The sequence below is a fragment of the Amblyomma americanum genome, chromosome 8, assembly GCF_052857255.1.
Source record: "Amblyomma americanum isolate KBUSLIRL-KWMA chromosome 8, ASM5285725v1, whole genome shotgun sequence".
Taxonomy (NCBI): domain Eukaryota; kingdom Metazoa; phylum Arthropoda; class Arachnida; order Ixodida; family Ixodidae; genus Amblyomma; species Amblyomma americanum.
Window position 1 is genome coordinate 36,500,775 of NC_135504.1, and position 571,291 is coordinate 37,072,065.

Sequence of the window (571,291 nt, forward strand, 5' to 3'; positions counted from 1 at the left end):
TTCGCAAGCTGACCACGCCGAACAAACCCTCAGAGAAAACGTACGCAGACATTAAAAAGTACCTGGGAGACTACTTTTCACCTGTGCCTCTTGAAATGTCTGAGCGACATCGGTTCTACAAGAGACTTCAGAGAGAAGGCGAGTCTGCTAACGAATATATGGCAGAACTGCGGCGGCTTTCACAGAACTGCAACTTTGGGTCATTTTTGGACCAGGCACTGCGGGATAAATTTGTGTGCGGTCTTCGCTACGTGCAAGTCCAGCAGAGATTGCTAACCGCAAAAAAGGTTACGCTAGAGCACGCCCTTGACGAAGCAGTAGCACATGAACTTGCCGTGAAGGACATCGCCGAATTCAAAAGCAGGGAAGAAGTGCCGGCTTCCGTGGCTCATGTCGAGAAGGAAGCACGACGATGTTACAGGTGTGACCGCAAGGGGCATCCACCGTCGAAATGCAAGTTTCTCACAAGTGTTTGCCACAAGTGCAATAAAGTTGGCCACATTAGTACCGCGTGTAAAAGCAAGTCAAGCGACGCCAATAGAGCACCACGCCGGTCAAGCCTTACAAGAATAGGCAGGCTTCAAAAAGTCAAGTGCATGCCATTGAACAAGACAGTGATGCATTTGAACTTCTGGCACATGTCGACGATGGGAACAAAAGCAGTCCGGTCTGGCTGAAGCCACAGATTGAAGGGCACACATTGGAAATGGAGGTGGACACTGGATCCAAGTATTCTCATGTGCCAAGAACCACGTACGAAGCGCATCTCTCTCATCTGCCTCTGGAGGGAACTTCAGTACGGTTCAAGACGCTGACTGGTCAAGCTTTCAGCCCTAACGGTGTGGCAACAGCCAATGTCACGTTTGGGAAGTCAACGCAACGCGTGCAGTTCTTTGTAGTCGACACTCCAGGACCTCCGCTCTTTGGAAGAGACTGGATTAATCGTTTCAACCTTCTCGAGCTGAGCAGTGTATTGAGGATCGACAACCAACTGGGGCCACGTGCAGATCAACTGAACAAGATCCTCGCAGAACACAGGGACGTCTTCGATGATAGCATTGGAAAACTCAAGCACATCAAACTGAAACTGCGTCTTCAAAGTGGTGTGCAACCGAAGTTCTGCAGGCCACGACAGGTGCCCTATGCCTTGAAGGAGAAAGTGAACACTGAGCTTGAACGGTTGGAAGCAGTCGGCATCCTGACAGAAGTGAATCACAGTGATTGGGCCACGCCCATAGTGCCTGTAGTGAAAGCAAATGGAACTGTTTGCATATGTGGAGACTTCAAAACCACAATCAACCCTCACTTGGTGGTGGACCAGTATCCCTTACCCCGCATTGAGGACATCTTTGCAAAGTTAGCAGGAGGACAGAAGTTTTCAAAGATAGATCTGAGACAAGCCTACCTACAAATGGAAGTAGACGATGAGTCCAAGCCGCTCTTGACCATCAACACAGAAAAAGGGCTGTATCAGTACAACAGAATGATTTTTGGCATCTCTTCTGCGCCAGCTGTGTGGCAGAGAACAATAGATCAAATCCTGCAGGGAATCCCAATGTGCCATGCTACTCAAGATGACATTCTTGTCACTGGTGAGTCATAAGATTCTCATCTCAAGAACCTAGAGCTAGTGCTCAGAAGACTGCAAGAGTATGGGCTCAGAGCTAACCTCCAGAAATGTTCGTTCTTTGAAGACTCCGTAACATACTGTGGTTACAAGCTTGATGGAACCGGGTTACACAAGACAGAGGACAAGATCAAGGCAGTGATACGTGCCCCTACACCCAAGTCCACGTCTGAGTTGAGGTCATTCCTTGGCCTTGTGAACTATTACGGGAAGTTTATTCCAGACAGTGCTAATCTTCTCAGACCACTGCATGCACTTCTGGAGAAATCATTACCATGGAAGTGGACAAAAGAATGTGAGGTGGCATTTCAGCAAGCAAAGAAGATTATAGCCTCAGAAACTGTCCTTGTGTACTACAACCCAAACCTGGAAGTACGTCTAGCATGTGATGCTGGCCCCCACGGACTCGGAGCAGTCCTTTCGCACAAAATGCCTAATGGGAGTGAAAGACCCATCGCATTTGCATCTCGAACCTTGAAGGCTTCGGAAAAGCAGTACTCTCAGATAGATAAAGAAGCACTAGCCATTGTCTGGGGTATACAAAATTTCTATGCATACCTGTATGGAAGACACTTCAAGCTGATCACAGATCATCAGCCTCTGACACATATCTTTGGCCCAACCAGCAGTGTTCCTGCGATGCAAGCTGCACGCATTCAACGTTATGCCTTGTTTCTAGGTGGGCTCGACTACGAGATTCAGTACCGCAAGTCATCGGATAATGCCAATGCAGATACATTGTCACGCCTTCCTCTTCCAGACAGTCCTGAATAAACCAGATGAAGCTGAACTTTTCTACCTGAACCAAATGGAGCAACTACCTGTAACAGCTCATCAAGTCAGACAAGCCACAGAGCGTGACCGTCTGCTATCGAGAGTCCGCTACCATGTTTTGAACGGGTGGGACTCGTGCAAACAAGACAACGAAATCCTTCCATTCTACAGGCGTAGAGATGAACTCTCTTTACACCACGGCATCATTTTTTGGGGCATAAGAACTGTCATTCCAGCTGTATTGCGAGAAACAGTCCTCAACGACCTGCACTCAGGACATCAAGGCACTGTGAAAATGAAAGCGCTTGCACGTTCGTTTGTGTGGTGGCCATCTGTTGACACCGATATCGAAGCCATCACTAAGAAATGTGCAGGGTGCTCCAGCGAGAGCAACATGCCACCAAAGGTCTCTCTGCACCCGTGGGAAGTGCCGAGTGGACCATGGCGCCGAGTTCATTTAGACTTTGCAGGGTCATTCCTGGGCAAAATGTTTCTTATCGCTGTTGACTCATTCTCAAAATGGCCTGAAATACATGTGATGAGTTCAACTACGGCAGAGTGCACCGTGGAAGCACTGCGTGTTATGTTTGCATCTCACGGCATTCCAGAACGCATTGTCACGGACAATGGTCCTCAATTCACATCGGAAGAGCTTCGGACCTTTCTCATGCAGAATGGTGTGCGACACACATTTAGCGCGCCATATCACCCGGCGACGAACGGTCTTGCAGAAAGGTTCGTGCAGTCCTTCAAGCACAGTATGAAGGCCATGGAAGGAGAGGGATCCATCATCAAGAAGTTGACAAACTTCCTTTTGGCATACCATACGACACCCCACTGTGCTACTGGTGAGACACCAGCAAACCTTTATCTCGGGCGCGAGCTACGCACTCGACAGGCACTATTACGCCCACAACCCGGTGGACGTACGTATGAGAAACAAGGGTCATCTCAACCAAGTAAGCCTCAGCGCTCCTTTTCTGAGGGGGAAGAAGTTTCTGTGCACTCTTATAGGGGTACAAGTAAATGGGTGCCCGGAACAATCGCAACCAGAACAGGGCCTCTATCATATGAAGTGGAAGTTGGAGGTACAACCTGGAAACGTCACACTGATCAACTGCGCAAGGGTTACACCGACGACAAACGCCATCTGGATTCGGAACCTGAATTCCTACCCAGTATGCAAACCTCCCCGGACAACGAGACATCACCTGCTTGTGTTCCAGATGAAAACAAATCTGCATCACCTCGACGTGATCCATGTGTGAGTGCACCAGAAGACAAATTTAATACTCCTCGGGTAGCAGTTCCCGTGAGCCTCCCTGATCCTATCGCAGGTCGCCCAGTGAGGGTACGTCGACCACCATCGAAACTGGACTTGTAAAAAAATTACAAGGGAGGAAGTGTTGTGTGTGAATTGACGCGGCGTGTGTGTGGTGCCGGCGGCATGGCTTCAATGTTGTGTGTCAGTATTGTACCATGTTCTTAGTTGTGCAATAAATGAAGTGCAGACACAACACAACGGTCCAGCTCATCTCGGAGTTCTTCAAACAACATTTTGTCAAGCGCTCGTTGCCACTCCTCATCGTACTCCCTGGCGGCCGTGCCGATTATTTTCGCCCGGAGGTGAGTGAACCTCCTCGAGGAGATGTCTGCGGCCGGCACGTTTTTGGAGGGAGCCCAGGTGCGTGTGCTGGGGATACTTGCTATGGCATCACCGTGGCCGTTGCTGGTGGAGCAGGAGGCTGCGCCATTGGTGGGTGCTGGTGGCGGCAGGGAGCAGATGCGTCGCCTTTGGGCACACACCACCCTGGATACCCTGTGTGAACGGTCCTTGCGGAGGTTCAGACAAGGGCGGCGCCGGCTTAGTCCCCTGGGTGGATCCGCCTGGTCCTCGGTGGGCATCCACCGCAAAAGCCTCGGACTGAAGACGCTTGAAAATGCGGACGACAGAGAACTGGCACTGCAGAAAGGAAGGAAGGACGGAATTAAGGCCTCAGATGTTGCTGGCATATACCCACTACGGGGCAGTAGCCAAGACACAGGCAGTTAATTACTGGATACAGGAAAGTTTTGATGGGAAAGAGTGGTAATAGTATGAAGTCTGATAGTTTGGAAGAGGAAAGGACAGGGGCCCTGTTAACATGGAGATCGAAGACGGGACAATGGCTTAATGTGCATAATAGTATACAATGCCTGTAATGTTTCAATGTCGCACTGACTGAGAGCGGGAAAAAGAAATTATAATGGGAGTCACTGCGTTTCTTGAAGAAAATTTTGAACAGCAGAGCGCACACTCCTGTCGCTTCGTCCTAGCAAAGAAGCGCCAATGGAAGGACAACCGCGGAGGACACAGGCAAGGCCAGATGATGAAATGGAATTTGCAAAAGACGCTTCCTCAAATGAGAGAAGCGGCGGCAGAACAGCAGGAAGTGATCTATTGTCTCAGGTTCGGCACAAGAAGGGCACAGTGGGGAAGCTGCCAGGCCAGACCTGTGAAAGAAGAAATTTAGATGGGGAAGTACTAGTAATAACTTTAATCATAGAAATATATGGGTGGGTCTCGGTGTAGAGACACTCTTCACATCTTTTGATGTGGTCTGTGGCTCTTGTGGCAGGGTTGGAGCCCTTAGTCCAGGGCCCCACTGAGTCTTGCCGCCAGGTAGCCTTTCCGGACCAGTCCTGCCTGGACCGCCAGATCCTCGCTGGAAAGCATCCTCTCCCACTGCTCCGTACTCGAGATTCTGTTTATTGCAGCCGCATTTGTCCTCTTTTCACAATACGTTATATCAATTATTGTGGCTTTGTCCTCGCACCATTGGTATTTGCTGCTATATAGCCCTGGATGGATCTTGCTCAGTATGTTTAGATTCGGGAAAGTTCCCATTTGTAGTTCTCTCCAACAGGCCGCTTCCTGCTGGTGGAGATTTTTGTGAGGTGGGGGATGTCTAATTCTGACCCCCTTATAGTAATTCAGAATTTCTGAGTATGCTAAGGGCACTGGTTCCGCGTCAGGCTGCTCGAGGCTGGTTTGGTTGGAGGCTCGGTTTGTAAGCTCTCGAGCTCTCCTATCCGCCTCGGCATTCCCCGCGATGCCTGTGTGTCCCGGTACCCACATTATTATGTGTAGCAATTATTGTTCCTTCGGCGGTAATTTGGCTGTCTTTAGGATGTGGAGCGCTGTCCCCCCTATTTTGCCATTCATTTAGTTTCTGCACGCTGTTTGCGAGTCTGTTAGAATTATTAGGGACCTTTGAGCACGGTAGCCCTCTGCCGCCGCTAGGGCAATGGCAGCCTCTTCGGCCTCCTCAATCGTGCCATCCTTGATAGTTGCGCTGGCTATTTCTTTGAGCTCATGATTAATTGCCGTTGCAACCGCTCTATTTCTGTTATGTTGTCTAGTTCTTTCGTATGCAGCCGCATCAGTGTACGTAATGTTTTCATTGTTGGCTAGGTTCTGTTGCACATAGTGTGCCCTAGCCTCTCGTCGCTCTTTGTGCAGGTTCGGATCCATATTTTTGGGAATTGGTGCTACCCTAATTGTTTGCCGGAGTTCACCGGGTATTCATTTTGATCTTTCTATCTCTGACAGTGCAACCTCGTAGCCGCATCTTTTGAGCAGCTCGGTCCCAGTTTTGGTCTTTTTTAGCCTCTGGAGCTGAGCTACGAGTTGGGCCTCCCTTAGCTCCTCAAAGGTGTTATGCAGACCTAGAACCATTAGCTTCTCCGTCGAGGTTGATTGCGGTAGGTGTAGCGCTGTTTTGTATGCTCTCCTAAGTATCATGTCCGCTAGCTTTATTTCTGCTCTGTTGCAGTTGTAGTACGGTATGCTGTATGTAATTCGGCTAACCACTAGGCTCTTTACAAGCTTAAGTGTGTCACTCTCCCGCATGCCGTGTGTTTTCCTAGAGACCCTGGCTATCATGAGGGCGACCTGTATCGCCGAGTTCTGTATTAGTCTGAGCGCCTGCGTGCACCTTTGGTTGGATTGAATCCACATCCCTAATACTGTGATGGTTGTTCTTTCCGTTATGAGTTGCCCTTCCAGATAAACATTTAGTTTTAGTTTTTTTGTTTCCGGTGCAGATCGGTTGAGTTTACCTCGCCAGACCCTTAGTAGTTCTGATTTTTCCGTCGAGCAAGCCAAGCCCCTGTCTCTAACATATTTTTCTACGCACATTGCAGCAGCCTGCAGTTTCGCTTCCTTTTCGCTGAGTGAGCCCTCCGTGATCCACACAGTGATGTCGTCCGCATACATTGCATGACTTATGCCTTGTATGGTTTCTAGCTGTCTAGCGAGCTTAACCATTGCTATGTCAATGAGGATGGGTGAAATCACTGACCCTTGCGGCGTTCCCTTATTAGGTGTTTGAAAGCTCTTGGACCTTATTTCCCCGAGCCCTATTGTAGCCGTTCTATTTGTGAGGAAAGCTCTTGCGTATCCGTAGATTCTTTTCCCGCAGCTCTGCTTATCTCGACAGCGGGAATCTCTAAATGTTTATATCCCACAGCTGCGCTGAAGAGCGCGCATGCTATCGAAAAAAAAAGCTCATGCAGTGAAGGATTTGGCACTCTTTGTAGCTGCGCTTGCCCTGATAGACCAGTTTCACAATGACAAGACACCCGAACGAAAGGAAAACGTGCTTGGTGGCAAAAGACAAAGGAGGACAACCAATCTATGCACACGATTTCATGTTTGTCTTACTGATGACCATCAGCAGTATATAAGTCGCTTATCGAGAGCAGAAATCACGGTTTTGTTCGCGGTATTTCAGTGAATCCGAAATAGAAAAAGGGCGGTGCACGGATATTTCTGGGCATCGTTAGAACTACGACGTTCTTCACAGCCCGAAGAGAACACACACAGCATAATTCCCTCCAGGAAGCGAAAAGATAAATGTCAGAATCATTAAGAGGGACATCAGCCTTAGCTACGCACACCAGATTTTTAGTTCCGGGTTTTGCTGCAAGAGCTCTTATAAGGAGCCCGTCCCGGCGGATGCTTAATGTGCACGCTTACACAGTCGACATCCGCACACGTGACCGTCATGTGACTTCGCACTGTAGTAGCACAGGTTTTGGCACAAAATATCCAGGTCTCAGACTTCACTGTTTTACTATAGGTGTTCTAAAGGGAAAGCCACCAAGATGGCAACATCTTTCGCCGAGTTCTGCACATTACGGTGCAGGGCTTATCACTTTGAAATTTTAATGCATGAATGCGTGTAACGATTACGTTTTCACCTAATCTTGTCCGCAAATGTTTTGCCGTCGGCCTGTACAAAAGGTACCAAGAAATTCACGAAATTGGTTAAGCAAGAATTGCACGCCCAAAATATTAATGAAAATAATTGAACAAGAATTAAAAACTAATTATAAACATTGACTAATAAGTGTTAATCAGTAACAAATTTAGTACAGATTACTTGCCTGTCCATTTTAAATAATTACTTAGATGCCATCCATGATTGGTTACATCCGTCATTAAAGACAACACAACTCGAAATGCATGCTTTCGCATTTCGGCGTGAAAGAAGGCTTAAGCATACCTTTACTTTTTTTTGCTTCATAAATAACTGTGATGTCAACGAAAGGCAAGAGCCAATCACGGCCAATCACGGCCACCCTTTTCCTCACCTGAGGCACCCTCCTCTCTTCCGCCCGCAACCCGTAGAGTAGACGGGGCGGTTGGGAGGTGCGTCGGCGTCGCGGCTCACACCCACGTGACGAAGGCATGGCAGCTAGGAGCTGGGTGGGCTGCTGCTCGAGGCCCCTTAGAACGGCGTCGATATCGAGCAATGCATGAGCCTGACGGGAGACCGGAGCTGCCGCCTGCAATATGACACAGAATGGCAGTCAGCCGCGGTAATGACACCACATGCAGGAATGTTCCCTGAACTGCCACAGCCGGGGTCCTCTGTTTACAGTCTACTAGCAAAATTACTACAGGCTCCGCTGTTGCAGGGCGCTTCAGAAAGCGTGCTGTTACTTTGAATAAGGACACAACATGACATACGGAGCTGCTTTTTGTCCTTTATTCTGTATCCCTACTGTTGAGCTGTGACCACGGAAAAGAGAAAGCCACGCTCAAAAAAGACAGCGAGCGGTGAAGACAGAACAGCAACAATCACAAAACGACAGGCTGTACATTAGATGTTATAATGACTGCGTGAATCAATGCGAGTGATATCACAGACAGTGAATAAGAAGCGCGAAGCATAAGCTACGTGTGGCTCGAGGTAGCTGTGGCAAATGGTGTTCATGCGTGCCTGTTTAATAATTTCGACATAGCTGCATCGTACAACATTGTTGCATGTACAATGTTGTTGCACAACCATCGTACATCCTCTCACCTAACCTTCTGCCGCCCCTGCTACGCTTGCCTTCTCTAGGAATCTACTCCGTTACCCTTAAGGACCAGCGGTTGTCTTGCCTCGCGCACTACCGCCGCCTTTACCCTACTCGCTACAGCGCCAATGGCCCGCTATGCGGGGAGCATGCAACTCTATTTCAAGCCATCTCGACATGCCGGGCCATTCCCGTTCCGATTGTAGCCGGGAGCATGTCCTGCGGTCGCCAGGCCTGGTTGATCAGCTCGTCGCCAGGGCTGTGGCGGCCACGAGGGCCGTTGAGGCCCCGGACTGAGGACCCCACTCCTAGACCAAAGTACCCGCGAACCTGACCAGTAAATACATTTTCCACCGCCACTACCAGGTCGCCTTCGCAAGCAGGTGCCGAGAAATGAGAAACACGATGTAGAGCGAGTACCGCCTCCAGCATGGAGTAGAGACAGACCTTCGCGACGGCTTTGAACAGTCGGAAGCAGAGAAGGCCTGAGCGTTGTTTGACGTTGATCAATTGGTCAGCCTCACTGTGAATGCATCGAGAGACAAGCGCAGCGAAACGAGCGTATGAATGTTTGTTTACTCACAAAGCTAGGCTAGCATGGGGCAGACCGCAATCATTTACTTTCAAATGATGCGTGATAAATGAGTCCCCAAGCTGAAATCTCCAGCGCCTGGGTCCGTCGGAAGTTGCTGGTGTCTTGCGAGCACCGGCTGCGAGAATCAGACGAACACGTTCGCTATCGTTCGCTGAGAAAAGTGCTCTAAAAACAGCGGCCCGTGGCACAGTCACAGATCGTAAGAAAGAATGGCCCCGGTGAAACGAACAGCCAAGCGGAAATAAATGTGGAGAAGACGTACCGACAGGTACGATAGCGAGGGCTATTTCTTCTTATTTCTTCTTTGGAGACATCTGTGTTTGGCAGCGCGCACCATATTTTCTTAACAATACGTGTGCGTCAGCACTGTCGAGCTCCTGAATGATGGGTTATGCATCCGGCATCTGCAAAGCCACCTTCACCTGGATAATCCAGGCCCAAGCTAGTCTAGATAACAAAGCGCTATACTGTATTGATCAGCCTACAACTGATATATACATAGATGTGCACACCGTAGATTTCACGCATGAACGCGTAGATAGGAGTTATGAAAGGTAGTACTGCGCAAATAATACAGGGCAGAAAAGATAGAAACCAAAACGCATTCCTTTCTATCTTCTCCTACCCAGTCTTATTCGCGCAGTTCTACCTTTTATTGGAATCAACCAACTAGTCCACAAGAACATTCTAAGTTGTCCAATTCAGCTTGGCGAAAAAAAAGAGGAAGAAAATAAGCAGAATAAATAAGGGCCTCAATAGAATCCGTGCTCTTTTTAACGGAGCTATCAGTATATAACAATTTGAGAGGAAAGGTGAAGTAATCCGTCAGCAAGCGCTCGTCCCGCAGTTACACCCACATTTCACCGGTATTTTCTCACAGTTCTCTCATTCCTTACGGGAAGGGGCAGAAATAGAGGGAGTGGCTGAAAGTCCATTTTCAAGGCGGAAGAAGACGACCTCATCCTACCATCCAGCTCTCCCTCTCAGTCGAGAGATGAGGGCCAGGAGGGATTGGGGTGGACAGGGTCGCCATGTGAGATGCTGGCCTGGATTTCCCGAATCCCGACGGCCTCTTCAGCCAGTTGGAGGGTGAGGAGCTGGCGCTCAGGGTACGAGCTACGTAGCAAGGTCACCTAGGCGTCTCTACAATCTATTCAGTTCGCCCTGCCAGGAGATTGTGTGCACTCCCAAATAATATGATCGAGGGTCCCTTTCGCTCCACATTTCTCTCATTTGTCATCCTCAATTTCCGGGATAATATGTTTAATTAATATTGGGCGCGGGTAGACGCCTGTTTGAAGGCGTCTCCACGCCACCGATTGGCGACTATTAAGCTTCACACGGGGCGGGGGTAGGTGCCTCGGGCTGCGTTCCCGAGCTCCTGCCTGGCTGTCTGGTTGCTCTCTAGCTCGCGCTTCCCGGCGCGGGCCGCTGCTGCTGCGGCCCGCGCTTTACAGCCCGCGGGGTTCCCCGCTGTCTCCCCTGCTGTGAAACACTGTATTGCGCGGCCTGTTGGCAGTGCGCATGCCGGAGGGTGTGCCGCTCCAGGCGTATGCGGATGACGTTGTCGTCCTTGTGCCTGGATCCAACAGAAAGGAGCTTAAGTGTTTGGCGGATGATGCTCTCGGTCGAGTCGCTGCGTGGGCGAGGGATGCGAGAATCACCATATCACGGGAAAAGACGCATGTGCTTTTTTTCTCCCCCCAGGAGGGGAATGGGGCCCACCGTGCCCGCAGTTCGCAGTGACGGTGCGCGCCTGCCTTTCAGACGCGCTTCCAAGGTGCTGGGCGTCGTCTTTGACCGCACCTTCTCATTCATTCCCTATGCGGAAAGACTCAAGGAGCGTGCCGAGACGCTCTCCGCCCGCCTTAAGACTTTTTTGCGGGTTTTCCGCACACCGGCGCCTGCCCGTCTGAGGGCGCTTTACCGCCAGGTCGCGGTCCCGACCCTCGCATACGCTTCGCCCGTCTGGTGGACTGAGTGTCCTCATTCGGGTCTTTGCGCTCGCCTCGCGTCTGTGCAGAGGTGCCCGCTGCTGGCTTTGGCGAGGACCTATTCCACGACGAGCACGTGGGCGTTGCAGATCCTTATGCACGCCCCTCCATTAGCGATAGACCTCGAAAGATTAAACGCGGAATTGGACCTCTTTTCCCATCAGCGAGACGTCACTTTTGGGACAAGGTTAGTCCGAGCTGTCGAGGTCCAGCAGCCGTTTGATGTTGCCGCGCGGCATCCCTCGGAGGTCGTGGCTTTCTCGCGCCGTCGGTTGGACGTGGTTGGGGCGATGGCTCTGGCGTTGTCGCCGGCGCATTACGTCTACATTTATGGCGCATACACCTCTGTAGCTGCAGGCGCACCTTTTGTGGCGTTCAGATCGCGCGGGGACCTCCGGGCGGTCGGCCGTTTTCGGGTCGACGGTGCATCGGGTCCGTAGCCCCCGGAGGCGGTGGCTTTTACGGAGGTGGTGGAGTACGTCCGTTCCCTAAGGGTAACGGCGCCGGTGCATTTATATACCGATTTTCTGTCGCTCCTTTCGGCACCAGCCGCATGCAACCGCACGATTCGGCTGTGGATCACATAAAGGCCACACTAACATCAGTGGCGTCGCGCACACCCCTCGCACTCTTCCATGTCCCTTGTCACGCCGGCATTCTCGGCAGGTTGCTGGCGGATACCATGGACTCTCGGGCTAGCCGTTCCTCCCCCGTTCGGCGGGTGCTCCACTCGAGGGTCACCGTCTGGGCTTCTTCCCGCTCTCTTGTCAGGGCTAGGTGGGTGGTTTGGTGGCGTGAGAACAACCAGGGAACAGGAATTTTTTACTGGGTGCCCGGTGTCCTTTCCATCCCGGACTCCTTGCCGCCACCGCGCCCAATCGTGACACTCATTACAGGCCACAGCCGTTTTCCGGCACACATGCACAGATTTCGGCCTGCGCCTTTGTCTGTGTGGCCTTGCGGGGCCCCCGTTGGCGACGTTTATCATCATTTAACCAATTTTATCATTATCTAACAAATCATTACCTAACCATTTATCTACCAGATGCGTCAAACATAGACAGAACATTTATGCAGCCTATGAGAAGGACCCAATTATCACTTACGATTGACAAATTATATGAATGAATGGAGTGAATGAATGGTATGCCTCCAGACTCACCGGAACTGGAATGCAGGCACAGTGGAGAAGCTCCCCCTCCAGACGAAGTACATGGTGGCCTGCAGCCCCTCCCGCACTTTGATGGCCTCCACGTACTGGACGGTGCACGACACTGTGTCACTGCTGCCCCCGGACTACTTGCTGGCAGAGCTGGACATGTCCACCTTACTGGCAATGTGGTGCTTTGCGTGCAATGTGGCCAGTTGAGCGTAGTACACGGTCGCTGCGGCACTCACGCTTCTTGCACACCGGGCGTACGTGCGGCAGTGGTGGAAGCTCAGCTTCTGCACGTCGTCCGCCGTGAAGCTCGAGTCGTCCTACACGATATAATAGTACTGTGGGTGGTGTGTTTATGCATATGTGCCGTGTATATACAGATAGACTACTCTGTTAACTACAGCTACTTACTAAAGCGAACAGGTACAGACTTTGATGTGCTAGTTGATGAAATAATAAAATTACAATTACTTAACTGACAACAACACAATCTGCACGCTAATCTTACTTAGCGCAGGTGATATGCCACTGTATGGTACAATGTGAATCTATTTTACCACAGTTCTTAGTACATTACCTTAGACACAATTACAGGAAAGTACAGACACCCTCTCCTTGACATATTTTACTACACTTATCCATATGCTATCATAGTAAAGAAAATAAGCATCAGTCGCGCACTATGATGCAAATCCAAGCCTTCATGAAGCATGTTTTGTTTTAAATTATATTTTCTTATACAATATAAACGCATCATACCACCATCTCAGTCAAAAAACCATTGCAAGCCATTGTGCACCAAAAAAGTGCACAGATGCTTCAAGCAGGCTGTCAGTAAATGCTTGCACATTCAATTCTAATGCAATTCTGCAGTTATACCCACATTTAACCGATATTTTCTCACAGTTCCCCGGTTCCGTATGGAAAATGGAAGGTATGAAGGGAAAGTGAAGGTGGAAGGCGGAGAAGGGGAGCAGGCAAAGGTGGTGAGGTGAAAGCACGTGTGCGTGCGCACACAGGGGTTCGTGAGAGGAGGCTCTCGCTTATTTCTGGTAGCATGATTCAGTAAAGCCACGGATCCCTTGCAAAAATTTCTTTAGGCACTCTATAGACTGTTCATAAATTTCTGTCTATAAACTATAACTCTCCATGGACAATCCCACGACATTTTATAGGCAATACAAATCCTACAGACAGCCTATAACTATAGCACTGATTTACGGCCGTGCAAAAAGGAATAGCTATAGGAAGGCAACAGAGTCTATAAGAAGTCTCTAGACTGTTTATAGAGAATTTTTGTAAGGGTTAGCAGCGGTGTGCCTGCGCCTCACCACTTGCGACCGCTTTAGTGATGGTAAAACTGCCAAAACAAGACACACTAGTCGCGTTGCAGGAAGGCAATAAATGAAGCCCAGACTCATGTTCGGAACGCTGCCTGTATGCACTGACAGATCGAGTAGACGACAAACGTTCTCGGCACGCTGCCCGCTAATGCGCTGTGCAGTACGGGGCCCAAATGCATGACCAGCCAATTTCTGTCAGGCTATAAGGGACTCGTTAAGTTCCCCATAACATGAGCATAACCGTGATGTGTGACGTCGCTGCGTTAATCACTTCACGCACCAGCTAGCGCATATCACTGAACCCGCCGCAGTGGCTCAGTGGCTTTGGCCGTCGGCTACTGATCCCAAGATCGCAGGATCCAATGCTGTTAGTCGCGGCCGCATTGCGATGAAGGCCAAGTACAAAACGGCCCTTTTGCTGTGCAATGTCACCGCAATGTTAACGAATCCCAGGTGATCAAAATTAATCCGGAGCCCTCCACTTGGGTGACCCTCATTGTCGGTAGTGTGTCGCCTTCGGATATTAAGCCCCACAATTTACAACACAAAAAAGGCGGGTTGGCTCCCGACTGCGGCGGTCGCATTTCGATGGAAGCGAAATTCTAGAGGCCCGGGTACCGCGCGATGTCGGTGCACGTTGAAGAACCACATGAGGTCAAAATTTCCGCAGCCCTTCACTACGCGTCCCTTATAGCCTGAGTCGCTTTGGGACGTTAAGCTACCATAAACCAAACTGTTTTTTAATATCACTGCCCGTATCCTGCGGTTAATCAATTGTAATTTTTTTGCCTGTTAAAATGACTCCGTTGTCATGGAAGGGGATGGGCAAATCACAGGCGCAACTCTGGTATCAGACCTCCTGTTCCTCCTCAACTGGGACACGTACCTTTCCCGCACACGCAACCCGATGTGGTCACGGCGCTGTTGGGAAGTAGGACGGCGTCCCAGCTCACACCCACGTGACAAAGGCACGGCAGGAGCTCGCTGTGCTGCTGCCCCAGGCCCCCTCCATTGCAGTCGGCATCGAGCAATGCATGAGCCTGACGGGAGACCGAAGCAGCCTCCTGCAATATGACACAGAACAGCGGTCAGCCACAGTAATTGACAACACATGTCAGAGTATTTCCTAAACTGCCATGGCCACGTTCCCCTCTTTACACCCATTTGCCGAAATTAATGTAGAGCACACCCTTACAGTGCGCTTCAAAACGCGCTCTGTTATTTTGAGGCTGTTACTTCGAACACTTTATTGACTTCCCTCTCCCACAAGGTGTCATTGTTACTCTTGTCTGTTGCTCAGATTCTAAGCGGGTAGAAGTAACCAAGCGAAGGTTATCTGATTGGTGGCTAAAATCAAAACAAGAGTAACATTTCACAAGTCATGGCCAGGTGGCTTGAACCACCGCACGATTTAAAGGGTTCAGCCTTATCCATCTATCCATCCAAGCGCGAAGCATCCATTTCACGTGGTGGGCTCCAACTTCGAGAGGTCTGCACAATGAGGATTCGAAAGCCTCCACCGCGTAGGTGTGAGAAAGCTGCAAAACTTGTTGTGCGAGTTGTACTCTGTATTCCATGGTTACATTGCAACAGACAGGACACAGAATAAGGGATGCAATATAAAAGGCTATGTTGTGTCCTTTATTCTGTATCCCAACTGTCATGCTGCAACCATGAATTAGAGAAAGCTGCGCTCAAAGAATGCAGCAAGCAGGAAAGACAGCACAGTCACACTCAAGAAACAACAGGCATACTTCAGCTGCTAATGAATGCATGAGTCAACGCGAGTGATATTACAGCCACTGAATAAGAAATGAGAACCATAAGCGAAATGTTGATCGTTGTAATTGTGGTGAATGGCATTCATTCTTGCCTGTTTAATAATTTTAACATATATGTGCTTCGTACAGTGTAGTTGAGACAAGGAAGCACGCGTAGATAGCAGAGCGTGATCACATACCTTCTTCGTTCGATTCTGTAGGTCACTTTAGTTAACGTTACACAGTATTTAAGAGGCAGAAAAGCCTCAATTATCCTCTTATTTCGGCACCAGAAGGCAGTACATTTGCTATGCACTACATTTCCTCTTGCTTTCTAAGCCTTCTATCTTTTTCAATCACTGGCTAACACTAAGGTGATGTAGGCTCGGAAGAAAATAGGTAACTAGTGGCAGCCAGACAGACCTTAGCGGACATGCTAATGTTATCGCCAAGAAGTAAAATGCCACCCGCATACCTACTGCAGTTCCTGGTATGACCTGTTACGGAGTCATAGGCATTTGTTCGAACTTGCCGAAACTGACCATGAAAGAGAGCACTCAATAGTGTAAGGCACATGTTGGCGACAATCCTTATCAGGGTGCAGACACTTTCATAAACAAAATACTAAAAATTTGTTTTGCTAAGTGTGCTGAGGGACCGAGATCAGCTGAGAAATATAAAGTTCACGTCATTTAGCCTGGTCTGCCCGAGATGCATGTGTGCTTAACGGCTGAACGCCGCCGCCACCAGCAGTTCCCCCTCTCTAGACAATGATCACCCACTCACCGAGAAGTGCATCGAAGCAGGGGGGGGGGGGGCGTGAATACCTCCTCCTCCTCGGCCGTCCGCACGCGACGCTGGTATTTCACACAACTCAGTGGGGTTCCCCACTGGCCAGCCTGCACAAGGTGAATCTTAACATGAGCCTCCGCCATATCACTGCGATATATATCAACCTTGTCGACGTAGCCATTAAATGCCTCGAACAACATGCACAACTTCAGCTGCTCTTCAGTGCCTGGGATGAGGCAGCTCTGAACCTCATCCCGACAGTGGGCATCTCCAACTTTTTCTTTGCCACGGCTGCGCTGAAGAGCGTGCGTGTTATCGATAAAAAAAGCTCATGCAGTGAAGGATTTGGCACTCTCTGTAGCTGCGCTTGCCCTGATAGACCAGTTTCACAATGACAAGGCACCCGAACGAAAGGAAAACGTGCGTTGGTGGCATGGACAGAAAGACAAAGGAGGACAACCAATATCTCACAACCTCGGGGTCAGTAGCCAATCTATGTACACGATTCCATGTTCGTCTTACTGATGACCATCAGCAGTATATAAGTCGCTTATCGAGAGCAGAAATCAAGGTTTTGTTAGCGGTATTTCAGTCAAACCGATATAGAAAAAGAGCGGTGCACGGATATTTCTGGGCATCTTTACAACTACGACGTTCTTCACTGCCTGAAGAGAACACACACAGCATAATTCCCTCCGCGAAGCGAAAGGATAAATCTCAGAATCTTTAAGAAGGACATCAGCCTTAGGTACACACACCAGATTTTTAGTTGCGGGTTTTGCTGCAAGAGCTCTTATAAGGAGCCCGTCCCGGCGGATGTTTAATGTGCATGCCTACACAGTCGATATCCGCACACGTGACCATAACATGACTGCGCACTGTAGTAGCACAGGTTTTGGCACAAAACATCCAGGTCTCAGACTTTACTGTTTTACTGTAGGCATTCTAAAGGGACAGCCACCAAGATGGCAACAGCTTTCGCCGAGTTCTGCACATTACGGTGCAGGTTATAGCACTTCGTAATTTTAATGCATGAATGAGTGTAACGATTACGTTTTCACCTAATCTTGTCCACAAATGTTTGGCCGTCGGTTTGTACAAAAGGTGTGGATTTTTTGCTAAAGGCAATTATGTTGCTAGCTACACCGAGAAATTCACGAAATTGGTTAAGCAAGAATTGCACGCCCCAAATATTAATGAAACAATTGGAAAACAATTAATAACTATTAGTCATTGACTAATAAGTGTTAATAAGATACAAATTTAGTGCAAATTACTTGGCTGTCCATTTTAAATAATCAAGTAGATGCCATCCATGAATAGTTACATCCGTGATTAGAGACAACAGAAATCGAAATGCATGCTTTCGCATTTCGGCGCGAAAGAAGGCTTAAGCACACCTATACTTTTTTTGCATCATAAATAACTGCGATGCCATCGAAAGGCAAGAGCCAATCACGGCCAATCACGGCCACCGTTTTCCTCACCTGAGGCGCCCTCCTCTCTTCCGCCCGCAATTGGCGGAGTAGACGGGGCAGTTCGGAGGTGCGTCGGCGTCGCGCCTCACACCCATGTAACGAAGTCATTGATGCTGGGAGCTGGCTGGGCTGCTCGACGCCCCCTCCAACAGCGTCGATATCGAGCAATGCATGAGCCTGATGGGAAACTGGAGCTGCCACCTGCAATATGACACAGAATATATAGAAGTCACCCGCGGTAATGACAATACATGCAAGAGTACTCCCTAAACTGCCACAACCGGAGTCCTTTGTTTACAGTCTACTAGCAAAATTACTACAGGCCCCACTGTCGCAGGGAGCTTAAGAAAGCGTGCTGTTACTTTGAATAAGGACACAACATGACATACGGAGCTGCGTTGCATCCTTTATTCTTTATCCCTACTGTTGAGTTGCAACCACGGAATAGAGAAAGCTACGCTCAAAGAAGGTAGTGAGTGGTGAATACAGAACGGCAACAATCACAAAACGACAGGCTGTACTTTAGATGTTATAATGACGGCGTGAATCAAAGCGAGTGATATCACAGACAGTGAATATGAAGCGCGAAGCATAAGCAACATGTGGCTCGAGGTAGCTATGGCCAATGGTGTTCATGCGTGCCTGTTTAATAATTTCAACATAGCTTCAACGTACAACCTTGTACGATATTGTGCCGATGTGCGATGTTTCGCAACCATCGTACATCCGCCCACCAAACTTTCTGCTGCACACTGCTATGCTTGCCTTCTCTTGGAATCCACTTTGGTACCCTTGAATACCAGCGGTTATCTTTACTGGCGTAGTACCACCGCCTTTATCCTATCCGCTACAGAGACAATGGCCCGCTATGCGGGGAGCATGCAACTATTTCACACCGTCTCGACCTGCCGGGCCATTCCCGTTCCGAATGTGGCAGGGAGCTTGCCCTGCGCCAGCTGGTCGTCCGGGTTGTGGCGGCCACTAGGGCCGTTGAGGGCCTGGACTAAGGGCTTCACTCCCAGACCAAAGTCCCCCACAACGTGACCAGTAAATACATTTTCCACCACCACTACCAGGCCGCCTTCGCAAGCAGGTGCCGAGAAATGAGAAACAAGAAACACGATGTAGAGCAAGTGTCGCCTCCAGCATGGAGTGCAGCCGGACCTTCATGACGGCTTTGAACAGTCGGAAGGAGAGGAGGCCTCACCGTTGTTTGACGTTGATCAACTGGTCGGCCTCACGGTCAATACATAGATAGACAAGCGCAGCAAAGCGAGTAAATGAATGTTTGTTTAATCACACAGCTAGGCTAGTATGGGGCAGGCCACTATCGATTTCTTTTCTTTCAAATGATGTGTGATAAATCAGTATAAATGCATCAGCAAGCTGAAATCTCCGGTTCAATTTCCTCTCCCGTGGTTACGTTTCGGCTTCAAATGCCGAGCAGTGATCGTGACGTCACAGATAAGTTGAGGCAATGCTGTCAAGTTACCCCATACAAATCACCACTTTGTCAATTTAATTCTCTCCAATTAAGGTAGGTCTGCTCAGAAAAAAACAATGACGAGAAATAAACAAATATTTTACTTAGTCTCTCAATCTGTTTTCTGAGCTTCAATTTATGCAGCGGAGCCAGAACAGGCACAGTCCAGAGATTCCTCTGCCTCATGGCAGTGTCACAATGCTACTGATTCTACGTACCAGCCACCGCCTCCCTTTTTTTTTTGTTTTCCGGTCCCTGAGAATAAAACAAATATAAAGTGGGATTGACGGAGACAATGGATTTTGATGGGTTATCTGGCGGAAGCTACTGCGCCCAAGGAGTTGTGATCATAGAGCGAACGTCTAAACAGGTCACTAAGGTAGGTTATGCTAGTGCATTTATGTAAACATGGAAAAAAGAACGGAGGTGTATAAGACACACCAAAAGACGAACATGATTAGTGAAGATCGTACTCATAGGTTCTGGCATCGTTACGATAGCGGTAACACATGTTCCGGCGGGAGACAAACGTGCAAAACACGTGGTACTCGTAACCACGTGAGAACAAATCAGCACCTTGGATAATTAATCGTCGATGGTAAAAACAGAACAAAGCGTGACCGACTCACACAGGTGCCGGTAAAAAATCATTCTGCTTTTTTTTCTACTACAGCAAGAACACAGTTTTTGAAGCAGGAGGGAAATGCCAGCTGGAAGTTGTTTTGTTCTTAAAGAATTGTATTTCGAGACTGGACACATGAGGAGGAGGAGACTAATGAATACAGGCGAGGGCAATGAGCACATGACTTCTTTCAAGAGGGAATGGACAAAATGGTGGACCTAAGGGGGCTTATGAGGAAGTACCCCTGCGAAAGAACTGTAGACACCAAATTTTTGCTTTGCGCGTTTTCTTCTTTAAGACTATATGCGTCGGAAACTGGTAAAAATGGAGTACCTCGTGGCATTCGCCTACGACCGCTGAGTAATTTGTAACTAATTTTGTCCTTGACACTGTTTCTGTTTCGGTTTCAACTTCCGAACGATGGCTGTGACGTGTAGCTGATGTTTAAGTCTCGTTAGGAAAGAAAAATCTGCTGTGTGATTGCAGATAATTAGCTTATTCTCATTCCAAGTCTCTAAAGAGGCTGCCTTAAGTGTTGTAGTGAATTAAAACTACGTTTCAGAGGTTATATTACATTTTTTCTAGCGCGTCACGTGACCTAAACTCCAGCTACATGTCAAAGCCATCGTTCGGTTGATGAAACCGAAACGGCACAAGAGAATAAATTGAATTATAAATTATTTAGTGGTCGTAGATGAGTATCCACGCATTCAGTGTCTCACGCATCATTTGAAAGAAGAAAACATGCAATACAGTTAGGTGTCTATAGAGGATATACGCAAGTATCAGTTGCCAAGCACTTGACGCCAGCGCTCCGCCGGTGTTTCTGGGATTTTGTTAAACACACTCTACAGAAGCGACAGCATCGAAGCGCACGAGCCTGTAACGTGCTCAACTCTGGCGACAGTCCTCCACCTCACCTTTGGTGACTGCTCACTCCCTGCAGCCAAGACGAAGCTGGTGGGAGGTGCGTCGCTGTCGCAGCACCACCCACGCGACGAGAGCACTGCAGAGGATCACAGTGGTTCCTCAGCCTCGAACCGCTCAGCCGCTGCCTTCTGCGGCGAGGGATCCGTGAGCCTGGCGGCAGACAGGTGCAGGCAACCTGCAGTCTGACACGAAATGGCGATCAGAGATGAAAATGACAAGGCAAGTACACCCGCCGCGGTGGCTCAGTGGTTAGGGCGCTCGACTACTGATCCGGAGTTCCAGGCTTCGAACCCGACCGCAGCGGCTGCGTCTTTATGGAGGAAAAACGCTAAGGCGCCCGTGTGCTGTGCGATGTCAGTGCACGTTAAAGATCCCCAGGCGGTCGAAATTATTCCGGAGTCCTCCACTACGGCTCCTCCTTCTTCCTTTCCTCTTTCACTCCCTCCCTTATCCGTGTCCTTACAGCGCGGTTCGGGCAGGACATCTCAAGTGCGTGCCTCATCGCAGCTGTGTGTGGTTAGCGCCTAGCTACAATCTTTTTTTCGGTGCCACGCACTATATGGACAGTGACACAAGCAACGACGAGCTCACGATCTCGGCAAAAGCACTAACCAACTATTCTTGTATAACCGCAACATGCCACCGGTGAGCACAGAAGCACGCCGACTCTGAGCGAATAAGATACACGCAGAAAGGCGGTGAAGATTGTTTAATAATAATTGGCCTTTATTGAAAGCAGACTGAGCTTCACCTTGGCGGCAACAGGTTTTCATGTACCCTGGCGACACGAGGCACCGAGTTGTTTCTTGATCATGTTTCTTCCCTGTGCTCTTGACTGGGCCCGTCCATCCAGAAACGATGACTCAGGTAGGCCTCTACTAGACCGACTCTGTATCCCAAGCAGACTCGTTCCAGCTGCAGAAACATCGCCGAGAGGGTTAATGGTCGGCGCGTCGGCTGCCTTCAAGATTGCACCGGTCCAGCTCATCTCAGAGTTCCTCAATAACATTTTGTCGAGCACTCGTTGCCACTCCTCATCGCACTCCATAGCGGCTGTGCCGGTGATTTTCACCCGGAGTGGAGTCAACCTCCACGACGAGATGTCTGTGGCCGGCACAATTTTGGAGGGTGCCCGGGTGCGTGTGCTGGGGAGACTGGCTGTGGCACCACCGTGGCCATTACTGGTGGAGCAGGAGGCTGTGCCATTGGTGTTGGTGGTGGCAGGGAGCAGCTGCGTCACCGTTGGGCACACACCATCCTGGATGCCCTGTGCGAACGATCCTTGCGGAGGTTCAGACAAGGGCGGCGCTGGCTTAGTCCCCTGGGTGGATCCGCCTGGTCCTCGGTGGGCATCCACCACAGCAGCCTCGGACTGAAGACGCTTTAAAACGCGGACGGCAGAGAACCGGCACTGCAGGTTAAGACGCAGCCGAGCTGTTCGAATGGTCGTCGTCTTCAGGGTCCATGCTAGCGCGTGGTGGTGCGAGTGGCGCCCGAGAGCGAACGCACGTGGCAACTACCGACGCTCCGCTGAAAACAGAGGAAGAAGTGAAGTGGCCAGCTTCGGTGAGTAACGCACCGACGAGGAACAAGTTGAGCACCCAGGAAAGGCTTGTGTACGGGAAAGTGCCGAGATTGTGGGTGCATTTAATCTGTTGTGTGGCCGTAACAACAACCAACGTCAATAAAAATTGGTCGCACAGGTGAAGCCTGTACGTTGTCTAGAATCGACTGCCGTTGACATCAGCCTATTGGCGGTGCATTTGAAGAGCGACTGTAAGTTGTGCGGTCAAAGAATAAAAAATAAATTATTGAGCACATATTTGGTTTCAGCCTACAAACATGAGAGTATAGTTACCAATATTTGTTTTATTTCCTGATGCACACTTGGACAAATAAACAGTGCTTTTTAATCAAAAAAGTAATTTATCTCTTTGCTTGTGCTGTCTTCCAGTAAAAGTTAAAACAATGGGGTTGTTAGCACCAAGAACTTCAATAAAACTTCTGTTGGGCCTAGTTGGTGCATGATAATACTACAGATGATCGATGTGAGCAAGGCATTAGACAATCCACGTACACCTGTCCTTGTGTTTCTCTTGTGTACGTGGATTGCGTAATGTTTTGCGCACATCGATCATCCGTAGCACAAAGAAGTTTGTACGCTTGAATGAGAACATTTAATTTCACGATCGGGAGAGGGCACATTGGGCATGGGCTCAGCGATTTTCGAAGATCTTGAGTAGAAAAAGACATCGGACCATCAAAATTTTCGGCTGAATCAACGTCGGAAGTTGGGAGGATCAAGTAGACATCAACACTGGACCGGTAGGCCCATTTTGTTTTTACTATTATCGGGATCCGAAATTTCCTAGCGGTACGGTGCGACTAGGTCTAATCTAGGCCTAGCGCCAACAAGGCGTCGGCTGGCGCTGCGCGGCACTACTGGGCCACGACACAGTCGCGATGGATATCCGAGGCACTCAAGACCTTACTCCAAGCATACGGAACACCGATTTAGTCCGAAGTTGGGCGCAAAATCGGGAGATGGAGGCAGAGCCGGCCACCACGTGATGAGCCCCCGAGGAGCGGGTACGCCAGGGCACGGCCGAGGCGATGGAAGAGAAAGACAGAGACCCGGACAGATGGCAGACGGCGGGACCGAGACGAAAGAAAGGCAAGAAAGCCGCGGCGAGGAACGAATTCAAGGAATCCCAACAAATCGAGGGAAACATAAAAGCGACCGACAAGAAGACGTACGGGCGGACGGATGAGTGGAAGAGGCTGAAGATGCCGCCGCTGCCGAATGACGACTACAAGATAATCCTACAGCCCAGGGGAGAACTAAGGATCCGTGTACTAGAAGCGTTTCAAGTCACGAGAGCAATCGCACAAGAACACGAAGGCAAAATCAAAGCGGGGGATTTCATAACAAGGATAAGACCAGGATCCAACATCGTAATTGCAAGCATTCCGGGCGAAGAGAAGGCCGAGACAATCGCGAAAATCCAAAAGCTGCAATTTAGAGAAAAGGGCTACGAAGTACTCCCGTACACAGCCACAGGAAGAGACTACAAAAGAGCCGTGATCCACGGAATTCCGGCTGGAATAACGATGCAAGAGTTTCAAGCGAACCTACGAGTAAGAATACAAGGGGTAACCATCATGTCGGCACGAGCCCTGTAGAAGTCAAAAACAGCGCTCTTAGTCTTTGACGGACCCATCGTGCCAATATGGGTGATATATGAAGGCGTCGAGCTCAGGACGCACCCATGCAGACCAACCAGGCAGGTCTGCTACAGCTGCGGAGAACTTGGGCACCGCTCGGACGTATGTCCCACGCCTGAGGCCAAGGCCTGCAGAACATGCGGACAGAAGAACCCGGAGGAGCAGCATAAATGCACAGCCAAGTGCTTGACCTGCAGCGGGGACCGCGTCACAGGAACGAGAGAGTCACCATGAAACTCAAGAAGCTAGAAGAGCTGCGAGGCCGCAGCGAAGAAAGGAAAGGAGCATGGAACAGATGCCGAATTCAAAGCCGAGGACGACCGGGGCAAGGGCAAGGCCATTCCGGTGGAGATCAAGGCAAGGAGCCTGGGGGTCAGCGCGGTAGAAGCAAGTCTAGGACTCGGAGCCAGAGCAGGGGCAGGGAGGAGTCGTTCCCATCACTAGAGGCCAAGCCACCCGAGGCGCAGGCTGGACAGGCAAGCACGAAGAACAGCAAAGAAAACGTGAGCTGGGAAGTGGGACCTCCAAGAACACTGAAGCCCGACACGGCTAAAATTAAAGAGATAGAGGGGAAATTTCGAGAAAGAGACTAGGCGGCTCAGGGAACAAATTAAACAAGCCAGTGAACAAAACAGGTGGCTCCAAGAGATGCTAGATAGGGTCGTGAAAATGTTGGAGGAGCAAAGGAAGGGAACTGCCCAGGCCTCAGCAATGGGGCAAGGGCCACCCCAAGATGAATTAGAGAACTTCATGCAAATGCATAATGGAAAAAAATGCAAAAATGCGCGAGAAGCTCGAGAGGATCGAGCAAGCAAACGATGTAATGATAAACAGGGTAGCAACCATAGAACAGAGAGTGGGCATAGTAGAGCGAAACCTCAAAAGCTATGTCAGGAACCAAAATAGCCAAAGAATAAGGAGCGAAGCCAGGAACCGACTCTTCAACGAAAGAAGGTTCGGAATTGAAAGTCATGACAAACGGTCAAAACAACGATTAATCACGGGAGACATAAAGAAATAGAGTTTTGGCAGCGGAACTGCAGGGGCTACAGGCGAAAGCATGCAGCGGCTCTTGCAAAAATACATAGAAAGACAACAGAAGCAACCCGACATAATAGCTCTCTACCAGAGACAGACACAACCCCAACCTTGAGGGGCTATGATTGCCAGGAGAGAGTACGCGCAGCTACCCTGATTAGTAAGAGAATTACCACCATAGAACACGATGAAATCCCGGACACCAAGCTAGAGCTCGTAATAACTGAAATAATTCCGAAAAGAAGGCGAAGAGCATCTTTGTCGTTAACATTTATAGCCCGCCGAAACAAAGGGATGGATTCTTCTCCAAGCTTTTAGTGGGAGCGAGCAGACTGGCAAAAAGCAGCGCCCTAGTAATCCTAGCCGACTTCAACGCCTATGGCCAGAGATGGGGATACAAGAAAGACAGCAAGAAGGGAAAGCAGATCGAAGATGCAGCAGAAAGCACGGGATGTACACTGTTGATGAGCGAGAGCCCGCCCATGAGGACCGGCAACAGCGTGAGCCCGGACATCTGTCCAGATCTAAGTATCGTCAAAAACACACGTGGCATGGAATGGGACAACGTCCTGGAAAACCTAGGAAGCCACCACTATATACTCAGAAGACGAGAAGGGCAATTGGAATCACAAAGATCGTGAACTGGCACGATTTTAGGCAAGCATGCAATGACCTAAAGTGTTACATCGGCTCGATCAAACAGTGGAGCGAGCAGCTACAGGAGATCAAGGCCAGATATACCCAAGAGGTCAAAAGAACAGAAGCAGCGGAAGTCCACTTCTACCTACTCCACCTGTTGGAGGCCAGGAGAGAGCTAACAAGAAAATGGAAGACACAGAGAAACAATGAAAAGCTAAGGAAGAGGATCTGCGAACTACATAGATTAGTGTGGGAAAAGAAAAAGAAACAAAAATAATGTTGCCCACTACAGAAGGAAGCCGAGAGTTATGCCAACCTCCTCGCGAGGCGAAGTTGGGATAACTTCAGCGACAAACTGAATGGCACACTCAGTACTGCCAAAGCATGGAGAATAATCAAGGCCCTGATTGACCTGACCAACAACAACAACAAGGCAATCCAGAGGATCATCCACACCTTCGAGGGTGACGACAAAGAGCTCCTTAAAAGGATAGAGGAAAAGGTATACGGCACCGAAAAACCGGACGCCTACGACAAGGAATACCGAGGCGAAGACAACCCGCACCTAGACAGACACATAACAAGAGAAGAGGTCTATGCAGCGGTCAAGGCTGCGACCCGCAACACCGCGGCCAGTGCAGGCATAATCAGAAACTCCATGATAAGAATCCTCAGCGATGAAGCGGCCGACCAACTGACCCAGTTCATCAACGAGCACTGGGAGAAAGGAACGTTACCAGAGGAGTGGAAACACGACACAGTATTGATGATTCAAAAACCTGGAAAGAAGCTCCAAATAGAAAACCTCAGGCCGATATCGCTAACGTCGTGCCTGGGAAATCTTTTTGAGCGAATAGTCACCCGTCGACTACAGCAACACCTAGAAGAGAAGGGGCACTACCCGGACAGCGTGTTCGGTTTCTGTACAAAGCTGTCAATGCAGGACGTCCTCATTCAGATCAAAGAAGAAGTCCTAACGCAAGTCCCATACAATGGTGAAAACGTTATCATGGCCCTAGACGGCAAAGGCGCTTTTGATAATGTAGGCCACGCCACCATCATGGAGGGACTCATCAACGCCAACTGCGGAAAGAAGATCCACGATTGCTCCAGAGCCTTCCTAAGCAACAGGACAGCCACGGTCGGGTTCTGGGAGCTCAGAGGAGAAAAAATCAACACGCCAAAGAAGGGCACGCCGCCAGGCTCGGTCATATCCCCGGTACTCTTCAACGTAGCGATGATAGAACTAGCAAGAAGACTCGAAAAGATCGAGGACATCGGCTTCGAAATCTATGCGGACGGCATCACGATATGGGCCAACCAGGGAACGCTAGGACAAAAAGAGAGAAGTTTACAAGAAGTGGCGACGCGTGTTGAAGGGTATGTGAAAGAAAGAGGACTGGCGTTCTCCACTGAAAAGTCGGAGATCCTCAGAATCCAGAGAGGGAAGAAGAACCGGGAGAAGGTAAAAATCCTGCTTGAAGGAAGCCACATTCCGGATTAGGAACAGGTCACAATCCCCGGAATGTGGATCCAAACAAACAGGAGATGCAGATTCGCAATCAACAGGCTTATGCTCTGGCTGCGACGTCGGCATTCCTCTGCCCTATGCGTACCTTCACCGCACCGTCAGGCAATGTTCTGGTGGACCGAGGACCTCGCCCTCGAGAGGAAGCGCGTCCGAGCACTGCGGCCGCACTGCAGGCAGCTGCGCGCGAGCTCCCTCGAGAGGCCGCACTGCACTACTTGTTCGGCAGGCCTTTTGAAAGAGCTTTCAGACGACTGCCCGGACCCGCACTGCTCCCTCCGGTGTTGCGGCCGGATGGGACGCGCACGGTTTCCGTTTTGAAAACGGCAGAGGTTCTCCTTTCCGAGCAGGTCTCGAGAGATACCACTGATGCAGACACGACTACGCATGTGGCAGTGCGCGCTGCGGCTGCCCAGCACGATTTGGTGGTCCCCACGGCGTCCCCTTCACTTTTGGCGAGGCGGAACTGGAGGTTTCCCGATTCAAACTGGGGACGGCTTTGGGCCTCGATGGGATCAGTCCGCGCGCGCTGTGGGCGGGTCTACTGGAATTCGTCCTGTTTGTATTCAATAATGCACTGCGTCTTGGCCACTTTCCCCAATTTGACGGCGGGGGAGGATAATCTTCCTACTCAAGCCCAGAAGGCTGCCCGAGGCCGCTGCGTCCTTCAGGTCCATTGGCATCAATTCTGCCATGTGGAAAATTTTGGCACGGCTGCTCTACAATCGCCTATATCATTTCATGTCTCGTTGAGGCCTGCATCACGAGGCACAATTAGGCTTCATGAGAGGGCAGGGGCTGTTCAGTCCCTGTACGCACTCTTCTCAAAATTGCGGGAAATGTGGGATGCCGGCCAGCACGTACTGCTTGTTTCCATAGATCTCCAAAGGGCATTTGACAGCGCCTGGCACCCGCTGGTCCTGAGTGCGCTCGGTGACTGAGGGTGTCCGTGAAACCTTTGCGCGCTGCTTTGGTCTTTTCTATCCGACCGAGAGGTGGTGTACCGCTCTTTCGCGGGCGACGCGGTTGCGCGTCCCACCCTGGGCAGGCCGCAGGCTTCCCCGCTGTCTCCCCTGCTGTGGAATATTGTAGTGCGCGGCCTGTTGGCGGTGCGCATGCCGGAGGGTGTGTCGCTCCAGGCGAATGCGGACGACGTTGTCGTCCCTGTGCCTGGATCCAACTGAAAGAAGCTTGAGTGTTTGGCGGATGATGCTCTCGGTCGAGTCGCTGCGTGGGCGAGGGATGCAAGAATCACCATCTCACGAGATGAGACTGTGTGTGTGCTTTTTTTCTCCTCCCAGGAGGAGAGTGGGTCGCACCATGCCCGCAGTTCGCCTTGACGGTGCCCGCCTGCCTTTCAAGCCCGCCTTCAATGTGCTGGGCGTCGTCTTTGACCGCACCTTCTCGTTCATTCCCCATGCGGAAAGACTCAAGGAGCCTGCCGAGATGCTCTCCGCCCGCCTTGCGACTTTTTTGCGGACTAGCGGCACCCCGGCGCCTGCCCGCCTGAAAGCGCTTTACTGCCTGGTCGCACTCATAACCCTCGCATACGCTTCACCCGTCTGGTGGACTGAGTGTCGTCATTCGGGTCTTTGCGCTCGCCTCGCGTCTGGGCAGAGGTGCCCGCTGTTGGCGTTGGCGGGGGCCTATTCCGACGAGCACGGGGGCGTTGCAGATCCTTATGCACGCCCCTCCGTTAGCGATCGACCTCTACAGATTAAAGGCGGAATTGGATCTCTTTTCCCATCAGCGAGACGTCGCTTTTGGGACAAGGTCGTTCCGAGCTGTCGAGGTCCTGCAGCCGTTTGAAGTTGCCGCGCGGCAACCCTCGGAGGTCGTGGCTTTCTCGCACCGTCGGTTGGACGTGGATGGGGCGATGGCTGTGGCGTTGTTGCCGGCGCATTATGTCTACATTGATGGTGCACACATCTCTGTAGCTGCGGACGCACCTTTTGTGGCGTTCGGATCGCGCGGAGTCCTCCGGGCGGTCGGCCGTTTTCGGGACGACGGTGCGTCGGGTCCGTAGTCCCGGAGGCGGTGGCTTTTACTGAGGTGGTGGAGTACGTCCGTTGCCTAAGGGGAACGGCGCCGGTGCATTTATATACCGATTTTCTGTCGCTCCTTTCGGCACCTGCCACATGCAACCGCACGATTCGGCTGTGGATCACATAAAGGCCACACTAACATCAGCGGCGTCGCGCAGACCCCTCGCACTCTTCCATGTCCCTTGTCACGCCAGCATTCCCGGCAGTGAGCTGGCGGATACCATGGCCTCTCGGGCTAGCCGTTCTTCCCCCGTTCGGCGGGTGCTCCACTCGAGGGTCACCATCTGGGCTTCTTCCCGCTCTGTTGTCAGGGCTACATGGGCGGTCTGGTGGCGTGAGAACAACCAGGGAACAGGAATTTTTCCTGGGTGCCCGGTGTCCTTTCCATCCCGGACTCGTCTCCGCCACCGCGCCCAACCGTGACACCCATCACGGACCACGGCCGTTTTCCGGCACACATGCACAGATTTGCACTTGCGCCTTCGCCTGTGTCCCCTAGCGGGGCCCCCGCTGGCGACGTTTATCATTATTTAACAAATTTATCATTATCTAACAAATCATTATCTAAGCAATTATCGAACAGATGCGTCAAGCATAGACAGAACATTTATGTAGCCTATGAGAAGGAATCAATTAACACTTACGGTTGACAAATTATATGAATGAATGAATGAATGAATGAATGAATGAATGAATGAATGAATGAATGAAATGGGTGAATAAATGGTATGCCTCCAGACTCACCGGAACTGGAATGCAGCAACAGTGGAGAACCTCCTCCTCCAGACGAAGTACATGGTACCCTGCTGCGCTTCCGCACCTTGACGGCCTCCACGTACTGGACGGTGGACAACACTGCGTCGCCTCTGCCCCCGGACGACTCTCTGACCGTGCTAGACATGTCCACCTTGCTGGCAATGTGGTGCTTTGCAAGGAATGCGGCCAGATGAGCATAGTACTCGGTCGCTGGGGCTCTCGCGCTTCTTGCACACCGGGCGTGCGTGCGGCAGTGGTGGAAGCTCAGCTTCTGCATGCCGTCCGCCGTGAAGCTCGAGTCGTCCTACGCGAGATAATAGTACTGTGGGTGGTGTGTTTATGCATATGTGCCGTGTATATACAGATAGACTGCACTGTTAACTACAGCTACCTGCTAAAGCGAACAGGTACAGACTGTGATGTCCTAGTTGATGAAATAATAAAATTAAAATTTCAATTACTTGGCTGATAACATATTCTGCATGCTAATCTTATTTAGCCCAGGTGATTACGGTACTGCAGGGTACCATGTGAATCTATTTTTACCGCAGTTCATGGTATATTGCACTGGACACAATTACAGGAAAGTACACACAAGTGGTATGTTCCCTCTACTTGACATATTTTAATACACTTACCCATATGTTATCATAGTAAAGAAAATAAGCATCAGTTGCGCACTATGGTGCAAAAACAAGCCGTCAGGAAGCGTATTTTGTTTTAAATTATATTTTCTTATACAATATCAATGCATTATATAACCATCCCAGTAAATAAACCATTGCAAGCCATTATGCACCAAAAAAGTGCACATATGCTTCAAGCAGGCTGTCAGCAAACGCTTGCGCATTCAATTCTAATGCATTTCTGAAGTTATACCCGGCACTTAACCGATATTTTCTCACAGTTCCTCGCTTCCGTATGGCAAATGAAAGGTACTGAGAGAAAGCGAAGGAGGAAGGCGAAGGGGGGCAGGCAAAGGTGGTGAAGTGAGAATGCACGTGTGCGAGCGCACACGGGCGTTCCTGGTAGCACCATTCGGTTTCTGGTAGCACATTTCTGGTAGCACCATTCGGTGGAGCCACAGTTCCCTTACAAAAATTTCTTTAGACACTGTATAGACTGTCCATAAACTTGTCTGTAAAGTCTATAGATTCTCTATAGACAATCCAAAGACAACATCGTATGGGAAATACATATCCTACAGACAGCCTATATATAGTAGAGGTTTATGGGCAGACACTTTAAGTAGATTTTTTCAATACACTATGTATAAACAAAAATGAATAGCTACAGGAAGGGAACAGAATCTATAAGAAGTATGTAGACTGCCTCTAGATAATTTTTGTAAGGATTAGCAGCAGTGGGTCTGCGCCGAGCAGCTTGCAATCGCTTTAGTGATGATAAAAACTGCCAGGGGCTACAAGACACACTAGTAGCGCTGAGGGAAGGCAATAAATGCAGCCCAGATTCATGTTCAGAACGCTGCGCGTATGCACGGACAGATCTAGTAGACGACAAACGTTCTCGGGACGCTGCCCACAAATGCGCTGTGCAGTACGGGGCCCCAATGCATGACGAGCCAATTTCCGTCAGGCTATAAGGGACTCGTTGCTAAGTTTCCCGTAACATGAGCATAATCGTCGTGCCGTCACGCGTGGCATCACTGCGTTAACCATTTCACGAACCAACTAGCGCATATCACTGAACCCGCCGCAGTGACTCAGTGCCTTTGGCCGTCAGCTGCTGATCCCAAGGCCGCAGGATCCAATCTTGTCAGCCGCAGCCGCATTGCGATGAAGGCCAAATACAAAACGGCCTGTGTTCTGTACGCAGTCACCGCAATGTTAACGAATCCCAGGTGACCAAAATTAATCCGGAGCCCTCCACTTAGGCGTCCCTCACTGTCGGTAGTGTGTCGCTTCGTGATGTAAAACCAAATAATCTCCAACCCAAAAGACGCGAGTTGGATCCCGGCTGAGGCAGTCGCATTTCGATGGAAGCAAAATTCTACAGACCCAGGTAACGTGCGATGTCAGTGCACGTTGAAGACCCACAGGAAGTCGAAATTTCCGCACCCTTCACTACTGCGTCCCTCAGAGCCTGAGTCGCTTTGGGACGTCAAGCTCCCATAAACGAAACCGTTTTTTAATATCACAGGCCTTATTCTGCGGTTAAGCGATTGTAATTTTTTTGCCTGTTAAAATAACTACGTCGTCATGGAAGGGCATGGGCAAATCACGGGCGCAACTCTGGTATCAGACCTGTTCCTACACACCCGGGGGAGCCACCTCTGCAGCGCACGCAGCCCGATGTGGTCACGGCGCTGTTGGGAAGTAGGACGGTGCCCCGGCTCACACCCACGTGACAAAGGCACGGCAGGAGCTCGCTGTGCTGCTGCCCGAGGCCCCCTCCATTGCCGTCGGCATAGAGCAATGCATGAGCCTGACGAGAGACCGAAGCAGCCTCCTGCAATATGACACAGAATAGCGGTCAACCACAGTAATTGACAATACATGTCAGAGTATATTCCCTAAACTGCCATGGCCACGTTCCCCTCTTTACACCCATTTGCAGAAATTAATGTAGACCACACCCTTACAGTGCGCTTCAAAACGCGCTGTTATTTTGAGTCTGTTACTTTGAACACTTTATTGACTTCCCTCTCCCACAAGGTGTCATTGTTACTCTTTTCTGTTGCTTGGATTTTAAGCAGGTAGAAGTAACCAAGTGATGGTTATCTGATTAGTGGCTACAATCAAAATTAGAGTAACATTTCACAAGTCATCGCTAGGTGGCTTGAACCCGCGCCCGATTTAAAGGGTTCAGCTTTATCTATCCATTGATCCAGACGTGACGCACTTTTTCACGCGGTCGGCTCCAACTCCGAGTGGTCTGCACAAGGAGGATTTGAAAGCCTCCACCGCGTCGGTGTGAGAAAGCTGCAAAACTTGTTGGGCGAGTTGTGCTCTGCATTCCATGGTTACAGTGCAATGGGCAGGACACAGAATAACTAACCCAATATACAAGTTTGTGTCGTTTCTTTTCTTCACTGTCTCCTCTGTCGCGCTGTAGCCATGAACTAGAAAAAGCTACGCCCAAAGAATGCAGCAAGCAGGAAAGACCGAACAGCCACACTCATGAAACAACACGCTGTACTTCAGCTGCTAATGAATGCATGAGTCAACGCGAGTGATATCACAGCCAGTGAATAAGAAACGAGAAACATAAGCGACATGTTGACCGTTCTGATTGTCGTGAATAGTGTTCATGTGTGCCTGTTTAATAATGTCAACATATATATGCTTCGTACAGCGTAGTTGAGACAAAGAGCCACGCATAGATAGCAGGGTGTGATCACATACGTTCTCCGTTCGATTCACCAGGGCACTTCAGTTAACCTGGCACAGTACTGAAGAGGCAGAAAAGCCTGCATTGCCTAATTATTTGGGCACCAGAGGGCGGCACATTTGCTATGCACTACATTTCCTCTTGCTTTCTTAGCCTTTTATCTTTTTCAATGACTGGCTAACAACAAGATTAAGTAGACTCGAAAAAAAATAGATAACTACTGGCTGCCAGACAGACCTTAGCGATAATGTTGTCGCCAGAAAGTAGTATGCTACCCACATACGTACTGCATTTCCTGGTACGACCTGTTACGCAGTCATAGGCATATGTTCGAACTTGCCGAAATTGATTACGAAGCAGAGCACTCAATAGTGTACTGCGCATGTTGGCGACAGTCCTTATTGGGGTGCAGGCAATTTGATAAGCAAAATACTAAAAATTTGTTTTACTAAGTGTGCTGAGGGACCGAGATCAGCTGAGAAATATTACGGTTCACGTGATTCAGCCTCATCTGCCCGAGATGCAACCATGCCCACATCGCCTGGGATCCGGTAGGCCGCCTGCTACGATAAGCCACAAGATTAGCGTTGTACACAGAACCCAGATGTATGGAACTTGAAAAGGATGGCGAACAGTTGGCTCAAACGTTATTACACAGCGTTCTCGACGTACCTGCGTACTGGAGCTGCAGGTCAGATCTTGCGTGTGCTGCAGCTTCGTGCTGAGCACGCTGTGGACAAGACGCGATCGGGGGCGACGCCGTCCACCAGCGGCAGCAGGCTGCTCTGCAGGGACACGTCCCACTGCGTCCACTGCATGTTACGGGCATAAATGGCGGTGGGGCACTGCCAGCCGAGGGCCTTCGTGAGGCTGCACCACAGCGTTGTAAGAAAGAGCTCCTTAAGAGACCGTGAACCCAATACGGCGAAACAAAGCAAAAGCGCAAGTGCGATAGTCTTCCGAGTAGCCCGAAAAACAATGCAACGCAGAACGAAACAGAAATTAACCACACTATAATAAGGATACAACACAGCTACGAGTGTGTTAACAGGCAATTTCACAATGACAAGACACCCGACCGAAAGGAAAACGTGCGTTGGTGGCATGGACAAAAGGACAAAGGAGGACAACCAATATCCCACAACCTCGGGGTCAGTAGCCAATCTATGCACACGATTTCATGTTCGTCTTACTGATGACCATTAGCAGTGGATAAGTCGGTTATCGAGAGCGAAATAACGGTTTTGTTCGCGGTATTTCAGTAAAACCGAAAAAGAAAAAGGGCGGTGCACGGATATTTCTGGGCATATTTAGAACTACAATGTTTTTCACTGCCAGAAAAGAACACACACAGCATAATTTTCTCCGCGAAGCGAAAAGAAAAATGTCAGAATCTTTAAGAAGGAGATCAGCCTTAGGTAAGCACATCAGATTTTTAGTTGCGGGTTTTGCTGCAAGAGCTCTCAAAAGAAACCCATCCCGGCGGATGTTTAATGTGCACGCCCACACAGTCGACATCCGCTCACGTGACTGTCACGTGACTGCGCACTGTAGTAGCAAGCACAGGTTTTGGCACAAGATATCCAGGTCTCAGACTTTACAGTTTTACTGTAGGCGTTCTAAAGGGACAGCCACCAAAATGGCAACAGCTTGCGCCGAGTTCTGCACATTACGGTGCAGGGTTTAGCACTTCGAAATTTTAATCCATGAATGCGTGTAACGATTACGTTTTCACCTAATCTTGTCCACAAATGTTTTGCCGTTGGTCCGTAGAAAAGGTGTGGATTTTTTGCTAAAGGCAATTATGTTGCTAGCTACACCGAGAAATTCACGAAAGTGGTTAAGAAAGAATATCAGGCCCAAAATATTAATGAAAATAATTGAACAATAATTAGAAACAAATTATTAGAAATTGACTAATAACTGTTAATCAGTTACAACTTTAGTACAAATATCTTGGCTGTCCACTTCAAATAATTAATTAGATGCCATCCATGATTGGTTACATCCGTCATTAGAGACAACGTAAATCGAAATGCATGCTTTCGCATTTCGGCGTGAAAGAAGGCTTAAGCACACCTTTAATTTTTTTGCTTCATAAATAACTGCGATGTGATCGAAAGGCAAGAGCCAATCACGGACAATCACGGCCACCCTTTTCCTCACCTGAGGCAGCCTCCTCTCTTCCGCCCGCAACCCGCGGAGAAGACGGGGCGGTTGGGAGGTGCGTCGGCGTCGCAGCTCACACCCACGTGATGGAGGCATTGCAGGTAGGAGCTGGCTGGGCTGCTGCTCGAGGCCCCCTCAATGGCGTCGATATCGAGCAATGCATGAGCCTGACGGGAAACCGGAGCTGCCGCCTGCAATATGACACAGAATATACAGTGGTCGGCCGCGGGAATGTCAATACATGCAAGAGTATTCCGTGAACTGCAACAGGCAGGGTCCTCTGTTTACAGTCTACTAGAAAAATTACTGCAGGCCCCACAGTTGCAGGGCATTTCAGAAAGCGTGCTGTTACTTTGAATAAGGACACAACATGACATATGGAGCTGCGTTGTGTCCTTTATTCTGTATCCCTATACTGTTGAGCTGTACCCACGGAATAGAGAAAGCCACGCTCAAAGAAGGCAGCGAGCGGTGAAGACAGAGCAAGCAACAATCACAAAACCACAGGCTGTACTTGAGATGATATAATGACTGCGTGAATTAATTCGAGTGATATCACAGACAGTGAGTAAGAAGCGCGAAGCATAAGCTACATGTGGCTCGAGGCAGCTATGGCAAATGGTGTTCATGCGTGCCTGTTTAATAATTTCAACATAGCTGCATCAGACAACACTGTTCTATGATAATGTGCAGATCTACAATGTTGTTGTACAACCATCGTACATCCGCCCGCCTAACTTTATGCCGCGCCCTGCTATGCTTGTCTTTTCTTGGAATCCCCTCCGTTACCCTTAAGGACCAGCGGTTGTCTTGCCTCATGCGCTACCGCCGCCTTTACCCTACTTGCTACAGCGACAATGGCTCGCGATGCAAGGAGCATGCAACTCTATTTCACACCGTCTCAGCCTGCCGGGCCATTCAGGTTCCGATTGTAGCCGGGAGCGTGTCCTGTGAACGCCAGGCCTGGTTGAACAGCTCGTCGCCAGGGCTCTGTCGGCCACGAGGGCCGTTGGGGCCCTGGAATAAGGGCTCCACTCCCAGACCAAAGACCCCCGAACCTGACCAGTAAATACATTTTCCACCGCCACTACCAGGCTGCCTTCGCAAGCAGGTGCCGAGAAATGAGAAACGAGAAACACGATGTAGAGCGAGTATCGCCTCCAGCATGGAGTGCAGACGGACCTTCACGAAAGGCTTTGAACAGTCGGAAGCAGAGGAGGCCTCACCGTTGTTTGACTTCGATCAATTAGTTGGCCTCACGTTGAATGCAACGATAGACAAGCGCGGCGAAACGAGTAAATGAATGTTTGTTTACTCACAAAGCTAGGTTAGCATGGGGCAGACCGCTATCATTTTCTTTCAAATGATGCGTGATAAATAACTATAAATCATCACCAAGCTGAAATCTCCGGCTCCTGCTAAATAATTTTAAGTTCAATTTTTTCTCCCCTGGTTACGTTTCGGCTTCAAATGCCGAGCAGTGACGGTGACGTCACATACGAGTTGATGTAACGCTGTCAAGTTACGCCATACAACTGCTGCGATAAAATCACTACTTTGTCAATTTAATTCTCTCTAATTAAGTACAGCCTGCTAAAAAAAAAAGGCAATGGCAAGAAATAAGCAAGTATTTTACTTAGTCTTTCAATCTGTTTTCTAAGCTTCAATTAATGCGACGGAGCCAGAACCAACTGGTACAGTCCCGAGATTCCTTTTCCTCAAGATAGTGTCACAACGCTACTGATTCTAGATTTTAGACACCCCCTCCTTTTTTTCCAGTCCCTGAGAATAAGACCAATATAAAGTGGGATCGACGGAGACAATCGATTTTGATGGGTTATTTGGCAGAAGCCACTGCGCCCAAGCAGTTGTGATCATAGAGCGAACAGTCTAAACAGGTCTCCAAGGTATGGGATGCTAGCGCATTTATGTAAACGTGGAAAAAAGAATGGATATGTATAAGACGCACCGAAAGTCAAACATGATTAGTGAAGATCCTCATAGGTTCTGGCATCGTTACAATAGCGGTAACACTGTTCTGGCGGGAGACATAAACGTGCGAAACGCCCGGTACTCGTAGCCTCGTGAAACAAATCAGCACCTTGGATAATGAATTGTCGATGGTAAAAACAGAAAAAAACGTGACCGACTCATACAGGCACCAGGAAAAAAATCATTCTGCTTTTTTTTCTACTACAGCAAGAACACCGTTTTTGAAGCAGGAGAAAATGCTAGCTGGAAGTAGTTATATTCTTAAAGAATTGTATTTCGGGGCTGCGCACATGAGGTGGAGGAGGAGGAGACTAATGAATATAGGCGAGGACACTGAGCACATGAGTTCTTTCACGAGGCAATACAGAAAATTGTGGACGTAAGGGGCTTATGTGGAAGTTCCCCTGTGGAAATTTTTAATTGCGCGTTTTCTTCTTTAAGACTATATGTGTCGGACACTAGTAAATATGGAGCAACTCGTGGTATTTGCCTACAACTGCTGAGTAATTTATAACTCAATTTGTTCTTGACTCCGCTTCTGTTTCGGTTTCAACTGCCGAACGATGGCTGTGACGTGTAGCTGATGTTTCAGTCTCGTGAGGAATGAAAAATCTGCTGTGTAATTGCTGATAGATAGCTTTTTGTCATTCAAAGTCTTGAAAGAGGCTGACTAAGTGTTGTAGTAAATGAAAACTACGTTTCAGCGGTTCTATTACATTTTTTTTCCAGCTCGTCACGTGACCTAAACTCCAACTACACGTCAAAGCCATCGTTCGGTTGATGAAACCGAAACGGCATGAGAGAATAAATTGAATTACAAATTATTTAGTGTTCGTAGATGAATTTCAGGCGGTAACCCATGCATTCAATGCCTCACGCATCATTTGAAAGAAAACACGCAATACCATTAGGTGTATATAGAGGATATACGCAACTACCAGTTGCCAAGCACTTGAAGCTGGCGCTCCACCGGTGTTTCTGGGATTTTGTTCAACGCGCTCCATAACAAAGACGGCATCGAAGCGCACGTGCCTGTAACGTGCTCAGTCTCTTGCGACAGTCCTCCACCTCACCTTTGGTTACTGCTCACTCCCCGCAGCCAAGACGAAGCTGGTGGGAGGTGCGGCGATGTCGCAGCAGCACCAACGCGACGAGAGCACTGCACAGGATCATGGCAGTTCCTCAGCCTCGAACCACTCAGCCGCTGCCTTCTGCGGCGAGGGATCTGTGAGCCTGACGGCAGACAGGTGCAGGCAACCTGCAGACTGACACGAAATGGCTATCAGCGATGACCATGACAAAGGTAAGTGCCCCTTATTGTCAAAGGTTCTGAGGGCACTTAAGTCTGCTTACCTGGAGGAATGCGAAAGCATGTGTTTTGAGGAAAGAAAGGAAACGACATAGTAGCTCTCAGATCTAGACATCTCGGTGGACACCTCAACTGCGCCTTGAAGCATGCAACTGAAGATGCATATGTCATTCGTCCAAACTACTGTCGGAAAGTAGCCTCCAACTTGACTAAAACATGTAAGCTATATGCAAAGAGAAATGCTATGACACCACCCAGAATGCAGTAAAATGAACGGTTGCTCAAAATTTTGGTGAATGTGTTCGGGAATACTTCCACCACATGGAGGTGAACCAGTGACATCACCTGGGTTTCATCTGCACTTGGCATATCTGTGGCTATTATCATATCATCAATTCGCACCAGAAACTTGTCCGCAGCGTCTTATTCGGCAGTGCGTTTCTCCCATTCGGTATCACTCCAATCATAGCTGAGCGTTCTGTTCCAGATTGGCAGCGTTTTAATCCAATCAATGTAGGCAGCGTTCAAAATTCGATAGTGTCAGTTTCAGAAGATAGCGTTTCACTTTCAGTCAGTGGGGTTCCATTCTCAACCCCCGTCTCCGTCTCAATTGACATTGCATGCTCACCCCCGCCGCGGTGGCTCAGTGGTTAGGCGCCCGGCTGCTGATCCGGAGTACCCGGCTTCGAACCCAACCGCGGCGGCAGCGTTTCGGTGGAGGCAATATTTATGTACACTAAGATTTCACTGTAAAACCATCAATACATCCGCAGAACTCGCATCAGCAAGCTTAAATTTGTAGTAGAGTAGAAATCTGGGTCAGTTGGTACGTGTTCACGAACAAAAAGACAGTCAAAAGACTGAACACAGCGAAGAGACGCACGCACACGACGACTGGACGATTTGTTTGCTATTAAACGCTTTTGATGTCGTCAAAAGCGTTCCCCCATCTGTTTTCTATGGCAGTTATATGTGCTCGATGTGAACGACGGAAACATAAAAGAATGATTTTGATACACATAGGAATAATGGACGAATACCTGCAATATTTCTATATCAGTACCTTAAAGTTTCCTGTATTCAAAATGTCTGCCCAAGAATGCTGACATGCGTCTTCATCACTTGCGGCGACGGCGAGACAACCAATACAGGGAACAGGCAATATCGAGACGCCCGCGAACTGAGCCGTCTTCTCACTTTGCAGTGTAATGAGAACGGCCGCGGAGAACGGGATCCATCCAGCACCAGTCGCTCGCCGGCACGCTACTATGAAACACCTGAGTCGTATTAGTAGTCTACACGGGCACAGCAGTGCACTGTACTACTTGATGGCCTTGTTGGAACAGCCGCCGTTCTTCACAAACCGCGGTGATGGAAACGACTCATGCAACGGCCGTGGAAACAGCGTCGTACGCCTTCCATGCATCGGCGTCGCCGGCTTCCCGACCGGACAACGGGCGTTTCCGCCGTTATTTCATATTGAATGCACTTACACTCTTCTCCCTGACAGTGCATATAATGAAGGTCGTCTGCATTAGGGAGCGAACTATAGAGGAGCAGGATGCAGTCGTAAAAATCTCGCACAATCTGAACCACTCGGCCCACGGCACGGCCGGGCGACCCAGCGTCCAGCAAAAGGCCTGGGCTGCGGCTTCAGGGTCCGAAACAAGTATATTCCATCCCATTGTTATGTATAAACACGAAGTGCTTTTATTCTAAACGTTTCTATGGACGCACACCGACGGGCAGCGTTTCTGGCGTCTCACTAGAATGCGGTGGTTCTCGACGCTAGGACAAGAGGCTAATAGCCCAGCCGATCATGCGAGAAAGTGAATCGCCACCATCTTGCACCGCTTTAAGCCGTTAGGCTTAGCAAAAGCCTCGAACTCCCGTTAAAATAGCTCGCAGCAGAAGCACGCGTTCCAGAATCAGGTCGCACACGCAAATGCCGGCTACATTTTCTTACCGGCCATAGACAAAGACAGACGCAGAGAGTTCATCGGCCAAAGTAGCAGAGAAGCGCACAAAACTCTGAAACGCAGCTCCGTTTTCAGAACAGACAACGGTTTGATAGCCGAGCAGGCGAAAATGTAGGCCGCTGAATGGTCCCCAGACGCCCAAACCATACTTCCCCGGAGTAACCTCCTTTCGTTGCGGGCCCACCTGCCTGCCATCGCCACTCTTGTAGATGGTATCGTTTCCCATTACTAGTGGACCCTGCAATCCTCACCTTTTGCGATGACGTGTCGATCCACAGCACTAACTACTTCGGTGGAAAGCAGCTGCCGGCCTCATCTGTAGCTCCATATGCCGTCTCTCTAATAGCTTCCGGGAATCCCCTAAGCGCCTCTTCTTATGAAGGCTGGCATCGGGCCCCGGACAATGCGCGCTGGCCTCCTCCTGGTTTGACATTTCAGACGCGTCTGGTTCGGCGGCTGCCGTACAGGTTGCTTTGTGGGAAGGAAGGCCACGTCAGCGAAGCACCGCGCGATCACGTGATTCCCTTGCTTCTTTTACTACGACTCATGCTCTCTCTTGCGTCAGTCTTCGGTTCCACATCCTTGCTTCCCTTCTTTAAGGGAAACTGGCTTTGAGGAAAGGAATTATAACTGTCCCACATCTAGCAGACACCCGAGCTACCCGAACCACGCAGTGAGTGAAAGGATGGAGGAGAGAGTTAAAGAAGGAAGAGAGAGAAACAGGCGTCGTAGTGGAGCTCCACCCCTCATCCGCGGCGGCCGCGTTTTGGTGGATGCGAATCGCAGAACGCGCCCGTCTGCTGTGCGATGTAAGGGCACATTTAAGATCCACGGATGGTCCCAATTATTCTGGAGCCCACCACTACTGCACAAATTTCTCTCTTCTTTAAATACCACTTTCCTATCTTCTTCCACGGTGCGGTTGAGGTGTCCACCGAGAAGAGACAGCTACTGCGCCATATCGTTGCCCTGAAATCCACTTATTTAAAGATCCCCAGATGGTCGAAATTATTCTTATTGCGCTATTTCCTTTCCTCAACAACCAACAGCGGAGCGTGGTGTGCGGAAAGTCATTTGTCGACCATGTATCGACTCAGCATGTTGAGGACGACATGCTGCAAAAGTTTACGGTTTATAGTTTTTAGAGATTTAACGTCCCGAGGCGACTGAGTCCATGAGGGATGCCGTAGCGAAGGGCTCCGGAATTTTGACCACCTGGGGTTATTCAATATGCACTGACATCGCACAGTACATGAGCCTCTAACATTTCACCTCCATCGAAATTCGACAGACATGGCCGGGTTCGAACCCGTGTCTTTTCTGGCGCAGTAGATTAGGGATATAGGTTGTATATTTCCCAGGCTGAGGGGTTTGCCAGGCTTTGATATGAAAGTAATTTTGGCGTGTTCCCAGTTGACCCGCCACGGGGGCTCAGTGGTTAGAGCGCTCGGGAACTGATCAGGATCCAGTTCCCGGATTGAAACCCGATCGCGGCGGCTGCGTTTCGATGGAGGCGAAACGCTAAGATGCCCGTGTGCTGTGCGATGTCAGTGCACATTAAAGACCCCATATGGTCGAAATTATTCTGGAGCCTTTCACTACGGCACCTCTTTCTTCCTTTCTTCTTTCACTCCCTCCATTTATCCCTTTCCTTACAGCGCGGTTCAGGTGTCCGCCGATATGTGAGGCAGATACTGTGCCATTTCTCCCCCCCCTCCAAGAAAAACAATTTTCATTTCATTTCTCTCTCTCCCTAGTAAGCAGTGCATTTCGGGTACGCGTCGCTATTCAATAGTTACACCAAGCCACATCGATGGAAAAACTATTTTCGTCAGAACGCATGTGCGGACGATTACATGCTAGGTGGCCATCAACCCATGGCTGACAGCGACCTGGGTGGCCCACTCCACGGCCCCGGTCTGGACGACCGGGTCTGAGCTGGCCAACACGGCCTCCCACTGCTTGACAGAAGGATCACGCATAATATCCGCCGGTGGCGGCGCTATGCTACAGCTCCATAATATGTTGTCATAGGTTTCCAGTTCCTGACATTTGAATTTCGGCTGAACGCCCGGGTAGATTTTGTTTAACACGTATGGGTAATAGAAGATCTCGCCTCCAATCTTCGTCAGACGCTTTCCTGCGCCTTCCCCATTTGCTTATCCGGGGGCGGGTAAATTCTCCGCTCAAGTTTGTAATGGTTAGTAATGTTGGTAAAAGACAAAAAGCCCATCTCTCGTGGACCTCCCTGGAACGTCCGGCTCACCTGCTCGGCTGACGAAACATGGAGCATTCATGTTAGCCGCCCCGTTCTCAGGGTTCCCATAGTGTGCCGGTACCCAGACATATTCCACCTCCGTAGTCCCTCGCCCCATGGCCCGATTTAGCAATCGTGCCGCTGCGACAGGTATTCTACCCCTCGCCAAAGTCTGAATGGCTATTTTAGAGTCGCTGAAAATCAGGTCAGCTTTAGTATTAGCTATATATAGCGAGTCACAGGGGTTCTGCCGCTGCGCCGTGCCTTTCATCAAAATGCAATTTTCAATTTCTCCTTTGTCTTTATTCTTTCACACCCTCCTTTATCCCTGTCCTTCGTGTGGTTAGTGCCTAGGTACGATCTTTTTTTCGATGCCACGCACTATATGGACAATGACGCCAGCAACGACGAGATCACAATCTCGCCGGAAGCACTAACCAACTATCCTTGCAAAACCGCAACATGCCACCGGTGAGCACAGAAGCACGCGTACGTGCATCGCATAATATACACGTGGAAAGGCGGTGAAAACTGTTTAATAATGATAATAATTGGCGTTAATGAGAGCAGACAGCTTCACCATGGCGGCGGCAGGTTTTCTTGTACCCTGGCGACACGTGGCACCGAGTTCTTTCTTCATCATGCTTCTTCCCTGTGCTCTTAACTGGGCCCATCCATCCATAAACGATGACTCAGGTAGGTGCGACTCCGTATACCAAGCAGACTCGTTCCAGCAGAAACATCGCCGCGTGGGTTAATTGCCGGTGCGTCGGCTGCCTTCAATATTGCACCGGTCCAGCTCATCTCGGAGTTCCTCAAACAACATTTTGTCAAGCACTCGTTGCCACTCCTCATCGTACTCCCTGGCTGCCGTGCCGATGATTTTCCCCCGGAGGTGAGTGAACCTCCACGAGGAGATGGCCGTGGGCGGCACATTTTTGGAGGGAGCCCGGGTGCGTGTGCTGGGGAGACTGGCAGTGGCATCACCGTGGCCGTTGCTGGTGGAGCAGGAGGCTGTGCCATTGGTGCTGGTGGCGGCAGGGAGCAGCTGCGTCGCCGTCGGGGACACCATCCGGGATGCCCTGTGCGAACGATCCTTGCGGAGGTTCAGACAAGGGCAGCGCCGGCTTAGTCCGCTGGGTGGATCTGCCTGGTCCTCGGTGGGCATCCACCGCAGCAGCACACAACGCGGGCGGCAGAGAACCGGCAGTGCAGGGTAAGACGCAGCCGAGCTTCTTCTTCTTCACCCCAGGTATATGGCACATACCCACGCGGGGGGATTGGCCAAGGTGTAGTTGAATAAACAAAGAAGTTTCCATAGAAGATGACGACAAAATTGTAGCCCCAATCGTGAATTTTGAAAAATCAATGAATAAATACAACAGAACAATATTGACACTTAAATAACAGACAGCATTTTGGTGAAAAAAGAAGAGTTCGTAGAACTTTAAAAGAATTAGCACATCAACCTACCAGTTGCAATTATGTAATCGTGGAGAAACCCACAAATAGAACCCAATGCAAATCCCTTGGAGTTCGCACCAAACGATAATAATACTGGCAAAGATAAAGGGAGCCCTAACCTGGAGAGAGGGACCTCCAGGTAAATCTTTCTCTGAAGTGCGAACCTTGGGCAGTAGAGGATAAAATGGTCTAAAGATTCAACTTTCCAACATGCGTCACATAGGTTCGTCGGTGTCAACCCACACCTGCATAGACATAAATTCAAACTTGGAATCCTGCACCGCAACCGCGTCATTGTTACTTAACACAGCCTGGATTTACGCTAACGGACGTTCCAATTATATGCTAAGTGCTGATAATCAGTGGCATTTAGTAAGGGATCACGTAACCTGGCTGATATGTGTTGGAACTGTTGAAGCCTAGAAATCGCCAGCAGGCTGAAATTCGGGACGGGATGCGTCAGTGACCCGTCAAGACCCGACCTTGCTAAGTAATCAGCCACCTCATTTGAATGAATACCTGCATGGCCAGGGACCCAGACAAAACGGACCACCTTCAAAGTGCATGGGACAAAAAATCGCAGGATACGCCTCAAAAAATCTTGTGAAGTGTCAAGGGAGACAACACTGACAACCAGTGAGAATAATAACATGAGACACATGGCATGAAATTTTGTGAAGGGCCATTCCAAGAGCCAAAAATTCTGCAAAGAATATAGGAATATAATCTGGGATGCGGACCGAACAGCTCCAGGCCAAATCCTGCGAAAACATGACAACTGCAGCTTTTTTGGCAGTTGACGGAGGCATCGGTAGCAAGCACCGTATGATGGGGGTATTTCTCTATGTGATCTGAGAGAATACTGTTTAAAATGTTTGCTGGCATGTGTTTCGCATGAGATGGGAAAATGCGGTCGAAATGGAATTCCACTGCTGCCGGCGTGTCATCAACGCACTGCAAAGAACTGAGATCAATACCAATCGGTGTTCAAAGGTTCTGCGTTAACATAATTTGTGGCATTTGATACCGTGGCCAATGATGAGAAAAGAATAAGGCCGGCTGATACACAAAAATAGGAGTACTGACCTCAGTCACTGAGTCCATCGACCTGAGGAAAGTTCGCACCGTGAGTATTTAAAAACGGGGAAGTTAGATCAGGGATACGGGCTTCCAGATAAAGCAGGGCGTTTGAGACTAATTTCGGCAGACAAAGGCAGAGAGCGCGCCTTTCCAGTAAGATTAAGGGTTGAATCTCGTAGCTTGCGCTACCAGAGAACAGAATGCAACAAAATTCAAGTATAGGTCTTACGTAGGCTTTGTATAGTAACAATAACGTGTCGCAGCGCATATCCCCAACTTTTTATTGGCGATTCTTGTCAGCCGGCATAGAGCGCGTTCTCCATTAAAAGCATTGTTCTTTATATCAAGGCTCCAATCTAATGTTGGGTGATAAGTAACACCCAGATATTTTACGGATTCCACTTGTGGAATCTGGAGAGAGCGATGGACTAATGAAATGTGCAAAGGCCTGTCTGGAGGAAATACCAGAACTCCGCATTTGTCTACATTCAAGGATAAATTAATACCCTGCAACCATACTCCAAGAGCATCCAAATATCCCCGCAGAATGTGGTAAAGAGAGTGGATATCCCTGGCCTAGGCGAAAAAAGCTATGTCATCTGCATACACAAAAACTATTATATCAGGACAGATGGGGATGCCACTGACCAAAATATCAAAAAGCAGAGGGGATAGCACAGATCCTTGCGGCACACCTCTTGATTGATAATATGTATTTGAACATAGGGTTCCCTCGGTGCAGTAAAAGAATTTGTCCTTCAGAAATTCAGATATCCACGCATAAATGTAGGTTGGAGGATGTAACTGAGCAAGTCTGTTAAGTAAAATAGTATGTTCTACACTGTCATAGGCCTTTGCTACATCAAGAGTGACCAAAGCTGAAACTTCTCTTCTGCGTAGCGAGAGCCGGATTCTGCTCTCTAGATCCACATGCGCGGACCACATAGAGCATCCACGACGAAAGCCAATCTGAGCTGAGCTGAAACCGTTGATGTCATGAACATGTTTTGTGAGGCGACTGTGCACTATTCTTTCTAATAATTGTACTAAATTTGAAGTCAGCGCAATTTTCCAAATATTATCTAAGACGTATCCTTTTTCTACATCTTTCATTAATAAAATAATTTTCACCGTCTTCCAAATGCTTGGAATCCATGCATTTTCCAGAGAAACATTGACCATATCTAAGAGGGCGCTTGTAAACTCCTGGGCTAAAATTTTAATCATACCAATAGTGACACCATCTGGCCCAAGAGCTGCAGGATGCAACATTGCCAGTGCTGAGAGGAGCTCTGATGCGTCAACCTCAGTATAATCCGAAGAGGGTGAAATTGTGCACAAAGGGACGTTTTTCTGCGTCTGGAAGCGTGACGCCAATCCCTGAGCAATACACTGCAGGCTATCCTGAGCCTTTTGTGGTGATAACACTGTTGAACTAGTGAGAAGAGGGACGGCAGAACTCTTGTTACGTTCCATGAATCTATACAGGGCTTTCCGATGACGTGGATCTGAAAGATGTGTTTAAATTTTGGTTGTACTCCTCCTTGGCTTTTGCAAGTGTTCTTTTGAAAGATGCAGAGAAGGATTTGTAATTTAACCAATTAGCCGGACTCTGGTTGCAGGACAGCCTCTTCCAGGCCACTTTTCTGCGACGATAGGCCTTCTCACACTCTTCTGTCCACCAAGTAGACGGCAGTTTATTAGAGGCTGCTGCGGGCACAGCGAATAATGAGTGTTCTATTGCATTTTGCAAAAATGAAACCGTCTGCTGAGCTCCGTCATCCCGGCTTGTATTATCTTTAGAGGCAAGTGAGGCGGACATCAGATTTTTAAAAATTTTGTGGTGGACAAATTTATGGGTTACACAACTAGTTTTAAGAGGAGATAACCGGATAGTGAAAGTTATAGGAAAGTGATCACTAGGCGTACCCGACTCCTCTGTCGACCAATCAGTCACATCTAGCCTACCTGCTGATAATATTAAGTCAATGGCTGAGCGAGCAACCCCTCGCATAAAGGTTATTTCTCTATAATTGCAGCAGCGTACAGCATTTGCAGACAGCCACGACCAGAGAAGTTGGCCGCAGGAATCAGTACGACTTCCCCAGTCACTATGGGGAGAGTTAATATCTCTGCGATGACTGCACTGTTTGTGCCAGTCACCAAGCTGTCTAAACAGTCTGTCCTGTGTACACCTAAAGGAAAATAGACATTAGCAATTGTAATATCAGCACAATGCGGAAATGAAATTTTGATCCCTAATAGCTCACAGTAAGGGAGAAGAATTTTCTTAGAAATAGATGCCTGATGACATAAATTTTGAGATAGCATGGTTACCAATCCACCTCCCCTGCCAACATTTCGATCTGACCTGAAAACTTGAAAGTTTCTCATTGAAAATGATTTATACGGTGATAACCACGTTTCTTGTAAAAGTACAATATCAGGCTTATGCTTGTGAATAAGTAGGTCTAGATCTGGAAGAGAAGACAAGACGTAACGGCAATTCTATTGTAACACTTTGATACCTGCAATGATTATTGACCAATTGAAGAGGCCGAAACCGCCTCTTTAAGGATATCAACATGGGGATGAAGTTTGGGTGGTCCCTTTTCAGCTTTCATCTGTGGAGAACTAGAATTAGATGGTGATGAGCTGTTCGAATGCTCATCTTCTTCTTCTTTATCTTCTTCTTCACCCCAGGTATCTTCTTCTTCTTCACCCTAGCGCCAACAAGGCCTCGGCGGGCACTCCGCGGCACTGCTGGGCCATGGCACAGTCGCGATTGAGATCCGAGGCACTCAAGACTTCACTCCAAGCACAAGGAGCACCAATTTTGTCCGAAGTTTGGCGGAAAATCGGGAAATGGAGGCAGAGCCGGCCACCACGTGGCGAGCCCCCGAGGAGCGGGTATGCCAGGGCACGGCCGAGGCGATGGAAGAGAACGACAGAGACCCGGACAGATGGCAGACGGCGGGACCGAGACGAAAAAAAGGCAAGAAAGCCGCGGCGAGGAACGAATTCAAGGCATCCCAACAAATCGAGGGAAACATAACAGCGACCGACAAGAAGACGTAAGGGCGGACGGATGAGTCGAAAAGGCCGAAGTTGCCGCCGCTGCCCAAGGATGACTACAAGATAGTCCTGCGGCCCAGGGGAGGACTAAAGATCCGTGAACTAGAACCGTTTCAAGACACGAGAGCAATCGTACAAGAATGCAAAGGCAAAATCAAAGCGGAGCATTCCATAACTTGAATCAGACCAGGATCCAACATCGTAATTGCAAGCATTCTGGGCGAAGAGAACACCGAGACAATCGCGAAAATCCAGAAGCTGCAATTTAGAGAAAAGGACTACGAAGTACTCCTGTACGTAGCCGCATGAGGAAACTACAAAAGAGCCGTGATCCACGAAATTCCGGCCGGAATAACGATGGAAGAGTTACAAGCGAACCTACGAGTAAGAACACAAGGGGTAACCATCATGTTGGCACGAGCCCTGGGGAAGTAAAAAACGGCGCTCTTAGTCTTTGACGGACCCATTGCGCCAAAATTGGTAATACATGAAGGCGTCGAGCTCAGGACACACCCATACAGACCAACCAGGCAGGTCTGCTACAACTGCGGAGAACTTCGGCTCCGGCCGGACGTATGCCCCAGGCCCGAGGCCAAGGGCTGCAGAACATGCGGACAGAAGAACCCAGAGGAGCAGCAAGAGTGCGCAGCCAGGTGCTTGACCTGCAGCGGGGACCACGACACAGGAACGAGAGTGCACCATGAAACTCAAGAAGATAGAAGAGCTGCGAGGCCGCAGCGAAGAAAAGAAAGGAGCGTGGAACAGATGCCGAATTCAAAGCGGAGGATGACCGGGGCAAGGGCAAGGCCATTCCGGTGGAGATCAAGGCAAGCAGCCTGGAGGTAAGCGCGGTAGAAGCAAGTCCAGGACCAGGAGCCAGAGCAGGGGCAGGCAGGAGTCGTTCCCACCACTTGAGGCCAAGGCACCGGAGGCGCAGGTGGGCCAGGCAAGAACGAAGAACCGCAAAGAAAAGGTGAGCTGGGAAGTGGGACCTCCAAAAACACTGCAGCCCGACACGGCTAAAATCAAAGGGATAGAGGAGAAATTCGATAAAGAGAATATGCGGCTCAGCGAGCAAAGTAAACAAGCCAGTGAACAAAACAGGCAACTCCAAGAAAACCTAGATAAAGTCGTGAAAATGTTGAAGGAGCAAAGGAAGGGAACTGCCCAGGCCCCAGCAAAGGGGCAAGGGCCATCCAAACATAAATACATAATGGAGCAAAATGCAAAAATGCAGGCGAAGCTCGAGAGGATCGAGCAAGCAAGCGATGTAATGGTAAACAGGGTAGCAACCATAGAAAAGAGATTGGGCATAGTAGAGCAAAACTTCAAAAGCTATGTCAAGAACCAAAATACACAAAGAATAACGAGCGAAGCCAGGGCCCGACTCTTCAACGAAAGAAGGTTCGGAATTGAAAGTCAGGACAACGGTCAAAACAACGATTAATCGTGGAGGGACACAAAGAAATAGTTTTGGCAGTGGAAATGCAGCAGCTACAGGCAAAAGCAGGGGCTCTTGCAAAAATTCATAGAAAGACAAGAGAAGCAACCCGACATAATAGCTCTACCAGAGACAGACATAACCCCAACCTTTAGGGGCTATGATTGCCAGGAAGAGAACACACAGCTACCCTGGTTAGTAAGAGAATTACCACCATAGAACACGATGAAATCCCAGACACCAAGCTAGAGCACGTAATAACTGAAATAATTCCAAAAGAAAGGGAAGAGCATCTTTGTCGTTAACGTTTATAGCCCGCCGAATCAAAAAGATAGAGACTTCTCCAAGCTTTTTTGTGGGAGCGAGCAGACAGGGAAAGAGCAACGCCCTAGTAATCCTAGGCGACTTCAACGCCTAAGGCGAGAGATGGGGTACAAGAAAGACAGCACGAAGAGAAAGCTGATCGACGATGCAGCGGAAAGCACGGAATGTACACTGTTGATGGGCGAGGTAAGCCCATGAGGACCTGCAACTGCGTGAGCCTGGACATCTGTCCAGATCTAAGTTTCGTCAAAAACACACGTGGCACGGAATGGGACCACCTCCTGGAAAACCTAGGAAGCGACTATTATATACTCAGAAGACGAGAAGGGAAATTGGAATCACAAAGATCGTGAACTGGCACGAATTTAGGCAAACATGCAAAGACCTAAAGGATGACATCGGCTTGATCAAGGAGTGGAGCGAGCAGCTACAGGAGATCCAGGCCAGATATACCCAAGAGGTCAAAAGAACAGAAGAAGCACCGGAAGTCGACTCCCACCTACTCCACCTGTGGGAGGTCAGGAGAGAGCTAACAAGGAAATGGAAGACACAGAGACACAATAACAAGCTGAGGAAGAGGTTCTGCGAACTACATAAATTAGTGTTGGCAAAGAAAAAGAAACAAAAATAATGTTGCCCAACCCGCACCGCTTGAGGCACAACTACAGAAGGAAGCCGAGAGTTATGCCAACCTCCTTGTGAGGTGAAGTTGTGATGACTTCAGCGACCAACTGAATGGCACACTCAGTACCGCCAAAACCTGGAGAATAATCAAGGCCCTGCACGACGCGACCAAAACCAGGTCGGAGGGCAACAAGGCAATCCAGAGGATCATTCACACCTTCGAGGGTGACGACAAAGAGCTCCTTAAAAGGATAGAGGAAAAGGTATACGGCACCGAAAAACCGGACACCAACGACAAGGAATACCGAGGCAAAGACAACCCGCACCTGGACAGACACATAACAAGAGAAGAGGTCTATGCAGCGGCCAAGGCTGCAACCCGCAACACAGCGGCCGGTGCAGGCATAATCAGAAACTCCATGATAAGAATCCTCAGCGATGAAGCGGTCGACCAACTGACCCAGTTCATCAACGAGCACTGGGAGAAAGGAACGTTACCAGAGGAGTGGAAACACGACACGGTATTGATGATTCCAAACCCGGAAAGAAGCTCCAAATAGAAAACCTCAGGCCGATATCGCTAACGTCGTGCCTGGGAAATCTTTTTGAGCAAATAGTCACCCGTCGACTACAGCAGCACCTAGAAGAGAAGGGGCGCAACCCGGACAGCGTGCTCGGTTTACGGGCAAATCTGTCCACGCAGGACGTCCTCCTTCAGATCAAAGAAGTTCGAACGCAAGTCCCGTACAGTGACGAAAACGTTACCATGGCCCTAGACGTCAAAGGCGCTTTTGATAATGTAGGCCACACCGCCATCATGGAGGGACTCAACAACGCCAACTGCGGAAAGAAGGTCCACATTTGCTCCAGGACCTTCCTAAGCAACAGGACAGCCACGGTCGAATTCTGGGAGCTCAGAGGAGAAAAAATCAACACGCCAAACAATGGCACGCCGCCAGGCTCTGTCATATCCCCGGTACTCTTCAACGTAGAATGACAGAACTAGCAAGAAGACTTGAAAATATCGAGGACATCGGCTTCGAAATCTATGCGGACGACATCATGATATGGGCCAACCAGGGAACGCTAAGACAAAAAGAGAGAAGTTTAGAAGAAGCGGCGACGTGTGTGGAAGAGTATGTGAAAGAAAGAGGACTGGCATGCTCCACTGAAAAGTCGGAGATCCTCAGAATTCATAGAGGGAAGAAAAACCCAGAGAAGGTAAAAATCCTGCTCCAAGGAAGCCGCATTCCGGAAAGGGATCAGGTCAGAATCCACGGAATGTGGATCCAAAGGAACAGGAGATGCGGATTCGCAATCCACCGGCTTAAGCTGGCTGCGACGCAAGTGGCACGAATGATAACAAGAGTATCGCAAAGAAGACGTGGCATGAAACAAAGTGACACTAAAGTGTATAGAAAATAGAGCAATAAAGTTTATCCTATCCTATCCGGTACCGGAGCGGGTACGGAGACGCGCTTCTTTCATCTTTGCGTTGCTGCTGGCGTCGCGCCTCGCAGTATTTCCGCCGCGGCGCTATTCTTCTTCATCCTCTTAAGGCATGGCACATACCCACATGGGGGGATTGGCCAAGGTGTAGTGGCATAAACAAGGAAATTTCAATACGAGATTACGACAAAATTTTAGCCCCAAGCGTGAATTTTGAAAAATGTACCAATAAAATCGACAGAAGAATATAGTAAAATAACAGACAGCATTTTGGTGAAAAAAGAGCTCGAAGAATTTTAAAAGAATTTTTTTGAAGCGACGTTTATTGCCTCAAGGCATAAAAACTATGAAATGAGAGATGAGTAAGATGCTTAAATAAATGAAAAGGTGGGCTGATCTGATCGCAAATCAACCTACCAGTCGAAATTATGTAATCATGAATAATCCCACAAATTTAACACAATCCAAATCCTTTGGCGCTTGCATCGACCGATAATAATACTGGCAGAGAAAACGGGAGCCCTAACTTGGTGAGAGGAACCTCCAGGTGAATCTTCCTCTGAAGTGCGAACTGTGGACAGTAGAGGAGAAAATGACCTACACATTCAACTTCCCCGCATGCGTCACATGGGTTTGACGGTGTCAACCCACACCTGCATAGATATAAAATCAAAGTGGCAACCCTGCACCACAACCGCGTCATCGCTACCCCACACAGCCTGGTTTTACACGAACGGAAGTTCCAATCATATGCTAAGTGCTGATAATCAGTGGTATTTTGTAAGGAATCACGTAACCTGGCTGATATGTGTTGGAACCGCTGAAATCTGGAAATCGCCAGGAAGCTGAAATTGGGAACAGGATGCGTCACTGACCCGTCAACAGCCGACCTTGCTAAGTAATCAGCCACCTTATTTTAATGACATCTGCAGGGCCGGAGATCCAGCCAAAACGGACCTCCTTCAAAGTGCATGGGACAAAAAAATCGCAAGAAACTTCAGAGAGTCTTTTTGTGAAGATTCTTTTCACGAATTTTCTCCCTCTTGGAGGCCCGTCTTTTTATTTTCCTTTTTTATGCTATGCGCCAATGATCGCATTCTTTTCTTTTCCCTTCTTTTCTGAGTAATTTCATTTTAGTTCTCGCCTCCGCTTTCCTTTTGTCTTTTTCGCGCGCGGTCCTCCCGCCCGCTCCATTTCCCATCCTCGCGACTTGTTCAGGTTTCGCATGTTCTTCATCTAATTCAATCGTTTTCCCGTCGTTTCTATTTTTGGTTTTGCTCCACCCGTTTCCGTATTACATTTTTCATTTCCGCCTATTGGCTACCGCTCTACCTTTCCGCTCTATTTCGAACTTTCTCGTTCTTAACACTGCTCCATCTTCACCTCTACTTGCATTGTCCATCCCATTTACATCGCCGCTGTTCCGCGCCGTCGCCCCGCGGTTTTCTCGTGGGTTCGTGTTCCTGTCGTTTATCATTCCTATCACTCGTCTATTACTTCGCTTTTGCTCCTCGCTCGCCTTACAGTGGCTCATAACTTTCTCTTTCCTTCCAGCGAATCTGGACCACTGCAGGCGCGCAACAGGAGTTCTCGTGGCCAGAATGGAGGAGGGCGGCTTTTACTTCGGCCTTCTTTCCGACCCTTACGTCAAGGAAAACGAAATAACGTCCGTCCCCCGGGAGTGGCAACGAAGAACAACCTCGCGACCGCTGCACACCAACTACCTGCCAGCGATCTGCCCCTTGCGCTGGAGGACGTGCATGCGGCCATCCACGACCATCTCCGAAGGCAGCACCCCGACCCACGCATCGCGGGATGTGAGCGCATCGACAGTATCACCGGCTGTCGCGGACTTACACGGTCACAACGTGCAATGATCCTCCGCGCGCGCATTGGCTGCGTGTGGCCCGGGGCACGACGGGTGCGTCACGGAATCGCGACGAGTGATGTGTGTGACGGATGCGGTGTAGTGGAAACACTAGAACGCCTGCTAGTTCACTGTGCCGCGTTCGCCGATGCTCGTCGCGATATGCTCGCGGCCTATAGGACGCAGGGCATGCTACCAAACACCATCAAGGAGCTACTATGGCCGCAGGGCACTGCGCGCACTCGTGAGCGAACATTGGTGAGCCTCTGTGCATTCCTCGAACACACGGGCTTGACGTCACATCTGTTCTACCTTGAACGATTAATAACTGGACGCCCCACTCCAGTTGTAGGCAACGCAGTGCTGTGCACGTGTGTGATTTATTTCCTCTAAAATGAACTAATCACGCGCACAACCTGGACACATTTCTTATTGTGTAAATAGTTTGTACGTATTACTTCTCCTCCTATCCTCTCTTCCTGTCCCCTCACCTCTTTCATTTCGTTTCTCCATTCTGCCTGCTGTCCTTTATTTCCGCTGCCCCAGCTCAGGTGCTTCAGTATGGAAGGCAGATGCCGGGGCTAGCAAAAATCTTTTCCTTAATTTTTACTATTATTTTAATAAACAACCAATACCACCACCACCCCGGGAGTAGGCATGTCTTGCGGCACCGGAATGCCCGCGGTGCGCCATCTTGGCGCGTTTTCCGCGGGGGGATCTGTTTCCCCTCTACGTTACACAACGCGTGGTGGCGCTAAGATGCACGAGCGCCACTGGATCTTTCGTCCTTGTGAGCGTTTATGCAGCACCGCATTCACGGCTGAGTCCCGTTCTGAGTGAGGTCAAATGCCCTCATGCTTGCCGCGATGACACCGGCGGTTGTGGCTGGCGACTTTAATGCCAAGCACGAGGTGTGGGGGCCGGAGCTGTGCAATGCGCGCGGGGGTGTGCTCTTGCGCTTTGCCTCTGGCTCTGACCTGCTTGTGCTCAACGACCCAGAGTACTCGACAAGCTGTACCGACAGCTGGATGGACGTCACGCTGCCGAGCCCGACCTTCGCGCTCGGAGGCTTTCGCATGGTCTGTCGCCGATGCCATCACGCTCTCCGAACACCGACACATTGAGGTAGATATTGGGGCGGGGGACGCACCTCGTGAACGGGTCTTAACGCTTGGAAACGGCCTGCGTCATTGCCGCATTGCACCTTTCCCGGTCTTTCTCGGCGGTGCTCGGGGGCGACCTTGACTCCGCCGATGACCTCGACAACGTAGTATTTCGCTTCCATCAGATTTCCGATCGGCTGCGACGTCGGCATTCCTCTGCCCTATGCGTACCTTCACCGCGCCATCGGGCAATGTCCTGGTGGACCGAGGACATCGCCCTCGAGAGGAAGCGCGTCCGAGCACTGCGACGCCGCTATCAGCGGGCGCGCGACCACTCAATGCGCGCACTCCGTCGTATTTCCTTTAACGGGGCCCTCGCCGCCTTCAGGAACCGTGTTGCGGCCGCTCGCTCGAGAGGCCACACTGCACAACTTGTTCGGCAGGCCTTTCCAAAGAGCTTTCGGACGATTGCGCGGACCCGCACTGCTCCCTCCGGTCTTGCGGCCGGATGGGACGCGCACGGGTTCAGTTTTGGAAACGGCAAAGGTTCTCCTTGCCGAGCACGTCTCGAGCGATACCACTAATGCCGACACGCCTACGCATGTGGCAGTGTGCGCTGCGGCTGCCCACCACGATTTGGGAGGTCCCGACGGCGTCCCCTTCACGATTGGCGAGGTGGAACTGGCGGTTTCCCGAGTCAAACTGGGGACGGCGTCGGGCCTCGATAGGATCGGTCCGCACGCGCTGTGGGCGGGTCTACCGGAATTCATCCTGTGTGTATTCTTTAATGCACTGCATCTTGGCCACTTTCCACGAATTTGACGGCGGGGGAGGATAATCTTCCTCCTCAAGACCAGAAGGCCGCCCGAGGCCGCTACGTCCTACAGGCCCATTATCATCAATTCTGCCATGGGGAAAGTTTTCGAACGGCTACTCTACAATCGATTTCCCTATACGATTTCCCTATACGATTTCCTGTCGCGTTGTGGCCAGCACCACGAGGCACAATTAGGCTTCACGAGAGGGCGGGGGGCTGTTCAGGCTCTGTACGCACTCGTCTCAAAATTGCGAGAAATGCGGGATGCCGGCCAGCGCGTACTGCTTGTTTCCATTGATTTCCAGGGGGCATTTGATAGCGTCTGGCACCCGCTGGTCCTGAGTGCGCTCGGTGACGGGGGGGTGTCCGCGGAACTTTTGCGCGTTGCTCCAGTCTTTTCTATCCGACCGAGAAGTGGTGTACTGTTCCTTCGCGGGCGACGCGGTTGCGCGTCCCACCTTGGGCAGCCCGCGGGGTTCCACGCTGTCTCCCCTGCTGTGAAACACTGTATTGCGCGGCCTGTTGGCGGTGCGCATGCCGGACGGTGTGCCGCTCCAGGCGTATGCGGATGACGTTGTCGTCCTTGTGCCTGGATCCAACAGAAAGGAGCTTAAGTGTTTGGCGGATGATGCTCTTGGTCGAGTCGCTGCGTGGGCGAGGGATGCGAGAATCACCATATCACGGGATAAGACGATGCGTGTGCTTTTTTTCGCCCCCCAGGAGGGGAATGGGGCCCACCGTGCCCGCAGTTTGCCGCGACGGTGCGCGCCTGCCTTTCAGACGCGCCTCCAAGGTGCTGGGCGTCGTCTTTGACCGCACCTTCTCATTCATTCCCTATGCGGAAAGACTCAAGGAGCGTGCCGAAACGCTCTCCGCCCGCCTTAAGACTTTTTTGCGGGTTTTCCGCACCCCGGCGCCTGCCCGTCTGAGGGCGCTTTACCGCCAGGTCGCGGTCCCGACCCTCGCATACGCTTCGCCCGTTTGGTGGACTGAGTGTCTTCATTCGGGTCTTTGCACTCGCCTCGCGTCTGTGCAGAGGTGCCCGCTGTTGGCTTTGGCGAGGGCCTATTCCACGACGAGCACGTGGGCGTTGCAGATCATTAAGCACGCCCCTCCGTTAGCGATAGACCTCGAAAGATTAAACGCGGAATTGGACCTCTTTTCCCATTAGCGAGACGTCACTTTTGGGACAAGGTCGTTCCGCGCTGTCGAGGTCCAGCAGCCGTTTAATGTTGCCGCGCGGCATCCCTCCGAGGTCGTGGCTTTCTCGCGCCGTCGGTTGGACCTGGTCGGGGCGATGGCTCTGGCGTTGTCGCCGGTGCATTAAGTCTACATTTATGGCGCATACACCTCTGTAGCTGCAGGCGCACCTTTTGTGGCGTTCAGATCGCGCGGGGACCTCCGGGCGGTCGGCCGTTTTCGGGTCGACGGTGCGTCGGGTCCGCAGCCGCCGGAGGTGGTGGCTTTTACGGAGCCGGTGGACTACGTCCGTTCCCGAAGGGGAACGGCGCCGGTGCATTTATATACCGATTGTCTGTCGCTCCTTTCGGCACCTGCCGCATGCAACCGCACGATTCGGCTGTGGATCCCATAAAGGCCACACTAACATCAGTGGCGTCGCGCACACCCCTCGCACTCTTCCATGTCCCTTGTCACGCCGGCATTCTCGGCAGGTTGCTGGCGGATACCACGGACTCTCGGGCTAGCCGTTCCTCCCCCGTTCGGCGGGTGCTCCACTCGAGGGTCACCGTCTGGGCTTCTTCCCGCTCTGTTGTCAGGCCATAGGTGGGCGGTTTGGTGGCGTGAGAACAACCAGGGAACAGGAATTTTTTACTGGGTGCCCGGTGTCCTTTCCATCCCGGACTCCTTGCCGCCACCGCGCCCAATCGTGACACACATTACAGGCCACAGCCGTTTTCCGGCACACATGACAGATTTCGGCCTGCGCCTTTGTCTGTGTGGCCTTGCGGGGCCCCCGTTGGCGACTTTTATCATTATTTAACCAATTTTATCATTATCTAACAAATTATTACCTAACCATTTATCTACCAGATGCGTCAAACATAGACAGAACATTTATGCAGCCTATGAGAAGGACCCAGTTATCACTTACGATTGACAAATTATATGAATGAATGGAGTGAATGAATGGTATGCCTCCAGACTCACCGGAACTGGAATGCAGGCACAGTGGAGAAGCTCCCCCTCCAGACGAAGTACATGGTGGCCTGTAGCCCCTCCCGCACTTTGATGGCCTCCACGTACTGGACGGTGCACGACACTGCGTCACTGCTGCCCCCGGACTACTCGCTGGCAGAGCTGGACATGTCCACCTTACTGGCAATGTGGTGCTTTGCGTGCAATGCGGCCAGTTGAGCGTAGTACACGGTCGCTGGGGCACTCGCGCTTCTTGCACACCGGGCGTACGTGCGGCAGTGGTGGAAGCTCAGCTTCTGCACGTCGTCCGCCGTGAAGCTCGAGTCGTCCTACACGATATAATAGTACTGTGGGTGGTGTGTTTATGCATATGTGCCGTGTATATACAGATAGACTACTCTGTTAACTACAGCTACCTACTAAAGCGAACAGGTGCAGACTTTGATGTGCTAGTTGATGAAATAATAAAATTACAATTACAATTACTTAACTGACAACAACACATTCTGCATGCTAATCTTACTTAGCGCAGGTGATATGCCACTGTATGGTACAATGTGAATCTATTTTACCACAGTTCTTAGTACATTACCTTAGACACAATTACAGGAAAGCACAGACAAGTGGTATGTTCCCTCTCCTTGACATATTTTACTACGCTTATCCATATGCTATTATAGTAAAGAAAATAAGCATCAGTCGCGCACTATGTTGCAAAACCAAGCCTTCAGGAAGCATGTTTTGTTTTAAATTATATTTTCTTATACAATATAAATGCATCATACCACCATCTCAGTCAAAAAACCATTGCAAGCCATTGTGCACCAAAAAAGTGCACAGATGCTTCAAGCAGGCTGTCAGTAAATGCTTGCGCATTCAATTCTAATGCAATTCTGCAGTTATACCCACATTTAACCGATATTTTCTCACAGTTCCCCGGTTCCGTATGGAAAATGGAAGGTATAAAGGGAAAGTGAAGGTGGAAGGCGGAGAAGGGGAGCAGGCAAAGGTGGTGAGGTGAAAGCCCGTGTGCGTGCGCACACAGGGGTTCGTGAGAGGAGGCTCTCGCTTATTTCTGGTAGCATGATTCGGTAAAGCCACGGATCCCTTGCAAAAATTTCTTTAGGCACTCTATAGACTGTTCATAAATTTCTGTCTATAAACTCTATACTCTCCATGGACAATCCCACGACATTTTATAGGCAATACAAATCCTACAGACCGCCTATAAATATAGCACAGATTTACGGCCGTGCAAAAAGGAATAGCTATAGGAAGGCAACAGAGTCTATAAGAAGTCTCTAGACTGTTTATAGAGAATTTTTGTAAGGGTTAGCAGCGGTGTGCCTGCACCTCACCACTTGCGATCGCTTTAGTGATGGTAAAACTGCCAAAACAAGACACACTAGTCGCGTTGCAGGAAGGCAATAAATGAAGCCCAGACTCATGTTCGGAACGCTGCCTGTATGCACTGACAGATCGAGTAGACAACAAACGTTCTCGGCACGCTGCCCGCTAATGCGCTGTGCAGTACGGGGCCCAAATGCATGACCAGCCAATTTCTGTCAGGCTATAAGGGACTCGTTAAGATCCCCATAACATGAGCATAACCGTGACGCGTGACGTCGCTGCGTTAATCACTTCGTGCACCAGCTAGCTAATATCACTGAACCCGCCGCAGTGGCTCAGTGGCTTTGGCCGTCGGCTACTGATCCCAAGATCACAGGATCCAATGCTGTTAGTCGCGGCCGCATTGCGATGAAGGCCAAGTACAAAACGGCCCTTTTGCTGTGCAATGTCACCGCAAAGTTAGCGAATCCCAGGTGATCAAAATTAATCCGGAGCCCTCCACTTGGGCGACCCTCATTGTCGGTAGTGTGTCGCTTTCGGATGTTGAACCCCACAATTTACAACACAAAAAAGGTGGGTTGGCTCCCGACTGCGGCGGTCGCATTTCGATGGAAGCGAAATTCTAGAGGCCCGGGTACCGTGCGATGTCAGTGCACGTTGAAGAACCAGATGAGGTCGAAATTTCCGCAGCCCTTCACTACGCGTCCCTTATAGCCTGAGTCGCTTTGGGACGTTAAGCTCCCATAAACCAAACCGTTTTTTAATATCACTGCCCGTATCCTGCGGTTAATCAATTGTAATTTTTTTGCCTGTTAAAATGACTCCGTTGTCATGGAAGGGGATGGGCAAATCACAGGTGCAACTCTGGTATCAGACCTCCTGTTCCTCCTCAACTGGGACACGTACCTTTCCCGCACACGCAACCCGATGTGGTCACGGCGCTGTTGGGAAGTAGGACGGCATCCCGGCTCACACCCACGTGACAAAGGCACGGCAGGAGCTCGCTGTGCTGCTGCCCGAGGCCCCCTCCATTGCAGTCGGCATCGAGCAATGCATGAGCCTGACGGGAGACCGAAGCAGCCTCCTGCAATATGACACAGAACAGCGGTCAGCCACAGTAATTGACAATACATGTCAGAGTATTTCCTAAACTGCCATGGCCACGTTCCCCTCTTTACACCCATTTGCCGAAATTAATGTAGAGCACACCCTTACAGTGCGCTTCAAAACGCGCTCTGTTATTTTGAGGCTGTTACTTCGAACACTTAATTGACTTCCCTCTCCCACAAGGTGTCATTGTTACTCTTGTCTGTTGCTCAGATTCTAAGCGGGTAGAAGTAACCAAGCGAAGGTTATCTGAATGGTGGCTAAAATCAAAACAAGAGTAACATTTCACAAGTCATGGCCAGGTGGCTTGAACCACCACACGATTCAAAGGGTTCAGCCTTATCCATCTATCCATCCAAGCGCGAAGCATCCATTTCACGCGGTGGGCTCCAACTCCGAGAGGTCTGCACAATGAGGATTCGAAAGCCTCCACCGCGTCGGTGTGAGAAAGCTGCAAAACTTGTTGGGCGAGTTGTACTCTGTATTCCATGGTTACATTGCAATAGACAGGACACAGAATAAGGGATGCAATATAAAAGGCTATGTTGTGTCCTTTATTCTGTATCCCAACTGTCATGCTGCAACCATGAATTAGAGAAAGCTGCGCTCAAAGAATGCAGCAAGCAGGAAAGACAGCACAGCCACACTCAAGAAACAACACGCTGTACTTCAGCTGCTAATGAATGCATGAGTCAACGCGAGTGATATCATAGCCAGTGAATAAGAAATGAGAAACATAAGAGACATGTTGACCATTGCGATTGTGGTGAATGGCATTCATTCTTGCCTGTTTAATAATTTTAACATATATGTGCTTCGTTCAATGTAGTTGATACAAGGAAGCACGCGTAGATAGCAGGGCGTGATCACATACCTTCTTCGTTCGATTCTGTAGGTCACTTTAGTTAACGTTACACAGTATTCAAGAGGCAGAAAAGCTTCAATTATCCTCTTATTTCGGCACCAGAAGGCAGTACATTTGCTATGCACTACATTTCCTCTTGCTTTCTAAGCATACCTACTGCAGTTCCTGGTACGACCTGTTACGGAGTCATAGGCATTTGTTCGAACTTGCCGAAACTGACCACGAAGGAGAGCACTCAATAGTGTAAGGCACATGTTGGCGACAATTTTTATCAGGTGCAGACAATTTCATAAACAAAATACTAAAAATTTGTTTTGCTAAGTGTGCTGAGGGACCGAGATCAGCTGAGAAATATAAAGTTCACGTCATTTAGCCTGGTCTGCCCGAGATGCATGTGTGCTTAACGGCTGAACGCCGCCGCCACCAGCAGTTTCCCCCTCTCTAGACAATGATCACCCACTCACCGAGTAGTGCATCGAAGCAGGGGGGGGGGGGGGGGGCGTGAATACCTCCTCCTCCTTGGCCGTCCGCACGCGACGCTGGTATTTCACACAACTCGGTGGGGTTCCCCACTGGCCAGCCTGCACAAGGTGAATCTTAACGTGAGCCTCCGCCATTTCACTGCGATATATATCAACCTTGTCGACGTAGCCATTAAACGCCTCCAACAACATGCACAACTTCAGCTGCTCTTCAGTGCCTGGGATGAGGCGGCTCTGCACCTCATCCCGACAGTGGGCATCTCCAACTTTTTCTTCGCCACGGCTGCGCTGAAGAGCGCGCGTGTTATCGATAAAAAAAGCTCATGCAGTGAAGGATTTGGCACTCTTTGTAGCTGCGCTTGCCCTGATAGACGAGTTTCACAATGACAAGGCACCCGAACGAAAGGAAAACGTGCGTTGGTGGCATGGACAGAAAGACAAAGGAGGACAACCAATATCTCACAACCTCGGGGTCAGTAGCCAATCTATGTACACGATTCCATGTTCGTCTTACTGATGACCATCAGCAGTATATAAGTCGCTTATCGAGAGCAGAAATCAAGGTTTTGTTAGCGGTATTTCAGTCAAACCGATATAAAAAAAGAGCGGTGCACGGATATTTCTGGGCATCTTTACAACTACGACGTTCTTCACTGCCCGAAGAGAACACACACAGCATAATTCCATCCGCGAAGCAAAAGGATAAATCAGAATCTTCCGAACCCCTGTCGCAAGTCTCAGAAAGCATGCAATTGAAGATGCATATGTCATTCGTCCAAACTACTGTCGCAAGGTAGCCTCCAACTTGACTAAAACATGTAAGCTGTATGCAGAGATAAATGCTATGACATCACCCAGAATGCAGTAAAATGAGCGGTTGCTCAAAATTTTGGTGAACGTGTTCGGGAATACTGCCACCGCATGGAGGTCAACCGGTGACATCACCGGGGTTTCATCTGCACTTGGCATATCTGTTGCTCCAACCAGCATCGCTTCAGCTGAGTGGGTTTTGCGAAGCGCTTCTTTTTACATCATTCTTCTTTACTAATCAGCTCTTTTTTTTAGGAAAGGAAAGGTTTTGACAAAAGGAAAGGGCGCAGTAGCTCTCAGATCTGGACATCTTGGTGTACACTCTAACACCACCGCCGCGAAAGCAATGGTTTTTGAGGAATGGAAATGAAAGCAAAGGTTTCTGAGGAATGGAAACGTTTTTCACCAAAGAAAAACAGTCGCTCAGAGATCTCCACATTTTGCGGACTCCTTTTGACGACATAGCCTAGTAATGCTCTCGCATTATTAAGGAACTAAAATATTGCGTTTGCGCTGTTTACTCTTTTAGGCCACAGAGCACGCATCCACTGGAGTTTGTTTCCAGCACGGAAATTTGGCAACGTTTCTGCTTCTTTATTTTATGCTTTGTTTTACCCTCCTCTCTCCGCGCCACGAGATGTCGTGGCAGTCATTCATTCATTGACAGTCATTCAATGACCACCGCATAGAAAAATGACATGAGTAATTGTCTTCGGGCATTGCCATGTGGGGCAGTGACCACCAGTTGGTGTCTTACTCATTCACTAGCTCTTGTCACCCAACATAATCAGCAGGTCATATTCTTGATTCAACTTTCCTTTACAGTTACTGATGACGCTTAAAGGTAGACATGGGCATTTCAGCTTCAAAAGTGCAGAGGTCGGACTCACCAAAATATGACACAGATATTATGCCATTTCTTTTAATAATAACAATAATAATTGGTTTTGGGGAAAGGAAATGGCATGTCTCATATATCCTTGGACACCTGAACTGCGCCCTAAGGTAAGAGATAAAGGAGGGAGTGAAAGAAGAAAGGAAGAAAGAGGTGCCGTAGTGGAGGGCTCTGGAATAATTTCGACCACCTGGGGATCTTTAAGGTGCCCTGATATTGCACAGCACATGGGAGCCTTACCGTTTTGCCTCCAAAAAACGCAGCCACCGCGGGTTCGAACCCGGGAACTCCGGATCAGTAGCCGAGCACTCTAACCACTGAGCCACGAACTGCAGAAGCCTGCTTTGATTGCTTTCTGCACACTGGATAAGCAGCTCGCCCTACCTGCCACCCTGGGAGGTAACATGCAGTTAATGGTTGATCGCGAGAGATTCATCATCACCAAATGAACGCTGCGGCCTAGCTAGTGCTGCAAGTCGGCCACAACGCTGTAAGCGCTAATACATTCAGGCCACATCTCGCTCTCTCGCCACCGCCACATGTATCAAAGCACGAATGAGGCGTCCGCATATCTAGGGAGCCAGTTATGAGCCGTTCCTTACCTCAAAGACAGCGCCGTCTAGAAAATTGTCGACGCCAACGCCAATGAACACTGTGAAAGCCGACATCTTTCGCTTTGTATATCCTGAATTAGCTGAACAAATCAACATTAAATTTTTTTCGGTGCCACGCACTAAATGGACAATGACACCAGCAACGACGAGATCACGATCTCGGCAGAAGCACTAACCAACTATCCTTGTAAAACCGCAACATGCCTCCGGTGACGACAGAGGCACGCGTTCGCATAGCGCATAAATACACGCAGAAAGGCGGTGAAAACTGTTTAATGATAATAATTGGCATTTAAGGAAAGCAGACTGAGCTTCACCTTGGCGGCGACAGGTTTTCTTGTACCACGGCGACACTTGGCACCGAGTTATTTCTTGATCATGTTTCTTCCCTGTACTCATGACTGGGCCCGTCCATCCAGAAACGATGACACAGGTAGGTCTCTACTAGTCCGATTCCGTATCCCAAGCAGACTCGTTCCAGCCGCAGAAACATCGCCGCGTGGGTTAGGGGCCGGCGCGTCGGCTGCCTTCAAGACTGCACCGGTCCAGCTCATCTCGGAGTTCCTCAAACAGCATTTTGTCGTACACTCGTTGCCACTCCTCATTGTACTCCCTGGCGGCCGTGCCGATGATTTTCGCCCGGAGGTGAGCGAACCTCCTCGAGGAGATGTCTGCGGCCGGCACATTTTTGGAGGAAGCCCGGGTGCGTGTGCTGGGGAGACTGGCTGTGGCATCACCGTGGCCGTCACCGGTGGAGCAGGAGGCTGTGCCATTGCTGCTGGTGGTGGCAGGGAGCAGCTGCGTCGCCGTTGGGCACACACCATCCTGGATGCCCTGTGCGAACGATCCTTGCGGAGGTTCAGACAAGGGCGGCGCCGGCGCAGTCCCCTGGGCGGATCCGCCTGGTCCTCGGTGGGCATCCATCGCAGCAGCCTCGGACAGAAGACGCTTTAAAACGTGGACGGCAGAGAACCGGCACTGCAGTGTAAGACGCAGCCGAGCTGTTCGAATGCTCGTCTTCTTCAGGGCTAGCGCATGGCGGTGCATGTGGAAGAGCCCGAGAGCGAACGTGCGTGGCAACTACCGATGCGCCGGCGAAAACCGAGGAAGAAGTGAAGTGGCCGGCAGCGGTAAGTAACGCACCGACAGGGAACAAATTGAGCACGGAGGAAAGGATTGTGTACGGGAAAGAGCCGAGATTGTGGGTGCATTTAATCTGTTGTGTGCCGTAACAACCAAGGTCAATCGAAATGGGTCGCGGAGTGAAGCCTGTACGTTGTTAGAATCGACGGCCGGTGACATCAGCCTATTGGCTTTGCATTTGAAGAGCGACTTTAAGCTGCACGGACAAAGAATCAAAAATAAATTATTGAGCGCAGATTTAGTTTCAACCTACAAACATGAGAGTATAGTTACCAATATTTGTTTTAATTCCTGATGCACACTTGGACAAATAAACAGTGCTTTTTAATCAAAAAAGTAATTTATCTCTTTGCTTGTGCTGTCTTCCAGTAAAAGTTAAAACAATGGGGTTGTTAGCACCAAGAACTTCAATAAAACTTCTGTTGGGCCTAGTTGGTGCATGATAATACTACAGATGATCGATGTGAGCAAGGCATTAGACAATCCACGTACACCTGTCCTTGTGTTTCTCTTGTGTACGTGGATTGCGTAATGTTTTGCGCACATCGATCATCCGTAGCACAAAGAAGTTTGTACGCTTGAATGAGAACATTTAATTTCACGATCGGGAGAGGGCACATTGGGCATGGGCTCAGCGATTTTCGAAGATCTTGAGTGGAAAAAGACATCGGACCATCAAAATTTTCGGCTGAATCAACGTCGGAAGTTGGGAGGATCAAGTGGACATCAACACCGGACCGGTAGGCCCATTTTGTTTTTACTATTATCGGGATCCAAAATTTCCTAGCGGTACGGTGCGACTAGGTCTAATCTAGGCCTAGCGCCAACAAGGCGTCGGCTGGCGCTGCGCGGCACTACTGGGCCACGACACAGTCGCGATGGATATCCGAGGCACTCAAGACCTTACTCCAAGCATACGGAACACCGATTTAGTCCGAAGTTGGGCGCAAAATCGGGAGATGGAGGCAGAGCCGGCCACCACGTGGTGAGCCCCCGAGGAGCGGGTACGCCAGGGCACGGCCGAGGCGATGGAAGAGAACGACAGAGACCCGGACAGATGGCAGACGGCGGGACCGAGACGAAAAAAAGGCAAGAAAGCCGCGGCGAGGAACGAATTCAAGGAATCCCAACAAATCGAGGGAAACATAAAAGCGACCGACAAGAAGACGTACGGGCGGACGGATGAGTGGAAGAGGCTGAAGATGCCGCCGCTGCCGAATGACGACTACAAGATAATCCTACGGCCCAGGGGAGAACTAAGGATCAGTGTACTAGAACCGTTTCAAGTCACGAGAGCAATCGCACAAGAACACGAAGGCAAAATCAAAGCGGGGGATTTCATAACAAGGATCAGACCAGGATCCAACATCGTAATTGCAAGCATTCCGGGCGAAGAGAAGGCCGAGACAATCGCGAAAATCCAAAAGCTGCAATTTAGAGAAAAGGGCTACGAAGTACTCCCGTACGCAGCCACAGGAAGAGACTACAAAAGAGCCGTGATCCACGGAATTCCGGCTGGAATAATGATGCAAGAGTTTCAAGCGAACCTACGAGTAAGAATACAAGGGGTAACCATCATGTCGGCACGAGCCCTGTAGAAGTCAAAAACGGCGCTCTTAGTCTTTGACGGACCCATCGTGCCAATATGAGTGATATATGAAGGCGTCGAGCTCAGGACGCACCCATACAGACCAACCAGGCAGGTCTGCTACAACTGCGGAGAACTTGGGCACCACTTGGACGTATGTCCCACGCCCGAGGCCAAGGCCTGCAGAACATGCGGACAGAAGAACCCGGAGGAGCAGCATGAATGCACAGCCAAGTGCTTGACCTGCAGCGGGGACCACGTCACAGGAACGAGAGAGTCACCATGAAACTCAAGAAGCTAGAAGAGCTGCGAGGCCGCAGCGAAGAAAGGAAAGGAGCTTGGAACAGATGCCGAATTCAAAGCCGAGGACGACCGGGGCAAGGGCAAGGCCATTCCGGTGGAGATCAAGGCAAGGAGCCTGGGGGTCAGCGCGGTAGAAGCAAGTCTAGGACTCGGAGCCAGAGCAGGGGCAGGGAGGAGTCGTTCCCATCACTAGAGGCCAAGCCACCCGAGGCGCAGGCTGGACAGGCAAGCACTAAGAATAGCAAAGAAAACGTGAGCTGGGAAGCGGGACCTCCAAGAACACTGAAGCCCGACACGGCTAAAATTAAAGAGATAGAGGAGAAATTTCGAGAAAGAGACTAGGCGGCTCAGAGAACAAATTAAACAAGCCAGTGAACAAAACAGGTGGCTCCAAGAGATGCTAGATAGGGTCGTGAAAATGTTGGAGGAGCAAAGGAAGGGAACTGCACAGGCCTCAGCAATGGGGCAAGGGCCACCCCAAGATGAATTAGAGAACTTCATGCAAATGCATAATGGAGAAAAATGCAAAAATGCGCGAGAAGCTTGAGAGGATCGAGCAAGCAAACGATGTAATGGTAAACAGGGTAGCAACCATAGAACAGAGAGTGGGCATAGTAGAGCAAAACCTCAAAAGCTATGTCAGGAACCAAAATAGCCAAAGAATAAGGAGCGAAGCCAGGGACCGACTCTTCAACGAAAGAAGGTTCGGAATTGAAAGTCATGACAAACGGTCAAAACAACGATTAATCATGGGAGACATAAAGAAATAGAGTTTTGGCAGCGGAACTGCAGGGGCTACAGGCGAAAGCATGCAGCGGCTCTTGCAAAAATACATAGAAAGACAATAGAAGCAACCCAACACAATAGCTCTCTACCAGAGACAGACAAAACCCCAACCTTGAGGGGCTATGATTGCCAGGAGAGAGTACGCGCAGCTACCCTGATTAGTAAGAGAATTACCACCATAGAACACGATGAAATCCCAGACACCAAGCTAGAGCTAGTAATAACTGAAATAATTCCCAAAAGAAAGCGAAGAGCATCTTTGTCGTTAACGTTTATAGCCCGCCGAAACAAAGGTATTGACACTTCTCCAAGTTTTTTGTGGGGGCGAGCAGACTGGCAAAGAGCAACGCCCTAGTAATCCTAGGCGACTTCAATGCCTATGGCCAGAGATGGGGATACAAGAAAGACAGCAAGAAGGGAAAGCAGATCGACGATGCAGCAGAAAGCACGGGATGTACACTGTTGATGAGCGAGAGCCCGCCCATGAGGACCGGCAACAGCGTGAGCCGGGACACCTGTCCAGATCAAAGTTTCGTCAAAAACACGTGGCGTGAAATAGGACAACCTCCTGTAAAACCTAGGAAGCGACCACTATATAATCAGAAGACGAGAAGGGCAATATTAATCACAAAGATCGTGAAATGGCACAAATTTAGGCCAGCATGCAAAGACCTGAAGGGTGACATTGGCTCGATCAAGGAGTTGAGCAAGCAGCAACAGGAGATTCAGGCCAGATATACCCAGGAGGTGAAAAGAACAGAAGAAGCACCGGAAGTCGATTACCACCTACTCCACCTGTGGGAGGCCAGGAGAGAGCTAACAAGGAAGTGGAAGACACAGAGACACAATAAGAAGCTAAGGAAGAGGATCTGTGAACTACATAGATTAGTGTGGGCAAAGAAAAAGGAAGAAAAATAATGTCGCCCACTACAGAAGGAAGCCGAGAGTTATGCCAACCTCCTCGCGAGGCGAAGTTGGGATGACTTCAGTGATCAACTGAATGGCACACTCGAAAAATACCGAAATACTGTCAGTCCCCCGGGAGCGGGCATATTTAGCGGCACGGGAACGCCCGCGGTGCGCCATCTTGGCACGATTTCCGCGCGCGAATCTGTTTCCCCTCTACGTTACACAACGCGTGGTGGCGCTTAGATGCACGAGCGCCACTGGATCTTTCGTGATTGTGAGCGTTTATGCAGCACCGCATTCACTGCTGAGTCCCGTTCTGACTGAGGTGTGAAATGCCCTCATGCTTGCCGCGATGACACCGGCGGTAGTGGCTGGCGACTTTAATGCCAACCATGAGGTGTGGGGGTCGCAGCTGTGCGATGCGCGTGGGGGTGAGCTCTTGCGATTTGCCTCTGCCTCTATCTGACCTAGTTGTGCTGAACGACCCAGAGTACTCGACTAGCTGCACCGACAGCTGAATCGACGTTAACCCTCAGGGACCTCCGGGCGGTCGGCCGTTTTCGGGTCAACGGTGCGTCGGGTCCGTAGCCCCCGGAGGCGGTGGCTTTTACGGAGGCGGTGGAGTACGTCCGTTGCCTAAGGGGAACGGCGCCGGTGCGTTTATATACCGATTGTCTGTCGCTCCTTTCGGCACCTGCCGCATACAACCGCACGATTTGGCTGTGGATAACATAAAGGCCACACTAACATCGGTGGCGTCGCGCAGGCTCTTCGCGCTTTTCCATGTTCCTAGTCACGCCGGCATTCTCGCCAATGAGCTGGCGGATATCGTGGCCTCTCGGGCTAGTCGTTCCCCCTGCGTTCGGCGGGTGCTCCACTCAAAGGTCACCCTCTGGGCTTCTTTCCGCTCTGTTGTCAGGGCTAGGTGGGCGGTTTGGCGGTGTGAGAACAACCAGGGAACAGGAATTTCCTCCTGGGCGCCCGATGTCCTTTCTATCCCGGACTCCTTTCCGCCACCGCGCCCAATCGTGATACTCATTACGAGCCACGGTCGTTTTTCGGCACACATGCACAGATTTGGACTAGCAAATTCGCCTGTGTGCCCTTGTGGGGCCCCCATTGGCAACGTTTATCATTATTTAACATATTTTATCATTATCTAACAAATCATTATATAACCAATTATCTAACAAATGCGTCAAGCATAGACAGAACATTTATCTAGCCTATGAGAAGGACTCAATTATTACTTACGATTGACAAATTACATGAATGAATGAATGAATGAAATGAGTGAATGAATGGTATGCCTCCAGACTCACCGGAACTGGAATGCAGCAACAGTGGAGAAGCTCCTCCACCAGACGAAGTAGAAGGTGGCCTGCAGCGCCTCCATCACCTTGATGGCTTCCACGTACTGGACGGTGGACAACACTGCATCCCTGCTGCCCCCGGACGACTCGCTGACTGAGCTGGACATGTCCACCTTGCTGGCAATGTGGTGCTTTGCGTGCAATGTGGCCAGATGAGCGTAGTACACGGTCGCTGGACATTCGCGCTTCTTGCACACCGGGCGTACGAGCGGCAGTGGTGGAAGCTCAGCTTCTGCAGACCGTCCGCCATGAAGCTCGAGTCCTCCTACACGATATAATAGTACTGTGGGTGGTGTGTTTATGCATATGTGCCGTGTATATACAGATAGACTACCCTGTTAACTACTGCTACCTGTTAATGCGAACACGTACAGACTGTGATGTGCTAGTTGATGAAATAATAGAATTACAGTAACAATTACTTGGCTGACAACAACACATTCTGCACGCTAATCTTATTTAGCCCAGGTGATTACGGCACTGCAGGGTACAATTTGAATCTAATTTTACTGCAGTTCCTAGTACATTGCCTTAGACACAATTACAGGAAAGTACACACAAGTGGTGTGTTCCCTCTCCTTGACATATTTTACTACACTTATCCATATTCTATCATAGTAAAGAAAAAAAGCATCATTCGCGCACTATGTTGCAAAACCAAGCCTTCAGGAAGCATGCTTTATTTTAAATTATAATTTCTTATACAATATAAATGCATCATACCACCATCCCAGTCAAAAAACCATTGCAAGCCATTGTGCACCAAAAAAGTGCACAGATGCTCCAAGCAGGCATGTCAGGAAACGCTTGCGCATTATATTCTAGCACAATTCTGCAGTTATACCCACATTTCAGCGATTTTTTCTCACAGTTCCCCGGTTCCGTATGGGAAATGGAAGGAATAGAGAGAAAGCGAAGGTGGAAAGCGGAGAAGAGGAGCAGGCAAAGGTGGTGAGGTGAGAAAGCACGTGTGCATGAGCACACAGGGATTCCTGGTAGCACCATTCGGTTCCTGGTAGCACATTTCTGGTAGCACCATTCGGTGGAGCCACGGTTCCCTTACAAACATTTCTTTAGGCACAGTATAGACTGTCCATAAACTTCTGTCTATAAAGTCTATAGACTCTCTATAGACAATTCCTAGACAACATTGTAAAGGCAATACAAATCCTACAGACAGCATATATATAGTACAGGTTTATGGGCATACACTTTAAGTAGATTTTTTCAATACACTATGTATGAAAAAAAAGGAATAGCTATAGGAAGGCACCAGAATCTATAAGAAGTCTGTAGACTGTCTGTAGACAATTTTTGTAAGGGTTAGCAGCGGTGTGCCTGCACCTCCCCACTTACGATCGCTTTAGTGATGACAAAAACTGCCAAAACAAGACACACTAGTCACGTTGTGGGAAGGCAATGGATGCAGCCCTGACTCATGTTCGGAACACTGCGCGTATGCACAGACAGATCGAGTAGACAACAAACGTTTTCGGGACGCTGCCCGCAACTGCTCTGTGCAGTGCGGGGCCCCAATGCATGACCAGACAATTTCCGTCAGGCTATAAGGGACTCGTTAATTTTCCCATAACATGAGCATAACCGTCACGCGTGACGTCGCTGCGTTAATCATTTCACGAACCAGCTAGCGCATGTCACTGAACCCGCCGCAGTGGCTCAGTGATTTTGGCCGTCGGCTACTGATCCCAAGGTCGCAGGATCCAATCCTGCTAGTCGCGGTCGCATTGCGCTGAAGGCCAAGTACAAAACGGCCGGTGTACTGTGCGGTGTCACCGCAATGTTAACGAATCCCAGGTGACCAAAATTAATCCGTAGCCCTCGACTAGGGCGTCCCTCACTGTCGGTAGTGTGTCGCTTCGCGATGTTAAACCCCATAATCTGCAACCCAAAAGACACGAGTTGGCTCCCAGCTGCGGCGGTCGCATTTCGATGGCAGCAAAATTCTACAGACCCGAATAACGTGCAATGTCAGTGCACGTTGAAGAACCACAGGAGGTCGAAATTTCCGCACCCTTCACTACTGCGTCCCTCAGAGCCCGAGTCGCTTTGGGACGTTAAGCTCCCATAAACCAAACCGTTTTTTAATATCACTGGCCTTATTCTGCGGTTAAGCGATTGTAATTTTTTTGCCTGTTAAAATAACTACATCGTCATGGAAGGGCATGGGCAAATCACAAGCGCAACTCTGGTATCAGACCTGTTCCTACACACCCGGGGGACCCACCTCTCCAGCGCACGCAACCCGATGTGGTCACAGTGCTGTTGGGAAGTAGGACGGTGCCCCGGCTCACACCCACGTGACGAAGGCACGGCAGGAGCTCGCTGTGCTGCTGCCCGAGGCCCTCTCCATTGCCGTCGGAATCGAGCAATGCATGAGCCTGATGGGAGACCGGAGCAGCCTCCTGCAATATGACACAGAATAGCGGTCAGCCACAAAAATTGACAATAGATGTCAGAGTATTCCCTAAACTGCCATGACCACGTTCCCCTCTTTACACCCATTTGCCGAAATTAATGTAGACCACACCCTTACAATGCGCTTCAAAACGCGCTCTGTTATTTTGAGTCTGTTACTTTGAATACTTTATTGACTTCTCTCTCCCACCAGGTGTCACTGTCACTCTTGTCTGTTACCTAGACTTCAACCAAGTAGAAGTAACCAAGCGATGGTTATCTGATTCGTGGCTAAAATAAAGACAAGAGTAAAATTTCACAAGTCATGGCTAGGTGGCTTGAACCACTGCCCGATTTAAAGGGTTCAGCCTTATACATCCATACATCCGTGCGCGACGCACTTTTTCACGCGGTCGGCTCCAACTCCCAGTGGTCTGCACAAGGAGGATTTGAAACCCTCCGCCGCATCGGTGTGAGAAAGCTGCAAGACTTGTTGGGTGCGTTGTGCTCTGCATTCCATGGTTACAGTGCAATGGGCAGGACACAGAATAACTGACCCAATATACAAGGTTGTGTCGTTTCTTTTCTTCACTGTCTCCTCTGTCGCGCTGTAGCCATTTATTAGAGAAAGCTACGCCCAAAGAATGCAGCAAGCAGGAAAGACCGAACAGCCACACTCATGGAACAACACGCTGTACTTCAGCTGCTAATGAATGCATGAGTCAACGAGAGTGATATCATAGCCAGTGAATAAGAAACGCGAAACATAAGCAACATGTTGACCGTTGTAATTGTCGTGAACAGTGTTCATGTGTGCCTGCTTAATAATGTCAACATATATATGCTCCGTACAGCGTAGTTGAGACAAAGAACCACGCATAGATAGCAGGGCATGATCACATACATTCTCCGTTCGATTCATCAGGGCACTTCAGTTAACCTCGCACAGTACTGAAGAGGCAGAAAAGCCTGCATTGCCTCGTTATTTGGGCACCAGAGGGCGGCACATTTGCTATGCACTACATTTCCTCTTGCTTTCTTAGCCTTTTATCTTTTTCAATGACTGGCTAACACTAAGATTAAGTAGACTCTAAAAAAAATAGATAACTACTGGCTGCCAAACAGACCTTAGCGGACATGATAATGTTGTCGCCAGAAAGTAGTATGCTACCCACATACATAATGCATTTCCTGGTACGAACTGTTACGCAGTCATAGGCATATGTTCGAACTTGCCGAAATTGGTTACGAAGCAGAGCACTCAATAGTGTATGGCGCATGTTGGCGGCAATTTTTATCGGGGTGCAGGCAATTTCATAAACAAAATACTAAAAATTTGTTTTACTAAGTGTGCTGAGGGACACAGATCAGCTGAGAAATATATTTCAAGTGATTCAGCCTCGTCTGCCCGATATGCACCCGTGCCCACTTCGCTTGAGGTCTCGTAGGCCGTCTGCTATATACGATAAGCCGCAGGAATGGCGTTGTATAGAACCCAGATGTACGGAACTTGGAAAGGATCACGAACAGTTGGCTCAAAAGTTATTACACAGCGTTCTCGACGTACCTGCGTACTGGAGCTGCAGGTCAGGTCGTGCGTGTGCTGCAGCTTCGTGCAGAGCACGCTGTGGAAAAGACGAGACCGGGAGCGACGCCGTCCACCAGCGGCAGCAGGCTGCTCTGCAGGGGCACGTCCCACTGCGTCCACTGCATGTTACAGGCATAAATGGTGGTGGGGCGCTCCTAGCCGAGGGCCTTCGTGAGGCTGCACCACGGCGTTGCAAGGAAGATATCCTTAAGAGACTGAACCGAATACGGCGAAACAAAGCAAAAGCGCAAGTGCGATAGTCTTCCGAGTAGCCCGAAAACAATGCATCGCAGAATGAAACAGAAATTAACCACACTATAATAAGGATACAGCACACCTATGGGTGTGTTAACAGGCAATTTCACAATGCCAAGCACCCGACCGAAAGGAAAATGTGCGTTGATGGCATGGATGCAGATACAGAGAACAACCATACTTCCTTGCAAACACTATGCCTACGTTCGCAATCAAGCTTACTCGCGCCAAGTCCTTTTGACGTACACTGATCAGTTTCCCACAATTCTCTGCAGGTGGGCCAACGGAAACCAAATTGGCACGACCGCTCTGCACCAATGCGTGGGCGTTTTTAGCATCTGGATTACAAACAAGTGTGGATAGCGTTGAAAAGATTGAGCACACGACCCTGCGCTTAACGGTTGAACGCCGCAGCCACCGGCAGCTTCCCCCTCTCTCGAAAATAATCACCCACTCACCGTGTAGTGGAACGAGGAAGCGGGGACTACCTCCTCCTCCTCGGCCGTTTGCATGCGACGCTGGTATTTCACACAACTCGGTGGGGTTCCACACCGGCCAGCCTGCACAAGGTGAATCTTCCCGTGAACCTCCACCATTTCACTGCGATATATATCAACCTTGTCGACGTAGCCATTAAACGCCTCCAACAACATGCACAACTTCAGCTGCTCTTCAGTGCCTGGGATGAGGCGGCTCTGCGCCTCATCCCGACAGCGGGTATCTCCAACTTTTACTTTGCCATGGCTGCGCTGAGGAGCGCGCGTGTTATCGATAAAAAAAGCTCATAGAGTGGAGGATTTGGTGCTCTTCTTTGTAGCTGCGCTTGATCTGATCGACCAATTTCACAATGACAACGCACCCGAACGAAAGGAAAACGTGCATTGATGGCATGGACGCAAAGACAAAGGAGGACAACCAATATCCCACAACCTCAAGGTCAGCAGCCAATCTATGCACACGATTTCATGTTCTTCTTACTGATGAAAATTAACAGTGGATAAGCTGGTTATTGAGAGCGAAATCACGGTTTTGTTTGCGGTATTTCAGTGAAACCGAAATAGAAAAAGGCGCTGCACGGATATTTCTGGGCATCTTTACAACTACGACGTTCTTCACTGCCCGAAGAGAACACACACAGCGTAATTCCCACCCCGAAGGGGAAAACAAAATGTCAAAATTTAAGATGGAGATCAGCCTTAGGTACGCACACCAGATTTTTAGTTGCGGATTTTGCTGCACGAGCACTTATAAGGAGCCTGTCCGGGCGGATGCTTAATATGCACGCCTACACAGTCAACATCCGCACACGTGACCATCACGTGACTGCGCACTCTAGTAGCACAGGTTTTGGCACAAAATATCCAGGTCTCAGACTTTACTGTTTTACTGTAGGTGTTCTAATGTGACAGCCACCAAGATGGCAACAGCTTTCGCCCAATTCTGCACATTACGGTGCAGGGTTTAGCACTTCGAAATTTTAATGCATGAATGCGTGTAACGATTACGTTTTCGCCTAATCTTGTCCGCAAATGTTTTGTCGTCGGTCCATAGAAAAGGTGTGGATTTTTTGCTAAAGGCAATTACGTTGCTAGCTACACCAAGAAATTCACGAAATTCGTTAAACAAGAATTGCACGCCCAAAATATAAATGAAAATAATTGAACAATAATGAAAAACTGACCAATAATCATTGACTAATAAGTGCTAATCAGTTACAAATATAGTACAGATTACTTGGCTGTCCATTTTAAATAAATTATTAGATGTTATCCATGATTAGTTACGTCGTGATTAGAGACAACAGAACTCGAAATGCATATGCTTTCGCATTTCGGCGCGAAAGAAGGCTTAAGCACACTTTACTTTTTTGCTTCATAAGCAACTGCGATGTCATCGAAAGGCAAGAGCCAATCAGGGCCAATCACGGCCACCCTTTTCCTCACCTGATGCACTCTCTTCCGCCCGCAACTCGCAGAGTAGACGGTGCGGTTGAGAGGTGCGTCGGCGTCGCGGCTCACACCCACGTGACGAATGCATTGCAGCTAGGAGCTGGCTGGGCTGCTGCTCGAGGCCCCCTCCAATGGCGTCGATATCGAGCAATGCATGAGCCTGACGGGACACCGGAGCTGCCGCCTGCAATATGACACAGAATATATAGCGGTCGGCGGCGGTAATGACAATACACGCAAGAGTATGCCACAGGCGGGGTCCTCTGTTTACAGTCTACTAGAAAAATCACTACAGGCGCCAGTGTCACAGGCCGCTTCAGAATGCGTGCTGTTACTTTGAATAAGGACACAACATGACATACGGAGCTGCGTTGTGTCCTTTATTCTGTATCCCTATACTGTTGAGCAATAACCATGGAATAGAGAAAGCTACGCTCAAAAAAGGCAGTGAGTGGTGAAGACAGAACAGCAACAATCACAAAACGACAGGCTGTACTTTAAATGTTATAATGATCGCGTGAATCAACGCAAGTGATATCACAGACAGTGAATAAGAAGCGCGAAGCATAGGCTACATGTGGCTCGATAAGCTATGCCCAATGGTGTTCATGAGTGCCTGTTTAATAATTTCAACATAGCTGCATCGTACAACATTGTTGTACGATATTGTGCAGATGTACGATGTTGTACAACCATCGTACATCCGCCCATCTAACTTTCTGCCGCGCCCTGCTACTCTAGCCTTCTCTTGGAATCCACTCCGTTACCCTTAAGGACCAGCGGTTGTCTTGCCTCGTGCGCTACCGCCGCCTTTACCCTACTTGCTACAGCGACAATGGCTCTCTATGCGGGGAGCATGCAACTCTATTTCACACCGTCTCAGCCTGCCGGGCCATTCCCGTTCCGAATGTAGCCGGGAGCGTGTCCTGCGGTCGCCAGGCCTGGTTGATCAGCTTGACGCCCGGGCTGTGGCGGCCACGAGGGCCGTTGGGGCCCCGGACTAAGGACTCCAGTCCCAGACCGAAGTCCCCCACAACGTGACCAGTAAATACATTTTCCACCGCCACTACCAGGCTGCCTTCGCAAGCAGGTGCCGAGAAATGAGAAACGAGAAACGCGAAGTAGAGCAAGTGTCGCCTCCAGCACGGAGTGCAGCCGAACCTTCGCTACGACTTCGAACAGTCGGGAGCAGAGGAGGCTTCACCATTGTTTGACATTGATCAATTGGTCGGCCTCACGGTCAACGGAAAGATCTACAACCGGTAGCGAAATGAGCAAATGAATGTTTGTTTACTCACAAAGCTAGGTTAGCATGGGGCAGACCACAATCATTTTCTTTCAAATGATGCGTGATAAATAAGTATAAATGCATCACCAAGCTGAAGTCTCCAGCTCCCGCTAAATAATCTTAAGTTCAATTTTTTCTCCCCTGGTTTCGTTTCGGCTTCAAATGCTGAGCAGTGACCGTGACGTCACAGACGAGTTGATGCAATGCTGTCAAGTTACGCCATAAAATTGCTGCGATAAAATCACTACTTTGTCAATTTAATTCTCTCCAATTAAAGACAGCCTGCTCAGAAAAAAAAGCAATGGCAAGAAATAAGCAAGTATTTTACTTAGTCTTTCAGTCTGTTTTCTAAGCTTCAATTTATGCAATGGAGCCAGAACTAACTGGTACTGTCCCGAGATTCCTTTGTCTCATGACAGTGTCACAACGGTACTGATTCTAGGTTCTAGCCACCCCCTCCCTTTTTTTTCCTGTCTCTGAGAATAAGACCAATATAAAGTGGGATTGGCGGAGACAATGGATTTTGATGGGTTATTTGGCGGAAGCCGCTGCACCCAAGGAGTTGAGATCATAGAGTGGACGGTCCACACAGGTCTCTAAGGTAGGTGAAGCTAGTGCATTTATGTAAACGTGGAAAAAAGAAAGGAGGTGTATAAGACGTACCGAAAGTCAAACATGATTAGTGAAGATTGTACTCATAGGTTCTGGCATCGTTACAATAGCGGTAACACTGTTCTGGCCGGAGACATAAACGTGCGAAACGCGCGGTACTCGTAGCCACGTGAGAACAAATCAGCACCTTGGATAATGAATTGTCGATGGTAAAAACAGAAAAAAACGTGACCGACTCATACAAGCGCCGGGAAAAAAAATCATTCTACTGCAGCAAGGACACCGTTGTTGAAGCAGGAGAAAATGCTAGCTGGAAGTTGTTATATTTTTAAAGAATTGTATTTCGGGGCTGCGCACATGAGGAGGAGCAGGAGGAGGAGGAAACTAATGAATGCAGGCGAGGACACTGAGCACAAGAGTTCTTTCACGAGGCAATAGACAAAATGGTGGACGTAAGGGGCTTATGAGGAAGGTCCCCTGTGGAAGGACTGTAGACACCAAATTTTTGCTTGCGCGTTTTCTTCTTTAAGACTATATGCGTCGGACACAGTTAACATGGAGCAACGCATGGTATTTGCCTACGACCGCTGAGTAATTTATAACTCAATTTGTTCTTGACTCTGTTTCTGTCTCGGTTTCAACTGCCGAACGATGGCTGTGACGTGTAGCTGATGTTTAAGGCTCGTGAGCAATGAAAAATGTGCTGTGTAATTGCTGACAGATAGCTTTTTGTCATTCAGTCTTGAAAAAGGCTGACTAAGTGTTGCAATGAATTAAAACTACGTTTAAGCGGTTCTATTACATTTTTTCTAGTGCGTCATGTGACCTAAACTCCAACTACACGTCAAAGCCACCGTTCGGTTGATGAAACCGAAACGGCACGAGAGAATAAATTGAATTATAAATTATTTAGTGGTCGTAGATGAATATCAGGTGTTAATCCATTTATTCAATGTCTCACGCATCATTTGAAAGAAGAAAACATGCAATACAATTAGGTGTCTATAGAGGATATACGCAAGTATCAGTTGCCAAGCGCTTGAAGCCGGCGCTCCACCGGTGATTCTGCGATTTTGTTAAACGCACTCTACATAAGCGACAGCATCTAAGCGCACGCGCCTGTAATGTGCTCAACTCTTGCGACAGTCCTGCATCTCACCTTTGGTGACTGCTCACTCCCCGCAGCCAAGACGAAGCTGGTGGGAGGTGCGGCGCTGTCGCATCAGCACCCACGCGACCGACGAGAGCACTGCAGACGATAGCAGCGGTTCCTCAGCCTCAAACCGCTCAGCCGCTGCCTTCTGCAGCGAGGGATCCGTGAGCCTGACGGCAGACAGGTGCAGGCAACCTGCAAACTGACATGAAATGGCGATCAGCGATGAACATGACAAATGAACATGACAAAGGCAAGTGGCCCGATGAACATGACAAATGAACATGACAAAGGCAAGTGGCCCGTATTGTCAAAATTTCTGAGGGCACTTAAGTCCCCTTACCTGGAGGAATGCGAAAGCATGTGTTTTGAGGAAAGGATACGAAGCAGTAGCTCTCAGATCTGCACATCTCGGTGGACACCTCAACTGCGCCTTAAAGCATGCAACTCAAGGTGCATATGTCATTGGTCCAAACTACTGTCCCGAGCTAGCCTCCAACTTGACTAAAACATGTAAGCTATATGCAAAGAGAAATGCTATGACACCACCCGGCCAGAATGCAGTAAGACGATCAGGTGTTCAAAATTTTGGTGAACGTGTTCGGGAATACTGCCACCACATTGAGGTGATGCCCAAGTTTTATCTCGTCAAGCTGCTTCACAGCACTAGCGCTGCCAGCTGGTGCCTGAGGCCACGCAGCCTACCCATCTCCACGCGCTAAAAATGGTCGACGATTTTGTAGCGCTCCTCGTGCCATCACCAGGGTTTCATCTGCACTTGGCATATCTGTGGCTCGAACCAGCGTTGTGGAAGTGGGTTTTGCGCTTCTTTTTCCATCATTCTTCTTTACTAATCAGCTCTTCTTTTTTTTCAGGAAAGGAAAGGTTTTGACCAAAGGAAAGGGCGCAGCCAGCGTTGTGGAAGTGGGTTTTGTGCTTCTTTTTCCATCATTCTTCTTTACTAATCAGCTCTTCTTTTTTTTCAGGAAAGGAAAGGTTTTGACCAAAGGAAAGGGCGCAGTAGCTCTCAGATCTCCACATCTCAGTGTACAATCAACCCCCTCGAAAGCATAGTTTTTGAGGAAAGGAAATGTTTTTGACAAATGAAACAGTAGCTCCGAGATCTCGACACCTATTACATTTTGCTTCCACATTTTGCAGACTCCTTTTGACGACATAGCCTAGTAATGCTCTCCCATTATTAAGGAACTAAAATATCGCGTTTGCGCTGTTTATTCTGTTAGGGCACTAACAGAGCACGCATCCACTGGAGCTTGTTTCCAGTACGGAAATTTGGCAACGTTTCTGCTCCTTTATTTTATTCTTTTATTTTATCCTCCTCTCTTCGCGCCATGAGATGTCGTGGCAGTTATTCAAAGACAGTCATTCAATGACTTCACCGCATAGCAAGGTGACATCAGTAACTGTCTTCGGGCATTGCCATGTGGGGCAGTGACCGCCAGTTGGTAGTCTTACTCATTCACTAGCTCTTGTCACACAACACAATCTGCGGTCACATTCTTGATTCAACTTTCCTTTACACTTACTGATGACGTACACTTAAAGGCAGTCATGGGCATTGCGTCAAAAGTGTGGGAGGTCGTCAAAAGTGTGGGAAGTCGGACTCACCGAAATACGAGACAGATACTGCGCAATTTCCTTTAATAATAATAATAATAATAATAATTGGTTTTGGGTAAATGCAATCTCGTTGCACACCTGAACCGCGCCGTAAGGTAAGGGATAGAGGAGGGAGAGAAAGAAGAAAGCAAGAAAGAGGTTCCGTAGTGGAGAGCTCCAGATAAATTTCGACCACCTGGGGATATTAAACGTGCACTGACACTGCACAGCACACGGGCGCCTTAGCGTTTTGCCTCCATAAAAACGCAGCTGCCGCGGTCGGGTTCGTAAAGGGGAACTCCGGATCAGTAGTCGAGCGCCCTAACCACTGAGCCACCGCGGCGGGTCAACTTCCTTCCCCCAAAAGCAATTATTATTATTATTATTATTATTATTATTATTATTATTATTATTATTATTATTATTATTATTATTATTATTATTAGTGCACATTAAGGATCCCCAGATGGTCGAAATTATTCTGGAGCCCTCCACTACGGCACCTATTTCTTCCTTTGTTCTTTCACTCCCTCCTTTCATTCCTTCCCTTATGGCACGGTTCAGGTGTCCACCGAGATGCGAGACAGTTACTGCGCGATTTTCTTTCCTCAAAAACTTTTGTTTTTCAAGTAGGGATCGAGCAAACGGAAACATCTGCCGTTTTAACTTAGCAATGTTTTCACCGTCCTGAGTGTAGTTGTCAGTTTTAAAAGTGAAGTGTTTATGAAGTACCCATTACCGGTCAGGGACGGGAAAGAGAAGTTGGGCTTAACATGGCCCCTGGAAAACTATTATTTTCTGCCGGCCACGCAGTAGGCTCGGCAGCGCCATCAATGGCATAATTGCTATAACCCATATACTCTTGGCAATCACTAAGTAATGGGTGATTAGAAATCAGTCATTAATTAGTCATTAGTATAAATAAATAAAATAAAAGTTAAGAAACAGAAATTGAAATAAAGCAAAATTTTAAAAATAAACGTACATAAAACATTAAGCTGAAATAAATAAATTAAAAACTCACAACAAAATAAAATAAGCCAAAATTCGACAAGGCATAAAAGCAACAAAAAAATGTTATGCCTATAGGCGCCGTGGAAAAAACCCCGCGTTCTAGGAAGTTCTAGAAAGTTCCAAGCTTTGGCATTCCTGCACGTAAGCAGACTTAAGTGCCCTCAATTGTTTTCACTGTAGAGTCAGCAATAATCTCATTTCAGCAAACTGCATCTTATTACCATTGACACCAGAAACTTGTCAGCAGCGTCTTATTCGGCAGTGCGTTTCTCTCAGTCGGCAGCACTCCAATCATAGCTGAGCGTTCTGTTCCAGATTGGCAGCGTTTCAATCCAATCACTGTCGGCAGCATTCAAAATTCAATAGTGCAAGTTTCAGAAGATAGCGTTTCACTTTCAGTCAGCGGCGTTCCATTCTCAACCCCCGTCTCACTCTCAACTGACAGTGCATGCTCATTCCCACCGCGGTGGCTCAGTGGTTAGGGCGCTCGGCTGCTAATCCGGAGTTCCCGGGTTCCAACCCAACCGCGGTGGCAGCGTTTCAGTGGAGGCAACATTTATGTACATTGTAAGATTTCACTATATAACCTTCAATACATCCGCAGAACTCGCATTGGAAAGCTTAAATTTGTAGGAGAGTTGAAATCTGGGTCGGTTGGTACATGTCCACGACAAAAAACCAGTCAAAAACCGAACACAGCAAAGAGACGCACACACACACACGACGACTGGACGATTTGTTTGCTATTAAACGTTTTTGCTGTCGTGAAAAGCGTTCCCCATCTGTTTTCTATGGCAGTTATATCTGCTCGATGTGAGGGACGGAAACAAAGAATGATTTTGCTGCATATAGGAAGCATGGACCATTACCTTCAATATTTCTATACCAGTACCTTAAAGTTTCCTGTATTCAAAATGTCTGCCCAAGAATGCTGGACATGCGTCTTCATCACTTGCGGTGACGACGAGACAATACAGGGAACAGGTAATATCGAGACGCCCGCGAACTGAACCGTCTGCCCACTTTGCAGTGTAATGGAAACGGCCGCGGAGAACGGGATCCATCCAGCACCAGTCGCTCCCCGGCACGCTACTATGAAACGCCAGAGACGTATTAGTAGTCTACACGGGCACAGCAGTGCACTGAACTACTTGATGGTCTTGTTGGAACAGCCGCCGCAGTTCACAAACCGCGGTGATGGAAACGACTCGTGCAACGGCCGTGGCAACAGCGTCGTACGCCTTCCATGCATCGGCGTCGCCGTCTTCCCGACCGGACGACGGGCGTTTCCGCCGTTATTTCATATTAAATGCACTTACGCTCTTCTCCCTGACAGTGCATATAATGAAGGTCGTCTGTATTTAAGGAGCGAACTATAGAGGAGCAGGATGCAGTCGTAAAAATCTCGCACAATCTGAGCCACTCGGCCCACGCAACGGCCGGGCAACCCAGCGTCCATGCAAAGGCCTGGGCAGCGGCTGCAGGGTCCAAACACATATAATCCATCCCATTGCTATGTTTAAACACAACGTTCTACAGACGCACACCGACGGGCAGCGTTTCTGGCGTCTCACTTGAACGCGGCGGTTCTCGACGCTAGGCCTATAGAGGCTAAGCCTACCCGACCATGCGGGAAAGTGAATCGCCACCATCTCTCACCGCTTTAAACCGTTAGGCTTAGCGAAAGCCTCGAACCCCCGTTAAAATAGCTCGCAGCTGAAGCACGCATTCCAGAATCAGGTCGCACACGCAAATGCAGGCTACATTTTCTTACCGGCCATAGACAAAGACAGACGCAGAGAGTTCATCGGCTAAAGCAGCAGAGAAGCACACCAAACTCTGAAACGCAGCAGGCGAAAATGCAGGCTGCTGAATGGTTCCCAGACGCCCAAACCATACTTCCCCGGAGTAACCTCCTTTCGTTGCGGGCCCACCTTGTTGATGATATCATTTCCCATTACTAGTGAACCCTGGAGTCCTCACCTTTTGCGATGTCGTGTCGATCCACAGCACTAACTGCTTCTGTGGAAAGCAGCTGCCGGTCTCATCTTTAGCCCCAGGTATACTCCACATTCAGTGTCGTTGGTAGCTTCCGGGAATCCCTTGAGCGCCTTTTTCGATGAAGGGTGGCATCGGGCCCCGGACAATGCGCGCTGGCCTCCTCCTGGTTTGACATTGCAGACGCGTCTGGTTCAGCGGCTGTCGCACAGGTTGCTTTGTGGGAAGGAAGGCCACGTCAGCGAATCACCGCGCGATCACGTGATTCCCTTGCATTTTTTACTACGTCTCATGCTCTCTCTTGCGTCAGTCCAGTTCCACATTATTGCTTTCCTTCTTTAAGGGAAACTGGCTTTGAGGAAAGGAATAACTGCCCCACATCTAGCAGACACCCGAGCTACCCGAACCACGCAGTGAGTGAAGGGATGGAGGAGAGAGTTAAAGAAGGAAGAGAGAGAAAGAGGCGTCGTAGTGGAGCTCCGCCTCTCATCCGCGGCGGCCACTTTCCGATGGATGGGAATAACAATAATAATAATTGGTTTTGGGGGGAAAGGAAATGGCGCAGTATCTGTCTCATATATAGTTGGACACCTGAACTGCGCCGTCAAGGAAGGGATAAAGAAGGAAGTGAAAGAAGAAAGGAAGAAGAGGTGCCGTAGTGGAGGGCTCCGGAATAATTTCGACCACCTGGGGATCTTAACGTGCACTGACATCGCACAGCACACGGGCGCCTTAGCGTTTTTCCTCCATAAAAACGCAGCCGCCGCGGTCGGGTTCGAACCCGGGAACTCCGGATCAGTAGTCGAGCGCCCTAACCACTGAGCCACCGCGGCGGGTTGGATGAGAATCGCAGGCGCCCGTCTGTTGTGCTATGTCAGTGCACGTTAAAGATCCACGGGTGGTCCAAATTATTCTAGAGCCCTCCACTACTGCACCAATTTCTCTCTTCTTTCAATCCCGCTTTCCTATCTTCTCTCAAGGTGCGGTTCAGGTGTCCACCGAGAAGTGACAGCTATTGCGCCATTTCCTTGAATAATAATTAATAATTTGTGTTTGGGGAAAGGAAATGGCTGAGTATCTGTCTCATATATCGTTGGACACCTGAACCGTGCCGTAAGAGAACGGATAAAGGAGGGAGTGAAAGAAGAAATCAAGAATGAGGTACCGTAGTGGAGGGCTCCGGAATAATTTCTACCACCTGTGGATCTTTAACGTGCACTGACATCGCACAGCACTCGGGCGCCTTAGCGTTTTTCCTCCATATAAATGCAGCCGCCACGGTCAACGCTCACACAGTGTTGGGATTTGAAGGCGCGGGCTCCTTTCCCATGCCACGCACCCCAGAAAGCCGAGCACAAGGCCGGGGAATGGCTTATACTCATTACAGCATGACCGGTGGGTAACCGGCGGCAGTGGGAGTCGAACCCCCCACCCCCCGAAGCCGACGCGGGTGCTCTACCACGCGGCCATTTCCTTGCCCCAAAAACCACTTATATAAAGATCCCCAGACGGTCGAAATTCTTCTTCTTCTTCACCCCAGGTATATGGCACATACCCACGCGGGGGGATTGGCCAAGGTGTAGTTGAATAAACAAAGAAGTTTCCATGGAAGATGACAAAATTGTAGCACGGTCGAAATTATTCCGGAGCCCTCTTCTTCTTCTGCTTCTCCTTAGTAAGCATGGCACATACCCAGGCAGGGGGATTAGCCAAGGTCCAGTAGATAATCCCAATGAGGTATTTTCGCGGGGAAAAATAGGCGTGAGAAGACTAAATCAATATAAAAATTGGAACAGTGAAATGAATTAAAGAAATATTAATTACCAGGAATAGAATCGAGCATTTTTGGACATGCGACAAAATTCTGTATACAGCTAACAAGGTAATCGATCAGTTGCACTTATGTAATCATTAAGGTCGCCGCAGACACTGCTTAACGGGAATCCCTTTGCGCTAGCACCGAATAAAAGAATAACTGGAAGAGACTGTGGGAGTCCTAACCTCGAAAGAGGGACCTCCAAATACTGTTTTTTTTTCTGAACTGCGAACCGCCGGCAAGAGAGGAGAAAATTATATATTGTTTCAACTTGCCCACATGATACACAAAGGTTTGTCGCAGCGAACCCATATCTGCATAAGTTCAAATTTAAGTGAGGGATTCTGCATCGCAGTAGCGTCATTGACACTTCACAAAGCCTTGATTTACACTACCTGATATTCCATGGGAACTTTAAGTGGCTAAAATCCACGGTATTGAGCAATGGATCACTCAGGTTGGCTGAAATATGTTGAAAGCGCTGGAAACGTGAAGTTTCTACCAGAATGAGGTGAGGGAAGGGATAGACTACAGGAGCGCTGACAGCTGACCTTTCCAATAAATCAGCCACCTCGTTAATATAGACGCCCGAGTGATCAGGTACCCAGACAAAGCGGATCTCACGCACTGTGCGTGGAACAAAAAATCTAAGCGAACGATTCAATAAAGATTTCCCCGAATTTTGTAGAGACGAACTGAAAGGCAGTCTGCAAGAATAAGAAACAGTGCTACATGCCTAGGAAGTTTGAGAAGAGCCAAACCAATGGCCAGAAACACTGCGAAGAATATTGGAGTATAATCTGGGATAAGAACAGAATAGCTCCAAGCCAGCTGCTGCGAATATATCCCAACCGCCGCCTTCTCAAAGCTGCCGGAGGCATCAGTGGAGACAAAAGGTATGAAGGGTAAAATTCTGTAGGTGTTCATAAAGGAGACCATTTAGGATATTTGCGGGCATATGTTTCGCATGGGATGGGAAAATATGGTCATAATAGAAGACAAAGTCAGCCTGCGTATCTGCAACTTGTTGCAAGGAGATCAGACTAACCTGAAGCGGGGCTAATAGATTCTGCGTGAACCTAACCTGCGGAAGCTGATAGCGTGTCCAATGATTAGTGAAAAACAGGCGTGGTTAGGATAGAAAAATGGGACTACGAACGGCGGGGGCCGGGTCAAAGGACCTGAGGAAAGTACGCACTGTTAGAAGTAGGAAGCGGGAAAAAGATCGGGGATACGGGCTTCCAGATAAAGGACAGCGTTAATAATAATAATAATAATTCGTTTTTGGGGAAAGGAAATGGCGCAGTATCTGTCTCATATATCGTTGGACACCTGAACCGCACCGTAAGGCAAGGGATAAAGGAGGGAGTGAAAGAAGAAAGGAAGAGAGAGGTGCCGTAGTGGAGGGCTCCGGAATAATTTCGACCACCTGGGGATCTTTAACGTGCGCTTACATCGCACAGCACACGGGCGCCTTAGCGTTTTTCCTCCATAAAAACGCAGCCTTTGAAGCTGATTTTGGGAGCCCGAGGCATAGCCGTAAGGCACGCCTTTCCACTAAAGCTAATGGCTGCAGCTTATAGTTTGCGCTACCAGAGAACAAGACACAACCAAATTCCAGAATCGGTCTCATATAAGCCTTATAGAGCAACAGTAACGTGTCACGACGCATACCAAACTTTTTATTGCCAACTCGTGTCGACCTGCCCAGAGCACGTCCCCCTTTAATAACATTATTCTTAATGTGGTGTCGCCAGTCCAATTTTTAATCATAAGTAACGCCTAGGTACTTAACCGACTCCACCTGCGGAATTGGAGTGGAGCCGTATACTAGCGAGATGTACAAAGGAGTGTCGGGCGGAAATACCAGCACGCCACATTTGCTGACATTAAGTGACAAATTAATTTGGTTCCACCAGACTTCGATAGCATTCAGGTATGCCTGCAAACACTCGTATAGTGCATGAATATCCTTTGCTGATGCGAAAAAAAGCTACATCATCTGCGTATACATAAACTGCAATGTCTGGATGAATTGATATGTCCCGAACCAATATGTTGAAAAGCAGTGGAGACAAAACAGATCCTTGCGGCATACCTCTTGATTAAACATAAGTACTAGAACAGAAAGATCCGTCTGTACAGAAGAAAAATCTATCTTTTAAAAATTCACAAATCCGAGCATAGATGTAGTGCGGTGGATGTAGCTAAGCAAGATTGTTAATAAGGACCGTGTGTTCAACGCTGTCATAGGCTTTAGCAACATCAAGTGTCACCAAGGCCGCAACTTCTCGAGCATTGATAGTCGCATTCGGCTCTCGAGATCCACATGCGCGGACCATATGGAAACCCACAACGAAAGCCAATCTGTGCGAAGCTGAGGCCGTTAACGTGATGAACATGCTCTGTGAGGCGACTGTGTACTACTCTTTCTATTAGCTTTACTAAATTTGAGGTCAAAGCAATCGGCAGAATATTAATTTTCTAAATAATAATAGTAATAATTGGTTTTGGGGAAAGAAAATGGCGCAGTATCTCTCTCATATATATCGGGGGACACCTGAACCTCGCCATAAGAGAGAGGAAGGAGGGAGTGAAAGGAGAAAGGAAGAAAGAGGTGCCGTAGTGGAGGGCTCCGGAATAATTTCGACCACCTGGGGATCCTTAACGTGCACTGACATCGCACAGCACACGGGCGTCTTAGCGTTTCTCCTCCATAAAAACGCAGCCGCCGCGGTCGGGTTCGAACCCGGGAACTCCGGATCAGTATTCGGCGGGTGAATATTGTCTGAATGAAATCCATTCGCTGCGTTTTTCAAAAGTAAAATTATTTTCGCAATTTTCCAACTGTAAGGAATCCAAGAGTTTTCCAATGACGCATTTACAATATCCAGAAGGTGAGCTGGAAAGTCTTGCGCTAAAATCTTTAACATGCCCACAGTAACCCCATCAGATTCCGGGGCGGCAGACTGCATCGAGGAAACAATTGGGAGGAGTTCCGACACGTCCACCTCGGGATAGTCCAAGCTGGGGGTGAGAGTGTGATAATAATAAAAATAATTGGTTTTTGGTGGAAAGGAAATGGCGCAGTATCTGTCTTATATATCGTTGGACACCTGAACCGCGCCGTAAGGGAAGGGATAAAGGAGGGAGTGAAAGAATAAAGGAAGAAGAGGTGCCGTAGTGGAGGGCTCCGGAATAATTTAGACCACCTGGGGATCTTTAACGTGCACTGACATCGCACAGCACACGGGCGCCTTAGCGTTTTTCCTCCATAAAAACGCAGCCGCCGCGGTCGGTGAGAGTGTGCAAAGGTTACGTTTTCTGCACTTGGAAACGTAAAGCCAGCCCCTGAGCGATACGTTCAAGTTTTTGCTTTGCTTCCTGCGGAGACTACCATTGACTTTATGCGGTTGGATGCCGGAGAGTTGTTATTCTACATGTGCCATGAATCTATATAGCGCCTTCTTATTCTGAGGTTTAGAGAGATATGTGTTTCAATTTTGATATTATAATCCCCCTTTGCTTTTTTAACAGCTCTTTTGAAAGGTGCAGACTAGAACTTATAATTTATCCAATTAGCTGGGCTCTGACTATAGGAAAGGCTTTTCCATGCTGCTTTTCTAAGGCGATAAGCTTGCTTTCTCACACTCCTCCGTCCATCAAGGAGACGGCTGTCTGGCAGGGGCAGTAGCACACACAGAGAATACAGAGCTTTCAGCTGCATCCTGCAGAAAGGAAATTGCCCGCTGAGCTCGCAGCGTATGCGCTCGCACCCGCGCTCACGAATGGGCGCGGCGCTGCTCGAGTATGAGCAATTGACCCAGGGCCCACCCCCCTACGGCTCCTGCGCGCCCTGGCCCGCTGCCTCGGAGGTACAGCGAGAGATCGTCGGCATTGCGGGAAAGCGGAGCACACCCCTCTGTGCTGTGCAGCAGCTGGCCAGAGCCGTCATACACGAAGAGCTCCAGGACCATCTCCTCGTGTACACCGACGGCTCAGTGGCCCGCGACAGCTGCTCCCTTGCTGCGGCGGCCACCATCCCCGCCCTGCGACTGCACAGCCAGCAACACGCAACCTTCCTGGGCTCCTCCACCACGGCGGAGTTGATGGGGATCCGGCTCGGGCTGGACCTGCTGCTCACCCTCGGCCCTCCGCCGCCCAGGAGTGCTCTGCTGTGTGACTCCCGCGCCGCCCTCAGCCGCCTGCAATCTAACGGCCGCGGTACCCCACTAGTGCGGGAAATTCGCTCGCGCATCGAGTGCCTCGCGCAGAGAGGTTGTGCCGTGCGTGCACAGTGGGTGCCCGGTCACTGCGGCATCGCAGGCAACGAAGCTGACGACCTCGCGACCGCTGCACACCAACTACCTGCCAGCGATCTGCCTCTTGCGCTGGAGGACGTGCGTGCGGCCATCCACGACCATCTCCGAAAGCAGCACCCCGACCCACGCATCGCGGGAGGTGAGCGCATCGACAGTGTCACCGGCTGTCGCGCACTTACACGGTCACAACGTGCAATGATCCTCCGCGCGCGCATTGGCTGCGTGTGGCCCGGGGAACGACGGGTGCGTCACGGAATCGCGACGAGTGATGTGTGTGACGGATGCGGTGCAGTGGAAACACTAGAACACCTGCTCCTTCACTGTACCGCGTTCGCCGATGCTCGTCGCGATATGCTCGCGGTCTATAGGGCGCAGGGCATACAACCAGACTCCATCAAGGCGCTATTGTGGCCGCAGGGCAGTGCGCGCACTCGTGAGCGAACTTTGGTGAGCCTCTGTGCATTCCTCGAACACACGGGCTTGACGTCCCGTCTGTTCTCCGTCAGGTAGTTACACGCAATGACCGAACGCTCCGCGAGTTCTACCTTGAACGATTAATAACTGGACGCCCCACTCCATGTTGTAACCAACACAGTGCTGTGCGCGTGTGATTTAATTCCTCTAAAATTAACTAATCACGCGCACAACCTGGACACATTTCTTATTGTGTAAATAGTTTGTACATATTTCTTCTCCCCCTATCCTCCCTTCCTGTCCCATCACCTCTTTCATTTCATTTCTCCATTCTGCCTGCTATCCTCTATTTCCGCTGCCCCAGCTCAGGTGCTTCAGTATCGATGGCAGATGCCGGGGCTAGCAAAAATCTCTTCCTTCCTTTTTACTATTATTTTTAATAAAACCACTACCACCACCGCTGAGCTCTTTCTGCTCGACCTGAGCTAACTATGAAGGGAAGCGAGGCAGATACCAATTTTTATACGTAATTTTTTATTCATTTTTTATACGCCGCAGCTTTCCACTACAGCACATCTTTCTCTTTTTCACTCTCCCCTCAAGGCGCGGTTGAGGTGTCCATCGAGAACTAAGAGAGTTATTGCGCGATTTCCTATCCTCAAAAACCGATAGCCGAGCATGGAGTGCGGGCAATCGTTGGTCGACGATATATCAGCTCAGCATGTTGAGGACGACATGCTGCAACAGTTTACGGTTTACAGTTTATAGATATTTAACATCCCAAAGCGACTCAGGTTATGAGGGATGCCGTAGTGAAGGGCTCTGGAATTTTGACCACCTGGGGTTATTCAACGTGCACTGACATCGCACAGTACATGGGCCTCTAACATTTCACCTCCATAGAAATTCGACAGACGGGGCCGGGTTCGAACCGGCGTCTTTTCCGGCGCAGGAGATTAGGGATATAGGCCGGCTATCTCCCAGGCGAGGGGTTTGCCAGGCTTTGATAAGAAAGTAATTTTGTCGTGTCCCCAGTTGACCCGCCGTGGTGGCTGAGTGGTTAGGCGCTTGGGGACTGATCTGGATCTAGTTCCCGGATTCAAACCCGATCGCGGCGGCTGCGTTTCGATATAAGCGAAACGCTAAGGTGCCTGTGTGCAGTGCGATGTCAGTGCACGTTAAAGACCCCAGGTGGTCGAAATTATTCTGGAGCCCTCCACTACGGCGCCTCTTTCTTCCTTCTTTCACTCCTCCTTTATCCCTTTCATTACGGCGGGGTTCAGGTGTCCACCGATATGTGAGACATACTGCGCCATTTCCTTCCCTCCCCTCCAAAAAAACAATTTTCATTTCATTTTTCTCTCTATATATATACAGCGGCGCATTTCAGGTAAGCATCGCTAATCAATCGTCGTACCAAGCCACATGCATGGAAAAACTTTATTTTCGCCAGAACGCATATGCGGACGATTCCGTGCTAGATGGCCATCAACCCATGGCTGACGGCGACCTGGGTGGCCCATTCCACGGCCCTGGTCTGGACGACCGGGTCTGAGCTGGCCAACACTGCCTCCCACTGCTCGAGAGAAGGATCACGCATAATATACGCTGGTGGCGGCGCTATGCTACAGCTCCATAATATGTGGTCATAGGTTTCCAGTTCCTGACACCATTTAACACGTATATGTTATAGAAAGATCTCTGCAATCTTCGTCAGACGCTTTCCTGCGCCTTCACTAATAGCTTGTCCGGGGCGGTTAAATTCTCAGCTCAAGTTTGTAATCGTTAGTGATGTTGTGGAACGACTCCAGCCCATCTCTCGCGGACGTCCCCGAAACGTCCGGCTCGCCTGCTCGGCTGACGAAACCTCGAGCATTCACTTGAGCCGCCTCGTTCCCAGGGTTCCCAGAGTATGCCGGTACCCAGACAATTTCCACCTCAGTAGTCCCTCGCCCCGTGGCCCGATTTAGCAATCGTGCCGCCAAATTTCGAATGGCTGTTTTAGAGTCGCTGAAAATCAGATCAGCTTTAGTATTAGCTATAGCGAGCCACAGGTGTCCCGCCGCTGCGCCGCGCCTTTTAACAAAATCCAATTTTCAATTTCCTCTTTCTTCTTTCACTCTCTCCTTTATCCCTGTCCTTACGCCGCGGTTCGGGCAGGGCATGTCAAGTTCGTGCCTCACATCAGCTGCGTGTGGTTACTGCCTAGCTACGATCATTTTTTCGGTGCCACGCACTCTATGGACAGTGACGCCAGCAACGACGAGATCACGATCTCGGCAGAAGCACTAACAAACTATCCTTGTAAAACCTCAACATGCCACCGGTGAGCACAGAAGCACGCGGACGCGGAGCGCATAAAATACACGCAGAAAGGCGGTGAAAATTTTTTAATAATAATAATTGGCGTTTAATGAAAGCAGACTGAGTTTCACCTTGACGGCGACAGGTTTTCTTGTACCACGGCGACACGTGGCACCGAGTTATTTCTTGATCATGTTGCTTCCCTGTACTCATGACTGGGCCCGTCCATCCAGAAACGATGACACAGGTAGGTCTCTACTAGTCCGACTCCGTATCCCAAGCAGACTCGTTCCAGCCGCAGAAACATCGCCGTGTGGGTTAGTGGCCGGCGCGTCGGCTGCCTTCAACATTGCGCCGGTCCAGCTCATCTTGGAGCATCTCAACATTTTGTCAAGCACTCGTTGCCACTCCTCATCGCGCTCCATGGCGGCCGTGCCGATGATTTTCCCCCGGAAATGAGTGAACCTCCTCGAGGAGATGTCTGCGGCCGGCGTATTTTTGGAGGGAGCCCGGGTGCGTGTGCTGGGGAGACTGGCTGTGGCACCACCGTGGCACCACCGTGGCCGTTGCTGGTGGAGCAGGAGGCTGTGCCATTGGTGCTGGTGGCGTCAGGGAGCAGCTGCGTCGCCGTCGGGGACACATCTGGGATGCCCTGTGCGAACGATCCTTTCGGATGTTCAGACAAGGACGGCGCCGGCCTAGTCCCCTGGGCGGATCCGCCTGGTCCTCGGTGGGCATCCACCGCAGCAGCCTCAGACTGAAGACGCTTTAAAACGCGGATGGCACAGAACCGGCACTGCAGCGTAAGACGCAGCCGAGCTGTTCGAATGCTCGTCTTCTTCAGGGTCCGTGCTAGCGCGTGGAAGAGCCCGAAAGCGAACGCGCCTGACAACTACCGATGCGCCACCGAAAACCGAGGAAGAAGTGAAGTGGCCGGCTTCGGTGACTAACGCACCGTCGAGGAACAAGTTCAGCACCCAGGAAAGGCTTGTGTACGGGAAAGAGCCGAGATTGTGGGTGCGTTTAATCTGTTGAGTGCCGTAACAACCAAAGTCAATCGAAATGGGTCGCGGAGGTGAAGCCTGTACGTTATCTAGAATCACCTGCCGGTGACTTCAGCCTATTGGCGGTGCATTTGAAGAGCGACTGTAAGCTGTGCGGACAAAGAATAAAAAATAAATTATTGAGCACATATTTGGTTTCAACCTACAAACTTGAGAGTATGGTTACCAAAACCTTTTTTTTAATTGATGATGCACACTTCGCCAAAAAAGCTCCTTTTTTAATCATAAAAGTAAATTACCTCTTTGCTTGCGTCCTCCAAGTATAAGTTTAAACAATGGCCTTGTTAGCACCAAGAACTTCAATAACACTTCTGTTGGGCCTAGCTGGTGCGGCATAATACTGCAGATGATCGATGTGCACAAGGCATTAAACAATCCACGTACATCTGTGCTTGTGTTTCTCTTGTGTACGTGGATGGTCTAATGTTTTGTGCACATCGATCATCCGTAGCACCAAGAACTCTGTACGCTTGAATAAGAACATTTATTTTCACTCTTGCATCCTCTGGTGTTTGCAGAAAATACTAAGCAGCTTATGGTAGTCGTGACGTACTTCCTGAGGCCAGTTTCAGGATAGTCTCCTATAGTTAGGTTTTCTTTCGAAGAGAAAGCTTCACTACGCTAGGTAAAGGCACTCTTCGCATGTAGCTAAATTTGATCTTCCCAGAGCCAGGGGTCAAGCTTTCGCGGGGTTGAGGTGTCTACTGCGATGTCGATATCTTTCGAATTAATAACTGGCTCCCAGGGACAGTGGAAACCTCAGTCGCGCTTTAACCTACGCGGCGGTAGTGACAGATGAGCGCTGCATGCGTTGGCATTCCCGTTGCAGCAGAAACACGGCACTGAAGCTATAGACCGTTGGCGTTCATTGCCGTTGGCAACGTTCTAGACTCCGATGATTTTGAGGAACGGAAGGCGCATAACTGGCTCCCTGGGGCAATGAACGTCTCAGTCGCGTTTTCAGGTACGTCGTGGTGGTGAGAGATATGGCTGCATGCATTTGCGCTCCCAAAAAATTACGGGATTGCCGCCGCGGTCGGGTTTGATCCCGGGTGCTCCGGGTCAGTAGCTCGTTAGGGCGCCCGCTAGTGATAAGGAGGGCCAGGGTTCGAACCCGACCGCGGAGGCCGCGTTTCGATGGAGGTGAAAAAAAAAATGCTGGCGGTATAGCTCTGGTTAACCCCGGTCGGAAGCGACGAGCTGCCTCTCCCTGGCTACGTTAGTGGCCGAGCGACTGGCGGTTTCTGTAGATAGCCATACTGACACACACACACACACACACACACACACACACACACACACACACACACACACACACACACACTCTAGGAGGAATATTTTTTATTTGCTAAACATCTTGTTTTCTTCGAAACTACATTAAAGGCGCTCACACAAGACAGTAGATGATAATTGGTTTTTGGGGAAGGAAATGGCGCAGTATCTGTCTCGCATCTCGGTGTACACTTGAAACGCGCCTTAAAGGAAGGGTAAAGGAGGGAGTAAAAGAAGAAAGCAAGAGGCGCCGTAGTGGAGGGATCCAGAATAATTTCGACCACCTGTGACACAGGCATCATTTCCTTTCCTTAAAACCAAGTTTATTTTTCCTTCCCTTACGGCGCGATTCGGTTGTCCACCGGGATAAGTGAGACAGGCTTAATTTCCTTTCCTTGAACCCGACCGCGGCGGCTGCGTTTTTATGGAGGAAAAACTCGAAGGCGCCCGTGTGCTGTGCGATGTCAGTGCACGTTAAAGATCCTCAGGTGGTCGAAATTATTCCGGAGCCCTCCACTACGGCACCTCTTTCTTCCTTTCTTCTTTCACTCCCTCTATCCCTTCGCTTACGGCGCGGTTCAGGTGTTCAACGATATATGAGACAGATACTGCGCCATTTCCTTTCCCCAAAAACCAATTATTATTATTATTATTATTATTATTATTATTATTATTATTATTATTATTATTAAGTAACGAGCATTAGCTGTTTGGTAGCGCCATCTATCGTCCATGCGATGTATTACCCCGTGATTAGGCGGATGCTGCCAACGTCTCCGCGTCGACGTCGGTCACTGGTTCGGTTCCCTTTAGCTCCGTAACGTTCTCACAGCCGGCTTCCTCTACGGCGCGGCGACGATGGAGGCGAAAACCGCGGTAGCAACGGAGCGGCGAGGTGTTCTAATCGAAAGAGGCGCCGGACACCGGCAAACCAGTTGGGGTGGGCACTCGCTGCTCCCACGTCAGTGTCTTAAGCGAAAGTTTTACTGGCCGCGAACTTGCGATTTCGCCGTGGCAGTACTCCAAGGAAGCACATGACGTCACAACGCGCGCCTCGCCGCGGAGCCGAACTGGTCTGGCCGGGCCGGCTGGCGAACTCCCCCCACGAACTCACCCCAATACCCGACATACATTTCAGCCTCCATGCTGACGGCATCACTATTTGGGCTAATCGAGGCAGTGATACCGACATGGAACATTACCTACAGTCGGCGCTCAACATTATCGACTCATACGCTCGCGCGCGCGGCCTTGTCTTCTCCCCTTCTAAATCAACTCTTCTTCTACCGCCACAGGCAGCAAGACCCCGCCAACCCTCCCATCTCACCCACTCTAATTAACCACCCCATGCCCTGGTCTCCAAGATTCGCATCCTGGGCCTCGTCATTCACTCCCACGGCGCGCATGGCAACGCCATCCACTCTCCAGACCCAAACCCAGCAAGCCACCCGTCTCATTCGGCGCGTGGGTCTGCGAGAGCGGGACACTCTCCGCCTCACCCAAGACTACATCACGAGCCGCACGGCGTACTCATTCCCCTACCTCCCCTTAAAGCAGAATGAGCGAACCGCATTAACGCGCTCCTCAGGAGCTGCACGAAGGTTGCCCTCCGCCTACCCCCCAGCACCTCTACTACCCGGCTCCTCAACCTCGGTACCCACAACACGTTTGAGGAGCTGGCAGAAGCCACGCTAACTTCACAGCTGACTCGCCTGTCGAGTACCGCGGCAGGCATCTAGGCATCACCCCGATCACCCATCCTACCGAGGGGGTTCCCATACCTCCAGACCTACGCTCCCATCTCATCATCCTTCCAATCCCTAAGAACATGCATCCCGAGCACGACGGAGAACGCAGGGCAGCCCGCGCCAAAGCCCTGCACAAGCTCTACGGCAACAGTTCCGAGGTAGTCTACGTGGACGCGGCAGCGTACTCGTCGGACTCCCGCATGGTTCTCGCCGTCGACAATTCTCCGGCTCGACTAATCGCATAAGGATCAGTCACCACACCACAGACTCATCGGTAATTGCAGAGAAAGCGGCCATTGCACTCGCTCTCATCACCTCTGTCACCAAAATTATCTGCGACTCAAAATCCGCCCTATCCAATTTCGCCAAAGGCCTGATATCCCGCACCGCGGCTCGGCTTCTACGCCTCTGGCACCCCACCCACCCCACCCACCCCGTAACCCTTACCTGGACCCCCGCACACGCAGGCCTTCCGGGTAACGAGGAGGTCCACTCCCTCGCCCTGGTCTCTTTCCGGGCCGGAGTTGGACCTCCTGCACCATCGCAGGAGCGTCTGCTTACGCTCAAAGATATTCTTAATTACTGCCGAGATACCCGGCGCGTTTACGCACCGCCGGCTCCCTCACTAACCTTAATCCAGGCCTCCCACTGGCGCCGACTCCAGACCCGAACTGCTCCCTACCCTATTCTCCTTCATGCCCGCTACCCCAATCAATTCCTTTCTTGTAAGCTCTGCGGGAAACTTCCTTCATATCCTCCTCACATGTCCTGCCTTCCCACGCACTCCATCCCCAACCACGGCGGAGTCATACTGGGAGCTCCTGGCCAGCTCTGCTGCTGCTGACCAGCGCCGGATAATTACCGACGCCCTGAAGCGGATAGCCCTCTAAGGGCTGTCCTTTGCCCTGTAAGGGCAGCCCCCTAATGGTTACCTCGTGTCATGTTAGGGGGTTTTCCCTCTGTATTTGGCAATAAATGTTTCCACCACCACCACGGCGCGAAATAGAGACGTGCTCCGTCTCCGCCTGTGCGGTCAGAGTGCGCCGAAGCCGCCGAACGCGTCGGCGGTCAAGCACTGTTGGAGTATAGAGGGTCTCGCTTTGGCCGACGTGACGTCGCCGTGCAGCGCGCGTTACGCTGGAGTATAAACGCGTCTTAACAGAGCCTGCGCTTAACCTTAATTAAAAAAAACCTGTGCCGAGGCTCGGAATCGAACCAGGTTCTTTCGCGTTTGAGGCGGACACGCTACCACTCCGCCACGACGATAAAACGATCGTGGCTAAAGGGGCTGTAACGAAGTTGCATTATAATAATTGGGTTTTGGTGGAAAGGAAATGGCGCAGTATCTGTCTCATATATCGTTGGACACCTGAACCGCGCTGTAAGGGAGGGGATAAGAGAGGGAGTGAAAGAGAGGAAGAATTAGGTACCGTAGTGGAGGGCTCCGGAATAATTTCGACCACCTGGGGATCTTTTAACGTGCACTGGCATCGCACAGCACACGGGCGCCTTAGCGTTTTTCCTCCATAAAGACGCAGCCGCCGCGGTCGGGTTCGAACCCGGGAACTCCGGATCAGTAGTCGAGCGCCCTAACCACTGAGCCACCGCGGCGGGGCCAAGTTGCATTATGCCTGGCCGTGATTACACACACCGCTAAACGAATATCTTCCGGCAATAATTTTCTTGCTTTCGGCTATGGCAGCTGCCTGGCGTCTGAATCTAAACAATAGTCATATCTGAACACGATGGTACAGGTCGCATGCTTTATTGACACACTCCGCAGTCCGTCCCATCCACATGAGCTTGATTTCCACAAAAGCGAACATATCCGAACCTGAACATTGCCACCTGCTGCGTGAATTTCTATCAGCATAACCTGCATGATAGCGCATCTTGAACGCGTGAATGACGCCCATGTCCGGTGGCTGGAAGTTGCACTTGGAATTTGGTGCCGAGAAATTCTGCACATATGGCAATCAACCCTCAAAGCAATCGCGTCATACCCTGAAAGAGACCATGAAATAATTTTGGTCTTATTCCAGTGCAACTAATCTGTGGAGGTTGCCTCTGAGTATTCCAGTCAAATTTAGAAGAGGTCTCGGGCTGAGACCACCGTGCATTGCCGATGAGCTTCAAGGCTCAGCCAAGGTCAAACCTTCAGTTTTATAAGTTTGGAGAACCGGTGGTCAGACCAATGGTCAAGCAATTGGACATGTCAAGGTCAACTAAAATTTGGTCAAAGGTCAACCGAAATCGGGTCACGTGATCGACTCTTGGCCAGCCGAAACGCGGAGTTTACGTGATAGGGCGTGACGTCGCGACCTCCTTAAAAGAGCACATAACGGGAGGAGCGCCGGCGTGCCTAGGAACGAAGTCAACATGCGGTATTCACGTGCCAGGCCATGACGTCACGGCCTCCTAAACAGTACATAACGGAAGGAGCGCCGGCGCGCCTCGGCACGAAATTCACGTGTTGGTGCTAAGGCTAAACCATCGTGAAGCTACCGCCTTTCCCTTGGTTTAACCAAAGCTAAACCACCGTTAATTTAAAAAAATCGCTGCTCGCAGTTGTCAACCGATTAGGGCGACACCTCGCCGCGCATCTCCTATCCCAATGACGTCAGTGGGGTCTGGGCAAGCGTTCTCTTGAACCACTGTCCAGGGATTTTCAATTCGCTGGGATATCGATATCCGTCCCTTCTACGACATCCCTGTCGTACGGAGTCACCTAGCGGGACCGTTAGGCCTCGGTCTCCTCCTTTGTCTTCCGTCTTGCCCCTATGCCTTAGTAGGCTTAGCGTCCCATGTGGCGACTTCACGGGCATGAAATGTAGGAAAATACGGTCCCACCTTGTGAAATTCGGTGAATCCGCTGATCGGGCGTCCCCTGTCGTTGATTCCAGCCAAGAAGGGTAGCACCCAGGGCGCTGAGTGCTTCGCAACCCCCGATGTCGACGGAGCTCGTCGAACGCACGTCCGACTACCTCGACAGCCGGCGGAGGAATCTACGTTATTAGCCGTCTGAGCTACGCCACACCATACCTTAATATGCGGGCCTCGGAACGAGACAAACTAGATTCGATAATCAGGAGATGCTACAAGCGAGCACTCGGTATACCCATAAGCACTTCAACCGAAAGACGTTTAGGAATGGGAGTTCACAACACATGGAGGGAAATCGCCGAGGCTGTTAAAACAGCCCAGCTGGGGAAAGACAGCCAATCCAGCACAGGTAGGGCTATCCTAAACATGGTAGGACTACAAATAGACGGGTATGCAAAAGAAGCAGGACATCCCAAGAATAATTAGAGAACAACTTAGGGTGGATCCTCTCCCTAGGAATATGCACCCCACCTTTCACAAGGAGGGAGAAGAGAGCTGAGGCGCTAGTCAGGCGCTTCAGCGAGGCAAACGAGAAAACGGTAGCATAAACGGACGCGGCGAGTGGCAAGCTGGGAGCGGCGGTAGCCTCGGTGGTGGATGGCCGGGGTGAGGCAGTCTCATCAGCAACCATGCGCAGCCGCAATCCGGAGTCAGCAGAAGCCGCTGCAATAGCGCTTGCTTGCGTAGGGACAGAAGCAAAATTCAGTTAGCGACAGCAAAACGTTCATATATAACTATGGTAGAGGTGGGATTGCACCAGAAGCGGTGCGGATACTAACAGGAGGAAAGATAGACAAGAAAATTGGCCTCGTATGGGCACCAGCTCACACGTCAGTTCCAGGCAATGAAGCGGCACACGCTCTGGCTCGAGATCTCTACTTCCGAGCCGGAGCAGAACCGCCCGACTGCAAAGAACTAGACGAGAGACTGCAGAATTACACGGAAATAACTGGAAACTACAGATTACAAAGAAGACTAGTCCCTCCACCGGACAGAGCTCGGAAACAGAGGCGACGATCTGGCGCAGATTACAGGCAGGAAATTACATTAATCCGGTCTGGGCATCGCACGTCCTCAAAGACTAAGACATAGATGATAAGTGCAAAAAATGTGGAGAGAGGGGGACCCTAGATCACGTAATTTGGGAATGTGTAGACTCCCCAGGGGCTAACGAAGGAATTGACAGTAGAGAAGCCTGGGAGACCCTTCTGCGGAGCACGGACCCCGTCAAGCAGAAGCAAGCCATTCATCTGGCGGTGGAGGCCGCGAAGAGCCAGCAACTATTTGCCTGCCTTTAATCGCAGGGGTATCGGCCCCTACCCCCTAGGCCTGCGTGCCGGGGTAGGGGGCCTCCCTTCTGATGGAAATAAAGGTTTTTGGAATGGAATGGCGAGCGTTCTCATTGGGCGTGGACGGGACCGAGCGCGGGTTGGTGCAGTCCCGACCGTTTTTAGAGCGAAAAGCTCTACTCTTCCCATATATAAATTCCGATATAAAAATTGCGGTCAAATGGGCACTCATCACATAATGCGCCGATTTCCCGGGTGCCGGCTTAAACAACAGTAGAGAAGCCTGGGAAGTTTCACTGCGGAGCGAATACCCCCCGCCATGCAGCAGCAAGCCAGCCGCCTGGGGCCGTGAAGAAGCAATGCTCTGCAGGGCATTCCCTACCCGCAACCGAGGCCTGCGCGTCGGGACCGGGGTTTTTGGGGGCTCCTTCTCGGTGGACAATAGTTTTCATTCATTCTGGCTGTTGCATTTGACCTCTAACGGGAGGCGCATGTGCAAAATCGCCGCTTAGCAGGTCGCTCGATCTCCATCGACGCCATAGCTGCGCACTTGGCATTCACGTGCTGAGCTGTTGCTCGGCCGCTCCTCCTCGCCAGTTGCGACTTGCACTTGGCAGTCACGTCTGCCGCTCGCTCTTGCACTTGTGATTTGCTTTCGCCGGCGTTGAAAAAACGATAAACCAAAGCTAAACCGTACCTAATCATGCTTAACAGAGCTTTCGCAGTGCGTACCCTGGCACAGGCGAGTTGAACCAGAGCATTTTTTTTCTTCTAGCACGTCCGCGTGCAGTTTAGGGTAGCGAAGCAGAGCATCATTTTAATCAATATCTTCGGTGCTAATGAACCTAATTTTTTGCGGTGAGGTAACGATTGAATACCAATCGCTCGTGCGCTGCTTCCGATCACCATTTATAGTATTGCATGGTCCCTTTAAGGCGTAGTTTAAGTGTCCCCTCAAATTCTTTTGTAGAGTCATCTCTCGATTTGCACGAAGGCGTCATGATGGCATTTTGCTCCACCGCCCACCCTAGTGCCCGCGCAACCCCACGTGAATATCCTAAACTCACCTGTTAATCAGGTGCAACGCTGTAAAGGCTAGCACTCGTTTCCCTACACCCGCGATCAAGCTGAGTTGCTTGTGGCGAACGAAAGATAAATGCTTTACCTGCAAACAAATTTGTCACAAGCTTAAATGCACACTTATCACAGTGGCTTTCTTGTGCCTTGGAATCGTCCACAAAACAAGTGCAGAATCACACACCTTCATGCTGCTTATTCTCACATTTCAGAGCGTTGGACCTGACGAAAAGTATTGTGCTGTTCCTGCTCGCCAAGGCATGCGATGCCAGAAACCCATGGCAGTACCTGCAGGAACGCGGCTGGACCACTGACAACCCATGGTAGAAGATAATTTCTATGACACAAGGGAAGCTTTCGCCATGGAATAATGTAGGGTGAAAGGCTCCTTTCCCAAACATTCCACCCTAATGAAGCCAGGCACCGCCAGGATAAAGCTTGCACTACCGTTTTGCCAACAGGCACCCAGCGGCACTTGGGCTCGAACTCCATCCCTCACGCATGCGAGTGAGATGATGAAAGCACTAGGCCGCAGCTGCAGTACAAAATTCAGAGGTACAGGCCTAGCCTAGAATGGATGGCGTTGCTCATGCGTGGTTGCACTACTATGCAAAGCCATGGCTCAAGACAGCCTTAAGAAAACTTCCCCCTATCACGAGCCCAGCTATTAAGCCACCGCGCTGCACTGCACCTTACCAGAGAAATGCCATTCTTCTGCAGCAGCACTCAGTATGTGTTGCCCTGTTCTGTGGAGTAAAGAAAATGATCCTTCGCCAGCTGCAAGTTGCATCTTCCAGCGGCGCTCCTACGGAGGCTCAGTGCACCCCTGCAATGGTGCACCAGTCCACGTGGCGATGGCTGATGAGAGGGCCTATTGGTTCGTGTTCGAGCAGGATGCGAACCAGCGTTGGTCGGAAGTTCATTACATCCCCCCCAGAAACTTCACTTTGTCCGAAAGGCCGTATTTCAAAACTTTTCGCTTCCCTTCTTTTAGTCCTTTGTCACTGGTCAAGGCTTCCAAATTGAGCCATAGAGGACAACGGACCCCAACACTGCCACTGCCATTTTTGAAAGTACGGCAATAACAGACTAGATGTGGCACCGCTGTGGAGATTAACACCAGCCGCGGTTTGTGGCGTAGGCAAACTGATGCCACCGATACTTTCGCACGTAAAAAAAAATTGGAGCATGGCCTGGGATTGTTCATAAGCTTGCCAACCTCTTGTCAAGACTGACGTCACAAAATAAGGCCCCAGGAGGTCCTGAAACCATAAAGGGCACAATGACTGGTGCCCATCATAGTGCCATGCATGGTCATGTAGCTCTGGTGGAACCGCGGGGCGAGTGCAATAGCCAATGCTGCCACTCCTTCACCCTGGGGAAGGGGTTTGAATGCGCGAAATGCATTACAGTTACCAACCTTCCAGTGTCCACTCATTTCAGTCCCGTCTGTCCGCAAAGGTGCGGGCGCCAAATGCCGTGAAATGGGCCAATGTCCCACATACAGTTTCCGCACTAAGACATGGGCTTCAGTGGGAGCCCACATCAGAGGTCTTAAGCCCACTTGGATAAAGGAGCAGCACCCATGTATCTACACCAATTATAGCGCTGAATAGCTGGGCCTCCATGGAAGCTGTGACGAAAAGTGCAACAAGGAGGTATGGAATAGGCTATAATGCTAAAATACATCATCTAGGCATAGATGTATTAGCCTCCAAGCTTCGAGACAGTATGTTTCCTTCATTCCCCATGACGGCGCATGCTTTCATGGGCCACGGAGTAGAGGTGACAGTGATATCTCACACTGGTTTTTTTTAGACGTTTCAACAGCAAATATGTGCTCTTTCTGAAAGCAGATACCACAGATAGACAGCACTCCAGTTAAAGCCATTTATTTGAGCAGACAATTACTCGGCATACTGGGAACTGCAGGAAATGACTAACATTTAAAATCTAGTTTCCTGTGTAGAAAGTCTAATCATAGTAGAGAGTGCAGAGTGACAGCAGGTTTGTTTTATTAGGGTTTGTTTAAGAACATGCAACCTTTAAAAAAGGGTAGCAGTACTGTCAACAGTAAGCATAAGTATTTACAGCCACCAGTGTAACAGACCCCACTTAAGCAGCTGAGTCTCAGCACTTCTCAAAATTAGTTTCCGTTAATTAAACACAATTTTAGGCTCCTAGATGAGCAGCAGAATTTGAACCAGGGCTGCTTAAACTAGTCAGGTGTAAAGCTGAGCAAACAAGCATCCATGCATGCTGCAGCAGAGTTCAGAGGCCAGTCTTTGTGTAGTTAAAATAGCAGAGAGAATTTCAGAGACTGAAAGTGCACCGATCCCTGATGCACCAGTAAGTCGGAACAATCTCTCAGGACTTGATGACCACCCCCATAACTTCCATTCACTCAAAATCGCAGGGAAATGTGATGAAAAACTAGGGCAATGCCATATCTCCAAATATGCTGCCCTAACAAGAAAGCATACACAGGTGATTTGAAAAACTGGAAGACACTTCAGCTTTCTCTTTTAAGAGTGGGACGCGACAGCGTTTTGCAGCGCGCCCAAGGAGTCTGCTGAATGCCATCGCCCGTTCGGCGCGACACCTTGCCCGTTGGATAAAACGTTCGGAGTCTCCAGGAGGCCTCTCAAAACACAAATGCTGCTCCACACTACACTCGTAGATGGCTACAGTTCCATCAAACCTGTTCAGAAAGAATGACACTACTCTGAAGCGGAAAAGGCATTTACGCGCGTGCCATCTGCCAAGTGCATGGCAAAGGGGGTTTCAGTGGGTCCCACACAATGCTGCTACGACTGCACGCCAAGCACGGAGGAAATTTACCGGAAACGCATGGTACTCGCTTAATTCTGACATCTGTAATTTACATGCTCATAATTACTCATGTACACCTCAGTACAGATCTCGAAGATACGTTTGAGAAACCTGTGCATTCACTAGACGCGCCTTTATACACGTTCAAACGTCGAGCTGTCGTGGCGGAGTGGAAGTGTCCCCGTCTCGAACGCCAAAGGTCCTGGTTCGATTCCCTGCCTAGACCCCGTTTTTTTTTTTTTTTATTGAGTGTGTGTGCCCTGCGATTTCTTCCATTACTTTTGAAAGCAACATTCCAATGAGAGAGACTGTTCCTTCTTGAACTTGAAGCATCAATAGCTCTTATGCAGTGTGGCAGCAGCATCTTCCAACCACAAATTACTAGTGCAACAAAAAGCAACAGCATTTCCCCAAAACAAATGCCAATTCAGACTTCAATAGTAAACACTAATGCCACTCTGCACTTTCCACTTCATGCACCCTATGCTCGTCTGTTAGCAGATTCTCATCCTCTTCCCAGGTGCCATGCCTAAAGGGGGGTGAAGAAAAAAATCTGTAAAAAAAAAAAGCCAATCGCCACAAACCACACAGCTCCTCCGGCAAACACCCCAAACAGCACACGGCGCCACCAGACAGCAAATGTGCCAGGACCGCCGCAACGCCATCGCACGAGCCAAAGCCGGAACACGGGCCGCAGCTACTGCTGAGCCGCTACACGGCACGCTTCCTCGGGAGGGACCCCGGCCTGTGGCGAGACTTGGTCAGACACTGGCAAGCCACAGTCATGATGCAATTACTTACACCGGTTCTCGCACAGCAAGGGTGCTCAGCATAGACCGGCGCCACCCCACAGCAAGCCGCAGCTCAGGTCACAAATCGCCGCCGCACTCAGGAACCCGAAACCGCCTGGACCGCCAACGCTCTTTCCCCCGAATGCTTGCTCGGCCTTGACACCTGCCTCAGGTGGTCAAGCTTTGTTCCAGAGGTACCTTTGAAATGGTTGTTCAATTTATTTGTTCAATCATATCAGGCATTCTTTGAAATTAAAAACCTAAAAAGGACCGATTCAAGGAACTACTACAGACATGCTTGGAAGCAAGTAATTTTGTTAGCAGGAACTAGCATGAAACTGTCCAGAAATGCATCTTTTTATCACCACTAAGCAAAATTAATAGATGCCAATTTTAACTGACCGCTCAATAACGAGATGTTTGACTCTAAGCTAGTAACTAAGCTGCAGTGCAACAAGTGCAGCTAATGTAAGGATCTGAGAACGTGCCAAATCACTTCACCATGATTCACAAGCTTACACAACCAGTTTACGTAGAACAAGCTGGCTTAACCTCCTTGCAAACTGGCCTCCTTTTCTTTATGCTCGTGCATTTTTCTGTTAAGGTTTTCCATGAGGATCTAATAAGGAGTGGGTGGTATAATAGGTCAAAAGAAAAGAAAGCTTGGATGTGGCGAGAAAGATGAGAATGGGATGGGAAGCAAGGGGGTTCAGCCTGTGGCCCGCACGCCGGAAGCCACCACCCGATCTCAGCACAGCCGGAACTCGTGCTCGGCAACCCGCCATTTCGCTCAAGCCAGCAACGCCTCACTGACACCTTCACATTTCAGCGCCTGCGGTCACAGACAGGGGGGCAACAACACGACGACACACAGTCAGCCAAGCCACCGCTGAAAGCACTGGATATTCAAAATCCCAGTAAATAAATTCCCTGCATAGCCAACCCAACACCTCTACACACTGCAGCCATTGATCAATATTTCTGAGGAGCCAATAACTGAACAGCTTCAACAAGTGGCTTGTCGTGCCAGTTCATATGCAAAGCCCACTAAATATGCACCAACGGCTTGAGCTTTGCCAAAGTCAAAGCACAGCTAACAAATGCTATGACAATTTTAATAATTTTGTGAATCCGAAACGAAGATATGTCTAGCTCGCATACACTACACGTATCAGTCCTTGAACCACTGAGAATAGAAAAATGATCTTACGAGAAAGCAGACTGAATGGCAAGCCCATATTCCACCAGAGAGCGAAAATGCAAGAAATATCATCACTGTTCTCAACTACTACAAAGTGGGTCTATCTTGCTGGCAGTCTCCAATAGCAGTTTTTATCTACCAAGTTCTACTACCACAAACTTGATACATATGGGCTCTTATACAGAGGCCCAAACTCCACTACACAGCTAAAGTGTATGAAACATGCCTGTAGTTAACTTCTACAGGGTTGGTCTATATTTCTGGCAGTCTCCAGTTTCACACAGCTTTAATCTCCATGCTCCGATACAACATGGTAAGCAAAAACGGGGTCTTACACAAAGGCTCTACTTTGTCACAGAACTAAAGCACAAAGAACATCACCGCACTTATCTACTACAGGTTGTTTTGTCTTGCTGGCAGTTTTCGATTTGACACAGCTTTAATTTTCATGTTCTGATACAGCAAACTTGATAAGTAAGAAGGAGGGCTCTCACACAGCGATGAAACTGACAGTTTGCATAACAGTAAAGCAAATGTCCGCAGTAGAACACCCAGCTACACACAGGTGGTGTTATGACGCAACCACAGAGAAAACAAGACTCACAAAGAAAACAATAACGCACAATGCATCACCAGACTTCTTAAAGGCAGGTATAATAACCCTGCTCGATTATGCTACCATAAAATGGACCAAAGGTGATAATGGGTTGTCTTGCTATGTGTCGGAACATATTACACAGTAAAACTGGCTGCCCTTCAGTGTTAGGAATAATGGCAAATTTTCATGAGTGCAAGGGAAACCTGATATGCATTGAATAAAGTATGCCTTATTCCCTGAATGTTATACAATGAAAAAAAAAAGTGAAACAAAGGCAGGCTGCTGGCTCATAAAAGCTTCCAAACAAAACAGAACCCACACAGAACCACAAAGCCAATCATAAAAATGTCCACATAAGCTTTAGCAATGAACAGCTCAGGCTATTTTCCAATGGGCTTTTTTGCAGCAGTTTCAACTATGAAAAAAAAGTAAAGCTAATGCAGGGATGCCAAGCTTATTAAAGAGATGCTGAAGGCCTGCCTAGAGCAACATAACAAGAAGAATTGAAAAGGAAGAAAGAAGATATCAGATTTGTAAGGGTGGATCAAGGTAGACATGCTCAACTCCCACTTCTCGCTCGAGCTCGAAAATGGGGCATGAGGCAATCCTCACATGTCTTGGTTGGAGTCCATCGATTTCGACCGAGAACGGCGGTCTCTACCAGGCGAGCGCATCTCACCACCACCGTTGGACTCTGCAGGCTCTGGAGGTGGTGAACCATGCTTTTCTCGCGGGCTGCATGACCTGGACCGCGACCTAGAATGACCTTTGCCCTGAGCCACCTCCCTTGGACTTCGCGACTGGCTGCGGGCATCTCCGTTCAAGGAGCGGCTGCGACTGCGGTCCCGTCGCTTGTTGTCATGATGGCTTGGGCTGCGACTGCGGTGAGACTTGCTTCGGCTCCGTTCCTTAGACAAGCTGCGGCTGTGGCCACGGGATCGGCTGCGGTCCTTGGACTGGCTGCGGCTGTGGCCACGGGATCGGCTGCGCTCCTTGGACGGGCTGCGGCTGTGACCACGGGATCGGCTGCGCTCCTTGGACTGGCTGCGTCGCTGGCTACGGCTGCGTTCCTTAGACTTGGAGAGGCTGCGTTCAGTACGGCTGCGTTCCTTGGACTTGGAGCGGCTTCTGCGCTTATTTCTACCACGCTCCTCGGACTTGGACTGGCTGCGATGTTCAGTGCGAACACGTTCCTTAGACTTAGAGCGGCGGCCTTTAGACTTTGATCGGCTCCGTTCCTTAGACTTGGAGCGGCTTCGGTCCTTGGATTTTGACCGGCTGCGGCCCTTTGATTTGGAGCGGCTGCGCCGTTTGGACTTCGATCGACTGCGCTCCTTGGATCGGCTGCGGCCCTTGGATTTAGAGCGACTCCTGTTCCTAGATCTGGACCGGCTTCTCTTAGTGTCACGGTGTCGAGAACGGCTGCGTTCCCTAGACTTGCTGCGACTCTTGCGTCGGTCTCTGGAGCGACTTCGGCTTCTACGAGAGTGGCTGCGGGAACGTTTACGATCCCTGGAACGGCTTCTTGACCTACAGAAAAAAAATTTCGAAGTGAAAAGAAGGTCACAATTCAACACCTACTTAACACAGGCTATTGCAGTAGAGTAGCATGCAAGGGCCAAACTGAACTGAAAAAGGGTGCAAAATCCTGCGACATTTCTTCAATAGTACAACTTGCCAGATCCGAACCAGAATAGCAGTTCTGCAAGTGGAAGGCCCAACATGCATCAGTAACATAGTTGTGATAGCTTTTAAGGGCTCTAAATTAAGGCCGACCCACAAGGAACAATTTTCCTTGGCTGGCAAATGGCAGCCCGGCGGCTGTTCGCTGTCCATCATTGATAGCAGGGCGGTCAGTTGCTCACCAGAAGCGGCCAGTGCAGGTTGTCAGAGCGAACCAATCAGGGCATGACCACATCTGACTTTCACCTGCCACATTTGAATTGGCTAGCCAGCTAGGGTGAACATGGTGACAAAAGCTGTGCGCATCGCATGTGATGATAAATGCGCTGCAGCTGTCCATATGTGACCAATATTTTTCTACGAAACAAAAACACTGCCAAATCTCGCACAGCAACACTGCACGGCGGCTAGACTTGATGGCGATTACTACTGCACAGAGTGGGCGGCTCAGGCAATTTCTCTGTGCCCTCCTGTCTATGTTCTGATGAAAAAGGACAAAGATGGTTAACTTAACCTTAAACTGAAACAATAATTCATCTTCTTTGCCACCATTAAAAAAAAAAAATGGCTTAAGCACAACTGTTTATTCACACATTTTTTGTGACTTTTACTGAGAACAGAATCACGCCAGTTTTTAGCAACACTGAAAGCATGACAGCAGCCGCCGCCTGAGGTACAGCACAGCGCCGGCATTCCGCTGTGCTCATGCTGGATACATGAAGTCTGTTGTGCAGGTTTCCTCCACGTGGGTCGGCCTTTAGCCCCATGGCACACCATGCATCAAAGGCCCTTTATTTTCGAATAACACCTGGTTTCACTGGTTCTTGCACGCCGAGCAGATCTCTCACAAAACTAGGAATGAATCAGATTCCTTCTCAAAAATGCCCCTCAGAAAATCTCACTTGCCAGAACAATAACAATTATGAGATCACTGCAGCACTCACATTGGAGGAATGTGTAAGCATTGATGCCTCCTCGCCCCTCTTTGCCTAGATTAATCAAGTTCCATCATTGCCCATTTTGAGTTTTCAAACTTGGCACCACGCTTCGCTCTGTCCACACTTCCAGCCTTTCAAATTTGGCACCACTCTTTAGCTCTGCCCACTTCTGGTGTTTTCAAATTTGGCGCCACTTTTGCTCCGGCCCCACCCACTTTTAGGACATTTTTGGCTCTAATTAACTAATTACCCCACATGCACCTAATGACTTCCCCAGCGAGATTTTTTGATGCTCTATCTAATGCAACCATTCTTTTTCTTATAACTCAATTCGTTCGAACGTTACCGTGACGACAAGCTCGTAATGACACAAAGCCGCAAACACAGCTACACAATGCTTACGCATCAAAAAGCTCAACACACCACACAGGAACTGACTGATGCCTTATACTTTTTCTATAGTGGCGTTATCAATAAATAACTGGTTATTTTAAGCTGCTTTTTACACATGTTATAACTGGGCTTAATCAGAAAATAACTTCAAAAAGTATGTGTTAGAAGTAGGTCCTGAGTTTGTGAATGCCATTGTTTTCGGAAGTAGTGCTACACGTCCATATTTTGTGTCATTATACATACAAAAGTCACAATACCACCTGCTAGTCAGCCATAAGTTTCACCTGAACGTAAACCGTGCTAATGAGCACAATATCTTGGGAATGTTGTTCAAATGTAACAAATTATTTTGCAGAAAATAGTGCTGTTCTTGCTTGCCAAGTCAAAACAGTAGCCATAAACTCGCGCATCAACACACAAGCCAAGAGCACCTATCAGAACCGTCAGTAAAAATGGTGCCCTTCACATCAAAAATGCAGTAGAAATGACTAATCTGACTGAGGTTATGAATTAACCATTTGCTGCTGGTTAGGAAGTTGTTACTAACAAGGTTGAATGCTTTTCTGCGTGTGAAATGGAGACGAGAGTACACGATGCTCAGATGGATGAGTTGCAGGGGACTCAGCAGGTCGCGAATGGCAGTAAGGCTAATGTCATTAAATTTATGCATGTGGCATCGCATGAATGTCATTAAAACAAAACAAGATAATAAGCCCTTAACGGCATTAAACTTGCCCGTGTGGCATCGGTATTACTAGCATTAGCCGCACTAACGACGTCCGGTTTCAAGGCTGTGAGAGAGCAAAAAGAGAGGCAAAAAGGCTCTCCAAGGCTGCTGCGCGTTTAAAATGTCTGCTTTAATCCTGAATTAGGATTTTCGCTGTGTACAGGAAAAGGCAGGTCTAGCACAGACACGGGGGTGCTACGCATGGCATAGAGTAATGTACACTGCGAAATAAGAGTAGTAAAATATTTTTTTTCTCATTATATACATACACGAAACAGAATTTCATGTACTGCAACTAAACTAGCGCTAACAGTTCATTACTGCTAGAAAAATAACCCAAATGGCAAAAAAACCCGATTTGTAACATAACTTGAACTTGGGAAAAAAACGGTCTCAGTTGTTATCTCCTAAATTCTGGGGAAATAAAGCCTGAAAACAAATGGCCTACATACGCCTCATACCAGGTCACTGCATAAGTAGCATTAAATGTTATCTGAATGCTATCCAACCCGCCGAGCACTGCAATTTTCAAGGAATCTGGGTACAAAAGTATGATCCTACAATAACAGGACAATTTCATTTTTCAGAGTATGAGAAACAGATTCCTCTGAAGAGCAGCTTACAAAGCAATGAACATTTCTCGAGGCATTAAGGGTGAGTTTCAGCACTTGCTTGGCAACGAAATATAGTCTAGTTTGAAAGTGCAGTAATCCTTGCACAATATGTCTGGCACAGGAGCAGACCACCACCTGTTACGGTACTGCAAAAGCCTGGTAACTCTCCACACCATAATACCCAAGCTCAGCCACATATGTTCACCTTCGAGATCGGGAACTTGATCGACGATGCCTGGAACGGCTTCGGGAGCGTCTTCGAGACCTCGAAGATGAACGCCGTCGGCTCCTGCCATGAAAGAATTTTTGAACTGACTGAATATGTGCCTTGCATTGCAGTGCAGATAAACACTGTTACAGTGCAGTCAACAAAGTGTTCCACCACCGCATCTGCCCTTGTTTTATGCTTTGCAGCGATTGCCAGATTCACAGAGGAAAGGAATACAAGAGGAGACGCAGAGGCGTGGTGCAAGATAGGACCACCCAGTAAGTTTAAATCATGCGACGCCCCCTTCACCTATAAAGACTTAGTGGAAGTGGCTAATACGATGAGGAAACATACCATTACAGTTCTTTGTAGGCCTGAACAGAGCTGTGATTTGAAGAAATAAAACCTGGAAAAGTTATCTAGTGCTTTTTATAAAGCGCTGTTATGAAAGCAGACAAACAATACAAGGCCTTAGCTATACATAGCTGAGAAGTCACAGCAGCCATCCTGCTGGAGAACCAGGAACACTGCAGAAGCTATGCGTGGTTCACCAACATGGCGCCCGTGACAGATGCAAGCTATCTAGGGGACCCCATTGATGGTAGCCTGGCTTTTTAAAAAAGCCTCAACTACTGTGCAACTTAGTTACACCCCACTTTTCTACAAGCACTGAGAGACAGTTTTTGCGTGTGCTTGTTCCTCCATGAGTAGAAATTGATCATTTTGTGGAAAATTTGAAACATTTTGTGGAAATTTTGCGTGTGCTTGTTCCTCCATGAGTAGAAATAGATCATTTTGTGGAAAATTTGAAACCTTTGAATATATGAAACATTTTGTGGAAATCTGATAAGCAGCCACACCAGCTGTGCTTTTAGTATTGTTTTTAGCGAACTCTGTACAGGTCCTCTCTGACAACTATGCAATCCTTGAACATTATATAAAAACACTACGCCAGTACCAGAGAAGCATTCCTTCTAAATATGCCACCGGTGCTTACCGATAATGTGCACACATGCTGCAACAGCCCCCATCACAGGGGGCTAGTTTTAGACATGCTCTGTACATCCACCGTGCCCACAAAACGCCGAGCCGTGCCAGGTTCCACATCTATTGCATCCCTTTAAATCTAGTTCAAAATGTCATAAACGGTGCCATTAACCTATAGAGTTCCTTAGTAAACCCTAGAGGGAAAGCTGGCAGCTTTTCACTTCATCCACCATGGACGCCCGAGGCATGCTGGGAAGACAGCAAACTGAATTGACATCTCGTGGCTTGTTGACTGTGCTACGAAATTTTTTGTTCGGTTTCGCTTTCACTACTGTAGTTTTCACTGATGTTTTGTGAGCTTTGTGGTTGTGTACTGCAGCTACTCACGCAGTTCATTTGAGACCCGAAGGCATTTGACTCGAAGTGAGCCGAGCCCAGTGTTTGGTGCCTGCTAGGCCTAAATTCCGTTTGCCCCCTCACTGGGAACCATTTATGCAGCAAGCTGGGTTCTGCACAGCGAGAACCTGTGCTAGGGAATAAGTTTTTTTGTGTGTGTAAACTGACAATGCAACAGTCCGCTGCTGTGACCACTCTGCACATTTCTCGTAGGAGTCTCGGAGGCAATTTAAAAGCGCAACTTATGATAACCGTACTCGCCGAGTATAGCGTGATTCATTTCGAAGACTGGCGGTGACTGGCGGCAGGAACGACTTCCACTTCATAAATTAATTCAAGCAAATACCCTCATGTTGCACTTGCCAGAATGAATACGGCTGCCACTTACTTGTGGTTAGAGAAGAGGTTTGCGCTTCCTAATTGATGTTTTTATGGGCAAAATCGAAGCGCAGCACCAGGACATGCTGAGAGCCGGCACTAATGTGCACAAACTAATTTTCTCAATGAAAAAGGGGGGGCTTGGGCAAGTTCCTCGCAGCAGAAACATATACAATGCACGGTCATAGAGTGCATCCAGCAATAGCAGAAAAACACCAATGAAACGTTTTTCACAATGCAAAAAAAAAAGAAGCTTCTAAATGTGGTATTTTAAGAATCAACAATTTTTTTTGCAAGAATATTTGCTCTAAAATGTGTGTCCGTTAAACGAAAAAAATTATTTTCCCCCGCTGGCTAAGTTTGGCGGCATGAAGAGAAAGCCCTCTCTTGCAATGGGCGAATTCGGCGCTTGTCTGCTCATTTATTGAAGTATACAGTTACCGTATTTTATTACACGACACACTAATTGCACAACAACGCTTCATTGCAACATAAAATTTTCGAAAAATTGTGTTTCTGCAGTCGTTGTCATGTTTTAGGGCCAAGCCAAATGCGCCTTGCTGTCTTCCCGGCATTCCCACGGTGGATGAAGCGCTCTTTCCTGGCAAACACAACTCGCACAGACGGTGGCGCTAGCTTTCCCTCAGGGTAATATTTAGAAACTCTATGCAATAACCAGTCCGGAACAGCACGCGGCGCATCGCTGAGGACCGTCGCGCCGCAATGTCCCCTGGCGGCGGCTTCAAGCCAAACCGAGAAACGCGTATTTTCGAACTTTAATCCCAGCTTGCGAGACAAAAGAAATTAGCTCTTCCGCGGTAAAATCTTTGCTCGAGTGGCTTTTACTGCTCTGCCACAACTACAAAACTACAACAGCTGCTCATATTGCAGTATTAAATTCCATCACGCGATCGCGCCTTCGCCAGGGTCCTTTGTTCGGGATGGCGAGAACCGGCTCAAAGCAAACCGTCTCGAAACGCGGTCGAACAAGTCGATCAAAACAAGGAAAACTTGGGAAGCGTACCGTGACCGGCGACTGCGGCTCCTCGACCTCGAACGGGACCGGCGGCCCGATCTGGCGCTGCGTGACGACGAAGACTGGCGGTACGGGTCGGAAGGCCTGCCGTAGCGCGCCATTTGGACGCGCAGCTCCCGACCGTCCAGGATGTAGCCGTCCAGTGAATCCATGGCGTCCTCGCAGTCGCGCTTGTCGTAGAACCGGACGAAGGCGAATCCGCGGCTTTCCCTGGTGTACGGATGCCGCGGTATGTAGACGTCGCCGACGTCCCCGTACTTTTCGAAGACGCGCTTCAGATCTTCCGGCGTGGTGCGATACGTGAGGTTGTCCACTTTGAGCGACGTCATACCGTCGATTTGCGGCGGAGCACGGCCGTAACTCATGGTGGGGCTGTACTAGGGCCGCTAAGCGGCTGCAAGAGTTAATGACGAGAAAGAATGCAATTAGGGCAAGATTTGGAACCTTACGCGTCCTTCGTTCCACCTCGATATGCGCCGTAGAACAAACGCTCACGAGCTTCGCTGCATGGCGGCAAACGGAGAAGAGAAAGACGAAAACAATATGTCGGCGTACCCAATGTTGCTCACCTGATGTTGCTCAAGGGGCGTGCAAAATAAAACGACACAAACATGGGCACCGATTTACTTTCGAAAGGTGAAGATTGTGAACAAGAATAAAGCTGGCCTCTGTGAAAAGCATTAATCACCTTTTATAGCTCCTTTCTGAACAGATCCCTCTTTACCATATAGTATGTATTTGCTGCATATACCACGGCTGCATAGATAGATAAACACTATTTCAGAGTGGCAGCAATTAACGGCGGTAGCTAACAAATATTGATGCAGTTAACTATTAGAACAAAAAATGCGGCGACTCTGAATGTGGCAATGGCAGGTGTCCAGTTTAGACAAGCCGTTGTCAGCGTCCTTAGACAGTTGTCGTGGCAACCCGGGTGATGGCGGCGCCCATAGCGTTGTCATGGCTGTACACGAAAGTGATGCCGCTGCAACTGAAGATGCGGAAACGAGGCAAAAGCTGACCAAGTCCGAGAGGAAAGCTCGGCGGAAAGTAGCAAGATGTGCTCGGATAATCCGCGAGAACATTGGCGTTGACGTGTGCGATCATGCTACGAGGGTGAGTACCGCTTTATTTAAGATCTGATCGCGTAGTCGATTAAGCTCCTGTTGTGAATGAATGTTCTTTCCCTTTGTTTCTAGTTTCTGGTGCTCAATAACTGCGGCATGGTTTGCGGCGGGAGCTACGAGGTTATCTACAATGAACTTCACTCATACGGCAGCATTCAAGACATCGTGTTGATTCCTGGTCAACCATTCGCTGTGGTGGTTTTCGAAGATGTCGAATCTAGTGCATCTGCAGCCGAATATCTCAGCAACAACGTGCCGGCATTCTCAAAGGACCCTGTGTTTCCTGCGTTCATAGAACAAGGTTGGCTATCGGTCACTGTTGTGTTGTGTTTTACGGCACATAGGCAACATTCGATCAGTCAGTGCTTCCGGCTGTATGCTAGCTAGGAGAAATAATGCTGCACCTCTGTCAGACTATTACTTATTTTTCAGTCGGAGTGCATATTTGTCCGCATAAAGGATGACCAGCGGTCATCTGGCAATTCCCAATGAAAAAAAAAAAGGCCAAATCGCAGTTAAGGCAGTTTCCTAGCTGATTCTAACTGTGCATAGAAAGTTCAAGCTTACCATTTTCGGCGGGATTTTCCCAAGAGCCGTTAAGTATTGCCCCAAGTCGTTTATTTTTCGCCATTAATAAGCTGGCATAAATTTGGTGTAGGGCATCGTTACCTTTGCCTGATGGTGATGCCCTAAACGTTATCATTAACTTAACTTTCTTTGAAAGTGTAAGCTAGTTGACAGTACTATGCTGCTGTTCACACTACGGCAACATACATTGCCAGGGCACTAGCTATAGGAAGGATCTCATTAATTATAAATTTTTGGTTGTGTGAAAAACTTCTTTATATTAAGCACATTTATTGTGCTGCACTAATTTAATGCTATCTCTTTTTCTTCTGCAATTTTGACGCAATATCAGAGCCAAGCATCCAAGGAAACAGGTGCTACGACCTCTTTGATGAGAAGAGCCTGCCACAGGGCTTGACTCTCATTAAAGATGCCATCAGCGAGGACGAAGAAATGGTCCTGGCACAACTGATTCAGTGGGGCGAGCCAGAAGAGTCTCACAGTGAGTTCACCTGGAAGCACCTGAACACCTTACCACAATGCCTGATGTTGAGAACAGAACTTTGTTGTGGTTAAAATAGCCTTAAAATAGCAGCTGAAAATTCACAAAAACACCGCACCCAGAGTTGACTGAAGAGGCTAAATCTCACTCTAAGAGGCTAAATCTCACTCTTGGTGGAAAGCCTTAACGGTGCCGTGAGTGAAGAGGGGAAGGAGGGATTGAAAGAAGGAAGGGATAAGGGCGCCACGGTGGAAGGCACCTGGATAACTTTGACCAGCCGGTATTAAAGAGACACAAAAAAAGAACTACCCATCTTGTCCTCTCAGTGAAAATCGATTCTGCAGCTCTATGGCTATGTTGACATTTGTTCAGCCCCAAAAGGCACATTTATTTACGAAGAAATTGAATTTGAGCATTTTTCCGCCACTTGGTTCAAACTCATGACATCCATAAAAAAGGGTTTTATTATCACTGTTTGGAGGTGAATGGTGGCGTTGCTTAGCCTTAGGGATCTGCGCTAAAAGAGCCGATCTCGACACAACACAGTTTGCTTGGAAGAGTGGCTGGGGCTGGCAACACATGTATTTTGACGTTTTCTAGCTCATTAAAGCTCCATTCTAAGTTAAAGTAGCAACTTTGTCACAAGAACACATCAATCTCTCGATGCAGACCCTATTCAATTCATTCTCACTGTCCCTTTAATGTGCACTGACATTGCAGAGCACACACGCGTTGAAACGTTTTTCTGACCTAAATCAAAAACTTTCGTGATAATTACGGCCCTGTGAGTGAATGCACACCCTTGGTTAAAAGTCTTCAGAATATCCGTTTTTTTCTTTTCAGCTATGTAGTAGTGCCCTTTTGGCTCCCCTTAACCCTTTAAGGCACTTTGTACACAGTTTTGTAGATTCTGAACACGTGACTTTTTCTCTAAGTGTGCTCTGGCTAGCACTAATTTCAGGTGCATTTAGCATCCTTCACCTCTCATATAGAGTGCTTTGTTATGTCAGCTAGTGAACACAGAAAGAAAAATTCACAAAACAGTCAGGTTGGTAGCACGCCTTCCGCCATTTTTATGCTGACAGAAACACAAAATGATCGCCTACAGTATTCAACTGTATGCCTCGGAAGCCGTGTGGCCTGAAGACTTTCAACCAACAATCTGTATTTCACAATTCATTCAGCTTGAGAAAAACTAATATTGCTGGACCTGTTGGCCGGGCCTTTGTACCAGAGATAGCTCTTGGATGTCCTTTTGCAGCATTGCGCCATCGAGAAGTGCGTCATTTTGGATACGCCTTCGACTACAAACTTCAGGGAGTTCAGAAAGATGCACCATTGCCCAATGGCATTCCTGATGAGTGTGCATCGTTCCTCGGCCGACTCATCGCCACCGGTCACTTGAGCCAACTTCCTGACCAGCTGACTGTGACTCGTTACCTTCCTGGACAAGGTGAGCCGTTTCACTTCACAGGTAGCCGTCTTGACCGATATATAATTAGTGCCTGTCTACGAAGTTTTCACGTCCACACAAATCGCACTTATATGAACTTTTAAGTGGAAGTTTGCATAACTTTTAATTTTTAGTTTTCTCTCTTGCATTACAAAGGATACTGCTATGATTATGTTGTTTACCGTACACAGTCTGGTCTGATAAAGAAAAAAAACTCTCGTTCAGCTGGTAAAGTCTCTCTTATCCATATGCCAAGCATGCAAGTTCAATAGTGTAGAATGACACACTGAAGAAACAAAACAGGACAGCTGTTGCAAGAACATGCACCCGTTCTGCTTTGTTGGTTTGTTCAGCGTGTCATCTTATTTGAGCTGCGATTTTCCTTCACCATGAATTAGAACCAGCTGGCCCAAAACACTGTGCTATTGCAATGAAAGTCTGCCCTGAAATAGTCACACTACTAAGCGTATGAGGAAATGTGGTTGACTTCGAACTTGCAGTGTATTTGTTGGTTCAATCTTAATCATGCGTCCCTTGTTGTACTGGACCACTCGGCATGTTTGTTTGATGATCATAGCCATACTGAACTGGAACCGTGTATTTTGCCAGGAATCCCACCACACGTCGACAGCCACGAATCTTTCGACGACAACATCACGCTTCTCAGCCTTGGTTCGCCCATTGTGATGAACTTCCGGCATCCCAGCGGTCGCCAGGCTGCGCAGGTCCTGCCTCCTCGTAGTGCGCTAATTCTCTCTGGTGACAGCCGCTATGTGTGGTCTCATGGGTGAGAAAGCTTGCTGAGCGTGTTGAAATGTAGTATACTTATGATGATGAACCTGTTGTGGAGGCCCAGAGGGTAGCATGCTCTGCTACCGAGCCGGAGAACCCTGGTTGCATTTTGATAGACACGAAACGCAAGGCATCTGCGTGCTGTGCATGGCCAGTGCAGATCAAAGAGCCTCAGGTTGTCTTACTATATCAGGAGACCTCCACTACACCGCCCCTATTAGCCCGTGTGTTGTTTTGGGATGTTAAACGCCATAATTTAATTTATGACGATGGGGCAGCTTGGGCAAACAATAGCATAACTAACATTCTTGATCTGCACAAGGTGAGGTCAAAGACCATTTTCGACGAGCATTTCACCCCTCAGAAAGCTGACCATTAGACTAGGGGAGAGCTTGTGTTAGTTTAAAAACTTATAGGTACTCTAATTGAACCCAAGACGTCCTGCATACGAGGCAGGATGCTGATATCAGTAGGTCATTGCTACGGTACTGACTGTCCTCTACTTATGCCATGCCATCCCTTTGCAGCATATGGTGTCTATGACTGTGCACGTGACTTTTCAAATTTTTAGTGTGCTAGCACTTATAGTGGCCATTCCCTGCATTTAACCGTTGTGTGTTTGTCTGAAGCTGGTTTTGTGGCACGCTGCTCACTTGCACTGCATGTCAGGTGGCTGATCATTTAATCATGAGAGGCAGCTCAAGAAGAGCAGCCTGAGTTGCAACCCAACCCAAGCAATCCAAGTTCTATCGATGGCAGTACCTGCCAAAGAAGGGCAGTGGTGCATCGCTTGACCGCTGCACCACTGTGCCAAGAGTGGTACGAAGACTCCCGAGGATCTATAATTGGAGAGAATGACCAATTCCGAATATATGGACATTAACTCATTATCGATACCCAAACAACTGTCATCCGTGAACACTGGATCTGAACACCAGACCTGAAAGGAAAACCAAACTGCTGGCACATATAATTTGCATTTGGCCTAACTATGCAAATCAACCATAATTTTTTTTTTTTTTTCAACTTGTCCATATTCCATTTCACAAGTCGTTTTCAGCGCTGTGAAGGCTGCGGTGACCTGAGCCAATCAGAACGGCGTGGTGTGCCACAAGGCATGTTACTCTGTGGCCCTCGCCTTCCAAGTCGTGACGGGTGGCTCCATCACTCGGAAGGAAAAAGCACCAGCTCATGCACGCAGGAGACTTGGCCAGCTCGGCAGACACCATGATTATGAATCACGGTGCACCACTTTGCAGCAGGCCTTTGCAGTGCTGTGTTCGTGCAGACTTTCCTTGCCAGTTTAAAGCAGTGAATGAAGCACTTGTCGCGCTTTCAAAACTGCGTACTGTACTATTTTATTTACAGCAATAATTGTTTAAAAAATAGTTACAATACTGCCGAAATATTTGAAGGACTGTCTGTTGTCCTCCTTGGTCCTGATTGGATGAGAGAGCTCTACCTTTTGCAGTGCTGCAAAAGACTTGTAAGATGAAGTATAGCACTGTTTCCATGAAGTCTGTGGCACTGCATACATTTGAAATTACTGCTGGACAGAATGCCAGGGCCATTTCATGGCTAGGAAAAATAATCGCTTTTTGAGAATGAGATGTAAACGTGGTTATCTCAAGGTTATACAGTATGCCTGGGAAGTGTTGTCTGAGGCTGTCACTTTTTTCTTTCTCTGATGTAGCAGAATGTTTTACTAAGGGGCTCATAGCTGAGTTCTTGTTGCATAAACAGCTTAGGATGATATGGGAAATGACTTGATTTGGCATAAATGTGTTTGATATAAGAATAAGGCTGCAATTCCAATAGTGTGGAAGTTTGCAGTTTGCATGATTTCCTGAAGTTTTTGAGTCTGTTCTTTTTTTTAAACGGGTTATAATTGTACACACAAATTTTCACTTTCTTCGATAGCAGAACATAATGCATGTCTGGAAAGGCTATAGTATGCTACACTATTCATGTAGTTATTGATATATTACATATATAATAACACATGCAAGGGCACATGTGTTTGGCCATATGTTATATACATACACTTTGTGGTCAAGAATCCCTTATCCTACCTGGGAACAGTGAACTTGCAGCCAGATGCATTGTTAGAGTAAAGAACCATATCAAAAAATATGTTGCTAATAAATTACATCAGTAGTACAGTTGTCAGTCAAGAACAATTTGTTTAGTGCTATTACCCAGCACAGACCATGTGCAGAGTTTTTCGCTGTGTAGCTGAAATCATTAGATTATCGAACTGTATAGTAGCACTGTCAGCATCAGAGAACTTTGGTTAAAACAAACTCAAAATTTTATGAGTTACAGTGCAAAATTACTCAGCACTCCTGATTAGAAGCACATCTACTTTGCTATCACATTTCATTTTCCAGACAGCTTCTCGGTGTCACATGCAGTTTCACTCGTACCTCACATGCTGGAGGCAGGATGTGTAAAGTGAATGCTTTATTTTTTCTGCTAGCTGTCCTGTTCTTGTGGTGAACATGACACCACAGGGGTCCAGATTGCTAAAAATGTCAAGTTTGTGGAGGCTTCAATGTAGCGTTTCACTAAATGTAACCAAATAAATGCAGCGCAATTTCCGGAAATTAGTAGCAGTGTTTGTTCAGCAGTATTAAAACTGTTACGTCTTCATGTAGACGGAACAGTCGTTTTCACACCTGTTTAAGAGCGTTTGAACGGTGCATCGTAGAATTCACCTGCATCATTTACGAGTGGCCTATGGCTCAAAACAAAGACTGTATCGTGCATGCACATTCCCATTGATTGTGTTTAACTCCTCATGTCTTTTAAAGCTATATTGAGCCCGGCTGTCATAACTGTCATATTGAGCCCGATTGTCAGAAATGCACAACAGAGCGCACCTTTCGAGCGCTCCAGACAGGTGTGTGGACGACTGTACATGTTGCAAGGCTGATGAAGGTGCTGTGTTTGGTATGGCAAAGAAAACATGAAGTATGCTTTTGAAACCATGAGTTTGAAAGAGCATGTGGTGTTCGACTATATTTGTGAGCTTGAGCTCTGGCTTATCTCACTTTTCCGGTCGCAGGATAGCATCACGCAAGTTTGACATAGTCCGAAGGTGTGACGGTTTGGGTGACGGCATAACACTCTCCGAGCGAGGAATTCGTATTTCATACACCTTCAGACATATACGTAATGGAAGCTGCAGATGTGGTGAGTAGCATCTACCAATTTACTTTGTACCTAATAATAGCATGATTCGTATTTTGTAGCAGTGGCACATCTTAATTTAGTTGTTTAACCTGCTTATGTGTTTAGTCGCTAACTTGGGATGTGTGAACTGCTTTCTTGCAGGGGATGCCCTGTTGTGTGACTCTCATCGTTTTGGGTAGGTTGCTGCCGTGCCTAGGCACTTTTGTGTGTATTGAATGCGGTCAATGACATATTGCATGCTTCTTGCACTTGATTGAAACAAGCGAAGTGTGGGCACAGTGTGTCATGGGTTGGGAATAATGATGCAGGTTAGTACATTTTGAAGTGCAAACAGATTAAATAAACTTGACATGTGCACTGTTTGTATTGCGTGCAGCAGCCAAGGCAATGCATCTGCACTGAGGTTGGAAGCGGAGCATGTCTTCAAGGTGAATGACACTCCTGTAACAATCACTGTTAACCATGTTTCCCTTGTGCCAAGCTTTACTGGGACTCCAGTTATGCTCATTTGTTTGCATAGGTGTACGAAAACATAGCGGAACAGTTTAGCGATACCCGATACAAACAATGGCCCAAGGTTGCCAACTTCCTGGACTCGCTGGAACACGGTTCATTGCTTCTAGATGCTGGATGTGGAAATGGCAAGTACCTGACGAGCCACGACCAGCTTTTGAAGGTAACTGCATGTTCGCTTTTTGCTGAATTGTCTGAAATGTGAATTTTTCTCGCAAACAATTTGTGAGAGCTGAACTAGCATGTTTATGTTTTTGTGCATGCGATCTGGTCATGTTGCATTGCACAAGTTTTTCCATCAGTCTTAATTGTAAAATTTGAAATTATGTAGCAACACGAAACGATGCAGTTAATTAAGTACGCTACTAGCATTTGTCAACTTATGTTGACACTTTGCTCAGAAATTCCTTTCAACACTTTTTTTTTATTGCAACTATTCCTCTTCATAACATCTTGACCATGAAAGGATAAATCATTACCTTAAGCTTACACAAACTGTATTACTGTCAAAGATGTACCAGACAGGAACAGGAATTCTTCTGCCATGCTGCCCCTTCGAAATACTGTACGTATCATTTTTATGGCAGAAATTCTATTTCTTTTTAATGCTTTGGGATCACTGATCGCAAACTGATCCTAGTCAGTGATCTTCTTATAGAACCTTAGAAATCAGTCTCTTGTGCCAAATCATTAAATATGAATTAGCTTGCCTTTTGAGAAAATTTTCGGCTGCCCATTGCTCCTCATTAACATGGGAACTGACCATCGCTGCCATTTTTTTGTTTTGCCAGCAGTGTTTAATGCATCTCTCTTGTTCATACTGCACACCTTCAGAGGCCTGGTACCTGCTTTTGTACTGTAAGCCTTGTATCTTTTGTTGTAAAGTTGAAAAAAATAAAGCAAGACCTGAAAATTCCTCTCGGTCCCAATCTCTACTTGAATGTGCAAGAAGGTCGAAGGCTGGTTGTAAAGACACAGTCATTGTTCTCTCGTCTTTGCAAAGCTTGGTTTTGACCGTAGCCGGGGGCTCTGTGACATCTGCCGAGATCGAGGACTGGAGGTCCTGCAAGCTGATGTGCTGCAGATGCCATTTAGGGACGGAGCCTTCGACGCCTGCATTAGCATCGCAGTATTGCATCATCTTTCCACCACAGTGAGTACAACTGACAGCCGGCATGTTGCTCGGTGGCATTGGCACTGAAGGCCGTTATGCACAGGAACGGATTTATGGGCTACTCTTAAAGGGGGCGATTGGATAAATGGAGTTCAGGATGGTTTTCCTATACAAAAAATTCTTGCTTGGTAGGGGGGGGGGGTCGAGATCGCCGAATCGAAGCTTCGTGGAGGAGTCTCCTAAACTGTTAGCTTTAACAGACGAGGCTTGCCAGCAGCTTCCCTGGAACAGTAAGCAGAAATTGCTGTGATCACTGCTGACTTGTAGCAGCTGTGACAGCAGTCATCAAAGCTTTATGTGCACAGCGTTTTTAGTTTAGTTTACAATACAAAGTTCAGTTTTTTTATCAAGAAAAAAACCGTTTGCTCTTTTGTTTGAAGGAGAACCTGTGGTCCACACAAACTCTAGCTTAGGGCTCTTTTTTTTGTATTTCTGCTGGCCGGATTTTGAGATAGTATTTGAAATTCATCGCAGAAACCTTGTGAGATAAGCAGTGACAACACTTGTTGTCTATTGCACGATGTGAAAAACATTGGCCTTAATTGATATTTTAAGACAGGCAAGTTCCAGTAAACGGGGGTTCACTGTATTGTTTTGCAATTTTTGATATAGTCTGCAACCAGTATGTAGATAGTCCACAAGACTCTATTTTGGTTGAAAAACATTTTTTTTACTAGATTGTCTCCACCCAGTACATAGAATCGCTCAATGCATTTCGTACCATATTGGGCAGTATTGAAAACAAAGCTCTGTATAGTTCGCATGCGTAGATAGTCAGCAAAGCCCACTATTTTAACTTTTAGACATGCAAAGCCCTCAAGCTGCATACCGGAATTTTCGGTACTTTATCGTTTTTATTGTTGCTTTTAGGGAGTTCTTTGCTATGTGGTGCCCAAGGCTAAATGTGTATGTGTGTGCTGTCTTGTGCAATAAAATTAGTTGTGGGCGTCGCATCATGCCATCACTTTTCCTTGTGTTTTCTTGCTGTACTGGCACCTTTAACCACCATGAGCTGTAACCAACTACTCAAACAGCAAGTCCTCTTATAGCGTGAGTGTTACAGTGACAGCTGTGTGGGTGTCGTTGTGCAAGATCATGTTGGTAGCAGCGTTTGTGCATGCCACACCCCTATAACCATACAATCTGAACAGCAACATTGCTGCATTCCCACACCCGCCTTATCTCTCTCTAGAGATGGATTATGGATGAATGTGCAACCATACATCGTATACAGCCACAAGTGTGATACACATCTGCCTTACCTCCCTACCCAAAGTTACTAAACACTGTCAGCCACCGGCATTTTATACCACCCCCCCTGTCGCTAAGTTCATATTACCACAGGGGTAAACATCCGGTCAGTAAGTGATGGCATCTGCGCATGCACACACCCCATGGCTGCTTACTGCACCTGGCTACACCAACATTGTAAACACCACACCTCACATCCCAGGTTTACAGCACAGTTGTATGATGCACAACAACCTAGTGTTATTAACACTCCGAATGGCATCAGTATTTCCCACCACCCCAGCGTCTGTGCCTATCACGCCAGACACCCTCCTTATAAACATTGATGAGCAACCATTCAAGCACGCTTAATTTACACTCTACCGCCACACACCACACCCCATGAACTCCATAACTGGTACTGCATCTTACTACACCAACACTCTCGGCAGAAGGCATTCAGTAACTTATCCATGACGCCAAAATGCAACAAACATCCCACAACTGAATTTGTGACTGGCATCGGCATTTCATGCCACCACAGCTGTTGCTGGAATTCACATTACCACAAGAGTAAATGCCTTGGAATATTTCTTTTTGTCTTTGCTGTTTGCTTAATCTTGTCTCTGCTTTTCTGCTACCATGCACCACATCTCCACAGGAGCGTCGAGAGGCGGCATTGCATGAAATCTTTCGTGTGCTGCGGCCTGGTGGTCGCGCTCTCATCTATGTCTGGGCCATGGAGCAGCATGGCACAGGTGACGACGATGACGCACCATCAAAATACCTCAACCTAAACAAAATGGCCACTGAGAGTCCTCCGCACGCGGAAAGTCCACCACCCGCAGGCACACCTGTGGGACAGTCACCACTGCCAGTGCACTGCAATCGAACGCAATTTCAAGCTCAGGACATGCTGGTGCCTTGGCACTCCAAAAGTACACAGGAAACCCACTACAGGCAAGCTGTTTTGTTGCATAAGCAGCTTCCGTGCCCATCTAGTCTGCACGACTTGCTTTTGTAGCGATAGCTACATTACGGTAGCATTTCGAGCCTTTAGCGTGGCGGCGTGGCGCAACCCTGTGGCGGCACGCAACCCTGTGGTGGCGCACCACCCTGTGGCTGCGCCGCCACGCTGTCACGTGGTGCAGAGCAGCTGCCAGCAGTGTGGCGCCGTGGATGATCACGTGGTTAGTCACGTGGTTGGTCACGTGACCAAGTTCCACTCGGCCAGCTGTAGCTATCGCGTCACTCCAGGTTTAACCAGAGCTAAACCACTCCCAATTTTTTTCAATGTTTTCAAACATAGCGAGGGGGTGATCGAACGAGTGAATTAAAAGTCCACCCAAGCACTTTGTACAGAGGATGTTGCCATTGTCAGTCTGCAGCACAATGTCTTTGTGGCCACACTGGAACATGCACACATAATGAAGCTTTCAGCAGAAGCTGTTACGGTCAGGCACCGTGATAAAATAAAATTATGGTCACCAACGACGTTGGCGAATGTGCTGTGCCACAAGTGCCGATGGTTTTCGTTTCCGTTTGTCTAAGGCAAGGATTCTCAAAGTGGGTTCTGTAGAACCCGTGAGTTGTTTCGAGTGCTTTCTGGGTTCCCTAATTATGTAAGCCATGCATGCCTTGACCCCCACCTCTTCTTTACCAATACTATTTTGGGACTGTTTTACTCTGCAGCCAGTTACCATTACTTAGCGTGGCCTTTTTTTACGAGGAGTCATACCTTTGCGTGTTCTCTTTTGCATAAGTGTTTGGTACGAGACGACAGAAGCCAAGATATGCGGGGTTTCTCAGCACCTTTTGAAAGCCATTCTCTAATTATGTTTCGAGTTTCTTGCCAGTTAAGGCAAGATAACCGCTGGTCCTTAAGGATAACGGAATGGATTCCAAGAGAAGACAAGCGTAGCAGGGAGCGGCAGAAGGTTAGGTGGGCAGATGAGATTAAGAAGTTTGCAGGCATAGGGTGGGCGCAGCTGGCGAAGGACAGGGTTAATTGGAGAGACATAGGAGAGGCCTTTGCCCTGCAGTGGGCGTAGTAAGGCTGATGATGATGATGATGAATGTGGCACTGCTGGAGAACTGCCTGGCATGTAATGCAAGGACGGCTTTAATGAAAACATCAAACTGTAGTGTTACAAAAGAAATTATTCACGACGCAAAGCTAGCAGAGGAAATTGGCACACTTGAAACTCAGGTTAAACATTTAAACATGAGCATGTTGGTAGCAGTGTTATTTGAAAAGTTTGCCAGCTGTTCTGTTCGGTTAGCTTCTGGAAAAGTGCTACATTCTAATGCTGTCCTCCTCTCACCAGGTACTACCACCTGTTTCAGCAAGGAGAACTTCGAGAGCTGATTAAGCATGTCTCCCAAGGTTGCGTTGAAACTGAGTACCATGACCAGGGAAACTGGTGTGCAGTGATCGTCAAGCAAGACACAACTGCAGATGCTAGTACGTGAGCCAATGTGTTACGGGAGTGGAGACACCTTCCTGTGTTACCACATTGCGTGAATAAAAGGAATTTTATCAACGTTTTATCCAAGGCTTAACGTGGTTCTTCAACATTCACCAACATTGCACAGCAGACAGGTGCCCTTGCATTTTGCAAGTGCAGCCACTGCAACTGCGATTCAATCTTGCGACCTCAGGCTCAGCTGCCAAATGCCAAAGCCACTGCAGCGGGATGTTTTATTGATGTTAAACAAGGCTGAATTTGTGTGTGGGATGCTACAAGGACATATTCAGACTTAATTTATGCTGCCTGTTCAGCAGTCCGACTGCGTGACTCAGCATTGCGTGACTATGCAACTATACTCTGTATGACTCGGCATTGTAGCCGAGTCACGCTGAGAAAGAATGCTTTTCCAAAAAGGCGGCCTTTGGTTGCAGAGTTTCTGTCTATCATTTGGCTGTGCCTAACAGAACAGCCCCCACATTACTTTTTTTTATTGAGACAGTGTGCCTGCTGGCATAAAGTAATATTTAGAAATATAGATACAAACTGGACTCTCAGAGAAGTCCAGTAATATCCAGTGGTGCGGCCCAAAAATCCATTCTTCTACATCCGGTGGACGGCCCCCGCTTGTGGCAAATACATTTGGTCCCGGACATATCGAACTTGAAGAGAATCGTGATATAGTTAATAATAATATTAATAATTGGTTTTTGGGGAAAGCAAATGGCACAGTATCTGTCTCATATATCGTTGGACACCTGAACGTGCCGTAAGGTAAGGGATAAAGGAGGGAGTAAAAGAAGGGAACATAGAGGTGCCGTAGTGGAGGACTCCGGAATAATTTCGACCACCTGGGGATCTTTAACGTGCACCGACATCGCACAGCACACGGGCGCCTTAGCATTTTGCCTCCATAAAAACGCAGCCGCCGCGGTCGGGTTCGAACCCAAGATCTATATCGAAATTTTGATACATACAACATGGCAGAAGATAATCTAGAAGCATGGCTGTCGCTATCAGCGCGCTTGCTGCAGCGATGCAACGCCCACCAGCATGCTGGAAGCTTGCCACTCGCTGGTGTCGCTAAGCCTAGCATGCGCACCGAAGCCACAGTGGGTGGTGCTTTCGAGCTAGCCACTGCCCATAATAACAGATCTTATCCCGCTACTGGTACTACACTATGAAAATTGAGGTACAGTTACTTTCCAATTTAAGGTACAGTTTAGCGCCCTCAGTATTGTGTAGCTAGGCCCCGTGAGAGCCGCCACAAGCACTCGGTCAACTAAGCTGTCTTTACTGCACAAGAACTGGTGTACAGAACGCCTGCTTCCCCTTGCAAAAGCTGCCTCACATTGAAGATAAGTACACCGAAGGCTGTCCACAACCACACCCCAACATTCCCCTTGTTGTGCAGTTTTAGAGCATATTCACATGCCTAGCACTGCCAACACAGCTCAGTGCACAAAAAGTGATTGCTGGAGGGCAGTTAGGAGAAGCACTACTTGCAGGGGTGCAGTGCACTGTTTGATATATTGAATGTTCTGCTGAACGGCAGTTCAATAAATGCGAACAGTAGTGCTATACTTTTGCATGGGCTTTTCTGATCGTTTGCATGCTTTCTGACCGTTCGACATAAACAACATGACACATCTGGGATCGACCGTAGCAGCTTTCATAGCGACAGCTATTTAGGAGACTTTAGACGGCCTCCACGTTGCTGTTGTAACCAAAGGCGTACATGCTGGCATGCTCATTGATGGGAATGTTGTGTAGGAGAGCCAAAAGCGGATGCACAAGTGTGTGTGCAGTCACGTCATCGAGGCTCGTCCACAGGTGTGTGGTACAGCCATTGCAATCACTTGCATCCCTCAAGAGGGTGAAAGGCGAGACAGTTTTCTTTAAAGGACAACTGAAGAAGTTTTCGAATTTGACGAGTTTAAACGAGCCGAATGTGTGAAACCTGCCGGTAAAACATGCGAAACCTTTTTGAGCTGGCATTTGAAATGGTGACATAATCGTCGACTAAAGCGGCGTCGGCGTTTAGGCTTCTCTGAAGTGCACAGCGACAGGCAGAGGCTGCAATGACGACGTCACGCAAGACGACACTAAGGTTTTAGCGAAGAAGTGCTTGTTTTAAGGAAGAAAATGAATGCCGTCGAAGCTCGCAAAACGATGTTTAGCGGCGTTGGATGACGCACGGTAGCATGTACACAGAGGCAGTGAGCATATGAAATTTCGGCAACAGTGACGTCATGAGTTTTCCCGCACTCCTCCAATGCAGTGAGGAGAAGCGTGAACATCGTCGAGGTTTTAAAGGGACACTGAGGAGAACTCTATCATTTTTTTTTTGTTAGCAAAATCTGATAGTTCGGCATTTCATGGCTTTGTTGCCGCTTGTCCGGGCGCGAAAGTTGCATTTATTTCAAAGAAATTTGGATTCGAAGATGAAAAAGTTTTTCCAGCCGCTCTGATTCAAACTCAGGGAACTCTTATGACGCCATGGCAACTCTTATGACAACTCAGAACGGAGTGACGTGATATGTGACGTAAACGCAGACTCCGTGATTTCTGACAGCTAGCGGTGCGGTGTGCAACCTTCTTTTGCCAGCCTCAGAGATTTGTGACTGCGATGAAGTAAGGAAAATTACTCCAAGGTGGCGCCTCTTGTCCTAATATGTAATGAATAAAGCTTGTAGGAATGCAGCTGTCATGAAAAATAGGGCACTGTGGAATTACAATAAGTATGAGGTGGTAAGAGGGATCTGGAAAGGGGTGATGGTCCCTAGCCTGACCTTCGGTAATGCGGTCCTGTGTATGAGGCCAGATGTTCAAGCAAGGCTGGAAATTAAGCAACGGGGAGTAGGGAGGTTAGCTTTGGGAGCACATGGCAATACACCAAATCAGGGTGTACAGGGTGATATGGGATGGGCGTCTTTCGAGAGCAGAGAGGCTAGCAGTAAGATGGCATTTGAGGAACGATTGAGAAAGATGGAGGAAAAGCAGTGGGCTAGGAAAGTTTTCAGATACCTGTACATAAAGAATGTTGACACGAAATGGAGAAAGCGAACTAGAAAATTGACAAGCAAATATCTGGACAGCAGTAAGGGGGCAAATCAGCAATTATCGGTTAAGAAAAAGGTTAAAGAAACAGAGAGAGCTCTGTGGAAAACAGGGATGCTGACGAAATCGGCACTGGGAACATACCGGACCTTTAAACAGGAAATTGTCTAAGAAAATATCTATGATAATTGTAGTGGAAGCTCTTTGTTGTTTGAGGCCAGGACTGGAGTTTTGCGGACTAAGACGTATAGAGTCAGGTGCCAGGAGATAGACACTTTGTGCATTGCGTGCGGAGAGGAGGAGGAAACGGCTGAACACTTGATACTTTTCTGTAAAGGGCTTCACCCTACAGTGGAAAGCAGCGGGGCTGACTTACCCAAGGCATTGGGGTTTAGGGATAGTGAATGGAAAGTGGATTTTAAGAGGTTAGAAGTAACCAAGCGAAGGTTATCTGATTGGTGGCTAAAAGCAAGACAGGAGTAAAATTTCACAAGACATGGCTAGGTGGCTTGAGCCACCGCCCGATGTAAAGGGTTCAGCCGTATCCATCCATCCATCCAGTCATCACGCTTGTACTTGCGAGGTTGGCCTGTGGCGGCGACAGCTGTATTTTGGTTCTTGCTATTTTCTACATTACAAGAGCTTTGTTTTCAGTAAGAGTGGCGTTTTTGTGATCAGGAGCTGCTATTCTATCGATACAAGCCAACTTCAATTTCTCCTCAGTGTCCCTTTAATCAACGATTACGTCGCTATTTTAAATGCTAGTGGTAAACTACTTCGTGTGCTTTACCTAGAAGCTTCATATATTCGAATTATTGAAAAACCTCAAATTGTGAAAAAAACCATTTCACCTTCCCTTTAATAGCCTTCTTAATCTCTAGTATTCTAAAGCCGCCTGCGTGACAGCAGTATGTTTGATATAGAACAACACCTACATCTACTTACTGGTTCGTTGTGCACATTCCCTATGCACTGGACGGATCTGGGCACACTCTATATTCATATTTGTTTGAAGAATTGGCTGTCTAGAAAGTTGCCAGCTGTTCACGGTCGTTCTTTGTTCTTGGAGCCAGGGGCGGATTTATGGGAAGTTCTTGCTTGGGACACCCTATATGCACTATGAATTTCTTCAACATTCTTCACAGAAAAAATGGCTGAGAGTACAGTTCCATGGAAAATTTCTCCCTGCAGTCCCAATAAATCCACCCTTGGAGCATGGTGTCATGGAGGACCAGAGGTTTAGGGGCTTCACAATTTAATGAAATGATGAAATTTACCTGATTGAACTTGGACAAGCTGAAGTTCATAATCAGTGTGCACGTTTTCTGCCTACTGAGGTGGCCCAACACTGCCATCTGGGATTGCCAAAAAGTCTTGTGCAGTATCCTCAAGAGTATACACTTCCTTGGTCCAACCTAACAAATCACTTTCACTAGCTAATTACCAGCATTGCAAAGAGAATGTGCTAGCAATGCTGCCTAACTTCAGATTACATGAGTAGTCACTGTTCCCAGGAAGCCAGCCCCAAAAAGAAGGGACAGTAAGGTAGTATTCACACAGGTGATGTATCCCTCCTCCGATGAGGGCTAGCATGCATTATGCGTACGAAACGTCGCACTTCCAAGAGATGGCACGGTGACGTAGCCTCCAGAAACGGGAAAGGGAGTTCATCTCAAATAGCATAAATGATACCCTCCTTGGCGGGGGGTTAGTGGGTTTTCTCGCATGTCTGGCAAGTTTGCCGATTGTGCTCTGCAGGATGCCTGTGTTCACCAGCTGCTGTTTTAGCTAGCGATTCAGCTCCCAGGATCTCCTGTGAATGCCATGCAGAGAAGGGAGTTTAAGGGACATCATGCACATCCAAAATCTGCCATGTAAATATCAATTGATGGTCATAAAGAGTTCAGACTGCTTGGCAAATTTGTATCAGCAGACCAGCTTAGCTCCACGGTGGGGGAAGGAGCGGGACTCCCTATTCACTTAGTTCAGCTCTTGCGTATGAGAAAATAAATCTGCGTTTAGTCACATAGTAGGATGAGCAAACATTTCTCATAGATTTAATAATTGTTGGTTATCAGGAAAGAAAGAAAAAAACTACTGTAGTGGACAGCTCTGGATTAAGTTTCACCACCTGCCTGTGGTTCTGATATGGTAAAGTAACGAGTAGTTGCGCGTTACTGCACTTAACTTGCAGCTTCCACTTCCATGTAGCTGCTGTAGCCAAAAGTCTCGGATCAGTATGACATCACAATTCTATATTTTTCCAGCCTCCAAAAAAGCCATGCCTCTGCCATCGCTGGATTTAAGGCAGTACTGAAGAACAAAGGACGTGGTGTTACTTTTGCAAAGGACAAAGAGCTAGAAAAACAACTGGAAACGAATCAGAGTAAAATCGCTATATGTATTAAGCTAGCCCGGTTTCTCAAATTTCTTGCTGGCAAGCCACCACTGCAGCAAAGGAGGAAACAAGCATAGCAGGGAAGAATGCATTTTTGTAGAAAGAAGAAAATATGTTTTCTGAAGTCCACTGAAACGAAGGCATGCAGTTTATAAGAGTTAAAGTGCTTCTGCCCCAGTAAAGACATCACACCAACAACCTGTGGGACTGAAGAAGCATTTTTATTTTTCTGGCTACAGTGACAAAACTGCTAGGTGTACCAACAGTAGGAAATTTTTTTTTTCTTGGCGCCGAGCAAACGCTCGTTGCAGGTCATTCAAAATGGTTTTGTTCGGCTGGCCAACAGAAAAGACATCCAAGTGGCCTTTCAAATAAAAAGATAAATGGCTCCAAAGTTGTTGGCCGTGTTCACAATTTACATGGCAGCAAGAGTGACATGGTACTTTTGGTGTGTCTTTCAATGTTAGATGTACTGCTGAACTGATTTGCTCCATCTTGCCAAGTATAAAAGAATATAGCGGCAAAATCGAAAAGTCACGAATGAGTGGGCGTAAAGCATCTCCAAACTTCTGCCACTGATGCGCATCTACAAGAATGGAGAACAGGCCGTTCACACAAGTGAATGCCACTGTCGAGAACGGAAAACAACAAAGGAGTCATCAGCACATATGATTTAGTATGAAATACTTTAGTTTTCTCGTTAACGTTTAATGTGTGTGTTTGTGAACAACAAATGATCTGTTTGATATGCACAAAATTAAAACTTTTCATTTATATATGCATCACTATATGCTGCAAAAGTTGACTGTTGCAACAAAATGTACTTTACCATGACCAGTACTAAAAGAACAACTTGTTCAAAGGTCATAAAACTTAAAAGGATTTGATATTCTACACCTGCAAACAAGAGCACACTGGTTTTTTAAAAAAAAAGTGCATACACTGTACACTTTACAGTGGCTACAAACAACCACTTAAAACATCAGTATACTCTCTCTGAAAGCTTTCCTTAAGATGGTTACACAGACAAGTCTTAAGCACTTCACCAGTGAAGCAAGACCTCTGGGCAGCAATATTCTCACGGAAAACGAAACAAGTCGTCGTTACACAGAGGTAGCCAAACAATAGCCATTGTGGAAGCGAGTAGAGAGGATGATGACGAGTTTTCGCTTTGGTCAATGTCGCAACTGACAAAACGAAACTTGACATGGCGGGAAAAATGGGTACAGCACTGCATTCTATCACTATACTGGAGCACCTGAAGCCAACACGTTGGCCCGCGACACAAAGCAATCAACGGTGCTTCTCGGTGTGTCCGATCGAGCGACCACACACATAGCCTGAGGAGCCGCTGAACACTTTTTCGGTTGCACAGCCCACACCACTGCCGACATTACAAGCAGAGCTTTTAATAGCCACAGATATATGTGTGTGTGTGTGTGTGTGTGTGTGTGTGTGTGTGTGTGTATTATATATATATATATATATATATATATATATATATATATATATATATATATATATATATATATATATATATATATATATATATATATATATATATATATATATATATATACACACACACACACAACACACACACACAGTCATGAAAGCTTGGGAGCGCAGCCAGAAATTCACTACCAGTGCCTGCCTGTCAATGTTTTAACTGCCACTCAACAAGCAGTTACGATGACTATTCAAGATAACAACAGGTCAGCGTGCAGTTACAGTAACTTCCTTTGCTGAACACTACACAAGGAGGTAATGACAGTGGGCTTCAATACCTAATGTGTTTTGCTAAAGTGGTCAGGGGGAATGGCATCGGCACCAGACGTGTTGGTTCCCAGGTGCTCCTAGAGACCAAATGTATGGCAGCTGAGAAGACACAGAAGCTCTGACAACAACACATCTTTGGTTTTTCGCTAGTTACCGCTTCGCTTCTGTGGCCTTCCCACAAAAAGAAAATTAAAAGAATGCGTCAACGAAGCATTTCGTCGATGTATACACACATTGCACATGCAGACAACGAAAAAGAGGCCCGTCCCGCGTCAGTGCACTCCACCGAAACTCGCGTGGACGCACGGGACGTACTTTTTACGTACAGCGAGCAGATGACGAAAAGTTCGGGCTGTGCCCGAGAATGTGAAATGTGCGCAGCAGCTCTCGGATCTCAGTGGGGAGGCTTTCCATGCGAAAATAATGCATTCACAAATGCGCAAATGCACTTTGCATAAATGCAGTGCGACCACTTTGTGGGGAATAATGGAATGGACATCTTTTCTCCTGAACACAAAGGAAAGCATCTGGAATGAGTAAGAGCAGTTGGTCCAGATGGCTCCTTGCAGTGGCACTGTGTTACGGCAGTGCGGGTTAAGGAGTGGGAAGAATACTGACAAAAGGAATGTGAAGTGAAAGTTTTGCCAAGCTATGTGGTGATTTGGTCCAGAGTAGGTATATTTGGCTCAGCATGAAGGTCGATTGTCGAGACAGCAGACCACTATGGGCTGTCTGCAGCTCTTAAGCTTTTTGGCAGTACTGAAATATATGAAACTTGTTGTAATTCAGAAAAAAAAAGTGAAGAACTAATGTCTAAAAGTGAAGAACTAATGTCTAAAGCCAAAAATCATCAAGAGTTCATGTCAAGTCTAGGCATGCATCTACATCAGTGGTACTATTCCCCGTGTATTAACAACCTCTTTGGGCGGGAACAAAATTAATGCTACAACAAAACTCCATGTAATTGTTTAACACTACTTAATTGGTTGAAATATTTCCCACCTTACCAGTCAGTCCTCCCTCCATTCTGGCCTATCACCTAAGAAATGCACTGGCAATCAGATGCAGGGCATCGCACAGCAAAATTGAACCTGCTCTCTATTTGTTGTTGGGTTACTCAGTTGGCAAAGTTTTATTACATACTAACCCAGGAAGTTAGGCACAATACAGAAATGTTTTACCACTGCATCTGTGCACAGCACTAACTTGCCTTTTCACTTACCCTTATGCATGAAATCGCTTCTGAACAAAAAATCTGTGAAACAATCATGTGAGGTTATAGCAAACAGTTTGTCATGAGCTTAACAAAGCCTCCCGCAATGAGATCCATGTCATGGGGCAAGCAGCGTCACGCACAAGTTGAGCATTGGTGGATGCACGCGCCCGCAATCGGAGCACGAGATTCTCGGCAACGAGACAGAGAGAGAGAGAAAAAGAATCGGTAAAACAACATGTACAAACAAACATATGCGTGCGGTGACGTTGCGGTGGCAGTCACAACCGGCAATGACGCCGACTGGCACTTTCCAGGAGGACGACGGGTGCTGCCCCCGAAAGTCTCGTTTACAACCTCGGGTTTCTGCTGACTGACTAGCTGGGCTCCTTGAGGGGTAGAGAAACGGGAACACTGTCGCCAGGAAGAGGAATGTCTGGCCGCAAGTATGGGCGACAGCTCAGATGGCTGGCGGCACTGGGCAGCGAGCAACCCAGCGGTGTGTGACCGATATTGGCCGCGCTTTCCAGCACAGCCGACTGAAGCCTTGCTCAGCTCCCTTTGTGAATCCAGCACGAGGGAACCCGCAACCGGCAACACACGGTCGCATGACCTGTCGTAAACCTCTTGCGTGGCCACTCGCAACGCCCTTGCACAACTTTCCGTGACGACGGTGGTGACAGATGAACCAATGCATTGCTACATAACTTCTTGCATCATTTGTGCACAACTCGCCACCAAGCCGCTTCACATTCCACGCTGTGCGGCTTCTAATGAACAAGGTGGCCACTGTGAAGAAGTCATGCAGCGTGCCATGGCACTGTGGACTTCCTGTGACTGAGCCAAGATACTTATTCACATTTTATCGTGCTAGTTGTGCCAGCATTTCGCAGCCTGCTCGTGCCGGCACCTTGGCCTACTACTGGCAGCTTGAATGGTCATCCGCGACTCCTCACTGCTCGTGCCAGTGCCAGTAGAAACACTTGCCTCTTGTGCAAGCCATTCTGGCAGGAAGGAGTGAGTCACTGACTGTGCACATATCAAAGATCCAGAGATGTTTTTCCGCAAATTAGCCAACTACTTGAATACAAGCAAGCGCCATGGTGCAGCCTTCTGGTCTCTTTGAGCTTGGACGAAATGGTCAGGCTCAGCAAAACACTTCGTACTCACCACCTATCTTGAGTCACATTTTCATCATCCATTTGGCATCATCTTTGTGAGAAGGACTGCAAGGAGGAGAAGACATCATCCTGCTCTCTTCATCTACATTTGCTACTTTTGATCTGTCCCCCTTCACGCTTTTTCCCTGCATCTTGCTAACGTATGAAGAACTTTGGCATTCACGTGGCACCTCAAATTTAACTGCGCGGAATCTCGCAAAAATACCCAAAGCCACCATTAGCTACTAGTTGAAGCATGTTCCCAGTCATGCTGGCCCATCAGCTTTTTCAAAACCATATCTTGGAATGTTGTTCAATGTCCGGATCTCTTTCAAGCTCACACTGAAAGTGTCCCCACACATTGCGGAGTGCCGCAGACAAGATGCCGAGCATCGCGCATTTCCATAACACAGCTGGACACATGAGGACATTGCAACGTATCCTGACGGACCAACAAAAACTGTTCAGATCACCATTTAGACAACGCTTGGTGGCACTAAGCCGCTTTCACCATCAAATCTGTAATGGATGCATTCATATTCCAGCAGGGGAAAGCAGACGACAAAGCGACTGACAGCCGATCAGACAGAATAGGGGGAAAAAATAGGAACAAGAACAAGGAAGTTCTTAAGAAAGTTCCACGATGAACACTGGGCAATGAAGCAGGTTTGTCATTGATCGGGTGAGGTGAGTGTGCGGCTGTCTGACAAATGAAGGAAGGCGTAAAAAAAAGAAAGTAGATGGGTTCAATGTCTTCTCGTCGCCGTAGTGTTGCAAGTCTCTGTGTCTCTCTCTCTCTCCGCTCAGAACTTTGTGGCGCACGTCAGGTCGCCGTCGTGGTGCTGAAACAGCAACAAGGTTTTTCACGTCGGGTACGCTCGCCGAGACTGCAACGCCTGGTGGTACTGCCCAGCCCGGAGGGGGAGGAGGAGAGGGCGAGGACACGCCCACCAAAAAAGGGGGAGGAGGGGGTATAGGATGGGAGAGAGAAAAAAAGAGAAAAAACGGAAAAAAGAAAAATCATGCGGGGAGTCGAGACACTCACTCAAAGGAAACAAAAGAGAACGACAGGGCCCGCTCCGGCGTGATGCCTCGGCGCGCTTCGCCACCCCTGGACGCCAACAATGGTTCCCCCGAGTCCGAGGCCACGGGCCGCATGCTGGCCTGGTCAAGACATTTGAAGAACGCCAGAGGAAGGTGGTGGGGGAGGCAACAGGCTCCAGCCGGCCGGCTGTCAGCAGAGCCTTTTTGTTTCACCCGTGCTAACTCCACCGAGTGCAGCTTACTCTTGAGTTACCACTGTTTAATCTCGAAGGGTGCAGGCAGTTACCACAGTGGAAGTCAAGGCAGGAAGACTGCCATTTTTCACCTGCTCTTGGGTGCAATAGGATAGGTGCGAATTTGGACTGCTGTCTTAAAAGAGCACTTTTATGTTGCATGTGCCAAGACTGGCAGCTAACGGCATCCAACACATCATATTTAAAAAAAAAAGTTGTGCATTAACACGACTTCCTGGGCAATATTATGCAACATTTCGCTTGCTGGCCTTAAGGAAACTGTACTTGTGCAACAACTAGAAATTGTTAAGATAGGCGTAAAATTGCAGGAACAACTTACCTTTAGCTCTGTTTAGGATACAATATGACCATTATGTTGACCACCACTTGCGCTCAGATATTATTAGCACTCAGCAAGACCACATACAAGTGCTGTTATGTTCATTTAAGGCTGCAGTAAATTTACTGCCACTTCCAGAATAAATAAACAGAGCTTGGAAACCAATTGGACTTGCGGTACTACTTGAAGGTGAGCGGTACATGCCCCACTGTGCTGATAAAGAATTTCATAAAGAGTAGCGTGTTTTGCCAAACAACTAGTCAAGCACAAGAACTATTTCTTTGTTTAATCACTTCTTTGAGAGCTTTCAGTTCTCAGAAGTTCACCGTGCCATGTGATGCTAATATTTTAAATAGTACAGACAAATTAATAATGCAGGTATATGAATTGAACCTCCTTATACACCAGGAATAGGTGATCCTGCACTCAGAGCAGTTAGCACAGTTGAAATAAAGCTCTAGTGATAGCCAACCGATTCAAACAGATCAAACATCATGCTGTTACCATAAAGTATCATGCAGCAGCCTAATTTACCCTGTTTGGGCTGGCTAGAAGTGGTCACACTAGTTCCCAGCAGTTACTAAGGCTTACTATTGCCGCAGTTTATCTTGGTCAAAGACATTTCAAAAGCACTCCCTGTGTAAAACTTGGCATGGTCAGCACACTACAGTTTTAACGGCACCTTTTGGTGTCTGACCCTTTGGTCAAACACTACCAAGAAGACTGTCACTAAAAATTGACAAGTATTTATGCTCAGCTGTGTAACACGCTGAACTCTGTGAAAGCTGTCACTGCGCAGCTGTCGTGTCTTTTGTTAATGCCTAAGACCTAAAAGAAGTGTAAGACCTACAGATTTTGTGGCAACTTGGACTACGACAACGATCGCAACGGGCTCATAGTCAGGTGTCTGGTGCTGGTCATGTGATGACAAGCGACCAGACAATGACGGCCTGCACTCTGAACCTGCCGGAGAGGACTCCATATAACAGCTTGTGCTGTAAAACTTGTGCTTGCAGTGATTCCTCTAGCAGTTTCGTGCAAATATGTCCCTCATCCAAGGCCCCATTCCAGTGCTACTCATCTGATGCCCCTACTCCAACATCCCTCATCTGACTCCCCTCATCCGACACACCTCTTGCAACCCACCTATTCCGACGCCCTTCATTCTCGCTCCCCTCATCCGACACCCCTCTTACAAGCACCTATTCGGACACCCCTCATTTGCCTCCCCTTATCCTCGGAAGCCCCTCTTACAATGCACCTATCCTGACGCCCCTCATCTGACTCCCTCACCCTATGCCCCTCATGCATTGCCCCTTCATCTGATGCCCTTCTTCCAACACCTTCCTCCCAATGACCCTCAACCAACACTTAACACCTGCCACCTAACACTCTTTTCCCAGGCATTCCGGTGCGTTTCATACTGCAGATGACAGTAACAGACTCACAACAGAGCATCAGCGTGAAAGAAAAAAAAAAACAATTTTGAGACTTTGCACTCGCCAGCCCCAAATCGACCAGGATATATCAGGCTATGCCCATGACACCATGCACATTACACTCCGGAGCATTTCAAAAATGCAAATTGTAGGGTGAAGTCCTTGCCTAACAAGATTTGCCCTGCATTCGAATCTAGAGTCGCAACAGAGTCGGGCATGCATCTCATATGAAACAAGATGTGCAGGCAGGATTACATCACAAGATGCACAGTACTCTTAACAGCATACAAAAATAAAAGAAAAATTTGGTTGCAAGCATACAGAGCTGGCAGTACCAAAACCCATTGATCCCAATTTATAGCCAAAGCCTAGAATGTATGCATGGATTATGCTCCAATATGCAATGCCTGCTGCAAGAATCAAGAAATCTTGGCAACCAACAAAACAGCCTTATCATTTTGCATCCTGTTAGTAAAAGCATACTATTGCTATTCAATTTGTTATTAGCTTTACTCGCCCTTAGTAGCTGGAACACCAAGAGAAAAGTGGGACATTTCTTAGCTTGAACCTCCACTAACCATATACAGACCCTGCAGGTAACTAGCAGAAAGCGAATGCCGCCACATCTAATCAAAAGGCCAGGGTGCCACTACTAAATGTTGAATAAAATTAGTTTAAGGAGTTCAATGCAGATAGAGTTAATTTTCAGCTAGTAAACTACACACAACCTCGAAACCAAGCATTAGCTCTTTTCGTTCTTCAGCTCTTCAATACTGCACTGCAATAAAACATCGCTGCTTCTCAGCAGCTGTGCCTACAACCTTTCCACAAAAACTGTAATGTACTGCGGAGGCTCGGTAAAGTCGCTCTTTTTGAGGCAGAGTTGACAGCATGCAGCAGAAAGTAGCGTGAAGTTTTGACGTTTATATAAGTACACTTGTTGCACAAACTTTACAAAACACTTCTGTACTGCAGTGTGCACTCTGCAACATCTGCCTCCTTTCTGGTGTGCAGCCAACAAAAGCTCGAATTTATTTCCTGTAGATGACCGCTGCATGTTGCTCGAGTCCACATGTCCTGGTAGGTTAATGCCAACTCTGACTGTTACAAGGCTGCTCAATTATAGTGAGGAAAAAGGCGTGGGTGATGTCATAACAGTGCACTCATCACCATCGTCAACTCTTCTGCCTGCCTTGTCTTCCTTTGCACTCACAAAGAGCTTTAAAATGCAAGTGATGCCTGTGACATATGAACTGCCGAGTCCACACCACGTCACTCCACCAAGGAAACAGCCCCTATAATGGCACCTAGAAATCACACAAGAGGCAAGAAGCATCCCGGTAGGAAGCAGAAAAGAGAGCAAAGCAAAAAGACGGCAACCTGAAAGCAGCAATGCTTTGACACCTAAATGTATAGAAATTTGCGGGGACAATTCCAGTGCAGCTTACCGTTGGGGGCGGCGTGTACCTGGCTTGCAAAAAGGCCTGTTCCTCACGGCTTGCGGTACGTCCATTCCTATGGGGGGTAGGGGAGAGTGCCAGAAGAGTCGAAGAAAAAAGCAGGAAAAAAAGAGGCCTTCGAAAGGCCGCCAAATGCGCCAAAAGAACACATGTGGAACTTGCACACGCCTCACAGCTGGACCACAGGGCAGTTTCACAAGGTCAAATCCTAGCGTTTCCCTCAAGAAGCTGTTCGACTTGAAGAAGCTCCTCGAGGTGGAACAAGAACTTAACGACTAAACGAACAAGCTTTCTTTCCACCACAAAACTTGAAACTTTTAAAAAGCTACATCGTTTTTCCTTTTGAGACATCATGAACTGAACTCGAAACATGTAAATTCTGCCTTCTCAATAGTCTCCAACCATATACCCATTTAAGTAGGCTTGGAAAAATTTAACAACTAAAGCAAAGCAGGCAATAAGTAGACTCTTACAATCAGCTATAAGGAAACGACTCTGCCTGTCCTAAAATAGCCGTAATATGTGGTGTATTAAAACACTCGGCTGGCTAGGTGTGCTAGATAGCAATTCAACCTGGTTCATTTCAGTGGTTCTTTACATGCTCTACCTCGCAATATTTATCAACAGATATGCAATAATATTAATCTAGAAATCACCCAATTTCCAACGAAACCACAAGCTGTCTCTCATAAATTAATATTTGCATCGCTACATACTACCTTTCAATCTTACAGCATGCACTTCCAGACGCACAAATGCCATAGTATATCGGACAGAAATGAACACGAGACACAAAGACAAACATTAAAAGCAAGTTAGTGGTTAAGCAACAACAAAGCTACAAAGCTGGTTGAGCTTTCTGGCCACAGAAACCAGCAGTGGTGAGTAAAAAGTTACCAGGATCAATCATGTTGGCTGCAAATTTCAGATTTAATTACGGGAATGGAATTGCCCATGGTGAGCACATTTATCTGAGAGCATGCAGTGCTATTAGAGGAAGGTGGGAAAGCTACTGCGACAAGTAAAAGCTGTGCTTGGGTGTAACCTGTGTGAATTTTTCCAAGCCGGCACACCGGAGAGCAAAACTTTCTCAATAACAGTGAAACAAAACGCAGTGTTTAGTAAAACAGCAAAAGCTAAGACACCGCATGCATAGAAATGGCAACGTTTGCAAACACTACACTGCCATATTTAGCTTCTGATGGATGCTGAAAGCTAGTACAGGGGGAAGCAATATTAAAGGGAACACGTGAGCGCCTGAGGCTGTTCTTGAAACCGAAGGCATACCTCACCACGCTCAGAGTGTTTTTCGAAAAACGCTAAGGCGCCTGTGCGCTGTGCGATGTCAGTGCACGTTAAAGATCCCCAGGTGGTCGAAATTATTCCAGAGCCCTACACTACGGCACCTCTTTCTTCCTTTCTTCTTTCACTCCCTCCTTCATCCCTTCCCTTAAGGTGTGGTTCAGGTGTCCAACGATATACGAGACAGATACTGTGCAATTTCCTTATTATTATTTCAGAAACCACACTATGCACTATAAGCACACTTTAACACTTTAATAAGCACAGCTTGCATACTAATTTCCAAGGTGGACTACATGCAAGCAAGCATGACAGGACATGCCTCCGCTGTTTAGAACAGGCACAGGTTCACAATCAGCCTGCATCATCATGCACTGGCACGGTGGTCCCTTTTGAGTTTCTTCTACCTGTACATACTTTCAGGTTCATTGGTGCCGTTGTCCAATTCACACAATAGCCATAATCATTAACTTTTCATCTCACGGGGATAGTGTGGGCAATGCTTAAGCTAACGATGCAGCAATCAAACAAAACAGGCGTGTCGATCTGCATCTTCCATAACGGCAAAAGTGATATATGCAATACAGTATGATACAGTGCCATGAAAGTAACCAGGACCCAGTAAGCAAGTCGGCTTTGCTTATGCCTGCTTGGTAAGCTTGAAGTGAGTTGAAAGTTGTTAGCTGCACTAGAGGTCAGGCAGCGGGGCCGCCTAGACCAAGTGCCAGAAAAACAACTAAAAAGAAAGAACACACAGCAAAAACCTAGAAAGCGTATTCACAATCGCTTGTGGTCACAGCAAGTGATATAGACACACTGCATAAATGCCCTTTATACATCTCATAGATCATGGTTTCAATTCTTGCATATTTTCCTTGGTCTTCCTCAGCCACTGCTATGCACACAAACACGACAGTGTCGTTTTACAACACAACTGTTAAGTCTGTTCAAATGAACAGGAGTTGCTGAATCTAGTATGCGTAAAATAAATGAAAATAAGCAAACTGTAGGCACCTCCTGAAACTTGAGGCATTTTTACATATTAAAAGAACACTATGTGCTATGAGCCAAGTCGCAGTTCACTTTAACTACCTGGGCTTGTTTAATATGCAGTGCTTTGCGCAGTGTTTCATGTAAGTACAGCGTGTTTTTCATCGTTTTTGTGAATAAATTATTGCTTGCTCTTACGACTGCACTGCATCACATTTTTTTCATCCTGTACAGCCTTCCTGCTTGCTGTTCAACACATGAATAATAAACAGCATCATAACGTTTTAGCACTCGGCCTCCTTCAAAACTCGAATGGTGCGGTCAGACCTTAACCCGCAACCTTAATCTCAACAGCCAGTCACCCTAGCCACTGAGCCACCTAAATAAATGATCAACTCTGACATCTAATGCTACGCTCGTGTTTGGAAAGCGAAATGGCGTCACACTTGTGTGTCCACAAGCGATCTATTCAGTGCCGCAGTTAGCGTGAGCGAGTCAGACCACTTCCTGCACGGGGAGCAAATCACCGGGGTGCGCTCCCGAGACACAGACAGGCAGGCAGGCAGGCAAGCAAGCAGGGACGGGCGGGGGTCACCAAGCGTGTCAAGAAGAGGTCATCACACGGCACACACACAGAGTGAGTGGGGGTGTGTCGGGTGTTGGGGGAAGAGAGAGAGAGAGGGCACGGGAAGGTGGGTCGCGTACGTGTCGCGGCTGCGTCGAGGCGCACCCACCGCGGAGGGGGGCAGGAAAGGGTCCTCCTCGTCCACGGTATCTCGCGGCCGCCTGCGCATCAGCCGTCCCCGCACCGGGGCAGTGCGCACTGGGGCACCCAGACAAACACATACAGGCGCGCACGCGCGCTGCATGCAGGCACCCTGCTCCCCATCTCCAATGCTTTTAAATTAAACGCAAGATAACCACGAATTCATCACCAAAGATATGTCCTTAAAGGTCGTTTTGGGCTCCATTTTTGTAAACGAAACAAACAAAAAATTAATTTGAAGCAAAAGAAGTTTCCACTGTTTTCCAATCTTCATGAGTAGGCATAAATGTACAATAAAAATATGTTTTTTCACTTTTTTCACCGCAGGACTAACGGCAATTTCGCAACTGCAATGCTGAGGCATTATGCACTTTACTGCCAATCTGCGGAGAGCAAGCATCGCTCATGCTCTTTGCAAGAAGTTCCAGAGATTGAGGTATGGGCATTCCGAGGCATTTATGCTCCTCGAATGGAGAGTTTGATGAAGAACCTAAAACCCTTTTCAATTTTTTTTAATTCAGGCATCCCACAGCACTGCACAAGGCCATGGAGCCTCAGGCATGTGAGTGACACAGTGTCCTCAAAGCAACTGCTGCCCGAGTACAACACTGGCAACTGAACACATGCAAACTGATGCCAGAGTTCAAGCTGAAAAACATTATACCACACTGTTGACCACACCAAAGTTCAGCCAAACTCTCCTCAAAGGAATGCACAGTTTTGGGTGGTTTCGCTAGTCAGTGACGAAACAGGCTGATTATAAATATTTTTAAAAAATGGGTGGCGTGGAGTCACAACGGCAAGAAACATGTTCAAAGTATGCAAATATAAAATCGAGCAAGGGCAAAACACCAAGAATGACATTTAGAAAAAATTATGGAGAGTAAAAGAAGAAAAACTGAAAACCTGAAAAAGAAACCATGAAAAAAAAGGTGGGGAGTAAAACTGTATACACAAGGTCTCCTATTACCAGTTTTTTTTTTGTTTTTTTTTTTGTTTTTTCGAAATTCAGGGAGGTGAAAAACAGGCACAGCTTTGCCAAGTTGAAAATCGGGTAAAAATCGGGTCTTTTACACAGCCATCCTTACTTGCAGTTCTCTTCAGGCAATGTTCAACAATGAAATAAAATTTATGACTGCTGGTTTTCTTAGGGGTCAGGAATACTTTCTTTGTAATTCAAGACTTTCAAAAACATGTCACGAAAGGCAGGTTCTAGCAAGAAAACACAATTTCATAGTTTTCTCTGTTGCTTTTTTTTTATTTAGAACAATTTTTCCTTAATACCGAATTTCATACGATGTGCAAAAATCAGGTTTTACCGAATACCAAAGCGCCATATATATATATATATATATATATATATATATATATATATATATATATATATATATAAAAACAACCATGCCGCCGGTGGGATGGTTGTTTTTTCTGCTGCTTTATATGTAATTTTGTTTTAAAAAAACTAATTGATTGGCACTAGATATTAAATAAAAAAAAAAACATTCCCCTATGCACCTTGATTTCGGTGACTGTTGGCTTCCTTAATATATATATATATATATATATATATATATATATATATATATATATATATATATATATATATATATATATATATATATATATATATATATATATATATATATATATATATATCAGAACTTAACATAGCAAGCTCATCACATCTCAGGGGACAACAGTGCTGCTTAATCCTTGTGCTTTAGCATCAGTTAAGGTCGCAATTCAAGAGAGACTAAAAATTTTCTCTTTTTAGTATAACTTCCAAAAAGTTCAGCTGTCCAGAGTGCCCACAGGGACCTTCCCTGATTGACTTCAGCTAGAAACCCATTTGAAAAGATCGCCCTGCATTTTTCCCTTCAACGTTAGCCTCAATCCACTTCCCCTTTTCCTATGCGTTCTTGCTTTGTTTGTTTGCGCTTTCAATTTGTGCTTTTGCACACTCTATCAATCTGCTAGTACTGGCATTCTGAGAAGAGAGCACTGCTCAAAACAAGAAGCAAACAAAATAGAGGCCAGAACCGAAAACCCCGCATGCAAACACTGACAGTCCAATACAGGTGGCAGATCACATGTGGTTGTCTTTTCCCATGCACGGCTGCTTTCCCGTTGCTAACTTTCCCCTGTCGGCAACTGCACTGCCTCCCCAACTAAAGGCCACAGCCAAACACTGCTGTCGAGCGCTCACCTCTGCCGAATGTGGATCCAAGTGTGAGAGGCCACCCAGATAAGCACCGTGAACAGCAGTCCGCCTCCGAGGGCAGAAGCCAGCATGAAGGCTGTGCCCTCCCTGCGCACATGCAAATGAAACGGGGCGCAGGTTATGGAATCCAAAGCTCACGAGATGCATTTTGCAATGGCTGTTCTCGCGATTCACTCTGTTGCTTCCTTTGTGTCCCCCCCTTCCGTTCTGACATTGTCGTGTCATGCCTTGGACGTGACAGTTTTCATTTCCCTTAAGTTCAAATTAACGAGAGTCAAATGCACTGCTTGAATGGTAAACCTGCACATTTTTTTTTTTCTTCACTTCGGCAGCGTGCAGGCACAGGGAAGGCAGCTGGAAGTGAAGGCACGAAGCATAAAGGGAGTGGGCAGCCGTGCTTACAGGAGGCCAGTGCAGGTGGCATCCATGGCGCGACGGTATTCGCGGTTGAGCGGGCGGCAGTCCAGCAGCAGGCCCAGCATCCCCAGTGCGTTCTGGCTGCCAGTGAGCTCCTGTCCCAGCTGCCTCAGCAGGGAGTGCACCTGGCAGAGAGGAGGAAGATGAGGAAAGAGCTCGCAACTGAGCACGCTCAAGAGGCTTCTCTGGTGGCGGCTTACTACAAACACAGCGCGAGCATAACGGGGCTGGGATGCATTCTTTACACAGCCCGGCCACAGCAAATACACAGACTCAGATTCACCTCCAGTCAGCATTGCTTGGATTTGGATTCACTTGAGATTTCGTGCATCTACTCAAAATGGATTCGGGATCACTTGGATTTAATCACCCAGACATTATCATTTGACCCAAAAACTCACTGGGACCAAATAGCTCGGGAACTTTCGAAAAGCATGCACGATACCAGGACATAATATTGCACACATGTGAACAAGACTCTCTAATGCTGCACCTAGGTGACACTATGTGCTAGGCGTCTGCGGCTAAGAGATGCAACGTACACACTGTATAACTGCCATTGCAAGCTTTCGCAGAATCCTAAGATCCTTATCTCTAACTTCCAGTCCTCGGTGGAAACCCAAAACCACTGTTCAAAGCTTCAGTCACAATTTAATCACACAGAGCAGCGAAACAAGAGACTGTGTAAAGCAGGGCCCACGTGTTGGTGAACACCCACCTCTTTGCGGGGAAAGTAACGATCTGCCACTTGAGTGAATGGTGCCAGGAGAGTCTGCACGCCGTCGACAGCTGCTCGCGCCTCTCTGAGTGGCTGCAAACAAGATATGCGACCCAAGCACTTGAAGCGAACACCCAGACACTCAACTTCTGAGAATGAAACACACAGTTGTTGCTAATTAAACTCGCAATACCATCTCTCTTTTTCCCCCACACAAAGCAACAATAAAGAATTTCAACTGAAAGAAACAAGCCCTAAAGCAGATCTAAAGGACGACCTGCACTAAACTGCCACCGATCCAGTATTTCAGCCTTCACAAGCTGACAAAAATATCAACAACACAAAACATGTCCTTGCGCAAGCACAATGAAAAATACCATTTTGGGGAGCATTTTTTCCTCAGCGGTTCACAGGTAGAGACGCCAGTAATGAAGGCAGCAAACGCACCAGGAACAATTTTACCACAGCCATAGTGTACCAGACCCATGGGCAACTAACTAGGAGCTAGGTGCTTCATGCTTCTCGTTTCAGCTCATACTTTAGCTAAAAAAGTAAGCCCTGGTAGGAATCCTTACCTCTACAAATGGACTAGAAGAGTCGTCTCTGCAGTGAAGATAGTAGTTGAGCACAACTGGAATAACAGAAAGGCAGACGAGAAAATGTTAAAATTGTTTAATGCACGCGATGCATACACGCACAGCAAACATGTAGCAGACAAAGTGTTTCAATGGTAAAGGTTGTTCGACATGCAATCTGAACCATAGCTTTCAGACCTGATGGCACACTAAATGCCTGCTTTGTAGAGATCCTAAAAAAACTTTCACAAAACTGTCATATGATACTCCAAGTACCACACTAGACTCCATCATCATCATCATCATCAGCCTGACTACACCCACTGCAGGGCAAAGGCCTCTCCATGTCTCTCCAATCAACCCTGTCCTAGACTCCAATTACACGTAATATGCAACTCTAAGTGTCCTGTGTGTACTTGAAGTCTCATTATATGTTTCCAGGGCAACAATAGATTTGAATCTTTGTTCACCAACAGGACAAACAAGCCCCTTTCTACACAAAGGAAGACATTAACAGATATGAGGCCCTATATGTTTTGCACAATGAGATAAAAAAAAAAAATCTGGGTCAATGGTTACCGCACTTACTTGCGTAATGAACCTACCACCCACTTTTGTCATTGGGAATTTACCTTTTTTTTTTTTAGCATTAGCTTCAGCGCATTCCTCATGTTTTTTTGCGCCGTCCGCAGCGCAGACCTTGGCAGCATGCCAAGGTCTGCACTTGATGTACTGTGCAGGTTCACTGTGACCCAAATTGATGTCAACTTGGGTCACTATGCGAGTAAATACACAATTTATTACCTCAAGTGCCCTCGAATGGAGAGAGGGGTGTAAAAGAAGCAAACTTATAGGAGAGTGAAATTGACCTTTCTCACCCAGTGGCTCGTTGCATGAGCGAAAGCGGTGTTTTGCATGAGATTTCATTCCTCCCAAAGTTAGTCAAGCATCGCGTAACAACTACGGAGTGTTGAGCAGAACTCACCAGTGTCCACCATTCCACTGGACTGCTTCTGAAGGAATGGCTCAGGATCCAGGCAGAAGTCGGAGCCGGCCTACAAAAGTAAATATACAGAAACAATTAATGACTCCATCAAAATGGTCAGCACAGAAACGCACATAAGCAGAACGACAAGCACAGCCATGACAGCTGTTTACTGAAGCTCCTGCTTTGATCTAAAGGGGCTTACAGGTTAACGTGCCACACAAAATTTAAGGGACTGTTAATTCATTACGTGTCGAGAATGGATTAAAGCCTGAAGTCATCCGCTCGGCCTGCTTCTCCTCCTTCATGAGTGCTGCTCGCCGCATGCGCAGAGACTGTGCAGCCGCCAATGCTCCCTCTTCAGCGACACACTTCCATGGCCACCCTCTGCACTTGTGGAGATTTTCCACAAGGCAGGAACTTGCAGCGTTGATCCTGGCGTCATTCCAACCTGGTGCACCGAGCTGTCTAGACACGTCTGCACATAACCAAGCACAGCTGCCCACTGCCGCCGAGCCCGTCACAAACTTTACGACTAACCATGCTGTGTTTTTCCAGCGCAGCAGCCAACTCGGCCATGTCAAGTGGTCGCGTCACGTCACCCACCCCAGCGACCAATCAGCGCTCTGCCGTTTCACGTGACCCTGTGATATCATCACTGTCTCGACCAATCAGCAAATTTCATGACTAAGTGCGCCGTATATTTTTTTCCGTGATGAGGCTTCCAGTGCTATTGCATTAATAAGTACTTTGCCGGTAGTCGACTTCGGCTAATTCTGCACTCACAATAACAAACTGCAAAAAAAAAATGTAAAAAGTGGAGTCTAACGTCCAGAGGCAGACCACCTGCGGTTCTTCAAAGGGCACTGACATTGAACAAATGATAACAAATTGAACCGACAACAAGAAATTGAACTAAACAAATTCAATATGGCAGGTCAAATTAAAATTTGGCATTTTCACACAAATGTAGGCTAGGTCAGGCTTAGGTAAGGCAGAAAGGGGCCGGAAGCTAGGCACGCAAGGTTTCTCAGCAACTTTGAGAACTGTTGGAGTTGCACCGAGGCTACAGATATTCGAGAACCCTTCCCTGGTCTGCCACTCACCACGCAGATGCCAAGGTAGAGGGAGACCAGCACCCAGCACAGCACCACGGAGAGCAGACCGAGGACCGAAAACCTGCACGAAGGAGAGAGAGAGAGAGGACGAATCAGGACTATTATCTCTGCTCTTCACAAAAGAAATTCAACAATGTAAAAGCAGGAGGCTGTAAAAGCACCATGCACTCAGCCAATCACAGCTAATCACTTGAGGCAATTACAAGAACGGAAATGGAACAATGAAATGAGATAATGAGAATGAAATTAGATAAATTTTCCACATGTATGCAATCAGCCATAAGTGGAACGCAAAAAGTCCCAGCTCACCGCAGCACACACACATGCTCTTTGAATCTCTGCACATAGGCAACAAACAAGACTTGCGTTTTGACAAGGTGGGACATTCCTAGTGCAAGAGGTAACCCATCTCTGCTGCTTGACAAACTTCAGTAATCAATTGTCTTCATGCCTCATTCTAACTGTTCGTGCTTTAATTAATGCTGATAATAAATTACGATATAAAAAAAGCATGTACAGTCAGCACTGAAAATCCAACGGTGCCCCTTCTCCTTCAGTGACCCTCAAGCAACACAAAAAGGCACACTGAACCAAAAACATCTTAGCAGAAACAGATGTGATATCATCAAAAACACAAACTTCTAGTTCGTTGTTATTCAAATTATTCCAGAGTCTCCTGACATGCAGGAACATACAGATCACAGAACGGCTTGTGTTTTCACAGATAAAAAAACTACAGGGAATGTTTACTACATTTGAATCAGCGCAAAAGCATAGATTTGTACTACGTAGAAGACAACGATGCACGGGCAGTGCCGCCGAACAGAGCAGATGGAAGTTGATGAAGACGACACTCTGCAATGCACAGCGCGAGAGTGCGCTGCAGTTTAACCCGAGGTATGTTCGGGAGTGGCAACAGCCTAGTGGATGCATTCAAAGACTCACAAAATGAGCAGGCAACGAGAGTGTCGGATGACACCCCACAGCAGCAGCAAGCAGACCAGTATGAGCACGCACAGCAGGCCAATAGTCGCTGGCCACCTGGGGAAAGAGCGTAATGAGGGGTGAAAAAACAAAACCTGAGGATGACACCAATGGACAAGCTTTACACAGCGGCCACACCACAAAATACAGCAAACATTTGCGTGATGTCTTCTGATATGCCATAATTCGAAGTTATCTGGTGATCAAAACTGTGCTATTGACAAGCCTCTAGACTCATTTGGGATGGAGCTAAGCTGGTTTCCTGTGCTCTTGTATCGAGGCAACAAAGCCACGTGCACGATCGTCTCGACTACGTAAAATTCTCCCTCGGGGTAGCGCATTCTTTTTCGGCCGTTTTTGGTAGAATATACAGCTGATGTAAACAGCCAAATACGTCACAGTGACGAATTTTTCTCGCACACTTTCGGATTTCCAAGCCGGAGCTTAAGCTACGTCTGAAGTGCCAGGCTCGAAATCCGAGTAATAATCCTCACCTTGCGGATCAAGGCATGCTCACAGCTTTCACTATCATAAAACATTTTAGGGTATTTGCAGTCTGCACCCCCTAAATGCTAAAAACTAGCACATGAATTTCACCACCCCTGACAATTCAGTCTTCCCACAATGCCATGGTCGTGTTCAAAAGAACCGGCGAGAAAATATTTTTTTTTTCCTGCAATATGTTTTCGAAACCAGTAAGTAACTAGACTCATCTGGCATGAAAAGTACTGTCCAAAAATTAGCAGCCAAGCATCTAGCGCCATTTGTTGATGCATATTTAAACTCAATATTTTAAAGCGGGGACGGCGAAGCGTCGTCTTAGGAAGTGAATGGGTTAAGCGTAGTGGTGCAGAGTACAAAAAAAAAAAGCAGATACACACACACGATGCTGGGTGCAACTTTCAGAGAAATGCATTCCCCAATGATTGCCCCATAAAGCCACCAGCATTCTTTCGAAGCTGGATCCTTTGTTTGTTAATTTATTCTTTTAATTTATTCTTTTAAAACAATAGTGTGGCCAAAGCTAGAATACGCATGCGCAGTATGAGATCCCAGTCAAATCACGCTAATAAGCACACTTGAATCCATTCAAAATCATGCAGCACGTTTTGTCTTATCTAGCTATTCCTGTCACGCCAGCATTACTTCCATGAAAAGCACCCTTGCCCTGCCGGACCTTTGTTCGCGCCGTAAATGCTTTCGACTTTGTCTTTTCCATAAAATGCATCATCACAACCACGTATTAAAGGATCATCTTTTCGCTTGCCCATCATACATATCCTCCCGTTCTGACCACATGTTTAAAGTTGATGTCCCATTTTTCAAAACAAAAGTTTGTCGTAATTCATTTGTTCCCAAAACCAGCGCAGACTGGAACGACCTTCCTCCCTCCATTGCTGCCATTTCTGACAGTAACAATTTCAAGACCACTGTATTTTCTCCCGCTTTGTAAAATAATATTGTATAACATGCACTGTTTATTTTATGTATATTTACACTCCTTTCTGTAATGCCTCCGGGCCTAGAAAGTATTTGAAATAAATAAATAAATAAGTAAATAAATAAATGAATAAATAAATAAATCTTTCTACTCATTAAAGCTAGCACAGATAACATGGGTAACATATGCTACCAATGTAGTCGTGCATGCTTAGTACCCCACAGGTGGCCGTGTCTATATAGCACCAGATACAGCATCAGACAGTATGGGACTATAAAGTAGTTGCCCCAGACTACTGCTTGAAAGTTAAACTGCTGAATTCCACTTTCAGGTAAGGACAGAAACCTGCCGAAATCGAAAAAAAAAAATGTGCGGCCCTTGCCCGCATGTACACAGGCTATTTAGACTATCGCTACAGTGCGAATGCAAGCGCACTGCCATGAAAGGCAGAAGCAAAAGTGGTTTGAAAACTAAACATTTCGACAGATTTGCCTGTCTGGTTGAGTTTGAAGACTTATAACAAACTGCACATCTCCAACGAAAAACTTTAGTTTTAACGCAACGTTTCGAACCGGGGATCCCTTTGCGCCCGATTGTGGACTTCCGGCGTTCCCCCCTTCGCTCGTTGTAGGAATACCTTCACCAGCTCATATCCCAATCGCAGGAAAAACAGTGACCCATATCCGTCATTCCAGTCACTTCATCAAACTGGTGTCACAAGCCACCCTTGAGGCCGACGAATGCCTTGTCTCCTTCGACGCGGTGTCCCTTTTCACAAAAATCCCCGTGAAGCTTGCGGTGACCGCTACCCGAGACGCCCTACAACGTGACGACACACTCAGCGCACGAACCCCGCTAGCATCACAGCTTTCGTTCCTTTGACCCCCTCCTCCCCTCCGTACTTAAAGACGCTAGCTACTGCCCTCAGTCACCCCTGATGAAGGAGCCGAGTCGGCTTCGAAACGTTGGGTTAAAATTAAAGTGTTTGGTTGGAGATGTGCAGTTTATTATAAAAAGTAGCTTCGCAAGCCCAGGATGCATTTCTGCATCGAAAATGGCGGAAAGGAGCAAAAAACAAAGGTGAGAAAGCCTCACCGGAAGAGCTCAATCAGCTGGAGGGCCCTGGGCAGTGGGCTGAGGGTCAGGTGGCCAATGCGAGAGTGCAGTTCCTGGGCACGCCCAGCACCAACACTCAGGTTTCCCTTCATTAGCTCCAGCGAACGGTCAAGCAGGTTGCGGGCACCATTGTCCGACATGGCGCCAGCCATGGCGTCCGTCAGTCCCTCCAACTGGTCCTTGGCATTACGGCCAAGTGCTTGCTCCAGGTACTTCGTCTGTATCATGGGGCCACGAACGATACCCATCAATAGCTCATCAATGCAAAAAGAATCGGTTTCAAAAGCAATGCACGCTTCGAAGCACATAAGGGTGGGTCCATAAAGACACATGTGCATGTCTAAACTGTCACCTAAGCCACCCATAGCAGCAACTAGGCGAGCTTCTGCAGTGCAGGTATTGCAGTGGAGGTGTGCAACGAAGTTACTGTGGTCCAAGCTAGTGAAGTCGCAGCCCCCCCCCCACCTCTAGCCTAAAAACAGTGCTGACTGAAACACGCGCCGCTCTTATTACATGCATGTTACTCCTGGATTCAACAGAAGATGTTGGTTTCGAATAAAAATTTCAAAGCTACTCTTCCTCACTGCAGAAAAGCTGCAGGAAGCACTAAAGTGATGCTCAGCTTGTCACTACTGACAGTGCTCTTTGAAGCCCTAGCGCTGCACCCCACCAGAAAAGAAGTTAATTCCAGCTCTCAAGGTATTAAAACCAAGTAGCAGCAATAAATTGGATTATCAGGCCTGCTTTAATGATACATTACACCCTGATCATTACATTTGCTAGTACTGCCAACCAGTGATGTGCATGATAATGAGGGGAAGACAGCATGAACTCTTGCAACAGTGTCATGCACAAAATATGAGAGCATTAACTACAATAAAACACAGGTTTAAGGGGGTTTAACGTCCCAAAGCGACTCAGGCTATGAGAGACGCCGTAGTGAAGGGCTCCGAAAATTTCGACCCCCTGGGGTTCTTTAACGTGCACTGACATCGCACAGTACACAGGCCCCTAGAATTGAGCCTCCATCGAAATTCGACCGCCGCGGCCGGGATCGAACCCGCGTCTTTCGAGCCAGCAGCCGAGTGCCATAACCACTCAGCCACCGCGGCGGCTGACAATAAAACACAATTTGCCACATGACAAAGTTAGCCCTTTCTTTCACAGCATTAGAATCAGACCTTCTCACAGAGCGTAAATGTTGCATGGAACTGGCATCTGCCATTGATAGAGTTGCCACATAACAAGCCCGAGACGATTAATGCTGCCACAACTACACCGTCACCTTTATCATGCCATTCTGAACACCAGCCTACAGATCACCCTTCCAACCTCAATGATTAAAAACAAATTCATAATGGCTGCAGTGAAAGGCTCCCAACTCACCTGGTTGCCAAAATTATTGAGGTTGTCCTCCATGTACTGGGTCGATTTCTGTACGGCCACCACACCGCCATGAGCCTGGTCATTTCCAAACAACCCCAGTGCCAATGCACCGCTGCAACAAAAGACGCAGAACTTTGTGAGAGTCGCAGCACAGACCAGTGGCAAGTCTTGCACAAAGTGGTACAGGAGTTCCTCGAAGGGCCAACAGTTTCCAGTCCTTGAAAAATGCAATGTCTCCATTGGAAAGGAGACAAACTGTTTGGTTTTGACCAACATTACAAATTTCATTGAATCCTAGCTGACAGAAAGTAAATAGCGGAGCCACATCGTATAAAACCAAATATGAATGTTATCGCAGCATGTTTTGTTTTATTTTTTGGAATGATGTGCAAGACACTGGTATATACATAGATCACCACGTGGAATCTGCCAGCACCTGGCAAATAACCCATAGCTGGATTTCATCTCTCATGCTGTTTCAGTTTCAGTTTCAACAACCGAATGATGGCCATGATGTCAACTTCAGACCGTGTAATTAAGGCATTAAAAAAACTGCGATATTATAGCTGCCTGTTCCTTCGTTGCTATTCTTGCCCTGGGAGAAGGCTGGCATAAACAATGAAGCAGCTATAATAAAACTATAATAAAAATAATAATAAAAGTTTTTTTTATGCCTCAAATGGCCTAAGTTGACTTTGACAACACATTCACCGTTCAGCTGTTGAAACCAAAAACTAAAGAACATGAGAGAATACATTCAGTAACAAATTACTTACGTGGTGTAGGCAAATTGCATATGGCAATTTTTGTTCACTAATATCTTGTGCACCACTACAAAGAAACACACACAAGGTACCTCACACAGAAGCAGTTGTCCCACAAGATAGAACTCTAAAGAACACTACGATTGGTGATTTCTACAGGTGCTGAGAAAAAGTTCAAGAAAAAGTGGACAAAAGCCAGTTGGCCTGACCAGCAGAGGAGTGCAAAGAACGCCAGCGTCCACTTGAGCGGGGTGAGGCGTCGTTTCTTCTTGAGGCCCGAGTCGCAGCATCGGCACAGGAAGAAGATGAGAAATGCCAGAAGGGTGAGGATGAGCCAAAAGCCTGGCACCGCAATCAGGATGCCGAGGCTCTGCAAGTGCACGGCACCGGAAGAGGCAAGTCCCGTTATTTTACGGCAGTAGTTACCATGCTCACTGCAAACTAGTATTAACAAAAGACATGGAGATCTGTCCCACTTGCCACAAGAGGTAGCAAAGAAGATGCAACGTAAAGCCCCGGTCAAAAGTCTTCAGACCACACGGTTTGGTTTCCAGCTGTGCAGCGAAACACTTATGGCACCTCTGAAGCTGTAACTCTCCGCATCTCCAATGGGTGGCAAGAAGTTAACACTTATTCTCACCTTCTCCAATGGGTGGCAAGAAGTTAACACTTATTCTCACCTTCTCCAATGGGTGGCAAGAAGTTAACACTTATTCTCACCTTTTAAGAGCTTTTCGTCTTCATGGGTGCTGTAAGGGCTCCATTATAAGGGTTAAAAGCAAACCTTGGGGCCTGAAGACATTTTATTAAGGCTGTACCTGTTCAGTTAACCCAAATATATAATGCTATACAAATACAGCTTTGTTCAGTTTGTGTGCACGCACAGCAGGCATGCCTGATTCAGATGAATGAGTACCGGTCACTATGTTCATGAACAGTGCACAGCATGGCAGATTACTTACATCCTCATCAAACTGAACGTCTGCACAATCTTTACCTGGACTAATGTAATAAGGCTTGATGGTAGACAAAAGGAAGGAAAATGGGATTTTCGACAACACAAAAAAACATTGAACAAAGAATGAGGAGGAGTCCCACTCCACTAGCCAACGTTTCGACAAGACTTGTCGTCCGGGTCCAGGCGAAGACAAGCCCTCTTGTTGAAACATTGGCTAACAAGACTAAGGCTCCCCTTCAACCTCTGTTCATTTTGTTTTGCGTAATCAGCTCGGACGCTTAACAGGATGTTGATGTTTGCTAAGAAAGCAATGCACCAACGGTGTAAAGTAAATCGCACAGCCACAGCTAAAGCTACAGGCACACATGAAAGAATTCACCGCACATTTCGACCCAAGTAAAAGAGAACAAAACAAAACACTTCCTCTCGAGCAATAATGGTCTTCCACCCCTAAGAGGTGAGTCATGAGGTTAGTAAAGGTAAAGACAAAAGCTGATCTCTACCGGAACAGCTGCACCTCTTATCAGCCAGAATATCTAGCCAGGATAAATGCATCTCCTTGTGCACTATGATGCTGTAAGAGCGACAATGCATTGACTGCAACAAATATCTCTTTAAAAAAAATGCACTGATGCACATACCTTGCCTATTGCTGCAATCAGTTAAGCCTTTCATGCAACAAGCTCAAATCACGTACTGTTATCTAAAATCACGTTGAAAATCAGTTCCTCTTTTGCCTTGTGCACAATCCTTGCTTTCAGTTTCGAATAAGAATCCTGCTTCAAATTATTACAGCAACCCTACCAGCACTATATCAGTACCTAACACAGCTGACATTTTAATACTTGATAAGGTAGCAAAAAGTTGATCCAGCTTAAACAACAGCCAACATCAATCAAACCTAATTTACACAAAATTTCTACCCGAATTTATCGATCCACCCACTTGAACAAATGCTTGCATTCTGGATTACACAAACGCACCTCCAGGTAGACGTTGCTAGTGGGGTCGAAGGTGGAATTGACGGGGGAGAAACCGATATCGACGTGCGGCACGGCATGAAACGAGTCGGCCACCATCGACACCTGGTAGCCCTCGTGCAATGCCATCGTGCGGGGCGCAGCGTCACCGTCTGCAAAGCACACGACACCATGACAATAAGCACAACGCTCGAAACTTTAATGCACAGCTTCTCATACTGCACATACTCTGCAGAATGAAAAATAAGAAACACTTTGAACTGCTACGTTGGCGATGCACGTCTATCAAGTACATTTTTGCAGCCGTCGGAGCAAAAATACATGCTTCCTGCCTGTGCTGTGTGCAGAGTGCAAACTAATAAAGCGACAAACACTCAACACAAATTAATTTCAACCTATGCCAGACACAATGGATACAAACCAATATTACTAATTAAGTCACTTAAAATTTGTAATATCTTTCACATCAAGCAAGCACACATGATCCAAAAGTCTGAATTCTTCCATTTGCATCCAATTTCACATTATCGTAAAGCAACAATGTTCACCTGTGATAACCACGGCAAAGAGCTTAAGTGATTCCATTCAATTGTGAACGCTCAACAGGAGTACAAAAGCTATCTGTGTAAGCGCACCTGTAAAAGCTTCACTGGCCCCGCCCATCATATAAACTTAAATTCCCACCAGACCTAACACCACAGCTTGACTGCCCAGCATAGAGAATGCTAAAGGAAAATCACTGTTTAATTAATGGTGATTAGAATACAAATAAAACCAGTACACAATTATTGCTATTGCATCTGATTAAAAGAATATATGTTAAAAAAATGAAAAAAGCATTAGGAACAAAGCACTGCATCTTTATAAACACACATACAAAGTATGCCCTCCAACATTTTTGTTTAATTAAACAACACTTTTTCACCGGTAGTTTGTATTAAAAGCAAATCTTGGACTTTGGCAACGTGTCACGAAACAAGCAAAGCAGTGCATATTCTTAACACACATGTAAAGCCTGCCCCCCAATATTTTTTGTCTAATTAAACATCACTACTTTTCACTACTAGTTTGTATTAAAAGCAAATTTTGAACTTTGCCAACATGTCACAAAACAAAGCATTGCATATCTCTTAACACACATACAAAGAGCAGCCGCGGTGGCTCAACGGTTATGGTGCTTGGCTGCTGATCCCGGCTGCGACGGTCGAGCTTCGATGGAGGCAAAATTTTAGAGGCCCGTCTACTGTGTGCGATGTCAGTGTACGTTAAAGAACCACAGGTGGTTGAAATTTCCGCAGCCCTTCACTACGGCGTCCCTCATAGCCTGTGGTCGCTTTGAGACGTTAAACCCCCATAAACCATGAACCAAACACATACAAAGCCTGCCCCCAATATTTCTTGTTGAATTAAACAACACCAGTTTTCACTGCAAGTTTGCATTAAAAGCAAATTTTGAACTTTGCCAAGGTGTAACAAAACAAAATCACCTCAAGGATCCTTTGCATGGTACCTTAATCAGATAGTGCACTAAATGTGCATAGCATGACCACAACTACCTCCAAATGAGTCGAGGCGAAAGAAAACGCATGGGCTAGGGGCAAGATGCGCAACTTTTTTTTTTACCCTCCTATGCAAGCTGCAGACACGCTACTACTCTCACACTACTACTCTCAACACTGTCTGCTAACACGGGCAACATACAAACCTCAGGTCACACGGGCAAAGCACGCATTTCTGTCAAAGTGCATTTTACTGCCATCGTATCAGGAATCGACCACCCCTAGTATAAGCACATGTACTGTGTACTACCATCAAATTTCTCCGTAACACTGTTCAAAGTATGTCAAGGCATACTACTGCTGTCCATTGCCGCAATATCCAAAGCGTCACCGCCCCAGCAAGATACTGACTCGAAGGTTTTGCTGCTGAAGCATTCATTAGAGCTGGTGTGTCATTTCTTTCCAATATTCATGTGCCCTGCCATGTATTATGAGTGTATGTCATCCCTTTGCCGCCCGCTAACCATTACATGCTTCAGAACGTACATTTATTAACGACCCCCGCTGTTTTTGTGGTGTGCAAGACAGAACCACTGTGGTAAATGAAGGTGGATGTGGCCTGTGCAAGCAGAACACTTTTCTATGTGTAGTTTGTCCTTTTGTCACGTGATCTGCTGCATATCATAAGCGTGCACTTTATGGTCATTGCAATTAAGGCACTTAATGTAGAGATCTCATTAACTGCGTCCATATTGCCCTAGAGTAGGCAACTCGGAAAATGGCTGTCCATATTAGCTGCTTGCACTAGTTTCCCCTGAATCATACAGAAATGGTCAAGGTTATTGATCAGGCTTTCATCAGATATTCACCCCAATGTCACCCTGCAACTGGCACCTGCACCAAGAATCAGAAGAGCAAGAGCTTCGGATGAAAGGAAAAAAACTTCTGCTCCCTGGAAGCTGCCTTGATCGCAACAGCATTGGGGAAACAAGTTCAGCAATATTTAGAAGTGAATGAAAGTAGCCGGCAGTCTTGCAAGTGCAGCTTCGAAGCTGTCACTGCCCCACAGTCCCAGATACCTGCACTGCAGCGTGCCAAGGTGGCACAAAATGGCTCCACACTAAGATGGCTGCCAATTCTGGCTGCCAATTCTGGATAGTAGGTGGCCAGTATGAATAGAATATCTGATAGGATCATAAGTGTTGAGAATTTTCAGTACACTAACATTATTAATTTCAATGACATTCAGACATGGCTTGAATTTTTAAGCTGTTTCCATGGGACTCTAAAACTAACATGGTTATAAAAAATTGTGACAGAAGACCGTGCAAACTGAACCATAGATCTCTTGAAACACATTATGCACACAGTCCTTCAGGCGGGAGTTTAACATTCTCCTAATTTCGGGGTAAAAATCAGATGCCATTAATTTAGTTGCAAATTAGGCAGAAACCAAGTTTTTCTATACATTTTTTTGGTCATTGGGCACCACAGAAAATTTCTCATGAACAGTCAATTTATGGCGAAATATTTAAAGTACTTTACTTTCACAAAGACGTCACAAGGTTGCATCAACAATGTGTTTGCCAGCTCATTTCGTTTTTCTTTTGTTCCCAATCATTTTTTTTTTCCACTCTGATTACAATTTGCAGGTGTTGGTCTTCAGTGCCCATTCTAGACCGGTTCAGATATGCATGTACTCTTGCTGTGAAACCATCCTTGTGAGAGTCACAGCTGCCATTTAGGACAATAACAGCTTAAGACATCCATAAACATAAATAGCTTTGTGGAGTTTTCCTATATCCAGTAGATAATTTATAAGTTAATTCAACAACGACTTATAACCCAAAGAATAAATTCATAAATATATATCACAGGCTACAAGTGAATTCCACATGGCAATCCATGTATGCTAATGTCTTACACGCCATTCCAAGAAAAAAATAAAATAGAAAATGCGTCTCAAGCAAAAAATTGGTGGTCATACTCTCAAAGAGGTGACAGGTGGTGACAGGTAGCAGTAGTGACAGGCAGTGACAGGTGGTGACAGGTAGCAGTTTATGCAACAATGCCAACCTGTATTCCAAGTGTTGCCTTTTCGTGGACAGCAGTATTTGACCTCATCCATTACCGGTAAAGTCTCACCTTGAGTAACGAGGACTAAAAGGCGTTAGAGGGGGCAAGGAGCCATCCTTGCATGAGCTTAGGGTAGGTGAGGATTTCCATGTGGTACCTCTCCTTATTATCCTCACACTTCCTCCTGCAGTGCTTGCATAAGAGGAAAAACTCATACGCAAGCAGCAAGCATAAAAGCTCGCTTACAGGCTTACGCACATCTTTTAATAATTAGTGAATATAATTGAAATTCCCTTAAATGCTTCATTTATGGTTTAGAAGCATCCATATACCTATGACTAGAAAATTCTGTTACCTAATGCAACCCTTTGTGAGCAGCAGGTTGGTAATTAAACATGTAAGACAATTAAGGTGATTAAGTACTTGCCAAATGAACTGTTCTGCTCTCATCCAAGCAGAAAGAACACATTGCATTGCAATGCTTTTACTGCAATTGACAGTGTACCTCAGAGCTGGTGTTATGATGGCAATCAAATGCAACCTCTAGATTATGGCAGTATGATAGTTGTGCTAACAACACAACATGCAGCAATGACAGTACAAATTGCCGCTATTCATTATCACAACATTGTAGGTCAATCAAGTTTTCACACAGGCTTCAGAAGCAACACAAGCATGTTCCTCAAGAACCAAGTTGGTGGTGAATGGAGAAGAGAGAACAATGTTTATTTCAAGTCATCTCAACAGCATAGCAAAGGAAGGTGCTAACACAATTACGGTACCACTCTTCAATTCTGTGTTGATACTGCCAAACTAGCATAGTTTCACAGAAGACATGGTGGCAACACCTGTTGCTTAGAAAACGAAACTACAGCTTAACGATGTCAGCAATTCTCACTTTCTTAACAACAGATGTCACAACCAGCTCCACCACTGTGAAAATTGTGTTTTCTTTTTTTGGCCAGCCACCAGCACGAACGACGCCTAGTTGGATTTATTTTACCTAAAAGAGACAAGTACGTACATTGTTTTTTGTTTCAAACAAAACCCGCTCCTGCTACTTAGGTGAGAATTCAGACCATGAAAGGCTCAGCAGAAAAGGTCGAAAAAAATATTTACACCTTTTCCCCGAAGTCACACATTTCGTAAGCTGCCGATATTAATGATTAAGGAAACACATAAATAAAAATATTTACAAATAGCACTTTAATTCAGATAGAAATGAAATGAAGGTTGATTGGTTTTAGTTTTTGGTTTGGTATAGTGTTTAACATCCCAAAGCAACTCAGGCTATGAGGGACACCGCAGTGGAGGGCTCCTGATAATTTCAACCACCTGAGGTTTTTTATAGTGTGCACTGGCATAACAGGCCTCTAGCATTTCGTCTCCATCGAAATGTGACCACCACGCGCAGGATCAAATGCACGTCTTTCGGGTCAGCAGCCGAGCACCATAACTATACCAAGCCACGGTGGCTCAAAATGAAGGTTCAGCAGCTTGACTATCCAATGTGGCAACCGATTATGATATGCATACACATGGATACAGAGAGAAAGTACCAAAGTGGTCAGCAGAGAATAAAGTCATGCTAGTTAATTGGTTCATCTTTGGCTCTTGAATTTTTCCCCATTTACTGGCACTAACACTTACAGAGGTATATTTAAAAAAAAAAAATTATCAATTCCCCCCCCACCCACCCCCAAAAAAGAACAGTTTAAAATCGCTAACCGCTACTTTCTGATGTAGTTATGGAGAATTGAATGCAAACAGAAACCACATGTGCACTTCATCGTTGAATGCATAAAGTAGACAGAAGCGGCTTGTATTCTTTATTCCTCTACATTACGCTCTTTCTGTAGGTCTTTTTTTTTCTCCCTCTCTCTATGTCCCACGAACATTCCTGGCGAGAGCGTTTTCAGCATCTAAATAAGGCAGCACGTGTGATCACTTTCTCCAGGGGCTTCCCACGACGGCTTGCGACAGGCATGAAACATTTTTGGTTTTTGGGGAAAGGAAATGACGCAGTATCTGTCTCATATATCGTTGGACACCTGAACCGCGCCGTAAGGGAAGGGATAAAGGAGGGAGTGAAAGAAGAAAGGAAGAAATAGGTGCCGTAGTGGAGGGCTCCGGAATAATTTCGACCACCTGGGGATCTTTAACGTGCGCTGACAACGCACAGCACACGGGCGACTATGAAGTATATTTCCGCTGATACCGAGGCGCCCTTGGTGGAAAGGAATATGGACGCCAGCGACGACTCAACTCGACGCGAATACGGAATGGCATGAATGCATAAAACGACGCCTTCGCGAACGCGCCAGTCTGCGTTCATCCTCTAAAACACCGCCGAAGCACACAACAAACGCATAAAAAAAAAATTCTTGGAGCGTTTTTAGCGCTCTCTTCGACTGGGCCCGTTCGCGAGAGCTGCTGCACAGCACGGGGTCGGAGTATACGTGCTGCTGGCATAGCTTCAACCCTCCACTTCCGCTGTCATGACGTCAGTTAAAGACCTTGACGACTCGGCATTTTCCTCGTTGGCGTTGCATAACCCCTCTCGCAACTCGACGCCTCGGGAGCGAAATAAGAACAAAGAAAAGTTCATATGGCTAGCGACGTGACTCGACCTTCGAGCCAGCCGTTATGAACGGGGCCTTTCGAGAAAGAACGTAGAAGCAGTAGATGTACACGTCAGCACCACGCGAAAGTTGTGCATGCTTGCAAAATACACGCGGGACGAACTTCATTGGAGCAAGTAGCGCATGAAAGAAAGGAGGATAATGAGCAACGATATTATGAAACGAGGAAAGAGCACGCAGATGCGGTGTGTAGGACATAAAAAGGGCGCTCGTCAGGCAGTTATCGAGACAATCGAGGTCAGCAGAGAGGTCGCCAGGGTCCCCGGCAAACTGTTGCTTCGGGCGTTATCTAGAGCACCGGCTAGACGCACGAAGTGCAGCGTCGTTTGCACTTCGATGCATCAGCGCGACGGCATCGCGGCCTTGAAGTCTCATAAAAGAAGCATATGCGCCAGCATATATAGCTTACGCAAGCAATAATTCTGGCTCTAGTTTCCTCATCCAGCGGCTATGAGCGCGACTTTTCAAACCATTCAAATACTAGTCCACGATCTCTCTCGGCGGTGAAGAATGGCGCAAATCTGACTTCTCGATCCCGTCTTTCATTCAACCAGCTCTCAGAGGAAAGAACGAAACGTTCATGTTCCTATATTTTAACCAGCCAAGCCATGCTTGCAACGGCGGGCTTGCCGAAGCAGCAGAGGGGGCATTGTCTCGACTCCATACCATCCATACCACACCTCAGGGCGCGCGCCGGAGACGGCGCCCGACCCCAAGAAATCAATACAGCGGAATAGGAAACAGCGAGAAAAACAAAACTGCGAGAGATAGTAAGACCCGCGGCACGATTAGTGCGAGCGCCCCTCGGGGACAAAGGAAAAGAGATTAGGACCACGACGGTGACGGCCAGACAAACTGCTTCGGTGCGGAAAGGAGTGACCGCGAAGGCGTGGGAGGCGCGGCTTCAAGCGAGACGAGCGTCTTTTCAAACACACTGATCGCACGGAGCTTTCGAGCCATACATTATGCAAAGCGCAAAGCTCCATCCGAGAAGCGAAAGCTGGAAAGGAAAGCTTCTCCAACTTTACTGCTACAGAAACCGCGCGTCAAAGTAAAGCTCGGTAGCCGTGTTCGGAAACGCGAGCAGCTACAGCGAGGCGCGCTTGCTCGCTGGGGCCAACATGTATCGACCCGGGGGTTCCGAACTCCATTGGCCGTCCTTCCCTTCGTTTATATTTTTCTTTCTCCCGGCAGCCTTTTCCATGCAGTACAGCTGCGGGCCCAGCCGCGGCTGGCCACCGCGGTGTTTACCCACGGGGGAGAGCTTTCGTGCAGCGAGCATATCACGTATCGGTTACAGAGACGCGGAGCGCGCTCAAGATGCGTTCGGAACCAAACGCATCGCACGCTCGGCGAACAATCCAGTGCGCGGCGCGCGTCAAAATGGAAGCTACGCAGACATTTTGGGGCATGTCCGAAAGGAGCAAAATAAGGAAAAGAGCAGAAAGTGTTGAGGGGAGGAAGGAAGAAAAGGAGAGCGCACGAAGAAGAGAGAGCGGAAAACGCAGGCAGCCGGACGGCTGTTCCGGAGAGACTCACCGCTCGGGGAATCGATGGCTGTGACGCGAGGCAGAGAGCGCGAGTTTTTTCCCGCGACGGTAGCTAGCCGTCGCGCGTCATAGCCGCGGAGTTTCTCTGGGCGCTCCGGGAGAGGAGCGTTATTCCGTGGTCTTTCTGCCGGAGATAAAGGCGGTGCTGATGCGAGCACGGCCTCCACGGGAACACGCAGAGAAAGGCGCGCGCAGGAAATTGGTTATCCGGTGGTTTCTCACATAGTCTAGCTGCTCGCGATAACCACCCACAGCCAAGACAAGACACACACGGCCTCCGCTGCCGTCCGTGCGAGCGGGGACCGCCCCGAGCGCACTTTGTCAGAGAGGAGGAAGTCGCGAGAAAGGAGGGGCGAGAGAGAAAAAAAAAGCGGACGCTGTGAAGCTTTGGAGCTGATGAAAACCTTTGGAGAGAAGAAAATGATAGTACCGTTCTCCGCCACTAGGGCAAAGCGTTCGTTGCAAGCAAAGCAACCTTTTAGCGCTGCCTACTCTCCCGTTACACGTTGAAATTCATCTGTCTATAAGTGTAAAGATACCTATTTATGAAGAGCAACGACAATTACATGATAACACTAAAGTAAACTCTCTTTTTGACGCCATGTTTATACTTTGTTATAGAACATTTTTTAAATATCGTGTTACATGCACGTTTGAATCGGAACTCTTCACAAACCAGCTCATTAAAAGACAGATATAAAAGCTATTTAAAGAACTGAATTTCTGATAATGTCACAGCAATGCCATGTCATGCAATAGAAAGTTTCGGTTTCGATATCTCGGCTTTTGCGACCGATAGGCCGCAAAAGGTTTCATGTGAACAGCCGCATTTGGGCTAGCAGAGATGTTTTTCAGCACAGATTGACGTTTCCTCTACCCTCAAGTACCCTACAAGGGTCCGATGAGGGCAGCAGTTGGGCGCGCCCGTTTTACAGCCCCTCCAAATCTTGTGCGGGACTGACAGTGGTTTCGCGTGGGCAGCGAGAGAGAGAGGGAGCCCTCCACTACGGCACCTCTTTCTTCCTTTCTTCTTTCACTCTCTCCTTTATCCCTCTTCCTTACGGCGCGGTTCAGGTGTCCGCCGATATGTGAGGCAGGTACTGCGCCATTTCCTTTCCCCAAAAACCAATTTTCATTTCATTTTCAGAGAGAGAAAACTTTCATTTAGGTCGCAGGAGTCGGGTGGTCGGGGCACCTAGTCCTAGGGCTCCGCTGGCGGCAGCTGACATGCGCACTAACTGAATTATCCAAGCTTGCTAGTACAGGTTGTCGCTGCATGGTCAGGGCCTCCTCCCACTGCTCGTGTGTGGCACTATTAATTTTTTTTCTCAGACGCGGCGGGCCCTACGTAAGAGCTAGGGCATCTGCGCCATCGCGGTCATACACGAGGGAAAGAAGGATGGAGTCTCCGTGAAAACTATAAACTATAGTTTTCACGGAGACTATAGTTAAGTTGCGTTAGCCGAGGAAGTGGCGATAGCGCTGGCAGCCACTCACTCCGACGCCACGCACATAATTTCTGATTGTCAATATGCCTGTCGACACGCCTGTCGAAATTATATAAGGGAAAGAATTTCGCCGCTTTTCATCAAAATTTTAGCAAACGCGCAACAAAGCTCAATGCTGGGTATACAAAACAATTAATTGGTATGGGTGCCCGGACACCAAGGAATAGCAGGGAACAAGACAGCCGCCCGAGCGTCTTTCCCCCGGAGTTCCACTGAATTTCAGACTCTGCCAGGACTCCTGCACCGCGAATTCGCTTACCACACGAGAACATTACAACATATCTGCGCCTCAGTAGGCAGACGTTCCCAGAGCATGGCAAGGGCCTCGATAAACTACCTAGGAGCGACACCTCAGAAGTCTACAAACGGGGTCGTTTCTAAGCCCTGCAATGCTAAAATACATAGACCCGACTTTTGCGAGATGTGGGCCACATATCATAAGGTAAGGGCCTGCCAGAAAAATCCTGAAATCAGCCAACGAGAGAGGCCTGGGAGGCGACCTTGTCCGACTGCTTGGAGAGTCCCAGAGGGCTCTGGTTCAAAGGGCGCGGGCAGCGGCTACTGCCAATGGTGTCCCATAATGAGGACTAGTACCACACAGCCAAGGGAGCGGTGAAACCCTCCACTCTCCTCTAAAACCCGCCCCAATGCATCCAATAAAGTTTTACCAACACCACCTTGTTTGTCTTGGCACTCCAAGATGTATGGTAGAACCTGAGGCTTGCTCCGCACCAAGGGCAGCAACTTAGGTATTGCGTGGGTCTGATCTTGTGTAAAATGTTGGAATCTTGGATATGTGTGTTGTATTCTCCTCCAGTCAATGGCATATCTGAGGAGGAGTCATTTGTGTGGCGGTGAGAAATGCCGTCTTTCTAGCCTAACGTGTTCTAGCCTGTCACCATGGCATACGGTCCTAGGAGAGGGGTGGGGTAGGGATGGGGATCTGCTTGGTTTGTGAGAGCTCGGGCTAGATCATTCGCTACCTCTTTTCCGGCTAGGCCTTCGTGACCAGGTGTCCATGTTATTCTGTGAGAGTGTACTTAACAGCGTGCTTTCCCTTCGCCGACAGGATATGGGAAAACTTTTATTGCCAACAGAAAGAAGCTAGAGGGCTACCCGCCTAGACGACGGCCGAAAGGTCTCGACTCTTGGTTGGTGGCGGCTTCGGCCGAAAGTTTTTGCGCAGCTGATCATCATGGGCGACCCGTAGTTATTCTTAGACAAGGACCTACCAGATAACGTCGATATCGTATCATCGTACTGCGTACAGTCTCTGCATCTGCTTTTCCTTGTCACAGCTTCACAATTGTGTACAAGTAGCTCAATGCTGCTTTACATATTTGCCTTGTGACGAATTAAGGTCCAGCAAAGTGCATCGTGCAGAGGTCTTATGCACGCTAATACACTGCGAAATTGCCAGCATATGCCACTTGTTACAGTGGCTTGGGCAAATAAGCAAAACTTTTGTTCACTGCACTGGTTACTTAACTACCGGACTGGACCATCACGTATCCCTTCTCTACTTCTTCCTTTATATACCCTCGCCCTGATGAAAGTTTGTTAATCGGAATATGCTGGTTTCAAATTGCTTTTTCATCTGGTCTCTGAAGGAAGCCTTCTGGTTTTCTGTTTGTATATGGCCCCAGTAGGGCAGCAACTGGTTTTTTGCGGGGCTCTTCCGGTCCTGAACAGGGACCTGCTTTTGTACTGGGATCTGTTGCTCCTCGCCCTGATGAAAGTTTGTTAATCGGAATATGCTGGTTTCAAATGGCTTTGTCATCTGGTCTCTGAAGGAAGCCTTCTGGTTTTCTGTTTGTATATGGCCCCAGAAGGGCAGCAACTGGTTTTTTGCGGGGCTCTTCCGGTCCTGAACAGGGACCTGCTTTTGTACTGGGATCTGTTGCTCCTCGCCCTGATGAAAGTTTGTTAATCGGAATATGCTGGTTTCAAATGGCTATGTCATCTGGTCTCTGAAGGAAGCCTTCTGGTTTTCTGTTTGTATATGGCCCCAGAAGGGCAGCAACTGGTTTTTTGCGGGGCTCTTCCGGTCCTAAACAGGGACCTGCTTTTGTACTGGGATCTGTTGCTCCAGCTGAGAACTTTTTATTCGCTTGAAAGCCTTTCCTGTTGTTTGTGGGGTTCAACTAAAGTTTTCAGCTAAATCTTTTTGAAAGTTTTACCCGCTATAAACTGCATAACTAGCACCAAAATTTAATCAGAAAACTGCTTATTAGCCATTCCCCCCAAACACCTGTCAGACACCCTTAATAAAGGAGCATGAACCCATGATAGTAATTTCACTGCTTTGTGATTGCTCCTGTTGGCACTTGCTAGGTTTAAAGCTGTGTGGTCTAACCATAAGCAGATCTGTGTGGTCCTGCAGGGAGACACATTTTAATGTAGATTATGTTTTTTTCATTTACGGAGTGTGCGTAACATTCAGAAACTCGCAGTGTAACACTTCTATGCAACTTTGCAGAAAAATTTAAAGGACATTATACAAAATTTTTATCCGAAGAAATGTTTGTCATGCTACCAGGGCAGCTACTAGTTCCAGCAGCTACAGAGAATGGGGCAATAAATCATATGAGCCAAGACCATTAAATGAGTACAGGCACCTTTTTTTGGTTGTGCATTTTCTTCTTTGTAATGATACGCAACACATTACTATACATTAATCATTATGTAGTGTTCACTTATGACCAAATAATTTTTAATTGAATTCCTTTTCTACAGTCACCTTTGAAGTCACAGCCTTTGCTCAGCTATGGAACAAGGAAAAGAAATTTAATTATAAATTATTTAGCAGTCGTAGGCAATGCCATGCAGTGATCCTTGAATACTAATATCTTGCGCATCGTTTCGAAGAAGAAAACATGCACCTGAAATTTGGTGCTTCAAGAATCCCATTTCGACATTTTCCCCCAGGTCAGTGGACTATGAATTTACTTCACAACTATAGTTTTGCCTGCACAAGTCTGGTGTCCCATTTTGCCCATATTATTTTCCACCAATGAGAATAACACGAATATGCATGTACGCATAATCTGGGATGAAAGGACAACGAATCGGAGGATCTGCTGGATTTGGTGAGAGCAATGAAGATTGCGATAGAAAGTCTGAATACAGCGAAGATGTCAGTGTAAACGTATATGAATTGCTGGGTGCCTGCTGATAATGATGGCTTGTGGCACGCGCTATGGCCCCACCTGGCCACACACCTCCTACTGCACATACGCAGAAGGCATCCAGGAATCTGGCATACGTCTTACCTAGTTTAGTCTCTGTAACGCTAAAACTCTGCCGCAATGTGCACTACTGTTCCAACTATACCCTTCGCAACAAGAATAATTCTTGCCAGCAGATCACATCATTTGGGAATGTACACACTCCCCAGGGATTAAAGAAGGAATAAATAGCAAGGAAGCCTGGGAAACCCTTCTGCAAAGCGCGGACCCCGCCGTGCAGAAAAAAGTCATTCACCTGGCACTGGAGGCCGCAAGAGACCAAGAACTCTATGCCTGCCTTTAGATGCGAGGCTCCCGGCCCCCACCCCTAGGCCTGCGTGCCAGAGATGGGGAGTAGGGGAGCCTCTTCTCTGGTGGAAATAAAGGTTTTTGGAATGGAATGGAATGCCAGCAAACTTCTGTCGCATGCATTTGTGTGCCACAGGACTGCAAGGAACTGCACTGAAAACTGCAGCCCTTCCAAAGAGCTGCAGCAAACGAACACAATTCCACAGAAAGGCATCATTTGCAATAAAAAAAAGTGTTTATAACAGCATAAATAAAGGGTGCAGCAAGGCGCAATGCAATGACATTGGAAAAGTACAGAGAAGATTTGTTGAGTCACAGGGCCTAATTTGTTGACGCTTCTAGCTCACCAGGTCTGGATTTTCACTCATTTACGTCTCGGCAGCCCACTACAGACCACAAACTGCACGGAGGAGCATCAAATAGCTTTCCAACAGTTACACAGTCGCTTGGTAACAGCAAGTATTGTTGGCAAGCAACCCTTGAAAATATGACTTGTTGCAAGATGATGTCTCACCATATTTCTATGGTCATAAGGAAATGCATTTCGAGCTTCCTCAAAGTAGAGCAAAGTTGAGGTGTTTTCACTTCATCTATCATTCTGAAGTCAAGTATGAACTAAAATGCTCCTGGTTCTTGGACAGCCTCAGCCACGAAACTTAGCCAATTTTTCTTTTTCTGCAAAAATAAAAGAAGCTTGTTTTCAAACAGTGTTAACATAGAGGGCTAATTGCAACATAATCCCATTAAGACTCACCCTAACTTCACACGAGGTTGACAATCCGAGTGGAATACGAGCGAACAAATGTCTTAAAGGACTACAGACACCAAATTTTGCTTGCGTGTTTTCTCCTTTCAAACGATGCGTTAAACATTCGTATACATGGACCACCCTGTGATATTCGTGTACGACCGCTAAATAACTTATAATTGAATTTCTTTTGGTTTGTTTTGGTTTCATCGACCGAACGACGAACGTGACGTCAAGTTTATGATTTGGTCAAGAGATCCACTAGAAAAACTAATATAATGGCTGACAAATCATTTTTTGTCATTCAATGTCTTGGAAGAGGCTGGATTAAATGTTGTAGTGAATTAGAACTACATATCGGCGATTATATTGCAGTTTTTCTAGTGGATCACGTGACCAAAACATCAACTTGACGTCACAGTCGTTGTTCGGTCGATGAAACCAAAACCGAAACAGCATGAGAGAAGAAATTCAACTATAAATTATTTAGCGGTTGTAGGCAAATACCACCCAGTAATCCATGTATTCTAATCTCTAACGCATGATCTGACAGAAGAAAATGCACAATAAAATTAAGTATCTATAGTCCTTTAAGTTAACGACTTGCAGTGAGTGTGCATCCAATGTGAAAGTATTTGATGCTTCTTTGCATACATTGAGCAGCAATGCTTTTCTGCGATACCGAAGACCTCCAGGAACAAACCCAGACTCTCTGGCTAGAGTAATCAACAAACAGAGCTTCGAGCAGGCACTGCTCACAAAAGAAAGGGCGAAAGAAAACGTGGGATGCCAACAGGCTTAAAAAGGAGAGTTTTTTGCATCAGCGGACCTGAATGAAGAGTGAGAACTGGCGTATGGTACAAGTGAAAAGCTCTTAAGCAGTTTAAGACCAAGATGTGAAGCTTCACAAGAATACTATGGCAGTGTTTCACAAGATGCACTTTGCATTCAGGGGTTAATCTCTACATGGCACAATACTCCCATACACAAAAAAGTCGCTTAAAGAAGCCAAATGAAATGACTTGTTTTTACCCTTGCTGGAAGATCATGACTTTTCCTTGAATAGCAATACAAACATGGTATACTTTGTTTCGATGGCCAAATGATGTGTCTGTGGTGGCGGAAAAACATGCTCAAATGACAGACATTCTGTTCAACTGAGAAATACGATTCGTAGTAGCCTCAATAAATGTATGCTATGCCATCACATACTGTGCATGTAAATTCAATTCAATGACAGAGTAATAGAACAAAATTTAAAGCAGTGCATGTGCAGAAACAACTTGCAAAAATGTCTGCACATGTGCATGGCATCAAGCCTAATCTGGGACCAGCTTACACTGCAGGAATTATGTAGAAGGCAAAACAAAAAAGCGCTGCAACATGTTAAATCGCGTTTTCACATCAAACTTTACACTGCTCAGAACTGCATAGGTCAGGTACCTACTAGAACAAATGACACCGCACAATCCTTCCATAGTTCAAAAATGTTCCGAACAAAACCATTCAACAAGTAAACCAAGATGAAAACTCCTAATGCAGTCTTAGCTCAAGTACATTCAAGATTAGTGCTGCAGCTAGTACCGAAGTGTGCTGCCACACAGTGGCAATGTCATGAACCAAGCATTTAACAAAACGAAGTGTTTTTGTACTGCTGTCTGCCGTAGGACAATTTTCTTTAACACCATACCGCCCTTTTCGATTTTATGAATTTTGAGAGTCTACATATGGCAAGAACACAACGCTGCCTTGGATGACCCACAGTACTGGCTGGTGGTTTTAGTACTTCCACTATGCTCATTGCTTTGGGGTGAGAGGGGAAAACAAAAATAAAGCCTATAAACAGGTTCCTGACAATTATCAGACGTAAGGGTATTTTTCTTGCGGGTGCCTCTGTTTGGCACCCAGAGATCTGGTTATCCCAAGCCTGGTGGCGGCACCTGCTCGCTTTGTTTAAAAAGAGTAATGCTGTTTTTCTATCCCGCACAGCCTACTCTTCCATGGTCTTGCATGACCATTGCAAGGGCAGATATAAAATTTCATACAAGATGAATGAAGGCTAGACACCCTTTGAAGGCATACTTAAAGCATATCAATGACATGGACATATACATGAATGGGAGGCCACACAGGCCTTTTTCAGCATCTCGTCCTGCACTGCAATGTGTCACGTCTACAGACATGAAAAACAAGGGAAGCAGCTAACGCACAAGGCCTAAACCAAATGAAAGCTTTGTGGAAGATTTCAACGCAAGCAGTTCAGCAGACTGTGGACACAGGTCTTGTAAATGGCTCCAATAAATATGCCACACCCTGTACATTCACGCTCTAAGTACAGCAGCGTTTTTTGTGTACACAATATAAAACTCTACAAGGCCGATCTGTGAACAAGAAAGAGACTTTGCTGTTTGTTCTGCGCAGGCCTCGCCAAAATTTTCTTCGCGATTTCCGACAGTGTCTGTAAAAAGCCTGCTCCGTTATAGTCGTACACAACTCAAGAACGAAGCGGAAAATTCCCCTCAAAGGTAGCCCCTTGGCCAACAGTGTCTATTTTTATGATGCCGCGATTAATCCGTGGTTGATCTCCTGTCATGATATTGTCACAAGCGATTAATCAATGAATACCCCAGAAGTCATGACAATCTGTTGACGCCATTGGCTGGAGGACCTGCTTTGAGGGGGAATTTTCTGCTTCATTCTTGAGTTGTGTCTGACTATTGCAGACCTCAAAAGAAAAGCAACATAAGCCTATTAGTGTTTGTATGTACTGCAGTTATACGAGGCATCCGATATGAGGCAGCAAACGTAACTTTGTGCTCCGGAACATATAGCCCTGGAAAACCTGTATGCATCAGCTGCCATTTCTGGCATGACGAAAGCACCGGACAAATATGGGTGCTTTCCAGGCCCACAGGCAGCCATCTTGACCAAGGCAGCAGGCATAAGCGTACATAAAATATCCTTCAAAAAAAAACTGCTAACAGCGCTCTCTGAAGATGCACAGGGCGTTTTGAAAGTGATTACTAAAGTGAAGTCTGCTCCACAAGGTAATCTATCCAGTGTGGGTCCCTTTAACCAATAGTTGACATGAACACAGCTACCTGACAGAGGTGAACGGGAGTAGCATTAGCAACTTGGCGAAGCATCCTTAAATTACTTCATCCTCACCTATTTTCCACAAACGTGACATGAACACACTATGTGCTGGCAGTTTTTTAACTTGGCATTCACACATTATCTAAGCCCGAAGGCTGGTACAGAGAAGTGATGTTTATAATTTCTCCGAGACTACACTGTCAAGTGCTCCACTGGAGACCTATCATTACAGCCCCAAGCATGGCGTTGACATCTTAATCGGCAGACCAAGTATTAGTTTTTCACCTAAGCAGCAGTTGGCACACACACACTCTGTTCAGTTTCTCACTCAAAGAAACATAACAGTTGTCTTGCTCAATGCATGGATTTCTTCACAAAACAAAGCCTCGCAAAAAAACTTTACACGTAGGCTGTAAGCCCCTACAAGTCTGGGAAACATCTATGGACTACAATGCGAAAACAATTATTAATATGTGGGTTTACAAAATTGCATGAAACATTATATCACACTTTAACCCAGTCTGCTTTTTTCTGAAACTACAAACACATCACATTCCGATTCACCAGCAAGCAATATTCTGTTCACAAGAAATTAAATGGCTATCTGACCTGCGCGACAAAACTGAATCATTCTATACTACATCAAGCTTGTGCCAACCCAGGTGGAATTAGAACCACGTATAGCATATGTCGCAAGGCTTCAAAACCTGGGGAACATCGCACAAACCCATGTAACAAAAGAAAAAAAAAAAGCTGGTTCCCAGAGACACTCGCCCCCAAAGCAACACTTTTTTTTCTCTAACCATACCTTGCCCATGCAAGCGGGCAAGTCTCTGCTACATGCCTGCATGCAGCATTTCTCGGCACAAAACAACCATGTTCTGCAAGTGTGGCCATGTGAGGGGTTAAACGCTTGCAAAACACGTGGTTCTGCCGCAAAGAGCACACAGGTCATGGCAGGATTCAGCTCTCTAAGAATATATATGCGTTTTGTACCACAAGTGACGGCACATTGTGAGCCGATATCAGCCAAGACAGGCCTTGTCTATTGGAAAAGCCTCTCGTGGGCACTGCTGCAGTCCTATGCATGCACAATGAGTGCAGCCTCTTCAAAACTGTCCGCAACCCCAAACACGCACCTCTGTTGAGTACTGCGCAAATCCCCGTGGCAGAGGTGAACGACAGCAGCTTGGTACCAATTCCAAGACAATCTCACAACTTTTATGGTCCAATCTGATTTGATAAACACTTTGAGATCCAATACACTGCATTTTGCCTTTTCACAAACAGCCCGATTCTCTTCGCCCATAGCACACTCTCCCCGTTTTTGGTCGGCTCCCCAACTGTTCTCTCACCACCCAGATTTTCAGGAAGCAGGCATTCATCCCTGGTGATCTGGAAACTGTAGCACTAAGTTCAAGGCTCGATGGTAAACCGTCCCGTCATACACGGCACTGCATCTTCCCCGCTGGTTGCCAACCGAAGTGCGTTGCTACGAGTACGAAACCGGCAGGCGCAAACGGCGGTCCTTGACATCACAGAACATTTGCAGTCTCCGAACGGTCGTGTAGACAACCGACGCGCTGACCAGGCCAAAGTCGAGCAGGTTGCACATGTGCAGGACGAAGTTGCGGTACAGGTTGCGCTGGATCAGCTCTTGTCCTTGCTCCTCCACGAACATGTTGCAGGCAAGGGGAATCTGGCAGTCACCGACAAACCTGGAAGAAAACACGGCACAAGGGTATAAGACGCGTGAACTGAGCCGGTCGGCACTGAGCGACGATTGGCTCACAGACGGCCTCCTACACCAGTGGCCCTAGACCACCAATGTGCTGGGGCCCCTTGAGCATCAGCGAGGGCGACTGAGGAGCCCTGGCGAGCAGCAGCAACAGAACCACTATAATGACAAACGATGGGTTATGCGGCAGGATGTGATCACTGATCGATATTCGTTTCATGGATGTGGACAGGCGAAGAATGCAAGAGATAATGCAGAGGTTCACTTCGCTAATTCACTGTTCCTCAGCAATGAATGTGCTGCGGCTTATCACAACAATCCTCGAACATTTAAATCCGCAAAGTTTAGCCCCCAACACCTGACCATGCATAATCAAAGTAAACACAGTAGAACCCCAACTACTATAAGACTTTCAGGGGACTGTACGAAACTGTCACATAATCAGAAATATCCCACAATTAATGCATTCACATAATATTGCATCCGTTACTCTGGCTGTCAAAATGTGTAATATAACTGTTTTCCGCACGCCCCCGTTTTCATCCTGAGAGAGAATTCGTACAGACACACTACGCTGCCAGAAGGCATATAGGCACAATAAGCTGCATGTGTGCAGCTGTCACCGCACGTTAAGTAGGGCTCACATACCCCTCAAAATTGACACTTTTAGACAGTGCACCAGAAATATGGCTTCCTTAAATCTACGAAGATGTAATCATGAAATATGTAATCATGTTTGGCGGTGGCACAGAAGCGAAATCAGAGTGCACCCACACAAAAGACATGCTCCCTGCTGAAGGGTACCTCTTGCCAGCACACCACTTGCTCAGTGTTCCTAGGTCTAATGTGCTCCGCATTGAAGCCACAACAGAGGGTGCTACAGAAATGGCCCCCCACTTATCATAAAGGATCTAACCTTGCTATCAATCAGTTTACCACCAACTTATAAAGAACATAAAACTGATTTCTATAATGCCTTCACCTGCAAAGCAAGCGTAATCCACTTATTTTTCAATTCCCCCATTGCCCCTATGCAATAAACCACGTAGAACAATAAAATTATCAGCGAAATAACGGATACAACGATAGGATTCTGGCCGCCCAGAAGGTGTTTGTCTGAAAGTTTGATAAACAAGAAAAGCATAGTATACTTTGAAGCGAATGGCATAAAAACTCTGCAAAAAGTCCAGCACAGCGAAATCTGTGAGGGAGGAGGCGGAGGAGAGACTTTAATGAATGCAGGAGATGTCTGCCTATCTGTGAGGGGACGTTGCGTAGGGCCTCGGGGAGCAAGCGCTGTCATCGTCACAATCTCTGGAGGGAGGAGCTTGCTTGGTCGCCGCTGCGCAATGCTTTCTCATGCAAACGTACCGTATTTACTCACGTATAACCCACACCAAAATTTGAACAACAAAAAAAAAGCTTAAAAAGTGGGGGTGCGGGTTACCTGCGAATTTTATCTTTGGGGGGGAGCCGGCTTCACAGGAATGTGCGGCGGCCTCCGCCGTGCAGTCCACCATCCCCATCGTCATCGACGCTTGACAAGCCGATGAGGGGCCAACGAAAGGCATCGCCAAATCCACATTCATGGTCTGTTTGTTCTTCCCCACGCCATTGGCCACGTTTTCTTCAGCCAGCATTGTTGAGCCTAGTGTCAGGCGCTGTTTCGTGTACTACATCCCAGTTTGCACTGTTTGCCTGACTGTTTGCCTGTTTTGTTTTGGCGTCATGAGTGCGACTTGGCGGCAGTATTTCACAGCGAAAGAGAAGCTAAAGGTTATAGCCACTGCCGAAGAAATTGGCAACGAGCTGCTGCTTGTACAGGATGCTCGATGCCCGTACTGGATTCGTTGCAAAGCCACTGCACTGATGCGGTGAAGGCTTGCCTCACCGAGACCGGCACCGACCTCATTACAAAAATTGGCAGTGGCTTAGCTCGGCTACGCCAGGATATACGTAGCGAAAGCTAAAACATTGCTTGGTTAGCCGGTTGGTCACGTGGTACAGTGCGACCACGGTGGGACTGCGAGCACCGTGAAACAGTTCGTGGCCAACATAGCTTTCGCTACAATACCTGGCAGCATGACATCCATGCTGCAGCCACTCGACGTGTGCCTGAACAAGCCATTCAAGGCACATGCAAAGCAGCTGTATGCCCAGTGGATGGCCGACGGCCTTTACGCCCTCACACCAAAAGGACGCGTGCGAAGGTCCGATATTCCACTGCTGTGCCAGTGGATCGTGGATGAATGGAAACCGATACCGGCCGACTTGGTGCATAAAAGCTTTAAAAGATGTGCCATCAGTGACAGCTTGGATGGTTCTGAGGATATCTACGTCTTTAAGAGTGGCGATGAGCCTCGGATGACAGCAGTGAGAGCAGCGATGATTGAGAATCGGATAACCAGTGACGTGGAGGTGGTCGTTTGAATAAATGTTCTGAAAACGAAATGATCACTGAGAGTGCAGTTGTATCTTTCTAGTGCTCATTTTTTTCTTTTTGGGTAAACGTGTAGGTTACACGCGAGATTTTTTTTTTTGTGGAGTTCAAAGTTAGGGGTGCGGGTTATACACAGGGACGGGTTATACGCGAGTAAATACGGTAGTTTCTGTCACTTCTGCCCATTTGTGCGTTCGTGAACTGGGTAAAAATGGTGGTGAATGGGGATTAGCCCACCCCACACACTCACTTTTGTCACTGAGAATTTAATCTTTTTTCTTTAAAGCATTCGCTTCTCTTAGCGCGTTCCTCCATTTCGTGCTGTCCGCAGCACAGAACTTAGCAGCGCGCCAAGATGCTGTGTGCAAGTAACATCATCACAGAGTGTTTATTCGTTGATGGGATCTCCAGCGGGGATGTCTCGCTCGGCGAACTTGGCAGAGCGCCAAGAAGAGAGCACCAAGACGCTGCGCACCCTTGACAGGAATGCCTGTGAGGGTAGCTACATGCATGGGGGAATACGGGGGTGTTTTGCGTTTTATTTATGCCAGTCCAGATATAACGATACTCGGTTATAACGATCGGATTTTCAGGTTTTCTCAAAAGTATTGTTATAAGTGAATTGCCCTAAAAAAAATTTTATTGCTCGCAATTTTGAGTGCGTGAAATGGGAAGTCGAACGAACCAGGAACGTTTTAACGAGATTTTGCTGTACTTACACACTCCTACGCGTAACGGTCCCAAGTTTTGTCACTGAACAGACTCCGCAAGGAGCAGAAGCAAATGATTGTCGAGCCATGAATGAATGCTCCTGCGTAAGCCATAACAGTAGTATAGAGGTTGATGGCAGAAGTTCTTCAAGTGCCAACCAATCATTTAAAAAAGACGTTTCGGCCCCGGCTTGGGGGGCCTTGTTCATGGCGGAAGTTCCTCAAGCGCCGACCAATCGTTTCAAAAATGACGTATCGGCCCCGGCTTATGGGGGGGCTTCAAAAAATGACGTTTCAGCCCCGGCTTACGGCGGCCTTGAAAATACATTTCGGCTCCGGCTTACGGGGGCCTTCAAAAAATGACGTTTCGGCCCCGGCTTACGGGGGCCTTTAAAAAATGACATTTCGGACCTGGCTTACGGGGGCCTTGAACATACATTTTGGCCCTGGCTTACGGGGGCCTTCAAAAAATGATGTTTCGGCCCCGGCTTACGGCTTACAGGGACCTTGAACAACGCCCCCGTAAGCCGGGGCCGAAACGTCATTTTTTAAACGATTGGTCGGCGCTTGAAGAACTTTCGCCATGAACAAGGCCCCCTATGCCGGGGCCGAAACGTCTTTTTTTAAACGTTTGGTTGGCACTTGAAGAACTTCCGCCATGAACACACCCACACAAACGGGTTTCTGTCAAACCCTGGATTTCATAGTATAGAGAATATAGACCTTTTCACTGCTCACAGCTTAATTCAGCGCGCGTGTGTGTTGGCCTGTGCTGCGCACGCGCAGTAAATGGTTGTATGAAATCCGCCAATCAGAACATTGCCGGCACAGTCCAGTGGTGAGACGGTTGCGCTCAAAAAGGCAAATGTGAAAAGGTCTATTCATGCGATGGCTGTTGTACGGTGTCTGCACTATGAAGGCAACCATAGTTGCCCAACAATATGGCAATAGAATAAGAAGGTGGCAGAAGGCCCATCTCAAGGCCACAAGAGTGCTATCCAGGTGATATCCAGGAGCATGCCTATGCGCAGATAGCATCTCGTGGCACGGTTGAGCAAAAGTGGCGCAGTGCAGCAGCAAATGTTCGACAGATTTAACCATGCTGCTCTAGTGGAAAGTGACGGCTGATCGACAAACTTTGCGCACCGCAACTAAAGCCCTCAGTTAAAGCTTGTAGTTGTGACTGTTCCAACAATCAGGCATCTGCCCGCCCCCTTCCAAATTAGGGAGTGTATATATCCATCAGTACCGATGTTAGATAATGAACAGGTTCCACTGCATGACAGTAGATGGCATTCGGAGATAAAATGGAAATGTTTAACACTTGCTATATTCAGCTAACTGGAGCCACTGGCTCGAAGCAGTAACTGAAACATTTAATTATCATCGTCAGCCCAACTATGTCCACTGCAGGACAAATGACTCTCCCACTGCTCAAACAACCTTGTTGTGTGCCAGGCATGTATCTCAAGCTCGGTGACAGTACAGTGTGGCAAGTACAACGTAGGCGCACGGTTCTGACAATAAACAGAACGGGACAATGACACGGACGCACAGGCATAGAACACTGACGAGTTTCACGACAAAGACAACAAGAGTGTTTCACTACAATGACAACAGGAGCGCTCGCTCACCCGTATTTCATGATGTGCAAGTTCCACATCTTCATGAGTTCCTTCTCTCCTTCATTGACGTCCGTGAACTCGTCAATCATCTGCAAGCAAGCACAGAGCAATTCTCAAAAAAAAAAAGAAAGAAAGAAAGAAAGAAAGACAGGAAGAAAGAAAGAAAGAAACTGTGCATATGCGGAGGCTGTGAGAAAGCAGCAAAATTAGGATATCTCCTCCCACTGCAACAGACTATATGAACAAAAGAGTAAAAGCAAATACAGCCGCCGAACAATTTTTTGGACTCGGCGGGAGCTGAAAGATCGTCCGAATTATCAACCAGCCCAAAAAATCTGTGAACTTAAATAAAAAATCTTTCTCGAAAAACCCGATTTAAAAATCACAAACTTCACCACTCCCCACGTTCCACTTGCAAGCAATAATATTACACAATATCTGAGCCACTACCATGTTTTCGTCATGCCTGTACCACGATACCAGACTGTGTGACGAGACTGCAGGTCATGCCATGAATGAATGCACGCGCTGCGCAAAGCAAGAACAGCCTGTTTTCATGAGCAATGACGCTCACGAAAACAGAGAGATAGGCAACCCATGGGAAGACGCGAACGGACGTGAGCGCCTCCGAATGCATGCCTCCCCTCCTTTACTACCTCTCCCGCACTGCAGGTTGCAGCGGAGCCTGCAGCTGCCAGTTTTCAGCGCGACCATGCGCGCTTTGTAGGCCATCTCGATGGCAACAATGATCTCAAGTGGCAGCCATGATGAGCAAATAGCCAAGCTAATACAGGACAGCCAAGCCAATTAACTCTGTTTAAATCCAAGATGGCGCCTTTCACACCGGTTGATTGCGACAGCGATGTCTGCCAGCATTCATATTAAGCAAAAATAATAATAAAATTTCGGTTGAAAATGATCTCCACAGTATTGCTGGCATTTATTTTAGTCCGAAATATCGAACTTCTGGACACCACTGAGTCCGAAACATCAGTTGTGAAAAAGTACATGTTCCTACGAGGTGCGCAACGGTTCCTCAGCGAGATCCGAAATATCGTGCAAGTCCAAATTAAAGGAGTCTGAAAAATCGGCCGGCTAATGTATTGAGTCATACTCCTGAAACACACAGTTATAACCCTGTCCTTGCCATGTCCACTGACCTGACCATGCCTGCACCAAATTTCTGCCCACACTGCTTTAGTTTGTGGGCCAGAACAGGACAATGAATAGTCGGATATCAGTTCCACCAACATGTTGAACAATCCCATAACATTAACTGCTGTTCGCTGGTAAATTTCATATTTGACTCTGAGCAGTTTATTCGGCCTAGTGGGCTTTCACGGCCGCCTCTCGCAGTCCTAAATGAAGTAAGTACTTGGTCATTTGCAGGACTTTCATATCACTTGGTTGAGGTTCACAACCACTGACAGCAAAAGAAAGTGGTTTTCCCACTAGAAGTGCACCTGGAGAAAGGTATCAGCTTTATGTACGCTATGCCGGTAGTGTCTGCAATGCGTGAAACTCTTATCAGAAGTGCTCACACTGAACATAAGTCTAAAAATGAAGCCCACTCCAAAGCTGCTTGGACTGGGTAGAAAAGACATCCTGCTGCCCTAGTGAGCACAGCAAATTGGAAAGAAGGTGCCAATGCACAACGTGCTACAGAGATTGCAGCAGCGAGAATGCAGAGAATGTGCAGTCTACCAAGTAAACCATAAAAACACTACAATTTTTTTCTGAATGCAGATTTACTTGACATAGATGCACTATCAGCCTCAAATGCGAACAGGGTAACTGTCCAACGTGAACACAAGAACACAAAAAACATGGCTGCTGGAGAATAAGTACGGGCAGTGTCCCTTTAACGCTTTCATGCAGTACTCAATACGCAATACAGTCAACGACCAACTTTTCGGACACCCAAATCTGCCCGATATTTCGGACGTGTTTGCGGCACAGCCACAAGCCCCACAGAATCAATGTACCGTATTTACTCAAATGTAACGCGAGGGGTGAGTTTACATGCTGTTCAGCGGGAAAAAAATAAAACCATGAATGTAACAAATGCAAAGGCCCAAGAGTAGCGAGTATGTGCATGATTATAGAGAGTGAAGAGAGAGTACAAATCTAGTAGAACGGCCTAAAAGTGGTGTACAGCACCTAAAAATTGATTCAGGAGGCGTTATATACTTAAGACAGAGCCAGGTAGCCTCAACCACAGTCATCAATGAGGAGGTGCTGAGGTTACTTAGAATAAGAGATCTCTCGTAAAAAGCCTACATGAGTAAATAATTTAATAACCCTATCCAATGAAAACATGCGGTGATCACCTGAAAATTGGTATTTTAAATGTGTAATGTCCAGAAAAGTGCTGTCGTCTTTGTGTATCCAATCTGGGGCACATGATTAATGTGCGAACAGCTGAGATGTGGGCTCCATATCTGGCGCTTTAAAACATGGGAGCGTGTGATGTATGTATGTCCTATCCTCAGTCTGCAGAGCGCAACGTCTTTGAATCTATTTTGTTTTTCTGTGGCATATCTTCCAATCCTTGGTTTTATTGTGTGCGGCTTGTTCCCTGTTTGTGCCAATCCTGCTGCCACTCTCTGCGGAGTGCAGTCCTAATATATAGCCTGATGTCCTGGTGTGGAAGTTGTTTTATATCGATCCTACTCAGTTCGGCACTCTTTCCTCACCAGCTGGGTCTTGATGCGTAGCCACTCTGGGTCATCCTCTGATTCGCTGTCTTGGTCAATCTCCTGTGGCCTGATTGGTAGACAGGTCTCCGTGTGATAGTAGAGCCTTGAGAGAGAAAAGTAGAAGATTGAGGTGAACGCGTGCACAGATGCCTGCAAGCCAAAAAAATGCACACTACCAAGCACTGGCCAAAGCTCCCAGCTTGTATAACAAAGTCTCGCTACCAACCGAAATCTAACGACGCGGCACTGGCCAATGAGCACTCTCCATAAACGACACAAGAAAACTGGCGCAAAGTCAGGATTGAGCCAAGCATGTTTGTTACAATAACTTGGAAATTCAAGCAATTCTGTATCTGTTTGCAAGTAGTGTTGGAACAAAATGGGATAACAAATGGGGGGACTAGCAGAATAAACCAATGTAACAATTCTTGGGTGTGCTCGCTCATGTAGAAATGAAAATGAAAATTGGTTTTTAGGGAAAGGAAATGGCGCAGTATCTGTTGCACATATCTGCCCACACCTGAACTGCGCCGTAAGGGAAGGGGTAAAGGAAGGAGTGAAAGAAGAAAGAGGAGGGCTCCGGAATAATTTCGACCACCTGGGGATCTTTAACGTACACTGACATCGCACAGCACACGGGCGCCTTGGCGTTTTGCCTCCATCGAAATGCGGCCGCCGCGGTCGGGTTCGAAACCGGAAACTCCGGATCAGTAGCCGAGCGCCCTAACCACTGAGCCACCGCGGCGGGTCACAAGACAAGCTTTAGACATGCTCACGATCCCGAGCAGTCAAGCAACCCATCCATCGTAACACTACTACACTCCCTACCTTGACCTCCTCAAGTCACCTGCACCAGTGCTTGAGGTTTCCCTGACAAAATCACGGCTAAGAACGACCAACTTGACGCAACATAAAGACACTGATATCGAAGCACTTGTACTGTACTTTAAAGGGCAACTGCACGGGTTTTTGAACATTCTGAATGGATGACTGCATTATACAGCAGAACCTTTGAGATACATTCCTTGTTCATACGATTTCTCGGTACAAAAGCTCAATCACAAGCAATAAAGATGTCCCATAGAGCTACAGTTTTTATCCTAAGTAACATATCTCCAGGTATTACTTTTTCCCCGCCAAACATGTTCATAATTTTGCGAAATTCTGATCACATGATACATTTAGTGACCACTCTGAACATACGCGAATATAAGAGAGGGCCAAGCCTGAGAGCACGCAACCTCAACAGAAGCCCAGCGGCAGTAAGCCGCCAGGGCGGCTTTTCTGCAGTCCAAAAGTGCAATGTGCATCCCAAAACAACGATGGTGACAGTGAGAAGTTATGCCCCATCGAGTACTTTCTCCATTGCCAGCAAAATCTCCTTTGCCCTATGGACACTGTAAATGCCAATGAAGTCCACAAGCATCAGAACAACTCTTGAAATCTTATGTCAACAAGCACTAACTGACTTTTATGATAAGTGAAAGTGTCAATGAATGCTTTCATACTCCATTCCTGAGACACATTTTTCAGTATCTCTGCGACTTTGGGTGATACGTTTTCTTGAATATTATGATTTCTCCCCTGCATTTTCTTTTTTAATGTATCAACGAGAGCCTACTGTAATTCCGATAATCCCCCCCTCCTTGTTACAACAAATCGATTTTCAAAATGTAACTGAGGGCTTGGAGGCAGTGCTGCCCAGCTCACACCCTGAAGACCAGCTTTGACTGGTGATCCAGGCAAGAGCGAAGGCAAAAGCACCCCCCCCCCCCCCCTCCCTTTGCCACCACCACCAGCTAACTTCGAGCTTTTTACACACACATCATGTTTAAAAATTTGAAAAAACGCAAACTGAAACTCAGTCACATGGCCAGAGGTGGTGTGCACCACCAATGATGCTCGTGACACAGCGATGACATCCCAAACACTAGTGGAAAAACTGTCATGTTCGCAATGAATGGCCAAAATGGCAACTGCCAAGGAATAGCTCCATTCAAGAAATGTCCAAAATGACTGAACACAAGCATGACTGCTTGCTCAGTACGCTGGCAGCGGGTATCGGTGAACGGGCAATGCAGCGCTACGAGCAGAAATTGCAGAAGCCGAGGTCACAAAAATGGCCAAACTTGAAACTGACACCACACAGCTGAGCAATTTGTAAGAAATTACTGAATAGAGACAGTAATAAAAGTTTTGTTACAATATGCGAACTTCGTAAATGCACTGGAGCTTCCAGGCATGCACCTGTGGCGTCCTAACGGTGCACATTTCCGAAACACAGTCTCCTCATTTTCTGAAACTGCGTCAGCAGGAGTTAACCTGCCATTTAGTGAGAAAATGAAGCTGTGAACACCACTGTGTCTGCACTGAAGATTAACGAGGCCCGCATTCACCTGTTGTGTCCAGAGATGTACGGCCGCGGCTGCTCAATGTCTGGCTCATCTTGCTCCATGAACTCCGAAAGGCTGAGGGGCGCTCTTTTCGGTCTGAAAGAGGTGCGCAAGAGCATTCCCATGAGCACCACAAAAAAAGATTGCAACAGAGACACACCAGAATGAAGTACAATCACGGTTAGGACCTCTGCCAGGGCATTCACTGCCCACGAAAGTCCTCCCCAGAAGGATACTGGCACACAACAGAGGAACATATACAACAAACCAAGAGAAGCAGGAGTGGGCCAAGTTACCAACACTGAAACAATGTCAAATTCATCGCAGGTGCTTTTAACCAACCATCTGGCCTGATACCCAGAACCTGAATGGCCTCGATTAAGGGGGCAAGAGGGTCTTAGAAAAAAAATTTCATTAATGAAGTCACAATTATGAAATCTTCGGGGATCTTTAACATGCGCTGACATCGCACAACACATGGGCGCCTTAGCGTTTTTCCTCCATAAAAACGCTAAGGCGCCTGTGTGTTGTGCGATGTCAATGCACGTTAAAGATCTCCAGGTGGTCGAAATTATTCCGGAGCCCTCCACAACGGCACCTCTTTCTTCCTTTCTTCTTTCACTCTCTCCTTTATCCCTTCCCTTACAGCGCGGTCCAAGGATATATGAGACAGATACTGCGTCATTTCCTTTCCCCAAAAACCAATTATTATTAATGGGGAACATGTATTTTTGCGTGCTGATTCCAAATATAGAATTTAATTTCATGTGCAACAATTTCTTGAGCACTTATGCAATATGTTATGTAACTGTTCGTGGAGAGCTTTAATGAAATTTTGCTGCATGGAACTTGCTAGAATGTATGCCGGCCACTGGTCTTGACAATAAAGCATGCAATAAAGCTAAAATTATTATTCTGCCTGTCATAGAAGTTGAGCTATAGAATTTTGAAGTTGTCACTTCAGAAACAGGAAGACAAATTTTTCTTCCCGTTTGTGAAGTACGAAGTTCAAAACCCTGTAACTCAACTTCTGTGATAGGCAGGATAATAATTTTACCCTTATTGCATAGCTTGTTGTCAGGACAAGTGGACGGCATACATTCTAGCAAGTTCCCTGCAGCAAAATTTCGTTAAAGCTCTCCACAAAAAGTTACATAACATATTGCATCAAGTCCACAAGGAATTATTGTACATTAAATTAAATTCTATATTTGGAACCAGCATGCAAAAATAATGTTCCCTGAAAATTTCATAATTGTGACTTCATTAATAAAAACTTTTTTTTCTAAGACCAGCTTCCCACCCTTAATAGCAATCTGAAGCATTTCGAGTGTCCCTTTCCAAGCAAGTTGAGAAGTGGTTAAAAGGATGCAATGCAAGTGTGACCTCGCACTTTGCGGGGCAGATCCCTAGAGCAGGGAGGTTCTCAATATTTTTAACCTCAAGGAAACCCCAGCTGTTTTCAAAAGGTGCCGAGGAGAATCCTGCATGTCTTGTCTCGGCTTCCATCTCCGCCTGGACGACAATGCATGCAAATAAGAACATGCACATGCACAGCATGTAGGGGAAAGGAGGGCCAAGGCTAGGATGAATTTACGTGCCTGAGGAACTTAAAAGCCACTCCAAGGAACCCCTGCCCTAGAGTCACCAAAACATCACCGGTGTTCCCATCCATGAAACAGCGATCATTCAAGTCCTACAGTGCATACTAAACTAACTCCGCCCTCCCTAAAGAGAATGAAAAAAAAAAATAGGGAGGGACCCAAATGACCCCTAGTCACACGCACAATGAGTAATGAGACAATGCTAACCGGCAGACCATGACGTAAGTGACAGGCGTGCGACGAGCAGGGCCTGTCCGGCCAAAGGCATAGCCCGTCTGCGTGTGAAGGTGCTGCGGGTTGCCAGCGTACGACCCATCATAGCATTCGTTGATGGAAACGTCAATGCGTGCTCCCTTGGGGTGAGGCTGCAACAAGAGGTAGACCACTGATGGTGAGTACACATTGTAGTGAGCCAGTTAGTAATGAGCAATGTAGAGCCCAAAATGACGAAGAGGAAAATTGGAGAACACCAGCAGCTGACAAAAGCACTATTCTGTGTGTTCGTTTTAGTTCGTGATGATATGTTTACATTCAGTAAGAGTCCTTGACGCAACAAGCCTTTTCTCCTGTTTGTGTTTCACCTCAACTACAAGGTGCTAATAAGTTACCTTTAAATGGCAGTCTCGCAACCCTTTGGCAACACTTGCTTCTCATAGTCTGCCGAAGGCGCAAGATCTCTTCGAAGTGCACACACTCAATCAAATTTAGTTTGTGCTCGTTTGTGAACAGAGCTCCAACCCAGCCAGGGTCTTACACCTAAGGGATGACTATGTAAATTTCAGTCAAAATGAATGAAGAATCAGTGACATAGACGATCCCGGACATATCGAACTTGATGGAGGCTGTGAAATAGTTCCGTGTATTCAACAAAGAATGACAATGGATAAGTTATTCTGCAACCTAGAAGCAAGAATACTGTTCATCCATGCTAGTGACACGCTTCTTGCAGCAACCTGCCACCCACCGGCATGCTGGCAGCACACCAGTCAAGCTAGCCAAATCACTTGGGGGTCTGAACGTCCTGCATTCTCCATAGCATTTCAGTGTAGGTTTCTTACAGCCTTCTAGTTTAAACTGCTGCGCTCCTCTCTTTCACTTTACTAGGAACTTCACTACTCATTCGGTCTGAAGATAACGCCAAAAGTAGGCAAGCTCTCTGTAAATTTTTTTTTTTTTTTCAATGCTTCGTACCTTTGCACGAATGCAACGCAGGGAAGCCACCGCAGCAGCAACTGTCGCAGCATTCTTTCTCTCCATGCTGCATGCTCCAACCCGGCCCTATCTTGTTAGCGCACTGTTGCAGTCCTAAGATACTTCGCCCCCTTCCCCTTAGGCAATGTGAAGTAACCGCTAAATTCCTCCTCTACGTGCCGGCTTCCCACAAGAATTGCCTGCTCGCATGCTATCAGATTTTTTTTTTTAATGCTTAAAGATGCTTCACCCCTTTGCATCTAGGCACTGCAAAGAAGACATCGAGGTGAGTAACTGCCGCTGCATTCCAGCCCATGTTGCATGCCCCAGGATCGGGCCACTTGTGCAGTTGGACGCTAAACGCACGATACGGCCAAGATGTGTCGAAATTTTGAATGCTGTAGCCAGGAAATCATTACCTGAAGAAAAACAGTGCAACTGTAGGGGAAATTTTCATTGCTCACGATTTCGAGCGCATGAACTGAGACATCATAGGCTCCGAGAACATATAAACAAGGCTCTACTGTACATCTGTAGTACAGTCAGTCGTCCATACACTTGTCAAGAACGCTCGAGTGGTGCACACTCTTGTGCATTTATGACAACTGCCGTTGCCTGGTGGGTGCAGAACAAATTTCAAACACATCAGGAGTTAAACATGATCCATGGGAATGTGCATGCATGATAAGGCTTCAAGCCCTAGGACACTCATACATGAAGTGTACTCCCCTGTGTGCCATTCGAGCGCTCTAGACAAATGTGTGGACGACTGTGCATACGCCCCAGCTGCAGATACAACCAGGCTAGTTAGTACGGCAACATCTTTGACAACACAGTGACAACAGGAAGCCTGTGTTCCATTTATAGGGCAGTGCACATCCTGAAGTTTCCTGCCAAAGTATAATGAGCTGTTTGCTCCCAGAGATGCCGCACTACCAACTGGCCCAGTTGTTGCCTCTTTTGATAACAACTAACAAGTAGCAAGCAAAAAAGAAAGAAAAACAGCGCACACACCACATAGGCGAAGGTGAAGCGTCCGTGGCAGAGCTTGAGATGCTTGAGGAGGGCAGCCAGCAAACGGCACTGCAGCATGCACCAGGGACAGCGCAGGTCAGCGCGCGCCTCCGTCTGCTGTCGCGTCTGCTGCTGGTACACGAACTGGTACACCACCCGCGTGCGCTGGGCCTGCTGCTGCAGCTGCTGGCTGCCTGCTTTCCCAGAACCCTTCTGCGCCCCTTGATCGCTACCCTGCTGCTGTAGCTGCTGGCCTGCCTTCATCTCTCCTGCAGTGGCAAAGAAAAAAAATTGACGGTCGATTTGCGTAGTTAGGTCAAATGCGAATTAGGGGCGCTAACACTTCGGCTCCGGTGTCCTGATCTACTGTTCACAGGTGGAAACTTGATTTGTGAGGATTAAGCGTCCCAAAGCTACTCAGGCTACGAGGGACGACGTAGTGGAGGGCTCCGAATAATTTCGACCACCTCGAGTTCTTTGCACTGACATCGCACAGTACACGGGCCTCTAGCATTTCGCCTCCATCGAAACTGGACCACCGCAGCCAGGATCAAACCCAAGTCTTTCGGGCCAGCAGCCGAGCGCCGTAACCACTGAGCCACCGTAGCGGCAAAGGGTGGAAGTTGTTCGGATAGCGATAACAGGTTAATGCTCATATATACGGTGGGGACTCTGCCCCGCAGCTTCCCCTTGTGGTTTGCTTTCCCGTGGTGCACCCTCCCACGGCATCACCTTGAGGAGGGAGGCGCCACGTGACTTTCCCTGGCAAGTTACCTTAACTAACAAGGGAGGGCGCCACTGACGGCGTGATTGCTACGCGTGCGGGAGACCGCATCCTCTTCGGCTGGGATTGTCAGTGCGAGCGGACGTGTCGCACGCGGCTGCGGTTGCCAGCGGGGCGAGGAAGTGACGGGGAGACATGCACCCACATCTCGTCCCGTCTGGCTTCGGAGTATCCCTTGCCCTAGCGTGGGCGAAAATTCGCTCATAACCTTGCTGGTGAGTCGGACGACATCGAGCGTGTCTTGTTGCTAGCTGACATTATTGTTGTTGTAGCAATAAATGCCTGTTTGCGTCAGCCAGAATGTCGTTTGTTCGTTCCCTCAGAGCACAGCCCGCCGTGGTCGGCATGCGCTCGGTAGCGTGCACGATCACGGGGTGGGGTCCAAGTGGTTTTGAACCAAGTCAGCCATGATTAAGTGGGGAGGATGTATTTATCTCCCCTATTAAAACCCCACAATACGAAATTAGGCATTCTCTATTTAACACTCGCAGATCCCTGGGAGTCCTTGTACCAACCTGGCACAGTGGTGCAGCGGTTAAGCGATGCACCAATGCGCCACTGCGCCTTCAAGAGTATGACACAATAGCGTTAATGGGTCCCATCAGTGACTCCATTTGATCTCATTAGCATATTACCCAATCACATGCTCTATTAATGTCACCAGATCACATGACACACCAATGTCATGTGACACAAGCATACAGTCATTCACGCATGCCAACTCCTCGCCGGCGTGCACTTTGTTGCTCGCTCAATCACTGCTCCCTCCATTATTGCCTCTCTAATCACACACACTCATTAAGCACACAGCTTGAAGCTACAACATTGTATGAAAGACCACGCGATGTGCATATAAAACCCCACTTTAAGCAAGCTGTATGAACGTGCCTGCGTGGCCTAGGGGTAACAAGTTTGACTTGCAATCCAAGGGTCTGGGGGTTCGATTCCCCACTAATTACCTCAATTTTGTTTTCCGCTTAAATCATTTAGTTTACATACTTACATGTTGTAATGATGTTAGTGCCATGTTGCGACCTTGTAATCACAATTTATGTAACGTTTTAATCACTTTTCACTGCAACCGTTCCACGTGCGACGTCAAACTTTTCCGACCAATCTGGAGTTTCGCGACACAACGGCGCTGGACACCGCCGCCTTTTCCGCTGAATGGGGGCCTTAACGCTACCGCGTTATAATGCTGTTGTCAATAAATGCATGTGGGATTTCATATTCTATATCTGATGTTCGATTTACATTTCAAAAAATCAAAATTTACACACCCCTCCACATTACAAATCCTCCCTCCCCACAAGCCTATTTCTGTCTCAGCAAATAAAATAGAAAATGCTCAAACTGCAATGCAATTAGCTTTTCCCCACAAAATTCCGTTCCGAGCCTCAGCTTGCACCTCACGGCTCACTCACCATTGCGTCTGCTGCGCGTGTGCTTGTGCCCAGGCTCAGCCACGTTCAGCTCCACGGGGGACAGGACAGGACGAGCTGTCCGTGTATGGTCAGCAGTGTCACCAGTGCTGTTCTCCTCGGCGGCGCCCCAGGCCAGCCGGAACGCCACCTTGGGGCTCTTCTCAAAGGCCTCCAATGATGGGGTACCCTGCATGCAGGTTGCACAGGCTATGAGACAAGCCAAGGCACACAGGCAGTCCGGCATCAAGTGCTGCGTGCAAAACTAGCTACGGAAATCCAATGCATTCACGACGAGGAGAGTAAGCACGTATTATTAAAGGGACTCAGAAGACAAAATGAAGTGGGCCTAGATTGATGGCTTGGGACTTTCCTTTTACAAAGGGGGTACTTTCCCAGGGAACAAGGCTCTCCTAACCCAAGCCAGAAAAAAGCAGAAAAATGAAAAGCAGGTTTCACCACCACAACAACAGCCAAGTGAGAGTTACTGCATCATTTCCTTTCCTCAAAAAAACCAATTCTCAACTTTTTTTTCTACCAGTTTTCACAAGTACGCTGCCGCTATGACGTCAGGTTGAGATTTTTTGTTGAACAGAACAGAAAACGCATGACTATGTGCTCTAATATTAAAGGTAACTGATGCACTGCTACTGCCTCTGTGCCTTTACTGCATAAGAATGATGGAAAAAAAAAGTGGAAAATTAAATGATGCACAGTCGTGAGGCTCCTCTCAAATTTGCCAAATTTCCCCATCCCTGACAGTGTATCCCTTCTCCTCGTGTAGAACTTTCCATCAAGAACACGCAGATGTCGGAACACCTGCATTTCGAACTGTTGTCAACAGGGGCAGACAAATCGCACTACTACCCCTTCCATTTTGCTCGCATCAGATGCACACAGCAGCCTATGGTGACACCCAGTGAGCACTTACGGGGAATTTCTACGGTGACTACACACTACATTGCTCCAATAAGGCAATAACTATCAATTCTCTGCAATACAAGTCCTGCCCATGTCCACGTACTACTACAGGGCAAAGAAAAACCTGGAAGGCGGCAGTGCCCACCTCGGCATTGCTGAGAGTCTCCCAGGATGCTGTTCGGGCAAGGGGTGCTGCCTTGGGTCCCCACGGCCTGAGCACCAGCTGATACTCCCCCTCGGTGAGGAGGCACCGCTGCTGTTCGTACACCACCATCTCGCCCACATAGTGGCGACTCTCCTCCGCCGAGGTATTGCTGCCGGTGCCACTGCTACCACTGGAGGCCGGGCCACGACCACACCCGTTGCGCCGTGCTTTTTTGGATGGTGGTTCTTGGTTACAAAACGAGCACCGGTTAATTTACACTTCACTAACGATGATTATTTCACTTTCAATGATACAAGGCGTCTTCATCTACACAAAGTGTGGTCAAGGACCTATTTTTTTTCCCTAAGCATTCCAATCCAGAGAAGTTGAGCACCAGGCTGGAGGGGAAGTTTGTACAATCGGAAAACTGATGGGTAGCCACAGGCACTGTGGATCGAACCAATGCATCTAGCATACAAAGTGGACGCTCAAACCGCTGGACCCCAACTGCAGTCACTTTATAGTCTAGCAAAGGTAAGCTAAGCCAGTTCAAGATGGTTAGAAGATCCGGATGACTAACTGCTTTCAGTGCACCTTAGAGGCATTGGTATAAGCTGAATGCAAGAACTGCAAACAAAAATCAATAGCCAAGCATAAATTGATATTTAACAACAACCGAAACACATATAAAACTGCAGCACAGTCCCACATACACAAGCGCTCAGAACATGAATTGGGCACGAACATGAAATAGGCAGTGGGAGCTTCAGAACACGTGTGGCCACCGAGCAGACATGACAGGTCCACCAGCTAACAGCTCTCTTTTGCTGCCTCAAATAATATACTAGATATGATTACAGCAGGGTTGTTGATTGTAAACTGTGGTGTTAAATGACCCAAAGCGACACACAGGCTATGAGAGACGCCGTAGTGGAGAGCTCCGGATTAATACGGACCACCTGGGGTCCTGTAACACGTGGTGACATCGCACAACACACGAGTATCTTTGCAATTCCCTCCATCAAAATGCAACCACACCTGTCAAGATTTGATCGTGCTACCTTGGGATCAGCAGAACATCAAAGCCACCGAGTTACTGCGACGAGTCTTTTGCAGGGTTGACTTCTTTGTGGTTGAAATTGGCAGCAATGACCAACACTTTTTCCAAACCATTAGCTAAATCACCACACTATAACAATCACAGTACTTTTTCTCTGCAGTGTGCCTTACACAACCACTGCCCTAACATCTCTGACTCAGAAGACGCAGTAGACAAGTTTAAGTACAAAACAGGCACATGGAAATCAAAGCATAAGGACCGACCTCCAGGTTCACTGTCGTTGGTCTGACCGCCAGCAGTCACTCGCAACAGCAGCACGTATGACCGCACGAGACCTGTTCCGTTTGGGCAGAAGCTGTTGCCGGGCACTGTGATGACCGTCGTGCGGGTTGTCGAGGCACCATTGGCATGAGCTGCTCCCTCCGGGTTGTGCGGCACCTCGCAGCTCCCAACTGGCACGTGACAGACAAACGGAGCTGCCGCATGACGACAGCCTCCCGTCAACAACATCCCAGCACACCACAGACTTTACACCACACATACACACACACTTCACACAAGCAAGCACACATGCAGCTTCGCATTCAACTTGTAAACACACATGCCTCACTTGGGCCAAGCAAGTTTTTGCAGTGATAGCTGTTAGCGTCTGATTCACAGAGATTGCATTGTCAGCATTCTCCACAGCAGCAACAACAAAAAGAGGAGAGGAGAGCAGGATTTATGGTCAGATTAAGTAAATTAATATTGCTGCATTAAGCTGTATAATAAACGTGCTCACTTATTGAATGCACCCCCTGCTTTGGCTGCCTGAAAGCACACGCTTTCCCCTCAAATAATAAGCGCACCCGTTCTTCCTGGCCCACAGTTTTCTGGTGACAATAGTAAATGATGACAGCCGCTATCTTCTGAACTGCAAAACAACTATGCAATACGTGCAGCACCATCTGTCGAATGTCAAGATTACTACACCTCACCCTACAGGTGCAATTGGGGTGAAACCGCCAATGTGAATGCTTCCAGAGGAATCTGAGAATTTCTCTGTATGATATGCCAAATTGCGGATTGCAGAAATTTGCGGTTGGACCTCGTGCCGAAAGCTGTAAGCTGTGTTAGAGTTAACTCTAAATGCCCTCGCTTTAATCAGAGTTATGGGCCACTACTTGAGTTTAACGGCCTGGTTTAGAAAAAAGTTGACTATGCTCTCGAGCAAAGAAATCGTGCAGCCTGTAGCCACTGTGGAGTCAACAAGGCACACGTGTGCGGCAGCAAGAACATTTTCAGGCCGCCAGTGCAATATGCAAAGCTTTACAGGGATTGAACTGCGCCGAGTTCAAGTACCGTACGCACCACCAAGGATGACAGCGACAGTTTGGGACGACAGTGACACGCAAAGTGAAACTGATGAATGTAGTCTGAGTAATGTGCTCTGAACCAGGCGTGTGAACCAAGTGAAGTTAATATAGGTGAAAAGCACGTTATATTTTATTTAAAGGGTTATTTGTAGCCACTGAAGCATTTGTTCTATCAGCCTACTTCTTATCTTATTTCTCACTTCAGATTTTTTTTAATACATTTCCCTGCGTAATGAACATAGCCCCCTATTTTTAGGGGGGAAAAAGTGCGTTCATAATGAGGGTATATATAATTTATTCAGGTGAAATAAATTTAATCCAGCAATTACATTAGCGATTCACCTCTGTAATTTTGCGAAATTTTTTTAACCATTTCAGCGATTCATTTAAATTGCTGTGAAACTGACAACTCATTTGCTAAATGCAAACTCTTCTAACCTTAATTAATCTTGTATATTAAATTTAAATAACTCTGAGGGCTGTCTCAGAAGGCACCACATATTGTAAAAAAGGCGGACTGACAAGCATCTGAGACTACAGACTAGCATGGGCATGGGGCGGAACCCCGGCGGCAGTCCGAATTATCCGGATTAACTAAGGCCGAAACAGCAAGGTTTATTCTATGGTAAAATATCTGTCAATACTACCTGAAAGCTGCGTCAGCGGCAATTCCAGCTCCTTCTTCTTCTTGTTGCAAATCTTCAAGATGACAGCTTCTGCTGTAACTACGTCCTCTGTTCAAAGTAAGGCAACAAATAAGACAGGTGCATCAAGTTGTGATGAATGGCGACAGGTCAGCAGGCAAACTCTACACAATATCATTTAAAACTTACTCTTTGGTGACCGGTCGTAGAACCCCGTGAAAGTCAACGTCATCTGGCTGGGGGACCTAGTGAGAAAGCTCGGTAAGTTGTGGCAATCAACAAAAACCAGTGTTCATGGTTTCAATCACTCTAAAAGCTTTACAGGTACATGTTAGAATGCACATTTATTTAAACACTATTCTACTTCAAGCATTCACACTAAAAACTAAGACATGCTTGTCGAGCGATCAAGAAAAATTTATAATTGAACAAAGGAAGTAAACCAATGAAATTGTACGCGGTTCGCAGTTCTCACATCGAAATGAATGAAAAAAAAAATGGGGGGGGGGGGGGGGGGGTGAAACTGTAGAGAGGTTGCATACAAAGAAAAAATGCACGCAAGTTACACACGTATATAAGCATCTTCCATATTAGATTAACTTTACGGAAGTGAAATGTCACCTGTTATTGCATTGCAGTAGAACCAATACAAACTTGCTTATTCGAACTTGCAATTGACTGCAACTGATATTTCAGCCCTGGCAAAGTTAAATGCATTAAAACAATCCGTTCAATGTTAACAAATTTTCAATTCCTTAAGTTTTAAGTTACTGAGATTTGACTGCAGTTATTTCATCTCAAGAATTTAGACAAACGGTGAGCATGGTTATATGGCAATGCGTAAAACAGCGAAAGGAAAGGAAAAAAATTTATCATTACATGTGACACAAGGAGAAAGGTAAAATAAACATGCTGTGATAAAAAGAGAGCACACCTGCATGATGATGGATCTTGTTGTGCTTGGACTCGTTGCAAAAGACTGTCCACTTTGAAATTTTTCCTTCAAGGAGAAGAATGTGAGAGTTTACAAAATGCGAGAAAAGAACAATTACAGACAGTAAGGTACAATTCAAATCTCACTACCAAGGCCAGATAGCTAAGCACATGTGCACACCTGCTTCCTGTATATGAACAAACAGGTAGCAACGTCCCCGCAGGAAAAACCACTGAGACTTGCTTTAGGCAGAGCCAACAATTCTCCCGCAATTGTTTAGTATTTTTGCTACAGCAGGGAGCAAGTACCCTGTACATTCATAGTGGTATAGGCATTTAGAGGTGGTAGTCCTGGTAGCAACAGGAGGTTAGTGACACAGCCAGCAAATGAGAATATGATATGCCAAATGCACGGTGGTAGTACCAGTAGGCATGCTGGCAGGCACGACACTAATTTCAGTCCCGACATGTCTGTGCAACACGGCAGGAAGGAAGTCTGCAGTCTGCTCACTTAAGGCATGTCAATTTTAATGAAACTAATCTATCTGCTTTTCACGCTGCAGGCTAGGTACTACTAAATCCTTTCGCCCATAAAAGACCAGCACACGCAAATATAACGCTTTTAAAAGGAGAACGACATGTTGACGTACCTATTCTTATGGTTCCTTGACATGCGATGACTCATATAAGTTAATGTCCTATGAAGAAAGATTGGCTGAAAAGAATCATAAGAAGAGCACAAGACAAATAAAATTAACATCAAATGTAGGGCAGTGGACAGCACCACATTAAGTGCACAAAGCAGACTCACCGATGCTATGTGCCGTGTTCGTAGATACCTGTAAATCTGTGTCGGCTCTGAAAGTGAAACGAAAACCCATTTTTAATAAGGGAAAAATAGCTCATTTGACAAAGCAGATTTTGTACCATCGAAATACACTATGCCTGTGCAAATCGACAACAAATTCGTGAACTTCAGACATCATGTGGCAGGAACTTCCTCTTTCGTTTTCTGACTGCCCATCCTACACAAAACTAACATCTCATTTGAAACAGAGTAATTCTGTACGACACTTACAACACACAGAAAATATCAGATGCACCTCTGAACACTTGCACTGATAACAGCATGCAAAAATGGCAGAAAAAATGTAAAGCTAATCAATGTGTGCATGGGCAACAACACTTGTTAAGCCATGTTAGTTAAACATTACAGTCAAAATAATAAGCCTTTATGTATGCCTCCCCTTGAGCCTCTACACATGCGTACGATATAATTTAAATTAATAAATATTACCGATATGAATATTATCACTGCTGACAAACGTCACTACCGATATGCGATTCAGCCGTTCACGAAAATCAGATACTTTTTCCATTTCTTTAAAGATGGAAAAGCAACTGGCAACTCTCGTGGCCAGACAGCGCGGATGAGGTTAGGTACCAGCGCTCACAGAAACTGAACGCCGGCACCAATACCAGCTCACCGAATCACTTTGCAGCAGCGTAATGCAGGAAGCTGAAAGCTCGAATTCATGACAAGCTACGGCCTCTGCTGGTTCAGGCATTTCGCGAGGCATTTTAGTTTTGACCGATAGTTTGCTTGTTTCGCCAACGCTCGCACAAGAAGCCAGCGTTCTGTGGCTGGCAGGCAACGCACCTGCTTCCAGCCACCCGTAACAGCGCCCCGAGCCTGCCGACCACAGACATCGGGTGTCCCAAATAACGCCGCAGCATCCATACAGAATTACGGACTGGTCAACAAGCGATCGTCAAATTGAGGCGCATCACCCATAATCACATACATTCCAGCGACAACGCAAAAGTACTCGAGCGAAAGTGCGTTCGGCGGACAGTTTCCCGCGAACGCAGCTACGGAAAAAGCGAACAGTTTCCTCCTTTCGTCAGTGTTATTAAGTTATCACGGCGCTAAACTACAACTGCAGTGACCTAACTGCCACGGAAAGTATGTTTCGTAACCCAGCGCGAGACCGGAGTCGACGAACGCAAACGTTTCGCGGGCCGTGCTGGTAGCGCGCGTTGCCGCGCGCCCTACGCCTTGTTTCCCCCCAACCACCCCACGAAACGCTGCCGATTGATTTGCGAGCGTCCCAAACTGGGGTGGCCGCTGCGATCGCACGAGATAGAACCAGAAGGTGCGCTCTTTAGGCTTAGAAAATTGTGCAAATCCCTTCAGAAGCAGAAAAGTGAAAACACGTCCAAGCGAGAAGCTCGGAGCTTCCAAGCTTCATGCTCTTACGAGGTTGTTCAACCGCAACGCCACTCACTCTCGAAGGCCTGTAGAAAGAGCTCGTGCTCGGTGAAGGCATGCTGTTCCTGGCGCTGCGGCTTGGTGGGCGCTTCGACGACGGCAAGCTTGTCCTTCTTTTTCGGCGGCATCGGGGGCCCAGCCGGGTTTAGTCTTCTGAGGGAGCCGCCGCGCTTCGACGCCGACCACAAAAGCGCATCGCCCGACGGCGCGTCCGCTCCACCGCCAGCTACCGCCGTGATAGCCGTAGGGCCGTAGCATAGGCCGTAGCCGTAGCAGCGCAGTGCACTCTGGGAAACACACCTTGGACCTCTCTCTCTCTCCCTCCTTTTTTATTTGCTCTTCTCTCTCTCTCTCTGTCTCTCTACTCTCCAGTTTGAACTAGTGCGGACGCGGGCTTTCGATGTGCTCATGCATGCGGAATAAAATCCCGGCGTATCTGGCGTCCCGGCCGTGCTTCGGTGGAGCCGAAATGCAAACGACGCCCATGCGCTGTGCTGTGCACATTAAAGAACCTCTCTTCCTCGCTTCATTATTTAACTGCCTCCTTCATTCCTTCCCTAAAGTTATGGTTTTAAGGAAAGGAAAGGTGGTAGTGATTTATTTAAAATAACATAAAAGGAAGGTAAAAGATTTTTGCTAACCCCGGCATCTGCCATCACGTGCGGCGGCACCTGAGCTGGGGCAGCGGAAAGAAGGATCGCAGGCAGGTGGGAGAAATGAAATAAAAGAGGTGAGGGGACAGAAGAAAGACAAGGGGGGAGGTAAATAGTACACTACATAAAATAGATATGCACTGCATAAAAACATTAAAAGTGAACACTATAAATGCAAAATAAATATACTATATACATTATTTACACAAACAGTCAAAAAGTCAGTTGTCTTCGCGGCGCGCGTGTGCTGATGACGGGAAACTCGGCAGTCATTGGTCACACGCGCGCCGCACTTTGCACACAACAGCTGGTGTGGGGCGCCCAGCTGTTAGAGCGTCCGAGGTAGCACACACGAAGCGTTCAGTCACAGCACTGTACTACCTGGCGCAGAACAGGCGGGACGTCAAGCCCGCCTGTTCGAGAAATACACACAGGCTCACCAAGGTTCGCTCGCGGGTGCGCGCACTGCCTTGCGGCCACAGGAGCGTCTCGAGCGAGTCCGGGAAGATGCCCAGCGCTCTGTAGGCCGCGAGCATATCGCGACGAGCGTCAGCGAACGCGGTGCAGCGTAGGAGTAGGTGCTCCATTGTCTCCACTGCACCGCATCCATCACACACATCACTCGTCGCGATTCCGTGTCGCACCCGTCGTATCCCAGGCCACACGCAACCAACGCGCGCGCGGAGGATCATTGCGCGTTGCTGCCGCGAAAGGGCACGGCAGCCGTTGAGGCTGGGTATGCGCTCACCTCCGGCGATGCGCGGGTCCGGGTGCTGCTGTCGGAGATGTTCCTGGATCACCGCACGCACATCCTCCAGCGAGAGGGGGTGGTCACTGGCTGGCAGCTGGTGTGCGGCGGTCGCGAGACTGTCGGCCACTTTTCGGTGGACACTTCAACCGCGCCGTAAAAGAAGGGGGGCGAAGGTGGGAGTGGAAATTAATGTGGATTAGCTCAGCTAGTCCAGGATATACAAAGCGAAAGATGTCGGCGTTCACTGTGTTCATTGGCGTTGGCAATGCTCTAGGCATGATCGACGCAGTAGCTGTCTCACGTATCTCGGTGGACAACTTTGCCATCTTTATTTGGTCAACCACGTGCACTGGCGTCGCGCAGAACACGGACACCTTTTGCGTTTTGTCTCCATCGAAACGCGGCCGCGCGGTTACAATATGCAATACTGTAAAGATGCGAGTTTGCTCATCTTTTTCATCATAACGATCGAGTGTTAGAGCGAAGCACGTTATTATTCCTGCCCCGCAAAATCCGTCTGTTTGTGTGAAGCCTCTGAGAGTCGCGAAAGGAATTAAAGATAATTTGAGGGTTTTGGGGGTATGGATCAAAGCAACTTGGCTATGATGGACGCCGTAGTGAAGGGCTCTGGAAATTTCTACCATTCTGACATCGCACAATACGGGCCTCTAGAATTTCATCTCAATTGAAATTTGATCGCCGCGGCCGGGATCGAAGCCACCACGGTGTCCAGAAAGTAGAGACAGTTGAACCTTGTTACTTCATTTCAGCTGCTGCTACTTACTACAACGTAGTCAATGGCAACACCAATATTAATGAACCCAACGAACGCGGCTCCAGTGACGCGTTTCTGCCACAACGTCCTCAACGCCATATATGGCGCCTTGAACTATCATACAGCGGCCGTCACTACCGACATGTAGCTCAAAGCGCGATTGAGGTGTCCACTGACTCAGGGGGTATACTCCATAGCTGTGGTTAGAGCGCTCGGCTCCAGAGAACCCGGGTTAGAACCCGACCGTGGTGGCCGCGTTTCGATGAAAGGCGCCCGCGTGCTGTGCGATGTCAGTATAGGCTAAAGGTCCCCAGGTGGTCGAAATTATTCCGGAGCCCTCCACTACGCACCTCTTTCTTCGTAGTCCCTCCTTTATCCTTTCCCCTATAGGCGCACGCGGTTCAGGTGTCCGCCGATATGCGAGACCAATACTGCGCCCTTTCCTTTCCCCAGAAACCAATTTTCATTTTTTTCCCTGGATCAGGGTCCTCAATCGCGCTTTGACGTGGCGGTAGTGACAGAGGCGTGCGCCGCATGCGCACGCATACATGGCGCCATGCATTTGGCGTTTACGACGTTAATTGTGACAGAAACGCATCACTGGAGCAATAGGCCGCCTGCGTTCGTTGAGCTCATTGACTACGTTGTAGTAGAAAACATCTATTATGCACAGCAATAAACGTTCAAGGGTCTTGAGAACTAGGCGGTTGGAGTCCTAGCTCAGGGCCTCTGTAGCCGTCAATGCCGCCCGGGCCTGACGAACCAGTTGGCGTTGGTCTTGCAGGTCGGAGTTGGACACAGAGGCCTCCCATGTTCCTTTGTTCTATGTGTTTGGAGGTGAGGAAGCTTATGCCCATGTCACATGGCAGGCAGACCTGTACACCATTGGCAGGTAGCGCGGTATCGTGGTATCGTTCTCGCAATAACACCTTCTCCAGTCTACACAAATAAGGCAACACTGTAGACCGTTGATTTTGAGGAAAGGAAAGGCGCATAACTGGCTCCCTAGCTGGGCCAGTGCACACCTCAATCATGCTTCGGTGGTATCCACCTGCTAAAATCCGTGCTTTCGAATGAATATTTCGTGCTTAGCAATGCTAAAGCGCCAGCCATTTTTTTTTAAGGCGACCACATGCACACTGAGGTGCGAAATGTGATTTCAGTATTGTAGGTTCAACAGAGCACTAAGCGATGCAGTTGGTCCAACCAAAATGAAGGAGGCATCGATTCAACATGAAGAAAAAGAACCGTGTCTTGAGACTGGACTTGGGGCAGATAAGTGATGGTTAACGTAAAGTTTCCCCAGGCTTCCTAGCAGTATAGCAGTCCTAGAAGTAGCGATGTCGTGAGCTGACATATGCGCACTTTTTAGCTCGCTATCCAGCTTCACGGCTGCCAGTTCAGTCGACGTTTTCTTGCCACGTATGCGTTATGCTACCCCATCTTGGCACTCGGATTACTTGAAAAGGTTATACTGACTCGAGTGGCGTACTGGAATCTGGGGCTACTAGCGTAACTAACAAGCCGTCCTACATGTAATATATATATATATATATGCGTGGCACTACATAACCATGTTAATAGCCTGCTGTGTGAAGAATTCCATTTTTTTACATTAATTATTGCCATCAATATTTGTTTCGGCATCAGTACGTGCCTGCAGAGTTCAGTAATGATCTAATCACGTACCGTCATTCTCACCTTTCGCTGAGAATATCGCCATTCTAAGCATCCATTTTCTTATCCCACAACTTCTTACTGTTGTTGCTACTGTGGTTTCTTAATAAGGTTTTGCAAGGCCAAACATAATTAATTGAAGCAGCAAAAGGAGACATTCAACAGACAGGAAACCATATTTATTTTGTTGTATACATCTTTTGTATATACGTAAGAAAATAGAATATTTACAGAGATTAAAATGTCGCACAAAAATGTTTAACAAGCACTCTGAATAAAAACTTGGAGGACATTCAAGCTTCGCCTTTAACAGTAGAACGCAACTGCGTTATCAGGCCGCCACTTATCGACAGCCGTGTGTGGGAAGGGGGATTGCCGGTTCTGCGCATTGATGGAGCCGCTGCGCAAAGCCTCCGTTTCTGGTGCTCCTGAGATTTTTCAGGCATGAATGACGCTATGGGGACACCAGCGTCAATGACACTGGCTTTTCTGTCTCACGAGCGCTCTCGCATTCAAATTTCACATTGCAAATGTTCCCTTTGTACTGCATGCAGAAACTTGATGATAAACAAAGAAAAACTAAATAAATTCACACTATGGTTGGCCTGAGCGATGCATCTCCTGTTTAACAAGTATATATTAAAAATAGAGTTGAAAATGATCACCACTCTCTGTATAACATAAAAGTGTACTGAAAGAGTTGTTTTGCTCCTACGAAAACAAAACAAAGTCCATGGCACCAGACTTGCAGTCCATTCACAGTCCACTGACACGATTGGTTTGTTGTTGACTGGAGGGTTGCATGTGTATGTACACGAATTAATGTTATCACATGCTAATGTATAACTCTGTAAACAAAAGACAAGTAACAGTATGAGCACTGCAGGTCCGATAACGTCCGAAGAATACAAATCCACTCTCCTCAGCATAACAGCTGTTGTTCCCGGTTCAAAACAGGCCTAGCTCTAGGCTGTGTCTTGACCTCCCGAGTTGTCGAGAAGTAAAGGTGGAATTCCAAGTGATGTCTTCATAGCTTTTCTACGCCTGCAAAAACAGAAGCAGACAAACAGCAGACGTGCATAATGTAACGCGAGAAATGCATTCGTGCAACATGCCAACAATGCACCTGCTTAACGTGGGAAGATAATTATGCCAGACAGAAGTCTTCACAACTTGTACAGAGGGCAAGACGCTTGTCTCGTTCTGGGTGCGTTTTGGGCTGAACATGCTATATCTAGCGACAACATTTGTTTAAAAATGGTCTGGAAGTAAGCATGTGCAGCTAAACTCATAGGATTTCATCATCATTTTTTGCTTCCCTGGTCGCAGGGGCTTGGGAGCTGCGGAACACATGGTTCGGTCATTCTAGACAAGCGTCTTGCCCTTCGTACATGTACAATTAGCATGTACATACACAATTAGTTTATTGAATGCTAAAGCAAAAATTCACAGATGATCAATGCGATTCATGCAGCAGAGTATGCGTTGTCATAAGTGTTCCGCCTGGATGGAGCAGCCAATGCCACTGATGTGTTCAGACCATGCGAGCTGGTGGCATGACCCAGTCCATCAATCACTGTGTGAGTAAAACTAGGAACTTGACTATTTGCTTCATGCAAGTGGGCCCTGGAGTCTGTGAAGTGTGCCGAAAACGCGATCAAACCAAAGACTGCAACCGGAAGAAGGGCGAGTACGCACGTGAGCATATAGACGCCAGAACGGGGCCTGTGAAATGCCCAATCGGGCAGTCACCTAGCTGTGAAATGTCAAAATAGTCCTGCCGCTTCAGACCTCTCGGCCGTTAGCTTTCGCTCATTAATGCACTAGGCCAGTAAGCTTAGATCTAATAATTTTTTGGGCAATCGCTCGCCGAGCAGGTCACACCTCGATATGGTCGAGCTTTGGGAGCCCATACGAAATTCACCTTTTTTTCATGCGTGCTCTGCTCTTCTGCTTTCTACCGAGCTTCTCCATGGGTCGATCGAAAGCAAACCGCCAGCTTGTACCGTGCATATGCAGTTCGTGCTAGTGACAAAGTAAAATGGCGACTGCTGCACTGCCATTTTGTATGCGCAGTTGCTGCCTCATGGGTAAGGATCGCGCCTGCTGTGCAGATAGCGCAGACATATGTTTACTTTTTCTGCTGTTTCTAGAGGGTGCTGCATCTAGTGAAAAAGAGGATTAACATTAACAAGCGATCAATGTTGCAGGTTCTCTTGGATATTGGAACCGGCAACAGTCAGATTCATCGAAATTAATAGCAGTTGAATTAACGAGGTTTCACTGAGCCAGCGTACACATATTTATTTGGTGTAAACTTCAATATGATCATGTGTAATATTTTTCTTTTGCTGCAGTTTTTTAAAAGCAAGGCATACGAGCAACAAAGACGGATCATACATACATATGAACTCGTACGAGCTGTAATCAAAGTTGCTCTTGCCACACAAAATTAAAGCTACAGTGTCATTCTTCATCATCAGGGAGGTCGGAAAACTACTGGCAAATGCATGATAAGAATGCATGCAATAATGTAAGCATCCAACCTCTACAATTTGGATCAAGAGAGATAAGAATTCCTCAGTTAACAAACCATCTCTCTCTTTGAACTCTCCAAAAGTTATTGCACATGCTTACCAGCCACACTTTGTTTTACATGAGGGCATGACCAGGCTGTAAAAATGACCTTTAATTTTGAGTTCACTGCCCTAAACAACTTTGAATGATCCAAAAACCTAAATTCACATTTGGAATATTAGCTGTGATGGCTTGAAGATTTCGTTTGTATGAGTAAAATTTCTGCTTTGGTCTGCACATATTTCAGCAGCTCCTCAGCTGCCCTTTTAAAAGGTACTGTCATATGATACATACCCTAAGCACCCAAATATGGTGGGCTGGCCTACTGAGCGAGCAAAATATTGTTTCTGTCTTGATAATTCCAGCGAATTTACCCAATGGTCTACCCAATGGTAAAGAAGCAAATGTGACAAAGTACGTTATTATGCAAGTCTGAATTAGCTCGTCACAGACTGACGCAGATGATACGACCACAGTTCAGAAAAACATCGAACCTGTCGTCAAGTTTTAGATGTCTCAACTGCAGCCCTTCTGTGCACTGTCCTCTCAGCGTCCAAGACACAGCCAGCCACTCCGCACGCAGACAACACTAGAAAGGGTGGCACAGTTCTGTTCAATTCTTGTGAGCCATGCAGGAGGCTTTTGGAAACTGTTAAAGATCTTTGCTATGTTCAGCAAGCCTCACAAGACGGTGCTTTGGCATTTACCGGACATGTAGGTATCCCATCAAACAGACTGCATTATGATTAAAGTCACAAAGCCCACAAAACAGAACAACAACACGACACATCTCACAAGGCGACTTGTTTCATCAAATGACGCATGCTGCGCAAGAAAAATGTGCTGACTGAAGCTCATGATGCATTAAAGCACAGCCTCAAGTGTGTGCATGCTAACAGGTAAGGTGCAAAATCAAATGTGGCAGAGCAAACCATGCATAGAACAGCATATAAGAAAGCACATCACACTCTCAAACATTTTAGTAATGCACACAAAAAAGCTGCAAGCAATTACATACACTTGCAAACAAACAGCCCAGTTGCACATGGAGCACATACACTAATATATACTTACTGTGCGTCAGCTACAGCTCTTCATGTCAGTGCTACGTAAAAAAATGTGGGGAGAACATGTCAGGTGAACTGCCATTTAGCCATGAAATTTTGCATCTAAGTACTATATACTACGTACTTAACCATGTTGAATTTTACAAATCAGTTAATTACTTATCATTTAGACCCAGTCCTTCCTTCAGTGCGGCTAAATATTCACAACTTTTCATATCTAGCCTTGAACACAATAAAAAAGCATACAGAACTTAATTCGCAACCATAAACAGAGTTCTCACTACCAGGAAGAACATGCCAGTTGATGTATGAATAGCAACCTTATAACTGCCACCTGGAAAGTGTCTAATATTCATAAGGCACCACAATTACCGACTTAATAAAGGATTTAGACAGTCAGTCATTTATAAAATCTAAAACAGCACAGGCTACCTTAGACGTACCAAGCGTGCAAAGAAAAACATGCACTTGAAGAGATTGCTTAGGCTACTTCGCATCAGCTTATGTTTCATGTTATCAGTCAAGCATTTATGTTCCCAGCAATCTGCTCACTCACCAGTAATGTGCACATTTCATCCTCACTGCTGCCTTCATAAGGAAAGAACAGAATTGATACAGCACACTTCTGTGAGTCGTTAAAAACATTTCCAGCATTTCCGGGCACCAAACATAACCTGGGCTATGTGCTTGCAGCCTCTGTTTAATTCACACAGTCAATATACTATTAACAACAAATCTCTCTCTCCAAGTGTGCACAGCTTCAGTTTTGTAAAGCTTCCTATACGTGCTAACCTGTCTAATACAGTTCCTATGATAATGTTTTAATGTCGTTTCCACACTTTTCATCATGGAGGGCCACCGTAATTGCAGTAAGCATTATAAGTGATTCATTTCATAAATAGAAACAAGAGTGTTTCTATCCTTGTCTAATACATTTTAGAAATCTTGACACATCAGCCATCATCTTTTGTTGCCATAAAAAAAAAAAGTTATATATTGGCTACATCTGCTACAGAAAATGTAAGCACGTTCAACTTGGTCTTGCATGTAACCGTGCATAAACATACCAACTAACATAAACACACTTATTTCCTTTTTTTTTCCTTTACCTTCTAGGGTGACATTTCTGTCCTTTTGAGATGGAAACATAAACTGAATGGATACTATTGTGTAGAGGTTACAACTGCAATGCTGCTGTGTTGCACTGCAGGAGTAAAATGCCAGGCAAGGAGAGGTATAATGCTGCCGTAAGAATAATAATCTGTACTTAGAGCTGTGCATGCCCACCAGGGGTTCTCAATCTCCTTAGCGCTTCAGGGAACCCAAACTCTTTTGAAAAGGTGCTGAAGAAACCCACGTGTCTGAGCATCAACCCCCCCCCCCCCTCCCCCACCCTCACATGCATGCAAAAAAAAAAAAGGCATGCAGACTCATAGCTCCTCAAGAAAATGTGAAAAACAATTAATAATGACTGGCTGTGTAGCAAAACAGTCCACTATCAGCAATCATGGTATGATAAGTCTCAAAATGAAGGAACTAAATGGAATGAGCCGAGGCCTGCATGGATTTAAGAGCTTGGGAAACCTAAAAAAAAAACACCTGAAAGAGCCCAAGGGTCCCGTTGAACAGCATTTGACAGCCTCTGGTATTCACCGTGGTGCACCTTCATTGCTATTTTGCCCCTTACTTGTTTTTTTTTCTCATATTTTTAACACTCCATTTTGTCAAGTACATTCTGGCTGTTCACTTTTTCATTCTTTTCTATATCAAATTTGTTAATGTGCACCAGACGCCTGTAGAATTTTTGTAAGCATTGCGATAACTTGTGCTTAGGCTGGAGGGTCCATTGGCCCTTACAGATGTAGGTGGCTGCAAAACACGGCAATTTAGATTTTGCAACTAGATTTTAGCCGACCAACCATTCAGCTTCTTTCTATAATTCATGGACCCCATTAATTAGCATGTCTTTCAAACTAACTCAAAGATCAACTCTCCGTGAGCTTCCACCAGCACATGACAATGCGCAGAATTCAGCCTCCTGCGATAGCCCTCATAGGTAAGCAGCTGCAGACCAAGCTGTTAATACCCTGCACGAGAACACGCTGCAGCATCTGTAAATGTGTGCATAAAAATAGCCCCCGAAACAAAAACAAGCGGTGCAGGGGGCTAATACATACATGGCCCGTCGGCTCCACTGTCATCAGGGGTGGTGTGGTTTCGATGGCGCCGGTACTCAACGTAGGTCTGCCACTCGATGACCCAGAAGCTGAGCGTGCCCAGAGTGGCCGACACTACCAGAATGAGAAGCTGGTATGGCAGTAGCAGGTAGTTGGAGTAGAAGAAGGCGATGGCAGCTGCTATTGCCTGCCACAACGAAAAGAAGGGGGCAAAATGAAATTACGATTGCTAATTATTACGATTGTTATTGCTTGTTGCTTTTGTTTTGCTTTGTTTGAAAGCAGATGAACAGGCTAAGCTAAGAGAAAGATCACACACCAAAATACTAAAAATAAAAGCAAAGAAAAGGAGAGAGATAAATCGTAACAAGTCAAGAAATAAATGCCAGCCACCGTGGAAGAACGGAACAACCAGTCTTAGGAACCATGCTTTCAAAGGGGCCTCCCAATTAGGCACTAGTATAAAGTATGACAAGACGCTCAAATTAAGAAGCCTCTGTCACACCTCTGTCAGCATTGGAAAGCTTTAAGTGGGCTGATCTGGGACAGGCTGTCGACTGGTTGTTATTTGCTCGCACGAAAATTTTTCAATGCGCACAGAAAAAAATAATGTGGGCAGAAATCGAATGATGACAACAGGAATTCCTGGATCAGCACTGAAATGAGAGAGTTATGCACCTGCTAGCCAGCCATGAAAGAACTAACACAGTGTTTAAGTATATATGGACGAGGATGCTGAATTGGGTGAATTGGAGTAGATGCATGTTTGAAAAATTCAGCGTGTGTGCGTGTTTGTTCCTCCTTTTCGTCTTCGTCTTGTTTCACATTGAATTTTCCAAGCATGTACGTATGTGAAGTCAGAACTCAGCTTAACTAGCCTAAATTTATCACTGCTTCAAAATGCTATGATTAGTTAACTTAATCACAAACAGTAAAAAAAGCCAGGTGCTTTCATCGAATTTCTTTATTGAAGGCAGTAACTTGCAGCCCTCTTCATGACAATGAGTTTCACATCAGCTCTCAATGACAAGTGAGTCACATGGTGACCCACCTGAGTAACAATAAGCGACTTGAGTAAGTGAGTCGTTAGTGCACAGATATAAGCACATTTTCAAACACCGGTGAGGCATGACTCTCTGTTCTGCACAAAAAAAAACCCCATCAACTTGCAGTTTGCACATTATTTCCATGTTTGAGGCAGCAAACTGTACATCTGGTCAGGCTTGTATCGTGAGGTTAAAAATGCGTCAATAAAAATATCGCTATGCCACTATAGCAAATGTAAACGTGAATTTTACGTGCACTTGCCATGATCACTTTTACTGCATTATTATCACTTCTGCTAGAAAGATATAGAGTGTCTGCGACTGTAAAACTGGATGCCGTAACTGTAAAAATGCCATTCAGTTACTAGACTGAGCTAAAAGGTGCACAGTGGAAAGGACATGTGGAAGTTCAAGCAGATGCTGAAACAGCTAGAAGAAAGGGTTCACAATCTTTTCATGCTTGGGAAACCCCAACAGCTTTCAAAACGTACCGAGGAACTCCACATGTCCCGGCTTCCATTCATTCCTTTCTGACATGCATGCAGAAAAGAGCATTCAAACACGTAGCCCTTCAAAGATCTCCAAATTCAATTATTAATGACTGGCTGAATATTAAAGGAGCCTGTGATAAGCAAATACAGGTAGTCCAAAAATAAAGTGGGCAAAGAAAAGGTGGGGGTTCAGCGGCATGCATGGTTAGGAACCCCTGGATTGCAGCGAAAGCATTTATTCAGAACACCACTGGATACCTGAATGAATTTGAAGATAGCGAATGCTGGTGCACTGTCTTCCGAGTACACAAATCCAAGGATGGAATAGATCTGCAAAACAGCGACAATTCACCTGAGACAATGTGCATGGAGAAACGGGAAGGGCATGTGGCAGTGGTACTGGAAATGTTAAAGCAAGACTATATCATGTCCACAGTGGAATGAACAAACTAAATACACCTGTGAAGAAAACACAGTTAAAACAATAAGAAGTTGAAAGGTACGTTCAGCAGAATTGGAGTGATATACAAGATTGCCGAATGACAATATCTGAATGGAACGCTACAGCATTGCGTTGACCTGCTGATTGCATTAACCTATGTCAAGAAGTGTGTGCATAGCATGTTGAGTAGTGAACAGATAGAAACACCGAGGTAAGTAAAGGTAGGGAGGTTTTTTTTGCCAAGTCTCAGAAGTCAATGTAAAGTTGCCCTGTCTTAATTTACACTCAACAGACCTAATCTTTGCAGTCCCTTTAGGCACTCTTAGCGAATCACATAAACATTTAATAGTATCATAAATAAGGCTAATGGCCCACTAATTAAGGCACACAACTTAAGACTGCAAGCATGTTGGTAGCAATGTCTGCCCTGCTGCAAAGATATACTATAAAGACGAACCTGAGTGTTGTAACAGCTGTCTCCAAATCCAAGCAGGAAGCTACCTACAAAGGCGAGATATAGACTGGAAAAAAAAACAAAAAAAAAAACAGGTACATCAGATGTCCCTCCCTCATTTGAAAATTTCAATGCACCGTTGACATGGTATATTAGCCACAATAAATGAATGCATGCCAAAGTGGAGGCAGACCCAAATCGGGTAACAATGCCAATCTATGTTGCAGCTTACAGTGACAATTTCACGCATGCCATATTGCTCAACACCTCATTCTTGCTTGCAGAGACCGTGGCACTCACAGTGTAGTCAACAGCGCGACTTATGATAACCGTAGTGAAGCCACACACTGATATGCATGCATGCTTTTGCAAACACTTCAGCCGGTTGCCAGGTGGGTAGTAAAGAAAGCAGAGGGAGCAGTAAAAATGATGGGTTGAGCCATACATGAATAGCAATGCCTTCTCCCTGAAATTTGTAAAACAAGACTGTATGCTCCCACTTTTCAACCTGAAAGTACGCTCTAGAACGTACTCATTTATTTCGTAGCATGCTTGGCACAATACAAAAGCACATCAGTGCCTAGCAGTCTTTGTTCTAGTGTACAGAAAATCAGGTAAGAAACAAAAATTGACAGGTGGTCATACAATGTGATGCAGAACTTCTGTGTCAGCAATATGCTTTTAATTTTCATATTTTCCAATTTGCCCTTTTTTTTTAAGATTTTGCACCCCGCAAGGGGTGCAATAGCAGCGCACATCCTCTGCTCCGCCCTCCACCCATGCAAACCTCCGGTCACAAAACCCACAACAGATTTTCAGGAAATGAGGCTCGCATTACAAACGCAGTAAAATAACTAAGTTTTAATTGCAAAGTTATGGTTTCCTTGCTTGCAAGATGAATGGTCTGAAAGAGCATGGTCTTTAAGCTTGAATTAGGAAGTGGGACAATTTACTCTGGCCCATCGCATTTCAGAAGCAAAACTGCAATGAATATCAGTAGCCCAAGTGGCTCATTAAAAATTATCTCTACAGTGTATGTTCTTATAGTGGAGAGAACTGAAAAATGAATGGGCAAATGCTCCTCAATAAGGCCCTCCACTCAATAGCATTGACCTACTGTTACCATGTCGAGGTCAAACTCCTCCCACCTGCTAACGTGGCATGGCATGTGGTTAGTAGGTGCAAGGTGGTTGACTGTAACATCATGGCAGTAGGTCGATGCCGCTGAAGGTCTGCTTTGAGGGGTGTGTGCTGCATTGTTCGTGAGTTGTACCAAACTACAGAAGGGACGCACTTGCTCGTGATGTAGGCGGGTTCTGAGGTGGGTCCCAGCGGCGAGTTTGCCGGCAGGTTGATGAAGATGGTGTAGAAGGCGGCAATGTGCACAAGGTAGCCGAGAAGAATGATGGGGTCCCTGCCAGCCTTGTTGGTCCGCTTGCCCAGAATGCTGAAGAGCAGGCCACCTGCGTGGTACCACACACAGTTCCTTGCAGGTGTCTGCATGGAATACTTTCTGACACCTAACAACATTCCTCTCCTCGTGTCACATAGCTTAGGTGAAATATAAGGTCCTCCAAGTTAATCACAATGGAATTACAAGCTAATCACAGTACTGTCCAGCCACACGTGAGGAAAGCACACGAACAGAAATCAAAATCAGAACCATATTTATTAGCATGTCAAAATAATACAACATATCCATTGCAGGAGGTCACAAATTAAGAAACTGTAGTGGGACCTCGTTTACGAACGAAAAAGCACTAAATATGTTAAGCAACGACAGTATCAATCCAATAATCTTCTAGCATATCTGTCCCTATGCATCTAGGTGGAAGAGCAGCAGATTTATACCATAAACACTGACGCCACGGTATTTTCATGCGTAAACGTAGTTTGGTGTTGGTTTCAGTTACCGTTGGGATGTAATGTGCTGTTAATGTGTGGAGACTAGATATATCTGGAGCTCTTTGTGATAAGGGTGCCTAGAATCATCTCAAACCATAGGCACGCGAAATTGAGGCAGAAATTCATTTTTAAGATTAAAGCCTCCGCATTTTACGGGAGCTCTGATATGCTCTGGCAAAAGTGTGTTTTTGTTTGTTTGTTTGTTTTGCAAGCGCGAGTGCTTTGAAAGGCCTAAAGTATGACGATACGTTTACATAACAACTTCTTGTGACAAGAATGAGTCATAAGAAGCATAACCGAAATCCTGAAAACAGTGCTGAGTCTCAATGTGGGCTCATCAGAACCCAATAGAAATTTCAATCATCAGGGAGGGCGAGAATTTTTTCTGTGCACCCTTGGCATGTTCCTTGCAAAAATCTGAAAATTTGAAAATTGTTTACCCAGTGGATGATAAGTTGCAACTGAAGGAGATGTGTGGATGGATAGCTGTCTTACCTACCACATATGCTGGATGAGGCTTCAGCGAGGGGTCATTTCTTTGCCTTGCGTACTTACATACATGCTTAATCTGGCTTTATCTAGCAGCCAACAGTAGACAGGATACACATATTGCGTGTATCTATTCCCCATGTCTCACTTTAAGAATTGCGGCTGCCAGAAGCGTAAGGGTGCCACCTAGCCACAAAACTTTCTGTCAATACACAAGCTCATGAATATCTCATGAATGAATGTTTTTTTAATGAGCTTGTAAAAAGAAAGACTTAACAGTACTAGACATTAAATGGTGTTATTAGCATGTTTTGTCACCGCCTGTGTATGTCCTGCCCCTTACCTGTGATCTCTCCAGCACCAATAAGAAGCCCGTTGATGCCAAGAAACTTGGAAGAGTCCTTGCCAAAACTTTTTGTGAAGCCAAGGCAGGACCCATAGACTCCACTGAAGAAGGACAACTCCAAACCTGAAAAATTCCTTTTTTTAGCCACTAGCTAAATGAACATGTTGAAAAGCCATCAAAGTTCCATGCCAGCAAAAGCATATACACACATTCTTGACAGACTGGTCTTTCTATGCACACCAAGCTCACAGAAGTACAAGCAATTTATGCATACCAGGTGACAGAGTAGCGTTATCTGCTAATAGCATGATCAAATTTTAATTTCTTCATCTTAAAACACTTCGTATAGTGCACTAGACCAATAACATATCACAGGTTTTCCGAAACTCAAATTCACAGCAATGATAAATTTCTCAAAAAAGGCTTGACAATCAAAAGCAATGGCCAACCAGAGTTACAGCAGGAAACCTCCAGAAAGTGGATCACTACAGTCATGCAGTTATGGGTCAGTTAACATAAATTTGGCTTCCTGTAAGAAAAATTTAAAAAAATATACTCACCAGTATAAAAGAATGTAGCACTGAGTATGAGCATCTTGCTTGTCCTCATAAGCCTCAGGGACTTCACTGCGGAGAAAGGCCATTTAAGCAAAATTTCACGGTAAAGAAAAAATCATGCTTCAACTGTTTTGAAAGTTCCAAAACAATGCGGCAGTGCACAACGTCTCCTACCGAGAAGCTCAACAAAGCTGTCTCATTAGTTAAAAATGCTAGATATATTTTTAAGCTTTCTTTCTGCCTCAATTTTCACATGCACATTTTACCCTTAAAACTGGTCTGTGAAATCAGCAACTGACATAAGCAAGCATCAGGATCTCCAAATTTATAAATTCACTTACGACAGCCCAATGAAACAAATGAAACAGTCTGTGTGTGGCAAACGTCAAGCTCACTACTTCTTTACAACTTTTCATTCTACTTCAGATTTATGCAGAAAACTAGAATCAGCAATTCATGAATGCAGTCAGCAATAAGCCAAAGCACTCTGCATAGCAAAGCTGATAAAACCAAGTCGAGATCTTCCAAATTGTCCCTTTTGTCGAATAATGCCCACCACTATGCTATTCTATCCTCTCCAGCCATTCCTTTGCCATGCAGGGTTGGAAAAACCTTTTGATCGCGTCGAGTAAATCAGTTTAGATTGTACTGCTATTCCCAACTATGCGTCCAATTAACTTCAAAACAAATGTCCTTCATATTAGTCTTTTACAGTGTAAATGAGACCGTACTGTCTGTACTACGTACATAATGCGTCAACGAAGCCAGACTCTGTGTTGAGCTGCCTGACGTCAACTTCTGATGCAGGACCGCTTTTGTCATCCCTGCAATAGCACCCAGTAACAGGCCATTAGTTCAGAGATGAAAACAGCTGTACACAGCAAGAACAGTTTTAGCGAGATGAGAAAAACTCTCAAGGTGGTTACCACTGCGTAGTGCAAGATCCAGCAGCAGTTGTGCAGATAATTTCATTTCGCCATGTACTGAGGTAAAGAGTTTGAGAGTGACATGCATGTATGTACAGTTACAGATCACTCCTTTTATTTTCAGACATGCCTCCTCTTTAAGCAGCACTTCTCTCCCAGTCCTTAAAAGTCATGAAGGAAGGCTTGTAGAGTGGCTGGAGGTTATGAATGCCTGATCCTGAAAGCTGCGGTCTATGCAAGTGCTTCGGGAAGCCGTCACAGCAGTGCGAGGAGTTTTGAGGGACAGGAACTACACTGTGCCACATGTCATCACTCAGTTTGGACCATTCAGCAGGCTGTGGTGCCATGACACAATTCAGTGACACCATGAGTGACATATGTGCAACCTTCCTCCTTCCATGACAATCCCCTCCTCCAAGTGGTTACCGTGGTTACCACTCATTGGTTACTCCGACTACTGCTACTATTATTACTATTACTACTACTACTTCTCACAGCTGATGCTGTAAAATGAAGACCAAAGAGAATAGCTTTGCTGTTCGTTTTTCACAAGGAAACAAGCAAAAATATTTAATCATTCTAGGTGCCATGAGCTTCCTCGAGAAATCAGCACTTCTCATGGCATTTAATTGCTGTCCATTGATTTGAAGTAAAATGAGACTGATTTTGCACTGCACAGTTGGAAAAAGCCAATCATAAATGAATAAAATTTCAGATAACAAAGGAAGGTATTTTAAAAATGAGATATTTTAGGGCCTCCAAAAGAGTTGTTTTCTTAGATGTAGTGTCTGTGTTTTAAAAACTGCGAAGAAGATGAATCCAGTAAGCCATTACCAACCAGCACAACTTAATGTGTTAACGAACTAACGGTGGCCACAATCATGTCTCAAACTAGAGCATTTTGTTGACTTAAAATGCTTGCTATTATATAAAATGTACCGAAATGCCAGCACAATGATGGTGCAACCTTTTAACATGATCAGGACGCTGTACTTGCATGTCTAGAACAAAATTTTCACAACCGTGATCATCCACGCAACACACTGAAGATGCTACTACCAGAATCTGTCTCTCTTCCAGGGCTTTGCAGGCATTGTTTAAAGCATTGAAAAAGGTACTGTAAGAATGATAGTACCCTTTCAGAAATTGTGCTGTTCACTCCTCCACGTGATGCTCAACAACTTTCAGACTGAATATTTGAGCTGCAATGATTGAAATGCCAATTGCTTGGCCAGTTAATGCCAAAATAAGAGCTGCTGCTTACACTGAAAGCATCAGACACAATACTCAGTTACGGTCTCATCTTTGTCCCAGTATTTAGATTTCAGTGGCATTTACTTACATGGAGGCCGCTACACATTAAAAGAAAAAAAAAGCAGAAAATAATTAAACATGGTGGAAGTTTGTTCTCTTACAAGCTAGCGAACACCCCCAAGTGAAGGTATGTGTACAGGAAAAGAAGACCAAGACTAATAACAGAGATTGTGAAATAAACTAAGATTAACAATATGTTCAGCGTTCTAATTTTATTTGACAGAAAACACAGAAAAGTGCATTAAAAGACCAGCATTATTCACACTAATCCACTCAGTGCCAAACAAGAAAAAAACCACAAAGAAGCAGACCCTTCAATGCAGCAAGGCTATCTAGTACACACAACCAAAAGCATCTGACAGGCATATACAAGTGTAGGTAGCATTGAATATCATATGATCATAACTTTAATAATAATCATAAGGGCAAAGTATGGAACGGTATATGTTGGGTTTAACATCCTGAACCGACCCGTGGGCTATGAAGGATGGCGTAGTGGACGCATCTAAGGAATAATTTCAACCACCTCGGGATCTTGCACTGACATTGCACAGCACATGAGCGTTTGCATTTCGCCTCCATTAAAATTCAGCCGCCACAGCCAGGGTTCAATCCCACAACCTTGGGCCCAGCAGCTGAACAACAAACCCTCTGAGCCACTGTAATGAGTAGTACTAATGACAAGTTCCGTTACGGAATGTGCAACAGGGACAGCACATGCCAGGGGATCTGACACAATGTGGTAAATTGTTACCGAGGTGAGAGAGCGAATGCAATTTGCAAGCACATACTGTCTCATCACTACTCACGTCTCTCGCTGACCGTTTCTGCGGTGAGGAATGCCACCGCCCCGAAGCAGGAGCAAGAGCAACATGCCGAGAATTCCGATTCCCGTCAGTGCACCGTAGACAGTGTACCGGCTGTGTTGGTCAATGTGGTCGCGGCCCTGGAACTGGATGTACACAAATATGTTGCCCCAGATGAGACTGAAACGAAGAAAGGAAAGGCAGAGCAGAGCATTTTTACGCGTGTTGCACACGCTACTGAACACCTTTTTTTTTTACGTGAACATAATGTTTCATGCATTCATTTAAAGTTGTTAAATAATTAGCCAAACCTGACAAAAATCTCAGGAATGAAGGGATGTTAAGTATAACTGTCTACAGGACCAACTTCTTGTGAACTGTGGCTGATATGTGTTGATTAGGCCCTCATGAAACAGAGTTCTTCACAGCTTGAGCACTAAAACAGAATAACAAAATATCCGCTTTAGGTGCTTCATCTGTCTTCGTGGACGTGACCTGTTTACTATCCAGCTCCTCATATACAAGGTGCAATAACTCCCAAAGTGGTTGCAGTAACATGTACTGAGACCTGAAAAATCATGCACAGAAACAGAGCAAGTCAGGCATGCAAGACGAACGCAAAAAATAGTTTTTTAAACTGGACACCTTCATGTTTTACGGTAGCTCTGATGTGCCTCCAGTGAGAAATTTGCTTGTTTTGCAAACACAAGAGTTTTGAAGTGCCTAAAATGCAGTGGTTTATTTACATAATGACTTCATATGACGGGAATCAGTAAAAAGAAATACAAGTGGCACCTTGAAAGCAGTTATGAGTCACAACGTGGATATACGTGGACCTGGCAGAAATTGCATAATTATTCATTCGGAGGGAATTTTTTCTGTGGAAACTTGACAGGCTCCTTACAATAATTTGGAAATTAAAAAGTTATTAATAAATTGTTAATATTTAGTGCCTGATAGGGATATAATGCTGGAAATTAAAACAATGGGTACCAATGTGGCAGAAGTTGTGTGTAAAAATTGAAAAAAAAAAATTTAATTCCGTAATCAACGTCATAAGCAGGCACATGCGAGCTAATATTATTAACAGTACCCGAGATTATGAAGCCGATTATCTGACCAAGACATTGAACGTGGAGGTGCCCGTGGTCTGATCATGGTCAGCAGAAGCTTTTTTATTACAAGCAAAAACAAAAAAAAGATAGCGCACTACAGTAGCAGCAGCATAGGTACAGAGATGTTGGATACCAAGAGGCACAGAGCAAAGAAGGATTTTGCTACACAATTGCAGCTTTCAAGCAGTTCTTTAAGCAGAAAGCTACTTTAAACAAAGTACTGATACGCAACAGCTGCGCCACACGAGGGAGGTGCTTCACGCCGAGAGCTGCTTTCTCGCATGCTAATTAGACGAACTAGAATGAAGTTTTAGATGCGTGCATCTCAGGACCCAGGCACGTTATTAAAATTGTACAAAATGGAATCGCCCTCAAAAGCAACTGCCTCCATGTTCTCAATATAAATATGCACGCTAACTTCAGCCAATAAAAAGTTAATCAATGAATTTTTGTTAATTATTGAATTTACGGAGACAATTATTACCCCAATTTGTGTCTGCCTGGCCAACGTGTGAAAGTGGCATTAGCGTACGGCGTTTCACATTAAAAAAAAAACCAGTAAAGTCAAATTTTGAACATGCTGTAGAAGATTTTTCTTTCCATGGGCTCAATCTTTTAGTTCATTCCCTGATGAAATTTAGCGTCACTAAATTCGCAATATAATCTGAATTAATTTTTTGGAATTACCGCAGCTTCTATCGAAGCTAACTATCAAAGGCGTACCTTAATTTTCTGTCACAGCTAGCAGCACAGGACTCGTGTCAAACAACCTCAAACTCGACATGTTCAAAACAGCCATGACGAATAGTTTTGCCTACGAGAATGCTGCATGTGAAGGAGTACAGAACAAAGGCAAAATCATGGTGAATCTATGATCCAGTGCAATCAAGGCGCTGCCTGCAGCGTAGCCTATTTAGGCTCACGCAAGTCAAGTAGAGGCCTCTAATCTATCGTGGTAATCTATCGGTACAGGCCAGCTTCAACCTGCCCTCAGTGTCCCTTTAAAATTCATCAGCGAAATTCCACTAGCAAGCTTCTCCACAACAGAAAATGCCACCCTAACAACAGTGACATGCATTGTGGTTAAGCTTGCTATGCATTATGAAGGAAGACAATAGTCAATAAAGCCAAAGAGCATAGGGGATTCTTTTTTTAATTTGTGGTGTTGATCACTGGGAGTTTAACAGTGCTACTATTTTTTTGCTGAATGATAATTAATTAGAAAGCAGAAGAAACCAGACATGAAATCAGATGGTGATGGGTTCAGATCCCACTGGCAGCATGAGGTTGTTTTTTCTTCTGCTTCCTAATCAATTACCTTTCAGCAGTAAAATAATTAGACTATTATTTTCCAACTGATCGACACCGCAATTTTTTAAAAATTTCCCCTACCTATACGCTCGTCGGTTTTGTTGACTGTCAGCTTCCTTTGTATGTGTGTCATAATGAGCCCTCATTACCTTTACCTTGGCTGCTCAATTGCTGCACAGTAGAAATTTTGCACAGTCCTGCAGACGGCAGTGCACAAAACTCGGCAACATTGATGCCAGCTCACCTGCATTGCAGCATGGCCCAGAAGATACCGCTATTCCGGGACATGGAGGTGCTGTCGGAGTTGATGGTCAAGAAGTTTCCTTGGCCTGTCCATATCACTGCATGCAAAGGAAAGTGACATTTTTTTTTGCATCACAATCCCACAGAGAAAGCTGACATGAAGCTTGGTGCAGTATACATTCAACATTTACTGTGTCCAGCATTTGTAATAGATGTTTGTCCTCTTTTCCACGCCTCCTCCTCCAGCATTGATCTAAAATACTTGTTCTTTACATTCAATACCAGTTCTTGACCGGTATGCATTATCCCAGCCATATCCTGCAAGATAAGCCTGCTGAGCATCACCAGAATTAATTAGTTTAAGATTAAAAATCAGAAACTAGCGACAGATGAAAACACTGCCTATCAATCAGTGAACAGGCTTTGTTATTTACAGAGAGCAGTTTCAGTTACTCAAAAGTCGGCATATCACATGATGCATATAGGCATTCCAATGGCTAATTAACTCTGACAAACATAGAAAAACATAAAAAAAGCCTCCCCGCATGCTACACGTCCTCACCACTAAACTTTCTCCACAATTTTAGGATCATTTAGCACCCAAGAAAGGTCCTATGTATTATAAAGTTCCTCAAATTCTAAGTCCCGGTTGGTTTGTCAACATACGAAACATTGAAAAACTAATTAGCTACTCCGCAGAATATGCTTGTTCTGCCAATAAGTATAGAACACCACGAGAGAACTTCAGCAGCAAGAGAGAAACTTACTTGCAGCGCCCACACCAATGGCAACGGATGCAGCATATAGGCCCCACGTGACAGGAAAAAGGAACTGAGCTATGAATACACTGAAAATGTGAGAAAAAACTTTGTACAATATAGTCAAATGACACAGACATATTATGACACATCTGTCAACATGACAATGTGTCATATTTTTGCAACAAAAGTTACATCATATGCAAGTCAACTTTTGCAGTGAAAAGCCTCTTACTTCCAAAAATTGAATCCAGACATTGATGCAATTTTTGGGCATTGACTGAAGAAATAAGCTTCTGTTCCTCCCTTTACCCTTCTGTGTAATGAAAAAAGAAAAAGAAAATCAGAAGGCTGGCATACTTGTATGTGACGGCGCCAAACAGCATGGTGTACTTTGGGCCGAGGAAGCTGATGACTGATGGTGCCAGCCAGTTGGAGATGGCAAAGACAGCATAAATAACAGCCAAACTGCAAAAGGAAAATAAAAGCAGAAGACGGCTCATTTATAAAGGAAATAATGCATAATAAACACATGAAGCTCTTATAAACTGCTCATGCACAAGTTGTTAAATGGAAAAGGCACAATGGGAGACCTAAGCCACAATACTTTATTGTGTTAGACTCTGCACTAGGGAGGGCAGGGGGGGATGATGATGATGATGATAATTTTTAATGGTGCAGATATAGCTCTTTGGCCAATGGCCAATGGCCAAAGAGCGTCATGGCTCACGGTGTTTGGTCTGCACGAGGTGAGGCCAAAGACCTACTTTTCCCTAAGCATTTCACTTACGATAAAGCCGAGCACCAGGCCAGGGGAAAGCTTGTACTCATTTGAGAAACAGAGGGTACGTGTCAACACTAAATATTGAACCCTGCACCTTCCACAAACCTAGGAGATGCACTTGGGAAAGAGTTAGGGGAAGTAGCAGTCAAGAATAATGACAATATCAACGGATGAGTACGAACAGACACGTTCAGTATAGCCTCAGGTTCAGTTTATGTTGCTCATAAGTGCTCGAAAAAGGATGTGCCTTGCAAAAAAGAAAAAAAAAAGAAAGCACGAAATGAAGATGTGTTGGCACTGTGATATTGCACCTCAGTGGCTGTCTGTACATATGGAACATAACTGTTGGCATAATTTCTAAATTTGCAAGCCCAGTTCAATGTTCAGTGAAAAAGCCTGCCCTACACATTCCACCAATATGGACAAGCAAAGGCAATGGAGTAATTGACAGCAGTGCTATTGGCCTTACTTTATTCCTTTCATTTTGGCAAGGAAGGACTCTCAAGTGTGCTCACAAGACTGTAGAGCACAATTTTAATGACATTTTTACTTTGCCCCGAGTGTGGTACAGACAGAACAAAAAAATGGACAACATATATATAGTATGTGCAAAGTGAATGTGAGCATGATTTTTCTGCAATTGTTCTGCAAGAGGATAAAACAAACAGTATGACTGCATACCTGACATATCCATCTCCCGTGTAGCTGTGGTCTTCATCATGAATACTGTCTAGGACGACTTTCTGCAATGAAAGAACAGAATGCTCCTTAATGGACAGGACTGCAATGTAGACACACAATCTAGTTGCGGTACAGTGCATCATAAAAATCAGGAATACCAATACATATCCACATTTGATAACAAAAACTTTTTCATATACATTTAGTTAGGATACATTCCATATAGTGTACTTTGGTCTCCAGCCCAAACACTTGACCCCTTTAGCAATTTGCTTCAGTACAAAGATTGAATTCCATTTGTTCTTTGTGTGTCAACTTTCCTAACTCTTTACAAACATACTCCTTAAATGCTGGACACAATAAATTGAATGCTGCCCATGACAGACAGTTGTGGGCCACTTTTCCCGTGTAAGTATATAGTGCAAAGTAGAAAAGAGCTGATTTGTCGCTCAATAATAAAATTACTGTGCAGCTACTGCCAGCTGCCTTGTCAAAGCAGAAGAAATTTAGCCATTTAACTAACCTACTGCAGATAATCAGTTTGTGCCAGAGAGCAACCACGTATGTATCCTGACTAACACAGTGTAGAACATGAAAATATCAATTCATTGACTGTGGCTGTACAAACTCAGGTGTACATCGGCAATGGACAACAACTGAACAAGACGGAAATAGCAAAACAATGGTGTCAACAAAGGCATGCACAGAGGGGGTGAATGGGGGCAGTGGCCCACCTAACAGGCTTGGAGCCATGGGGGGGAGGGGGCACAATATTTGTCACTCCTCGTTCTCTGCTATCCAGAAGGCATGAAAAGGCACTAGCATAAGCATCTACCCCCCCCCCCCCCCCCCCCCCCCCCCCCCCCCCCATTAAAGAGAAGCCTGTGCAGACCTCCGGGTGTCAAGGGGCACTTTCTTTGATACCCTACGACTTTCTGATGAACTTTTTTCGTGCTCTTCATCAAAATGTGCACCAGAGAATATGAGTTGACCATTTGGTTATTTCAGGGGGAAAATGGTCGCTACAGGATATTGAATTTTGGTTGTCTATGAAGAGAGATGAATTTCGTAGTCCTTATTTCTATGCAGGTAGGACACCTAGCTTGCATTACAAAATCACTGCAATCAATAAGATCTTTTTTTTTCTGTATGCAGTGTGTGCAGAGCTGTGAAAGGTGCTCAAATTCAGAAAACTGAGGTGAGCTACTGTAGAACATCCCTGTGTGGTACAAAATCACATAAGCTTAATTAAATCAACAGAGAACATGTACAGCATGTCTAATATACTGCACATTATACAAGCAAAAAAGATTGACAATATGCGCATGACAGGAGGAAAAGAATTGAAAGGTGTGGGGGTTAACCCTTTAACCAGAAACCCCGAGCTGTACTCGTCATGGGAGATTGTACTAATATCACCAATGACGATTCACATTCGTCCGGTCTAAAGTGGTGCTCCTCCCACCGCCAAAGATGAGTTATGGCTGGCAACTGCATAGCTTGCAGTTTTAAACACTACACAGCGGTAGTTGTACATGAAAAAAATGGGTTTCGTGCCTTTAGCACTTGTGTTAAGCCTGACAATATTCATTTCATAATGGCATCAAATATTAAGAATGCTGGTGGCGGCGATTTCTTGAGAAAAAGAGCTACTTCTTGGAGTAGTTCCGACAGCAGTGTTGCTGAAAATCTAAACTTAATTTGTTCCCGACAGTGACTCTATTGCAAGGTGGAGACAGCTTCAGATGACAATGAGAGCAATGGTGATGATGACGATGGTGATGCACTGGTAAAGTGCACACTAACTGCTAATAATTAGACCTTGATTGTGCTAGCACAAAGCAATGACTATGCACTTTGCAGTGTGTTACAGCATATCAGAAAATAAATACAGCGCATTTCTGTACATTGTAACACATTGCTATGGCATACATTGAGGGAAAGCCTTTGCCCTCAAGGCCAGCTTTTTGTTTTTAAAATTTTTCTGTTAATTCCAACCAGAAACCAATGAAGTGACATAATTTCAGTCAGAATTACAAGGAAAAAATTACGACAACTTAAAAAACTCAGTTGTGTTGGTACGATTTTCGAAAATAATTTGGCGGTTAAATTGTTATCTTCTTCCACCTCTTCACCAGAGTATGCTGGGCTGAAGTGGATGAGGCCAAGCATGTTGGTGGTGCTCTTGCGATTATCTGACAGCCAAGTCGTGCTGGTTCCCGATTTTAGTTCACAGTGTCAGCTCTTATGATAATTATGCACTAGTAACATCCAAAGCTATAAAATGCATCGCAAGTTTACCTCGATGGTAATGTGATTTGCAGCGATATGTAGGAACGATGATGTGAAATGATGAGGCGAGTGATACCGGTACAACACTTCTAAGATGGTAAACAGCATTACGGGAAGCATTAAAAGAAAAGGCACCAAACTTTTGTTTGCATGTTTTCTTCTTTGAAATGATGCGTTAGACATTATAATACATGAACTACCACATGGTCTTCACTTACGGCCGCTAAATAATTTATAACTGAATTTATTTTTGATGCTGTTTCAGTTTCATCAACCGATTGATGGCTGGGACGTACGTCTATAGTCGGATACAACCTAAGTCTGCAGTGAAGCTCCGCCCACATTCAGGACCACCGGACAGAATTTTTCCACGACAAAAAAAGGTAATCTGTTGTTAAAACTTCTCTTGTCACCTAAACAAGAAGCTAATCACAAGAAAAAGGTTATAAGCTCTACAATTTTAATACCTGGCTTGTTTAATAAAGTTGAACACTAAAAAGCTGATTTTGTTTATTTTTGTGACTGGCTAGCGGAGTAACACAGTATGCTGCGGACTGTGGCCCAGTGGTGTTAAGGCTGTTTTTTTTTAAGTTGTATCCCACTATAATTTAAACCTAGGTCACATAAGACACGAAAAAAAGTGGCACTATAACTGCTGCCACGTCATTTGTTGTCACTCCAGCTCTTGAAGCAGACTGGTTTAAGTGTTGTAGTGAATTAAAACTATGCATCAGGTTTAAATTGCAGGTTTTTTAAGTCCTTACATGATCTAAGTGTCGTAGCTGCAGCTACACGCCACATCCATCTGAAGCCACAGCATGAGAGAAGAAATTCGATTATAAATTATTTACCAGTCATGGGCGACTACCACGCGGTGATCCATGTATTCTAATGTTTAAGGCAACATTTATAAGAAGAAAACAAGCAATAAAGCTAGGCGTCTGCAGTTCTGCAACACTACCGCGGTACCGACGTCCTCTGCGCGGCAGAGCAACGCACGCGCACCCATGTCAACGACAGCAGCGAGCGACGCCTGTTGTGCTTGTGGGGCCGCGACTCGACAGGACACTGGCGCGGCCGGCGTGCCCCTCACCCCTCCGCACACCCCGAAGCTGACAGTACACTATACGCCTATATGGGAGTAAAAAGAGAACAATCACCAGTGCACTACCTTTCATCTGTACTTTCTAAACACAAATACACCTATAACGGAGTAAAAGAATGTTAGCTGACCTCTAGCGCACTCTCTTAAAAGGAGCGCGCTAGAGACCAGTTTATTCCCTTTGTAAGCCAAAAGGAGAAGCCAAAACGAAGCCTTTCGACTTGAGCACAAGAAATAAAGCAGCGGCCCGCGACGCGCCGCTCATGGCAGAATTTTGACTAAACAATCAAGGCAGAGTCGTTGGTAGTGGCGTGTACTCTTTGCCGGAGCTATATGCCGCACGCGCCATCTGCCGACCCGCGCGAACCGCTATTAAACGCATCGCAGCTAGCGCCAAAGAAACCCCTGGTATGCAATTTTAAAAGCAACAAGCACCCGTATGAGCAGCCGAGAGTGATCGCCGCACGCAGACGATAAGGGCCTGCTGATGGTGCGCCATATGTCTTTCCTCAATGGTGCGCGCAGCTTACTTGCGGCTGACGACTGAGCTAATCAGTTACAAAAGCCGGTGCTAGAAAGCGCTGTGACACGGTTTCATCATCAATCATGCTGTCGCGACTTCCATTACTTCCGACAGCACCCGTCCGCCCGTCCGTCCATCCGTTCCATCCGTCCGTCCGTCCGTCCGTCCATCCATCCATCCATCCATCCATCCATCCATCCATCCATCCATCCATCCATCCATCCATCCATCCATCCATCCATCCATCCATCCATTCATCCAGGCTCTACGGCTGGATGTTTAAAAGAAGCTTTTCTGCCGCGCACTTTTTTTTTAATTCGCCCGTTTTGTTCACAGCAAGGGTCGGGACGTGGTACCATTCGTCAATACAGCCATCCGCAAAACACAACAGAAAATTTCTAATGGACGTTTTTATCACGTGTTTCTCCTGATTCATGATATTACTCTAAATGTCGCGTTGGTGCTGCGCGCAGTGTAAGAATAGAATTCTTACACCGTGGTGCTGCGTGATGTTCCGTCCCATTGTTCTGGTGCGTGATGTTCTGTCGCATTGTTCTGCTGTCTAACGTTCGGCTGCGTAGTCCAGTGCGTGACATTTCGACCATGACGCCACTGCCATGTTTAAATTAATGCCAATCAGGTGAAACTTTATAACTTTCGCTTTTCCACATGGATGCATATCGTGAAACCACAACAGAAGTTTACCGCATTGGTACTGATTTCCATTAGCGTGCTTTGCTCACACACGCAGTAGGGCAAGAAATTTCGAAAACTTGACAAGCTTTATCTAATTTCTGTTTTCAGTAAAAAAAAAAAATCGATTGTTTGCCTTCGTGGCCATGTCGGTGGGTGTTCGGCATCAAAAGCCGCATTCAGTGCTGAGATTTGATTTAAAGACAATATATATTTTGTCCTCGTCACTCGATTCGAACGCGTGGCACGTAACCCGAAATGAACTCCGTGGTCGCCGTTTCGAAGCGGATGGTGGTGTAGCCCAGCCTCCGAGATCCGCATACAACGTCCGAAACGTCATCGCAATTTGCCTTTTGGAAAAGGCACGAGAGCTGGCGACGCAAGTATTTTATTTTTTTTCAGCATATATTACGAAAGTTCCATTTTCGTTTAAATTATACTTCGTTTAAACTATAATTATAAATTACACCACAGCGCGGCGGTCTATTCGGTGCAAAAACTGCACCACTGGGGGCTCTTTGCTCTTGTTGTCGCTGTTATTTTCTACAACCATCTAGTTGAAACTTCGCAAATCTCCGGCGGTTCAAGCTTTACTTAACCATGGAGTAAAGGCAAATACATTCAAGGTAAAAAAAAAACTGCTTAGACAAACGGCGGAAATCAATTTTACTTGCTGACAATATATAAGTGACGATCAGTATTTACAATATTTGTTTATCTTGGGCTTTTGGGGTCGTGTTCATGCATGAAGCCTTGGCCTTCAGGGCGTGCACGGGACCATACACTCAACAAAAATACACCTATATGGGAGCAGAAAGGGAGTAAAGTGTCCTCTAGCGCAAATCTCTTTATAAAAGGGTGTGCTCTAGAGGACAGTTTTACTCCCTTTGTTTAGAGTGTATCTGTCACTCTAAACACACTCTAACAATTACGCCCATACAGGAGGAGTAAATAGCGAGTAAACTGCCCTTTAGCGCACTTCCTTTCATAAAAGGGACTGTACCAGATGACTGTTTACTCCTTTCTGTTTAGAGTGTACCTGCAAGGCGACGAGAACCTTTGTCCCCAACTTTCAAGTCGTTCTAGTCTTTAGTAGTCGCTTTAATTGCTACACTGCATGCGGCTCGAACAAGAAAAAGTGGACTGACTACATTCGACCAAGGCCGTACGCTAGGCTCCTTGCCCTCACGCACGCGCACATAAACACACAAACAAGCGTGACCTTCAAGGACACGAGTCGCAAGCTTCATTACAGCGCGGTGGGCGCAACACACGAAAGGTGCGCGATCACGCGTCGCCAAACAAGGAAGTGAAATCGCGTGCACTGCGCAATGCAGGCACCTCGAGACCACGGGATGCACGACCGACTGCGTTCGTGACCGGAAAAGAATGAGGCCCCCACCTGTCGCACGCACCCTTGCCGGCAGGGGGCTCTCGCAGGTTATACGTGACCACAGTGGTATATACGCACTGTTTCCCGGCCTACAAATGCTGATGCTGACGGGTCCGGACATAATTTTCGACGTTGCAAGTTCTGTGTTTTAAATCGGGCATCTATTTGTTCAGTGCAAGAAAACTGGCCATACAGTGGATGTGAAGTAATCCAAGTAGCACCGAAACGTTACATTTTTTTTGTATTGGTCAAACATTAATAAATTGCTGTCAATGTCCTTGTTCATATCTTTTTTTTAAACGGGTTTTGGAATAAGGTTACCCCAACCTTAATTTTTTTCTTAAGCCTTTTTGAGAACGTTAAATTTTCTGCTTCCATGCTGGTATATTGTATTCATAATGTAATTCTTATTGTTAATTGCTTAAACCTCTTGTTATGATCCATTCCAGCATGCCCTTTAAATGCCGTTATATCACTATTGTATGTTGTTCATTGTTTTTTCTTGCGTAATGTTCCTCCCCTATGCAATGCTCACATGTAATGCTCACCGCTGGGTAACGTGAGCGGGCGGATGTATGTTGCGCGCTCCAGAGCCGAGCGGTTAATTTCCGAAAGACGCGTGGGATAGCCAGAATTCGTTCTGTACACCACGGCACCGTGAACCTTGTTGTAAAATTCCAATTTAGCCAGACGCCTAACTAGATAGTTAACAAATAAACTGTTCGAATTCAATTAATCTACAGCTCACCACTTAACACGATTCACCTCTTTTCTGACGTCCGCACAGCACTGATATTGGTATCCCGCAAAAGCCGTTTTTTTTGTTTACTTCAAAATGCTTACTTTCGCATATATACCCTGCAGATATACGGTGCCTTGCGCGGCTTGCTGGATGGTGGGGGTTATATACAGAAAGTACGGTAATTGCGCGATGAGGTCGGCGACACCTGAACAGAAGATAAATATTTCCCTAAGAGACTCCCGTACAACTTAGACAACCAATAAAATATACTCATAGCTGTCCCAAGCTTGCACAGCAGCTATATACTCACTTTCATTCTGGCAAAATGTATTGATCTTGTTTGAAGACTATACGCGGTTAAATTTTATGTCTACACCCTGTACAAAAAAGGCCGGCACCGACTTCTTTGTTGTATTAAGAGATCGCCCTTACAAAAATTTTTTAGACAGTCTATAGACTGTCCATAGTCTTCAGTCTCTAGACTCTCTATAAACAAACCATACAGAACAGTCTATAGGCAATATAAATCCTATACGGAGTCTGTAGTCAGTCTACTATAGACAATCTATAGATTTATGGTCATACACTTTTAGTAGAATTTTGTATATAGACTATGAAGAGACGAAATATCTATATAGGAAGGCAACAGAGTTTATAAGAAATCTAAACACCATTTTCCTAAGGTCGGGCTGAGCACGCATTATTGAGAGCTGCACGGAACGAAACACACATCCAGAAGCCTGAAACAGGCGTATGTCATCCGAGTTCAAATACACCGCATAACAACAGCCCGCAGACGAAAGTGACTAAAGTAAAGTCAAAGAGGAACGCTCGCACAAAGCCTGCAGACGAAGCAAAGCGGCAGCGCGACCGCACTGACGTGACTCATGGAGAGAGCAAAGCGCTTCGCAGACACACGTGCCTCTGAATCCCTCCCGAGTCCGGCGGGGAGCATGCAGCTGTTCCGAGCACCCGGACTTGGCTGCTCATGTGTATTTTTTTTTTTGCTTTCGCGCACACATACAGTGGCTTCTGCCTTGACGGCCAAATCAGATACGATCGGTGAAAAGTTCGCCGTTTGAAAACGTCGACGAGTGCGTTTTCCAGAAAAAAAGACTCAATTTCGAGGCGATTGCCGCAGGTGAAAAAAACAGACCGGCCTTCAGGGATCGATTTCAGCTCAGTCTCTCTCATACAGGTAAATACTACGCGAAAGATATCGACTGTATACACTGTATATATGATGCATGTGTTAAAGAAAGAAAGAAAGATAGACAGAAAGATAGAAAGAAACGGGGGGATCGAGGTCCAAACGTTCGTGACCATTAGTTCATAAACGACAAAATAAATTTGAATTGCAAAAAAACTAATTACTGAATTGAATTGGCAGTTGGCGAAAGGAGATGGCGCAGTATCTGTCTCGCATACCGGTGGACACCTCAACAGCGCCGTAATAATAATAATAATAATTGGTTTTGGGGGAAAGGAAATGGCGCAGTATCAGTCTCATATATCGTTGGACACCTGAACCGCTCCGTAAGGGAAGGGATAAAGGAGGAAGTGAAAGAAAGGAAGAAAGAGGTGCCGTAGTGGAGGGCTCCGGAATAATTTCGACCACCTGGGGATCTTTAACGTGCACTGACATCGCACAGCACACGGGCGCCTTGGCGTTTTGCCTCCATAAAAACGCAGCCGCCGCGGTCGGGTTCGAACCCGGGAATTCCGGATCAGTAGCCGAGCGCTCTAATTACTGAGCCACCGCGGCGGGTTGAACAGCGTCGTAAGGGAAGGGATAAAGGAGGGAGTGAAAGAAGAAAGGAAGAAAGAGGTGCTGTAGTGGAGGCCTCCGGAATAATGTGGACCACCTGGGGATCTTTAACCTGCACTGACACCGCACAGCACACGGGTGCCTTTGCGTTTCGCCTCCATCGAAACACAGCCGCCACGGTCGGGTTCTGATTTCTGTTTATTCAGTATTTCTCGACATGCTGATTACAGCTACGCCCTTTGTAACGGGCGGGCGGCGGGTGTACCGCGCGGCCAAGCCAGGTATTCGCCGCTGATGTAAATGTATTTCTTCACGTGGCAGATTCATTTTTCGTAACAAAACGTGATTCGAAATGACTCTTTTCTAACTGTTACCGGCAGCAAAGGCCTCATTTCCGGAATTACGGTTTTACATGTAGTGAGGTCTTGAAAATGCCACCAGGAGCAAGATCTGGAAAATATAATCCATGGCTTCATCGATTGGTTACCAGAGGATCCATGTTGGATCCATGTTGGCTGCCAGAGAAACCACGTTGGATGCTTGGAACTTCTCATGTTGTTCCTCAAGTTGCAAGACATTCTCTCGTTGGATGCTTGTCCGATGTTTTTGGAGTACTGAAAGTGTCCCCAATCCTTTTTACAGTATTATACAAGTATTCGCGCAAGACTTTCTTGACGGCAGCAACATTTGCGTCACTGTATGGTTGATGATGGAGGGGTGGCCACTGCGTTGTTCATTTGCAATGTCAAACTGTCCGCTTTGAAATAACTGAAACCGCTCGGAAACAATGGTCCTAAATGCATCTTCACTCCCAAGATGCCGCTGCACCTCGACAAGTCATTTAATGGTGCTCATACCACAGTCAACATGGTACAACATGACTGCTCGTTTTTGCTTCTTCAAGAATTACAAAACGGCTGAACTCGCAGCAGGTCCAACTTTGTTTATATTTCTAGTGAGCACGTTTAGCTGGAACCATGAACCATTTGTATACCTATAAAACTACATAATAATAATAATAATAATAATAATAATAATAATAATAATAATAATAATAATAATAATAATAATAATAATAATAATAATAATAATAATAATTGGTTTTGGGGGAAAGGAAGTGGCGCAGTATCTGTCTCATATATCGTTGGACACCTGAACCGCGCCGTAAGGGAAGGGTAAAGGAGGGAGTGAAAGAAGAAAGGAAGAGAGAGGTGCCGTAGTGGAGGGCTCCGGAATAATTTCGACCACCTGGGGATCTTTAACGTGCACTGACATCGCACAGCACACTAAACCTACATGCAGATATCCTTTTAAATCTAAGACAACAAACTCATGCAGCAAAACGTACTGCCAAAAGCCACGAAATTTTGGACCTCCCCTTCATAGAATTCCGAAGGTTTCAGAAGGCTCAGAATTCCGGATGAACACAAGTCAAGAGTATACATGACTGTAAAATAACTATTTTTTTAGCGGTACTACCCAGACGTCATGCCGAAACGTTAATGACAGTACATGCCACGTATACTTTAAGAGGGTTTCTAATTGGGCTAGTTGGTAGTTAACACGGTCAGTCATAATTGCGCTTTTGAAATGACTTGGGACAACACAGGGCGCACCAGTGTTTGTGTCGTCCCTGTGTTGTCCCAAGTCAATAATAATAATAATTGTTTTTTTTGGGAAAGGAAATGGCGCAATATCTCTCGCATATATCGTTGGGCACCTGAACCGCGCCGTAAGGGAAGGGATAAGGGAGGGAGTGAAAGAAGAAAGGAAGAAGGAGGTGCCGTAGTGGAGGGCTCCGGAATAATTTCGACCATTTGGGGATCTTTAACGTGCACTGACATCGCACAGCACACGGGCGCCTTAGCGTTTTTCCTCCATAAAAACGCAGCCGCCGCGGTCGGGTTCGAACCCGGGAACGCCGGATCAACCCAAGTCATTTCAAAAGCGCAACTATGACTGGCGTATACTTTATTTGTGCACAAGCACAACCTTGGAATGCAGTTTTATTAAGTGCAAAATTCGGCGGCAAAAAAAAAAGCTCCGATGATAGACCTCCGAATTTCGTATCGAGCGTTCAAGAACGAGTTCACAGTTTTCCCCACAAACAACCACCGTGAAACAAACAAATAAATAAAAAGTACCATAAAAACGCGCCCGCGCGGTTTCTCCCAGGCATAAATACTCCGAGAAGCCGACACCCATATGTACAGCACAAAGCGCTTCAGTCCAGATATGCCCGCTCCCAGCATAGCGCGGTATATAATGCAGTGGAAGTTTTCCGTCACCGCTGCAGCCATGCACGGAAAAGGGTTCGAGCAGAGCGCGAGCCGGTTATTAATGGCATGTATCACAGCGCACTTTGACATCCAGGTCAAGCGATGTTGCATGCATATACATACGCAATGGAGGCCAGGAACTTGTTGTCATCTGTATAACACCAAAGGGGGGAAATATATGAATGCGATCCAAGAAGCGCGCACTCGTATTTGTATATATATATATATATATATACATATATATATATATATATATATATATATATATATATATATATATATATATATATATATATATATACAAACGCCACGTGCCTCCTGCTTCATGCACGTAAACACAACCACGCTCGAAAGGGATGTCATATCCGCGTGCGCCAGCCATATATACATACAGGGGGGTGTGAGAGCCGTGACACAGATATATATGAGAGAATGTGACCTCTTCGCATTCCCCAACAAAAACGACGGAATTCCCGACCGCGCGGAATTCTGCGCGGCCCATGCCCGGAACGCGTCACCTTCTTTCCAACCTACTCCACAGCACAGTGCTCGAGATACGGGGCGCACAAACGGGTTAATTGCATGGCATACGCTTGACGCGGCTCCTTCGTCACCACACCCTGTATATGCGTATACGTTTAAGCTGGGCCGCTTAAATGCGTGCTGTGTTGGGAAAACTGCAACGGTATATATATACACACGGACCCGCCGCGGTGGCTCTGTGGTTAGGGCGCTCGACTACTGATCCGGAGTTCCCGGGTTCAAACCCGACCGCGGCGGCTGCGTTTTTATGGAGGAAAAACGCTAAGGCGCCCGTGCGCTGTGCGATGTCAGTGTACGTTAAATATACCCAGGTGGTCGAAATTATTCCGGAGCCCTCCACTGCGGCACCTCTTTCTTCCTTTCTTTCACTCCATCCTTTATCCCTTCCCTTACGACGCGGTTCAGGTGTCCAACGATATATGAGACAGATACTGCGCCATTTCCTTCCCCCCAAAAACCAATTATTATATATACACACGGCGGTGGTTCCAGCCAGTTAAGGGAGAGGGGTGTAGGAGGGGGAGGGGGAATTTGGAAGCGCTCTCGTCGCATGATGAGCGGTCAATGAATTGCCGGCTATACAGTTTTGCTGCAGCTGCCACGATTGGCCTCCGGTAAAGGAACCGGCCAATCAGCAAGAGGTTTTGGGGCACCAGCCCTATGGCCATTAGATGGGTGGTTAGCAATCACACATAACGGCTACTCATAAACATTAGCACGACTTTTCAACCTCCCGCAGTTCACAGAAGAAGATAAGCGACTCGTGAATATAACAGTGCCGTCATCTCATCACTTTATACCCTACCAGGTTCACCTCGACCTCGTGACCGCGGCAATGTTCTATTCTCAAATGCCTCGCCAAAATTGCATTCTCGGAGGCGAGATTCTTCATTTTCCTGCTACGCAAACTATACTTATATATGGATATGGTGTCTTCGTAATATACACTACTCGCTCATTAAGCCGCTGCGGTAGCTCAGTAGTATTTATGGTGCTCGGCTGCTGACCCGAAAGACGCGGGTTCGATCCCGGCCGTGGCGGTCGCATTTCGGTGGAGGCGAAATTCTAGAGGCCCATGTACTGTTCCATATCAGTGCCCGCTATAAAGAAGCCCCAGGTGGTCGAAGTAATTCGGAGCCCTCCACTACGGCGTCCCTCATAGCCTGAGTCGCTTTGGGAAGTTAAACCCCACAAACGAAACGAAACCAAACTGGCTTATTACTTGCTCGTTTTTTTATTGCTTCCATAACCATGCTATACTTGAACCTCGTTATAAAGAAGTTTAAGGGGCCCGACGATTACTCCGTTATAGCCGTAGCTTCGCTATAGCCGTAACTTCGTTATAGCCCGTGTTTACCGAGCTTTCAAGGGGAATCGTAATTCCTTCGTTATATCCATTAATTCGTTGCAACGAGGTTCGACTCACTCAATTCTAGTCTACTACTACCGCTGTTACACTATTACGATGTTTCTCGCGTACTCTTCAAAAACCCTCCGGACACGAGTGGTATAATAATAATAATAATAATAATAATAATAATAATAATAATAATAATAATAATAATAATAATAATAATAATAATAATTGTTTTTTTGGGGAAAGGAAATGGCGCAGTATCTGTCTCATTTATCGTTGGACACCTGAACCGCGCCGTAAGGGAAGGGTAAAGGTAGGAGTGAAAGAAGAAAGGAAGAGAGAGGTGCCGTAGTGGAGGGCACCGGAATAATTTCGACCACCTGGGGATCTTTAACATGCACTGACATCGCACAGCACACGGGCGCCTTAGCGTTTTGCCTCCATAAAAACGCAGCCGCCGCGGTCGGGTTCGAACCCGGGAACTTATCGTCGAAAAACCGCTGACACCAGCCAGCAGCGTTGTAAAGCGGGACGCGTGTACTGCACGCAATTCTATAACGAGACAGGGCGTCCACGTGCCGGGGCGGGCGCAATACATATACTCCGAACGGGTTACGTACGTGCAAGGATGTGGCCTTGCGCGTTTCTCGGAAACAGCTCTAACGGAGTCCTTAAGATTCGATGGCCTGTCTGCGGTGGAATCTTACGCAGCTTCTCACCCCGTTGCAACGTGTCCAGGTCGCCATTAAATATTGCCCGCTCCGTCCGCAACACGTATGCAAAAAAGAGCGAAGTGTCACGAAGTGCTCGTGCGCAGAGGGCTCTCAAAAGCAGCATACTTCGGATTGCCGGCTGATTAAAAAAAAGATAAAAATAAAAATCCCCCGCCCGCACCGCCAGTTCCTCAAAAGCAGCAGACAGAAGCGAATCCGCCGAGCTAAAGAGCTCTCCCGGACATGTCCGCAAGAGAGCGTTTTGGAAAAAAAAAAAAAAAAAAACTCCACTTTTTGCGTTATTGAAAGCACGATGGAACGAAGTGTAACTCCAAATTGCAGACTATACAGTACTTCTCGACCATCATGGTACGTGCGTCAAGATCTCACGTCTGTCGGCGATGGTGACGGCGGGACTCTACAGGCTACACTCTAAACAAAAAAGAATAAGAAGGGTGTAAACTGCCCTTATAGCGCTGTCCTTTTTATGAAAGGGAGTGTTCTAGAGGACAGTTTACCCCCGTTTTACTACTCCCACGTAGGCGTATTTGTTTAGAGTACGGAAGGGCGGGAAATTAAAGGTGAGTCACGAGACCAGCCCCAGCATCCGCCAGACGCCAACGTCATCAGGTATACGCATTGCACCGCGCGATTAGGCCGTGACCACAAGTCGTTCGGGCGCTGGGGGCGCCGGTGTCCACCGCCTTCAAAGCAGAGATCTTCCGGTAGAACAGAGTTCAGAATGGAAAACATGTCCGCACATACATTTTAACACCTCGCGATGAGTACAGCACGCCGCAATTCGTATCGGAACAAAGCTGTCGCAGCAGAGTATACATGACGCGATAGCAGCGACTGCGCGTTTTTTGCTTTGTTTTTACCACTAAAAGCGGGGTAAATGGTCACAACTGTGAAACGAACCGTTCTTTATACTTTCTTCTTTTCATTGCCTGCTTCGGACTTATCTTTGTTGGAAGTTGCATCTCTGCTTCACATTCGATTTTCTCCCGTTCCTGCTCTGCAACTGACACCGCGAAGGTCGCAGAAAAAGTAAAAAGGCTAGTTTTTTTCTCGTTTCTACGAAGGTCAAAGAAAAAGTAAAAGGCTAGATTTTTTTCGTTTCTACGGAACAAACCGAGTTCATGTGGCGGTTACACCCAGTTGCACCGTGTGTTAGTCTAAAAACAACCTCCCATCCCAAACCCTCTGTGCACACACACAGGGACAAAAGGACTGCGTTTCCTTCAAGAAACGCAGCGACTCCCATTCTAATTTTTTTTTCCCGCTCTCAGTCAGTACGACATTGAAACGTTACAGGCATTGTATACTATTGTGCACATTAAGCCATTGTCCCGTCTTCGATCTCCAAGTTAACTGGACCTTCCAATCTATCAGACTACATACTATTACCACTCCTTTTCCCGTCAAAGCTTTCCTGTCTCCAGCAATTAACCGCCTGTGTCTTGGCCACTCCCCCGCAGTGGGTATGTGCTAGCAACGTCTGAGGACTAACGCCACACGGTGGCTCATTAGAGAGATTCAGTATAGGTCGCATAGGGCGAACTGCGCGTACAGCTTACAGCTACAGCTTACCCTCTACCACGCCCCGCAACTGCGCGTGCGCTGATTGGTCCCCACGCGGCAGGCTAGAGCGCTGTTGACCACCCTACTGTTGACGGGAGCGTGGCGCCACCTAGCGCTTTTAGGGCGATCTGCACATGCGCAGTGGCTCTCCAAGGGAGCGGATTGCGCTATGAGGATCGCGAATCTCTCTATTGGCTATGGCGTTCGGCTGCTGATCGCAAGGCCGCCGGATCTAATCCCGACAGCTGGAGGCGAAATGCAAAAGACCCAACGTTGCCAGTGCACGTTAAAGATCCCCAGGTGCTCGAAATTAATCCGGAGCCCTCCACCCCGTCCCTCACAGCCAGCGGCGCAGCAGCTTCCGGTCGTTAAACCCCGCATACCACCACTAATCGCGACAAGGGCGCATTAGGGGTGCCAATACAAACCGAACTAGGGAACAGAGGCGGATAGCGTCGTATAGATAAGGGGATAAACCGATAAACTGTCTGGCACCGCAGGCACAGTACCGAAAGATAAGAAAGCTAAGTGCATGTGTATGGGCATCCGGCGCCTGCAGCGGTGCAAAAAGTCCCAAGGAGCGAATGCTTCGCGGAAAGGTCCGCGGAAACTCCATTTGAAGACTTTCCGAACCGCAGCGGCGGCCTATAAGTGGTTTTGAACATCCGCCTCGCATGCGGGAGGTGCGGAGGTCGATCTCAAGTGCCGCCGGGTACCCACCGGTGATACAATAGGTAAAAACTTTCCCCTGGTCTGGTGCTGGGCTTATTTAGGGTGAAATGCTTGGGAAATGGGTATTTGACCCAACCTTGAGTAAAAGTACAAACCTTGTCCCATGGCGCGCTTTGGCCGCAGATGCCCTTGCGCCATAAAAATCCATCATCATCCTAGGCGCCATCGCGCTCTACGCACGTTACAGCTTAGCCCAGAAATTACGAAGCACAAGACGAAAATTCGTTTACAAGTCTGCTCTTCGTAGCAACTCACAATGAAACTTAAAGGGGCTGTGAAGGAGGCTCTAATAAAGTTGCGGCATGCCTGGGATATTGAAGCACGCCGCTTCACGAATAGTGTCCGGCAAGGATTTTTTAAATGCGCTTTGTAGAAGCTGAGTTATCTGTAGTTAAAATTTGAATTTCAGCGTCTTCGCGCCTTTCCCTCTCCTCTCGTCACTTTTTGCACGCCGAAAGGTATACGCGCTCCTTCGCCGACCCTCCCTCTGTGAGCTGAGCTTCCCGACCCCCCGGAGCTAGGCGGCTTATTGGCCGCGGCCACGGTAGCTGCCTGACGTCTGAAAGAATCTAACCAATGGCCACCTCTAACCTTGTCTACGCAGATGTGGGGGACGGAGGAGGGTGCGAGCATGAAAAAGTCGCCGGGAGGGGCTCGCCAACTTTGACGCGTGATTGTGGGTCGTCTGCTGCGTGTAGAAGAGTGTTATTTGGCTCTGGTTTTCATGGCAACGCAGTGCAGTGATTAAGTGAGTTAATGTGCTCTCCTCGGAAAGCGTTTCAGAGCCCCTTTAATGGAAGACCGCTGGAGACGAACCACCAGCGCTACATAAGCTCATGCTCGGGGATGAGTTCTAGTGAAGTGCGTATATGAACGTGGAGTGTTTTAGAGCGAAAGCTCTGCACAGCAGGATTTCCGTGATGGAGCCAAGCCTATCCCCGTCAACGCTGTATCGCACGCCGGAAACCAAGGGCGGCGTGCACGTGCACGTGACCACGGGCGTATACGTCACTCTACGAAGACTACGAAGGTAACGCGAGGCGCGGTCGTCCGGCGCAGCAGTTTCTAGAAGAGTGTCATAGAAGAGTGTCATGGCACACGCACAGTCCCAGCAACTGCAACCAAAGAAATGGGAGGAAGCAGCATGCACGCGACGGCTCTCACTCGTCGCCGCCCTCAAAAATCGAAACTGCACCCGAAATTATGCCGGAGCCCTCCACTACGGCACCTATTCCTTTCTTCTTTCACTCCCTCCTTTATCCCTTCCCTTACGGCGCAGTTCAGGTGTCCAAAGATATATGAGACAGATACTGCGCTATTTCCTTTCCCCAAAAAACCAATTATTATTATTATCACCCGACCGCGGCGGCTGCGTTTTTATGGAGGAAAAACGCTAAGGCGCCCGTGTGCTGTGCGATGTCAGTGCACGTTAAAGATCCCCAGGTGGTCGAAATTATTCTGGAGCCCTCCACTACGGCACCCCTTTCTTCCTTTCTTCTTTCACTCCTTCCCTTATCCCTTCCCTTACGGCGCGGTTCAGGTGTCCAACGATATATGAGACAGATACTGCGCCATTTCCTTTCCCCAAAAAACCAATTATTATTATTATCACGCGTCGGCACAGAGATCTCACCGTGAGCGCTGACAAACGCGATAAATAATAATAATAATTGGTTTTGGGGGAAAGGAAATGGCGCAGTATCTGTCTCATATATCGGCGGACGCCTAAACCGCGCCGTAGGGGAAGGGATAAAGGAGGGAGTGAAAGAAGAAAGGAGAAAAGTGGTGTCGTAGTGGAGGGCTCCGGAATAATTTCGACTACCTGGGGATCTTTAATGTGCACTGACATCGCAAAGCACACGGGCGCCTTAGCGTTTCCCCTCCATAAAAACTCCGCGGTCGGGTTCGAACCCGGGAACTCTGGATCAGTAGTCGAGCGCCCTAACCACTGAGCCACCGCGGCGGGTTGACGTGACGCTGATCGACGTATCCGTTACGAAAATTTCTTCAGATAGCCTATAGATTGTCCATAGAGAATTCCTAGAGAATCCTATTCACAATCTACAGTTCGCTGAATAAAACATGTTGCGGGGCTAATTGGTGATGCATTTTTCTTTCCTTCAAATTAAACAGCGCTACATATCTAGACTTGAAATTTTTGGCCATAAATATACATATTTATGGCCATACACTTTTAGCAGACTTTTGTCTATAGATAGTTATGGGCGTACACTTTTAGTAGACTTTTGTCTGTCGATAGTTATGGCCATACACTTTTAGTAGATTTTTGTCTACAGACAGTTATAGACTACAAAAGTCTACTAAAAGTATATCGCCATAAATTTGTAGATTGTCTATAGGATTTAAACTGCCTAAGTCTTAGCTTTTGACAGTTGTAGACTGTCTATGGACAAAAGTCTATTAAAAGTGTATGGCCATCAATCTGTAGATTGTCTATAGGATTTAAACTGCCTTAGTCTTAGCTTTTGACAGTCGTAGACTGTCTATGGAGAAAACTCTATTAAAAGTGTATGGCCATCAATCTGTAGATTGTCTATAGGATTTAAACTGCCTAAGTCTTAGCTTTTGACAGTTGTAGACTGTCTATGGACAAAAGTCTATTAAAAGTGTATGGCCATCAATCTGTAGATTGTCTACAGCATTTGAGCTGCCTATAGCTTGTGAACAGACAGATGGAGATATCTATAGGAAGGCAATATAGAGTCAATAAGAAGTCTATAGACTTTCTGTAGAGCTCTTCCATACACTTATTTTACAGACCGAGCGTCGACGCCAGGACTGCAAGTCGCCGCGGCGCGTGAACATCGAAAGCGACAGCCAGGAGGCTTCGTTCGAGTCCTTAGCCATGTCCGGATCGTCGACGTGCGCTGCCGATGCACGCAGCACGGTAGCCAGCAGGAAGCGATTAGATGCCGAGGCACGGATGGCGCTGCAGCAAGAACGTCGAAGCCGCCAGCGAGAAGCAGCGTCGGCGAACGCTAGTGGGACGAGTGACGTGCAGCCAATAAATAAACCACAGTGTGCAACGTGGGACAGAATGAATTGCGAATACCAGCGTGAAATGCGTAGGCGTGTTTTCGGCGCTACTCGTGCACGGTGTGCAAAAGACAGTGCTTCAACATAAAATACGCTCTTCACCTCTGCCCGTTATATCGTCTGACGTCTCCGACCTTTCCCTGCATGCCTAAGTTGCCCCGAACTGTATGCTAATAAGGAAGTAATTACTCATTAGCATCCACCCAAGCGCAGCCAAACGGCTATAAAGGGCTATGCATCTTCAACAGAAACCTCTTAATTAAAGGAAAATGCTTGGTTTAGGGTTCGAACCCGAGACCACCACTCCACTGCAGCAGTCGCTCTACCAAACTGAGCTAACTGGGACGGCTGGCTGAGGAAGATGTGTATCTTTAATCTGTAGCCGTGCGGCTGCGCTTGGGTGGATGCCAATGAGTTATTGCAAATCTACTCCACCTTGGAGGTTTCCCCTAAATATGGGATGAAACCTACGCTAATCTGGAACGTCTCCTGTTCTCCTGCCACAGGCCGATCAGCTTACTGTCTGTTGCCTACAGGGTATTTATAATGTAGACACTAATACAGTCAGGAGAAACCTTAGACTTCAATCAAGCAAAGGATCAGGCAGGTTCCGCAAAGGGTATACGACAATAGACCATATCAACACTAGCAGTCAGCTGAAAGACAAATGCGCAGAATATAACCAATCCCTATAAATAGCCTTCATTGATTACGAGAAAGCATTTGACCTACTGAAAACGTCAGCAGTCATGCAGGTATTCCAGAATCAAGGTGTAGAAGAGCCTTATGTAAAAACATTTTGGAAGACATTTTGGAAGCGGGTGCACAGCTAGTCCTCCATAAAGTCAGCAATAAAATTCCAATAAGGAAGGGCGTCAGGCAAGGAGACACGATCTCGCCAATGCTATTCACCGCCTGTTTACAGGAGGTATTCCGTGGCCTGAATTGGGAACAGTTGGGGATAAGAGTTAATGGAGAATACCTAAATAATCTGCGATTCGCTGATGACATTGCCTTGCTGAGTCACTGAGGAGGTAAACTGCAAATCATGATCAATGAGTTAGGCAGGCAGAGCAGAACGCTGGGTCTAAAAATTAGCATGCAGAAAACCAAAGTAATGTTCAACAGTCTAGCAAGGGAACAGCAGTTCACAATTGGAAGCGAGGGGAAGGAAGTGGTAAAGGAATTCGTCTACATAAGGCAGGTAGTGACAGCTGATCCGGATCATGAGAGGGAGATAACTAGAAGGATAAGAATGGGGTGGAGCGCATATGGCAGGTTCTCTGAGACCATGGACGGCAGCTTACCAGTATCCCTTAAGAGAAAAGTATACAACAGCTGTATCTTGCCGGTACTCACCTACGGGGCAGAAACGTGGAGGCTAAGGAAAACGGTTCAACTTGAATACAACACAACGAGCTATGGGAAGGAAAACGACTGGTGTAACATTAAGAGACAGGAAGAGTGCAGAACGAGTCAGGGAACAAGCACGGATTAATGACAACCTAGTCTAAATCAAGTGGAAGAAATGGGTTAGGCATGCAGGGCATGTAATGCGAAGGCAAGATATGCTCTGCGCCTTAAGGGCAGCGGAGTGGATTCCAAGAGAAGGCAAGCGTAGCAGGGGGCGGCACAAAGTTAAGTAAGCGTGTGAGGTTAAGATGTTTTCGGGGATAGGGTGACTAAGCTGGTATAGGACAGGGTTAATTGGAGAGATATGGGAGAGGCCTTTGCCCTGCAGAGGGCGTATAGTCAGGCTGATGATGATGATGACGACGTACGGATAGGTGACCAATACGAATTTTCTCGTACCTGTATAGACAGGACAAAAACAGACCCTGCAGCGTGATTACGTGCACTGCAAGAGACACTCTCCCCGTGTATACGTGACGGCGCGCGATCTGGGGCAAGGTCGGTTAGGAGGACGTCACGAATGGCCTCGTCTAACGGCGTCCCGATCCCAGAGCGGATATTGCGTCGACTATACATACGGGAACTGTCACAGGGGGGTTACCCGCAGCACGTGTTTTCCGAGACTGAAGACTGCACATAATTACGGATGCTCTAATACACCGCGCGATGTAAGGCATTATCGTAAGACAGTTGCAAGACTGACGGTCCAGACAACCTATACCCGTTCCCACCTATTACGGGGGCAAGCGACTTTATACAGTGGCCCAGGGCTTTTGAGGATGAGTTGCAGGATGGATACCCGTTTGCAACAACTACATATGGATCAGGGGCTCAAAGAAAAAAAAAGGCCCGTTAACTGCAATTTCGGAGTACGTTAAAAAAACCCTGCACATAATGGAGGGAATTCCTTGCCATACGTCATGGCGTCCCTCATAGCCTGTAATTATTTTGAGGGACTAAAAGTCACATTATACTCATTTGTTCAGCGTGGAGGCGAAACGCTAAGGCGCCCATGTGCTGTGCGACGTCGGTGCACGTTAAAGGTCCCCAGGTGGTCGAAATTATTCCGGAGCCCTGCACTACGGCACCTTTCTTCTTTCACTCCCTCCTTTATCCCTTCCCTTACGGCAAGGTTCAGGTGTCCAACGATATATGAGACAGATACAGCGCCATTTTTTTTCCCCCGAAAACCAATTATTATTATTATTGCCTCACAGTTTGAAGAGTATTTTTGGGAGTAAAAACTACATTGTACTCCTTTGTCAGCCGTTGCCCCCCAGCTCGTAGAGTATTCTGGGAGTAAAAAACTACATTATACTCCTTTACCCGCCGTTGCCTCCCAGCTCGTAGAGTATATTGGGCAGTAAAAACCACTTTATACTCCTTTGTCCGCCGTTGCCTCACAGCTCGTAGAGTATTCTGGGGAGAAAAAAACCACTTTATACTCCTTTGTCCGCCATTGCCTCCCAGCTCGTATGGTATTTTTGGGAGTAAGAACCATATTATACTTTTTGTCCACCGTTGCCTTGGGCAGAGGAGTATAACTGTCACAACAGCGCAATCTGACTGCACTGCAGTGCCCTGTCTTCACTTTCGGGAACTCCAGCAAGACTGAAATCGTGAAAGTTTCGACATCGACGCTGTCTGCTTCGTTTGCGCGTGACGAGATAACACAAGCATCCACTGATGTGATACCAATGCACAATGCATGTATATGAACAGAGCCGGATTCTTCCGGACCGTACTTGTAACGAGGCAAGTACACTGACGAAGCACTCCTTATCTATCACTTCACCTCATTTTTTTTTCTCGCAGGCCAGCTATCTTGGCAGTGGGCGTACTCAATAGAAAGCGATAGTATTTACGAATACGAGGGCGTTATCGATCAGAAAATGTGTCGCACACGTCTGCCTCCTGAAGTAGGCGTAGCCTATTTCCGAGTGTTGTGTGACAAGGACGATTCACGAGAGTAGCGGAGGTGATTCCACTAATGAAAGGTCACCTTCTGCAAAGTGCAGTGGAATACCACTCAAACGAACTGCAGGTAAAACCTTAAGACAATGTTCGCTGAATTAGAATAAGCACGCCAGCCACTTATACTGGTGAAGCGAAGTAAATTTAAAGCATTCGTGGATTCCTAACGGCTTGTATAACGCTGAAAACTTCACGCATGAATTCTGTGCTATAGACGCGGCGACAGCTTAACGCTGTCTCGTTAAAAATGTACAAGATAAAAATACAAGATAAAAAAAAAACAGAACGGCAGTTGGTAAGAACCACTGAATCACGGTCCGCGGCGTCTTGTATTACTGCGCTAGCTAATCGCAACAGTAAACGAAATCAGGTTATTCAACAAGCCAGTTATAAAATTTCTAGAACTTATGATATTTATTGTGATTAGCTTGGTGTTTAGGCAACGAGTAAAGTTTTAACAACGGGCTACTTTTTTTGCCGCGGATGAATTCTGTGCGGCGGTCCTGAATGTGGCCGAAGCTTCACTGCAGACTTAAGAAGCCCGTGTCGCGGACAAGCCGACGTAGGCGTCTGTTGTCGACATCGTTGCCACGTGAGCGAAAAATCCCCAGAGAAGCAACCAAGGTGGCAGGTTGGCCGCCCAGGTCACGCGACCTTGTGGCGTCGTCACAATCTGCCCACCGATTTGTTAGCAAACTGCCCATCGTGGACTGCCAAACCGGTGGCAGCACGACACGTACAGCCCTTGCCAAAAGTTTAGAGCGCAAGATGGTTCGATTCTTAGCCTTGCAGTGTGCTCTTGCAGCATCCATGGAGTTTGGCAGGACCAGAGGTCTCTATACCTTAATGAGATTTGTAACCCTGGGTGCGAGCCACACGGCGTGGCCTAGCATTAAACTCTCTTGGCATCTGAACTTTTGACAAAGGGTGTACATGAATAGGCGCTTGTGTGTGTGTGTCCTATTCATGTACCCAGGTGGCACCAAGCATGGAATGTTATAAAGTTGTGTAAGTCGTAGTAATGTCACATTTGAACGTTATGCCAATGTTGACAGTTAACGATCGAACAACGTAATATGTTGCGTGGTAAACGTTAATGCTAAACCTAAACATTATATTAATGCTACGTTCAAATCATAACTGTAAAATAACATTGACAATTTCAAGCACCGTGTTTGAGAACTTTCCCCATTGCGTGCAGAGCTCACGTTTTTCAACAAAACTTTGCAGTCAAATGTCTGAGATGATGCCTGGCATAGAGTGCATGCACAGCCTCAAAATTTAAATTGAAAACTTGGCATATTACCCACTCACCCGCTATCACGCATGGGACACCGTTCCTGGGTGGTTCTAATAATAATAATTGGTTTTGGGGGAAAGGAAATGGCGCAGTATCTGGGTGGTTCTATAAGCTTGAGGCCATGATATCCGCTAGAAAGCGAGTGTACGATTTGCATGTGTAATGCTATATTGCAGTGCTCAAGTTTCGCCCCCATTGCTCCTTGGAGGTCGTTGATTGAAGCTGTGTAATCTCGAAATTTGCGAATATCTGGTCTCACAGGGTAATTTTAGCATTTTAGGAAATGTTTACGTTGTTCAAATGTTCAATTAGAGTTTGAAAAATGATTTCCGGGCCTTGTTTTTAACGCTTAAGAAACGTTACAAAAATAGAGGACATTAGGAACATTGTGATAACGTTTGACCAAAAGAAAATTGTAACATTGTTACAACTTTTCGGTCCTACCTGGGAACTTCCTCCAATACACGCGACTCCTTACGGCGCGGTTCAGGTGTCCAAATATATATGAGACAGATACTGCGCCATTTCCTTTCCCCAAAAAACCAATTATTATGATTATACCCGCGACTATATGCAGCCTCCAATTGAATTCATCTGCGTAGGCATTTAGACCAACCTAAAATAGATGTGTTGCATACAACGGTTCCGCAAAGCAAAAGTACGGAGGCTGCTGAAGTTTCATAACCTGCGCGGTTTCGAAAGTGCAGTGCCTGCAGTTTTGGGGAATTGCTGCCCGTCGGCAGAAACGATGTGACTTACGAAACCGCGATATATGTCACATAATAGCTCTGCGACGAGTTTTCTGTTCTCTCTGCTAGAAATAAATAAATAAACTGAAATTTGACCATCCAGTACGTCCAAGATAGTCGATCTTACCAAATAGCGAAAAAAACACCGAGTTGCATTTAGACTACTGTCCTTGGTTTTCGGGCCCGATTTGGTAAAAATCGGGCGCTAGAGTTCGAGCTCAAATACGGATACCAATCCGGTCATCCGACAAAAAGATTTATAATTTCAGTTTTTTTTTAACTTTTTTTCTAGGTTGGTTGGTTTTCAGAGAAAAGGAAATGAAGCAGTAATTGTCTCACATTTCGGCGGACACCTGAACCGCGCCGCAAGGAAAGGGATAGAGGGAGTGAAAGAACACAGGAAGAAAGAGGTGCCGTAGTGGAGGGCTCCGGAATAATTTCGACCACCTGTGAACCTTTTAACGTGCACTGACATCGCACAGCACACGGCCGCCTTTTGCGTTTCGCCTCCATCGAAACGCGTCCGCCGCGGCCGGGTTCGAGCCCGGGAACTCCGGATCAGTAGCCGAGCGCCCTAACCACTGAGCCACCGCGGGGGGTACATTTTTTCTAACAATAATAATTTTTACTATTAGCTCCCGCTTTTGTGCCGTATACGAAATGCTATGATCTTGCTTACAATTTCCGTACGCGATATATAAATGGCAACTTGCACATCTCTCGGTCGTTCTCGCAACCTTGGGTGTCGTTAGCGTGGGCATGGTGACTCGCACTGACGTCACAGTGGCCGCCATATCGTGATGCATGAAGGACGGCGAAAAGTGAGCGCAGTGTGAAAAGTGAGCGCAAACCCAAGAATACCATGCACCAACTAGCCCCAACCAAAGTTTTATTCATGTCTAATCGGCGTCGCCACCTCCTCCGGCTTGCACCGCGCAAGCTGCGTGCTGTACCTCAAAATGGCGCCCATGCATGACGTCACGTGACGGACAGCACACCTCTCACTTTTCGTACATTTCAAACTTATCAGATCAAGTCAAGCCATAAAAGCAAAAGCTAAAATGAGAATAAAGTAACAATTAAATAAGTACAAGACAGCCATTATAGTCGGATACTTTAACTCAGCTGGTCTGCATTGAAGCCCCGCCCGCATGCAGCACCGCCGAACCGAATGCCTCCGAAAAAAAAGTAATTTTCTTGGTACCTAAATTCGGCTACTGATCCGGAGTTCCCGGGTTCGAACCCGACCGCGGCGGCTGCGTTTCTATGGAGGAAAAACGCTAAGGCGCCCGTGTGCTGTGCGATGTCAGTGCAAGTTAAAAATCCCCAGGTGGTCGAAATTATTCCGGAGCCCTCCACTCCGGCACCTCTCTCTTCCTTTCTTCTTTCACTCCCTCCTTTATTCCTTCCCTTACGGCGCGGTTCAGGTGTCCAACGATATATGAGACAGATACTGCGCATTTCATTTCCCCCAAATACTAATTATATGTTACCTAAACAAGAAGCTAATCACGAGACGAAATTAAAAGCTCAAGAATTTTGATGCCTCCATGGCTTGTTTGATAGACAAACGTTAAAAATCTGATTTTGTTTCCTGTGGTGATTGGCTAGGAGATTAATGCAGGACGCAGTGGACCGTGACCAACTGCCATTTTTTAAAGTATGATCTTACTATATACAGTTCCCGTGTGGCGCCTTCAGCGTTGTTCTCTGGCAAATTAGATTCTTATGAGGGTGCATTTTCGGACTATGGGTTCAAGGATTGGACGAAACCGGGTTTATTCCAAAAACAAAGGGCCCTTTATATTGTACATAAACAAAATCATAAGGATTGCAGCTATTTAATCGTATTCAGTGAGTACACAAAAACGTTCACGAATTGAAGAGGCAAAATGTAGCTTCGAAGACAAAAGTTTTTGAACTGCGTGGATTGAAAAAATGAGCTTGGCATTGACATATAAGAACCAGTTATAGGAAACTTTGCATACGTTTACGAATGAACAACACAGATACGTCCACTCTGAGGCTCCTGAAATAATACTAATTTAAATGTAGTATATGTTTTAAGCTAGACAGCCTTCCAGAAACTGATGCAGGCTGCGTTCCTATCGTCTGCCTCCTAATTTCCTCGACTCCTTCCGATTCTTTTGGCCAGATCACTATGCATACAGTAAGTGCCGAATAAAACGCGACATCTATGCTGAGGGAGACTGCAATACTGGGAGAAGCTGATATTGACCTCGAAAACTGAAACTGAAAATTGTTTTTTTGGGGGAAAGGAAATGGTGCAGTATCTGTCTGACATATCGGCGGACACCTGAACCGCGCCGTGTGGGAAGGGAGGAAGGTGGGACTGAGAGAGAAAGAAAGAGGTGCCGTAGTGGAGGACTCCGGAATAATTTCGGCCACCCGGGGATCTTTAATTACGTGCACTGACATCGCACAGCACACTGGCAACTTTGCGTTTCGCCTTCATCGAAACGCGGCCGCGCGGTGGGGATCGAACCCGAATACTCCGGCTCAGTAGCCGGGCGCGCCAACCACCGAGCCACCGCGGCGGGTGTCGAAAATTCGGTGATCGCTTTTTGAGGTGTCAGTTAACAAGCCCGTATTTCCACTCTAAAAGCTAATGTCTACGTGTTCACGTTCCAGTTGTCCTGTTCGCGTTTCATTCGAAAATCTTCGCGAATGCAGAAAGGCGCGAGGAAGGCTATTCGTTAAATCGAGGATGTTGTGAAATTGCGGCTTCCCTAATATTTGGTTTTCTGTGAAGGTAGAGGCAATTAATATTGGATAGCAAGAGCGAATTTAAGAACAAGAAATGTAAGGAAAACAAAAATAAAGAAAAACGCAGGCTTGAAAAGAAACTGTTAGCTTCCGTTGATTGGCGCCTGCATAATTTAGAGGCTGTTACGGCATTCCAAGCAGCGATCATAACCATGTACGTATTCCACCTGGCAGGTAAATTGCCTCTGTGAGAATGAACCGGGCAAGAGGCATGTTTTCTAAATGGTTGCGCATGCCTCAAATTTTTAGTTCTTTTTAACTCAAGTATATCCGGCAAACAGCGAGAAAGCACGTCAGAAAACGCTAGAGAAAACAATCGATAGCTCAGGTTTTTCTTAATCTTGCTCTACAGTCGTCCCCTGCCCAATTGCAGTGCTTTTGGCGCGCGCGCACGCACGCACGCACACACACCACGGCTCTGGTCTACAGACATAACAAAACAGAAAGAACTTTCAATTCGTTCTCTACGGTTCAGCGTGCACGGCCCATTGTCACATATGTCGTACGTGGCGGTTTATATCATCATGAATTTCTCGCAGTTTCATTTCCCGGATATTGCGATAGCAAACTCGCACACCACGTAGTATACATCTTTTCCTTCCTTCATGCAGTCCACAGTTCGTCCAGAAGTCTCATTTTTCTTCACCCACGTTCATTACCGATATCAGTTTATAAGGTCACTATATAGTTGAAGCGTTTACGCCGAATCCGAAACCCAAGGAGGCCCCCACGTACGCGCAAGAATGCAGCACAACTTGCAGACAGGTTGCGCGCGCGGACCGGGCAAGTGACAAAAAAAAACAACAAAAAAACTCGTCTGACACGTTTTAATGGCAACAGGTATGTTGACCGCGTGCACGACCACAGGATTTTGAGCACATTACGATCGCACAACACTTATGACACACGATTCGGCCGATTCAAAGTGCAAAGTGAGATCGGGGTCGGTGCACAGCAGGACTTTCCACTTGCAGGTGTTTCGTGTCGCGCGCGCAGCGTACGCCTTCAGCACCCCGAAATGTCATTTTGAGATGTCAAGCGCGCGCTCCCCACATGCCCGCAGAAGCGGTAATTACGAAGCGGCGTTTTCGACGTCACCGCAGGTTCAAAGCCCCGCGAAATCGGTGACGATCGAAGCAAACTATTATGCAAGATCTGTTACCTGTATTAAACCGCCCGTCTGGAATGCGGTGAAGATGAACATGAAGGCGAAACCCAAGAGGATGACGTTGAACATCCGCACGTTCATCGTGGCAGGTGTTTAGTCTGAACAGTGCTTCAACGAACTCCAGCGGCGGTGACCGGGTGCGCTTGACCCGAGCGAAGGCAGCTATCAACACGGGAGATGCTCCGCAAACTGATGATCAGGTCGTCGAAGCACAGCGGGCAGTCTTTGCTCGCAGGGCATGCCTCCCTAAATGCGGTCGAACGCCTCCAGTCACGATAACACATGCACGCTCGCAGCCGCAGCGCCCTGACAAGCTCCCGCCTCCCTGCTGGCTTGCAACAACTCTGACGCCACTCGGAGCGCAGAGCGCACTCTTGCTGTGCTGTTTTGTTTTGACTTAAGTTTCGTTTTGTACTTTTGTCTTGGCTATGTACTTGGCTTGCTTTTTCTTTTTTTTAAAGGACTAGATTTTAAAATATTTTCGCTGTATGCGGTAAAACAAAAAAATAAAACTCTTATTTAATAAAAAAATAATATTTGTTTTTGCAAAGCGGTGTGAGCATGGCTGTGAGTCATCATGCTCGCGTCGGCTTCGTTCTGGCTTTGACACGGGTGACACAGCCAGCTAGCCATTGATTTGTGCGCTTTGGCCTGCGGTGTCCGTCGTTCCATCGCTTCGTAAGCAGCAGCTGACAGCATTTTCCCCCTGATCCCTTGACGGTTTGACGGTCCGGGTGACCGGATAACCGTCACCATGGTGAGCAACACCGAAGCTACCGCGACCCAAAACCAGACGGACGGCGCGACGAAGGAGGATGACGAGAGGCAGAATATCTGGTCGTCTATCCTCAAGCAAGTGCAGGCGAGCCTGCCCAACAAGCTGCCGTCGCACAAACTGCTGCTCGTGTTGGGCGACAACGAATCCGGCAAGACGACCCTTATCGCCAAGATACAGGGCAACGACGACCCGAAAAAGGGCTCGGGCCTCGAATACCACTACCTTTACGTACGCGACGAGTACCGCGAAGATCAGACGCGACTGGGCGTGTGGGTTCTCGACGGGGACCCCTGGCACCGCAACCTTCTCAAGTTTGTGCTCACTGAGGAGACGATTGAGAACACGACCGTGCTGCTGACGGCGTCGATGACGACGCCCTGGACCCTGCTCGACTCGCTGCAGAGTTGGGCCACTCTGCTGGAGGAGCACCTGACCAGGCTGCGCCTTCCGCCCAGCACAGTCGAGAAGAACAGACTGCGGGTCCTTCGGCGCTTCCAGGACTACATCGAGCCCGGAGACGAGATCGAAGGGGTGAGTTCGCCGCTTAGGAGGACCTCCGTCACCGTCGGCGACGACAGCGCGGTGGACGCCGGTCTGCCGCTGGGCGACGACACGCTCACCAACAACCTGGGCCTGGATGTCATCGTGGTCATCACCAAGACCGACTACATGAGCACGCTGGAGAAGAACTACGACTTCAAGGACGAGCACTTCGACTTCATCCAGCAGGCGGTGCGCAAGTTCTGCCTGCGCTACGGCGCCGCGCTCTTCTACACCTCGGTGAAGGAGGACAAGAACTGTGACCTGCTCTACAAGTACCTCGTGCACCGCATCTACGGCTTCCCCTTCAAGACTCCCGCGCTCGTGGTCGAGAAGGACGGCGTGTTCATCCCCTCGGGCTGGGACAACGACAAGAAGATCGCCATCCTCTACGAGAACATCACGTCGGCGTCGCCGGACGACCCCTACTCGGAGGTGATCACGAAGCCCATGACCCGCAAGCCACTCCAGCGGGAGCCCGAGGTCCTGGCCGAGGTCGACCAGGCGTTCCTGGCGCGCCAGCTGGCGCTGCTCAACCAGCAGGCGCCGTCGCCCGGCCGGGCCACCGACGCAGCGGCAGCGAGAACACCCGTCGGCGTCCAGAAGTCGGCCGAGCGCCGGCTTCCGGGCTCGCACGGCGTGCCCAGCCCGGGCAAAAAGGAGACCGAGTTCGCCAAGCTGAGCCAGGCGGACGGCGCCAAGGGAGGCAACGAAGGCGTGCTGCAGAACTTCTTCAACAGCCTGCTCAACCGCAAGACGGGGCCCGGCAGCACGCCCATCCGCACGGCCGACAAGTCGCTCATGAGGAACGACGCGGCCGCCGAGCTCGAACGCATGACGCGATCCATCGCGAAGAGCAAGGGCCTCGGCCCCGCCGCCGCTGCCTCCCCTGCGGCGCCGGCGCCCGCCACACCGACCGACGAGGCGCCGCCGTCCAACAATTCCTTCAGCTCCTAGAGTGCTCGCTTCCACGCCTGGACTGGGGTTTTCACGGTTGGAGGGCGTTGTTGTCGGAGACAGCCCACGAACGAAGCGGCAGATGCTCCTCAAAGGAGGCCCTCCAGTGTCCCAGTCACAACCGCCTTGCACCTGCCACGGCTGATAGCACGTGCAAGCCAGTCAGCCGTGATGTCATGACAGTGGGTTGATGCCGTTGGCCGGAGGGCCTCCTCTTAGGGGGCATTTGCCGCTTCATTCTTGGGCTGTATCCGACTGTAGTGGTGAATTGGAATCTGGAGACAGGGATGTTCGGGCAGTGCGGTGAAGTACGAGGGACGAGGTGGAGGCTTTGTGGAGGAAAAATTAACAAATCTGTTTGCGAAAGAGGAAAAAAATCAAGAGAAAACGGTGTTAGCTCTCTTACAAAACTACACAGCTTAAGAGTGTAACAAAAGCGAAATACTCACTCACATAGGCATCTTGCTTATGAAAAGTGACAGAAACTTGCCATGGTTCTGAATCCTGGACACAGAGAAGGCCTCCTCTGTATGCTCCTCGATGCAACATACTGCAGAATGGGCGTGCCTTGTGACAATTCCTCGGGTTGTTTCGTTTGTGTAGTTGGAGGAAGTATTAGCGCAGTCGATATCTCGTACTCCGAACTGGCAAAGCTTCCGCATGGTCTCTTGCACGTCTGCACTGTACTGCCATCCTCGCCTTCAGATTACGAACTAGGCCACTTGTGTGCTTAGAAGCGCCCTTTGGTATGACACACAGAGGACTGCAATCTGATTGCTTTTTTTGCTGCAGAGCATGTATCTAACTTTTGCCTGTTGTGCCAGTGCATTCAAAGGCTCAAGTGTCAACACTTGTTCAGTTGTGGCTGTCTAGTTCCCTTTGATGCTGCTTTATTTATGTTTAGTTAAGGTATATTACCTACTCTGCTTCACTGTGCAAATTTGTCAGCTTGGTCTACAAAAAAACTGTTCACATTCCCTTCACAAGATTTCAGTCTTAACACGAGATATACCGGGTTCTTGCACGTTGCCAAGAAAGCCTCCACATCACTGGGCAGCTTACTTTGTGCATGTCACAATGGCGTTGGTTGAGTGGCCGCCATGTAAACACAGTGGAAATAAAATGTTCCAAATTAAGTTTTATGCACACATAAAAGTCCAGAATATAGCAAGGCTGATTGAGAAGGAAAAGCTTTGCTTTACAATTTCTGCCATGCTTGAGCAGCATGCCATATGGGGGACACTCGAGACACGTTTGGAAACGTATTTTGACCTACTCTTATTTGAGTTTATCTGCTTTTCCATCCAATTTCTTAACTGCTAGTGCTATGCATTGGCCAGCTTGCACTGTTGTAAAAGCATGTATCTTTGCATGATGGCTCACCGAGAAAACCACATTGTGTTCGGGTACAACTACACTGCTAAACAGCCAATGAAACTTAATTTTCGTTGTCATGAAATTTGTGTGAAACATCAAAATGAATCTATTGGCATAGTATTAGGCTTTATTTCAGTCCGACTTGGGTGAAAATTGGTGATCTGGTCATTCAGCACGTCAAATGGTGCCTGCTGAAATTTACGCCATCAAGATGTGGCATCAATGAAATTTCATGTAATGCTGGAGACATTCAACATCATCGGATGTCACGTGTATATGAATTTTGTAACTATCTTTGGGAGGAGTAAAATTTTGGTGAAATTCTTTAATTAGCAAAATATAGCACCTGCTTTATAGTGTTCTCAACATTATACAGACATTTAGCATAGTGTGTTTTGCAACCGTTACACATCTAGCCACCGTACATGCAGAGATTGTTTTGAGGGCACTATTTGGCGCGGCCAGCTGCGCACACGCCTTCTGCACCTGGACCAATGCGTGTGCACAGTAGTGGAACACACTGTGCTAAAGGTTTTTGTTGTCTGTGCACGAATATGGAGGACAACTATCGTTGCCTTTATTTCCATATTAACTTCGTTGAAGGAAAAAAAAAAGTTTTTGATGCTGGCAACTTTGTGTCAAGCTCTAATGCAGGAAGCTTTGGAAACCTCGGACAGAACAGAATTGCAGTGGGTTCTTGAGTAGTGTGAAATTGTGTCTGGCTCTCTTGGTGGTATCATCAGCTCAGTTAGGTTCACCGGAAATATAATCTGAACTATAACAAAGTAGTTAAGCATTACTTCCTTCTTGCCATTCAGAAGATATACAAGCCGACTCACTTGCTGGAAAGATTTGCTCGGTGTCATTAGCACTGTGAATTTGACAAATACAACTGCACCCATGTGCACTCAAAAACAGTCAGCTTTTCACTTCAAGAACTCAACTGCGCCCACGTCACAGTGTCACAAAAGCAATTGCAATACAATTTATAGAGGCACCAAATTTTTGGTTACCACAAAATTTTGCCAGTATGTATGCAGGGCCCCTCATTTTTACAGTTTATTTTTTCTATCGTTCAGGGGTAAAAATCTGGAGATATTTTTCAGTTCGAATTTGGGTATAAATTGGGTTTTTAGTCAAAAGTTCCATTCAGATTTAATTGGGTTAATTTTAAGATTATTAGCAATACCTTTTAGTAGCTGGAACAGGAAATTCGTTTTGGCTTTTTTTTTAACACAATGTACGGTATGCTTGCCAAGAAACTAACCAATCAGTTATTTTTTTAAATATATCAATTATTTTCCATCCCCAAAGTCAGCACATCCGTGCCTGTGCTAGGTCAGCCTGCCTATACACAACGTGAACACTTTCATTCAGGATTGCAGCTGCCATTTTCAGTGGGGACACTGGTCTTTGGGACCCAAAAATCAATTTTTTAAAAATGACATTTTTAGAGCCTATTGCTATTATTGTTCAACTCTACCAGTTGTCTCAAGGAAATTTGTATTTTGACCATAATATTAAATTTAGATTACTGTGTAGGCTCAATTTGTGCAGGACCAGGCGATTTAACACCATGAAAATTTTGGACACCTGGCTGTCCTAGTGCGTCAATATCTCAACGTCTAGGACAGATAGACATGTCATATTGTTTGCTAAGGGAAGCTGAAAACACAATGCATGCAATAATCGAAGCACAATTGTTCAATCATGCTTCAAGAATTTATAATTTTGCAAAGTTTATCGATGCATGATATTCACACTTTGAATGCTGCTATTCTAAGTGCTGTAAAGTCACTAATGATGGTAAAATGGAAAAACTGCTTTGATTATTGCACTCTTTACTCACCATACTATGTAGCCATGGGTTAAAAATTGTTTTTTACTGAGCCATTTTTTGTACCGAGGTAATAATAAATGACTAGTTATAATTATATCAGGAACTAAAAATTAATTTAAAAAGCAATTTCATATTTGAAATGAGTAAAAAAAAACTGAGCAAGTTGATACAGTTTCATCAGGATTGGACTAAAAATAAGACCAGTGTCCCCCCTTAAATTCTGTGTATTGATGGTATCCAGCTCCTATGTAAACGAGCCAGGCCCGACTCCATGATGGACGAGAGGTGAGAGTTGCACTGCACACGTCGCACAGGGAAGTACAGAAAACATCCTTCAGTCCATGGCTTCCAGATTCCACAATACAGGCACCTGTACCTGAAGTGGAACAAACGTCATTCATGGTGCTCTTGTTTTCCCTATACGTCTCATGTCGGGGAGATTAGTGGACCGTTTTTCAGAGAGCTTCACTCATGGACGACTGCTTGAAAATCCTTCGCTGTACAGAGAAATCACACACATCGTACCAAGTGAACATTTGTCAGGAACACAAAAATAACGTCTTGTGACGCTTGTTCCTGTGGAATTTGTTACAGCAGGGCTCAACTGTCATTCAAAGGTCTCCGTGCATGCATCTTGGACGCTTCAGCAGAGAATGAATGGTACAGAGAGGAACACCTTACAAAAAAGAGAAATTTACTGTTGCTTTTAATTATTCTTTCAGCGCACAGGTCACACTTCAACTACCGAAGCTTTCTCTCAGAAAAAGTTTTTTTCTTCTGGACACAAGTTTTTTCAGCAGTTCGTATGATCCACAAATAAACAGCAGTTTTGTGCCACTTGAAGCTATGCATAGCATCCTATTGAACAAAAGTGAGACCCAGTGCCACACTAATGTTGTAGCGTTCTGGTTTGACAAGCAGTTCACAGGGGCCTCTTCCATCACAGTGCTGCTTCTAACAGAGGCAAAGTTACAGACAATGGAAGTGAACTTCATACATCATCGCAATGCTGAAAGTCTCAGCCAAGCTAAACAGACCATACTGTGCTGAACCATGTCCCTGCATAGCAATGAAGTGGGCACGTGCTGGGAACTGCAGTTAATACTGTCAGATGATAGATTGTGTCCCATTATAACAGTACAAATCCACATCATGTCCACACATGTCATTGGACAAACTCCACCACCCATTTTGAAGGAAGTATCAGTGGAGCAAGATTACTTGACTCTCAGTAAGCCCTTACTCGCAGAATTCAACTTTGTTTTGTGTCAAGAGTAAGGGAACTCTGCTACTTCCACCAAAACACTCTGTTGCTTACATTCGATGATGCCTACACGTTCAAAAACCTTATAAGAATCATGTTTCATGATACTCTCTATTGGCGCCATCTTTCGAAGGTCAAGACCGGCTGACGTGCTGTGAGGTTGCGAGATTGTACTGAATGTTGAGGCACAAAGATAACTTTCTCCACACATTCCGTCAGTCTTGTGTGCCAACTTTTCTCTGCTAGAAGAAACCAATCTGGGATTAACAGTGCCTGATGCCAGCTTTTCTGCCCCAGAATGAACAGTGGCAGTCAATTTCATTCGCTACATATGCTGAACGTCCCCGTGTGAATGCATGATCGGACATGCAAATTTTGAACTTCTGCATGGCTAATGTGTTTCTTTAGATTACAGATAATCAAAAAGATGAAAAATTAGCAGCGTGCACCACAGTCACGATGCAAACAAGAATTTCAAAGGAGCAGGCCAAAACAAGAATGAAACAATTGAATCCTTTTTGAGAGTTCATTTGTAAGCATATGTGACAACAATAGCTCAGCAGTGCACCTCTTCAAGGTTTAAGTCTTCGTTGCTCACACAGCGCAATACTAAAGCCAAATGCATCCTCTACAAATGCAAGAAACCAAAGTGAGCATGCATTAAATTATTATAATTTAAGTTGCAAAAATATCGGAATTCTATTTATGACTTAACTTTACCGTTTCTCTTGTGCCCAGATTCTGAGAGCATGAAATTGGACCCCTGGATGAATACCATATTTTTATCGCATCCATCTTGATTCACAAATATCTCAATTCTCCTTTCCCCAAAAACTGAATTAGACCTGCGCCTGCACCAGAAAAGCACAATGATTACCCTTAAATCCCCTAAATTCCACAAGGTGCAGAATGAAACTGCAACCAAAACGAGCAGTCCTAAACTCTGTCATTTACGTGCGGAAACACCTCATTCTAGGACCACTCGAGATGCGTCACATGTGGGCAGCTCAAAAAGAGGGTCCGTGGCGAGTGCTTTCAGCCACATCTTGACGTTGCTGGGTGCCCCGGACGACAGGTTTGTCTGCAGCAGCGCGCTCCACAGGGCAATGTCGGCCAGGCCTGGTGCTGAACCCAAGACGTAGGACGTCTTGCCCAGTTGGGCATTGAGGGCCTTGAGGACCGCCTGCTGTTCCTTGTTCTTGCCGTGGATAAGGCCGTGGTGGGCTAGCGAGAGCCAGTGGTCCACTTCGGTAGCAGTGGCCGCGTCGGCTGCCTCGTACGAAGGGCTCAGCAGGCGTCCGAGGTATCTGAAGCGATTATGTGCCAGGCACAGGATAAGAATAAAGAATTAAAAAGGGCAATTTTTAATGGTGCAAGGGCAGCATTCCCAATAAGTGCCATGGCTAGTGTTTCGGCTCCACAAGATGAGGTCCCATTTCTCCAAACACTTCACCTCAAAGAAACCGAGCAATGGGTGAGGGAAAAGTCCGTACCTGTTGAAAGACTTATAGGCATTCGGCAGCACTGGGAAATGAACCCCGCAATTTCTGCATTATTAGACAACAAAGAATATTCAAACAAGAATGAATTGATTTAATTATGGATGTTTACCAGCTGCCTGAGGGTGAAGAGGCACGCTGTAGCGGAAGACTCTGGATTAATTTTAATCAGCAGATGGTCTTCAATTAAAGAACATGGAAAGTATAAAACATGATGCTCAGCAAGACATGTAAAAGACTAAAAACTACCAACTTACAAAACTGAAACACTTCTTAAAAGTTTCTAGTTCAAGACCTTACAATTGCAATCAAATTATCAATGAGTGGTTGCCCACCAAACTACAGAGCAGTTGTGCCCCAACAATTTGGCTGCCTGCCTCACCCACACTGAGGTGGTCTGTTCAAAACTCGCCACTGAACAGCACACGGAACAGAACTGCATACAAATAAACAACTTTTTATGATGCTTGGAGCTGCACATGCCCTGCCGGGAAAGAGCGCGGGCATGGGTCGCATACTTCCCACCGCTCCTCCAAAACTACTTCAGACTACACAAATAGATGCTGGTAATCTAACTCTCTAAGCACAGCACGCCATTCAAAGAAATGGCACTGGCCAGCGCTGCGCACAGTCAACCTGTCGGGTCACATGGAGCAAGAATGGCTGCACCATGTGACAGGCGAAGGCACAAGCTTCGACAGTCCGCAAGTCGTACCAAAAACAGATTTTTGTGCTGAGAGAACTTGGTCTGGTGCACTTCGCATATAAAGCATCAACATCACTCAGCGGCGCCACCTCGTGGCCCCATGGGACCATTGTTTCACCAGTTAGCGGCAAAATCGGGATTGGGCATTCTCACATAGCACCTCAGATCTTGTAATTAACTGGGCAGGAGAAGGCCACCGCTTTGGATTATCTGGTCAAATCTGCATGAGGAAATCATGGGACCAATGAAATTATTCAAATTAACCTAGTTCGAATTAATGAGCTCTTACTATATTAACTGGCACCATGGGCTACCTACATTCCATTGCGTACGAAGACAAGAGGTAATATAGGCAACCCCAGACCAGGACAAATTTTTTTTTTTTAACGACAGACTTTGTGTGGAAGCTGTATAGCTCTCCTTTGTAGCCGTATGGGTGCGCACGGGTGGATGCAAACGAGCAATTACTCCCTTGTTACAAAACTATTCCGCCCTGGGGGATTCCCCTAAACAGCTGACCAACGCTGTTCCACACTTATGAGATGCTGACCAATTCACCCTCACTCTACCAAAGCTAGCCATCCCTGTTAGCTCAGTTGGTAAAGCGACTGTTCCGGTGAAGCGGTGGTTCCGGGTTCGAAACCTGTACCAGGACGAATCTTGATATAACTAACAAATTTCTGTGGAAGCTGTACAACATTTCTTTGTACTAGCGATATGGCTACACTTGGGTCGATGCAAATTAACAAAATTACTCCCACATTACAAATCTACTCCACCTTGAGGGATTACGCTAAACATTTGACCAAGACAAGCGGTGTTTCGGCTCCATAGCTTTCGCCCCACTACCAAAAAAATTTGCTACTGAGTGCAGGCGCCTCCACAGTGACTTTTCTTGAAGTGAAGTCATCTCACCTAATGAGGTTCACCTCTCCCAGTATGGCCGCTTGGAGCAGAGGGCTCACCATGACCTCGCAATCCTGGTCAACTGCAACAGAATTAAAAAAAAAAAGTAGCAATTTGCTAGCTGCACTAAGTTCTTGCCAAAAGGTATGGCTCCAGCAGAGCAGACAAGAAGACACAAACACAACGTAACAAAGACAAGCCAAGCATTAATTAATGCAATTTGACGTAAACTATTCAAAGGGCACGTTTGAACACGTTCAGTTATGGCCGCCACTAACAAAATGCCATATGGGCACCACAAAGGCATTTGAGAATCGGATCCCTAAGTTCAAAGGTATACACGCGCACCTGTATGGCACACGTGCCGTGCCTTTAAGGGCAATAGAGGCAGAAGCGTCCAACCGGGACCTTTGAAACCCAAAAGTGTTGCCTTCTAGAACCTGCGCTTGCAACGCCATGCATAGTAGAAAACTAAAAGCAAAGAATAAAAATTGTAAACTTTAAATTGTGGGGTTCAACGTCCCAACGTGACACATGGGCTATGAAGGACGCTGTAGTGGAAGGCTCCGGATGAATTAAGACCTCCTTTAATGCTCACTGACATTGCATAGCACACAGGCATTTTTGAATTTTGCCTCCACCAAAATACGGCCGCCACGGCCAGTAGAGAACCCGCAACCTTGTGATTAGCAGCCAAACACCAAAGCCACTCAACCATCGCGGCGAGTCTCCTGCAGCGTTGACTTTCTTCTGCAGCCCAATAGCAAAGCTACCACTCCTAGAGGGGTTGAAATTTCCAGCAATAATGAACTCTTTCAAATGCAGTACCTTTGTTACTCTCTTATCACACACATTTGCCAGCAACTGGCAAGGAATGTGAAAGCCAAGGACTTCACAAGCGAACAAACTAAAAGATCCATGGTTATTGGTGCCTTCAAAGCTTGGGCGAGCCTATCTTTCTGTGGAAAGTATGAAAGTATAGAATTGTGGTCAAGGCTAGTGGCTTCATTGCAGAATTGGACAGAAAACAACTCAAATAAACCAGGATAAGAAAAGTGCGCACACAACACAGGATACATTTCTCATCCCTGTTTATATGCGCTGCTTTTCGTCTATCGACTTCCGCCATGAAACACAGTTTAGGAAGAAAGCTTTAACTGCCAACAAGATGAATGAAGCGGTGGTGTGTCGCAAATTTTGCAGCACTGTGTGAGAAACTCAAATACAATGTCGAATTTCAGCGTTCATTTTATACATTGGTATGGTACAAAAAAAGGGGAGGAGGGCGGGGGACAAGATGAGCAAATAGTTGCCAGCATACCTTGTTTCCAGACCAGGGTAAGGGCCAGGTCATAGGATGTGCGCGGTGCGGCCGAAATGCCTTTCTCGGGTCCAGCGGCCAGAGAGGCCAGGTTTGATGGCAACTCGCTCACTGAAGAATGTGTGTGACAGGAAAGCAGCACTCGCTTCTGCCGGGACAGGAGGCGACGCAGCGGCCACAGGCTCCATGGCGGGTTGTCAGGAGACGCACTGACAACGATGTCGACGAGGGAACCGCTCTTCTTGCCAGCCGCTGTAGGCACACTGGTTGACACTGCAGTCACCTGCTAGTTGCCAAAGGGATGGTTAGTTTAGTTTGTGCTGGGCAAAGGTTCTTTGGCAGCTCTTACTGCCACAGAAACTTTCCAACAAGTTTCATAATGAAACAGAACCACCCGCAACGAGAAGCACAAGCATTGATTAGCAGGCAGCAATCTGTCACAGAAAAAAAAACTCGCATGTAAAAAGAAAATGCTGTGTTAGGAGTGTCAAAAAGAATGTGTTAGTTTAAAGGGGCCCTGAGGAGAAATAGAAGCCGCCTTGTATCAATTATCAATACACTACCTGTTCTAATGACAAAGAAGTTACTTTACCTGAAAATGCAGCTTTTACAAGGCAGAAAAGGTCATAAAATGAAACACGGGTGTCGCCACACATGGCCATTTTCACAAACAAGCAGTTGGTGCATCAAGACAGTTTCTGGCATGCTGATTCCAGAGGCTAGGCTATGGCACGATTTACTTCCAAACAGTCACCGCGGAGTCTTTCTCAGTTTTGATGTCACGAATTGGAATCTAGTGACTAGAAAATTTTCGAAGTCAATTTTCTTGGCAATAAGTGCATCTTTAGCTGCCAGACAAACACCAACACAGCCAGAGAGTCAATTTTTTCTAAGAACAAAAGTTTGATCATGTCGTCCTCAGTTTTCCTTTACTAAAAATAAGCAGAGTGCAATGGAGCTACGAATGCACATTATTCAATTATCTTTGGCCACAGAAAAGGCATACCATAGACAAGTTGTGTGTGCTTCTCGGTGCTTTTGTGCATGTTGTGCAGGACAAGAGGTTAGTGATCTTCGAAGCTACGTGTGTGTGAGCACAATACTGACTGCTTTTCAAATAGAAGACAGTGTTCTCTAATCAACGTGGAACCGGAGTGCAGACAAAATAAGAAGAATGTAAAGATCTCTCGTAGTGTAATGCACAAATTTCTGAATATCAAAAGATCATGGTCTTAGTTTACTTTGCACAGGTAAGGAAACGCTGCGTTCTAAATGCAATGATGATTGTATGAAAAGTGCCATTTTGAAGCAGTTTCTATTATACTTCATACAGCTGAAACCCAACTTCGCAAGGTCAGCACGAGCCACAATACTTATGTTAAGAGGCAAATTCTAAACCTGATGGCTTAGTGTTGGCAAATCAAATCAAACAGAAATAGAAAAATTTTGTAGAGTTGGGACCATTTAGGAAAACGCAAAAGCACTGCCACGAGCCTCACCAGCTGAGGCCCCCCCCCATTAGTGCAATGAAAGCTGATCCATCTCGCATTTATTTTTCGTCAGTTGAAACCCCACGTAAATTCTAGCAATTTAAACAGCAAAATTACCCCCGTTCTATCCACACAACACAACTGCTAAGAAATCAGCCAAACAGCCAGGTAGGTAGAACAGTGTTATTTACGACAAAACCTCCAACAGCTCGTTTCCGGTAAGTCAGTTGTCTACCGTTATGTAAGTGCGTATACGTACACAAGATAACAGGCAACTGGCACTTTCGTGTCGATTGTAGGATACTAATTCGATATTTCCGATTGAGAACAAAAGCCACACCATTTCGTCATGAACCACTGTTTATAAATAACAAAAAGAAAAGTGAACAGTGTGACGAAAACTACTCGTATTCATCAATCGGACTGTAAGATTTTCGTGCAGCCACATGACGCAAGTTGCAACGTCGATCATAGTCGCAACATGAGCACTACAAGCATCCCAAGAAGTATCCAACGCCGAGTTACGCTTACCGCGCTGACCATGCCGGCAGAATCCTGCTGCTTAGAAGGCTGGCTAGTTTTAATGTTCTCGACGAGTTTCCGCAGATGGTTCAACCTCTCGAGCAACTGCTGCTGACGTTGCTCCAGCTCGGCCACCAAATCTTGGGTGTCGCTGCTCGGCATCTAAGAAACAGCACAGGTAAGTCTTCTTTGCTGCACTCAGCTAACCATAAGCACGTTTCAACAGTTAGACTCGGGAGTCGGCAGAAATTGGCACTTTTCACTTGCTGTGTGTCTGTAAACGTGGTCGGGGCCAAGTTGTGGTCACCCTTTCAAGCGGGTTTATATTTAGAAACAACGGATTGCTATTTATATAGAGATCGGGGTGAGCAGCCTCTCAGTATTGCCAACTATCTACACAGCAAATAGTCGCTCGAGTCAGTAAACAGTTAAAATAAACAAGAGACGCATGGACACTGGCTCGTAAACATGAAACGCGTAACGACGAGTGCACGTTGTGTCGCGTTGTTGGCACTGCCGCAGAACCACTTACTTCGCCGTTTGGGATGCTGGCAGCGCGCGTTTCGCCGTACACACTCGGAACGCGGTACATGCAGGTAGGAAGCTCGACAGAGGCAATCTCTTTGTAAATCGGTTTGACTCGGTACATGCGGCCGGCCGGCACGGAGGCCATGTTTAAAGGGACGAGCGCGAGTTCTTCGCACATTGACAGGTGGCGCGCGTTTTCCCGCCCGTTTGAAAGGCGCGTTCTGATTGGCTAAGGAGGCCATTATTTTGGGAAACCAGAAGGATTGCTTTTTTAATGGCTGATCTCGTTTGCATCGCAATTCCGGCCCGCTTGATTAAAGTCTTTCCTTCCGCTGGCTGGTCTGAAAGCACGACCGCCGTTTCACGGAGGAAGATTAGCGTGTGCGGCGATCTTTCGCATTTTGAAACGGACATGGCGGCGGCCAGTTTGGGCCAATCAGAGGGCAGCCTGGCGCCGAGAAGGGTAACGCAATATGTCGTACAACAGACCTGTGTGCCGAGGTGTCTCGATAGATTCCGTACTTGCGTGACGCGCGATTTTGCCGAATGGCACAATGGTGGTGTGATTTGTGCGTATAGACAGTGCACCTGAACGCTTCGTCCTTCACAGTGTGCACGGATGTAAACGGCGAAGCGACGTTGTCAATGGGTAGGTCACGTGATCCCAACGGCAGTAATGGCGGCTCGCAAAATGTAGCCCCAGTATGGACCGTTTGCAGAGAATTGCCGAGCCCCAGGTAAATATCGGCCGTGTCTCGGGCCGGAAAAAGCTTTCCTAGCGGGTTTGGGACGGTACCAAGGCCTTCCAATGTCCTCCCGGGGCCGGAGAGGCCGCGGGCGGCCGCCCAAGTCGGCGGTACTCTCGCATAGGCCTAGCTTGCTCAAGAAGCCTCGCTACCTGTACGCTGGCTCCAGCGCCCAGAGCTCGCGCCTGGGGCTGCAGTTGCGCCAGTACGAGAACAGCACGCCCCAGCTCAAGCAGAGACTGCGGGAAAAATCCCAAAAGGTGCGCTCGTTCATTCAGACCGTGCTGGGCGGAGACGACGAGGACAATGACTTGGAGCCCCCGTCGAGTGACGAGAGCGACTACCAGCGCGCCGAGGACGAAGAAGACGAGGATGCGGACTCGGTCGCCAGCTACGAGTCGGACGACGTGAGCGTCTACTCGCAGAGCAGCTACAGCACCATATCGAGCTCGACGCCGGCCAAGCGAAAATGGACCCGGCGGCCGCACAGTCCCGTGTTTCTGCAGGAGCGCGAGATCCCGCCGCTGGCGCTGCCCAAGAGCTCGGAGGATCTGATCTTGCCGACGTGCCACATCATGCGCGCCCTGAGCATCTACGAGACGCTGCGCCACTTCAGGAACATCCTGAGGCTGACGCCGTTCCGATTCGAGGACTTTTGCGTGGCCCTGATGTCGGACGAGCAGTCGGCGCTTCTGTCCGAGGCGCACATCGCGCTACTGCGCGCCATCCTGCGCGAGGAGGAGGCGGCCGGCACGCAGTTCGGTCCGCAGGACCTCAAGGACAGCATCAACGTCCACCTCTACATGGTGGACCCGGTGACGTGGCCCGCGGTGCTGCGCATGTACCTGACGAGCGACACCGAGTACCGGCCCATGCTGGCCGCGCTGGAGCGGTGCGAGTACCCCTTCACGGCGGTGGCGAGCAAGCTGAACGTGCTCGAGTTTCTGTGCGACCAGTTCCTGACCACGGCGCAGGCCCGCGAGGACATCACCAGCGAGGGCGTGGCGAAGCACGACGACCACTGCCGCGTGTGCCACAAGCTGGGGGACCTGCTGTGCTGCGAGACCTGCCCGGCCGTCTACCACCTGGCCTGCCTCGACCCGCCGCTCGAGGATGTGCCCACCGAGGACTGGATCTGCACCGTCTGCCAGGCCAACCAGGTATATGCTAGTTGGCATGTGGCCTCGCATGCGCGAATGGCACGGAGCTGGTGTCTGATCGTGTGTGCCCGACATGGCGAACGACGTGATGATGTTCTGACCTGTGGCTGTGCGAGGTGCTTGCCTGTCAGGGCTGGTGTCGAGGTTTTGTGAGAAGCATTCGAAGCCTGAATGGGCCCGAGTTGTTCCCGAAGAGGGTGATCGTGTGCGATTGTTGTGTCATCGATGTCATGCGTACACATGCTTATGTAAACTTGTTTGGTGCGAAGTATAAGTCACTCTGCTACCATAACGTCGAGTACGTGTGGTGAGGGCGGATGAACCACAAATGCTGATGGTAAAACTAAGTGCGCAGTGGTACGGGTGTGTTTAGTACCACAACTGTGGTCTACTTTCCGTTGCAAGTGTTGCACGGTCACGGTTTATTATTAGAGGCGTGGGAAACCCTTGCAAGTCAAGTAGCTTCGACAACTCTCTCATGTGCCAAGCTTGATCATTTTAGGAGCAGGCTCTTCCATATCTCCGCTGGCACTTTCAGTTGTGAGAACGGCGCATACCTCAGCTCGGGCGTTTGCGGCCAGCATGTAAAGTACTGTGCGAAAGCATTCAGAATATCATCCATTTGCATTGCACTTCCTTGCATTTACAGTGTTGTCGGTGGAAGAAGGCAGTGCCTCGTTTACCATTTGATTAGTTTAGGTTGTGTCGCTAGTTGCCATGGTTTCACAACAAACTTAAGGTGGTCTTCACTGCGTGTCACTTGACGTAAAACGCACGTTCCTTTCATTGCTGTGACAGCAGTTCTGACATGGAAGACACCAGTATCTTCCCTTTTTTTTCCTTTTATGCAGTGCATGCTTTTGTGCATTGATTGTTTTTTTTACATCTCTTTATTTTTCAAAAGCATTTGGCACTGTGACCTCTGTAGCCTCATCTATCAACATGCTCCTTGGATCACCTGTATTGTGTAATTTTTTGTGCTGCACAACAGAACGGCTAGACTTAGTCAACAGCACTGATTGCTGAAGTGTTCTTTCTAGAGACATCTAATGCAAGTCTTTCCTGTCCAGTTTCTTCTTAAAAATTTGTTAAATTTGTCTTGCCTTGCTTTGGCGTTCATCTTTGTCTGAGCGCTTACCAACACCTTATGGAGAAGCTTTGTAAGTAATTTTTTCACAATGTAGAGAAGATTGGTCTGAATGCATGATTTCGAAACTGTCGTTTGCAGGCTTAGGCTACCTAAAAGTGTGCTGGCAGTAAAATTTTATTGCGTGTTCCTTCTTTGGAATGACGTGTTAAGCATAGTAAGCATGTACCACCACGTAGAATTTGCCTGCAGGCAGTAAATAAATTATCATTGAATTTCTTCTTCAATGTAGTTTCAGCAGCAGAGCAGTGTTTGTGACGTCGCAGGCAGGGTTGAGGTCGCGTGAGGCATTACAACATCGTAATCTAATTGCTGCTTTTTCTTTTTAATTTGCCCCAACTGTTACACTGACCTGTCCCAGCGATTGGAGTGACAGCAAATGAACAAACAGCTATTGTACTATAGTTCTTGCATGCTTGCCTTAACCTTAGCCTTATTCGTGGTGTCATAGCCACTGTTGTGCCGCTGGACTCGACCTGGAACTACATGGGAGAAGAAATTAAGTTGTAATTTATTGGGTGCATGCAGGTCAGTTCCGACAAAGGTAGTATGGGGCCATTTGGTGTAACAGTACGCTGCTAAGAAGTTCACAGGACAACATAATGGAGAGGACAAAGTACAATTCGCTTCGAAGTACGTACTTTGTCCTTTTTTTTTATGTTGTCCTGTGAACTTCTTAGCAGCGCACAAGATTCTTTACCAGCGTAAGGTAAATTCCATGTGATGATCCATGCTTACTAATGTCTCCCACACAGTTTCAAACAAAAATAAATGCGTGACAAAAAAAAAATTGAGGCCTGTAAGCCTTAAAACGTGAATGATGATATAGCAACACCTAGCATCTTGCGCGACAGCATTGTGATGAGTAGTCCAGGGAAGGTGGCAGAGGGACCTATCGTTTTCAGCCACTGTTGCAGCTTTCTCTCTCCTCTTTCGCGCTTTGACTCCTTGAGTAGCTGCAAACAGCTGATAAAGAGTGATGTGCTCAGTGGCAGACAAGAGCTGCACATGTCAGCTGCTTGTTATCTGCGTTTCTAAATGCGTGCTTCCAGATGGTGCACCCCGAGCATCACCTCACTGCTTGTCTGCCGTCTTGCTTGCTCTCTTTCCATTTTTTTTTTAAATTTGTTTTAGAAAAACGGGTTGAATTACTTGGTTGTGTAGGGCCTTGTTGTGTGGTAACTGTTATTGATCACCGCAAATAACTAGGGAGGTAATTGTGCGCATGCCGCAATCATAGCTGCAGCAAATGTGAACATGTGATCCGAACTGAATTTCTCTGAAGTATCGTATTTCTATTAAAGGGTTGTTTGTGGATGCTTTTCTTGGTGCTCAAGTTGCAGCGGAAATTTAGCAAACCACTCCCACTTATAGGCGTGACATTGCAATACTTGAGAAACGTCGACAACAAATTGAAGTTGGACTGTATCGACAGATTACCGCATTCTAATGACAAAAATTCTACTTTGATTGAAAACTATGCTCATATCTTTGAACCTTGGAAAGCTGCAAATGAAACAACACCACGTGGTATCAGAAGCAATCCGGGGCACTTCAGTATTGCATCTTTCATTGCCAGTGTCCAACTTCGGGACGTTATACCCCACACAACCATCACAGAAACTGCACCAAGTGTTCCCTGATTCATACCAGGTGATCAGGTTTTATTGCTGTAGGTTTAAAATATGGTTTTTGCTGACCGTGCCTAGAATATCCCAAATGTGTGATGTCTGCCCGAGTAGTGCTGGTCGAAAAAAAATTACTGCACCGACAAATCATAGCTCTCATCGGAACTCTTTGTGGGGCCTGAAATTTAGTTCCGGCTCACTTGCATACAAGTGGTAGAATTGCATTCGCATTGATGCTGGAAATTGGATGACATCGCTATCAAGCTGTTCTGACCACCCTGGTTTTATAGGAAAAAGTGGTACACGTTTGTACCACTGACTTCATGATGAGCCCCTTTATACATATAAGAAAACTTTCATTATAACAGAAAATTGCTGCAAGAAGCATTGTGTGGCTGTTGACTGATGGAAAAGGCTCAAAAGGTCAAATGTTTCAAAACTCGTGATTGTTCTTCCAAAATGTACCTTATCGAACTGTACACATGCACTTGTAGTAAAAACACGCAAAGCACCAAGGGCGCCATGAGCAAAGGATAAAACATACTGAGTGATTTATTGGATAGTTTTCAGCACACAAGAATGTGGTACGTAGGTGCTTTCATTTGCCGGTTACTAATCAACAAATGGTACAGTCTCTATCAAAATTGAGCATTGTGCATTACTGGGCTTGTTAGCAATTTATTCAGGTTATGTTTACACACATATCTGTGAGAGGTTTTTGCCGTTTCTCCTGGAACAAAACTTTTGAAGCCTAGTTTTGTTTGGTACATGTGATGGGTATTACCGAGACTTGCAGGAGAGTTTGCTTGTGGCTCTTTTGCTTTTTCTATTGTTTTTTTACATTGTGTGTTAGTAACAATATTTGAAGCAGTATGGACGTCTTTTATGTAATGAAAAACTGGGAAATAATGGGGCATCACTGATTAATTGGAAGCAACTTTTTTATCACGAATTTTGGTATTTGTCAGCGCCAGTGCTTGGCTCCTTTGTGACACCACATTCAACTCGCTTCAGCATTGGCGATCGTGTGGGCTCAGAAATCTTAGAAAAGTTGGTCTTCTTGAGCCTTACCGTACACTGCTGGTAGCCTATCAGGTTCTCGGTTTTAAACTTTTTTTTTTTCAGACAGACATGGTGTCAACTTTTGTTCCAACTCATAGTACACGCTACTTGATGTCAATTTCCCAACTGGATGAAAATGTCATAGCTGCTACTGGGAAGTATTAAGAATTGTATTCAGTTATGTGACCTTCCATTCGATGCCTGTACACTGAGTTAACAAATTATATCAGTTCTTGGTCTGAAATTTCATGTCTGTACCTCCTTAATGCAACATCCCCTGAAATGCTGGTGGATGAAAGTGTGATGCCTGGCTGTGGTGCGACATTAGCATTTTTTATACAGTTCTTGGCTTGGAATGCATCTGGTTTGACAAACTTGTATGCAGCATTGCACAGCAGTAAAAGCCCTTTATTGCAAGTCCTTGCCCTGTACGAATTTACTTCAAATATGGGCTTTTTACCTGGTGTGAAAATTAGGTTCTTGTCCAATTCGTTCTGGATCATGTCTTCTATTGTGAAAAAGAAGGGTCACAGTGGCAGGGTGCAAGCGCTTTTTGTCACGTGAGGAAGCCAGCTTGGGGTTTTAGAGGAACGGTTACTGATCAAAAAAGACACCCCTTAGTTTTTGTAAGACACTTTAAATTAATTCTTCGGCTTAGTATGAGCATTGCAAGTTTGTTTTTGTTGTTTTAATTTTTGCCTTTATCCCACTTAATGCTCTTTTACGTGATGTACTGTGAGCCTTTTTTCTCTCTCTCTCAATTGTCATTGGATGATGTTTGCAGGTCTCTGGTGTCACAGACTGTATATCGGACATCGAGAAAGGGGGCCTTCTAAGTCGACAAGAATGCCTGGGCCTCGATCGGCATGGCCGGAAATATTGGTTTCTCTGCCGGAGGGTTTTTGTGTGAGTGGCTTCTTTATGGTTCCTCCGTTGTGCGCAGAGAACTTTTAAAACCACCACAAGTTTGATCGCGAAGTAAGGCAAGGACTCTGTTAGCTGACACTGCTAGTGTGCTTCTCAATCACTGTGGGGAATGCACCGACTTGCCCCCTCTGTCCCAGGACAAGCGCAAGGAAACAAAAAAGAACGCATGAAAAACTGACAGAACATCCTTATAGAGTTTCGCTCTACAGAGATGTTAATACATTGCTGAACAGGCAGTCAGTAATCAAGCAAGCAAGAACAAGAAATCCCCGTATTTTTTTTTGTTGGTGGTGGTGGTTTCTGTCTATGGATATGACTGCTACTTGTCAGGTACTCGGTCAGGGGCTTATGGAGTTAATTCATGCCATAATTGCTAGTTGCTAATCTAATTGCTAATCGGAAGTTAAAAACTGGAGGTTTGAAGCCAGCTGCACTGAATTGATGTTTGCGTGCACGTCTTGAGGTCACTTTTGTTTCGAGTATATATGATGCGAATGCCCGCAGAGGCATGGGTTTTTAACGCAGCAGTTAGAAATTCGGTGCGCCCCGTTTGCAGGGAAGGGGAGAACAACGAGGCATTCTACTACTCAACGCCAGCGCAGCTGGAGGAGCTGCTCGACGTGCTCGACGCAGAAGATCTGGAGCTGGACCTGTGCCGGACCATTGCGGAGTTCCGCGAGGAGATCACGCGGCACATGGAGCTCACCGAGAAGCTAACAAACTCCGCCAAGGGAAACCGGAAAACTTACCTGGATGCAGAAAATGGTACTTTGAGCTGTTGATTTTATTTTAAATTACTTTAAATTTGCCACGTTGACGGATCATTGGTAGCTTGTGCACCCCAGGATGATGCTGCAATCTTCACTACTTTGGTATCTTGATGGGAGTGAAGTGAAACTGGCAGTGGAGTGAGATAAATTTTTTTCATGATTGAGTACGCTTGCACATCGTCGTCATCATCAGCCGACCACGCCCACTGCAGGACAAAGGCCTCTCCCATGTCTCTCCAATTAACCCTGTCCTGTGCCAGCTGTGGCCGCCGTATTCTTAGACTTCTTAATCTCATCCACCCACCTAACTTTCTCCACCCCCTGCTACACTTGTCTTCCCTTGGAATCCACTCCGTTACCGTTACGGACCATCGGCTATCTTGCCCTCGCACTACATACCCTGCCCAACCCATTTCTTCCTCTTGATTTCGACTAGGATGTCATTAACCTGTGTTTGACCCCTGACCCTCTCTACCCTCTTCCTGTCTCTTAATGTTACACTTGTCACTTTTCTTTCTATAGCTCGCTGTGCTGTCCTTATGAAACACCTTCCAAGGAGAGCACATCAACTGGCTCAATCACCGCACTGTGTTGTTGTGAAAACCTCAGCCAAATAATACACTTCAACACGCAGTGGAGAACCCACAATCACGCGCGAAAGTTGGCGCGTCCTTCCCGGCGAATTTTTCATGCTCGCACTCTCCTCCGTCGCTCGCACCTGCGTATACATGTTGAGAGATGGCTATTGGTTAGATTCTTTCAGACGTCGGGCAGCTACCATGGCCGCGGCCAATAAGCCACATAGCTTTGGCAGGTCAGGATGCTCTGCCCCAGGAGGTGGGGCCGGCAAAAGAGCGCCGGCCTTCCAGTGTGTAAAATGTTACAAGAGGAGAGGGAAAGACATGAAGATCCTGAAATTGAAATTTTTACTACAGATAACAAAGCTTCTACAAAGCGCATTAAAAAATTCCTCCTGGACAATATTCCTGAAGCAGCGTGCTTTAACATCCCAGGCATACCTCAACTTTATTAGAGCCCCTTTCATAGCCCATTTAAGTTAAACCCTTTTCATTAGCCTTCACGTTTCTGCCCCACAGGTGAGTTCTGGTAAGATGCATCTGTTGTATACTTCTTGCACGGTTAAAAGTTCCAGCTTTGCCGGGGGAGCCTTTGGTCTTCTAACGAGGAGAAGTATCTCCCAGTCTGGGCGCTCGGGGGTGAAATGCGGGGAGAGGGTTCGCCCGGTTCCTGACCCATACACGCCACTGTGTGTTGTGCCTTTGCAGCGGCCCTGACCAAGTTGCAGGCCGAGCGGGCGGTGCAGCGAGCCAAAGAAGAAGAAGAGAGGAAACAGCGGGAGGCCCAGGAGGCTGAAGAAAGACGGCGGATGGAAGAAGAGCATGCGGTAAGAGGCCCTCCCTTCCCCCTTAGACCACTTGGTTTGGGCTGACCTCTGGGGTCCGTATACCATAAAAACCCGCGAATAATACGAACCCGCATATAATACGAGGTGTAATTTGGTGATAGCAAAAACGGAAAAAAGTCTTCATCCGTGTATAATGCGAGTAAGGCAGACGGCTCGAAAACGTTTCGGAAGTCTGGAAAGCCGAGCGTACTCTGATTATTTGTGTACGCCAGCGCGCTGGATACGACACTTGTAGCGGGGGTGCCAAATATCTGGAAGATACACATCGGGCACCGCGCTCGCGTCTACTTGTGTCCCGCGCTGCGAGCGTGCGCAGACCGGTTCCGGCATACTCGTGGGCACGCAGGCACGCACGCGTCGGAAGTGCGTAGTCGGTGCTTTAGCGATGTCGTTGTCGGGTGTATCATCTTATGAAAAGCCCTTGTCAGAGAAACCTTTCTACAAAAGCACGTCTTCGGTACCATCGAGCACGTTTGATATCCAGCATTTCTTGAAGTTACAACCGGTGAGCTCCTCGGGAACGCTAGCACAAGCGTCCGCCGTCCAACTGCACAGCATGGCTAGAGAGGCCCATGCCCGGCGGCAGTAACTGCTGGCTGTCCCTACCTCATTCAGGCCATATAGCAGTGCTTGATGGGGTACCGATGCTTTCGACAGCTATGATCACTTTCCTTTTAAAAGCAGCCAAGAACTGCTTTCGCAGCCGCGATACCATGGGAGGCGTGATCGTCCTGGGCATCGCGAGGTCAGATCAGCGTAGTGACCATGTGTTGAAATTGAAACTGTAGACTTATGCCACCGCTAGATAGCGCCTCCTTTCGCTTGAAGCAAAATCAAGGCAAGAGTAAAATTTCATAACTCATGGCTAGGTGGCTTGAGTCACCGCGTGATTTAAAGGGTTCAGCCTTATCCATCCATCCAGCACGATGGTAACGGCGCTTGACAATAACAAAACCGGAACTGCGGATTGCGGCTGAAAATTGTTTGGATCCGCATATAGTAATGCGAGATGGAAATTTGACATGCTAAAATCCGGGGAAAAAAACGTATTATATGCGGGTTTTTACAGTAGCTCCCTCTCTTGAAGGATAGGAACAGCACATGGATCGTTCATATTTGCATCTACTCCTCAGTTGATTCTGGGTGAATTTCTAGGGAATTCTTTTTGCATCTCGTCTTTCGGTTAGAATTTGCTGCCAGGCCTGCTCTTAGGCTGGTCACTGTTGCTTTATGGTGAAGGGTGGTGTTGGGAAACCGAGGCTCTCTCATGTGAGGCATTACTCCCATGTGCCATCTCTTAGCTTTGCATTAAAGTACAGTTGTTGTCAACATGCAAGTGATTAGTTGTGTGGTCTGTGTGGCATCTGGTCTGTCGGTGAGGGTTTGCTGCCAGGCCTGCTCTTGGGCCGGTCACTGTTGCCTTGTGGTGAAGGGTGGTGATGGGAAACCGAGGCTCTCTTATGTGAGGCATTACTCCATGTGCCATCTCTTAGCTTTGCATAAAAGTACAGTTTCCGTCAACATGCAAGTGATTAGTTGTGTGTTATTTGAATGGGGTTAGTCAACTAGGCTTTGTTGGCCCCTTAGAATTTGATCGTCCCGTAGAAAGGGAAAGTTGCACCCATTCTTATGGCAGTGCATTTAGGGCATGGACAGTGCAAGATTCCAGGTTGCGTTCCGTTGGAGGGTAGAGTCATTTAGCTTACCTGTGGAGACTTTTGTTTATTGTAGACTTACAGCCTTTTTTAAAAAAGTAAACAGACAAAGGGACGTGTTCTTCCTAGCCATGTGCTGGGGCCTTTGTGGCATCAGAGGAGGTTCTTAGTCTTGGATGGGTGAGGATGCGATTAACTTTTACTTTAAGAGATGGAGCACTGGCGATGTGTAATGGCCCACGTGGCATGGGCAAAAATGAAACCTCTTGGGTTTTTTTTTTTTTTACTTTGAAATGGCTGTACTTATGGATTGAGATGTCCACACCTGTGTGGACACCTGCAGGCACTGGCAGCAGCCCACCTGGAAAGTGAGGCAAGACGCCTTTTCAACTCTGATGAAGACGGCTTGCTCATGCCAGCCCCAGTCACATGCGAGGAAGCGTTGGCCCGCCTGAACGCTGCACATCAGGAGGTCGTCGAGGAGGAAATGAACGTCGCGTCGCACGCAAACATGCTGGATATGGACTGTGAGCAGCACCGAGCAGCAGCCCTGTTGGAGCCAAAGCTAGAGCCGATGGACCCGGAGACTGCCCCTGTTCCCATGGAGGCCGAAGAAGTGACCACAACCACTGTCACCACAGTGGTGACCACCACGACCACCAGCACCAAGACGGTTACAGTGGGTGAGTTTGCTACCAAGGTGTTTTGTGTTAGCGTCTGGTGGGGTTGATTGTGGTAATTTCTTTTGGGAAGCGGAGAAGTAGTGGTGTGCTTTGCTTTTCCTTAAATCGGTGGTAAGAACCAAGTGTTTAGCATTGTTTTTGTTCTGCGGCATTTTGAACTAAAAGTACTTGGCTTGAATTTGTGCTCCTTGCACAATGTTTAGTGCCTCCTTGAACTAAATTTACTTGATTTTAATTTGTCTATTGTGGCACGCAATGCTGGAACACTTTGATGGGCTGCTTGCATCTGTGAAGCAAGGGCATTCACTTTATCCTAATAGGCGTGTTTTCATTGAGGGGAAGTGGGGAGATGACTAGGCTGTAGTTCTTTTTTTTTTCTTGATCACAGGCCCTTGCATTTTTTTGTTGTTGCAAGCACTTTGTAACTCGTGCTTGCTCATGTCTGTTGTGGTGCAGTAAAAGTAAAAGACGAGGTGAAGGAAGAACCTGCGGAAACTGAGGCCGACTCCACAGCGCCTGAAACCAAAGAGGGTGAGGAGAAAGATGCCGATTCGGAACAGTCGGGAGCAAACCCTGAAGACGAGGCAGCCAACAAGAAGTCATCCGAGGAGGACAGTGCGAAAAAGGCGGCAGGAAAAGGGGGTGTCAAGGAAGAACCCGAAGGTCTGGCACTTTGCTCTTATCTACTGTTTGCATTATTCGCTACTGGTGTGATCTCTGAAGAGGCAGTCTTATTGTGTTGGTACATTTGAGGTACAGGGTTGTGAGTAGACTTTAGGGAGAAAGAGCTACTTATGGGTGGTGTGGCAAGTGGCTTGTCTTTAGACTGGTTGCCTCCCGAGGGGAACTGATATGGTATACTCGAGAGAAATATTGCCGCGCATATTGCGTATTGCATGATTCAGCGTTGCCACTTGGACCGCAAATGGCCTACCTGTGTGAGCTCTTCCGCAGTTCTATTTGGCACCATCAAGTGACAGGGCACCTGGCAAACGGAACAGAACAACAGTTCAGTTAGTTTTCTGCTCCCATTTTCACCATGGCTGCTGTACAGAATGCTGTTCACGTCGTGAATACTTTTTGTGAACCAGACTCAATGGCCAGTGCCTGTTGTGGGCACTCTTGCTGTGCAATGTTGTTGCAGGCTGTGAAAATGCCACAAAGTTCTGGCTGAATGCTGGTGCCATTTAGCTTTCACGCGGCTGTCCACACTATTATTTTCCAATCCTTTGGCCCACCTTGGGTTGTCTTCTAGCACCCCAAGGTGACAGTCTGAATGTCAGTCACCTGTGTTTGTCAAGCTTCTGTGTGACAGGTCTGCTGCCTTTCTTTTTTCCCAAGTCGACATGTATGGATAATTTTCCGTCGGCTTGAAGGGATTTCGATCAGCTGAGTAGAAATTTCAAACTAAGCTTCACATGAAGTGTCACTGCACTCGTGAGCTTCTTTTTTTTTAAATGTTGCGAAATTCCCCGTAGAACCCATGTATCAGAATCTGGGGCTCTGATTGGGCCATAACTAGAAGACTGGCGGATTCTTATGCCACCTGCGGCGTTTGAGAAAAACTGCTCAGCCCTGCTAAATACAAGCATATAGTGGAGAAACGAAAGATTCAGGGTAGCAGCGATAGCGTGCTGAGCAACGTATGGGTAGTGCCACCCTGAGTCGGACACCGCGAAGTGGCCTCGAGGAATGGCTGGGTTTCGAAGCGGACTTTCTTAACTGATATGATGGAAAAACTCTTGGCTTGGCCCTTCTTTTGCTCTGCAGGCCCTCGGTCCTCCATCGTGACCCGGTCCAAGACCGGTGCACTGGTCCCCCGGAGCTTTGCCCACGACTCGACCAGGTCTTCGACGGGGTCTGCCAAGAAGTCGGGGGGCGCGTCAGACAGCGACAGCGACTCTGTGTTGGTGCTCACCAAGGACGGTGAGATCTCGAGGGTGACGCGGGGCAAGGCGGCCAGCGGGGGGGCGGTGCCGCTCAACTCTGGCTCGCTGCTGTTCAAACTGGGCATGGAGGGCAGCTACCGCAGCTTCACCAACCAGTACAACAGCAACACGCTGGCCCTGAACAAGCACCAGCATGCCGAGGACAGGGACAAGCGGCGACACCTGTCCCACAAGTTCTCACTCACGGCGGCCTCCGAGTTCAAGGTGGGGGTTCGGATGGCATCGTAGATGCTTACACTGTAAGCAGAAAGGAGTAAACTGTCCTCTATCGCGCTCTCTTTTAACGCCCCGTTAAGGGCCCTGTGTCGGCGCCGTGAGCGAAAAATCGCTCCTCCTCCTCGCAATGTACGCCACTGCCCCAACAGATAGCGCGCGACGGCAGCGCAAGGAAGGGGACGCCTGTCACATATTTCGGTGGACAAACCCGGACCACGCCACAAGGCAAGAAAAATGAAATGAAAATTGGTTTTAACATTTAAGGAAAGCAAGTGAGGCCTGTCTCACATGTCTCTGTGGACACCCGAACCCCGCCGGAAAGGAAAGGAAGTGATGCGTCTGACATATCTCTCATTCGGGCACAGTAGGCAGTGGGGCCATGCGGGCACGCGGGAAGCACGCGGTGAGCGGTGAACAACGCAGCGCACATCCAAAGCGCGTTCACCACGATTCTTGCGGCTTGCTGCCCGTTCGTTCGGGACGGAAGCTATGCTGGCGTTCATGGCATTGGGTTTGTCGAGAAGGCTGTGCCGACGAACTACAACTGCAACTTGAGTCCCGCGCGTTTTGGCAAGGCGACTGGCAGCGCTTCTACGTGGTTTGCCAATCCGCGCGTCCGTTTCACCGTACGTAACAGAGCGATTTGTCTAATGAGTGATGGCGTTCCGTGGACTGCCTGGCAGTGCTGCAACACGCTGTCGCGTTCCACTCTTAAAGGCGAAGCTTAAGCGTCCTCCAATTTTTATATATATATATAGGTATATTCGTGTTTAGAGTATAGTTTTGGTTAGGGGGCCACAAGCCCTGTTGACAAGGGGTTAAAAAAATTGCGCTAGCTATTTGGTATGTGCATGCCTGGTCATTTGTGCATACCTGGCATTGAGTTCATTTTTTTTTTTTAATTGCATAAATTCATTCCAGGTCTTCCATCCACAACAGAGTTTTGCAGCCCAAATTTTGAGCGCTCCTTGCAGAGCTGATCTGCATAGCAATCCAGGTCCAGTTTTACCTGGACGGCAAAAAAGTGGACCTCCTTGTGTATGTCACTTTTTGTAATCTTCATTGGAGGGTGCTCGGTCACCGACGGCAACGATGACAGTGCTGGGGTTTCACTGAATGTGTTCTATGCAACTGTGAGCTGTGATTCTCTTTTGTTCATGACGTCCTGTGTGTGGTGTTTTCAGTGGGGCGGTGCAGTGCACGGGAGCCGGGCGTCCCTGGTGGGCACCCTGCGGCAGACGCTGCTGCAGCTGGAGAGCAGCATCCCCGCGGCGCTGCTCCACCCCAACTGGGCCATCCACCGGGGCAACTGGCTGCGGGCCGTCAACATGTGCACCTCCCCGCGCGACTTCTCCCTTGCGCTGGCCATCCTCGAGGCCTCGGTCAAGCCCGTTCTCTTCAATGCCGCCTGGAGCGACTCGCTCGGTACGCTTCTTGGGGCTGGTCTTATGCCAAGTTCAGCGGGTTGTTGACGCCCCGTGTTCTCTTATCAGTGGGCATCATGTCCTGGTACAGAGAGGCAAATAATTTCCTGACATTTTGCTGCCCAAGCTACCTCAAGTCATGTGATTGTGGAGATCTCACTTCCTAGGGTGTCTGCTACACTCAGAATTTTCACTATACAGGTTGCTACTTTGCGGTCGTACGAGTTCATTTAGCAGTGAGAAATGAATTAGTGCATTGGAGCCGCCGCGATGGCAGAGTGGTTACGGCTCTCTGCTGCTGGCCCAAAAGATGCGGGTTTGATCCCGGCCGCGGTGGTCGAATTTCGATGGAGGCGAAATTCTAGAGGCTCGTGTAATGTTTGATGTCAGCGCACATTAAAGAACCCCAGGTGATAGAAATTTCCGGAGCCCTTCACTATGGCATCTCTCATAGCCTGGGTTGCTTTGGGACGTTAAACCCCCATAAACCAAACCAAACCATTTAGTGCATTGGTTTTGCAGCACACACTTGCAAAAATTGAAACTGTGCGGAATGGGTGTTGTGGGCATGGGAACTTATTTGGTTGGTCTCATAATGTTTGCCTCTTGAGGTGGAGTGCTAAGGCCATTGAATTAAGCTGAACTCGTCTTGTGTACATGAATCTGCGGCAACAGTTAATCTGCACGTAATTGAACTGAGCAGGCTTTAATATGGTCCCAGCTTTCATAGTGTTTAATTTGATGCAGGCAGAAGTGGCTGCAGGATACTTAGCTGGCAGTAAATGTTGGGCATCAGATGGTCAGTCTGCAAGTGCCTTTCTTTTGTATTGCTGTCACTTTTGCATGCTGTGGTGATGGCCGAGGAAGGAACTTTGTCGTCGCCGGAAGCTTTCTTCTTTGGCAGCTGGTTAGGATTTAAGATTTTTACAGGACTGCGAAGTACAGAGATTTGTGATGCAAGTGGTGGGACTAAGCGTGTTTTATCAGTTGCTTCGTTCGCTGTACTCATGCATGCTTGCGCACGTGTGTTGCTGCAGGTCACACGCACCTGTGGCGAACCACAGCGGCCGAGCGAGAGGAGAAAAAAAAGCTAGAAAAGCGAGAGCGGCGGGAGCTCATGGAGGAAGAAGTGGACCGCAGTGTCTGGGTCAAGTACACACTGGGGCTCAAGCACCAGGTCAGTGCTGCCACCTCGCCATGGTGCTTAAATATTGGAGATTGTGTTGTGACATTGGTACGGTGGATTGCGAGTTTGCCATACAGCAGAACTTTTCTAATTTTTCTTCTTTAGTTCTTTACTACCTCCCAGTTTAACAAGGGCATGTACTGTTTCTTGATGAAGCTGTGGGATACTGTGAATCTATTCTTCTTTGTGCCATGTGGGTGCCTTGCTTTGCGAGGCAGCGAGTGTGGCCGTAGCTTTGGAGTGCAGTTTCATGTAAATTAGAGCCCTTCGCATGCTAATGGCTCCATCCGGTGCACTTAGCAAAGTGCGCAAGGTTTGAGGTTTGTAGCGTATGGTTGAGTGGGTGCTGCCAGTGCATATACCATCACATTGGTAGGCCTCTTCTATGGTATCTGGTCATCTGCGTGCACTTGTGCCCAGCGGAAGTTTTTGATGCAGCATTTATTTCATTGCTGCTTCCTTTTGCTGACTGCCTTGTGCCCCCGTCCCCTGTTGAACCCGACCAGGTGTGGAAGCAGAAGGGCGAGGAGTACCGCATCACGGGCCAGGGGGGCTGGCAGTGGCAGAGCTGCACGCGCCAGGTGCGCCATGTGCCGGCACACACGGTGGGCCTGCGGGCGGGCCCCCACAAGGTGGTCATCGCACTGCAGCGAAATGCCGAACCCAGAGCAAAGGTGGCTACCGAGGTGAGCACTGCTGCTGCTGCTGCCAGAGTTTTTTTCTTTCGTTAGAGTTTTTTATGCAGATAAGATTGCAGACTTGGAGGTGCATTGGTAGTAACGGCTTCTCGAGCTGTGCTTGGGAGACCAAGCTGCTTTGAGCTCTATGGGGAACTTGAATTCATGTTCTCTGTAGGAGAGGGTCAGGGTGCAGTGTTGATTGCATATATGCCCCTGTGGTAAAAGTGGCTGTGTCTGCTTGGATAGATGTGAAGCACAGTGGGTTAAAGGATTCTGCTACTCTTCACTCAGGCTGAAAGCAAGGCTAGTAGTGCAAGCGAGGAGCAAGAACCGATCAGGCATTTTGCCTTGTATCATCAGTTTAGCTCTAGTTTTATGGTAGAGCCACATTTTTGCGGTGATGGAGTCGTCATTTGTGTTTATCGGAAGCACGAGCTTAAATACCTATGGGTCAGTGTCGCTTAGAGTATTTTTTTTTTTTTCACTTATATGTGTGTGTGCATTGTTTGCTATACTTATTAGCGTGAGCAGCTTTTCAAGCATTAGTGGCTTGCTTTCAAAAGCGCGGTAAATTTAGAGGCAGTGGAAGATGCACGTCAAGTGCAGCAGCATGATTTGTGATGCTGTCTAAGACATACCAGGTAACGCAGAGGGCTTGCGCAACATGCACAAAATTAATTTGAATGAGCATCAGCAGTGGTGGCAAGCTGAGCAAGTGTAGCAAGGCGGGCTATGGTCATAATGATTCGAGAACTTGGCCACATACTATTTATTGCATTCAAAAGTTTACTGGACGCATGTTCCCGAAAAAAATTTTACAACACCTCTGCCTCGTTAGTTAGTCACTTGGTGTTGCTACCCCCTCATACCTTGACACATTTCGTCCTTCTGGATTACGTGACTGCAGCGAAATAAGTGTTTTTCTGCATACTTGTGCCCCATAAGCCTTAGATCGCGATAGTACATGATAGCCAAAAAACCTCTGAAGGTTACCATGCCTGTCTATTGCCACATTCTGCGATCGCCGTTTGTGGTAATGGGCTTCCGGTTTTATTTTACTGCTTCTGACCACAAGCAGCCTCACAAATGCTGCTCACCTTCTCTTGCTTAGAGGCAGGTGAGAGCAAAGGCTGTGTTGTACATCCCTGTGGAGTTGTTTGAAACAAAGATTGTGTGCGCGGGCAGAGAGCTTTACAATTTTGCGCTGCAGCTCTAAGAAGTGAAATTTGTGTGGTGACGTGGGTTGGTATTAGTGGCAGACCTAGTGGCTGTTGAAGACAAGTGAATCACACAGGCCACATTACATGAAGCGTAAGCTTCGTTGCCACTGGCTAAAAAAAAATTAATTTCAGGATGTCTGATTTATGAATAATTCTACCTACTTGCACTCTAGATGGCAATTCTGTCACTGTTGTGCTCACGTGCCTAATCTCATGCATGCCAAAAATGTATACAGCAGAATGTCGGTGACACGAATCTCACGGTGTCGCGAAAAAATTCGTATCATCCGAAATTTTGTATCATCCAAATGAACAAAATTCGTATGCAGAAGCGTAAAAAATTCGTGCATGCAGATTTTGTTTACGGCTGTTGGGATTTATTCACGGCCGTGTGGCCACGCTACTCGCGGTGCTTAGTGCTCGAGGGTGCGATTTCGGCGATGTGAAGGCCCCGCTTAGTGGTCGAAGGTGCGATCGCGGCTTGTGTGTTCGTATCATCTAGTGTGGCGCGGCAGAGAGTTAGGAACATCCGTAATTCTACACATTATGCAGAATGCACTCCGGCCGGGGAATTTTACAAATTCGCATCATCGCGAAATTCTTATCACCGAGATTCTACTGTATGTATATATTGCATTCAGGTACAGTAGAGTTAAGTGAAGTTTTCAAAATATAGCAGCCAAAAACTGTCAGTGACCAACTGAGCTTGGTATGTGCTATTGCTTGTAAAAGTGATAGTCATAAACACGCTAGGTTTCTGTATTGATGGCCTCACTACATTGAAACAAGCAGTAAAAGTGAAGCGCACAGGAAAACGTGTACAGCAAAGCCTTGTTGATTCGGGCTGGCAATATGCTGGTGTTAGAGGCTCGTTAATTCAAATACACCTCAGTTCATACCATTTAATTTGGACAGGCTGCCATCTGGGGCGGGGTCAAGGGGCCATGGCACTGAAAAAAAACTTTTCAGCCTGGCTACGTAGTTTTGGATGCACTTTCCTGAACTTTGTGCCAGCCCATGGCAACCATAGCAACTGCAGTGATCGGTAGGGCAGCCGAGCACACAGTTCAGGTGTTGATTGGCATGTCGCTGACCTTTCTCCTTGGAAGGCGTCTCTCCATTCCTGTACCAACGTTTCCCTCGATTCTGTCAGCATGGGTCTTCCAGCGTGCTGAAGCAGCGCTCGTCACGTGCTGTCCGCAGTTTGCGCTGTGGAGCCTCCTCACATGTGACGGTGCTGCCTGTGAGGAGTCTCCACTGCTACTGTGTCGCTCTGTGAAACAGGCCACAGAAACCTTTGCCATTTTGGAGTAGGCCGCCTTCGAAATTCCCGACAGTGTGCATGCAGTAAAGCATTTGATGGGACTACGAAAAATTGACGTAGCCGTGCAGTTTTCATCTCGGAAGCAGACAACGGTGGTCGTCCAGGTCTTTACCAAATAAATTTACGACGACGCAAGTGGTTTTTGGCAGGTTTTCGGGAGATGTCTTATTATGCGGCCTTCCGATTACTAAAGACCTTGTTCTCGGTCCCTGGAAGTCCCAATTATTGACGTTTTCCTGTACTTGCTTTGCCCCAGTAGGGTGCAGGCTAGGCCTACAGCCACAAAAACTGCCTGCCCAAGAGTAGCTGCAACTGGCCGGAGAGGGGCGTTTGCTTCCCTCACTCTGCTGTGTGTTTGAACTTTTGTCTTACAAAAACCTGACGCCACTTGGCTTGCTCGTGAATAGGCTGTGGTGTTGTGAGATCGCACCCAATCTCGGGCATGCGACAAGCTGCTGGCTTTTACACCTTTGTGAACCTGTGTAGGCTGCAAAGGAAGGTGGGGAGAATGCCGAAGTCAAGAAAGAGGAAGGTGCGGCTGGCGAAGGCGCGAAGCAGCCCTCAGAGTCTGGGGCGGAGGCGACAAGAGAGGTGAAGATTACGGGCGAGACCCTGCTCAAGGCAATGCTGGCATCCCGTGCCATGGTCGTGGAGCTGGTGGACGTCTCGGAGTCCCTCTCGTCACCTGTCCGGACTCTGTACCCAAAGGTGAGTAGGGTAGAGTCTAGACTGCAAGAGCAGGTGCTGGTGTTGGAGAAGAAGCAGTGGTCATACATAGCCCTTAGTTCCTTAGTTGCGTGCAACCGTGGCACCTGCCATTGTCAGGGCAAGGAATGTTGTGGCATAATTAGGGCCTGCAGTTTCCTGCAGCGGAAAATTTAAAATTCCGTGAAGTGAGAACAAATAATCAGAAATATTTAGCAGGAATCCCACGCATTACTGCATGCAGCCTTTTGCGAGAAGCGACCGTGTGCTTCACCTCGATGGCCCAAGGCCATTGAGAGGTTGGCTTTTCCTTGCAGCTCACAGTCCCAGTGGGTAAACTTGCTATCGAAGAATAGCAAAAAGAAAATTCTCTCTGTATTCGTAGTTTGGCTCCAAATATAACGCGAGGTGTTCTCTGAAGCAGACTAATCAAAGAAAAAAAAAGAAACTGTCATTATATCTGTGCAAATATAGTAGTAGTGCTTTGGATAGGTGTGAGTATCGTGACTCGTCTCCTAGAAGTGTGCAGGCATGCTGCTGTCAGCGACACGGCACTTGTTACGGTAGCTTACTTGAAGAGATCGAGGAGTAAGTGTGCAAAGCTGGCAGAACTTTTCTGTACCATGTTCTGGTGTAACACGTTTCGTCAGGTTTTGATGAGGGAGGTGTGCACCTTTGTGAGCGGATGCGGGACGTTGAATGCATGCCTGCAATGGGACATCACATGTTTCTCGACAAACCTAACTTTACCACACCTCTGCTTTTGCGCCGCCATGGGCTTCTGCTCCTACTGTCCAAGCTTCTGATCTTTGCTGCACGTTCCGTTATCGTTAGTAGATGCTCCTGTTAGAAAACCACCATTGTCGTGCTACTGTTTGGGTGGAGGTTCGTACAAATCGTTGTTCTGCCCCCGTGTTGTGTGTAAGCTGCGGCAGATTTAGAAAAGTGGCTTTCTGTGTTGCTTTTGGAAGGCCACTGTAAAACACTTGCTTACCTCGTTCACTTTGTCTTCTTTTGCAGGTGGCCAAACCGACCAAGATAGACGGGTTTCTGGAACGCCGGTTGAAGCTGAAAGAGCTGGAGGACAAGATGGCTGAATCTGCGAGGGTCAAAGCTGAGCCACATGTGGACGTGGAGACCGTCGAGTTGCCTGCCAAAGCTGCCAAGCCACTCATCAATGGCATGGTGGCGACTGAAGAACCGGTGAGCACTTGAGTTCATGGCTCGGGGTGTTATCAGAAGCACTCATTTCGCACATGATGTCAGCACCTTTCTAGGAGACTTGGCAGTCAACTGCGTTGAATATTGATGAGTGCTTGGTGTGTATAAGTTATGGTGCAGAATGCCATGTTTGATGTTGATTTTCCGAGACGGCCAATTCGAATCAATAAGATTTCGGAACAAAGTACATATTCCAGACGAATGTCATAGAAGGAAAGTGTGTGTATCATTAACACCGCCATGCCTGGTGATGTACGTTTGGAGGCAACTTTTAAAAAAATGCAAAGTACAAGGATCTAAAAATTGAAATGCCGAGACGTGATACAAACAGCAGCTGTAGTGCTAGTCATAATAGTCGTAATCATGACTGGAGAAGCGCAAATGTTACAATCTGTCGCCAACAGAAAGACATGCTTGGGCGATCTGTGGACATCATCTGTTGATGCATAACGCATAATAGCATTTTATTAGGCTCCTAGGAAGAATGTGCAAACCATTGCGGTTACATAATGGTTAGGTCTGGTTCCGGTCTCCCTTCCAGGCTCTGGACATTGCAGAGAAGGTGAGGCATTGCTACTCTCCCATATGCCGCCGGAACACAGCAACACCTGGTACGAGTGGCTGCTACTCGACCGCCTGCCGTGCCACCAAGGTGCTGGCTAAGGTAGTGGCCAACCACAACAGCGGCCGGACTTCGTCGACCGCACTGGGTGCCGAGCATGCGATGGCCAACGGGGAAACCAAGCCAGAGGTCAAGCAGGAAATCGTGTCACCCGTCAAAATGCAGAGCCTCTTGAAGCCGGCTGTTCAGGTAGACGAGGTGAGGAGAAGATGGGCATGTGTTAGAACTGAAATGCACTCTTGAAATTTTCGTTGTGCAGTAGACCCTTATCGACATGTCTTCTAAAAATGGGGGGAGGGGGGGGGGGGGGGGGGACCATATTCGGAAAAATGATCCAAAACCACTATTATTTTGAGTAATGTTAATTAGAAATATGCACAAATGGAATTGATTGACACGTTCGCTTCCTATAAGAGCAGCCACCGCTCGGCTCAAGATCGGAAGAGATCTCAAGTGTTTGTAGACTTAGATCGGCATTTGCATGGTCCTAAGCCTGAAAGAAAGTGGGGTCTGTTAGGTAAACAGAACATCTTCATTGTCACTGTCATCTTAGGATGCTGCATCCCACCGCATTTATCCACTGCAGAAAAGCCATCCTGGCAGCTGACTGCTGCTGCGCTTTTGCTTTTTGTTTCATGTGCGTCTAGGCGCAGCCTGCTCGAAAGTACTAGTACATGCACGGGCATCGTTTTTGGATGCTTTGCCCCATTGCACCAAACCACTGCTGCAAATCCCCCGCCTCCAGGCTCGGCTCGCTTGTATGTTAGAACATTTGTGGTTCGTCGCTAGAGGTTCCATCTGATCAGATTTTGGCGAAATTGTGAAGATACTTACCGTAGATAGTATTCAGCAGAAGGAAAACACTTGTATTGTTTATTATTTTGAGTGCATGAACACATGCAGTGATGTTCTGCTGTACATTCACATCTGTGAGCTACTGGTGGATTAATTTTCCTGTGTGCGTGTGTGCGTGCATGCACGCGTGTGTGTGTGTGTGTGAGAGAGACACTGAGACTGGTGAAACATTGACACCACATTCTGTTCTAAGGTAGCAGTGCATAAAGCACCCACACATTTGTTTCATTCATTTGCATTTTTCATGAAAAGTACAAAGAAGCACAATGTGATAAGTTTCACAGCTGGCTATTGTGGTGTGTATTTGTGCGCTGATCCTGGGGCATGCATGTCTTGCAGGTTAAACAGACTGTGGTCCAGGAGACCTTGACCACCACCACGACCACGGTGTCCCGAACCACTGTCACGACCACCAGCACGACTAGCACTGTGGTGAAGCGCGAGCCGGAAGAGCTGCCCGAGGTTCCTGAGCCGTGCAACGACGTCGAGATGACCACAGTCGCAGCCGAGGAGGTGGTCGAGACAGACGAGTCCGAGCATCTGCCTGTCGAAACTGCCGCGGAGGAGACGGTGCTCACGGAGCCTGCCGCAGAGGAGGTTGTCTGTGGTGATGAGGCATCGGTCGAAGAGTCTGTTATGTCTGCCGAAGAAGACCAGACAGCATCTGTTGACGAGGAAATGGCCAGTGTTACAGATGAGAAGCCATCTATTTCCGTTGAAGACAAGACGTCTGTTCCTCCGAGAAATGACCTGTGTGCAGCCGGTGAAGGGGGGCCGTCAGCATCGCCTGTTGTGGAAGGTGGTGAAAGGCCTGCAAATGTTGAGAAGGAAGTTGTACAGGGTGCGAAGGTGAGTGAGAAAGCTGCACCACCTGTCAGTAATAACATTGATAAGAAAAACCTAACCTCGGAAACTTCCGGTCAAGTGTCAGCAGCAGCAGAGTCGCCTTCTGGGACCCAGCAGACCAGTGCAGTGGTGGAGACTGCTGAGGTCAAACCTGAACCCGAAGCCCCAACCACAAAAGCCGAGCCTTCCTCAACAACAACCACAGCAACCACGTTCACAAAAACTGCGTTGGCCGCAACAGTTGCTGCATCATCCACCAGCGGTTCAACGGTGACGAAGGTGGCGGGGGCCGCCTTGGCGGCTGCAGCAACTGCATCGAGGCTGTTGACAACTACGTCCGTGGGTAATGGCAAAGCCGTGAGCACCATGATGACGACAACAACGAGCAACAAGGTGTACCTGGGCAAGATCACCAAGGTGACCAAAAAGGTGAAGAAGAACAAGGGCACGCTGCCGCCGTTTTGCCGCTTCCAGACGTTTGCCAGCAAGCAGCGCAGCATAATGGTCCTGCCCCAGCACGAGCTCCGCAAGATGGCACGGAGAGGCTCCCTTCGTGAAGCTACGGGCTTCAGGTTGGTGCTACTCTGTACTTTCACCTCTAAGTTGGAACCCCCCCCCCCCTTTAGAGTGCAGCTCTTATATGCACGTTCTCGGGTTGAGCGGCATGCCTCACCGTCATTGTAACCGAGTGCGAGGAGGAAGTGGAGGAGGGGGGTACGGTGGTAGAGTGAAGGCAGGTTATGCATCAGCGTCCCACCGCACCAGAGACGGGTGCTGCATCATCTGCTCACTGGTAACGTATATGCAGCGAGCGCATCGCAAGGAGTGCCAGTTGTAGCCGTCACTCGCTCAGAGATGGTGCCAGGCACCATGAAGTGAGGCTCAGCGGCGACAGATCGCGGAGCATGCTGCCCAAGCCAGGACCCAGAGCCGCTTCCATTCAGCACTGCGTTTTCCATATGTGGTCGCCTGCGGTTCAAATACCGCAGCATCTGCTCTCAAAAGTCTCATTACGTGCAAGTATAATTGTCGGCCAGTTTTTTATTTGTGGTGGTGCAGTGCTGATCTGCTGTAGCAAGCATTTCTAAATTCCTTCTTCAGTTTTGTCATGTTTTTGTACTTGCATTCCTCTGCAAAGATAGCGTTTAAAATGACATTGTGATGTGTGGGTAGAAAATTTATTCTTCCGTCCAACTGCGTTGCCGCAGGCCTGTTGAAAGCAGCAGTTACCTACACAGTCGTTCGATTTAGCTCTGGTAAGCCAAGTCCTCCAGAGAACTTTGCAGTGAACAATTTTTGCCACTATTGGACTCCCGATTTCTTGTGAAACCAGGGGTGGGCATTTTGGCAAGTCCATATGGCATGTGTCTGGAAATGTCTCGCCACATTAAGTTTTGCATAAAATATTGCACAAAAGAGTGTCAGTGGATGATGTGTAATGGGTTATGTAAGGCCTTGGCCACAAGTCTGCGGCCCGCATCGTTGGCTCTTGAGCTCTATAGTAGAGCCATGTGACCTGAGGATTTTTCACCAATGCTGCACGTGACTACAAACATTGTACATGGAATTAACCCACAGAAATGGGTAGCTATCAAAGTCATCAGTATTATGAACAAAATATTGTGATTGAGGGCTTGCTTGTTTTTTCTTCAGTTGCTTGGCTTTCCCTTTGGCACGGTGGGCAGCCCTCTGGATTTGATTGCTTTAGGAGCATTGGTCACACTCGCAGAATGCAATTTATGCCTCTTGATTTGCAGCTACACGGCCAAGATAAATCCACAGAGCTGGCCATATGGAGTCAGCCCACGACCCTGTTTCAAGACTTCCTGGCGGTACCGGAATCAGATGCTCACCACCATCCATCAGGTATGTGTGTGCTGAGCTGGGCTTCTGTTTTTGCTTGCTTATGTGTCGTTGCTGGCTTACTTATAGTGAATTCGACCGATCCGCAGTGGTGAACGCATGTTCTACTGGTCAATCAGTACACTAGAACCCCTCTATAGTAAAGTAGCTCGGACCAGCAAAAATCTTTGCTATATCAGGGTCTTTACTGTATCAGTTGTTGGTGATGACATGCCTTTAACCATGCTGTCTGGCTGGTTACTAAGCACGAAGTATTGATTTATAAAAGAAACTCAGAAATACCTCACATCCTGCCCTTATTGTCCCTTTATGTGATATTTATTTTCAGTTATCAGATGTTATCACCATTTCGACTTGGTTTATGTCTTGTGGAAGTACCACATTTACACAAATACAACATGGCTGGCTACAAAAATAAAGCGAGTTTGATTCCATGTGAAAATCTGAGCTTTGCATGATCACGGCATCGTCTTCTGTGGCCTCAGCGTCATTTAAGAGGCAGTACTTTAGAAATATGCGCGGCACAGTCAGGTGGTGACTAAAACTCAAAAAGCACCGTTTTTTCTTATTTTGTATCTATTTGCCTTGTGATCCTACACTTCTCGCGGACTGCGATGTCATTATTCCGTGGGAAGTACATCGGCACGGCCAGACACTCTTTACTATAGCCGTTTCCTCGAAAAAAAATCTTTGCTACAGTTGAACCCCGCAATAACGAAATTGCCGGGGGCGAGATAATTTTTCGTTTTCGCGAGAATTTCGTTATCGCGAAAACTGGACTACAGATGAATAGGTACGAACCTGAGCAAGCGGAAGCGAAATTTTATTTGAAAAAATCTGTGATCGTCGTTTGCCTTTTCTTGCTTTGCAGCAGCGTCAAAATCCTGCTCTCGCAACTTAGCAGGCTTTCCATCGCAATATCATCGTCGTGAGCGCCGATGAACAAACGTATGGTGTCGAGAGCATCGAGCACATCCCGCGGACATGCCTCCTTTTTCTCGAGCTGATCGTTGCCACCTTCGTCATCGCTCTCCTTGGTCATGCCACACACACTCTTGACGATGGCGTCATCTGTCAATTCCTCATGGACAATTACATCTTTATCCACAAAGGGGAAGTCGTCCAATGCCTCCGGCACAGTCTCGTCGACACCACGCAGCTCCTGCCATGCGCTGACCAGTGCGGCCTCTTCTTCTGGCAGCTGCGGCCCTGGCGATGCGGCGAGCTGCTCAGTAGCGAACCCCGCGTGCTGGAACGAGTTCCGAATAATGGTTGCTCTTGTTGCTATCCACGCTGCGGCCACCATTTCCAGGGCAATAAACAAATCCACTTCTAACGGGCGCTTCATCTCGATGCTCAATAGCAGTCGTTGAAGAAGTCTCCCTCGGTATGTACACTTCACACTACGTATCACACCTTGGTCTAAGGGCTGAATCACGGAGGTACAGTTCGGGGGGAAAGATATCGGGTGGACGTTTGTCAGAGTCGTGTCATCAACGTGATGCGCACTGCAGTTATCTAAGAACAGGCACACAAACCTTCCTGCTTTTCGGATGCCACCATCGAATGCATCCAGCCAACTCCCAAAGATGGTGCGGGTCATCCATGGCTTATAGTTGGCTGTGTAATGTACAGGCAGCCTGCGATTGCCCTTAAAGCAATGAGGCTTTTTGCTTCGGCTGATGACGAGGAGCGGACGCTTATCAGAGCCGTCCATGTTGGAGCACAGCAAAAGCGTAACGCGTTTCTTGCTGTGCTTCCCGCCATGGCATCGTTGCCCTTTCAGTTCCAGTGTCTTTGATGGCAGCATCTGGCAGAACAAGCCAGTTCCGTCGGCGTTGTAAATGTCGCAGGGCTTGTGTGCTGCTTCGATGTCTTCGTTTTCGCATCCAAGTTGGTGCTGATTCTGTGTCGACGCTTGCCGATTCACCCGAGAGTACTTTGGCAACAATGTTATGCCGTGCCTTAAAACGGCTCAGCCAACCGGCACTCGCCTTAAAAGTGTCGTGCCCTAGTTGGCACACGAAGGCGAGGGCTTTTTGCTGCACTAAGGTTCCGGACAGTGGCACCTTGTTTGCTCTCTGTTCCAAGAACCAGGCATACACAGCCTTGTCGACATCTTCAAAAGTTGGCGTCACCGTCTTGTGCTGCGCACGTGCTCCATTCTCCAGAGCAGCCAAGATGCTGCCTTTGCACTTCAATATCGTCGACAGCGAACTGCACGGAATTCCAAACTCTTCAATTATCCATTTTCTTCCTTCCTTTAGCAACTTGAGCGATGAGTTCCGCCTTTTCCTGAAGCGTCAGAAACTTCCGCTTTTTGGTCGGAGGCATCTTCTCAGCACGTCAACACGCCAGACAGAAAGAAAACAATGGATGTGTGGCCTGCTAGGCCGCAATCAACACAAACATCCGCGATGACAATACGGCTGTGCCCGTTTGAACCGATTCGCAACAAATCAGCGCCCACCAAAAATGGCTTTTTTTTTTTTTTTTTTCAAACGACAGGTGCGCAGTCGTCATCATCAGCAACTTGTAAACAAACATGGCCACGTCCGTAAATGTGCTTGCTGGTAGCGTGGAAGCGCCGAAAATGTTAAAAGTGGTGTACTAAAACGCGTTCCAGCGCTTTATTTTCCTGTTGTGGCTTACGACTGAAGGAAACGTTTGGACTGCTACTTCAAAAACCTTCATTGTTGTGAGACGGAAGTCGGAAAGCGTTTTCGTTGTTGAGAGAAATGAAATGCATTGAATCTTATGAACGTTGGCCGGGTCCACGAAAATATTTCGTTCGGTCGAGAAATTCGTACTTGCGGTTTTCATTATTGCGGGGTTCAACTGTATAACCGAAAAAAAATGTTCAGTCGTCTGTGGAAGGCGAAATGGGACTGCAGCTTCACTTTACTATATCCGAGTTAACTATAGCGGGATTCTACTGGTATTGAGTTTGTGGGCTCCATGGCTCGTGTCGGAGCAACTTGCTATGCATCGGAGTGCTCTCTTGGTCCGCTGAACAGACGCACATTTGACGAGAATTGTGAGAGTGAGATCCCGTCTCTTCCTGAATGCCCAGGCTGGGTTTGCTCTTCCTTAGCATGGTTTGAGACATCGCCAGATAACCCTGGATGTTTGTTACATATCTGACTGTGATGTCGTGTCTCTTCAGCTAGAGTGGTTGCACTGTGATTAATTCGGATTGCGGCTGAAGAAGCTCAGGGAGCGAAACCAGCGGCGATGGTGAAACGTATATCCCCCAGGGTATGTTTATTAGAAAATGTATTTCTTTAATCACCTCAAAAACAGTTGGCGACTTTTGATCCAAATCGCCTAATTTTGAAAAAATGTAACCGCTGAATGAGGTACAAAGGCATTTATTGACGATTTCATGGCATAAAAATGACAATTAGCATTTCTTGGCACAAGGTCTGGACAGCTCGTTTCTGAGGGCTCGCAGAAGGGGGCTGCTGCCCAGGGCCTCGCCTTGGACAGTAGGAGAAGGTGGCCCATTTATTCTAACCTGCTTAGTATATGGAACCATGGGCAACGGAACTTCGAGCGACATGTATGAAGCGAGAAAACCAGAACGAGTAGACGGGGCCCCCCGCCTAATGTAACAGCATGCGCTTAGCCTGATCATTTGGTGAGAGCTTGTCGAGCTGCAAAAACAGGAATCCCCCGCCACCCCGGAGGGGCCCTCTTTCTTACGAAGCGACGTAGGTGCGTTTGCTTGGAAGAGTTTTCATGGTTTCCTGTCAGTGCGTCTGTTCAGATAATAATCATGTTCCCACCTTCAAAGTGTGCCTCGAGAGGACGAATGAGACGGCTTCTCGTTGAGGCAACAGAGAAGTACAGGCGCCCCCGCAGCAAGAGATATGTTGCGAGATTCTCCAAAGTGACCCTGCTAAGTGGCCAGACGTTATCACTGACAGCATTCGGAGTGCATACCTAGAGAAAGGGCCATTGTATTTTCAAAATCGGGCAGAAAATTTTCCGTCTTCCGAAAGGCAATACAAAACTCAGAAACGCTATTTGTCACTCATCTTTTCGTGCGAAAGGCTGTAAATGGGGAGGTGTACGAGCGACACTGGTTAATGTACTCGGAGTCCAAAGGTTCCGTTTACTGTTTCATGTGCAAACTATTTTCGGTTTCAAGCAACGCCAATGCTTTCACCACGCACGGCTTTTCTGATTGGAAAAGAGCAGAAGAAAAGGTTTGCGCACATGAAAATAGCGTCGAGCACCGGAACTGCGTGGCAGCATGGCTCGCCCGCTTTAACTCAAGCAGTACAATTGACAAGGAGCTGGTAAGCATCTTGTCACTGAGACCGCTTACTGGACAGAGGTGTTGAAGCGCGTAGTCATTGTAGTTAAGCTTCTAGCTGAGCACAACCTAGCGTTTAGGGGCGGTGAGGAGATTTTTGTTTGATCCCTTTCTAGAGGAGCACATCAAATGCTACGGGAAGAAAGGAAAAGGTCACCCATCATATCTGTCAAAAACCATTTGTGATGAAGTTGTCGAGCATATGGCAAAGGTTGTCAAGGAATGTCTCGTTGACGAAGTGAAACGTGCAAACTACTTCTCTTTAATTGTTGATTCGACTCCACACCTTACTCATGTTGATCAGCTGTCAGTTGTTTTACGATACTATTTAAATGGAAAAGTGTACGAACGCTTTCTTGGATTTGTTCCAATCGAATCGCATACCGGCCTGAACATTTTCGATACCGTGATGTCCCTCTTTATGACCAATGGCGGCTGCATTTTTATGGAGGAAAAACGCTAAGGTGCCCGTGTGCTGTGCGATGTCAGTGCACGTTAAAGATCCCCAGGTCCTCGAAATTATTCCGGAGCCCTCCATTACGGCACCTATTCTTCCTTTCTTCTTTCACTCCCTCCTTTATCCCTTCCCTTACCGTGGCGCGGTTCAGGTGTCCAAAGATATGAGACAGATACTGCGCCATTTCCTTTCCCCAAAAACCAATTATTATTATTAGTCCACCGGGATATGTGATACAGGGGCCTTAATTTTTGTTTTTAAGGAAAGGACACCTGTCTCACATATCTCTGTGGACACCGGAACCGGGCCATAAGGGAAGTCTCATATCGGTGGACACCTGAACCATGCCACAAGGGAAGGGATAAAGGAGGGAGTGAAAGAAGAAAGGAATAGGTGCCATAGTGGAGGGCTTCGGAATAATTTCAACCACCTGGAGATCTTTAACGTGCACTGACATCGCACAGCACAGGGGCGCCTTAGCGTTTTGCCTCCATAAAAGCGCAGCCGCCGCTGTCGGGTTGGAACCCGGGTACTTCGGATCAGTAGCCGAGCGCCCTAACGATTGAGCCACCGCAGCGGGTACCGAGAAACGGCCGAAGCTAGCGCTTTGTCGGCGTTGGCCTGCGTCATTAGACAGCTTTAGTATAGCGTTTGCGTTCTTTTCGTACGCAACATGCAAGACTGTTGCGCACGCTAAATCCAAAGCGCGAACGACGCTTTTAAATGAGCGTTTGCGGACTGTTCCGGAACGCGCTCAGTGGACAAACAACACACAGGTTCAGCCACGTTTGGGTAAGTACCTAGCGCCACTACACGTCAGGAAAAAGAAAAAAAAAACTTGAGGCCGATTTGATCCAAACTAAGCCATGACAAAGCGCGCGCTTTTTGCCGTCTGCTATTTCTTTGGGGGTTGTAGGGTGGCTAGAGGTCTCGATTTGGCTGCACTAGTTCACAAAAGTGCCGTGTCAGTGTAGTGCCAGTTCTTGCGGCGCGAGTGTAGCCCGATGCTAATGCTGTCGGTGCAGCGGCCAAATCGAGTGCAAACGTGCAGAAACTTTCGTCTGCTGCGGCCATGCGTTGGTGTTTGTATATATGCACAAAGCTGCATTGAACGCTGTGCATTTGCTCGAAGTGGCACATCTCGTGGAGCAGCTATAAAATTTGTAATTCGGCACATCTGGTGGAGCGGCTATAAAATTTGTTAATTCCAAAAGTGGCGAAGAATTTGACACCGTTTTTTCGTTGCGTTAATTGTGCAAAGTGGCGCAGGCCCGTCGTCTGTCACTGATTCAACGGGTACTGTGTAGAGGCAACAATGAATTCGAGAGGTTATTCAGAGTACCGCTCGAGACGATCTTTTACAGTCCATACGCGTGATTCAGGCTGCTTCCGTTCTATCGAAAAGTGACTACTGTTGTCCGCCAAGAGTTGCCTGATCTATATTTGAACTCAATCGTGTTCACTTTCGGCGACGTGACTGTCAGAGACCAACTGGCAGGCGAAGGTGTTGGCTGACGGCGACTTCAAGCCCAGTAGCTGTCGTAAGCGGAGGTACTGATGTCGCGGCAGGCCACAAACGTTGCGATCGCCCACGTATTATAAAAAATTTCACAATCTTCCTCTTATGGAAGCGCTCCATCGTGCTGCGTCTGTAATAATAATTGCACACAAAAGAGAAATGGTGTAAGCAACGTGCGAGGCTGGACAGAAAGACGAGAACCCATACGCAGTACGTACTAGTGCGCCATGACAGCCAGTCGCTTACGCGCGTACACAGACACGCGCACACACGTACGTACACGGTCATTTCACCTGTTTGGCGAGGGCCCGGCGCAGGTGCCGCGTCTTTCACGGGTACGCGGCCGTCTCAACCATGGTCTCAACGCCGCTCACTAAAACAAGCATAGCCACCGTAGCATGGCCGCGGAGCCGTCTGCTACGGAGCGCACCAAGCACCTTGCACTACTTGCACGAAAACTCGCCAGGAGGCTAGTGCAGCAGTGCAGAAGAACTCGTGCAGCACGAGGCCAAATCGAGTGCCGAAGTGTAGGTGGCACTAGCTGCACTGTCGAATCGAGTGCGAGAGTGCCGCACTTCCTGAACTGGTGCAGAAAGTGCAGCCAAATTGAGGAGACCTTAGAACTTTCAGATGGTTCCTCCAGCTTCCACGCCATGCCCTCATACCTAGCCTAAGACCTACGGAACTAGAGACCTGCACATTTGGCGGGGTCCTATGGGACTGCGTGCGCCAACTTTCGTTAAACTTTTCGGCCGTTGAGGGCACTCGGTTGACCTTTTCGTCTGTCATCATCATCGTCTGCTTTCGACAAATGATTTCTCTCCTCTCACTGCCTCGCTGTGCATTTGTCCCGTCTTATTATTTTTAAAACTAGTAATGAAGAATGCAAATGTGGCATTTCTTCAAATCCTAGCGGTGAATATTTTGTTTGCGCGCATGCCAGACGTGAGACTTTCTGGCATCTTTGCTAGGCAATGGATGAATGATGAATACTCACAGCGTAGACAAATGACAATACTATTACATCCTTGAAGTAAAATACTGACGCCATCTTGATCAGCAGGTTAATTGTAGCGCCAAGCCGCCCGTAGCTGCCGTTCCCTAGCGGCAAAAGGCATGAACTAGAACGTGCACGCTGGAGCAGTGCGAAATGTGCAGGTCTCTAGTTCAGTAGGTCTTGCTCAAGCCATACAAAAATGACACAAACGGCCGTTGCCATGACGACAGTGTAAACAGTGTAAGGCTTACCGGCTTGAAAGTAGACTGCTATTTTAAAATGACCGACAATTATTCACATATAACATTGTGTCCGAATGAGATAACAAGAAGCGGCAGCTAATGCAACCGTTTACAGCCTGTTGAGCGCCGAATAACGTAATGACGATAGATATTAGAACCGAAACGGACAAACAGGGTGCCGCCATGTTGCCTCCGTAAGCCCCGCAAAGACGACACGGTTTAGGCCTAGCGACTGGAGCCGAAATCGGCATTGTATCCGGCGATACGCGCTCGGCGGTGGCTTGCGTATAATGAGAGGCGTTTTGCCTGTCATCGAAACGCCACTTGTTCGCGGTCTTACTGTAGAAAAGTCGGGGTTGCGGCGCGTTCTGCCGCGGGTAACGCTGACCTCGCTTTGAGTTGCACGACCATTTTCTCCCGCGCTCGCCATTGCCGTGGAGCCGTACGCCTCCCACGCGCTTCGCTGCTACCTCTTTCCGTGCCCAGGACCGAGACTCGGCACGGGTGAGTCCCGCAAACTCCCGACTACTGTTCAAGTTCGTGCGTAACAATTTGCTTGTTTTTTTTTTCAGCCTTTAGCTTTTTGTAACTGGTTCCTCAGTTTTCGCGCCGTCCGCGACGCAGACCTTGGCAGCGCGCCAAGATGCTCCCGGCCGCCGATAACATCTCTTGTTTATACTTTCAGGGGAGCTCCTGTCGGAAGGAAGGAGTGGGAGGGGGCGCAGCGCGCCAAGATGCTGGTTGCCGCCCTGCCGCCGATAACACCGCCACTTGTTTATTTTTTTTTTTAGGAGAGCTCCTGCCAGAGGGTTGGCGGGAGGGGAGGGGGAGAGGGCGGCGCGGTCGGCGAACTTCGCAGAGCGCCAAAGCATAGTCATTCGCATTACGCATTTGTCACCGTCCTGTGTTTTTTTTTTTTTTAACCTCGCATAAAAAACTGCGCGCCTGGCCTTCAGGGCCGGTGTTCACCGTGTTCGCGTTATCTCGACGCGAATGGCCGGCGCCGCCGGGCTACCCCAAAATTGCCCGATCGCGTCAAAGTGAACGCGGTGCTAAATACCAGCGGCACGAACGCGTCTGACCGCGCGCGTTTGTTGTTTGTTGATGACTGAAGGACATTTGGAGGTATGATATGAAATATCGACCGTTCCAAAAAAATCTGTTGAAATTTTGTTTTCCCCGCATAATTAACCCCCCCCCCCCCCCCCCCCCCCCCCAACTGATTGATGTCAACTTTTCTGGATGAAAAGTGGGTTCATTACGCTAGTAAATACGGTATATGGCGGCTTGGGTATTGGCGGCGAGTGCGAACAAGGTCCGAAAAATCCAGCAGGCAGTTCCGGTGCGTCCGAAATTTCAAGCACTCTTATACATTGGCTCTATGGGCCATGTCGCAGTGCCGCGAAAAAGCCCGAATAATCAAGCATGTCCGAAAAATAAGGTGTCCGAATTTTTGGTCGTCGGCTGTACTGTACCCAATTCATGTAAATGGTCGACCGTTTATCTTGGATCATATTCTCCAGTATGCAGATTCTGTGGCCAACCCTAGGCCGATATAGCTCATATATTATACGAGTTCCCTGAGCACCTAGCTCCCACGAGCCTCTTAACCAAGCAGAATAGTTACCAGCTTCGATCCTCAAACCTAAAAGAGGGCCATGCATTGGGCTTTGGAAGTCGCAACACACCACTTCACGGATCCTCAAGGTCAAGGAGAACAGCAGAAGACTTGACACCACTCGAAGATCCGACAATTAATTGATTGTTCACAAAATAGTTTTATCATCCTGGTACCTGCACATTTCTTTCTTTCACTTCATAGAGAAGCACCTAATGTGACCCTTTCATCATTACTCTTGATTCCAGGGCCAGTATAATGTACGCATTCTTTCCCCTGCAATTCATGTTGCTCTCATCTCTGACTGGCTTTGTGCCGCTGTGATCGCAGGGTCGAAGAACTGTAGAGTATAACGAGAACAAAATTGGAGCAAAGTTAGTGCATTGTCCTTGCCCAGTTTTGTGTCTGTGGGTTGTCAGCATCACTTTGTTTCTGACTCTTGTATCAGTACTAACCATGGCCAAAGTAGTCAGCCTGACAGTTTGGGCCTTCCCTTCGCGCTTGGACATTCTTCCCTCTTTTTCCTGCAGGTGGCGCTGCAGTTGCGTGTTCTGTGGGCCAGCCTGCGGTGGGACGACCTGCAGGCTAAGCCCCCACCGGGCGGCACCAACACCCTGACGACCGAGAGTGATGTGCAGACCACCGAGCTGCTCAAGAGGCGGGACATCGGCCCCTTTGGCCTGCGCTCCGAGTACCTTGTGCGCCGCATCACAGTGCCCATCGACTTGCCCTCCAAACCCCGAGGTACGATACGAGCCGCTTGCTCGGCGCATATGGGAAAGGAAATCTCGATTAAGGCAGGATGGGTCCAGAAGGGTTCAGTCCTGCCTTCTTGCTGCTGATGCAGCTGCAAATTCACCAGCTAGCCAGAATTTATACCGCATCAGCTCACTCATCTTGGCTTAGTGCACGTGGCAGAAATCGGCATACTCGAGTACTGAGTCGTGAGGGAATGATGTTGCATTGCGGTCATGATAAAGTGCACTGGGAACATCAGTGTGCACAAATTCGTGAAGTCCAAGGATTGGGCCATGTGCTAGGAGTAATAAACAATATCTGTGAGTGGTGCTTGGAACCATCTTTCTCGGTCATTCCGTGTGGCCCAGCCCTGTTGAATCAGGGGGGCCATTTACCTGTACAGGCAGTGGAAATGTGCACCAGTACACATGCCTTCCTTGCATGTGCAGTGTACGGTTGGCTCAGCACCGACTATGTACTTTCTTTGGCTATATACATAAAAGGTTCGTGAAAACCTAGTGCTAAGTGATCAGTTCGGGGTCAAACTTTTCAGATCCTTATCGTTTAAATTTGTAGCGTTCGATTATTTTGACGGTCATACTATTCTCACTTGCCACTCACTGGATGTCATGGAATGGCGGCATAGAATGAGGTTGTCATTTCATTGGTATGCAGAGAAAGTGACCCCTCAGCGGACGGGTCTGAGGGAGCGGCGACGACCCGAGTCGCCCCAGCACAAGGGACCCACGGTGACCGAGGTGTGGGTCGCCGAGGAAGACCTGGAACTGTGGGAGATTCGGCAGTTTGGAGAAAAGTGAGTTCCGCGCATTCCCAGAAGGCTCTTGCCGTCAACAGCGATCTTCTTTCAGGGGAATGGATTTTGTTCTTTGCTTTCACGCTCTTACTTTCACTCGGGCCGTGGTGCGTTACTGTTGCATTGAGCAAGTAACGTAAACCTCATCGAATTAAGAAGGATAAATGGACTTGTCGTAATGGCTCCGTGGGAGGCAGTGGCGTCCAGGTGCGGAGCCCTACGCACGAGATCATGTCATGGCCGTAGTGGCAGCATTTCGACAGAAACAAGCTACAAAAGACGGCCCTTTGTTATATGATGTCCGTGCAGGTTAGGAACCCGAGATAATCGGACTTGATACAGAGCCCTTCAATACGATGTTTCTCATAGTCCATGTGTTGCTTCGGGGCATTAAACCATGCCATATAAACTTCATTTGTGGCCCTTTGCCCTGTTATATTGCATTTCTGTTCAGCCATAGTTGAGTGGGGAGTAATGAGTGGGGCTCCTCTGTTGCGGCTGCAGGATCGAGAAGCAGCAGCTGGCAGTGCGCGAGAAGCTGGCCCAGGCGCACACCCTGCACAGTGCCGACAAGATCCGCGCCCAGATGGAGGCCCAGCTGAAGCAGCAGCGGCTGGCCATGCAGCAGAAGAGGCTGCAGGAGGGCGGCACCGCCACCTCGGCCACCAAAACCAGTGTGCCGGGAACCAAGACCATCACCGTCACAGTGTCCACGCCGCAGGCTGCCGCCAACCAGACGCTTACCAAGGTGGGGGCAAAGCACACCTGGGTTGTTGCTCTTGTGATAGCACTTTTATTGTGTTATTTGCCTTTCACTCAGTGGTAATATCTGTGAGCAGGCATAACTTGGGGAGTCTGTAGCGCATCGGTGCCCGGTTAGGGTTTGTTTATTTTTTTTCTCTCCGATTAATGAGGGTAAACTGTTATTCAACCAGGAATGTCACTACACCACGAAGGCCACATTGATTCAGCGCTCTTTAATTTGGACGTAGCTCAGCTCATACCAGTTCAGTTCGGACAGAATCCCAATGAGAGCCCCTTTAGAAGTATGACTGGCACATGAAGCGATCTTCTAAATATGCCTGCTCAAGCGATGAAGCTGGTGATGCCAGCGATTGCTGAACCCTTTGTAGCGTATGGGCCACAGTGCTGCCCGCACATATGTGACGTGCGCGCAACAGCAAACGTGACGGTGGTCAGGGGCCGTCACCAAAAAGATTTCAGGGGCATATTCATTCAGGGTCAGGGGGCCGTGTAGTTTGTTTAATTTTTCTGAGCTTTGTGCTAGCACAAGGTTTAATAGCTATTGACCGCGCATTTGCCAGCTAACGGAGTGCAGTTGCGTGCCATGCTGGCATTGGTGCGGTTTCCCTCCCTCCTTCCAGTCTACCAGTGCACCAAACCCTCATGCTCATCACACGCTCTTCGCATTTAGTGCATGGGACCCCCTCACATGCAACCATGCCGCTTGTGAAGGTGCACGGTGTAAATCGTTTGGTGGAGCTCCCAAAAAATGATCAGAGCTGGACTTTTCGCATCTCGGAAGCAGAAAGCCAAGCCCAGGTTTGGGCCAAATAAATTTTGCAATAATGCGAACTGCTCTTGGCAGCATTTCGAAGACCATTCGATAATTTGACCTTTTGGATAATTCTTTTTTTTTTTTTCCAGTGCCTCGTATTTTCAAATTAACGAGCTTTTACTGTGTTTGCACACGTGTGAATAAAATTCAGTGTAGGCTAGATAACAGAGTGGTACTCTTACTTCTCGTTAATGTGCTATTTAAAAGGGCGCACCTCGTTTACTTTGCATATTTTGGCATCGCCATTTCATTCTGGCCAGACGTGAGCCTTGCATATACAGGGTGTCCCAGCTTACTTTAGCCAGGGTTTAAAAATATGCCGAGGCACTGTAAGACTATGTGACCAAATGCATTCTACTATCTACCGTATGGAGCATGTCACACTATTTTTCATATTGTGCTTAATTGCATAATTAGCAGATATTAATTAACGAATTTCGCAAGCAACAGAGATAGGCGAAAAAGGTCGATGAGAGAGTTGTAGAACAGTCCGCAAAACTTCCGTTGGAACAGTTTTTAACTCTGCATCTATTACGTATCAGCTTTCTTTTTCACTGACGGCAAAGGCCCGCGAAATACAAAAAATACTACGTGACATGCCCGCTTGTGCGTTGCAATTGCAGTGCTCTCAAATGTTCCGGATATGATCTAACAGATCATTTAGCCCGGTGTGTTGCTCCTTAAAAGGCGACAGGGCAGCGACGCAGCAGCTGGCTGTGCGAGTTACACCAGTGGTATGCCTCCCTCGCGGTGCTTGATGATAGCGACTAGCAGACGCAGACCTTATCGCTTGCGCTCCCGTAATCGCACAGCCAGCGCGTGCGTCGCAGCCCTGTCACCATTTAAGCAGCAGCACGCCCAGCTAAATGAGCTGTTTGTTTGTTGGGCAGAACGTTTGAGAGCAGTGCATTTGTGGCGCGCAAGCATGCATGTCATGTGCGGTATTTTCTTTTGTATTTCGCGGGCATCTGCAGAGAGCGAAAAAAAGCCGATCCGTAATAGATGGAAAGTTAAACACTGATCAGTGGGACATTTCGTGGACCATTCCACAACTTTCTCATTAGACTATCTTCGTTGCTAGTGAAGTTGGTTAATTAATCCCGACTAATTGTGCAGTTAGGTCCATTACAAAGATAGTGTGAGTTGCTCCATACAGTGGCCAGCAACATGCATTGGGTCGCGTCGTCTCAAGAGTGCCGCGGCATATTTTTAAACCGTGGCCAAAGTTATCTGGGGCACCCTGTATATCATTTATGGGGGAGGCTGCAAAAAATAAATCACTGTAAATAAGCGTCAATCACTTGCCTGAGCATCACCAAATGTTGCAAGGGTGCTTTATTGTGATCCCGGGGCCTTTTTCCTCCCACCTCAGGTGGCCTTGGTGTCAGCTGGGAGCCCGCTCAAGGGCACCACACTCACCAGCCTGGTGGCGGCCACGCCTGGCAACCCCGGCGCAGGCCGGGCCGTGCGCCGCATCTTTACCACGCGTCCCGTGGGTGCCGCCAACAGCGCAGACGGCACTGCTAAACTCCCCATCAGCGCCAGTACACCGACGCTGATGCCCAAGACCACGGCAGGCGGGCCCCAGCAGATCGTGGTGCGGGCCCCCGCGGGTGCGGGCCAGACCCGGCCGGCGGTGATTGCGCTGAGGGGAGTGGTGCCCGCTGCTGCCGGTGGCACCAACGCGGTGATCCGCCCCCTGGGAAACCCAACGGGTGCGGCCGCTCCCGTGCGGGCCCAGATTCAGATCATTCAGGGCCCCAATGGACAGCTTCAAGTGCGGGGACTCATGCCAGGTGAGTGGCTCTCACCTCGTCATCAGATTTAGTGGAGGTGGTTGGTAGGACTTTATTAATTCAAAGTCTGCCAGACCACAGGCAATATTGCAATGAATAGGATTTTTTAGTTAGCTGATAGGGAATAAAATTAAACAGCATGTAGAAAACTGTTGGCTGAGAACATTACATTTATTTGTAACATGATTGTCTGAAGTGGTCATCAACACAGGATTTCCAAGTTTTGTTGTTCACAGCAGCTGTGGTCTGGTTTTCTTCTAGGCTAACTATGCGTAGTACTCGAAAGCTATCATTGCTGCCTTCAACAATGCTGTGGTTGGCATTTCAGAATAAACCTTCGTGCTGTGTTATCAGAGTAGAAAGTGGCTCAAGTTCGAGCCACGGTACATGCAGATGTGTTTGCCTTTTTGCCCTCTTGGCCATGCTGCATCCTCAACCTTGCTCGCAGGTCAGCAACTCATCCGGTTGCCAGACGGTCGCCTGCAGCTGCTGACGTTGCCCGTGCAAACAGCGCCGGCAGTCACCACGACTGCGGCCGGCACAGTGGCGAACACCACACAACCACAGACCATCCAAATCACCACGATTCGTCCACCCATTTCCATCGCTCCGGCCACGGGGGTGGCAACCGCAGTGGCTGCAGCCCCGGCTACGGCCACAGCAGCAGCAGCACCTGCCGTGGTTGCAGCACCAGCACCTCAGGCAGCTGTTTCTGTCGCACCAGCTGGCACAGTTCAAATTGTCTCGCAGCCATCTCAACAAATCAAGGTTAGATGCCGAGGAGGTTGACTAAGAGTTGAGAAGCAACGTTATTTGCAGAAGCTATGGCAAATGAGGATACATGCTGTCTTATTGTATTTTTGCATCTTATTCAGTGCTGCCTTGCTCCTTATGTGTGCGTGCAAGATAGAGAAGAAAGAGAATCTTGCGGCCGTTAATTGTGTCCACACCAGTGCTAACAGGTGAAAGATGACGAAACAGCAACAAACAAGTGGTGGCGTTCTTTTGTACACTAAAACCTCATTAATTCGTTGTCATTGCGACCGTGAAAAATATCGAATCAAGCGTGTTTTCGAATTATCTGAACACAGTGAAAGAACCGGACCCAGGAAAAATATTTTGAGGTGTGAGCCTTTCCTGGAACTTCACGATTATTTTAAGTAACTGGAGATGTTTACCCACGGTGCACCACTGAAAGAACCGGCGCAGGCCGGTGTGGCGCATGGTCTACTCATCGTGGCTACGGAGCAAGAATGGTACATCGCTTCTTGGAAAATGCGCTGATGCTGCTAGGGGTGTGGGGGTGCTCCGACGCCAGCGCCTCTGGTACTCATTGAGTTCAGGAAGTGCCAAAAGCAAGTGACATTAGAGCAAGAGCAAAAGCAAGTGACTTTTAATATAGCGCGCCACGACTGCGCATGTGTAGATAGTCCTGATGCCGTAGGTGTGCCCACAGCTGGTAGTCATCTGACACCCTCAGGGCTATCTGCGTATACACACTGATGGCGTGGTAAGCAGTGGCGGTGCGGGCTATGGTAAAAGTAGAGAGATTTATAGCACAATACACTACTCCAATCCGCTTCTGTGTGTGGGACCCACCTGCATCTGCGCAGTGACAGGTGAGCGCCCCTCGAGACCATCTGCGCATGTGCAGCTGGCGCATTGCGGAACTGTTCATGGATCGCACTGTACTAGATATCTCTAGCATATTCAAACCAGTATCCTCTGCTGCATTGCAGTGAAGCACGTCTTCTCACCTTCAGGCGCGCTTCTCGATGGCCCGCAAGCCGTATCGTTGGCCAATTTTCGTGCTGGGAGTATGAGGAGTTAAGACGCTTCGCCTGTCAAGCACACCAGCATTGCTCTGCAGTGTCGCCTCGTGGGTCCGATAGGGCTCATAGCAAAATCAGGATCAGGCATTCCCGCATGGCACCCCAGGTCTTCAAATTAACCAGGCTGGGGCAGGTCACCGCTTCAAATTATCCGGTAAAATTTACATAAGAATTTGTGGGTCTGCAGAATTTCTTTAAATTAACCGGCTTTAAATTAACTGAGTTCGAATTGTCGAGGTTCTCCTGCAGTTTTAGTTCTTCGGATTCCAGATATGATGGATCCTAGCCAACCAGTCCAAATACATGTGGTCATCAGCCAGTTTTGTTTCATGCCTCTTCATTCTAATTTGTGCAATGTTTGTTTGTGTTAGCTTCAGTGAGCATGTGTAACTTAGCTTCATTATTATCCCCCATAGCATCAGTGCTGTAACCCGCACCGCAGTGTTTGTAATGTAGGCACTAAGCTGTGCTACTCTGAAAAGCAGCCCACAGTGTCTTGTTTCTCGCGACGCAGGCGCAGCCCACTGTGCTGCTGTCGACAGCGCTGCCCGTCAGCTCTGCTGCGGCTGGTGGTGCTGCGGTGGTCTCCACAACCCAGGCAGCCCTGGCGCCCAAGCTCATTCAGATCAGGCCCCAGTTGAGCAGTGCTGTGGCACAGCAGTTGCTGCAGGCGACGCAGCTCAAGGGTCAGTGTCTGCCTTCAACCTGCATTTGCTCTCGCACAGAGACTGCTCAAGAGCTCCAGTGCTGGTTAAGTTGCATGGATGCTAAGGTCAATCCCGTGCTTTCGCACTTTCTGTAAACATCAGTCCTTGACCCATAACTTTCCTGTTGCGCTCAACAAATACTATTCTATTCATGAATACAATATCAAGCAGCTGCATTCCTATTTTGCTAATTTATGATTTCTACTGCCATTTTTGTCCTGTTGGCGATATTTCATATTGAATTGCACTTTGATGTTATTACTCTTTTGTTCTTGTTTTGCTTTGTGTGAGATCTCTTTTTTGTGATATGCATCATGTATGCTAAATGCTGCGTGTATGCGATGGAAATAGTATAGATCAGTTTCATTTGTGAACTTTTTGGGCGAATGTTTATTTATCTCTTTTTTGTAAACACACGCTACTGCCATGTATTGGGTCACCTGGGCCTAGTCAAGCTCATAGCTTTTAGCTCAAGAGACCTTTCCAATTTCTGGGGAAAAAAAAAAAAAGTGTGTGTGTGTGCGTGTGTGTGTGTGTGTGATGGAGTACAGTCAGCTCTCACTAATTCAAACTTCAAACAAATCTTCGGCCCCAGTGAAGTTTGAGTTACTGAGAGCTGACTGTACTCCATCAGATACATACATACATACATATATTTTTTTTTTTCCAGAATTGGAAAGGTAAACAGCAATAAACAGCAGCCTTTTTAATAGACCTGACGTTCAAAGGACCAACGCACTTAGTCAAATAAACCAGATGTTTGAATTGAGCAAGTTCGAATTAATGAGCATTCACTAAAGTCGCATGTGTGCAAAGTTTGCATTTGCCTCCCGCCAATACATTCACAGTTTTGTCCTTCTGGGAGTAAATGCCATTTGGTTAAGTTGTTCTTAGGCATTAATCACATTTATAGGTGCTGCATTTTATACCGATGAACCTCATAGTAATGAAGTTGATGGTTTGTTGAAAGTGCATGATTTCAGTTGTTGTTTAGTTGTATCTATAGCAAATTACATTGCTACATTGCAATTCCCTCATCATATCTGTTGTTTCGTAAAGGCTGTCTCCCATAATGGCACCTAGCTAGAATGTAATGAGCACAACTTTAGGTTTCTTTTGCTACCTAACTTCACTGTCACCTTTGTGCACGTTTCTAGTCACATAGAATATGGTAGCCTATAGTATTTATATTACGGAAGAAAAGACCTTAAACGCTGCCTGCCAAAAAAAAAATGCCATGACTCCCCCCCCCTCTCCCAAAAGTGATAGCTCTCATCTCAAATCGTCCTTTAAAATAAAAAAAAATAGGTAATGATTACGCTTCTCAATGATGCGATCTTTTAGTGCCGCTGCTGCAGTACTCAAACCTTAGGTGGCCACACAGGGAACACGCAGTGCCGAACGGAGGCAGCCCTGGGTTTCGACTTGGGCAAACGACCAGTGTGCTGCTCTTCTCTGCTCTGCCGCTGTTTTCTCATTCTCCGTATTCCTCCTTGTACTTTGTTTGCTGTTGCCGTAGCCTGAGAGGGCCTGCAGCACTTGGCGCAAGCTGCATAGTTGCCAACCATCTCATAGTGGCGCCACCTCTGGGGAGCGATGCATACTTTATCGGTGACGTGATTGGCGAGCAGCCGACGGCATACGCTAGTCTTCTTCTCTACTCTGCACATTGCCACTGTTCCCTCCCTCTCCGCTTTCCTCCTCGCACCTTCTTGGCTCTCGCCGCATTTTTTCCTCCGCGCTAAGTTACATCAAGGTGGACGGTGACACTCAATGCAGGCACGGGCACCTAAGAGCTGCGCTCTAAAACAAACTTCCTGAAGGCACAACCCTTGCTGTTGGGGCTAGTTGGTAAGCCATGATCTCGCAAGGACCAGCGCAAAAGGACAGTGGAAGACGCACAAGTAATTTGTTGTTTGAGAACTATTCTTGGCAGGCAGGTGATGGTGTTTCCTCTGGCGATTTGCAGTTTTGCCAGCGGGTCGGCCCCTGGTGCAAGCAACGACGGGCACTGCCACAGCTGCCACAACTGGTGTGCGGCTCCAGGCAGCGACAGTGAGCATCCCGGGACTGGCCACCATGGTGGCTAGCCCGGGCTCGACTGCGGGTGCAGCGACAACACCCGTGGTGGCCGCAAAGGCCGTGCTAGCACCTGCCACCGCTGTGAAAGGTTGGCAACACTTTTTGCTGCACTTCTGATGCCAGTGGATTGCACCCTTCATTGTACCTGTTGCATGTGGCGGTTGGAGTTAATATTTTGGTGAATAGCACCAGAAACAAGGACAGGTGGAGGCGGACACGCACCAATGCGTCCATTTCTACCTGTCTTCGTTTCTTGTGTTCTTTCACCAAGTTCCTGAACGGACTAGCCCAAGTTAACACCTAAATCTAGGTACTAATCCATTTCAAAATTTACAAATGATGATGCGGTTGTTGCTTCACACTGCATTTTGCTTTGTGATTATTTCGAGAGAATTTTTCTTCACTTGATATTTGTTGACCAGACATTTGAATTGAAGTGTGCTAACGTGCTAGATGTAGAAAACTACTTTATTGTAACACTACTTTTATCTCTGCTATTCTATAAAGCATAGTTTCATCTTTAGCCAGGGCTAGAGTTTGGCGGATGCAATGGTTGAGCAGCTCATTAAAAATGAGATTAATGAAGTGATTTAAGTGCATGAATGCCTTTACTTCACTGCTGGAGCTGTCGGTGACAGATGTCGACTGCCGTTTCCATCCGTAACAACTCGGGGCTCTTTTACACACGTGCATGTCTTGTTCCTGATCCGCAGACACGCTGGATCTAGCAGGTTGCAACTCGGTCCTTTGTGTTTGTCTTTGTCCTCGAAGTCTTGTTTGCCATGCTCATTGCGCCAGCAGTATCATTTGCAATTGCAAGGTGTTTACATCGCTTCTCTTTGCTCGTCTTAGCCATAGCCCCTGCCGCTGCTGCTGCTGTTGGAAGTAGCGCGGAGACGTCGACAACTCCCACCACCGTGGCGGCGGCTCCAACCAAGCAGGCTGAGCCCACCACTCCGGTTAAGCCTGAAGCACCTACGGCCTCACCCGTATCCTCACCACCAAATTCGCCGCAGCAGTTTGTCCTTACCCCAGCGATCACACAGCAGAGTAAGTGGATGCTGTTTTCACCCTGCTGTATCAAAGGTTGACGCTGTTTGCAGCAGCAGTCAAAATGCAGTGAAACCTCGATATAACGAACACGGTTGTTATAAATTATTGGCCATATCAAACTCCTCCTAAATAATTTTGACAAATGCGTGCAATTTCTACTTTATATATCGAACGCGGTTGGCCATGAAACGGATATATATCGAACTCCCCAGCGCCAAACTGTGTCCGTTCGGATGCAGGCAGCATGCTTCGCCACACTGCACAAGTGACTGGTGGTGCCGCGGCAAGCATTCGCACCAAGGTTTGCACTTTAATCTCGCACTCGCCAACAGCGGCGTGTAGGGTTGCAGTCCAGCAGTCAGCACGCCTTCTTGCCTCTGGCATCCGTCGATAGCACCCTGGAAGCAGCAGCGCATGTGTTTGTAAGCTTGTAGTAACAATCCTGCACTCGTGTCAGTGCTTGCAGAGGTGGTGAAAACGGCGATAGCTTTTGCTCTGACGTACCGCTTTCTACGCGACACGACTGTGTTGCGGGGAAGCCACCGTAGCCGGCGCTCATTTTGCGATGCTTTGCGGGGAAGCCAACCCAACTGGCTCTGTTTTTTGCGGCCTTCGGAATATCTGCAACTGCTTTCAAAACTCCACCAAAACCTGGGAAAACGTCTGTCTGTTTCTCTAGTAAGGATCGTCATATTGGCTGTCTCTTCAATCACTAAATTGTGCCACTGTCGCGCGCATTTTTGAAATTTTGTTACGAATTTCCGCTTTAGCAAACTATTTTATGGTTTATTTGTTTGCAATAACAAGGTTTCACTGTAGTAGCATTGTCCTCTCAATCGCATGTTGACATCTGTTTTTGAATTTAAAGAGGAGAGTTGCCAGTGGGGCCTTTATTGCATATCGGTTTCTTAATTTACGTGTTGCAGTGGACGAATTTTTATTGGAAATCTTGTTGTTAGGTACAGTAGAATCTCGGTGGGATTTACCTGCTGTGCGGCCATAGTTCGCTAGTACTCGTGCATACTGCGGGGACTTTGGCGGCGTGCATGGTGCGCGATTAGCGATTGTGCCTTTGGCATTGTGCGGGCCACGTACTGCCACTGAGTGTGCGCGCTGCGTACCGTACAATTAGCTTTCACGACTTTGGATATGTGTGGGTTGTGCTTAGTGCTGGAGGGTGGTTGTGGTTCGTGCGATTAGCGATCATGACTTTGGCGATGTGCGGGGCCACGCACCGCCGCTCTATCGCGATCGCGGCGTCCTGGGTACCCACCAGTTTTCCAACACCCACAAGCTGTTCTCCTATCCTGGTGCTCAGTTTTTGTGGGGTGGAACACTTGGTAAAATTGGGCTGACCCATTTCATGTTAGCCGTGGGGGTGCTATTTGTCTAAGCTACCATTGCGGCATCAAAATCAAATCTTTGTCATCGTGTTCACTGCGGGGCACTGCTCTGTCTTCGTGCAGTTGTGCGGCAGGCCCTGATGAACCCACAGACATCCCCCGAGATCCAGCAGAAGCTGCTGGCATTGCAGCGGCACCACCAGCAAATGCAGCGGACCCCTGCGGCCGTTTCGGTGCCAGCGAGCACGGGTCGCAGCTCATCCTCGTCGTCTTCCTCGTCTTCTTCGTCCTCCTCCTCCTCGTCTTCGTCCTCCTCATCGGGTGGCGGTGGCCCCACGACGTCATCCCCACCGGGAACAAAGGTCAAGACCGAGCACAAGGACGAGGGCCAGCGGTGAGTGGTGCCATCTCTTGTGAGAATTTAACGAAAGACGCGTAGTTCCTTCTTGTGTCTGTGACACTAGTATTTCACGCCACCTACGATTCAGTTGCCACATTGCCTTTTCTGGAAGAGAAATTTTTCACAAGATTGTCATAGAGGTGTGGCTTGGAGTCCCGCAAACTTGTGATTGCCAAGCAAAAAAGGGGGGGTCTACTTGTCAGTGATGAGCCGCCGCGGTGGCTCAGTGGTTATGGCGCTCGGCTTCTGACCCGAGAGACGCGGGTTCGATCCCGGCCGCGACGGTCGAATTTCTATGGAGGAGAAATGCTAGAGGCCCGTGTGCTGTGCGATGTCAGTGCACGTTTAAAAATCGCAGGAGGTAGAAATTTCCGGAGCCCTTCACTACGGCGTCCTTCATAGCCTGAGTCGCCTTGGGACGTTAAACCTTCATAAACCTAAAACTTGTCAGCGATGGGAGCCAGTTCATTTCGGGTTCGTTGGGTTGACAATGCCTGTCACTTTTAACTGTATTCATTTTAATGCTTTGTGTTCCGAAACGCTTACCCACATTGCGACTTTGGGTCCGAAACTATTTTGGCAGCTTTGGGTGCTGGAAAAAAAAAAAAACAGCAGCTGTGCAAGAACAACTCATGAGATGTCTATTTTTGGCCTTCCTTTAAGTGACTAGGTACTTAGCCATACTTGGGTGGAATTTTTGAGAAAAATGTGCACAGTTGAACTGGAACAAGCATGGAAAAGATTGTTGCAGGTAGGAACGGCCGTTTTGCGTTGTCGGGAGGGGCCTAACTAGGGGCTGTAATGGTTTAAGGGGGGACGCGGGTCTTGAAATCGCGAAAAATGGTCAAAAATGGCAATTTTCAAAAATTGCGATTTTGAAGTCTTTAATGTCCCAACTATGCCTCTACAAAATATTTTAGCTGAATTCCAACTCAAAGTATGAAAAAAACGGCAATTTAGAAACGTCGGTGAGCCGAAATTGAACGCCAAGCGCGAAGGTTTGCCCCATTTTCAAGCTGCCGTAGCTCCGCGCGACGCGAACCGATCGGCGCCATCTTGGTCTCGTTTGAAAGCTGGTTTCCCGCTCTCCAATTTGGCGCCTTACGGCAAGCTGTAGACCCTCGCACAGCGGAGCTATCAGCACCCGTTCGCAAGGGGGGAAAGCGTCGCGAGACGGCCGCCGATTGGGTAAAACGGGCGCTCCTCGAGGCGCAGCCCTCTGATTGGCCGTGACGCATGCTTTGCCCCCCGCGGCCGCGTTGTTCGGCTCCTTTCCGTCGTCTGCTTTCGCCTGCACGCCCGTCATTTTTCGCGCTCCTCTTTGTTTCCTAGTATTTTTCGTTCTGCCGTTTTCCTTATCGTTATTGTAGACATTTTGGCTATTGAATCGCTTCTTTTAGCCCCGAATTTCGTGCTTTTGCGTGTATTTGCCTGCCTGGTGTCTTTGTTCCGTGTGTCACGATGGCCCGAGACGCGCGCTTGAAAGCAAGCACGCGAAAAACAGTCGGCAAAAAGAGACGCGCATGGAATAAGTAGAGCGCTGCATCGTCGAGAACTGCAGCTTCGGTGATGCCGCAAGCTGCTGTACCCTCGGTGGATGCGGCTGGACTGAGCTCGCCAACAACAGCTTCGCCGGTGGACGCGGCTGAACAAACCCTGTTGACGCCAGCATCGCCGGTGGACGCGGCTGGACAATGCCGATCGCCGTCAACTTCGGCGTTACCGCAAGTCTCTGCAGTGCCGGTGGATGTGCCTGGACTAAGCCCGTGGAAAATATCGACTTTTGATACGCTGCAAGCCGCTTCGAATTCCGTGTCGTCGGAAGCGGCCGAGCCGGCTGACCTAAGCCTAACGTCGACTTCGGCGTTTGCGCACGCCGCTTCGTGCCGACGGACGCGGCTGAACCGAGCTCGCGTGCTCAACGCTTCGACAAGCACGCGCAGCGCGGACCTTGGCAGCGCGCCAAGCCGCTGCCGCCGCTGATAACGTCATTTGTTTTTTTTTTAATATATATATATTTTGAGGAGAGCCCCGAGGGGGGGGGGGGGGGGGGGGGCGCGCTCGGCGAACTTGGCAGAGCGCCAAGACGTTCTGCGCTCTAAGCTGAAGCTTGAACATTTGAACATTCGCATTAGAAACTTCTCACTGTCCTGTTTTTAACCTCGCAAGAAGCAGTTTCTCGCTTCAACCAAGGAATGGCAACAACCAGCAGAGCTGTTGCAGCACAGCTTGGTTACAGGCCTGGGAGCTGCCTCATTGGTAGGAGCCTTGAAAAAGATAAACAGAGGCTGTGCAGGTCTGATAAGGGTCACACCAATGCTGAAAAGGTGAAGAAGAGGATGGCCAAGAAGCACAAGCCTGACAGCACCCATGACTACTGCCCAGGACTTTTGTGAATGTGTGGCAGATTCAAAGAAAATAGCAAGTGATTTTCGGAGCTTTTTTTTTGTCAAGTGCCAATGCAATACAGAGGTTTTCATAATCTTTACATGAACAGATTTCTGTAAATTTGGTGTTATTGTGTTCAGCAATGACTGGGCGGCATGCTAAAGCATTAAATTTTTCCATATGATCAGTAAACAAAAATGGCAGAGTAAGCAAAACTTTGAATGCAATTTTCTCAGCTTTGCTTTTTCGATCAAATGCCTTTGCCTTACGGAACTTTTCATAATGTTTGCATCGACTGATTTTATTGAAGTAGGTATCATTTTTTTCAGCAACACCTCAGCTACATCCTAAAGCTTTCCAATTTTCATTAAACCCAATAGACTAGCAATTAGGTCAGATCTAAGCTAATTACTCCCACATTGTTTTTTTCTTTCCTACTTTGTTATTCATTCATGACCTATGTGATGACTTTTTAAAAATTTCTTTAGCTTTAGGATGTGCAATGGGCCCTTAAGAATGACAGCATTACTTTAAAACTAGTTTTTTTAATTAAGAAACCACCATAATGGCCCGTAAGAAAAGACCTAAGTGGCATAAATTATTTTGCCATATCTTGATTTCTAGATGAGATATATAAAATCTGAATATATATTTGGGATTAGCATTCAAAGATATATCTGCATGCCAATTTTCAGGAAGATATGTTAAGAAATAAAAAAAAAGTTTTCAAGACCCTCATCCCCCCTTAAAGGTGACTGCAAACGTGTGAGGTAAGGCATGGAAACACTGGTCGCAATCGTGAACATCGTGGAAGCTGCCACACATGATCATTACCATTCTAGAGCACTCTGGTCATGTCTGGCATAGCGAAAAAAAAAAAAGGGTGATTTGGCTGTGTGCGAGAAACACTTGTAGCTGGGCAAGTTGGGGCATATTCAGGAAGGACACAGTAGCGCAAAAGGCGAACACGGACGTAGTGAGGGAACAGGACAAGCACTTTTCCTCGTCGTGTTCCCTCACTACGTCCGTGTTCGCTTTTTGCGCTACTGTTTTTTTCCTGGGCTGTCTGCCGCGATAAGGAAGGCGAGACAAAAAAAATTACAGGCAATCACATGATGCGATGTAACTGCATTAGCAGTAACGGTTTTACATTTCTATGTTAAACTGATCACCTTCCCATCATTGCGTCTTTGAATTTGATTTTGCCATTTGTTTTTCGTTCCGCTGGTGCTTGGAGGTTGGTTGACGCTTCACTGAGACACACTGAAAGCGGTGTTTTTTAAATGATGGCTGTGCTGCTAACACTGTAAAACTTACAGCACTTTAGTGGCATCTACCGCATCTCTGTTGGTGTCATTCTCCGCGCTGCAGTGCGGCAGTGTGCCAGCAAGTGCTCAAGGGCATCGTGGACAAGATCGAGCGTGACGAGAAGACGGTCGGCCGGCGGCAGCGGGCCAAGGCAAGTGCCGAGGAGCGCAAGGCGCGGGCATCGCAGACGAAGCTCAACGACGTGCTGGCACGGCAGACAGAATTCCTGCGCCGAGAGATCATGCGCAAGCGGGCTTTGATGGAGAAGGAGCTGCAGATACAAATACAGGTGGGTCTTTATTGCCTGTTCGTTTCGCTTTTTTAGTTCCTTGTTAGTTTAGTTTACTCATTCACAGTCAAATCTCGATATCATGTACACGGATATTACGAACTGTTGGCTATATCAAAATTTTCATGAATATTTTAGAGAAATGCATGCAATTTATACTTTATGTATTGGGTGCGGTTGGCCATGCAACGGATATATCGAACTGCACACCGTACTGCACAAATGACTGGTGGTGGTGCAGCAAGCATTCGCGCCAAGGCTTGCACTTTCATCTCGCACTCGCCAGCAGTGACGTGCTGGTTGCAGTCCGGCAGTCAGCACGCGTTCATGCCACTGGCATCCATCGACGGCGCCCTGGAAGCAGCAGCACAGGTTGTTGTAAGGTAGTAGTAACAATCCTGCGATCATATCGGCTGCCGTGGAGGTGGTGAAAAGGGCAATGGCTTTCGGTCTAACGTGCCGCTTTCTACGTGACACAGCTGTGATGCGCAGGGAAGCCAACTTGACTGGCGCTCGGTTTTTTTGCGGCGTTTGTTATAGTCGCAAATGCCTTCGAAACATCGCCAAAACCTGGGAAAATGTCTCTCCGCTTCTCTACTAAGGATAGCTGGAATTGCTGTCCCTTCGGTGACTAAATTGCACCACTGTTGTGCGCGTTTCTGACAAAATTTTATATTACCAATTTCGGCTGTAGCGAAAAATTCTAAAATTTTTCACTTGTTTGAAATAACGAGGTTTCACTGTATTACAGGTAGTCTGCAGAAACCTCCTAGCTTCAAAAAGGCTGAGATTTGTGCACGATAAAGCTTTCAGTGTCTCCACCCACTCTGCTCTCATCCACCGATTTATGTGTAGTACTGGACCTTCTCTCACAGTAATGCCCTTGTAAGGGCCCTGGGCTTTGCACTGTCGGTCTCTGGACTTCGGGACAAGAGTTTGGGGGTGGGGGATATGGTGTACGGATGGAGTGAGATAGTCGGCGGGGTGTTCAAGTGTGTGACTGTGACTGTCAAGACTGAAAACGGTGTGACCGGACGAGAGCTGCAGGAAACCGCGTAAAAATTCTACACCAGAAATAAATTTGACTTAACAGCGTAAAACAATACATGATAGTCTTAGCAGCATTTGCATGCACTTACTTTCTTTGCGAGTGCTTTGACCATGGTACATGTGTTCATACCTAGTCACTGCACCATAGCACTCAGCTCGGTAGCATGCCAATGTCATGCGTAAAGTACCTAACTTTGGTGGAAAATTCCAAATCCAGTGGGAATCTTAAGGGGGGACACGGGTCTTTCGGGCCAAAAATTCGCGAAAAAGTCAAATTTTCGAAACCGGTATTTTCGAAATCGGCGGCTATCTATCTACCTATCTGCCAAGTTTTTCACCTCTAAGATCAGTATTTTAGTCATAATATAAATTTACATAATCTACGTCGCCTGAATTTGCGCTGAAATCGGCTCCGAAACAGCTGTGTTCCGCGCCGCATAGCTCTCGTTTCATGCGCGGCACCGCAGCCATCTTGGTCTCGTTTGAAAGAGCCGTCTTTCGTCTTCAATTTCCCGCCACTGCTGCTTCCTTTCGTCCATTGGTTGCCTAGCAAATAACAAAAAAGAAAAGGTGCCTTTCGCGAGCCTATTGGCTGCCTGGGCGCACGTGACAGCAGGTCGCCTTCCGATTGGTGGAGCTGGCTGGCATCGTCTGCTCTGCGCGGCCAAGCCGCGGGGAGACGCGGCGCTTTCTTTGTATCGAGCCGAGGCGAGAACGCACTGCGATGCCTGGATCAGCGCGCAAGTTTCATTCGCGGCAGAAGTTCGGCAAGAAGAGGAAAAAGTCCTTGATTAATAACCTCAAGAGACCCCCTGCTCCAGCTGTCTGTGCTGAGAACGACGGAAGTTATGCGCCGAACGATCGAGTCGACGACAGTACCGAGGTCGAAGTAGGCCTAACGCGTTCCTCGGCCCGAGAGACAGCTACTGCCAGCGGCCGCATCCGCCACGATACTGTGATGCTGCGGCCCTCAGATGTGCAGCGAGACGTCATCAGAACCAAGAAAAAACTCGGAGAACTCGCGTCAACTCCAGCAACGAAGCGGAAGTCGGACTGTTTTCGCGATGACAGCAGCGCGGCGGACCGTCCGCTTGATGAGGCGTGCTTCACGATCGTTAGCCTGGCGTCGCTAAACGATCTGCTAAGGCTCGCTAAGTGCAGTACGTGCGGTGGTGATATTAGCGTCGAAAAAGGTGAGCGGGAATATGGGCTCGCCGTTAAACTTGTTCTCAAGTGCGTGAACTGCGGGGACACTTCCTCTTCTTGGAGCTCACCGCGGGCCTGTGCCGATAGGAAGGTGAACCCCTTCGTAGTGAATGTGCTTGCTGCCCGTGCAATGCAGAGCACTGGAAACCAGCAAACGGCCCTGAACGATATTTTTTCAACAATGAATATTTCTCATCGCGGCCTTCATACGAAAACATGGCAAGATTACATAAAAAAAAAAGTTGACGCCCGCTGCAACTCGAGCAGCCCAAGAAATGACCGCTGACTGTGCGCGATCGGTTCGAGAGCTTTACAGTGAATTGCGGTTCGGAAACCCCGGCAACATCGCTGTTTCTTATGACGGCACATGGATGACACGGGGCCACACATCTCACATAGGTGTGGGCACAGTCATAGAACTGTTCACCGGACTTGTGCTCGACTATGTTGTGCTCTGCAATTTTTGTGCCGGCTGCGAACGAGGCCCGAAACCTGATGAGCCATCCTACCAAGCCTGGAGGGCTGACCACCTCTGCCAAAAAAACACAGAAAAAAAAGCGGGGGAAATGGAGGTCGAAGCAGCCCTTATACTTTTCGAGAGGTCTCTCAAAAAGAATGGCCTTCGCTACACCACTATGCTGTCAGATGGCGACAGCCGTGCTTTCCTTGCACTGCAAGAAACAGATGTATATGGCTACGTCAAAGTGGAAAAGGAGGACTGCATAAATCACGTCAAGAAGCGCATGGGGACAGCCCTGCGAAATTTGATTGCCAAGCAGAAAGGGACAGAAAACCTTGGAGGCAAGGGTAAACTAACCGGAAGCATGATCACCAAGTTGAGCTCCTATTATGCTTGGGCACTCAAGTCTCATAAAGGGGACGTGGACTCAATGCACAAAGCTGTGATGGCGACATACCGTCATATTACCTCTAATGATGAGACGTCAGATCACAGTTTGTGCCCATCAGGGCCAAACTCCTGGTGCCAGCACAATGCGGCGGCATCGCGAGGGGAGCCTGCACCAAAGCACCGCCACAACCTTCCACCTCATGTGTGCAAGGCATTGCTTCCCATTTACGAGCGGTTATCAGAAAGGAAGCTCCTTGAGCGCTGCCACAGGGGCAAGACGCAGAATAGCAACGAGAGTCTGCACTCTCTGATATGGGCCCTGGCACCCAAGGAGCGCCACGCATCTTTGTACACTGTACAAGCTGCCGTGGCCGAGGCAGTAATGCGCTTCAATGCAGGCAGCGAGAGAACATCTAAAATAATTTTGAGAGAACTTGGTCTCAATACTAGTGCAAAAGCCAGTAAAAGGATGACGGAAAAAGATGAGCGTCGGGAACACAAGTCTGCCCGGAAACATGCTGCGGCTGAAAATGTCCAAGGTGCTTTCAAGAAGCGGCACTTGGACAATGGAAAGCAAAGGGACTACATCCCTGGGGGCTTCTAGCCATTCTGTGTTGTAAATATGTGTGTTGCACTTGTAAATATTGGTTAAATTGTTCTCTGTTTGTTTTTTGCACTTTTCTCAAAACATAATTTGTTGACTACTAACAGTTTTGCGGCCTCGATATCTTTGCACCCGAAGCATGTAGAGCCGAAATTCTTTTTGCAATAGGAAGCTGAATGTATGCTCTGTGAAGTGTTGAGAGCAGATTTTTTGTTTTTGGGTTCAAAATTTAATTATTTTGATTAGTTTACTTCCACCTGACGCACACACTTTGTATACTGAAATTCATAATGCTGTAAAATGAGTAATAATTAACATATCAAAAAACTGCTCCCAACACTTCATTCTTTACTCTTCTAGCTATGTAGCTATTCCTTAAAATTCAGTTTTTACCAACTCATTGTTTTACCATTTAGGCCTCAAACAATGGAAGTTGATTATTAATTATCTTGAAAACTAACTGGCCTACAAGAAAACCAATGGCATATTTGAGATCAGCATTAAAAAATTTGTCAGGCTGTACATTTTTATTAAAATTGGCCAAAAAACAACACAAACAGCCTCAGAACCAGTGTCCCCCCTTAAGATGAATAAAATAAACGCGCAAGTTTTTTTTTTTTTAGCTCATGCCTTGCACGCTGCAGATGTCCCTCTTCTAAAATTGAAGGTGGCTGTTTTAACTCAGCATCAGGTAATGCTTTCCTGTTATCCTCACTCAAAGAATGGCGCTTATTCGATAGCCAGATCTCCATAACGACTGAATAATCCCTCTGCATGAGCAAAGTTGATTGTGATAGACAAATATTTTAAAGCAATGGAAGAGAGTTCAAGTTCAGGTCACTCCATCCATTCCATTCGAGCCAAAAAAGATGGGATGTTAAAATTGCACTTTGTACGTCTTGCTTAGAAGCAAACTGTTTGATGTCTCGGTCATTGGATTTCAGTTCTCAAGAAGTCCTGGCACGCTTGCATACGCCAACATTTTTTCTGGTAGAAATGTGTCCTGCTGTGGGTCCTCTTTCAGCATTGGTTGATCCAAATGGTTTGGGATTTCCTTACAATCGAAATATTTCTTATAAAATTTTCCTGAAGTCTCATCCCCCTCGTGTTACATTCATGCAGATAAGATAAATTAGTAATTTTCCTTCTGATGTCCATAACAATTGTATAAAAAAATGCAAACTCAGAATTCCACGAATAATGGTTAAATCCATTATTTTTCATGCAATCGCAGAATCTCTGGAAGCTATGTGCCTTAGCCATGCTGCACGTCATTTCTCATCCATGAGAACAGAATGGCGGTGCTTTCAGTGGCCGCCAATTCTTCGGCTGTTCCAGCCATCTGATCATATCAGTTCATCCGAGTTGGTTAGAATTGGGACTGACATTTTTATTGTGTACGAGATTGTTGCTGTTGGTGACGGAAACTTGCCTGCTGCTGGCATTGGCACAATATTTGTTCTGTAGTTTGTTGCTGAATGCCTTCTGGGGTAATGGCTCCCATCTTCCTGCAGTCGGAACTCCAGGCGGACATCAAGCGGCGAGCAGTTGCGGCCGCAGCGGCTGCGGCTCCAACTACATTGGTCACTCCGCGTATCCCGCCTCAGGAGAAGGTTGCTCAGGTGGGTACTCTCGATTGAACGGGATTTACTTCTCTTGCGCAGTGAAATTTGTAAATTCTGGGGTAGTGCCAAAATAAAGGTGTTGTAGTGCAGGTGGAGCGAAACTGAAAGTCGGAAGGTAGGGTCTGTTAGTGTTTTAGTGTTAGCACTTATGGGGGTACCCTGGTCTTAAGACGATTTTTTTTATTTACTGGCAGATTTTGATGAAAGTTGCACCGTCTATGTAGTTTTTTGTGCTGATTTCGAATGTGCATATAGAATTGCTATAAGTAATCTAGTTTTGCAGATATTGAGCACTTTATCTTCCTTGTTTGGAAGTGAGCTACCTGTAAAACTAGAGGTGTTACGATGAAAATTGACCTACAAATTAATCTACAACGCACAGGGAATGCAAAAATCAAGTTTGAATGTCCTGGTCCCATTTTAACCGAGGTTAGAGCTTGTCAAAGTGTAAAGACCAGAGAGCCATCTGGACACTCAAGAAATCATGTAATTTTAAAAAAGATTCCTCATAAAGTACCACAAATTTATTTATAATTTTGCACTCTATATGAGTTTACACCTCTGGTCCGAAAAGAAATGCAGCATAGACTGCTTATAATGCATACTGCGGGGGTCGGAAAAATCCGCATTATAAGTGGTACTGCACTGTAACCAAAACGTAGCTTTTGCATGCATTCGCATATTTAGTATGGCCAGCCTGCCTTTCAAAGTGCACCTGGAAACGCATCAGACGCATAACACTGCAATGCAATCACAGGCAACAAATAAATTTATTTGGAAGCGTCGTAGAGAATGAAAAAAACTTATTTTCGTCTGTCGCTGCGATATAACTGCGTTGCTAGTGACCTCGTCTTCAAAGCCAGTGAGGCACTTGAGCGCTTGCATGCTGAGGTTTCTCTAAGTGCAGTAGAGGCGCAGTTTGTTGCAATAGATGAGCGCATCTTTGCATGAAACTTCTGGAACACTTTCACACGCTTCGTCGGGCTCATCCTCAGATAGAGTCTCATTGCGACCGCGCACCGCTGCCACGATGTCTTGTGGCGGCTACTTCGCACACAGCGCCGTCGTCATCGTCCTCGGCGGCGAAGTCTGCGAATGTGTCGTTCTCATCCACACAATTATTTTTGATCAGATCGGGACCACATGTCATCCGCGTTGACTTCTTCGTCGACATCATCACTGGCAGCGGCAGTGTCCGAGTCTCCGGAATTCCTCGCGAAACCAGCTTTCTCGAAACACTTTTGGACCATCGTTGCCTTTATCTGCCACCACGATGCCATGATCGTATCGATAACAGCCCTCAAATCCACCTTCAGTGCTTCCTTTCGCTGTATGTTCAGCACTAAACATTCGCAAATGCATCTCTTGTAGTGTGCTTTTACCGTCGCGATCACGACCTGGTCTAGTGGTTGGCTCTTGGCTGTCGTATTCGCCGGCAAAAATTTCGAGCACACTGCAGTCAGCTTTCGTGTCACGTTATGAGCAGAACAGTTATCTAAAATTAAAACGACTTGCCGTTTCGCGACGACCATGTCTTCGAATTTTTGCAACCAACTGGCATAGAGCTCCTGGGTCATCCACGCCTTTTTATTGGCTGCATACAAAACAGGTAGACAATCCCGCTTCTTGAAGCACCGTGGTCGTGCCGATCTTCCCACGACGAACAGGTGCCGCTTGTCTGTGCCATCCATGTTGGTGCAAAATAAGACTGTCACTCGCTCCTTCGACGCCTTTCAACTCAAGCAGCGCTCATCTCGCAAAGCGAGAGTGCGATTCGGAAGCAGGTTGTAGAAGACGCCAGCTTCGTCAGCATTATAGACGTCACGGTCACTGTACTTCAAAAGCATGCTCTCAACATGAATGTTGAGCCAGGCCTCAATGGCAGGGTCGTCGACTTCTGCGCTTTCGTCAGAGATAGCCCGACAGCTTATCCCGTGCCGGTCCTTGAAGCGCTGAATCCAGCCGTTCAGTGGGTTTAAAGAATCATGCCCCAAAAAGGTTTGCAAAACATCTGGCCTTGGCTTGCAGTATCTGGCCACTCACAGGAACGCCCTGGGGTCGGACCTCTCGAAACCATTTAAACAAAGCGGCGTCAACATCTTCGTACTTGGACACACGAATCCGCTTCATCGCAAGCGAAGCGGAGTCTTCCTGCAGCTGCTGTCGCAACTTGTCTCTATTCTTCCAAATGGCGGACACAGTAGTGTCGGCGCCGCCGTACTTCTTTGCCACCGCAGGCTTTTTTAAACCACTCTCGACGTCCCTTGCAATACCCTGCTTGGTTCCCAGGGACAAAGCGTGCCGTTTCCTGGCTTTCGGAGAAGACACAATCGGAACTGATGATAGTCGAGGCTGGTAGACTGGCCCACGTTGTCAGCATGTCAACAAAAATACTGCCACAACGTGCGCGTGGTAGCCAAGCTGCTTGCAGGGCAATGCGCGCCCCGACGCCACCGACACCGCTCCAGCATGCTCGTTTGGCCGTGCCATCACGTGCTTTCAAGTTATGTCCAATCAGTGTGCCCAGTGGAGGCGCATCGGAGAGCGAGAGAAAAAGTGCCTGCTTTGCGATTTTTTCTTTCTTTCTCTTCCCGCCTGCAGCCTTTCCTTGAACACCGCTGACAACCCTTCCCAGCCCCGCCTGTTGCCCCTTTCTTGCGCAATCTCGGAAGCACTCGTCATGCCCGCCGGTACCCACGGGCCCGTGCCGGTACGCGGGGCCGCCAGGCCTCCCAGAAACCGCACTATACGTGGTCTCCGGTTATGCGCTGCCGCGTATTAAGCGGTACACCAATGCATTGAACTCTATGGGAAGCAAAGCGGTTGTCACAAAAAGCCGCATACAATGCGGTCCCGCATTATAATCAGTTACGTTATAAATGGTCTGAGCTGTATAGCAATAGCATAAGTAGAACCAGAGGTATGCACCTTCATGCGCGTATCACCATCACTATTTTGATTTTGAGAAAAGGGAGAAAAACGTTTTACAACATTTTTATTCGCTGAGAAGTTTTATTCACTGAGAAAGCACTCAGTATGCCTCAGGAGAGTAATCCGGGTGCATGGAGTCCTGGTGTTTGTGTTTTACACCCTGCAAAACTTGAAGCTTCTTACTAGACATGCGGCTGTGGCGTATGTCCCTGTCTCGAGTCCTCTTGAGGCCATTTCTTGGCACCTTTGTGCTTAGTAACCCCAAGATTGCTGTTCGGTCGTTTCGAGTCGAGAGCATTGCTCGTCTTGCAAGCATGTTAATTTCGAGGGGGTTGCATCGCTTCTCGGCGTCCACCCTCTGCGAGCTCCACGGTGAGGCAACTTCACCGCAGGTCTCGCAAGCCAACACTAACTTAGTAGCGAGGCCGTAGTCACAGTCGCCCTGCACTAACTTCACGAAACCACGGCACATTTTGCACGCACTAACTTCACGAAACCACGGCACATTTTGCACGTCACAACACGAAGGAGCGTGTTCACTGCGGCAAGACCCACAATACCGTAATGTGCTGCTGACACGACCGATGCTTCTGCTGTACTTGCCTAAAAGCACTGGAGCTTCCTTTCTGTAGCAGGTGTTGAGTCCAGCTTTCTGAGCACAGCTTTTTCGCGTGCACTTCTTCCAGTTCGCTGGCTGTGACGGGTGCTGTATCGATTCTTAGGCGGCCGGAGTCGCTGCAAAACGACGTGCTGTCGACGCAGTCCTGCGGAGCCGGCGAAGCATTGGAGTCTGGCGGCGATTCCGAGTCCACATCGGGTCGCCGGGCATCCATTGCGCGTTCCGATGGCTTTGATTCGTTTCCACACTTGTTTGCTCTCCTTTGCTCCCGCCCATGGCAGTTTTTCGAGCAGAACTTCGTCGTGCCTCCATGCATGGCGAGAAGCACATCGGAGCAGCCTCGACAAAATGGCGCCTGTGTTCGGACACCCATGGCCACCGACTCCATTTGAGGCACTCGTCACCCGCCATATTGATCACGTGCCCTGACTGGCCATTAGGAACGCGTGCTGCGTGCCCTTTTCGTGGTTGTTTTTTATTGCTACCACGGCACGCACAGTGTTGCTGCTTGACTAGGGGAAAAAAAGTCCAAAAAATGCGACGTTCTGGACGAGACCAACATGGCGCCGATGGAGCTCTCTTCTCCCGAGATGCACGCCGCGGAAATCGGTCATGATTTGTCCTTAATTTAAAGAGCTGCGCTCGCGCACTCGGTTTTTTAAAATCGCCTAGGGCAAGAAATATGTGGTATTTTTGCACCGAAATTTGCACATAGGTGCAGAAACGTGCCAGGATCACAAAAGTGGTGACAATGAAAATTTGGTTTTTGGGTCAATTTTTGATCCCAAGGACCTGGGTCCCCCTTATGTCAAAGCTGTCTTCACTGGTGCTTTCTTTTTTCATGAATGCAAATGGCCTTGAGAAGCATTGGCTGTTGTATGTTGCACAACATATCTGCTGTCATCTGCTATAGCTCTCTTCCAGTGGTGAAGGGCAGTAAATCCAATTTATAAAACACCACAGGAAAATAAACGCAGTTCATGCTTTGGCAAATGACAGACAAGAAGCTGTTCTGGGTAGTTTTTTGTGCCGCTCACGGCGTGTGTGATGCCCTAGTTTGCGAAGGAATTAATGTTGGAACTGGTGGTCTCTTGAAGTTGGTCTGACTGTGCTGTTTTTTTTTGTTTTTTTTCAACAGGTGATGCGAACCCTTGAAAGTAGCAAACAGCAGGCTGCGGCTGCTGCAGCGGCAGCCGCGGCGTCGCGCAAACGGGCTGCTGCGGCACAGTCTGCCACTAGCGACAGCGACGTCTCACCACCAGTGCCAGCAAAGCGGCCCAAGAAGCAGCCAAAGGTGCCGACAGCACAACGGCCTCCACCCGCACCGTCGCACCACCGCGGAGGCAGCGGCAGCAACTCTACAACCCCAGCCGGCCATGCCAAGCAGCGTGCTGGTGGTGCAACCATGAGCCAGCACAAGCTCTACTGCATCTGCAAGAAGCCCTATGACCCTTCCAAGTGAGCCTAGACTACCACTTGGCACCATTTTTTAACGGTACACGGGGAGGGAGGTCTGGGCATCGCCAGAGTTTTTTTTGTGTGTGCTTGAAAGTCATGGTGGTGCCAGATACTTGAGCTTCGATGGAAGGGGGGCTGTGTCTACAAACATTAAGGTCACTGTCATGGTGCCAGAGACTAGAGCTTTGATGGAACTGATGCTGTGTTCTAAGAAGGGCGGGCTGCCACCTGGATCCATGACGGGTGCTAGCTTAGTTTAGCACTGCATGCAGCCAGAGCTTCTGCAGAACCTTGGGTTTGCCGGCTGAAGTTCTGGAAGTCAGGGCATATATACTTAGACCCATGAGGATATTGGTACCCAGTGGAGATCACTGTGTTGCAGAACTAGTGGAAGTGCTTGCAGAGACTTAGTTATCTGCATGAAAATCGTATTTGGACTTGATGTCAACTAATTTGCCCCGTGGTTGCGCCATGCAGAAAATGCTTAGTCTTACAGGTGAAGCAACAGTAGTAGCTGTCCTGAACTCCTTGGATAAAATGTTTAGCACATCAAAAGCTGGTTTCATTTCCAGCATGACAAATTCAAAGAAAATTTAATTTAACTTGCTGCAACACAAATAGGACAAAACCATGGTTATCTCGTGGAATGTGGCACCTGTGACTTAATAATCGGTAGGCAGCCTCCGACTGGACTGGAAGTGCTCTGCTGCGGCCTTCCGTTCGCCTGCGGTTTGTGCAAGAGCCAGTTATGGAGGAGGGGTCATTTCCATGTGCAGGTTCATGATCGGCTGTGACTTGTGCTCCAATTGGTTCCACGTCAAGTGCATCGGCCTGACTGAGATCCAGGCCAAGGCCATGGACAAGTATGTCTGCAGCGAATGCCGGACGGATCACAAGAGTTCCACTGAGGAGCTGTATTGCCTCTGCAGGCAACCTTACGACGAGTCCCAGTGAGTTTATACCCTTTGCAGGGCTTCGGGATATGTGCCCGAATTCGTTTTGGTGCAGTATGCATGAATGCAATGACTGTAAAGAAGGCTAGTGTGACAAAACAAGGGCTTGATAAGGAGGCAAGACATGATGCACACTGCAAACTTTCACCATGCTACAAATGTACTCCTGGTGGTGCTTTGCTTCCTCGTGGGTTGGTGTTTTGTTGTGCTACATTTTTTTTCTTTTTTCTTAATCTGTGCTGACTTGCATGTATGTACAAAAGTCAACAACTAATGCGAGGAGAGCAGAGCAAAATAAACAGGGCAACAGGAAAGAACCTCCCAGGACCAGTGCTTGTCCCATCAGCTTCTTTCCTCTCATCTTGTCTATTTTGCACTGCACTATCCTGTATGAGCTGTATGTAAGTCTGACTTCTACCCGAAATGGCACCGTGTCCACCATGCTTTGTGTAAGCAAGGGGCTGGCCAGGAGTTGCAGTGTCTTGACCCCTCATCTCCATAACAACCTCCCCCCCACCCTCCACTCTTCCCCTGCCGAGCGCAGGTTCTACATCTGCTGTGACCAGTGCCAGGACTGGTTCCACGGCCGGTGCGTTGGGGTGCTACAGAGTGAGGCGGACTCCATCGAAGAGTACATTTGCCCCACATGCCAGCGCAACAGCAACATCAACCAGGCCAACCTCAAGCCGCTGCTGCCGAAGGACTTCGACAACCTCAAGAAGCTGCTGCGCAGCTTGCAGGTAATGATGCAAGGCATGACTGTGCGACTTCTTACCCTCCCTGCACTCAGTGCAGCCAGGTATCCTATTTCCTGTGCTGCTCACTTGCTACAGCAGGACCGCTCTGTAGTGAAGTCACTCGGACCAGCAAAACTCTTTTGCTATACAGTTAAGCCCGCTTATAACGAACATGAGCGTCACGCGGCGTCCGTTGGTTATATCCCGAAGTTCGTAGTAAGTGGACCACAGCTTTAAAGACAGTTGCTTGCCAAAACGCAAAATTTTTTCCTTGCTAAAAAGTCCGTGATGGACGTCTGTTTTTGCAGCGCAGATCCGATGAGGGAGGTTTCCAGTTTATTTAAGGGGGGACACTGGTCTTAGACCTATCTTCCTTATTTTTAGTCCAATCCTAATGAAACTGTATCTCGTTGTTCAGCTTTTTATACTGATTTCAAATATGAAATTGCTTTTTTAATCAATTCATTAGTTCCTAAGATAACTAATTATAATTAGTCATTTATTAGTACCTCGGTGCAAACAAAATGGCTCAATAAAAATAATTTTTAACCCATGGCTACATAGTATGGTGAGTAAAAAGTGAAATAATCAAAGCAGTTTTTCCATTTTACCCTCATTAGTAAATTTAGAGCACTTAGAATAGCAGCATTCAAAGTGTGAATATCGTGCATCGATAAACTTTGCAAAATTACAAATTCTGGAAGCGCGACTGAACAATTGTGCTTCGATTATTGCATACATTGTGCCTTCAGCTTCCCTTAGCAAATAGTATGACATGTCTATCTGTCCTAGACGTTGAGATATTGACGTACTAAGGCAGCCAGGTGTCCAAAATTTTCACGGTGTTAAATCACCTGCTCCTAAACAAATTGATCCCACACAGTGATCTAAATTTAATATTATGGTCAAAATACCGATTTCCTGGAGGAGAAAAGAAGAAAATTGGTAGAGTTAAAACTGGTAGAGTTGAAGAATAATAGCCATAGGCCCCAAAAATGTCATTTAAAAAAAAAATGATTTTTGGGTAAAACGGTCCCAAAGACCAGTGTCCCCCCTTAAAGCAGAAGCGAACTTGAAACAGTTGAATTCACATCATCAGTTAATAGTTAACAACATCAATTATATTACAAGTTGCGGGTCATTGTTTTTCTTTTTTAACAATTCTAACAGACGCACAAGATGGCCTGGCCTTTCTTGGAACCGGTGGATGCAAAGGAGGCACCAGACTACTACACAATAATCAAAGAACCTATGGGTGAGTACAGGCCTTGTCAACATGCGTGGGTTTCAACATCTGTTTAATTCTTGCCAATGTCTGTGTAACGAGACTACTAATTTCTGTCCTCATTTCAATTTATACGAGCCATTTTTGAACCTCCAGAGCATAGCAATTTTTGTTTTGCAACGCAGTCTTACAAGTAAAGTTTGCAGTGCTGACAACAGATTTTTTTTTTTTTTTTAGTCTGTGGTTAGTCTCTAAATCTTGCAGAGGTACGCGTTTCAAGTATACTTGAAGGAGTTAAGAAGTTAACAATTTGAAGAGGAAGTGAAACTTTATTGTGAAAATAAATGGTTGTTGTTCCCAATGGGTGTGGCTGTCAGTTGAGGGTCCCAGTGGCTTGTGCTGTCTGTTCCCCCCCCACCGTATTGATCAGCCAGAGCTTGTCCTCAAGATTGGTTGATGCGGCCCCTCACTGCAAAAGAGTAGGGTTGTGGTTAATCGGGGCAGCAGTCATACTGGGGCGTGCCTATGCTGAGTGGTCTGTATTATAATACGAACCCACATATAATACTAGGCGTAATTTGCAAAAACTGGGAAAAAAAGTTTCAATCTTTTTATAATGCAAGTAAAGCAGTCAGCTCAAAGACGTTCCGGAAGTCGCGAAAGCTGAACGCCCTCCGATTATTTGTGTATGCCGGCGCGCCGGATATGACGTGTGTAGAGTGGGTGCCAAACATCTGCCAGATACAGATCGGGGACCGCGCTTGCGCCTACTCCTGTCCTTCGCCGCGAGCATGTGCAGACTGGCTCCGGCATACGTGCGGGCGTGCACACTTCGGAAGTGTCCCTAGTCGGTGCTTTAGTGATCGTCGTCGTCGGGTGTGCCGACTTCCGAAAAGCCCTTGTCAGAGATCTCTTTCCACTGAAACACATCTGCGGTACCGTCGAGCGCTTTTGATGTCCCGCATTTCTTGAAATTACAACCGGTGAGTTCCTCGGGAATGCTAGGCCAAGCGTCCGCCTCAAACTGCACAGCGTGGATGGAGAGGCCCTTGTCCAGCGGCAATAACTGCAGGCTCTGCCTACCTCATACAGACCATATAGCAGTGCTTGATGCGATGCCGGTGCTTTCAGCAGCTGCGATTACTTGCCTTCGCAGTGCCGATACCATGGGAGATGCGATTGTGGTCGAAATCGAAACTACCGACCTACGCCACCACTAGATAGTGCTTCTCTCACTCAAACAATGTTGGTAATGGTGCTCGATAATAACGAAACCGGAGCTGCGGATCAGCTTATAAAGCGAAGCGGAAATTTGACATGCTAATAAAGTCTGGAAAACACCTTCTATTCTGTGCAGGTTTTTACGGTAGTCCCTGCATAGTGGGTACTTTTTACTTGGGTTATTAGTTGAGTTTTTTTTCGTAGCAGACCAAGGTGTGCATAGGTATAACTGTCTCCATGTCACCGGTTTTTCCTTGTCAAGTTTCTTGTGTGGTGGCAGGTAGGTTTGTCTAGCCTCTCTGTAGTGTTAATAATGATTGCCCCACGCTGTACTTCTAGTAGCAGCAATCAGCTTGAACTGCTAACACCAGTGGCAATTGGAACTGGCTGCATAAGGGAAGGACTGCGAGGCTGGTTAGGTCAGGTCATCTCACTGGAGTTGTTTGGCTGTCCAGCCGTGCCGTATGAACACCTTTGCTCGCGTCTTTCTGCAGACCTGCAAACCATTGAGCGGCGGTTGCAGACTCGCCACTACCAGAAGCTGAGCGAGTTCATTGGCGACATGACCAAGATATTCGACAACTGCCGCTACTACAACCCGCGCAACTCGCCCTTCTACCAGTGTGCCGAGGTGCTCGAGGCCTTCTTCGTCCACAAGATCAAGGTGTTCCGCGAAAGCATCTCGTGGTGACCCTCGGCGAAGAAAGGACTACCAACTCCCATCGTGAAGAAGACCCGCGCTTCTCACGGCACGCAAGACTCTCGTACAGTGAGCGCACACGTGCAGCAACAATTAATGTGAAAGCCCGAACTCTCTTCCGTGCACTGGGCTGAACACATTACTTCTTTGGTGACTGTGCGCGGTCGGGCTGTGCAGACTGTGCAGAGCCGGGGGGGCGCTTCCCGAGGCTGTGTGGGAGGAAAGAGACTTGACTACCACTCATCACGGCGCCGGGTTGTGTTGAGCCTCGGTCTTTTTGCCGCCGAGTGCCGAAATTCGTGTACATAGTGTAGAGGGAGACTTCATTGTCATTAGCAACCGCATTACCACACGCACCACCGGTAATTTTTTTTTTTTTTCCATTCGTCCTCTTTCACGCTTGTGCATGAGCAGCAGTTTTTCTCGAGATTTTTTGAGAGTGTGAACCTGTCACAAAACTTTGTCATTTTCTGTTTTGTTTCCATTAGAAGGGAATTGCTTTCGATGCACAGCTCATCTGCCCCCTCCCACCCCCCCTGAACTTCCTCAAATTTGTTTTTAAACTTGTGAATACTGAGGGACAGCTCGTTAACTTGTAATAATATGTACAAAAGGGGAGGAGGGGGATGTCAGTAGTTTTGTAAAACAGTAAAGGATGTGTGTGACCATGTATCTTTGCTGGCCTCGATTATCTCCTCTTGTATGACCCACGGTGAGGACTTTGGTCCACTTTCTCGGTTTTTGTTGCTGAACTGTCTATGCATCTGAGAGAAATGTGCTGCGAGGCCGCAATCCTTTGTTGTCAGTGGAGTGGGAAAAAAATACGCACATTGGACTTGCTTGCTCCTAGGGGCGTTTTTAATCTTTTTCCTGATGTTTGTACATTTTGGTAGTAGTAAATATTTATTTTGTAAAAGAACAAGTCTGTGTATGCAAATAATGATGTTGAAGACGGTCAAAAAGCCAGATGTTTACATTGAAAACAACTTCAGAAGTTGCAGGAGTGTTCTTTGTGAATTCGGATTACAGACCCACAAGAAAAATCTGTGGGATCTGTACATTAGACACAGGTCTATGATGTAATGCTAAAGAAAAAGCAACTACAAGCAGCATAGTCGCTCCTTTGCTTTGTGCTCCCACTTGCCACAATCTTTTTTTCTTACCTTTTTTTTTCTGTGTGCCATCTTGTTTGACTGTATGATGAAAAGCCCTCTGACCTGCGTTTATCACGACTACTGCGCTATTCTTCCATAAAAAACTGACCTAGCACGGCCATGACAGACTGCAAAAATCTCATTTGAGAAGCACTTGGAGTTTGTGGTCCCCACATCGACATGCGGACAACCTGCAAAGTGTTTTGCTTGCTGCAGTATGCATTTGCGCTTTTCCTGGAGCACCTTTGCGCCTTGTACATATTGCCATTACCATTTTTTCCCATCTGCTCGCCTTTCCACACACTGCATCGATGTCTGCGCACACTCGCCGCAGCAAGCAAACCGTGCCGGCTTATGTTTCGAAGAATACTGAAGGAACGGTACTGGCCGCTCGCTTGCAATTTGCACCTAAAATGCTGGCTTCTTGGTCTGGCTGGCAGTTTTTAGCCATTTGTGGCACATTGAGGAGGGAGACGGGGTAGGGAGGGTTAGCACGAAATCTGCGTCACATGGGAGCGTACCGAAAAATGTGCAGGGTATGTTGCACATAGCGAGAACATTCAAATTGACTTTCAAGTGCCGGTTATAGCTCGGATCAAACACGAAAGTCAGCAGACCGGTTTTTCTTCGGAAATGCTTGAACTTGCGTCGGTTAGCCCGCTTTTGTACAATACAACGGCTCGGATGTGCTAGTTAATTATGCTTGACTGACAATTTGGGTGTTCGCTTTATGTGCAAAGCAACCTGCACATGTTGCAAGACGGTTGAAAAGCGACTCTGCTGTGTTGCGAGATGTGTACTGTAAACATGTTATTTGTATGAAAACAACAAAAATAATAAATTATATCAAGGAAGAATTGACCACGTGTAGTGCATATAGCTGTGACACACTATAGAATATACTTTGTTTACAGCCAAACGAACACCATTTAGCTGTTTTGTTGCAATGTAGCCCTCGCCCACACTGTTACGAAAGGTGCAGGAAATTATCCTCGTGTGATGCTTTAATCATCAAATGCAATTCCAGCAAGCCATAGGAAAATGTGAATGATTTACGGTCTTGTTCTTTGCAACTTCTCTTCGTATCGCAGTGGCCACATATGCAGCCACAAGGTGTGACCGATTGCTCATCATATACCAGAAGTAAAGCTGAAGCCATGTCAGCAGCGACGTGGTGGCAGTTTTTGAATGGTACTTCACAGCTTCACTTGCGTGGTTAGTATTATGCTCATGTTTTGTGGACATGTGCACAAAATACGAGGACAGAAATTAGGTGGGCGGATGAGATTAAGAAGTTTGCGGGGACAGGGTGGCTGCAGCTGGCAAAGGACAGGGTTAATTGGTAAGATATGGGAGAGACCTTTGCCCTGCAGTGGGCGTAGTCAGGCTGCTGATGATGATACCTGCCGGGATACAAAGAAGTAAACTACTTCTTGTTTGAGTGTTCTCAACCATTGGAGTGGCTTGGACAACTGTCTCATCTACATTTTTGACGAACTCCTGATGGGGCTGTGCCATTTCCTGGACTTATTTATTTTAACTGCATACAATGAGATCGTCTCGTGCATTAGTTCTACTGTTACAAATGAACGCCAGCAACAACAAAGGTATGCTAAACACATTAAAACATCGCAAACATGTACTATAACAAATTGTCATTCGACACTTTTTAAAATTTAATTGGTGCCTAAAAGGGTTGAGATGCACAAGGCAAGATAGCACTCACGTTCAAGGACACACTTTTGTGTCTTTTACAAGAGTCCCACAATAGTTTGCCAAGCAAGTCAACACTTTTGCAATTCCAACTTTCACACACAAACATAATACACATTTATCAGTCTGAACGTGGCTTTTTGCCATGGATGAAAACATAATACGCAATGGCTATGGAACAGAGGCTGTATGTGACTAGGGTAATGACCGAGACTAGAAAACCATCCTCCAGGCATCCAACCGGCACTTCTGCTGAGAGGTCGTTCAACTGCAATAGAAAAAAAATTGCTAAGCAACGGAATTTTTTTTTTTCTCATACAGTCACATTCGTTTAGTATTTCTGGCAAGTTGCTAGCTTTGAAAAATCTAGCAGAGGTTCAGGTGCTTACACTAGCAACATTGAGTTGCTTCCAGAGGCATGTACGCTCCATGTTGACTGCATCGCATGGCAGGTGGTGAAGGTCCTCGCAGGTGTCGGGAAAGTCTGCATCGCGAGCCAAGCACTGCCATGTGGTGACAACGATTCACAAGTGCGCAGAGCGACACATGGTTGAAGATCAAGAACAGGTAATGTTGGAGTCACTGAACAAATTGTTCCACAGATTTTGAAAGGTCCGCTGAACCAATACCCATTTTCTTTTATCCTTTATCAGCAATGTTAGCTTGAATCAACAGCTTCTAGATCCCAATTGATGCTGGAAGTTACCACGGGCATTTATTTTCGTGTATTTTGTAGTTAAAAATAAATAATTGAAGACTGCAGAACATTAGGCTAGGTGGCCTAACTGAGTCTCGCATATTTTTATAACATACTACTATGACAGAAATTCTTTCGGAATGTTTTACACATTGAGCGAAAATTGAGGTTGTGCCAAACCTAGGTCTGGATGCCTGAAGTAGACAGATGGTGGCTGCAGTGTGACTTTGGTGAAGGGCCCATCCGTAAGGCAGTTCTGTGCCTTGTGATACCGCATGTGCACGGGCAATGTAGCCAGTGCCGAGGTCTCGTTCACCGACAGGAAAGCGAAGACGTTGTGGCTTTTGGCCTGGTGCGCCATCTCTTCAACGTCCACCTTTTCACGCAGTCCAAACTGCACAAGGCATGCACTGAGAATTGTCTCGGGACAATTTCAATAACGTACAGTCCTTTACTAGCATGCAAACCTTTGAGCACATTGGACAGCCGTCGCCGTAGCTCGGTTGGTAGAGCACCGGACGCGATATTCGGAGGTCGTGGGTTCGGATCCCACCGGCGGCATGTTTGTTTTTTTCTGCTGTTTTATAAGTAATTTTATTTAAGCGATAGATTAATCTAAGTATTATTATTCCACTGATCAGCACTACACATTAAAAAAAATTTAACATTCCCCTATGCCCTTGGTTTCGATGACTGTTGGCTTCCTTCACATACATACATACATACACACACACACACATATATATATATATATCTGTGTGTGTGTGTGTGTGTATCCCGTTTTGTGATCAATTATCTTTAAATTGATCAACACCACAAATATAAAACAAGAAGAAAAACATCCCCTATGTTCCTTGGTTTTGGTGGCTGTTGGCTTTCTTCATGTGTGCATATATATATATATATATATATATATATATATATATATATATATATATATATATATATATATATATATATATTATAAAGTAAGCCCCTGTCATTCAACAGTTTTTCACACACTCCAGTTACCACCACTTTCTTATACAGAAAAAGAAAACGCTATTTCTGCAGAAATAATCCACAGCGCTGAGGTCCTGTTGACGATCGGCCTCACCACTGACATTACCATGCTTCAATCTCTTGCACTAATCACACGTGCTTTATAATCAGCACATACTACCCAAGTAAAAAAAAAAAAACAGTGGAACCAAATGGATTTCCAACTAGTCTCAAATAGACCAATTCCGTTTCCAAATGGTTCCAATTGGATAGTCCACATGGACTATCCAATTGGTGAGCCCAATTGGTCTTGCCAATTGCATCAAACTGGTCTGCCCAACTGCACCCAATGTATATATACCCATATGAATGTTTGCATATTTGATAAACAAGGCAGAACTAATCTGGTTCTTATAATAAGAGCTATGAGCACTTTAAGCTACTAAACCATATTCATCTTCTACTCCACCACAGTGGTTTAAATTTAACTGCGCTCAGTGCGCAAGTGCCACTGGCCCCAGCATGAGAGCACCTCATAAATGGGGTACATAAGTTGGAGCGGAAGTGTGTTCTCTGGATGTCCATAATGAATTAATATATGCTGCTAGTGTCTGAATGTGTAGTGTTCCTTGTCTGTGATGTATGCATATCTGTTGGCCCTGATTTCGAAAGAAGCATGTGGACTTCAATTCCATAGTAAAAATGTTGATCGGTACCAGACAGTGTGTCTCCCTACAGTCCTCACAAATTAGTTCTCTTTTTGCACATTAGTAATATGTTAAGTTGTAGAAATATCACACTGTGTATTTTGCGAAACTTAATTGTGAGTTACATTTTGTGAATATTTTCTGCGTGCAATAACTTCCTTGCCTAATAACTGGTTGGTCCAGTTCGATCCAATTGGTCGGGTGGCTAAGAACACAAACGGAATCAATTGGTTTCAAGTGGAAAATCCAATTAGAACCAATTGGTCGGGTGGCTAAGAACACAAACGGAATCAATTGGTTTCAAGTGGAAAATCCAATTAGAACCAATTGGTCGGGTGGCTAAGAACACAAACGGAATCAATTGGTTTCAATTGGAAAATCCAATTAGAACCAATTGGGCATTTCGATTGATTGCAATGTTTTTTGTTTGTTTTACTACGACTTATTACCGTGCTCTCCAAGCTGGCTTCCCCGCACTAAAGTAATGCATGCGGCAGTGCATGCTTTTAGTCAAAAGAATGCACTGAAGAATATTCTAGAGTATACAAATTGGTTGAGGCCCTAGCTTCGCAGCGATAATGACGTACTAGAAACACGGACCAACTCGACGAAAACAATTACCGTGGCATCGCTGTCATCGAGGAGCCTCAGCTGATGCCCATCGACGAAGGCACCCGCAGGAATAGTTTCCAGTAGTAGAAGAGTCGGGGGCCGGCCCTTAACCTTCAGTCGGTTCCGCGCGTGGACCACGGTCTGCAGTTCCCTTGCAAATTGCGAGAACGACACAAGAAAAAAAAAAGGTTCAGAGCTTCCCCCTTTCACAAGAGCTTTCAAAAACTGGAAAACAACAAGGCCTTACCTGTGGTAGCCCGTCTGGGCTAGGCTTCTTTCAACAATGATGTCCGGCTCCTCTTTGCAAAGTCTCGCACCGTTACTTCCTTTCGTCTTGCTCACCGCCGCGTCGGCGACCAGGCAGCCCAAAAAGGCCAACACGACGGCGAAATGTGCGACAAAGGCCATCTGTGCAGCATTTAGGCAAGGCGGCACGGAATATCGTACGAGTTTAAAACGAGGCGTGAAGATGCATTTGATACTTGGTTGATCTTTTTTACACTTTTAGCAGTGTTTGAGCAAGCGTTGCCTCTTCGCCACCTGGTGTCATCAAATGTGATTACGTGCATGGCGGGAGATTCAAAAGTTTTGTCATCTAGTGCATGCTATAATAGAACAGCCTCAATAAAGCATTCGAAACCCATTAAAAAAATTCATTCGGAGCGAACGAAGCGCTCACCATTCTGCACGTCTGTGTAGCAAAAAAAAAGAGTAATGTAAAGGTTTTTTGACTACAGTTCACGGCCTCGGGGACGACCTCCATCGCATTACCAACGATCATGAGTTTAATTTTAAAATATTTATGACGACTTCAGCGTCAGCTGTGCTACCAGAAGCACCTTCAAATTTCTTCTGTGATTAAGTTTTTTTCAAAGAGCATTTCGTAATTCACAGATACCAGCGACGTTTAATTGCACACCGTATGCAAATATAACGAAGTCACAACTATGCGCAGGCGCAAAATCTGGTCGTGATGCGAACGTTATCACGCCCCGTCTTTCAAATCGAAAGAAGCGTGGAAAAAAGTACATTGATACGGCGGTGGGCGTTCCCGATTTTAGTGGGTGTGCCCAGTAAGTTATATAAGCGAAGTCGCAAGCCACGCGCCCGCTCAATCGTCAGCTGTGACTATCTTGTGAGTTCCACTGCTTCCACTCTGCACTGAATCGTGTTCGTGTTTGTGACTACTTTAATACATACTACCAAGCTTCTGTAATTGGTGATTTCTAAAGGAAACTTTTCTTTTCTTTCTGCAGCAGGCAACATAATTCATGCTTCCTTTCCTTTGGTTACAATGAAGCTACTTCAGTGGACGCTTTTGCTACTTGTAACGCACGTTTTCACCATCGATGCGTTATTTCAAGACGGGGACGCAGAAGAATACTTTAAACAAAAGTTAGATGCCTTCAAGATAAAACTGCACGAAGCTTTCGAACGAGCCCGACTGCAGCGCCACAAGCGAAATGTGATAGCTCCGAACAGTCCTGACTATGGCGGTAAGTTTCGGGTTTTAAGTTTTTCTCCCGTGTCTCGTTTCCTTCGCCCGAGCTTAGTTTTAGAGTATGACTGTTTTCGCGGTTACGGCCTTCAGTCTCTCCTCAAGACCACCTGCGAGTCGTCGGTACCAAGCCGGTCGACCTGGGCATCCACCTTGGAAACGTGTCGTACTGGGAGCCCACCAACGTCGCCGGTGCGACGCTTGTCATCGCCGCAACGCGCAGTGGACAGGTTGAACTGTTCCGCTGGACCAATGGACGTTACGCTGCCTTCACTGGAATGACCACGAGCTTGACGACCACCAAAGTTAAGGTGCGCTCTTGTCTCTTGCTTGAAACGGTGAAAGTTTGTATTGCTTTTCATTTGTATTTGTAAACCACGTGATGTTCTTAACCGACACGAGTTTCATCGTGAAAGCTTCTGATGGCGCGACCACTTCACGGTATGCATCTTTCTCGTTTCAGGCATTCGTGTACGGCGATCAACTGTGGCTCGTTTGCCTACACCAGCGACACGGTGCCAGGGAACAGTTCGTGCGGCTGTACCAGCTTCAAGGCCAGCAGCTGGTCACCAAGCAGACCATTCAGCTGGGCGGCGAATCGGACATCGACGTCGTCCGCGGTGCCACCGCCCACTTTCTCGTGACCTGCGTGTTCAGGAGCTATTCCAGCTCGGGCACTTCGTACAATGGGAAGCTTGTGTAAGTTTCGAAAGCGAAAGCTTTCACTGCTCCCCTCCGTAACTCCGCCGTGTGCACGAGTTTGACCTTGAACCAAGGAGAAACCACGTGACAGCTATGACTTCTCTCAACCGCCGCCGCAGCCGAGCGCTCGCCTCTGCCTAGTCACGTGACAACAATGACGTCACCCAACCGCGCAGCTACTCCGGAACCATAGTTGCGGTTCTGGCCTCTTGATGGTTGCTAATTTTTCCACTGCATAGATTTGCGAAAGGCAGTCATTGTCAAAATCCCTGGTCCTTCCGGCCGGCCGGCGGTGTTCAGTAATGCAAAGCATAATCCAAACTCAAAACATAATGCATACACAACGCAAAACATAAACATTAAAGATCCCCAAGTGATCGAATTATTCTGGACTCCTCTGCAACGGCACCTATTTCTTCTCTAACTCCATCCTTCATCTTTATCCCTTCCCTTATGGTGAAGAGAGGGCAGACAGCTACTGTGCCATTTTTTTTTTCTTTCGCCTGCTGTCCCATGCACATTTTGTCCCTTTTGGTGTTCTCGCCTGAATGCAAGCCAGAACATCTTCTGTTTGTGCAGATTTGAGCTTTCGTATAGTCTAATAACGGAAATAATGCACACCTATATATGCAATAATTTCTCGAAATAGCACATGTCATCTTGCATTGTGCTGGGAGTGTTTGGCGTGCTTAACTTTGCTTCCCGTACATTTGTACAGATTGTAGTTCCTGTTCTGTCATCGATAATACATTCTTTAGCAGTGTTTTTTTACTCTTTCCCACAGCCTTTACCAGTGGAAAAACACACAGTTTGACGCAGTGTCTCAGCACTCGGTTGTTGGAGCCAAATCAGTCGTTGCTTGGAGCATGGACGGGCCGCTGTATATTGCAGTTGCTCAACAGCGAGACAATGCTGGAGAGCTGTTTCTGGGCTCACCTGTGTTCATCTACAATCAGCGTTAGTACATCTCCGGATCTCATTTCTCTCTTGGCTCCTTGACACATTTGTAGACTGTGTAGCAATGTTCGTTTCCGCCGGTTTGGGCCTAGCAAAGCTACGTATGAAAGAAGTACAAACTTTCTGTTGCCCACAGATGAAAAGCATTGCTTAATTGTAGTCTACAGTAGACTTTAACTCCTTTTGGCTTTTGTGTTGCATGGTGTGTATGCCTGTGTTTGTCTAACTGTTCTGTTGTGCTCTAGTTCTTGCACCCTTCATCTTTCAAGCTCTCGGCTTTCTTCAGAAGTCATTCTTTGTGCTTTTTCTTCTCACTGACAGCAGCAATGACTGGTCTTTCTTTTCTGATGGATGCTTACAACTACAACCTTTAATTTCTTTCACAGGGCGTGAACACGAGCTGAGCTATGTACAGGTGATCAGGTTTTGGCAGGCCTTCAAGGCCAATCACTTCACAGTTGCTGGCATCCATTACCTTACCTTCCTGACGATACAAGGAGTCTTTCTCTACTGGTATGCTGGTAGGTGAATTGCCTTTGCAAAAAAGCAACTGTTCAGATTTTTTCTCAAACAAATAAACACTTCTTTCCATGCATTCATGCGGCGTAGGCGATCAGTTCCTGGAGTGGCAAACCCTTTTGAACACGGAGGATGCTGAGGATGTTTCAGTCTTCACTCTTCCAAATGGGGAAGCGGCTATAGCAGTTGTGCGAAGGGTGAGTATGAGCTTTGCTTCAGTGAGAGGTAGGCTTGTACGGCACTGGAAACTCTTGCCAAAGCTCCTTCGTGTTTCAGTAAGCTTGCTCAGTCTTTCTCGGTCAGTCAGAGGTACTCAGTCTTTCGGAATGTGTTGGACTAGGCTCGTTAGCAGAGATTGTCAAAGAATCTGTTTGGAAAGGGCTAAGCATATCCCATAATTTTGTTGAAATGAAAGGAATTCTTGGGGGTTAACAGTTCCTATCATCATAGGTGCAAGCAAAGGGGAAAATGTAATGCTCGAGTAATTTTTGTTGGTGAGCGGAAGCTCTTGGGTCGATTGTGGGAGGTTTGTGGGGTGTTCGTGGTTAGGTACAGGTGGCTGGCTAAAACATGAAACGCGAACACCGCAACCCAAATTTAAACTCAAAGCATTTATCTGTGGTCATTCTATCGGGTACTAGGAATCCCATGCAACTCAACTTAACGCATGGCATTGTACTAACAGTTGCACTGTGCAGAAATTAGAACAATATCTAGAGCACTGAAACGGTGTTCACCAGAGGGAACGAATCAAAACTAAGTTGGTTTTAGACAATACTTGAACTCCAGCGAAGTAGCAGCATTGAGATTTCGCTTAGTCTGCTCTGTGGCACACTGTACAAGTTCTTCCGAATCGGGGTCTAAGAGGTGTTGTCATGCCCACTTTCTCTGCACGACTACAGATAGAAGCATCTCAATTTTAAACTTAAAGCAGTTGAGCTTCATGGAGCTTTCAAAGGTCTTTAGAATTTCATTCTGAGTAGGATGCACAGCTGAGGCGCATGTCGATGCTTTCACAGGATGAAGTGATGTTTTTCCTGGAGACCGAGTCTTCTACGTACAACTGCACGTTCACGCTCAAGATGTCCGGCATGACCCTATCCAGTGTAGTGTTCCAGTTCATCGAGGGCCAGTTCTTCATGTTCACAACCCAGGCAGTACCGTCGGCACCCCAGCCACCTCAGCAGCTTGTCCTGCAGAAGTACAGCTTTGGTGCGTCATCAGTTCATATGTGGTTTTGTGTCCTGTCTAAAGATTTTTCCTTTCGAAAAAAGCTGTGGACTTCAGAAAACCCAGCCTTATTTGCTTAACTATTTTTTTTCATAAACAGGAGCCATTATCTCTACTTCTGGGGTTCTCTGCCTTAACCTTCCTACCCAATATGTGCACAGAAAGCATTCAGACGCAGCCTCTCGGAAATATCACCATATTCAAAATTGCTGTCTGTAGAGAGTGCTATGAGCAATTGTAAGATTAATCCCGGGATAAATTTGGTATAGAAAAGGGGGAGGGGGTAGAGGGGTTGGTGCTTGGATGGGATACGGATGGGGGTTGGGGGAGGGGTACGGATGCTTGGGGGACCGAAAGCACTTGGAGGAACTCAAGGGTTCCATGGAACCCAGTTTGCGAACCACTGCTCTATTTCGTTCTGTACCATTTTATTCCGCAATCTGTCTTGCAGTCGCTTATGGGAAATCGGATCCACTTCTCGAATGCCTGCACAATTTGGAGACTTCCCTTTCAAGGCGCCAGCCTCACGTGGACCATCTAGCAGCAAATATTGGACGCGTTTGGACTTCCAGTGGGCAGAAGCCACTTGCCACGGAGCTCGTGGTCATTGACGGTCCAGTCAGGGTCACTGGATCTGTGACCGCCCCCAAGGCCGTGATTGTCCCTGGTGCCCAGAGGGTTCCAGCACTCGCTCCCTCGGACGTTTCGCAGCAGATGGATGAAGTCAAGAATGGTGTAGCCAAGATGGAGAATGATCTGAAGAATGTTGTTTTCAAATCGGTGCCGCAGACTATTCAAGGTATGACATTAGTGGGATGGTCACTCCTACACATATTAGAGATGGAGAAAGTCTTGAAAGGACCTTGTGCAGTGTGGATATTGTCCACATAAAGCAATAATCGCAGCGTGGTAAAGTACCAAGGAGCCATTCCAACGAGACTAGTTAACATAAAACGAAAGTGCAGTGGAAAACTAATACAAACTAATAGATGCACACTGCTGAATTGCATTCAGTTGTTCTCTCGTACGAGAGAACCTTTATTACTACCTTTATCAGCATGCCAGTGTGTGCAGTGAAAATAGTTGCTCATTCATTGCCAGTATTTTCACCATGTGTTTTCATTAGTTCCTTGCTTTGCATCACTTCCGTTGTTAGCGATTTCTGGCTCCTTTTTCAAACTCCAGTGATGTGTGCATGCCATAGCGTTGTTTCTGCTTGCAGCCTTGCATACTGCTCATTGTGTCACTCTCCTTTCACTGTTGTTTTCTTGCTTATAAACTTGTGCAGGAAACCTCAACTTCAACAAGCCTGTAAGTGCGTCGGCATTCAGTGCTGGTCTTGTTGTGGACACTACGTTGAATGGCGTTCCACTCGTTGACATGCTGGGAAACACCCTGAAAGTTACGGGGGACCAAGTTCTCAACGTTCCAGTTTCATTTGGTGACCTCTACGTGAACAACCTGAACGTTGAGACTATCAATGGAATCAACATTTCAGGTGTGCTATACATGGTGCTCAGTTTTATTGCATAGCTTGCATATCGAATTCAAGCTGCTCGGTATTCATTCTGGTGCACCATGACCATCCGGAGCTGTGACGCAGCTTTACTACATTATATAGGAACCTCTCATTACTCTGTAGTCTAAACATCAAAGCCCTTAACATGCTGTTTTTCAAATGTCTCTAGGCTTTAAGCGTTTTGAAGACTTACAGCCGCCGTCAAAAGTATACAGCCCAAAGGGTTTGTTTTGAAGCTGTTTAGAGTGGCTCCCTACCACATCAAGCAACTGAAACCTTGCGAGGATTGAGGACTTGTTTAAAGCAATTCCTTGTTTGAGTGATTACGGTCGCTGAGGATGCATAACGAGGCATGCTGCAGGTCTCTCAAGCAAACCCCTTGGGCTGTATACTTTTGACAGGGTTGTACTTAGGTTCTGTTGTTTAAATTTTCAGCTTGGCATTCTGTAAGCCCCCTTCCCATAATCAGTCGGTACTGCATGCCCTTTACTGCAGTGCAGTGACTCATCCTCTGACAGTGATACGCAAGAGATAAAAAATTAAGCATGGATATCTTCCAGCAGTATCCCATTGTTACAATATTGTTTCCTTCACAAAATTGCACGCATATGCTTACCCCTTACAGTTAACTGGACGTGTACATGCTGAAATCTGTCGCGCTATTCCTTCTTGCTGCCTCATTCAGCTGTTATGATGACCAACAAAGATCAACTTGTTACTGGCAATCTCAAGTTCGGCCATGTCTCGTTAACGGATCTCAATATCCAGCGGGGCCGCACGATCAATGGTGTTGACCCAGAAAAAATAGTGACCACAAACACTCCGCAAGTGATCCACGGAAGGAAGGCTTTTGCACGGTTGCATGTGCCTGGTGACCTCAAGGTTGCCACCACAACCAACAACGTGAGTGTGAAAATGCTGCGCAACACTGATTTGCCCTCAAGTTATGCTCCACTTCCTTCTCGTAAATTCACACGGCTCCTCATTTGGCCATTTTTCATCAATTTGTGATTAGGCTATGCGTACTGATTGCCATGTGTTACCAAATGAAACTCAATCTTAGACCTCTATGCCGTTCAGGTGTTCTTTGCAGCCTTCACTCGTGAATAGCAGATTGCACCACCATCATCTTTCAGACAAGTGTACAATTTCTTGGCAAAAGCTTTTAACAATTGCATGATAGCACTGAACATTTTTCTTTCATAAGTATGCCACATTAACTTAAAACACTGCATGCATGTAATACTTTACTGGGCAAAGGGATCAAATTTGCATCAGCAGGTCAAAAGCATTGCGCAAGCTTCGGTGAGCTTTTTTAACTCGATATTCCCGGTGCTCCAGTTTTGTTTCAATTGCTTCAAACTCCGCTTTCCATGATTGGGTAAATCAGCTAATGCAGTCAACAATTAAATGCAGGAAATGAAAAATATTATGAAAATATAGCAGCCTTGACATTTCTCCTACAGAATGACCTGTCCGCATTCGTGGGACACTTGGTTCCGCTGCAAGGCATTGCAACAGTGACTGGAGAGTGGACATTCGAGGTCCCCCTGACTGTTGGGTCAGCGCTGAACTTGAAAAACCCGATCGGTGGGCTCTACAGCATCCCAAAGCTGTATAGCGAGGCTGTTGACAAGCATAGCCACCAGACCATACACGGTAGGCAGACCCTATTCATGAGTCTATACCACTATTAGATTCAAATCTCATGTGTTGCATTCAGTACCTACCATACTGCCAGCATCTCCGCTAGGTGGACTTGAGCCAACTGCATAGCTACTTCCAATCCCGATAATGATCTTCCAACTGATATTTACATTCTTAAAGGGGTGACTGATTTTTGCTGGTGTTTGTTTTGGCTTTTGAACAATGCTTATGGCGTCGGTAAACATCATCGCCACGTGGAATTTGCCAGTTGTCAATAAACTTGTAATTGAATTTTTTTTAGTCCGGGGTCCAGGTTACCAAATGATGGTTATGCTGCAAGTGCATGAGATCACTTGAGGCATGCATAAGCTGGAATGTAATCGCTGCTTTGTCATTTCAATTCACTCTGACTCTTGCTCTAAACTGTTCCAGAATGACAGCAACTGGATAAGGAGCTATTGTATTGCAGATTTTGTGTGCCTCACGTGATCCCTTGCAGACTTGCGACATCACAACCTTTTTTTTTGGTTGCTGAAATCGAAACTGTATGAAAGAAGTTCAAATATAACTTATTTAGAGCGCATGCGAATTGCATGTGGTGGTCCATGTTTACTACTGTGTTCTGAAAATTCCAAAGCAGAAACAAAGAAAATTTTGGTCTCTACTACTTTTAACATTGCTTTCATTCATTCATAATAATTGGTTTTTGGGGAAAGGAAATGGTGCAGTATCAGTCTCATATATCCTTATACGCCTGAACCATGCTGTAAGGGAAGGGATAAAGGAGGGAGTGAAAGAAGGGAAGAAAGAGGTGCCGTAGTGGAGGCCTTGGGAATAATTTGGACCACCTGGGGATCTTTAACATGCAATGACATCACGCCCCTGTGTTGTGCGATGTCAGTGCAGGTTAAAGATCCCCAGGTGGCGGAAATTATTCCCAAGCCCTCCGCTATGGCACCTTTCTTCCTTTCTTCTTTCACTCCCTCCTGTATCCCTTCCCTTGATTCATTCAGTGTGCAATTTTCATGCTGTGATGCCGTAGAAATTATTCATTACTTTTCACTTTTCTATCCTTTCATGTGAGCATTTGTTTGCTTTATTGGCTTAATTGCTTTATTGCTTTGTGAATTGCCTTATATTTAAGCCCAGTCGATGCCACTGTTATTGTTCATTGTACAGGCTGTTGCAAAATTCCAAACACTGCAATAGTTCAATGACATTTCTTCATATACTGACCAGATTCATATGCTCGGTGCACTACGTAAAAGCCATCATGTTATTATTATTTGCATCATCTTGCGCACATACTTATGACAGAAGTGAACTGTTCAGATTTTTTTCTTTGCATTTCAGGGCCCAAAACGTATGAGGCACCAGTTGCGGTTCATGGGAACATGGAAGTCTCTGGCACCCTCAATGGCATCCGCCCCAGCCACGACCTAGTCACGCTGCACACACCGCAGGTCATCTTGGGCACATGGGTTGTCAGGGACAGGCTCCACTTCAAGCGCAACCTCAATGCTGCCACTGTCAATGGCTTGGACATTGCTCGAGATGCCGTCCTCAGAGGCAAGGGGCCGCAAGTCCTCTTCGGACGGAAGGTCTTCGATTCTGACCTTGTCGTGGCAAAAGACATCGCCATGACACCGGGCAGCACAATAGACGGTGTCGACCCTTCGGAGCTGGGAAGAATGACTGGTCTGGAAACGGTGTACAACTCTGCAGTGAATATCGAGTCGATGGTTGTCATTGGAAATGTGGTTGCTCACAAGGGAATCAACGACCACATGCTGAGAGACCTGCACAACTTGATATGGCTTAAGTCCGCCGACCAGGTAAGCACTGCTGTATTAGTCTCCTAGACAAGAGTTTTTGAAACTCGGTTTTCACATAAGCCGAGCAGATGCCATTTCGGATGACTAAAGTGATTTTGAAGGTCATAATTCCACCTGTATTCCACACCCGCATTTTCCTGACCACATGCTTAATGATGCACATCTTTTTGTTACTTTAAAAAAAAATGGTCAGCTTTGTCATTCATTTGCCTACAAGCTTCGCTGAAGCTTCTGTGATTAGTGCTAGCTGTAAGAGGCTCTTGTGTATACATTTCTGCCAAATAAATTTATACTAATTACTTTTGCAGCATATCAAGGTGCCTGTAAGCTTCAAGAACGTTCATGTGGAGAAAGATCTTGACACCGAAACAATCAACGGCATCAGCCTCGACGAAGACCTGATGAGAACTTTTGGAGATGAAGTACTTGAGGGGCCAGTTGTGTTTAGAGATTCCATTCAAGCAAAGGAGCCTGTTGACATAGCCCCTGGCATCAAAGTAAATGGAATAGATCTCTCGGAAGCTGCCAGGCTGGTAATTTTCCAATTTTTCTCCTCTTATATCTGGATAGCCCTTGCAATTGGTTTCATTTCAGATACAAATACTATGAATGAAGGATTCTGTGCACATGCCATGAAAGTGCTCGGTGCATCTAGTTTCATTTCACTAAAATGCCAGTTTCATTATGTTGAGAACAAATGCTGTCGTTTTTTTTCTGTCCAGGTGTCAAGGGCTCATCAGAATACGGTCATTCACGGGGACATATCTTTCCCGTCGGTAGTTGTGGAAAAGGACCTTCACTGTGAAACTGTCAATGGAAAGGGTCTTGCCAAGCAGTTCCTCCTTGTGAATGGTGAACAAGTTGTGGCTGGGGCACCGTCCTTCATGCAACCCATCTCAGCCAAAGACATTGTTGTGGACTTTGTCAACCCATTGCAACTTAATGGTGTTCCATTCAGAGAGTTTGTGGATGAATTGGTCTTGCAGAATTCTTCTCGGCATCGGCTCGTCACCAACAAACATTTCAGCAATGGCTTGGAAGGTAGGGTTTTCATTGCTGTTTGCATTGAAACTGATTTCCTGGTGGTTCGCACACTTAACTAAGCAGAGTGGGTGAAAATTTCGCCCAATTTTTTTTCTCATGACTTGCATGGTTTTTAAATTCCCAGCCCACCACTTGCAAAGCTATGGCCTCGTCGATGGCGTCAACATTGAGGAGATGGTCAGCAGTGTGGTACTGCTCAACGTTCCGCAGCAAGTGGATGGCATCAAGGTGTTCCAGAGCCGTTTACACCTGGAGTCTCTCCTTGCGGATCAAGTAAACAACATCGACATTAGGGAACACGTTCGCAGAGTCATCCGCCGCAATGTTCAGCAGGTCATATCTGGCAAAAAGACAGTCCTGGGGTGAGCTTCTTTGCCAATGTTTTTCATGTTCTGGCATTTCCTGCTCAAGTACACATTGCAATTCACTTCGTTCGGTCTACTGTGGCCAATGCCTCCTCATTCACCTCCCATCGCTGCTCATTTCTATTTGCAATTCGTTAAGTTGCACAGTTACCATATTTGCACAATGCATCCACTTTTGTTCCCCAAATATTTGTCGAAGCTTTAGAGGTACATTTCTTTGAGTAATATGCTAGCAGGTAGTCATTTCTTCACACACATAAAAAAGGTGCAATTATTAGTGTTGGTCTGCCATGGCTTCTTCCGTTTGTGCTCTGCCTTTTCTGTACTGCGGCTATCATCTGTTCATTTTCCATGAGTGGCCCACAATTCCTCAATATGCCATTTACCTTGCCGGTAGTAGACATGATGCTCAGTGGGCAACGTGGCTGCCGAGAACCTTTCTGCCACATTTCATTTCCTGGTCTTTTGAACATCTTTCTCCTTTTCTAGGAAAGCTTTTATTCATAGACATGTGACAACCGGTGACCTTGTAAACGGCGTCAGTATGAAGGACCTTTATGGACGGGCCATGTCAAAGACGCAGGAAAATCTAATCTCTGCGCCTATGACCTTCCTAGGTGGTGTCGAGGCTCGTGAGTACAAAGTCTCTTCACACGGAGAGCGATTTAAATATTTAAAGCTTTACAAAGTTTACATGCTTTTCACTGCACATCGGGAGTCTTTCTGCAGTGCCCAGCATTTGTAAATTTTTGCTTTTTGGCTGCTATATAGGGCCGGCATTGCACCTGCACAATAATGCAGTCTTCATGCTTACATAATACTTATTCAGGTGAAGATGCTAGGCACTTCAATGTCTTTACTTTTTTTTTGTAGTGCACCAGCACTAAAACCCACAGCCTCCTCCTAGCTGGCCACCTAAGTCATGTGAACTTGTGACACCTTCACAACTGCCCACCATACCAGGTGCCACTTAAATTAATGGGTGGTCGGGAAGAGCATAGCTTAACTGCTGCACCACTGCACCATTAGTAGTGCGAGGACTCCCAGGGGTCTGTTAACGTCCCCAAATCCCTTGTTTCTCCATATGACTTTTTCTCGATACTTTGTCAATCTCCACACTTCCATTCAATCTGCCTCTGTTTGCAGGGCGCCTGCACTTGTATGGACCAGCAAAGCTTGATGGACTCGACCTCAACAATGTAGTGAAGCTTCGAGACAACGAAGTCCTGGGTGGCACGGTGGTTTTCAAGAACCTGCTTTCAGATGGTGACATAGTGATCCATGGTCTTCTGAATGGTTGCAACATCACCAAGGTAAGATAGCAATCCTTCTTTAGCATTTACCCCCTGTATCTTATTGTTTAAGCATGCTACTCGAAATTTCGTTCATCCTAACCTCTAAGGGTGGTGACTGCCACTGGCACCTTCTGACCAGTGCCAGAATCCTAATCTCTCCTTTGACAGTTGCCCAACATCAATTCTTCAAAGGTAGTGTCTTCTGTTACCCCTTTGCAACACAGATTTGTACTTTTGTGTTTTTAGATTACTTCCCTGATCATTCCTACTGTACTGCAGGCTGTGTGTTGTAACTAGTTGGTTACTATGCTCGGCCCAGTGTCTGCACTTTGGATTCTCCTTCCACCTGTAATCGCACACGTGCCCAATGGCACGTACCATTTAGGACTCGATGAATCCATCGGTTCACAGCAGCCATTTCAGCTACTTCTGGCTTCGCACATGCTGCATGCTGGATTCAGTGATTTGGGTCTGGCGTTGTTTCTAAATGATACGTTGCAGTTTTTGGCATGGAATACATTTCAACAAACTGTAGCTTCGCAGCTTTCATTTTTTGCTTTAGTGCAATTTAATTCAATTTTACGTGCAAAGTGCATTTGAGTTGCTTTGCAATACTAAAGCTGTCCAGTTTTCTGAGCAGACTCTAGCGTTTTTGTTCATCTTGTTTGCAGCTCTACAAGGAAGCGTTGTACAACAGTGGAGTGAAACAGACTGTGTACAATCGAAAGCAATTCTCAAAGATGATTGTCAAAGGAAATGTCCATGTGCTTGGCGATGTGAATGGAGCACCGTTTGATGCCCTGATTGGGAACCTTGTCATGAAGAACACTCCTCAAACGTTGCACGGCCCCGTAACGTTCGTTGGCAAAGTTGCTGTTGACTCTCTCATCCTGTCTGGACCAATCAACGGTGTCAACCTAACCAACCTGCTGCGTGATGCAGTTACAAAGTCTGCTGAACAGGTACAGCACTTTCGTTTGCATTTTTTTGGTACTGTATGTTGTTTTTTAATAACTGAACAGCTCTAACGGTGCTCAGAAATTCCAAAAACAAACATTGCTAGCGCCCTTCCGTGGTAGTCCTGACACCCTGCAATGTTTCAGGTGATTCGAGGCACAAAGACATTCACAAACCAGCATGGATTAGTTGTGTCCAATTCTCTCCATGTCCATGGCAACGTTGACTCGCGTGGACCTGTGGGTGGCATCACAGTAGGTGACCTTGCCAGCATTGTAACGGCCCATGGCCGTCACGTCATCAGCGGCAAAAAGGTTGTGGCTGGAACCTTGAGTGCTGACAACGTCATTGTGAAAGGCAAGTTTTCGTTCTTCTCTTGAGGGCAACCATATCTTTCGCATTATTATACTGAACTATTATTATGCACTGTACTGAACAATTGCTGTGCAGTTTTTCAATATAAATTGTTTGTACAACATAAGGCTAGCATTTCCCAACATGACAACACGTCAAAAGAAAAGCAACCAATGATTTGGTGAAAAAATGAAATGCCTTAGTGCATATTTTTATTTCGCATCCTTTTAGTCTGTCATTTCATGCGCTTTTCTTAATCTTGTTCGTCTAGGAAAGCTGAATGGTCTGCGCATACCCGAGGACTTGGTCCTCTTGAGGCACAAGCACCAGCACATTCCAGGCAAGGTCATCCTTGCTGGCCCGGCTGCAATTCAAGGCAATCTCAACTTGAACAGGGTCAACGACCTCTACTTGGAGCAGCTGCTTGCAGAGAGGGTGACACTAGGCTCCAACCAGAGGATTAGGTCCAGGCTGGTCTTCCAGAGAGACGTGCCAGTTCATGGTGGGTCCAGTAAAAAAACACCGCACGAATGCGCATATTGTATATGTATTATATGCACAATGACTCAGAAACTGCTTTTCTAGAAAGGTTTTGCGTTAAGCTGTCATCTTTGGTGCTAGCCTAGAACTTCATCCCTTTCGGTGCTTAGTGATTCTAACAACTGCACAAGCTTTTAGTTAGGCGAGCTGCAGCCAAGTGGGCTTTTTAAGGAGCTAGCATTACATTAACAACTGTGCAGTTGCTTCTTGTGGTTTAAAATTTGTCCATTCAACAAGTCTTGCAGAGCAGTCTCCCAAACATTGATCCCTTAAAGCTATCTCGTGTCCTGCATTTCCTCCCTTATTCTTATTTTTTATTCTTTTTAGCGCCTACAGCAATTTGTCTCCAAATGTCTAAATTGCTATAACCCCTCCCCCTCGCAGGTGGAGGTGCTTAAATATATACACTTGTGTTAGAATTATGTTTGCTTCACTACTTTAGGAGATCTGGGAGCTGAACGGATCAATGGCATCTTGAGGGAGCATCTAGTCACTCAGTCCGGCGAGCACAAGCTGTCTGGCGCAAAGACATTTGTTCAGGATGTGGAAATTCGTGCCAACCTCAATGCCGTGACTGTGAATGGCTTCAATCTGCTTGAACTCTCCAAGGACATTGTCCTCATCAACAGGCCTGAAGAAATACCACATTCTACGGTGCGTTTTTCTTCTCTGTTCCCCTTTTAATGCAGCAGCATTAGTTGTCGCCACACCAAAGCCTCGCCCATGCCCGAAACAATCGCAGATTGGCCAAGGGGTCGCGTGACCTCTCTATTTGTGTTAGCAAATGTCACTGCCATCACAATATGACTATTGCCTGCCACTGCAGTTAGCAGTTTGAATACGGCTGTTGCTGGACCTAAAATTGCAAAAGAAAAACTGACGCAAACACCCACAGAAGCTGTGTCAAAAGTGGAATCTGATGCTACTATATTCCACACTTAAAGTGACTTGAGCATCCCCATAGTGTTTTGAGGTACTCTTGTAGCTCATGTCTTAATTGCTGAAGAAATGCGATGAATTTATTTGTACTGGTGACCTATAACTGATTGTACCGAGTGCTCTCCTCCTTCGTCAGCTACGTGCTTCCTAAACGATCGATCCTCATTCATTTCCACACGGTTCTGCTTCGTGTCATAGTAATACTGGTCACTGGAGTCTCTTGCATTTCCTGATGTGCACAGTACATTGCATCGCAACACAATGAGCAAAACTTTGTGCAACGTTTTGCCTTAAGCAGCCTCACTGTTTTTATTCTTTGTAGGTTTTCTCTGCTCCCATTGAAGTGGTAGGACCAATGACAGTTGTAGGCACTGCAAATGGCATTGACGTCCAACACCTGAAACAAAACTTTGACAGTGGCAAGAACGGCTGGCGGCAAGGTGCTCAGCGTGTGGTCGATGGCCTCAAACACCACGAAGCAACTCTGCAGAAACAGTATGCTGCTTACAAAGGTTCGTTCTCTGCAAAGTTCCTTCCAGTATTTTGTGCCAGTAAATCCTGTGTTCAATGTTTTTAGGCTCCTTTTGCGTAAAGAATTCAGTTTGCCACATTCCAGCTGTACCTGATGTCGGGTTCATCGGTTCCATACACAGACCACCAAAGGCGCTTTGCATACCCCTTGTTCATCAAATGCATTCAAACATTGAAAGCCTCACCTTCCAGGGAGCAGGCTCAGTGAGCCATGGTCCTGTCACAGAAGTGACACATCCACAGTCAGCCTAAAACACTGCTTCATTGCGGACCAAACCAACGCTTTCAGAGGGGCTACATTTCATGTAGCAGAGCATTTAAAGATCTCATGAGCGCAACAACAAAATTCGCGCTAGCATGTGAGCATAACAGAACACTCTCAGAGGCCTGAATGGGACGAAGCGGCACAGATAAGGGCTCTCAGTGGTACAATAAACCAGGCTGGTCTCGTAGTAGTCGCTCCCACCAAGCAGCTATTCCATCTTCAGAGATGCCACTTCCATTTTCTGTCTTTGTACTGGTCAGGTGTCCGTGTAAATCCTGATGGCTTGTGTTAGCCACCGATAGCGTGATAGCGCCCCAGCAGCATTGCTGCCGGAATCTCCCGTGCACTGCTTTTGCTGCCCTTATCGAGCCATTGCCACGGCGATCACACGCACATGTTGAGAGCAAGTTTGGTCATGTGCAGTTGCACTGCACCTGTACACACCTAGATGACTGGAGAGTGCACGCAGTTTAAATGGCTAAAAAAAAGGGGCCGTAGAGCCCCATGACCTGTACAGTACTTTAATAATGATTGGGAAGAGTTCTTAACATTATATAGCACACGTGGCATTCTGTTTCTTGCTTTGCACTAGTCGGAACATTGCCCATGGCAAACCAGGCTCCCCTTCCTAGGCAGAGGAGCAATGCTCGTGGCATAGACTAGTGCAAGTGCTCAAATTCTCAATCCCAGCTGCAGGGTTAAGAGCTATCGGAAAGAAAGACCTTAGTTTTGTGCTCTACTTTCAAGCATTACACGCCTTGCAGGGCAGCGTCTTGTCTTATGTTCATTGGAGTGAGTTTGCCTCTTGTGTTGCAAGATGAGATTGGAGAGTTCTGGTATGTAACAGTAGGTTCTACTGAATTTCAACGATTTTCTAATTTCTCCTCGAATACGAATTCTTGTTGCCAATTGCTGTTTGAATAAAAATTCAATGAAATTGAGTTTGCAGCAAACTAAATCAAAATGCTAGTCTATACTCATAGTTGCCTGCTGTTGTGAGCATTTCTTAATGTGCCAACCACAGGGCAAGCCACGGGTTTCGCCTACTTCAGGGCGTTTCAAACTCTCGACATTCCATCGCGAAGAATCCTGGCCAGCCCAGTGGCTCTCCCTCTCACGTAAGTTCTGCCTTCAGAAAATTTTCCAACTAAATGGCTTCACACTTCCTTATTCTGGCCAAGGACATTATATATGTCGTGAATGTTGCGCAACCATATCAGCAGCATGTAACTATTGAACACTGAGCAGATTTAAGCAGGTGCCAGAAGTTTGTCCTTGCATCCATCCCTAGTTCGACAATGCACAGGAGAATACATGAACTTCAGCATTTTTTTTCTTAAAATGAGCTATATCCACCTAGACAGAGACGGAGCTTTTTCTGCTGCGGAAGTTTCTGAAGCAGAAATTTTTATCAGCAGCAACACATTGGAAGCTGTTGCATGATATGCTTTAAAATGCTAGTTCTATGGCATATTTAATTATAGTTCTTCAAAGAAAGATCTATGGGCAAACTTACAATTACAACTGAACTTCACTTAAATATGTCTGGATTTGGCTCATCTCGAAAAAAATTCCTCACTTGTCTCACGATCCTTGTGCCTTTGTGTTAATGCTGTGCATTCTGTTCATTCCAACATGACCCAGCTTGCCATCTCGTTTCATATGCTATGTCATTGAAAACGAAAGCTTTTCAATTCAATCAAGTTATTTAAACTAATCGTATTTAATTTCGGCGCATATGAAAGCATTGACTGAGCCGTTTCCATCATGCAGCCCCCTCTGGAGTGCAGCTCCTGCAGACATGATGGTCCTGTGGACAGCCTGGCCCTCACACTGCCTGCATGGTGGCGACAACTGCTGCGAGGAGTTTTCGTCGCAGGTGCTGAGAATCGAGCAAGACGGTGCACTCTCCAAGGGACAGCTTGCCTTGCGCCGTCGCTATTTCCCTTTCTCCTCTCCTGCTGCTGCCACACAGCCTGGATATGTTGTCTGGACCAACAGCACATCTAACAGGATCGGGTGAGCTCTTCTGCCTGCCTTCTCTGGGGTGCAGAAAGATGAATATGTCTCTTAAAGCTCAGTGTAGCCATGGGCAGTTTTCGTACTGCACTTTGTTCAGCTGGGTTTTCACAATACTTTTGCTCCAATTTTTTTTTTTAAGAATGGGTCTGAATTTTCACCCAAGAAAAGCTCTCTATGCAGACTGAAATTCATTAAAGTCTGCTCTGGATCTGTTTAGTCGCAAGTCCATTACTTCGATGACTGGTGAAAAGTTATTATTCCGACAAAGTGCTAGAATGTTTCTCTCGGTTTACGGATATTTCGCGGTCATTACTGCTCCAGTCTTGCATTGTAAATGTGAGCCCCCCCCACCACACACACCAGTAATTTACTTCAGTGAGTTCCTTATCTCAAAAGCATGAATGTACTGAACATTTGGCTACGTTGCTGTGACTAGCCTTCCAGCCCTCTGTACACAGTACTTACAAACATTCATTGGTCTAATCTAAACAGGTGGAAGGGATTCTCAAATGGAAGTCTCCGCTCAATCCTCCCCCCCCCCCCCCCCCCTCCCCCCCTTCCCTCTGGACTATCACATGCATTCACCTCGGCAATCGTTTGCCTGGCCAACTGCCACCTTTCCAGGTGCGAACACCCGGGCACGGAGGAGCTAGTCATGGGTCTTCTTGATCCACGTAGCCAGCTTGTCAACGACCAGCTTGTCAAAGTGGAGCTGAGTGTGACAACGTCGGCTTTCGTGAGCGACGTCAAAATGTTTGAATTTCTCGGAAGCACATACCTCATCGTTGCACACTCATTCAACAAGTACCTGCTGCCTTCAAGCAACGGTGAGTGCAGGCACGTTTTTTCCTCATTGTTGCTAGTCTGTACTTGCACAAGATGTTTGTCTAGAAAGGGTTTTTTTTTTCTCTATCTGCCAAACTCATTTTCGTACAGACTACTACATGGTTGGCAGCTTGGCTTTTTAAGCATGTTGATGCATGGCTAACAGACAAACTGTAGCACGTCTGAAGGCTGACGCGGAAATGGAGACTAACAGAATGAGCACCAACGTTCTTGGAAGTTGGCATGTGTTAGTCTCTGTTCATGTGACTTCGTCTATTGCGCTGCAGTTTGTTTACTACCTGGTGTAGTATTTTGTATAGTGTCTTTCAGACATGAGCTGCAAGTTGTGTCATCTTGCATTGGGGTTAAAACTTTTCTTTCACAGGAGGACACATCGACGTCTACAGGCGTGCCAGAGGGCAGAGGCAATGGAAACTACACCAGACCCTCAATACAACTAGTGTGGTTTCCACAGACGTTGTAGAGTTTGGGGGCACTGTATTCCTATCATCTGCCAGAAGCTGGAAGGAAGGCCTGAGATCATCCCAGTCCACTGTCTACACCCTGACACAAGCTGTTGATGTCGTAAGCACTTTTCCCACGACCCCGTTTGTACCGAGACCAGCAGCAAAAGGAATGAAATGCTGTATGAATCAAAATCCACACTAGCCGATTGGTTCACAGCACTTCATTGCAATAGATGTGTCTGGATGGGGCTAAGGAGCAAAACACTTTGCCAGTGAAGTCTTGGTCACCCTGAACAATTGCTCAGGATCAACTACATTGATCCCAAATGATCTTGTACTACAAGCAATTGAACATGCAGTGGTTCACAAGTTCTTCACAACCATCACTTACCTCCTAGCATGCATTTCATTTCGGAAGTGAACATGCACTGCATATCTGAGACGTGTGACGATCTGTGCCACACCAAGAATTTTGCAGGACTTTAACATCCCATCTTTGTTATTACTGATGTGTCTAGCATTTCCTTCCATTTTTCCCTGTTCCGTGCAGTTTGTGCCCTTGGCCGACTTCCCCACATCGCTGGCTTCATCAACCCTGTTCCTGACTGTGGACGACTCGCTGCTGTGTGCATTTGCTAGCGAAAAGGCAGCACTGCAGGACCAACACAGCTGGCTGGATGCCCACACAGAGCCGGTCAGCATCTATAGATACGTGCAAGGTCGTTTTGAACTCCTCCAGAACATCCCGGTGTATGGGGTCAACAGCATGGAGCGTTTCAAGTTTTCAGGTAACTCTACTCTCTTCCTTCAGCATTGTCCTGACTCGTACTTCAGCAGTGAAGACTTGTGTGTTGGGAAGAGGGTTGTGTAGTCTGCAGGAATGCATCTAGACTGGGAATTCGGCCAGATATGAGTCTGCTTCACACACAGCCAGCTTCCTTAATTGCAGCATTCCATGAAACTTCTTTGCCTCTGGCTTGTACAGCAATAGTTGCAGGTTGAAAGCTGTGTACACTTTTACTTATTTTCTATTGCTGTGTGTGCCGTTTCAGTTCATGTACGCTGAGGACTCCACATGCTGCAATTTCATGGCAGTTTCACAGACAGCTTCGACAGAATTTATTCCACAGTGCAATAAAGGGAATTTGAAATCGTAGACTGAATTGAGGACTGAACACTTGCCACTCAATTTAGTGTGAATTTTCTATTTGAATTTGAGCTCTCGTGTAGAGCCTTCAGAACTGGGACTGAGCCTTGTAACATTGCTGTAAATGTCAGTCTCTGTATTAATCCACAAACTATGGAACAGATAACCACTTTCAGAACTCGCTGTGCCGAATAGAATGTACACATCCCTAATGTACTTTGCAGCCTGTTGTGGTTAAAGTGTATTAAGCACAAGGAATTGCAAAATTTACGTTTTTCATCTCGTAACAACCTTCCACTGCACATAGGGCTCTCTGCTACGTCCGAATACTGATTTGCTGTAAACCATCCTCTCCACAGGTGAAACATTCCTTGTGCTTGGCAGTCAACACCTCAACGCAGTAGCCATCTACCAATGGAAGGGCTACAGCAAGTTTCAGAGGGTGCAGACCATCTCCGAATCTCCAATGGCTCTCAAGACCTACTGGTCCCGCTCGGGCCACCTGTTCCTTGCTGTGGCTACGGAATGCGGCAAAACTGTGGTCTTCCAAGCATCTCAGCTCAGCCAGTGCATTCGCCCAAGGGACGATCTGGACCATGCCTATGGTCATGCCCGCATAATGTAATCTTTGCACGGATACTGCAACAACTGCATACATGTTAACTAGCGAGATACTCGCACGACCATTCTAGTCACAATCTCGTGCCTTTTGCGAAGGCAAATTTGAGTACCTGTATACGGGCTATATTTCTATATTTGTGCTGTTTTAAATGTTTTTTCTCCACTTCGGTTGCCTTAGCAACACAATTTTTTATGTTTATACACTAAACACTGCAGCTTTTGCTGCAAGCTCCACAGCTAGTAAAACTTGCTGCTGTTATACTGTGCTTTAAGGCACTACTTTTGGTTGAATAAAACCTTGTTATAAATTTTATACTGGAGAGATGTCTTGTGCTAGTGTTGCAGAGCTAATAAGGGAGTAATTACATGTGCTAACTGCAGCACAAACCACTAAAGTGGCTTGTATCCCCTTAACGAGAAAAATGGCAAACTTTCTTGATATAACCAAGTAATTACACTTATTTTCTGCACGACTGAGCACTTCAACCTTGTGACCAGTCTTTCAGTAAAAAAATTGCAAACAAAATGGTGGTTGGACATTTCGGCATATCTCAACACCTTGCTGAATATTGCATCAATGATCTTTTGATTGAGAATAAATTGAAACCAGTTAGCACTTTGGTTGACACTGCTTGCTATTCCATTCTGGTGCCACAACAAACACGGCTTTCCAAAGGGACAGATAGTGTACAACATAGGATGAACACAAGCGAAGCATTAATTCGTGTTCCCACTGAACCAATGCAAATTACAATGAAAATGCAATACAAAGAATACAGATCAAAATAACTGGGAATACATGGGCACATACCACCAGAAGAGAACATAATACTACAGTGGTGCGCATATTTGAATAGTTTTCAGATCGGTATTTACTGCTCGATTCGCATCATACTTTTACTATTCGAATTTCAAGTACCACGGCTAATTATCGCAGTATATCAAAACTGTTCTCATTTTGACATGCTGCGAAATAGCAAGTGAACTGTCATATATCGGTTCACTTGTCATTTCATCATAAAATAAACAGCCAGCACACAGCAAAACTGCGCATGCGGTATTGTACAGCCTTGCATAAAAACAAAGTGCTGATGGTCATCGAGAGCTGCTGCATGCTTGTGAATCGAGAGACGCACAAGCAGTACCACGCAGCAAGTCACTGTGGTATGCCACGATGCAGCCCACAACTGGCTGCTAACACGTTGGCGATGAAAGCGAAGAGGTGCCAGCGATCAGTTATCGATAACTATATGACGAGTATACTATACGGTCACTATACGCAGGGTGCACGCAGGTGGTGCTTAAACAGACTAAGATGGGTTCTGCAAATATTTTGCCGAAGTGCACAAAAACTTAATAAGTTGCCTGCTGTGGCGTCTACAATAAGTGTCGAATGTTCTTGCGATTTTCATGCCAAAACACCAGTTGGAACTCGTTCTGTTGCCCTTATATATGGTATGCATGAGTCATCACCTTCTGGAATGTTCCAAGTACCTTCTACTGGATTATATCGGATTGTACTAATCTGACCCACTATTCCGCCCTCATTCATTTTCTGGGACGGCCCCACTTCAAAATTTTGGGAGTCCTTTGGAATTTTGAGGGGTCGGTCAACTTCAAAATTTTGGAGAGGTCCTCAGATCTTCAGATTTGGCGGTGCACTACGATTCATCTACTGGTGGTCACGTGTTCACGTCATGACCCTCTCGACCAGTAAGGGAATTTCGTGACAGAGAAGCCGGAAATTTTTGTAAGACAACCTAAGTGACGTCGCATTAAAAAAAATCTTACGAAAGAAACAAAACCTCGAAGCCAGGCCATGCCCAGGGGAAAAGAAACCATGCCAACTACATGGCTTGGATTCATTTTCACACCTTTGGTTTGCGACAGTGTTCAGGCCCATCAAGGGGGCTTGCATCCTGGTAAAAGCAACACGCGAGGGCTGAGCAGGCTGCGTGTATTTGTTAACACTGAGTTTGGAGTGGCATTATACACAACGGCGCTTTGCATCCAGGCACACGAGGGAGCTTGAAAGGGATAGTCCCGCTCGTGTTATAGCTCAAATTGCCGCATTTGCGTGTTTCTCAAGCTGTTTTGCAGAGTTTTTCCAGCATTATTCTGCACTTTACTCCTGTAGTAATTGACCGGCAATGTCACCAGCCTCGCTCCTGCTGTACGGAATTATCTGGCCACCTTACACTGCTTCACAACAGCGTTCAATAAGCTCCTTTATAAGCATTAGGTAAAACTGTCATATTAGTCTGTTTGAACAAAGTTAGACTGTTCAAAGAATTGTAAATGATGTGTTTATCTTATGCATAATTCCGCTCCCTTAATTATTGCCCGGTAGGCATCACTAAATTATGCTCATAATTTGTAGAAACAAGATTTGCAGTGCACCCATTTTTTCTCATAGCTGTGCTATATGGTAAAGCATTAGTTTTTACTTTAAATTACCTCTATTGATAATCAAAAATGTTATAAAATAACCTGTAACGATATTTTAAAGCATCCGGTATGATTCGCAATCAATTTTTATTACTTGTAATCACTTCGGAATTGAGCTTGGCGCATGATGGCCTTAGCTGCCTATGTGCCATAAAACCCAACACAACACAACACTTCGGAACCAAAAATTTAATATTCACACACCTCTACAAAGTACATAGCTAGTAAAATGGTAGCATTAGAGGGTTGCATTAGTGGGTGCAGATATGATGGGAGTGTTTTATATAACACTAGCAAGTTCTCTGCAAAAATGAATGATGCAGCCAGGTGGTTCTATTCCAGGCAGTGCAGCAGTGTGCCATGAACGGCATAAGTTGTAATTCTGCTGATACTCAGTCTACTCGGCATGGACAGATAAGCTTGTCAACAGGTTTTGACCACAGTTTTGGAGGAGAATACCAACAACGGGAACTGAATGTATCGTGCACTTGTCATATTTGATTTCTGCATCGAGCTTCCCATCGGTATATACCGCAACTGTGAACTCAAATTTCACTCCCTGCTTGTTGAACCTGCTGGAATACAGTATTTTTTTAATAGAGAAACAAAAGGCCAGGAAAATGAGTTACATTGTGTATGTTCACACAGGCCCACTTCCTATACTCTGGTGGATATGTTATGCGGCAGATTTTGATCTTGGGCACTGCATTTTAGCCAAAACAGATGCATCTGTGTACTTTACTATTCACTTTGGTTATATTTGTTTGCTTGAAGCATGTTTATTTCTGTCTGGTGACTGCACAAGCAAGGTCTAGAAGGCTGCCCAAATTTTGCATTACTGATTCCTCACTGCATGCAACTTCCTTTAGTAACACTGCTTAAAACAGCATTACGTTTTCCAGCAGTCATTGAGTGACGGTGCCCAGGGAGGGGGCAAGGGGTGGTGTCCAGGCCATGCATAATTTGATGAGCACTTCCTTGAAACCCCTACAAGCAAGAGGTTTCCTGATAATGCAGCCTGTACGAGTCCCCCTCACTAGTTAGATCTGATAAAATTTGTACGTAAAGCTCACGCATCACTGTATTTTGTGCAGTGGATTTGTTTTACCTTCAAGAGGATCAATTCCACAAAGGCATCATGCATACCCAAAATTACTTCGTGCCCCCACCCCCACTATTCTTCTCCGCGCCACTCCTGGTCACGTCAATGCAGATAGTCCTCCACCAGTGCCGCTATGATGAGGTGACCGCTTAGGAATGCAGTTATAGCCTACACCTATTCCACAATAAGAACAATACTTGTTTTATTTGCTAGATGTTATTAGATTTCTACATATGAAGCCAGACACAAGAACAATGCCTAATCAATAAATGCTATGATTGCCTGAACTGAGAACTGTTGTTCCAACTGCAAGAAGGCATTACAGGAGACCCCGAAAATTAGTCATGTGTGAAATACATGCTAATAGACCGTGCATATCTCTCTGCTTGAACTTTCACCGGACCCTGTTAGTCCATGCTTGCCCCAACCTGGTACCAAGCGGAATGGGGTACTAAAAAATATGCCAGTCTCAAATAAAACGCATTTATTTCACAAATGTTATGTACAAAAAGAAGCTGAAAACTAAATTCCAGCCTCAGCCCCATGCATGGGACTTTGCATAGTGCAAGGTCAACTTGCCGTTGGAACCAAAACACTGAAAATAAAAACAACAGAAAATGCATTTCCAAAAATATTCGTAGCAGCCCCAAGTGTACTTCCTCGAATGCCATGCAAACACACATACCTCATACAGATTGCTGATCTCTTGGTCCAAGGCTGGAGCAAACGCCTGGTTTATGTACAGGAACTGCACACAATAAGCAGAAAACTGTTGTAGCCTAGAGCACCTCTGAAGCAATAAATTCACAACCTTATGTAAACATTTCCCTTAAAATAATAGTACAAAAGAATGTAACACCTGCTGTCGGAAAATGGTAAGAGACTGGCAAACAGGCAAGAGTGAGCACTAATATAGCATAATGAACAGAAATGCAAAAACGAGACAGAGTACAAAGTCTACAGCACTTCTCAATGCTGAGTCTTTTTGTGTGCTGTCCATATAGCTTTTCTTTCTACACTACTATCTGCGATGAATCAAGCATGCCATGTTAAGCACTGATATCCTTATCGTGTCTCTCTGCATGACCAGCCAATCATTTCCAGGGTCTAAACAGACACCTAAGAGAGCCTACAGCCAGGAACTTGGAAGAGAGATAGCAAACGGGTGCATACATTGTTGCAAGTGTTTCAAGAATAAATGCACCATTGAAAAAACACCGTTGAAAAATGCACCATTGAAAAAACACCACTGAAAAATGCACCATTGAAAAAACACCATTGAAAAATGCACCATTGAAAAAACATTCCAATGGCGGACAGGCTGCCATTGGAATCTGAACCTGGCAACGTTTAACACTAGAACTTTAGCTAGTGAGCCTAGCCTAGCAGTGCTGTTTGAGGAACTAGCGGGAATTAAATGGGATGTGATAGGGCTTAGAGAAGTTAGGAGGACAGGTGAGGCGTATACAGTACTAAAGGACGGGCACATACTGTGCTATCGCGGGTTAGAGGATAGACGAGAACTAGGTGTGGGTTTCCTCATTAATAAGGATATAGCTGGCAACGTAGAGGAGTTCTACAGTATTAACGAGAGGGTAGCAGCTATAGTAATTAGGCTGAATAGGAGGTACAAGCTGAAAATGGTGCAGGCCTACGCGCCCACATCCAGCCATGATGACCAGACCGTTGAAAGTTTCTATAAGAACGTAGAATCGGCAATGAATAAAGTAAAATCGCAGTACACTGTACTGATGGGCGACTTCAATGCAAAGGTGGGCAAGAAGCATGCTGACGACCACGCGGTAGGTGACTATGGGATAGGCTCTAGAAATAGCAGGGGAGAGTTATTAGTCAAATTAGCGGATAGAAATAATTTACGGATCATGAATACCTTCTTCCGCAAACGAGAAAACAGGAAATGGACCTGGAAGAGCCCCAATGGTGAGATTAAAAATGAAATCGACTTCATACTATGCGCTAAACCTGGCATCATTCAAGATGTGGCCGTCCTCGGAAAGGTGCGTTGTAGCGACCACAGAATGGTAAGGTCTAGAATTAGCTTAGACTTGAAGAGGGAACGGAAGAAGCTAGTGAAGAGGAAGACCATTAACGAGTTAGCCGTAAGAGGGAAAGCACAGGAGTTTAGGATAGCGCTGCAAAACCGATATTCGGCTTTAACTGAGGAAGATGATCTTGATGTTCATTCAATGCACAATAATCTGACATCAATAATTACGGAGTGCGCAGTAGAAGTAGGCGGTAGGACAGTTCGAAAGGATACCGGGAAGCTATCTCAGGTGACGAAAGATCTGATTAAGAAGCGCCAAAACATGAGAGCATCTAACCCTACCGACAGAATAGAACTAACGGAGCTATCAAAGTTAATAAATAAGCGCAAGGTAGCCGACATAAGGAATTTTAATATGGAGAGAATCGAGCATGCTATAAAGAACGGAGGTAGCCTAAAAACAGTGAAGAGGAAACTAGGCATAGGTAAAAACCAGATGTATGCATTAAGAGACAAGCAGGGCAATGTCATTAACAATATGGATAAGATAGTTAACGTAGCCGAAGAGTTCTACACAGACCTGTACAGTAGCCAATGTAATCAGAGCGCTAATGAGAAAGACAGCAGTGCACAGCAATGCGCCATCCCGCCAGTAACGAAAGATGAAGTAAAGAAAGCCTTAGAAGCAATGAAAAGGGGAAAAGCAGCTGGGGAAGATCAGGTAACAGCAGATCTGTTGAAGGATGGAGGGGAAATCGTGCTTGAAAAACTAGCCACCCTGTATACGCAATGCCTTATGACCGCGACTGTACCAGAAGCTTGGAAGAATGCAAACATTATCTTAATTCATAAGAAGGGAGACGCCAAGGACTTGAAAAATTACAGGCCGATCAGCTTACTATCCGTTGCCTACAATGTATTTACTAAGGTAATCGCTAATAGAGTCAGGGCAACGTTAGACTTTAATCAACCAAATGATCAGGCAGGCTTTCGTAAAGGATATTCCACAATAGATCATATTCACACTATCAATCAGGTGATAGAGAAATGTGCAGAATATAACCAACCTCTATATATAGCTTTCATTGATTACGAGAAAGCATTCGACTCAGTGGAAACCTCAGCAGTCATACAGGCATTGCGTAATCAGGGGGTAGAAGGGCCTTATGTCCAAATACTGGAAGATATATATAGCAACTGCACAGCTACTATAGTCCTCCATAAAGTCAGCAATAAAATTCCAATAAGGAAGGGCGTCAGGCAAGGAGACACGATCTCGCCAATGCTGTTCACCGCAAGTTTACAGGAGGTATTTCGAGGCCTGAATTGGGAACAGTTGGGAATAAGAATAAATGGAGAATACCTAAATAATCTGCGATTTGCTGATGACATTGCCTTGCTGAGTCACTCAGGAGGTGAACTGCAAATCATGATCAATGAGTTAGGCGGGCAGAGCAGATCGATGGGTCTAAAAATTCACATGCAGAAAACCAAGGTAAGGTTCAACAGTCTAGCAAAGGAACAACAGTTCACAACTGGCAGCGAGAGCCTGGAAGTTGTGACGGAATGCGTCTACTTAGGGCAGGTAGTGACAGCTGATCCAGATCATGAGAGGGAAATAACTAGAAGGATAAGAATGAGGTGGAGCGCATATGGCAAATTCTCGCAGATCATGAGTGGCAGTTTACCAATTTCCCTCAAGAGGAAAGTGTACAACAGCATAATCTTACCGGTACTCACCTACGGGGCAGAAACGTGGAGGCTAACGAAAAGAGTTCAGCTTAAGTTAAGGACAATGCAGCGAGCCATGGAAAGAAAAATGATAGGTGTAACGTTAAGAGATCGGAAGCGGGCAGAGTGGGTGAGGGAACAAACACGGGTTAATGACATCCTAGTCGAAATCAAGAGAAAGAAATGGGCTTGGGCAGGGCATGTAATGCGAAGGCAAGATAACCGCTGGTCCTTAAGGGTAACGGAGTGGATTCCAAGAGAAAGTAAGCGTAGCAGGGGGCGGCAGAAGGTTAGGTGGGCGGATGAGATTAAGAAGCTTGCAGGCGGCAAAGGGTGGATGCAGCTGGCAAAGGAGAGGGTTAATTGGAGAGACATGGGAGAGGCCTTTGCCCTGCAGTGGGTGTAGTAAGGCTGATGATGATGATGATGATGAAAAAACATTCTTGTAGCCTACATATGCAGTCAGGAATTGAAAGATGCAGTGTGCACGTCTGCAAGAGGCTACTGAACTGCTCACTTGAATTCTAGGCTGCATAATCTGTGAGTTGCGCTTCATCCGGAGAAATGCGTTTCTTTTAACTTACAATGTCTTGTTTCTTAAAAGCTTGCCACATAACTAGAAGCATCAAAAATAGACCCGCTTACATGAGGCTGATTATGACGAGCAAGTATATGCATCTGGGGCATAGTATGTAATTTAAGTGGTGAAAATAGCTGAAGGCTACTTTCGCCACTTAGGAGGGGAACCCAACATGCACCTTGCAAAACTTTAGTCTCCTGTGCTCCAAAAATGTACCCATTCATAGCAATGTTAGCTTTCTCTTCTTTTTCAGGAGCAACAAACGGAAACAAGTGCTGTGATAGAGCAATATGGAGTTTGAGTGCAGCGAGAAGAAACAAAACTTGTGTTAGGCATGCCAGAAAGTCGCAAAGATTGCAGCCTCCTGAGTGAGAGTGGTCCTGTCAACAGAACACTGCAACGCAGTAAGTGCAAAAACTTTTGTGACCTGCTTCTGGAGTTTACGTGAGCTTGTCAGTACCCGCACCTCCACCAAATGGAACGATGCCCCGTACACAGAAGAAACACCAGAAACTAGCATTAGCTGCAGCGTCCTTGTCCTCGTCTACTGTCCAGCGACAGACCAACTTCCGCTTCGCTTCGCGCCTGTGTACCGTAACAATATCAAATCGAGATACAGGCAAAAGTTTCAGCCAACCACATTCATGGCCTGCTTCCGGAGTTTGCGTGTACTTGTGAGTACTATTTCAAATCTAGATACAGGCAAAAGTTTCAGCAACCACGTTCATGACCTGCTTCCGGAGTTAGCATGTGCTTCAGAGTACTATTTCGAATGGAGATACAGGCAAAAGTTGCAGCACCATTTTCATAACCTGCTTCCGGAGTTTGCGTGTGCTTGTGAGTAATAATAATTGGTTTTTTGGGGAAAGGAAATGGCGCAGTATCTGTCTCATATATCCTTGGACACCTGAACCCCGCCATAAGGGAAGGGATAAGAGAGGGAGTAAAAGAAGAAAGGAAGAATTAGGTGCCGTAGTGGAGGGAGAGGGCTCCGGAATAATTTCGACCACCTGGGGATCTTTAACGTGCACTGACATCCTCAGCACACGGGCGCCTTAGCGTTTTTCCTCCATAAAAACGCAGCCGCCGCGGTCGGGTTCGAACCCGGGAACTCCGGATCAGTAGTCGAGCGCCCTAACCACTGAGCCACCGCTTGTGAGTAATATTTCAAATTGAGACACAGGCATAAGTTTCGCACAACCACTTTCATGGCCTGCTTCTGGAGTTAGCATGTGCTTGAGAGCACTATTTCAAATGGAGATACGGGCATAAGTTTCACCCAACCACTTTCATGACCTGCTTTTGGAGTTTGTGCGTGCTTGTGAATACTATTTCAGATCAAGATACAGGCAGAAGTTTCAGCCAACCACTTTCATGATTTGCTTCTGGCGTTTGTGTGCTTGTGAGTACTACTGTATTTCAAACCGAGATACAGGCAAAATTTCAGCCCTCTTTCAGTTCACAGTGCATGTGTAAATTATTTCAGAAAAGTGACGTGACAGCAGGTGTGGGGGGGAGGGGGGGGGGGGGGGGGGGCTTCGCCGGTCACAATTTGGGAAAAGGGAGCTGCGACCATCGAAATTTCGAGGGCTGTTCCGACCCTTGAACAGCCCCTCCCCTAAACGAAAAGAAAAAGCTGCATGATAGCACACCATGCGCTTTAACAATTCTTTACCCTAAAAAAATTTACACCCTCTGCGGTGTCACAGGCGAACTGCTAATATGGGTGAAAACCAAGCATTTGCAGCCGAACAGCGAATGGCCCGACAACGCTGCCTGCGCGTGATCAAGAAGCAAAACAAACGCACCAGCGACTCCGAATGGTCGAGTTTGAGATACTTTCTGATGAAGTCCGCGATGTCCATGATCTTCGACGTTGGCGCAACAGCCCACTTTCTCTTAACCATAATCGGCGCGTCGCCAGTCGCCTTCAGCAAGACATCAACTGTAAAGTGAAAGCACGGCAGCCATAACACGCTGTCACTCACTAATCAGCTGAATAAATTACTCGGGCACTTCAATGCAAAATGACTTCACGGTCACAGTTTTACTGCCGATAACAGCAGAAATGAACAGCAAATCCCACGACACACGCAGAAATACGCAATCAGCTAGGTGGCATATCGCACCGAAAGCGACGATCGCTTCGAAACAACTAATTACGCCTGTTGCGCGAGTTTTAACTCACTACTCTATTAAAGCCGTACCCACCAGAAGCTGGTGGAGAAAGTAAATGCCAAGAGTTTCCTGGGGGGTGAAATGCAACTGCACAAGCTCGGATGTAAAATCAGCATACTTTTCTTTTTTTCACCGGCGTTGGTTCCGACAGAATCGGCGGGATCCTGACGCCCGTCTGGCTTTTCGGAAGATGCACTAGCCTCTGGAGTGTCTTCCGTAGCGTTGTCATTAGTTGCAGACTCTGCGGTAGGACAGCCTTCTGTTTCTTCCGACATGATGATCACACAGCCCAAGCGTCAACAATGAAAACCTCAACACACTAGCGACTTCTCTCTACACAACGCGCAAACCACGAAAACTGTCCCGAAATTGGATTGCTTCGGATCTGAACAGCCATCGAACGGATCCGACCTTCGAACTTGTAAGTAGCTAATCTTTAGCCAACATAATTCGGCTGGTGGCCATGGCTGGCGGCTAGCATGGCTGCTGAAGCGGTGGAAGATAATGTGGACGTCGTTTTGTGCGACGAAAACGCGGAGGAAAAGTGCGAAAATGGCGGTCCTGCCAGCGAAAAAACCCCTACGCCAAGTTCTACCGAAGATGACTTCGCTTACCGGCTTCCTAGGTTAGGAGCAACCTCATAGACTTTCTTGACTGTCGCCTTGACGCTACCACGTACTGTACTTACAGTCCGCGTCACCCTTGTTTAGAGCGTTCGAGCAGTGCGTACCTGGTAACAAAAAGTGAAATTGCAGAGAAACCCCTGATTTTTCGGCAAAGTGGTCGTGCCTGCGTTGTTTGCGGTTATATCTGGCACTACTTCAGCCAAAGCGTTCCCTCTAGAACCTAGCGTCTGCGACAAAGTCTGCTAGATTTGTTTGCACGGTAGTGAACTGCCCGAGCGCTGTACACAAGGGTGAGGCAAACTGTACAGCACTGGCTTCTCCGCTGTTTGTGTAATAACGCGATTAATGTGCACGCTTCACGAGTTATGTTCGGTTGTGGGCCTACCTCCATGTTATCTCTCTCTGCTGAGTCGTTCCGAATTTGCGTGCCATTTGTTTGCTGGCGAAGGCATGCTTGTAAGCATTCGAGATGGCGTTTTTGAACGCCATTCATACAAGAGGGTCGCTTTATTGTGCGATGTCGAATGGTTTTCTTGTATTTTGCCGCATTTGGGGAGCGTTTGAAAAATAACTCTTCACTTTCTGTTGTTCGTTTCGAAAGTACTGTCGTTTCACCGCCGATGTTCATCAGGAGCTAGTCAATGCAGTTACTTTCTGACGACAGCTGTTGTGCTGGCGGGTGTTTGTTTTTGTGTCTGATGAACTCTACATTTTTGTTACGCAAGCAGAGTGCTGGTTTGTTGAGTGGACTTTCACGCTGATTCTATTTGATAATTGCCCGTTAACCTCTTTATTTTCTGTTCATTTCTGGCCTGCAGTGGGGAAGCCATCTACAGGGCACACAACAGTCGTGTACAGGATAATGCAACAAAGAGTCGGATAGGTTCAAAGCGACTGGACCCGACTGGTTCGGCAGAGGAGGTCGAACTGATCGAATCACTGAGGAACGACAGAGCGGAAGCCCTCAATCGTGTTGGATCATTCAGGCCGTGAGTGGAAGGACTGCATGTTGTGTTGGAGTTCTTTATCCATCAAATCATCCACGCTTGTGTCAGCTTACCATTTTTCTGACACTCACCCATCGGGCTGCTACCCTTGGTGTACTTTTACGTGCGTCTTCTAACATTTATTTATTTATGTGTTGCATGCCAATGCTTTGGCCCTAACAGGAGGGACATTTGCATGATGTCAGAAAGAAACAATACAAGAAATTGGAACTGAAAACCTGAAAATGTAGTAGAAAGGGCAAAAATTAAGTGTACAGATGCAACCCAAGGCACCGTAGGCTAATGAGAAAAACTTTGCAGTTTTTATAAAAAGTCAGATATGGAAATGCTTGGTGGCGATTCGTTTCATTCTTTCACTGGCTTGGAGAAAAAAATAGTCTTCTTAATGAGTGTTTTTTTTTAAATTGGCGCCGTGAATATGGCATAGTGGGTTTCGTTCACTTGATATTAAGCCTCTCTTTTCATTAGTATAGTTGTTGGACTGCAGAGTACTAATACTTTGAGTGCTAAATTAGCTCACCATTCATAACAATTTGTTTGCATAATAGTCTGCTTTTTTTATTGATTAATGTGCTATACTTTTCAAGAGTGCCTGTGACTGAGCACATGTAATTAAAAAATTAAAATATCCGGCTAGCTGTGAAGTGGAGCTGCTATTTTACTTCTGATGTTCTGGAAATTAGATGGCAACAAGGATAGCCCTCATTGCTGTCTAGTATGTTTGTAACTTCAAGCACACACTACGGTCCTCACAGCATGGCTTGAGGGGTTTTAAAAGGCCATTTGCCCATTTTAAAGCAGGTGTTCAATTATTTAGAGGCAGCAGATGTGTATTGCAGCAGATGTGTATTGTGTGCTTATTAAAGGGTCCCTTAATGACTTCTCATCGAAGGTGCCTGATTTTTTTTTTTTTTTTTGAAGCCTTTCTGCTCCTGACATTGCTATTGTACTACAAGCTGCTGAGTTTCATGAGGTGCAATTTGCTTTTTACTCAATGTTAGTGCTGCTGACAGACGTTGCCAACAGATGGCGACAGCTGCAAGGGCACACTTGCCACTTCACATACACAGTTGGCGATTTGTGGAAGTGGATCAGGCCTGTGGCACCCACATGTGTTTCCAACCATTTTTCTGCATAGCAGACGAATTTTAGCACACTGCCCACAGGGTGACATCATGTTCAAGAGACAAAGCCGTGCAACAGCAACTGAGCAGTAAAATGTGTCACTTTTAACTTGGCCAGTTGGTAAATTTGCTTTGCTGTGGACACAAGTGCAGAGACGGGGTACGACAGATGGGTGAAGCATTGTGTCCGTCATCTCTCTTGTATGGTGCTGTTTATCGTGTGCTCAGCTGATCATGTGACATGCAAGGTTTTTTTCATCTCCTTTCTCTGATAGTACACTTTTGAATGCATCTATTCTTTTGTGCTTGACAAAAAAGTGAGCCAATAGTGGCAGACTAATTTCATATCATGTCGTGTATTTTTTAAATAAACTTCAATAATAAAAAAAACACTGTACTAATGCTGAAAGAAACAAAGTGCTGAAAGAAAAACTAAAAAAAAACTGACAAGGCTGATTTGCGGCCCTTTAAGTTAGGTCTAATTTGAAGAGAAAAAAAATTGCTCTGACGCGGACTTAACTTGTGAAAACTGCTTAGCGCAGTGGGCAGATCTCCTATTGATGTTGCTCTGGCCGCAGTATATTTTTGTAACACCGACATGTGATGGCTCTTTTTCACAGCATTGATGTCTTGCAAGCATTGTGGGAGGAAGAAGAGAAAAGAGTTGTCGTCACTAAACACAAGGTACATCTTCTTATCCATGTTACTTGGTAACTAGATGGTGCAGCAGCTTGCCACCTGTGCCTCAGGGGAACAGTGTGGTCAACTCTATTCAGATATTGTTCTCAGTCAAATTTGATTATCTGGATCTTTCTCGCTTCATTGGCATCTGTTGGCACTAAAAGGTGCATTTATCGCCCAGAAAATTGGCTTTAAAGATCTTCTCACCAGTTGATTGAAACTAGTCACGTCCTTACTGAAGTACAGATTGCCATTGTTTTGAAGTGAATGGTGTAGTATACCACCTGTATTTTGTTTTTGTTTTTTTTTGCTCTTTTCTAGCTTATAAAAGCTCGTATCAGTGAGAGTGGCCTTTTGGGGATTAGAATACAATACTTCATCTACGCAGGCCATCCCTTACGTTTACAAAATGCTTCACCTTTTTTTTTTAATTGGCTTTCCACATGAAGCCACCATGGTGGCTCAGTGGTTATGTCGCTCGGTTGCTGACCCGAAAGACGCGGGTTCGATCCCGGCCGCGGCGGTCGAATTTCGATGGAGGCGAAATTCTAGAGGCCCATGTATTGTGCGATGTCGGTGCACGTTAAAGAACCCCAGGTGGTTGAAATTTTCGGAGCCCTTCACTACGGCATCCCTCATAGCCCGAGTCGCTTTTGGACATTAAAACCCCCATAAGCCAAACCATAAGGCCTTTCCACATGATGACCTCTGTGAAATCGTTTTGCTTGATTGTGTTTATAGCCCTTCTGCTCTTGGTGTAGAAAATGTCCATCTAGTTGCTATGATTCTTCAGACCTGGAAAAGTTGGGCGAAAGCGCGCACACACTAGACAGGGTGCTTGTGCTGTGTCCTGTCTTGTGTTTGTACGTGTGTGTGTGCTCTTTTCACAACTTTTCCATGTCTGAAGACCTACGCTTGATTATGTGCTGGCAAAAATTTCTTGATACACTGAAAGTCACACAAATATGCTGAATTGCTGCATTGATTAAATTGCTTTCCTTTGAGTGCTTTGCTCATTTCAACTGCATTGCTCTTGTTTATAAAGTGCCCCATTTGAATCAAAATGCCTCTTACATTGAAAAACCTTAGGCGTTGTTCTAATGAAAGTGTTCCATATACATAATGTTGCACAGTGCAAAATTATTTTGGCCGTAGCAGTCTGTTCATTGATGTAGCGATGACGAGAGTAAAAATCATGTCAATATGGTAACCATTTGTTCTTTATAACTACTGTATGAAAAAAAAAATGGTGGCCTGTGCATTCTCTAATGTGAAGACAATCTCCCAGGAATTGATGTCATTCTTTCCACCTCCCAAATATATCTCAGAGCAAAGGGCATGCATGACTTGGATTGGGGTCTCTTTTTAAATTTCACTCTCTGTACCTTGCAGGGTGCTTACCTGAAGTTCATGGGGTTCAAAGTGGGCGACCGGACGGTGCTGAATCCATTGGAGGCCCTGTTTCTGCTTGAAGCGGTAAGTTGCACCCCCCCCCCCCCCCCTATTTTAATTTTTCTATCCGCGAAACAGCGCAGTTACACTGCACACTGCTTGTTAGGCTATTGTGAACATATTATTTTAGTCCATTGCATTGCATGTCAAGCTACAAGAATATGAATACAGTAGACTCTCATTAATTCAAACTTCAAGGGACCAGAGATAATTTTTTGAATTATCAAAAGTTTAGTGCACCTTAATATGATCCAAAACTAAATGTGATTTGTTTTATGGATATCTATGTATATAAATAGTATTTTGGATCTATTTCTTTAGGCATATGTAGTGAAGATGGGTGAAAGGCGGTGATATGTTTACTCGTGTGTGGCTGAAAAAAGTTGTCATTAATGCACTGTTCCCAACAGAGTAAAACCACATTACCAGGGTACATGGCCTGAAAAATGGCCAAAAATTTTTTTCCTTGGTAATTGCTGTATCCGCTTGCATGCTCCATTTTTTATTGTGTTCCAAAGTTTTATTGCTGAAGCTAACCGGGAAGTACCCCCCCCCCCCCCCCCAAAAAAAAAAAAAATTTGTGAACTGCAGCAGATGTGCATTGTGGGGAAATGCACGAACAATCGCCGCTTTTCTCCGTTTTGGTTTTCTGGCTAGATGGTTGCCTTGTGAAGCAGATTTCTTCCCAAATATTTTATCTATTTTAACCGCGTCTGTTTTGTTGCATTTTTAGGGTCATACTACAGGTTAAAACATTCTTTGTTTTTCAAATTCATAAATTTTAAATATCTTGTATGATATTTTGTTCTCTTTATGTATATGTCAGTGGATACTCATCACAAAAATTCAGAACAGAAGTTTGTGCTTTGCTAAAAAAAGTAAGAATGTCTTTTACCTGTAGCATGCCAGTAGGAATGCAGACTGTTGAACCGGCCTTCTGCCACATTTTCTGAAATCTGCAGCCTTTTTACAAGATTCAGAGGAAAAACATATACTAGAGAACAATTTTCCGGAGATATAACAGTGAAATATATTGAAAGTAGTCATTATTATTTCTAATATGCTCAAAAAGTTGCATGTAATATATAAAGAAATTTTTAAAAATCTGCTGAATGCTGCATCCCCACTTGAGACCTCAAGGGACTGTAAAAGGGTCCAAATTACCCGAAGTTCAAATACTAGTCGAATGACTGCAAAAGAAAGTTCCACGATTATTTTCGCACCACAGCAAATTTAATTTATGAAAAAATTGGCAATGGTCATCTGCTCTTCAATATTGTGCGGCAGTGATGATTTTTGCAAGTCTGTCATGGTGTATTGCATGCCCACTGTTTGGAATATCAAAGCAGAACTGCTACAAAATAGTAAGGCCCACGACCTCCTTTACAGGTTCGACACGGTAGCTTTGAAGCTTTCTCATAAGTGGCAGTGTCCATGCATAGATGCTTTACAACACATTGAGCAGCTCATTATGAGCTCGCATCATCAACGTGCAGGACCACACAGACTGAAGCGAGGGAATGCACATTTGGACCAGAATGGCGAGATGCCTTCTAAAAAAAATAAAAACAATAACATGCCAATTAGCGTCCAAACTGGTGCACAGCTGGGCTTGGCTTTCTGAAGCGTGGCCGAGAGCCGTAATTTTTTTGCGGGCTGATAGTGAAGCTTGGAAGAAAACAAAACTGCGCGGTGACGGGGCGACTGCGATCGACATGGCCTTCCTTCAGACCGCGTCCGAGTTAACCGTCTTTTCAGCTCACGCTGCTCAGGAAACATGACAGATCTGACCTTGGTCGATGCTCTTTTGCGTGCTGGAAAAATAAGAGTAAGACATAAAGTTTGAATGAACCAAATTTAAGAGAAGTCGTGGCACAAATTAAGCGGGTTTAAAATGCATTGAAAATCTAGCCAGCCAACCAAAATTTTGAAATTTGTTTGAATTAACCGGAAGTACGAATCATCCGAGTTTGAATCATTGCATGTCTACTGTGAATTATTGCGCTTATGTTTCCTTCCTTCCTTCAGAACCAGCTGCTGCTTATGCGGGCCGGTGTCCCTGTGAGTATCTCGGAAGCTTATGAGCTGCTTTTGGAAGACGGTGACCACTACGACAAGTACCTCGTGTACGCCCACCTCATGAGGGCTGGATACATTGTGATCCCACACAAAACACGGTGAGGCTTCTTTCCTTTGCACTTGTAGTCCAAGGGGTTTCGCTGTTTTAGCGTGCTAGCACTTATAGTGGCCATTCCCAGCATTTGGGCTTTGTTTGTCGGCTTGTGTGTCTGTTTGAAGCCAAGTTTGTGGCAGGCTACTCACCTCCCCACCAGGTTGTGGGCAACCTGCCCACTGTGTCAGGCGGCAGCTAAATTAATCGTGAGAGGCTGCTCGGGAAGAGCAACCTGGGTCGCAACCCAAACCAAGCAACCAGAGTCCCACCAATGGCAACACCTTCCATAGCACCTGCCTTGTGCCACTGCCCCAATGGTCACCTTCCTACCGAGTGGTTGCCAAGTTGTAGCCAATAGTAACCAGGCCAGAACCTGGGGCGCTAATTTAATTAGGCGGCACTGCCCCTAGGCGAATAAGCAGCGGCGGTTAGGAGGGTAAGCGCACCGAGCTAAGCGGAATAAGCAGCAGCGGTTAGGATGGTAAGCACACCGAGCTAAGCGGAATAAGCAGCAGCGGTTAGGAGGGTAAGCGCACCGAGCTAAGCGGAATAAGCAGCAGCGGTTAGGAGGGTAAGCGCACCGAGCTAAGCGGAATAAGCAGCAGCGGTTAGGAGGGTAAGCGCACCGAGCTAAGCGGAATAAGCAACAGCGGTTAGGAGAATAAGCGCACCGAGCTAAGCGGAATAAGCAGCAGCGGTAAGGAGGGTAAGCGCACCGAGCTAAGCGGAATAAGCAGCAGTGGTTAGGAGGGTAAGCGCACCGAGCTAAGCGGAATAAGCAGCAGCGGTTAGGAGGGTAAGCGCACCGAGCTAAGCGGAATAAGCAACAGCGGTTAGGAGAATAAGCGCACCGAGCTAAGCGGAATAAGCAGCAGCGGTAAGGAGGGTAAGTGCACCGAGCTAAGCGGAATAAGCAGCAGCGGTTAGGAGGGTAAGTGCACCGAGCTAAGCGGAATAAGCAGCAGTGGTTAGGGGGGTAAGCGCACCGAGCAAAGCAGAATAAGCAGCAGCGGTAAGGAGGGTAAGTGCACCGAGCTAAGCGGAATAAGCAGCAGCGGTTAGGAGGGTAAGCGCACCGAGCTAAGCGGAATAAGCAGCAGCGGTTAGGAGGGTAAGCGCACCGAGCTAAGCGGAATAAGCAGCAGCAGTTAGGAGGGTAAGCGCACCGAGCTAAGCGGAATAAGCAGCAACGGTTAGGAGGGTAAGTGCACTGAGCTAAGCGGAATAAGCAGCAGCGGTTGGAGGGTAAGCGCACCGAGCTAAGCGGAATAAGCAGCAGCGGTTAGGAGGGTAAGCGCACCTAGCTAAGCGGAATAAGCAACAGCAGTTAGGAGGAGAACGTGATTCGAACGATGCTTGCACAGCAGCTAAACGGAAGAAATTGGGGTAGTAATTAGGTGGTAGTAATTCGGTGGTAGCCTGGCACCACCTAGTATGTCGTAGCTCCAAACAACAATTGAAGTCATGCTAGTGCACATATCCGCATTTGGCCTAATTACCCAAATTGACTGACTTTTTTTTTTTCACTTGCCTGTTTTTATGTGCCATACTGTATTGAGCCTTGGGGACTGACTTATGCTTGTCATATAGACTAAGCTGTTAGAGCGGCTGATAATTGCACATGCTGCTTGCCTTCTTCACGGTACAAACATAATTTGATCCATTATTGCACAGTAGCCGCCACGGTGGCTGAGTGGTTATGGCGCTCGGCTGCTGGCCCGAAAGACGCGGGTTCGATCCCGGCCGCGGCGGTCGAATTTCGATGGAGGCGAAATTCTAGAGGCTCGTGTACTGTGCGATGTCAGTGCACGTTAAAGAACCCCAGGTGGTCGAAATTTCCGGAGCCCTTCACCACGGTGTCTCTCATAGCCTGAGTTGCTTTGGGACGTTAAACCCCCATAAACCAAACCAAACCATTATGGCACAGGATTACAAAATTGCTTGTGATATGTTGGGACTGTGTGGTGGCAGACATGTCTGCTTACAACAGACCTATTTTCAAGAAACAGTGCACCACGCATTGCACACAGTTAAGGCAGTTAGTGGAGCCAGTGTGGCCAGATGAGTGCAGGAAGTGTTAAGATGAGCTGTAGAGCCGATTGTACAAGAGACTTGCTGGAAAAGACCCACAACACTTGTTGTGGGTCTAGTTGTGGGCAGTGTCATGGGAGGGCGCTGGTGGCAGCAACGGCATCTGCCACAACAGACCCAGTTGGGAGAATAAACACGGGAGGGCGCTAGGTGCATGATGGCAGTGCGGAAGCTGGACAGGACGAAAAGGTAGATGAATAAAGGTTGTTGGAATGGGAGCCAATTGCGTGGAGTTGTGTGCTGTCTCTCCGCCAAAGCGTGACAACTGTACAAAACATTACTGGTAGCAATATACCTTTTTTGCCTATGATATTTGTACTTGACAGTAAACCTGTAATTTGACATGTCTCCACTTGAGCTTGCCAAAAACTGAATACATTTAAATTAAATGGAGGATTGAGCATTCCAGAGTTTATTGGAAAAGTTTACCACCAGAAATAAGGACTAAGTTGCGATTCTCAGGCAGCATCAAGAGACACTTGTGCTGTGGCTTGCATTTAACTGCATTGTAGACCAACCTGCCAGTTGAATGTAGTTGCTTTCTCATTACTTGTGTGTCTTCTGTGCGTGCTTCAGAACTGCCCATTACCTCGCAAACGTTTGCCTTTATTTCATGGGCCTATCTTAGAGCCACAATACCCAAGGGTCCAGCTGGGTGTGCATTGTATACAAACATTCCAATAAAATGCTATTCAAGGCAAAACTGACATGCACAGTGTGTTTGCTTAATTAGCCCATTAGTCAAAAACAGAAATAGAATGTTGTGAAATCTATTCTTATATTTCTTGCATCTATTTAGTGGCATCTCTCATAGCCGGAGTTGATTCAGGATGTTAGAGGACCACAATCCATTTTTGTGAGTGGACTGCTTGGGGAAGGTACCGCCTCCATTTTGACGTGCATAAAGCTCAGGAAAGGCTTCTTTTGCAGCTAGTTATGTGTTCACTAAAATATATACATATATTTCAACAGGCTGCTCTGAAGTACTGTTATGTAATTCCTTTTTGATTGATACTCAAGAGCACTTGCTGGGGCTGTTGATGCATTAATGTTGCTCTTACAACATAACAGTTACAAAGCATTGCAGTGAGTGTTCTTACAAAGACATACTTAAACTGTGCATTTGAATTTCTCCATGTGGTCTCCTAACTTACAGTCTTGAGGCATGAAGGTGATTTGAGCTTTATATTTCGCTGCTAATTGGAGGAACTTTCTCCAAGGTTCAATGAATTGCTTTCATGTTCAAGAGACTGCTCTTTGCTGGCTGCATTGCGTTATGCAGCTAGCTTACCGCCAGTGCTATTTTGAATATCCCAGGCAAAGTTCCAAACCCGCTGCCACAGCAGCGGCCAAGGTCGAAGCTGACACAGAGCAAGATGAGGCCCATGAAAGCGACGACGATGTAGTCTGCCTGGATGACTCCGATGACTCGGACATCTCTGTCGTCAAGGTCGTACCTCCAAAGCTTCCCAAGCTTGACCCATCCATCACGATCACACCCATCACCCGCCCGAAAAGAGCGCCGTCCTCTGAGTCGCAACGCACCCAGTGCGACCTCTCCTTCCCGAAGTATGTTGCTGGGGAGTTGCTGACCCTGAAGCGGCCCCCAAGGCACCTGCTTCCACGCAATGTCCTTCCTTCGAGAGAGTGGTACGAAGTGCATCCTGACCGGTGGAACCTGGAGGACTCTGTCAGGGACAAGTGGAAAGGCAGGAGCAGGCCCACAAATTTGGAGAGGCGCGGCTACTTTGGACGCAGGGATCTGGAAGAATGGCCACAGCTGCAGTGTCAGGGAAACGGGCAAGCGTGGCAAGCTCCAAACACATCGTGGGGCTCTGCAAACAGGCCAGCACTAGTGACACCCGAACAGAATAACAGAGACAGCAGAACTTGGAATGACATTGGTGCAGACATGTCTTCTGGTCGCGGTACTGGTCACATTCAAGCTCCGCATCACGGGGGTAGCGGTGACGGCCACTGGAACAGCGTGCCGCGGCCACCGTATGACGGGGCTCAGTGCAGGCCTTGGTTGGGAGGGCCTGAGCAACCGGCACCTCCTTGGGATGTCGGAAACTTTCCGGGAACGGCTGGCTTGCAGAGACTGCCTCCTCCTCCCCCCCTCTGGAGGCCCAGTCAACCGTCCTGGCACGCTGCACCACCACCCCTGCGGCACCGTCCTCCACTACAACATTCGAATCAGCCTTGGAACTCTCAGGACAACACTCGGCAAGCTTCTGGTGACCAGTACGGTTATTTCACTGAGCCACAGAGGTGCGAGCTGCCTTGGCAGATGCAAAGGCCCGGGCCAGATTTGTCGTTTCACTCTGGACCGGGCCGGCCAGACCGGCAGAACCTTACACCATATCGACGGTCGGGGCAGAGGAATGACAGGTACTACATTCATTGCGTTGTCTGCCAGTACTTAAAAACTTTAGGTTGGCTCGGAAGTTAAATCAAATCATGTTTTGTGCAGTGAACCATAGTGCACTTATATCAGCTAGATGCAGTCAAACCTTGTAATAACCAACAAGTAAGGAATCGTAAAATGGTTCGCTATAGCCGAAATTCGTAATATAAAATTTTGTCAAAAATGTGCGCAACAGCGGCGTAATTTAGTCATTGAAGAGACGGCAAATCTGGTAATCCTTACTAGAGAAATGGAGAGACCTTTTCCCAGGTTTTGGCAATGTTTCGAAGGTGCTTGCGGATATTCCGAAGGCCGCAAAAAAACGAGTGTCAGTTAGGTTGGGTTCCCCGTACAGCACTGCAAGCGCAGGTTGAGCACCGGCTACAGTGGCTTCCTTGCATCACAGCCATGTCGCGTGGAAAGTGGTACATCAGCGCGAAAGCTATCGCCGTTTTCACCGCCTCCGCGACAGAAGACGAGTGCAGGATTGTTACTGCAAGCTTACAGCCACCTGCACTGCTGCTACCAGGGGGTGCTATCGAGGGATGTCGGAGGCGTGAATGCGTGCTGACTGCCGGACTGCAACCCACACGCCACTGTTGGCGAGTGCAAGATAAAAGTGCAAACCTTGGCGCGAACGCTTGCCGCGTCACCACCATTCAATGAAGCCTGCCACCTGCATCCGAACGGGCACAGTTTGGCACTGAGGAGTTCGGTGTATCCGTTTCATGGCCAACTGCGTTCTATATATAAAGTAGAAATTGCGTGCATCTGTCAAAAATATTTACGAGGAGTTCAATATGGCCAATAATTGGTAATATCCGTGTTCGTTATATCGAGGTTTGACTGTAACCTGATATCTTCCAAATCTTTTTCTATTATAAGCATACGCTGATGCTTTGCAGTAGACTTTCTTTGAAGGGAGACTGACAACAAATCAAGGTTGGCCTAGATAAATTGATAACCACATTCCAATGGCAATGCGGCTACTTTCACTGAAGAGCAGCACTTTGATAAGCTAGAAAAGTTGGATATCGCCACCACAGATTATTTTCACATAAAACTGCGTTAACATCAGGTAGTTGCTTTTTTTATTGTTAGTTATCTATGGGGCTACACTGCTATCTACAACCGGCCAGGAATTCCGGAGTCCATAATTTTCTCTACGTCATCAGCAACATTAAAAGTGTGAATCAAGAGTGTATGTCTACATAGGACTACCTCAAACTGCGTCATGACTCCAGCCTCAGCCTGGCCTATATACTTGAACCCTGATATAACGCGGCCTTAGCGTTGCTTGTGTGGCTTTTTAAGACAGTGTGGTCTATGCTTAGAGATCTACACAGTAAAAAGAAGGTGCTGACGGCACCACAATTTCCTTGTGAACATGGCATGTGGTGGTGGTGCCATTGTTTTATTTATTTTTTAACTCATTTATAGGAGTTCCGTTTTCAGCTAGAATAGTCTCTTGGTCATTATAAGACTGTAATCACTAGATACAGGCCAACTTCAAAATGTCCTCGATGTCGTTTATGGTTTCTCAGTATCACAGAACTAATGTGCTCCCTGTAAAAATTCCTTTTGTGTGTTTGTGTGGAAGTTGCTTGTGGTGTGAGTGGGTATCTCTTCAAAATGCCTATCATCTTCATCTGGAGTAGCCTGCGAAGTACATTACCAGGCTCTGCAGTTTTCACGAAAGAGTGCCTCCTCCTGACGAGCACTGTCTTTTTGTCGCTGCCTTGCAGCAGCCCCCGCCACAGGTGGCAGGGGCGGCCGCATCGACCCAGCCCTTCCCGCCGAGGTGGCGGTGTCTCGGACGAGGACGAGTACCCCTCGGCTGTGCCCTCCTTCACTGGCAAGGTAACCAGCTGGGCAGAGCTCAAGTCAGGCCTGGCTCAAGCTGAACGCACGGAGGCGCTGCTTGCTGGTGAAGGTGGCGTCCTCTGGAAGGGCTCTGTGCAGCCGCTGATCATGCCCACCCAGGACCTCTCAATACGTGAGTCCCTCATCTCTGCCATTGCCATGGCACAGTTGCTGGCACTCAATAACCCTTCGTGCGTATGTGGGACACATACGTCCCACTTTTCCTTCTGCAGAAAAAAAATTTCTCTGGAAGCACCCGTCGCCATCAGCTGAACGGTCAAGTGCTGCCATCTAATCTAAGCCTTTGTAAGCGCGAAAAAATTGTTTTACTGCGCTTTCTAAAGGTGGCAGTAGTGCCATAATTCAGTTGAAATTTGCTCTGTTCTTTAGGTACACTTCTGAATTTTGCTTTCGTTCATTTCGAAAAAGCTGCCGTTCAAAATGCGGGTTAAGTTTCTGTTTGTGTTGTTTTTTTAGAGAGCTCATTTTTGCTCCCAATCATCGTGTGTGTTCATAAATTTGTGCAGTAACTCGAGCGATAAATGAATCGAAGCACAGTCATACGCAGAATTGCCACATCTTTCGCTAAGCCTATTTGTGGTGAAGGGTGCATAGAAATATATTTCTTGATTTCGTGCACTTTAATGCATTGCAGGAACCTCGCTTATGTGCGAGGAGGCCTTGGAATTGTTCTTTAGCCTTCCTGGTGACCCTGAGTTCAGTGTCGATGAGGCCAAAAATAGTGATGGTGACTTCGTGTGTGAGATTGCGCCGGTGGAAAGTAGCCAAGAGAGTGACGACATTGATGCATAGCCAGCCAGCCAACAAGCAGAAAAGGTTGCCGACAAAAAAAAAAAGAAGGCCTAAGAGACAAGCTGACACCTCTGAGCTGAGGGATGAAGATACCGACAAGTCCGAAGAGGAAGATGAGCCTAGTCTGTGGAGTACTTCGAAGCCTTTCAACATTGTTAGAGGCCCCAAGATATGGGGTCCCTAATTTTCTTCAAAAGCACCAACAAATGCAGCTGAAGCATTCGCTCTCTATTTCATTGATGACCTTCTCGAAGTCATATAAGAGCACACAAATCGCGAGGGTGCCTGTAAGTACGGACGGAAGTGGTCAGTTCTGAGCATGGAAGAACTAAAGGCATGCTTTGTTATGCTTTTACTGATGAGTGTTTCTCCAAGGCACCATTTCTACCACTAATGGAGCCGTGACGGCTTGTTTCATAGCCCTTAAATATCGCGAGTGTTGACGTTCAGTCGATTTCAGACAATCATGAACAGCCTGCACATGAATGAAATGAGCAAGGAAAAAAAACGAGGGGAAGAAGGTTATGATAGGATTGTCAAGGTACGCCCGCTCATCGACACAATTAACAAACTACAGAGAATGTTTACTACTTTCGAACCGGTGCAAAAGCGCGGATTTGTGCTAAGTAGAAGACGACAACGTGCGGGCAGTGCCACAGGACGAAGCGCTTGTGCTAGGCCAGCTGTGAACGGACAAGGGAACAGACAACGGACAGTTGTCTGAAAATGAACTGAAGCACTTGTTAGTGTGATGTTCAGACACGAGTCTTGAACACTGGAGGGAAAGCAGATAAATTTTCTTGGGAAAGTCGCTTAAATTCGCTCGGATGCTTGTGATGCATGCCAGGGTAGCAAGCCACCGGGTGTGTTGATACTGGGTTAACGGTCACTTGGGTCTGCCTGTGGAGTCAAGTAATTCTGTAAAAGGCATTGCGATTGTGATGACGTCGAGGAGCCTTGTACAGTGGCTTTGTCTTCGAACTTTTCCATCTTCTTTTGACCCTGTTATCCGGGCGGAGAGGGCAGACAAGGTGCAGCTTATGGAGCACTGCTGCTGCATGGCCCATCGGCCACTGCATTGTCTTGTGGCACTGTGCGCCTGCTTGTTGGATTATGATGCACAGGTGGAATGGGTGCAGGTGACAAAAGGAAAATGGGCCTGGCAGCAGTGACCTTGACCTAGCTTTGTTTGTAAAGCTGGTTGCATATTTGTAACGCTTGTGTTTGAATAAAATACTCAAACATTTGCAAAAGATACAGCCTCTGTGCTTTAGCACCATGCTTCACTGGGAACCGTTCCCTATGTTACTCTTTCTTGTAAATGTGGTGTCATGAATCCATGGCCGGTCTGTGTGAAGGAATTAGTCGAAGCTGGTGCCAGTGTATGCATCTGTCTGTTGTACCATGTAGCATTACATTGCAAATGGCCTAGTTTGCACCCTAGAAAAACTGCAGTGTCAAAATAAATTGTAAATAGGGGGGTTTGATGTCCCGAAATGACTCATGGGCTATGGGGTGTGTGGGGGTGACGCCATAGTGGAGTGCTGCAGGTTAATTTAGACCACTTGGGGTCCTTGAACATATGCTGACATTGCACAGTACGCCAGTGTTCCTCTATTTTGCCTCCAATGGAATGCAGCCATCGTGGCCAGGATTGAATCCATGACCTACGCACCAGCAGCCGAATGCCAAAGTCACTGAGGCACTGCAACAGGTCTTTGTCAAAGTAAACCTTGCATGCAAAGCCAGCCTCATTTATGGCCAAGGAGCCACTGAACACTCTTTCACGGGCGATAAGCTTTGTGTGCTTTCTTTATAGCCCAGCAGCATCTGTCCACGACTAAATGATATGTCATGCATGTCCTTGTTGTGGAAAGCAGGCAGAAAAATAGTGGATGAAAAGTTATATTTGGGAGCTTAGTTGACGAAAGTGTGTGAAACAAGCCAGTTATGCTCTCCTCCCGTTCTGGCGTGTCCGGCTCAGTTCCGAGACGTAGGAATGAGACTTAAAAAGGGGTTCTTTCGTTTCTCCTCTTTTCTGCTTGCACAACAGCGGGCATAGTGTCCCAGCTTGCTGTAATGGAGGAAGTGGACGTGGTGAATGGCAAGGGCTGTCAGCAGTCCGGTGGCAGTTCGACATGCAGCAGCCTGGAACCGGTGGCTCCGGATCTGGACGTGTACTTACCCGGTGCAGCTTACAGCAAGAGAAATCCAGGGCCGCCCGAATGCAGAGTCTCTGTGGTCAGGTGGGCCTCATATTCTGACTAAGGCACAAGGTTCTTTGGGCTGCTGCCCCCATGTCTGATGTGTACCGTATTTACATGAATATAATGCACATTTTTCCACGTATCATCGGTTTAAGAACGCTTCCCGCTTTGTTTCTTTTCTTTTTTTCCTGCCGCTCTTCGAGAAGCTATGGTACTTTTCACCACAAGACTCGCGAGCTGCTAGGAGAGGCCACCTTGTCGTTGACCTTGGGGCCGCGCGGAGCTCACGGGCAAAGGAGAGGGTGGGTGTGGGCGAGGAAAGAAGGCAGTGCGGGCCGTTCAGATGGAGAAGGCACTGAAAGAGTTCAGCACAGTACACAAAGGAAAAATCGCAAACAGGCAAATACGGTCGACTCTTCCTCAGTGCTTTGCGCGCGCATGCCCGAACATTTTACACGCGCATTGACAAACGGTATATGTGTGCGCACATTTGTGTTAGCATGCCCGCGCGCTGCAAACTACTCCTCGTGGACAGACGCGTGCTAGCGCAATGTGAAAGTGCCCGCCCGCTGGGGCCGTGCTAGCCCGTTTCAGGACAACAATCGCGGCGGGTGCAGCGCTATTTACTGTACAGTGCTTTATATTACCCCTCCATTCCCTGTCGTACCTTCCCTCTTTGTTTTTCCTTCATTTACCTGTCCACTCACTGTCACTTTTATTCTTCTGGCCAACAAAAATCTTTCCTTCCTTTTTGTATTTTATTTTTGAAAACAAATCGCTAATAATGATAGTAACGGTACGGAACTGGGCAGCGCTAAACATGAAGCAGTAGCGGCATGGCATTGACGGCGGCCACTGCTGTTTGGAAGGCGTCATGCGTTAGCGTGTCAGAGGCTTTGCTGCGCTCGAGGTTGTCACATGCATTTCTTAAGAGTTCCTTTTGGAGTAATGTCTACGCATCTGTTTCTCGCGTATGTTTGCATGCTGTCGCCGTTTGTTTCTTCTCATTTTTTTTTGAGCCCTCGCCTGTAGTCTACAGGCCTCCTATTCGTTTTCGTGAAGCTCCAACATCTCCTTCACGTTATATTATACTCATGGTCACGAAATGTTTGTGTAAATGCAGTATTGACCGCAGTGGTGGCTAGTGGTTTGAGCATCGGGTGAGCATGAGCTGTGTGGTTCGATCGCCAGTGCTGCTTGGTGCCCACTGATTTTTCAAGTGGCACAAAATTTCTCTAGCCTGGCGCTCAGCTTCTTTGGGGGGAAGAACTCAAAAAAAAAAAAAAATTGGTAGGACCTGAATGTAGTTAATCCATATTCATAGATGGCAGTGAGTCCTCATACCACTGCCAGCGCAGGGGCGCAGGCGTTAAGCGATGTGCCGCTGCAACTGGCAAGTGGCTGCTTCTACCACAGCCACCAATAGGGATTGTGCGAACCATGCTGCTCTCCCCGAGCGGCCTCTCACGCAGCTGGTGCGACGCTCCTCCGAACTTACCTGACTTTAACTGAATATCTCGGGTTGCCAGGCAGTGGCACAAGATTGCACATACGGTGACAAGATTCTTGGTCAGTGTTGGTGAGCGTATGAGTGCTTCCGCCCTAATATATTTCTTTGAGCCCACCCAAAGCAGACCAAACGCATTGAAGGGGCAGTCTGCTGTCGGCAGAATATTGGCACGTTCTTGTAGAGCTTTCCCTTTGGCGGCAAAGCAGGAGCAAAAGATCGTGGTTTTGGCATGAATTTATATTTTAAGTTGGCAAAGAAAGTTGGCGCCACAGCAGACGGCGGTGCTTACTGCGTTGAAACTTTGTTACTGTGCTTGCAGTTGAGCTGCATTGCCTGGAGTGGATACAAAGTACTCCATTTTATGAATAGGACTGAATGCAATACAAAGGATTATTTTTCTTGGAATAAACTTCAGGTGCCTGAATTTTTTTTTGTTAGTCTTTCAACAAGTTTCTATTTCTTGCATAGTTTAGCCCTTCTTTTTCATCATCTCAAAATTTTTTCGGAAAAGCAGAGTGCCGCGGGGCAAACGGTGACACTGCTGTCTGCAGTGTTGCTCCCTGCGAAACGTGGTTGTGGATATGTGTGATAAGGATCAACAGTCTTAATTTATAGATAATTTATTTTAAACCACCAGAGTGATTTAAGCTATAGTTTTAAGAAAACCTGTGCAACGCAGTTAATGTCATGCAATGCGTGCGCAGCTCCCAGTCATTAATCTGTTATGTCAGGGTTTCCAGACACCAACCACCACAGGAGAGCGGCATTCTTATGTACAAAAAAAAAAGAAAACATTACATTTCAAATTGTTCTGCCACGTTTCTCAGCCTGACATCTGGCTATATGTTCATTTGAGCAGGGGGCTTTCAGCTGCCCATGCCGCATTAATAATTAAATAAACATCATCATCATCATCACTGTGCTTGTGTATTCCCAATGTGGTTATGTGCCACACACTGCCCTGTCAGTGAAGACGGAGCCCAGCTTGAAGCAAAAGCAAATAGTACTTCACTTGAGGAGATGTCTAGCAACCAAGTCAAGTTTGGAGGCAACTCAATTTTCATGCTTTCCATGGCGACGCATTGAGATTCCAAGCCCACTGGTGCACTTAGTTTCTTCATCGTGAGCTTAGTGGATAGCAAGCAGGTGTCAGACATCATAGCCTGCTTTTGCGCTCCATTTTTTCTAATCAGCAAACTTGGTTGTTATGTTGCACGCATGAGCTGTTCACGAACACATAAGCGCTGCTGACATTTCCAAACACTGTGTTATATTAGATAGAAAAGGCCAATGTTCAGAGCATGGCAGTACCGCCTCATTATGCCGTTGTACTTACATTCTCTATCAAGCTATCACGTTGCTGCCCTTAACAGTGCACGTTAGTATAACTTTGTACAGTACCAGATTCAGTGTCTTGGGATAAAGAAATCTTTGTGTAGATTTATGCATGTACTACTGCAAAAAAAAAATATTGCTTTTAAAACTTCGCTGTTGATCGGAAAGTTTGTAACACTGTGAAAACAGGGAGAGATGAGGCACAGTTTACACTATGAGGCTGGTGGTGACTTTTGTTCTACCAGCTCGCGTTTAATGCCTGCATTTCGCACCTGTCATCATAGAGGACAAGATAAAATAGTTACAAAAAATTGGCAGGCAAATCTGTGGGCCTGCGATGGAATTGCTTAGCATTAGACTTTCATTCCCCTTTGCATGACACGACGCATCACACGCATTTACTTACTTGCACCCTTATTGTACACTTAGTCTTCTTTGCTCTTGATTCCCTTGCACATTTGGCCTCATTCCCGCAAGGCTGCATTCCGTTGGCGAAGAGCGGTGCCTTGCGCAGACATCCGTGCGCTTGTTACCCAAGCCAGACGAGAGGTTTAGCATACCAGAGACGTATTAGCATAGACGTATACCGGCGTCTAAGAGATTTAGCATACCGGAGACGTGTTAGCATAGACGTGTACCGGCGTCTAAGAGATTTAGCATACCGGAGACTTGTTCCACAGGGGTGGTCTATGCTATCCCCTTAACGTGTGGGAAGACCTATGTTGGCTGTACTGGGCGCTGCATCAACGAGCGCTTGGGGGAACATGCCCGAAATTTATCAGATTTAAAGGATAAATATGCACATTTGGTAGCGCATATTATGGGTTGCGACGGATGCGAGGCACGATTGACTCAGACTAAGATTCTTGGCAAAAGCACAGATAAGAAGGCACGTGAATGTCTGGAGGCTTTTTACATAAGGAAACTTGGCAATAGGTGTGTCAGCACCCCATCTGTTTCACTTTTTTCGTCCGAGTTCGAATTTTTAGATGCCGCCCTTAAATGATCTTTGTTAACTTTCTTGTTTTTGTTTTGGTTACCGCTTGCTCATGTGTGTTCGCTGTGATGGTCGCTTAGATTTCTTTACCTTTCCTGCCCTCCTCCTTCTTTTTTCAGTGAAACGTCGCCATATAAAGGCGCTGCCTGGTTTCAATAAAATTAGTTGTGAGTTAGCGCTTTGTGTCTAGTCTTTGTCTTTTCGTGGTTTGCATGCTCTGGCGCTATTTTCTTCAAATCAAGACGTATTAGTGTAGACGTATACCGGCGTCCGGTATACGTATTTGCTAGTACTTCTCCAGTATGCTAAATCTCTCTAAAGACTCCACATCAGCTTTCTCCAGTGCCAGAGTGGTGCTTGCACTATAAGCGGCGCTCGCTGCGCAGGCACACGCGCCCTGCATTGCTAGCTAGCGTAGCTAAGCAATGGAGGACGGGGGACTTGTGGGAGGGTAGTGCGGGGAAGCTCAGCTGCAGGGGACGAGCGCCTGGCGAGACCCCACAATTTAAAGGGGACCCACAATTCAAAGGGGATAGCCACCAGATCATCACTACCCCTCACCTGTCCCCTCGGGGTAGCATGCCAGGCCGACAACCAGGCAGACCTATCCTGTTCCATTAAGGTCCCTCCTCTCCTGTGTCTTTCCCTCGCACTCTTTCGCTGGCTTTGACAGCGATGGCCCCGACGCGAGCTCTAGTTCCTCTTGCTCCCACCAGGGGCGCTATTTCAGTGCGTCTTCTCTCCCTCGCACCTTTCACTCTCTAACTGCCTGCACAACCCTCCGGCCACGACTTCCCCATCAGCTTTTGCGGAAACATGGGCCATATTGGTAACATAGTAACTGGTAACAACGCCTAGGAAATAATTAGACATTGAAATCACAAAGATATCATTCCTTTTCGTTTTCATTTATCGGCACGGACAATTATTCATACCAAGTGTCCTTTGCATTTTTGACAGGTGGGACGATGGCCCACCCCACCTACGAGACCTGGCAAGGCGGCAAGTAACTCCGGCCGACAGCGTGCCCCTGGTGTTTGCGGTGGTGGACCAGGGCCAGGTGCAGTTGTACGCATTCGACGTAGTGGTGGCGCCTCGATTTGTGCCAGGACCTTGAACTTTGGAAAATTGCCTCTTTTTTTCTTGACGCTACATCTCCGACAGCAAGTTTGGCTCTCGGAAACCATGTTCTCATCGGAGCCAGCACTTATTTTCTGAGCCCGGTCTTTCGAGCGTCTGACGCGAATACATCAACATCGTCAACGGCACTGTCAAGCACCACCACCACATTCTACCGGATTGTTTTAGCAGTGAAGACATTCATTCGACATTGTGCAAGCGCACAGTGCAGAAGTCGGGTAGGCACCACTGGCGTTGTTTAAAAAAACTTGTGACATTGGCAGGGCATTGCAGGCCGGAGAGCTGCTTCATTAAAATTTTTGTCAACACTGAGTGTAGTATCCATTCCTGTTGAAAGTTACATTAGGATGTAGTACATTTGTGAAGGCACGTCAAGGCAAGCCGATGTTCTAAAGTGAGCAAAGCAGAGGGATTCAGAGCCCATGAGCTGGTGTGACCGAGACGAGTGTTTCTCTAATTCAAAAATAAGATTGCTAGGTCCCATTCTCTGTTGCATACGTTTTTCACACATCAGCTTGAGAAAACATTGTATGAGTCCATGCACAGATGGATGTTTGTTTCTTGGTGAAACACTGTCAATATCTTTGCTTGTAACACAGTTTTAAAAACTTTAGTCAGTGCAAGCCGTCTATGACACAGAGTTCGATGAACATGGTAAATTCAAGCTTGCAGCTGGGTGGTGTTTGCTTGTGTTGCATCACCTTTCTGGAAATTTCCCTTTGTGCTTAGGAAGCAGAGATCAGTACATTGTGTTCAGATGTTGTACTTACATAGATTGCTATAGTCCTCTGAATTTATTTTTCACTTTTGTATTGTGTGCTAAGAACTTAGCGTATATTAGATGTCCGTGGAAAGTTTGCACATATTTTGTGCACCTGAACTGAGGTTCCAAAGAATTCAGCATTAGATCGAGTCTTGGCAGGAGGTAAAGTGAAAGTATAATACCTTTTCCCACTTGCGGTTTATGCTGAAAAGTTGACATCCGAGCAACGTTCAGTTCACGTTGTCTTCTGTACCACGGGCTGTTGGCACGACATTCTTGGCCCAACATAACAACCATAGCAACCAAAGAGGTTTGAAAACTTGTGCAGGCGTGCAGTCAGATATCGCCATCTATGCAGTAAACAAAAAGTAAAAGGACACGTTTTGCTGTGTGCCCAAACTTGCAAAGAATGTTGTAGAATCTCTCGGATATGTCCGTGACCTTACCAGGCCCGTTTTGGAATGAGGGTATAGTGCATGCTTCCCTTGTAAGCACTGCTGCGAGTGGTTTGTAGAGATATGAAAATTAAACTTCACTTGTGTACAGCCTAACGGGGAATTTTGCATGTGCAAGCTGTTCTATATGCCTGTACAGAGCCTATTTAAAGTGTTTCTGACATTGCCGTTTGATTGTAGCACTTCTCGTTGCGACAGAGGCAACCACATGACTATGAAGAGAAATCTAGTGTAGTGGTTTTGTGCGTGCAGGCTGGGCTGTCTGTATTTTTCCAGCTGAGCCCGCTGCGGAGTGAATGCTGCCTCTTGATCTGTCACATAGCTCACCCAAAGCACTTCCATTATGTGCACTCTCATCAACATCGTTTTCGCTTATGAACAAAATTACGAATACAGTGATGCTCATTCCATTTTGAAAAGCCTCATTTTTGACGTATCACGTGCTGTAACTAAAATTCGAGCATTAGTTTTGCTCTGACCATCTGTACGGATGATTCATTGACATTGTTCAGTAGTATTGAATTCTGAGTGTAAAAAAATGCCAGAGAGGATTGATAGCATGCATAAATATTCAATGGTTTTCAGAGATTGTGCCGATTTGTAATTACATCAAGGAAACAGTTTCTATAAATACATTTGTTGCACATCAGTTGTGTCTCTGTGGTTGCCTTATTCTTAAAGCACACAAGTCAATTAGCGCCATATGGGCATCTGGCTGATAACACTGTCTGTGGCTGGTAATGCAGTGGAACCACAGGCATGCACAGGTCTGCATGGGGGTGGGGTGCAGTTCAAGGTTGTGACTATTCATGCCATCTGGGTAACAGGCAAGAATATGGGATAAGATATGTGCTCTCTCCCCCATGCCTTGTAGACTTGGGGCCAGCTTTCTGTGGCTATGCAGTGGAAGCTACAAGCACGAGACATTGGCTTCCACGAGCGCTCTCCGCATGTGCTCACAAGCGAAAGACACGGGAGTGTAAGCTAGTGGCATGTGCTCGTAACTTCCACTTCATAGCCATAGAAAGCTGGCCCCAAGTATTGCGCCCCCCCCCCCCCCCCCTTCCCCCTGTGTGCACGCATATGAATAGGTCATCAGTCAAGCTGCATGACAAGCGCCCAATAACTGTTGAAGAAGAAAATTGACTAATTTCGTTCATTGTGAGCACTGTTAATTCATTTTCATGGTGTTATGAACACAATTCTGAGTGAGAATGCAGTAGTTGCACTTTGCGTTGAATCATCTGTTGAAGGCATATAGTGCTGCCATCTGTGTACCGTATGCCGAATGCTGAACTGCCAAGTTTCTACACTGCAGGAAAGATGGCATAGGATCCCCCTGCAGAAATGCATGCCAAATTTTCATGTCCATATTGCAGAGCTCCCCTGAATAACACTAAAAACCACCACAGTCTTCGGAAGTGCATGCCATATGCATGGCCACATTTCCATAGCCATGTATAATGTGCACTGCATGTACATTATGGCCTTGCAGGTAGAAGGATGACTTATTCAGATGAGCTTGGAGGAAGATGAAGAGGAAGTGGCAGTGTTACTTGAGGAGAAGAAGAAGAAGAAGTGTGCGAAAAATGAGACATTTGGTACAATCCAGTGTTACCAGGGCACTCGATCTAGGGCAATCATTGGGCAGTGACAGCGCCAAGGGAAAGTGAAGGGTACGTGGCAAACTTTACCCCAGAAATTAACGGGGCGCTCGCTTCGGTCTTTGATGAGACAGGCTTATTAACCGGCTTCACCGGTCTTGTCTTCTGCACCTGACTGTGTTTGGATAGTCGACTGCTCGATGCTGTATCATGGCGGAAAAATTTTTTGTCCCCCTTGCTTTGATCTACCCCACTACGAATATCCTCTGAATATCACTCAGCACGCGGGGCATTGCGTGTGTATCTGCTATTTTTTTCTCCAACGAACGAAAAAAATCGTTTTTTTTTTTTTTTTAGAACAGCGCGTGGGTGTCTGGTAGGAAGCCTCAGCTGTCAAGAACTTTTGGCAAACGCTTCGCAAAAGTTGAGCAAGAAAAGTTCTCAGTGCGCGAGGCGGAACCCTTAGCTCGTCGCCGAGTAAAAATAACACCTGCGCGGAATGCAGGCCGTGCTTTTCGTGGCGTGCGCAAAGCGCGCGCGCTTTGTAGCAGGTATGCAACTTTACAGTTGAGCGACAGTGCTAATTCTTGTCGTCGCATTTCTTCGTTAGTTTGAAATGCGCTCAAGAAAGTGTGCACGGTCGCGAGCTGATCGCGCGTGGCTCCATCTTGCCTCGACTCCGAGATATGGGCTACGGTCGCCGCACAAACAACCGCACACACAAACGTTCACCAACAACGCGACGCTAGGCGACGCTAGCGTAGCCGGCGTAGCGCAGCGTACGGCGGTAGTGTTCTTATCGTCGCGGTGGTGATCGCTCGGTGCGGTGCACGCATATGTTCTAGCCGAGCCGGACGCCGCGTCTATCGTCTGCCGGAAGGAATCGCAAAGCGGCGCGACACCGACTCCTGCCCGGCGACTCGGTGAAAGGAAACGCGAAAAAAGAAAGCCCGAGGTTGCGGCGGGGCTGCTTCGAGCTCGAGGCGAGAGCGCGAGTGGGGAGAGAGGCAGCGGTGACTGCGAGGCTTGGCGGAGAAGACAGCAGCGAGGCGCGCTCGGGGAGTTCGGGCCAGGCGCTCAGGGAATGCATCATTGTCGCGATCTGTCGATGCGTGCTCAGCCCAAGAACCAGCCCGCCACGAAGCGCGTCGTGCTCCACCGAAAGGTAAGACGCCGCGGCGACCGACGGCTGGCTCGTCGGCGGCTAATGGATGCGCGCGGACCTTGCAGCTGCTGCCTCTCGATGACTTCGGGAGACTGCTAATGCTCCAGACCGCCTGGCCGACCCTCCGAGGTGAGCTACTTGGACGTGGTCGTGGCAGTACATGACTGCCACGCACTGCGGGTTTGGTTAGATTCGCCCGCGCGCTGCTCATCTGGCCCATCGCCGCGCGGTGCAGTACCGTTATATGTTTTTGTTTGCAAAGCCATGCGCCGCCATTTGAACACGTGGTGGTCCTTGTTTTGGACAGCCGTGTAGTCGGTTTTAGCGTTCAGCGAAATCAAGGTTATCGCGCCTAGACGCGCCGTCAGCTCGGCTGCTCGTTTTTGTCATTACTGCCAGGGGCGCGTCTGACACCTTTATCGCACCTCGCCTCACGAGCGGGCGACGGTCTGTTGTCGATGCATATGCCGGCTGTTGTAGATACTGTGCAGTGCTGCTACAGCTCTGTTACGAGCGGGCTTAAAAGCCGGTTGTCAACGGCTTGCATATGTTTGCGGCTTCAGGTTCACTTTTCCCAAGCGTTTTTTTTTTCTTTTGTGTATGCACGCGCGCGTGTTGGAATTGCCTGATATTTATTATTCGACCTTCCTCGTGCGGAGTTACGCTTGCATTCGCGCAGCGTGCCGCCGTCTCAAGTCGTAAATATCAATGACACGTGAGTCATAGCATATGTGCCCGCAAGTGAGATCATATGACACCCTCTGAGCGGCAGGTGTTTGCTCGCGCAACGCTCGTCGCTGAAAGAAATACAGTTACTGAAAGGAACAGCTGTTCCTTGACACAATTCTTATGAGGTAGCCAAACGAAACTAAATAAAAGCTGGCTCATGCTGGCAGCATGTAAACAACAGTGCATTGATCGGGGCCGTAGTTGCTTCACCCCGCGGTGCAGATTTCATCTTGAGATCAAAAAACGGATTCAAGTCTGGCCTAGTTCCAGCACATGTGGAGCGCGTGCCAAACTTAGAAACGGCTCTTTTTTTTCATTTTAGCGCCTCGCTGGAAACGCTGCCTTCGTTTTTTAGTTGTTGCTTGCACTTTATTTCACCTTAGCTCGGTGTGTCAGCGCGTGGTCTCTCCTTTTTTTTTTAAATATAGTGTATTCCTTTAGTGCACTCCAGTGCAAAAATTATTTAATATTTTTTCTTTATAGAAAAGCGAAAGCGTGTGACGTGGTTTACGCAAAAAGCGTATTGGCGCTAAAGGACGCAGACAACACACACAATACAGTTAACCTGTTCTTTTTGCATAAACCATGTCATGCTATACAACCAACTAGCTCAAATGAAAGTCTTGCTGTAACGTGTGACATGCCTCGTTCAATTTTCTCTTCACTTTGTAATGACAACATAATGCATGCGCAAACATTATATGCAGAGCGTTGCACTTTACCAATTCTTTCAATGAGGTTGAAAGAATTGGTAAAGTTGAGGATCTCTCTAGAACTTTCTTGTTTTTTCCAGAGGCGCAGTCTGGTATTTATTTCTTGGTATATTCAACCTTCTAGGCCAAATAAGTCTGCAAAAAAAAAAAAAAGCTGGAACATGCACTTACGTCCTGCCTTGCAGCATAAAATGTGTCCAAGTAGAACATTGAAAGGGCCACCTAATTGACTGTAAAGACTTGTCTACGTTGCCCAAGAGAGGGAGTCGGAATGAGAATAATCCATTTCTTGAGGCAGACGTGGCGGCGTAGGCACTTATCTGATCCAATTATAATGACCTCCATACTACTTGCTACTTTTTGCTTTTTCTGTGGCTTTCTTGCTGTGAGAGACACTAATATTCTCATTTATTTTTTGCAAATGTACACACGTAAGCATAACTTTAATATGTTAAGAACTGCATGAAATTGTCTCTTTTGTGACCATATGACTAGAATTTTAGCAGAATTACTTGCTTTTAAAACATTGTGCAAAAAAGTCTGCTCCCATTTTCTTCACAAAAGTGTGCTGTATCATATATATGGCACCAGTACCGCTGTTCACATATTGTATAGCATTATTTTAGATAACTCGGTTAGTTAATTACTTCTAATCAATGTCAGTCGGTGTGCACGGATGTTAAAAGTTCAGGAAAGTACCTTGGCCTTGCTATTCACATTGTACTAGTTCCCTTCACATAGTTCAGTGCTTAAAAGTTGAATTGGTTTTCTTGTTAATATTGCTTCAAAGATAGTTTCTAGCTCACACATTCTATTGGACATAAGGACAGTACAGCTAATGTCTGGGGCAGTATATGTGAGGAACAAAACTTTTAAGAGGAAAAATTAAATCGCCAAAACTGTTAAGCTTTTTAATGCTTGCTTTTTGCAAGTTTGCTGAATAATTGTTGTTCTGTGTGTTTTATAGAACCTTTGTAGCCTTCGAAGTGATTTTGTCTTAAAATGCATGCTTGAGACAAGATTCTCATGCATAATAAGTATGTGCTGCAACTCGCATGCTGCGACCTTGCCTGGTAATGTGCGTAGGTCACCTCTAGGCCACTGCTGTTGACAGCATTGTGCCATTGCTACCTCTTAGCATTTTGCTTACAGTTCATTTATTGCTCGCTTGCTCTTTGTTTATTTTTTATTTGCTTCTTTATGTTAATTGCATCCAAACTACTTTTTGTGTTTGCTTTCTTGGAGTCTTTTTTTGCATTGCCAGTGGGGTGGCTTTCTGGATGACATTAAAAACGGTGCTCGTTCAGCCATGACATATCAGTGGCACTGTGTGCGTCTTCACTGGGAGCACCCAGCCTAATTAAGGCTTGTTGTCTTAGTTACTTAGATGGTTATGCTTATTAAACATTGGTTTTGCGTTCTTAAGAATGATGAGCAATATAACAGTAAATGTAAATAGTCATGTGGAGTCTTGCATAAACCTAGTAATTTATAATTCAATTTTTTGCTCTACTGCTGTTTTCAATTTAGTTGCAGTAGTTGAACAGTGACAATGACTTCGCAAACGAGTTGAAACAACATCGAGGTCAAGTGAGGCGTTGAAATATGAAAGAAGGAATAAAATTATAAATTATTCGCCAGGTGTAAACGAATTTCATGTGGAGATTCATGTATTCCAATGTCATACGTGCCATCTCAAGCAAGAAAACACGCAACCAAAAATTGGCATCCGGACTCCTTTAGAAGCTACATTTTAGACATATTGTGTGGATTCATTTATGGTCACTGCTTCTGTCGCTACAGGCATCAACCGTTTCCTGTTTATGCAACATAGGCGTCTGCAAAGTTCTTATTCAAAGAAAGACTGTGACCAGATGCTCAATGTAGTTGCACTTTTGGAGTTCATTTTCCTCAAAATGTTTATAATGTTGGCCTGGAATAGAACAAAAAGCCAATGTCTTTTGTTAGTATAGATGATACTAGTAGTGACTACTCTTTACTTCAAAAAAGAAAACATGAAAGTAAAATTTGATCATTTGGCAACTGTGCATGGATTTAACCTAACTGGAGGTGTCAAAATTTTGTTTGTCATTTCCTGGCTGCAGCTTGTAACTAGCATTCGATCATTTTGCATCAGTGCGTAATGCTAGACCTGACTGGTTGCATCAGAACCCGTTTGTCTTATCCTGGTTGCAGCAACGTGAGGAATTGAGATTAACCTCTCAGTTGCAAAATGCAAAGATCGGCTTTGGTACAGTTTATCGACGCAAGTAGGTCCGTCCTCTGAGCAAGCATGCGTTGAAGCAGGAAGTTAATCCAACTCTCGAGGCAAGGGTGTCGCTAACGCCCTGTCTGACCTACTTTTGGCAGGGTTGCTTGTGGCCTCCCCTTGGCTGTGGCTAGTGTTGTTTTTATTGATGGCTGACAGTGATAAGAAAGGCCTGTGCTTATCGGCCACATGCGGTCTGCGTTCGCTCAGTGTGTGTCACTTTCTCCACGTGCTTTCACCTCATGGCTGAGGTCGTCGTGCCGAGCAAGGCGAAAGTGAACACTTTTGTAAAGGTCATTATAAATTACCTTTGGGTTATTTGAGACCTTGCTGGCATTTCTGTGCAAGCATGGAGGTCTGGGGTATTTATTTTTTTGAACTTTGTGACTGTAGTAGTTGTCGACACTCTTATTTATGATCATTAGTGAACTGGTCTAATTGTAATTGTAGAAAAATTATAGTACATTTTTCAGCTTCTAAAATTTTACTGTGCACTTGGCAAGCTTTTTTTGATGAAATGAACACCTTGTCAATGTATTTGTCAACTGCCAATGTTGGCTTTTCTAGCGGTAACATATAAGGATTTATTAGCAAGTGATTTATCATACTGTCTCAGGTAGTCTCAATGAGTCAATGTAACCTCGGCCTGCAAAGTGTATAATGTGGCACTTGTGGCTTGGGTACAGTTCCAGCTCCAGCCAGCTTTTTCTTTTTGGTCTAGTAGAAGCATTTGAAAGGCTTATGCCCAAACCTTTCCCTTTGATTAAAGTTCTACTTAGTTTACATACCACATGGAGTAATATTCGCTTCTACCATGTTTAAATTAGCAGTGGTTTAGTATTTGATAATGTCAAAAATGTTGGAAATTGTAAGACTGCAAAAAAAATCGCCCAGCTTTGCAGACATTTCGCTGTATGTAGATTAATGGTATCGCATCCATGATGAGGACAACTATGGACTCTCTCACTTAAATTTATTCTGGAGCAAGGTTCTGCAAGTGCTGTCATCTCTTACTTCTGTAGCAAAAAGAAAAACATACACATTCCTTATGCCACTCTAAAGCAACTACCACTTTGTTTAGTGGCTTCACCCTTTGGAACTTGTCTGCTTGCACCTAACAGCTGTCATGGGACAGTCATAGCAGTTTTGACTAACCATAAGTGTATGTCTTAAATGTCGCATAAATGCTGGTGTATGTTTTCTTGAATCGCTGCGCTTTCCCCTCGCCAGACAGGATACTGTCGAATCCTCGACTAAACGTACCGTGTTCCAGAGACCATCTATAGTATCTATAGGCTCAAACATTTCTCAGGGACTCTATTCTGAGACCGCTTTTAATTTAAGCATCGATTTTTTTTTTACCTTTTAAGTGATCGTTCTGTTATCACAAAGCTGTGTATATTTGTGATTTGTGTTTAATATGAAATACTTATCTTTTTGATCCTGTCTGTAACTCATTTCAACAGAAAAAAAGGCAGACGCTGCCAAAGGTTTTTGGAAAAACAGACGTTTCGGCTTCCATGCGGAAGCCTTGTTCACTAAATTTTTATTGTAGAACCGCGACGCTTAAATAGGCTTCAATAATCGTCCCAGGCATCTTGCATAGGTTGGCGGGAGATTGCCGATGTTACGATTGAGTCTTTTTTCGGTGGTCTGAATCACCAAGGGCTCGAGATACTGGCGTAAAAGCCAGTTCTTTTCTTTGGCGATGATAGAAGCCATTTACCAGCAGATATCATGACCTGCCGATACGGCGTGCTCCGCAAGTGCGTTGGAAGTGACTTTCTTGGTCTTCACGTCCGACATGTGCTCTTTCAGACGCCTGTCTGGTTGAACGGTAATTTTTCATAGTTGTTTTTGCAGTGTAAAAAATTGCAAAAAAGCGTTAGATTAGGCGAAAGTGTATATGAGGATAACATGCGCAGTTGAAAAGGAAAACGGGATCAGTTTTGTCGGTGTGGTACTATCTTTGTCTGACAGTAGACATATCTTGTTTTCTGGATAAGTAAAAACCGTTCTTCCTTTCTTGGAACAAAACACAATTTTTTGCTTGATGTAATTAATCCCTGAAGTGAGCTGCATTGGTAGTGTGGCGCTTATATTGGGGCACTTTGCGCTACGTTAAAAAATATTAGACCGTTATTCAGGATCATTACCATTAGGTTAATATTAACAAATTGAAAAGGATAAAGAATACGAAGTCTTCCTTATTTACAATTCCTGTAGATGAAGTTCTGTTGTTAACCTCTCTAAGCGAAGTTGCTTGCCACTAGGCAGTCAGAAATTGCATTTGTTGTAAACGACAGTGCACAGTCAAGCTCCTGAAGAGTGTGCGTCCCTCCTTTATTCCGTAGCTCTCGTGGCTGCGGACACATCCATCTATGTCATATGAGCCGCTTCCTGCCGCCGCAGAAACCGGAGTATAGCTACCTTTGACTGACAGCGGTCTACGAGCCATTTCCTTGCTGCCTAAGAGCTTTTTGGTTTGGAGACGGTAAACCTTGCCTTGAGGAAGGGTCATTTTAGCTTTTTAGTCTTGTGAGGCTCCTTTGAGGTGGATCCTTTTTGGAGGTAACCCTGCTCCTGCCTGCACAAATGGAGGTAACCCTGCTCATGCCTGCACAAAGCAAAGCAAGGTAACGTTTGCTGGCTTTTTCGTAGCAGGCAGAGCCTGCATTTTGATCTCCAACTGCTGCACATTTGTCACCTAGAATTTTCGTATCAGTGAATAAACGGCTACTGCAGTATTACTAGTCATGTATTGCATATTTTTTGCCTACTCAGCGGGACTATATCACTATAAAATGACATTCTGTGACACATCTTGAATCCCTTAGGACACACTGTCATCAAGTTGCTATTTTCTTTGAATTTTTCCCACCTTACCAATGTTCCTCCCATCATGTGACCTTTTTTGCTGATTTCGGTTGCATGTGGGCAAAAACAAGTGAGCTTTTATTTATTAGTCTCAACAAGGTGACAGTTGCAAAATAAAAGATGTGATGTATGGTCACACTGGTTCTGTGAAGCTCACTGTAAAGGAGTGTTTTGTTTTAGGAGCCCAACAGCAGCTAGAACCCATATAGCTCCGTTATTGCGCTGAAGGCCATAACAAGTGACTGCATATTATTGGCTAAAAATGCATCATTTCATTTTTTCCCGGCGCTTTCTCTTTTCAGGCTGCAATTAGTAGGTTGAACTAGTACGCAATGAGACAATTTCATGCCAATCCTAAGCGGGTGGAAATGTAGCACTCTTGGTTGGTGCGACTGTCAGTGCAGCACTTGCTGGAACCACCTGTAGGCATGTAGGACAGGTTAAGGCTCCCCATGCACACATGCAGGAAGTGCTCCTTTGTTGCTTTGATGTTGGCGGGACCAGCCAGAGGTGCTGCATTCCAGTGGAGGCGAAATGCCGGAGACGCTGATATGCTGTCCAGTGTCGGTGCACTTAAAGAACTCTGGCCGTTCTAAATTAATACAAGCCTCTCCACTATGGTGACTCTTAAAGCGCAGTTCATAGGCACCTGTTCCTGCGTTTTAGTCGTTGGCCTGCGACTGCCAGCGCCACCTGCCATGCCACCTGCCAGCGGTGGCAGGTGGCACTGCTTCATGACAAGGTTTGGGTGCCTACCCTTAGTGATGCAATTGCTGCACCTTTCCTTTCCTCATAACCATCATTATTATTAGTATTTATTTTGTTGGAATGGATCCCCAACAGAGCCAACCTGCTTTCCTTTGCTTTTGCAGAGCCAGTGCTGCGCCCATTCCTTCTCTGGTCCATCGCGGTGGGCGAGGCATCGGATGCCTGCGACAGTGCCGCTGCCGTCGGAGTTGAGATCTGAAGTGGCACTGTGTGCAGAGGAGTAAAGCGCCGACACTGGAGAGCTCGGGAGACGCAGCAGCGGCAGTGGAGACGATGGCGGAAGAGCACGCAGATCTGGAGTTGCGCCCGCTGGACATTGACGACATCCGGAGCAACCCCAACGCTCCGCGCGACTGCGACGATGAGGAAGTGCGTGGCGGGCGTGGCGAGGCCACGTCGGCTATTTTCTCGGTGGCAATGGGCCTCAAGCGCAAGAAGGTCATCAGCGACCCCGTGCGCAGCCCTCGGAAGAAGTTGGAAGGTGAGTGATTGTTGGACCACCCTCGACTGCATTGGTTTTAGGGTAAATCGATACTAGGCTGCCAAAGTCAAAAGGGAAAGATATTGTAGTGCATTAGCACTAAGGTTTACAAACTCGAATAAACTCGCTGTCTATTTGTCAAAAGCCAACTGGACGTGCACAAATAAAATAAATATTAATATGGCTGTGACTGCACCGTGCCTGGGTTTCAAACCTGTGGCGGCGCAAACAGATCAGCTTTGCTGGGCACTGCACGAGAGCATTGTTCTATAGATTGCCCCCTTGTGTTTAGCTGCCACTCTCTTGCGCTGTACATTGCGTGTCGCAGCCTTCATCAACTTCCATCAATATGCACTTGGTCCAGAACACACCACTATTGCAGTTACCTCTTAAGGTGTGTTAAGCGGTTCCAAAATTTTATAGCGTGCTACCACTAAGGTCCCCAATTGCCGATTTCACCGATCTTTGCCTGAAGTCTGACGTAGGAACCCTATACCTCGAACCGAAAGCGAAATGAGACGTGACGTGCTAGCACACATACTGCTTATTTGGCCAAGTAAGCTAAATCAGCAGTAATTTTTTTCACTACTGTGCTAATTCTCTTTTTCAAGTTGTGCATTGTTGGTATTCTTTTTTTGCTTTTCTCTTCAAATTGAAATAATTACCATATTTATATCGAATTTACTATGTCCATGATATTGTATTGTATTGAAATAATATTAATTCAGTTACGAGACTCGAGGTGACTTTTCACTTTTGTTATGAATAAAAATAAACGCACCGTTCAAGTAAATATACTGCTTAGAAAGTGAATCTAGAAGTGCAGACAAAAAATTTAATTTTGTTGCTTGTGAGCAGAGCTCGAATTTAGTTTAGATTTATTTTGAAGTACTTGAACTAGTATTAATCTGGTTTCTGTGACCTGTCAAGTGTAGACTAGCAATTTGGAATAGTTGGTACTGTATTTACTCATATATAGGGTGGCCTGCTTATTAAAACTTGCGCTCGCCAAACGAAAAGATTGGCCTGGTCAAGAAGGGCTGTAAGCAAGCTTTGATTTGAGTCATCCTCTGTTTATTGGCACAAATTAATGTAGTATTTTGCAAAGACAACTGCCTGCCTTTTATGCTCACTGTGTTTGTTCATTTGAAAGATCCAAACCTAGTCGTGGGCCCTTCAAGATTTTACGACACATCTGCAGAGCAAGGAAGACAATTCGACGGTAATTTGCTCCTGAAAGCTAGCCTTGCAAGCCCCCAATTTGACATTTATGCACTGCACTGCAAACTGCAGTACTCGATGTTCTGCTTGGCTCTCAGAACGGGGACTTTTTGTTTTTGTTATTATTGCTATCATTGTATCTCCAAGTCAATTAGCAGGTGCAGTCCCCAGCTTGAAACAGTCGTGTTATCTGTACGAACTGTTTCAGTGCAGCAGGCGTGTTAATTTTTTTTATTATTATTTATTGCCTGTTACTCTAAAACATTGCCTTGTTCGCACCCCACAATGCAGAGGTCCCGCGGCCCCTGAGCCCGTCGGAGATGGCGATCCTCAAGTGGAAGCGCGCTGCGCGGCAGGCGTTGCATATGGAGGACCCCTGGGCCATGTTCCACCTGGAGCGGTTCAAGGCGGAGCGCGTGCGCCGCTACCGCTACAATGCCCTCAACAAGGCCTGGCTCGAGGATGAGGCCCTGGTCAAAATGGCCCCCGACGTGAGCATTTTTTTTTTTTTTGACACTTAATATTTACTTGTGTCTGTGTGTTCTTGTGCATGTTTGTGTTCCAAGCAGCTCTTTGTTTTTCTCTTAGCCTTTCTGATTGTCCCTGTAAGCTTGCAGTGACTTGAACCACAATTACTTCACATTGTTTCTAAGCAGCAGCAATGTGTGTGAAGTACACAGCATTTTCGGACTGCTGATTCGTGGCCTTAAATTTGTGTTCTTGCAGCCCTTCGGGCGGGGAGCCATGCGAGAATGCTTCAGAATGTAAGTAATGTCAACTTTATATCATTTGCTGCGTTCCGCTATTTACTCAAGGGCGTATGCTTTTTATCCAAGAAATGTACGAAGCACTCGGTACACACTGGGCACCAAAGTGAAATATTCATTGTGGTTCAACTGCACAGCTCAGGCACCCTTGTATGCAAGCTGTGCTGTGAGCAGCTGAAATACTTGCGAATAGAGGGTATATTTTATTCCAATTGTATTGGTGTTTTGGATTCAATGCCCAGTCTGTTTGTAACAGCTGCGCTTTTTAGCAAACTTTAGGCGCAGTGCCAGCTGTTCTAACTCGCAGTCAAGTGCCACACTTATTGCCAAATGTATGCATTTACTTTTTGTGAAAATGGGGCTCTGAATCTGCAGAAATTAAGGAATACTTCCCAGTTTATTTGCTGGGAGTGTCGAACGCCATGCCGGACAAATCACAGGTCCCAGCACCTGCATTGGTCACTCGCAATGTCATTCTGCCTTCTGTTGACAAGCATCGCATGGCATTGTGGGCACTCATATTTTGTTGTCATTCTGTGCGTGTGAACAGGAAGAAGCTGTCCAGCTTTGCGCCAGCCCAGAATTGGGCGCATGCATCCAACTACGTGGCCAAGCGGTACCTTGAGCCCGTGGACCGCACCACCTACTTTGACGATGTCCGGCTGCAGATGGATGCCAAGCTGTGGGCCGAGGAATTCAACCGGCACAATCCTCCCAAGAAGGTGGGTGTGTCCTGTTAGCACCCGCACTTCAATTGTCCAGTGCCGCTTTAACCACTGTCCAAGCAACCAAAATTTTACCTGTGCTAGTATAATAGGTGTAGGGCCCCCGCACTGCACCAGCTGCGAACTTGTTCATTTCATCACAGCACCAGATTCTTTGTCGCTCCCAAGATTTTAATTTCTTGGTGTTCATTATGTATTCTGCTGAGCTCCACGTCTTTGAGTTCAGCCGCTCATGTATTGCCAGCTACCTAATGCATTTTGTAAATAAATTTTGATGCTTCATCTGTGGCTGGACAGTAGCAGTTGAAGGGTCTGACAGTGGTGCTACTTCGGCGTGCAGGTGGACATATTCCAGGTATCGATCATCGAGTTTGTGGAGCGGCCAGGCAGCCCACTGTACCACATGGAGCACTTCATCGAAGGGAGTTACATCAAGTACAACTCCAACTCTGGCTTCATCAGCTCCCAGGCCACACGACTCACTCCACATGTAGGCTACATGCTTCCCCCCCCCCCCCCCCCCTTCTTTTAAACGACAATTACGCCTTCTAGCTTTGAAATCGGAAATCGAGGATCTGTGTCGCTTATCTCGCCACCAACTGTGACAGTTTTTTTCATTGCTCTTAAGAGCTAAACTTCAATTTAATTCAAATGTTTTGGGCACCCCTGTGAAATTCCACTTAATGAGCTATTTCTTATTTTTGAACAGTTTAGATATTGTCTGCATGCTTAAAAAACTAGTTTAAAATGTTTGCTGAAGAAATAATGAAAAGGAAAGCCTGCGATGTAGAAAGATTGTCATAACCAGTTCGAGCATCATGCGACAGGATTAGCAGTGGTGTCTATACTCATTAAAGGGTGTGGCGATTTAAATCAGTTACTGAAAATTGTTATAACTCTAAGCTTAGGTGGCGTACTTATGTTGAATGCGTAATCAAACGCCGTGCAAATGTTTACACCATCTCAGATTCTTAAAGGTTTAGCATGTTATTAGAAAATTTCGCATTTTTCTGATCGGAAAGAATCCATCTTGAAATCCATGTTTCTTTTGCGCTCCCATCACTGTTGCAGGCGTTCAGCCACTTCACCTTTGAGCGTTCGGGGCACGAACTGCTCGTAGTGGACATCCAGGGAGTGGGCGACCTGTACACGGATCCACAGATCCACACTGCACATGGCTCCGACTACGGCGATGGCAACCTTGGCGTGCGCGGGATGGCACTGTTCTTCCGATCACACACATGCAACTGCGTCTGCACAGGCCTCGGTCTCTCCCCATTCGACCTGGCGCCCAGCGAAAAGCTGGTTGGCACACCCGCCTCTGCCATCGGCAAGTGTCTCGACAGTAGGCGACAGGCGTGAATCGCAAACGTCTGGCATGTGTGTAGTTAGTCGTGGATGGGTGTTGCTTAAGCCTGTAATCTGTGGCATTTAATTTATTTACCCTAAGGGCCCTTTCGGGCATTACATAGAGGGGCATGAAATGGGAGTAGTGTTCATTAATACTCACAGGTGTTTTAATAATTCCTCACATTGCAGAAACATTCTTTTTCATAATATTTTCCTAAGCAATGCAAATTATCAGCTGCTAGAGATGTAGGAGGTCAGCTCGAACATAGCTCGCTGCAAATGCGCTAACCCTAACAGCAAAAAGCTTAAAACATCTGCAATCGTACTGTTGCATTAGCAAGTGCTGAAATAGTTTTGAATTTTTTGTTCATCTATTATGAGCGCTTCGGTATTTGTGCTCAGTTTTGTTCTTAGACATTTAGCAATTATCATAATTTGTCGATTCTTTTCCAGTACTCATATTTCCTTAATAATTCAACCAGTTTTTTTTTTATATATTTCTGCAGTGCAGGTCTGTTAGAGGGTGCTCATAAATGTTAAAGGATGCTCATTAATTAAGTTTATTTAATATCTTTCTCCCTTTGTTGGTGATGCACACCTTGACTGTGGCACTGGTGCGTTCACCAGAGTGGTAGTGTAATGATGGGCTAACGAGGTATAGTAAGTTTAGTGTGCTTTAGGTTATTGCAAAATAAAGTGTCTTTTTTGTTTACTGTGTGGCCGTGGCATCAGAACCTAAAGCCATTGCTTGCTAATTTATTGGAATACATACCACTTATTATATGCGCATGCCAATTGCATAAAATGCTTAGATCATTTTCAAGTAGTGAAGGTCTGGCTTTTTTATTGTATTGTCATGTCTGTTGTGCGGTACGAGAAATGCATCGGTGCGTTCATCCTAAAATGGCACAGAAAACTGTAGCCACGCAAGGGTTAAGTAATTGCTGCTGCTCTGGCAAACAGTGGGGCGTCATTGACGGTCATCACTAGTGACAACACTTGAAACCTCCCTGCCTTTTTCTAACTTCTTCACTTGGACTGAAGTGTGTGCGCATTACCACTGTTAGAAGACTGATCGTGTGAACATTGAGAAGTGCGCAGGAGGTTTCTTATGCATGTACAGTATTGGTCAAAAGTTCCCAGGCCACAGGGACGACTTTTAAACAGTGCAGTCATAGAGTTGAAGCTCATATTCAGCTGCCAACGACCTCAGGGGTGAGGATAAAGCTTCCCCTCACCTTCCAGAGATTTTCAGGGGCCGAATCCACGAAAGAGTTCGCTTTGCCGTGACATCAATTTGGCGTAGGCATCCGAGGGAGAAGGATGGGACGAACACTGTGGGAGGACAAGGGGGCAGGCAACAGCCAATCGGCTTTTTTGGGCGGTCCCATCTCGGTTGCTTGTATTTTTAAGGGGACATATGCTAACTTCTGTGAGTTTTTAACCTCTCGTGCCGACACGCACGATTGCCTGAGCGACGGCCAAAATCGTTCGGCTCACAGACGACTTCGGGAGCCGTATAGTTGCCTCGCTGCCGCCTGGAAGCCCCCGGTAGCGAAGAACCGTAGCGCGCAGAGTATTTTGTGCTCTGTTGTGAGCGCACTTTTCCTCGTTGGTCCAAGGTGGGGGTTTTAGCTCTGCGCATAGTCGGCGTACAAGTCCCTTCGACAGCCTGAAATGCCTTCGGAAGGCATCGTCACGCATGTTGAAAGGATTGTCATGTACGCGCGACCGTTGATGCCACCGATAACATTCGCCGAGCACCGCTAATATCAGCGGGGCAACGGGAGGTACCGGCATGTTTCTTGTCGCGCCGAAGCAAACGCCACTTTCAGAGTTCCACACACAGCGACCGAACGCGTTCGCTTTCACTTGATTGACATGTCTCGTGACGTAAACAAAATCCGTGGTCCCGCCTCCGTGAAGTGATATCACCGCCAGCGGTGACGACACACGGCAAATGGAGCAGGGTGGCGAGAGAGAAAGCGAACGCGTTCCAAAGCGAACTGTTTCGTGGATTCAGCCCCAGTTTTGGGAATGTTGTAGATGCTCCACTTTGGGGCTCAAAGCAGACCTTTGACCAACCCTGTACAACCACTTCGGGGAAGTCGTTATTTTTGGGAGGAGTGTTTGACTAAGCCCTCTGAGATTATTTATGTAATGGTTGACTGCTCGTCTTCATAGGAGGGTGCATTGTACACAACGCTGGTGTGCACGTTCTGTTCTAGCATGCCCATGTGGGTATTAGATGATGCCAACTCTCGTTGCAGCCCAGGGGGCCAAGACACGGCTACGTGGGCACGAAGAGCTGTGTGTGGGTATGTCTGAGTACGAGCGAAGCCACTGGGCGGAAGCCTTTGGGCCCCCAAAGCAGCGCATTCGCACCTACAGCAGCCCCCCAGACTTCTCACATGAGCACAACGCACCCCCGGCGGTGAGTGCACTGTCATTCTCTGAGTCAGTAAGGCTTCTTTTGTTGTGAAAATTATTATGCACGTCATAATGGATAATTGAATTAATCATTGTAGTAGTCTAATAGTCAGCGTCATAATGGAAGTCATCAGTTTCCTTTAGCTCTGTAGTTTTCACCTTGTACTGCTTGCTGCCTTTTGCAGCTGCAGCAACAGGACAGCGGCTTCCGCAGCCTGAGCAGCGGCAGTGAGGACACCCTGGAAGACTACTCGCATGACCTGGAGCTCGGCAGCGACTCTGAGGACACCGAGACCCTGCAGCACCAGATCACCAACGGGCACCTACCTGCCAATGGCCAGCACATGAATGGCGGAGAGCGACCCAGCGCCGTGCCCGCCCGCCTCAGACGACGCCAGCGCTACGACTCCGAGAGTAGCACCATCGGAGACGTAAGTACATTTGCTCTTCCCTTTACTGAAGCATTTTTGTGAACTTGACAGCCTTGGCCATGATAGGCGTCACTTTGTGGAGCTTAGGCCTCTTGAGTGCCTTCCCACACGTAGGGTGTTAGCGAGCGTGTTGCGGGCGGGCACGCTGCTTGTCTCCATCCAAAGGGAGGCACCTCCTAGAACCGGTGCCAATCGCTCTCCGTTTCGTTTTCCCCGCTTCGGTCTTGCGTCCTCATTAAGTGATGTATAGGGCATTGTTTTGGCGAGAGGTCGCAAGACCGCCACCAAGCTGAGAAACAGGACGGTGCTTAGCGTTTTCGTCCCAGAGCCCCGGCCTTTGCCAGGGTACTATGAACGTGGAAGGTGAAATGCATGCACCTTGTATGTAAGTTTGAGTCCAGGCCCAAACGGGGTCCTGTTGCCGATCTGTGCGGTGTTCACGTTCCAGAGTTGGAAGGGCTTGATTAGGCTAGTTCTCCATTACCGCTGGCCATTGGTGGTGGGGAAGCACGGCAAGCCTTCAACGCGCCACCTGTGTCGTCAAGATGTGTGTCACGCATTCCGCATCTTCCCTTGTGTTGTGTTGTGTTGTTTGTAATGTAACCCTTTGGCTGGCCGTGCAGCCCGCGAGTGCCCTAGTTTCGCTGCGGACGCATATGTGCTTGCCCATTGTCCGTGGTCCCTATAACAGGTTTCGCTGTATAATGTTTGCATGCTATAATGTTTTCGTAATGCTTGCATGGTGGCCTGAGATGGCATGTTCTCACATCTTCGTTATCCTTGCATCTTTGTGATCCTCATATCTTCCCATTCTCCACAAACCTTGGTACGGGTGTTACATCCACACAAGTGTACCCAGGCAGACGTCCACCTTTTCCGACTGGTGGCTTAGTCCGCTGGGGATCACAGATGGAGGGGGGTTAATAATAGCCTTCCATGGTCATTTTGCATATGAAGCACAGTAACACACCCAGTGTCTGTGCCCCATTTGGACAGTGCGCCACCTTTGTGGTTTCAGGAGCACGAGCGTGCAGAGTTCCAGCGGCTGGTGGCGCAGCGTGCGCGGCCATCAACGGTGCTGGACGAGGTGCAGCTGCGGCAGCTGGCCAGGCAGCAGCAGGGGAGGCCCCTGCACGAGTCCCAGCGCTCGATCCTTGGCCAGATCCACCTGGAGATGGCCAAGTGCCACGAAAATGGCCGCTTCGGGGACACCACACACCCGGAGGGCAAGTGAGTGCTCCCAACCGACCGTGACGGGCTGTGGCGCACCTTTGTAAAGGGCTTTCGTTATTATTTTTAATGGAGTCAGCATGCAGTACAGAGAGCTGAACGGCTGACTGCATGGGACAATAAAGTAAACAACTGCTTTTAATTATGCAGCAACGTAGGAGTGGTTACAGAACAATAAACCAAACACTGTTGCTGTTGACATAAATAGTTAAGGAACGAAAGCGTTTCTAAAGACAGAAACAACAAAAAATAAAGCTTCCAAGCTTAAGCACATAAAGCTGATTTTGGGAAAGTGGCAGTTGTGCAGGTACAAAGAATGCTTCGTCAAAACGAGTGTGTGCCATTCTCTCATTGGATGCGCAGGCTCCTGATGCACAGCTTCATACCCGTGAAACAAGACAAACCTGCCTTTCATGTATGCAGAGATGGGGTCATAGTAAACCACATTGTTTTCATGCACGAAACTTGACAAAATAGGAAATGAGCATTTCATGCAGTTTTACAATGAATACGTTCCTTTCCAGCCTGGCGTGCTCTTAGGAGGAAATTCAGTTGTAGATTCATCATACTTCTATAGGTTCCTAAAAGAAGCAAGTATTGTAAACTACAGTTGATCCTAGATGTATAGAATTGTTGCTTATATCGAACTGTCCGAATAGCCTGTTGGAAATGTCGTGCAAAGGTTTATCGAACTGCTGCCCGGAAAATTCCATATACCCCCCCGGAAAATTCCATATATCGAGCTGCGCATTACGCCCCTGCAGGTGATGCTTCTCTTAATAACAATCCCGCCTCTGTTTGGTGTGTTATATAGCCTCAGTCACTTATACACCCTGAAATGTCAGCAAAAGATCAACAGCAAATTTCTTCCGGTGATAGTTGTGTCAGAACACTCAGGCTGTCATTTATAGTAAACAGCATTAGTAGTGCCAGATTCGTATTCTGCTAGATTCCATAGTTTCTAAGACACAAGAACCATCTGCACCGATCAGTAAGGTTTGTGCTAGCCAGCTGCCAGAAGGTACCCTTTAGGAGCGCAGCATTCAGTCACTGAGTGCCGGGCCACAAGCCCGTTTCAGTGGTTTACCACAGTGTTGTTTTTAGTTCACCTCAAAAGCCAACCAAACCCTTCCGACTTGCAAAACTCAGGTATGACCAGCAAGCGGCCGTGTTCCATTTGGAGCAAGCAGCCCGTTGCGGCGTTCTGGAGGCCTTGCTCGTGCTGTCCAAGGTGCATCTGGGGCTGCCCCATGACCTTCTTGGGGACTGGACGCTGCCGGTGAGAACTGCGGCATTCCTCCGATCAGAGTGGCATGGCTTAAGCACAAAGTTTAACGAATTTTAGGAATCGCATTGCATATCTGATAGGCAGCCTGCATTATCGGGGCATGAAATGACCTTTGAGTTGAGAAATTTGTAAACAGTCTTTCGTGCGGTTTGCAGGAGACTGATGAGAACATGTCCAAGGGTGTCGAGTACCTGGAGCAAGCTGCGAGGGCCGGAGACCGGGGCTCCATGATTGCCCTGGCCAAGGCGTTGGACTCGGGCCAGGGTCTTGGCTGTCGCAAGTATGTCGCCTCACTCCGCTTGTTTTCCAGGTAGCTGTGAGCGGAAGGAAACATTGTTGCTGGCTGTTGTGCAGGCAGCGCAACTGGCAGGAGGCGGTGATGTGGTACAACCTGGCGGTGACCACGACAGATAACGACGAGGGGGGCGAGTACGACGGTTGCATGGATGACCCCTCGTACCTGCTGCTGGCCAGGCAGGCTGAGCTGTACCTGGAGGGAGGGCATGGCCTCGAGAAGGACCCAGCCACAGCCGGTCGGTGCCCTTGGCTCCTCGAAACTTGACCTACAACTTGCGTGGTGCCCATTAACACTTTTGTCATGAGTGGCTCTCTTCATTGAGCTGTTTGGTCATGGGCTTGTGACGTTTTTTAAGTACGTTAAATATTGAACTTCAGAGAGTTTTCATGACTATTGCACTGCAAAGTTGATGGTTGTCACATGAAGTGGTCATAATGGGACTGGGGTGTGCACAGAACTGCAGTGATATTGTTGGATTATCGGTGCTTTATCGCATTGGCCGGGGCCAGACAATCCTGCACCAGAAGTTTGGATTTTATTCATCGCTTTGTTACAGAGGTAACAAACTCATAATAAAGCAGGAGCTAGAGGCGTAGCGTGACAGAGAATTGCGTACCCTGCATTGTGGCTTGTTTCCTTATGTTTGTAGTGAACATTTTTTTTTTTTTTTTTCGGTCATCAAGGCAGCAAGTTGGAGTTGATTAATATTCGTAGTCGACTTATATGCAGCAATACTGTACAGTATTTTTTCAGTTCCTCCAAATGCTGCAGTGATTTCAGTGTGCGAACGCTGTCAGACCAACCAATGCACAAGTTCTCTCTCTCTCTCTCCCCCCCCCCCACACACACACACACACACACACACACATATCCTGTGTTCACGTGTGTGATGTAATGTAAAGCGATTTCAGTCTCCTCTATAACATAAACACTGCCAACACACTTATCAACACACATGCAACGAGAAAGAGAAAGTGGCAGAGCGCAGCACAAATAAAAAGAAGCATTCTGTCATGCCTTCTTGACTGTTGGTCATAGCACTGAGTACGGCGCCTTTACATTTCATTTGGACATCAGCGCCGCTCGTGTTGTGGCCAGACTTCCGAGTCGCCCACACACTACCATTGTCACCCAATCTTCAGATCCTGTGCACGTACAAGCTCCATGGGCAGTCTGGATGAACTGAATCATGGTCATGTTCCTCCGATTTATTAAGAGTTTCATAATACGGAATAGCACACAAGTTTGATGGGACCAGACGGGTTGTCCAGTTGATCCAGTTTTTCATATTAATGAGATTTTAAAGTCTGTCATTCAAGCCTTTCAGGTTAACTAAATTAAACAGAGTTAATCACAAAACAAAATTAGTCTCAAGAATTTTATTTCCAGACTTGCTGCGAAACATTGGAGAGTTGATTTGTTTTCTTCAGTTAGTTAGCAGAGTAATAGTAATAAAGCACGTTGCAGGCTGTTGTTTCCAACTGTTGATGTTGTTCTTTGCTACTGCTGTAGCAGGCTTAACCGTTCTTGCTTCCTCTTCCAGGGGAGTTGTACCAGGAAGCAGCAACAGCCGCCACGGCCGCCATGAAGGGGCGCCTGGCCAACAAGTACTACCAGTTGGCCGAGGAAGCTCAGCAGGAGGCGTGCTAAGAAGCTGCTAGTCTTTTGTGGCCAGCTGACATGTTGTGTGCAGATCTGTGCGTTACTTGTTGTTGTGTGTCTCGTTGCTTTTTATTGGGGGGGGGGGCAGTGTTGTTCCTTACACTGCGAGTTAAATTCTCAGTCATGTCTTGTCCGTTTTTGTTTTCCCCTCTTGTGAGAGAAGGCGTCTGTGTTAGCCCTTTGTTTGTTTCATTTGGCGGGGCCTCTTCTGAAAGGATGGTCAATGGCATAGAAGGTTTTGATTGTGCAGTTTGCCGGTCTTTGGCGTGCGCCAGAACCAGCTGTTACTTGTTTTGACAAAAGCATGCGCTCAGGGGTGTGTACTAAAAAAGGGAAGCAATCTCTGTGATGTCTTTTTGTTTGCTTTTTGTTTTGATTTCACAAGTGATGGGATTTCGTTTGCCAGTTCAATTTGGTGATGGTCAAATATGCAAGGCCCTGACATAAATGGCATGTGGCAAGACAGTTGAGAAAAAAACAAAATGCTACTTGCCACTTGCTTGAGTCAAATGCAGCATTTGGCGCTGTGATCTGTTGAGGGTTGGGCGACCCCAATTTCGCCCGCTACCCATACATGGCTGATGATTCGTTTTGCTTCCTGCAAGAGTTTGTCGAATGTCCGCATTTTTGCCATAATCTTTGTGCATGTTTTGCTTGCCCGTGACCTGAAGATATATTTTTTTGGTGTTACGTCAAAGGAGAAAGAATGCAAGTTGATCACGATCTCTCCCTGGTGCTGTTTATTTTTCTTAAGCTGAGGATGACCTACAGCTTGAAGTATATGAAGAAGCGGTATATAGTGAATCGAGGAGCGCATCTGTTCTCAAACTCGCCGGTGATGTTGAAAAGTTTGAGGCAGGCTTGTGTCTCGACGAAAAGTCTGTCTGCACAATTTTAGTGATGTAAATGCACTGACATTGTTCCGGATGTAACATTGAGCACTTTAGTGTAGATTGTTGCATGTTACTGCTTTGTGCTCCCCGTCTTGGTGCTAGCTCCTGGTTTTGTGCCGACTATAGTCCTGCGCTGGGCACCCTTGGGAATTTTGGATGGTTCAAAGTCTAGTTGCGTGTTTGTGTGGTAGGCATGTTGGACTGGGCGCTGCTAATGCATGCGAGAGAGAGCAGTGTATTGTAGTTCCTTTGGAACTGGTATTGTGTGACACGAGCGCCACTGTTGGACGGACATGTTCTGGGCGGTTCATTGAGCAACGGAACAGCTGTCTTGTACACGCCCAGCGCCGCTCATACTTGTAGTGTATAGTATGGCAAGTGGAATATGATGCTTGTCACTCTGCGACAGGTTGGCAGTACCATCCACAACTGTTTGACATGCAGTCAGTACCACCTAGAATACTTGCTCAAAAAGACGAAAAATTAACAACTTCCTGCTTTAGGAAGCATTGACATCTATTTAAGAAGGATGAGCACCCTAATCTTGAAAGAACATTGCAAAAATGCTGCCATATAGCAAGACAAACTGCACAAATGTGAACGGTGTCATATTAGTACGCCGTGCATTTGGTCTGCGTCAGAGCGACATGTTGCCATAATGGCTGGCCTTGCAGTTAGCAACAGTATGGATAGGATGTCTTTTTCATCCTAGAGTCGGTATATAGACCTTTCCGTCGGACGAGGGCTGTCTCAAACCGGTTCTGCTACCGCTTCCACCTCTGGCACCAGGTGTACGCCACAGTCTAGGGAGCAATGTGGCAACTCTCAGGGGGCCCTTATTGGGAAGGTCTGTATCAACTCTACGGCTTGACACTTGGTGGCAGTCAAGTATTTTGCACTTCCTCGAGTGTGCCCAGCCCGGACAAGTACTGTTGGCAACTTGTGGTGCTGCCTGCATGTTGCATGCGCCATTGTGACAGTGAAAGCAGTGGTGCTTGCACCACAATATTTTCAACTGTGGCAATACACGTTGTTAATCTGTCGTCGTAGATTCTAGTTTGTCAACAGATTCTAGTTTGTCAACAGCAGGGATACCGGTTGTAGTAACGTATTTTTGTGGTCATGTAAAGCTCCACTTCGCGCTTGTGCATAGACTGCAGCAAGCTGGACACTTGGCAAAGCTCTGTAGTCCTTGGAACAGAGTTGCACTGCTGGAAAGCTTGCACATTTTGTTGAGATTGCAGTCGTTATTGTTAAGTCTTCCCATTTCCAATTTCATGCACATATTGTTCCCCATGTGTACGGCATTGTTGAGAATATAAAGGTGATATTCATTGAGAGTTGTGTTTATTTTTTCTTGTCTTTTCAGCTGGAGGTGTGCGGACATTATAAAGAGCATATTAATTTATTGCACAGGTCACCACTAGGTGAAGGTAAAAAAAACACGTCTATTGTGCACATTCCTGCACTATTTTGATCAATAAATAAATGCTCGAAGGGTGAAGTATGGGGCCGAGATACAAAGTACCATCACATCTCAAGGCAGGGCTTTGTAGCAGTCCTTGTGATGTTTTGCAGCATCTACGAATGATTGATGCACAGTATTTCTAGGTGTAAAAACTGCTCTGTGGCTGCCAGCACAGGTGTATTCACAAATTGCTCTAATCGGTGTTATGGGTGTTTTAACGTCCCAAAGAGAGACTGGCTATGAGGGACACCGTAGTGAAGGCCTCCGGAAATTTCAACCACCTGGGGTTCTTCAATGTGCACTGACATCGCGCAGTACACGGTCCTCTAGAATTTCGCCTTCATCGAAACTCTAGAATTTCGCCTTCATCGAAATTCGACTGCCGCGGTCAGGATCGAACCCACGTCTTTCGGGTCAGCAGCCAAGTGCCATAACCACTGCGCCACCGTGGCGGCTAAATTACTTAAATGTTGCACCACATTGCATCATACACAATTTCCAATTTATATGCTCAAGTTTCGTGCATAGCAGTCACAGCTGGCATGCCTGTTCGTGCAAGTCGAGTCCGCACTCAAAACGTAGTTTGCCATACAACCAAAGTGAACACAGGCATATTTCATACCAGGCTGCCCATGTGCTATGCAATGTCTGCGCATGTTAAATCCCCAGGCAGTCGGAATTATTCTGGAGCCGTCCACTGTGGCACCTTCCCCACTTGCCTCGCAGTGCAGTTTAGGTGTCCGCCGAGGAGAGAGAGAGTTACAGTGCCATTGGACTTTCTCAAAAATTAATAAAAATTTTGTTGCAATAAGTCTCAAGCACCGTGAATGGCAACCTCGTGCACTTCGGTTTAACTTTTTGCCATTTTTTCATCCTGCAACTCATCGAGACTGAGAAAGGCATGTGGCGGTACGATACACAGCTGGTAGAGAGAATTGCAGACTCCATCAGTCTAAAAAGTAAACACTGAATATTTTAGCCAGAGTGCCTCACAGCGTTGACCAAGTTCCCAATGCTGGCACTTCGTTTTACCAGTGTGTGTTTTCATCCAAACGCTCGGAGGCAAGGAGGAGAATGAACCGTACTTGGCAAAGTAATGTAGTTTTGCAGGTGCACAATTTCCGCAGCCTCCACAGCATTTGAGTGCTGTGCATGAAACCGAGTATACTCATTTGGGGTTGCATGGACAAAAGTTATGAAATTTCTACTCGACAAACTGCTGCGCATCGGCCAGTCAGCCAAGTACAGTTCTGCGCAGTTTCGGATGCTATGATTAGCACAACGTGCATTTTTATCTTCTCACCAGAAGGCGTCTCGACGTCGTCCAGAAGTGATGTTTCCGTCCCCGTGGTTCTACTGTTCTTCCCTGTGCAGTGAAACCATGCACTGGCGTACTGTTGGTAGTTTGTACGATGAAGCCTCTTCCCATATGACGGATGTCATTTATGAGGAGGCTCTAGTGTTAGTGTCGCACTGCACAGGAGGCCGCAGAGGCCTTCATCGTTTAAGTAGTCCTGCGTTGACATTCCGACTGTGTGCACAGTATAAGGCAACTGACTGAAGTGTGAAATGTCTTTGCCATGCATTTGTCATCTCTATAAGAGAATACCACCATCCAGGTTTTTCACCAAACAAATCTACCGTGATGCTAATGTTTTGAAGGCTGTTCATAAATTCAGTGTTCTACCCGTTGAAGTCCAAATTAACGAGGTTTGACTGTAACACATTGTGCTAACACCTCCAACTACAGATTTCAATGCAACATTTTTAATCATTTGTGACCGGACATTGCTACTTGCATAGTTTGGGCAGTTCGGTGTTCTTTCAGTCTTGAAAGAAGCACTTGGTAGCGATGTCTTTATTCCTTCTGTGCAGCTCTACCACAGCTGCACAGAGGTCTGCAAACATGTTACACACACAAATCACTGCACAACCATGATCACTCTTTATTCCTTCTGTGCAGCTCTACCACAGCTGCACAGAGGTCTGCAAACATGTTACACACACAAATCACTGCACAACCATGATCACTCCTTCCTTGCCTTCTTTTGTTCGTGGCTTTCCAGAAACTCCTTCACAGCTTTTGCTTCTTGCTCACTTCTGATGTAGCTGTCGATTTCAGAGTCTGAAATGTACATGCCACCGTCGTCACAACTCTTGGATGCTGAATCTGTGTCCTGCTGGAATGAACTGCTCGGCCTCTTCCTACACTTGCGAAACGTTTTGAAGCTGGCAGCAAACACTTCCGTGGCTGTCTGCTCACTGTCGCTGCCATTTGCACCTCTGATGGCGTCAATCACCAGCGCGGCTGAGTAGCGGATTATGTCTGGCACGTATGCGGTTGCCTTTTTAGGGTTCAGCTTCTTCTCTTTCAGCCATGGAATTTGCCCAGCCAGTTGTATCAGCACCTGTAAAATCCATTTACTTGTTTGTTTATTACGGTACTACAAATCGCTCGAAGGCATTGTTGTAGGGGGGGGGATGTTACAGAGGGTAAAACTGAACAGTGGATAAAGGAGCAAGGTATCGTTGCAACAAAAGCGGGTAAACGCACCATGAACAAAATTTGAGACTCGGAAGCAGTACAGAGTGGAGCGTCGAGACGAGAGATCAAGTTGCAATAAAAAAAAAACTGCAGAATGCAACACACGGTGACAGTCCTTGGCTACACGCTATCGCACAGGTGCTATCTTGAGCACGTGTACAAATTCCTTGTCGACAAGGTGCGAGGCAAACTGTTCCATTCAATAATGCTGCTGGGAGAGAAAGAGGACGAATACTTTTGTTTGGCAGGTAATTCCGCATATTTTTCTGCTGTGGTCATGTCTTTGTGATATGAAGCTAGGTGGTTTTAGGAAAACAGCGGTTGACGGTGATATGACTGAATCAATTTGATTTAACAATCAACACCTAGTTGCGGTATGGCGGATATCGAGCGTGTCCCAATTGAGCATGTTCTTCAGGGTGGTGGCGCTAATCTGACATCAGTTTGTTACAAATCATGCTGCATTATTCTGGACAGCTTCTAACTAAATGGCAAGGAACTAAGCTAGCGAGGGTCCCAGACTGGAGTTCCCAGGCTTCTTTGCGGAGCACGTTAGGCCTGGTGACATCAACCAAGTGGCACGCAACGATCCGCTGTCGCCTGGCGTGCTGTTGGGCAGCACATCGTTGCAAGAAGCATGGCGCCGGCTACGGTGCACTCTAGTCTCACTTTTGCGCCACAGGTGAGCATTGTGATACAGTTTTTGAAGCAACAGCTTCACTAGGCCATGTAAAGCCAAGGTCACCGAGCCGAGCCGGAGCCGTTGATGTACATGCACCGAGCAACAGGTATGCCACACGTGACGTCAGAGTTGTGCCGTTGCCGCCGACTCCGCTAGACTCGCAGCGCCGAGCAACAGGCGTGTCGCACGTGACATCAGAGTTGCGCAGTCGCCGCTACCGCCGCCACAGGTAGCTACAGGTGCACTGCGCATGCGCAGTTGGGCAAAAGATGCGCGTCATTGCTCAGCCACTTTATAAACAGAGGGTGCGAAGTGCTCGTTCTTCAGATGAACGATGGGTGAAGAAGCGGATAGTCCGCGTGTAGACTGCAGGAAGCCACGTCGACAGATTCCAAAGTTGTGGCGTGGTATAACGCGAGTCGACAACGAGCCCAAGAAGCCAGAAATGCTAAGTGCGCGGCCAAGACACCGGAACAACGAGAGGAACGGCTTGGCAAACGTCGCCGTCAAGAAGCGGAGAAACGACAGCGACAGGCCGCGAGCGAAGCCAAGTCTTCTACGGGTCACCTATCACATACACACTAGGTTTAACTGGAGCTAAACCATCAACAATTTTTTTTTTGTACTCGTGTGGTGGACTCCGGCACTGACCGAATACAGCTTAGTGTTGGTGGTTCTTGGCCAATGTCTCAATGCAATGACACTCCATCGGCTATGTTTGTACACCGTGCCGCAAAACGCAAAAATTCTTCGAAGAATCGGAGCAACCGCATTTCTGGCACGTCATCTACAGGATCGATTTCGAGGTGCACTACTCAACACACAGTGACGCGGGCACATGCGCGTATAGTCCACGGCAAAATGCTTCCAGGCACCACGGTCTAAGCACAGGTCCTCACACAACGACAGCAAGGGTGCTTTTAAAACTTGTTCGGAAAAAATAAGCTTTGACAACAAATGTAGCGGGTGCATTTAAAATGCGATTCCGAGATTTTCAGGGTGCAAGGAAAATCGTCATGATGCCCATTTCGAAATGTTGAAATACCAAAACTGACAAATTTTCTCTAAATAACCGTTGTTCATGAACTATTCTGTCCAATCTGTCAATGACCTGGGCAATTTCACAACAATCCAGCTTCCACTTCAACGAAATTCACACGACCCGCGAAAAATTTGACTGATGCGGGATTCCACTGTAAACAAAAGGTATGCCACGAAGAAAAAACAGCGGTGACCGGCCAACGTGCAATTTGCGGCGTCAGACAGTTCATGCTTATTTAAAAACCCCGCATGCAGGCAGCATGTGGCTTCATGCGGCCACATAAGCCTGCTGCGGGGCTTGGTGGTTATGACATTAGGTTGCTCAGCATAAAGACTCTGGACCACACATACCCTATAATCGTGTGTAAGGGCCGCAACCCCTGTTTTGGACTAAATGGAGAAAAAAATATGGTTATAAGTTTCTTTTTAATTCGTGTATGGGCCGTACCTTCGAAATTCACACCCGAATTTTAAAAAAAAAAGTGCGGTCCTTACATGGGTTTATGCAGTACTTCCCCTAATGAACGGGCTGACCTGTGCCGAGAGGATCATTCAGTCCTTGGAGAAAAGTCATTCCTGCCAGTCTGCACTAACCTCCGCAAGCGTACCATTCGGCACACAGGTTAGTATTAAAATCGCACAGCTCTAATTTGGAATCTGGAGTCAAAGCACAGTGACAGTTCCAAGCTGACACTTCCCAAGAACAGCTAGCTGTTGCTGCACACCATCACGGCTGACACTTTCACGGCAGTGATGAGCTTATTAATGCGAAAGCATCAGAAGGCTATGTTGACGCCGGAAGTTTGTCCCCTATGACGGCACGCAAGTCATGAGACATTAGAATAAAATTAAGAAAATTGAGGTCTAGGTGGGAATCGAACCCGGGCTGCCGGCGTGTCATGACGTCGCACCCGAGCTGAGTCACAACCGCTGCCACGTGCAATCGGGAGACTGGAGGAATGATGGAAAAAGACGTGCGGCACAACACCTTGCCCGCCGAAACGAGGCTGGTTTGAGCAACAGATATCGCAGACGAAACACCAGCGATGTCTTCATTGGTTGACCGCAATGTGGTGACAGTATTCCCAATTACTTTTCATCAAAATTTTGTGCAACCGTTCGTCGTACAGCATTCCGGGTGGTGTCATAACATTTCTCTTTGCATATAGCTTACATGTTTTCGTCAATGTGGAGGCTAGCTTGTGACAAGTTCAGACCGATGACATATGCACTTTCAGTTCCATGCTTTAAGGCGCGGTTGAGGTGTTCACCGAGATGCCAGATTTGAAAGCTGCTGCACCCTTTCATTTCCTCAAAAACCTTTCCTTTCCTCAAAACCATGCTTTCGCATGCATTCCTCTCCGTAAGCAGACTTAAGTGTCCTCAGAACTTTTTTTTCTTTACATGTGTACAAAAAATCTTTATACACAATGTGTACAAAGAAAAAATGTACAGCTGTGCTACATTTCTGAGATTAGCGTCTAGAAATGAGCTGCAGCTAAACACAAGCACTTATCATGTGCTGCGTCATTCTCATCTGAAATTTTAAAATGTTCGGTTTGGTTTATGGGGGTTTAACGTCCCAAAGCGACTCAGGCTATGAGAGACGCCGTAGTGAAGGGCTCCGGAAATTTAGACCACCTGGGGTTCTTTAACGTGCACTGACATCGCACAGTACACGGGCCTCTAGAATTCCGCCTCCATCGAAATGCGACCGCTGCAGTCGGGATCGAACCCACGTCTTTCGAGCCAGCAGCCGAGCGCCATAACCACTCAGCCACCGCGGCGGCCTTTTTTAAAACGTTTCCATATCCATAGTTCAACAGTACAAATTGCCCATTCGTTTGGTACGGCGTGTTGGTATACGGGGTTCAACATCCCAAGTCTGCACACGGGCTATGAGAGATGATGCGGTAGAGGTTTCCGGATTAATTCTGACGACCACGTGCGCAGACACCGCAAGGCATATGGACACATTTGCATTTCACAGCCCAAATGCGGCCACCATGGCCAGGATTCAATCCCCATGGCCTTGGGAACATAGCCATGGAGCCATCATGGAGGATGGCCATTCAAACTTCAGTTTTCCCACTGTAACTTGCCTTGTTGAGTGCACGAATGGTATCATTGCTCGACGTCACCAGGGACAAGCCGTAGCGCTGACGGAAGGCTGCATAGCTGATGTGGGTGCGGGTGATGTCGAGCGACTTCCACGCGGTGAAGACCAGGGCAGATGCGAGGTTGTGGGGGGACCGCCCTTCCAGGAACCAGCACCAGTGCAGTGGTTTCAGCAGCGCGGTCACACGCGACACTACCTCCTTGCGTTCGGAGGCATCGATGAACTGTGTGGCCTCGGGCAGCAGCTCGTCCAGCTTGACATGCGTCGTTTCCTGATTTGTAATCTGTACCAAAGACGTCAAAAGTAGACGCAGGATTCCTTTTATTCATACACTGCCACGTCTTGTCTATGAAGTAAATAACGGTTCATATACATTTGGTTTGGTTACATTTACTGGCAAATTTAACAAACTGAAATGAACATGCATAAAACTGCACTTTAAGTTGTGTGTGTGTGTTACCGACTACTACCATGCCAAACAATCGACACAAAAAATGAACAGAATAAAACCTGTGCCACACGAGCACATTTAGTGGCATTAAGTGCTTCACGCCTCAAGTTTCAGTACCATTCATGTGGTGCTACATGCACAAATTTAATGGCACTGGCCTTGCTGCCAGCTGAACATAAAATGTGTACTTCAGGCGGAATTCCACTCTCTCAACTGTAAAGCACCCAAACTTCCGGTCTCGCCTTTGAGCTCGTGTGACAGCATTTTTTAAATGGTGGTCTTGGCTGAAAAGCATCCCAAAATATAGCCTAAAAGATAACACACATTCCGGAAAGACTGTAAATGATTTGCATGCAGTAAATTCCATTTTCTCAACTGTCCAGTACCCCAACATTCGGTGTCGCCTCCCGGCTTGTCTCGCAGCTTTTTAAATAGCGATTTCAATTTGAAAGCATCAAAGAATCCCACTTAAAAGATAACACACGGCCAGGGAAGATCGTTAATAATTCGCGTGCTGTCAATTCTGAGCATAAAAAATAGACGGTAAAAAAATTTCAGAAAAAAAAATGTAAGAAGTAAGATGAAAAAAAGTAACCGGATTTTGAACTGAAAGGGCATTTCCTAAGATAAATTCTACTTGATAAATCGCAAGTAAGGGGATTTGATCAGGATCAGTGCTTTAATTGCGCTCTTATCCATTGTCACAAAATTTGTTATTTGCTGCAATGTGGCACTGCTTAACCAGACACTGTGGAACTGTAGCGTTGAGAGAGCGCAATCATGCATTCTCTCGTCCCCATTCCTCAAGCAGAACAGCGTGCAACTTCACTAGTAACAGGCTCCCATCAAATAGCAAATAACTGATTGAAAATTTTCAGACAGATGAGGCATGGCTTCGACTCCCGCTGCCGGCCGGTTACCCACCGTTTTCCTCAAAAAGGGTACAAGCTATGCCCTGGCCTGGTGCTCGACTTGCTAGGTTTGCATGGCTTGGCAATGGAGCCTGTGCCTTCAAATCCTATCATTGTGGGCTTGAAGAGGCACATCGAAAGTTTCAGTACCATTAATGCGGTGCTACATTCACAAATTTAATGGCACTGGCCTTGGTTTTAGCGCATGAGGCAGATTTAGGGTCGCTTGAGGGCGGAAAGAATCACTGGCCCGTCAACGCAACTGTTTGGTCAAAGACCCTTTTCGCAAGCATCTCGCCCCAAAAAAACCGAGCATCTGGCCGGGGGAAATCTTGTACCCATTATAAAACCGTTGGGTACCCAGCGGCACTGGGGATCGAACCCAGCACCTCCCAAATGCGAGGTGGATGCTCTACCACAAGGCCACCGCTTCGGTGCCTACATTTTCACTGCCACTGACGCCATTTTTTTTTTTTCAGTACTTGTGGCTTGACACTCTTCACCAACCTTCTTGGATTGTGTGCTGGCGCATAGGTTTTTGAATACATTTTAGATTTGCCGACTAAAAGCAGCAGGACTTATACAAGGTAATTTTGGCATTACATTCGAATGATATTTAGAACATTTTGTGCTTAAGGAGAGATCCTGCTCTTTGAGAAAAAAAAATTGGCTGGCAGTTTAGCATTGCTAAGCAGGAAATATTGTGTGCAAGCTTGGTTTTTTTTTTGCAGGCGGACACCACTGCCACTACCTACCTCAAAGCGCAATTGCGGTGTCCACTGACTCAGGGAGCCAGTTATATGTGCTTGGTTTGGTCTATTGGGGTTTAACGTCCCAAAGCGACTCGGGCTATGAGGGACGCCGTAGTGAAGGGCTCCGGAAATTTTGACCACCTGGAGTTCTTTAAAGTGCACTGATGTCGTGCAGTACACAGGCCTCTAGAATTTCGCCTTCATAAAAATTCCGTCGCAGCGGACGGGATCGAACCTGCAACTTTCGGGTCAGCAGCCAAGCGCCGTAACTACTGAGCCACCGCGGCAGGTCCAGTTATATGCCCTTCCTCAAAATCAACAGAGTCTGAGTCTGAAACGCTATCAATGCCAACGCAAGAAACTTGCTTAAATGCACAGTATTGCGTTTTTGTGATATCAAGTAATGCAATAAGGGTAAAATTATCATTCTATTTATCATAGAGATTGAGTTAAAGGGTTTTTAATTTCCTACTTCAGAAAGAGGGATATCAACTTTTCTTCCCCTTTCAGAAGTGGTGATTTAAAAACCCTATAACTCAGCTTCTATGACAGGCACAATGATAATTTCACCTTTATTGCACTCCTAAAGTCAAGACAAACCAATCACATGCATTTGAGCAAGTTCCCTGCAGTAAAATTTCTCTCCAAGAGACTTGATAATGTCATATTTAAAGTCAGCACACAAATTTACATGTTCCCTGAAGATTGCACAGTTGTGACATCATTAACAAAAAATTTTTGTCAAACAGCAATTGCCACGTCATATTTAATGAAATGTAATAAAATTTAACACAGATAACTAACTTTTTATGCTTATTTCAAAACTGCATTTTATTTTAAGCTAGCTGGCATAGTTCCTGAGTAATTAGAATTAACACTCTTCCTAAGTCGTCCTTTGGCCATTAAAGAATAAGTGTACAAATTTTTATGTTCAGAAGGCCTTGCTCTGTGCAATAAAACTATTAGTTCATTTCTAGACGCCCGTTACTCATAAAAATAAAGTAAACCTTCAGCATGCATATTTACATGAAAACATTTTAACTTTCTTACAAAAATAGTACTGCAAAACTACTCAATGTGTACTTAGAAAAATCGAGAGCTCTATAGCATTCCTCAACATGTCAGGTTTCATGCACAAAAAGACCATCATTCTACTGTCATTCATTATGAAATGCCAATGGGACGAAGTGATAGCAACAACAGAAAGAGTGAAAGTTAAGAAAATCAACTTCATCCCTCAACTTTATCAAGCTATCAAGAAAATCAACTTTATTCCCTCGTTTGCCACATTTATCGCCTCGTGTGCTTTGGCTTTTGGTCAGTGAAATGTGGCACTGCAATCAACGGAAGTTCTTATCTTTTGACCTCCTTTTCATGGTAGATGGTAGTCCTCCACTGTCAGAAACCCACAGAATTCGTGATGCACCGGGACTGCCAGAACCGCAATTTGTCCCTACGCCGGAGTTCTCGCTACACCACTGGCCTGTAGACCAGGTGTCACGTGGCATCCCACTTCCGCTGCGAGGTCCGCGCGTGGCCCGCAAATGGAGAAAGGCAGTGCATGTCTAAACCGCTTTTCGTCAGTCTGCGGACCTTTGCCTTCGTAGGCGATGATAAGGAGATTAGGCATGCTCACGGTCTTTCGCCATGTTCACCAATGTCGCAGGCCAGACGTGAACCTTAGAGTGGAAGTCGGCCGTACCGTGATGCCTGGTCCACAGGCCTCTGATCCATCGTGTCAATCCACCTTTTTCGCAGACAGTGGCCACCTTATGGTCCAGGTGTGGCCAAGGAGGCAGCTAGGCCAGATAATTCGCTCATACACTTGTGCTCATCTCGCGACGACGTTCGGTTTGGCCGCGAACTGGATGACTGGATTCTGCCGTTGCTTCTTACGCTGGCAAGCACGCCAAATCTCGGCTGCTGGCTCCGGATGATCCGACGGTCCTGCGTCTGCCATGGCGGAACAGCTGCACGACCTCGTGACCTCCGCTCTCAGCCGGAAAGGCGAAGCTGCCGCAGGTGCTCGAGATGCGCTCAGCCTAGTCACGCGATCCTGCTGCAACACCAGCACCGGCACTCAACCGGCAAACAACCTATTAACAGCCTAGTACCACGCGACCGCGCTGCTCTGAGCCGCAAAGAAGATGAAGCGGCCACAGGCGCATATGGGGCCGAGGACTTCATGACGGTGACCTCAATGTATTCAGATCTACTAAATTATCATAGGGGAACAAGGATAATATACTCCCCAACCCACAACATACTAAGCCAACATGATGCAGTACATTGGCGGAAACTGCAAACCGGAACTTTCCCAAACTTAAACATACTAAGCAAAATGTTCCCTGGGCAATATAGGGACACATGCCCATGGTGTGGCGCAAGGCCCACCCTTTATCACATTACATGGGAATGCAGCAAAAACAAAGCACTCCATACAGTAGAAAACCCGAGTGTGGAACGGTGGGAGAGGGTGCTCTCCAGCGGCGACCCGTGTATACAACGGGTGCTCATACAGCATGCCCGACGAGTAGCCGCCATCAGTGGAGCCCTGGAATAGGGGCACCAACCCTGCCAGACAGAAGATATCACCATCAAGAAGATGGAAGAACTCTGTCGGACCGCTGAATGACCTTGTAATTAGAGCAAACAAAGTTTATCCTATCCTATCCTATCCTATGGGGCATTACCTTCATTGTCCATGCGTGCGACTCGTACTCAGTTGTAGATTACTGCAATAATGAAAAAAAAAATGTGACCTACCTCCCTGATCATGCGCAGTGCTTGCCACAGCTGAGAGCCCGAACACTGAGCCCTACTGGACAGAGTGTGCAGCAATATGGACCGGTTGTTGTTCCGCAGCACCTGCAGTGGATGAGGCACACTTGTAAAGGCGCTGGAAACACTAGCTTTCAGCCTTGGCTGCTCTGGGTAATTTTACCAAAGAGCAATCATCGCAAGAACTCAAACAAGGGGACAAGGATGCTTTATGCCACAAGAATGACAAAGCTGGCAGTTGTTACCAGCACCAATCAAGCTGTGAATTACATGAAAGGTGTCGGTGCACTAGTTTAATCAATTGAGAAAAGTAAATCGAGAATGTGGCATGCTGCAAGCAATGACTACGACCGTCCACTTCCACACATCAGCACGCGTGGCACTCTAATGCCGTATTCCATTCAGTGTTCCGGAACATAGCTCCGAATCCAGGAAGAAGCACAATGTCCATTGCGGCAACAGGAAATCCAAATCGATGATTGGAAAAAAAAAAAATATGGGCTCCTGCTTGTGTGGGGCAAGACGAAGCAACCCACCGTAGAGTGAGTTGTTCCTGATCTGCGAGTGGAAACCAGGATCTGAATTGAATCAGCCATTGAATTCAGAGTTTCGCTCAGTGGAGCAAGAAAAACATGTTCTTGATAGTTGAATATGCCATTAGTTATTAATGATCAACAGCAGCTATTTCAATAGCATGTTCCATCTTCCACAGATGTTCACAAATATAACCTGCATCACATCGATCAGGCTACACTTAGTACTACGTGTGCTAACAAAACAAAAATGATCCCTGCAGCATTCTAAAAGTGTCCTCAGAAGATCCACATAAATGCTGAGTACTTCTGGCATTGACAGAAAGGCACATAGTAATATAACTTTTCCCACAGTGCCAAGGAAAGTTTCCCCTAATATATTAGGTCATATGTATTGACCTTTTCAGGTGTGACAAAGAAACCGCAGCTGGGATGCATCCATTCATGCCGGGTGTATGATGGATACGCAGCAACATGGCAACCAAATCATTTGAGCGGAGCACAGCAACATTCAATTTTAGTGTCAGTATTCCAGTGACCCCTGGTGACATGGTGCAAAGCTAAGCAAGAACTGGATTTTGGAGCAGCATGTAGCAGAATCTTCCACTTGGTGCAGTATTGCACAAATGGCGCAGCAGTTTCACCATTGCACAAGTGACAGTTAAGTCAACAGGCTTCCAAAATGCAACACTCATTAAGCGGATCATTGAAATAAAATAAACAAAACAACATAGTGAAGCAAACGCACACCAAGACCACCTAACAGTCTGTACAAAGGAACATTAGGCTGTGGTCAGCACTCTTAACCATGGCCTAACTGAAGTGTGGTCATAGTGTGGGGTGAACTTAATCCAGTTCATGACAGCAAAATGCGCATTGCTACTATTCCATAGTGCCAGCAACCACCACAATGACCACATGAGAAAACGAAGATACTATCTAGCTTTAATAACTCCCGCATATGTCTTCCGTGTTTTAGCAAGAAGCTTTCTTAACATCTCCGGCAGCACACTGCTACTGCAGCTTGTGCGTTTACTCAGCCTTTGAAATCACGACTGCATGTTGTTGCGTGACCACAGTTTTTCTTTTTTCCACTGTCATGCCTCCACATTTTTCTTCTAAAGTCTTCTAAACTAACACGCAGAAGAGAAAATTTTTTACCGGCCATTACTACTCTCCTAACTATGAGAGTGAACATTTCGCAAACACAACCTTACTGAAACGCGTATGGCAGTATTTCAACTTACGCTTACTGTTGGCGCCAAGAAATCCTTACAGCACCAACAGAGCATAAGTTCCACCGCTGCATGATAACAGCGAAACTACACTTGACCAAGCAGGCATTTTTACATCCACAGCCATAATTCAATACTGTGGTCCAGCTGGCACAAGTAATTGCCAGATATGTACAAACAATTACTACGATTAGGGCCCCTAATTTTTTGTGGTGGAAAGTTTTGAATTCCATGAATTCAAAGCAAAAAAATCTGTAATATTCATCTAGAAACACAAGACACACAAAATAAATAAATCAGTTCATTTCTGAAACATGCCTCACCAACTCTAAATGTACCCTCATTAAAATCTAAGATGGATGTTGCAGTGCAGAATCAGGTAGTGCTTGGTATTCTCTTCGTTTTAAAAATGGCGCTTGTTTGATCCAATGCCCCCAGAGCAATTGAATGATCTCTTATGATGTCGGGATGCATCTCTTGTGTTGAAGGTGCTCATATGCAGGACACGTCCCACAAAACTTTGGCACTTGTCAGCTGCTCACTTTCATTCCTGAATCGCCCAATAAACAAGTGGAAGCCTCGAGAGCGGATGGTGGTGGCTACTTGAAACTAAGAACGTTTTTTGCCCCTACTATTATCATTGGTTCCAAAGGCGGCATTACTGTAACTCTTTCCATGGAAGCGTGTGAATGCCTTGTCATCAGAGCCGCTCAACATGCTAGCTTGCTCGAGCGGCTGGATAGTAAGCATGTCAAGTCATAACCAGAACTTCCTTCACTTTCATATTCTAGCTTTAAAAAGAATTCAAACGATAAAATTAATCAGATTCCCACCGTTCTGTCCAGACTACTGATGTCCGCAACAACAGACACGTCGAAAACAACAGTGTAACGACAAACACACAATTCTGCCAAAAATGCTCCAAGTCACAATTTTCCACAGAATTGCAGAAAACTAGGGGCACTAACTGTGGCTGCTTTTAAATATGCCATGTGTAACAGTCAATACTGCCAGTTCAGTGATGAAGTTCAACAAACCAGAACCCTTAAGTCATAACACACCACACTCCGCACCAAGTTCATCTACAAACCCACTGGATGACAAATGGTGGTGGTGACACACAAATGGCCAAGATATGGAGAACTTGAGGAGCCACCAGCCCACTTTATAGTGCAAGCTTGTACCTATAAAAAAGTTTAAACGACGAATAGCTATTGTAGCTATTGTGCTTTATCATGTAATTACAGTACACCTAAAGGAACACCAGTCAGTCATTGATAAAATGGCAAACCTTGCACTCCAGCTGTGCATTTACACGGCACAATGGTATGTTTCAGAAGAAGAAAGGCTTATCGCATGAAGGAAAGAAAGAATTCAGGAAAGGCCGTTACATCATTTTTTTTTTAAGCTGGACGTGAAGGCCCCGCCCCTTACTCGGCCGTCGTCTCAGCACACTTGTGCATGCACAACAGATACTGCAGCAGACGACACCGCTGCACCCACCATTATTATTAACTGCGCCGTCGGCCAAAGACTCCCAGTAGTCTTTGTGAAAAAAGGTGACTTCCGGCACACTCTTTGGAGTGCAGCTCGGATAGTGAGGATTTCTCCTGAACTTTCCTTCCTACATGGCTTATCACAACAGTTCTACAGATATGCTGCAACTACTAAGCCTAATGCAGCATAGCAGATGACACCGCTGCACCCAATGCTACTATTGGCTGCGTCGTTGCCCAAAGACTCCCAGTAGTCTGCGAAAGCACGCGACTTCCGGCCCACTTTTTGGCATGCAGCTCGAATAGCGAGGGTTTTCCTTCCTCCATGGCTTATCGCAGCAGTTCTACAGATATGCTGCAACTATTAAGCCCAATGCAGCACAGTACAGAAGTGAAGAAGCTCTCATCAAAAGCGGTCATTCAAGAATACGGCTTTGCACCGTAACCTCACCCAATAACAGCAGGCTGCGGCGAAGGCGAGCTGCTGCACCAACGACAGCCGCACGACATGCTTGTTGAAGAAATTGCAGGCCTCTTCCCTCATAACCGGATCCATGCCAAGCTTGGCGCCCTCCTGCTTTATCCAGTCATTGCACCGGAGCCGGTTCCTCGACAGTTGAGACTGATAGTGCATGCCTCGCTTGCTCCCTGATCGAGCCAGGGACAGCGTTGCGGTCTGTGTCGAGGGCACAAAACTGAGGCCTTCCCCATGGTTGAGGCCTGCCGCCATGCACAGCGGAGCAGTGTCCACGACAACTCCGCACTCAGTGCACACCTGTGAAATCTGCGCGGAGACGTTGAAAAAAAAAGGCTCATTGTGAACATCCCGCCAAGATCTGCGTTCAACTCGAAGCCGTATCAATGCATGAAGATATACACAACCAGACACTGATGCAATATTCAGTAATTTCGATGCCAACACGCCCAAAAATAAAACATATATCTTAAATACGTGTATTTCCTGTATTCACTTTTGTGTATTATATAATACTGGTCGTATAACAGTGGAAGTTGTATAGAGAAGGTATGCGGAATACATAAACACATTTAGTGCACAATTCTTAATTGCATAACAATTTTTAGTGAATTACTATACCATGCTCAGTTTCTTTAACAACTTCCAAGAAATTCAGCGCAGCAGTACACAACTGCAGCTTCCCAAATACAGAATCTAAGAAACTACTGTAAAGGCCCTGTCCATATACGCTTGACAGTTGTCTTATAAACAAAACTGGTTCTGTTTCATGAAACAAAACTTGTGGCAGCCCACTTGTATGAGATAAAACTAAACATACCTGACTTTACTTTCTTTAGGGGTTTAATGTCCCAAAGTAACCCAGGCTATGAGGGTCACCGTAGCGGAAGGATCTGGATAATTGCAACCACCTGGGGTTCTTTCACGTGAACTGACTTTGCACACTATACGGGCCTCTAGCATTTCATCTCCATTCATATGCGACTGCCTTAGCAGTCATTAAGGTAGTTCATGGCAGGGACCTTGGGACAGGGGGGCCAGGGGGGGGGGGGAGCAGTACGCCCTCACTTTCCTAATGCTCACACTCAGGTCAGATTTCCGACAAACCCTTCAATTCTAGGACGTTATTATCTATTTTAGTTTTGATGACGTCATTTGATTGACAGGTAAGGCGGAAACTTCCTGCGAATGGACACTTCCGGCGGACTCATGAGGCAAGCAAGGCTTTCGCCTTAAAAATCATGCCCAAAAGAAGCTGATTACGTGACCTCTGTTCATGAGCAAGATTAGCAGCACTGAAACAGACTATGCGCAAGCTTTTTCAATCCAGATGATCACTCCTCGTTTGTACATCTTTATAAAGCTGCCCATATCAATTCATTTTATATGCATTAAAAAATACACCTTTGAATAGTGCAAAATCAAAAATACAAACAAGAAATACAAAATTCATTATTTACATAAAACTTGAAATAAGTAAACAACAAAACAAACTCGAAGTCTTGACCCCACCACTCAAAAAAAATTTCTGAAGTCCCTGGTTCATGGCATTAAACTGTGGTTATCTGATACTAGGCCAAAAGATAATGGCATTAATGAACTTTTGGCTTTCAGCAGTTCACAGCATGTCCCGAACCTTTCCGGTGTACCACATGTTGTTACAGACTAACAGTCATTAACACCAAGAAAATCAGAACCGAATGCACTCACTATAAATTGCTCTCCATACGTACTATGCAGATGTTGTGCGTCACCTGTTGCACCAGCAACATGATTTCTATTTTGCCACGTTATGCGCCCAACTCATAAACACTCCAGGGATGTCACTTCCATGCCCGAGATTTCGAGAAGCCGCAACATGCAAGCTGATTTTTCCCTTGACAGGGCCACACGGCTGTCAGTGCCTGCACTGGCTACATTTAAAGCAATGATGAAGACAACTCCACTCAATTTTTGTTCTTATGGCGCATTCCAATCCAGAGCAAGTATTCTTGCTCCGCAAAACAAACGAGCATGTTTCAATAGGCCATTTGGATTCAGATTCCGAGCCCTGATTCAACCACTTAAGTATGCTTTTAGACCCGTTCCTCCATGGATTCGGAAAGCTGCTCCAAACTCCAAATGGAATAAGCCATTAGTAAAAATAGATTCCATGGTTCCTCCTGAGTATGTTGGTGGTCATTCGAAAGGGAAAAAAAAGCGCATTTACTGTTGAGAAAATTGGATACAAAAATTTTCCTACCATTGTATTCACATCTGTGACAACACAACCGAAAAGGACTGCAAGATCACTGTTAGGATGTTAATCAGAGCAGCCTAGCTTCAGAAATCTGCATTCAAACATCTGTCTTGACTTATTGCAGTCTGCAAGCAGAGAGCGAGGGTTTATTGACGGGAAAGGCAGAGAGGTTGGCCTGAAAAATAAACATCTGGCCTGCTACTCTGCACTGGGGAACAGAAAGAGGAAAAAAAAGAGGGTCACGATGGGGGGTGATGATGCAAGCAAGCATCTCTGCAAGCAGAAACGGCCAGTGGTAGCAATACTTTTAATTTCACAACCTTCACTAGCTTACAAGAGCTCAGTTTTCAGTGAAAGTAGCTTCTTTGTCAACTGAGTGTGATAATCTACCAATAACGGCTAACTTCAATATCTCCTCCAAGACCGCCACCAGCTTCATTTAGCGGCGACGAGAATTTATGCACTGTTCCAGTACATACGGCCGTCAAATAGTACCACTGCAAGGCACAAAACAAAGATTACATACACAGTGCGCAAAAATTTTGCCTTGAAAACCAGATTATTATTACTCTTGTTGCTGTTGTCACTGTCATCAGAAACTGCAATGATGTGGTGAAAAAGTTATGCGCATAGCAGTTATTTCATTTACTCCAGTATATACACACACAAAAATTCAAAACAAGGGTAGACTGCTACACTTTTAGTAAGATCAGAATCTGAGCTTTGAGTCGAGTTCAGACATCCAACCCATGCCAGCAGACCTTGCAACCCATTCTTTAAAAAATGTTGAGAATGGTTGTAATGTTGTTTGTGAGAAGACAAATTCTTGAAATCTTTTTCTTCCTATCTTCTTTGTGAAGACGTTTTTGCATATTTACCTGGCTAGACAAACAGATCCAACTACATGACTGCGCAAGTCATAAGTGCTTGTAAAGGGGGGGCTGAATTCCATAAAGGTGGAGCAATATCACCTTTCTGACCCTGTTCCCTCACTGGTCATGCAAAATTCAAGATTGAACAGCATTGAAATTTCACCTAAAAGGAAAGGGTTAAACTGCAAAAAATATATATATATATATATTGAAGATGGTCTGCATCCAGGCACTAAAAACTGCAAGCCAAGACACAAAGACAGCTGCTGGACTATATGGCTCGCCTGTGTTGGCACTTGAAATTTGAGGAACAGGGCCATAATTCATTTGCTCACTGGGTCAGTAGTGCTAGTGATAGCTGGTGCACAGGCTTCTTGAAAGAAGGTTCTTTGAAAATAAGAAAAGGCAGTGGTCCTGCGCAACTCAGAAGTTTAACTCTCCCCTGTTTAACATCCACAGTAGCGGAAGCTGTTCAGAAAGGCACTTCTCACAAACCAACAGGGCATCGTAGACATAAATATTCTTAAGCAAGCAAAAACAAAGCACGGCTATGAATGAACCGGCTGTCTATGATGTTATAACTTTAAGGCAGTTCGACCGGGCCACTTGGAAAACTGTCAAACGTGTGTGATGGCATGCAGGCTTGCAGGCAGCTCAGTAACACGTGCTAAAACCACTTCTGTCAGTTGAAAATTACGCACAGTGGGAGCTCTACAGTGTTCAGAAACTTCGCCTGAACACCACATCATCCACACTGAGAAAAGTAAACACATGTCGAAAAATTAAATCAGTCCAACAAAGGCAAGTGTTCAAACAGAACAGTTCGCCCAATCTGTGCCGCAATTTGGTTGCTAACAATGACATCATTATCCAAACTCGATAGTTAGGTCAGGTCGCTCGAGCCTGTCACACAAACAAGTTAACCAAGTGAAGTAAAACCTTTAACTTTCAAACTCCAACGAAAGCGCTAGCTCTGCGAGAAGCTGAAATAAAATTGTGGTAGAGATGTGATCGATTTGCAACCGGAGATGTTGTACAAATTCCTAATCGACTTTGTAAGATACATCCTTAATTCCATTTGTTTTCGAACCGCTCACAACGATTCGCTGATAAGATACAAAGTCTGTAACCAAAAGACACGGCGAATGAACGCCAGTTTAGACCCGTTTCCTTCGCGGTAGGGTGAACGTGAAAGGTCGGGCGAAAGCTCGTGTGATACAACTTGCAAAACGCTGTCTTCCACGAAGGCGTCCCGAAGCATGACGTTGGAGACTCGAAACTGTCCCGCGGATGCAGCATTCAACTTGGTAAAACGCAGTAAGTACCTTAATCTCGCTGTCATCGTAACAGGACTATCTTTACCATGTCTTGACCAGAACCGGTTGTTGCGACGAACTAAATTGAAACAAGCCTGAATAACACAGCTATGACAACTCAAGACAAATGCATATTGAGCGGTAAATTAAAGGAGCGCAGGATAACTTGCTAACGCACCAATGGTACTGCATAATTAGCGAAACAGCCTCACAAACTACGAGTCGGCCACTTACTCCATCTCCGCTTGCGTCGGTCACCGCCGATGCACCGCACGACGGGCAGGCAGCAGAGGCCATCTCGTTATGCCCAGGCGCGCTGGGTTTGCACCGTGGTGTAGAGTTGATGGGGCAGTTTCCTGTGATCAACGGGGAGAATTCGTTTCACAAACAGTTTTTCCGCGCCCGGCGGAACAACCTCGGCTGAACAACATGACCGCGCCGCGCCGCCGCAGACCATTAGCAGGGTTGCTAAGCGGCGGGAACGTCCCCCCAATCTTTCCGCAGGAGCCTTTAGGGCGCTCGACTACTGATCCGGAGTTCCCGGGTTCGAACGCTCAGGCGAACGCTCAGGAAAAACGCTCAGGAAAACGCTCAGGCGCCCGTGTGCTGTGCGATGTCAGTGCACGTTAAAGATCCCCAGGTGGTCGAAATTATTCCGAAATTAGCCCTCCACTACGGCACCTATTTCTTCCTTTCTTCTTTTATACCCCTGTCACACGGGACGTTGAATGTCATTCGCAGCGAATGACATTACGTTTGAATGGCGTTTTTTTCGCTGCTACACGGGCACAGTCAATGACATTCACAGCTAACGACATTCGCCCATTGAATGAGTTTCCCGAACTCATGCACGCGCGACCTGTGTAATCTCGACGACAGCGGCTTGGCGAAAAATTACAAAACTGATTAGCGAGAACAAAACGTATTCAAAGAAAACTTTATTTTAATTGCTGCAATGAACTTTTGAATCATTTTTGACGTAAAATAAGGTATTTGAAGCGATTTGCGAAACTACACTCTTGTTTCCAGTTGCCGCCAGTTACTGTAGAGACGGCCGCGTTTGTTTACAAGCCGTCCTCCATCTTGCCTGAGTAGCGTGGTCGTCACTCCATTTGCCTTCAGTGCTCGCAATGGAAAACAACTCTGCAGCTTCGCCAGCCCAGCAGAAGGCGTGTTGGACTGACGACGAAACGTCAAGAATTCGGGAGGAAGTGCGGGCGGCATGTACGGGAGGGATCGTGAGCGGCTTTGAGCCTGTCTTGCTTTGGATATTTCAGTGGATTGCTTGTTGACTATTGCTGCCGCAAGGCGTTGCAAAAAATTTTTAAAGAGTGTATTAATGTGTAACAGTGTGATACTAGCAATAAACATAAAATATGTGTATGAAAAACATGATTTGTAACGTTCTGCGGTCGTAGCAGTTAGCCGATGGACATCGCCATCATTTGCAAATGCCATTTTGTGTACCCGTGTAGAACGGGAACGCCAGCAGGCAATGACATTCGTTGTGAATGTCATTCGCTGCGAATGACATTAAACGTCCCGTGTGACAGGGGTATTATTATACCCCTGTCACACGGGACGTTGAATGTCATTCGCAGCGAATGACATTACGTTTGAATGGCGTTTTTTTCGCTGCTACACGGGCACAGTCAATGACATTCACAGCTAACGACATTCGCCCATTGAATGAGTTTCCCGAACTCATGCACGCGCGACCTGTGTAATCTCGACGACAGCGGCTTGGCGAAAAATTACAAAACTGATTAGCGAGAACAAAACGTATTCAAAGAAAACTTTATTTTAATTGCTGCAATGAACTTTTGAATCATTTTTGACGTAAAATAAGGTATTTGAAGCGATTTGCGAAACTACACTCTTGTTTCCAGTTGCCGCCAGTTACTGTAGAGACGGCCGCGTTTGTTTACAAGCCGTCCTCCATCTTGCCTGAGTAGCGTGGTCGTCACTCCATTTGCCTTCAGTGCTCGCAATGGAAAACAACTCTGCAGCTTCGCCAGCCCAGCAGAAGGCGTGTTGGACTGACGACGAAACGTCAAGAATTCGGGAGGAAGTGCGGGCGGCATGTACGGGAGGGATCGTGAGCGGCTTTGAGCCTGTCTTGCTTTGGATATTTCAGTGGATTGCTTGTTGACTATTGCTGCCGCAAGGCGTTGCAAAAAATTTTTAAAGAGTGTATTAATGTGTAACAGTGTGATACTAGCAATAAACATAAAATATGTGTATGAAAAACATGATTTGTAACGTTCTGCGGTCGTAGCAGTTAGCCGATGGACATCGCCATCATTTGCAAATGCCATTTTGTGTACCCGTGTAGAACGGGAACGCCAGCAGGCAATGACATTCGTTGTGAATGTCATTCGCTGCGAATGACATTAAACGTCCCGTGTGACAGGGGTATTACTCCCTCCCTTATCCCTTCCCATACGGCGCGGTTTAGGTGTCCAACGATATATGTGACAGATACTGCGCCCATAGAGTTTGTTAATAGTAAGAAACTCTATACTGAGCCATTTCCTTTCCATAAAAGCCAATTATTGTTATTATTATTAGCCGGCCGCCGCGGGTTTGTCGGTACAGAAGTTTTCGCGACTCTTTTTTAATTGATATTTAAATTCCAAGAGTTAAACTCAGTGGTAAACTATGTGTCCAAATACAAATCTGTAAACTATATACAGTTCATGCAGTCGCAAAGTAAACCACGTAAACTTAGTGAAATGAAAATTGGTTTTTAAGGAAAGAAAGTAATGCAGTGGCCTCACATATCTCGGTGGACATCCGAACCTCGCCGTAAGGGAAGCGATAAAAGGAGTGAAAGAAATAAGAAAGAAGTACCGTAGTGGAGGGCTCCGGAATAATTTACGCCATCTTTAACGTGCACTGAGATCGCACAGCACACGAGGGCCTTTTGCGTTTCGCCTCCATCGAAACGCGGCCACCGCGGTCGGGTTCGAACCCGGGTACTCTGGTTGCTGTTTTTGGAATTACACAACAGAGACTGTCAAATGAGCAAAGTTATGCGAAATACATAAATATGCATCAGACGGCGAGTTGGTTTGCACTGCCGCCACAGCGGCCCCTATCTTAAATTTGGGTCCGACAAGTGCAGAAAAATTACAGTGAACTAGAACACCGAAACAGCGAAAGCCTCGGCATTTCCCTAATCGGCCTAGCGCCAACCGGGTCATTCGTTGAAAATTAAAAATTGGTTTTTTGAGGACAGGAAATGGCGCAGTAATTCTCACATTTCGGTAATTCTATCGCAGCCGTATAATTAGGGAACGGAGAAAGGTAAGAGTGAAAGAAGAGAGAAAGAGGTGCCGTACATAGTGGAGAGCTCCGGAATAGTTTCGACCACCTGGAGACCTTTAACGTGCACCCACATCGCACAGCACACGGGCGCCTTTGCGGTTCACCTCTATCGAAACGCGGCGGCCGCAATTCCGCCTATGCTCTGCGCCCAAACATGGCGCCCGTGAAGCCACGTGCAAACTATCTTGCGCAAGCTATCTTGCGCAACGCATGTTCTAGAATCCAGTTCCTATGAATACATTGTCCTTGTGTGCCTGCAAATTAATTCTACCAACACCAAGAAGCTGGTTAATAAACAAAGCAATAAAATTTTTGGACGCTTAAGCTTCGCCGTTGACAGCGTGTTGCAGCGCAGTAAGGGAGTCCATGGAACGTCATCGCCCGTTCGGCGGGACGCCTTTGCCTGTTGGAAGCACCTTTGAACGCATTTTTCTTTGTTTCAATTAATTGATAAATTGCATACTCTAAATTTTTTTTATTGCCATCGTCAAGCATTGGCTTTTTCATTCTGAGCGTTTGACACCTTTGAACGCCCTTTTTAATTTTTTTAATTAATCAGTTCCAATTATTTCATTAACTCGTCATCGCCTATCACACACCAATCAATAATCAATCACTAGAACCACAAATTACCGTGATACCATTTTTTTTTTACGCAGCCCTCGATTATTTCCGACAGGCGGTACCGACCCAGAGCCGCTGGACGCTGGATCCGAGACCACTCTGCACGGTGTATTTGCGGCGGTTGGGGACAGCTATGTCTCAGCAGTCCGCTTGCCTAGCGTTGCTCGTAGAGACTTCTCGGGATTCCAAACCGGACCACAGCCATTTGTATTGCAAAGCCTTCACAAGAACCAGCACCTCCTTTGACACCATAGGCGGTTTACGGTTGAGAAGAGATATCTCACTCGATTGAGAAACCGGTAGCAGTACAAACGGCATTTCGGACTTCACGACACTGAATGTAAATATCTTTTATCAGAAAGAGCATATTCGAGCTTAACCTGATGCACATTCCGTGAACGGCCACAATAGAAATTCGACAGGTGTGCAAGTAGCGTTCACTGGTGTCAAGTAAGGGGGCGGCGCGGATGTTCACACGACATCGCTAACATAGATCGCCACGCGGAGTCACTTAAGCCGGCAAATTATTCGTAAATCAATTCACGCTAGCTGTTAAAGCGAACGGTTGTGGAACGTTGTGGACGTGTGTGTTGTCATTCTTTTCTGTCGTCAGTGTTCTTCGTGCTCCTTTGCCAGTTACTAAAGAATCAACTAGTCCTTAAAGGGCCACAGAAAGGGGTGTTTGAGCTTGGCTTTAAAATGCTTGCACTATGTACAGTACAGGCCACCGAGCGTCCATGCCGCGTACGAGACCTGTAAAGCGAGCGGGAAATTTACAATACATTTTTTTTTTAATTGTCGCTTTCGCACCTCGCGGCGACGCGCGGTGCCGGACTTTCGCACGAAAACCTGGCAGACGACGTCACGTCTTGCAAATGACGTCAGCAACCGGGGACTATAATTGGTTCACAGTGCCAAATTCTTGCAAACGTCACGCGCTAACGCGGCCGCGGCCACTCCGCGCGCGCCGCAGCCGGCGGAGGTAGGGGAGGGGCCGAGTGAGTGGGGTCGGCGGAGGAGCGCCGCCGTTTTGGCGTGCGAGAGGGGGAAAGGCGCGAAGACGCGGAAGTTCAAATTTTGTCTGCATATAACAGCTTCCACAAAACGCATTGAAATAATTCTTGCTGGGGAATAATTATGAACCGTCGTCTTTTAATCCCAGACATACCATACCTTTATTGAGACTCCCTTTCTGGGTCCCTTTAATGGCCACTCTTGTATAACAGGAAGAGTGAACGTCGGGCGTCCGCGATCACAGGACCACCCTGTCACAGCCGGCCTCACTGGGTCAGTGGACACCTCAATCACGCCGTGAGTAGGCGGTAGCATCCGCCTACAAATGCATGCATCTGTTGACCAACTAGCGTGACCACTGACTAACGCTCATGTGACTTTTGACCTTGACCTTTGACGTTTAGAGCTGAGATTTGCATCGCCTGATGTGACGCCATGCGATGACGTTGCAATGACGTCACACCATTTTTTGCAATAAATACGGCTGGCTTTGCTTTCACTCGTCTACTAGGTTCAGCCGCGTAGAACCTCAGCAAATTTTTGAAGCAAAAGCGTCACTACCCCCCTCCGTAGCTTCTTCGCCGTGTGCGCGAGTTTGACCTTGAATCGAGGAGAAACCACGTGACAGCTATGACGTCACTCAGCCGCCGCCGAAACCGAACGCTCGCCTCTGCTTCTATAGGCCGTCGTCGTTCATTGCGTTCATTGTATTCAACGGCGTTGGCGTTGACAACGCTCTGAACTCAGATGATTTTGAGGAAAGGAAGGATGCATTACTGGCTCCCGGGGTCAGTGGACGCCCAGGAGAGAGAGATAACTATGTCTGCCACGGAAGCACAATGTCATTTCATATTTCCGGGCGGCTCGCAGGAATGCGACTTCGCCATTTGGCAGACATGGCAAAAACAGCAACAGCGGAAAATGTCGAACTTCATGCCAGGACAAGTAATCGATTGTATCAGTTTCGCTGAACTTAGGAGACACTCAGATGACCGGCCAATGGTCTGTCATAAGAGATTAGCAAATGAGCGCAAATGAGCGACAGCTGATCCGGAGTTCCCGGGTTCGAACCCGACCGCGGCGACTGCGTTTTTATGGAGGAAAAACGCTAAGGCGCCCTTCGATGCTGGGACGCCTCGCTTCGGGCTGAATTCGTCGCTGTTACTGCCTTTTTCAGCGCGTTCACTGGCCATAAAAAAGCCAGCGGTCTTTCGCCTTGTCTTATCTCACCCATAAGGAAGCGTTTGAGCGATAAATTTGCTTTAATTTTTATTTCGGGTGACGATTCTTCCCCTTTTAGGTTTAAGAGGGGCGTTGGTTTGTTGACAACAATGATTCCTCTACTAACCACCAGATGGCGACACTAGGCGTTTAAAAAGTGAGAATGTTAGAAATGGCGTACCCCGCCGCGGTGGCTCAGTGGTTAGGGCGCTCGACTACTGATCCGGAGTTCCCGGGTTCGAACCCGACCGCGGCGGCTGCGTTTTATTGAGGAAAAACGCTAAGGCGCCAGTGTGCTGTGCGATGTCAGTGCACGTTAAAGATCCCCAGGTGGTCGAAATTATTCCGGAGCCCTCCACTACGGCACCTCTTTCTTCCTTTCTTCTTTCACTCCCTCCTTTATCCCTTCCCTTACGGCGCGGTTCAGGTGTCCAACGGTATATGAGACAGATACTGCGCCATTTCCTTTCCCCCAAAACCAATTATTATTATTAGAAATGGCGTAACGTCCGACAAAATAGCTGCATTTAGCGAACGCAAGTGTGCATACGGTTTTCGTATGTAGACAGCATCGATTAACCTCTTGCCACATCTGTGTACGCCGTGAGCAGACGACACACAGACGATCAGCGACGACGCGGTGGCCGGGAAGTGAGCATTTCGGCGGCCGCAGATTCCGCTCCCTCTCGCCGCCGAATGGCCAAATGTGAACGCGCCATAAGGCGGCTGCGCTGGCGCGAGCAACGGCGAAGGAGAGCGCACGAAGACACGTTTCACTATGTTTGACTTGCCGGACATGCTTATTCGACGCCTTTTTTTACTGTAGAAGCAGATTGTAGAGCGGCGACGAACGAGCGCGCTGTCGGTGCGGCGGCAGGTGGTGCGTGCACTGCGGTTCTTTGCCACGGGCGGCTTTCATCTGTCTCATATATCGTTGGACACGTGAACCGCGCCGTAAGGAAAGGGATAAAGGAGGGAATGGAAGAAGAAAGGAATAAGGTGGGGCCGTAGTGGAGGGCTCCGGAATAATTTCGACCACCTGGGGATCTTTAACGTGCACTGACATCGCACAGCACACGGGCGCCTTAGCGTTTAATAATAATAATAATTGGTTTTCGGGGAAAGGAAATGGCGCAGTATCTGTCTCATATATCGCTGGACACCTGAACCGCGCCGTAAAGGAAGGGATAAAGGAGGGAGTGAAAGAAGAAAGGGGTGCCGTAGTGGAGGGCTCCGGAATTATTTCGACCTCCTGGGGATCTTTAACGTGCACTGACATCGCACAGCACTCGGGCGCCTTAGCGTTTAATAATAATAATAATTGGTTCTTTGGGGAAAGTAAATGGAAAAGTATCTGTCTCATATATCGTTCGACACCTGAACCGCGCCGTAAGGGAAGGGATAAAGGAGGGCGTGAAAGAAGAAAGGAAGAGGTGCCGTAGTGGAGGTCTCCGGAATAATTTCGACCACCTGGGGATCTTTAACGTGCACTCACTTCGCACAGCGCACGGGCGCTTTAAGCGGTAACCACATGGCAGCGTTTTTTCGGTATCGCGTCAGCGCCTCGTCTACCGGCCTCCCTGGAGGCGAAATTCTGCCGCTCGCAACGAGGCGACGCAGGCGGGCGCAGATATCTGGCGAGGCCATTAGCGTTCCGCCTCCATCGAAACGCAGCCGCCGCGGTAGGGTTTGAACCTGGGTGCTCCAGATCCTGAACCGGAAGGATTGACCTTGTGCATCTGAGAGAAAGCTACCAGTCTAAATACTGTGTAGGCAGCATTGAGACAACTGCGTGCTACTTTACCGATCATCGGGCAGTGTTTATCTCTGTCAAAACAATTGAATAAATAATGTGTCTCACCGAATACTTCTTCAATGCTTAACATTTTAGTCACAACAACAAACTCGACAACATGCGTAACCAGCGGAGAACTGCAGCTGTCGCTACGTGCGTCCTGGCGTAGCTGAGCTAAGCCGTCGCCAATTTTTTTAGCAAAAGCTAAAACCACAGCGAATTTTGTAACAGGAGCTACACTAGGCTACCAGTCGAGCATCTCGCGGTACACGCGAGAGGAAAGTTGTGCGCATGCGCCATTACCATGGCAACCGGGGAGGAGGAGTGGGTGCGCCGCGCGCTTCGTCACCTCTTCCGGAGTCCCTCCTGTATCCCTTTCCTTATGGCGCTGTTCAGGTGTCCGCCGACATGAGAGACAGATACTGCGCCATTTCTTTCCCCAAAAACCAATTTAACCTTACGGCCGCGGTCCGCGGAGTTGGTCTTCACGGCAGGCGTCCCATGGATCACACCTACCCTTCCGCTGGACGCATCAAAGTGCACCGTCGTGATAAAGGAAGGACGGATAGAAGAAAGGAAGAAAGTGGTGCCGTAGTGGAGGGCTCCGGAATAATTTCGACCACCTGGGGATCTTTAACGTGCACTGAAATCGTACAACACACGGGCGCCTTTGCGTTTCGCCCCCATCGAAACGCTGCCGCCGCGGTCGGGTTCGAATCCGAGAACTCCAGATCAGTAGTCGAGCGCCCTAACCACTGAGCCACCGCGGCGGGTGACAAACTACCACCTTTCGCATATCTATGCTGTGCAAAAATAAGCAACCATGAAAAGGCCAGAATTTTTCAAAAAAATGGCGGTGGCTTAGCTCGGCTATGCCAGGATATACGTAGCGAGAGGCACCTTACCCTGGCTGAGCTTGTCATGGTCACTATGTTTAACAATGAGAGACATTGGGTATATACACATCTTTTATTCATTTTACATGACACTCGGAGACGAGGACTGCCATATGATCTGTGAAGTTGCATGCAGCCGTCTCAATTTTGTCTATGCAGTATTATCGATTTGGTAGAGCCTCTTTAGTATACAAGCTCTGTAGTAGTTCCCCATTGTGTAGTCTGGACGTGAGGGTCCGAAGCTAAATTAAAGTCAAACTTTTCTTTCATACACTGACTAAGAGAGTCCTGTTTCCTGTTGAAATCACCCAAAGTCACACACAACTGTGAAACTGTGCCGTATGCTGGTATACACGTGGCAACCACATCAATCGTCTGCTTGACAGATGTTCCCGGTGCCATGTAGACTCCTTGGATGATAATGTCGCTTTCCAAAAGCCGAATACAGCAGGCTTCACCATTACTCACCGTGATCCAATAATAATAATTGGTTTTTAGTGGAAAGGAAATGGCGCAGTATCTGTCTCATATATCGTTGGACACCTGAACCGCACCGTAAGGGAAGGGATAAAGGAGGGAGTGAAAGAAGAGAGGAACAAATAGGTCCGTAGTGGAGGGCTCCGGAATAATTTCGACCACCTGGGGATCTTTAACGTGCACTGACATCGCACAGCACACGGGCGCCTTAGCGTTTTTCCTCCATAAAAACGCAGCCGCCGCGGTCGGGTTCGAACCCGGGAACTCCGGCTCAGTAGTCGAGCGCCCTAACCACTGAGCCACCGCGGCGGGACCCGTGATCCAAGGGAGATGTCTGACAGCGGTGATACTTTGTTTCACGTAAGCACAGACTGCAGCGTTCTTATTGGTTCAAGCCAACTGCCAGGTGACAACCTCAGGATCGGAAGAGTTAATCTTCTCTTGTCTATGCCGCCGTTTAGTAGCGGCTGGACTGTCCTTCTCTGCATGCATGTCAAACGTTGTGATACAACGCCCACTACATCTCCGCCTTTTATACGCAATCCTGCGCATGCGGCGCGGGGCTCGGGTGATAGAGCGGCGAGGCGGCGACGAAGAACGCGGCGCAGCTGTGGGGTCTCTCTGGTTACCATGATATCGACGCATGCGCACAACTGCTCATCCGCGTGACGTCATGCTCGGCTTTGACGGTGGAGTGGGCGCGCGGCCGCGGCGACTGCGAAGCGCACGCCGCACTTAGCTCCTCTTCGGTTGCCATGGTAACGGCGCATGCGCACAACTTTCCTCTCCCATGAACCGCGAAATGCTCGACTGGTAGCGCAGTGTAGCTCTCGCTACAAAAAAAAAATTGCTGGTGGTTTAGCGAAAAGCTGCATCTCCCTGGCTACTCTCTGGTGGTCTCCATGCCAGGCGTCGCATCGAATACGCCTAGCCTTAGGCTGAACGAATCAGAGTTCACCGGAATTTTATGCAGAACCCACTTTGATGCCCTGCGCATACGATTTCAGCAGACGCTTTACCGCTTCGCTAAATGGCGCAGTATCTGTACACGGGTGCCGTATTTCGCCTCCATCGAAACGCAGCCGCCGGCTAATAATAATAATAATTGGCTTTTGGGAAAGGAAATGGCACAGTATCTGTCTCATATATCGTTGGACACCTGAACCGCGCCGTAAGGGAAGGGATAAAGGAGGGAGTGAAAGAGGAAAGGAAGAGAGAGGTGCCGTAGTGGAGGGCTCCGGAATAATTTCGACCACCTGGGGATCTTTAACATGCACTGACATCGCACTGCACACGGGCGCCTTAGCGTTTTTCCTCCATAAAAACGCAGCCGCCGCGGTCGGGTTCGAACCCGGGAACTCCGGATCATTAGCCGAGCGCGCTAACCACTGAGCCACCGCGGCGGGTTGATTCCCAGAACTGACAGACGCCCACCTCCCGGGAGCGGGAAAGCTGCAGGGTAAAAAAAAACAGGGCTCGTGAAATCTTCCGTGTGGCAGGTCTTTCTGCCCCCAAAGGGGGGTGGGAGCCTGAAAAGACAACTCCAAGGTTCCAATGGCCCTTCCTAGGCGCACGTGCCCAGCGTTCGTCGGAACGGGCGTCGAAAAGAGGTACGCATCTCCATGGTCCTGGTGCTGGCTCGCTCCCCATCTCAACCCCGCGGAAAGAGTTTCAAGCCATGATGGAAAGAATTGAGGGGAGGGGGGGTGCTTTCAGGGCAACTGAAACCGCGAAGGTGAGTTCGGGGAACACGGAAGGGCTTCAAGCCATGAAGAAAAGGGTCACCGAAAGCCCCGCGGTCCTCAGACTGCTGTCAACCGGCCCCCGCTTCTGACGCGTATGCAAGCGCCCCTGCGCTGGCGCCGATAGCTAGCAGGGACCCGCGCCTCGCCGATGCTCGCCGGCGACTCCTGCAGTAGGCATGCACAGACCGGTTTTGGCATACGCCCACGAAGCACCAGCCTACCACCAGCCTACGGCACGGTTTCACTGTTGTGTGTGACTTTGGGTGATTTCAACAGGAAACAGGACTCTCTTAGAGTGTGAAAGAAAAGTTTGACTTTAATTTAGCTTCGGACCCTCACGTCCAGACTACAAAATGGGGAACTACTATTGAGCTTGTGTACTAATGAGGCTCTACCAAATCGGAAATACTGCATAGACAAAATTGAGACGGCCGCATGCTACTTCTCAGATCATCAGGCAGTCCTCGTTTCTGTCATGTAAAATGAATAAAAGATGTGTATACCCAATGTCTCTCATTGCTAAACATAGTGACCACAAGCTCAGCCAGGGAAACGTGCCTCTCGCTACGTATATTCTGGCATAGCCGAGGTAAGCCACTGCCATTTTTTTAAAAAAAAGCGAAACCTTTTACTACTTTCGTCGGAGCGATTTCGCCGTGTGCTGCAGTTTGACCTTGAACGTCCTTGCTGCGCCACTGCCATAGCAACGCATCACGTGAGTTCCCCACGCCGCCGAGCCGAGTCTTCACCGGCGCTGCGCCACGTGATCTAACCGAGCAGAGGCGGCTTGGCGTCTGTAACGTTGAGTGCGTTCCACACACTGGATAGGCAGCGCGCCCACCCTGCCAGCCTGGCAGGTGGCAGTTAAATTAATGGTTGATCGCGAGAGGTTGTTCACCCAGTGAACGCTGCGGCCTATTGCTGCAGTGCCGTGTGTCTGCCACAACGTTGCCAGCGCTAATTCCTGGATCCCACATCTCTGTCTCACCACCGCCACGTACCTAAAAGCGCTATTGAGGTGTTCACTGACCCAGGGAGCCAGTTGTGCGCCCTTCCTTTCATGAAAATCATCGGCGTTTATAGAACAATGAACCCTGACAGCTTTCGCTTTCTATATCCTAACTTTGTATAGCCTAACTTTTTTGTGACCCACTGTCGCCCATTTGCTATTCTCTCATGACAGACCATCGGCCGGTCATCTGAGTGTCTCCTAAGTTCAACGAAACTGAGTCAATCGATGACGTGTCCTGGCATGAAGCGCGAGATTTTCCGCTGTTGCCGTTCTCGCCATGTCTGTCAAATGACGAAGTCGCAGGGTGGAATTAAATAAGCCGCCCGGAGTGATGAAACCAATTGACAGTGTGCGTCCGTGGCAGACGTATAGTTCTCTCCCGCCTACCTCAAGTTTGGGAGGCATCTGGCGAATCCGTTGCCGAGCGCCGTTCAAAGTCAGCTCGGCGATGCGCAGACACTTCGGGACCGACTTTGCCGTGTTCTCAGCAGAGCAAGGCAGAGTTTGGTGGCGGCCACAGCCCAACAGAGGGCTCGGTATGACCGCAAGCGCCGCAGCCTGACTTTTCAGATGGGAGATCTTGCCCCCTGCTGCTTCGGGTTCTCAGCCTCGCTCACTCCTGATTAGTGGATTGGTCCGCATTGAGTGATCAATCTGTGGCCGCCACTCGAGCGTCACGGAATCGCGACGAGTGATGTGTGTAACAGATGCGGTGCAGTGGAAACACTAGAACACCTGCTCCTTCACTGTTCCGCGTTCGCCGATGCTCGTCGCGATATGCTCGCGGCCTACAGGGCGCAGGGCATACTACCAGACTCCATCAAGACGCTATTGTGACCGCAGGGCACTGCGCGCACTCGTGAGCGAACTTTGGTGAGCCTCTGTGCATTCCTCGAACACATGGGCTTGACGTCCCGTCTGTTCTCCGTCAGGTAGTTACAAGCAGTGACCGCACGCTCCGCGAGTTCTACCTTGAACGATTAATAACTGGACGCCCCACTCCAGTTGTGGCCAACACAGTGCTGTGCGCGTGTGGGATTTAATTCCTCTAAAATGAACTAATCACGCGCACAACCTGGACACATTTTTTATTGTGTAAATAGTTTGTACATATTACTTCTCCTTCTATCCTCTCTTCCTGTCCCCTCACCTCTTTCATTTCATTTCTCCATTCTGACTGCTATCCTTTATTTCCGCTGCCCCAGCTCCCGTGCTTCAGTATCGATGACAGATGCCCGGGCTAGCAAAATACTCATCCTTCCTTTTTATTATTCTTTTAATAAACCACTGCTGCTACTACTCGCCTAATTGCTCAAGGATCCTCCTGCAGGGAAAACTAGCCGTGCCAACATTGCAGACCTGAAACGATACGCGTCATGACGAACTTGTAACAGGCGAATGCACAGGCACCACTGCATTGTGTCGTGAAACGCACACGTACCACGCACCGGTACAAGAGAGAATAGACGGCAGGCATGTGACTGCTCGTGCGCACGAAGCATCCGGTAAACCGATATACGTCTCCGATATGCTGTTACCGTGATCCGACTTCCTCGGGGCACCACTGCATACACGCTGATCAGTCCCGACGCTGCAGGCGCGCGCGCAGCATGTGGCGCCACCTGGCACCTCACGAAAGCGGCTCACGGTAGTTGATAGCGCTCTATAATCTGAAACAACGGTCGCCTGTGTGACTGATGCCGAATGGCGGACGTTTCCTGGGCAGGGAGCTGTGGGTGACCGCTCAAACCAGTACGTGCACTAGCGCCTGGACACAGGGCTGACAGTTTGCGCTATAAATAGCCAAATTGGGCTAATAATAATAATAATAATAATAATTGGTTTTTTGGGGAAAGGAAATGGCGCAGTATCTGTCTCATATATCGTTGGACACCTGAACCGCGCCGTATGGGAAGGTATAAGGGAGGAAGTGAAAGAAGAAAGGCAGAAATAGGTGCCGTAGTGGAGGGCTCCGGATTAATTTCGACCACCTGGGGATCTTTAACGTGCACTGACATCGCACAGCACACGGGCGCCATAGCGTTTTTCCTCCATAAAAACGCAACCGCCGCGGTCGGGTTCGAACCCGGGAACTCCGGCTCAGTAGATTTTGTTTTTGGTGGCAAAATCGTTGGTAGGCTATTTGTCTATCTTTGGGCTATTCGGTACCCTTGCTTGCGACGTTCAAAATTTTAATTATAATTTATTATTAAAACACTACGTCCCAAGATACCAAATCCGCCACTTTTACGCTGGCTGGCAAAAAAAAAAATCCGAAGGAGAAAGCAGTTTAATGCATTTGCGAGCCTGCCAGCTGGGAAGTTTCTGCGACACATTAGGAAAGTCTGGCCTCAGCGAAGACAAGACCACCATCTTGAGCGGTGCCGTACATTTTTGACCTCTTGTGTCAAATGCACCTTGAAGCGGCTTCCGTAAAATGTGAGACTGATAAGTGGCCGCCAACTCTTACATTGCAACAGTATAAATAAGTTGTCAGTTGATGCTGTCAAGGCTTTTGGAAAGTTGGTTTGGTTTGGCGCTACAAAGCAACTCGGGCTTTGAGGAACGCTGTAGAGAGTGGTTCCGAAAATTTCGACCCACTGGGGTTCTTCAGCATGTGCTGACGTCGCACAGTACACGGGCTTCCAGAATTTTGCCTCCATCGAAATTCGACCGCTGCGGTCGGGATCGAATCCGCGTCTTTCGGGACATCAGCCGAGCGCCATAAACACTGGGCCACTGCGGCGAGTCTTATGCGATGTTCATTCAGCCTTCCATTGTTTCTGCGGTGGAGTCCTAATATTTTTAGGCGCAAGCCTTTCTTGGCTCATGAGTGGTGTGGACGGGAGCTGTAGACGGGAGTTTGTGGACAGAATTCTCTGGACGGAAGTTTTCCGCAGGAACTGTCCATCATAAGTTTATGGAAAATAAGACAAAAATGTAAAAGTTGATTAAGCAACAGTTTTCAAGCAACATATGCGTAATGAAATAAAAAACCAGAAATAAAGAAAGTGATACAAAAAGTAAAAATAAAATAGAAATAAAATATAAATAAATCAGACAAATAAAGAAATCAAATAAAAAGTAAACAATACTAAAAATGGGGGGGGGATAGGAAAAGGCTTTCACATTTGCGCTCATGAGCAGACTGAAGTTCAATCCTGTAATCTTTGCTTTCTGCAATGTACGGTCAATCACCTCCGCGACGACTCCATTACAGTAGAAGAATGCCCTGGGTGCCCAAAACTGCACTGGAGTCGGCCTCTGTCCGTTGCTGTCACAACTAGCCATTTCGCTGCTCCCTCTGCCAGTGTACAATTGTAGTATAATGCTGCAGTTGAACGTGTGTTCAGTCAGGCCATTCTAACAAAAACTGACTTGCGAAACAGAATGCCCTTCGAGATTTTGCATTTCAAATGTAGACTATTTGGAAATGGCAAGTGTTGCAAGGACTTTTTACCATCAGAGGTTTTTTCAAATATTTTGGCGCTTTTCATTACCGCCGTAATGTAAACCGAGTGATGTTTACTTTGATTGCATTCATTTTGTAAAAAGGTCCAAGTATTCACACAGACACCTGAATAAATGCTTCAAATAAGGGTTTCACCGTTGGCGCAGAAGTCGGCACCGTCAGCGGCGCGCTTCGGGCTTTTCCCCGCTCGATCCAGCCGTGCATGCTGCTTCACGTACTTTTATTTTTCCGAGGTAAGTGCTAATAAAAAGTATTATTATTAATTATTAGCACCTTTAGGCGTTGCGCGAAGTTTTCATCTAACCAAGAACCTGAAGAACGCAGACGAGGCAAGATGTGGGCAGTCGTCACGTGACAATGCACAGCCGATGAGAGAGGCGAGTGCCGTAAGAATTTCGGAAACGCAATTCTCACAGCTGCCGGGAGAATAGCCACTCCCTTCAAATAAACTCTATGAAGTTTTCGGGTCTGGCTATTTTGCGCTAAATTTGGCGGGTAGCTCCGCGAGAACCTGGCAACCCTGCATGGGCATGTCAGTGCATGCATGCGGACTGTGTGGAATGTTTCGAAGCGAATCGCGTCTCCTGTAGCGCGGTTCGGTTTTACTTTGCAAGCCTGCGTATGTTTGCCGCGAAGTGAACGTGTCAACAGCGCAGGTTGGGCCGCTGCTGCGTCCCGAACTATCGCAGAAATTATGACGGCGGTCCGAAGGTCCGTGTGTTCTCGTTTCCCAACGCCGACAGAAGGATAAAATAGAAACGGCCCATCCGCCGTGATGATGTGAACATCGGCACTCTGCGTGATCCCAAGGTGAGATATGTCTTGCTTGTCAATAACTGTGACTGTCAAAGGATACGTAGTGATTCAGTACGTGACGTTCATCAGCTGTTTTAAATATCAGAGCTGATGCCCGTTAACCGGAGTGTATAGTAGCGCTTGTAAGCAACAGCGACAGCAGTAATGAGTGCTAGCGATGGCAGTGACAACAGCAGAGGGGAAAAAATACAGTATTGCACCTGTCTGCTTATGAGCGCAAATGCGAAGGCCTTTCCGTGTCCTCTTTTTGCCTTCGTTTTTGATTTTCTTTTATTTGCAGTATCTTTGTTGATTTTTATTTTTATCTTTTTTTATTCCGTTTTTTAATTTATTTCTGGTATTTCTATTTCATTACATACACGTTTCTTAAGAAGTGTTGCTTAATCGGCAGAGGGAAAAATACTGTATTGCACCTGTCTGCTTATGAGCGTAAGTACGAAAGCCTTTCCATGTCCTCTTTTTGCCTTCGTTTTCATTTTCTCTTATTTGCTATATTTTTGTTGATTTTTATTTTATCTTTTATTTATTCCGTTTTTTATTTCTGGTATTTCTCTTTCATTACATACACGTTTCTTAAGAAGTGTTGCTTCATCAACTTTTACATTTTTGTTTTATCTGCCACACAACTTATGACTGACAGTTCCGTCCACGCCACTCATGAGCCAAGACATGCTTTCGCCTTAATATCTGATACTCAGAGAGAGCATCTGTCTCTTTTCCGTACATGTAGGTGTGCGAGATACATTTTAAGCTTTTTTTAGCCTGAGTATCTCCGGTCTACAACCTCGCACACAGATTCAAATGGCAAGACAATACAAGTTCCGATGAACCTTACTCTACTTACTCCCGTGACGCTGTGCCGACAATATGTCCGAACTGTCCATCGTGCTTTTCCAACTCTGCACCGATTCTCGAGGAGCCCGACGCAAAACGAAGGCGCCGCGAGGCAGCGCATCTGCAAGAGGCCCTCGAGATGTCGCTTTCTACGCCGTGACACGAAATGGCGAAAGCGAACTAGAAAATTGACAAGCAAATATCTGGACAGCAGTAAGAGGGCAAATCAGCAATTATCGGTTAAGAAAAAGGTTAAAGAAACAGAGAGAGCTTTGTGGAAAACAGGGATGCTGACGAAATCGGCACTGGAAACATACCGGACCTTTAAACAGGAAATTGTCAAAGAAAATGTCTATGATAATTGTAGGGGAAGTTCTTTGTTGTTTGAGGCCAGGACTGGAGTTTTGCGGACTAAGACGTATAGAGTCAGGCACCAGGAGATAGACACTTTGTGCATTGCGTGCGGAGAGGAGGAGGAAACGGCTGAACACTTGATGCTTTTCTGTAAAGGGCTTCACCCTACAGTGGAAGGCAGCGGGGCTGACTTACCCAAGGCATTGGGGTTTAGGGATAGTGAAGGGAAAGTGGATTTTAAGAGGTTAGAAGTAACCAAGCGAAGGTTATCTGATTGGTGGCTAAAAGCAAGACAGGAGTAAAATTTCACAAGACATGGCTAGGTGGCTTGAGCCACCGCCCGATGTAAAGGGTTCAGCCGTATCCATCCATCCATCCATCCATCCATCCAGGTCCACCCAGGCCTGTTGTACGCTGGCGACATCGTGCATGTGGCGGGCTCGCAGCCAGGTTTCCAGTAAGCTTCTCGATGTTTGCACCGCACGTGCAGAGCAGTCGGGCCTACGATTCAGTGCGCGGAAGAGCGCAGTGCTGTGCTGGTCCCGTGCCTCGACAGGCGTGTAGCCGAAACTGGTACTGAAATCCCGTTGGCGCATACCTACAGGTACCTCGGAATAGATCTCACGACGCAGCAGGCATACCTGGCAGGCTATGAGAGTGGCCTCCGTGCGAAGGGGCTACGAAACCAATGTGTCCCGAGTGCCAGGACGCTATGGTCGTTCAAGAGGTTGGAAGTACTGCGCACCATGTGGAAGGCGGTGACGGTGCCGGGAACTGACCTATGCGAACGCTGTGCTGTGTGTATCGTCGGCGACCCTAGAATTTCTACAGCGACGACAGAGAGAGGGACAGCGGGCTCTGGGTTCTGCACCGTATACGTCCCCGAATGAGGCTGTGCAGGGAGACGTGGGGTGGCCCTCCTTCGAGGTCGGGGAGGGAGAGGCGAAGCTCAGTTTCGAAATGCGCTCGGGGACACGTGGGAAGGATCGAGCGCTGGGTCCATAGAGTACAGCGTTATCTGCTGTACTTTGGTATCTGTACGCGCTGTAAAAGGGGGGGGGGGTGCGAGCGTTGAGGAGCAAATACGGTGTGCCACTCACTGCCTATACGATCCCGAAGGCCGAAGAGACCTGCTGGAGAAAAGGGAAGGTGCGGAAGACGAGTGCGGTGGCCAAGCCAGCTCTGGGACTGTTGTACACTGCGCTCAAGAGAGAGATTGTGCAGGAACGCTTCTTCGACAACTCCCTCGGCAGTACCCTACTCTCGGGCTGGGGTGCTGCGCACGAAGAAGTGGCAAGCACGGATTGCCGGTCAGCCTGATAATGCGGACATCATGTGCGTGATGTGTGGGCGGGAAGAGGAAACGGTTGAACATGCTGTTGTGACATGTCGATCGCTCCACCCCTGCCAACCGAGTGGATCTGCCCTGCCTCAAGCGCTGGGAAGTTTGACTGGACAACCGACAGAGGGCAGTGCGGTGAGGTGAATGAACAGAAAGCCATTTCCAAGGCAAGGGTGGTCGAAACTACAAAACGCCGCCTTGAAAATTGGAATGGGCTTAAACAATAGGTGGTGTTGAAGGCACGGCGGGACAGACTCCGTCTCAAACTTGGCTAGGACTTTTCTTTAATGTCCGCCCGTTATAAAGGGAAAAGCCCCACATCCAATCCAACCTCAGAGGTCCTTATCAGGAGCCTGTCTGAAGCGTGACTGACATGCAGCTGCAATTTCTAGGGGATTTTGTAGATTGGCTCGACATGTGGAATGACCTAAAGATGAGTGTCGGCCGTTCTGGCTCATTGACAGCAGAAACTCACGCGGCACTCCGGCTGACATCATATTCATTGACAGAATTCGGCAGACACTGCTTCGAAGAGCTCAATTTTGAATATGCCTTGCTCGAGAAGTGCCAGACAATTTGAAGAATAGGTTTGGACGTTACCGCCGGTTTGCTGGATCCAACTACCACATTTCTGTTCAGCTGATATTTGAGTCTGAAACCAAACTGCGCCTTCAAGACTCGCTGGTATTTGCCGACATGAAAGAACTTTCATTATCCAGCAGCATCACATACGACGCAAATGAGTTGAAAGATCAGTACAGCACTGAGGTTACTTGGGATGACAGTAAATTAAAGCAAAAAAAGTTTGCCGGTCATCGCGTGCATAGCAGGTTTCTGCGCCCACGCCGCCTTGAAGAAACTTCCGTGCGAAGCTTGCGCAAGGAACCTCACAAGAGAGGACAGGGAAATTCCGCCGGACGAAAGGTGTCCAATCGATAGAAGCACTCACAAGAGGAGCGCTCAAATTTCAGCAGCCTGTCGTTGTCAACGCTGTTTTGCGCATTGAAACTGTGCTGGAATTAATGACGATGAAAGAAAACGCCGCACAGTAATTTCATTCGACACGCCACCTAGGGGCGTTGCTCCTGTGCCTGCTCAAGCACTTGCTGAGTGACAGCTAAGATTCGGATGTCTGCTGCATCGGTCATCATCCGGACACAGTGACTTCTAACATCTTGTGGGCTGCCACGATAACCTATATGAAAAACTGCGTCTAGAAGAAGTCATACCCTGCTAACGGCTACGAAGGCCGCAGCTCAGGGGAGGAAACCAAAATTGGCGGTGGTTTAGCGCTGGTTAAACCAGGAGTGGCGCGATAGCTACAGCTAGCCGAGTCCATGGAACGTGCTCAGTTGAATTGCAAAATCAGTCTTTCGCCGCTCCGTTTCGCTGGGCGTTCCTTCTTCATCTTCGTGCCACTTGACACGGCGCATGCGCACAGCTGTGGCAGCTCGTTTCGCCGGCGCAGCAGCTGCCCCGCACCACGTGGCTGGTCACGTGATCAGCCACGGCGCCGCGCCGTCGGCAGCTGCTCCGCGCCACGTGACCAACCACGTGGGAGCGTGGCGGCGCCACCCTCGCCACGGCGCCGCTACGCTGAAGGCTCGAAATGCTACAGTAATGTCGCGATCGCCACAAAAATTGGCAGTGGCTTCGCTTGGCTAACCCTGGAATTAAGCGAAGAGCAAGCAAGCGCAAGTGCTTGGAGAGACTCTGGTATCTCTCACCGCGGCCTGTGTGATGATGGCTTAATGATGCTTTGACCACGTCTACGGCCTACGTGACAATTGCTTTATCTAGCGCAGTGAAGCTTGTTGCTTCAATAGGCATTCAAGTAAACCGCAACGACGGGCAATAACGTGGTCGAAACAAAGGCATCTGTGTAATATACTTTTGCGTGCCTTCTTTTCGCTTCCAGAAAATGAAATAAACCCAGCTGTCATGCTATGCTTATAAAAAAAATGGTTATTGCGTCGCGAAGCCGCTAAATTTTAAGCTGCAAATGTTTAGAGCTTGTGCGAACCCACTTTCATGCACTGCCGGCCGATGCTTTCCCGCACCACTCGGTCAAGGTGCGGGACGTCACGGGGCGAGTGCGCAGGCCTGAAATGTTCTTGGAAGCTTTCAGGTGAAGCACGGTTTGTCCCCCTCTTTGCAGCTTGCTCAGTTCTAGCCCCTTTGTGTCGGTCTGTACTTTGTTTCTAGTTTCTTTAGTTTACCCTGTTTCTGTTTCCTTACGTTTGGCAGATTGTGTTGCCTTGTGCAGAGCGCGTCTTTTTTTTTTCCCCCTTCCGTTCCGTCCATGGATGTCTTTACCGATTTGGAGGCTGCGTCTCCCGGCTTTGTTGCTTTGTCCCGCCTGTGGGGAGGAGGGAAAGTTGAGGCGGGAGTGGGGTGGAAAGGGGTAGGGGTGGCGGCGTTCGTTGACCCACGCTGGCCGCGGCGGTCGGTCGAGGGTCTCGGGACACTTCGAGGAACTCCGGGGCGAGGACGGTTTGTCGCTGCCGACCTGTTTCAGCGCGCGTGCCGGTCAGCACGTGTGTGTATGCGGTTGTGCTCGCGCGTGGTCAAGAACAGAGGCGCGCTAAAGGGTGAATTGTTCATCTCCCGGTCATAGCCGTTGCGCCCAGGGGTTCGCGGTTTGTGCCCAGCCACGGCCCAATCGCGCCACGGTCGCATCGACGGAGGAGACCACAGTCCGTCGCCCGGTCACCCTGAACTCTGCGTGCGGTGAGTCCCCGACAAGCCCACTGGGGCACGCCATCACACTTTAGGGCCTGTCATTCACCTGTAACATAGATGTATTCGCTTCACCTTGTGTACCTGAATCTTGATTACATGTATATAGTCCCTGGCCTTTATTCTTTTGCATTCTGGAATGCGTATGCTAGCTTTCGTTTTTCTGTATGTGTATGTCGAGGTCTTTACGGCTGGAGCTGAACTGAAGCCTCGACTGGCGTAACGCGTTGGTAGAATTATTCTGTTCGGCGTGCTTGGGTACCGTCCACGTGCTTTCCCCGTTGGGTAGGAGGGCAATTAAGGAGAGGATGGGGATATGGGAATTAATGCAACCTTCCCGCCGTTGTCCACGTGTTCTTTTTCCTTTCACACCCGCCTCAGGCGACGCGTACACGTGGCCGGGTGACTTATCATTGTCGTTCGGCTCACGCCGGCGGCCCGGGTTCGATTCCCGGCTAGACCAACCGGCGGTGCGGGCAGGGCACTTTCCTTCTTCTTTCTTTTTCGCGCCCTTTCTAACGTATGTCGTTCGGCCAGAGCTTCGCCCCGGCCTCCCAATGGACACTGGTGCATTTTGGCGGGAATTCGGGACTCGCTTCGGCGGCCGCGCGCGGGCATCGCGACCGTCCGAGCGGAGCCAGGAAATCCCCCCTCCCCTCCCCTACATCCCCCCCTCCCCTGGTCCCCAAGAGTGTTGCCCAAAGGGCCGACATACCTCGGGAACAGTATACCCCCCCCCCCCCCCCCACCCTTTATAGCAACAACCACCACCACCAGGAAAGAAGCCCCTCAGTAACAGTGCCTTTTCTTGTCCACTGGCTTTTTTTCCGTTCGGAAACGTTAGTCGTCGCAATTGTGGTCATCAGCTTTCTCTATAGTCGTATGTAGAGTCACTAAATAAAGACTTATACCCCTGCCACACGGCAAATTAATGTCATTTTCATCGAATGACATTCGTTCAAAACGACATTAGTTTGCTGCCACACGAGAAAATATAATGACATTCGATGAAAACGACATTAGGTATCGAATGAGTTTGGGGAACTCATTCGCCAGCAAACTCCGAGCTAATGTGTTCCCTCGACACCAGATACTTGGTGAGAATATGCACCGAACATAAATTTCAAACGCGACACAAGCATTATAATATTTCAACGGCCGTATAATTCTGTGGTCGTTCATTTATTTATATAATACCGAATAGCACCAGAAAAAATAAAACTCACTCTCGCTACCAACCAACCGGAATGGACGAGCAGGCATGTTTTTTGGCTTTTTTGTGTAGCGTGGCCCAAAGCCAGCCGTAGCCAGCCCATGAGCCAGCGGCAGGCGCGTCGCGAAGGCATTGGCGATAAGTCGATCCTCAAGGTCAGCGCTCACTGCTTCTTGATGGCGTATGGCTACCCTCAGCTGCGCTAATCTGCCTTTGTACAGGGCCAGCCTGCTGCGTCTTTGTGCTCGCAAGCATAGACTCGCAGCGATCGCATTCCGCTGCCGCGAATCCATTGCACAAAGCGACGTAGTGACGTCCGCCATTTGTCTGCCGCCGCTGGCTGAACTTTGGCTTGGCTTGGACTCCTGGTGGATAGCAGTGATCAACGCGTTATTGAAACGAGGATTAAAATTTTGAAATCGGTTTCCATTCGCAAAACAAAACTTTTCGAAACATATTGAAGCATAGATCGAAATGTTTTTATGCTGCACTTTTTCTCCATCGCAATCGCCATCATTTGCAAATGGCATTACTTTTGGCCGTGTAGCAGCACGCAGAATAAATGACATTAAGTCGAACAAATGTCATTCGATGGGAATGACATTAGATTTGTCGTGTGGCAGGGGTATTAGAGTACCGGCACTCTTTTCTCCTATTGTTATGTGCCGCCGCCACGATCATTGGTCAGTTTGCATCACGTGATATTTGTTTACACTGCGACGGTTCATGGGGGCTGCCATTTTGTGGCTTATGCGTTTTCAGTCGGGCAACTGTGGTAGTCCTAGTGCTGCGAGTGCTGCCGGTGACCGACTCAGTGACCAGGGATTCCGCGCCTCGCAGCATTTCAGCTGCACAAGAGCATACGAGGATGCCGTTTTGCTGCGTTGTTGGCTGTTTCAACTCGCAGAATGATGGAAAACGCTTACCGTTTGCATCTGAGCGGCTCCATGCCGTACGGCTACGATCCCCGCCGCAGCGCAGGGTGGCTAACAGCGTTGTTTACAAAATGGCCGGGCCAAAGTTAGCGGCGAGGTCGCCGAAGCGGCAATCTGGCAACAGTGATAAACAACAAAATGGCCGCCCCTGCTTACCGCCGTGCTGCAGTGACGGTACTCTAAGTCTTTATTTAGTGACTCTAGTCGTATGATTGCGCAGCTGTTGGAGTGTAGAATTTCCAATGGTCTGCTAAAGGCATTTTTATGCCTTTTTCTTTTCCTAAGGCTGTCTGCCGAGTGTTTCACTCAAGGTGTGCTGCAATGTTTAAAAATAGGCTTTTCGAGTTTGAAGAGCGCTTTTTTTTAGGCGCAGCTAAGACGTGCTGAACTAATATTGCGCAGAGGCGTGATGTCCACAGTAATATCCATAATAGTAATAATTAATAATAATTGGTTTTTGGGGAAAGGAAATGGCGCAGTATCTGTCTCACATATCGGCGGACAACTTAACTGCCCCATAAGGGAAGGGATAAAGGAGGGAGTGTCAATTTCAAGAACTCAGTTACGCTCGGCTCTGGGGCGCGACAAATTTTGTCTACATCACGCCAGAATACAACCGCTTTTTATTGCCGTTTAGAAAAATATGCATAAAGGATATTTATATGGAACTCAGTATCTATTAATTGGATTATCGTTCGTCACGCAGCTTAAAGCGACTATACACATAACAAGCACACAGCGTCCTCGTGCTTCGAGTTCTCCCGTTGCCGGCTCGCCCAGTCCTCCTGAAATGCTCACCCCACCCACAATCCCCCTCGCTTCACCGCATGGAGGAAGGAAAGCTCAGGCTCCGGAAAATCCCTCGCGGGTCCTTGCTATCCGAGCGGCACTTCTAGTTTGTTTTATTATTTATTTAATGCTTATTTACATAATAAATTATATATATATATATATATATATATATATATATATATATATATATATATATATATATATATATATATATATATATATATATATATTCTTATAAAGGGAGCCAACAGTCATCGAAACCAAGGCGCATAGGGGAATGTTTAATTTTTTTTAATGTGTAGTGCTCATCACTGGGACAATAATACATGGATTAAATCTGTCGCTTAAATAAAATTACATTTAAAGCAGCAGAAAAAAACAACTTTGTCGCCGGTGGGATCCGAACCCACGACCTTCGAATATCGCGTCCGGTGCTCTACCAACTGGGCTGCAGCGACGATATATATATATATATATATATATATATATATATATATATATATATATATATATATATATATATATATATATATATATATAATCACCAAAAATTGAAGAAACATAACAGGATTTAATTCACGACGTTTCGGCTGGAGGACCAGCCTTTTTCGAGTCTAGTACAGCGTTTGAAACACGCAGTTTTTATAGAGAATGCGCGAGGTACAAAGTTTACAAGTTTACAGCAAAGCACGAGTTCAAAACACTAAAGGGGGGGGGGAGAGAGACCAGGAATGACATTTTTTTTTAACAAAGGAAGAGAGAGAATCGGTGACAATCTAAGAGGGCGTCTCCTAACCTGAATGCAGGTGTTCCCAAGGGGCCGAATTTTTTTAAATAACAAAAGAATAATAAGATTAAGATAATAAAAATATAAAAAGGGGGAGACTCTTTCCCACCACCTCAGGGCTGCCTAGGAAAGGCCCTCGAGGTGTCGCTCCTCTCAGCATTTCAGATGTTCAAGCAAGGCTGGAAATTAGGCAACGGGGAGTAGGGAGGTTAGCTTTGGGAGCACATGGCAATGCACCAAATCAGGGGGTACAGGGTGATATGGGATGGGCGTCTTTCGAGAGCAGAGAGGCTAGCAGTAAGATAGCATTTGAGGAACGATTGAGAAAGATGGAGGAAAAGCGGTGGGCTAGGAAAGTTTTCAGATACCTGTATATAAAGAATGTTGACACGAAATGGAGAAAGCGAACTAGAAAATTGACAAGCAAATATCTGGACAGCAGCAAGGGGGCAAATCAGCAATTATCGGTTAAGAAAAAGGTTAAAGAAACAGAGAGAGCCCTGCGGAAAACAGGGATGCTGACGAAATCGGCACTGGGAACATACCGGACCTTTAAACAGGAAATTGTCAAAGAAAATATCTATGATAATTGTAGGGGAAGTTCTTTGTTGTTTGAGGCCAGGACTGGAGCTTTGCGGACTAAGACGTATAGAGTCAGGTACCAGGAGATAGACACTTTGTGCATGGCGTGCGGAGAGGAGGAGGAAACGGCTGAACACTTGATACTTTTCTGTAAAGGGCTTCACCCTACAGTGGAAGGCAGCGGGGCTGACTTACCCAAGGCATTGGGGTTTAGGGATAGTGAAGGGAAAGTGGATTTTAAGAGGTTAGAAGTAGCCAAGCGAAGGTTATCTGATTGGTGGCTAAAAGCAAGACAGGAGTAAAATTTCACAAGACATGGCTAGGTGGCTTGAGCCACCGCCCGATGTAAAGGGTTCAGCCGTATCCATCCGTCCATCCATCCATGGTGACAAGCGTTAAGGGGTGAAGGGGTCGACCCCTGTACAAGGAGGAAGCTACATTCCAGAGAAACTGGTGGGGGGAGTAAATATATATATATATATATATATATATATATATATATATATATATATATATATATATATATATATATATATATATATATATATATATATATATATATATATATATATATATATATATATTCTGTAGGGGTTCCAATGCGCCAGTTTACAAGTGTAAGTGCAGTATTACGACAAACGCGAGTGTTCGTTTTAAAGGTTTATTGTGCCAACAGTTTCGGGAATGGTATTCCCTTCGTCAGGGCAGGCTTACAATGAAACAGTCTTGTCAATATAAGGACACAAAGCGGGCGAGGATGTATAAACTCCGCCCTCAAAGCAAACTTGAGAGTGAGGGCAAGGGGCCGTATAATGGACCGCGCAGCAGCTCTCACAGGGGCAGTGGCTAAATTAAACACAGAAAAAACGCCGAGAGCTGCTGCGCGGTCCATAATACGGCCCCTTGCCCTCACTCTCAAGTTTGCTTGGAGGGCGGAGTTTATACATCCTCGCCCGCTTTGTGTCCTTATATTGACAAAACTGTTTCATTGTAAGCCTGCCCTGACGAAGGGAATACCATTCCCGAAACTTTTGGCACAATAAACCTTTAAAACGAACAGTCGCGTTTGTCGTAATACTGCACTTACACACACACACACACACACACACACACACACACACACACACACACACACACACACACATATATATATATATACATATATATATATATATATATATATATATATATATATATATATATATATATATATATATATATATATATATATATATGAAGGGAGCCAACAGTCATCGAAACCAAGGCACATAGGGGAATGTTTAATTTTTTTTAATGTGTAGTGCTGATCACTGGGACAATAATACATGGATTAAATCTATCGCTTAAATAAAATTGCATATAAAGCAGCAGAAAATACAACTTTGTCGCCGGTGGGATCCGAACCCACGACCTTCGAATATCGCGTCCGGTGCTCTACCGACCTACGGCTACGATATATATATATATATATATATATATATATATATATATATATATATATATATATATATATATATGAACACTCTCAATCTTAAGGTTCGCTTACACCGATTAAACATAAATATCCACGAGAGCAGCAGATTGGACAGCCTTCGCCGTAGCTCAGTTGGTAAGAGCACCGGACGCAATATTCGGAGGTCGTGGGTTCGGATCCCACCGGCGGCATGGTTGTTTTTTCTTCTGCTTTATAAGTAACTTTCTTTAAGCGATAGATTAATGTAAGCATTATTAACCCTGTGATTTAGCACTACACATTAAATAAAATTAAACATTCTCCTATGCACCTTGGTTTCGGTGACTGTTGGCTCCCTTCATGTTTATATATATATATATATCAAGGTTCAATGGTTGAAGCAAACTGTCACGTTGTGGTGACGACACTACAGCAGTCAAGAAGACAACGAAAAATCTGAAAAAAAAACTGTTTAAGGGGCTGACTCCCACCCGCTGTTGGAGATGCCCTTGAGTAGGCTGACTCGTTCAGCACCGCAGGTCCCGGTTCCGAACGACGTTATCAGTCTCCGTTAAGAAGGAAACTGTACAGTAGGTTTATTTACATTTTTACAAGCGTCAAGATCAGAAGGGAGGATGATTGTCACTGCACTCGCGGTCGCCGAGTTTTATATCGGTCTTCGTCCCTAAATTCCCTAGGTTCCCTAAATTCCCTAAATTCCCACACATATATGGACACGCTACCGTCGCATGTCGAGCCCAAGCGAGAGAAGGATGCCGTCGGGGTCATGCCGTCTGCGGTAGGTGACGTCAACTGGCCAGCCAAAGGCTCCCACGCGCAAGGCCAGAACGCAAGGTCGGGTCGAGAATCCGAAAGGGGTCGTTTGTCCGTCGATATGCTTGCGAAGATTGCGGACGATGACCGCCAGCCCGCCTCTGTGCTCCCAACGCCGACGAGCCATGCACCGGAAACGAGGCTCTTGTGTTTCCCGACACAGTCACGGCAATTGGGGAAGATAACGTCCGCCTGTTCGTCCTTCGGGCCTCCGCTCTTTCGTGTCCCATACTCGGACCGGGCAACGCTTAAATTGGAAGCAGCTGACACCTGGGTCCATTCCGCGTGGTCCTCGGCGGCAAGCCCGGCAGCTATCACCACCGAGTTGCCCAGAGCCACCCGGTAGAAGCATAACTGTTGGCTGCCAGCAGGGCGGTGGCTCAGTGGTTAGGGCGCTCGGCTACTGATCCGGAGTTCCCGGGTTCGGACCCGACCGCTGTGGCTGCGTTTTTATGAAGGAAAAACGCTAAAAGGCTCCCGTGTGCTGTGCGATGTCAGTGCACGTTAAAGATTCCCAGGTCGTCGAAATTATTCCGGAGCCCTCCACTACGGCAACTCTTTCTTCTTTCACTCCCTCCTTTATCCCTTCCCTTACGGCGCCGTTCAGGTGTCCAACGATATACGGGACAGATACTGTGCCATTTCCTTTCCCCAAAATCCAATTACTGTTATTATCGGCTGCCAGCAGGCGATACTTGCTGTCGCCGTTCGTGACACCACTAAGAACTGAATGACTCGGTGGCGGCGATTGTGACAAGCGCGCTGGGCGGTCATCGAAGTGAATGCATGCAGTTCTCGACCGCGCACAATTTAAACCTGGCAAGGAACCTTCGAGATAAAGAACCGACAGCAACTACAACAATGTGGAAAAATGTGGAAGCATTTGCACGTGGCCACGATCAATGGATATAAGTCTGGTCACATCTAGCATTACAAAACAAAATGACAAAGCAGTGTTCCGGCGGTTCTGAATGCGAACAATCAAACGGTGGAAAGATTCACGGCAATAAAAAAACGAACTGGAATGGGCAGCCTTATAGATGTGCGCGCGAGGAGTGATCGATTGGTTAAGAAAGTTTGTGCGTAGCTTGCTTAAATTCTGGTAATCATGATCATGTACACGGGTCAGACAGTCGACTTCTGTTGGGGCATGACTGGTCTAGGTTACTTATATACGAAATGGTTTATACAACTGCCTACGAAGCCAAGTAGCTCAGCCCCACTGTGCTTTTGTATTAAAAGAGTCCTAGAACTGAAGTGTTTCAATTGTCATAAATCTGTCCAAGCGCAAGCAATTGGAGACTGGGTGGGGAGTGGGGCCTTGGCCCCCCTGTTCGGGGTCCCTGGGTGTACTACAAATACGGTAACGCGTTGCAGTCGGTATACCGTTGCCAGGATTGCCTAGCCACATTGGCCGTACGGTTAGTAGGGTCGCAGTTACCCTGTTCACCGTACGGTGGTGGGGACAACATAGGGTGCTCGCTCGCCTCCGCCCCGCTACAAAAGTTAAACCACGCTATCGTCATCATCATCAGCAAGGGCTAACTGCAATGCGGCCCCCTTGCCTCTGGGGTGCACAATGGGCTACCGTTACAAAATGATGATCAGCAGACAGTTCACCTGCGTGCCCCAGAGTGCAGGACGGGGCCGGAGGCTTCCGCAAAAATAGCCCTTAGTACCAACACACCAGCGGAAACTCGCGCGGCACGCCGCTGGCCGAAGGCCTGTGAGAGTACGCTTGGCGATTTAGATGGGACGGGGTGCGGTATTTGGCGTTGTTTTCTGCAGGCCAAACCGGTTGAGAAATTCTTTAGGGGCCAGCATTTACAGTTGTTCCTGCTTCTGGACGAGCAGGTGCGGCTTAAGTGCCAACCCCAAGAGTGCTTCGTGGGCGTATGCCAAAACCGGTCTGTGCATGCGTACTGCGGGAGTCGCCGGCGAGCATCGGCGAGGCGCGGGTATCTGTCCGTGCTAGCTATCGGCGCCAGCGCAGGGGCGCTTGCCCACGTGTCGGAAGTGGGGGCCGGTTGACAGCAATCGGAGGACCGCGGGGCTTTCGGTGACCCTTTTCTTCCTGGCTTTAAGCCCTTCCGTGTTCCCTGAACTCACCTTCGCGGTTTAAGTTGCCCCGAAAGCCTCCCCCCCCCCCCTCCCCTCAATTCTTTCCATCAGGGCTTGAAACTCCGCGGGGTTGAGATGGAGAGCGAGCCAGCACCAGGACCATGGAGATGCATACCTCTTTTCGACGCCCGTTCCGACGAACGCTGGGCACGTACGCCTAGGAAGGGCCCTTGGAACCTTGGAGTTGTCTTTTCAGGCTCCCGCCCCCTTCTGGCGGCAGAAAGACCTGCCACACGGAAGATTTCACGAGCCCTGTTTTTTTTTTCCCCTGCAGATTTCCCGCTCCCGGGAGGTGGGCGTCTGTCAGTTGTTCTGGGAATCAACCCGCCCTGGTGGCTCAGTGGTTAGCGCGCTGGGCACGTACGCCTAGGAAGGGCCCTTGGAACCTTGGAGTTGGCTCTTCTGGCTCCCGCCCCCTTCTGGCGGCAGAAAGACCTGCCACACGGAAGATTTCACGGGCGCTGTTTTTTTTTCCCCTGCAGCTTTCCAGCTCCCGGGAGATGGGCGTCCGTCAGTTCTGGGAAACGTACCCGCCGCGGTGGCTCAGTGGTTAGGACGCGCGGCTACTGATCCTGAGCACGAGGTTCGAAACCGACCACGGCGGCTGTGTTTCGATGGAGGCGAAACGCGAAGGCGCCCGTGTGCTGTGCGATGTCGGTGCACGTTAAAGATCCCCACGTGGTCGAAATTATTCCCGAGCCCTCCACTGCGGCACCTCCTCTTTGTTCCTTTCTTCTTTCACTCCCTCCTTTATCACTTCCCTTACGGCGCGGTTCAGGTGTCCAACGATATGCGAGACATATACTGGGCCATTTCCTCCACCCCCCCCCCCAAAGAAAAATTTTCAGTTTTCTTCTCCTGCCATAGACAGGTAATCGCTCCACAACACTGGGGCAAGAGCGATGCCTTTTCTTCACTGTGTGGTGGTTCTCAGGCTCGCGTACCTGAGCTGACCGGGGAAACTGAGGGTGCATGTGGATCGCGCTTAGATGCTGGCGCGCCGAGACATGCATGGGGAGATATGCAGTACAGAGGGAGATAGATTAGGCTTCAAGTATAGTAAGGAAAAATCTGCAGTCATGATATTTAATGAAGAGGGCGGCGAGCATAGAATACAGGAGTTCGTGCTAAAAGTAGTGAATGAGTACAAGTATCTTGGGGTGTGGATAAATAACAGTGCTGAGTATCTGACAGAGCATGAAAAATATGTAATGAATAAAGCTGGTAGGAATGCAGCTGTCATGAAAAATAGGGCACTGTGGAATTACAATAGGTATGAGGTGGTAAGAGGGATCTGGAAAGGGGTGATGATCCCTAGCCTGACCTTCGGTAATGCGGTCCTGTGTATGAGGCCAGATGTTCAAGCAAGGCTGGAAATTAAGCAACGGGGAGTAGGGAGGTTAGCTTTGGGAGCACATGGCAATACACCAAATCAGGGGGTACAGGGTGATATGGGATGGACGTCTTTCGAGAGCAGAGAGGCTAGCAGTAAGATAGCATTTGAGGAACGATTGAGAAGGATGGAGGAAAAGCGGTGGGCTAGGAAAGTTTTCAGATACCTGTATATAAAGAATGTTGACACGAAATGGAGAAAGCGAACTAGAAAATTGACAAGCAAATATCTGGACAGCAGTAAGGGGGCAAATCAGCAATTATCGGTTAAGAAAAAGGTTAAAGGAACAGGGAGAGCATTGTGGAAAACAGGGATGCTGACAAAATCGGCACTGGAAACATACCGGACCTTTAAACAGGAAATTGTCAAAGAAAATATCTATGATAATTGTAGGGGAAGTTCTTTGCTGTTTGAGGCCAGGACTGGAGTTTTGCGGACTAAGACGTATAGAGGTCGTGATGACGTGGCAAAGTCACGTGACCTAGGTGGCGCACCTTCCACCTAGGTTGCTCTCTTGGGACCACTAGGGGCTTTAGGGACCCCCTGCCAGAGTCATGCTCGTGATTTTTCGCTTACAACGCCGACGCCGGATTTTCTGGGTGACGGGGCCTTTAACGTTATTTCGTTAATAAATAATTACAACTCAATTTATAATTGCTTTTCTTTCATGCCACATCAGTTTCGGTTTCATCAACCGAACGATGACTGTGGCGCGTAAGACATGTTTAGGTCATGTGAGGCGTAAAAAAATCACAGGGACGCATAATTGCATTGGCAGCTCTTGATGCCTGGTGACGTCACTTCAGTCCAGCCAATGGGCGAATTTTAGGACCGAGGATGCGTTGTGGTCCCACGGGGCCTATCGCATTATGACTGCAATATATTCGTCGTTTGTAGTCATTCCTGCTCTTTAAGCAGGCTGGCTTAAGCGTCGTAGCGAATTAAAACTACGCACGTGCAACTTTTTTAAGCCTCACGTGATCTAACCACACCTTACACTTCACAGTGATCGTTCCTGATTTGAAACCGAAACAGCATCAAGAATAAACTCAATTATTGGCATGCTTGTTGTGTGAGTTCTGAGAACATGTGTGCCCGCCCCTCGAGAAATCCCGGCTGCGAAAACCAATGTTGCTGGCAAAAGATATGCGCCTGCAACCGGTTTTGGTGGCCTGCAAACAATAAAAGCGTTCTATATAAGCATTATTTTGTCATTTCTTTTCACAGTTTATTTAAATCAATATAATTATTGCGTATTAAGCATTAAACAGCACTTTATACAGCTTCTTTCCTAAACAAAAGTTCGTACGTGCGGCGTAGAAACTCGCGTGGCAACGCCGGGCCGTCATTGGTTGAGATGCGGTGCTGCCGCGTCGCCGCCGCGAAAATTTCCAACTTGCCCGAACCTCGCCGCTCCAGCCGCTGGGTCTTCCCGCCGCTTGAGAGAGGGTGTATGCGCCGCGGCGGCGCAGTTCGCGAGCGGTGCGTGTGAAATAGGCTTAAGGAAAGGCCACGGGGAAGCATGCCCCTTGATGCGCAAGCTTGCAAATGTATGGTGTGATGATTTGTCGAACAGTAACAGGGAGAGAAAACGGTGCGGAAATAGGACTACATTTGGGGGACATAACTGCGTTCGACACTATTAGGTTTGCGTCACTTTTTGTATTACTTGCTTTTCTATCCGCTTACTGCCTGCGGCATTTCACTCTAGGCGCTTCTATCATGTTGCTTTGTATGGTATTTTGAGCTAATCTTATCTTGTTGTTTACGTTCTTTGTCTTGTTAGTCCCTGATCCCCTCATTACATCCCCCGATTATTTGCTTGCAGAATTTTACTGATATTAGAATGGGAAGTCCCGCGTGCGCGCTCTTGCGCTGGCAGTGGTAGTGTTTTGTTTATACGTCTTTATTTCTGCATAAAATAGGCCTAGCCTTGCGGCAGAAATGAGGGGCTTCATGGGGGTGGAGGTGGGGGAGGGGGAGGAGGGCCGGTCAATAAACTTACAACTTCAATTGCACAGCGCGATTGTTGAAAAACGCAAACTGACGTACCCGCCGCGGTGGCTCAGTGATGAAGGCTCTCGTCTACTGTGCCGGAGTACCAAGGTTCGAACCCGACCGCGGCGGCCGCGTTTCGATGGAGGCATAAACGCAAAGGCGCCCGTGTATTGTATGATGTCAGTGCACAATAAAGATACCCAGGTGGTCGAAATTATTCCGGAGTCCTCCACTACGGCACCTCTTTCTTCCTTTCCTCTTTCACTCCCTCCTTTATCCCTAATTCCCTTACGGCGCGGTTCGTGTGTCCACCGAGATATGAGACAGTTACTGCATCATTTCCTTTCCTCAAAAACCAATTTTCAAGTCGGCCAGTGGCAAAACCCCGCCGCGGTGGCTCAGTGGTTAGAGTGCTCGGCTACTGATCCGGAGTTCCCGGATTCGAACCCGACCGCGGCGGCATCGTTTCGATGGAGGCGAATCGCAAAGGCGCCCGTGTGCTGTGCGATATCAGTGCACGTTAAAGGTCCCAATAATAATAATAATAATAATAATAATAATAATAATAATAATAATAATAATAATAATAATAATAATAATAATAATAATAATAGGTTTCGGAGAAAGGAAATGGTGCAGTATCTGTCTCATATCGTTATGTCTCATATATCGCCGAAAGAGAAGGGATAAAGGAGAGAGTGAAAGAAGAAAGGAAGAACGGTGCCGTAGTGGAGGGCTCCGGAATAATTTTGACCACCTGGGGATCTTTAACGAGCACTGATATTGCACAGCACACGGGCGCCTTAGCGTTCTGCCTCCATAAAAACGCAGCCGCCGCGGTCGGATTCGAATCCGGGAACTCCGGCTCAGTAGCCGGGCGCGCTAACCACTGAGCCACCGCGGCGGGTGAAAAGGGCATCACCATTATCGATATTCGCGGCTATTTCGCGGTTTTTGGGGCCCTCGTAAGCACAAGTGATCCTAATCGACACACTAAGAAGTTTAATGTGAAACTTGAAAAGGAAATTTGACCAGATCAAATGAGCGAAAAAATTCGGGCGCCACTGTCGGAAATGGCCGTGGATATGCAGGTGCTGTCTGAATGGTTGGTAACGAACCCATGTTATCTTCGACCGCCGCGGTGACTCAGTGGTTATGGCGCTCGGCTGCTCACCCGAAAGAGGCGGGTTCGATCCCGGCCACGGCGGTCGAATTTCGGTGGAGGCGAAATTCTGGAGGCCCATGTACTGTGCGATGTCAGCGCACGTTAAATAACCTCAGGTGGTCCAAATTTCCGGAGCCCTCCAGCACGGCGTCCCTCATTGCCTGAGTTGCTTTGGGACGTCAAACCCCCATAAGCCGAGCCAATGTGTTATCATCGAAAACAAAAATGAAAAGGAAACAGTCCGGTTCTCAGAGTGGCCGTGTATCGCAATACTCATCGATGACGACGCATGATTAGGTGACCGCTGAGAGTTCGTCCTCTGACTCATGCTGCTCCGGTCATAGCCTTGGGTCCGGTCATAGCCGCGTCCCGTATCGCGCGCGCCTTTCTTGACAGGGTCGGTCACTTTCTCTATTTTTTTTAGTGATAAGATCTAAATGGTAAGATAAGAAGTATTTATTCAATAAATAGCGAAGCAGAAGATACAGTAACTGAGGCAAACAGCATGAGAGCTAATGCATCTGTTACAATGTTTCGTTTTCTGCTTAGCTACAGTAGCTTAACTATGCTCCAACAAGCCCAACAACCCCGCTGCTCAAAACCCGTGACGTTGATGATGATAAGGACCATGCTCGCCGTCTGCAAGTGGACGGCTGTGTGATGTAGCCTAAATGATCCCCGTTGAAAATTCCGTAAAATAAACTGACGTCACCCATGACGTCATCATAGCTTGCGAAAACGGCCTGTGAGGCCGATACGGGTGTTTTAATTTTTTAATTATTTCATTCTTTTTTTCAGTGCTGGATTTGTTAGTCCGGTTTCCCCGGTTTCGCGTTGTCACAGACGGAAGAATAAAGACAGGCGTGTCGCTTACACTATCAGGCGTCCTAATGCCGGAAAATATCAACTCGGCTGCGTAGCGACATTGGGGGGGCTTGCGGAGACAACATGGCGGCGCTCTGCTCGCCCGCTTCTTCCGTTCTACACCACCTCGTCATTGCGTTATTCGGTGCTCAAATTGTCAGTGAATAGTGTCACTCGCTTCCGCTTTCTGTTATCTCACTGGGATACCCCAGTGATAGAGAGCCGCGTGCCGTCGCACTATATGCAAGCGACATGTGAAGTAAAGAAGAAAAGAAAATGTTTGGTCGGTCTCTTCGTCACTGTGCTGGGTGGTGGTAGTGGTTTATTTTAAAGAAAAAAAATGCTGAAAATTGCTTTTTGGGGAAAAGAAGTGGTGCAGTATCTGTCTCATATATCGGCGGACACCTGAACCGCGCCGTAAGGGAAGGGTAAATGAGGGAGTGAAAGAAGAAAGGAAGAGAGGGCTCCGGAATAATTTCGACCACCTGGGGATCTTTGACGTGCACCGACATCGCACAGCACACGGGCGCCTTAGCGTTTCGCCTCCGTCAAGAGGTGAATTTACGAAGTGGACCACTTGCAAAATTGCATAAAAGTTGGAGGAGGAAAAACATTTATTAAGAGCATAAATACTGGGTGGTCCCAGTAGGAGAACGCACTGGTCGCGATCACAATCTGGCCCCTCTCAACCAGCGATTTCTGGTCGAGGGGACTGTGGCTATGAAGGGTTGCTTCCCAGCGCTGATATGTCGGATCGGGATTGCTGTCCAAGTCTGGGTTTTCTTGACATTCCCAAACTGTGTGAAAGAGTGTGCCAACTGCTCCACAGAAGGGGCAGGAAAGAAGTTTCTTGCAACCAAAAACTCTCCTTCGCAGACCGCGTTTTCACTCTACTTCTGACTGAAGGGGTTAGCGCGAAGAGAAATGAGCCACTCACCCCCCACTTTACCCTTCTCCGGAAAGGTGAGGGGGCTTATTTGGGTCCATATGTCCGGCTTCTGTTGTACGTTTCCTGTTTATAAAATTCGAAGAATTTAGATTGAAGGAGTTGTGATGGCTTTGAGAATGAGATGCCGGCGTCATCATTCGCACCAACGAAGTCATCAGAGGAGACATAGTAGGTCAGGCCAGCTGCGTATCGAAGACTCGCTGCCACAAATTCACATGCGCCCGACTAGATGATGTGCAACAGCGTCCTGCATCGTTCCTAGGTCCCTAAACGCTATTCTCGAGGCTCTACGCAGTTAGTTCCATCCGCAGTACTTTACGAATCCGCAGCTCGCGGAGCAGAGAAATTCGAAATGACGCGCCGCCGATAGGACGCATCTCGGAAAATTCAGCGCAAAAAAAGGGACCGGTACAAAGGAAGAAGACACAGACGAGCGCTGTCTCACGCAGTTTAAGACACAAAATTATACAAATTCTCCACTCCTTGTCCATGAGTGCGTTTTTATCCACAATGGACCCTGGCCAATCCCCCGCCGTGGTTATGTGCCATCAAGCCTGACATCATCATCATCATCTATAAAATTCCTGTCTTGCGAGCAATTCTCTCAGGCAAACTGGCCACTGTTTAAATGTCGGTTTGTTTCGAGCATATCTATGAATTACCAAAACATTGTAAAAAATTTTGAAATTGCCTGGAATCAGTTGTTAAGTGATCAGTCTTGCTTGCACTTGTTTGGCTCTGTTCATTGGGACTTGCTTTCTTTACCTTATATAGCTTTAATTTTTTACCCTTTCTTTCGTTTTCCTTCCTGTATATTCGTAGCCTTCCTAACAAAGATTCACTTGTCAGACAGCGCTAGTCTCCGCCTTCTCCCTTTGTATACGCGTCCCTTGGTTGCGCTGAATTTTCCCAGCTGCATCCTCTCCAACTCGCCCAGCTCAGCATAATCGTCCCAATAGGACCAACGTTGGATAGAAATTAAGCCCTGAGCAGGTGACTTATGCCCATGTCACACGGGCACCGCAAAAGCCTTTGAGAATCGGGTCCTTATATCCAAAGGCTTAAGGAGTGCAGCTACACGGCAAAAATGTTGCGTCTTTGCCGCTAAGGGCCTTGGAGGCGAAGGCGCCCGTCCGAGACCTTTGAAGCTCAAAGGCGCAGCCTTCGAGAACCTGCGATTGCAGTGACATCCAACGTCAAAGATTAAAAGCAATGAAATAAAAAGAAGGTGCAGCCAATAGTGTTTGAAAAAATTTTTTGTTTAAATACTAAAGCTGTGTTTGGCTTTGCTTTTGGTGTGGGTGTTTATATTTTATGCCCAGATTTCGAGGCAGTAAAGTGTTGCAGCAACGCCGAGTGCCCCTGGTGGCCAAGGCAATACACAAAACCTGGTGCTGCTGATGAAAGTAGCTGTTGCAGCACTTTCATCTAAGGAATCAATTAGAATTAAAAAAAATTGCCTGAGCTCAACGAATCAAACAGAATTATCCACTTTAATTTTAAAACACTCACTTCAGCCGGCTCGAGCACAGCAGCGGGTGCTAAGCCTCAAGGTAGTGGTTTGTTATTAAAATAATAGTAAAAGGGAAGGAAAAGATTTCTGCTAGCCCCGGCATCTGCCATCGATACTGAAGCACCTGAGTTGGGGCAGCGGAAATGAAGGATAGCAGGCAGAATGGAGAAATGAAATGAAAGAGGTGAGGGGACTGGAAGAGAGGATAGGGGGTGAAGTAATATGTACAAACTATTTACACAATGAGAAATGTGTCCAGGTTGTGCGCGTGATTAGTTCATTTTAGAGGTATTAAATCACACACGCGCACAGCACTGTGTTGGTTACAACTGGAGTGGGGCGTCCAGTTATTAATCGTAAGCCTGTTTCGCCTTTTCGCTGCACCGTGTAGCAGCGTGGCTGCTCCTTTAAGCTTTCGCTCCTTTGGTGAAGAAAGTTGCCTTTGCTGGAAGGGCCTTCGAGGAATGCCGTGTGAGAGGGGTATTATGCCCATGTCAAGTGACTGGTCTGGTGGTGGTGGTAACTTTACCGGAAACGGATTATGTTACCCTTAGCTGCGCGATCACTCTTGGCGTCCAGGGGGAAGGAAATGGAGGATGTGAGGGGGGGTCTTTCTCGTCGCGTTCAGCATCAGAAAAGCGCCGAAAGCAGCACGTGGTGAGTCACAGGGTAGTCGAGTACAAGAAGGACTTTCCTATGCTTTTTTTTTTGGTCAGTGACTGCCAACTGCCCGCGCCCCCTCTAAACTTATGCCGTCTAGCCCACTCCTCGAATAACAATAAAAAAAGAAATAGTCGCGCGTCAGTCAGGCCTTTGTGCTGTGCATGTACGGGACGAGAACGCACCTTCCAAAGCACAGCGCCTTGCGAGCCGTCCAGATGACAGACGACGACAACCGCTCGCTGTCACTCATGCTCGTTCGCAGAAAGCCGCCAACGCGAAGCTTACCGCACTTTCTACCGGCGCTAGGCGTCGCCTTTCAAGTCATACATCAGGCGCAACGCCGTGAACGGTACGGAAGTAGTCCGCGTGGAAAAATAAAGGAAGCCGTGTTACTCGGCACCCGTTCTGTGGCCGAGTGCTGGAAGGCACTAGAAAGCGACAGCGTGTTGTCACCAATTAGAGTGCATTTAATCATGCTCATGACAAATGTGTCATGCAGTGAGGCTGCAGGCGAAGTATTCACTACGTTTCGCTCACCACAAGGAGCGCACTACTTTTTGGCCGCGGATGCAGGCAGCGAAAAGAAGAGCGCTAGCTTTGACAGCGCTGCACCTGATTTATGAAACGGAGGATAGTAAGAAGTATTTTTCGCCATTCAATGCGCTTCGTATTTCCTGTTTGTTATTTACTTTGTTTTTTTTTTTGTTTTGCTTTGTTGGATCGCGCCTTTATTTCCGCAGGGAGATGGGCGGGGGTGACACGGAGGTTAGGAGGTGGTCGTTGCCCTCTCCTCTTGTGCTTGAAGCGGCGGTATTCGACTGAGGCCGAGTTTACAGCGCCTGCTCGCTCGCTGTAACCGAGTTGTGCACAGATGTTCGTTATAACCAAGACGCAGTGTCATTGCGTCTGGGATAAAGGAGGGAGTGAGAGAAGAAAAGAAGAAAGAGGTGCAGTATAGTGGACGGCTCCGGAATAATTTCCACCGCCTGGGGATCTTTAACGTGCACTGACATCGCACAGCACACGGGCGCATTAGCGTTTTGCCTCCGCAAAAACGCAGCCGCCGCGGAGGGTGAACTCGGTTCTCAGTGAGTCGAGGAGGAACTGCAGTGACACCAAGCGTCGAGAAGCGCAGCGGGAGAGTGTAGTGGCAGCCTCCAAGATTGCGGCACGGCACCGCACCCCTGTCTCGGAGGCATGAGGGCGCAAGCGAAGAGCAGGTTCGCATTCATCATCTCCCCTCCCGCTAACCCCTCTTCAACTCGATCCGGTTTACATGCCATCTGCCGTTGGGGTCGAGCGAGTCAACTCACCCCCTTCAGTGGAGTTGACTGGACTCGCTACCTCGAGTCCCGGACCCGACTCTGGGGCGTTTACATGAGCCCAGTAACCGGCTTTAAACTCACCTCCTCAACTCAACCCCGTCATGTAAACGCCGCTTAAGTTCTCTGGACTCGCTCCCTCGAATCCCGGACTCGACTCTGCAACGTTTACATGAGCCCAGCAACCGGCTTTCAACTCACCTCCTCAACTCAACCAAGTCATGTAAACGCCGCTTAAGTTCTCTGCACTCGCTCCCTCGAATCCCGGACCCGACTCTGGGGCGTTTACATGAGCCCAGCAACCGGCTTTCAACTCACCTCCTCAACTCAACCCCGTCATGTAAACGCCGCTTAAGTTCTCTGGACTCGCTCCCTCGAATCCCGGACCCGACTCTGGGGCGTTTACACGAGCCCAGCAACCGGCTTTCAACTCACCTCCTCTACTCAACCCCGTCATGTAAACGCCGCTTAAGTTCTCTGGACTCGCTCCCTCGAATCCCGGACCCGACTCTGGGGCGTTTACATGAGCCCAGCAACCGGCTTTCAACTCACCTCCTCTACTCAACCCCGTCATGTAAACGCCGCTTAAGTTCTCTGGACTCGCTCCCTCGAATTCCGGACCCGACTCTGGGGCGTTTACATGAGCCCAGCAACCGGCTTTCAACTCACCTCCTCAACTCAACCCCGTCATGTAAACGCCGCTTAAGTTCTCTGGACTCGCTCCCTCGAATCCCGGACCCGACTCTGGGGCGTTTACATGAGCCCAGCAACCGGCTTTCAACTCACCTCCTCAACTCAACCCCGTCATGTAAACACCGCTTAAGTTCTCTGGACTCGCTCCCTCGAATCCCGGACCCGACTCTGGGGCGTTTACATGAGTCCAGTAACCGGTTTTCAACTCACCTCCTCAACTCAACCCCGTCATGTAAACACCGCTTAAGTTCACTGAACTCGCTCCCTCGACTCCCGGACCCGACTCTGCGGTGTTTACATGACCCCAGTAACCGGTTTTCACTCAACTCCTCAGCTTAACCCCGTCATGTAAACGCCGGTTTAGTGCACGCTGTGTTTGAAACAGCCGCCAAACAAAACTGTAGCGTGCCTCATTCGAATTTCGTTCCTGTTATTCGAAAGCTATTCGAAATTTTGACTGCGAATGTAACGGCGTGAGAACGAAACGACCGACAAACGCACACACAGACGAGCGGTGCACATAAATGTTACTTCATCATTTTCGTCAGCTACGCATTTTTTCGCTGGCTTCATCATGCCCTTGTGAGGTGGCACAAGTCTTCAGTGATATGCTGAAGCCCGAATATACACCCGTATTTGCCGTGCTTTAGGAAATGGACCAGCTACTTCGCTTTTTCTACTACAAGAGGTTTGGTTTAGTTTACGGGGGTTTAACGCCCCAAAGCCACTCATGCGTCGTGTGCTCGTCTATGAGGGACGCCGTAGGGCTCCGGAAATTTCGACCACCGTGCACTGACATCGCACAGTACACGGGCCTCTAGAATTTCACCTCTATCGAAATTCGACCGCCGCGGCCAAAAGACTGCAAGAGAGTCACAACAACAAACATATGAAAGATGCTTCTGCAGGCATAACTCGATACCGTGCCCTGCCAAGATCGGGTTCCCGAAATGTTGTCTCTGAAGGAAAAATAAATCTTATATTAACTCATCACTTGATCTGTCTTCATTGCAGTGCCACCGTGGCCAACGACACATTCAGGCCGCCGCGGTGGCTGAGTGGTTACGGCTCTCGGCTGCCGGCCCGAAAGACGCGGGTTCGATCCCCGCCGCGGCGGTCGAATTTCGATGGAGGCGAAATTCTAGAGGCGCGTGTACTGGGCGATGTCAGTGCACGTTAAAGAACCCGGGGCGGTCGAAATTTCCGGAGCCTTCACTACGGCGTCTCTCATAGACTTAGTCGCTTTGGGACGTAAACCCCCATAAACCCAAACAAGGACACATTCGTTCATCAAAGAAATGGGCCGCTCTTTTAATTGCGCTCTGGCAGTCCGCATGAACGCGTTTAAAGCACCTCTTGGCGGCTTTTGAAGCCTTCCGTCGTCTTTCGTCTGGTTTTCGCGTTCCATCCACCTGTTACCAACTTGCCGATATTTCCCCTCCTTCTTTATTCGAAAATTCGAGAGCATGTTCGAATCACTATTCGAAATTTTCGAATATTCGCACGCCCCCATAATGGCTGGTAGTTTCGCAAAGACTGTTCTCCTTTTCCCTTTATTTCCGCTGGCTGCAGCTCGAGTGCTTAAGATATGAGACAGCGATTGCCGCGGCTGGCAACATCTTTGCACCTTTTCTTTTCAACGGCTACTGTTAATTTCCTTCCTGTATGGCTTTGCTTCTGTAGTCGGCTGCAGCACATCACACGAAGACGCGTTATCGAATAATCGGTGTCCGTGACTGCGCCGATAAGGCGCTATGAAAGCAATCGGTGCGTTATCCGCGACCAGTACTTATGTGGCTGGACTGATTGCGGCAACAAAAGGAATTCACTTTTGCTTTCGTTGTGAAGTCAGGGGCTCATCGATCTCGCTCTGCCAATTTCCTCCATAGATATTGATTCCTGGAAGAACCAGAATAAAGAGAGGCGTTCAGATATGTCTGAAGTCGTGTAAATTAGGCACCGACAGGGGCGGAACGTGTATTATTCGCACAATGCATTCACTCCCACTTCTTCACAGAAAAAAAGTTCGGACCAGTGCGGCTTACCCAAAGAAGAGTTTCATCTAAGGGACGGCCTTGGCGAGAATCTTAATGACGTACAGTCCGAACGCGCTTACAACGGCCGCAGTTATAACGAACGCTCGCTTATTACGAACGAGGGCGGTGCTATTGTCAGAATATGCATTGGGGCAATGGAACCGCATTTCACATACAACAAACAGCCGTACTACCACCACCATTCACTCCCTCTTTTATCCCTTCCCTTAGGCGCGGTTCAGGTGTCCAACGGCATGAGAGACAGATACTCCGCCATTTCTTTTCCCAAAAACCCAATTATTATTATTATTAATGGAACTGCATTTCACATGCAACAAACAGCCCTACTACCTCCACCATTCACTCCCTCTTTTATCTCTTCCCTTACGGCGTGGTTCAGGTGTCCAACGGCATGTGAGACAGATACTGCGCCATTTCTTTTCCCAAAAACCAATTATTATTAATGGAACTGCATTTCACATACAACAAACAGCCGTACTACCACCACCATTCACTCCCTCTTTTATCCCTTCCCTTACGGCATGGTTCAGGTGTCCAACGGCATGTGAGACAGATACTGCGCCATTTCTTTTCCCTAAAACCAATTATTATTATTATTAATGGAACTGCGTTTCACATACAAAAAACAGCCCTACTACCACCACCATTCACTCCCTCTTTTATCCCTTCCCTTACGGCGCGGTTCAGGTGTCCAACGGCATGTGAGACACATACTGTGCCATTTCTTTTCCCAAAAACCAATTATTATTAATGAAACTGCATTTCACATACAACAAACAGCCCTACTACCGCCACCACCAGCTTCCGCTAAGCGCGCATTATGGAAAAGCCTCTCGGGGGCTCCGTGAATGTGGGCGTATACCTTCATCCGTTAAGATGTCAGCATATAACGAATATCCAGTCGTAATATTTTTATACACAGCTTCGCTGATCAACAACTCCCCACCAGTGCATTCTTAAGGATACAAGTGAATGGAAAAGAGGTGCTCGTTATGGTTTTATTATGACTCGTTGTTTTTTTTTATTCTGCTTTTAATAATCTCCCATTTATGAAAAATTACCAATTAAAAAAATAGACCCCCTATGCTGGGTGCTTGGTTTCGGTGGCTGTTGGCTCTTCCGTCATGTGCGGTACATTCTTGAGATAGGAGAAATCAGCCTTTATATGGGGTAAGTGTAGAGATTTTAAGCTCTCTCTCTCTCTCTCTCTCTCTCTATATATATATATATATATATATATATATATATATATATATATATATATATATATATATATATATATATATATATATATATATACACACACGCACTCACGATCTCGCTATAAAAAGCAAGCGTACATAAAGGACGTTAACGTAGTTGTGGTTAAGGGTCAGTCCTCGTCCACGGCTGGCCCGGCTTTAGAGAATCGAATAGTAGTAGTAGTAGAAAACATTTATTCCAAAAATGTAGGATAGAGAGGCGAAAATGCAGATTTTGGGTGGAGTCCTTACTACAGTACCCCAGTGTCCACCGAAGTTGCTTGGGATATCAGCTTTCGCTGAGTCAGAGCTGAGCAGGGCAGACTCCCACTGTTCCTCGGAGTGATGTTTGTCTAGTTCGGGTGGCTTGGGACCGGAGCAGCCCCCTGTTACATGATATATTGTTGGAATTCCGCCACACCAGGGGCAGTTGCTGTCATATCTGTCGGGGAAGATGATGTGGTACTTGTGTAGGTTAGGAAAGGTGTTCGTCTGTAGTTGTCGCCATTCCCTCGCCTCTGCCGCCGTTAGCTTACGGTGTGGTGGGGGATAGACTTGTCTTTGTGTTCGGAGAAGGAGGAGGCGCTCGCCGTACGTAGAGGGGAGAGGGTTGAGGTTGGGGAGGTTAGTCGCTCGGTTAGTATATCCTCGAGCTAGACTGTCCGCGGCCTCGTTTCCCTCGAGCCCCTCGTGCCCAGGAGTCCAAGTGATTTGGTGCTTGCATGTGGAATTTTGAAATTGTGGGGTAGTAAGAATGGGAGCGACGGAGTGTGGAAGTCTGCCAGAGAGGAAGAGGCGACACGCGGACTGGGAGTCGGTAATAATTTTTAACTCATTTCCCGTTGCATCGCCGTGCTGGATTGCGAGGGCAATTGCAACAGTTTCTGCTACTATGGGAGAGCAGTTTCGTAATGAGGCGCTGGCGATTTCCTTGAAATTGGTGTCCAAGACGACCGCCACCGCGTTTGTTGAATCGGGGTACGTGGCTGCGTCGACGTATACAGCATTTTGTGCCTGTTGATGTGTGCGGCGCAGGTAGTCCACTCGCGCCTTTCGTCGTCCCTTTTGTGAGTCCGAGTGCATGTTCTTCGGGAGTGGAGCTACATACACGCGAGTTCGCAGAGTTGAGGGTAGGTCCCGGTTGTCCTGGACGGCGCGTATGTCAGCCGGGGAACCCACTCTTTCCAAGATTGCGCGTCCAGCTTTGGTGGTGAGGAGGCGTTGCTTTTGCGATGCTAGGACAGCTTCTTGAATTTACGCGGCACGCTGGGGACCTCCCGCACCTGGGCGATCCTCCGCAGAATCGAATAGCCCTATCAGGCCTTCTTTTTCATCCATTTATTACATTTATTTATTGATAATAATAATAATAATAATTGGTTTTTTTGGGGGAAAGGAAATGGCGCAGTATCTGTCTCATATATCGTTGGACACCTGAACCGCGCCGTAAGGGAAGGGATAAAGGAGGGAGTGAAAGAAGAAAGGAAAAAGAGGTGCCGTAGTGGAGGGCTCCGGAATAATTTCGACCACCTGGGGATCTTTAACGTGCACTGACATCGCACAGCACACGGGCGCCTTAGCGTTTTTCCTCCATAAAAACGCAGCCGCCGCGGTCGGGTTCAAACCCGGGAACTCCGGATCAGTAGTCGAGCGCCCTAACCACTGAGCCACCGCGGCGGGTATTTATTGATTGTCTATTAGAAAATTGAAAATTGGCTTTTGAGGAAACGACATGACGCAGTAAATGTCTCGCATATCCCGGCGGACACCCGAACCGCGCCGTAAGGGAAGGAATAAAGGAGGGACTGAGAGAAGAAATAAAGAAAGAAAGAGGTGCCCTAGTGTAGGACTCCGGAATAATTTCGACCACCTGGGAATCTTTAATGTGCACTGCCTCGCACAGCACACGGGCGCCTTTTGCGTTTTCAATGAAAATTGATTTTTTTGGGGAAAGAAAATGGCGGACACCTGAGTCGCCCCGTAAGAAATAGGATCAAGGAGGGACTGATGAAAGAAAGAAAGAGGTTGCCGTAGTGGAGGGCTGAAAATGAGTCCTTGGGGAAAGGAAATGGCGCAGTATCTGTCTCACATATCGTTGGACACCTGAACCGCGCGGTAAGGGAAGGAATAAAGGATGGAGTGAAAGAAGAAAGAGGTGCCGTATATTGGAGGGCTCCGGAATAATTTCCACCATCTGGGGATCCTTAACGTGCACTGACATCGCACAGCACACGGGCGCCTTTTGCGTTTTGCCTCCATAAAAACGCAGCCGCCGCGGTCGGGTTCGAACCCGGGAACTCCGGATCAGTAGACGAGCGCCCTAACAACCGAGCCACCACTGTCGATAAGCCTGTCTCTCATAATGTACATTCACCGCTCTAGTTTTATTTTGTTCTTTATTATCTGTGCCAAGTAGGCACGTCTTGCATTGTAGAAATACTGCGCTGACCAATAAAAGATGTTTTGGTAAGGAGCGTGTTTTAAATATTTTTTTAGATAATATCGAATATTCTGACCACGAAAAACAGCTAAATACACCGGATGGAAGCAGGCGACAGTAGCATTGAGTTGGATGAATGGATTAGAGTATTGAGTCGCAGATATATGATGTGCCGTCCAGGCGCAAATATCCGCAACAGTCGTTCAATGTCATATTCAGTAAGTGCTCCCTTTATGTTTTGAGCAACGCTGGAAGGTTCGTAATTAATGCAGTGTTAAATAAAGAAGTAGCTTCGCGAACGTCTCCCAGCAAGCTAAGCATTGCAGTCGGACGAGCTGCATTCGTCGCACTTCGCTGCTGTGCCAATTGTTAGTTTCATTTAATTTACTTTCAAAGAGCAGAGTATATTACAAAGGGGGAGGGGCTAATGAAGTAGAAAGTAAATATCAGCAAAAAACTAAACGATACAGCAGAATTCAATTTTTGGAGTTTACATCTGACAGTGATAAGTACACAAGATACAGATACAAAATTCAAAGCACGCGTTAGGAAAAAAATTCCAGCTACGAAGCAGTGCAACAGACTCAAAATTTCTTGTGAACAGTTAGAGAGTGATGTGGATGAAATTGCTAAAACATAAAATATTAGGCACAAAAGTGTGTTTCCAAGTGTCCTTCTACTACCAGGTGTTTCGGGGAAGACTTAATTTTCAAAAATTGACCTATGAGACAGATACTGCGCCACTTCCTTTCCACCAAAAACCAATTATTATTATTATTATTATTATTATTATTATTATTGCGGAAGCGTGTAAGTCGTCTCCTCTGCAAGGCTCGTTCTCCAACCGAAACGTCTCGAACCCAGAGGCCACACACACACGTTATTCGAAAGAATGCAAACTCTGGATGTTCGCACTCTGCCTGCAGCTGGGTTTAGGCAGGAAAAAGAGGGAGACAGTCCTTTGTCACAGTGCTGTGGGTTGCTCCTTGTACTGGCCAGGAGTGCGAGGGGGGAGGGAGGTGAGGGGGAAAGTTGGAGTTTTGTTCAGCAGAAAATTTTTAGGTTTGGTATGAGGCAGCTCACTACTGCCCCCACAGGAACAAAGTCCCATTTCCTGCCTAGCCTCTACTGCAGAAAGTTGACTGCAATCCCCCTTTGTGTACTTAACCATTGTACTATTTTGACAGCTCTCTCGGGGCCATCTTGAAGTAAACTGGCGACATTCCAGAGGTTTATCAAAAGGGGAAACGACTTTTTTCGTTTCCACAGAGACTGTGAATGTGTTGCCTGGGAGCGAGGCCTTTCACCTAAGATAACAATTAAGCCTAAAGTCGTAAGCTGGTTAACTAATTTCTGACAACTTTTTAACTGTCACAGCTGTGCAGCTGGTTGCGATTAGTGATTTGTAGCCGACTGTCAGTAATAGCTGTATCAATTTTTAGAAAGCATGCAGTCGAAGGACCATTTCCAGAGCTCTTAACTAGTAAAAAAAAATCAGTTTTGTCGAGCCACAGCGCCAAGGGTAATCGCGTTTTCTAAATTCTAAAAACTGATACCGCTGTGCATTACAAACGACTGGCTACAGATCTCAAATTGCGACAAGGCAGCTAACTCCAGTAGTCAGAAAATTAATTATTAAGATTAGTCCTTTCTTCTTTTCTTATTCTCCTAATCGCAGCGATGGCCTAGTCGTTTAGCATACGCCTCACACGCGGGATGCGCGGGGTTAGATCCCCAATGCCCCAGGGTACCCACCAGAGATACAATGGGTACAAGCTTTCTCCTGGTCCGGTGCTCCGCTTCTTTAGGGTGAATGCTGGGGTAATGGGTCGTTGACCCCACCTTGAGTAGTATTCGTCATTGTCAGCGCGTTGTTCGTCGACCCCCCCCCCCCCTCCCCCCCGCCTTAAAGACTCGGTACACAAAGGGAATGAGTCAGTGAAATTGCCGGAAGGACCGGCTATAAGCAGCCGTAACAATAGCCTCCGTTACATGCAGAAGGGTTGAAACGCGGGCGAGTTGGTACATTGAAAATAACCAGTCACAAAAGGCAAGGGACTAGAGAAAGAGTGCTCACGCCACAAGGACATGGATGCAACAGAGCCCGGCTCCAGCCAACATTTTCGGGGAAAAAGCAGCTTTTGCGAAGGAAAGGCCTTACTCGTCTACTAGTCTCTTTCTTGTCGTTTTTGCACTTTCCCTCAGAAAGTAGAGTGGAGTCGACTTGTGTCCCATTCCTGTTCCCCAATAGTGATGCCCTAAGGGCCAACATACTTCGGGACCAGTATCCCCCCTCCCCCCATTCATAGCAACAACCACCACAACACCACCATTCCTGTAACCGTGGCTAATGGGTCATTCCCCACCACTCTGTGATGATGGGCAATCTTCCTCTCCTCTCCCCGCAGTGTTCTTGTTAGGCATGCCCCCCCCCCCCCGTGCGCTTCACCCTATGCAACTGCCTGCGGCCGCTCCCAAAAAAAAATTTCTTGCTACATGCCTGGTGGGGTGCAACTTGGGAGGCAACAATAAGCTAACTCGCCAAATTCTTGAAACTGCACAAATCCCAAGGGTAAAAGGAATGTTCCAGCAGCCCCTCTGAGGAGATGACAGAAACAAACTAATTTTTTTTAGGTGCAACTGAATGGCGCTGCGGTGGTCGGCATCGCCAATTGTTAACACATATCTTCTCTCACTCTTGTGATTGTCGATATGTTTTATCTTGTTGGCTGACACTGAGATATTTCCGCGGGCCGAGGGATAAACTTCAGTTGTAAGTCACCGCTCAACCTCGTCTGTCTTGCTATGTCCCAGTTTCAAATGGATTACCGTCTGGACCAAGCTTCAGTTTTACATTTGTGAAAGAAGAGACAGAGTGCTTTCAAAGGACGTCACTCCAGCCAATGGCGTCGACTGATCTTCATGACACGGCGGTTAATCCTTCTCTCCGTGGTTATTCTCCATTCATCTGCTGCCTTCTGTTAATGGACTGTTTTCCAGTAGTGCGCCCCTCAGTCGGCGGCCAGGCTAAGTGTGTTTGATGGTTTGGGTTGCTGATAAAGAGACTTTAGGGTTTCCTAGGCTAACTCCCATTTTTTCGAGAAAATTCCTTTGCAGTGGTGGGGTGGGCTCATAATGAAGTCAGTAGTTGAGAGCAGTGCTGGCTTCCCATAGACAGATAAGGCAGGCGTGATTCACCGATGGACACACGTCCCGGGTCCCCCTGATCCTTTTCATCCGTGACTAAAGGACGCTGGAGAAACTGACCGCGCCTTCTTGCTTGAGACTGGTGCGTACATCTGCACCGAACTACCGTCGCGCACTTCGTAGTGTAACATGCGGAGGGAACTCCCCCCCCCCCCCCCCCCCATTTCCGCCTGGCATGACCCGCAAAAATCGCAGACGAGGAGGCTTGACGCACGCGCAGAACGTTACTGAAAAATATGTCAATTTGTGGAGCGCAGGCGAGCGCGTAAAATACTGTTGTATTAAATTTTCTGAAAGGGACAAATCCGTGAAAGTTTTGGCCAAGAGACAGTTAGGTTTGCTGCGCGATTCCAGTTATTGCAAATGAAACTGACTGAGCGGTTTCGTGCCAATACCCAACAATTCTGGACAGAAGCACTTCTGAGCGCTACCTTTGAAAGCTTTCCCCATTGTTTTTCTTTGGCTGTCTTAACTGTTCGATGCGATCGATGGGAACACTTTAAAAGATTTTGCTACATACCAGAAGAATGGACCATTACCTTGACTACTTCCATAACAGTATCTTACGATTTTCCAATTTTGAAAATTTTGTCCGAGAATTTTGGACATGTAAGTTGTTCCGGTCCCTACTCCATTGAGGAGTTAACGCACCGCCAGATTGGTCAAATAAACGCTATTTCCCTCGCTGTCTGCTGAGACAGGCGATAGTATGTATGTTCTAATAGCAATGTGTTAATTCGGCTTTCCAGGCAAGCACAGAACAGGGCTCCAAGCTTCCGGCTACGCGTGCATGCACTGAGCGTTTGGAAAGATGGAGTGATTCATTCTTGACTACAGCCTGGTCATCAACGGGCCGCTATAGGAACTGGCTTTTTTCAGACTAGCGCACCTCTGCACCTTGCAGCCCCAGTATCCAATGCAGATCTTCCCTGCTGCATAGATTTGCATGGAGGCTTCCTGTTTCTGTGGGCTTCGTCTTCCTCGAATTTCCACCATTTTTGCCCCGCCTTTACATGCAACGGCATCTTGGATTACTTGATAGCTTTAGGGAGATCCCCACGTTTCGTTTCGAGGTATCCTGGTGACAGTGTGCGCCTTGCTTTGATCAGGTGACCCCGGCTTTGCTGCCAGCTGTGGCTGTTGTTTGAGGTGTCTTTGTATCCAACAGGTGGAGGAAAGAGATGTCAGAATGGGTGCCCTTTCTTCTTCTTCTGTGGTTGTAGGGAAGGGTCAAAGTGGGAGGACACGGGCTTGTCTACTGGAGGGCTAGCCACCATGCCCACTGCCGGCGTGTCATAGGAGGAGGAGGGGAGGGAAAAAAAGATGCTTGTGCTGAGGGTCTTCCCCGCGTGGTCAGTGCTGGGGCGGGGGGAATGCATTGCTTTCGCTTTCCGTGCTCACCCCCCCCCCCCCCACCCCCTCCCTTCTATTCCGCACCCCTCGACTGAGCCCGAACAGAAAGAGAGTTGCTGAGGAAAAGAAAGGAGAGGGAAAGGTTGGGAGGGAGAAAAAAGCCGCCTCCCTGCCTGTCACCCCAGCCGCTGTGGTGACCCTGACGTGGAATGCAAAGAGGTTTACCGTGACGTCATGACAGTCGGTCGACGCCATTGGCTCGTTGAGGTGCACGTGACCAGACGGCCAGTTTTGGGCGCGCATTGGGTGCTCGTTGGGCATCTCCTGCTTGGCTGGCCATTCTGCTTGTGAATTCGTGTGTTATGGACGTGTGCGCGTTGGGCATCTCCAGCTTGGCTTGCCTTTCTGCTCGTGAATTCGTGTTACGGACGTGTGCACGTTGGGCATCTCCAGCTTGGCTTGCCTTTCTGCTCGTGAATTCGTGTGTTACAGACGTGCGTTTTTCACCGTGTAGGAAGTCCTGGCTGCGCGTTCGTTCAAGGGGCCTTCAAGCGCCGAGCAAAGCAGCATGGCCGGAATCCACCAGGGCAGAGGCGGGTAAGTGATGGGGTTGCATATATATTTTGTCTTTGAAAGGTAACTTCTTGCGCAACGAGACGAAACGCAAACATCTTTCGACCTTTTTCTTGTTGCGCAAAAACGTACTGTTCAAGCTATGAACCAACTTGCCCAAACGAAGTTATCAGTAAATTTTGTCTTTGCGTTGTCGTGATCGAGTCTCTGACGATTAGTTTGCCGAGAACGAAAGGGTAAGAGGAAAAAATGGAACGCATTCCTTTGTTGAGAGCATCCAGCTCAGCATCTCTTTCTGGGCTGATGCGCTTTTCCGCTAGCCGCCATCTGTAAAACCGTTGGCTGCCATACCTGGGCTCTTAGAGTGAAACGAATCGAACTGAAATGTTTTTTTTCGTGTGCATTACTGCACTCACCAGCTCGGACTTCAATCGAGCCTCTGTCGGATGCGCGGGATGCGCAATAGGCTTAGCGAAGTGGGTCCTCAGTAGAAGTAAGGGCCCGTTCACACTTGTCCAAAAATCCGGCGAGCGAAGCGGATTCGGCCGCTTTTGAGCGAGGCGGAAAGCGGCGCGGCGAGGGCGATCGGGCCGGACCCAAATTTTTCGCGTTTCGAACATGGCGAAATTTTTCGAACATGGCGGCTCCATTCTACGCACGGCCCCTCGCCTCGGAATGGATTCGTCGTTGTTGCGGCCTTTTCCAGCGCGTTCGCTGGCCATAAACCGGACACCGGTACATCGCTTCGTCTCACCTCACCTGTAAGCAAAACTATAATTGACAAATTTGCTTTATTTTTTATTTAGAGTGACGATTCTGCCACTATTAGGCCTAAGAAAAGCGCCGGTTTTGTTGACAGTACTAGTTCCCGTCCCGACAAGCAGATGGCGCCACTAGACTGGGCGTTTCGTTGCGAGTCTGTTCGCATACGTTGGAACTAAAAATGGGAATGTGCCCGCGTTTACGTACGCAAGCGTGCATACGGTTATGGTACACAGACAGCATCGATTTATGTTCGTTTCTAACCATATCTGTGTACGCCGCGAGCGGTGACATGGTGGCCGGGAAATGTGTGGAAAAGCGAGAAACAGCAGCGGCGCGGCGGTTCCGCCTCGGCCGGCCGCCAACAGATGTGAACGGGTCCTAGTTTCTCCGGCGAGCGAATCCGCTTCACTCGCCGAATTTCTGGACAAGTGTGAACGCGCCCTAACTCTTCGCTTTTTCAAATGCACGTGTTCCCCTTTTCGCAAGAGGCTCGCGCAAGAACAAGAAAAAAAAAAGGCCATTATATACCGCCACCTGGTTCCGAGGGGAGCCACTGCGCATGCGCAGACTGCGCCGTCTAGCTCCTTGCATGCCCGCCGCGTCTGGACCAATGGGCGGATATGCATTCGCGGAGGCGTGATTTGAAGGTTATCGAGCGAGCATCTACCGCGAACAGCACCACTGTCCAGAATCATCTGCTGTGGTGAGGGAAGTATCAGGCCAGCTTCTCTCACTCTCTTTGCTGTTCCTTAAGCACCCGCCACTCCCTTGTATTGGTTTTTTTGGGAAAGGAAAATGTGTCACGAAATATTTTCACAATTTAACACCAGATGGCACCACTGAGACCAGCGCTATCATTGCGTTCGGTTTGGCATGCGATGTAACCTCCCGCTAAATGCTTGCGCATAACGTACGTAAGCGCCCATACGCTATACTAAGGGTCTCTATTAATCGAGCCTCTTTGTAGGACGAGCTTAATACCGCTGTCACACGGGCACTTGTAAGGCCTTAGAAATTAAGGTCCTTTGCCCCAAGGGCGCGTGACGCGCATTTGCACGGCAAAGCGTCGAGACCTTTGCGATAAAGTTCCGTAGCAATAAAGGCGGCCGTCAGCGGCCTTAAAGTTGCTTAAAGGAGCCCAGACGGCAGCGCCAGCTAGCGAGCTCAAAGAATAAAAAATTGACGCAATTTTTAGTTTTGAAACCGTGAAAAATATCTAATTTATCTTATTTAATGGTTAATTTTGCGTTACAGTGCACTTAACCGTAGAGGAGGCTATGACTAAAGACATCCACACTGCTAAGAAAGGACTTGAACGCTTTTCAGCAGCCGCATCGACACACACGTGCTTGCGCATCTCGCTTTGCTGTTTTTTCTTCGTTTGCTCTTTGTTGAGTGCGTGTTTTGAGTTTGCTTGTGTGCACAAAGACACAAGCAACAAAGCACGCTTCTCGAACACAACGAGGAGCCGAACGGAAAAGTGCGCCTACCGTGGTCGGACCGAGAACGATGAAAAAAAAAGAAACTTTGTTTCGAAATATCCGTTTCTCACCGTCAGAACGCTCGTTTATTATCGTGATAGCTACTTTTTCCAACATAAACGAATGCACATAGCGTTTGGCGCATGTGCAGTACGAAGGACGCTATTTTAATGCGTTCGCTATGTCTGCGTATGTCTGCGTACGCTATACTAAAAACCTCTTTTCTGAAGGTCTCTAATGACTAGCCGCGCATTGGAACCGGTTTCCGGATTAATCCGCTCCTCTGTGCCCGCCATAGGCGCGACCCATTTCTGCAGTCTGGGGAGCTGCTTCTGTCCCGGCGGCATTGTTCCCCTTGCCCCCATAGTCTCCCCTCGCCGTTGAATGGGACGATTAGTGCCCTCTATGATATGACACGGAAGGCATTTTCACATTCTTCGAAAATGAAGGGAGGGGGGCGACCCTTTATCAGAAAGGAAAGTTGTTGAAAGTGCACGATATAGTAGCCTAGCAAGTTTTCTAGAGTCTCTGCACATTGTTCGAATCCCCTCACCGGCTAATAATAATAATTGGTTCTTGGGGAAAGGAAATGGCGCACTATCTGTCTCACATTTCTGCGGACACCTGAACCGCGCCGTAAGGGAAGGGACAAAACGGGTACTGAAAGAAGAGAGGAAGAAAGAGGTGCCGTAGTGGAGGGCTCCGGGATTATTTCGACCACCTGGGGATCTTTAACGTGCACTGACATCGCACAGCACACGGGTGCCTTAGCGTTTTTCCTCCACAAAAACGCAGCCGCCGCGGTCGGGTTCGAGCCCGGGAACTTCGGATCAGTAGCCGAGCGGCTCTCCCCTTTTCTTTTCAGAGCAGCGGTGCGAATGTGAGGAGCAGCTCGAGATAGTCTGTGACTAGTCCGAGACAGTAGAATGGTGCATTCTACTGACCTTTACTCTGGACAGATATAGTTGTAACCGTCGGGGCTTCAGGTTCGCTCAGACTGAGGAGCATTCCCCTCAGTCCTTTTCTACAAAGGATACGATTGAGGGCGACTGACTTATCTCCCCTCGCGCTAACCTCTTCTGTCCCCAGAGCAGGAACTGAAAATGCTCTCCGTGAACGAGGGTTTTTGGTTGCGAAAAATTTCCGGCAATTGTGCGAGTTGTCCGTTGAAATTTTGAGTGGGCAAAGTGCCGCCCGTACTCATCCGCTGTTCTTTTCACAGATACCGGAGGGGCGATGGCAGAGGCCGATGGCCGAACTCTCGACTGCACATCCGCCGGACGTGAGTATTTCTAATGTGTAAACAAACAAAAAAGGGGATATTTACCATTTACTCCAAAACTGGAAGTTTTCCTAAGCAAAAAATTTACTGTTTGCACTTAAAGAGCTAAAACGTGAAAGCCTTTAGTCTCCCTTTGTCACCTCGATTTTTCATTTTTTTACCTTTATTATTTTTGTTTTTCCCTTTGTTTTTATTTCATTACTTGTATTTTTCGTTTTCACTTTTATTTCCGCTTATTTTTTATTTCGGTCTGAATTCTGGACTATTTATTTCTTTATAAAAAGCTGCTTATCAACTGTTCCTTGAAAGTTCGTGCGGAAAACCTCCATCCACGTCACCCATATGCTAAGAAAGGCTTACGCCTTAATAACGCCCCTTAATATTTGAAGGTGCTTAACTGCTAACAGCTTCCGCTGGCTGGAATAACGCATTTTTCTCGCCGAAATCCGAACATGGAGAGCCCATCAACTCGCTCAATCACTGAACCGTGTTGTTGTGGACACCAGAGCTAAAAACTACGCCTCTATACACGCAGCAGAAAACCCGCAAACACGCGCGAAAGTTGCCGAACCCTTTCCGGGTACTTTTTCATGCTCGCACGCTCGTGCTTATACCAGTTTAGAGATGGCTATTGGTCAGATTATTGCTGACATCAGGCAGGCTAGTTTTCCTGCTGCGCGGAGCTCTGCGGGAAAGCTGCTTCTAGTGTGGTAGGGGCCTCATGAGAAGGCAGTTTTGAGGCATCCCTCCTCATCTGGGTGGAAGCTTTACAATACCCCCTCAGTAGGGCAATAAAGCAGTATGCTCAACTGGCTGTCCACATCTGGCTCATATGTTGGCTATGAGCCGACACGAATTGGAACAAAATACGTGAGCGGGATCGTAGTGTTATGAGCAGTCACAGTGTTAAGTGTTAACAGTGTAGAAATAGCGTTATGAGCAGTCGCACAACTCTGCTAAGGCAGGTCAGGGAACGTTATTAGAGCCCTTTTAAGGATGTTTTCTTGTATTCGAATGAATGGGTGGATGATAAGGGCATTACCGTTTGTATCGGCCGGCAGGTTGCGCCACCTAGCGTATGATTTCTCTTTTGTTAATTTTTGTTCTTTTCCTCCACGAGACAGTTTGCTTCATAGTTTCTTATTATTAACTAGAGGGAAAGCTGGCGGCGCTGCACATGAACCTCCATGGGCGCGCAAAGCATCATGGGGTGATGAGCTGCTTGGTGCCGGACAGTAGGTTTTTTTTTCAGGAACACAGAGTGGCGTTACTGAGATGCCCCATTCCGTATCCACGGCGCGCTCCGCGCGCAGACGACTTCGGCGTAAAAGTAGTGTGCAAAAGCCATAGTAGCGAAAACGCAACAGCACACGACGCCAATAAAAGTTTTTTTGTTTTCCGAAACATTTTTTTCAAGAACATTTATTTTTAAAAATGCGCCTGTTAAGCACGAAATATTGGCTTTTGTGGTCTCAATGTTTTGCCAATAGTACAGAAAGCCATTGCTTATTTTGAGCAAAATTTGCCTTTACATGATTTTATGCTCGTTTGTTACGATTTATAGACAGAATATTGAATGACAGGACATTCTTAATTATCGAACAACGTTTTTTTTTCATTTTTTTGCCAAAAGTTGTACTTCTGCGGTCGGGAGCTCTCCGCCCCATGATGCTTAGAGCGCCCATGGTGGTACAGGTGGTCTCGAGGAAGCTCCATGCAAACTCCCACAGGCGGTGCGCCAGCTTTCCCTCTAGTTAATAGTAAAACTCTGGTTTGCTTTGGAACCGGTTGGACGCGCGCGATTGGCCGCGTGTTGTCACGCCGGCTGACGTCACGTGACGAAGCGGCCAATCGCGCCCGGTGAACCGCGGAGAAGCGAACCGGTTCCAAAGCGAACATGGTCACAAAAGCAAGCATTATAATTATAATTGCTTTTTTGGGGAAAGGAAATGGCGCAGTATCTGTCTCATATATCGTTGGACACCTGAACCGCGCCGTATGGGAAGGGATAAGGGAGGGAGTGAAAGAAGAAAGGAAGGAATAGGTGCCGTAGTAGAGGGCTCCGGAATAATTTCTACCACCTGGGGATCTTTAACGTGCACTGACATCGCACAGCACACGGGCGCCTTAGCGTTTTGCCTCCATAAAAACGCAGCCGCCGCGGTCGGGTTCGAGCCCGAGAACTCCGGATCAGTAGCCGAGCGGCTCTCTCCTTTTGTTTTCAGAGCAGGGGTGCGAATGTGAGGAGCAGCTCGAGATAGTCAGTGACTATTCCGAGTCAGTAGAATGGTGCATTCTACTGACCCTTACTCTCGAAAGATATAGTTGTAACCCGCGGGGCTTCAGGTTCGCCCAGACTGAGCAGCATTTTTCCTCTATAAAAACGCAGCCGCCGCGGTCGGGTTCGAACCCGGGCAAAAGCAAGCATTCGAATTGGAATATGAAAAATAAGTGCGTGGAATTTTCGTCTGTACCTTTGATAGCCCTTCCCATCATGGTTGGGTAGAGACCTGTCTCTCCATTGTGGCGCACCTCCCTGCATTGTCGTGCTAGATTTTTTTTTTTTGCAATCCAGAGAACGTTCTGTCAATTATAATGGACAAAAAAGGCAACTGGGTCCCTCCTTTTTATTTTTAAATTTAATGCTGGCCATTCAGTATAGTTCCTACGGACTTAGGCAATGAAGCGTTCTGTAAACAAGCCCGCCAGCGCGCCTTTTTTTCAGGGAGGAAGCCAGACCGTTACCCATCGGATGAGCATATGTCGGACGCAACGGTTGAACAAAACATTCACCACGTGTACACCGTGGTGGTTGATAAGAAGCGAATGCTAAACTACATTCTGAGGGACGTTATCTCTTGCGGACATTTCGTCTGGTACAAAAAAAATGTACGCATCCGTCGTTGTCAGGCGAGAATTTGTTAGCAGGAGGACGATGAATACTAGGAGGGAAAGGGATCTGCTGTCCCTCCCCCACTGACGCCTCGGAAGCTGTGTCCTTGCATTGTTACCGTATCGAAGGGCCAGTGTTTGCGCAGCAAACACGTGAAGCGTTTGGCGAGATCCAGTGCGAGAGCCGAGGGGCGTCTTTTTTGACTTCGCTTTATAATTCTGTTCGTCGAAACTCGGTGAGGGATCGCACTAACAAAAATAAACACCGTTTACAAGGTCACGCATGGGCCGACTAGGATTTATCGTTTGTGTGTACGCAATTCCCCCCCCCCCCCCCCCTGGATGGATAATGGCATTACTCTTTGCATCGGTTGGCAGCTTGCGCCACCTAGCCTATACTTTCCCCCTCGTTAATTTTTTTTTGTTCTGGTTGGCAGTTGATGCCCGTGCTCAGAAAGGCCATGATGACTGGCTTAATCGCTAACCCTAGTTACTGTCAACAGCATATGGTGCGATACCTTCTGTAACGAAGCGTGCTTATTTTTTAGAACTTAGTTCCGTGCAAATAGCTTTTAGGCTTTTTTCTGGCAAGAAAGAAATGCAACAAACCACATTGCCTTTCTCTCGTGAAGCTGAGTGATCCCAACGTCGTACAGTAAAAGTTTGCAGATGTAGATATAAACTAAGGAGGTAGAGAATGCAACAGCACGAAGCGTGTTTATTTTTTAGAACTTAGTTCCGTGCAAATAGCTTTTAGGCTTTTTTTCTGGCAAGAAAGAAATGCAACAAAGAAAGCAATATTGGTGTTTACAACCACATTGTCTTTCTCTCGTGAAGCTGAGTGATCCCAACGTCGTACAGTAAAGGTTTGCAGATGTAGATATAAACTAAGGAGGTAGAGAATACAACAGCGTGTCTGCTGGCTAGTGTACACAAAGCCGATATCTCGCACTTTTTTTTTTCTTTGCGCGATAAACTAGGTCCAACGTGACGACGCCGAGCTCGCGATTACGGTATCTCTGGGAAAAGCGTTGTGTACTGGTGAGGTCCCAATTTCCGTCGGCTTAGCGTAAGCACTGCAGCAAATCGCAGCCTTGTCTTGAGTGGCATAATAATTTTTCCGAGGTGGCGTTCGGGCTGTCTCGAAAAGCGGAGAATTTTGAGCAGACGACGTGTGCGGGCATTTTTTTCGCCTCGCAAAAAAAAAAATTCAGACCACAGAAATTGGCGGCGCCAAAATATCTGATATCTTCGCAACAGTTCTCGCCCCTACACGCGCGGTCTACATGAACTGCATAAGTCGGAATTTTGTCCTAATCTGCCACCGAAACGTGGAGGAAAGAAATTCCTAAGAATCCGGTAGCCGTACGTACGGCAGCTTTCTCTCTTGGTCCTAATCGCTCTGTTCTCGATAGATAAGATACATCGTCTGCTCGCGCAAGCTCCCGCCTCTCTACTGCGTCCTCATTGTTTCCCGCATTTTTCGTTTCGCCAATACGCGCCCTATCCGGTTTACCAAGGCAATGTAAAGGACGTCGGACCTATCCTGTTTATTAACGCGCGCGGCATGTATATAGATATACTCGGTGCAAACGGCGAGAGCGCGTCGCGTTCATTCACGCGCGTCCGCCCGACTAATTGCGCGTGCGCCGGCGACGCAGACGGCAAAAACAGAACAAAGAAAAAAAACCGTCCGACGGCGTGCGTCCGTGTGTATGTGACGGCGAGGAATGTCAGAATTTGTGCCAGCTCGCGCGCGCCGTTGCGAGGACTGTTGTGTCGGCCTACGGGGCCAGAAAGGAGCGGCCGCGACACAAGGCGCAGAGCAGCGCGCTCCCTTCTTGCCCTGCCAAAACCGGGCAGCGGAGGTGCATCACGTGTCCCGACCGACCGCTCCTGCAGCCGATGCGAAGTAAAAAAAGAAAAGCATCAAAACATGGCGCTCGCGAGCGAGCAAGGAGGTCGGAGACGACCTCGTTTTCGCTCTTGCTTTTTGCGTTGTATCCCCGACAGGGCTCCGGAACGCCGTAACCGGGCCCTTCCGCTCTGTTTTAGCGCAGCCGAACGCCGCCACATTCCGATAAAAGATTGGGATATGGGTTAGATCTCTATGCGACGTCCCGAACGCCCAACCAGACCTCCAGTTGCGGAGCCGTGGTTCGTCTGCTGCTGCGCGCGCGCGCCGGTTCGTCTGCGATTCGAGGGCGAGTCCATTCCGTGCTCGGGAGAGGGGGCCGGCTTGTTCCGGCGCCCGGCGCGCCACCACCCTCCTTGCCACCGCAGTCAAGGCAGCCAACATGGCTGCTCCTCGTATACCCGATGGTTCCTTGTGATGTGTTGAAGCTACGAAATGCTCAGATGGATGTTGGACCGTTGTTGAAGTTGCGGGAGCAAAATTGAGTACAAGTGAGTACCCTGCTTAGTCGTTTGTTCGCGAAACTGAGCGTGGGTCACGCAGTGCGCGTCCCCCGGTCGTGCGCCTTGCGACGTCGGAATGGCGAGTGCCCGTACGAGCCCCGCTTATTGTGAAGCTGACCGGTTAGGCCTAGTTGCCCTTGAATCGTCGACGGCTGCTCGGTGCGCAGGGCGCTTTGCTAGATTTTGCGCCGATGCTGCGGAAGTGTGCGATCGGGTTGCGTTTCCTCGGTTGCCGCGGCACACCGACGACGGGTTCGGCGTAGCGTTTGTGCCGCTGCGTCGCTAGGCCTGCTCAACAGCTGATGCTATTTTTGACCTACTCTCCGGGTTCTCGCCGATAGTGCGACGCGAAATTTTTACCCCCTCGTTTTTTTGGCACACCGGGTTATGTTACAGTCGCGAGGCTTCGTTTCGTGCATTCGGATGGCAGCACGGCCGATCGACGCTCGTTGCGCTCTGGCAGGCCGGGGCAGCGTTTGACGGCGGCGGCAACAAAACAGCGGTAAAAAAAATCAAAAGCGTCCGCCACGGCGCACTGTCGTGGTCGGCTGCGGGGTCGCCGCCGACTGTCTTTTCATATTGTAATGCTGTGCGCAGGGAGCCGTTCGGTTACGCTGCGAGTGCCGATCGTGGTATCCCGACCATCTTTGTCGCGGTAGTAAATAGTTTGCTTCTACAAGGACGCGGCCCGTGCCTTTGAATCGCTTCTGCGTCGACGGCCAAACGATTGATCGGGCCGTGACGTCGCGGTATCGATTTTCTTTTTTTCATCTCCGCGCTGCGCTCCTATTTGTTTCCCGCCTCTGTGTCAGTGGAAGCAGCGGTGTTCAGCTGGCGGCCGACGGCGCAGAAGAAAGCCGAGCGCGCGGTGGTTTTCGTGGCGTAAGTAAAAAAGAAAAAGATCGTCGGAGAGAGTTGCTGCATTGTTTCTTTTCGGCGCCATTCGTGTTTTGGCTCGGTGCGTGCGTGTGTTTGTACGCGCGTGCTGCCGCTCGTTGCGGTGTAGCGGCGCGTAGTGGCGGTGTCGGTTTCGGAGTTTTTCCCTTCGCGCGTTTCGTTCACCCTGCGCCAGATGGCGTGGCCTGCTGCTCGAGTTTCGCAACTGTGCGCCAGTTGTTTGTTGTGGCCGTCAGGTGTCACCACCTGTTTGGAGGGTCCCGCTGGTGTGGGGCTAGGATCCTGCGCAGCTCGCCAGAGTTGGCACAGAGTAGTTCTTTTCTTTTTGCCTTACGGCTGGCATGAAGGCGAGCATGTGTGCGATTGTGTGGCGTCATCGGCGCCACCGATCTTTCACTGAGAAAGAGATCGGAGTTGCGGAGCTTGTTCTAGAGCTTTCTATTGCCCTGTTGCGTCATGGTTGAGAGTGTTCGGGTGCTTGATTGCGCGTAGGGTTGAAGTCTTATCGATTTTGTGAGCACTTTGGCGGCTTTACATCTGTGTTTGTCTTTCTCCTGCGACGGGTTTCTTGGAAGTGCGATTTGTCTGACGTAAAAATCGGGTCATGAAAATTGGGGCGTTTGTTATAGCTTGTTCAATACTTTGTCGAATTGCTTTCCACCATTGTCAGCGTTCGAGAGTCAAGCACAAGTGGGTATAACCACTGGTAGCAGGGTTTCTCAATTCAGTGAGCTTTTGAGATGTGCAGTGGAAGTCTTGTGTGTTCAAAAACCTTTCGGGCGTGAAAGGAGTGCAGATGGTTTTCATTTAGTGATAAAAATGCAGTTTATGAAGTGCAAGTGTGCTAAAAGACAGATACAAGAACACTAGACTCCTTTTGCATTTGGCTTTCATCGTGACTAATTTTTGAGTGCTGTTTCCTGTGAGTACACGTTATGTACAACACCTCGTTCTCTTCCTGATGTGCAGACCCAGCCGTGAGATGCAAGGCGACGACAAAAGAAACGACCTGTTTCTAGGCCAAGGGGGCCCTGGGGTGAGTGTACTGGCGCCTTCAAACCTTGGGGGGTTGTGCTTGCTGCTGATGTAGTGGAAAACATGCACTACCATAATGTTTGCAACAGTAATCAAAAGTGATGAGGAATGCGTTTGGGAGGAATAAGTGATGGGCTAATGCAACCATGTTTAAGTTTTAGTTGCTAACGCAACGTGACCTTGGCTGGAGGAAGTCACCTAAGGGTAGATTCACACGATGGAGCAAATTGTGTTTTGTAACTGTGCTCCCCCCCCCATGTCAGTCAATTTTATGGCTGCACCCTCATACGCAAAGCGCAGTTTGTGGTACTGCATAGTCCTTTTACACGTGGGATCTGTGGCACCGAAATCGGGCACCGCAAAAAAGAAGCAGGATTGGTGTGTGGGGTGAGATTAGCTCTGAGAAAAAGTGCATATGTTTGTTCACCAGACATGGCTATGGTGGTGATGGTGGCTCATGCTGATTAAACACTTTTGGAGTGTCTGGTTGAGGTCCAAAGTAGCTGCTGGAATTGAAATCCAAGTAGGGCTCATGAAAGGGCAGTCTTCGATCCCTGTAATGGTGGCTCATGCTGATTAAACACTTTTGGAGTGTCTGGTTATGAGGTCCAAAGTAGCTGCTGGAATTGAAATCCAAGTAGGGCTCATGAAAGAGCAGTCTTCGTCCCTCGTAAATAGTGACTGCATTAATATTCGAACACACGGGAGGTTGCGCTTCTATGTATTACAGTGTAGCGCCATCTAGGAAGAACGAAGTTGAGCAGGTATTTAAGCTTTCTAAAGGGCTAATTTCTCTCAAAAATGTCTCGTAATGCAACCTAAAGGGTAACACACATCCTAGGGGAGTGGCAACGGATTTGTGCGCAGGTAATTGCTGGTTATGGGCAGGAAGAAAAACGATTTCTAGGCAATGGATTAAACAACGATTAGGCTCAAAAGCATCTCGGGACTGCAATCTAAATGTGAAGCGGTATATGAATTTGTGTGCTGCTAATGCTTAGTTGAAAGAAAACACAAGAAAGCGCGAATAACAGCACTGGGCGAAGGCTGGTAGAAAAAGGGAAACCTGTACCCTTGCATCAAGAGTCGGTCCAGAGCTGGCCGCTCAGCTCTGAGGGTACACAACGAGCTCACTGGCAGAGTGTGGGGATTGCTTGTCTATGGTCAGAAACATACAAGTGCCATAAACTGAACATATAACGACCTTTTAAAAATTTCTCCCCTTTGCATAAAACAATGTGGTAAACAGGCCTGTTTTCCTCCCTCTTCACTTGTTCTGGAATCACTAGAGATGCCCCTTTGATGGAGCCAGACTTTCAGCACTGGGCAGTATAAGGTGACGTGTTGAAAGAAAAACTGGTAATGGCGCAAGAAACGGGGACACAGAAGGTACACAAAAGACAGGACTGTGTACCTTGTGTCCCCGTTTCTTGCGCCATTACCAGTTTTTCTTTCAACATGAACCAACTCGCCCAAACTCGAGTTTTACTTGATAAGGTGACGTGCTTGGCATTAGAAATCATGCACAAGACAGTAAGGCGTTCAGTTATTGAACCCTCAGATTGTAATTTTCTCTGATGGAGTTAGGGGCAAATATGCATGGTCATTTCAAAGGCCCTTGAACCGATATTCTATTGTCTCAAAGACCAGTTGAGTGCGATACATAAACAAGCAACGCTAGCTTCCTCGGAAGTGCATGAACGCTACTGCAGCTTGTCCACGACAGTGTGGTTAATATTCCTGTTATGAGTAAACAGTGTGCTTTTAATCTTTTCAGTTGAAGCATTTTTATTCATTGCTAGCATGGCTGCAAAATCATTTGCGATGATGGTGGCACCACACCACCTTGCTACGAAATGACAGAACTCCTTTGAGTTCAGCAGTGATCGAAAATCTCGAAGGCTGTCGACTCGGTAGCCTTTGAAAATGCCCGTATGACGAGGATCTTAATTTTGGTGGTCTGTGGGGGACTGGACGGGACAAAAATGTGTTTAGAGGTGAACTGAAATGCACGACGTTGCCAAGCGGTGCTTGAGCTTTATCACAGCAAACTTTGGACATATGAACTAGTTTTTGGGCACAGACGTGGCCGGTGTGAATAGGTGCACTAGCTTTGGCAGTCCAGCACGCTCTATGTGAAAACGGCATACAGCAACTGTGGCGTTGCTGTCGCTATGGTTATGCATTGTTTTGCAATATTAAATGGTGTATCCATAAATTCTGGCTGGCGCATTATTTTGGTAATGTCTCCGTTAAGTGTGCTCGGCAATGCAGTTGTTATTATATGAACCTTTGCATGCAACAAATTCAGTCTGATAGCGTAAACGACTGTTTCATTTAAAACAATTTCATCAAATCTGTATTGCGTAGATTATGCAACCAGACGTTACCAGCAAGCAGTGAGCACAGCTGGTTGGTATGTGCAAGTCCAGTGCGCCTGTTGAAAATGCATTATTAAATGATTTAAATAATGTCGCACTGTATGCATTTTTGTGTGTTAGGTCAGTAAGATTGATAAGTCTGCCTTTGTTCTAGTAATGCTTCAAGAACCATTTGGTCAGTTTTAGTACCGCTGAGATAGTATGGGATGAGTTAGTTCCCTAAAGTTCATTATTTTTCTTTTCCCTTCCTAGGCTGTAGGAAAACTAATGTATTTTCAACATTTTAACCAGTTTTCTTTTTTCTCCTTTTTTTACGTTGTCAGTCAATGCTTTTGGTATACTATGAATTCCATTCTTGGGGGACCAAATCCTGGGCCAGGTTCTTGGCATACAGTGTTAGGGTGGGGTGTCTGTGCCATCACTTCTTGGTGGAGGATATTACACGAAGGGGTTGCTTTGTACTGGGGATGCAACTACTTGTGTTGGCAAGCACATTTGCCACCTTGCTGCAGTTGTTTCCTTTTGCCATGCGGTCACCATCTTCGCCATTGGTGGAAGACGTCAATGCAGTTAACATACCGTACATTTCACCTTGTGCCACATTATTAAAGGGTGTCTTCCTCTATTTTGTGGGCCTAGGGTAATGGAAGCTACAAATTTATAATTGCAGTTTTGTGTAGGATAAGGTATATTTTTAGGCGTGGTACTGCCTCAAGTTTGGATGTCGGTCACGGCTCATGTGTGTGGTGCTGCCTTGCATCGCAGACTTGGGACACACGACCAAGTTCAGAGCCCCGAGAGGCCGGGAATGTGTCGGCGGCATGGCCGACCGGCACTACCTTGACACAGCCTTCCTGCCGGAACCCCTGCGAGAGGGGCATGGGTATGTACTCTTCTGGGACTCCTCTTTCTTCCTACATATTGAAGATTGACATAGCGCAATACGCAGGTTCAGAATTTTTCAGCTTCCTTTGTCTGTGTTTTCATAAAATGGGTCTAATCTGCACTCATTTTTACGTGCAACCTTTCTTTTTGAAAGCCTTAACTTGTTATGCACCCAGTGTGATGGGGTCTGCTAGTGTTGTGGGTCTGGTGCATGCAACAGTGCCTGCAATGGTTGGTGATGTTAATGAGGCTGTTTTCTGACTGGTGTGCTCTGCACTGTCGATGTTTTGCAGGTCCCGTGGAGGATATTGTGTGGAGTGGGGAAGATGCATCTGTGATACACCGCTCAAGCAGCCTGGGGGGCCAGTGTGCTTCCACGGGGTCCAGCAATAGTCAGCCGGGCCCCCGACACAATAGGGGCACCTCTGCAGCCCCCTCCTCATCCTCCTGGGTGAGTAGTTGTGCCATCCATCTGGGCACCACTGTGCTATCATTGGCAGTCTGTAATGGGGGGGACTCTCTGAGTTGGGGGGGTTATCTGTAAGGACAAGCAGTGTCATTTGCTAGGCATGACAGCTTTGCCCTGCCTTGCTCAGTTTCTGGTGGCAGATCGCATCATCCGCAAGCATTAGTGTGGTGGCTTCATGATGTATGTTGTTGCCTGTAAGTAACGGCCAGTTTGGTTTGAAAATTGCCCAGTGACCTGATTTGAGCTTTTATAGTAGGATACAACCTAAAAAAAAAGGACAGTTGGGAAAACTGGGCCGCAGTCCATGGAGTCCTATATTGCTCTGCTGGTCAGTCAAAACGGTAAACAAAATCGACTTTTGGTTTTTTGGCTATATAAATAAGCCAGACATGAAAATTCAAGAGATGGTAATTTGCTTGCAATTAGCGTCTTGTTTAGGTAACGAGAAGTTTTAACAATGGTTTTTGGTCGTGAAGGAATTCCGTGCGGTAGTCCTGACACTTGCAGAAGGTGCTCGGGTTTGAGTATGTAGCGTGGTGCGGGAGGTACTTGTTCAGTGCAGCATAGTCGACGGCACCGCTAAGGGAGATCGTTGCTGTCTGTCGGACACGCCAACTCGATCGTCTGCCTGTGCAGCCCTCCAACGACAGCCCCTCCGAGGGTGCAGACCAGTTACTGGGCGCTGTTGGGGGAACTGAGGAGTCATCGTCACAATCCTCGTCGCAGCCGCCACAGCCATCGCGCAACTGTCGGCCTCCACGCCTGGGCCTGCTGGGCGGGGGCGAAAACTCTCACAACAACGGCACCACAGCCACAGGCTGGGGTGCGCCGCCACCCGGTCCCCAAGGGGGATGGGGCTCTGGCGGAGGAGCCCAGTGGGGAGGTGCCACGGCACGCAGTGCTGACTACACGCCTGGTGGCCCAAATCCGAGTGGCGATGCCGGTGGTGCCAGCTCCCCGACTAAGCCAGCGGCTGCGGGCAGCTGGGGTCAGGGTGCAGTCAGCAAGGTTGCCGAAGCACCAGATGCCAAGAGCGCCACCACGGGGCCACGCAGTGTTTTGGAGGAGCCCATGACAGAACTGCGGCGACTGGCAGCTTTCAGCGAGGGTTGGGGCCAGACGGTAAGTGTCACCTATTCATTTATGGCACTTTGTGCTGCTGCGCAAACGCCAGTTGGAAGACTTGTTCAAGTCTGTCGCAACATCCTGTCAGTGATTTGACTTGCGAAGGTGGCGATTGCTCTAGCCGACTGTGCCTGTAGTTACACTGCTGCTAGGTCTTCTGTTTGCTTTGTGGGCACAAGTTTCCCTAAAATATGGTTGATTGCACCATTATGTGACTGAATGTTTACCCCTTGCTTCGCTTCATTTTTTATGACACCTGAGCCACCTTGTCATATCTGGGAAGGAATGAGGTTTTCGTTTTATTGATTGGGAGGCTCAATATCCTTGCCCAGCCAAGGATGGCTGGGCACCAATGTTTCGGGCCCTCTACACAACCAATAATTAATATTTATAATGTTCTGCACTAAACTCTTCCCTTATAGCTTAAGCTTGGCGCATGATGACCTGAGTTGTTTATGTACCGTAAAACCGAACACAGCACAGCACCGTTATGTTAAAAACACGAAATGTGTTCGAGTTTATCCTCCTCAGAGTAGGTTGTCAGGGTCAGCTTGGTTTATAGGGTGCTTCTTCAAGTTGTGGTGTGGGTGCTGCAGGCACTGTGGGCCAGGCACATCGAGGGTCCTGTGAATTCGTTAGTACAAAGAAACGCTGCATCGTGTGTGGTTCTCACTTCTGCTGTCTGGGTCGCAGTCTATCAACCAGGACACGCCCTGGGAAATGCCACAGTCACCCGGGACCAAAGAGCCGCCAACAGGGGCGCCCTGGAGGGCTCCCGTCAACACTGGCACTGAGATCTGGGAGAATAATTTGCGCAGTGCACGAGCCGGGGGCAACAAGCAGCCCAACCCACCACAGGCAGCACAGGTGAGCTGTTGCCCTCATGGCATTTCCTTCCTGTGAACAGAGGAGAGGAAATTATACTCTTGCATCAAGAGAAGATGCATTCTGGGGCAGCTCCTAGATGGTGGAAGGCAGCTGCTGCACTGAAGTCCTGGGGAGCCTTCGTCATCTGCGCTCTGCTGCTTTGTAGCTTTGTTTCTGTGGCGACTCTCGTGACCAGAGCAGGCCACATGCTGATGTGGTGCAAGCACGTTCTGCCTTCACCTTGGCTGGACACTGCCGCCCTGGTTACCGCCACGTCAACGCTGGTGCAATGGCTGTGGTCTCGGTTGTATATTCAACCGCAACTGGTACTCTTTGCTGGCACCACTTCTTTGGCACGTGGCCGAGCCTGGTCACACGAGTCTCTACTGGTGGTACTTTCCAACCAAAATTAATAAAACTTGGTGCGCTTATACAGTTTCTGTGCAGATGTCAAAAATGCTCTCATTTTCGGCCCGAAAGAGCTGTGTCTCCCCTTAGGGCATCTGAAAGCCTGAACACGAAGATGCTCTATTTGTGCTGCCGCTGGTTTGAATCCTTCTTGAGGGTAAAGTTTCTGCTCTGTTGGATACTATTTGGATGCGTAGTTTTTAAGTGTTTCGGGCGAGTTTTGCTTTAGGTTTGGTGCGGTGTCCAGAACCCTCTAGCATGCTGTAGCGAGTCACCTGCAAGACATTGCAACAGATCAGCAGTTGTACAGGGTGAATTAGGGAGTTTTAGTGTAGCACAATGTGCTACTGTGACACTCAAAATCCTATGGGAGCTTGGGTTCTGACACTGCCTTGCTTTCCCTCTGTCCTAGGGTTCTAGCCAGTGTCCTCAACAGCAGCCCTGGGGGAGCCACACCCCCACCAGCCACATTGGGGGCACCTGGGGCGAGGAGGATGAGGTCCCGTCCTCCAACATGTGGACTGGAGTGCCCGCACCAGCCCAGCAAGGGGGGCCTCGTCCACCTCCCGAGGGCCCGCCATCCTGGGGCGGAGACCACCATCGCGGGGGTGGTGAGAAGCACTGGGGTGGGCCAGCCCCGCCGCCCCCCAACTCTGGCTGGGGTGCACAGGAGGAGCGAGAGTCTCAGGGCCGGCTCTGGGGTGGCCGGCCCTCGCACAGCATGGATGACGGCCCCAGTGGTGCATGGGGTGGGGGGCCCAAGGGTGCCGGGCCCCCACCCGGTGTGGGGACCTGGTCTCCCGTTGGCGGGCCCAATGGCAAGCGAGAACCCTCGGGCTGGGAAGAGCCATCCCCACCGCCGTCCCGTCGGCCAGTGACCAACTATGATGATGGCACCGCTCTCTGGGGCAACCCCACAAGGCAGGGCAAGGTGGGTTCTGCGGTGGGTGCTTTTACTATGGCCTCCTTGAAAACAGTGAAGTTTGGCTCAGCCAGTTGGCAAGATGTAAATGTGATAGCAGTTATGGGCACTGCTAATGCATTTTTGTGGATGATGCATAGAGGGCAAGGACAGAGGGTTTCCCTGAATGGGTTAGTTCGCTGCAGGTGAGTAGGTTAGGGTGTGTAGACTTGGTTTGCAGCAACTTTGAGATGCAAGGCATAAGCCGTAGTGGCTTAGTCCCATTATCTTGATTCCAGGATACTGTATGCCATGTGAGGAGCCCATGAGTGCTATTGCATTTCAGTGTTGCCAGCTTGCATTTTTGGCTTTGTGAAGGGTTTGGTCAGTTGTGGAATAACTCTTGATTTGTTGTCCGGTGGTTATCTGGTTGTCATTTAACATTAACCACTTTTGGCAGTTGCATTTCAGTTGTTTGCTGCACTAATTGCATTCTTGGTTGCTTGTCTGTGCATGGCTTCTTTCCCCATGAGACTGTATTCATCTGATTAAGGCTTGAAATACTAATGTCTCAATGATTCCTCTTTTTGTCATTGACTCTCGTCACGCCTATCATCAGTGAAGACAACAGTTTTATGTTAATTACAAACAGGCATGTAAAAGAACTTCCTGATCTGTCTTGCATGTCTTTTTTTTTTTTTGCAACTTCCACATAGACACTTAAGCATGTCTTTGATTTGTCTACTAAGCCTTCACCTATCCTTTTTTTTTACCTCCTGGGCTGGCAAGCATTTCTGAGGGAAGTGGGTATGTGAAGGAAAAAAGCTGCAAAAAATTGCTAAAATTTAGTGTAGTCAGCAGCAAAAGCTTACAGGGTGCATGTGCTCTGCAGCAGATTTTCTGTAGGGCTGGCTGGTGCTCTAGTCACCTGGTATTGATGCTAGCGAATGGAGCGCGCCGACCTGCATCCTGTCAGCGTTTGCTGCCTCAGGAACTAAATGTTTTCATACTATTAAGGTATTGCGAGCTAAAACTGGCCAGGGTGAATTTTTAGCCTCCCCAAAACTCTGGCGACACCATCATGCGAGAATGGGGAGAGTTGCACCTGATTCTTTAACAAGTTAAGGGGGGACACTGGTCTTTGGGACCAAAAAACGACCCAAAAATCTATTTTTTAAAAATGACATTTTTTGAGCCCATAGCTATTATTCTTCAACTCCAGGAAATCGGTATTTTGACCATAATATTAAATTTATATCACTGTGTGGGCTAAGGGAAGCTGAAGGCACAATGTATGCAATAATCGAAGCACAATTGTTCAATCACGCTTTAAGAACTTGTAATTTTGCAAAGTTTATCGATCCACGATATTCACACTTCGAATGCTGCTATTATAAGTGCTGTAAAATTACTAATGAGGGTAAAATTGGAAAAACTGCTCTAATTATTGCACTCTTTACTGACCATACTACGTAGCCGTGATTTTATTGAGCCATTTTTTTGTACCGAGTTACTAATAAATGACAAATTAATTGTAATTATCTTAGGAACTAATGAATTAATTAAAAAAGCAATTTCATATTTGAAATCAGTATAAGAAACTGAGCAGTGTCATACAGTTTCATTAGGATTGGACTAAAAATAAGAAAAATAGGTCTAAGACCGGTGTCCCCCCTTAAACAAACATGTTAGTGCTTTTTTTACATGACTATTTGTGCCTTTGAAATAATACCAGCAAAGTCTGGAGTGCACCATTATGGCTGGCGCATTTCACTTTGCACCTCGTGGCTTCGCCAAAGTGCACATGTAGTGAGCTCCCTGTAAGCGTGCCCAGCTTACATGCGTGACTGGGGTACAGGATTGTTCTAATGTATAGATTGTTGGCTGCAAGTTTGAAAAATGAGGATGCGGGTAAGCTGTGATGTGTTCATACAACAGACAGTTGGAACTGCCTTCCTTCAATTGTTAACCATGGCAACTGAAGCATCTGCTTTTCAGATGGTAACCAGCCTTTTTAATCCTAAGTGCGGCGGACTCGCGAATTCAAGCTCCAAATTCCAAATAACCAGTTTATGTGAACTCACCCTTGGTTGTGTCGCAGCCTCATGAAATTTTAACGAATCTTTGGTCCCCTTTCAGTTCGAATTATTACTGGGCAACTCTATTTTGGCGTTTATTTTCTTATTAGTCGACTTCTGGGTTTTTAAAGTAGAAGTGTAAGTGGTGATGTGGATTGTACAAAACCAGATTTTCATCTCAAAATGGTGACGTGTGGGGTGTAGGGGCCTAGCCCCTGCAGTGCATTTTTTTTTTTGCGTGTCGAAGATGTGCAGTGCGTGAAAACAGTTGCTTTACCTTGCGGAGTGTCGTACAGCGTGCCATGCACGTGCCACAGGTGTCTCACTGGAAGGACATGCCCTCGGTCAAGTCCATCAGCGGCGGCGGCGGTGGTGGTGCTCCACCTGGGATGCTTCGAATGCCAAAGGAAGGCGTGTGGGGCGGCAACAAGGGCCCCCGCGGGGGTGGGGCCAACTGGGGCGACTCTGGCTGGGATGACCACAACAAGGGTGCCTGGGGCGGGGTGCCGCCTGAGCAGGCCTACTGGGGCTCCAAGCCCAAGGGGCCACCGTCATGGGCCGACGGCCAGATTGACACGTCCACCTGGGGTGGACCTTCAAAACAGGTCAGCACCACTTTTTCATTTCACTCGGCTGCCTTTTCTATCTCTCCTAGCCGTTTGCCAGACAGGACTAGGCAGCTTCTAGGGACACGCGACGAAAGGCTTCCCTATTGCTTATCTCTAGATTGGGAGCAGATAGATGTTTCTAGCTTCCTTATCACTGCGCACTAAATCTTATTTTGTTAATTGGGAATTGGGGAGCCTCAGATTTCAATTCTGTAAAAAAAAAAAACAGATGATTTTGGTTGTACTTGGGGGTACACTTGGGTTATACTCAGATGCGCAACTCTGCATTGCGCATATAGTGAGCAGGTAAAAAATTGTGATATGGTTCGCTACAGCATAAATTAGTGATATATTATCAGAAACGCATGCCGGATAGCCACAATTTAGGCAGGTGAGGAGACAGCAGCTCGGGTGACTGTAACTAGAGAAACGGGGAGATGTGTTCTGATCTAGTGCCTATTGGAGGGTCATGGATATTCCAGGAGGCATGAAAAACCAATTGGGGTGTCGCACAGAAAATGGTATGCAAGAGTGAAAGCTGTCACCGTTTTAGCCTTCGTGCCGGCCAACATGCGCACAGGATGGCTGCTGCAAGGTTACAGCCGTCCACTGTGCTGCTTCATGCCTCCGCTGCAGTGGCGTGAATGCGTGCTGACCGCCTAGCTACTGTTGCTGGCTGCCAGCCCGCCATGCTTCTGTACCTTTCGTGGCACTGTTGGCAAGACAAAAGGTGCAAACCTCGGCAGGAATGCTCGCTGCACCACCACTAATCTCTCATGAGATGCAGTGAAGCCTACTGCCTGTCATTTGAGCGGGCATGTATTGAGGTTGGACAGTTTGATGTATCCATTTTGTGGCCAGCTGCGTTTGGTATACAAAGTGAAAATTTAGTTTTTTGTTTAAAAAATTTAGGATGAGTTCAGTATAGTTATTAATTCATATTGTCTGTGTTGATTATATCGTGGTTTGGCTGTATTTGCTATGCAAGTAGACAAGCCAACTAGGGAAAAGCGTGTTCGTTTCTTCATGTGCAGGGTTGAGTCTATCCATTTTTGACGACGTGTGCCCTTTTCTTGCCTCTGCAGGGTGGCAAGCCTTTGACCAAGGACCTCATCTATGCCAGCAAGCAATTCCGTCTCCTGACAGAGATGGGATTCAAGAAGGAAGACGTAGAGAACGCTCTGCGTTCTAACCAAATGAACCTCGAGGACACCCTGAGTGAGTATTTGGCACCTCTCTTGCCGCTCCCTGGCCTTGTGCTAATGCTCACGACACCAGATGTGTGCATGCTGTGAATGCTTTTGTCGTGGAACTTTGATGTTACGTTTTTTGGGTAGATGCTGGAACGAATTGACTCACAACTTCCATATAGTATTAGGTGGTGATGGTAGAAGCGGTCCTTGAGATCTTATTGTTCCAGATAGGGCAGTCTCAGGTTGTTTGGAACCTCAGTATGGCTGAGTCTTTTGGGTGGTAGGGCGGCATGTTAACGTGGATGTGCTCTTTTGCCTGCAGTGGACCTGAAGACCCTGCCGCGAGGAAATGGGGCCCAGGACTCGGGCCTGCTGGATGGCTCGGACTGTGGCCTGGGCGGGATCCGTCCCAAGATGCGCTCCGATGAGGACCCCCACGGCCCGCTGGGGGAGGCGCCTTTCGCGGGCTTCCATCCTGCTGCTGCTGGCTTCCAGGGGCTACCTGTGTTTGGTGCTGGCTACGGTGGTGGACAGGGCTTCAAGCCTCCACCAGTCAAGGTACACACAATTGTGTGGAGACTGCAGGGAAGCATGTGTTGTGGCTTAATTTCTCCTTGATTTGGCTGCACTGTCTGCACTAGTTCACAGAAGGGCTGTGCCAGTGCAGCGCCAGTTCCTGTATTGCGAGCGTAGCCTAACACTAGCGCTGTCAGTGCAGCGGCCAAATTGAGTGCGAAAATGCAGAAACGTTCGTCTGGTGCAGCCTTTAATTGGTGCTTCTCGCATCATTTAAGATATAGGCAGTATTACGCTAGCTGTGCAGCGGCTGTGAAATGTAACAATTCTGAAAGTGATGAAATAACGCGCGCTTTCAGTTGTGTTGTGCAAAGTGTGGCACAGGTTGACAGTCACCGAGTCAGTGTTTGAAGCGGTAACAAACGAAGTACTTGGACTTTGAATTAGGAGCTTATAATTTAGAGTGTTGCTCTAGACGACCTTTGACAATTTATACCTGAACCACGTCTGAGTTGTCTGCGAAGGACTTCTCCACAACTGTTCCACTTTTGGTGGATAGTGTCAGTTAACTACCCGAGACTGACTGGCAGGCGAGGGCGTGGGCTAACTGGTGACCTCTAAGCCAGTTGCTGTTGTAAATGAAGGTGCGGATAATATTGCAGCTAGCTGTGTAGTAATTGCACAAAAAAGAGAAATGGTATAAAGCAACTTGCAATTTAAACTGTCTTGGTGTAGGCGTGGTGCAGATGCCGCATCTGGCATGCGTATGTGGCTGTCAGTGCCTTTAACCAAAACAAGCTTGGCTGCAGAGCCACTCGTGCCACGATGTGCTCTAAGCACCTCTCACTACTTGCACAAGGAGAGAATTATCTGGGAGGCTAGTGCAGATGAATTCATGCACACGACGTGCAAAGAGTGCTGCACCGCCTGAACTTTGCAGAAAGTGCAACCAAACCGAGGGGACCGCTAGTTGTTGCCACTAAAGCAGCTGCAGCTATATGCTCGGTCCAGGGTTGTTGAAAAGTTTGCGAAACTGTCTGATAGCTGTATTCTCTACTAGGTCGCTTCTTGTTTTCCTTGTCTCACTCGAGATCATCACTTGTGGTTAAAGGGAGGCGTGTGCCAGCCGATCATGAATGGAACGGTGGCTGACTGCTGTTTCTTGTGGTGTTCCTTGTTTGTGCAGGGTTCCAACCAGGGGTCGAATGCTCCAGCTAGTCTACTTAACAGCACGGGTATGGGTGGGCAGAACTCTAGTCTGACGGTAGGAAACAGTATTAGCAGCCTGAGCCCAGCCCTCGTGCAGAAGATTCTCCAGCAGCAGCAGCAGCAGCAACAACAACACTTTCCCGTAAGTGATGGCAAACAGTTTCTTGGGGGGGCCTGCATCGAAGTATAGGCAGGAAAAGATTTATCAGTTGTAATTCTCGGCTGTGAATGTGGTCTGTTCTTGAACCGCTTCAGTGTTGTGCTTCAGGAACTGGCCAGGTGAAGGACTGGACGGAACTGCTCACAAGAGAGCAGGCAACATGAAATAATGCATGGGCAGCACACTCAACACTGGGATGCTTGTGCAACATCCTTGTAGATTGTGGGAGTGGATTAGGGCTACATTAGGTACGTTTATGGCCCAGAACCCACTCATGCCTTGGACTGTCAGTTCTGTCTGGAGGGCAACAACAGGAGTTGAGGAGTTGCTGAAGTCGCACTTTTAAAAAGCCCATCGTCTGAGCTGGCAATGGAGGTGGTTAAGCCGAGCATGACGTGAGCTAGTGCTGTGACTTGTAATGTCGCGTATGACATTAGTCTGGCTGTTTTTTTTCGCAGTAATTATTGTGCTATCAAACGGCTCTTGTGAAATCAGATGGTGGAATCTCTTGTTTGCCGTTGTGCAGGCTAATGCGGGTTGCCCGGCAGGCATGGGGGCTCGTCTGGGCCAGCCGAATGTGCCCTCTGCAACACAGTTGCGTCTCCTGGTGCAGCAGATACAGATGGCGGTGCATGCGGGACACCTCAACCCTCAGGTAGGCATTGCTGGTTTCGGGGTTGTTTGTGCTTCTACACCCCCCCCCCCCCTCCCATTTTTTTTCCTCTAGGCATGTGTTCGAAATTCAAAACAAAAAGGCTTCAATGAAGAGTCTAAATATTTTCTCTTACCGTAATCTTGGGTTACATATCAGTCTGAAAGATTTTGCAATTGGGGAAGAAATCCTGCGTGATGTACTTTTTCAAAAAAGTGCTTTCACTGCGAGGCTAAATGTGGTAATTAACGGCATATCAAGGCCTACATCTCAAGTTACCTCTGTGTTATGCACATTTTGTTCTTGCAGCGCATGGATGAAATAGTCTCTTCTTTTTAGGGATCTGTGGGCTAGTTACGGTGGTTTTGGGGAGACGTTAGGCAGTAGGTTAGGGAAGCACTGTTATTTGGGGGACTGTGTGCTGCAAACAGCTGATGCCTCAATGGTACCCGTCTTCTCCCTGTGCAGATTCTGAACCAGCCGCTGGCGCCGCAGACCTTGCAACTGCTGTACCAGCTGCTGCAGCAGATAAAGGTGCTGCACCAGCTGCAGCAGCAACAGCAGCTGGTACACACCAAGGGGGGGCCACCGCTGCAGCTCAACGTGCAGCTGACGCAGACCAAGCAGCGCATCCTCAACCTGCAGAACCAGATTGCTGCCCAACAGGCACTCTTCCTCAAGCAGCAGCTGCCCCCACCCCCACCTCCACAGCCACCCCAGCAGCAGGTGAGGAAGAATGACGCACATATTCCGCAGAGTTTTCCTTGTTTCGGATTTTTTAGCTTGATTTGCGGTCCTCAAGCTGTCAAGCTTGTTCACTGAGACCGGCTCATCTAGGCCCAAGAAAGGAATTTCATTCACCTAGACGCTGGTCACCTGGCAAGCCTCTTCACTAAGTCCAATGCGCCCTCCATGGTCCAGTGCTTTGGCACTTTTGTCAGATTGCAGTTGTCATGCTTGCATGCCCTTGCTGGCACTACCATCACTGGCCGTTGATAAAATGTGAGCATTGTGGTGTGCAGGCCCCGCCCCATGCAGCTCCACCTCCCCCTGCTGGGCTGGGTGGTGGTCCATCAACACCGCAGGATTTCCTCGGCAGCAAGCCCGGAGGTGCCGAGGGCCTGCATTCAGACTTCCGTGACCTGAACCTCAAGGACGCTGTGTCCCAGCAGCAGCAGCAGCAGTCCCGCCTGAACCAGTGGAAGCTGCCATCGAGCCTCGACGAGGACAACAAGGCTCCACAGCAGAACGGAGGAGGAGATTTCAGCCGGGCCCCGGGTCCGGCTTCGAAGGCTGGCAGCGGCCTGTCATCATTCCTTGGCGGCACTGACGGACCGTGGTCCACCGGGGCATGCTCTCAGGATGGCTGGCCCGACGCCCCACCCACGACCAGCGGCGCAAGTGGCGGCACTTCGTCACCTGGCGAAGCCAAGGATTCCAATGCCGCCGGCTACAGCCTGAGTGACCTGGTGGCCGAATTCGAGCCCGGCAAGCCATGGAAGGGGGCGTCGGCACTCAAGAGTGCCGAGGATGACCCGCACCTGACGCCTGGGAGTGTGGTGCGGTCGCCTCTCTCGGTGAACACCATCAAAGACTCTGAGCTGTTTGGTAGCTGGAAGCCGAGTCCTCCAGGAGGGGAGGGCTCACTCGTTGCTTCCTTGGCCTCGCTGACCTCCAGCACATGGGCATTCACTCCAGCCATCCACGGGTGAGTCTTATTCCTAGCAGCAGGTGGAGTGAGCCATCTGGAAGCACTGTCTAGAACGTCAACCTTCCGTCTTTTTGTTGTGCTCTTGGAAGAGGGTAGTGGTGTGGGTATGCTGGATATGGAGCCTTTCTTGCATCCGTGGAAACCAGTAACTGCAGCTCTGCCCAGGTATGCCTTTAGAGAGGGGCATTAAAGGGACTATGCAAAGAATTCAAAGTCTCTTGTAAATGTTTTCTATTGGTGTGCTCGTAGTGACCGATTTTGGGACTAAAATCGCTAAAGAAAGACGTCACAATATCAATGACGTGTCGAGGCCACCACACGGTGTCATTCGCTGGAGCCACGGCAGCCACGACGTCACGGGCACACTTCCGGTAGTCGTGAAAATCGTCTAATTATGTAAACAATATATCCACACACTATGCACCCCAAGGAACATCTTGTGCAAAATTTTATTGTGATCCAAGAAGTTCAAGAGGAAAAAATTGTGTGCACAAACTTTAAAAATGGGCAAAAACACCAATTTGAGAAAAACTCAATTGAAAGCTTATTCGTACATTGGATGCCGAAATTCTCCTTCAAATCACATGAAACTTGGTGGTAATGTAGTTCAACATATTGGCCTCTAGCCCACAAGACTAGAAAACCTCGTCAGCTGATCGTGTCCGACATCTATCGAACGCGCACTGAGCGCCGCTTTCACATTGATAGCGAAACTATAGGGGGGCTTGCACTGCACCGCTCCGCGTTGCTGCTTTCACGGCCGTCGGTATCAGTGTGCCGCGACAAATGCACTGCAGAAATTGCCACTGCCGGGCATGCTCCATTTGCACACCCGAGCTCCAAGAGAGAAGCGAGGCCTTTCCGTCCATTTTCGACCTCAATCACCACGAGTTCGCACTTGCTACACGGCACCGCTAACGAGTCTAGTCATAACTTCACAGATAAGGACGCTTGCACCGGTTCTGCTATCTCGTCATCCTGGAACGCTGCCACCTTCTACGATGCGCTCTCGAAGTCAAAAGCGTCACCGACAAAATCAGACATGCTTGGCTTTGCAGCGCCGGAAGGCGTGCTGCTGCGTTTGTTCAGTGTTCGCAGCATTCGTGGCTCTCCTTCGCTTCTGCTTGCGTTTACCCATACGGGCATGCAGTCCGGCTCTTGCAGAGGAGAAAGTTAGTTTCTTCTCGTTCAACATCGAAAACTTTTGATAATGAAAACGGACGCTCAATAGCCGTGCGAGACGATCCAACGCGAGTGGATACGAAAGGCAACCAGTGCCGCTGCACTGAGCGGCGGCAGCTCAGACGGCCAAAGTTAGGCAGCACGCGCGACTTTTTCGGTCACCGCACGTCATTTAGACACGTTTTTAACTAACTTCTCGTGCGTATATCTTGCTTTCATCTTTTGCTGCATGAAAGTAGGATGTTCAAAGGTGGTAAAACAAGCGAAAACAGAAAATTCAAAATAATGCTGATTTTTCGACCCGCGTCTCCCCACAAGAACTGGTGGCTCGATGTGCTTGCAGGAGTGGAAATGGCAGCGGTGGCTCATCCAAAGGTAACGCCTCCAAGAGTGGCTGGGGTGGCAGCTCTGAGCAGGCACCCAGCTCAGACCCCTGGAACGTGGGGCCCAAGACCCGTGGACCACCTCCCGGCCTCTCTTCGGGCTGGGAACAGCAGGGCAGCACCAACTGCACCTTCCTGGTGCTCAAGAACCTGACCCCGCAAATCGATGGCTCGACGCTCAAGACCCTGTGCATGCAGCATGGGCCGCTGCAGCTCTTTCACCTGTTCCTCAAGCATGGCTTGGCCCTGGCCCAGTACGGGTCACGCGAGGAGGCCGCCAAGGCTCAGTCGGCGCTGCACAACTGCGTCCTCTCTAACACCACCATGCTGGCCTACATCCCGTCCGAGTCGGAGGTGGCCCAGTTCCTGCAGCTGGCCAACGGCCAAGGGCAGCACCCCTCGCAGCAGCCACCACCCCAACACCAGATGCCCTGGGGCTCTTCCACATCTGCTTTCCACCCGCCACAGCGCCCTCCCCTGCAGCAGTTTGCCCCAGGCCCCAGGGTCGCCAAGCAGCCTGGCGAGCCCTGGAACACTCCCCAGCCGCCGGCATCATCTGCCGCGGCAGCCGTCTCGTCGTCGACGTCCAACGCTAGCCACCTGTGGTCATTCCCCGGTGCCGGGGGTGGCCTCTGGTCCGCGCCTCAGACCAGCCAGGCTGGGGGTGGTGGCTCCAACCCAACGGGCCTCGACCACGACCACGGCGCACCCGGTGGGCCCCAGTCCTCGCTCAACTCCTTCCTGCCTGGTGACCTGCTCAGCGGCGAGTCCATGTGAGTGCCCGGTGGGGCAGAAAGAAAGAAAAAGAAACCCGAACTACTGCGACGACGGAGTGCGCGCGCCGGTGCCTTGCCGGCCCCTTTGTGATAACCGCTTTTGTGGGGGGTAGGGAGCTGGGCTCTGGTGACCCAACACACTCCCGCCCCCCTCATCCGCCTGGGTCTGTTTGTGTGTGGGTCTTATGTGTGCGTGTCCCTCCCCCCCGCCATCCCCCCCCTCTTTTTGCCGCCGCTGTGCGCCCTTTGAGAATGCCAAAATGACACGGACCGGCCTGTTTCTCTTTGTTTTAATTCTCTCGTTCTGTCGCGTGTATGTGTGTGGGTGTGATTGTGTGCGCTTGCTTGTTGCGAGTGAGGGAAAGTCAATCAAGATGAAAAAATAGTATATACACAAACACACATAAAATATATATATATATTGATATTACGCATATATATTATATATATATATATTGACCACCTTTTACACGTGACTAAGAGTGTAAGAAAAAAAACTTCTAAAAAATTTAAAAAAAAGATAACTACGAGAAAACACTGCTCTTCTGCACAACGTGTATGTTTTCAGTTTTTATTATGGTTGATGACGTTTGTCTTCTGGCATGCACAAGGGGGGAGGGTGTCGTGTCAGCGGCGCGCGACGACTGCCAAAGTGTGATACCTTCATGGACAGATGAATTTTTTTTTGTCGACATTGTGTTTTATTATCTGTGTTGCAGTAGTAGTCATCATTCCCACTGCTGTTAATGTTTTTTTTTTTCCATGCGTTTACGTTGCTTGTCGTTTATTTCACCACGCGGCTGCCCACGTGCCGAATCAACGATTTCTGCCGCAGCTTTGTGTGGTTTCAGTTGCCACAGATCAGCGACGGTGCTGCTCCCACCCGGTGGAGAGAACAAGTAACCTCTTGTGTAGTTGACGGATCTCCGTGTTCTGGCTGGGGAGATGTTGCCTCACTGCCATCGCATGGTGCGAGGCAGCTGAAATCTGGGCAGGGCCTGCCTCCATTTCAAAACCAAAAAGACGAAGTGCCAGTTTTATTGCCGTAGTCAAAAATGACTACACAGATTATGTTGATAGATGCATGGCAGTGCGGAGAAGTAGCCTTAGGGAAACTCGAAGCCAAGTGCCCTCAAGCCTCGGGCGCTGGGCTGAAAAGAATAAGTGTTATTTTTTCTTCTGGAGTGTGCAAGCTTTATCTAGTGCTAGGAGAGTGTTCTTTGGGAGGCCAGCTTGTGCCACCCGTCAGCCATTTGCCGCAGGGCTCGGTTTCCTTTTTTTCTGCAGCAAGGTTTTACTCTTCAGTTTCTTCATCTGACTTTGGTGCAAGGTGGAGCTGGCAGGTGGGTGTGTTGCCAGCAGCACTGGGCGGCGCAAGCAGCACAGCGACATATCTGAGCGTGCAGGGCACAATCCTCTCTCTTCCCCCTTGACCGTTGCAATAAATGGGGGGCTAAGTAGCAAAGTGTTCTTCTCCTCTCCCGTCCTCCGCTTCTCTCACCACATCCACGCGCTCTCCCCTCTACACGCGCACACACATACTCACTCACTCTGGGTGCGGTCGCATTTCCTCCAGCCGACTTGGCACTGGCATTTGGTTCCTTCAGAATTCATGTGCATCTCGGTGTCGCTGCGCCCCCACGGTGTTGTGCTGCTGCCACCCCCCCTGTCGCTCCCTTCCTGTCTGACAAGTCTCGAGAAGGGCCTCACATATCTCTCTCCAGCAAGGCTCACGATCGCTAGTGTGGCCTTGCCTGCCGCTGTCGCAAACTCTCCCTTTGATGGACAACTTTCGCTCTGTCTTTTGATCACAAGTGCGTCGTTTGAATTTTTGTCGCGAGGGGGAAGGCCGGCTCTCTTCCTCCTCCTGGAATGCGCACATGTTGTCTCCGCTCTGCTTTTGGCTGAGGGCCGGCCGCCCCCCCTTGCTTCGTGACGCATTGGTAGCTCAAGCCCCCTCCCTTCTTTCTCAGCTGGTCAGAATGGGGAGGGGGCCCCAGGTAGGAGGGACTCCCTTTCGCAAATGTTGGGTCTCCAACTCCACACCCCCCCCAAAGCCCCCGCCTCCCCACAAAAGTGCTTTGGGGTGTTGAGTGTGGGTGAAGGGGGGAATCACACACACAAGGCCCAACATCATCTCTCTACTACTATATATAGCGCAATGCCTCTTCTCAGGCACACTGGTGTGGCAATCTATGCATCTTGTGCGCAATGTGCAATACATCTCCTGACCTGGTCTCCACTTCTTTTTGTTCCCTTCCTCAGGACTGGCAAAACTTAAAACAGTGTAAAAAAAAAAAAACGCATTGAACTCCAGCACAACCTGCACTCATCTCTTCCTTTGCCGCGTTGTATTTACAGTCCGTGCCAGCTCGGTGAGGCCCATGTGCCGGCAGTGTCTCGCATTTCTTTGGAGTTGCTCTCCCAAGTTGTAAACTCTGGACTGTCTCTTCTTTGTGTTGGCTCATGGTCGCACGGGATCAGTTGTGTGGCCACTGAAAACTGTAAAAGCAGCTTGTCACAGGCGAAGGACAGCGATGTGTACATGTTTGAGTCTCCGTCTGGTTGTCCTCCCGTATTTTTTTGGTGCTTTCATTTCTGTCGGGTCACAGTGGCTTTGCGCGAGCCGTTTGTCCGAGACCTGGCTGATGGGCAGCTTTTGGTGCCAGGTGACATGTCTTAGTGTCTGCTGCCTCTTGTTTTCTCCTCCTCGTACTTAAAAGTGGCGATTGTGTGCGACCTGAGGCCAGCATGTGTCTCGTTTCTCGGTTTGCAGTACCTGCTTCCAAAGGCTCTTTGTCTTCAGTAGTTTGCTGGTTATCTGTTCACGTCCTCGAAGCCAGCGATCAAAAGGTTGACCCTTTTTTTCTCTCTCTCTCTCTCTCTCACGTTTGTGCTGTCACGACGCGGCAGCTATGAAAAGTCTGCCTTTTTTCTCTCTGCCTGGACACGGCAATTCCTTGTTCCTTTTGCAAGTTTTTAATGAGTCAAGTCGAGCTTCTTGTTGCCTTTCTGAAGTGTGCGTCTCTTGGGGTTCTACTTTGTTTAGTCTTGCTTCTCGACGCTAACACGGTCGCCTCATGTCGCGTGTGTGCATGCATGCGCGCGGCACGTCTGATGCAGTTTAAAAACTGAGGGGACTGTTGGTGTAGTGGCAACGTAGCCTGGGGCCAAAGTATAAACGAAGCCTGGAGAGATGAGGGCGCACCTCCTTGTAGCCCTTGTTCGTCCCTCCATACAATTCTGCTCTCTCTCTCTCCTATGCTCTCGTTCTTTGTACAGATTGTCAGTATGTGTATGTAATATGTGTGTGTGTATGCTATGCTTTTTAGTGAGATTTGGGCTGCCTTCTTCACCCGAAGTTGGAGAGGCAGATCCGGCACTGTTAAAGAAAAAAAATAAATAAACCCAGCCGTTGTCACGCTCGGTTCACGCGGGTTGTGGGAAGGCCGCGGTGGAGTGTGTACCGAGAGTTGCCATGTGCATTTTGGGGAGCTGTCGTCGTCCCCCATTCCCAGAGCTTTTTGTAGAAAATGCAATGACTTAAAAAGAAAAAGCCGCGTCTGGGCTAACGAGACGCGGAACCAAAAAAAAAAGATCGGACAGGTGCACTCGCTTGTGCAAGTTGTTCACACGTTTGGGGTGGGGTGGGGGTGCGTCGGTTGGAATCTAACCTCGCAAGGCGCTTACCCGTCACTTTCCAGAGCCAAGTGCATTAGTGGTGGAATCTCTCTTGCGGCATCGCGCCATGCATGGGTGCTCGCGGTTCCTCGACGGTGTTGGGCTTGTGTGCACCTGTCTGTGTGTGTGTGCTGCGTGCGTGTACGCGTTGTAGTGTTAACACGTATCAGTCTCTTGTCGGTGCCGGAATACAGCAGCAGCAGATACCTTAAACAGTGAAGCACGTAATACTCTAGTGTGTCAAGGAAGCCATGGGGCACTGCTGTGGGTCTGCTCAAAAATACAGGCGGGACTTGGGTGGGCACGCCACTGCGCTTTTCGCACGAGCAGCCTTGCCTGCCAAGGGATTGTTCTCGGAGGAGGCAATGATGATTAGTCACTACCGCCTAGTGAGCAGTCAAAGTACGGGGGAGGGTGTTTCGGCGCCACCCTCTCGACAAAGGTGTTTCCGGGTTCTCGCAAGCCCTTCTCAGTTGTGTACAAAGTTGTCCGGGAAGACGGGGTATGCCGTCACAAGTGTAGGGGCAGCTAGCGTTGATTCCAGCTGAGATGCGCGTCGGCATTTCTGGCGTGTCTTTGGAGGATGGTAGAGTGCATTTTGTGGGTGGACAGAAATGGGGAGGGGGGGTGTGAGCTGCAAAGGTGGTTGTTTTCCAAACTGGTCTCAGTAGACGGCTGGGTGCTTGCGTCAAGGTAATCTGGCCGTTGGGGTTTGTTCTATCTTGCAATGTGGGTGTGGCAAAATGAGATTAACACTGTGGGGCAGGGGGCAGTGGTGCTTGTTTCCCCTGTGCTGGCTTTTGGGGGGCTGGGGTGTAGAGTGCTTGTACATAGTTTGGGGCGTCCACTTCCTACGCTGCTTTGTTGTTTGAGGAAAATCTCCTCCATGCCAAAGCTTGGTGCTTCCGGGCTGTAGCCGGGACGCTCTCAATTGCATTCCATTTTGTAGCCGTGCAGGTCGGGTGTTGCCTCTGAGAGAGGGGCTGCTGAGGTTGGGGTTTGGGTGGAGGGATGGCATCGTGCGTCTGTGGTAGCAGCGCGGTAGGCGGGGAAAGCGGGCACGGAGGGTGCGATTGTTGAGACAAGTGTTGGCAGTTTACTTTGTGGTGTAGGGGCAGTGTGTGTTTTTGCCGTCTAGAACAGCAGGGATGCATGCATATGCAATCTGGCGTTCTCTCCAGTTGCAAGCCCGAATTTGAGTTGCCGAAATGCCGCAAGGACAACAATTGTTTTTTCTGTGCCTTAAAGTGGAAAAAAAAAAGTCTGCAAAATGCAAGGTCCCTCTGCCAGTGTCAGCCAGGGCAAAGTTTGTCTGGCGTTTGTAGTGGTCGGAGGAGACAGCGGATGGTGGGGGTTTGTACTTCCAGGTGGACTCGACGATGGTTTTGATCAAGGTGATGCCTCCGCGGAGCCTCGTCGTGGGTTGGTGTTTTGTGTTTTTAGGTTGACCCACCATTACTGCCGCCCTCCCATTACCCTTCCTGCGGTGGAGGCGCAGCTTCCTGGCACAGTTTTAACTACTGGCACGTGCAGCCACATCGAGGGTGGGTAAAAGGGGATGCACTTTGATGTGATCTTTCACCAACGCCCGCAATTTCTTGTGCCACTCAGCTTTGCATACATGTCTGTGTGTTTTGTGCATGTTTGTGTGTGCGTGTGTCACGCTAGTTTCCCCAAATTTCAGATGTTCTTGTCACAGCCAGCTTTATATAATCCAAATTTGTATTCTTATTATGTTGCATTCATCACAGATTTTTCTGCCGCAGGGGTATTCCCGCACATAGTGCCATCCTACAGATTTCCCTTTTTGAGTGTATTTTTCTCTTGATTTGTGGTTTTTGTGATGGTTGCGAGGTGGTCCAGTTGCCTCGGGCCAATCTCTGGAGCCCAGGTGCTTTGCACCCAAAACTTAGCGGCTGCACTTCCAGTTAGATTTTGCTCCTATGGTGCTGGATAAAAAAAAATGACTCACAGAAGAACAAACAGAACAATGTATAGCTTTAAGAAGAAATTAATAAGTGCATAAATACGCAGCAATCACGTGCAAAGGACACGGCCTACCCTCACCGAGTTGCTCGAAAGCTCATGTTTTAAATCGCCACTCCCCCGTGGTCGGCAGCTGGAGGGGGAGGTCATATGTCGAGACCTCGTGTGTATAAACGTTTTCTGGTCGATCTGCGATGATGCATGGTACTACTGCCAAGCCCATTAGTCATTCAGTGTCGTACGTCTTGGCTGCACAGCAGTCTGGTCGTTCCCTTGTTGCTGGGATTGTTGAAGTGCGGCCCACGGTGGGGAGCACAATCATGACTTTGGCCAAGGCGGGTTGGTTGTTTCCCCTGGTGGGCTTTCCAAAGCGGAACAATTAGTTGTAGCAGCTGCCCAGGGATCGGGCTGCTTCGGTTTGACACAAGCATTTATTAGCCGAAGGTACTCAAACATATAGCTTGTGGCAGGGTTGTGTGTGTCTGGTCGTCACAGGTCATCATCGGTTCCTTTCATTTTTTCCCCCTCTCACACAAACGTTGCCGGCAATCGACGTAGTAGCTTTGTAGCTAATGAACTAGCCGTGGTGGTTGGCTGAAAGCACGTCTTTCTTCCTCTTTGAGAAATGGCAAGCCAAAAAAATGAAATATTGAAAATCTCAAGACTACCTCCTCCACGCCTGGGAGAAGTTGTTAGCTCTACCGCCACGCATCTTTTTGCCGATGTACACCGTATACCTGATTAATAATCATTGTATCTTGTCCTGCACTCGCCACTGGCCCCCGACACATGGACAAGCCAGGTCCGCTTGGGTTGGGCTTCAGTGTGGGGTTATGCTAGGACTGGTTCAAGCTAAGCTCACTTCATTTGTGGCCTGAATCTTGCAGAGAGAAAAAAAAAAAGCTATTTAATGTTACCTTCCTCGTGTTCTGTGTTGTCTCCCCTGCTCATGCACGTTTGGGGTGGGGAAGTGCAACCTTCCCAGTAGGACTCGTCCATCAGCTTCTTCCAAGTGTGTTCAGCAGCGTAATATTTCGTGTCGATTTTAATTCCTCGGTGGCGTTACCTTAGGAAATTTTACCAGGGTGGGGTTTGTGGGTTGGGTGTGTCGTGCCACGGGGGTCGGTCTGTTTTGCAAAGCTGTCACCACTACATGACCATGTGTGCATTTCTCGTTAACATTTTTATTTTTGACGACCTCTAGTGACATACGAGTGAGGTACCTGCCTGCGCCAGACACTGAGAGAACAAGCTTGGCAACCTCTATTTTTCAGAACACTTAACTGACTAGGTCAACATTTGAAACCACACTCCACAGGAACATGGCATGCCTGATTGGGTTTTTCTTTTTATTTTGTGTGTGTGGCCATGTTTTTACACCTGGTGGCTCAGAGTGATTCGGTGTGTGTTTTCACCCTAAATGTCGTGCAAGAAAAAAAATGCACTGTTTCTTTCGGAATGGAAACTTCAATTGCCAATGTTGGTGCCTCTGGGGTTTTTCACAGACAGGCTTGCGGAGGAGCATTCTTATTCGTCTCTCAGTGGCAAATTACAGTTCGAAAATTGAACAAAAAGAAGGCATGTGTTTTGTATCTGGTGGAGTTGAGGGAGGGTCATCTCTCTGGAAAGGTGGCTGCATTTTCGATTATGGGGAGAGGGAACATGGCAGAGCATGCATCATGATAACTGTGCCGGCATGGGTGTTCGAGTGAAGGGGTGCTGGAGGTTGGGGAAAGCAGGGGGCGTTGTAGAGAGTGGAGACGGTGCCAGGTCTGGCGGCAGCAGCAGTGGATGATCTCAAAGTAACTAGCTACCGCTGTGCCCCTCCCCCTGCATGATGAAGACAACCCCACCATTCCCCGAAGGCAGACAATCAGGGCAGGCTCTCTCTCTCGTCTGTGCTGCCCTCCCCTGCCGCCTGCCCCCCTTCCAATTCGTTTCCCAACCACCCGCGTGCCAAAGCAGCAGCAGCAGCCAGGAGCGCCTAGTCAGAAGCTGCTCCCTCCGCAAGCACTCGACAGAGCAGGCGTGCATGTGCTCGGACAACGTGCCTTTGCCGTCGCTGTGCCCTCCCCTACTGGCGCCCTCCCCCTCTGCTTATCTTACTTAAAATGCAAACTACCAGGGCACGGATCACAAAGGCTGGGGAGGGGCAGGGAGACGAAGATAGTCGGGGGGACACCTGCGATGTCTTGCCACCGATAGGAGCCATGGCCCCATTCAGTGCACAAACCACAGTGGGGAGGCGCAGCAGGCAGCCTGTGTGCTGCTGCGCCTTGCTTTTTGTTCCCTTGAGCTATCCGCTAACGTACTCTGTGTGTCTTGGTGGTGGTGTGCAACGGGTTAGGTGGGGGCTTGTGGCAAAACGGACGGTGAGGGGCCTATCCACGAGTACACAATATTGTATGATGACTGAGCAGACAAGAAACTTGTTGCCAATGTGATTTTTGTTGGTGAGATGTGCACAGCAATTGTTACTATGAACTAGTATTCCTATTAATCGCTCGTATATATTTTTTCTTGCGCGTGCGCATTGAGTGTATAACGTGTACGTCCAAGGAGAACAGGAGGGTGTGTGTACTATGTGTCTCAAACCTGTGTGTGTCGTGCACGTCGGCACATTATTATGTAAATGTGAAATGTGAACACATGTTGTTGGAAAAAAAGGTTTTTTTTCTTCAATATCCCCTATTGAGATGCTCAGGGTTTCCAAAGATGTGATGATTTCAACATACTTGCATGTGGTGTTCCTTTGCACGTTGCTATGAATAATATCCCCTTGTCAGCTAATGATTTTTAAGTTATTGTGTTGCTCGTGCTCTCCCCATTCCCTTTTCTCTGCGTTCGGCCGTCGTTGCCACCATTGGACTGTGGCGAAGGAAATCGTCCTTATTATTTCTTTTTGTTTTAAGTGACCCAGCTACGACGGTGGGCAGTTTTGAACTGTTGTGCGCGAACGGTGTTTCGACAGTCCGCCCAACCTGCGTGGCACTTGCAAAGAGAAAAAAATGCCGGCCGCAACGACAAACGTGACTCATCCCGGAAGCGTGCCACGAACGACGGCAACAGCGACCACCACTTCGGTGGAACAAAAGATGCGAGAATCACCGGGAGGGGAGAGTGTGTCGAGACCTGCTGCTGCCGGTGCGCTTGTGTGTGCTGCAGTTTGCTGCCGATCCGTGTGAACGGACCTACTTCATTCCGAGACTCTCTTAGGGAGTGTAGCATGTGCCCGAGTGTATGGCTGCAAGCCAGTGGAGTGATGCACGCCCACTTGCGCTGGGTGCAATTAAGTTGGGGGGGAGGGAAGGGAAATACCAGTGTTTTAATTTGTTTCCCCTTCTCTTTCTGTACGGTCGAGTGTGTGCATGTTTTTGTCTGTTGATGAGGATAACGGGAGGGCTTGCCCCGTTGGCAGCTCTGTTAAACTTGCTCCCTGTGTCTGAAAGGAAGAAAAGCAGCGTGCAACCTAGTTCGTTGGCTGCGCATCTACGACGGCTCTGCACACACTGGTGCACGCATTGTTTTTCGCCTTTCAGGTTTCCCTTTTGTTGTTCTTTTCCACGATGTCTTTGGTGTGTGTGTGTCCGGAAGTTTAGTTTTGTAGTAAAGACAAAAAAAAAAGTGAAGAGCACTGGTTGCTTTTGGTCCCAAGCACAGACCTGATGCGAGTGTTGTGTCACACATGCTAAGGGAAGGGGGGAATGCTTCTTCATTCAGAATCCCGGCCAATGCAATGCAACTAGTGACACATCTCTGATGGAGGGATGGGAACACAAGACATGGCACGTTTTTCTGCACTAAAAAAAAAAAGCTTTTATTGAAGTTGGCGGAAGCAAAAACCGGTCCCTCTGAGGTAGCGTGCCCCGTAACATGCAACTCCTATACTACAGTACTTGCAAGTACTATTAATGCAGCAAGATGAAGGACGGCGGTGTCTTTCTATCCAAGACTATGACAGCAGGCAATGCATTATCAGTTTGATGTTGAGGCACCTAGTGACAGTTATAATCTCAGGTTGTGTTTTCTGCCACTTTCCCCCCTTCTAAGGTGTGTTGTGTTTATACTTTTACCTGGCAATTTGTTCCACCCTGTGTTACAAATGTGGTTTGGACCGTTTGTTTTTGCTCTGCCTCTTCCTTTTGTGCCTTTTTTTCCTTGTTCCCTCAATTTTAAATGATTGCAATTGTAAAAAAAAGTGTTAGACATGACAAACATCTCACTGTGGTGACAAAGTGTGCATTTCCAAGTTCATGCCCTTTTTTTTATTTTGCTCCTGCGTTTTGCTCGACTTTTGTTGTGTTGATATGTACATTTGTTTCGCTAGAATGAGTATAATGATAACGCATTGTTCAGTTTTTATTATTTGTTGCAAGTTTTTTTCTCCCCTTGGGACCGTGCTCTTGAGTGTCCGCCGCCATTAGTACTGTATACTACCACTAACTACCGCTGTTGTCAAGGTGTGTGTGTATCGGGAAAAAAAAGTGACAAGGAAGAAACAAAAAAGCATGTGACACTGACAAACCAAGGGTATACATATAGATATTTAAGGACACGGCACTGCGGGGATCCCAACTTGTGATTCAGACTGCTAGTTCAAAACCCAAGCCCCTCGCTTTCTCTGGGGGGCACCGTGTTCGACGTGGAAGAACTTGCTTATTCAGGGGCCTTCTCACACCAAACACACACACACATGAAAGTTGTAGATGGTTTTATTATATATACATATTATATATGCGCGAAGAACGATGCTGGCTGTACTTGGACGATGACAAAGATACTGAAAAAAAAACCTTGTGATGTGTTGATGAATTTATTGTATTGTAATAGCAGTCAACTTTCAGGCATTAAAGGTTTGTGTAATATGTGCCTCCCACTGGTCCCCATTCGTTTCTTTGTCTTCCGAGGCTGTTGGGCTGTGGAGCTTGTCTTCACAGCCACCCCAGCACAGTTTGTGAAGATGGAACCTGTCACGAAAAATGTTTGTATTGAAGGACTCGTTGTGAAGTAGTGATGCTCCTTTCCCATGAAATCCAGTGGAGGGTATAGACCTCTTCTAGCAAGTCCAAACTGTGAATAAGGCTGGACTGGGAACTAGGCTGTCCAATTTGCTTCAAGCAAGCAGGCCTTTGGCCCTCGACTGCAGGTGGTACAGAACAACACTCTGAATCGGGTCCCACCGACAAATTGAGTCTGTTATGCACCTTTCATTTAATGAATTCGGGGAAGGGTCTCAACTGGGAACAGCACGGTCTAATACCCCTGTCACACGGGCAGTTTCAATGCCCATGGTGAGGATCTGCCATTGCCACATGGCCACTGGGATCTTAAGGGAGGTCCATTGAAAACAGCCTCGCACTATGGTTGCACTCGCCATACGTTGAGAAAATAAAAATGATCTTGATTTAATGGAAAAATTTTTGACTACATTAGCCAGTTCATAAACTACTTTTTGTGCGGGAGTAAAAATGACAGTCCGGCGGTCAAATGTAACCAAATCAGCGCTCACCGATTTGTGGCAGCTTCGCTGGCAAGAAGTGAATGCTTCTGAAACGGAAGTGCACATCGCTGCCCATCGTCGCCCTGTCATCGCCGTCTCAGAACTGGTATTTGAACAGATTTTCCTAAAAAAGTTTCAATTAGAATAGCACTTACTCGAACATTTGGCTGGTTTTGCTCAACTTTGTATTTTTTTCCAATGCCATGAGTCACTCATTGCTCACTCAATGATTATTGAAATTTACCGTGCAACAGTGGTGCATCTGGATGTCCCTGGAAAATTTTAATGGCCATTGATTCAATTATTTGTTCAATTCAGGGGGCGGGGGGTTAAGTGTACAGAGAAAGCTGTCGAACCTGGACGGCAAGTCTGAGTATAGTTTTGCTAATTGTGGATAAGCGGGCATTAGTGTTCTTCAGCATTACATTTGACTGATGGCACTTGGCCTAGCAGCACAAATTGCTGCTGGAACATTACACCAATATTACTTTTTTAGGTTGCATTAATGTGGCTAGTGTTTTCTTTTGGCAACGTCATGATATGTCCAAAAACATTGCCACAATATATTCCGCGATGCTGTGTTCACATTTGACATTTGTATAACATTGCTGTATCATTGACACGATGTTTAGTAACATAGCTAACATTCTTAAAAAGTTCAGAGACCCTGCACGAGCATGCAGACCTGCGAATTGCTAAGCTTCACAATGCTTTGCAAGGACCAACGGGAGCAAGCGACACTTGAGTTCCACACTACAGTACAACATGCAACTCGTACACTCGCATTCGAACAGATAGCATGGAGCCAAGCTTAACATTAAGGAGGAACATTAAGCCATCACTGAAAGGTGTCCCAAGGGTAATAGTGGCGAATCGGTAATAATCAAAGCTTTGTGACAAATTAATGGGACTGCGCATGCAATCTCTGGCAGGCACAATAGAGGCAGTTTAGTTGCAAAGTACTGTTCGGTGAAGAAAATATTTACTCTAACAACAGTTGGAAAACATTGGCGACATTGCCATAACGTTTTAGCTACATCTTGTGCTGCCAAAGGTAGGTATGCAGTAGTTATGTGACCCAGTAATGTGTCCCCAAGGTTGGAATAAACTTTCAACAAAGCTTGTACATACACAGTCGAGCCCACTTATAACGATGCTCTGGTTCATTCATTGTTCACTGCTGTGAAAATGATTAAGGTCGTCTTGAGACTGCGGAGTACATCGGGAATTGCTTTACAGCACGCTTTAGGGGGCAGTTATCGACTCTGAACACTTCAACGCGTGATTGAAACCACGTGGACTTGTGGCAACGTGTTTTGACGTATAGATGACCGGACATGATTTAGCGTGAGATGGCTTCGTTGGCGCCATGATACGGGCGTACACTGATTTTGACGATGACGTCAAGCTGCCACTGCTAAATCTGCCGTAGAAGGAACATTAAGTACGACACTAGTTTAATTGGAATTTGTATTTCAGGCTGTAAAATTAGAAGTCCACTTACTACGAACCTCGGATACAACGAACGCAATCTACGCGACCACTCGACTGTATTTGCTACCTGCATTGCCCAACGGTACACGAGGGCATTGTCACATACTCACACTGCCCAAAGTGCTGCGCATTTCCTCGTGCCTTTTCACGCTCACGCGTGCCGCTATGTTTGTCGGGATTGCAAGGTATGTTGCGATTCTTCGCATATGCAAGGCCATGACCGGTCAATCCAATCCAATGTAGCAAGCATGGCTGATGTTCCTTCAAATGCTCCGGCAAGTAAGTAACTCTGCTGATAAGAGCATCCTGGTTTTATTTTCCAGCAGAAAGCCATTTCTTTGTCGCAGTTAGTATCGAATCGAACTTCAGAAACCGTTCTTTTAGGTTGCCCGGGTACAGCGAGTAACTTAGCGGGCAAGGCCGCTTCTTGTGAGGGGTGTCCCAACCAACGTCTGTGCGCTTCGGGTGCAACCAAGGGACCTGATCCAGGTGAGCACGTTTGCTTTTCTGAATGTAAAAACTATCAACAAGTGATCAACCTTCTTCGGAGCTTTCGCAGCCGAAAAATGCAGAAAGCACTTTGCTTTTAGTAGCATGACGGTAACAGGAAAGCATGGCGTCACTCCTATTTGCAAGCTGCGTTGGGCAGCCGTGGAATTGCAAGGCTTCGCATACTAGCCTACGATTCGGCCTTGTTAATTTCGCTGGTGCCGAATTAGCCTACTGACTACGGGACATAGAGCTTTGCACATCGATTGTTTTTCTCCGCATACAGCTCACAAGTATGGAGGCCCCCCAACCAATGGCGTCGACCGATTGTCATGACGTCACGGTTAATCAGGTTACACCCGCTGATCTCCACTAGGTGGCTGGATGCCGCTTTCCGAAGTGGGCGCAAGTGAAGCCACCTGAAGTTCGGTGGCATGTCCCGAAAGTTCGGTGTCTGCTGTGTATTTCAATGAAAAAAGTCGCGTCTTTCGCCGTCGTTCCGTTCTCAGTTTTTCGCGTTGTTTTCGTGTAACATCTACTGTAATATCAAAGGAATAAGCAAGCTCAATGCGAGAAATGTATGCGTTGTTTGGGGAACCCTGCAATTTCAGAGAAACCGAAGAAAACATAGCAGGCCTCACCATGCCGCGGCAAAGGGGTATGTGCATTAAACACAATTTTCTGATCTGGTTCTTGTCTTCCAAGAGTAATTAGGAGAAGTAGTGGAATGCTGATGAGTCTAGGTCATTTTAAAAACCAATTTTCGTATAGCAAAAAAAAGGCAATGGCGTGGAAATCCTTACACTCAAAGAGCCACTCGTTATACAGCTGCCGGTGTTTCGGTTTCGAGTTGGTGGCGGACAAAGTTTCTTCTCATCCACGGCAGGTGATGCTTATCGCTTTAGTGTGTTATTTACCTTCCGGACGTGCTTTTAATCTAACTCTATAGCACAGCTACGCTTCATCTACACAGCACGAGAGAAACGACTAATGAGAAAGACGAATGGCAGCAGCGCATGCGACAAGCACTGTTAGAAGTCAACTGCGCCAAGCGTCATGAATAAAAGCCCATTCAGGCATAATTTGCTACTGTACGAAACAGTACTTGACTCGGTCGATTGAAAAGCAGCACCATATACCTTTTGGACGCGCTAATGTGAACCAGGAGAACACCGACGGCACCTCACCAGATTGTGGCCTCGCTCCGGTTCGGTCTGAACATAATTTGGTAAAATAGTCACTGCAAAATCGGCTGCCTAATGAAGGTTTCCACCTATTCTTTCTTAAATTTATCCCTCATTGATGGTATAACTTGGGCTTAGAGCGCGACAACGTGCATCACAACAAAGAGCAGAGCTTACGATGCTAGCGCAACGGGACGACACAGAGCTGAGCAGACGAGGTTTCGTACGTACTGTGTGTAGCGACGTTCTGTTGTCCACTAGTGTCGTTCCATAGCGATGCAATGGACCCTTATTGTTAAAACGTCTTTCCCGAGAACTTTGCTGCTCTCCTCATGCAGTTGACGGCGCAACAGGTAGGCATTGTCATGAAAAAAGATGAGAATGTCAAAAAGACAAAATGCTTAGTGGAAAACGAAAACTGAAACTGAGAAACCGTGTTGACGTCCGATTTCGTGCACTGCCAAAGGCTGACTTCCGAGACATGCCGCCCAACTTCCGGTGGCTTCACTTTCGGGCACCCGATGCGGCATCCAGCCCCCTAGTGGAGATCAGTGGTTACACCTGCCAGTCATGACAACAGTTATTGTGGGACCATAAAAAGAACGAAAAATAAAGTGATAGTCTGTCGACGTCATTGATGGAGGCCTTCTTTTGAGGGCCATTTTCCACTCCACGGGAGTTGTATCAGGCTAACAATATCGCTGCGCTTACCGGTCGGGAATTTTCTCGGTTTCCAGACGTAGCTGTAATAGCGCAGCGCCTGGCGACAGTCAAGCACATTGTGCTTGTGCTTTCGGGGAAAGGAGGAGTCGGAAAGAGCAGCGTGACCTCTCTTTTGGCCACTGGATTGGCACTGGCCGCCTCGGAGCCTAACGTGAGTATTCGCCACGTTTCCGCACACTACGTGGTTAGCAAATTTCCTCACAACCACAAGTGGTTATATGTCACTTGTAGTGGCAGCCACATCATTTCTAAGCAAGGTCTGAAGGTGTTAAGAAATTGTCCTCGGACATTTTAGTGCAAAGCCTACTACCATCAGGCACCTCATGGCTGATGAGGTGCCTACCCTCACGTATCTCATGGCTAATGAGGTGCTTCAGACTACAATTTAGTTTCTTGAATATAATGATGGCCAGTGTAATTTTGTGTAATGTAATGTAGTGTGGTATAATCAGTGTTCCTTCTTTTCTTTTATGCTTCATTATTATGGGTGATTTGGTTTGTGGACAGTTTTGCACGAGGACCAAATTGTTCATTTAACATGGCATGATTGTAATTTATTGCAGCACATCTCATTATGCACAGGTTTAGCACTAACGGATTACATACCACTGTTATTATGCATGTGGCATTGTTATGCATTTTTGCCTTGTGTGCACGCATTCTTCACCAGCAACAACTTGAAGAATTTGTTTGTGTGCTTGCTTGTTTACTGTCTCTGTGATTGGCCTGGTGACATAATGCAGTGGTGAACTGCTGCACCAATTGCGCCAAACTGCGCTAAATCAGAAATTCTGCTACTTGCTGCTACAAAATCGATTTTTTTTGCCTACTTTTGCGCCATGTTTGTGCCAAAACGTCGCTGAATAACTCTGCCGAGAGCGAAACTGAAACTCACTGTCGCAAAACCCGACATCTGCCGGCAACACTGTTCAAGACCAGTGCTGATTGGAGGAAAAAGCGCGAAGTAAGTGTCCGTCTTCATCCCTGTTGGTCATCGCTGCCACAGGTCATCGCAGCTCACGAGGTCTCCGCCCTGATGGAAGGTATTAGTCAGACAATCCGAACCACTTGATGACTTCTGGCAAAAATTTTGCGACCTCAAGCAAGCTAATGGTGCTCGAAAATATCCCTTGTTGGCGGCACTCGTAAAAGCACTTGTAAAAGCACTCATAAATACACGGCATAGTTCCTTGCCTTGTGTTTCAGCTTTCACTTCATAAATGTGCTCTTGCATTGAAGGTTGCTGTCCTGGATGTGGATGTTTGTGGTCCATCACAGCCAAGGATCTTGGGCCTTGAAGGGGAACAGGTCGGTGTCATGCGTTTTTTTCTGCAGCATTTGTTGGCAACACTTTTTTCCAAAGTTCACATCTAGTTGAAACAAGTGTGGGCTGGGTAAGGCAAGATGCAGGGCAGAACTTGTGACATTTGATCCTTTTGAAGAACAGCACACTCTGATCTGTCTTGTGGCTGATTAAGTAATAAACTATCCACATGCGAAGTTGGTCTGTTTGTATTCATTTACATTATCATCTTTCTCTGACTTCTCTTTTGCTTTGTACAGGTCCACCAGAGTGCTTCCGGTTGGTCGCCAGTAGTAAGCTTCACTACTTATTTCTGCATGCTTTTTTAAACAGCAGTGACTGGTCACTCAAGGCTGGTATAACGTAACCATTCCCTTTACTCAATTCATATCCGGCCATGGCAGTTGCATTTCGATGGAGGTGAAATTCTAGTCTCATGTACTGTGTGATGTCAGTGCACATTAAAGAACCCCAAGGGACTGAAATTACCGGAGCCGTCCACTACGGCATCCCTCATAGCCTGAGTCGCTTTGGGACATTAAACTGTATAAAATCAAAACCAAACCATCAGTTCATTTCCATTGTTATCATCTGTGATGCTGACTGGCTGATTATGGTGATAAGCAGGACTTCAGCCATTGACGACAGGCAGAAAATGAATTGAACTGGAATGGAATAAGTATGTTAATTTGGCTCTATACTGGGTTGCAGTAATCGATTCGCTGTTGACATATGCTATGCAGTGCTAAAGGCATGATGCCTAATGGGGATAGCTGCAGACAGCTTGGTGTCAATGTGCAGAATGTTCAATGCTGTCTGTGTTTTGTGCATGCCTTACTTTATTTGTCTTGACTGCATTGTCAGTGCTAAATGTTGATTGTTTGCTTTAATCTGCAATGTCGTTTTGCACTCAGTACACAGAGGACAACCTGTCACTCATATCTGTTGGGTTCCTGACTGCACCCGACGATGCGGTCATCTGGAGGGGACCTCGCAAGAATGGTAAGGCACAATAATACTGTTTTGTGCTTTACCTTTCTGGTTTGGATTTTACCCAGGGAAGAAAATGTATGTGGTTTGCTGTAAATGATGTTTCATTTTTATTGAGCTTTATTAGGTGCTGTACGAAATTGTATTGATGTCCTGTGTTAGTGAGCACAAAACAAATTGGCATTGGCTAAGTGGTTAGGGCGCTCGTCTACTGAGCAGGAGTACCTGGGTTCGAACCCAACCAGTACCCAGGTGGTCGAACTTTTCCAGACCTCCACTACAGCATCTCTTTCGTCCTCCTTTTTTCTTTCACTCCCTCCTTTATCCCTTCCTTTCAGGTGTACAGCCAGATGTGTGGGACAGATACATGCACCATTTCCTTTCCTCAAAAACCAATTTTAAATTTTCAGTGGAACGTAAGATTCAAGCAGCTGTGTGCACCTGTCTGTGTGTGGCGAGAGGTGTGTTCTGAGTTGGTGGCAGTCCTGGGTTTATACCAAAGCTTATGTTGGTGCAAGTTCTAAAAGGTTGAGGCAGATTAGCAGAGGAAATTGCGAATAACTTGACCTTTCCCTGGGGCCTATTTTTTACATTTTTCCCTAATTGCATTGTAAACACCGGCAGGCGCATTGACTCTTGCTCACAGCTATTTATTCACATGTCTGCATTTACGCTTGTTGAGTGCTGGCTTCCCAGCTCATACTCACAGCATTCTCCGTATCAAGCGTTGTCCTCCATCATTTATTGCTCAGCCTCCGATGTGGATAAGTAGCGCCTGCCTTCAGTGGCAGCTGGAGCTCGTGGAAAATTGCTGCTGTTGCAAAATTTCAATTCCAATTTGCAATTTGTTTCATTTTGCCCAGAATGCCGACTCCCCCTCCATAAAAAAAAATGTCTCTGAGGTCGGCAAGTTGTTCCCACCTGCAATCTATTTGATTCAAGTGAACACTGTTAGCTGGCATTCATGTTTGTGCAGACACATTTATTTATGTACCTGCACCTTACCTGCTTCCCCTGAGGCCCACTCTCTCGCTCTTTCACGTCCTCTCTGAAATGTCACCTTTCAGAAACAAGCGATATTAGTGTGGTTTTTTGTTCACTGACTGCAGACTTCGTGCTGAGGTCGGTGCTTGGATAAAGGGGTGCGGTGTAGCGCTGAGCCACATTCGTTACCAGTGTCCAAAAGTTTGCACACCTAGGAGGATGACAGCAGCACTGAGGGAAGTGCTTTGAAAAATTTAATGTCGAGCAGCTTTTGATGAATTTGCAAAGTGTTGAGCTCGCAGAGGAAGAGTCATTTACAATACTTTAGCATTTTCGGCTTAGCTTTTTCATGTGGCCAGATGCTTAGTGCAAGATAAGCATGATGAGAGTGCTGGGTTATTGTCTCTGTCACAAACCTCTTGTGAGTAAAAAACCCTATTCTTTTTTTCAGCAGGAAGAAATGTGTTAGTGATCTTTAGTTGCACGTTCATTATGTGAATTTTATTTGCCCTGGTGGTTTCTTTGCGCACTCACTGCAACCACTTATATTTGGTGCACTTGTGTTGATCCAGTAATACCTTCTGCCGTGCGATCTTCAAGCATCTAAATAAATCACACAAGACTCCGTGCACATAGCTTCATACTCAAGAAATAAGAGAAACTAACATGCAAACGATGCAGTAACAAAGTTGCAATAATGCCTAATTGAATCTTGATGAACTGATTAATACTTTTGCTAATTTAAGCGATATTTCAGGTTTTTTCAATTAATAAAAGATTCTCCCTTTTCTTGATTTCTATTATGACTGATGTATTTCATTTTACTGTTTTCAATGTCAGTTCGTTATTGTTACCTTTGACACGTTCATTATTGTTTTCTGTGTACTACTTTTGTTACTCTTGCCCCTCCTGCCAGGGCCCGCAGTATTCTGTAAATAAATAAAGAAATAAATGAACCGCATTTTATGTTTATGTGCTGCAAAACATGAGAAACAAGCATTTCATACAATTTTATAATGAACATATTTTTTTTGCACCCTAGCCTGCTCTTGGGAGAAAATGTAGTTGTAAGTGCCCCACGTGTCCTTATGTTCCTGAAGAAAGGCAGAAATTTTAAACAAACTGGAAATAGTAACAGTTTTTTTAACTGCTAAAGTGTGCATATTTAAATGTTTGTGGCCCATGATAGCCTGAGTCACTCATGCGCCATAAAACATCGTGTTTTGTGGAGGTGCCGCCATTTGTGTCTGCTGACCCATGCCATTGTTGGCGAATCTCTGTGCCTCAGGGATGATCAAGCAGTTCCTTCGAGATGTGGACTGGGGAGACCTGGACTATTTGCTGGTCGACACGCCGCCGGGAACCTCAGATGAGCACCTCAGCCTGGCACAGTACCTCAAGGACTGTAACCTCGATGGAGTCGTACTGGTCACAACACCACAGGCAAGTGTTTCTGTGTGCAATCTCTTGCCATTGTTGTCGTAGGTCCTATTATAAGCTACTGCTCCTCTCCAGTGCACTCCAGAGACTGTGAAATGTTATAACATTCTAAATACTTCATGCTAGTTACTTGATGCTCAGTGTAGTGCAGAATTGAGGCAGAGGTCTTGTTTGTAGTACATTCTAGTTAGTTAATTGAGATTTAAGTGCTTCTTGATGCTCAGTGTAGTGCAGAATTGAGGCAGAGGTCTTGTTTGTAGTACATTTTAGTGACTTAACTCAGATTTAAGTGCTTCTTGAGGCTCAGTGTAGTGCAGAATTCAGGCAGGAGTCTTGTTTGTGGTACATTCTAGTTAGTTAATTGAGATTTAAGTGCTTCTTGATGCACAGTGTAGTGCAGAATTGAGGCAGGAGTCTTGTTTGTGGTACATTCTAGTTAGTTAATTGAGATTTAAGTGCTTCTTGATGCTCAGTGTAGTGCAGAATTGAGGCAGAGGTCTTGTTTGTGGTACGTGCTTGGGTGGAATGTTCGATGGCATGGCTTTGCAGTGCCAGCCCGATTTGTGACTGTCTAATAGTTCGTGCTGTCTGTTATACTGTGTGGGTGTGATTATTTCAGATTTACATCCTTTATTTGTGAAAATGGCATGAGTGATAGCTAAGTTTTGTTTTGTGCACTGCAAGCTTTTGTTGTATTGGCCTGGATGTAACATGAACTGTAATGTTGCTTTAGAGGGCAGCTCTAAGGATTTTACAAGCTTACCATATTGTTCTGAAGTTTATACCGTGGTTTATTTCTCGTTCCTGTTTACTTCCACTAAGTTTAGCACTCGTGCAACATTTCATTCATGTGCGAATCAAATGTGAAAACAAGCTTGTGCTGTACGATGCCAATGCACATTAAAGAACCAATTTTTCCGCAGCCCTCCACTACGGTGTCTCGCATAGCCCATCGGTCACTTCGGGACGTTAAATCCCACAAACCATACGAAACCAAATTGATTTTAAAATTTGCTGTTCTCATGGCCTCAATTCAGATGATTTCTATGGGCAACACTGCGTTCTTGACTTCGCTAACACTCCCCGCTTCACTAAAAAAAATTCTCAGGCTTGTATGAGGCCACCCCAAGCATTTTACAAAAGGGCTCATTGTTGTCAGTTGCTACTTCAGCCATTCAAAGCATTTGCCAGATTCTGTGACATTGCTTTTTCTTTGAAGTCAAATTCAACTCCCCTCCCTGGAGCTCTGAGGAGGTGTCTTAATGGTGGTACATTAAAGAAGTCAAAGTGTGTGTGTGTGTCTGCTGTCGGCAGTCTTGCAACCTGCCTTTTTTTGTTTCATTCAGTCCGGTGGTGATTTAATTATTGTAAATTTAAAGTAAATGCCAAAAGTACAGTTTCTGATACATTGGATTCAATGTACAGTGCATGACTCTCATTCTAGTGCACCTGCTGTGAAACACAGCCACGTCATGTTTAGACACTAATCAGGCACAGTTTTATCTATCTGGGTTTGCAGGCATGCTTTTAAATCTAGAGTTTGAAAAAAAAAAAGTTTATTTTGTGTTTCTCGCCACTGTGCATTAGAAGCTCTAGTAGTAATGACATTGTAAGGATTGGGGCTTCTCGAGCAACCTGAGTGCACACCCACTGCTGCCGTTTTGGTCGTTAGAGAGAACACCCTCGTAAGGTGTCTGTGAGCGGAATGCAGGCGGCTGTGCTTCTTGTCCACTTTTCCGAGGGAGGCTGTTTCGAGAACAGTTGTAAATCGCCCTCCATTCCGTTCTTCCCGCTTCAACCTTGCGTCCCCATTGGGTCACTCCGAGTGACCTTTGGGGGCGTTGTTTTGTCGAGAGGCGGCCAGCGGGAAATGAACGAGGAGACCGCCACTGATTCAGGCAGCAGAAAGGAGCGTAGAGGTTGGCTTCTGGGTGCCCCGGCCTTTGCCGGGGTACCAAGAACGTGGGTGGTTTAACGTGCGCACCTATACTTTGTTTTACACATCAGGTGTAACGCTATCAAAGCTGACGATCTTTTGCACTGCCTGCATCCGCGATGAAAAAGTAACGCGTTTCTTGTGGTCAGCAAAAACTAGTAAATGCTTTGCCTGCAGGCTTATTACACGATACATATGCCTTGAGATTGAGTAAATGCACTCCTATTGCTGACGGCGCGCTGTCGCTTTCCCGTGCCTTAGACCACTCAGCGACAAAACAAGCGTGGGGTAACACGCCTCCCTTTATTTTTCATGTGGACTACTGCCGTATCTTTCACAGCATTGCACTTGATGTATGAAACGGAGTATAGTAGGTATACTTGAGTCCAGGCCCGAACGGAGTCCTGTCGGCCGCCAGTGTGGCGCTGATGCTCCAGATTCAGAAGGGCCTGATTTGACTGGTTCTCCGTCATCGCCGGCCATTGCCAGTGGCGACGCGTGATGGACCATCGACGTGCGATCTGCATCGTGAAGATGTGCACCATGCCTTCATCATCCTCCCTCGTGTTGTGTCGCGTGCGATTTAAACCTTTGGTCGGCCGTGAGGTATGCGATCACCCTGTTCTGTGCTGTCACGCGCGTATAGCCTTTGCTTTGCGGGCGCGGCGCTGCAGGCCCGCTTTTGGGTGCTGCAGCCGAGCTATGCGTTGTACTGAGGTCTGGGGATCAGTGCAGTGTTCTGTAATGCAACTTACTGTGTAATAAACACTTGTGCTCCTGAATAACTGCGCCTTCCTTCCTTCAGACCGAGACCGCAGGCGCGCGGTGAACACTGGCTGTGCGTTCAGTTTGCTCTGGCCCGAACCTGCGTCATGTGGGCGAAGTGGTAGTACCTACCTAACGCACCATCACTGGTTAACTTCACATCATCAAACTTGCATACATCAGCACCACAGTCTTGCCTTGTTTGAAACTGTTTGGCCATTTACTGCAGATGCTATTTCTGCAGTCGAGCCAATGTTTCATGACCTCTGAGTAACCTCTGTTAGTAACCGTTTTGAATTTTCATTCATGTTCACTTTGCTTACTGCTTGTGAAGTATGCTCATTACTGTGGCAGAAGTTTGTTATAATGTTTGTCGCATTCTTGGCCCCGGCAGTGCCTTATGAAGTGGAGTTTCTCTTGGTGTTCAGGAGGTGTCGCTGCAAGATGTTCGCAAGCAGGTGGGCTTCTGTCGCAAGATGGGGCTGAGAATCTTGGGCGTCCTCGAAAACATGCGTGGCTTTGTCTGCCCCAAGTGCCAGGTGAGGTGGTGGACCTCTCAGGTTTTGCACCAATGGTGCACACGTGCTCTCAGTAGTTGTTGTGCATCATATCCGATAAACGTGTAAAAGTTTATGGGGGCGAAAAGATAAGCAAGAGCCGTCACTGCTAGACTAATTTACAGTGAGAAACAGTAGTCACTTGGTAGCCAGTAGTAGCCAGAATATGCAGTAGTTGTTTAATAGACTAAACTGAGGCTGAGTAGCCAATGCGATTTTGCAGCTATGTAAATCAAATCTCTCTTCCAAAATACTTTTGAAAATTGCTTGCTGTCATACCCTATGCAATGAACATTTATTACTTGCTGTATGATGCAAAATCTGTATTTCTGTTTGGAAATTTGGTTTTCAGATTGCATGCTTTCTTTTGTGTTGCGTTCTTTTGCACCATCTTCTGTTGTTTCAGTATAACTACTGTATAATTTTTTTGTATGTGTTTTGTTGGTCAGTGTATGGCTCACAGGTAGGCTTTTGCGAATATTCGGTTTTATCCAATATTCTCAGAAAATATTGAATACGTTGAAGTGTTTGTTTGAAATGAATTGCGTTTCCGGAACGCTTGCTTTGTGTGGTTTCGATTCAATGTGCTTTCGATGGGCAGGCATCGATCGTAACATGCAGAGCCTTAAGCAGCAGCCGCATAACAAAGCAATCGCAGTTAACAACAGCAGGCGGGTGAGTGGCAAACTAAAACGATAAAACTTGGGGGGCACTTAAGTTTGTGACGGTGTTAAAGAGTCCCTGCGGTTGCTTGGTGGTCCCCTGGCACACCGTTTCGCAGACATCGTACACACTTGTTTCTGCCACGTACCGCTTTGTTAGACATTGTCATCCGTGTTAACTGGTGATGCTAATTAGTGACCCTAATTAACTAAGTGTTCCAGTAATGCCATTCGCCTACTGTGCGGTGCGAGATGCTCTTAAGGCTCATTTATACTCCAATGTAACGTGCGCGCGTGGCACGGCGACGTCAAGTTGGCCAAAGCGAGACTCTACACTCGAACGGCGCTTGACCGCCGACGCATTCGGCGGCTTCGGCGCACCCCGACCACACCGGCGTCAACTTGGAGCATGTGTCTATTTTGCGCCGAGCGCATCAGCCTCCACTGGCCCGGCCAGACCAGTTCCTCGTCTCGTCAGGGTGGCACTGCTTTGCAAATCCACGTCTGGTGGTGCGTCAAACTTTCTGCGCATCATCTGCACATGCACTTCTCCTGGCGCAGCCGCTGAGCCGCGTTGGAGTGGTCGGACTGTAGGAGAGCCGAATTCGCGCCTGGCGTGGCGTTGCCAGCCTGACGTGAGTGACCACCGCCAGCGCTCGCCCGCGTGCCGAGGACGTCGGAGTATAAACGCGCCTTTACAAGGCCTCCATACATCCCACTGAATGAATGATCCACAGTGGTGTAGAAGTAGCATGCCTGGCTCCCAACCCAAAGGATTCGGCTTGACCACCTTGTTTTCTTTTCAGCAAAACTGCTTTTCTACATCACTACCCTCTAAACCAATCAGGATTTTCCAGCCACGGCAGCACTGATGCCAGGTTTTTCGCCGAATGGGACATTTAACGCTCTCGCATTACATTGCCGTGACTCCCATGCTTTTCGCTCGCATGTGGCCTGGCTGACTAAGTAGCAGGTTGAACTGCTAACGGTATTCCGGCACGACGCATGTTCCGGAGGTAAACAAAGGTTTTCTCTCGTGCTATCGGCAGCACATACAGACCAAATGTATGTGCGGAGTTTTAATTTTTGTTAGCGGCACCAATTTGTCTACGAAATGCCTTTTTTTTTTTTACACGAGAAACCCCATAAATTATAGCGGGAATGAGCACCGGCACCAGGCGTGTAATACCTGTGCCTCGGCCAAGCCTACCCAAGCCCCACAAATTGGTCGGCTTCAGACAGACATAGCTTCAATAGGTGCAACAAAACGTCAATGCACCGGGAAACCATTATTCGCAGAAGCCTACTGACTGGGCCGCTATTAACGGGGAATATCGTCCTTTTGCCCTGTTATCTGAGACTATGTTGTGTCTAAAACAATGTTCAAAATAAGTAGCTAAAAATGGATATTTTTGCAAGTCCAGCACAACTGCTGCAATATTAGCAGTGCTATAGCTCAGCAGTCTAGTACAGAGACTTGCATATTTAGCGGCTGAACTTCAAAATTTAAATTCCTCTGCTCAAATTACTGGCCTGTTTGGGTTGAAAGATCACACACAAAGCAGCATACTGCGGTCCAGGCACATAGCCAGGATTTTTTTTCGGGAGGGGCCCCAGGTAGTTTCTTGTACCCCGAGGGTGGGGGAGTCTTGCAGGGCATCACATGACCAACATAAGCACTGCCGAAGGAATGGGGGGAGTGGTGATAAGTTACGATTTGGGGGGGGCCTGTTGGGCCATTTGGTGGACATGTGCCTGTTACGGTCTGCTTTCTTTGAGATGTAATTGAACATTAGCGCTTGCCTTGTTTGTCCGTAATTAATGATCAACTGCTGTTGGCTATGAGTACAGTTTTTAGAGAAGCGAGCTGAGCAGCCAATTGGGCAGCCTGCTCCACCTGCTGGACGAAGAATCAAAGGCCAGCGGTGGACGGGTGAGTTGCACGGATACGTTGAAAATTACTGTCTCAATTTCACGGCATTTTTAGTTAGAGAGGCAATGACTCTTCCTTGTGGCATTAATTGCTATGAGCAGATGAAACTGCATTTTCGAAGGACCTGTGCAACTTGTCCATCCACCGAGCTGAGCCATCAGTTGTTTCTTTGTCAACAGGTGTGCAGCCTGTTCAATCCGTTGCTCGGCTAGCCTCCTCTAAAACTGGACTCGTAGCTGACAGGAGTTTCTCCAGGCAAGTGTTAAATTGCATCTCAAAGAACATAGAACAATGTGTATGATGTTTGCACCCAAATAGGCTAGTAGTTCTCGCCAAGATATCTTTAAAAGTCTGGCGCTAGATATGCAAGTCTTGGAATAACAGCTGACACTACATAAAACAAAAAAACTCTGGGTTCTTGGTTTCAATAGAGAGGTCAGCACTGTGCATGGCTATTCAAATGCAGGTGCGCAGTGAAATCTTTCCCGCAAGCACAGGAGGTGCAGCTGCACTGTGTGAAGAACTGGACCTGCCTTTTCTGGGCTCACTGCCCCTCGACCCAAAGCTAGGTGAGGCATTAGAGTGTTTCTCTCTTTGGATATGTTAACAAATCATCTTGCGCTTTGTGCAAAGTTGGCCTCAGTGGGTGCGCGATTCACTATTTGTTGGAATAAAGGTATTTGGCTGTGGCTAGTCTTTTTTATGCAAAGCATTTGTGGATCCATTCTCAGCACCTCTCTGATAACTGTTATGCAGGGCCAGTATAACTGATTCTGGAACCAGTTTTGCATCACCATTGGCTGAAGCAACACCACGCCCCTGCCATAACTGTGCTTGGGCTGATAACAAAGAAGGGACATATGGCGTGGCATCAGTTCAGCCTATGTCGAAGGGCCCCAAAAGTGCAAAAATCGATTGGAATTGGTTGCAGAATCGTTAAATCATCCCGAGATTGGTATTTCCACCTGGATAGGAGTTGTCTATACTCCGTTTCATGCATAGCAGTCAATGCTGCCAAAGCTAGCGTGCCTGTTCGCGCAGCTACGTCCACACCGAAAAAGTAGTTCTCCGTACAACCAAAGTGAACATAGGCCTGAGGGCCCGAACGCCAAGCGCCTCGCAGCTTCTACCATGATTGGCAGTGCTAGCACTTTGTTTTATATCACTCATTATTTTCATCCAAACACTAACCGAGGCTTCGAGAGGAACGAATGATATGTGGCGTAGTAATATGGTTGCACGGACACACTGCTTCCGCAGCATTGACTGCTATGTATGAAAAGGGGTAGAGGTGGACTTGGAAGAAGGAGAAGAAGAAATATGTAGGTAAAGAAGGTCACCTCGGTACTAATATACGGATGGTGGGTGCTCCCATAGGAAGAGGCGAAAAAGGGATTGTCTAGCAAAGGTAAAAACAGCGCTAAATTTGACACAAACCGCACAGAAAGACTGACAGGACAGGTTCTGTGTGGTTTGTGTCAAATTTAGTGCTGTTTTTACCTTTGTTAGACAATGTTCCACCAACTAGCCCAGCAAGAGGTGCTGTTAAAAAGGGATAGCCTCAGTAGGATGCTTGGCTTATTGATATGTCGTAGTTTTATTTATTTATTTTTTCAGTTCTAATGGGGGTTTAGGTTAAAGCCTTCTCTACCATCATTTTTGACGGGTGCAAATTTAAGTTATTTATCTCTCCTCAGTTCTAACTAATTAGACTGGAACCTCTATTCTTACAAACCTTTTCCCAGCTTTGAGCTATCTATCCTGCGGTTGTTCGACTTCGCAAAAAGCAGAAATTCCATCTCTTAATTGGGGACGCTCCAAACCCTGGCCAACACTGCCATGGGTATGTGTCATTCCTGTGGAGGCCAACAGCAACATGGGCATCAATGGAAGCTCCCATTCTAATACGCATGTACTTTGTCTATGTATGCTCAGTATACTTCCCTTTTGCACAGCAGTGCTCGTAAAGTGGTCTCCTTCCTAGGAGCACCTTCTAGGTGCCTTATTTTGAATGTCACTGGGACATAAGAATCAGATGGCCAGCCTTTGTTTAGTCCAGATTTCGTGGAACCCCCTTGTATGTAGCCCATTAGTATGGCCCGCCTTGTGTTAGAAATTCTCGTAGCTTAGCATTGCTTTAGTCTCTTCGATACGGCTGCACTTGCTGCACCAGTTGAGAGAATACAGCACTTTAGCATTCGTTTTGCCAGTGCAGTGCACGCCCACTGCATTTCTGTATAGTATTTGCTTTGCAGAAGTGCCCGCCTAGTTCAGCACGAGTTCTTGGCTGGCTGGCACTCTCTGAAACGGAAGAGCAGTTGTGATGCAGCACTGTGGCAGCGTCCATGTGTAGAGCTCTCTTGTATGACCATATGACCGCAGCCTTAGTGGCAATTCTTTCTTAAAAGGAGGCAATGTGTTGCTGGTCGTGGCATCAGGATTGTAAACTTGAGCTGTCAAGTTGAGCTCAACAAGCAGCATTTCAGCGCGTATGTAAATCGTGTGTAATACATGCGATGGCTTCTTTCAGGAAAATGACGATTTCGCAGGGTTGGTTCATGGCAACAGTTCTTTGCAATTTGCTACTTGGAAATTCCTCACACGGTTCCGAGATTTTGGTGGCGGTTGACATGGGCAGCACGCAGCTGGCTGCAGTCTGGTGGCGACGCCGACTAGCATACACATCCACGTCACCATTTGTTTTGGAAGCAGCCACTGCTGAGCTGCACTTGAATTGCCTGAACTGGCACTGCATGCTTGCGGCATGTTGCCGCGGAACTAATGCAGAGAGTGCCAGATCGAACAGACCTTTAATGTCAAAGTATCTTTTATTTTTTCCTTACATGTTTGGTTGTATCCATTGCAGCGAAGGCATGTGACGAGGGCAAGTCATTTCTACGCGAGCATCCCGATTCTCCTGCAGCCGAAGTGTGCAGGGAGGTTGTGCAGAGTAAGTTCGCTAATTCATGTTTTCCCATTCATTTTCCCATTGCCTTGGGCTGAGGATGTGCAGCAGTGACAGTGCAGCTGCATCTTTTTTCAAGCCTGGATTATGTCATCCTCACCAATGACCAGAGTGTATTATTGGCCTTGGAAGTCTGGTTCGTGTAGTACTTCTTAACTTCGTAGGTGTTGTATCTGAGCGGAAGCTTCATCATTTGAACATGATGCGTCTGTCGCATATAAGTGCAAATATAAGTGCGAAGCATGTCGGTGAATGGGAAGCTAAGTGGCCGAGCTTTGGGTGTTTCGTGCACAAGCTTGTGCGTGTCTTCAGCCTTTGTAATGCACTATACGTAACAATCACAGCGAAACTACTCTTCAAGCACTTAATAAGTATTTGTGTGGTTGCAGCCTGAAAAAACCATACACAGAATTTGTAAGCAGAGAGGTGCTGCCTTTTCTCCGTCTTAACAGTAGTTCGATGCATGCTAGGTTTAAAAAAGTGAAAGAAATTCAGTGATAGAGACAAAGAGAATTCGCATACTGTCTTTTTGAAATGTTTCATAATTATCGTTGCTAGTTGTGCTGAATTGTTTGTGTCTTGTGATTCTCATGTCCACATCTTGTTTTAAGCATTGAATAAGGTGTTCAAGTATAAAGCATTATTTCACTTGACATTTTAGCAGTCGGCCCAGAGCATTTTGGGATATTTTTTCTCCGATTTCTTGCGCAGAGCTTTCAAACGTCCTGGCAGGCCAGTCCAGCTGAATCTTGGTTGCGGCCATCCCTGGATACCTTGCGTCAGACAGAAGCTTTTATCTTAAGTTTTTGGACGCTTTCTGGCCGTATTTGCAAGCATTTCGTTAATGCATGCAGTCCTGCCAGAAAGCTGTTAGCCTCTTTTGTATATACTCTTACATGTATTGCGTGCTGGCGTTACGTAGTAGTCTGTACAGCCTTTGTCAAAAGTAAAAAGGCCAAAGGGTTTGATAGAAGCCCTGCCTTTCGGAAGGGTGAAGACTAGAGTTTCTTCCACCTTCAGATTTGAAACACGGGTGCTGCATAATAAGCCATGTAGCATGGTCTGGACGCAAATCCCGTGGCCTCTGTACATGGTGAAGGCTGCACATTGTAATTATATTGTGATTAAAGTATCCATTTTTCATGTACACCGTCTGCTTTTATCACTGCGCAACGTCACATGAGATGAACGTCTCAGCTATATTGCTTGCAGAAACTAGTTTAGAGTGCAAACTTTGGAATATTCTCCAGTGCTAGTAAACCCGGGGCTCCGCTGTTAGCAGCCGATTTTAACATGCTGTGAGGTCAGTCTCGGCTTCATGTGCGTTTATTTGGCTGTACAAAAAACGAAACTGGCAAAAATAGACGACTGTTTATCGTCAGTTTAAAAGTTAGATTACACAACGCGTTCGCGATCTGGGTGACCTGAAAATGGGCCGAGCTTTTAGCCCGGCCACCTAAGAACACTGCTGGTGGTTAACGCAGCTAAATTTGGCTACGGTCCGCCTACAGAACGCAGCGATCACTTCTCATGCTTGTTCTTCAGTAAGTAGTCTAGTTCCGTTTTGACGAAATGGCGCACATTGGGGTCGGGTATCTTGGCGACCGCTTCGGCGGCGCGGGCGCCACCGTCCTTGTAGAATTCCACGAGATCTTCGGCATACTCTAGCCACACACAACGCGAACAGCCGCTTCCACAGCACTCCTCGTCGCCCGGTGCGACCGGCGGCTGCCCTGAGGGCCGTGTGGTACGTTCCCTTGCGACAGAGGTCGCGGACTTGTCGGGTGCCGCTGGGTCGTCTTTGTCGTCACGGTCGCTCGATAAATGCCGACATTCATTTCGATTCACCGTGCGGTCGCGTAGAAGCGCGGCAGCTGACGCCGAGCGATGCGAAAAACTGGATGCTGTTTCGAGTATGCTCGTGGCGAACCTCAGCATCGCCGTCACGAGCTGGCGACCGATGCAGACGTCCCGTTGCCGCCATGCTTTCGCGGACGTGCGAACAAGCGCCATGGTAGTATCGACGGTTGGCGTGAAAATAAGTGCACGGGGGCATATTTCGAAGGGTATCGGTCAGCTTCTTGAAAAAAATGATAATAATAATAATAATTGGTTTTTGGGGTAAGGAAATGGCGCAGTATCTGTCTCATATATCGTTGGACACCTGAACCGCGCCGCAAGGGAAGGGATAAAGGAGGGAGTCAAAGAAGAAAGGCATAGAGAGGTGCCGTAGTAAAAGGCTCCGGATTAATTTCGACCACCTGTGGATCTTAAACGTGCACCGACATCGCACAGAACACAGGCGCCTTTGCGCTTCGCATCCATTGAAACGCTGCCGCCGCGGTCGGGTTCGAACCGGGGTACGCCGGATCAGTAGTCGAACACCCTCACCACTGAACCACCGCAGCTTCTTGCAGTTTTCACGGTTTTGGTGTCCACTAAGATAGTTCCCGCGCCTTTCCATTTTCAGCACTGCATATATAGAGCAATTGGCTGCACCGAGCATTTTTTTTAACGGCTCATTAGTCCCGAGCGCTTGGGCACAGTTCTGCCAACACAGATGGTCCCCCTATCCTGTCCCCTCACCTCTTTCATTTCTCCATTCTGTCTGCTATCCTTTATTTCCGCTGCCCCATCTCAGGCGCTTCAGTATCGATGGCAGATGCCGAGGCTAGCAAAAATCTTTTCCTTCCTTTTTACTATTATTTTTAATAAAACCACCACCAACACAAAGGGATGTAGTCCCGCTGCAGTTTTTGCACTTGCGTCCTCGAAAACTGCCTGTGCGGGCCCACAGTGCTTCGAACGTATCTGCATTCCCTCACCCATGCTCGCGAAAAGGTATGCACAAATTTTCGCTCCTGAAAATCGGAGGTGCAATATGCGCCAATCCAGAAAGCTCATGAAAACCTGGCAGGAAAACAAACAGCAAGAGCTACTTATGGTTAACTTCGAGCGTGTAACGAGATTTCCTCGATGGATGGACCCTACTGCACTTACCTGTAGCCTGCTTATCAGCATATGTCCGTCAACAGCCAGCTCTTCGCACAATACAAAAGAAGAGATGTGAAGACGGTTGAAGCTTTATTTTCCAGTACAGTGAATAGCCAAACCAGACAAAATTTCAAGCTGCACTTTGTACAATGAGGCCAATATCCAAAAATTTCGGAATGTAGCAATTTAGTGTACTGTGTCTAAGCAACAACACGTTAGCAAACAAACAAAAAAACTTGGAATATTAAGAAACATATCAAAGTGACGTAGGTGAAGTCCAGTGTATTGTGGTCACAGAACTTTTCAATTTATATCCCACTGAAGTTTACACACGGGTTGAAAAAAAAAAAGGAAGGAAGGAGGTCCTTGCACACTGACAAAGCACAACTGGTGGTGGTTATGGGAGCAATACATGCCACTGTATTGAAGCCTTCGATGATGCGATCAACGCGAGGAGCTGGAGCTTGAGCGGGCATGGCGTCGGGGTCCACTTCCTGCACCAGCTGGGGATCGCGATCGACGTGATGGCCTTGGTGAGCGGTGTCGTCCTGGAGGACTCCTGCAATGCCCGAACAGCAACCTGTTAGAAGGGTGTGGCAAACTCCAAAGAGAATGAAAACTATGCCACTGTCAGCAGGAACCCAAACCGCAGGTTTGGCAAGAGAAGTTTAGGCAGCAGTGAAGACAGAAACTGCATGAAAACAGCAGTAGACCATGAACGATTCCAACCATCCTAAGTAAAATTGGTTTTCTTTTTCTCTCTGTTCCACACTGCCAAAACAGCTCTTTGCCCTAGCAACCAACTAGGTTGTCTTTGCAAAAAACATGATGAGGTCATTACGTGATGCATTTTCACTCGGTGTCTACAGCTAACAGCTCAAACTTCAAAAAAAAAAAAAAAAACTTCGTATAGCTGTCATTGTTGGTTGAAGTGTGAAAGCTAGTGCCAAGAGACATGAGCTTTTTCATTGGCAAATCCTGCTTTAAGAATGCTGAATTAGCTGCACTGCCAAATCCAAAAACTGAGTCCTCTAGTCTCCTGCCGGTTCCTTTCACGGCGGCGGAGAACGAGTTGGTTTTGGCAGCGATGCCCGCACGTCCATACTAGGTCGAAATAACGAACTTTCAGTTGAAAAAAACGATCTCTACAGTATTGCTGGCGTCTGTTTTAACACAAAAAACCAAACTTTTAGACGCCACAAAGCCCAAACTATTGGGCGTGAAAATGTACATGTTCCTACGAGGTGCGCGAGGTTCCTCAGTGAAGCCCGAAATATCGCGCAAGTCCGAATTATTGGAGTCCAAAAAAGCGGTCGGCTACTGTATTTCAATGGCTATCGAGATTTACCATGTAGCAGTGCCACAACTCAAACTTTGAGTTTTATAGCGACACAGAATCTCGAAGGCTCTCGTCGAGACTGTCACCATTGAGAATGGCTACGTGACAGGGTTATTAGACTGTAAAGGAAACTTTACAAGCTAAAAAAGCTCAAGTTCCTACTTCATAGAATCTGTACCCTTGAATGGTTTCATGCAAGAGCACATAGGCAACTGTGCCTCGCGCAAACATTACCTCTGCCTGCAAGGCTCCCAAAAAATCCCTCTCTCTGCAATGAATCCACGCTAATCCCAGCAAGTGCCCTCACACTTTATTTGGCCGAAAAATTATGGCACGAAAACCGGCCGTCGCCACCGCCGCACCCTTAACCCTTTGAGGGTTTTTGCCGTATATGTACGGTAGCGGTTTTCCGTCCCGCAAGGCCTTTACTGTACGGGAATGGTTTCGCCATAATGACTATGCATGCCCACTGGGAGGTGCTGCCACCTCCTAGGACTTACAAGAAGCGTTTGAAATTTGACTGCACTGCCCTCTTGCGGAAATAAACATAACCGATTCTGGCTTCAGCATGTAGCGCGGTCAGTGGCAACGCCCTTTCGTGGTTTCCGTTTCGCCGTGTGATCGCAACGGAGGCGCACAAAACTTAATTTTTATCTTTATTGGCACTCCCTTGCAGGGGCCACGAATGCTGATTTCCATCTTTATTGGCACGGCTCTTAGCTTCTTTATCACCGACGCTCACGAGGTATTCTCGCCCTCCTTGTTTACTGAGTTTCCTTCGAGTTCTTCAGATGCATGGTAAAGCGGCGATATGGCCGAACGCACTGCCCGTTCTCTTGACGCCGACAGCTGTGACTCTTCCGCGTTTTATGTGTGCAGACGCGATAAGGCACTGTGCGTAGACCCGTGCTGCAAGGAATACCACACTCCGAAATACTATATTGAACATTTTGCAGTTCTGAGTGATGATGACAGCAAAATACTGTTTCTGATTTTTTTTAACTATTTCTTTCCGACTTTGCACATTTTTTACATTCAAAATCCGCGATAAAGTACTTTTACCATCTGGGAAAGCTTTTTTAAAAAAAATTCAATCCTCAAAGAGTTAATATTTCCATACCTCTACTCTCTGTGACGTCATAGAAGGACCACAGAGCCAACTATGTGAAATCAGCAGCTTTAGTTTCGTTCTCGAAAAAGCTTTTTTAACGACCTTTTAACGCAGGTCTGGAGCAGAAGTGAAAAATTGGTCCTTGAGAAAGGAAATGGCGCAGTAACTGTCCCACTTCTCAGTGGACACCTGAACCGTGCCGTAAGGGAAGGCATAAAGGAGGGAGTGAAAGAAGAAAGAAAGAGAGGTGGCCTAGTGGACAGCTCCGGAATAATTTCAACCACTTGGGGTTCTTTAACGTGCCCTGACATCGTACAGCACACGGACACCCTTTCAAACCCGGGTAGTCTGGCTGAATAGCCAACCACTCTAACCACATGAGCCATCGCAGTGGGGGAAAGGCGAGCAAAAACTTGATTTTGTAGAGCACGTAGCATGGTTTCTATAAGGACAGTTTGGCACAACCGGCGTAGGAGTTCCACAAGTGCCAGTTTTGAACGTTGTAACTCACCGGCCTGAGCGTCCGCGGCTGGGCGGGGGCGACCTGCACAGAGAAAGATAAATATACATTGAACATTTTCAGGACACACTACGTCTACAAAAATTCCTGTCACAGTTATCCGAAGAAGAATGAAATCGCAAATGAGGCAAGCAGCATGAATTTCAGACCTACAACAATTACGTAATTTGGTGCAGAGACAAGCACCAATTACATTTTTCTCTGCCTTGGACACACATGTTGGGTTCGAAGAAATTTAGTCGTCTCTTTTCTCATGGTTTTTGTTTTTTGTGTCTCATAAACACTCTAAACAGACTGTGCATTGCTGTACAAGTGAATCGATGACAGACAGCTGCCTTTTCGGTTGTCACGGTCGCATGACGCATTGTCATCGGTCACAGGCCATGTGGTGACTGAACACCTTAACGCATTCTCTTGTCACATTACATGAATGCTCCCTTTAACTTTTTCTTGCACATTTTAAGCGTTTCACCACGTGAGCTATGAAGAGCAAAGCTCCGTAAGACAAGGCTCTTCCGTGGCAAGAGGGACGTAAATGGCCACCCTGGAAGAGGGCACTACGAAGCAGCACAGTCAAACGTTGGTCGGTGCGCACCACGTTCCCAACTGGTGTGAGAAAGCTGCAGCTAGCCGCTTCCCCTGAAGCCACGACAAGAGAGCGGTAGACACCTTCGCGGGCGCGACCTCGGTGGCGACCGTCTCCAGTGTGGCGGAGGTGCTGGAGGCCGCCTTGGGGGCATGGGTGGGCTGGGGCGCCGGGGTGGCACAGGGCGAGGCAGGAGCACCGAGGCTGCCGTCACCTCCTGACCGTCAATCTGACCTGCGATGCCGGTGGGACACAAAACGTTACGAACACATCTAAACAATCTTGACTGCTTGAACACTGCAGACAGAGTAAAACGAGATTGGGCTAGTTGGTCGCATTCTTGTGTCATAACTGCAGGGGACAAACACATTCACAGAGAAGAAACACACAACAGTGTTCATCCGTGTGTTTTTTTTTTCTACACGAACGTGCTTCTTTGCTGCCGTTATGATACAAGAATACAGACATGGGCTTGTGCTTGTCATCAGCCTTCACTCATTAGGCATGACTTATTTAGTTGCCATGACCATTAACATAACTGTACAACAGATTACCTCAAATTAGGTTAAAGTACCCCTTCTGGTTGCAGTCCAACAATACTAGATAGTGCAGTTGAAAAAAACATTAATCGCAGGTTGCAACTGACTGTTTCAGCTTTTCCTACTGGTCATGCAAACTTTCTGACAGAGAGGCTTAGCATGGAAACACAGGACAAGAGAAGGACGCCTTGTGTTTCTGCGCTAAGCCTCTCAGTCAAAGGAGATGTCAAATTCTGCGTGCACTGGAACTTGCTTAAACATGTAAGAGTGAGCAGGATGGAAAATGATTGCTTACATTAAACAGGAATATGGCAACAGGTGCTTTTAAAGACAACACCTTAGACAATCACTGAGAGAGGGGAAAGAGCAGAAAGCAAAGCCAACAGCAACCAACCCCCGTCCATGTGGCGCATCGCCCGCTCGGCATCGGCAGGGTTCTCGAACTCTATGTAGGCAAAGCCACGCGACAGGTGGCTATGGGTCCGGTCGGGGGGAAGTTCAACGCTCTTGACGGTGCCGTAGCAGCCGAAGATCTCAAGCAGGTGGTCGCGGGTAACATTGCGTGTCAGCCGCCCGACGTGGATTTTGCAAGGGCGGGGTGGCGACGGCGTCCGTTTACGCCGGCTGCCGCTTGAGGCAGTCGCATTGGCACTGCTGCCTCCGCCGCCGCCACCGCCGCCTCCTCCTCCACCACCACCACGTGCTCCGCTTGCCGACCTGCTCGTTTTCCCCCCCAAAAAAACAGATATGGCATTACACATTCTGTCTGAAGCTTTTTGCTCATCAGCTATCAGAGGTACAGCACCTGCACGCTTCCGGTAGGAAACTCTCATTCATCAAGTGGTCATTAATCAATATTAAATTGTAAATGGGGTTCAATGCCCCGAAGCAACACATGAGCAATGAGGGACACAGTAGTGGAGGGCTCCCGATTAATTTAAGCCACCTGGGGTTCTTGTAACATGCGCTAACATTGCACAGCGCGTGGGCGACGTTTTGCGTTTCGCTTCCATTGACATGCAGCCACTGTGACTGGGACTTAACCCAGTTCCTGCGGCTCAGCAGCCGACCACCCTAACTACTGAGCCACTGTGGCGGGGCATTAATTTGATCAAGCAAGCAGAGTAATACCGCTGGCACAGTTACATCAACTGACAAGGTGCTCTCCCCCTGAGGTGTTTCCCCCCACACCCTGAAAAGCATGAAGGTGGTTTTTAACACACACCCCATTGTGGAGCTTTCTAAGTGATGCAGCACGTGAAGAAATGCCGTCGATACGAGGCATGACTGGCAAAATAATCTGAATATCTGTTCTTACCAACTGTACATATGAAGCGCACTTTTCACTTGAATGGATTGCCAGAAGAAGCCGATCTTCTGATTCACTACTCCTGCAAACTGTGATATTCCTCCAGGTCCCGTTCACTTTTTCTTTGCCTCATCTATTCAAATCGACCAAATTGGAGGCACAAAATGCCCCATTCAACACGCTACCAGCCATTCGAAGTCCGGTAACACCATCCTGTGTATAGTTGAGACACTATACTCCTGTTATGGTTTAAGTTATTCTTACCTACCACAATAGGGCCTTTATTCAAGGGAATTTCCAGCACAGCACAATTTACTCAGCGTGGCATCTTCGCCCCGTTCCAATGGTGCTCAAAAACCAGCTCTTATATCACGGTTCCAGCGCATCAACTGCCGATTTCTTTGATGGAAGTGATAGCGACAGTTCTGCACGTCCAAGCCATTCCACCTCGGTTGACTCGTAAAAAGCCTGCGCCTCAAATCACACAGAAGCACTGAAACTGCAAACATTGTGAAGAAAACCATAAAGCTGAACATAAAATGAGTGCTTTTTCAAATGACTTTGAAGAGCACAAGTACATATTTTACAGTCTCCAGGGACTTCTCTGGCAAATAAATAGCACATTAGCAATACAGTGCTAACTTTTTGCTCTCTTGATCAGAAAGCTTTGCATCAAGTATTTTGCAGCTTTCCATCCTGGCATAATAAGTAACAAAGTTTATATCCTGGGAATTTTGTTGCCTTTAAGTTTTTACTCCAAAACTGCCCCCTTTTGTTTTACAAGCCTTTGTGTCGGCCGCCCAAATCTTTCCAAATCACTTTTTTTTTTCTTGGCATACAATGGTCATTTCAATTTTAGTGCATTATTTCGGACATACGTACACGTATGCACTACATACATCCCTGAAGCCAGCTTTTTGGCAGGCGGCCTACCTGCCACATCTGGGACACCCGAGTAGGGAACTTTAGGCCAAAGGATTTTACAGTAAAATCCATTTTTATGTTTGTGTGTCCCTGAGAAGGAAGTTTCCTTACTTGCAATTTCATATTCCACAATAATGTTTAAACTGAAAGGCTGCACAAATTTTTAAGCATACAATCCCAAAACCACATTCTTTTTTTTTCCATTGGTGAGGAATGAGCCAACATAGGCAATCGGTTTCATGTTTTGTTTTTGGCGAAATATTTTCCCCGTTTCTTTCTAGCTCTTTTGCATTTCCCTTAGCTACAACACCACCACCTTCAGTCAAGCACAGTATTAAAATGTGCCTCTACACTGTCAGCATGTGAAAGCAGCTAGCACGTCTTACGCGACAGCGTATACAGCTCACTCGCTCGAAAAGCCATTGGCATAGTAGTTGGCACTGCGTGTCGGAAATAATCGGGGGGGGGGGGGGCTGACTGATGATTGATTGGTATGTGATGACGAGTAAATGAAATCACTGTAATCAATCTAATTAAATAAATTAAAAAAGAAAGAAAAACATTGAAAAAAGGGGGGTTCAGAGGGGCCAAAATGCGCAGAATGAAAAGCCAATGTTTGATGAAGCTAATTAAGAAAATTTAGTGCGTGTAATTGATCACTTAATTGAAAATTTTTTCTAAGAAATGAAAAATGCATTCAAAGGTGTCAAACTGCTCAGAATGGAAAGCCTGACCCAGTATGCTGTCATGTCATACCCATAAGGCAAGCTTAAGTGTCCGCTCCAATTTTTATTGAAATTCTAATGCTCAATTTTCTCTCGGGAGAAGAACTCTAAATGGCACTTCATAAAACAGTAGCATAAAGATCGTGCAGCTAGCGCTTTCGCTTTTGTTTTTTTAAAGAAAACCATGACGGCTATTGCTGTTCGAAACAATGCATGATGAAGTTGCATGACAACAGCACAAGCACAGGCAGGCAGCCCTTTGCAGGCGGAAACAGTTTCTACCTTCCGGCAAAGCTGCTGCAGAATGCAGCACTTCAGTGGTCAAAAGATAAATACGACAGATATTCTCCCAGCCACCCACAATCCAAAAGCTTTGGAAACACCCGCAACCACGCACTACACATACCACATGCATGTCACAAGCGCATTTGATGAGATCAATGAAGCAGGAATGTGTACATTACTTGGGTGCAGGAGTAGGGTCTTGCTTTACAGGCCTGCGGTGGTCAAAGAAGGAGTGGCATGCTAGTTAGGCAGGAAAGCACCAGAAAGCCGTCCATAAATGCACGCCGATACCACAAAGCAAAATGCACATGCGACAAAGAAATGAGCGCTTCGTTTCCACGCGAATGTGCAGCAGGGAGCTCTGCGACTCACCTGGAAACACGATTCCGCCGTCGCCGTGGAGACACCGATGTAGACCGGGACGATGAAGAGGAGGAAGAGGACGAAGAGCGGGACGACCCGCTGGAACTGCTTCCACTTGAACTGCTCCCACTAGAGCTGCTGCCGCTGCTGCGTGTGCACACAGAGTACGGCACAGACCGCAAGACAAGTCAACAAATGCACCGTCCCTGACGTTTCACCATATTACACAGATCAGACTGCAAACACAAAAAAACCAATACAAGCTCCCTCGCTCACGACACAAAGCAGCCATGCTGAACGAGTACACCGGATGAGGTTAAATAAACCCTAGCACATTCCACATGTCTGAATCAAGATATTTTAGTTCACATCATGAACACATACGCATGAGTAAAGGTTTTTGTGAATATGAAACGCTTCACAGATTTCCCTTGTTGACTTATCTGTGTGTCTGTGCAGAACTCTGGTTTCATTAAAAAAGGAGTGCGCACAATTTTTAGAAGGCTTGCTTTGGTTTTGGTTTAGGAAGGTCTAACGTTCCAAAGCGACTCAGGCTATGAGGGATGCCTAAGTGAAAGGCTCCGGAAATTTCGACTACCTGGGGTTCTTTAACGTGCACTGACATCGCGCAGTGCACGGGCCTCTAGAATTTCGCCACCACCGAAATTCGACCGCCGCGGCCAGGATCGAACCCGCGTCTTTTGGGTCAGCAGCCGAGCGCCACAACCACTGAGCCACTGTGGCAGCTAATTTTTAGAACGATTGTGAACTAAAATATCTAGATTCATGTAAGTGAGGTATCAGTATGTCTTTTGGTGTTGCACGTTCACTTCTGGTTGTGAAAGAAAAGAGTAATTTGTGTGTTTCTTTTTAATAAACCGCAGTTCTTAGCCAGTGCTGGTCCTGTCTGCTTCCTCTGCCCCTTGTCTCTGCGCTGTTATTCGCTGTCAGTATGCACAAACTAGTTCAACTTGCCGTCTTACTGATGTCTGAATATTCTATGCGTATCTCAACTTGTTTTTGGAATGTTTGTTTCTTTTTTTGCGAAATCCATTCGTTTTACATATTTATTAACAGCACAACTGCTGCACAACTCACGTAACACCGTATCTAGGGACCTTAGACGTTGCCGAAACTAGCAATCGAGGCGATAAATATTTTCAAAACTACAGCTATCAAATTTCGTGAAGACTAGAAGGGGCGTCAATCGGGCGCAGTTCACAACGGCCCACAATAGACCACGTGCAGTGCGACAGCCAGAGCAGCAACCAATCAAGAAACAATCGCGTATAAGAACTACGCTGCATGCTACTTCTACCGCAGTTAGAGCACATTTTCAATTAATGCGACAATTCCAATGAGACAATGAATTGAACACATGGGAAGAGTCAAAGCGAGAGATGAACTACAGTGAGCAAAGCGGGAAATTCGAATTAGATGAATTAGATGTAAAGAAAAAAAGGTGCAAAAGGTTGGCACTTACCTCGCAGCACTGCTTGAGCGCGAGCTACTTGTGGACGCCGTTCTACTCTTCTTGGTGCGTTCTCGGCTTCGATCTTTTTTCGCGTCCGCCGGACGGGCGCGCTTGGGACTTGCGGCCCTGCGAAGTCGGCACGCAGGGCGCGAATTCATCGTCAATGCTTGCCCTACTCGGGGTCTTTGGCAGAACGAAAACTTGTTCGCAAGCCACGAATAGGAGCAAGTTATGGACACCTCTCGTTCCAGCAACGGCACATCGGTGACACCACAAATACTCACATGATCACTGTGGCCAAGGGCACCGAAAGTCAGACTCGGTCTGAAATTGTAAGGAAAATGAATTATTTGACAGAGCGACTTTCCCCGCGACACGCTTGTCGAGTTAAAACAGCCTAGGCTTAGCACAGAATGCTGACGACGCCGGCACACGCCACAGTTTGTAATTCGGCAGCAAATTGCCTTCACATCACGCATGTACAGCTGTCGGGCAGCACTGCAGTGCTATCGCGGTATGCTAAATTCAGCCAAGGAAACTTTAAACGGTCACCTTACCGGCAGTCGCTTCCTACAACGCACGCACAAACAACAAACTACACAACCGGCGCCATGGTGGTCGTGGCTTGACCGCGTCGTCGGCTTACAGCCGTTTACAGCCGTTAACAAGTTTTTCCGAATAGACAAAAATTACACTTGTAAAAACTATTTGACTATTTTTGTAATTGTCTAAACTTCAAAAATGTTTTTGTGTTAGTGTAAATTGGAAGGTTGTTACACGCTAGGCGACCTTCGTCTTCTTTGACGCTTTCTTTCAAAACAGAAACCTACCGAAAACACCGAAACCATCTGACGATTTGGAGCTATGGCGGCACGTCATTTGAGCGAGTAGATGTGATAACTGCTTGTGATAGTTGTCATTGTTTGGCGTTCTTTACAAGTCACACGCACAGTCCAATCGTTTCCTGCCCTTTCCAAGACTACAGTGCTCTAGAATATGGGTAGTGGGTTCAGGAGCCAGCGCGCTCCATGCGATGCGGTGAGGCGGCGAGTGTCGACAGGTCCCGGATGTAAGCGGTGGCGCTGTTGTAGCGTGGGCTGTAGGCTCGGCGCGCCCGCGCGCGCGGCTAGCAGTCCCGCCAAGCTGCCTGCAGCTGTTTGTTGCTTTTTGTGCGGTGCATTTTTCCTCTTTGTGAGTTCGCGGCGTTAAGACTACGGTCATGCCGAATCGTCGGCGTCAACGGCATTGTTTTGCTCCCGGGTGCAAAACGGGATACCAGTGGACGAAAGGCGATCAGCCGTCGCTCTTCGCTGTGTTAAAGGATGAGAACCGACGGAAGCAGTGGGAACGCAACCTTCATCGAAAAGATAAGGTTTTGGACGAAACCTGCTGTGTGTGTGAGCTACATTTCGAGCCATCATGCATTGTGAGGGACTTTATACACATCATTGACGGCAAAGAAGTCCGCATCCCGCGTGGAAAGCCGGAACGTTTACCCGATGCGGTGCCAACTTTGCTGCCGAACGCGCCGAGCTATCTGTCAAAGAAAATACCGCTACAGAGACCACCTAGAAAGAGGAAAAGCACAAGTACATATCCTAATGAAGCGAAAAGACCACAAAGTAATGCTTCCGACGTTAAGGAATCGAGGTGTCCGGGCATTGACACTGAGAGTAGCGTGTTGGCGAACGACCAAGACCATTGTGAAGTTGACGAAGCATCTGTGCCGGACGATTTTTCTAAGCTGGATGTTCCTTCAAAGCCAGGACAGTGAGTTTACTGCAATTTGTGACAAAGGAGGGTTGCTCTACCCGTCTCGTGTGCTTTTTTTTGATGGTGAGAAGGCTGGAAAACCTTTCACAACCTTTTTTTTTGTCAGGAAAAGCTGTGCAGTAACAGCATAGTAGATGTTATGGTGCTGGGAAAATCTCAGATTTCATGTGGTGTAGGGTGCAGCCAGCACTCAGAAGCGCTCGCAGTCAGCATTCTCAAGTTTTATGTTTTGACAAGGCTGCATTTTTATGTTAAATCAATCAATGAGTCGCGAGAAGCTGGCAGGAAAAAGAAGCTTCATGCTAAGATGGGCAAGTGCTCATAGTCTCGCGGCTAAATGTACTGTGCAAACAAGAAAACACGGCATTCCTTTGAGTAATTCAAGAATAGGTTTCACACTGTGCATAGTTGGAGCGCTGCAATAGAGGAGTGCTTTGTTTTATAAAAGTTATTTTATCTTGTCTTGCATTCATCAGCGTTTATACATCGGCGGCAATTGACCCTTCGTTTTCATGAAAAAAATGCATGCATCAAAATAACAATTAAAACAGGGGCATGAAATGTAAAGTTCGACGAAAACTCGTCCGGTCAGGTAGAAGATTCATGTAAAAAGGAAAGGAACGCCGACCAAAGGTCAGAACGTCTTCTTTTTTAACAACCTTTGGTCGGCGTTCCTTTCCTGTTTACAAAACAGAGGCATGCATACCACACTTAAAATTATCGCATTCACATATAGTACGCTGTACACACAACGGTCTCCAAGTGAAGCGTTTTTTTTATTGCAATTTCTTGTTGCCCCGCCCCTCTACTAAAACCCTTCCGATGGCTCAAGCTGGAGTACACTCGGCCACGTTTGCCGACAGCTTCGAGTTGGCCGCTGGATAACCCCGATGATCGATAGAATTTTTGCTCCTCTCCCTGTACTCAGCCTTTCCTATGGGCGGCGATAATACTAGTATGCACTAACGTTGAAATATGGGAGCCGTACCTGCAAAAGAGCATGATCAGCGTTGCGAAGCATTAACGGGGCCGCTCGTCCGCACCACCGCGCTATCGGCTGTTGGCTACTACTACATCTAATTTTCTTGATTTGCCGACAATATCTGTGTACAGCTTCACCTATTTGTAGGACCTGTTTTAAAAGACAGAGCCTTGCTTATTTCTCCGACGATTCTATGCACAGCGCGCATCCACGGCGCGGCGCGCCGCATTTCATACAGCCCATGCTCTGGTGGCGCCATCTGGTATCGTCGACACAAGTCGCCTCACCGCTGGCCGCTCCCTGAACCCACTACCCATATTCTAGAGCACTGTACCAAGACAACGGTTTCGGCCTATCATGGACGGAGATTCCGCATCTTCGAAGTGGGGACCTGCGCTGTCACGGTAATGCGATGCGATGTTCTTCCTTGTCATGTCACTCATGAAGAAATCCAATTAATTGCAGGCTGATGGATATTCTGAACAGCCTTCAGGCTCAAGTTGACGCCGAGCGGCGATCAGTGGACATTATGAACGAGATGTACCGACAGTTCATCTCTCTGTGAGTTTCAGCAATGCTTAACAGTCGTACTTATGAAAACCTTCATCTTTTTCTCCTGCCTTAACGTCGTCCACATTTTATTCTCCAGACCAAACAGTGAGAAAAAACCACAGCAAGATGAGACAAATTCAGGTCAAGGTGACTTAGCGCAAAGTATGAGCTTTTTTTCTTTGTTGCTGTAGCTAATGGTACACTGCCGGTCATTTTAAAACGCGGCAACGTTTGTACCGCAGTAATGTTCTTTGTTCTCATAAACTGTGTTGGGTACAACGCTTGTTTTGTTTTTCTTTCACAGCCTTGAAAAATCTTGAAGAGCAGCTGGAAAATGCTAACTCCGTGCTAGTTAAAGCTAGGCAGCTCAGAAATGGAGATGTAAGTATAGTCTTCATCAATCATACAAAGCAGTGTGCATTAATGGGTGATCCCATATTCATTGCTGAATAATAATAATAATTGGTTTTTGGGGAAAGGAAATGGCGCAGTATCTGTCTCATATATCGTTGGACACCTGAACCGTGCCGTAAGGGAAGGGATAAAGGAGGGAGTGAAAGAAGAAAGGAAGAAGAGGTGCCGTAGTGGAGGGCTTCGGAATAATTTAGACCACCTGGGGATCTTTAACGTGCACTGACATCGCACAGCACACGGGCACCTTAGCATTTTTCCTCCGTAAAAACGCAGCCGCCGCGTGTGCGATTTGTAGATGGGTCACCTAAGTTTCGTTTCACTAGAGTCAGCTATGCGTCTGAGAATATAATCACTCTGGGAGTAGTGTGAGTGATGCCGTACGGAGTTGTACTTTGATATGTAGTTAATTTATGTTTCTCTTCTGAATTTTCTGAATTTTTTTTTATAGGCAGGCAATGAGCCTAAAAGTGAAAGGCATACAACAAGAGCGAAAAATCGTCCTGGGGAGCCATCGAGGAAGGGTGATGACTGCCTGAGTGATAAGGTTTGTGTGACCCATTTGGTTGCTATTCTTTTTACACACACAAAAAACCTGCTCCGTATTGATATCTGCACAGATAGTTTATCGTCGTGTTCTGTTCGGGAGCATATTGTGCACATAAATGAGCAGCTTTGCTCATGTATCAATCTAACTGCTTTGTTTCTAGCATGTAATTTAAAGCAAAAAAGTGGGAAAAAATGCTACTATTTCCCTCATGAAAATGCGAGCCCATCTTTTGCATATTTCTATTGTTTGTTGAAATTTTGATTTAGTGCAAATGCTTGGTACAAGCTTGCACCTGACAACAGCTTTAACTTCATCCACAGCCCCAACCCATTGGAAAGTCAACTGTGCCAAAGCAACCACTGCGACCGCGAAGTCGTTCTGTGGTTTCAGCAAGAAAACTGAGCACTGTCATCAGAGGACAGCCGCGCTCGACATCCCAGACAAGATGCCAGAAACAGCCGTCACAGCGCCGAGCCCCAAGTCCTTTGAAGAAGGTGGACAGAATCAACTACAAGTATGTCTCTCATTTAAGACAAGGGGGAAATATGTCAGAGTAATTCGGCCTGTACATCGTAGCATGCTGTCAAGCATGCAGATGCACTGCTATAATGTTGGTTAACGTGTATTTTTTTTCCCCACCAAGGATAAGCAGGGGCTGATTTATGGGTGTTTCAAGGATGCGGCCCTATTTATACAATGCATTTTGCATAGCTTTCTCATAAAAAAAAATCTCTCACTTGGGATGGGCACGGCAGCCCACGCCCCCTTAAATTCACTTATTCCCACTAAGGATAAGTGGTGCACAAGACTGTAATATCTGTAATATGTTAGGCAATCACTGACGTTATTCCTTTTACAGGAGCACTAGGGAAATTGAATTTTGGTTTTTATAGTAAGAGTTAATAGTAGGCCGTGTCTTTGTTGGCATTTATGAAGCAGCAGAAAACATTTTATTGCTGAGAAATCGGAACATAAAATTGGAATGTTTTTTTCGCATCACTTAGTTCAAGCTCTTGACAGTAATGCTAGCATTGTGTGCATTAGGGACTCCACGGTCGGCCGTTGTAGGTTGCTGGTGGTGTGACCTAGACTGTGAGATCCGTTACTGAAATCACACATCATGCCTTCAGAGTTATTTTTTGGAAGTGGCTTTGGATTGCGACACCTGTCTTTCGCCTTTTGATATTTTCTAAATTATAAAATCTCGGTTTTCTCTAAAATTCATCTTTCTTTTGTCATTAGAATGCAGTAATGAATCAGTATTAAATGACAAAAAAAAACATTCAATGTTTCTTTAGTGTTTCTTTAGCACGTTTCTATCTCTGATGTATTTCCTGGATCGAAACTTGTTAGTGTGCTGTTTTTTTAGCCTCTTGTGGTGTCGGCAAGTGTGTACAGACATCTGCCATCCAGCATACCGCAGTGTGCCTGCAACAAAGCAGTTTACTTGTTTGTGGACAAGCATTCATTGTGTATCCATCAGTCTGTAATAGTGATTTATATGTGGTGATTTGTCGCCCATCTATCACCACTGCTTGTTACATTAAAAATGGCATTTTTGGTGCTCCGTGTTCATTACAGCTCTGGAAGATTTGTTGAACAAGGCCAAAATTGAGACAGGGCTCGAAAGTTAGTCCCCGGCCTTAATTTATTTGTTTGCTTTTCTGGTGCACAGCTAAAATCTTTGCCCACTGAATAGTTGTTTACTTGTGGGCCCTGTTATTAAATTTGTTCCTGTTAAAGTTTGTCACAGGCTAAGACACTGTATTACTTGTACCTTGTACTTTTGATGCCTAATGGTTCTTGTAGGCTGCAGCAAGCTCCTGCAGCCCATTTCAGTGCAAAGATGGAAAAAGTGTTTCTTTGCAGATATCAGCGCTAAGGGGGACGGTCATCTGAAGTTATTTCAGCGACATTCTCTATTTGGGTATGAACTTAACAGGCATGGCTTTAACCAAGTTTTAACTGGAAATGCTCCGCTTGCTTGCTTTTGCTGCTCAGGCTGACTGGCCAATGATTCTTTATACCATTTTTTTCTTCTGATCTGACAAAGTATATGTTGTAATTTCAGTGTGCAAAATTTCAATTTTCATTTCTAGCTTTGATGTTGCTTTTTGTCTCAGCTATTGCCAACACCGTTTCTTGACTGTTTGCCCTTTGCTCCCCTGAATTATGTAGTGAACTCTTGTTATTTTGAACTCCCTTAATTTGAGCTTTCCGTTTATCCAAACAGATGCTTTGGACCTGCCCACATTGAGTGCATTAAGAAGGTGCCACTTAATTAGAAAAAGTTTTCGTTCTTCTTTGAGCTTTAATTATCTCTGAGAGTTGACTGCATTTTTTTCCAGCAACACATCAATGCCTGCTGCACAAAACTCGGGACTTAATTTTTGCAGCTAGTTTTGTTGGACATGGTGAACATGATTTACAAACATGCTGTACTCTGTGCGGTTTGCTTAGTGCTCACTGCCCTTCCTTATGTTCACTTTTGAAGGGACTCTGACGACAATGCCGTCTAATATTTGTTGTTCATAAAAGTCAATCCGGCGGCTCTTTCTGGGTACTTCGATGTAAATACGCATTTATTACTGAGGAAATCCCATTTAAAAATTCTCCCATGGCTTGATTTAAACTCATACTGTCTGTATACGGAGAAAAGGACTCTGTGATCACTGTTTTAAAATGAATGTTGGTGCAGGCTAGCCTCTGGGATCCCTGGCTCAAGATCGACGCATCACAGTGACTTGCTTTAAAATCGGGTGGTGGTGGCACCACGTGTCTCATTTTTTGGCCTTTTCTAGCCGACAAAAAAGCAATTTTTTTCAGGCATAGTAGCGTTTTTATCTTAAAGGGACACTGAGGAGAAATTGAAGTTGGCTTGTATCGATAGAATACCAGCTCCTGATCACAAAAACGCCGCTCTTACTGAAAACAAAGCTCTTGTAAGGTAGAAAATAGCAAGAACCAAAATACAGGTATCGCCACCACAGGCCAATCTCGCAAGTACAAGCGTGGTGACGCCATAGGACAAGAGACGCCACCTTGGAGGAATTTTCCTTCCTACATGCTGTCGCGAATCTCTGAGGCTGACAAAGGAAGGTTGCGCGGTTCAATATTGGAGTAAGTTTTGTTTTCAAACCGATAGTGCACTTTTATCACACAAGGAAGGCAGGCAAAAGACAACCTGAATGTTGGAAGCAAAGAAAACCGATTCTTGGCGGTGCTACAGGCGGCCAGGAGAGTTTCGATTTGTTATGGCGCTTCGCGTCTATGAGCTTTGTGTGCCCCGTGGTTTTGTTTTTGACGCGCCTCAAACAGTAGAGGAACTCCAAGTGCCGCTTCAAGTGCTAGTTAACCTTTGAAGGAGCCTGTTAAGGCTAGTAAGATGATCGCCAAGGTCGATTAAAAACTATGATGATGGCATGATGGTCGGTGATCGTACAAGGCAGTTTGCAGTATAAAGAGCACTTGTGTCTTCGCACGCTCGCCCGGCGAAACATTCCCGGCTGTGCAGTCAACTTCAAGCTACTTAACGGAAATCGTTTATTATGGACGGGAGACAAGGTACAAGGCAGTTAAGAAAAATTGCTGATGGCCTAGCTGTGTTAGGCCAGGATATGCGTAGCGAAAGCGCGGAGATTTCTGCATCGGAAGAGTGCATTCACTAGATGTGCCTTTATTGACGCTCATACCCTGAGCCGTCGTGGCGGAGTGGTAGAGTCTCCGCCTCAAACGCCAAAGGCCGTAGTTCGATTCCGAGCCTCGGCACAGGATCTTTCTTTTATTCAGTGAAAGGGCGGGGGGTTTCAGTGGCTCCCATAGATGCCGCCACCGAATACGTTGGTTAGCTGTTTAGCACGCTTATGCTCCGGCGTAATGCGCACGCGCACTTCACGGCGACGTCGTGTCGGCCAAAGCGAGACCCTTATACTCCAACTGCGCTTTTTGGCGGCTTCGGCGCACTTTGACCGCACTGGCGGAGACTTGGAGCATGTCTCAGTTTCATTCTGAGAGCGCCAGCCGCCGCCGGCCCGGCCAGACTGATTCGGCTCCGCGGCGAGGTGCGCGTTGTGACGTAATTCAATAGCTTTGGCAGTTAGCCGGAGCTGTTCTTTTTGAGCTCTCGGCTAATTTAATCCATTCACAGTGCACATCTGAAGGTACCTGCAAGTGGGCGAGAGAGCCTAATCCAGTGGACCCGTTGGATCTAGCGGAAGCCGTTGAAGCGTCGTGCGTCGGCCTTAGTTTCAAGCCGCCAACTTTAAACGTGACCGCCCTTGAGCACCCACCCGTTTTTTGTGGCAAAAAAAATAAATAACTTGGCCCTTGCAACCGTGGGAGACCTGCTGCACCGTGCAACCGTGCCGTTCAAGGAATCCCAATCCGTTGGCCCCAATTAAAGCCCAGACAAGCCTCCGATGGGCGCAACGCGCCGACCTTGTTTTGGCCCCTGGCGACTCCCCGCACTGGGGTTACGATATTTACTTTGCAGTGGCTGCTTACGGCGGAAGGGGGAAACGACCCACCGGCCCTAACCTAACCGTGCTCCCTCAAAAGCATCGCACGCTCTGTGGGGCTGAGGTCGCTGAAATGCAGGCCGGAGTTTTTGCGAGAACTACGTCGTCGTAACGCTGGCAAGACGCCGGTGCAAACATAAACGAAGTGACGATAGCGACCCCCGATAGACGCTTTCAACGTGCGGTGGCGATAGCCTTCATTTCGGCAGCTGCTAGACCGCACCGCTAGCCACCAGAAACCACGGAGTCTGCGTTGACGTCACGTTTCATGTCACTCTGTCCTATGACGTCATAAGAGTTCTCCGTGACGTCATAAGAGTGCTCGAGTTTGAATCAGAGCGGCGGGAAAAACTTTTTCAACTTCGAATCCAAATTTCTTTGAAATAAATGCATCTTTCACTCCCGGACAAGCGGCAACAAAGCCATGAAATTCCGAACTATCAGATTTTGCTAAAAAAAAAAAATTGATAGAGTTCTTCTCAGTGTCCCTTTAAGCACATTGTAATCTATCTCTAACTTCAATTTGTCCTCCATGTCCCATTAACTGATCTGGAAAAGAATTGTGGCTATGTTGGGATTGCTCACGTCAAAGCATCCCATGTTTTCACATCTAGATGAGAAAAGAATGTATTCCAACAGGGAACTGCTCGGCACTCCAGAAGCCCTGGCACAGATTCGTCAGTTCTCAGCACTGGTGGATGAAGCACGAAAGTGTGCAGCAGTGGAGGCCGAGTGCCCCGAGCGGCGCCAGTTCCTGGCCATGTATGATGCTGAGGTATGTGCCCGACTTTTAAACTGCAGATCGCCTTTCATTGTGCTGGTTATTGTATTTATATAATTCCTACCCTCTTGGCCAAAAGCTTTCAGGACACAAGTTTTGTGTTTGAGCCACGTAGTTGCGCACTTGTGCCCACCGCTCAAGCTCAACAATTAAACCTGCAGGGATGAGGGCAAGGGACTTCCTTCTCCCCTGGAGATTTGGAAATTTGTGCGTGCTGTAACTGGCCAAACTACAGGCCTCGAAAGCAAATCCTGTGGTCTGTAGACTTTTGACCAAGGCTGTGTATAGACCTTTGCAACGAGGACTCCTTGGGCACTGCCAGATTACTCGCTGGGCTGTTGTGCACCCGCTAGCATGGTAGAAGCAGCAGTGGAACTGGCTTGCAACAGTCCAGAGAAGAGGCATTTCAACGCAGCCTCTAACACCAGATGGAAAGGTGTATAGTGTATATTTCAGACGGGAAGGGCAATAAGTTACAAGAAGGAAGCGGAAGTGACATAGGAAGGAAAAAAAAAATTGGTCTGGTGTACTGTGTATGCCATGTGGGTTTTTAATGTGCCGAAAGTGCATATGGGCTATAAGAGCTTTGCCCTATACTCCGTTTCATACATCAGGTGCAGTGCTGTCAAAGCTAGCACTCTTGTCTGTGCTGCCTATATCCATGATCAAAAAGCAGTGCCGACGACACGCTGTCGCTTTCTCGTTCCTAAAAGGTCACTCGGATAACATGCCTCCCTTTATTTTTTTCGTGCAGACTACTTCCGCACCTTTCACACCGTCGCACCTGATGTATGAAACGAGTAGCGAATGCCTCTGGATTAGGCCACCTAAGGTTCTCTAACATGCGTTGATATAGCACAGCACGTGGATGTTTTTGCATCTTGACTACACCTTAACGCGGCTGCTGTGGCCAGGATTCTATTTTTGGCAGTCGGACACCATAGCAACTAACACTATCCCTGCAGGTGCATGTGGAAATGATCACTGCATTCATAAACTCATGCATAAAAATTCATAAATACTGAGCTAAGTAATGTAATGACATTACAATAATTAGCTAGTTATTTTATCTTAAATATAATTTGGGTCTTCTTTGCTTGTGCATGCTGATTACAGGTTGTCCTAGTTATTGATCTCACCCCATGTGTGCCTAGCATCCTACATATAGGACACTGCTTTTTTGTGCAAAAGTTTATTGTATAAAAGTTTTGCCACTAGCATAGGTTCAAGAGGGTCTGCTCATTTCCTCTGCAAGCGTTGCGCTGTGTGCTTTCAGGTTTGTGTGTTGTGTGTGCTCAGAAATATCCGCCAGTCTTATATGGGTGCCATTTTGTGAGATTTGACCCCATCAACTACATTGTAATACACTGATTCTGCAAGGAAAATAATTGTTGTTCATTGTCGCAATGTAACGACTGCACATGATGAGAAATGTGATCTTAAAGTCAGTGTCAAATGTTTGAAGCCCTACCACAAGTAACAGGTACAGAATTTGCCTGGTATTCTACATTTTCGAACAACACAAGAGTCTGTCTTCAGGAATATATTTCTACCGATACAAGGTTGATCCTGAATTCTGAGCTTCTGAAGTGGAATAAATATTTTAAATCTTTTCAAGTTTCTGAAGCTTCGGCTTATATATGTTAACAAAACTTGAGTTATCCAAATTGACTGCATGCTGCGTACTGGCATATACTAATTTCTAAGCATTTGACCCTTCAGATTGAAAAGTTACTCTTCTGTGCTCTGAGGTTTGCTTGCCTGTACAGCCTGTGTGTTGTTGTAAACTGTGGCCACAGGGCAAGAGAACTAGAAATTGGAGAAAAAATGGCAAAGCCATTATATACAAGGTTCTGCTCTTATTTCAAACATTCCAAGTAAGAAATAAAAAACGAACAATGACCTGGACGCAGCCACACGGTTTCGGTTGAACGCTATACAGTACTTTCAAATCCTTATACTTACAGAAAAATTACAGGACCACAACCTGAGCTAACTAGGATGGCTAGCTAGGTGGCAGGTTGAGACCAGTTTGATGAGCCAAAACTGGCAACATATCTGCAAGCGAAGTCCTTAGTCATTGTTGGCGTGAACTGCCCCGTACAGAGATGCTACAACACTGAAATTCACTAGCACATTCATTATTGTAACTATTCCGTCTTGTGACTATTCCGGTTTATTGTAACTATTCTGTCGGGAATAGTTACAATAAACCTCCCGACACTGGCCCATGCAGTCTGAAGCAGCAAAAAGTTTCAGTGTTGTCAGTGTTCAGTATTGTCATGGAAGCCACCTGAAAACATCTAGTTTTACGTTGATAAGTTTTCCATTACCTGCGCATGTTTAAACATCACTGTCTTTGACTTTGCAGAATGACGGATGTTTTCCAAGGTAGTGTGCATATAAAATGTGCGGTTCTCTTCTTTTGTTTTATTTAGTGGACATGGTGGACTAAGCCTCCTTTCTTCCTGTTTACCCTTTCTCTCTTTTTTTTGTTTTCCTTTTAACCTTCTTCCTGTGCGTAGGCTAGACAACTGGGTGGAATGCCTGCTTAAATTTCCTGCTTTTTCTTGTCTCTCTCAGGTCTGTTGTTTTGTCTTTTTTTTTTTTTGCTGGTAATCATTGTTTAGGTGTACATGTTTACATTCCTGTGACATTGCAGGAAGATGGTGGTGATGGGGAGCCGGGCAGAAATAAAGGTAAGTGAGGCTCACTCGAAAATGGATGCAGGCTGATAATGTCGTAGATATATTCGCACAGCAGGTTGGTTTCAAATGCGAGCACAGTGACAGGATTGCCTGATGATGGTGCAAAGTATACTGCTCACTATTCTTTGACTGCTGTGAAGAAGCAACAATAGCATGGCATGCTATGCCTGCTTTTCTGCAAGATCTCTACTGTGCTAGTAGAGAGCATCAAAGTTGAAAGGATGCTGAAGTTCCAAGCAATAAATTTTATTTAAAATTAATTCATTATAGTAAGTTGGCAGTTGCAGTCATAAGCACTTTTCTATACACACTGACAGTGGCTTAAGAGTGCTGTTGTAGATTCAGGGCTATCTGCTCCTGGTGCAGACCCACGTTTATTGAGGGGGTTTTGTGATCTTGTGAGCCTTTTTTGTTGGAAAAATAAAAAGCTACAGGGCAGTTACGAGTTTGGGATGGAAGTGATTTAGCATTAGCTGCCTTGTAGTTACGGAAAAATGGAGGTGCTTTAGAATGATTGAATAACGGTGTGGGAGTTGCTGGGCTCGTGTGTCAGAGATTCAGTTTTACAGGTGGATGCATGAGTGCAGGTTTACCTGCGGGTGCCCGGTGGTGGTTTGCCGATGCCAACAGCATAAAACTGGGGAAAGAGCTAAGAATAGCTAATGTTTTAACCACTAGGCCACTTCAGCGAGGGTCTGGGTATTAGTGCATCCTTCTGATATGCGGGTGGTGCCGGGTTTGTATGTGCGAAATGCATTTTTCCAAATGGTGTCCGGAGGTGCACTCAGCGGAGGGTGCTGTGCGGATGGTGCCGCCAACATCTCATTTTTGAGGATGCAGCTAAGAATGGCCAATGCCATAAAAAAATTGAGGTGGTAAGATTTTTCTGCTACAAATTTCTCGCTTATGGAGTAGGGGGGTGTGTTCACTTGCCTTTCTTGATTCGACCCATGCTTTGCTCGCAGGTTTTATGCTCATTGAAATTCACATGCCAAATACTGCCTCAAAAATCCAGTTTAAAAATCTAGTATTTCAGAAATCAGGCTTTTTGGGTGGTGACCATTCTTGTGCTCCAGCTTATCTCAGCACTCAATTTTAGTTCAAATGCCTGTTGCGTACTAAATCCCACTTGATGCTAGTACTGAGCATAAACACATGCCCGTTATTATGTAGGTTAGAGCAAACTTGTAGCTGTTTAGTTAGGCAGTGGGGAAATATTTGTGGGTTTGACTTGGGATATCTGAAAGATTCAAATGCTTTATGCCTTGTCTTCTACATTCTCGTGTGGAAATTTCCAAAGATATTTATAAAAAATTGCTTGGACAATTTTAGTACTGACTTGGCAATAAAGGCACATCCCAGCAAGTCCAGTATACATGAAGCTCAACGAGAACGTGAAGGCACCAGGAGAATTATGTTTCTGTGACGGTCCCAGTAAAAAAAAAAAAAAGCAATTGGAACAAATTGTATTTCTGATTGGTTTTAATTGTACCAATTCCGTTTCCATCTGGTTCCAATTGGAATGGTGTTCCAATTTTAAAGCCTGAATGGACTATCGATTTAGGCCAATTTCGATTCCAGCTGGTGAGCCTAATTGGACTAACCAATTGCATCCAATTGGTCTGTCCAACTTCACCAAATGTGTCCGTGTGAATGTTTGCGTATTCAACAAAGAAGGCAGAACTAATATGGTTCTTAAAATAAAAGCTATCGGCAGCTTTTCCTAATAAATTGCATACATCATCAGGACTACCACTGCAGTTGATATTAAATTAAATAACTGTGCTCAGTGGGCAAGCGCCACTGGCCCCAGCATGAGAGCCTCATAAATGAGGTATATAGGTTGGAACGCAAGTGTCTTCTCTGGATGTGTGTAGTAAAATGTCTGCTTGTCTGTTGGCCTTAATTTCCATTAATGCATGTGATTTTTGGCTCCCTTGTAAAAATGTTGATTGAAACCAGGCGGTGCGTCTCTCAGCAGTCCTCACAAATCACTTTTCCTTTTGCACACTAATTATATGTTAAGTTTTTATTGAATTTCTGTCATAGAGAAAATGGACTATCCTTAACTGTGTGCCATTTTTTTTTTCATATAACAGATGTGATCGTCATGACTGTCAGCATTTGCTCATGCATAGT

The 571,291-nt window shown here is 47.3% G+C and overlaps 21 protein-coding genes and 1 non-coding gene across 55 annotated transcripts in view; 11 read left to right on the plus strand and 11 right to left on the minus strand.

Annotated features, from left to right (window-relative positions):
* Positions 1-4,226: 4,226 nt before the first annotated feature.
* LOC144102310 (uncharacterized) lies at positions 4,227-41,162 on the minus strand. Its single transcript, XM_077635614.1, has 12 exons — positions 41,121-41,162; positions 35,654-35,847; positions 34,160-34,299; positions 32,415-32,605; positions 30,125-30,440; positions 20,896-21,080; positions 17,880-18,071; positions 16,387-16,499; positions 14,727-14,904; positions 12,501-12,817; positions 8,039-8,233; positions 4,227-4,364 (listed from the first exon to the last, which is right to left on the minus strand). Exons 1-6 carry the CDS (start codon positions 41,160-41,162, stop codon positions 20,992-20,994), a joined length of 972 nt encoding a protein of 323 aa, XP_077491740.1. The 3' UTR covers positions 4,227-4,364; positions 8,039-8,233; positions 12,501-12,817; positions 14,727-14,904; positions 16,387-16,499; positions 17,880-18,071; positions 20,896-20,991.
* Positions 41,163-58,785: 17,623 nt separating this feature from the next.
* LOC144101353 (uncharacterized) lies at positions 58,786-80,277 on the minus strand. The gene is made up of 8 exons (XM_077634466.1): positions 80,086-80,277; positions 77,021-77,210; positions 75,536-75,637; positions 74,802-74,941; positions 73,065-73,242; positions 70,769-71,084; positions 60,851-61,028; positions 58,786-58,923 (listed from the first exon to the last, which is right to left on the minus strand). Exons 2-7 carry the CDS (start codon positions 77,112-77,114, stop codon positions 60,914-60,916), a joined length of 945 nt encoding a protein of 314 aa, XP_077490592.1. The 5' UTR covers positions 77,115-77,210; positions 80,086-80,277; the 3' UTR covers positions 58,786-58,923; positions 60,851-60,913.
* Positions 80,278-104,776: 24,499 nt separating this feature from the next.
* LOC144101352 (uncharacterized) lies at positions 104,777-116,047 on the minus strand. 2 transcript variants are annotated; one of them, XM_077634463.1, is made up of 4 exons: positions 115,671-116,047; positions 112,883-112,966; positions 108,935-109,852; positions 104,777-107,355 (listed from the first exon to the last, which is right to left on the minus strand). In XM_077634463.1, exons 1-4 carry the CDS (start codon positions 116,045-116,047, stop codon positions 107,349-107,351), a joined length of 1,386 nt encoding a protein of 461 aa, XP_077490589.1. In that variant the 3' UTR covers positions 104,777-107,348. The 2 variants fall into 2 exon arrangements, with proteins under 2 accessions (XP_077490589.1, XP_077490590.1); XM_077634464.1 differs by lacking the exon at positions 112,883-112,966.
* Positions 116,048-116,341: 294 nt separating this feature from the next.
* Positions 116,342-128,785, plus strand: LOC144101350 (tRNA (carboxymethyluridine(34)-5-O)-methyltransferase alkbh8). Of its 2 annotated transcripts, none has more exons than XM_077634461.1 (12): positions 116,342-116,798; positions 116,882-117,110; positions 117,729-117,878; positions 119,140-119,331; positions 119,941-120,118; positions 123,191-123,318; positions 123,460-123,493; positions 123,695-123,746; positions 123,839-123,994; positions 124,835-124,984; positions 126,897-127,195; positions 128,563-128,785. In XM_077634461.1, the coding sequence occupies exons 1-12, from the start codon at positions 116,544-116,546 to the stop codon at positions 128,705-128,707; spliced, it is 1,968 nt and encodes a 655-aa protein (XP_077490587.1). In that variant the 5' UTR covers positions 116,342-116,543; the 3' UTR covers positions 128,708-128,785. The 2 variants fall into 2 exon arrangements, with proteins under 2 accessions (XP_077490587.1, XP_077490588.1); XM_077634462.1 differs by having other exon boundaries at positions 116,606-116,798; positions 123,698-123,746.
* Positions 128,786-134,361: 5,576 nt separating this feature from the next.
* On the minus strand, positions 134,362-167,657 carry LOC144101354 (protein tweety-like). Of its 9 annotated transcripts, XM_077634467.1 has the most exons (17): positions 167,307-167,637; positions 159,554-159,702; positions 157,822-157,982; positions 156,849-156,960; positions 155,442-155,680; positions 152,867-152,962; positions 151,910-151,982; positions 150,804-150,873; positions 149,819-149,874; positions 149,244-149,336; positions 148,511-148,650; positions 148,094-148,195; positions 145,827-145,907; positions 142,818-142,884; positions 139,359-139,477; positions 135,720-139,155; positions 134,362-135,600 (listed from the first exon to the last, which is right to left on the minus strand). In XM_077634467.1, the coding sequence occupies exons 2-16, from the start codon at positions 159,677-159,679 to the stop codon at positions 139,137-139,139; spliced, it is 1,554 nt and encodes a 517-aa protein (XP_077490593.1). In that variant the 5' UTR covers positions 159,680-159,702; positions 167,307-167,637; the 3' UTR covers positions 134,362-135,600; positions 135,720-139,136. The 9 variants fall into 9 exon arrangements, with proteins under 9 accessions (XP_077490593.1, XP_077490601.1, XP_077490599.1 ...); XM_077634475.1 differs by lacking the exon at positions 139,359-139,477 and having other exon boundaries at positions 145,856-145,907; positions 167,307-167,640; XM_077634473.1 differs by lacking the exon at positions 139,359-139,477 and having other exon boundaries at positions 134,362-135,598; positions 135,720-139,218; positions 145,856-145,907.
* A 4,920-nt stretch (positions 167,658-172,577) lies between these two features.
* Positions 172,578-201,436, minus strand: LOC144101357 (polycomb protein suz12-like). Of its 9 annotated transcripts, none has more exons than XR_013307988.1 (16): positions 201,171-201,436; positions 199,694-199,740; positions 199,533-199,597; positions 198,884-198,949; positions 198,139-198,194; positions 197,953-198,039; positions 196,214-196,426; positions 194,891-195,135; positions 193,828-194,014; positions 191,620-191,888; positions 189,622-189,779; positions 187,814-187,906; positions 185,415-185,520; positions 182,728-182,807; positions 175,533-177,923; positions 172,578-175,477 (listed from the first exon to the last, which is right to left on the minus strand). XR_013307988.1 is itself a non-coding variant. In XM_077634479.1 (15 exons), the coding sequence occupies exons 1-15, from the start codon at positions 201,280-201,282 to the stop codon at positions 177,698-177,700; spliced, it is 2,010 nt and encodes a 669-aa protein (XP_077490605.1). In that variant the 5' UTR covers positions 201,283-201,436; the 3' UTR covers positions 172,578-177,697. The 9 variants fall into 9 exon arrangements, 2 of the variants coding, with proteins under 2 accessions (XP_077490605.1, XP_077490606.1); XR_013307987.1 differs by having other exon boundaries at positions 172,578-173,176; positions 173,710-177,923; XR_013307989.1 differs by having other exon boundaries at positions 172,578-179,403; positions 181,670-182,807.
* Positions 201,437-205,167: 3,731 nt separating this feature from the next.
* On the minus strand, positions 205,168-253,017 carry LOC144101356 (UNC93-like protein MFSD11). Of its 3 annotated transcripts, none has more exons than XM_077634476.1 (15): positions 252,663-253,017; positions 224,500-224,561; positions 223,395-223,502; positions 223,044-223,123; positions 222,278-222,374; positions 219,611-219,787; positions 217,309-217,385; positions 216,565-216,630; positions 216,002-216,127; positions 214,559-214,727; positions 213,268-213,331; positions 212,627-212,698; positions 210,832-211,018; positions 208,082-208,176; positions 205,168-206,054 (listed from the first exon to the last, which is right to left on the minus strand). In XM_077634476.1, exons 1-14 carry the CDS (start codon positions 252,747-252,749, stop codon positions 208,088-208,090), a joined length of 1,461 nt encoding a protein of 486 aa, XP_077490602.1. In that variant the 5' UTR covers positions 252,750-253,017; the 3' UTR covers positions 205,168-206,054; positions 208,082-208,087. The 3 variants fall into 3 exon arrangements, with proteins under 3 accessions (XP_077490602.1, XP_077490604.1, XP_077490603.1); XM_077634478.1 differs by lacking the exon at positions 208,082-208,176 and adding an exon at positions 208,662-208,692; XM_077634477.1 differs by lacking the exon at positions 208,082-208,176.
* Positions 253,018-253,288: 271 nt separating this feature from the next.
* Dlic (dynein light intermediate chain) lies at positions 253,289-256,658 on the plus strand. The gene has a single exon (XM_077634483.1). It carries the CDS (start codon positions 253,423-253,425, stop codon positions 254,941-254,943), a length of 1,521 nt encoding a protein of 506 aa, XP_077490609.1. The 5' UTR covers positions 253,289-253,422; the 3' UTR covers positions 254,944-256,658.
* A 969-nt stretch (positions 256,659-257,627) lies between these two features.
* AIMP2 (aaRS-interacting multifunctional protein 2) lies at positions 257,628-267,017 on the minus strand. Of its 4 annotated transcripts, none has more exons than XM_077634486.1 (5): positions 266,886-267,017; positions 265,878-266,030; positions 263,857-264,139; positions 262,545-262,617; positions 257,628-260,731 (listed from the first exon to the last, which is right to left on the minus strand). In XM_077634486.1, exons 2-5 carry the CDS (start codon positions 266,028-266,030, stop codon positions 260,392-260,394), a joined length of 849 nt encoding a protein of 282 aa, XP_077490612.1. In that variant the 5' UTR covers positions 266,886-267,017; the 3' UTR covers positions 257,628-260,391. The 4 variants fall into 4 exon arrangements, with proteins under 4 accessions (XP_077490612.1, XP_077490613.1, XP_077490610.1 ...); XM_077634487.1 differs by having other exon boundaries at positions 263,857-264,142; XM_077634484.1 differs by lacking the exon at positions 266,886-267,017 and adding an exon at positions 266,401-266,571 and having other exon boundaries at positions 263,857-264,142.
* Positions 267,018-267,204: 187 nt separating this feature from the next.
* Positions 267,205-333,473, plus strand: E(bx) (nucleosome-remodeling factor subunit NURF301 E(bx)). 2 transcript variants are annotated; one of them, XM_077634481.1, is made up of 31 exons: positions 267,205-268,302; positions 272,924-273,045; positions 273,599-273,831; positions 275,123-275,241; positions 277,261-277,600; positions 278,057-278,263; positions 279,371-279,753; positions 280,950-281,190; positions 282,227-282,366; positions 282,882-283,061; positions 286,086-286,307; positions 287,325-287,507; positions 288,067-288,345; positions 289,342-290,420; positions 291,606-291,714; positions 301,396-301,609; positions 302,279-302,417; positions 302,922-303,165; positions 305,369-305,792; positions 306,241-306,560; positions 308,139-308,310; positions 310,301-310,501; positions 311,266-311,463; positions 312,933-313,203; positions 316,969-317,194; positions 322,419-322,526; positions 327,218-327,537; positions 328,314-328,487; positions 329,035-329,230; positions 330,398-330,482; positions 332,168-333,473. In XM_077634481.1, exons 1-31 carry the CDS (start codon positions 267,205-267,207, stop codon positions 332,362-332,364), a joined length of 8,424 nt encoding a protein of 2,807 aa, XP_077490607.1. In that variant the 3' UTR covers positions 332,365-333,473. The 2 variants fall into 2 exon arrangements, with proteins under 2 accessions (XP_077490607.1, XP_077490608.1); XM_077634482.1 differs by having other exon boundaries at positions 273,623-273,831.
* Positions 318,475-321,484, plus strand: LOC144101363 (uncharacterized). The gene has a single exon (XM_077634488.1). The coding sequence runs from the start codon at positions 319,726-319,728 to the stop codon at positions 320,902-320,904; it is 1,179 nt and encodes a 392-aa protein (XP_077490614.1). The 5' UTR covers positions 318,475-319,725; the 3' UTR covers positions 320,905-321,484.
* Positions 333,474-335,031: 1,558 nt separating the features above from the next.
* Positions 335,032-338,794, minus strand: LOC144101364 (GPI alpha-1,4-mannosyltransferase I, stabilizing subunit-like). Its single transcript, XM_077634489.1, has 5 exons — positions 338,485-338,794; positions 338,247-338,388; positions 336,118-336,331; positions 335,630-335,724; positions 335,032-335,508 (listed from the first exon to the last, which is right to left on the minus strand). Exons 1-5 carry the CDS (start codon positions 338,643-338,645, stop codon positions 335,362-335,364), a joined length of 759 nt encoding a protein of 252 aa, XP_077490615.1. The 5' UTR covers positions 338,646-338,794; the 3' UTR covers positions 335,032-335,361.
* A 660-nt stretch (positions 338,795-339,454) lies between these two features.
* fs(1)M3 (female sterile (1) M3) lies at positions 339,455-359,828 on the plus strand. The gene is made up of 28 exons (XM_077634490.1): positions 339,455-339,733; positions 339,829-340,046; positions 340,199-340,434; positions 341,222-341,394; positions 341,781-341,915; positions 342,004-342,110; positions 342,933-343,125; positions 343,595-343,942; positions 344,432-344,641; positions 345,348-345,565; positions 346,129-346,321; positions 347,663-348,144; positions 348,453-348,677; positions 348,867-349,185; positions 349,313-349,550; positions 350,043-350,185; positions 350,700-350,866; positions 351,520-351,810; positions 351,952-352,162; positions 352,431-352,661; positions 353,142-353,353; positions 353,961-354,150; positions 355,459-355,552; positions 356,208-356,453; positions 357,081-357,283; positions 357,667-357,866; positions 358,299-358,536; positions 359,255-359,828. The coding sequence occupies exons 1-28, from the start codon at positions 339,532-339,534 to the stop codon at positions 359,518-359,520; spliced, it is 6,189 nt and encodes a 2,062-aa protein (XP_077490616.1). The 5' UTR covers positions 339,455-339,531; the 3' UTR covers positions 359,521-359,828.
* A 3,707-nt stretch (positions 359,829-363,535) lies between these two features.
* On the minus strand, positions 363,536-369,944 carry Atg12 (Autophagy-related 12). Its single transcript, XM_077634494.1, has 4 exons — positions 369,682-369,944; positions 369,194-369,330; positions 363,752-363,814; positions 363,536-363,661 (listed from the first exon to the last, which is right to left on the minus strand). Exons 1-4 carry the CDS (start codon positions 369,836-369,838, stop codon positions 363,602-363,604), a joined length of 417 nt encoding a protein of 138 aa, XP_077490620.1. The 5' UTR covers positions 369,839-369,944; the 3' UTR covers positions 363,536-363,601.
* A 60-nt stretch (positions 369,945-370,004) lies between these two features.
* Tsen54 (tRNA splicing endonuclease subunit 54) lies at positions 370,005-392,856 on the plus strand. Of its 2 annotated transcripts, none has more exons than XM_077634492.1 (9): positions 370,005-370,188; positions 371,008-371,178; positions 372,941-373,004; positions 374,394-374,477; positions 376,482-376,630; positions 380,035-381,108; positions 382,870-383,120; positions 385,854-386,046; positions 390,810-392,856. In XM_077634492.1, the coding sequence occupies exons 1-9, from the start codon at positions 370,043-370,045 to the stop codon at positions 390,964-390,966; spliced, it is 2,289 nt and encodes a 762-aa protein (XP_077490618.1). In that variant the 5' UTR covers positions 370,005-370,042; the 3' UTR covers positions 390,967-392,856. The 2 variants fall into 2 exon arrangements, with proteins under 2 accessions (XP_077490618.1, XP_077490619.1); XM_077634493.1 differs by having other exon boundaries at positions 382,873-383,120.
* Positions 392,857-394,321: 1,465 nt separating this feature from the next.
* On the plus strand, positions 394,322-416,448 carry LOC144101368 (eukaryotic elongation factor 2 kinase-like). Its single transcript, XM_077634495.1, has 15 exons — positions 394,322-394,976; positions 395,042-395,105; positions 402,437-402,813; positions 404,326-404,525; positions 404,761-404,798; positions 405,352-405,523; positions 405,867-406,016; positions 406,598-406,856; positions 409,147-409,310; positions 409,492-409,737; positions 410,756-410,967; positions 412,117-412,246; positions 412,411-412,535; positions 412,610-412,788; positions 414,097-416,448. Exons 3-15 carry the CDS (start codon positions 402,606-402,608, stop codon positions 414,201-414,203), a joined length of 2,190 nt encoding a protein of 729 aa, XP_077490621.1. The 5' UTR covers positions 394,322-394,976; positions 395,042-395,105; positions 402,437-402,605; the 3' UTR covers positions 414,204-416,448.
* Positions 416,449-418,498: 2,050 nt separating this feature from the next.
* LOC144101369 (transcription factor IIIB 50 kDa subunit-like) lies at positions 418,499-436,500 on the minus strand. Its single transcript, XM_077634496.1, has 5 exons — positions 436,259-436,500; positions 431,574-431,906; positions 427,844-427,945; positions 422,947-423,246; positions 418,499-418,984 (listed from the first exon to the last, which is right to left on the minus strand). Exons 1-5 carry the CDS (start codon positions 436,319-436,321, stop codon positions 418,604-418,606), a joined length of 1,179 nt encoding a protein of 392 aa, XP_077490622.1. The 5' UTR covers positions 436,322-436,500; the 3' UTR covers positions 418,499-418,603.
* A 27,092-nt stretch (positions 436,501-463,592) lies between these two features.
* TRNAL-CAA (transfer RNA leucine (anticodon CAA)) lies at positions 463,593-463,669 on the plus strand. Its single transcript has one exon. It is a non-coding gene; the product is annotated as a tRNA-Leu (tRNA).
* A 32,864-nt stretch (positions 463,670-496,533) lies between these two features.
* On the plus strand, positions 496,534-519,662 carry gw (trinucleotide repeat containing adaptor protein gawky). 4 transcript variants are annotated; one of them, XM_077634497.1, is made up of 15 exons: positions 496,534-496,669; positions 498,548-498,614; positions 501,760-501,877; positions 502,173-502,330; positions 502,985-503,470; positions 504,167-504,340; positions 505,161-505,691; positions 508,024-508,332; positions 509,421-509,553; positions 509,851-510,086; positions 511,231-511,395; positions 511,940-512,068; positions 512,534-512,791; positions 513,088-513,773; positions 515,302-519,656. In XM_077634497.1, exons 2-15 carry the CDS (start codon positions 498,561-498,563, stop codon positions 516,116-516,118), a joined length of 4,254 nt encoding a protein of 1,417 aa, XP_077490623.1. In that variant the 5' UTR covers positions 496,534-496,669; positions 498,548-498,560; the 3' UTR covers positions 516,119-519,656. The 4 variants fall into 4 exon arrangements, with proteins under 4 accessions (XP_077490623.1, XP_077490626.1, XP_077490625.1 ...); XM_077634500.1 differs by having other exon boundaries at positions 496,537-496,669; positions 505,161-505,679; positions 508,045-508,332; XM_077634499.1 differs by having other exon boundaries at positions 496,540-496,669; positions 508,045-508,332; positions 515,302-519,662.
* Positions 519,663-528,926: 9,264 nt separating this feature from the next.
* On the plus strand, positions 528,927-545,856 carry Nubp1 (NUBP iron-sulfur cluster assembly factor 1). The gene is made up of 11 exons (XM_077634501.1): positions 528,927-529,057; positions 529,163-529,267; positions 531,189-531,325; positions 532,414-532,482; positions 532,738-532,770; positions 533,392-533,479; positions 535,740-535,894; positions 539,021-539,131; positions 542,211-542,313; positions 544,611-544,694; positions 545,421-545,856. The coding sequence occupies exons 1-11, from the start codon at positions 528,985-528,987 to the stop codon at positions 545,453-545,455; spliced, it is 993 nt and encodes a 330-aa protein (XP_077490627.1). The 5' UTR covers positions 528,927-528,984; the 3' UTR covers positions 545,456-545,856.
* Positions 545,857-547,776: 1,920 nt separating this feature from the next.
* LOC144101373 (uncharacterized) lies at positions 547,777-557,518 on the minus strand. 4 transcript variants are annotated; one of them, XM_077634502.1, is made up of 9 exons: positions 557,436-557,518; positions 557,163-557,202; positions 556,888-557,004; positions 555,414-555,551; positions 555,221-555,253; positions 552,193-552,515; positions 551,343-551,493; positions 550,665-550,697; positions 547,777-548,262 (listed from the first exon to the last, which is right to left on the minus strand). In XM_077634502.1, coding segments are annotated over exons 2-9 (912 nt in total). In that variant the 5' UTR covers positions 557,165-557,202; positions 557,436-557,518; the 3' UTR covers positions 547,777-548,147. The 4 variants fall into 4 exon arrangements, 3 of the variants coding, with proteins under 3 accessions (XP_077490628.1, XP_077490630.1, XP_077490629.1); XR_013307996.1 differs by having other exon boundaries at positions 548,157-548,262; positions 551,269-551,493; XM_077634504.1 differs by lacking the exon at positions 555,221-555,253.
* Positions 557,519-557,715: 197 nt separating this feature from the next.
* The window catches only part of LOC144101374 (uncharacterized), a 15,683-nt gene continuing 2,107 nt past the window's right edge, over positions 557,716-571,291 (plus strand). Inside the window, exons 1-9 of one of the 3 annotated variants that reach the window (XM_077634506.1) lie at positions 557,716-557,862; positions 559,972-560,037; positions 560,099-560,194; positions 560,283-560,347; positions 560,490-560,566; positions 561,048-561,143; positions 561,467-561,660; positions 566,303-566,438; positions 569,107-569,143. In XM_077634506.1, coding sequence (XP_077490632.1) covers positions 559,991-560,037; positions 560,099-560,194; positions 560,283-560,347; positions 560,490-560,566; positions 561,048-561,143; positions 561,467-561,660; positions 566,303-566,438; positions 569,107-569,143 — 748 coding nt within the window. In that variant the 5' untranslated portion in view covers positions 557,716-557,862; positions 559,972-559,990. Of the gene's footprint in view, positions 557,863-559,957; positions 560,038-560,098; positions 560,195-560,282; positions 560,348-560,489; positions 560,567-561,047; positions 561,144-561,466; positions 561,661-566,302; positions 566,439-569,106; positions 569,144-571,291 lie in introns of all 3 variants that reach the window. The other 2 variants (XM_077634507.1, XM_077634505.1) reach the window with 2 other exon arrangements.

Coding starts and splice junctions, on each gene's coding strand:
- LOC144101368 (XM_077634495.1), top strand. CDS start 402,606: ATGGCGGAAGAGCACGCAGATCTGGAGTTGCGCCCGCTGGACATTGAC. Junction 404,799..405,351: donor ATGCGAGAATGCTTCAGAAT/GTAAGTAATGTC, acceptor GCGTGTGAACAG/GAAGAAGCTGTCCAGCTTTG. Junction 412,789..414,096: donor GAAGGACCCAGCCACAGCCG/GTCGGTGCCCTT, acceptor TTCCTCTTCCAG/GGGAGTTGTACCAGGAAGCA.
- gw (XM_077634497.1), top strand. CDS start 498,561: ATGCAAGGCGACGACAAAAGAAACGACCTGTTTCTAGGCCAAGGGGGC. Junction 511,396..511,939: donor AGCAACAACAACACTTTCCC/GTAAGTGATGGC, acceptor GCCGTTGTGCAG/GCTAATGCGGGTTGCCCGGC. Junction 512,792..513,087: donor CACAGCCACCCCAGCAGCAG/GTGAGGAAGAAT, acceptor TGTGGTGTGCAG/GCCCCGCCCCATGCAGCTCC.
- LOC144101363 (XM_077634488.1), top strand. CDS start 319,726: ATGACCGCTGACTGTGCGCGATCGGTTCGAGAGCTTTACAGTGAATTG.
- LOC144101350 (XM_077634461.1), top strand. CDS start 116,544: ATGTGGCAATGGCAGGTGTCCAGTTTAGACAAGCCGTTGTCAGCGTCC. Junction 119,332..119,940: donor TCGTTACCTTCCTGGACAAG/GTGAGCCGTTTC, acceptor GTATTTTGCCAG/GAATCCCACCACACGTCGAC. Junction 120,119..123,190: donor CGCTATGTGTGGTCTCATGG/GTGAGAAAGCTT, acceptor TTCCGGTCGCAG/GATAGCATCACGCAAGTTTG.
- LOC144101357 (XM_077634479.1), bottom strand. CDS start 201,282: ATGCCGCCGAAAAAGAAGGACAAGCTTGCCGTCGTCGAAGCGCCCACC. Junction 199,741..201,170: donor CTTTCTACAGGCCTTCGAGA/GTGAGTGGCGTT, acceptor TTTCACTTTCAG/AGCCGACACAGATTTACAGG. Junction 199,598..199,693: donor GAACACGGCACATAGCATCG/GTGAGTCTGCTT, acceptor GATTCTTTTCAG/CCAATCTTTCTTCATAGGAC.
- Atg12 (XM_077634494.1), bottom strand. CDS start 369,838: ATGTCGGAAGAAACAGAAGGCTGTCCTACCGCAGAGTCTGCAACTAAT. Junction 369,331..369,681: donor CGCCGGTGAAAAAAAGAAAA/GTATGCTGATTT, acceptor TTCACTTTACAG/TTGATGTCTTGCTGAAGGCG. Junction 363,662..363,751: donor AGATCAGCAATCTGTATGAG/GTATGTGTGTTT, acceptor TTTTATTTTCAG/TGTTTTGGTTCCAACGGCAA.
- LOC144101354 (XM_077634467.1), bottom strand. CDS start 159,679: ATGGCATTGCACGAGGGCTACCAGGTGTCGATGGTGGCCGACTCGTTT. Junction 151,983..152,866: donor TCTCGTTGCCTGCTCATTTT/GTGAGTCTTTGA, acceptor TCCTTCGTGCAG/GTTTTCGGTCCTCGGTCTGC. Junction 149,337..149,818: donor CTTCTAGTCCATTTGTAGAG/GTAAGGATTCCT, acceptor TCTTGTTTGCAG/CCACTCAGAGAGGCGCGAGC.
- LOC144101373 (XM_077634502.1), bottom strand. Junction 555,254..555,413: donor CGGCGGAATCGTGTTTCCAG/GTGAGTCGCAGA, acceptor TGACCACCGCAG/GCCTGTAAAGCAAGACCCTA. Junction 550,698..551,342: donor CCGAGGTCGCGCCCGCGAAG/GTGTCTACCGCT, acceptor TTCTCTGTGCAG/GTCGCCCCCGCCCAGCCGCG.
- LOC144101353 (XM_077634466.1), bottom strand. CDS start 77,114: ATGCATTCGTCACGTGGGTGTGAGCCGCGACGCCGACGCACCTCTCAA. Junction 75,638..77,020: donor GGCGGAAGAGAGTGCATCAG/GTGAGGAAAAGG, acceptor CACCTTGTGCAG/GCTGGCCGGTGTGGAACCCC. Junction 71,085..73,064: donor GGGTTGCGTGCGCTGGAGAG/GTGGGTCCCCCG, acceptor TATATCGTGTAG/GAGGACTCGAGCTTCATGGC.
- LOC144101356 (XM_077634476.1), bottom strand. CDS start 252,749: ATGAACGTGCGGATGTTCAACGTCATCCTCTTGGGTTTCGCCTTCATG. Junction 224,562..252,662: donor AGACGGGCGGTTTAATACAG/GTAACAGATCTT, acceptor CTTTCATTGCAG/AAAGTCGTCCTAGACAGTAT. Junction 223,503..224,499: donor ACGGGAGATGGATATGTCAG/GTATGCAGTCAT, acceptor TTCCTTTTGCAG/TTTGGCTGTTATTTATGCTG.
- LOC144101352 (XM_077634463.1), bottom strand. CDS start 116,047: ATGAGTTACGGCCGTGCTCCGCCGCAAATCGACGGTATGACGTCGCTC. Junction 112,967..115,670: donor AGCCGCAGTCGCCGGTCACG/GTACGCTTCCCA, acceptor CTTTCATGGCAG/GAGCCGACGGCGTTCATCTT. Junction 109,853..112,882: donor TCAAGTTCCCGATCTCGAAG/GTGAACATATGT, acceptor TTTTTTCTGTAG/GTCAAGAAGCCGTTCCAGGG.
- LOC144101364 (XM_077634489.1), bottom strand. CDS start 338,645: ATGGCCTTTGTCGCACATTTCGCCGTCGTGTTGGCCTTTTTGGGCTGC. Junction 338,389..338,484: donor GCCCAGACGGGCTACCACAG/GTAAGGCCTTGT, acceptor GCAATTTGCAAG/GGAACTGCAGACCGTGGTCC. Junction 335,509..335,629: donor AGCAACTCAATGTTGCTAGT/GTAAGCACCTGA, acceptor TTTCTATTGCAG/TTGAACGACCTCTCAGCAGA.
- LOC144101369 (XM_077634496.1), bottom strand. CDS start 436,321: ATGGCCTCTGCTGCCTGCCCGTCGTGCGGTGCATCGGCGGTGACCGAC. Junction 431,907..436,258: donor CCGACGCAAGCGGAGATGGA/GTAAGTGGCCGA, acceptor GTCTCCGCGCAG/ATTTCACAGGTGTGCACTGA. Junction 423,247..427,843: donor CACTGCGCATGATCAGGGAG/GTAGGTCACATT, acceptor TCTTTGGTACAG/ATTACAAATCAGGAAACGAC.
- Tsen54 (XM_077634492.1), top strand. CDS start 370,043: ATGGCTGCTGAAGCGGTGGAAGATAATGTGGACGTCGTTTTGTGCGAC. Junction 374,478..376,481: donor CCCTGTTTCTGCTTGAAGCG/GTAAGTTGCACC, acceptor TCCTTCCTTCAG/AACCAGCTGCTGCTTATGCG. Junction 386,047..390,809: donor TGCAGAGTCTCTGTGGTCAG/GTGGGCCTCATA, acceptor CATTTTTGACAG/GTGGGACGATGGCCCACCCC.
- Dlic (XM_077634483.1), top strand. CDS start 253,423: ATGGTGAGCAACACCGAAGCTACCGCGACCCAAAACCAGACGGACGGC.
- Nubp1 (XM_077634501.1), top strand. CDS start 528,985: ATGCAAGGCCATGACCGGTCAATCCAATCCAATGTAGCAAGCATGGCT. Junction 539,132..542,210: donor TTGTCTGCCCCAAGTGCCAG/GTGAGGTGGTGG, acceptor ATTCAAATGCAG/GTGCGCAGTGAAATCTTTCC. Junction 542,314..544,610: donor GCCCCTCGACCCAAAGCTAG/GTGAGGCATTAG, acceptor TATCCATTGCAG/CGAAGGCATGTGACGAGGGC.
- AIMP2 (XM_077634484.1), bottom strand. CDS start 266,541: ATGGCCTCCGTGCCGGCCGGCCGCATGTACCGAGTCAAACCGATTTAC. Junction 266,031..266,400: donor CCAGCATCCCAAACGGCGAA/GTAAGTGGTTCT, acceptor GCTGTTTCTTAG/ATGCCGAGCAGCGACACCCA. Junction 262,618..263,856: donor TACCCTGGTCTGGAAACAAG/GTATGCTGGCAA, acceptor ATTCTGTTGCAG/TTGACCAGGATTGCGAGGTC.
- LOC144102310 (XM_077635614.1), bottom strand. CDS start 41,162: ATGGGAAACGATACCATCTACAAGAGTGGCGATGGCAGGCAG. Junction 34,300..35,653: donor AAGAGAGGAGGCTGCCTCAG/GTGAGGAAAAGG, acceptor CGTAACATGCAG/TGGACGCAGTGGGACGTGTC. Junction 21,081..30,124: donor GTTGCTGCATTCCAGTTCCG/GTGAGTCTGGAG, acceptor GTCAGACTGCAG/GTTGCCTGCACCTGTCTGCC.